Source organism: Falco peregrinus, chromosome 14 (genome assembly GCF_023634155.1).
Source record: "Falco peregrinus isolate bFalPer1 chromosome 14, bFalPer1.pri, whole genome shotgun sequence".
Taxonomy (NCBI): Eukaryota; Metazoa; Chordata; class Aves; order Falconiformes; family Falconidae; genus Falco; species Falco peregrinus.
Window position 1 is genome coordinate 24,698,650 of NC_073734.1, and position 555,867 is coordinate 25,254,516.

The window sequence follows — 555,867 nt, forward strand, 5'->3', positions numbered from 1 at the left end:
TTTAAGGGTGGAGGAAAGAGGAGAGGAATATAAAAGTTGTTCTTGGCTACAACTTTATGAGTGGACATACATGCCAAATACTAAGGCCAGAATATGACCCATGTAGTTTAAAAAAAAAAAAATAATAAAAGAAGCTACATGCTGTTTAATCATAGGCTAAGAGCATCCTGCAGGAACATCTGCTCCCTGGTATTTATCAGTCTGAGTAAGTAAAATAAACTACCATGGGAAAAATCTATATCCAAATTACAAGAAAATGAATTCCAGGAACAGATACACCAACAAACTAATGGGAGGTTAAGGTCTATAAAAATCATATTTATTTTGTTGGGGTTTTTTTTCATTAGCATTTTGCTTGTATTTCAGGAATGTGCCGCTTCTATGACAAGCTGTATGTGCTACATTTGCACAAGAACTTAAAGAATTATTTTGTTCCTAGAGCGGGGGCAGTCTGTAAGCACTTTCCTCATTGTACAGAAAATTTTCAACCCTCAGTAAATTCGAATCTTACTGTTTCTCCAATGCAATCTTCCTGCTTCTTGCATTGAAATTAGGACATTTAAACTTCTGAGGCTTTATATTTGACCATTTCAAGGCTTGGTCAGTCTGAAGTTTGGGTTTTGAAAGTCAAACTCTCCTGTTTGCCCATGATTAATTTTTTGTAAATTTTACAGACAGAATAGACAGGGATTTGTATTGCGCAATTGCATATGAATTATTTGGTTGTAATAATGAATATAAAGTAGAGAAATCCAGCACAGCTGGCTTTTCCCCTGCAAAGAAACACTGAGACAGTTCCAAGACAGAAATGAACAGACCCTTAAAGTTAACAAGAAGATTTTGCTTTCAGAAGAGCTTGCAGCTTCTGAAGGAAAACTGATTCACCATGTTCTTTTTACTGTTCCTAAGACCTTATTTTCACTACATTCTATGCTGGTGCAAATTCAGCTGGTTTATGTAGGGTCACCAATCTGCATTCAAAACTCGTACTCTGTGAGTTAACCTAACCCAGTATGCCCTTACTGTGGGACACACACCCCAGTATGAATCTCCCTAGTGGAAAAAAGACCTAAGTGAAACCTGTTATTTTGGGTTTCATCTGGATTAATGCAAAATTCTGATTGTGTGATGCTTTATTTTCCAGTGGTCCCTGTATAGACCAGGAAACCATTTTTCACCCAAAGATGTGAACACTTTTCCAGAATCGTGTAAGCTATGCAGTATGAACACTGGGTAGAAGGAGATTGTTCAGAGGTGTTTAACAAATGGTACCAGTCTGGGAAGATGATCTTTTCAAAGAACAAAAATGTTTATTTGTTTTTTAGGTGTGGTCAGTCCTGGCTGAGAAGAGTTTCAGGGTACAGCCTTTGTCTTTCATAGGCAGTTGTATTGATTCTGGATTTTGGCTCTTTGTTGTGAGCTTGTAGTGCCTAGATACAGCAAGGGTATTCTCTCCTTTCAATATTTTCAGCTTTCTGCCAGTGGTCCACGTGGCCTGCATTTGTATCTGGACAGACAGTCCTAAAGAATCACAAACCCTGCTGCACCCCAGATGAGAGATGGTCTAGGTAAGCTTGGCCTGTACTAGTGGTTAAGTCACCAGGATTGCTGGACGCAGTTTTTGAAAACTAAGACCTTACAGAGCAGAACGAGTGTTAGTGAGAACAATGATGCTGAGTTACCCCACAAGAGCTCAGCCTAACAGAGTTGTTGGTTCTGACTAGTAGCTCTACAGGAGATGTCAAGTATTTATGTAGTAGCGAGTCATGTTCAGTACAAACATCACCATAAAATGCTATCATTTAATGATTCATTGGCTGGCATTATATAGGATCCGGTCAGGGCCAAGTGCAGCAACAGGCTCTGCAAGCTCTTCTCCAGTCCTAAGCAGTGAGGTGCCTTGTCTCACGGCTGGTTTTCATGCAACACAGCTGGATAACCCGGAATCAGGTGCTGTGAAGAGAGCTATGTGAGAAAGAGGTGTAAGAAGCCTTCACTCAGGCTCATGCACCTTTGGTTTTTGCTGGAGCTATGGTGTTGCCCTGTGTCTTGTACCTGACTGACCCTAGCCTGCTGACTTGTCAGCGGACCTTCCTCACTGTTGCGGACCTGCCTGACTGTCGCTGACCTATGCATGACCCTGGCTACCATCAAAGGACCCGCTCCACTATTTTTGTTCAAGTCCTGTGGCATTGCACCCTGCTGGGCAGGTCACTGTCCCTGATGTCCTTGCTGTCACCCTGTGGGGTCTTGGCTCCCCTTGAGCACAGCCATCCAAACCCCCAGGGGCAGGGAAAGAGGGTGTAGAGTCTGTTGGTGTACTCAGGGGTCTGACAGGCTGCAGGACATGGTTGTGGATGATATAATCAGGGCTTTTAAGTTTTAATATGGAATATGAAAGATAACATCTAGCAAAGGGACACTTAGCCTAGAACCTCCTGAAACGTAGTATATTATTGGTTCTCTTTTCAAATGGCTGTTTTCCTTGATCCATTTCAAATAATATCATTAGTATTTATTCTTCTCTGATACAGAGAACCCACTCACCTGTCTTCTTACACCAAAATCCATTATGAAGTTCTTAAACTGAGGAGTAGTAATAGCAGGATGTTTTGAATAGCCTCCTGCTCCATCAAGGAATTTTAAATTCTCCATTGTATGTTATATGATCTTCCCTTACCTGACAGAATATGTACCTACCACAGTAAAAAAAAAAAAAAAAAAAGAAAAAGTCTGGCTGTGAAGCAGCAGGCAGTAGGAAGAAAACAAAGATCCCTGAGCTGATTTATTATGAGTTCATTCTTATGTGTATGACACATACAAGTCCATGCATCCATTCTTTTCCTGTGTCACCATTCCAAAGCCACAATACTTGAAGCAACTGGAGTCCTACTTAAGGAAAAAGCTGCAGTCTCTTCATCTGACTCAAGAGAACTCCCAGGAACTGAAGTTACAGGTCTGATATAAGGTTCTCTTGACTTGAAACTAAGCACTGAGATGGATTACTTAAATTTGCCATCAGAAGGAAAAAGTAGATTAGAAGAGTAGGCACCTATGGGTAGCATTGGATGAGTGGGATGCAGCTCGCGTCAGAGAATTTACACAGAAAGCAGTTTGTTTATATGTTGGGTTGTTGTTGTTTGCATGCTGTTGGGTTGTTCACACCTTCTTGTGTACTCTACATCTTCTATAAGAGTTTCCATTTTCAAATGAAAGCCCAGGTCTTCAAAAAGACATAATAATCTAAAGTGGATGTGAAACAGAATTTACATGCTAAACTCATGAAGATTCCTGCCTAAACTCATAAAGCAGCAAGTGCGTAGGTTCCCAGATTTTCACTGCAAAACCTCTCATTTCTGGAGTTAGGTTTCTGCATGAGACAAGAAGAGGCTTTCTCATCTAGCTCTTGCCTGAGCCTAATCAGGATCCCCCAAATCCTTAATTTCTAATGGGTCTGATCCTGGGGGGGCGATCTGTTGTGAGTGTTAGAGGACACACCTCGTGGAGACTTTGAGAACCACCCCTTTAACTTAAAACACAGAGTAGGAGCGGGTACTCCTGTTGTTGATTAGAGCATTTATGCAGACCATGGAAAGTCTGGATTTGATTTTCACTGCACTAATTAATTCAAATTCTCATTCCCAAAGGAATCTTGTAGTGATGAGGAAAGAAAGTGGTAGATGGAAGATAATGGAGGGAAACAGAGTGACTAATAGCGAGAGAAAATAGAGGTTTCATAAATGTGTTCATGCTTTGGAAATATTTTTTACTGTCTTACATGACATGTTTTGTTTTATTTAATAGTGAGGCACAGTCAGTGAGAATGTTACTTACTGCTAGTGAAGTCTTCCCATGGCTCAGATACGACACAAGAGTTTGACTGTCCTCTCTGAACAAGTTTTATTCTGCTGAGAAGGGCATCTGCAGAGAGGCGCCCTCTGCTCTGCAGAGCTTGGCAGTTTAACTTAACAAAATAGGCAACGAAAGCAGCAATATGATCTTGTTCCACACCTTTAGCATGCATATTGTTATGTCCATATTGTAACTTGAATCCCAGTCAGCTCCATCTGAACAGTATCATTTTCATTTTGGGGCTGTGCCCTGACAGACTCGATCAAAAGCTTCCCTTTGTTTGCTCTTCATCATGCTGTGGTGCCTATCAACAGGTAAGAGAACTCCACCTTCGTATGAGGTATTTGGGGTGGCAGACAAGAAATGGAGAGACAAAATACATTGTAGTAGCAGTATTTTTATACTTATTCTCACTGTTATTAGATGGCATTTGTGTCAGACAAAACAGCTATCTCTGAATTCTGAAAAATGTGCCACTGAAAGTTTTCTCAAGCTTGCTTTCTTCTCTCAGCCCTACAGAGAGGTCTTTGAATTCCTCATAGACAAGACCTGCAAGCCCTTGCTGTCAGCTATAAAGAATGAATATGAAATTACTTTGGGTAAGTTCTTGGACTTTGACCTGTGGGGAAAAAACACTAATAGAGACATATTCTTGCACAGCTTAGTTGTGTTGGATGCATATAGCCTATATAGATGTCAGCTGGTAACACCATCTTTCTAGTCCACTAGATCTATTTCCTTCATGCATAAGATGAAGTTGTTGGAGGCTTTTTTTCCTATCATATATTAGATTTTTAAATCTTCATCACATACAGAGTTCAGGCAACAGCAGCGTCTCAAGGTTTTTCTAGGACAATCACAGTTATAGTGGAGTCTATCATGTTAATATATCTGGATGCTCTTGCACTGGTAACTTGAAGTTTGAATTAATCCTGAAGCAAGGCAGACAGAGAACTGAACTGGCTGTTCCCCGGCTGTTCTTAGTGTGTTTTAAACCTTGCTTGGCATTCAGATGCCACATTGATGCCAGTACTTTGTAAACAATCACAGAGGGCTAGAAATAGACTGTAACCAGGCACTCATTTCACACCAGGCACTGAGCAGCTACCAAATGTCAACAGTCTTCTACTGGGACGGTCTCTTAAAGGATATATATTGTTTACCCCAGTACCTGTTAACCTGGACTACCTAATCACAGTCCCTTATTACAGACAAAAAGCTTTCTTTGTACAATATCCTTCAAGCAGGTGAATAAGTCAGTTTTAATCACTATACAAAAACTTTTCTTTTAAAATCAGTTTCATTCCAGAACTCTTTACTACTTTACGTTTCCTTGCTTCAGCTCCCAGAGACATTACTGGTGTCCGTGCTGTAGCTGATATTGAACTGGTCTCTGAAGCTGCTTTTTTTTTTTTGTCTCCTCTGGAGACCGACCAAAATGTATCTTTTATGATAGCTTTATTTTTGGAAATCAGCTGAGTGCCAGTAAACCAGTGTGCCATGGTAGCAAATGTACTTGAAGCTCTAAGAATAAAAGAAATAGAGTATTTTTTTATATTGTTAGAATTGGGGTTGGCATCCTCCCACCTTTCTGCGTACTGGGGACTCATTTTCCTATTTACAGATTTTACCTTGCTAATGAGGCCTGCATGACATCCATCACCTTTTAGCTAAGGGTATTGGATGGGGTTATCAGTAAGTCATTTCCAGGCCTCCTCCTCCTCCTCCCTGTTCTAGCACAGGCAACAGCTTACCTGCCTGGCCAAGGATGCAGAGATCTAATCCAACCCAACAACTCGTGGCCACAGACGCAAGAATGCCCCACTTCGCCAGTCCTGATGGTGCGTTCCTACACAGCGCTGCCACTCGCTGGACACCTCTGTGAGCTGAGTCAGCTCACCCAGCAGGAAAAACAAAGCTGCAAAGTTTCCTGTTGGTTTAGTGAGTTGACTTGGTCATGAAAGTGGCTGAGCTAGGGGAGAGACAAAAGCCAGCAATGAGAGCAGAAAGCAAACAAAAGAAAGAGAAAATGAAGGAAATTGATTTGCAGAACTGTGCTCCTAAATATTTATCTTTATTCTTAAATTATGTCTGGCTGTGCTTAACAAAACCAACAACTTTAAAATGTGTGAGAAGTGGCCGTTCTGAGGGCTCCTAACATCAAAATTTTATATTCTGTTTATAGTCCCTCACTACAGCACTTGGAGTTGTAAGGTGCAGCTTTGGAGCTGATAAATGGGACAGTTTGCTTAGAGGGATGTCTCATCACTCCACCTACCGTGTGTACTCTATCTGGAGCATTCCAGCTCCCTTTGAAACTGAAACTAAACCTCCTTTGCACCACAGCATTGTATTTCTGAGCCAACTGGCTATTATCCTTGTGGTCTGATTTAGCAGCCTTGTCTTACTCTGGTTTTTCTGTCCTAAATTGTATATCCTGTACTAGCTTAGCCTACATCTAAGGTGCTCACCATTGCACCCAGCGCTGGGGTGGGTTCTCCCCTTAAATCTACTAGCATTACAGCATATTCCTGGTTCAGTGAGAATAATCTGGTTTAAAAACAATCAAACAAATGATATTATTACATGTTGTCCTAAAACTGTACTGCTTACACTGTATATTTAGCTGCATCATTTTGGCAGCATGATGTTTGAAGTAGCACATGCATAGCTGAGCACACACACCAGAGAAGGCAGCTGCCTCTGATGGGTGCAGGGGTGTGCAGCCTGTACTGGCTGTTTGCAACCATTTGTCTTCTGCCACAACTGGGTATACAACAGTAGCTGTAGCTCCTTTGGGTGTTAATGTTGTGCTGAGCCAGCACTGAGGCTTTTATGTCATTGTTTCTGGAAGAAATCCACATGAATGGGAAGATACTAAGCAGAATTTGGAAAATACCCTTGTGGAGGAGAGAGCCATCAAATCCCTGCATCTGTTAGCTTGATCCAAGATAAAGGTTGTGTTGCTGGGAGCTCCTCTAAGACAAAGCTGAGTAACAGGGTAGGTCTTCACGGTGATGTTACTCACCACTGAATCCATTTCTTGATTAAAATAATGCTGAGGTTGCTACATCCGCAAGGCCTTCACAGTCACTCCTTTGTGGTGCTAAGACTTCCGGGTCTATCCAGCAATTCTGTATGTGCAGTGAGCTGCACCACAGCCAGATTTTTTTTGAAGTGGGAGAATGTCTGTCCCTCTTGGCACGGGGAGAGTTATGAGAGGTCATCAGAGAGCTAATGTTCTCAAAAGGCACTGGCCAGTGCCCACACTAAAAAATAATCACTTTGGCAGCCAGCAAGTTGTGCTCCAACTTCTGCCATACTAGGCAGCTACAATCAAAAATACTGTTGCACTTAAAGGGATTTGCTGGTGGTCAGGAGTCAGTTGTGAAACAAACTATGCCTCAAAACAAGTTTGCTGAAGTTTTAATGTGGTGTTCTTAGCTCACACAGAGCAACTAGACAGCACAGTGGCAGAATCCCTGTGCTGATGCTCTGGGTTTTGCCATCTTTTGTCCTGACACAAGTATCACAGCGAAAGAGTCTTGCAAAACCTTTGGTACAGTTATAGCGTGGGAAGGAAATTCACACCCAAGTATAATAAGAAAAGTAGTTCTTGGTTTTAGATTTATGTATGCGTTTAAACTTCTAAAATGCAAAATCTGTTGCATAGTGTTTGTACACAAATACTAATACCAGGTTAGTATTTGTATTTCTGCAAAATCTTCCATTGCAGAACTCCATACATGGGGTTCTTCAGCACTCTATTGAATCTCATGTTGCGCTCTCCCAGACAAGTACAACTAGCCAGTCGTCCTCTTGATAATCCAGGAAAATTGCTATAGAAAATGTTTATGAACTTCTCTCCCAAAACAACTAACGCCAGCTGTGTTCTCACCCTGCTCCAAGCAAAGCGGCTGCCCCCTTTCTCCCTGGGGGCATCACACAGTCCCCCCTCGCTCTCCCTGCTCCCAAGCAGAGTTCTCCAACAGTTACGGCCCAACCCATTCCCCCAAACCGCTGCTTTAGGGAAAACAGCTCCATCTCCAGTCCCACCTCAGCAGCAGGCACACACCGAGCTCAAGCAGCACAGACTGTCGGGGTGATCCTTTTACTGCCTAGATTTTACAGACAAAGCTCTGTTTGAACAGGAATAACTTCACAAACTTCCTTCAAAAGTTTAATAGGCTCAAGATTTAACTAATAAGGCAAAAGGTAGTAAAAAGACATGTGCAGCATCAGGGTCTGCATGCAGCAGGAGCTGCTCCCACATTACCAGCCAGAGGACGAGGAGGTACCTGAGCTAAAAGGCAGCGAGTCCCTCCTTGCTCCGTGCCACAGACAGGGGAGAGACGCTGCTGGTGCTGCTCTGCGATGGGTTTTAGCTGGTCTAAGCCTCTGTATCTGCAGAAAGGGTTGGCTCTTGCCTTCCTCTGCCTCATACCTTTCCCAAATTGGGTTTCCAGCTCAATCAGCTCAACCTTCTGACCCCAAACCAGACTTTGGTTGGTATAAACCAACAACAAAACCCTAATCCTGGGGCAGAATAACTCAGAGCAGAGCTGCTTAGACACGTCGAGGAGTATCACCCCTCACAGTGGCAGCAAAGGGGCAGTTACTGAAGTATCCCTGAGGCTGGAGTTACGAGGACAGTGCAGCACACCTGCCACAACCCACACTTCAAAAACTACTCCTATAATGGAGAAAACAAGAGAAAGGTAAACACACAGAACAGAAGGGAGTAACTGAGTTGAGTTTCTCCCTGAGCACACACTCACCCCATCTTAAGAGCCATTTTTCTCTGCTGCCCATGTACACCCTTCCCACGCAGGACACTCATGTTGAAGGCACACAGTTCCCACCCCAAATCCCTCCCACCAAACCCTCAGTACAGTGGCTCCATCCCCACGTCCCTGGCTGCATCTCCCACCCAAAATTCAGCCTCTCCGGCTTCAATCATGGTTCCCAGCAGCTGCCCGGAGGGGATGCTTCAGATCGCCTCCATCAGTGGAGCTCTCAGGCAGTACCCGGGGAGTACACGGTCCTTCCCAGGCAAAGCTGCGGACCAGAGCAGCACAAAGCACCCAGACCAGCGCAGGAAAGGCGTGCAGGCAACACAAGGGGGCACGGCCATGCCAGCAGGCACCTGCAGCCCTTTGGAGAGGAAGGCCTGAGCTCCATCCAAACAGCGGTGATGCAGAGAGAACGAGGCAACACCCAGCGGCCAGGGATGACAGCAGGCGTGTTCCCACCTCTGCAGCTGGACCGAGAGCAGGACGAAGGACGGTGATGACATGGAGAAATAGTGCAAAATAGGGACAATAAACATCGATTGTGATTGTATATGTCTGCTCAAGGAGTGTAGGTATGGTGATTGGTCACCTAACCATATAGTTTTAAGGAAATACCTGTTCAAGGAGTATAGGTGTGGTGATTGGTCACGTAACCATATAATTTTAAGGAAACACCTACTCTTCTTCCTCTAACAAAGGGGCTATTTATAAAAAGGATGAGAAACATTCCAATGTTATCTAGAGATCTCCTTGCTAAAAGAAAACCAGATGATCGACAAGGACATGAATTAGCTGCAAACTTGCAAGACCACCACATTCCAGGAAAAGGACTGATAAGCTAATTAACATACGAAGAAGTGAGAGTATGTGGGTTTGGGTTTAGGTAACGAATATGTATAGGTGTTAATTGAATATTCATTTGTTTTATCGTATAAATACGTGATGGTTCGTCACTTCGGGCACGCACACTTGTGGTGGAGTGATCCCCTGTGCATCTGTGCACAATAAACATACCTACTTTATAACTTTCGAGTTACAGAGTTTAATTCTGTATTTCATTTTGGCGAGCCAGGCAGGAGGATTTCTGCTCGGCTGAGGGACCAGCTGCGGAGCGGACGCTCCTAGGCGCGCCCCGGGAGATTTCCTCGGAGGAGCCTCCTCTTCTCAGCTGTTCACCTGGGAGCAGAAGAGAAACCCCTGGATCCACGGATAAAACGGTATGTTTAGAAATGGGGCAGCTGGTGAGACGCACGGAGACGTCCGGCGCGCAGCGTAGTCCCCAGGAGGAAAGGTACCTTGGGAGGGGGTTTGCTGACCAAGGGGTGGCCGCTAGCGATCTTGAGGGCAGATCGAGCAAACCTGAGGTTACTGCCAGATCCTAAAAGCCCGGAGGCCTCGTGGAAAGCGGGGGCGGGACATAAGGCAGAATCTCACAGTAACAAGTTAAGAGGGACCTCATAGTAAAAGTAAAAAGGAAACTTTTGCGTTGGAAAAAAAAAAAAAAGGGGGGGGGGGGAAAACATGGGAGTAACAAAATATTAAATACTTCATAAAGATCTGGGAAGCTAAAAACTTCCTTTAGGTTGTCTTACGAATTGGGGAATTCCTAGAATGTAACAACTGAAATAGCGCTCTGTGTTTTGTTTGTTCTATGTGTTGTCTTGTTACATGTTCAGACTTGGGAGTTATGAAATGTATGTTGAAAATAGTAATATTCTGGTAATTCTAGCAAATAGCGGAAAACTTCACACTCTGCTTAAGACCAGGAAAAATTAGAATCTGTTTTTTTGGCAATTGTTCACTGAAATGCGTACTTTGTGAACTGTCAGTGTTCCTAAAGTTGTACATAACCGCACGGTACCTTGTAACATACTGCCTGTGTGACTGCGGGCTGCCCGGAGAGTGTGGAGTGTGGGAGTGTCACTGCGAAGCGAGTGGGGAGTCCCGATCTGCGTGTCCGTGTTCCCCGCGAGGGGCCGGCCAGAGAGGGACAGAGCGATTGAAAAATCAATTTATGAAGTGTTGGAATGCATAATTAGAAATTGGAGCAGGAGACTGTGGACAAAACATTAGAGCTAACATCATTTGGAAAAAACACGAATTAACCTCTGCCCTTAGTGTCGTAGGTGCTGTGTGTATACTCCAACAAAGGGTGGCAAGTGTCTAAAATATATTATCTCCTTTCAAAAAAAAAAAAAAAAAAAAAAAAAAAAAGAGACCAAGAAATAAGGCTAAATAACTAATACATTGTAGACAAATATATCAGACTTATTAGGAAGATGGGGGGCAAACCGAGCCAAGAAATAAATACCAAAATACCCCTGGGATGTATTTTGAAGCATTGGAAAGAATTTGGCGAAATTCCCGGAGGAAATTTGAACAAAAAAGACATTTTTAAAATATTATCAGAATTGGTGGCCTTTGTATACATTAGGTGATGGTGAAAGATGGCCACCTGAAGGAAGTCTTATATTGCAACACAATTTTAGAGCTTATGTTGTTTCTTCGTAGAGAACAAACACGGGATGAAATAATGTGTGCAGATATGTTTGTGTGGCAGAAAGTGCGGGATTAACATCACCTGATCTTTGATTATGGCTCTAGAAAAGGATAGGGAAAAAAAACCTGAGACCTAAACTAGAAGGATGTTCTTGTTGAAATTTTTGTGTTAAAAAGCTCAGGTTGTGGTTCCTTCTGTGGAGCAACCAGAATGAAACACGTTGTAAGATAAAAACTTGTACTAATGTATGTAAAACCTGAGGCAGCGGGGCGTGGTGGTGAGGGGGGGGTGGAGAGTCAAAGACCCTGTGAAAGTGTTAAAGTATCGGGGTGAGTTTGTACAAACCCCCGTCGCCCCTCGAAGGTGAGGCTGAGCCCTGCGGGACGCATGGCAGGGTGTTTGCTGTTTGCCTGCGAAGGCGTGGTATGTAAGAACGCAGACTTAAAGCAACAAGGAGCAGATTTGCATTCAGGGTAAGAGTTAAAACAGAAGTGCTGCTGCAGAGGCAGGCTTGTGTAACCTGCAGAGCAGGAAGAGCATCTCCTGCCCCAATCCTTCTGCTGGTGAGGAAAGAGCATCTCCTGCCCCAATCCTTCTGCTGGTGAGGAAAGAGCATCTCCTGCCCCAATCCTTCTGCTGGTGAGGAAAGAGCATCTCCTGCCCCAATCCTTCTGCTGGTGAGGAGCAGGGGGTTGCTGCAGCATTTGCAGTACAACAGGACTCCTAATGGCGCCTTTAGGGCAGGCAACTGGTCTGAGGAGAATAAAGGTGAATCTTTGATGGGGACATTTAGAAGTTCGAAAGTTGGTTGTGAAAGACTTATCAGGACGATCCAATAGGACTAGATAAAGGTTCGAGTTGATTGTTACTAGGTAATCGTGATGTAGAAATGTTGGCAGAAGGAACGGGGAAGGTGTACAGAAGGTAAGAGAAGAAGAGCTGGGTCCTGCTGAACTGGTAGAGGAGGAATGTCAGGCAGAAGCGAAAGAGTGAATCCCTCTCCTATGGGACCAGATCTGTGTGCATATTGTAGGGAAAGTGGACACTGGAAGCGAGATTGCCCTAAACTAAAGAACCAGCAAGGGGTTCTGGTGAACTAGGGACTAGGAAAAATGAGGTGGAATTTTAGTGAATACAAAACCAACTTATTTGGCGTTAAACTTCAGTTAAAAAAAAAAAAAAAAAAAAAAAAATGTTACAGTTGTGGGAGCTGCTGGCCACCAGGAAAACATCCTGAAACCTTTAAAGTACAAACTAAGGAAACCAATAAGAATGCCAAATTCACCAAAATCTTTGTTGGGATGAGATTTATTAGAACATCTAGACGTTTAAAGAAGGAGAAATGAAACTAAAAGTTAAAAATGATCAAGTAATTGCAATCTTGAGCTTATCTTTAATTCCACAAAAAGGTGGAAAAGAGGACCTCCCTGAAGTAAAAGAAATTTTTAACCAGGTGTATCTGAAAATAAATTCCAGGAAAGGTGAAAAAAGCTTTACCTGTTACAGTAAAAATGGTAAGGTAAGGGGGAGGCTTGCCCAGTTCAGATAAAACAATATCCCTTGGTCAGCAAGGCTGTGGGGGATATTGGCAGAAAAACTGAAATAAAATACACTCTGTAGTAGTTCTACTAATGTTAAATCTGTGTGTTTTGCCATGACGGTGACTTGTTATGGGATGCGCAGATAAAACTCTGCATTGACAACGAAATACAAGGAATAAGGTTGGTCAAGTACCTGCTACCACAATCAAGGGCAAGACTGGGCTGGCCTCTGTGTTTGCCACTGAGAAGAATCTTGAGCTCCGCTGTTGGCTGCAACCCAGTAGGCGCTGAGCAGTGGGAACACGTGCCGTGCCAGACCTTGATGTGAGGGATGGCCCACTCTGTTATAAGAGGGTCATCCAGGAAGAAAAAACATAAGATGACCCATTGAGGCACTGATTTGGAAATAGGAAACTGCCTGGCCGACCATGAGGCCAGACGAGTAACAGAGGAGGTAGGAAAGGAGGAATTATCCTTAATACTAGACGGTAAAATCCAAACTGTAAGTACAGATCAGGAGCCAAACTATTCTAAAGAAAACTTAAAGCTAATTTAGGACATGAATGATAAAATAAGTAAGTGGACTTATTTGAGGGATGGTCGTATAGTGGTACCATCCAATTTAATATGGACCACAGCCCTAACAGAACATAATAAGACTCACTAGGGAGCTGATACTTTATATAAAAGTCTAAATCAGAAATTGATAGGGCGAAACTTGTATACTGTAATAAAACAGGCGACTCAGCAATGCAAAATGTGTTTACGCAATAATCCCAATACAGCAAATAGAATAAAACTAGGGAACATTAGTAGAGGAAATTAGCCAGGGCAACAGTGGCAAGTTGATTTTTCCGAACTCCCAAGAAAAGGGGGGTACCAATATTTATTAGTTATGACTGATATGTTTTCAGGTTGGCCAAAAAGCTTTCCTTGTCGAACAAATAAAGCAAGAGAGGTAACAAAGGGATTGTTAAATGACATTATCCCCCTCTTTGGGGTTCCGGCAACAATCTCTTCCAATAGAGACTCACACTTCTGTGCTATGATAGTACAAGAGAGTACAGTATTGGGAATAGATTGACAGTTACACACTCCTTATAGGCCTTAAACAAGTGGGCAAGTTGAAAAAAAAAATATATGAACCATTTAATTGAACAACAGATAGCGAAACATGTTATGTAGGCTTCATAATGCCCCTTCTTTTCCCTATTATCGACCAGAAAAAGGAAAAAAATTGGGAATTAAGGTACATGATGACCTAAATCGACATCAACGGTCCCTTGATATTTAAAGCAAGGACCTGTCATTTGGCCATAGTGCCATAAGGAATGGGTCCGGGACTTCATCTTGACACTCAGCAGCCATCTTTTATCACACAAATGATCCGTGTATGCCTTTGAACATGCGCATGCGCAATTTTAAACCCCACAGAATGTATTGGAAAAATCTGGAAAGACCACGCATGCGAAATCCCTATAGTCTAGCCATGATAGTAGCAAAATAAATTCAGTCACGATAATGCAAAGGCTGAAGAGGGGGATGCTGTACTCCCTGCCGAGTGGGGACCAGAGCTGCAGCGTAGCCCTGGCTTCGCCCAGCTGGCAGGGCTCGTAGGTCACCTCCACGCTCACCTCCGAGCCCCCCGGGCTGGCGGGGGCCACGCTGATGGTTTTTGCCATCTGGAAGTCGGCGCAGTGGGTCTGCACAGGGGAGAGAAGAGACCCGGGAGGGGGCAGGTCACAAAAGCAGAGCTAGCACCTGGGGAAGAAACCAATGCCCCCCTGCCATCATGCTAGCCGGGGTCCCTTTCCCCTGCCTGTCCCCCCCACGCCATACCCCAGGGGAGTGTCCACTGGAAATGGCCATAAGGACTGCCCAGGCGTGCCGAGCAGGGACAACCCTGCACCCAACCCCCAAGAGATCTTACTGCCACAACCGGGGTGTAAAGTAAAATTCTGGGTACCATGGACCCAGCAAAAGCAGCTCCAACAAGGCAGCAGAGAGGGCTCTGCAAGTGGGTCATGCCCCAGTCCAGCTGGGGACAAGTCCAGCATTGGTGGGAAGACCCCCGGGCTCACGTGGCCACCCTCAAAGGATCCCTCCATGCAGAGGGCTGATGCTGGCCGGAGGAGCTGCCTCTCAGCCAGGGCAGGCTGGGGTCACCTGGAGAAGGTACTCGGTCTTCTGCTGGGCATAACTCATTATTTTAGTGGTGATGGTCTGCCTAGAGCCCAGTGTGGTGCAGAAGTAGAGGGGCTTCTCTGGCCTGCTCATGGTGGCTTTCAGGTGCAGGCCGTAGTAGAAAGAGCCCAAGTCGCTGCTCTGGAGCACCAGGCGCCCCGTGCTCTCACCCGTTTTCAGGGGCTGGTACTCAAAGACAAGATCAGCCTGGGAGGAATGAAGGAAAAACCAGTGGGTCAGGCAGAGATGGGGAAGGCCCAGGCTGGGGAAAGGGGTCCCTGGCGTGCTCACGCAGTGCTGGAAGGCAGCCCAGCACCTTCCCTTACTCCAACCCCCCCTCTCTGGGCAGCGCCTTGCTGCATCTGGGGCAGCGTTCCCTTGGGGGACTGTCCCCAACAGCGCAGAGCCCTCCAGCAGTATCGCAGAAGCTTCCCACCCTCAACCGCACACACCTCCGCGCAATCCAGGCTGCAAACACCCTACCAGTCAGGTAGGGCATGTCCTGCAGCCACTCTGGACTGAAAGTACCCACGCTAAATAAGGAGCGTGAGGCACAAGGACCTGCCACATGAGGTCTGACAGGAGCTTATCACAAGGGGCAGCGTGGCAGACTCCACCCGTGCAGGGCAATTCCCACCTGGGATTTTCTCACACAGATTATTAGTAGGTGGGAGCTGTCACCCTCGGACAGAAGCCCTAGATGGTACATGTAGGGCATCACCCTTCAGGAGTACAGGCTCCCAGAAAGACTGCAGGGAGAAGAGAGCGTACTAGATGAGCTTTGCTCCAACTTGCGACTGTGCAGGAACAGTGAAGTACCGGGGAACACTGACGTGAGGCACTCTGCAACCTATGGCAAACGTCACCGGGACAGCCAGAGGGTTGTCCACCTTGACGGTGGAAGACACTCTCTGCCGAGCAGCGGTGGTCATTTCAACAGTGCCGATGGGTTCTGAGGCGGTGGCCTTGAAAGTCACCATATAGAACAGGTACTCCTTGGTCACCTTGGTAGCAAATTAACGGGGCCAGGACTGAAGTCAGCTGCTTCAATCCACACTGTTAAACTCCCTCCATCTCCAGGACTGAGAAGCTAGAGGCAAACCTCCTGCAGAACAGTTTCTGGCCAGCATTCATTCCCAAACCATGTCCAGGAACTAGCAGTAGAGATGTCTGTGTAACAGCCTCTGGGAAAGTTTCCGGGTGCTGTTTCGCACCCCAATACGGCCAGACTCGGCACTCAGCATGAGGGACAGCATTAAGCCCTGCTCCCTCGTGGCCTCGCCTGCAGAGCTGAATTTTGCTTGTGTGTGATGAGAGAAGGCTTTGGGGAACAGCGCTGCTCTTCACGCCCTTTCCTTCCTTCCCCTTTGCCAGCTTCCCTAACTGACGGCCAGACAGCTGATGGCACAGCCCGGCTTCAGCACGAGTGTGCCCTGTGCCGGGGCAGAGCCAACGCCAGGACCCACAGCCGAGGGAGATGAGCACACTCGGAGCGTGACGGGCTTTGGCTGGGCTCTGCCACCCTGACCATCGGACAAGCTGCCTGTGCTAGGAAACACGAGGGTTGACAGCTCTCCGCGCTCCTCTTCCCAGTAAGACCCCTTGGACACAGAGCCCGGTTTCCCCGCAGAACCGCGCTGCTCCCAGGGAGACCATGTGCTCGGGCACAATCAGGTTAGCGCAGGTTAACGAGCCACGGCCCCGCCGCTGGGCTCCGGCAGCTGCTGTGAGCAGGGTCTCTGCCTGCAGCAAACACTCCTGCGCCCGAGTTCGGAGGGTTCGTTTTAGACAGTGACTTTGCGTTCGCCCTGGGCTGGGGGACTGCACAGAGACAGTGACTCAGGTCAGCTAACGCGTTGTTACACCATCAGTTTTCCCAGACTCAGAGACTTCCCCAAGTGGTGCCCTGATGTCCCCTTGCCGGTCCTGATCCACCACGTGGCTCCCCCCTGAGCCAGGTCAGCTCCTGCGCAGAGCACACGTGTCAGAGCAAGCACAGGAGGCTCTGAAAGGCCCTGAAAGCGGGCAAGGAGAAAGTCTCCAGCTGCAGCTGGGAAGATGGCAATGAAAGCGGATGACAGTACAGGGATGAGAAAGCAATCAGTGTTTTGGGGTGAAGTGGCATGTTCTTCTCCCCATGCCCTCAGCTACCAATTGAGACACCCCGGGCATGCCTAGCTGCCACACTGAGGCAGCACCTTACCATCCAGGCTGGGTGGAAGCAGCTCCCCAGTGTGGCTCAATGCCCTTTCGTCCTCCACAGCCGCCATCCAGTTGTATTCCAGGGCCACATTCCCTGTGTTGGACAGCAGGAAAGTGAAAAGCAAGAAGGAGGAGTGAAAAGACAATGACCAATAAATACAAAGCAAGTAGAAAAGTAACACTGTATGGTGAGCTTCTGGCACCCCTTCCTTGATGCTCAGGAGTATCTTTGTCCCCAGGCAACTCTGCCACATCTAGACCACTGCCCTGGGCTGCCCCAAGACAAAGTGTTTCAAAGTTTGGAGGTTAAAGAGGAAAGGGCAGGCATGGCGCCCAGGAGACTTAATCCAAGGGTCTTATTCTGGTCTTTACATCTCAGTTTGACATTATTTTGACTGCAAACTTGTCCTCGAGCAGATGAGGACCGGCAACACGCAATGGAAGCAAACCCATGGTTGTTGTCAGCAGAAAGGCATGGCAGAATCGAACCTTTCCTGGCACGCCTTGGCAGGATGGTGGCCACCATCTCCTGCTTGGCTTTACGTGCAGATACGCAGGCCCCAGCACCCTGCCAGGACTTGGACAAGATGAAACAATACATGACTTGTTTAAAGAGAAGAACAGCAGGTGAGACTGAACACAAAGCCCTAGAAGGGACTCGAGTCCACATGTGAAGCTTCTCCAGGCGCCCAGGATGTGTGGAAGCTGAAACCTCAGAACCAGCAGGCAGCAGCACACACACCCCTGCCCCCACCCCCTGCCAGGGCTAATCACCCAGTTAGAAATTAGAAGAGGTTTATTAAGTGGCCAAGCAATAAACACGTCAGTGTTTATTTTTTTGCCTTTATTGGCACTTTATTGCCTTTATTTTCACCGGACCACGAGTAGAAGGAGAAGCAGAGTCCACCAGAGAGCACGGCACGGCTCCGGCGAAGCAGGCACCGGGTCAGCCCTGGGCAAAGGCAGCTCCCACGCACGGGTCCCTGCCTGGCCTCTGGCTCTCACGTGAATGTCCTCATCTGGAAGAGCAAGGTCTCCTTGAACTTCCTTGAATCGTGTCCGTATCCAGCTTGAGCTCAGCGTAGTCGACAACAGCACTGAGGCAAAGCTCCACCTCATGGCTGCTCTCCTCCAGGACAGTGTGAGCTGGTTCTGGGTCTGTCTCGATCACCTCCAAACAGGAAAGGGAAGAATCACTGAGCAGAGCCTAGAAAGCCCGGCTGAGCAAGAGGAGGCTTTTGGCCTCCAAGATCAGCCACGTACAGGGGCTAGAAAGGACCATTCCCATTTATTTCCCCGGGAAGGTGACAAAATTTAACTCTTCCATTACAGTGTTTGTTTCTACTGACTGAACACCATAATCATGTCCATGACTGGGAATACACCCGTGGGGACAAAGACTAGGTCATAGGTACCTGTCCCTGTGTTTCAACCCTGTAGAGTGTCAGACCTTTTTCATGGCCCGCTACAGATCCAGCAGGCCTCTAAATTAGGATTAAGTTCCCCTGTGGGAGGTCTGTGGATGGAGAACCCCAAGACTGAACCAAACCAGAAAGCACCTTTTCCCTCTTGTCTTAGCGGGAGGTGCTTTCCAGACACCATGTGTGGGGCAACAGCCACGCTGGTGAGGGCTGGGGACGGGCATTTTGGAATGGGGACGAACTCACTAGGGAAGCCTCCGACTGCTGCTGCTGCTGTGTTTTGTGTGGTTTACAGGTCTTAAAAAGGCTCAGAAACCAGGGAAGAACCGTCACTCCAGGTACGTGTGTGGGGCAGTTTCTGGAGCGATGCTTCTCCAGACTGCTGCACGACTGCCACGCAGCGCCCGGGCTGCTCCACAATGAGACATCCCACACAACATGGGCACCACCACCAAAATCTCTGCTATTGGTGTAGGCAGAGCTGACAGCTCACCCACCATGTGCCGGTGGGCTGGCCAGCGCACACAGAAGAGCACTAGTGTGGCTCTCCACTCCAAAACAAGAGTCAGAGTGCAGTGCCTTAAACTCCTTGTTGGTGAAATGCACTGAAGTCGATGAAGAAATTTTAACACCACAAAACGTGATAAAATCATAAAATGTGCCCTCCCGTTCAACACAGGTTGCAACACTTCAGCTTTTGGCAGAGGCCGGTAGTTTGCACGTGGCTAAACGTGTGTTGTCAAAAGACCTCCCCATTTTGTGTTGGTGTCACAGATCACTGCATCTGCCTCTCCCCCAAAACGCACTGCGGGTGAACCTCACGGATGGATTAAACGTCAGGAGGACGCAGGAGCTGCTCAGCCAGCAGAGATGGTGGCCTGCCAGGGTTTTTTTGTAGCAGCTCCGTTAGCTTTTCCTGTTTGCGTTTCTTACCTTCTTCTTCACAGGCCACGTGGCTCCTGGGCCCCTCATGGTGGTATCCACCCACTTGATGGTGCGCAGGCAGTCATCCCAGTCTTTAATCTGCTCCGGCGGCAGTGGGAAGGTGATCCTAGCCACCTTGCACTTCACAGGGTGCATTTTGAAGGTGACCGCGACATCCGATTTCAAGGTCACTGTGATGGCCTTAGCACAGCCAGCATGGAGGTGTCCCACCTAGGGAGAACCAGAGAGCCAAGACCAAACTGGAATCACTAGCAAGGGCAGGACTGACAGCAAAGAGATCGATGTGGTGAGCAGCTGTGCCAGGAATCTGCCTCTTACTGTGTATTCATCTGAGGTTTGACAGAGGAAAATACAAAAGATGCCACCTCCTGTAACACTGAGCCTTTTCTGTGGGGTTGACAGCCCCATGCCAGCTAAGCCAGGGATTGCAGCTCCTTTGTGGCACTGAAACAGGCTCTCACCGGTACGTGGTGACTCCCTGCCAGCTCCTGGGAACCCGCCGGGCAGGGCTGGAGCAATGGGAAAAGGCAGAGCCATCCAAACTCACCTTGGGGGAGAAGTGAAATGGGGTGTCTGCCAGCCACTCAAACCGCATCGCCTCCGTCCTGCTGCGGTTGGTGATGGTGAAGGTCACGCTGTAGGGTTTCCCGATGTGACAGTCCCCGAACGGGATGTGATTCACTCTGGCAGCTGCTAGGAATGAGAGCAGGAGGTCTCAGTGTGCCTGAGGTCCATCCACCCCCCTCACATCCACAGAGACAGGCGTGGCCAACTCTTCCTTGCTCCGAGCCTTCCTCCCTGGGGAGATGCAGTTCCTCATCCTACCGCTTCCATGGAAACACCCTGCCACATCCCTAAACCTGTGGCTGTGCAGAGCCACGCAGCACAGCATGCACTGCCCCTCTGCACAGAGCCAGCACGCTCCCAGACCGCCAGGTCAGGGGGCGACAGCACAGGCTGCGTATATCGAGGGCACAAATCATTAGACATGGGCTTCTTCTCCACAGCACACCATGGGCTGGCAGCCCTCCTTTTGGAGATACCCAGCTGAACGTGGGTATCTCTGACCCTTCCCTGCTAGCCTGCAAGCTTCTCCCTTGACAGAAGATCTTCTCTTCTGCTCTCAAGCTGCCTCTTAAGCCTCTGCAGGCTACAAAAGGCAGCAGGATCTGGCTGCTGAAGCTGGACCGCAGGTGCGCGGCACAGGGTGAGCAGAAACGTCTGTTTTCCTGTTCCTTGATCCACCCTGGCAGCCTTTCCTCTCTTACCCTCAATTACGTCTTCCTCTAGATTGCCCTCAGCATTCTCCTCCTCCTCACTGTCTGCCACCAGTCCGTGGATGTTATCTAGCGTGAAGTCATCCTCGTAGCCTTCGCCCACCAGCTGAATGTCGGTCTCCTCATACGGGTTGTTCACCACTGACAGGTGGATCCTGCCTTCCACACGTTGGGCCAGGGTGGGTTTGAAAAGCACGTCAAACTCTGCTAATTCCCCACGGAGCAGGACCAGGAGAGCGGTGTGAGGCTTTCTCTCTGCACAGCAATGAAATCAGTGACAAGTGATACAGCTGTACCGCTGAAATATTTCCGTGGGGCGTAAGGGGTTGAAACCCAGCTGCCTCCAAGCACAGGTTCTCCCACCAATGGTGCCAGACCATCCTCATATGTTCACAAGGCTACGATGGCACCACGCGTATCACTGCTGAAGTGTCTTAAACACAGGTTAACACCCAGTGCTCACTCAAACTGCAGTCAGTCAGCTCCTGCCACACGTAAAGCTGAGCCAAAGAATGGGTTTGGCTTCTGTTGGCTGGCTGTGGGCTCAGGGGCTGCCTCCATTCAGGCTGCTACTCCCACATGCAGCAAAGACCTCAGATGGTCCGCTGAAGTGGTGATAGGCCCCCGCAACTCAACCCACCATGTCCAGAGGAACAGAAAAAACTTCCAACCACTTTCTAGGAGGAAGCCCTGCACAGAGTCCACATGAAAAGCTGGGGGTACAGAGAGCCCCAGCAAAGAAACAACATCTAACATTTGGCGGCTGCTTGGCCAAGCCAAGAGCAGGGCACACATTTCTCCCCTGTGTGGATGACCGCGCTTCACACTGACAGGATTTACCTCCTGCAGGAGAGTCCTCCTTCACGCCCCCAGCTTGGTAGACGCACTGTGTGGTGGGCCTGGCTTTCAAGAAGAAAACTCCCACTTCATCCAACAGGTCTATCGTCAACTGAGAAAAAGGAACACAGAGCACAACCACACTGGTGTGGGTACAGGGTGACACGTGGGTTGGCACCGTACTGGTGCTGGTCCAGCACGGGGCATCCAGCATGCGTCCCCGCTTCAAACACAGCTCTTAGCTAAACTTACAAAGTTCAAGTAAAACTAGACAGAAAAAAGAAGTGTTCAGAGGCGTTGGGATACAAAAGTAATGAACAGAATTTTTCATTCAAGTGTAGTAAAATGGGATCAAATACAATCTAATGCAACTAGGACATCACACGTGCCCACCCAAGAATCAAAGCATGAGAAAAGAGATGGGGGGAAAACACCCCACCAACTTTCTTGCATTGTATTTGACTGAAAAGGATAGGCTGGTCAGAAAAATCGCATTTGCAAGAGGAACTCTCCTCCCGGAAATTACAAGTCAGTCATTTGCTTAAAAAGAATTTCTGAGAGCTGTTTCCAGGTCTGCCATGTTTCCTGGGACCTTTTCTCCACGAGACAAGCACTTGTTCCCAGACCAGAGCATTCCCTGAGCAGGTCCTCACCTGGACAGGTAGGGTGCCACCATTACGAAGGACCAGAGGGAGTTTTTGTGAATCACCCAGCAACAGCTTCTTAAAGACCAGCAGAGGGTTCCCTCTCTTACTGTGAAGTACCGGGCGCAGGACTGTCACCCGAGGCAGAGTCCCATCTCCACTGACACGGAAGGTCAGGCTTTGCGCTTTAATTGCTGCAGGGCTGCAGGAAAGGCAGAGGAGAAATCATGACGGCCGGCACTAACCAATTTCCCACCTGGCAAGCAACAAAGCAGGGGCCACCCACTGCATTTTCCCTGGCTGGTGCTCCTGTACCCCACGACACAGGTCTCCTCCACCCCCCTTCTCCCAGTCCGATCAGGGCCATTCACAAGAGCTCTGAAGAGCCAGAGCCTTCCAGAGTAGCAGTTAAAGAACATGTCACTGAATCGAATCACGCAGCACAGCAGGTAAATAATGAGGCGACAGGTGAGACATGCCAAATTCACTGGCTGCGATGATATGAGACACATGTAAAAAGCATGAGCGCAGCATGGAAATAGTATAAAAGCAAGAAGGGAAAAACAAATAGCACCATCAGTAATGATTATTTCCAAGGACGCTAAAAAAGGAATTGCGTACTAGAGCAGAAAGCTGACTTGTCCTGACTCAGCCACTAAACGGCTGGGGAAGAGCCGGTCAGGGCCCTGGTACGCACGTCCCAGGACAGGGGAACTGGGCTCCTCTTTTAGAAGGGCTCCAGTCGCTCCTTTGACAGAGAATAGCTTAACATACCCCAGGTAATCACATACAATCATCTCATTTTCACAGAAACAAGGAGGAAATAATGCACGCTGGCTGGCTGGCACAGAAACGGCTTCATCTAAACCTTTGTCCTTGGAAAGCCCCAGCTCAACAGTCGCACATCTCCATTTCTTTCGGATTCACTAACTCCCAGTTGGCTGCCAAATGCTGCACTGTCTTCACAGTCACTCGCAGGGGCTAAGCTATAACCCCTTCTCCTTCTACTCTGTCTAGTAGTTACCGCCTCCTCTATTCTCTAATGCCAAGCACTCTGCCTAAGGCTACCGAGAGCATCAGGGTTAACAAGAGGTCGGGGTCCTCCCAGAGGAGGGGCAGCCATCAGGCAGGTCCCCCCGCCCAGATTTCACAGGGGGAGTTACCTCGCCAGGACACCGAGGGAAGCCTCAAAAGTGCACTGGTAGCTCCGCATCATCTGTGGAGTGAAGGTCACCGTAGCAAAGGCGTGGGAGCAGCTGGGCACGCACATCCGAACGGGATCCACCTTGAAAATTTCACTGATGGGGCTGTGAAACTTGGGGGAACCCACAGAGCCCTGTTAGGAGAAAACATCCTTCAGTGTTTTTACGCAGTCTTATTCTTATAGGCGTCAGCGGGAACAGCCCCAGACAGCGTGTCTCCCTTCCTGCTTGCCCCGGGCAGGCTCCTTCCATCGCAGGGGGTGACTCCAAAGCGGTGCTGACCTTGCACAGGGAGCCCAGGAGCGCAAAAGCTGGCTTTGAGCACTGGGCAGCCACCCCAGCACACAAGGGAGGGGGGCACTGCACAGAAACCCCGCGACTAACCTCAAACTGGCCTTTAAAGAGAAGGAAAAGGCCAGGGAGCCTGAGGGAATGGTCTGCTTTGAGCCCAGGCACGTCAGGCCAGTAAAGGCCCCCTCCGAGCGGGCTTCCAAGAGATGTGCAGAAGGGTTTGGGTCTCCCACCAAAGACCCAGAGCGGCGAGCCAAAGCCTTGCTCGAGACGTGCCAAATTCAGAACTGCCACCCTGGCACTGCTGCTCCCCCCTGCAGCCTGACCTGCACGGAGCTGGACTAGTGCGGGCAAGAGGAAGCAGCGAGTCTGGAGAACAAGGCAGCGCAGCCTGTAAAGAGCAACGGTCACCCTGGCCTCTTGTTCTTACCTCACCGGCGACGGGTTTGATGGAAAGGACCACATTGCAGGGGACTTTGTTGACATTGTGGATCTTGAAGCGAGCTGTGGCCCGGTGCCCAACCCGAACATCGGTGAAGATAAACTTGTTCTCATCTCTGACATACACACCCTTGTCTCGCACCGTCTGCAGGGTCTGGCAGAGGTTGACGTTGCTGCAGATTCGATGCTCCTCAAAGATGGACTCGATGTCATCAAATACTGCGAGCAGAGCAGAGGGAGGGCTGAATGCTGAATTCCTGCTGAGTTTCTCGGGACCCTGCTGGCCTCTCGGAAGGCTTGATAAAACCTTTTTGCCCAGGTCACTGCAAAACCCAGCCTTGGGCGGGGAGTCGGCTGCGAGGATGGAGCTCAGTCCCAGTCAAGGAGTATTGCTTTCCTTTTATCCTTCCATGCATCCCTCCCAGCCTCTCCCCGCTGGCTGACTTGAAAAGAACTGGAACCTCTGAGGATTTTAGGGTTTAGCTTCAAGGTCAGGGCGCCTCTCTAACCAAGCATAAGTTTAGGTGCTGACCAGCAGCAGGTCTGGCTGCGGGAACCTGTGGACGGGGCGTACCTGGGAGGCAGGACTCAGCCAGCAGGGTATAGGGGATGCCGAGGGGATTGTCCTGGGGGTCTCTGTCACTGATATCGATGCGCAGGTGCTCCTCGCACGTCCCCAGTGATTCCGCAGAGCAATCCACCGTGATCATCTGCTGGCCCCCAGGAGGGATGGAACCAAAGCCAGGGTACACCGTGAACATGCCTAGAGTGATGCAAGCCTGCAGAAAGAGTCCCAGGAGAGGCTGATGTCCAGCAGCCCAGCCTTGAGCATCCCCAGCAAGGAGTACGCCACTGCTCAGCCTCCAGCCAGGCCGAGCCCCCAGTCCCAGGGCAGGGAGGGATGACTCCACGGCCCAGAGGCAGCCCCAGGAGGAGAGGGACAAGCCAGGAGGAGCCGCAGGCCTGTCCTGGCTGGCACAGAGGAAGGAGTTTGGGTGTAAAAGGTGAAGGTGCTAGCTGGGATCCTCCAGCCTCAGGGGTAAAACAGGAGAGCAGAAATAACTGTGAGAAGTGATGGGAGGGAAGAGAGGGACTGGGAAGACGAAAACACAAGGTCATCTGGTATCTATGGACTGGGACTTCAAACAGGAACGTGCCCACATCTGTGGTATTCACAGACCTATTTTGGCTAGCAGCCACCAAACACGGGACCTGCTCGTCTCTCTTGACCCCACAACTCCAAGTCTGAGCCGGAGCACGGGACTGTCAGTGCAACTGAGCAGCTCCTGCCTCTGCTTGTGGCTGGGAGATGACAGACCTCCATCATGCAGACCATGTCCCATCCCATGGTGATGAGCCCCCATCAGCGTCCTCTCACAGCACCCACAGCAGTGTGTCTTGGGGAGTGGGAGCCACCCACCTGCATGAAGGGGTTGGCAACCTTCTGCAGCGAGCGCTTGCTTTTCTTGGCTGAGGAAGTCCTTTGGTGTAAGTTCTCACTCTTGTCAGAGTGGGCAGATTTCATTTGACATCCACTAAGAGGAGAAAGCAGAAACATCCATCACGCTGAGCCCCCACCCCGTCTTCCTCTGAAGCCAAAGCTGACCTTCCCCTCCCCACCGAGGAAAGCCTCCCTGCCCCTCGCAGCCCCCGGCGGCACCTCCTGCAGCTTACGGACAGCTCAGCTGTATCACCAGCTTTGCCCAACACACGGGGACACTGAGGCATTTTTCCACTCCCTGTTCACAAGCAGGTGACGTGAACTGGACAATAACCCAGGTGTCTGGGCTGCCTGTCACACACCAGCCACGCTGTCGTGCCTCCTCAGGCAGGACAGGTGGTGCAGGTTTTCTCTCACCTTTTCTCTTGCAATCTGGATGCGTCCTGGTCTGCTCGGTAGATGAGGAATTTAAAGTCAAGGCTGCCTTTGTTCTCCAGCATGAAGGTGCAGGTTTTCCTGCTGCCCTTCACCATGGCACCGAAGTTGATGAGCGAGGCGGGGTGAATGCTGTACTTGCTGAACACAGCTTTCGCCGACACCCTCACTGGGATGACGGCGACGGTCTCGCCTCCTCCGCAGATGCTGGGCTCCATCACCTGCAGCCAGAGGAGGGCTTGGTAAAACCAGCAAAGAGGCCAGCCTTTGGCTCTGTTCCCCGATCCCATCCCAGGTCCCAATCAGCTCATCCTCCCTGTTTCAACGCCTCCTCCAGCGCCAGACTTTCAGCTCTGCTTAGGAAGCATCACAAATGTTTTCTGAGACATTGCTGTCACCTACGAGAATTACCCAGCTAAAAGCCCTCCTTCCAGAAGGCACCTGTCCTGCTCACGCTCCCAAGACGTGCTGTGCCACCACTGCCTGGCTGGGGCAGCTCACCTGGTAGTGCAGGATGGGTTTGTCCTCGATACTCATTTCCATCTTGGGGTGGAAGAACACCTGGACCTGCACAGGGCGCCCGGAGGCAGCCAGCAGGCCCTTCTGCGGCTGGATAGTGAAGTGGCTTGCCAGGTCTGGTATGGTGGTGCCTGCAGCCTTCAGCTGGAAACTGGGGAGAAAGGGAAGGAACAAAGACCTCTGCAGTTAAAACCACAAGTGCCACCGGCACAGCCAGGACTTGACATAAGACCATAAAAAAATTAAAAGGGAAAGAGTCCAGCTCTGCTTGGGGAATCTCAGATCTTGACAGAGTGCAGACCATCACGAGTGTTGCAAACTAACCTCGACACCCAATTTTCTCATCCCCTCCTTTAAAGAGTCATAAAGAGAAAGGAGCTGCCCCTCAGAGGAAGGCAATGGATCTCAGCAGTGAGTGGCTTCAATTTCAGGGTCTCTCCTTCTGGTTCCTGCTCAGCTGTGAAGGACTGCTGGTGTGGGGCTGCACTCTCCCTTAAAGTCTTTGAGATTAGGGAGCCCGGGCTTTTTATTGAACCAGACCACGAGGCAGCCAGCACGGGAAGCGGTTCTAGCCAAGGGCAGGAGGAGAAGGCAGGCCTGGGCAGATGGTGGCACCACACGTTCACAGACCAGGCAGCTGGACCCACCTGTACGCAATCTCGTACTTCCCCTTGTTCCTCAGAGTCAGCACTTGCTTTGCATCATCCAGGACTTTCAGGACTCCAAAATCCACGGTGCCACCTGCACCTGCAGAAAACCCGCAGAGCCAGGCAAGAAACGGGGAGTATTAGTGAGCTGCTACAGACCACACCAAGTGACAAGACGGATATTTCAACACTTCCAGGCGAATTTCAATTGGCCTCTCAATACTGAAATGGGGCTTATAAGAAAGGTGGGGACAGGTGTTTCCTGGGGGGCTGTAGTGACAGGACAGGGGGCAATGGCTTTGAACTGGAGGAGGGGAGAATTACATTAGCTGTTGGGAAGAAATTCTTCACTGTGAGGGTGGCGAGGCACTGGCAGAGGCTGCCCGAGCAGCTGTGGCTGCCCCACTCAAGGCCAGGTTGGACGGGGCTTGGGGCAACCTGGGCTAGTGGAAGGTGTTCCTGCCCATGGCAGGGGGGTTGGGACAAGACAATCTTTGAGGTCCTTTCCAACCCAAACTGTTCTATGACACTTGGAGTTCTCAGGCAGCCCCAAACCCTTCTCAGCAAGTTTCCATTCTTGGAAATTTTCTTTAGCTACTTTGCTGCCCTTGCTGTTCTTACTCGGAGAGTATCTGCAGGGTTTAGCAGGTGAGGAGCTGGGTTTCTGCCTTCTTGCTTCCAAGCACTGATCCAACAACTTTATGTGCCCTGCTGAGCCCTCAGGAGCTGCCAATTGCTCGCTCACATCGCTGTTGTTTCTAAGCCCCCAGACCAACCTGCACACTGCAAAGCTCAGGGGCGAGAGACTCGAGGCTGGCTGTGCCCTGACAGCCCTTCACTCCACTCAACTTGCAGGATACGCGCTTTATGTGACCGGGCCACGCTTGCATGCTACCCCATCCCAAGCGCTTTGGTTGCTCACCTGCCAAGGCAAGGCAACACACCCAGACTGCTTTGTTTTGGGGCATTCACTGACCTTTAGGAATGTCGATGACTGGAGCAACATCATAGCCCTCTGCAGAAATGCGGATATTTTCAGCCTGGACAATCCCCAGGATGTTTTCTGCATCTGAAACCTGAGGCAGCAAGAAACGAACACTGCTTAGACCGTTCTCTTAAATTCTTTTGGTAGACAACGTACGAGTCCTTGTCTCTGCTAGCTGCTTCCACCATGGCCTACCCTGCTTGACAAGCACTTGTGGATTCCCAAACTCTCCCAACCTGCTCATCTCACGGGCTGACCCAGCGAGATGCTGCTGCAGTAAGAAGCCCTACCAGCCCAGCTCGGCACTCCTTCAGCAGGGAGTGCTGCCGCGGAAGCACCCGGGGAGACACAGCGATGGAAAAACAACCTCAAGAATTGTGAGGTGTCCCAGAGCAGGTGGCATTGATCCTCAACCCTCTCCTCTTCAATCACCCAGCATCCTCACTGAAGTGCAGCCCCCAAACCAGGGGGAACAAAACCCCAGGGTGACAGCTTGTTGCTCTCTGTTAAGAGCCCCGGACAGGCTCCAGCATGGGCGCAGGGAGCACGCCGAGGTCTGGACAGCCGAACAACAGCATTCAACCACGCACAGCGGCAAGGTGGCTGTAACGTGCGCTCAGGACACAGCGCCTGGTTGTCTGGGCTGACGCAGATGCTCAGGGATGCACCATGTGCTCTGGTGAACCCAGGCTGAGGCAGCAGAAGTTGGGGTCACAGCAGCCTTGTGTCCCTCAGGTGCAGCTCTTCCTGGCCCAGCAGCACACATGCCCCCTGAAGCTCAGCTATAAGAGCAAGTTCCTTGCTGCTAAGGGCCTGCCCCCCCGGCGATGCGGGTAGAAAGGAACCTCAGGAAGGCTCATCCTTTGTCCCCCTCTTTGCAGGGAACCCTTCAAGCACAGCCTCCACCCCGAAGATCACGTTGCCCTGCCAGGGAGGGCACAGTCCCCCTCACCTCCAGTCGGATCTTCTTCTTAATGTTGAGAGCCTTTGTGGGCTTGAAATACAGATGCACGTCAAACTCCGTGCGTGGACCAACGATGCCCTCGCATTGTGACACGGAGAAGTCCTCGCCCAGGTTTTCCAGCCCACAGAGCCGCCAGGCCACAGGCAGCAGGGTGCTGTTTCGCAGGACCAGGGTCTTGCTGTCCTCCCTGCAGAGGCGGAAAGACACCCTGCACCAGCTGCTCGATGGTCAGGATAGGCCTTGCAATTGAATGCATCTTGGAACAGCCCTATGCATTAGTTTATATATCTATCTTTATCTATACACATCCAGTATTTATAGTATCCATAACATTAGTTAAATGTTTTCTCTGTTTCACAAGTCTCAGAGGTGAGGTCCTGGGGAAGGGCTGGGTGCTAACGGTGTATCCAACAGAAGGGACATAAGGAGGAGCAACTGCACTGCTCTCCGAACCGGCAGACGAGATACAAATGAATCAAGATGCCCATTGCACCACGTTGCTGGGGGCTACAGAGCTTGTGGCTGTCCTGGGAGAACCAAGCCAGCAAGGAACGGTGAGCAAGAGACCGGGAACTGCTGGCAGAAAGAGGGACGCCAGCCCAACATCCAGCCTGAAGGGCCATGCAGCCAGCCAGAGAGGCCGAAGGGGAGCTCACCGACAGCACCCGCCCCAGCAGAGGGGCCGTGGGATGACTGACCTGTGCAGAAGCAGCCTGTTGAAATGCACGTGCTCGGGGCTGACCCCCAGCTCCACCTGCACCCCCTGGCAGCACAGGGGGAAGACCACCGGCTCTGGGTTCTCCTTAATGCGGCAGACGAGCTTGTCTTCCACCAGACCAGCTGAAGTGGGGTACGCCCAAATGCTCAGCTTCTAGCCCCGTCCCCGAAACAAGAAATACAGAAGAGCACTCAGTGAGCAGGAGGAATGGCTCCTGGGCACTTACACCAGTGCCTGCCCTACCTGCTGTCCCCTACCTGCTTCTCGTTCGGTTTCAGCCTCATGCTAGGAGGTTCTACAAGGAACGTGTCCGCCTTGAGATCGCGCTCAAAGGAGAAATGCGCCTCTACTTCCAAGGGGGTGACGTTGAGGATGGTTATCGTCTCACAGTTGCTAGGATAGTCCAGCGCCTTGTACCTGTCCACAAAAGGGGAAAAGGCTGCAGAGGAGACCATCGCCTTCATCCCACACCAAGGAAAGCGTCGTGTCCTGGCAGCGGGAGGCTGCACTGCAAGACCATGTTCCAACAAGCAGGCCAAGAAAAAGGATCATTTTCAGGGGCACACTGGATGCTATGTGTGTCCATCCTTGCGTTACTTTGATGTCCACCCCTGTACTTGGTGCCTCCAGCCCAGACACGTGATGATGCACAGGCCACTTAAAGAGCATTTTACAAAATAGAAATTCAAAGACACCTGGAAAACCAGAGGTACTGCAGGCACGTGGGTTCTCCCCCTCTTTGTTGGGTTTCCTTCCCTGCAGGGTATAAAGAAATGCTCTTGGAAAGAGCTTTTAAAAATAGTTTAGCTTTTGTCTTCCAAAACAGTCACGAGATTGCCTTGTATTTCACAGGTTAGCTCAAGGTCTGAGGGAAGGAAATAGAGAGGATTCATTCCCAAGAGGAATGCTGAATTTAAAAAACGTCCCTTCCCTCGGGTATGGAGCAGATTTTGGAGTTAAAGGGTTAAAAAGCGCAAACAGAAACCCAAGGCTACGCATCAGCCTGGCTAAAGATCCTCTTTTGGTTTCTGAACTGTTTTGATTTCATTTGCTTGGGTTGTCAAAATACCACTAGCTCTCCAGAGCTCCCATGAAGAGGAGAACTTAATTTCTAATATTGAAAAAAAAAAAGCTATGTTAAAAATAGAAAATGCGCCAGAAGCTACAATGGCAACTTTTTCAGGCAGACTTTGTCCAGCATTGAGGACAGGGAAACAGAATTTCCATTCTCATTCCTCTGCAGATCCCCCGCGCCCCCATATCGGCAGGTCGAATCATAAGGCCTTACTAATATTACAAATGGAATGAATGTTTTACAAAACCATCAGCAGAATAATTGCTTGTTCAGTCCACCTGTAGAGCTCAAAGCACTTTAAAAAAACACCATAAAGTTCATTTCATAGGTGGCGAAGCTGAGATGTGGCGGGGGGACACAAGCTGCTCCAAGTGACCTTCAGGCTGGAAGCAGCACATGGCTCTGGCCACCACGGCACCCACCAGGGAGGAAGATCGGCTCCGTCTCTCCCCTGCTCCTCCAGGACTCACTTGCCCATCATCTGCTCAAGTTCACACATCTGTGGCCCTTCAGCCCCCTGCATCTCCCAGGCAGGTCTCCACCTGGGCCTGCCCTGAACTGTGCCTCTGGGACGGCTCGTCCCCAGACGTGTCCGTGACAGCACGAGGCCCTGGAGGTGCCACCCCAACGTCCCATGCTGCGCAGGCAGCGCATCAGGATGCTCGCTCAGGGCGAGGAGCACGTACCAGTCTCTTGACTTCCCACACAGCAGCGGTCCAAAGTGGAAGACACCCGTCTCCGTGACATACTGCTTGAAGACAATGTCGTCGTCTGCCTTGCTCTTCCTTCGGTGGGGAAACACCAGCCTGGGCAGAGAAAACAGGGAATGAGGAGCCGTGAGATGCTCCAAGTAGAAAACCTGGTCAGAAAGCCGTAACCCTTACTGGTGGCTGCGGTACCAGTATTCCCAGCTCCAGGCATGGGACAAGATGCTGGGCGGCTCAGGCAGCACGCTCTGCCCGAGCCAGAAGGTCACCGGGGTACAAGGGGCAGCCCTGGCTCTGAGCCCAGGGGGGAGCAGCGTGGGAGGCTCCCAGGGGCAAGCCTTACCGTGGGTCTTGGCTGATGGTGGGGTACAGGCAGGTGCCCCTGCAGGGCAGCTGGTACAGTCGCTTTGTCCCCAGGATCTCGAAACGCAGCGTCTGCTCAAACTGGCCCAGCACCGTGGAGCTGAAGTGGACCTTCAGTTCCACCTCGCCGCGGGCAGGCACTATCCACCGGCAGCTGCTCAGCCTGGCAGTTAAAGAGGGGGCTTCAGACATGGCTAATGAGCAAACAAGACAAGGAGGAGGGCTGTGGACTTGCCATCCCACGGAGGCACCAACAGAGGGGCCCTGAGGAGCTGGGGATGACAGACCTCACTTGGCAGGGTGGCCGCAAAGCAGAGCGATCTCCTCAGCCCTCAGCTCACCTGACATGTCTCGGCAGGGATGGGACCGTGTCCTCGCCGCTTTGGTGCGCCCCAGGAGAAGATGTGGGTGCTTCCCTGTTCAGCCTCTGGAGACATCTCCTGCCCTGACCGGAGCTCTGCTTCTCCCTCGCAGCCTCCCAGCTGCCCGCAGCTTTCTCCTTGCTCAACTGGCTCCTCACAGGGGCGACCTGCTCCTCTCGGGTCTGAGCCACAAGGGGAGGGAGAAAACAGAGAGGTGAGACCTGCCCCGAGACATCCCCCTCCTGGAAAGCAAGCTGTGGGTTTGTTAACAATTAGGGGAAGCACTAAATAAACAACCGCATCTGCCCAGGGACTTGGTCTTCCTCATCAGGTTTTGTTTTGCCTACAACACTCTCGTTGCCCAGGACCTCAAGGCAAGGCGAGGGTTTGAGGTGGTTTTTTAAACCGTTATTCTCATCTTACAGACATCACAGTGATCCTTCCCCACCCACCCTTCCTGCCCTGGCACCTTCACTTCGGGCACAACGGGGGCATCCATGAGACTTAGGGCAGCATTCTTGTCTTCTTCTGCAGTGGCGCCTTCTGGCACAACAAAGACGAAGTGCTTGAGGGCTTCTCCTGCTGCAGGGGCCGTCCGCTCTGCCGGGTAGTGGATCACGGAGTAGAAAGCAGTAGGGGGAATGGGAAGCCCGGAGGGACCCAGTCCAAGGCTATCCAGGACCTAAAGCGTAAGAGAAAACCCTGTTTGTACCCCTGTCACCTTCATCCTCACGCTCACTCCTTAAAGGCACGGAGCTTTCGGCAATGTGGTGGGGTTTTTTTTATATGGGGCACAGTGCTTCTTCATGCCCAGTGGAGTGGGCAGGCTCCAGAGCAGTGCCAGGACCTACAAGTGGGACGTAGAGAGAGAAACTTCTCCCTGGAGTGACTCAGCTGAAGGAAACCTGAGCTGCCCTGCCCTGGGACCATTTGCAATGATTTCCAGGCTGGGAAATTCTCTGAACAGACGGGATGCTTGTACAGACAGCACTCCTGCTTCCCACCCACCTGAGGGATGGTGAGAACCTCCCCCAGCCATGGGGCTGCTGTGGAGCCACTGTGGAACATCATCGGTGGCCTGGACAAGGCTCTGTGCCATTGTCACCTGGTGGGACACGATGCACCAGGGCCCAGGAGCACGGCAGGCTCAGCCTCCGAGCCTCACAGGGCTTTACCTGCTCTGCCGCTGGCAGCTCGCTGCTCTCCAGGATCTTCCTAGTCACATCTTCTGAGCCCAGCACCTGGATGTCCAAGCAGGGCACCCCGACACCCTGGCCTCTGGCTGACACTTTTGCACCTTCCCCTTCCAGCTGAGGTATTCTGGCATCCTCAAGAGCCTTCAGTTTTGCCAGATGCTCTTTCTCCAGCCTTTCCTGATGCTCCTCTCTGTCCCTCCGGCTCCTGGGGCTGGATGCGTGCTGGGGCTGCTCTTCTGCTGGGTGCCATGCGTCCTCGTGGCTCAGGGGGAACAGCAGGATACCCTGAACCCTGTCCCAGGATGACAAAATATGCGCAACATCCTTCTGCGACATCTTGTAGATATTAAACCTCAGGGCCAAGTTCTCGCTGTCACTCTGGGCCTCATTTTTGGTTTCGCCCTCTTCCAGGTCTGTGGGGCATGCAGCTGCTGCCAGGTGGGCATCCATCAGGGTGACCTTGCTCTGCTTTTGCTCATCTTCCTTTGTGCAACGTGCAACAGAGCCCGGGTGCTTCCTTACAGATCGTGTCTTGACCGCCCCCTTGGCGACCTCCGACCTGTCGCTGCTAGATGTGTTGGTGTTGCTGGTGGGACTGTTCATGCCCTGGGCAGGAAGAGCAGAAAAAAGCAGTGAGCATTTCAAAGCACTGGCTCAAGTGCTGTAGGACACCAATGATCTTTACAGTAGCACCCCAAACCTCCTTCGAGACCTGTGCTAGGCACCCTACAAACCCCAGTTCAGAACATAGCTGGTACCCGGTTTAGCTCAACAAACCAAACTCTTCAGTGTCAGACTGATGAGGAGTCCTGCAAACCAGCTGAGGAACAGAACAGGTTCCCAACCCAAGCAGAGAACTTAAGACACCTCCTTACTCCCGTGCAGTCCTCTGGGTTCATTTCTGGTGCGCTGAGCATCCCTGTGGCTGGCTGATTCTTTGCAGAGTCTGCCTGCTAATGAATACCTAAGGCCTGGGGGCATCTCCTGCCAGACATGTAGGAAAAGACCCCACATCCCAGACAGATCATGGCTCACAGGTGTAAGTCACAGGCAGAGTGGGAAGAAACGCTGGACTAAAACTACCTAGGGCTTCAGTAGTCAGTATGTGGAGTTACATGAAGCCAGGACTCAAAGGCGGCATGATCTTAGTAGAGCAGCTCTAGCAGCAAACCCATGGGAAGACACCCCGGTGCAGCAGCAGCACGATCAGACCCCGGTGGTTGTTTCCCAGCACAGCCCCACATGTTGCTCCTGCCAGGTGCTCGTCCCCAGCACTGCGTGGGGCTCCCTGGGGCACGGCGCAGCTCCGTAGGAAGGTCCCCAGGGCTTTCAGTCATCTCTGTAAACACAACCACGCACCTGCCTGACACCAGGCCGGCTTTCCCTCCTCAAAGCATTCTCTTGGCCTTTTCCAGCCTTTCTCTTCCCCTGCTCAGAATTCTTCAGCTCTTCCTCCTTCAAGCGTTCCAGCTCCTGCCGACGCTTTTCCTCCAGCTCTCGAGCTAGCTGCTCCATCTCCCTTCAGCAAGCCAAACAGAAAACATGCCCGAGAGTCACCACCAGAAGCCTGGGCTTGCCGCCATCCCAGCTGGTCCTGCACTTCATTCCCTGACCCTGAGGCCAGGCAGAACTGTTAGGCCATCTCTGTGGACCTCCCTCAGCCTGGGGAGGCTGGGAATATCCCATGTGAGGAGAGGTGGGAGGGGACCTCCAGGGCCAGCCAAACCTCAGCCTTGCTTCATAAGGTCAGCCTGGGCTGAACGAAGTGCGGAAACACACGCTCGCTTTAAACAGGTCCCCCTCCCAGTTTCAGACTTAGCCTGTGCATCCTCCTCAACCCCTGCGGCCTCCCCTCCTGGGCTGCTCTGCTGGATCAGAGCTTCTCCCAGGCTGACCTGCTGCTGCAGCTGAGGGTGAGCCCAAGAGCCACCGGCTTCTATGGCCAGTGTCGCTCAGGAAGGAAAAACCTGGGAGATCAGCAAGGACTTCCCCTACGGCAGGACTGGTATCTAAACCAAGCCAGCATGGCTGCGCCTCACACCAAGCCACACCACAACCCCTCTGGTGTGGGGAAGAAGGGGGTGAAGATGAGAATCAACATAATTAACTTAGAGACACTTCTAAGAGCAGCGGCCAGGCAAGCCCAGAGCCCAGGTCCCGGCAGCCACCGTCTAAACCCGCGGGCTCCCCGCTCAGCTGGAGAGAAGATGTTCTCTCCCGGGAGGAGGGGCCTTCCTCTGCTGGGAACCTGGGGGGTGGAACTGCCCGCTTGGAACAGACACTTTTGGGCCTTCGCTCCATGACCCCTCCGAGCTCAACCGAGGTCTCTGGAGCAGGAAAACCCTGCAGGGGCACCCTCCTGGGGAGTTACAGGCGCACAGACCTCTGCCTCCTCTCGCGCTGGACTTGGCGTATCTTGTTATGAAGCTGAATTTTCTGCTCCGCACTGAGGGCTTCATACTCATCCTCGTCCATCTCCCAGAGACGTTCTCTCTCCCTGCGGGCAGCTTCTTCCTGCTCCCGCCCTTCAGTCAAGACCAGAGGAGAAACCATTAGCAGAGCTTGCTGTTGGGGGTGAGCTGCCAGGATTCACAGCTGTGTCCCGAGCCAGCCGATCATCCTGCCAGGAGATGCTGGGGAGCTCACAGCCCTGCTCCAAAATTCAGATCAGCCCCTGAACTGTCAACAGTTCACGGCGAGTTCCCGCGCCTTGCCTGGCTCCTGCGCACCAGCGTGGCAGGCAGCTGCTGCTGCTGCTTCGGTACTGAGCCACAACAGCTGGCACTTGTGCCCAGGCTTTCACGGTAGAGACCAAGGGAAGTCTTCACAGCCTCAGCTCTGCTCTGCTGCGTTTTAAGCAACTGTGAGCTGAGCACTGGCTACGCCCAGGCAGAAGGTGGAAGGATTAATAAGACCACTTCTTACAAGCTCTGCTGGTAACCCAGATACACACAGATAAGGCTGAGTGCTTGACAGGGAAGATTTGAGAGGTGTGGAGATGAAAGTCTCACCTTCCTGCTCTTTTGCAGATGTCTCCCAGGCTTTAAAGGACACATAATCCTGGAACAGGTTCACAACGTAGATGTGAGGCCGACTTCCGACAGCTTTGAGCAGGCAGAGGAGAGCAGATGCCATGTTGTGCGCAAAGAGGGTTTCCAGGCCACCGAACACCACGCCCTGGTAGCAGTCACTCAGCTGCGAATAAAGTTGAAAAGGAACAGCTTTTCTAGCCAGCTGTGGCACACACGGGGCTCTCAGCCAGTCAGTAAATGTCCACTGTCAGCAGATGTCAAAGGACACCAGCCATCGTTGTGTCCAGCGCATCAGCCCAGACGAGCTCTGATCTTTCCCCACGTTCTGCCACCTTGGGGTATCTGCAGCTTCCCCCAAGGATCCCTGCGTGCAGCTCGGGGCTCCTCCGAGAGCAGATACAGGCCTCCTCTCCAAACTGTCCCGCTGCCTGTCTCTCTGGAGCAGGAATGCAGCATCTGCCCCCACCCCACCCACGTACCTGGAGCCTTTCGGAGAGGATGGCCACCAGCAAGTCCTCGGGCAGCACGCAGCTCAGACAGCCCAGCCCTCCCTCTGTGCTGCCACCGATGCTCAGCCGTCGCTGCACAGGGACGCAGGGAAGGGGAGGGTGGAGATGAGAAATGGAGGAGCCCTGCAATGTTGAACGCCACAAGAAAAGTAAACCACTTGGGTAACCCCTGAACAGTTCCAACTGCTGGGCTTGCAGCCAGGGTTTTCCACTAGCGGGAGGCTCAAACCAACCCTGCAGGCCAGCAGCTCCAGGGGACAACCCTGGAGGACACATCCCGTGGCTTGCAAGCCCCCAGCGCAGCACCCCGCAGCTTTGCCCACTGCCTGCGGCCACATTAGCCAGGACTGCACTTTGCCAACAAACTGTTGAGGCCCAGTCGAGATTTCTGCCAGAGCACAGGGGTTTGTTCCCACCCCAAGCATGCCCAGCTGGCGCTCTGCACCACACACCCACACACCAGCCCCCACTCTAAGCAGCCCCTTTGCTTCTCAGAGGCAACAGAAAGGACCCAGGCATTAACCAGCGCAGATCATGCTTCACCTGGCAGCTTGTCGAATCCCTTCGATGCTGTTCCCGGGATTGGGATGCACGGCCATCCGCCTTCCTCTTGCTTGCTGCAGTGCTCACCGGCCTTTGGGAACTCGGGGACTGCAGGCTGCCGTCCTCCCCAGAGCTGGACTGGCGCAGCGCTGAGCTGTGCCCGGCCTTGGCGCGGCACTGCACGCTGAGAGAGACATCTGCATTGTGACCTGCAGAGGGGACAGATGGCTCAGCGGGGCTGGCGATGGGTGCTGCGGGGAGCAAGCGGGCACCTTCCACCCCTGGCAGGGACACAGCACTTGTCCCCCAGCCTGCTGGGCACTAGCAGCGCTGCTCTCCAGAAGCAGCTCCTGCCCTGCTTCCCTTACTAGCACGATAAAGCTGAGAGAGGACGGAAAAGCCAGAGAGTTTGTCGTGCACGGCCCTGTGTCCCTCCTTAATAAACATGCACACAGGTGACACTTTGCACAGCAGCTCCCCTACGGATCAAGCCAAAGATTCGTCCCCCAGCACCATCATTTTCCTGCCTTGCACCCATCCTGCCTTCTCCCGTGGAGACTGTAACGGGCAGCCCTGCCCCAGCGGCATCACCCATCTCCACGGAAGCTAAACCCTCTGCCTGGAATAACCCCACCCGGCACCCAGAGCCTTTTCCCTTCCACCAGCTCCCAACCACCCAGGTTCAAAGCTGAGCAATGCAAAACGTCCCCCGCCAAGGCCAGGGTCTGGCCTCACCCTGCAGAGCTCAGGGCAACAACTGCCCAAGAAAGTTTCCCCAAAGTCTCCAGTCTCACATGGAGCACAGCACAGCACGCGCCAGCTCTGCAACCTGACAGTGTCAGTATGGGGGGGGGGGTGGGGGGGGGTGGAGCTCATCTGCAGTGCGTCTCATCCAAAACTCCTCCAGGAGGTTATTCTTCCCTTCCTCTCATGTCTGTGAAGCCACACTCACAGTCAGTCACCTAGAGCTTAATGAGCCACTTCAGAGGGTTATTCCTTGTTCAAGTGGGCAGCAGTTCTGCCTGATGGCCACAGGGAGCAAGCTGGATTCAGCTCTGAGGAAGTGTTTTTATAAAGCTCTGAGAAAGGTACGGGTGTGCTTCACCACTCCCAGAAAAAGGGACGTGTGTCAAGAAGCCCAGAGGCAGTAAAAATGCCTTTGTCTGACCCCTCAAAACAGAGCTGCTTAATCACCCGAGCTGTGCTATGAAATGGCTCTGCATTTCTACACGCTTGCACCCGTGCTCCCCAAGAGACCCAAGGGCTGCCAAACTCCTCTGGAGCAAGCAGAAGCAGGTGGCCGTGGTGGGTTTCCAAAGCGCCACTCTGCGCCCAGTGTTCCTCCTTACCCTCATCCTCTGTCTCCTTGTGGCTCTGCTCAGCGGCAGCCCTGACGCACAGCTCCCGGGCACGGAGCCCTGCCGCGCTGCTCCCGTCAGAGATGGCTTCTGTCACCACGGCGTCGATGGACAAGCAGGCAGCGCCGTAATATTTGGACAGAGCGACCGCTGCCGCTGTCTTTCCTTGAGAGAGAGAGGAAGGCGGCTTGGTGACATTTGCAGGTGAAGCATTCTCAGGGACAGGCTCTGGAAAGCCCCCCCAGAGGCTTTGCAGGTTTCAAGGACAGTCAGAAAGCACATGTCCCTTTAGGGGACACCACGAGGGAGGCAGCTTCAGCACGGTCAGAAGCGCTGAACTCCAGAGGCAGGTGGATCGCCTCCACCTCCGGTTCAGCCCAGGACTTTGTCCCTTGTGGTGTGACCTCAGCCCTGGGCCAGGACATTGTTTTGAGCCCTGTCCCTCCACCACCGTTCGCTACCCTGTGCTGGTGGGTGCCAGCTGGGCACAGTCTGGGGGTCAGCACGGGCTAGGGGCTGCTCCCATGAGGAAACACGGGCACTAGGCAATGTGGTCCCATGCAGCAAGAGGGACATGGCCACCCCGTCTGGGGGGACAAGAGCCTAGCTATACGGACACAAGATGAGCCACACCACTGGCACCAGCTAGGCAAAGGCCTGGGGACTGTTTCACGGACCAGCAGAGCTGTGGCTTGCCTCACTTCGCTTCAACTGGCTGACCAAGCACCACGGCCCACCAGGATAAGTCTCTCCTGCTTCCCGCTCTCCTTGCAGCCAACAGCTCACGTACCTGTCCGAGGTGCCCCATGGACGATGATGACGATCCCTCTGCGGTTTCCGCCTGTGCGCCCTTCTGCAGGGATATCGATGCCCCGGTGGCGGGCGATGGCCCTATGGACAGGGCTGTCGGCCAGCTCTCCCGCAGCCTCCTTGCTGCTGCTGGTGCTCTGCTGGTGCTCTGCTGTGTAGAACCAGGTAGAAAAGTCAGCCTCCTGCCTCCCTGTGACCCTGATCGCCCTCCCCATCCCCTCAGATCCTGGGAGAGGAGACTGCTGAAAGCAATGTCACAGCCCAGATCTCATCGTGCCTGTCCTCGAGGCTCGCGCAGATCCAGCTGCTGGTGAAGGGGCCTGTTCAGAGCACAGTAAGTGGGGTGGCAGGAGGAGGAAAGAGCATCTGGCAACACCCAAAAGGCCTGGGCCACATCTTCCATGAACCCTCCCCACGGTCCTCATGGGAGTTTGGTCCCGGGTCCTGGTGCCTAAGGGGGGTGACAGGTGCAACTGGGCATTGGGGACAGTCCCGAGGGAGATGGCACCAGGCTGCAGTGAAGCAATGGAGGTGGCACTGAAGTCCACCGCTGGGGCCCTTTTGCCACAATGGACAAAATAGGTGAAGAGTTTCAGGTTACCAGCCGTCCCGCGTCTTTCCTTAACACCTTCCTCCTCCTCTTCCCCACATTCGGATTCTGAATTCACCCTGTTGGACTGGCTTTCATCGAAAAGGGAGGGGGGAACGACCGAGCTACGGGGTGAGGTGCTGCAAACAACCCCAGCGGAGTGCTTTCTGCCCCCATCTGACAGGTGCCAGGCACCTTCAGAGCTGGCCGAGGAGGAAGGACGTGGGGAAGGAATGGCAACCTGCTCTTGGCCATTCCCACTTTGCAGGGCCACAAGCAAAAGCAAAAATCTCCTAAGGAGGGAGACTCCCAAGGCACCGAGGAGCATGTCCAGGGGTATTCTGAGCTTGTGCTTGTGTTGCCGCGAAGGAACAAATCTAAACCAGCTCGTTAGATTAGACTTGGTCCTACAGGCTGAAGAACTCATCTGAGCCTGCTCTTTGCGGCTGAGGGACACAAGGGGACACCCTGAAGATTTCCCCAGTGTGTGGCAGTAAGATATGAGCTTGCTTTAGCTGCACTCAGGGCTGCAAGAGGATGCGTCTCACAAGCCACAGGTTTTCACCTGGCAATTCCTCCACCAAGCTGGGGAACAGGCGGCTGCTAAAAGCACGGGCTTTCCGTGGAGAATGAGGTCATGGAGAACTCAGGGTACGCAGCCTGGACTCCCTGCAGTGTCCACACTCAGGACAGACCATGCCAAACCCTCACCCTTGTCCTGGTCCGCTGGGTCCCCAGTCTTGGGCTTTGCTTGATCATCCTGCAGCTTCTTCTGGTCCTGAGAGTACTCCAGCACCTCTGGGGGCAGCTTCTCACCCGGGCAACGCAAAGGCAGCAACAAGGTGTTGCGGCTGTCGTAGTCCTTCAGCATGCGCAGGACCTGTGTGCGGAGGGAAGAGAAACCACATACAGGAGGGGTTTCTTGACCACACGAACACACTGCCCAGCCAACCGATCTTTCTCCCTCATGCCTTCCTCCCAACACGGACTACCCAAGCACCCCCCTCGGCCTGGCAGCAGAGCTGGCTGCCCCTCAAGTGCCGCCAGGCTGTGCCCTGGGGACTGCCTCCATCTCCCTGGCGCAAGCCCGGGAATGCCACCACAGCGCTGTGAAGCTACGGCAGCACGCACACGGGGACCAGACCTTCCCGCTCACCTGCTCCTCCTCAAGGTACTGCTGGTCAAACTCCAGCGAGTAAAACTCGATGGGAAACTCGCACGGGTTCTTCACCACCACTGTCCCCTCCGCCCCATGGCTGTATGGCAGCACTGGTCCCAGCTCAAGCACTGGGGGGCTGAACTCCAGCTGCGGCTCCAGACCTTGTCCCGAGACCTGCAGCTGGAGGTGCTGGCTGCTCTGGCAAATGTTAATCTTCAGCCTCCTTCTGTAGGACTTCTGAAAAGAGAGAAGCACAGAAAGGTCCTGCACGAAGTCCCAGGTGACAAGGGCCTGGAATTCAACCCTTGCCCCAAGGTCAGCGGTGTCATCGGTACCTCTAAGGTGAATGGAAAACAGGTATTTAATTATAGCAGAGGCTGCAGCACCTGCATGCTGGCTCCGGGTAACTGGGATGGATCCTGGGTGAGGTGTAACTGGCTGTTTGGTGTCAGATCTGAAACAGTCTTGTCACACGTTTTCACCCAGTCACAAGGGAGCGCAGTGCTCATGAGAAAGGTCCTCGGGGTTACGCTGCCCAGACACAGCTGTGGCACTGCTGCATCAGGCAAACACCAGCCACGCAAGAGGCAGATGAGCTCCCGCTGGCTAGAAATAAGGGTCATCTTCTCTGCTCAGCGTTTGGCTCTGGCCAAAGCCCAACACAAGCTGGTTGCATCCCAGCTAGCAATTATACCATCCCTGGGACTGTTCCCAGGCATGGAAGCACTTGTGTCCATGCTGTCACACACTGCCAGCTTCCAAGTCACTGTGGCCACATGCAAACTGCCTTTGGGAATGCTCCATCGCTTAAGCTGACTCCCAGACCGTGTGGGAACACGCAGGCAGGTTGGGCCAGAGCCACAGGGACTGCTGGCAGCGTACCGCTACAGGTGACATTCCCGCCGTGCCCAGAAAGGTGTCTGGCGGCTGTTTTGTCTGCTGGTACCGGCAGCAGGATTAGCCCAGGTTGGCCCCTCCAGGGTTGTCCCCTGCGAGCATGCCAGCTGCTCTGCGCCGGGGCGTTGCAGCCTGCAGATATGCCCACACCAGGTGGAAGATGAGGGGAAACAGGTGGATTCCTCCACGTGCCGAGAGGGAGCCACACCGCCGAGCCTGGATGCTCCCTGTGCAACTCCCCGTGGGGATTCCAAAGCGCTTCTCAGAAGTGCGCGCTACAGGGGAAACTGGGGCACAGTGGGTACGGGGCTGGCAGAAAGCTCCATGCGGAGGCCAGACCTCATCCCCTGCGCTGGGCTCTCATTTCCACACTGCCCTGCCAGACCTCCGCGGGGTGACACCTGCCAATCTCACCTCTTCCACGGGTGAAAACCTGACTCGCATGTTGCATCGCTGTCCGGGAGCGAGGGTTCCGGCCGAGGGCAGTGCCTCAAAGACACGGGGCTTGGCTTCCAACTCCTGCAGCAGCTTCCGACGCATGCTCGCTGGCAAGCATTTGTCCACCTGGGCACAGAAACCAGTCGTGTGAGGTGGCCTTTGTGGGGACAGACTCTTGGTTCCTGCTGTGCTCTGAGATACTGTCACGGTGCGGAGAGCACCCACGTCCAAACCAGACATGGCCACCATAACCTGGTGGCACCATAAACGGGAGCAAAGATGTGTAGGCAGGGCAGGCAGATGGGGAGGCACTGTCCTCAGAGGAGGAGGAATGGGTGAAGATGGCAGAGAAGTGAAGCATCAGCTAATGAACAGGTCCAGGCGAAGCAGCCTTGCTCCGTACCCTCAGAAGCTTCCTCAGCCCAGCTGTAGCCCAAGCACCCAGGCAGCCACGGGGGCAGAAAGAGCAAGAGAGGCAAAGAAAACCCAACCAAGAAGTTACGTGTCACACGTTGTCTGTGCTTTACCTTAACAGGCTCGTGCACGGTGACGAACCATTGACAGGGGACCTGGAGCTGATTGTGGAGCTGGACAGTTTCTTCCCGGCACTGCCCACACTGGACAGCGGAGAACTCCAGCCTGTCCCTGGAGAGGCAGAGGGACGGCACAGTCACGTCGGCACGGAGGCGGACATGGAACGTGGGGCCACCTGCTACCTAGTGAAGGACAGAACATCCAGCTGAGAGACCAGGTGACATCTGCGGCTGTGTCCAGCCTGCTGCCTGCCCCAATAGGTGGTACCTTGATGGGCAGGAGCACATCCACCTCTCCCAGTGGCAGGTTGGCGCTTTGTGGGTCAAAGCGCACTCTGAACGTCTTCGTCTTGCAGCAGGGCAGGCACTTCAGATGGTCCAGATCCACGCTGAAACCTTGAACAGATGAAAATAAAGCAGCTGAGATACATCTCATGCCGCTTGTGTGTCACAAGCATGTTAAGGCCACGCGGGTGTCCTGGCTGGCAGCTCTGTGAAAGACCCCCTTGTATCCCCGGAGAAGCCTGCTGCTCTTTCTCCCTTGTCACCACCCAAGGAGAAAGCGTTTTCACAGCCAGAATCTAAGGTCCACATGGTAAAAATGAAACCCATCAGCTGAGCTTCAGCAATTCCTTCCTTGGGCATCTCAGGGAAGGAGGCACAGACCTCCCCAAAGGAGAATTTCCAAGGAAGGTTCCCCCATGCTGCGGTGTTCCCTGGACAACAACTTAGAGAAGACACCTGACCACCCCTCAGACACAGCAAATCACCGTTTGATGGGACACAGCCTTGCCTCAGGGCCTGTCGTGGAAGCCTGTTTTGATACACCAGAGGATCTCACAGGCTCTTTTCTCAATAAAGGCTCAGCTGATGGCTATGACATCATGAAGTCTAAACAAAGCACTTCCAAACCACAAAGGGTCCCGTCCGTTTGCAATACAAGCCCACAGAGAGCACAAAACCTCGGCTGTCACTCATGGTAGCCAAGAGCAGAAGATGATGAGAGGTGACCAAGGTGATCAGCCCACCTAGTCCCTGAAATGAGGTGTCAGGGCAGTCCCAGGCAGACCAGGTCTCTGGGCACTGCTGGCCAGGAGAATTCAGGCTCTAAAGCACCGAGCGGGGGCAGTCAGGAAGAAAAAAGCTATACAAACAGGCACTCAACACCCCCACACACCCAGTGGCTTAAGCTCATCTGTCAAGCCCACGGGAAGTCCCTCCAGCACTGGTTACCTGTGCCACACAAGACACGTCTATCGGCGAGGAAGGACACAGGCAACCGCCCGGGGTTGGTGATCTTCACGAGGTGCGTGCGGACGGTACCAGGAACGACGCAGCCAAAGTCCAGGATGTACTCAGGCAGCTGAACTCTGAAAGGAATAGAGACATTCCTTAAACCACAGCCCGGCTACATTTCCAGGTGGACAGAAGACACAAATAAAGTGGGTATTTGCTGCTGTAAAAACCCAGCTCAAGCCTGTGAAAGCCAAGGCCTGACCACCTGGTAGTAACACTTTGGTAAGTCACGGAGGGTGCAGGTCCTAGGTTTTATCAGCTACCAACGGGACCTCAACATAAAATTGTGTTTAACTGGTCGCAGCTCCTCGGCTACAAAGATCCACTGTGGCTAAGTCCACCAGACCTCCACTGGCCTCAGTGGAACTGCTAACCTGGTGTACAGCCCAAGCCTGAAATCGCTTCAGGACCTTGCAATGAGATTTGCCTGCACAGGCAATCTTCCCTGCTCTGCAGCCAGGTCTGTCCCCAGAGCAGCCCCGGGAAAGGCAGGAATCGACACCTACAGCGTTCAAGGGCAGCTCCTTCTCCAGAGCAATCCCACTCGGGAAAGCGCATAAGTGGTCTGTTTTGCAGAGCATTTTCTTCCTGAACTGGAGCCTACCATGCCCCTGCCTCATCAGGAAGGAGCAGAGGGAAGGACCAAGTCACCCAGGCAAGCCCTACGGTCCCACCAGCATCTACACCCCCTGCTTTAGGGTTTCTCAGCCCGTGCGATTCCCTGCTGGCTTTGCTTAGCGTGGCCTGTCAGTTGGAACAAAGATGCCAGCTTTGAGCTGCCCCTTTCAGAGCTGGTCAGCAGGGACGGTGTCTGTGCTGTCTGGAGGGGCTGGATGGTCTGCACTGGACCCCCTCAGCACTAAGAGCAGAACCCAGCATCTGTGGGGAGCTGAGCACCCCAGGGTGGCACTATGAAGTGAGGACACTCGGCTGCTCACAGGGAGCACGTCAAAGCTACCAGGGTCAGACCCTTTCTGCAGTGCCCAGCTACTGCCAGCTCTGCAGACACCAGGAGCTCTCGGGAGCAGGGGTGCACTGCTGGGTGTCACCCTCGGGGCACCTGGAGTCTCTACTAACTTGAGAAGCCTCTGACGAGCATGCTGGTCAAAGGCCGCTTCCTCTGGGGGACCGGAGCTGAGAGCTTTCTGCTGCTCCAGGGCATGTTCCTCTATCAGCAACTGCTCCATCTGCAGCTGCAGCTGCGTGTCCCACTGAGGAAAGGAAAGAGAGCGGCTGCTTAGCAAAGGTCCTGCCCAAGGCACAGGCTTGTCTCTGAGAGAGGATCCCACCCTGATCTTGTCGAGAGGGGCGATGGAGTCCCTCTGCCTCGCTGCTCAGCGTCTGTGACACCTCCTGCTCCCTTAGTCAAGGCCTTATCTCAAGGGAAATGAACTCCAGCACCTTCGCCTGCCCAGTCACTGTCATAAAAGCTGATCTGGCCAGACAGACAGACAGACAGGCCAGGAACCTTCCAGAGCTCCGAGTATTTGCCTGCCCCCAACCAGTGCCAGAGCAGCTTGGACAGAAGCTCTCTTGGAAAGGGAACCACGAGAAAGCTGATGAGAAAGCTGATGCCTCTTGGAGATGACCGCTGACAGCACAGCCCCAGGGCGCAGTCAGGCTGCTGCTGGTAAGCTGGGTCGTGAGCAACAAACCCCTCAGCCATGACCCGCAGCTCCTTCAAAGTGCCAGGAACTCAGTCACTTGAGCACGGCCTTCAGGAGCTCTCCCTGAGGCAGTCGGGGAGCTGGTGCATCTGCTGGAGGGACAACAGCCAGAGCTGGACAGCCCCTGGAGCAATGCTGAGCTGACACATGGTCGTGGCCAGGTGCGGGCAGGGAGGTCCCAAGTGCCAGCAGGGCCCCAGGAAGCCTGCTGCGGGGTGCCCAGGGCTCGAGTGACACAGGGGCAGGGTGGCACATGCCAAATGGGGCTTCTCACCGCGGTGTCCGCATCGTCCCTGGGTGGCTCCGCGGCCACAGCCTCCCCCAAAGCAACTGCTTCAGCTCTCTGGCTGTCCTTTGCCATCTTTTCTTTGGCCTCTTTGAGGACCTTCTCATATTTTGCATTTCCTGGAGGAAGAAAAGATCCACAAATAGAAGCGTGGACGCCGTGCCAATCCCACTTAAGCTGGGAAGCCCCACTCCCCTGATGCTGGCCTCTCCCAGAAACAAACTCCCTGAGCATTCTATGGGAAGTGGATGCTGCTGCTCCTCTCTGAATCCTGATGTTCACTACCACCCACCTTCCCCCCTACAGAGGAGCATCCCTTCCCCTGCAACGCGATGGCAAATCCAACCCTGCCAACATCCCTGCCAGCCCGCGTTACAGCTTCCCCAAGCTTTTCTGCCCAGCCGCCACCTTCCCAGGCCTCCGACAGATATGCTGGCAAGCTCTGCAGGGTGGTTCCTGGGGCAAAGCCCACATGGGCTCACCTACTAGAGACTCGGGAAGCAACCTGAGGGCTGAGTGTTGCTCTGACAGCCCTGAAACCTCCAGGCTCAGTGGAGGTGGGTGTGAGCTGCTGCCCTGTGGGCATATGACATGGGGAAAAAGCCAGGGGACCTTCCTGCGGAGCAGAGAGGCAGCGCTCACCGCTGATGTTCCTGGGCAGGTCCAAGCAGATCCTGGGAAGGGTCCCTTCTCCTCTCAGGGTGACACTTGCTGGTTCCAGGTGACCCACTTGAATCTGCAAAGCCCTGCAGAAGACTCCAGGCACTCCTGGCAGGTAACAGACTTTGAGCACTTGCTCCTTGCCAGGTCCAATGTAACCCTGCAGGGCACGGGAGACAAGAGAGGGAATGCACCAAAGAGCGTTTGGTGGGGGGACGGCTCAGGTGACAGACACACTGAGAAGAGAAAACAACTTCTCCTATGGAAGAAAACGTCAGACAACATGGCCTTCTGGCTTTCTCGTATCCTAAAAGCTCGAGTCTCCTACACCAGGGTGCAGTACGTCCTTCAGAGGGCTCGTAAGGCTGCATTCCCACAGCACAGACCGCCCTTTGCTCAGCAGGAGCGCAGCTCTGCTGCTCACAGCGCTTACCCTCTGCTAGCAAGAGCCAGACTGAATAAAGAAAAGCTCTTTTACCAGCTGCTGTGGAAGACGAGCTAAGGCCCGTGCCCTCAGCAGGGCCAGCAGCTCCTCACACTGCACGTCAGTGGTTCCCTGACTCATTCATCATCCCAACCAAACATCTCCTGCCTGCGTGGTTACACCAGGGGTGCGTGAGCCCATCCAGACTCACGGTGACCTGCAAACATACATCTCTGGAAATGTAGGGGCAGACTAGGACAAATTCTAGGGAAGAAGGTGTTGCTGGGAAGGACATCTCCTCTCTGGGCTTCCAGAAAGGCTCTCAAGCCTCAGGCTGGGCTCACGCCAGCCAGATCGAGAGCAAATGGAAGCAGACAGCAGCACGGCTCTGGGTGACCGGGCACAGACGCAGACGCCTTTGGCTCGCCCTCTGCACGCTGGGTTGGACCCTCGGCTCCCCGCTCCCCTGCACGCTGCAGGGGAAGCCGCTGAGTGGGACAGCTCCTGCCACTTGGTCCCCTGAGCCCGTACTCCAGCGCACAGCGCAGCTGCAGCAAAGGTGAGCCCTGCCAAGCTGCCAGCACCCACGCTGCTGCTGCAGCAGCTGGCTGCACGGGTCCAAGCAGAGCTGCGTCTTCGGAAGCCCGCGGGAAGAGGGCATCAGTGTGTCATCCCTTGTAGGAGACGGGCACGAAAACAATGTGAAAGCCATTTGGCTTCCTCTTCCCCTTGCAAAAAGGGACAAAGATAGGAACGCTGCTTCAGCTCAAAGACATCCACGCGGGACTAAGAAGCTGGGGCACCGGGATGCTGCAAACTCCTCTCCTGGCTGTTCCAGCCCCGATCCTCCCTGACCCCCTCGCTGCCCCACAAAACTGCTGCAAAGCAGCAAAGCTGGAGGAGGGACCAATACAGGGGCTGCTAAAATTTCTGGCAGAGCAGCTTCATGCCCAGGCAAGACAGTATTTCAGTCCTGCTTAGTGCTGGCAGGGGGCAGGTGGGGTTTCTTACAGGCAGGGACAGGGAGTACGTCCTGCTTGACCACACAACCTGGGGAAGGTGACCCTCACAAGAGCCTGCACCATCTGGCTCCACTGTTGGCACAACCACAGAGCTCAGCACTCAGGGTCCAAAGAGCTACCGAAGCCCTCGTGCCTCCCGCCGGCGGCTGCTGCAGGATGCCAGAGCCACCCACCAGCAAAGGCCATGAAGGGGCTCTAGTAGGACCGCGCTTGCTCGACCTTCTCTGCCACCCAGCAGCAGTTGCTTACAGCCCTGGCTCTCCATGCTGGTTTTGTGGCTCTGTCTTCCTTTTCTTTTTTTCCACCCGGCCCAGCACCTTTTTTCCCTATAACCCTCTCCTGGGCAGCCTGGCCAGGGTGAATCACTCGTGCTACTCACCGTGCTGGGCACGGCCAGGGGCACGCCGAGCGGAGGGCTGTCCTCAGCAGCTGCGCTGGAGCCGAGCACCACGTAGGTGAATCCCATCTTCCCTCTGTTCTGCAGGGTGACCTCCGCTTCCCTGACTTTGTTAAACAGCTGGAGAGAAGACAGAGGAGCGGGAAGTTACAGACGCAGGTCTGCTGCTGGGAGTCTCCTTCCCTTTTCCCTGGCTTGAAAGCACATGAACACAGCGCAGAAGCAGGGAGCGCAGAGGAGGTACAGGCACTGCGGTGTCCTGGGTTAACCTGGGCAACCCCCAGCCACAGGGTACCCCTTAGCCCTATGCAGGAACACTATTGACGGCAGCACATAGAGGTGCAGTAATAAATAAACCAGGGGATACAAGCCCCCTGCTCTTTAAGGTGTCACCTAACAGCCAGCTGAAACAAAAGAGGAGGCATCGAGGCATTTCAGAATAAGAGGCACCTGCATACAAGTATTTGCAAGCAAAACAGAAGCAAAAGTAGAGACAGACAGGGCAACAGCCAAACAGGGCCAACAGCTGGAAGGGTCTGTGGGGATTTTAACTGAAAAGAAGTGCTGATTGTTCTGGGACATTCTCTCCAGCTGCAGTGACTGGAAGCCCAAGTTAACTTCCTCCCTGGTTTATTTTGTTGATTAATCAAGAGCATTAAAAGAAAGCATCTCCTTGGACCTCAGGCTTTAGGAACAGATGGGCGGATGAGGGTCCTGGGGACATGTCCCTTTGGAGATCACCACGGGGTCCCTGCCTGTCCCGGGAGGCAGCGCTCGTTACCTGAAGAGGAGGAAATCCCAACTATTGGGGGGTAGAGATGGCCATTAAAAAACAACTCTGATGCAGAACGTATCACCCAAAGGCAGTACTTCCAAGCGACAGAGCCAACAGAGTAGCTGGGAAGGGAAGAGCGCCCTAGACCTCGGTGGGCAGCAACGCGCCGGCGACAGTTCCAAGACAAGGACCTCTGCCAAGAGAAGTGTGCGGTACCTGCAGCCCGCAGTCGATCTCCGTCATGTCAAGGAAGTAGTTGATGAGCGAAGCCTCCCCACTCAGCGCAATCTCGTAGGTCGGGCCTCCCTCCACACTGCACAGCGCCGTGACACGGGCAGCAATGTTTGTGCGGCCAACGAAGGTGAATGTGACGCGCTGGCTCTTGCCCGGCGGCAGCACGCCGTACAGTGGCAGGACATCAAAAACCTGGAGGCAGGGGAGGAGAGATCGAGATGTTGAGCGTGGAAATGGATGCAGAAGAGCAGCCGTAGCTTGGAGCAAAGTACAGATGTGGCTGGAGGGGCCTCTTCATCACAGGCGAGATCACCCTAATCTCGTTCTGCATCCATTCCACTTACCGGTGGGAGAGACCCTGGGAAAAATCTTCTCCCATACTAATTCATGTATTAATACACTAAATTAATTTGGGATGTCTCCTGGCAGCAAGACATTCTCTCAGCTGCAGAACTTGCCTTTAGAAACACTTTTTACTGCCTTCAGAAAAACACGAGACTTGAAGATGAGAGCCCTTGGAGCTGGGGGTGGACTCCAGCCCAGCTTGTCTGACTCCTGATACTTTTCACTCTCTCTCCGACCCGCACACTGCTCTCGCAAAAGCTACTGCAAAAATTTCCTACCGAGCACCTGATGAGCAACAAGATGAATACACCCTCCACAGGCGCTGCACAGGCAGGACCCTCGGTCAGCCCTACATGGCCGGTTGCTTCAGCAGCGCTGCGCAACGTGCTGGGAGGGATGCGAGGCCACTCCGTGAGCAGCACCGAGGGCCACCAGTGGCAGCGGGGGCTACGTAACTGCTTGCCACACTGGGAACGGGGAAGTGAGACAGATGCCCACTTACCTCCTCCGGTCCCGAGGGGAGGGGCTCCACCTCCACAAACCGCATCCTTTCCTGGCTCCTCACCGGCCTCCGACTTTCCAGCTCCACAGCAGCGGACGGCAGCAGCTGGAAACAAGCACCATGGGCTACAGGAGGCAGCTGGCTGGGCTGAGGGGGATCACTGTGCTGCAGGCTCCACCGCCTCATCGAGCCAAGAGCAGCTAAGATGGGACACAGGCACACACCAAGTACGGGGACGCCTGTGCCATTAGCCGAGTGTGGGTCCAAGACCCGTGTGGATGAGACACGAGGTGCAGGTGGAGCCCGTGTCACACCGGCAGGCGGGCTCGGACCCACCGGCTTGCACGAGGAAGCGGGGTGTGCCCAGCACCCTGTCCTGGCAGGGACCTCGAGGGCATGTTGCACCCTCATGCCACCCCAGCTTTGCTCACTCCTGCCCAAGAAACGCACCAAACACCCCACCCCTGGACAGCTCAGGTTCTCCATGACAACAATAGGAATGCAGCTGCAAGCGAGAAGTGTCAAAAATGGGAAATAAGGACTTCAGAAGTCCTTGGCACAGCTGTCCCATTTCAGGTGGTGCTTAGCTTTCCCCTTGTGCACTCGTCAGTGCTGGAGGGCTGAGGATCGCCATTTCTCTTGAATAACACCATCCTGAAAAAGGCAGCTGAGATGTTTTTCTGCCTTGCAGCAGCTGAGGGCTGGTGTTTAACCTCAGAGGTGCCATCCTTTAAATGGAACCTCATCCCTGGGCTTCTGACCCCTATTTATAAGCAAGGGCTTTGTGATTGCTCTTGAAGTTTAAGAATACCTGCTGCTTCGGTAACACGAAGGAGGGCTTTGCGCTGGGGCTCTGACATGGGCAGGGTATGTACAGCACATCCTCAGGCCTAACCAGAGGCTACATCTCCCCAAGGAGATAAAGCACTGGGGAGGGCTGAGCCTTCTCACGTCTCAGTGCTCTTTCTGTTGTCTCCACATCTTCCAGCCTGCAAAGCTTTGCCAAGGGCATATGCCCAAAGACGCTAACCCACATCCTTCCCACGCTTATGGTCTCCCACCTCCCCAGGAAGGCTACATGGACATTGCCATGATACAGTGACACAAGCAGAAGACAACGCTGCAACTCAGATGTATCCTTTGAAGCGATTTTGGATCCTACCTAGTCATATCCCCTTGAATTTCCCTGCTTTATCTGTGCATACATGGCAACAAAGCAGGGCACAAAAATGATTTCATGCTTCTATCTGAAAACATTCAGCCGCGCGATTCTTTATGCCTACCAGGTATCCTTTTTCCTGATTCAGAAAACACGTGCAGAGCTACAACATTAAAACCACTGATATTTAGATGTCAGCAGGTGCGACCCCCCTCCTTGAACTTAACACCAACTCTGGCACTTCCAGAACCTCCTGTGCTCTCCTATATCCTTTTTTATTGCCCCAGGAGCAGCCTCTGTCCCACGCGACGCAGAAGGCACCATCAGCTCCCACTAGCACCGAGGCCAAGCTCCAAAGCACCGAGGCTCACCAGGAAGGTCAGCAGACCAAAGGCTGTTTCCCATACTAAGAGGAAAAGACAGCAACTTTGTCAAGTCTCCATTTATAAAAAGGCAGCTCTGTGGCCATCGCTGCAATACCGGGGCTCGGGCGAAGGCAGAGACGTGACAATGGGTGCCTCTAGCTGGGGCTGAGAAGGTGGTACATGGAGACCAGTACTGGGCAGGGCTTGACAGAGGAAGGGAACTGGAAGCTTCACATCACGGTGCAGGTAAAACCCCTCCCTTTCACAGTGCAAAAACAACCCAACCAAAAAACCCCAACCTCACCATAGGTCAGGAGGACCTGAATGGGCTTCTCCAAACAACACTACCCTGCTTGTCTGTCCCCACAAGCCCCGTGTCCAGCTGCTGGCCCTGCTGCCCAGCCCACTCTCAGGGCACATGGCAGCAGGGCAGCAAAAAAAGGGTGCTGGCACCAGCACGGCTTTTTGGTGGCAAGCTGGGGGAGGCAACACAAAACAGTGAGTGTACAAGAAAATCTACCTTTGCTTCCAGGGAGTCCTCTGCATCTGCTGGCTCTTGGGCAGGATCCCCCACTGCTCCCAGGGCTTCAGCTGGCTCCTCTACACATCCATCACTGACACTGCTCTCTGCAGATGCCGAGTGCTCCGAGCAGGCTCCCTCCTCCTTCGGTGGCTGGGGTTTGATGAACAGTTTAGGTACTGGAGGGCTGAACCTGGAAGAAACCGTAACTTCAATCATGAAGCTGCAGTAGGAGGGAGGAAGACCTGGACAAGCAGTTCCTTGGCAGGACGTGGCCCCTGGGTGGGCGCTGGTGCCGCCAGCCCAGGAATGGATCCGACCTGGCAGCTCCAGAACCAGGGTGGAGCAGGTCAACGCTGGGGGCTGCCCAGGGATGATGCTGGTCCAGCAGTGGGGCAGGCAGCTGGCAACTGCTTGCAATGAGGAACTGCAGATGTCAGAGGTGAACACCACACCTTGCAGGGAGACAAAAGGACAAACTGCACAAAAAGGTGGGACTGAGACACAAAGGGGCAGATCTGGATGGCGATGCGCCAGCACAGACCCAGCGCCGCAAGGAGGTTTTCAGCTCTTCTAGGTATTTACCCTGAATTCTCCCCTGGGCGGTTACGCACAGCTGCGGGTCAGGACCAGCAGCGGCGATGGCAGGAGCAGGGACGGAGCCCGCCGCCTGCTGTGCCTGAACCCCGACAGAGCCGGCACGAGCCCAGCACGGGACACCTTCGCACACGCAAGGAACACGGGAAGACATGCCAAGCGGCTCCAGGCAGAGACTCACAATTAAACAGCCCATTGATCCCCGATGAGCACCAAAGCAGCCGCGATTAGTACTTTGGGTCATTTTTAATCAATCTATTCCAATCGCAACACCGAGATTCAGCTCCCTGTCGTGCCGCAGGTACTCCCTGGCTGCAAAACAGCAGCTCGAACCGCACCTCGCGCCACAAAGGCTGCAGCTCTGCTGAAACGAGCTTATAACCGGTGTGGCACGTCCTGATGCCATCATTACCTCCCCAGCAGTTTCTAAACACGAACTGTTGGAGGACAAATTTGGCAAATGGTTCAGCAAAGCAGTTCAACCGCTCGTTTTGCAAACAGAGCCGAGTTTATCCTTTGAGCGACAGCAGCCAGTAAAAAGTGCACGGGTTAACATTTTCAGAATTTCCAAGTGACTCTGACTATGGTCCCTGTATGAAATTGCAGCAGGTGCTCACAGTAGCTCTGCTTGGATTTCCAACGCCACGTGGAGGGACGCGCTCGGGCCATGCCTACCTGCCACTGTGCCTATTCGTAAGCGTTCCCCCCACAGTCAAACACGGCACATTTTTTACAGCTGGGAATTCAGTGCCTTGAACCATGGGCTCCAAACAAAGATTTGTCTTTAGTATCCAAGGCTGGTTTTCATTTCTGGATTACAGGCTCTGCTCTTCATAACCCGCAAGAGATCCCGCCTGACTTGCCCTCCCTACAGCGACATGCAAGAACACGGCTTCGCCCAGGTGAGCCCCTGACAGCCCTCCCTCCGCCTGCTGCTGGGACGCCACGGGGACCCCGAGCAACAGCTCGGCACTGTCCGTGGGGAAGAACAAACCAGGGCTGGAGGGGATGAAGGCGCTCGCTCTGCCCTGCAGCGCATCGCCCACCTACGGTCCCACCCACGCAACCTCTGCTCCTCTCAGCCCAGGCACCCGGGTGCATGTTGGGGGGCCCTGATGGGCGACCAAACTGCCCGACACCTCCAGCGGCCGCTGACTTGGGCAGCTCCGTAAGGATGAGATAAATCCAGCTCAGCTGGGACAGCGGTGCTTTTGGGCAGCCTGCAGCTGCACGCTACTCTTCCCTGGCGGCAGGGGAGATGCCCGCAGTGTCGGGCCACCAAGAGGAGCACCTCAACACCCTCCAGCCACGCACCAGCCCACGCACCCGTTGGGCGCCTGGGTCCGGCCGTCAACACGGCAGCTGTCCCAGAACCACTCGCTGCGATGCACATGGTGAGGAAATGAAACCGCAGCTCTTAGAGTGGCTTGTGATAAATACTGCGGCTTAGTAACAGCTCCCAAGGAGAGCGAAACTCCCGAGATGGAAAATCCATAATCATTTATTAAGGTACCCTTAGTTCTACAGAATGGTTTGAGGCAACTTCACCGGACCGTGGTGCCTAGACAACAACAGTATTTTTCACTCTAAAGTAGAAGCCCTCTGGGACCCAGTGCTGGGAGATGACGCGATTAGCAAGTCCTGCTGCGGAGAAGCGCGAAGCACAGCCAGGGGCTCTTTCCAGTGGGGGAAAGTCAAAATGAACAACAATGAGCATCACATGAAAAGGAAGGGAGTGAGGAACCCGAGGTGTCAACGGAAAGCTGACCCCTAGGACACGACATCTTCCTGGCACTGAAGGAAAGGGGGTTGGTCCTGGGAAAGAAGGGCAAGATGATGAGATGTTCAGCATCAGCCCAGGCTTGAGGTAACCCTTTCTCAGAATCGGGACCTTCTGGGCAGCCTCCAGCACTTTCAGGGCAAGGCTGTGAACGCAGGGATGAAGGCAAGGAGCAGAGCGCGGCTCCTCCACCTGCAGAAGGGACCAGCCCCAAAGCAGAGGGGCCAGAGGGCTGCGGAAGTGCCTCCACCAGCACGCTGGAGCGGAGATGAGGAGCCGCCTGACATAAGCAGGTCAGCCTGGGGCTGGAGGGGCTGACAGCAAGGTGTTAACCCCCCTGCGTCCATCTCACCCAACCTGGCCACCCGTCAGATGAGACAAAATGGATCCAGGTATTAACAGGAGGGATTCAATGGCAGCACAGGCACACTGACAGCAGGGAGAGAAGAGTCCTTCCTGCTAGGGCCAGGACAGCCTTGTGCCACCCACCATCCGAACTGCTGAGACATCAGCCTATCTCTTGGTTTCTGAGCCTGCTAAGGATACAGCTTCACACCACTTCCCACACCCACCTCCCAAAATAGAGGAGCTAGAAATCACACCGCTTCTGCAAACCACGTGTGAAGATTCAGGCAGGATGACGTGACCTTGCCAGCTCAGGCTGTGCGAGAGCCACCACCAGCAGGACAGACACCCCAGAACGGTGATCGGAAGGCCCGAGGTCCCTGCAGGTCCTGCCAGCACCAAGGACACGTGCCAGGAGCCACCACCCCTTTGCATTAAATGCAGGAGTTTTAACAGCACTGAGGCTACTGCCCTGGTGCGTGGCACCCACACGCCCAGCATCCTTGCCCAGGCCCCCAGGGACCACACGCTGGTGCATCCCTTCGGCACAGCCAAAGCACCGGGGGAAAACAAGCCCCCCAACAAAGCCCGAGCTCTGTCACAGGGCAAAGCACCAGAGACCACGCGCCCCTGAGGCATCTAAACAGGCTTATGGACCCTGACGATGCACTTCGATTTGTCCTGCAGGCCAACAGACACAGATTAAAAAAGGGACTTTGGAACAAGCAAGACAGCTCAAGGGTGTTTGCAACTGAAAACAATGTGATACAGAAGTAAACCCAAAACCTGCCCAGTGCACCCTGTGGGAACACGGGGCTTGAGCTGGGCCACCTGGCCAGCAGCTGGGGAAGGTGGTGGTGATGGTCTGCCCTCGCCAAGAGCAAAGACGAAACTGCATTTTGCCCCAATGCCCTGATGACTATTTCTTTGCTAGGATAAATTCCTCTGCTGAGCTAAGATTTGTGCATTTACTGAGCCACCCGTTGACATTCAGACCAGGCAGCGCAGAGACATAGAAGCAACATCACTGCAGTGAGATCCGACACCTCCAACTGTCACTGTGCACGCCCTGGAAATGACTAACCGCACAGCAGTGACTGGACTGTGTTGCTGATATGATTGCTCAAAGTAGCAGCAGTGACTAAAGAGTAAGGAGGAAAAAATGGGTTGAACAATTAGAAGAAAAAAAACCAAACCCACTTTAAACACAAATAGTCTTGTCCAGGCAGAGAAACAACATTTTTCTCTCCTGGCCAAAATAAATGTGTGTGTCTGATTGATGCTGGGAGTCTCTGGCGATCAGCTCCAGCAAGGTTAGATGTGTGGACGCTTCAATTCTATCGATCTCACCTTCATGAGACCTGATGTTTGATTCCCTCGATGTCAGACCGAGTTAGTTTGATCTGATAATTTAGAATAGCAACAGTGCTTAATGTAGACCAGAAATAATATCTGACATGCTGCCCTTCTGCTGGGCTCTTAATGAGCAATTTGAGGTGTTAACAGCCTGGAGACCATCTTCATTTCCAGCCCTGACATGGAGAATCACATGGTGTCTGCCGAGGGACCCAGAGCGAGCACATTACTGCTTAATTAACATGCAGAGCAGAAAAGGGAGCTGTCCTAATGTCCACAGCACTAACGAGCCAGCAAAGGGGCTATGCCAAACCCTCTGGAGCAGGGGCTGCTATCCTGCCAGATGCTAAAGACTCTCAACTGCTACCAACTCAGAGCTGGGTGACTCAGCATCTGCCGGAAGAACCTGCAGGCTCAGGTCCAGCAAAGCCAATTTAAGTGGAGATGGGGGAATTAAAAGCTGAAAACTGATTCAGCAGTCACATTTCCAAAACCCTAAATTGGTTCAAAAAAAAAAAAAAAAAGAGTAGATACAAACAGGCAACTGGCCAATAAGTGGCCCCAGAGGAAATTAATTCCACACAGGCTTCGCTCCAATGTGCTTGTTTCTCTGTTATCATAAAATATATGCATTGTTCTATCATCAACGCTGGATTTTTCCCTTAGCTTGTAATTAAACCCTAATCTAATTTACCAGGAGATGACAGGGGCTTCCGAGCAAAGCTTACAGCCCTGTTACTCTTTCCCTGTCCACTTCCTTTGCACCTGCTTTTGCAGACTTTCCCCTGCATTTTAGGGTCCATTCTTGAAGGCGCCACGCATGAAGGGCCACACCAGACTGGTAAGAGCCCGCTGTGAACAGGCTACCCCAGTGTCCACAGCTTCTCCCCCAAGCCCTCCTCACCGCCATAGCTAATGCCAGCGCCCAGTCTCCTCTAAGCCAAATTCCAACTCCCTAAACAAAACTGTTTATTTATGATCTCTGTTATTTGCAATAGCAGCACTTCAATACGCAGTGGTTAACTTTGCTTGGTTTCCCAGGGCATTATGGAAAAAACAGTTGCTACTGCCATTAAAACCGCCCAGACTAGTCTTCTGTACTACACAGAGAGGCCACAGCGGGAGGAACTGCTAGAAATGTGTTTATAGGTGTGCTGCAGCACCACTGCAAGAGTGCTCTTGGGCTTGGAAACCACTGACCAGGGCTGGATGCCCTGCCTCCCAGGGATGCTCAGACAAGCGCTCCCACCGACACCTGCAGCTGGACCTACAGCCCCAGCAGAACCTGCCGTTTTGGTGAAAAATGCTGAATCAACTGCACGTCGCATTCACAAAACAGCTAACAGACAAAAACTCCCTTCTCCAGGGTGCTGTTTGCCTCAGGCCACCAGGGTCTGCGAGCACAGCTCTCCACAGCAGCTTTCCTTCCCGGGGAACCAGTACGGGGGCTACAGCAAAGCAGCAGCAAGGGACCGGGGCAGCAGCAGGTCCTTCTGGTGGCAGCGCCTATGTAGGCTCTTAGGATGAAATGACAACGTACAGGGTCGGCAGGGATGGAAAACCGGTGACGTTACCGTCCACGTGCCTAAGCGTGGCTTTGTAGCTCCAGAGGCACAGCAGGACTCCAGGGTATGGGCTAAGCAAAAAGCGTTAGTAGTGTCGTACAGCCCCAGCTCGGCTGGAGAACATGGTCTCCCCCCCAGCGTCAAACTGGTAGAGATCACCTGTTCCCTGAGCATCTAGCCTGACCACGGCTGGCAGGTGTTATTCCCACCAGGGAGAGTTGAAGGCAGTTTGCCAGATCCCAGGCAAACAGCCTGGGTCTTCGCCAGGTGCAGACAGGACACTAGGAAGAGGAGCTTCAAGGAGAGGGCAACGGTGCACATACCTCAGCTGGCTCGCGTGGCCGCCCGTCAGGAATGACCAGTGGTACCGGACGAGAAGCGGGCTGCCGTTGGTCATCTCAACGTAATGCTCCACCTCAGTGTCATTCAAGATGCAGCCAAAGTCCACGGCCATGGTCTGGAACTGGAGATTTGGGAAGAAGACTTCTCCCCGAACAGTGACCTGCTCCTCGCGAGGATGCTCGAGCAGCTGTATCTTCAGAGCCTTCTCTGCCACCCAGCTATTCAGATGCTCCTCGTGAGCAGGGTTAAATCTGATGAAGAAATGAAGTTCCTCCCCTACCTCCAGCTTCATCGGCTGCAAGGAGATTAAAAAGATCAAACACCAGCGTAATGAAGTCCAAGGCTGGATAGCATGGAACACGTCAATGTCTTAAAGCATGACCTCAGCGTGGGCTTCTCAGCCCACCCTGCACGTTCTTTACAGCGAGTGCCTGACTGCAAGCACCACGCTCTCGTCAGACTATTGCAGGCTCACGTTTCTGCGCTTTGCATCGATACCAGGGGGAAATAAATATTGTCCTACTGAATTCTGGACCCACAGAGGCTCTGTGCTAAACACACAGCCGAACCAGCACTCCAGCAAGCCAGGGCTGCTGCCCTGACTCCAGAGAAACTCCTTTATCCTCACAGCACAAGTGCACTGGCACGGCAGCCTCAGCCTCGCAGGGGCCAGTCACCGGCGCGGCACAGGAACGGTGCCCGCACCTCCACCAGCGCGTGTCCAGCAGAGCCCATGTCCAGCGCCTTCCACCACCGACAGGGCAGGTGCCAGGCGACAGTGGGAGGAGCACCCTCAGCCTTCCCGAAGGCAGAGCTGCCCTCACAGAGAGCAAGCTGCTCTTGAGATTGGCTGAGGACGGCTGCTGCAAGTCCCAGGAGATACCTTTACTCCATGGCTTGCCCAGCCCTAGGTGCCTGCTCCCTTCTCCTCATGGCTTTGAGCCACGAAGTATCTTCCCAACTCAGGTATTTTTGTTTCTTCCAGAAGCTCGCTTCAAATCTGATTGAGTTGGGGCCAGGCTACTGCTGACTCTACAGAAGACACTGCCCTGCCAGAGGACCTCCCAACAGGAATGCACTGCCACATCCCTCCTCCTCAAAGCCCACTGCCGGAAGGTCCTGCTCACCCGGACATCTGCAGGGAGGGGCTGCCGGGCCGCATCACAGACTCGGAAGGGTTGGTCTAAGGCCAGGACGATGCTCAGCGGCAGGGAGGACATGTTTCTTAAAGTAAGAGGCTTGTGCTGTAGGCTGAGGACGTCACTGGGTAGCTACAGAAAGAAGAGACAAGAAAAAAACAACCTGAAGTGGCCATGCACCTCCCTTCCCTTCTGACGCATTTCAAAGTTTCCAACCCCAAAATTGCACACATCTCTTATTCACTGTCTGTATTAGTTTCTACCCTTCTACAAGGTTTTTCTTTCAGAACGTCAGGTGCTTTTCATGTTTAGAAACCACAGCATCCCCCAGGGGGCAGGGAAACAGTCTCACATACAGATGAGGGAACAGCACCTTGAGAGGAGGCAGCTGCTTGACCAAGGTCAAAAGCAGAAAGTGAACCCAGAGCGCTTGTCTCCAGTTTACCCTCTCTTGGGCAGAATGGCACAAGACGATTTTCACCCCCAGTAATTTCGTACAGCCTTAGTGGCTCCAGGAGCCTCATAAAAGCAGGGATGCTAGTTAGAAGAGAAAAGCAAGCAGGATTTGGCCTGGAGCAGAGAGCCTGCAGTAGCCTAAGGTGAGCTTGGAACATTTACACGCACAAACAGCCAGCTAGAAATCTCAACGGTCTGGTTGCAACGTGCGTCCTGCTGTCCCTGCTCCAGTGACAAAGTGTCTGTAGCCTCACAGTCAAGCTCAGCCTAAGCTATTTCTTCCTGTTCATGCATCACTCTGGCCTTCCTGCAGGGTTCACATCAACTAGGCAGCAGTTGGGAAACTAGTTCTGGATGTATCGATATCCAACAGCTGCAGCATCATAGCACTCGATAAACCAGAGCACGGGGTATCAAGCAGAACACAGGCAGACATCAGGAACAGCTGAAAAGCTTCTCATTAAGTGTGAACTGCCCACTCACAGGACTTTGTGCTTCTCTGGAAGCCTGGGAACCAGAGGAGAGGCCTGAAAATACAGAAACTAAATAATGAACCATCTTCTCTGTTTCAGACACCGCGTGGGAGAGGGAAAGATGATGGAGGAGTCAGGACCCAGAGACTAAAGGGCTCCTGTTTTGCATCGGTGTTGTCATCACTGCAGCTGAGGGATGACTGCAGGTCCTTTGAAGGAGGTGAGGCTGAGGGAAACGCAAAGAGCTAGCATCCATGCCAAGAGCAGGGAAGGCAGGGAGAGACAAAAGATGACAGTTTTCCTTCACCAGCCTGAGGAATTGGCAGGAAGCTCCGTTTTTCTCAGCTTCCCTACAGGATCAGTGTTCAGACATCCCCATGCCTTGGAGGAGCCTCAAAAACCTCCCTTCATCTTGAGTACACAAACACGTGTCTCTCTACAAGTGGCTACGATCCCCCCTCAGCGCAGCAGCTGCAATCTCAGCTTTACTTCGCTGAAGTCCGAAAACCATCTCATCGCTAAAAGCATCCTCACTTACTTCACAAAGTGCCTCAGGAAGGGTGAGGAGGGGTTTAGCATCGCTCAGCTGCAGCGATCGGCTCTTCCCCCAGCAGCCCCAGCGCACAAGGCAGCTGTGCAACGGCCACGCTGCGCTCGCGGGTCCCACTGCCTCACCTGTGCCCTTGGCGCAGCAGCTCCATCCTGCCTCCACCTCGAGAAGGGCAGAGCTGTGACTGTCCCCGACCCCAGGGCAGCGAAATCACCATCTCTGTGGTAGAACCATCTCGTGGTAACGGCCAAAGCTTGCTCTGGCTCAAATCGATAGCCGAAGCCCCGTGGACTTGGGGAAGCGGTTTAACAATCCCCGTCCCCCCCCCGTGTTTAACAGGCACACACACCCTGCAGGCTTTCGGCCATCAGCCACGCTCTTCAATGCCAGGATGCAATCCTGAGACTTACCTTCTCCACCCGGAATGTGATTTCTCTGGTAGACACTTGCAGAACGGGATCAACAAACTCACACGTGACATCCATCTGCATTATCTGTGCCTTCCCCGCCTTGCTCCCCACCACGGCGTGACACAGCAGCCGCTCCTTCACCACCTGCATGCAAGAGTCACGCGTCACCCAAGCAGGTGCTGGCAGGGCATCCACAAAACACGCTGCAGTTGCTAGCCACCCAACCACGGACCCTACTCCTGCCAGCAACTTACAGTCACTGCCCTCCTCAATAGCCCCCTCCTCTTGTTATGCTGCATCCTATTTATGAGGGCACTCAGCTAGGCGAGCGATCAAGCCTTCTGCAAGCTGCCACTGAGGCAACCCTTGCAAGCACCTTTCAGATCATTAGGAACAGCAGGAGCTTCATGAAGATTCATTCCACATTTGCTTAAACACCTGGGCCCAGTGGTCCCAGAGCCAAGGAATGTACACCAGGGTTAGCTGGCAGCTCCTCTGCAGAGTTGGATTTCCCCTGGCCTGGAAAGAAGGGCCCGGGGGGGAGAACACCCCGTGACCCTGCTGAGCTGCCACCCAAGGGTGCTGCGAGAGCCGGCTGCCCTTGGGACACCAAGGCTGGCTGAGAGTCTGGGGTGAGCTGGTATGGAAATACCGACAAGTCAAGCTGTCAATTATAACAATCCCTGGGAACACTTTCCCATGTGGATGAACGTCACTCTGACCATCAGGGCTGGCATGCACTGTTTTTCTCCTCCAGGACTCGGTGCTAGACAAGCCTCTGCCCGTGTTTGTCTACAGAGGAAAAATGATGCTGCTCTCAGACTCTCCCTCTCTTCACAGGTTTGGTGCTTGGGTTTTTTTAATTCACTCTTTTCACCAGATCTATGACCTCACATGTTTTCATTTATTTACAGCCTCTGCTCCTAGCCTAAGCGTAACTTATTTTCTCCGCCCTTCCTTTCTGCCTCAGCACACGACACCCTGTAACCTGCCCTCTGCTTCTGAAGCAGCAACATTCCCTTCAGCCAGCATTTTGGTACCAGCGAGCTGGGTTTATGGTGGCATTGGAAACACTGATGGCGGCCAGCAAGGAAAGCAGCTGGTGCTGCCATGGTAACTTGTGGCATTAAAACAGTTTCTGGAAAGCACTTGCTCCTCTTCCCAAGGCAAATGTCAAGGGGTCGGAAGAAGCCCCAGCGGAGGTGACCTGGTGGGGAGGGCGCAGCCCTCGTGGGGCACCTCACCTGGGGAGTGCTGGAGGAGCCTTCCAGCACCATCTCCACAGTCTTGCCCGGCATCAGCTCTGTCCTCAGCGGTCGAAGCTTAAACACAGGGCAGGCAGGTTTGGGGCTCTGGGAGGAATCTGTGCCCTTGGTGTTACTGATGGCACGGAGACGGTCACGCTGGCTGAACGTGGGGAAGCCTTCTGTTGACCAACACAGCTGGTGGGTGCGTCGTCCTCTGTTTGTCATCTTGAAACGGTAACAGCAGGGATCAAAGCTAGAAGAGAAGCAGAGATGGAAAACATTATGGGAGCTGCTATTTCCCAGCGGTCACCCAGTTTCAGCACCCCAATGGCGTTATCTGACCGTACGCCCAGCAATAAAACCACCTCTGAAAAGGCTGACCTAGCTTGAAGCTTCAGCCAAAGCCAGACCTCGGCTGGCCCTAAGTTCAGCATCCAGCAGCTGGTCAGTTTGTGTACAGCAAGGAAAAGCTTCGCAAAGATCCATCACCTCAGGTACTCGCAAGCAGAGCATCACCCTTTGGTGCTCAGCACTCAGAGGGTTTTCCCAAGGTGCGTCCTGCAGGTCTCCCTGCACCAGGCACGAAGCTGCTCTGCCCTGGCTGCAGGTGGGTGGACAAACAGCTCTGCTGCCATTTCGCCTGCCCCTGGGGAGCTGCTGCCTCAGGTGGCTTCCTCTGAAGATGCTACTGGGGAGCTGGCAGGGTGCAGAGACTCATCTGGAGATCTGGGCACCAGTTATCCCACCGTCGGGGCCCATCTTACCCCCCTCACTCCCCCATCTCTTAGGGAGCATCCAACTCTCCCTGTCCCCAACGCATCAGCTGAACAGGGCAGATGGTTTTGTGTCTTCGGAAGGTAAATGCACTGTGAGAACGCAGGATCAGCATAAGCTTCCCCCAAGACAAACACAGCAGCAAGACCAGGTCTACCTGCTGAGGGAATGGAGTGACAACAAGAGATTGATCACTACAGCTAGATACAAACCAAAACGAATATTCAATGGAAATTGAATATTCCGTTATGTAAAGAAACACTAACTGCAGGCCAGTGTGGAATAATTATTCTACCCTCTATAAATCTGAGCACCACCAGGAAATGAATTGTTCCTACAACAATTATGGGGTTTTTGAAAGGTACAGAACACGTGGCTGGCAAAATGCACGTCTGCCACAAGCAGCTAAACACCAACACAGAAGTGACAGATTAGAACAAACGAGTCTTTGAAACACACTTTACAAATGATGTGTACAAGGCTTAGTATGAACCGGTTTTCTGTTGTGGACAGCGGCAGATGAAGGCTGGGGGAAGCTCTGGGTAGGTGCCTGATTTGTGGCTCTGGGAAAGCCCACCTCATCTGGGATGTCACCTGGGTCCCCCCAGCTCACCTGGTGGCACCTCTGCACCCGCTGCCAACGGCGGCTCCCAACTAGCTTGCGGGCAAAGACACGAAGGGGGGCAGAGGACGATGACACCAATCCCACCCACACTCTCCCCTCCGCAGTGCAGCCCATCTGTGGCTGCACAGAGCACAGGGCACGCTGGCCAAGTGCCAATCTCCCTGTAATGTCCCTGCTTACCTGGGGGGCTTGTGGGTGCACATTTAACACACCCCAACACCCCACCCCACCCCCACTAATCTTGCCTAAATGCTTAAGGCAGCATCAACCTGCTCTTTCTAGCCCAAAATTTAGGTATCTGAGCACTGTGGAGCCTCTTTGCAGTCAGCAAAAGGAACAGGCACTTGGAGAAGAATATTATTCTCGTCCCAAGAGGACTCTGACAGCAACAGCGCTTTGAAAAGGCTTATTTTTTCTCCCATTTATAAGAATGTAGGCAGTTTCAGACACACGCACTAGGATCCACGAATCCCCCCGTCCGAGCTAAGCTCTTTCAGGTAGCACATGCAATTTATCCCACCCAACCTCAGCCAACATCTCCTCCTCTCCCGCTCAGAGCTGCTCCTGCAGGCAGCCTCGCTCGCTTCTGCCTCGGGCTGCCGCCGCAGTGCTGGCAGACCGCAAGGAAAGCGGGCAGGGGAAACGAGGGAAGAGCGAGTGCCTCTAATAAAGAGTGGCCCAGCAGGGGAACTGGGGAAGACGAGCAGACTGATGGATGACACAGGGCAAAGAAACTGCAGCTCCTCCAGGACTCCCAGGCAGAAGGGAAATAAACCAGCACCATTAATTCAGTCGAGGAGTTGCTAACAAGCTACCACGAAGGTTTTCCGCTCTTGCGAGAGAATAATCCATAGTGACTGGAAAGGTAAGCAACGTTATTGCAAACAGAAATATGTTTATACTTGTAATGTAGCATTTTCCAGCAGGAGGCTTCTGGGACCTGCTGTTTTCCTCCAGCTCGTTCTTTGATAAAGGAAATAAATACATTCCAACTAAAGACAAGTCAGGGACAATCTAGCAACTGGTTTCCACTTTGGTGGCTTCTGAGGGTATCTAACAACTTTCAAACGGCCATAAAACACTCCTAAAGGAGTTCCTGTGGCTTCGGTGAAGCAGAGCCAGGACCTCGAGCACTGAAGAACAACTAGCCTGAAGGACTACAGCAAAACTCCTTGCCGAGCCCACGTGGGAAGCAGGAGCCGAGAGATCCCTACCTGAAGCAGAGGCCCAAGTTGAGCTCCGGAGCAATGGGTTTGTCGGTGACAACCGTTGTGCCCGTGCCGACAGCCTGGACGGGGATGACGTAGGTGTGGCTGTTCTCTATGGACACCTTCACCTCATCCTCAAATCTCTCTGTGTCGTCCAAGTTTGCTATGATGGCCACAGACACCTCGCTCTCAGGGGGGATCACTCCTTTACTGGGTTCAATCCTCCAGCGCGAGCGTTTGCCAGCCTGTAAGATGAGCCAAACAGTAACTTAGGATGGAAACCATGGACCCTGGTCTCCTGCGGGATGCAGAAAAAGGATTAAAGACATGAAGGTAAAAACCATAAAGGCTTCATTTCCCCAACTCTGAGCTACAGTGCTGAAACAGCACCCGTGCAGGAGCTCATACAACCTCTATTTTACCCTCCCTTAACAGACTCACTTTGTTAACCCAGCTTTGTCTGACCCAAGGGATGCTCACCCTCAGGAGAATGCTACTGTCCCTCCAGCCTCCCTCTTGGAGGGCACACCCAGGGAAGCCACTTGATATCTCCTGGCTTCCCGACAACGGTGGCCGGCTCTGCCATAAAGGCTCCAGGCCAGAGGAAGCCAGGACTGCTCCAGTCCCCCCGCAGCAGCCACACGGCTGGGGGATACTGCTGAGACCCCGAAGAACAACTTTGCAAAAGCGGCTGATAAAACCCCAAAGTCTTCTTTCCCAAGAGTCAGGCTTCTCAACAGCCCCTGAAGGGCTGCAGCCCTCTGTTCCCATGGACCATCACCTGCAGTGAGGTGCCCCAAGGCCCTCTGCTTTGGCAAAGTCAGCCCTAAGTGTTTATAGCAGGGCAGCGAAACAAGAAGCAGAAAGAAAACCTCAAGACATGTGCCCTGTGGGCATGGCCTGGGCTTCCCAAGCACTCTTTTCCTCTGGGTCCTCACGGGCCTCCCTCTACGGATGGGGCAACAGAGGTGCTGGACCCCTCCAGCCCACCTAAAGCCACATTCACAAGGTGCAAGCTCGCAGAAGAGAAATGCACGCAGTGCTCCCGGGCCAGCAGGAAATGCACTGGGATGCAGACACGTGGCTTTCAAGTGTCCATCACAGCATCAGTGCTACATGCATCACAGTTCAGTGCTGTGTTTAGGATGACAGGCACCACTCATCCAAAACTCTACAGTATTGTCGAGAAGAGGGTAACTTTTCTATTTAAATTAAAAAAAAAAAAAAAAGGAAACAACGGTGTGCTCAGAGGCCTGACACAATAAAAGCAAGTGCTCGATCCAGGTGAAGTTAGCTCGAGTTTCCGTCCGGCGGGCTGGCAGCTCTGAGCTCTAACAGGACACCAGCCAGCCCAAGGGAGAAGAGCAGCAGAAAACCAAGCAGCACTTCGAAGTCACAGAAACATTTAAAATAACACCCCAAAATGACCTCTGCTGACAAGGTGAAGGCTAGCTGGAGGCCAGGGAAGCGGTAACTTGCTGAGCATTCAGGGTCCCAGCAGCAAGTGTAGGTGCTCCCGCTACGCTAACTCCTTAGGCTGGCTGTGCCCTCCACGTAGAGCAGGTCAGGGCTGCATGCCTGCATCCCATAACGGAGTGTGCCAAAGGCATCAAAACGATTCCAGGCACTGGCAACATTTATACACTCAGCTCCATTTAATTTGTCCTCTAGGGCTTCAAAAAAAAAGAGTCTTGAAAAAATTTTTTAAAAAAGCAAGATGAGACTGGGATGGAGGCAGGTGGCTGGCACGGGGTAAACACTGGGGCCTCACTGACCACGGAGGATTCCCACCAACCCTCCCCTGTGGTCCCTGCAGCTGGTCGCTGGCCTCGGAAGCATCGGCTGCGCTGCCGCCAGCCAAGGGCTACCCAGCCAGCTCATTCACACCGAGCCAGTGGGCGTTAGGTTTTCACTGACGTTAATGTACAACTTTTCCTCCGATTCACGCTGACACAGAGTAGCTTGCTTGAAAAGGAGACCCGATAGCTCTGCTCCAGAGGTGAATCTGCAAGTCTGCTATCTGACAAAGCTCATTTATCACAGCTTGGCAACAAGCCGGCAGTAAATTGTACCCAAGGAACTATTACTGAGGAACAATGACAGGCTGTCTCGATGGAGCCAGACTCGCAGTGTCCCAGGGTGACCCAGCGCAGACCCACCGTGCCCTGCCAGGCCAACAGCCACTCCGGAGGAGCACGATTTGCATCGCGTCCTCATCCTTTCCGTTAGCATCTGGTGTGGGTCCCAGGGGCAGCACAGTGCACCGCTGAACAGGAGACCTGCCAGGACCAAAAGGCTCTGCCGGACCAGCTCTGCTCAGGTTTTTAGGTCAGCCTCTGCCTACACTGGTCCAGGTTGTGTCCCAGAGACAAGAAATCCCTTGGGAACATGCTAAAATCATCCATCCCCCTGCTCTGAAGGCCAAAATCTAACTTCTGATAACATCCCTACTCCTTGCTTAGGCTTGAACGCTCCAGGACACGATGCAATAGCTGCACGTGCTGGGCAGACAAAGACAGCGGCTATTTCTGTCCCTGCAGGAGCCTGCACCACTGGATGCCAGAGTCCGAGCGCCAGGCAAGGGCTGGCATCAACCGCTTCGAGAAGCTCAGCGCTGAGATCGTTAGCTTCTCCTGGGACAGATTTCATTGGCAATAAGAGCTGCCAACGTTCGCTTCTAGCGGGCATCAGCGCGCATCAGAGATGGACGGCTGGATGGCTGCCCCAAGGGATGGCTGAGGAGCCACCACGCTGCCCTCTGCAAGTTACTTTGAGCCCGTTAATTGAAGCCATCTGGTCATTCCAGCCTTGCACAAGTGAGAGAAGCAGCAGAACTCAACATGAAAAATGCAGCTGTACTTTACCAAGCCATAGCTCTGGCAAGAGAGCACTCACACCTCGTCAGGCGGATCCACCGCCCCCGGTGGGGGTCACGCACGAAGGGGAAATAACCCCCCACCACATCAGCTGCGCACGGAGCCTTGTCCCAGGGGCTTTAGCTGTCCTAAGGGGCGGGAGCCTGTGCTCTTCATAGCAGAGTGACTCCTCACCCGCACAAACTGCCAGTGGCAGAAAGAGCCCAGAAGCACCCTAAGGCCCACAGGGTGGGGATCAGAGCACAAGGCTGGCCGGATGCTCCCACCAGCCACCAGCCTCCTCCTGGCACCTCGGCACCAGCATCTCCTCGGCAAAAGCAGGGGGACCGCTTTGGTTGAGCCTCTGCCCCAGAGCACCAGCAAGGAGATGTTTTGTGAAATCCAGGCAGAGCCTCTAAAGCCAGTGGAAAAAAAAAAAAAAAAAGAAAAGAAAAGAATTAAAGTGTGGCACTCACTGCCACCAACAACGGAGCCCAATTTGTCACACTTGCTTCAGCTAACAGCAGCTGCTGAGTGAGCCAACGAAGCTTGTCTCCATTTGTGTCCCCTGGCCATTGCTCAGCCCTCCAGGTCCCAATCTGCCCTCCCCACTGGGCTGGGGAGACCAGTGCCACCACTCTGCACATCGGGGCTCTCCAGCCAGGACACGGCCATGGCTTGGCCAGCTGCTGCCAAGCACAGGACTGAACAACCAAAATCCTCCGGCTTTTCCCTTGGGAAGACAGCTCAGCTGAGTCACTCTGGCCTGTAGCAGCGTAACTGCCTTGAAGACTTCTACCCTTCTTGAACCCTGTTGGCCAGCGGGTGCAGCACAACGCGACAAGTTCCCTTTTCCTAGATGAGCAGAATAACAATTTCTTCCATTACTGAAACACAGCAATTTTGAAAGACCATGAACCCATAGAAGATACCGAATGCCATAAAATCCAAACTCTTCCCTGAGGCCAGGTTTCAGGCACCTTTTCCAAGGTCTCCTCCAAACCTTTGCTCCCTCTTTTAAGGCCCACGTGCCCTGGACCTAAGCCTGAGTGACACTGGGAGGGACACAGCCTTCTACCTTCCTCAGCTTTTGGTACAACCCCCTCACCAGCATGAGACTGGACGCTCCTGGCCACGAGCCCTGTTCACAACTGATGCTGTGTGTTTCCAGGCACTGTCAGCTACAACAAAGGGCTCCCTCCAGCTCTGGCAAAACCAAACTGGGTGGAAATGCACAAACTGGTACTGCTGTATAAGCAAAACACAGCCTTTAAAGCCAAACCAAGGGTTTAATTCTAAAGGTGAGCTTTTGGAGCACCATGACGCTCTGGTGGGACAGCTCAGGAAAGAGTTAAGCCTATCCATCTTCAAAACTTCTGCTCACCTTGGAAGAGGCCACATATGCAGGGCTAGTGCTGCCCGTACCCTGGAAAGTTAATTTAACCCTAATTTCTAAATAGCACTGCAGATACCATGAGAAGGGCACAGCACTGTCTGCCTCTGTCTCACTATGAGCAAACACTGACAGGCTGGCTAATTATTCAGCTGCTTTGGGGCGGGGGGGCGGGGGGAGGGAGTAATTTACAGTAGATTTGAAAACCACCCTCTTGCTAATTGAAGTCTGCTCTGACTTCAGCCAGAGCAGCTGGGGAGAACTGCAGACAATGCTGATGTGCTCTTCAAAGCCTTCACTGCCCACAACCTGCACGGTTTGCTCAGAGAGCAACAGAATCGCCCGTCAGCCAGACCCAGGAACAGAGTCACTAAAGCAGCATCAGCACTGTTTGGAAGTTTATCTCCATGTTTTGCAATCTTTCTATATGGCCATTTCATTAATAAAAGCAATGCCATCAAAAGCTTGAGGGAATAAGCAATGAAATTAGTAAATGAAACAAATCCTGTGCTACAGGGGAGCAGAGTATGGGAACTGCGTGTTCTGCCCTTGCTTACACCGCACCTGACCAAGAGCCTTTATATGCTGCCTGAAAAATCCGTGGAGTTATCCACAGCGAATCCCAGTGACAAGATAACCAGGTACAGCTTTTTTTTAAAAAAAACAACACACCAAACAAACAAAACTTGGTCTATTCTGCAAGGTCAGCTCCAGTTGAATGTGGCAGCAGCGCATCCCTGGGAACGCCGAAGGGGATCTGCACTGAGCCACCAGGCACCCTCCTGAAGACAACCCAGCTGGCTGTACAAGCACTGCTGGAAACCAGGCAGCAGCGAGCTTCACCTGGAGCACAGGGCTCTGGATCAGGGAGGTCAGGGACCAGGCTGAAGGAGACAGGACCCCGCATTACGACTGTCATGAGTAGAGGAAACCCCAAGGAAGGTTTTCTGTCTCCTCCTCGTTACAAGGCACTGGGAAACCATTTGCCACCCTGCGGTAGCACATAACAGACCCAGCACGGGGGTTATGCAGGCAGAAGAAAGCTGCCACTGATTAAGAAAAATTACACCCTAGGCCTGTCTTTTCTTTCCTGATCACAGAGACGTGATACGCAGCTGCCTTCTGTGATGCCAAGAGATGTCAACCTTAGTAGCCACACAAAAGATCCCCGAGAAGACAGCATGACAAAGAACATGTAGGAAATTATCTAAGAACGATGCTTTTTCCTTTCTGCAGGGAGAGCAAACACTTCCATCAATCCATAACAAGCTTTTGGCACTTGTCAATATGGCAAATATCAGACACTTTGGCAGGCAGGAAAAGAAGATGACAGCGGAGCAAGGAGGAGAAACAGCCACTTTTGTCAGCAGGTTACATCAGCCCCCAGCTAAGCTGCAACAGCTCCTTCATGTTGACCCATTGCTCCAGTCTTTTTTTACCCAAGAAAGACACAAATCCTCCCCTCGCTGGATCCAGAGGATTCCCTAGCAGGCTGGGCTGCCTGGCAGCTGGGAAAGCAATCTGACAGGGAAAAGCACACCCGACAGACACAGGATTCACTGGGTGAGCACAGGACGACACACTGGTCCCAAGGGTCGCAGATCTGCAGACACCTGGCAAGCAGGGATAAGCCAACCGAGGACGCAGGTATGCAGTCCCTACAACCCTCTTCCCACCCAAAAAGCCCCATCTCAACACACAGATTTGGCAGGTTTTTATTTATTTTCTTCTGGTGGCAGAGATGCTCCCTGCTGCTCCCTGCAACTGAGAACAGAACAGACACAACTCACCCAGCAGAGAGGAGCGGGGTACAGGGAAGCTGGTGCCTGAGGGGAACTGCAAGTAATTCCTGAAGTCACTATCCCAAAGTGAAGTTCACCACAAATCATCCTGGCTTGCTCAGGTAATGATCTTGTCCCCCCAAAGCGAGCAGCAAGCTTGCCTTAACAGGAAGAGCAATTTTCACTCGACAGTTAAGAGTACCATCGGGGTGGCAGCACGGCCATCTGCATTACAGCATCTTCCTTTTCTGTTTCAAACAAGACACCAGCCTTTCGTTTGCCCTGTTGCTGCCCCTTCAATTAACCTCATTCAGTTTGTCAAGCTGCCGGTCAGTGCGCATAACATTCCCGATGCAACGCTCCTGTGAAAATTTCAGTCGATAACTCGCCCTTTCAAGTGGAGACCATGATCTCTGAGCCTCACAGCCACCGTTTGCAGATTGGCCAACAAATGGGAGACAGGGAAATCACGGCTCACCCCCCTGCAGCAACCTCCAAGCAGGAATCAGAGCAGCGGCTTTGGCGCTTTAGAGGACACAAGGCTTGGGTTCAGGGACACGGGGGAATGAAGGATGCCCGTGTCACCCATCAGCTGGGCTAAGGCACAGCCCAGGCTGCTCCGCTCTCAGATGGACACGTGCGCATCACCCTGACACCCGACTGCATCCCAGGCTTTATCTCCACAATTATTCAGTCCCCTCTGCTTCCCGTCAAGGAGCTGCCAGGCAGCGTAAGGCAGCCAAGGGCAAAACTTCAACTGGGGCAGCAAAAGAGCGGCAGAGCAGGCAGCTGCTGAGGGCCAGGGCGCAGCTCGGGCACATCTCGCCCACGCCCGCGCTGCTCCCATCAGGCAGCCTCAGCAGCACCGTGCCCGGAGTCTGTCTGAAGAGCCTTTGGTGAAGCGGCTGATGGAGCAGGTTCCCAGGACCCGCCTCCTGGCACGTCTCCATGAGAGCAGCAGCTGCCCCGAAAAGCAGAGATGCTCACCATGGGGGAACTCGGCTCCGTGGAGTCAGCAGGGGGGATCATCACACACACGGAGTCACAGAGCGGCTGGGGCTGGCGAGACCTCTGGAGATCATCTGGTCCAAGCCACTGCTCAAGCAGAGCCCGTCTTTATTGCAGGCAAAGAAACCGTCCCTGAGCCGCCTCGTATTACTGCTCTAGTGACTGATCAGCCCCAGGACTGGCAGAGATGGCGGTGAAGCACGACAGGCTTTATTGCCCAGTCCCATGGGTTAGGGCCCTGAGGCAACGGAGGGGCAGATGTACCCTGCAAGCCCCCCGGCTACACCGCGAGCTGCCCGGGGAGGAGGGAGGCATTGCACCGGGACAGCAGGACCCGAACAGCTCTGCGGGTCACTGCCTGCCACAGGCATGCAAACCCATCATTTCAACACCAGTACCAGCCATCCCTGGTGGCTTGCTCTCGCCACAGATGGAAAGCGGGTTTTCATGGTGGATTCAAAGAAAGCTGCCCTGGGAATCCCTCCCCCACTTGGGGGTTACCGTTGTCCCCCAAACAGCTGGAAAAGCAGCAAGGAGGAAATTCGCCCCCCTCCTCCTTGGCCCAGGAGGCTGAGCCTGGCCTCTCGCACGCTGCCTGATGCTTTACCCGCACACCCAGCCAAGCCCACAGAGCCAGGCCTGGGTGAACCAGCTCCACAAATCCAACCTACCTAGCATGGAGCAGAACAAACCTCCTCCCAACCCCATTTTTAAGCCCCTCACAGATCTCACCTCCAGTGAGCGGCACATCCCACCCAGCCTCCGCACGGAGCCCTCCCTGGCTGCACCAGCCCTGCCCCTCCTGCCAGGGCAGCGACCCAACCTCCTCCTGCCACCTGCCACGCAGCTTGTCAGCTGCAGCCTCCATCAGTTCAACGGCCTTTCCCTGCGGCTGGCCCCCGGAGATGCTCTGCAACGCGACGGAGCCCACAGACCCTGTAGCTACACAACCCTTACCGTTACATGTTTGTGCAACACCACAGCTGGTTGGGCCCCCAGCAGGTGTGAAACTCACCTCGCCACAACCAGGCTGAGGACAAACTTCACACCCCAGACTCTGTCACAAACAGCAGTCTGACACAAAGCAAACACAGACCTAATGGGGAAAGCATCAGGAAAATCCATGCCCTTCCAGGAGCAAAGGGCCACAGGGGCCTCTTGATCTCAGAGCTCCAAAGACACGACTCTCCTTTAAATACCATCCAGAAAACAAAGGGAAAACTTGTAAAGATGATCCAGACTCATTTCTGCACAAACGTCTACGCAAGCTGTCTACTTTACTGAGGGGTGCCCCAGCTAAAACTGCCCCCAGAGCCAGGCTCCTCTCGCTGCGTTGGGACGGAATATCTTGCTTTCTCTCTGAGACAGCAATATGGAAACGTTGCATGTAAAAATCAAGCCACAGGCTGCTACAGACCAGTCAATTTTCATTGGGAAACAGCCCCACAGATACTTACCATCTCTACACAGAAGGATGCAGGGATGACAGCCTGATTGGAGAGGTGGAGACTTTTGGACGCATCTTGTAGAACTTCAATACTACCAAAATTTATCTCCCTTGGATGCACGTAGACAACTGGTCCTTCTCCAATACTCACTAAACAGACATTCTGCTCCAGGAAGAAGGTAGGAAAGAAAAAAGAAAAGCAGGGGAAGTTAAAAAAATATGAGACAGCTCTAAGGGTCCTCCTCAACGGGGCGATAAGTACGGCTGTTGGAAGTTTTCAGTGTTGCAAGGCTGACACAGAAGGCCTGGGGCAAGTGCAGGCTCGGGAGTGACCCCATCTGAAAGCCACAAGCTCCCGTTCTCAGGGGACAGAGAAACCCTGGGTCCCACGCTTTCCTTTCCAGACCTCCTCCACAGTTAGCTCTCCTTTCTCTGCCTTGTGCCTGCTCCTGCTCCTTCTGCTGCTCAGCCGAGCCCCAAACCTCCCTGACTGCTGCTGCTGCACAGCGACACTTGGACAGTTACTTCTTCGACATTCCCAAAAATGCACCTCTGAAAACCAGCACAAGCCAGAAGCAAAGCAGGCTCTTCAGAGCAGAGATCGTGCAAGTTATGGCCTCTGATGTGTGCTTATGTGTATTCCTGGTATGGCATGAATAACAGGCATTAATTATTCATTACATCATTCAAGCGGTGTTTTTTCTCTTGACAGTCAGACCCAAAAAGCTTTCTCCTTGCAGAACTGGCACAGACTACTGGAGGAGGAACACAGATCCCTTTGCTAAACCACCTTCCCACATCATTAAAAACAATGAGAATTTGTCCAGTCTTGCTGTGGATTTCACTGGTTCCAAACACCTCAACACTTCAACAGGATCTGAATGCATAAAACTCCCAACGCTGACCAGACATCGTATGATTCACTGGAGGGCACAGAGTACGATTTAACCGAAAAAGAAACCAGCCTCCACTGTGTAAAACCTTTAACGATGTCTGGCTCAAGGAAGTGGTATTGACAGCTGTCAGAATCACCAGCCCAACTCAGCCAGAAGCAGCAGCATCCAGAAATGCTCATCCCTTGACAGGGCACTGCTGCCTGAAACTAAGCGCCAAAAAAATCACCTACCAAGGCTGGGGCCTCAAAAATAAGGAACTGAAGCCATGCACGATGATGCATGTCTGGGTGATGCTGCCCAAAGCCCCCAGGAAGGAGGAGCTGCAGGGAAGAGCTGCGCCTCGCCAGCCAGCTCAGCTTCCTGGTGACAGCGGGACAGCAGCAGCAAAGGCAGGGCAGAGCCCTTTGGGGATGAGCAGAACAACATCTGGAGGATGCCCAGGAGAGCTGCCTTCTGTCAGACTGTGTAATAACATGACGCATCCTCACCACCAAGGAGAGGGCTTCAAAAACCCCAACCCCTTCGTCTACAGGGTTCTTAAAAGGGACAAGGAAAATGCCATGCAACAGCGTTACAGGCAACATGGCACAGGGAAAGGCAGCAAGAAGAGATGGCAGCTCTGCCATGGGCAATATTGCCACAGCTACAGACACAGCCGCCGCCCCCCCCAGCACCGCTGGCTTTGTCAATAGGTAGGTCATGTCACATTTGATCACTTAGGAACGAAGAGCATCTGACCCTGGCGGACAGCTGTGCTCGAGTGCCCGCTTATTCCGACAGCAGCCAGCTGCCAAACCCCCTGCCCGCAGCACACGAGGCTGCCTTGCACCAGTAACGCCAGGGCTGGGATTTACCAGCTCCTTCATGCAGATGACACACACCAGACTGAAGCTGGCACGTGGTCACCTGCAAACAAAATACCCGACAACAGAGCTGTGGAGGGACTCTGCACAACCTGGATGAAAGATCTGTACCATGTTCCGCCTGAAACGGTGGTAAAGACCAGGCATCGACACTGGGCACCCCAGCCTCAGGCAAGAACGAGCTTTGAAGTTCTACTGGAACACACTGCAGCGATTCCCAAGGTCAGACTTGCATCCATACGGGTAGGATCTGCCACCAGCGCAGGACACGTAACAAGACAGCCAGCTCTTCTGCCAGCCCAGAAAGCTTTGGGTGCGTCAGCTACCAGGGAACTGCTGGAACTGCACTGCAACCAGAAGACAGACCTATAGAAAATGCAACACAGCTAGTCCTTTCTTTAGGGACAGCTACGATTCTCCAGCTGAAATGCTCGCCCTTTGGGCAAAACATCGACACATTCACGGCCAAATAGAAAAGATTAAGGTAAGGTCAACTTCCAATTTATAAATTGTTAGCCCAAGGGTAAAAGCTTTTCAAGGGACCTGCAGTTCAAAAAACAGCTGACATTTAAACAACTGGTTATTCCAGTGGGGAGAAACCCTCCTCTTCCAGGGAAGCATGCCTTCTATCTGCGAGCAACTGTTTTGTCAAACGTGAGACTTCCCTGCAAAGCCTGCATTGCCTGGCCTTGCTGTTGACTGGTTTACATGCACATGCCCAGCAGCCTGGGTTGAGATGATCAGTGGCATACAGGGGATTTGGCATCATCGTTTCAATTCATTTTATAAAAAGTTTATAGCCCTGCATTTGCTTTCAAAATGCCAGCCTTCCTTTCTGTTACAGAAAGCTTCAGGTTCTCAGGAATCCCCTGATATCCCCTTCCGTGCTCAGAGAGAGGACCAGACATTTTAAAACAGCTGTTTCAAAAGTTAATATCCTTTTAAATTAAAAGGATTTTTAAATTAAATTATTAACTAAATTTGTTCTCTGTTTCAGCCAGTGGAAGTCAGGACACCACATACAACATTCTCTTGCCTACACTTTGTTGTTGCTACTGTACATGCCTGAATGCCAATGTCTTGTAGGAGGCTTTAGTCCAGGAATGCTTCGCCTCACCCCTTTCCAAGCTTGGTAGGGAGAAAAAAAGAACAACCAACAGTCTGTGCTCCAGATGCACGCAGTGTGGAGTCTCATGCGTCTTTGGCTGGGGCTTTTGGCAAAGAGATATGATGGATATTTCTCAGGCGGGATGGACCTGACTTTCAGGAAAGCTTAAATCCAGCTTTACAGAAATCATCATTTCAGCACGGTCTCCTACACCGCCTTTGCTTTAGCGGCATTCAGCAATGTCCCCGGGTGCTCCTGAACAAAAGTTCTAATGAAGCAGCAGTTGCTGCTCATCTCATAATGGCAGGAGAGCAAGAGACCCACAAATTGTTCCGGGTTTCAGGCTGGGCTTGTTATCCCGCCTCACACGTCCATAATTAAACACCATCTCAGACACTCAGATTTCCCCCTAAGAGGACACCACCCTTCTCTAGGCATTAGCTGTTACTTATGCCACGAATCCCTTCTTTCCTTGTCCACACCAGCCACATATTATGACCTTCTCCTTTTCCCTGGCAGAACCCCAGTACACTTTATGCCCCACCAAGAGGAGTCACACAAAGGCACGCATCTCGCCTAGCACTCACCAGCGGGCATCTTTCATTCCCAAACACCGAGACACTAGCCACAGTGTCCTGCCTTCCCATCGCCTGGGCTTCCAGCGTAAACGGGATCTCCACCGAGCTGTGAGGCTGGATAATCCCACACGGCACAGGGCTGGAGTACCACACAGCAGCATCCTCCTTGTGCTCCTACAAGGGACAGAATCAAGGACAACAATTGTCAGAATTTGACAGAACCTCATAATCTGAGGAAACTTCAAGCTCCTTAACATCTACTACAATGGAAATTCACCCACATTTTTAAAAATCCCTAGGAGAAAGCAGAAAAGCCCAACACAAGGTGCAAGATTTATATGGGCCTAAGTAGCATCCTCACAGGGTCCAAAAGCTGCTGCACCCACAAACACCCACTTCGGTGCTGGTGGCCTCCTTGCAGCAGCTTTTCACAACCCTCAAAGTTCTCCTGCATGAAAGCACCCCAAAGACTAGAACCAAAACTGCTTCCTGAAGAGTTCAAACCGCTCCTGAAGTTCATATTCAGGTAGCTTCCCGTTCTCTGCAAAACTTTAGGTTTGAACACTAAACAGCAAGGTCTTCTCCAAACCCCTTTTTCCTAATAAACCCCTCGATAACGACGTTGGAGGGCAGGAGGCGAACGCGATGCCAGACCTGAGGAAGGACTCCATAGCAGCCTGGAAGATCGCTGTCGTTCACAAGGGTCAGCGTCTGCTCGTAAGGGAATTTCAGAAAGCACCGTCCGAATCTCAGAACAGTGCTAAGCACATGCAGCGGAGGAACAACACATCTGGGTGAAGAGATGACCAAAGGGAATTAGAGACACTGAGAGAATGTAGAAGTTGTTCACTCCCCAAACAGCATGAAACAGACACAACGCATTTGTCTCTGCCAGATAGACATTTCCTACCTCTACGGCAATCGATCACCTCTAACTTCTTCTTACTCAACAGCCTCTTGTAAAGGAGGGGCAGCCCCAGACTCCCGTGGCAGAGGCTGCCCAGTGCCCTGCCCCAGTGCTCTCTCATCAAGCTTTGCCCCTCCTTTGCCCCAGGAGGCCGGCAAGGACCCTCCCACAGTCCCAGCAAGGCACGAGCTCTGCGGGAGCCTTCCCGCTGAGGACCAGCGCTCCCCAAAGCTCAAGGAAAACAAGACTCCAGCATCTCAGTAAAAGCAACTCCCTCCTCTCCCGTACCGCTCTCGCCCTGCCTGAAACCTCAGCCGCTTGCCCCCGCGATGGAGGGCACCAGCACCGCCTGCCTCTCGCAGTGGGTGACCAGCCTCTCCCAGCTCCTGCAGCTGCCTGGTCCCCACCAGCCCACACACTGACTCTTCCCATTCCCACTCGTTTTACAAAATTGCAGCCCAGGCACCGCCTGGCTGACTCTGCCTGGGAGAGGGAACAGCACCAGCGAACTGCGTCCCTCTCGTCATTAAACTGGCACCCGCTGCGGCGCAACAGGACTGAACGTGGCTGCAGCAAGAGCAGCTTTTGGCTTAAGTCTGCGAAAGTTCATGCTCAAAAGAACCTGAGAAACCTGAGCTCACCTCCCACACCAAGGACGAGTTTCCCCTTTAGTTTCCCCCCACCAGTCCTGCCGTAAGCCCCTTTCCCATTTGCACACGCCTTCATTAACTGAGCCAGACGCCAGCTTTCAGCAGGCTGCTCGCTGCCTTCCAAACAAATGCTGCATTTTGGGCCAACCCAGCACAAGCCCACCGCTTGCAGGGAGAAGCAGGGGCAGTCCTTTGGAGATTCATTACTCCTCAAGTCCCAGAAAAGAGGCCAACAAGGAATATAAGCACTGTTGCCTTCAAAACAGAACAAGAGGGGCATGGCCTGAGCACTGAGCACAGGTGCTTCTCAACACGGCTGCTGGCAAAGCACGGCTGTGCTCACAGCGAGCTGGGCAGAACCAGCTCATGAAGCACCGTTTCTCCTTTGAGGCAACAGCCAGCACACCACACGCCAGGCAGCGTGCTGGGCCTGGCTACGCGGGGAAAGGTGGCCAGCTGCAAGGAAAGCGCCGGTACCTGGCTGTGAGAGGCAGCGCCAACACCTCCTGGCCAACACCATCCACGTCCAGCACCAGCGCCAGCTCGTATCGCCTCACCGTGTTGGAACACAGGGTGACCTGGTAGAGAAGAGCAGCATCAAATACTTCAGCACTCCCAGAAGCCACAAGCCACGCGTGGTGTCCTGTGCTTCTCCTTCAATGCTAAGGAAAGGGAGCATTTTGCCTGCCTTCTGCTGCTGCTCCACGTGTGCACCACTGCCTTTCCCAGTAACCAAACTCTGCTGACAAACCCCACCTGTGAAATACACCTTGCACACCAGGGCACGTGTAAGCTAAATCAAAGCACAACTCATGTTCTACTCACCACTGTATTAAGGGACCAATTTTTCATCTCGACTACAATAGCGGGAACCCAGGGGAGATCTGTTGACTTTCCCAGAATGAGTTCAGCTTTACAGTGGGAAGCTGAGGGCAAAACGTGGCCCAGCAAAAGCTGTGCAGTTTGTTCATGGCTGCTGGAGCTTTCTCAGCCCCTGTTGCAGTGAATGCAACTCATTCTGCTCAACAGGAGAGGAAAAATAAGACCGGGAAGAAAAGCAAACTGCTTTAGGCAATGGCATCTCTCTTTTCAACAGCCACCTTCTGTCCTCACCCTTCCTCGGCCCCCTTTAAATCAAACAAATTGCTCTAAGCAGCTCAGAAACACACACACGGCTTCTGTGCTTGACCACACGGTACGTGATCCTTGGCTTACGACTCTGGAAACAAAACGCTGCTCCATCCCAGAGTCCCGCAGCTAACAAAAGCCTAACGCTAACGCCCATCTCTTACTCGGTTATGCCCAAAGCCAGCAGCGCTGCAGCCCTCCTGCACGTCACTGATGCTGCAGCTCCACCTGTTGAAGCACGTATGGCCGGGCTCATCCCATACCTGGATATCCAGGGTTCCTTGGGAGCGGATGGTGCCTTTGCAAGGCATTATGGTAAATTCCATTGGCTTGATGTGATGTTGGGCTCCCTTCCTCCAGGACAGGCAAGCGTTGTCTGAAATCTGAGCAAAACTGGTGACGCTGCGCTGTCCTGAGCCATCGCCAGGAATGCGAAGGTTGAAAGTCACAGGCACCAAGGAGGTGTTAGTGAGGCGACATGACAGGGTGTGAGGAAAGCCTGGGAAGGTGAGACAAATATCAATTAAGTCCCCCATTACGCTGTGATTCCTGCTGCGACTCTCCTGTTAGGATAAAACCCTGCTTGGAGTTGAGCTCTTGTCAATGTGCATGGCAGGTAACTGAGAAGCTCAGGGAGGAGCGAGTTGTGACTGAAGTTGCCTTTTCTCTCGATGGCCGAGCCTGCTTCCTTGGCAATGGGCAGCGGTGTTGGTGCTGAAGAGCAGAAGTCTCTCTCTAACTGTAAGGAGCTCTCTCACCTGCCCCCAAATCAGCCCCAACTCTTTCTCACTGACAAGTGTGCATCCAGACAGAGCATTTATCCTGAAAATCCAGCCTGTAAAATTCCCCATTAACTCCATGAACATTCCCCCGGTTTTCAATATACGAAAGTAGCAGATTGTTATTGAAGAGAAGCTACAGTAAGGAAAAGGAAGGACGACATTGGGCACTACAACATGATGCACAGCGCTCTGATGGAGCTTCTCTAGGCAGGATCCTTAAGGCAGCTCCTGTTTTGGGGCAACCAGACTGAGCACAGGATCACTCAGCCCACCCCACTGCAGGCAAACCTAACGCTTCCTTAGAAACTAGCAGGAACGTGTCTCACCTTACCTAACAAATGGGGACATCACATCCACGCTGCCTCTGATGACTGCCCGCAAAGCCTGACATCACTTTAGCTCTGACACTTGCTTTCCCTAATGGAAAACCAGTGATACAACCACACTGGGTGGCAGGGGATGTGCTGCAGAGGCAGGACACCAGCCCGCAGCTTGCTCTGGAGCGGACACCAGCTCTGCCAGAAGGAGACACCCCCCATGCCCTGCTTACCAAGCGTTATTTGAATACAGACAAGGAGGAAAACCACCTGCAGACACAGCAGATATTTCTCCATGCCCATCAGCAGTGAACATTGCCCACCGCCAGCAATTACTCCGGCCGGGGGGCAGGGGGGGCACAGAAAGGACACGCACAGACTGCACAGCCCCAAATGGGACCGAAGTCGCCAGAGGCATACAACAGTCAGCAGCACAGTTACAAGAAGTAAAAATACAATAGCTGCCTTCAGCTGAAAAGGCCTTGTTAATGCAATCAGATTAAGTAGGATGAATCTCCTATTACACAACCGTATTCCTGCCCGGTGCGTTTCTTGTGGGTTTATTTATTCAAAAAGAAACACAGCAGTGGCAGAGCGGTGATGCAGGGAGAGGGGGAAGTGGCTCGGGGAAGGTAATGAGCTTTCTTAAAAAGCCCACAAACATCATGAAAACACAGAGGCATCCAGGGCGCAGAATGATAATAGCCCTTCAATCAATCCGCAATTGATTTCACATTTAAACTTTAGATCATCTCAGTAAGAAGCCTTTTGTGAGACTTGAGATGGAGAATCAGAATCTGCATTTCAATGGAGACACTGGGGCTCAGCCACCCGCCTTCAGCGCTTCAGCTGGGGAAGGGGAAGGAGCCCACATCTCTGGGGACATCAGTGCCCAACGCAGAGCTACTGCCTGGGCTTATTACCGGGCAGGTGATAACGAGGAGCCCTCATGGCACAAATCAACATCTCACACTAAAGGTCAAGTGGGGTAAGCATTCGCCCCGAGCAGCCACAGGCTAGCGTGTGGCTCCAACTCCCTTCTCCTGCAGCCCCAACCCCCGGGCCCTTCTGGGACAAGGGCTTTCACCATCATTCTGCCGCCAAGGCTTGGGAGGCTGGGGCTGAGCAGGCTCTGAGGGCACCAGAAAAATACTGACTTGCTATTCCTTTGGCCCTATTTGCTCTCACGACAGCAAAATACCACCTGAGCAAGCGCCAGCCCTGCTTTTAACACCCTGAAGGCTGCTGTGGAGGAACACAAGCGACAGACGCTCTTCAAGTGCTTCATTTCAGTAAGGCACAGACCTCCCGACCTGCGGTCCAAGCCCAGGGCACACTCACCAAAGGAGACATCACCGAAGTGGAGGGAAGGTACATTGAAATGGAGAGTCGGTCTGATGACACAGCCCCTGTAAGGACAAAGGCAGAGGAGGAACTGGCTTGGTTAAAAAGAACTGCAAAGCATTCAGCTTTTGTTACCACCGGGACAGATAAAAGCTAGTCTCAGCACCACAGTGGGTTTCAAACCAACCCGTCACCCTCGTGCTCGACTAAGACATTAGACAACACCCTTTCTTCTCTACTCCATCACCAAATGACGTAGGTGGGAGATGATTACCCAGAGATGGCTACAGATGTGCCCACCAGGCTCCTAGAACCCTCCTCACCTGACAGTCAAGGTCACAGGCTCAGGGGATCCACCCACACTGAACCCGAATTCTTCTGTGAACGGCCCCAGGATGGTGGAACTGAAGGAGATCCGGAGGACTTGGAGGCCATCTGGTGAAATGATGCCCTCCTGGGGGTGGAAGGAGAAGCAGGAGCCCAGAGCCGTCACTGGAGGGACCAAGCTGAAGGGGGCATCGATGACTCCTTTGTTAAACAGGATCACCTGCAGCAGCGAGAAATCAAAATGGAAATACATGAGGAATCTTCCTTCCTTACAGAAGGCTGATTTCTTCTCTAATTTGACATCTATAAAAGGCAGAAGATGCTGCGTGTTGCTGCTTGGCTGAAGCTAAAGAACACGCAACGGGACAGGTTCTGCCTTTGGGCTTTTGCATGCAGAACAGCGATAACTTCACAGAAACGGAGTCACCATGGTCTTACTCCACTGACACAGAGCAGTCCACTTGGACTTGCAGTGCAGAGGACATGCTCAGCATCACCAAGGCGATGCAGACCTGCCCCAAGGAGCAGCAAAGGGCGGTCGCAGCATTACTAGCGCATCGCCACCTCACTGCTGCTGCTCCAGACGAGCCCAGTCCCGCCAAGGGCAAAACACATTCAGCTCCCATTGCTGCCAACAAGCTTATTTGATGTCGAAAATACCTCAGGACAGCCCTATAAGCTGCACTCCCCGACTCTGCTAGGGTACGTCACTGAGGCTCATTTTATTCTTTTCTTTCATCCGAGAGTCTCTCTGTCTTTGCTCAACCAGACATGTCAAGAAAGGGTGAGTGAGGTGCATAGCAGCTCCACCTAGTCTAAAAAATTTCTCTTTCACAAATATTCACAGCCATTATCTGCTAATTTACCATTATTTACTGTTCCAACAAGCTACATAATCCTGCAGCGCTTGGTGAGATTCAGCTCTCTCCACGTTCAGCAAGGAGCGCCCACACCTACCTGTGAGTACCAGCACGCTGTCGGTCACCAGACCTACCCAAAGCAAAGCTCTACAGTTTCCGATGGCTGCAGGTGACATCCTGCCATTTCTGTGCACTCATCTACCTGCTCTGGAGGTTTTTTCCCTAATTTCTGTCCCTGCAAAACCTGTCAGAAAAACTGAGACAGAAGCAGACATACAGCCCTTATTTTCCAGTTTTGCAGCTGCTGTTGACAACATTCACCTATTCCAACTCTGCACTGGTAACTGGAAAACTACTCATGTGTTTTACACCTTAGTTACAAATTGCACTTAGAGATCCTACACTGAGGTTTACCTCCAGTCTGGCTGCTCAATACAGCACCTACAGTATCATCTACTCATTCACATTTTCTCAAGTAATGGAAAAAAAATAATTTATATAAATAGACTCCATAAAGTATCAGCATTAAAAATGCACAGAGTGCACAATATTTTGGTAAGAAAACCCCTTAACATGTCCTTCCCTGCCACAGTCAAGCTTTTGAAAGTGTCTCGCAAGACGTATTGCCTCATTTTCTACCTCTTTCAGTTGCTGTATTTTTTGGGGAGGTTGGATTTTTGGTTTTTTTGGGGTGTTTTGTTTGGGGTTTTTTTTGTTTTATTGTTTTGGGTTTTGGTTGGTTTTTTTTTTTTACAGAAAACTTGCCACCACGGGTGGGGGGAGGGAAACATGTAGAAAGCTCCTCTGCTTCACTTCCAGAACTGCTCTGCTCTGTTCATAGAGCCAGAGGTGCACCAGGTCTGAAGGGTGGCAGGAGGCTGGTCAGCAGGGACAGCGCTCCCGGTGCCTGCGCGGGCAGCTCTGCGCGGGGAGGCTGCCCGGCTTCCCTCCGGCGCCAGGAGCCAGGAGGATGCGCTTCACTGAAAGGTGTTTGCAACGGACTCGAGTTGGAACACAACACGTTTGTTCCAGCTGCTTTTTAACCGCCAGGGTACCAGGGTGCAGTGCATCTAGGGCTGAAACAAAAGCCTCTGGATCCTGACCTTTTTGACCCGGTGTTGCTTTCATGTGTCAAGGGCTGGGTTTTCTGCACGAAGCCTCCTAGCTGGTCTCAAAGGGAGGTTGCCAAAAAGCAGGGACTGGGGCTTTGGGAACAACAGACACACCCTTCAGACCCCACCAAAACTATCCAGATTCCGCAAAACCACCCACATTTCACTTGTGTCAAATATTCCGTGCTCACAACTGCCAGCGTTGCCAGAAATCCCGCAGGCCCACAAAGCTCACCGCTGCCCCAGGAGCCATCAGGATCCACCCCAACCCCGGAAAACCCCACTGCTCACCTCATAGCTGTGGGTTGATGCAACAAAAACCTTCCCGATGTCCAGCTGGTCAAAGCTGAAGCGCAGCTGGGGCCCTATGCCGCTCCCTTGGATGCGCAGGGGCAGCCTGGTCTCACGGCCTGGGAAGAGATTGCCATGTCAGCACAGAATTCCTTCAGTTCACCTGGGTTTTCCAGGCAGCCTCAGAGCCAGTCCCTGACTCCGGGCTGGGTGGCACCAGCGCTAGATGCTTCGCGAGAAGATCCAGGACCCTTCCCTTGCCTCAGAAGATATACTTTGGGGCTGGCTTCTCATTTCTAACTGAGCCCTCGGGCTGCTTTATAACTTAGCAATCACTTTGCACCCTGAAGAAGATATGCTGCGCATAAAAGACAATTTCGGAATTCCTTCCCGTGCACTTAGACAAGCTTTGAAATCCGTTCAGTGAAGGCACAAAGCTCACAAAACAGAACCAAAGATAAAAACCTGCTGTCTGTATCGCTGCCATCGGCGACGACCGCACAGGAGCTGAGAAGGAAGAGCCCAAGCAAGGCCCAGCAGCCGGCTGAACCCTGCGCAGTTACCGTATCAATAAAAAGCTGTTTTGTGGCCTTTGCATCCGTCAGCTTGGAGCAGTAAGGAAGGGATCAAAGCAGCTGGGTTAGTGATCTCAGCACCCTCCAGAACGGGAGCCTGGCTGCTGGGGACCACGGGCCTCACATCCAATTCCTCTTAGATGAGGAAAATCATTTCCCTGGATGGAAATCTGACAGGGACCTCCCGCTCTTGAAAACCACCTCAAGCAGCACCACACAGACGGAGAGGAAGGACAAGGTAACCTGAACCACGGAGCTTGCTGCAAGCATTCCCTGCCCCGTGCCAGCACAGCAAGGCCATCACCTCTGTAAGGGCAAAGGCAGCGTAACGCGGTGGGTCAGTGATAACCGCTCCCAGCAAAAGCCGTGACAGCACTTCTGTCAGCCAGGAGGAGCATAAAGCTTGTCTAGCAGGCTGCTCGCACTGTGCTTCCTGGGCAGGGAGCTCACCCTGCTGAGGGCAGCGAGCCCTGTACAACACTACGCAGATGCAGCACGGACTTCGAGCCACGAGGTGACTGGTCCCACGCAGGGAGAGCGGCACACGCCTGGTACTTTCACAGACACCCTGCGCTCAGCGGGGCTCAGCCACCTACGGTCTGGCAGCGCCTGGAGAGCGGGAGGTGACCCAGGGGCAGGGGGCACGTTTCACTCAGCTCCTACCGCCTCAGGAGCCTGACAGTGCATCCATGGATCCAAGGCTCATCTTGCAGGTCTACAGGGGCTCAGTGCTCGTCCACCAAAGCTCTTCTGCCGTGTAGCTCTCTGGCCTTTACAAACACCTTGCAGCAGAGCAAATGCCTGGTAGGAAGGCTTATCCCCTCGCTGCTTTGGCTGCTCTAGAGCCATCAGCAGTCAGAGCCAGGCGTCCTAAGCCCTGGCTCTGCACAGACCAGCGGGAAGCCACAGGGACAGCAGGAAGGTGCCGGCGCTGCCCTGCTGACCACCGGCCCTTCCTAGCAAGTCCACGGGGACCAAGGGGGCTGGAAGAGTATTTGTGCCCTGCCTTTGCGGTGGGTGGCAGGAGGAGGAGAAAGGAGCCGTACCTGAGATGTCGCAGTAGACTGTTTGTTGATAGACTCGGGCTTCTCGGGGTTTGAAGATCACGTTAATTTCAATTGAAGAATTTGGCCAGACATCTCCCTCCTAAAACAGAAGCAGACAACAAACCATTTATCCTCAAACATTACATTTCTTGTTTTCAACCACAGCCCTGTAAGCCTTTATTTAGAGCATCAATGAAGAGCAAGAAGCAAACAGCACCTACCCAGATTTGTAAGACTTTGGAAGCAGCTGCAAAAAATGTCAGTCCCTTACCTTTACTAGCACCTGGTAAAGGCTTTTTTTTTTTTTTTTTTCCCTTAATTAGGGTTCTAATAAAGGAACCCAACTGGCTGGCTTCAGCAAATCAAGCATTTCTTCAGAAGTACCAGCTGATCTAAGCACAAGGCACCTTTTTCCTCCAACCCTTCCCTTACATCCCTGTCTCCCTGTGGCCATGGGAATGTTTTACCAAGATCAGAAGAGAGTCAGCAAGTCAAAAGGATTTTTCCATTCTTCGTTACAAACGTGCTGCCTCTTATACCCTCAACCTGTACGTGCATGTAACTCTTTAATGGATTCTGGTGAGTCAGGGCACTCGGCACCAAGCAGAACAAGCCCTCCTGGGGAGCAGTGAAGACCAGGCTCCTCCTGCCCTGTGCCGCCAGCACTGAGCCAGCTCGCAGGCTCTTCCAGCTGATGGATGACCTGAGAAGGGAGCTGAGAGTCACATGCAGCCCGGTTCTCTCTGCAAGGTGCGTACATCCCTGTTTCCCTGAACACAGGCTCAAACAAGAAGAGATGGCATTTGCTTACAGCTCCACACCTACTACAACCAGCAAGCTCTTTTCCTTGCCAGGCTCTTGCTCCAGGATTTAAGTCTGGCCCATGGTACCAGCGTGTGGGCAACTGCTGCTTCCTCAGGGTCTTCATTCTCTCCCCCTCTCTCAGAGTCCTGGCACTGGTGCTCAGTCCAGGGAGCCTCGTCATGTGTTTTCAGAGACATCCCTGGCTTCTAAAGGCTCTTGCTTCTTGCGACTGCTTTCAACAAAGGCACCACTGACATCCCCTCAGTCCCCAGCACTAAAAATGCTTCTTCATCCATTTTTTGGCATAAATATATGCATCTCTGACAACCGTAATAATATTTTAAAGCAATGAAAAAGATTAGCTTATAGAAGACCACAAAAAGAACAGTTATTTTCCTATGCACAAAGCTTGATACTGCTTGCTGCTGGGTATCTCCGTACTTTGTCCAGAAGAATCTTGAACTGACTGGAGCCTCCAGCACTGCTGCATCATAAATATTAAACAACTATAATACTTCCCATCAACTTAGCACATAGAGCTCAGAGGCCAGCCCCCACAAAAATTAAAGAGCTATGACATGCTGAGTTACTGGGCTGCAGCTACAATGATTCCCTAATGCACAGCCTGCTCAGAGGGAAGAACAGGTAGAGAGAACCGTTTCCAACTCCAACAAACCAAGCGTAAGAACAGAGAAGAAAGAATAAAGTCACCTGGATTTTTCTCAAAACCTAGAGAAAACACTTTGCCAGATCAAACGGACTTTGTGTTTCTACCCAGCAAGCAACTGGAGGAAGACGAAGCATTACTATATGATAACACACTTGCTTGAGGAAGCAAACTGGGGACACCAGCCTGCAACCCACAGCCTGCGTACGAGATACCAGATCTCTCGGGTCCTGCTGGGATGCTGCACAGACTCAAAAGCGTCCAGAGAGTAATCTTGAATTTACAGGAATAAAAGCCTTTGGGGTGCTGCTCCGAACAGCGTAAGCTCTGCTACACCTGGAGCTTGCCTAAGCCGAGCCACTGAGAAGAAACACTCAGATGACGGATTTCCCTGGCTTGGCTAATTAGAGTCTAATAACTCGCCAGCGCTCCTCACCCAGCTGCTCGCTGTATGTTTAACAGACTGAATTCAGTGGTCTCACCCTGGGCAGGCAGTCCCTGGGGAGGGGGGGGTGCATTAGGCAGCTGCTTGCATTTGCTTCCAGCCTGACAGCTGCGGCTGAACACACACCCCGGCTCACCGGCGTTCTGCGCTCCTCCTTAAAGGGCGCTGCGTGGGCTGAGCTGCCCAGTGGTGCCCTTAGATCCTCCAGCTGCGGGGGTCCTCTGCCCAGAGAGCTGCTGACAGCCCTCGCTCGGCTCCTGCGCGACAAACTGTGCCTTGCCAGGCTTACCAGCACCACCCGCCACACAAACCATCGCTGCTGCTGTGCTGAGGAAGGACGTTAATGAAATGCTGAGAGTGGTGACGATGTTTGAGGTCTTCATCTTAGAGGGGCACCAAGCGGGGAAGGAGAGCGCATCCTGAGCCTTCAAACCAAATCTCTCCTTCCACTGAGGCCAGAAAACAAGCTCCTGGCAGCCTAAGGCAGCAGTATCAGTCTTTCAGGTCAACTATCTAACAAAGTACTCTCTTGCTGCTCGTTTCTGCTGGATCACAAGCCAGTGGTACTCACTGGTCTATTTTATGTGCTGCCATCAGATATATTGGCCCTGTGGACGCTTCGGGGCAGTTTGGTTATTACTCAGAGGCTGACAGAGGCAATACATCTCCCGTTAATGGAAGCAAGCGTAACACAATTCATAAGCAAAAACAAAGCTAAGCAGGAAAGGAAGAAAATTAAAAAGAACCATTGGCCTGATGAATATGTATCTGCTAACAACAGCGTGCTTTTCCAGCTGAGTGAGTTTAGCTGACTTTGGGATTCGATGAACTCCAAGGCCAGCACATCTGTGACAGAAATACAGCCAACACTGTGATCTTACCCCCACTTTTCTGGAGCACAGTAACAGAAATACATCGTGGAGCAGGGATAGGGACAGACTTGACAAGGCAGGGAACCTTGGGAGGTGGTGCAGAGCCAGAAGGCAGGGACAAGAGCAGGAGATGACAAACAGCCCACGCCTGATGCTGGTGACAGCTCTGTCTTGCTACGAGCTGCACCCCCATCACCTGCCCTGCTCTAGTCACTGCCAGTCGAGCTTTGGGTGAACAGGAGGACTAGGACGGCAAACTTCCCTGCTCCCCCATGAAGCTCTGGCAGCCAGACAGGCTGATACTCGGTGTGCCCAAGCCCCTGATGTGACATGCACAGCAACGATCCCGACTGCAGCAGTGAATACACCCGGCAAGACACTGCAATGACAGCAGGGAGGGGGGAATAGAGAACTTCATAAAAAATCAGTATTTCCATAAATTCCACTTCCCTGTTTTACTGCATACAGTAACAGAGGCACAGCAAGGCTCTGACCCACCGCGGAGTCCACCCAGGCTCCTGCGGTACTTCCAGTGCTCCTCTCAGGGCAGCAAAAGCCTTCCAGGAGCTCCTCGGGGGCAGGGCAGCACTCTGGGGTCCAGTTTCTCCAAGGAGGTCCCAGCATACAGAAGGAATAAAGGCTGAATCTTCAAGGCCTGAGTGCCCAAAGTGCACAGGAGAGAGGCAGGAGGATTCACACTTACAAACTGGATACACCTAGCCTGGATCATCCACCGGGAACCTCAGGCTACAAAGCCTGCATTCCCCTTGAATGCAGAAGCTGAACATCCCAGGTTCTCCACCAACCTGGGACATCCGACTCCTGCGTCAAAGGCAGGCAACGAGGATACTCCTCCTCCCCAGAGGAACCTGGACACCTTTGGTAGCCCTCACACCACACTACGGGTGGGCCAGCCCCGGCAGCGCATGGCTACGTGCTATCTCATAGCCCAGAGAGCAGCCTCTGTCCAAGCCCTGGGCTCTCTGCAGACACTGAGCCCGAGGCCAAGGGCTGCCCCAGGGAGCAATCCCTTCCAGTCTTTGCAGCTTCACCCACCTGGTTGGGGACAGCAATGCCCACACTTACCCTGTTCTCAGGTGAACAACTCCTCTTGCCGCAGAACTGCCTTAGGCAATCAAGTCGGCTTCAGCAGCCTTTCTCTCCCCAAGCTGGGACCTGTCCCCATGAAACCCCTGTCCCCAGCAGTCCCTACGCATCTAATGGACACCATGAGATGGACCCTGGCAGAGCCAGCAGTGATGTCCTGCCTGCTGCTGGGTGCCAGGGCTTATGCCCAGCAGGACATTTCTGGAAAGAAAACCAAGCCTGCCTTCAGCTTTGCAGAAGACATCTGTAAACCAGCTCACAAACAAAGGCAAGGTCCTGTCAGAGCTGGCTACCCCGGCCAGGGCTCACTGTCCAAGGCTCCCTCTGCTTGCAGGCAAGCAGGCACAACAGGCAGGAGAGCACTATCAGGGCTTTGCAATCTGCTTTGCCTGCCTGCGGGTCACCACATGGGATATGAGACATGGCCCATGACACAAAGCCCGAGCTGTCCTGGCCTCCTCCCGTTCCTGCATCACTGCTGCTGTCAGAAGGAGAACCGGAGCGAGGTCAGTGTCCACATGGCATTTGTCTGACACCAGAAAGGGATCCTGGCTCAAGATAACCCAAACCACCCAAGATAACTCCACGTGACACGGAGGAGTCGCTACCAGGCAATGACAGGACAGTGATGACTTGTCAAGGTGAGAGCAATAGAAAAAAATCCTCGTCCTCCCTTTCCTCTGGTTTCCATTTCCAAGGAGTCAGCTCCCATGTGTCTAGACTGTGACTTACAGCTAAGCTGTGGTGGGGAAGGTGCAGCAAAAACCAAGGACTTTGGCCATTGGTAGCCACCTGGGCTTCTACCACGGCTGCTTCTGCTGACATACCATGTGTCTTTGCAAAAATAAATCAAATCGGAGACACGCTCAGAAAGCCAGACTTACACAACAGCTTGTTTCCCACAGGCTTGGATGGCTGCTCAGAATGTTCATGGTCACATGCTAATTCCAAAATCACTGCCTCCTCTTTTCTGTTACTATTTTCATCCACAAGTTAACCCCATACAGGCTGAAATAACCTGCTGCAGCTTCCACAGAGAGCAACACCTGGCAGCTACTGGCCTGCTTACACAGCAAAGCTGCTGCACAAACCCTGCAAAGCCACCCTGCCCAGAGAGCCTTTCCAAGGCTATCATCCCTCCAGGGGCCTCCTAACCTCTGGAAACCTCCAGCCACTTGTTCCAAGGGTTTGATTGTTTCTATAGGGTGCTCCCAGGGTGATAGGTGGGAAGAGCAGCAGCCGCTTTTGGCCAGAAGGTCCGAGGCAGCAAGGTCCAGGCTCTGACGGGGCCCCTCCAGCAGATTTACACAGCACTGCCAGAAGGGGCCTGTCCAAGCTAAAAGTTACGGGGCTGTCACCGGGGAGAAAGTTGTGGAAGTCGGCAGCAGTGCATTCTTAGATTTTACACTTGATAAAGAGGAAAAAATACTAACATCTGATGTGAAGACACCCATATGCTGAGGGGGAAGACGGACACGAGCAAAACTCTGAATGTGAAACTCATTGTTCCATAGATCATGGAATTAATGGGAATCAGATTGATAACACTGGACAGGACAGAAGGGGAGAGACTCCTGCAGTATCCCACTTACACTCAGTCCTAGAGCAAACTATAACATCAACACAGCCATTTAGGAAAGGTTTCCACTCAAGGCGTGAGGCCAGGCTACACTCTGGGTCCGTACAGCGCTACGTGGAGCGCCAGGACTCAGTGGGCAGCCAGGCTGCTGGACCTCACCCTAATGCACTTCAGGAGCCCAAGAGCAGGTTAAGCTCGTTATGGAGGTATAGTCGGCTGTACTGGAGCAGGAGCCCTGGGACACGCTCCAAAACCAGCTGACACACTGCAGGATGCTCTTCATGTTCAGCTGATCAGCTCCCACTCCCTGCTACAGCCCTGCTGCTCCGACACAGGCTCTTGGTCACATCACGCTGCTCTCAGCTGCGGCGGTGTGAAACTGCAGCTGTGCTGACATGGGGGGCTCTCAGCCTTGTACGGGCTATAGGAGCAACCAAGAAGAGAACACGATCCCCTTCCTTAAAAATAAATAATAAAAAAATAGTTTCACCTATTTTACAAGAAAGAAGAGGCTAAGATTATTCTAGGGTTTGCTCCAAGATGAGAAGGGATTTTACACTGTTCAGACAGCAGGCACTCATCATCTCAGACCACGCAAATACTCAGAATCAGGGCTCTAGTTAATTGAAGGACATGAGGTTTTGTTTGCATAAATACAAAAGCAAAATGTTTTCTCTAAGTGTGCAATAGAACTCAAAAAAGTCCATTTAAACCCGCCAGCCTTGCGTGCAGGCTCACAGATGACGCTGGGAGGGAGATTCAGGCATGGTCTAAGTCCAGATTATATGAAGGGATTGGTCTTGCTGCAATTAAACTTGGGCTGAACTTGGCCTCCTTTCCGTAGAGGACCTTTTCATTCTTCGGTATGTGAACTAATACTCATGGTTAATCCCCATACACTACGTGCAAGGAGCGCCCTTATATATAATCATCGATACCTCGGAACACTGTCAGGACGCTTATGAAGTGCCCTTAATTTACAGCCCTTGCAGCAGAGCTCAGCTTTAGGCAGGCTCTCACCGCCTACCAGGAGCTTGCAGTTTAGAAATGCTTTTTGCAACAATCTCTCCCAGCCTCACTAGAAACCTCATGTCTTCCCTCTTGGCACATCAAGACACTGATGCGGGGATCTGCCAAGCGACCTCATTCAGGGAGAAGGAAGAAGAGGAGGAGGAGGAGGAAGGGAGGTTCTCAGCTATCACTTACCACTGGCTCAATGGCAAAAATATGGTCGGAGAAAAGCATAGAGTCTTCCTGCACCTTTGCCCTCTGGTTCTGGAAGGCACGGGAGAGAAGGGCAAGGCGTTCTTGGAGCGTGGGGTCCACCGCGCGCTGCTCGAGAAAAGAATTCCTCTCATTCTCCTCCTGCTTCTGCAGCCTGCGACAGCGCCTGCAGCCATGGGGAGACAAAAACCAAGCAGATCATTTAATAAACAACATATTTGCAGAGACTGTCATGTAAGCGCAGGAGCAGCAACGCACTGGGGGAGGAAGAGCAGCAGCAGCTCAGCAAGGGGCTGACCCCAAGCCACAGGGTCCCAAGCAGATCAGGTTATCACTCCTGCACTGGCACGGCAGGTACTTTTACGCCACACTCACAAGCTAAGAAAAGGGTTTTGAAAGCTAGCAGCCCTCAGGAGAGCCTCCTGGCTCAAAGCTACTGTCACGACTAATGGACAACCCACCAACACCCTCAGATGGCTTTGTTGCCCGTAGAGGTGCTCGGGGGAGACGGATGGAGATGAAGGAGCACCCACTGCAGTGCTTCGCTGGGAAGCGGAGAAGCAGCCGGGCTTCAGCTGCAGGTTACCAGCATCACTTGTTTATCTTCCCTTTTGCACCGGCAGGGATAAGCAAACTGGCTGCTCCGTTGCCTACACTGCCATCCAGCAGAGGATCCCAGAGCACTTGCAAAGCAAACTAATGCATTCGGGCATCGCATCACTTCAGTGAAATTAATGGGTTTAGGTGCATGAAGACAGAGGCCCTGAGAGCTTTGCCTGGCATTGAAACAGAGCAAGGTCTTAAAAAGATTAGTCAGGATGAGTTTGGTACTGTGCTCTGGGTGATGCTCTCTTTGTGTTGAGATAAGATAGAGATAGCAGGGCCTGTTCCCTCCCACTGGCCATGTTAAAGTAGAGGAATGTACTCTGAATGATTAGAAAAGGTAAAAGGAATGTACTCTGAATAATTAGGAAAGGTTCCACTGAGGATGTTAAAGGAAAAGTCAGAAGATCATTGAACACAGAAAGTTGAAAGGTTTACTCCACCTAGATCCCACCTATTATGAATAGAATGATTAGATGTTGAAATCAAATGAATATGTACGTAAAGATGTTGTAACCTCTCACAAAAACTGTATAAATTACCCGACTTCTCACTGAAAACTTCGGAGCTAGTTTGACCAGTGCAAATCAGTAGCTCCCAAGTGCTGCACGAAATAAATACCTTTGCTGCTTAAAGACAAAATTAGTCTCTGAGCTGTTACTCTGTGCCCTTTTGGCATCAGCATCAGCCAATAAAGAAGTCAGCACCAGCATCTCTGAATCCAAACCCCTTACATCCAGCCTTGAACCACTTCACCTTTTTCCTCTTTTTGGCCTTCTCCACAGAGCTTTGACACAGGTCACCTCTCCCTTACTTGGTAGTTGTAGCAGCGATCATTGCAGCGTTGAAAGCTCACAACCAAGAGGTGAGAAGGGAGCACTGCTGCAGAGCACTTGCTTCCCAGCTGGCACGTTGCTGTGCCCCCTTCACACTCCAGTCCCCTGACCACCAAGAACCAGCAGGTGACTACTCAAGGGGGATGAGGGGAAGGCTCCGTACACAGAAAATCGAGGCAACACGCTATAAACAGGACAGCAGTCACCACCCAGCTGAATTCCAATACAATCAGCAAGGAAACAGAGTCACGGACGTTCCTAGCGGCACACAGACAGAGCCTTGGGCAGATGCTGTCACCAGTGCCAAAAATAACTTTTTTTGGCTCGCTCCCAGTGGAGTGTTGTGGGAAATGTTTCTCCATGGCTGACCTACAGCACTGTGCATGAGGAGGGCTTCCAGCCACCGACATGAGCAACCCTCAACTCAGCCTTCAGCAACGGACAAGAATCCCACCGCTACATCCCAGAAAGTCCTGCAGGAGGGAGACAGAGCAAACACCTGGGTAGACCTCATGATGATCCAGGTCTTTCTGGGTGACAGGCAAGCACAGGCTGCTGCACTGCCTCCTCCCATTGTCAAAGTCCTCTCTGCTCTCAAAAGATCTCAAAAGCTGCTCCGACAGCAGCACAGTGGCCTCGGAGCCATGACCACCCCTAAGACTGCAAGTAAGGAAGAACAAAGCGCCCTGGTCACAGTAAAGAACACAGGCTGGCACGAGATCAAGTGTCACTGCAAAAAAATTGGGGAAACACGTTAACTGTGGCGAAAGCTGGTTGCTTCTGAGGGGAGAAAGGATCACTCAGGGTCCCATCTGTGACGGGCAGCTGGGGAGAGATGCGAAAAGAATGGCACAGGGAAGTACTAAGAGAAGGTCATGAGATTTTTTCCTTTAGCACACTGAGCTTGCACCAAAGTCACACACTGTGTAATTAAAAATAGAGAACAGTGGAAAACTAGTTTTGGCCTTCAAGGCATTTCTGACCTAATTACATTGAACTTTATTGGCTCAGAAGCCCTTAAAAAGCGCTCCAGTTTAAGGCAGTTTCCTGATCAGCTCTGGGTTCAGACTAACTCCTATACACCTACAGCCGTCCAAGTCTGAAAAGTCACACAAGGACCCCCTACATCACCCCAGCTTTGAAGTGTCACTTCCAGTGCCTCCCCCTGGGCTATAAGTGTTTCCTTGCTGCCCCAAACAGAACTTCAAAGCTTCAGAGACACCCTTTGGAGAGCCTGCCCCACCTCTCAGCACCATGAAGACACAGGTGCTAAAGCCCAAAGCCACTTCCAAGTCCTGTCCCTGCCTTCCCCGCAGAACCCTCCACCTCCGAACTCTCCCCAGCCCCGGAGAAGGGGCAGGGATACCTCGTTGTGCTGGAAGCCGGGACAGCGGGAGGCAATTCAGCATCCTACAGCCGGATGGCCTCAACGTTCGGGGCCAGCAAAGCACCCTGCCCTGCGCACTACTGCAAAAGCAGGCTGAAGAAGGTTGCCATCCTACCAGAGCTGGAGGGGAAGAAACTGCAGTGAATATCACAGCAGGCATGCTGCCTGCAGCTGTTAGGTGCTACTGCTCAACGCCGTCCCAGGTAAGGAGTGCCGACACTTTCCTCAGCCTCACAGACCCCCTGCGAGCCCAAGGACCTGGCCTCACTGATTTAGGGCTCCCACAGATGGGAATTTGCTCTCCGAGGAAATGCAGTCATTGCAATCAACCTTTCCTTTCCAAAACATCAGCTGGAACATGGATGGAACCGGAATGGGAAGCACCGAGCTCCATTACCCTGAAGCCCAGGGACACAGACCCGGATGCGGTGGATGCTTTATTTCTCCTACACCATCCAAAAAAGCACCAACATCCCTCTGAGGCCGTACAGTAGTTTCACCCCTGGGCAGTGTGTCTTACTGAAAGGAATCTTTCCAACGAACCTCAGCTTCTCCTGATCCTCCTCCTCTTGAGTAAGAAAAGCCTTCCACTGGAAGTGGGCTATGATTTTACTCCGGTTGTGGATGACCACGCATCTGTGGTTTGACAGCGTGATGTAGGCCTTCCCAACTGCCAAGGAGTTTCTGTCCAGCCTGATGTTGACATCTTCAGCGGCTCCATGAAGGCTTGTGTGAGTATCTTCACCTAGAACAAAGCAAAAGGCAGACATTGCTCATCGCCCTTGCTGATGGGAGTACAAGGAACAGAGGAAGCCACAGGGAACAGAAGTGTCACAGCTTTTAGCTGTGTGAGCAGTTCCACAGATCAATATATTTATTGCATCCCGAGAGCTGCAGGTGTACAGCATGAGGATGTCCTGGGCACAACCTTAAGCACCTTATTTCTGGGTGAGCTTGTAGACATTTATCCCCAAGGCAACACTATCTACAGGGAGACGTTTTCAGTGTGCCCAGGTGGTTCTTGGGTCGCCATCCCACCCGGGTCACAGGGAATTCTGCATCCAAGTCATTCAGGTGACTCTGAGGAGGCCCCACCTCAGTCACGGCTCGCCCAGAGTCTCCTGCAAGCACGCCACCAGTGTTGTGTCTCTCCTGATCCCTTGTTGCCAACATGACAAGATGCCTGGGGCATGCAGGCAGAAGAGGGAGGTGAAGAGAAACAGGCAAAGTGACAGCCCACGGCAGGATGGGACGCAGATGAGAACTTCACTGTGTTGGAGCAGCAGTGCCCTCACTTGCTGTGGGTCTGTGAAGATAGGTCAGAACGAGACTGGTGGGGCACGGCCCACGCCAACCTGCCCATCACAGCCCTGCAAGTCCATTTCTTCTGCCTGGAGCCTGTCGCTGCCTACGCCCCAGCGTGCAAGTCTACACCGAGTATTCCCAAGCTGTCCCACAACCCGAGCGAGCACGCCTTTGCTTTCCACCTCAGCCCAAGCTGAAGAGGAGAGAGCCCCTGGCTGCGCACGGCAGCCGATTAATGCCTGGAGTCTTGCTGGAGCACCCGCCAGCACTTCAACCTCCAGAAGAGACCCCCACCAGAGCGTCCCTCACTGCCAGAGCTTCCAAACCTTCATTCTTCCCAACCAAGCAACTCCTGGGAGTCAACTAAGCTCAAACTTGAGCACCGAGCCTACTCTGCCTGTTGCAGGTGAGGGCCTCCCAGGTGAGAAGCAAACCACAAACACGAGACATTCTCCATCGAAATGGCACTTCTGTGGAGCGTGTTTAAAGCCTCAGAGCCAGCCCCAGCTGAGAAGGGCAGCGACCCGGCCATCCCTGGAGAGCATCCCTCTGCCGAGGCAGAGCCTTCCCCTCGCTGCACGGGTTACAGCAAGGCAGCCAGGGGATGGACCTGCCTTTCCAAGGCTGCCACGCAACAGCACAAGGGGAGAGCTGGCTGCCTACTGGGTGGACTCCTTAAACCCTAAGCCAGACACAATACAGCGAATCACAGTCGTGCCAGGAGAAAGAGAGCCCCTCTCTTGGAGGGAGGTTGGGAATGAATCACCCTTCAAATAGATCTCTGCAGCCATTCCTTCACCTCCACACATGGAGAGTTCAGCCTTCGTGCCTGTATAACCTCAACCTCTCTGCTCTCAAGGGAGCAGAGGAGGAGTGGGAGGGATTCATGGCCAGACATGAGTTACGTTTCGAGAAACAGCAACGTCTCCAATGACTGGACAGCCTGCTTTCTGTAACAGACAACTCAGCGTACAAAAATAACCGAGGTTCAGGAGCGTTACAGAGGCAGGCGTGCTTTATAAGCTTGCCTTCCCCCTCCGCTGAATCCTCGGCGTACGTTGGCAAGCAGAGGAAGCAGGACCCAAGAACTGGGAGACATGCACAGTGCTTCGAGCATGCACAACTCCGGTTCATGGAAACATGACCTAATGCTCTACGAGACAACAAACTACTGCAAAATAAACTCCACGAAAACTATCATGGTCTCACTGTCTAAACCCATGGCCACGTGGGTCTTGAAATAATGGGTATAGTCCTGATCTTCACAGCCAAGCTGAAGCCTTTGAAATTTAATCGTTCTTTCTGCCCTTCTCCAAAGTACAGAGCAGCTTCTATATGAAGACTGAACAGGATTCCTCAACCTAGAAATCACACAAGAGATAGGCAGGTTTGTAAAAGCACAAACAGCCTGGGAAAATCTGAAGAAGGAAAAATTTGTCACCATTTGTCGTAAAACAGGAACCCAAGGGCCTGAAATAGTATTAGAAATTACAGAAGTGTAGTACCAGCACTTTCCCAAGGAATATTCCTTCCTTTGGAACGTACTGCCATGGGAGCCTACAGAAGCTCATAGCTACAAACCCACAAAGCAACTGGACAAAGGTTTGGAAGGTAAAACCATCAGAAGTGATTAAACAAAGATGAGAATAAAGCCTCCAGCACAGAAAAATGCTAACTCCAGGGCCCACGAGGCAGAAAGCACATGCACTGCCTGCTTCTACACGCTTTGCTAAGCATCCCCTACTGCTGCTCTCCTGGAGAGGAACCGGGGACACAGACACACTCACGCTCCTGGCTGCAGGCACTGAGGATGCTTCTGAAGGCTGGAGGGCTTTGCTGGAGCACCTTCTACCACAGAGAGAAGGATCTGGCATCGTGCTGACTGTCTAAACCCACAAATCTCCTGGCACAGACGAGCGCGCACAGATGCCAGCGAGTCAGGAGGGAGCAGCGCATCTTTCTGCCAGGCAGATAAACTGACACAGAGCGGAGCTGTCAGGGTTGGCCCAGGGCAGCTGCAGGCTTCATGTCCTGGGTGCCAAATTAGATGTGACATTTCATTAAGACTCTTGGTTGGTTAGTATATAAGTTTGGGGAAAAAAAACCCAATCTCTCTACTGTAAGAGCAATGTAGCACTAGGTATTTCACTTGACAGGGTAATGTCCACGGGTCTGTGGTTTGGGATGCTTTGCTGCCATGAAAACAACATTTACCAAACCTAGATGTACCTGCCCTGTCATTATTTACACACGCCATCTCATTACAGGCTGTCAGTTCTCTCGTTCTTACATGCTTTTGATCTATTTCCTACAGACAGCAGGACACAGCTCACTCTGCAACCTGAACAAGGCAACACTTGAACTTGAAATTAAAATGAGAGGCTTTTTAGACAGCAGTAGGGCAGATGCTTTGGGCTGTGCACTCCTGAACGACACTCTATGAGACAGCAGGAACACCACCATGTGTTATTCCAGCGTCCGTCTGCATGGCTATGGACACTGGCATCTTAGCACACCATGGTAACTTTTCACTATCTAAAAGGAAGAAATCCAGCACTGGGTCATCCTCTGTGGAGCCTGTTCTGCAGGAGGAGAGGAAATTTACAGAAGAGCTAAAACATCCTTCCAAATTCTTCTAACGCTACATGATCATCCTGGTGCAAGAGGGAATGCTTTTCAAAGCAGTACAAGTTGTTCTTAAATAGAAAGACAATTTCTTTTCGCCTGAAAGTATAGATCAATGAATGGATAAGCAAACCTTTGAACAAGATTCCCAAGCCAATTTCAGGTTTTATGAAGAATGCGTTCCTAGCATTCAACAGCCAGTACCTTCCTCCATTGATTACTGCTCTAAATATTAGGAAGCTGGTAGCCAGATTGATTAGACTGAAGAGAAACAAAACAGCACTCTGCTGCACTTTGTCTCCACCAAAACAGTCTTCCTCTATCCCTGTAACTCCCTCCTCGCTGAATTTGGATTTTAAATCTTTTTAGGAGCACATGACAGTCAATTTTGGAATATTTGGGTAGCGTGGAAAGCAAGTTTAATTTGATTTGCCCAGTTTGTCAGAAAACTATGCCTGGCTCTCATCTCTTCTAAAAGACACAAGTCCTGCTGCTTTGTCACTGAACATACAAGCAAGCAATGAAAGCAGAGCTCTTCACTCAGAAGGGTGTCACTGTACCTCCACATCGACCCTCTAACTAATTCTTTGGCTCCTGCTACTATCGTGATACCCAACTGCCTCACCACCGCCAGCATATTCTGGTTTTTCAACCAGCATGCAAAGGTCTGCTGGTACCACTTCACCGCTGGAGAAGGGAGTCACTTCACCAGGCTAAGCCACCTCTGGAAAGCGAGAGGAGTCCCCTGCGGCTGGATCCAGCCCTCCCCACCACATGCCTTTTGCTGCACCTCCCACAGAGCTACCTCGATCAGAGTCAGGGGTGCTGCTCTGAGCTGTTTTGCTGGCAGGAAGCTAATGGCATCACCTACGAGGTGTGCTGGGTCTCTGACAAAGGCCATCTGCCAGTCCCAGCGCTGGTATTTCCAGTGCTAGGGCAAAACACAGGGCAGTGACAGTCATTTTTAAGAGTTTCTCTGAGGCAGTGCTCATGAGCTACCTTCAGACATTATTAAAACCATCGCATTAGTTACTCCAGCCCTAGGAGCAGCTTCTTTATAAACCTCACCAGAAAATAACTGTTGCCAACACGGGGGTTTCTACAGAACCATTGCCCAGGCTACAACAAAGCTCAGAGCACCCTAATCATCCCTGCTGCCACAATTCATGCTGTCACCGGCCAGCAGTCCCCAGCAAAGCCCCCTCTGAGCCCACGCAGCCCATCGCAAGGAAAGGATCTGCTACCCCAAAGGCATCGCAAGCCACCGTGAGACAACAGATGGGGAGGAAAAGGGAGCTGGAGAGCAACGAGCAGCCACAGCATCTACGGGACAGGTCGCAGGCTCTTCAGACGGCTCTCCTGCACTTAGGAGTCACCTTGCTGTCCACCAGGCTCCTTGTTGTGCATCCCCCTGTAACAGAGCACCCAAAGTATTCCCCGTTACCTCCTACGCACCGTGCTTAGGAAGGGCTTGTTACAGGGTGAAATACTCCAGCACAGGAACACCTGGGAGCCAGCGCAGAGGCTTTGTGCTGCCCAGCATGAAGGAGTCTCGCAGAATGGACTGAAAGGACAATGAAACTCTTGGATGATGAAAGACAGCACTGCCGCAGATCCAGGATGCCGTGGGCTATTTTTAATCATTACTGCCACTACAGTCATGATACGCTGGGGTACCTGACCAGCTGAAATATCCCTTTTGGCCCACAGGGAAAAATAGGGCAGAAACCTTCATTCTGATTGCCTGACAAAGACATGCTCAATACACCACTTCATTAATCAATCACCCTTCAAGCTACTCTTCTGCTTGTCAGCAGACGTTGATTGATCCACAAGGTAAGGAGACTAACGAATGGTCTGTTCTGCCCTGAAATGCATCCAGAGTTAATGGCACTTAAGAACATGTTAGTGATTTCCATTGATGATAGAAGAGACAAGCTCAAGTCCAGGATGCCCTGCAAGAGATGAAAACTACATTCTTCCAGAAATCTTTCACAGGCTAAGAATGGGGTATGCAGCATCACATGGAAGTCTGCTTCTGGGGATGAACAAAACAGCCAAAAGGAGACTTTTGACCTCCAAACGACCCTCCTAGCACCCACGCCCCAGTGTGCGCTCATGCACTCAACTCCACGGGTTGCTTTAGCAGCATTTTTGTCAGAAGGGGTGTTACATAGTTTTGGAGATATAAAGCCATTAAAAAAAATACTCAAGCAAATTAAGCACAAACTTAATTCCCCTTCATCTACCCTCAGACCATCTGTCTTGAAACACCAGGCCCTAGAGAGGGGGCAAAGGCCATACTCTGTTTGCAAGAAATATAACAACCTTCTCTAAAACAGTATAAAAAAAAAAATCATTATCACAAGCATTTGTGGAAAAGGGGAACAAAGACAGAAAACAGTTGTTACCTGTTAGCTGATCTGACATAAAGGAACACTTTGGAGACCAATCATACTCACCCATCAATCGAAATGATTTGAAATATAAAAGCCTACATAACCAATTAGTTGTATCAAGTATTAGTTACCAATCCTCAGTCCATTGCAGCGCTGCTACGATTAAGATGCAAAGTCAACATATAATTGCACAAACTCCTATTTACACATTTTTTTGCCCACAATACGTGCCTCCCTGCACTTGCTTTGAAGCAGACACACAAGAACATAAACATCCCACAGGAACCAGCCAATCCTGCTGGGAATTCTCACAAGCGAAGGAAGAAAAGCACAACACGCGCTCGTGACCTGAGACAAGCAGAAAGAAAAATCCCTTTGCAAAGTTCTTAAATGCCTGATAGTCCAAGGAAAAGCTAAAGCAGCCTCTTGTAATAACCACAGCGTCAGAGCCTGGCTTACACCTTTGGGTAACACAGGAAAGATCTTTAAAAACTCACGGTTTCTCGGCATCTGCTAGCACTAAACACAAATGAAAATACTGGCATCAGTTTGTGCACTGCAGCGAAGCTTTGGAGCCAAGAGAGGCTGCTGCTTAGGGAAGCAGAAGATTTTCCCCACCTCTTTGCACTGCTAAGAAGCCACTACCAGCCTGCCTGGTGTTGAGGGAACGGGGAATTGCACGGTGATGACGAGCGACAGACCTGACCAGCAGTGGCACACAGCAGTGGCCACCAGAAGCTTAGGGGCCGTTGCCGTGAATTTAGCTCGATAGTAACCCAACACCACTGCGACATCAGAGCCCCTGTGAACACTCACACCAGACCAAGGTTAAAACCAGAAACAGTTTTGGCATTCCCACCCTGGTATCCTGCACGACACAGGCACAGCTCAGGTCAAGATGCAGCGAGGCAGAGGGTTTGCTCAGGCAAGTCCTGAGCCTCCTCCGCTCTGGCTGGAGTCAGTACAAACCGCGAGGGCTCAGCAACCTGAGGGATCTCAGGAACATGAAGCGCAACACAGCAAGGGCTGAACCTCAGCTAAACCCTGCTGCCTATCCACATCCATCAGTGGGTTTGCAGAGAAAAAAAGAGAAAGAAAAAGGCTTGATCTAGAGGCTGAGTCAATAGGATTTTCATTTTGTTTTCAAACAAGTTCCTGGAAGCTATTGATTGCAGTGCCAGCCTGGCAAGGTGACAAGACCCTCGGCAGAAAGGGGGTTCTTAAAGGAAAGAGAAGAGAGGCATGCAGAGGTGGTTGTTTTCTCCAAAGTCTGCGCAAAACCACAGATGACTATCACAGCGAGGTAATGTTTTACCCTTGTGAGTAGCTGAGATGCCCAGAACTGATGGCACGTCCGTGCTACCGTTACTTGCTCAGCCTCAAACATCAAGAAACACGTAGGGCTGGGATTTAACAAGCTCCTGCATGCGTACAGTGGCCACTAACACACCGCCAAGCCCTCGCCGAGGTGCCTCATTTACCAAAGTAAGCTGATTCAGCTAAGGTCAGCAGCAATTTCAGCTGAAGAAAGGGATTCAGCATCCCAACACATCGACATTCCCGGCTGGCAACCCCGTGCTGATGCATGCAGGAGCTGAGCAGTCACCAGCACCGCTGACAGTTGCCCTCAGCCCATTTGCAACGCGATGCAGCCCCTACTACAGTTTCCCACCGTGGCAGAGATGCACAGGCCGTGCTTGCCCTGCTGCCAGCCGAGCACACCCAGTTCTGTAGTTGCCCATCATCTTCACCAAAGGGCTCCGACACATCACATCAACTCACTGTCGTGCCACAGGTGACTGAAGAGCTCCACAGCAGCTCCCTAATTAATCATGGTTCAATAGGCCTTGATGGTTCCTGCGATCTCATGCCTTGTTTCCCCCCTTTTGTGATGAAACCTCGGTGTTTTCTCAAGCTGGCGGTTATCACCCACCGCTCCAGAGGCTGCTGCAGCACAGAGAAGCTGCCTGTGGTTAGACCGAGAAGGGCAGAGGCACCTCAGGGCAGTGGCTCCGGGCACCCTGCGTAGGGCAGAAGACCCAGATCCTCTTCTGATATCCCCTGCCACCCTGAGCATTGCCACCACACTAAACACAATGATCCCCAGCCAGGTCTTCCAGATCTACTCAGCAATTATGTCTTTTTTGTTATGATTTTTTAGGCTTACGTTGCCCTAAGGAAATCTTATCTATCCTGCAAGTGTAGGTGCTGGCTTAGAGGAAGGGGAAGCTCAAGGCCAGCTCATCACGCTTGCTGACCAACCCAAACCACACATCCCAGGAGCCCTCCACTGCTCAGTACCAAACCCCCCTGCAGCAGCCCCCCGCGTGCGGGCAGCCTAAGCAGCAGCTGCTGGCCAGCCTTCGGGACTGGGGGGCTGGCGGGACCCTGCCGGGGAGGAGACTCGGCAGGGCTTGCTTCTCCACTCTGCAGGCTGGAATCAGCACCCCTGGATGTGTTGAACAGACACCCAGATGTGGTGCTTCGGGACACGGTTTAGGGGTGGGTTTGGCAATCTGGGGGTAAGTTGGACTTGGTCATCTTCAAGGTCTTTTCCAACCTCCATCATTCTATGATTCTACGAGGCTGATGGCATTTTGCCCCACACCTAGCAAGCAGCAATGGGGAGGAAACAGTGCTGGGGACCCCCTGCTGTCAGGGCCAGGCAGCAAAGCTCAGGGGCAGGGGAACAAGCAGCCAGACCCCTTCCTGACCCAGGGCAAGGCAAGCTCTGCTCCACATCATCTCCAGCTCCCAGCACGCTGCACTGAAGAAGCCCATTTATCTGCTCTCTCCTGCTATACAGGAATAACCTGAATTTGGCAGAGAGCAAGTTTTGCTCCCAGGGCTCAGCAGGGGAGACATGACTTCATCCACTTCCTATGGGGACAGTAACTAAGCCAGCACTGGAAAACTCAATCCCATGACAACTACAGAGCCAAAAGCAGACCCTGCTCACATCTACTACCTGTTCTTGAAATAAGCAATTGAGGAGCCAAGGCTGAGCTCCCCCATCTGTGCCCTGGGTGTGCAGAACCACAAAGGATGCTCTGAGCCTGGGTCTGCCATCCACAGCAAACAAGCCGAGATTTCCTTTAGCACAGCTCCTGCTCAGCAGCTGTCAGCCCTCCCCTAAGTTGTGGAGGAAGCTGAGGGAAAACACAGTATTCATCTGCCAAACACCCAGATGGTTCCTCAGCAGGCTTTTAGCACAAGGCCAGAGGCTTCCAGTGGGAATAAAACCACTGAGAACTACTCCTGAGCCACATGTTACCTCTTCTGGGGAAACGCTTTCTGGGGCTCTGCACCAAAAGGAGACACAAGAGTAATGGAACAGCCATTCCTGCTTGAGGGCTGCCTCCCCTCTTGGCTATGCTGTCTCCTAAAATTCTCCTGTGGGTACGGGCTCATCTCCCCCCTCAAAGAGGGCGAGATCCTGCCCCCAGGCTTTTGCTTCTGCATTAGACTCACAGAGTTACTGAAAGAAAGCCATTTGCATAATTACTTTTATTACTGACAGCAAGAAAAGCATCTCAATATATAGCGTCTGTCAGCCATGCACAAGCTCAGTGGTGCTTTGCTAATTACTGAAGGCTCCTGTGCTGACAGAGAGATCCCAAGGGATGCAGCAACCAATGGGGAAAAACTGCACAGAGGAATTTCAGTGCCGCACCACAGATCCCCTGGGCTAGAAGCGTGTTGTAGCGCCTTGCCACAAGGGCCAGTGGGCAACACAGGCACCTACATACAGGCACAAAATCCGGTCCTGCACCTTGAAGGCCACCCATCATATTATACTAGGTACTCTTTGGAAACAGGAGTCTAACGGGAGTCAAGATTTAGGGAGCTCCAAGCAGAGAAGTGATTCTCCTCCCACAACTCCAAGCATCTCTCCGGCACCTCCTGTCTCTGGCAGCCTCCTCTACCTCCATGGAGCACCTGCCGTAGACAGAATTGTTTCTGGATGCTGTCGGACAGGTGAATTTGTTTTACACCTCCAGCACAGCTCTGGGAACCCATCATGCATCTCCTCAGCCACGTGCCCCTGAGCAAAGCTCACCTTCCCACACTGAGCTGCTGTATTGCTGGCAGGTTGCAATAAATGTTATTAGTGCAGCAAACTGGGTTTGGTGTACAAACAGCAGCACTCAGGGCAAGCAGCTTGGCCATCATCTCACTTGAGCATGGCTTGACAGCTGAAAGAATATCTAAACTTTATGAATACTGACTTGGTTCAGACTAGGGCTTACCTCCATAAACTTGTTTTCCCACATCCACACAGTCCATGCAGGGTGGGCTAAACATCACCTGGGAAGGGCCAAGTGACCGATAGAACTTTCACGCACTGAAACGTTTTCCAAACCTGTACGACTGCTTCAGAAACCCCTACCAGTACCATAATCTGATGTTAAGGTGCTGGACAGGGATGTGCTGGGGCCCACAACAGCCCAAGTCACGCCCATTTCACTATGAGCTGGGATTTTTCACACCCACACACACATACATAGGGGAAATGGAGGAGTTTAGGCATGTAAAGCACTGAAGGACAAGTTTTCATTGCAAATCATTATGCTCATAGCAGCAAAGACATTTGCTCCACACTCATCCATCACGTTTGTAGCAACAGGACACCAGCACACACAGTCTATCCAGGGGACAGTACCTGTACTCCTAACCAGTCTAAAGGACATGCCACTTAAATCAAGCAAATCATACGCAAGGGGAAAAAAAGGGGAAACAGCCTTATTCACATGCAAGAGAACCATGCCTGCTTAAGCAAGGCTAGGGGCAGATCTGACCTAGCCTCAGCAAAACTCAAAGTAATGCAACATGCACCTGGTCCTGCGTAAGTCACTCTAACAATGGTGTGATCCATTGAGAACTACTGCTGCCTGCGAGCAAGTCAATACTGATACACAGCAAAGCCAGGAAAATGCCTCCCAGCACCTCAAACTGCTCTTTTGCTCTTAGCGCTTCTGTTCCACAATAAACAGTCTGTGGGTGACTCCAAAAGAGCGACCCAGCTGCTCTTTTTAGGTGAGTCACAGGGAGCCTGCTGTAGTGCCGGACACATCAGCCAGGGCTCGCCACACGAGCTCAGCTAACATTGCCTGCTGCTCTGCACTACCCCTGCGAGAAGCAGCTTTTAAGACTGATTGATTACATGTTTCTGTTTCACTTTAGCAATTAATCTCAGCAGCCTTTTACTTATTTGTAGGCTTCAAAGCTAGAGAGAATCCCTTAATTATCCCCTTGCTCTCCTTCCCAGTTCGTAGTTTATTTAAAAAAAAACTGCAGCATTGTACTGGCAGGCAAGAATGAAATCCTGGGTTCGTCTCCCAGGGAGCTGCACATGTTCCTGGGAGATCACCAGCAGATGGCTTGATTCCGTGGCCCAGCCACACAAATCACTTTTGCAAAGATTAACCACTGAGGAACCGGTCATTTCAGTAGGAACAAGACTCAGGTTTTTCAAAGCAAGCCACGAAGATCCTGGCCCTGATTATTCACTCACTCTGTTCCGTCACAAAGTATAAACCCTACAGCCCTGATCTCTAGTGTAACTACCCACCTGCCCCAGAGAAAAATCTAGCCCTCTGAGTTTTAGCCTATAGATTCTCTATAGGCATACAAATAGGGCAATTGTTGTGCTTCCCTAGCTGACATTTCAGTAATTCTTTCAAGAAACTGTTACCCAAACCAATAAACTTCTCTGAGCGAGCATAAACCATTCTCTGTGAATATGTCATTAACTGAAAAATATTAAGACAAAACTGCAATAAGCCATAAGGCTACAGAAGCGTTTGGAAGATACAGGTGCCTTTGTAACTTCTACAAACTCAAGACAACTAAAATGCTCTTTGCCGGGCTAAAGCAGCACACAGTATCACCTCGGTTAGGACATCACGCTTCCCAGGACCAACGCTGAGGAACAGGGACAAACCAAACCTCCCTCTCAGGCGAGAGCAAACACACGCCAAATGCATTCATGCAGCTGGGAAAGCGCCTTGTTGGGCACCACAACATACCCCTGCTGAGCCAAGGCCGACAGAAGCATTTTATCGTCACACCTTCTTCTAAAGATTTTTCCCACTTACTCTTGAGTAACGCTTCAAGCTGACAGTGTTTCTGTCTCCTACCCTAATATAAATTTTATACCCATCTCAGGAGGCAGCGAGCTCTTACTGCCAAACCCCAAGAGCCCTCAAGTCCTGGCTGTGCTAGTCCTGATGTCGTGAGCTGTGGGATGTAGGTGGGTAGAGGGCAAAAACAAAGAAAAAGAGTCTGTAGCAACAAAAACGGAGAAGCAGTACAGGGGACAGATGTGTAAGAGACAGCGGGCATTGGAGCCAGTCTGAGAGGCACACATTCCCACGTACGCTTTAAACATAGCGCTGTCGAGGAATAAAGCTTCACACATGCATATGCACACCGTAATGGAGAATCACTGATCCTCCTGCCTCCAACTCAGCAACTCCCAGCAAAACAGGATTCCAAAAAAACTCATTCCTGCTTGAGGGGATCCACTTTAAAAGACCCCCTAAACACCGATTATTTGTCACTTTCCTTTGAAGCAAAGCTGGGACAGGGGAGGTACACCTGGAGAGGGAATGAAGGTGGCTCAGACAACAGGGAATGATGGTAGATGACAGGCATGGGGGGTGCTGGGTGGAGAGCACCGTGCTGACACCAGCGTCCCCCAGGGAGAGACCAGCACGCAGCCACACAGAACAAGGGCACACTCAGCCTTTGCCCCTAACCTGCTCACTTGAAGCACCAAAACATGCAGAGGTTTTGAAAGAAAAGGGTTTAGAAGGAGTCTGCAAAGCAAGTTTAACAGTCTTCTGCTTTGAATGGGCTCTGTTTTGAAGGACGCAGAGCGTGGGCACCATGCAGTGTCCAGCACTTACCTGTGTCATAGTGAACTGTCAGGGGTCTGGAATAATCACCCGTCTTCTGTGGGTGGAAGTCCACTGTTACTTGCACGGCATCACCAATCCTAAGGGTCCCAGCAGAGGGATCAACAGAGAAAGGGCTGCAACACAGAGATGCACATCAGGATTATTGTGGGAGATTTGGGGACTATGTTCCTTTGGCTGTCTCGTTCACTCCAGCTCACCTGTGCAAGCAAGCAGCAAACAAACCACAGTCAGCAGAAGAAAAAGAGAACAGACAGTATCAGAGACTGAGCCACCGACTCGACTCCTGAAGAGCTCCAGCCCTCAGAACATCCTATGCTATAAAACGACCTCATCTCCCCCATACCCTGCATCCAGTTCTCTGCAGCAAGGCTCAAGGGTCTGACTGCTAGCGATACGATCGGAGGAGGGTTTTTGAAGAGCACGGAGATGGTGAGGGTTATTTGCATGCACAGCTTGACACGGACTTCCTCAAGAATCCGTCTTTTCCTGCCACCTATACACCTCAAGAGATACAAATGTCAAGGCAATGCCTGTCCCAGTGAGATTGCAGCCTGGAAATCAGACAGGGAGAAGAGAATTTCTTCTTGAAGACCAGAGAATAACTGGAGTTTAACTTGCAGAATTCGACTCTCTTTTTTTCTTTTTTTTTTCTTTTTTTTTTTTACCTTGAAAGCATCCTGGTTTTGCCTAAGAAAGGGCACGTTTTATCAGCGTTTCAGTGAAAGCTGCTCTAAGCAAAGAAAAATCTGTAGGAGTGCAAAGGCACATTAGAGTGATACAATAACAAGGAAACAAGACACAAAAGGAGTATCCCATTTACAGCCTGAACAATTAAATCTCTAGCTAAATGAAGCACCATCAACAGGAGCATATCGAGGCAAGTTTAACAGGAGGGTTTTGGTGTATTCACAAGCAATGCAATCTGGGGCTCCGGGTTGTAATCCAAGCTTGGTAACTGTTTGCTTGGCCCGCTGGAGGAATTCTGTGCAATGTGTTGGAAATAACTATGAAAAGGTATTGGTGTACTTTGGATTTAACACAAGCAATTATGATTTGTGGCCAGGTAAACAGCTCTCGGCTGACACATAATTCAATCCTTTAACGCTTAGGGAAAAGTCGGATGCAACACGCTCCTGCACAACAGCAGCTGGGCTTTGTGGCTCCTGTACAGCCTCACTTAGAGAAAAAAGTTATTGGCTTTAGTGCTTTGCTGGTGGTCAATTTGTCACCTCAAAAACGCCTTCCAGAGAGTTTCCCAGTGATTAGGGAATGCAGCACACAAAAATAACGAGAAAAACTGGAGCCATGCACGAGCTGAGCTTCATTCATGGAAGTAGTGACAGCTGATGAAATTGCTGGAGTTCCTGCTCATTAAGGAGATATTGCTGCAATTAGGGGCCTGACCTGCTCCCATGACAACAGCAAGAACATCACCAGTGACTAATGGGGAAGCACTGGGCCTGCAATGTTTACGTGCTGGACCTGAGACACCTGGGAGGGAGGAGGAAAGCCAAGGCCCCGCCAGCCTCAGAACTGGATTGTTCTACATGGCCCTGCACCTGCACTGGGGGTTGTGCTTGGTTATACTGGGCAGGGCTCTGTTGGTGCTTGGCTGGCATCACTGCCTGCTGTGGGAAAGGCACAGAAAAATTCCCCCCACCTTTTTTTTTTTTTTCCCTTTCTTTTGTTTTTCCCCCCCAGAAACTTTGCCAGAACAGAAAAGCTGCCGGTTAAGGGCCACACTTCAGCACTACCTCCCATCCCATCCCCTTGTCTGCATACCCCTGCCCCCAGATAGCTGGGATGGGAATAACACTCCCGAGGATGACTTCAGGGGACAGCCAAGAAAGAAGGTATCTTCCTATCTTCACATTATCAGAAGAAGAGGATCCCACCGAGGTCACGACTCATTCTCAGGACTGAGAAACAGAGCACAAGTCAGACACCGCACCTCCTGCCTCCCACCCCACGTTGTACCCACGGGACAACTTTGTTACTGCTGTCGCAGGAGCCTGGTATCTCTCACGTAGACCTGGTTCTCCAAGACCCAGAGGGATGTAAGCTCCATGCTTAAACTGAACTCTGAATTTCAGTCCACATCACTAGGCTGTTCCCTGCAGCCTACAGATAAGAGATGCTAAGGCAACGTCTCTGACACACTAATAGCCAAATGAAAACCACTGCCAAGAGATGAAGCTGGCAGGCTAAACTCGGGCCTTCTCTCCATTAATTGTGAGCTGTTCTTTAGGATAATTCTTGTCCTGTTAGATCTACCCTGTTAGTGAATCACTACTGCTCCTGAAAAAACAGGAAAGATAAGGTTTGGAGGTTTTTTAACAGCTTCTCTTCTGACATCCTTTTTAACTATGTCCATTTGTACGTTTGCTTTGTTGTACAACATCTAAACTGTCACAGGTCCAGATCTCCCAACGGTGCCTTGCAATCCCCAGCTTGTATAAACTCATCTAGCCGCCCCAGCCTGAGGGAGACCTTCCCCCCAGAATCTGCTGAGATCTTGCCCGTTACTGCCCTGCAGAAAGGGAGCAACACCAGACTAGTAAGAAATTTCATAGGGATCTGTTCTGGCATTTACATCTTGCTTGCCTTCACCAGGCATCAGCTCCCCATCCTGACAGCTGGGCAAAAGTTAAGTCCCATGAGGATACCACCGGCAAAATACTCCTGACAAGTCAGAAACACAACTGACAAGCGAACAAAGCTGACAGTTCTGTGGCCCAGGCTCTCCTACTATCACTCTGCCTTCTCTCCTGCAACCATAAGTTTAGTCAGTGCAGCGTGTGAGGAGGCTGCAACATACTTCAAGTCCCACGGTATGCTTCTCTTCTACAATCCAAGAACTTTTTAGTCCACTGGTGCCTTAATTTGCATTATAAAATCATTTGAGTTTCTGAGAATTTATTTCGTTACAAGTTGCCTCCAACCCCCAGACAGACAGTAAAATTACCAGTGTTTGCATTGCCCCATCTGTCAGCTAAGGCCTATTGCAGGAAAAAAACTAAAGGTCATTTAATCTTGGCATACATTATTTTTTAGTAATGGTATAAAAGCCAAAGTCAAGCACCATAACCATTCCAGTAAACACAGTCTGTTAGGTCAAAGCATCCAAGACACCACCTCTGTACTGGAAACATCCTGCACAGAGTCAGCAGCATCTCACAAGCTCTCTCTTTCCCTCTTTCCCTGCACCTCGGCTCTGTTGTCCTGTCCTTATACATCCTGTGGTAACTCTCCAATCCCACACCTCGATGTCGTATATGGGTACTATAGGGGGCTCCTAGCACTGCACCTTGTAGCATCATTGCCTGAGCTTCCAGAGCCTGATGGGACATTCCTTAATGTATCTTCTCAGACGGATCCTCTCTGATCCCATAGCAGAGCATAGCACAAGGTCTGTAACGTCAGGAAAAGGCAGTGCTGCGCTGAGATCTGCTTCCAGACACCATTTTCAACTGAAACTTACCGGAATGACATTTATCTCCCCGAATGCCATGGAGAAGAAACTCGTTATCCAGCCTTAACAACGAGAATGACAGGAAGAGACTTTCTATATTTATACTAGTACTGCTCTGACTCTCCAGCCTACTTGTCATGCCAGCTGGGAGGCCACTTATTTTCCACTGGGGTTGCTGGAGCCACTGAGCTCACCTGGGACCTCGGGGCAGGTACCTGGGCAACTGCTCACAGCACAAGCAGCAGGGAACCCACTGTCACACAGTGCAGTCCCCAGCACTGGCTGGAAGAACCGCTCCTGGCACACCATGGCCTCATCGCACAGGGAGAAAGAACGTGGGGGTTCTGCTCTCAGGCTGCAAGGGGACGTGCTGACCTGGTCAAGAGGGGGGAACACTCGGATTCTGAGTGGAGGATACAAGCTTGGGGCACTACAGTCCAGATACTGGAGGGCTGGGCTGCCATTCACTGGGACACAGCAGAACTGCATGCAGCCGATGGATGGGAAATGCAACCACCTGTATTTGGGGTGGAAGAATCCCTGGCAGTACAGGCTGGAGGGCACAAAAGGCTTTCTATGGAAAGGGAGCTTAGAGGCTGCAGCACAGGACATACAGGGAGATGCTGGGATAAAGGGCTTTGCACAGCCTGGAGGAGGACAGAGCAAGGCTGGTATTACCTGATCTTACTTCTCGTGTTGTGTGCACACCCGATCGAACTTTGACACTGGTCTTGCTTTGAGCGCTGTGTTTGCCTAGATGATCTCCAGAGGTCCCTTCCAAAGTTATTCTGAGTTTCTCTTCTCAATCAGCCCAATTCCATTTCACATAGTCCCCAAATTTCTCATATTTCCTATACATTTGTGCATATATGCAAGCAGATGGTAGACAGACAGGCACTGGAGGAACTCAACCTCTAAGAAAGTTCCCAATGAAGAATTCATTATGACATTTTGCTGAACACTTAAAGCAAAAAAAAAAAAAATAAAAAGAGCAGAAACACAGGAACTTCAGAGTATTCAAAAAGAAATTTGAATCAAAGTGGAGACGACTTCATTAGAATAAAACACTGCTTATACTCAAAGATTTAAATAATCAGTTTGAAATTTCAAACTGGCTTTCAAAAATTCATAATGAAATGGAAGAGATGACTGATGCCTTCAGCTGACATGGGAAATCTTACCAGCTTTTGATCTCTGCACACACACAATCCAGTTATTCAGAATTCTACTTTTTTGTGTGTCATATGAAATAAAGCTTTTGTAACACTTCCCATCTCTCTGTTGCAAATCAGGACTGAAAAATTTAATTGCTGAAGTTCAGCATAAAATCCGTATCAAGCAGGATTCAACACACGCTGTATCACTCAACAGAATAGTTGGCAAGGACATTGCCAAGAGACGCCAGACACGACTGGGTATCTGTTTTGGTGGTGACAACTAGATCTGGAAATCCCAGAGGGAAGCTGTACAGGGATTTATAAGGTCCTGCCTACGTATTTCCACAGTGAAAAGCAGCAGCCTGCTTGAATAGCATCCTGGAAGCCTGCTTCAACAGCCTTGCCAGGCTTTGGTAGGAGCCTCTTCGACCCTCACGTTTCCCAGCAAAAAGAGGAAAGAGCCTTCTCTTGACCCCTGTTTTCCTGGGGAAGAAACTGAAGCAACTCAGGTGCACTAAGGCAGACGGCACGTCTTTGCTGTGTTCTGGACCTCAGCTCCTGCACCAACACCTCTGAGACCAAGCAACTCTGAGCTAACTACCAGCCAGCTGAACTGGTTTCCTTGCAGGTGCAGTGTCAAAATGGCACTACCCTCTCCAGTTCAGCAAACTGGAAAACCAGTGACTGTCTTCTGAGACCAACAGGAACAGTGCAGGCTGTCCACTGTGCCGCACACGTCAGGCACTTGACCAGGAGACTGCCAAAATACCACGTGCTTGTGGCCTCCCAAGGAACGCGTATATTTGGCCAACAGGGCCACATACTCATTTCAGAAGGTACTGAAGATCAAGGAGGTTGCTGGTAGCTACTACAGCATGCTAGGGCACTTTCCAGGAGATCTGAGAGAGAGAAAGCTCTAGAAAAGGCTCCCAACCCATGCACCAGGTATTTGCTGCACCTTTGGCCTGTGCCCCCGCTGTAAGGCATTCCTCTTTGGGGCTGTAGTGCAGCTTTGAAGCCGCTGCCAGCTCATCTCCACTTACAAGCTCATTCTGCTGAAGAATATTGGATCCCAGGGACCAGATCAAACCTACTGGAAAACCAGGTTCTGGACCACACCCTGTTTTTCTCAGGGTCTCGATACCAATTGCTTTGATCTACAATCTCTGATTGCACTTGCTACTCTAGACAAAGCTGCTGATAAATTCTTAAATGTCTCTTCCACCAGCTCAGAGCTTGCCCATTTCTTAACACTGCCTTTGGTCTGCAGGAACTGAGCTCCTAGAGCTGTCGTCTGCCCCGCAGGATCTTAGACAGCCCAAGGGCAGTCAAGCTGCCTTCCTACATTTGCTCTTGCAATCTAACAGAATCAGTCTTGCATGACTCTGCACTGAAGACACCTTTGCGCTATAAAACTCCACTCTGCAGCTTGCAGAGTTTCATCAGAGGTTGCATCATGCTTAAAACACTATAACCAACAGCAAAACCCACGTGCCCTGCCCATTTCCAGCCATGGCAGCAGCACGGCAGCTCAGGTGCTCCGGTTCCTTTTTGTCGCTGTTTCCCAACTATACTATCACGCCACACAAAAAGCACAAAAAAAGATGAGCTCCCTACCTCTGTGTGCTGATGCAGTAGCGGGCCTCCCGATTACCAACGTTGCGAACCAGCAGCGTTTTCTGGGTGCTGTACTTCACAGGACAGGCTGAGAAGTTCACCTGGTCGGGGAAGTCCAGGATAGCTCGGGCACCTATAGCTCGGATAGGCACAACAAACTTCTCCCTTTCTGTGAGGCAGATGAGCTCGTGGAAATAATCCTGCAGGGAAAGAAACAATCTCAGCACAACGCATTTAGCACCATCCCCACGGCAGAAGAAAAACTGCTGTTTTCTAGGACTGTTGCAGTAGCATTCAATAACGTAATAATAGTACATTTTACCTTCATGACCTTTCATTCCAGTAGCATGACTTGCACAGGGTTGTTAACTTGCAAAGAAGAAACAAGCCCACTGATTCACCCGCTTTCGCAGCAAGCTGGCAGCACCACAATTATCTGATGCTTTGATTCCAAGGCACCAAAACAGAGTTGCTTCACGCAAGGGATCACAGCACTAATGGAACCTGCTTCAATCGCCACCGCAGACTGTTGGAAGCACCACTGAGAACCCAGCTGTGCCACAGCACTAACTCCAATGCCAGCAACGCGGCGACCTCGTTGAAGCTTGGCAGGGGATGCTCAGGTATGTTTTCAAAAGGACTTCACCACATACGTGATCAACGGTCAGTCGCTGCGGAAATGCTTCACAAGCTGGACACTGTAATTGCTGCGATGCCAGGCGACTGTAGGGTACAGCTGTATTTCTCACCCCCTCCCACAGCCTTACAGGGCCAAGGCTGGGGACACGCACGCTTCAAAAGCCATCTGATCCATCTCCCCACACCAGAACCGGCTCAGCTCTGCACCCAAACTGTTCCTCGAGATGTTTCACAGGTACTTCAAAGCACTAACAACTCCACCCCTGCCCTCAGCAGCCTATGCCAGCTCTGCACTACAATTCAAGAGAGCTCTGCCTAATCTCAGTTTCCCTTTACATCTCACCCCAGCCCCAGGGGACACAGACACAGCTTTGGCTGATGCCTTAATCGAACCCCTCTGTAAAGTCTTTTCTAGAGGAGTAAGTGACGGGGTGCCGGGTTAGCACACCCACCCCAGGCAGGCGGCATCGGGAGCTGCACACGGGGGACACTCAGACACCCCACCAGAGCAAAGCCGGCTGTGCAGTCCCAGCCACTGGCTCGTTCAGAACAGAGCCAGGCAATCCCCCCCCCATCCCAGCTGCCTGGCATTTAGCATCAGGAAGGCAAATCAAATTACCAAAAGCATTTTACTGTAGGGATGAGCAGATCAGACTCCAAATGGATGGCGGGCACCGCTAGCTGCGCTGCAAGTACCACCTTGCCCCCACTGAAATCAGCGGGGAAACTGTTGCCCCAGGGCCAGGAGCCATTACCCCCAGCAGGCTCTTATCGATGAGCTGATCAAAGCTCTGCTTCTCATCAGTCACTCACTGCCCTGATTTTTGCCCCGGTGCTTTTAACTCATTTGATATTCTTGTAATTGTTGAAGCAGCAAGCGCTTTGATTTAGGAACCACACACAGCGGCAAACTCCCTTCAGCAGAACTGATCCAGATTCCTCCGTGGTTGGGATTTCCTGCTCCCATCCCCGTCCCCTCCAAGCCTGGAAGGGCCTTAAGGCAGCCAGCCCAGGCACAGACACGTACCCAGTGCTCCAACACAACAGCTGACACCCAGCGCCTCACCCACCACCCAGCGCCTCGCCCACCACTAAGGTTGCCAAAACAGATGCTGCCCCATCCAAGGCACAAAGAACAAAGAAGGATCTTTTTTTCTAGACATCTCAAACAGTCACCCTACAAACTGCACAAGGGCTTTTGCTTCTCCTATTTGGAAGGTAAAATACTAGCAAGGGAACTGCAGCAAGCAACCTGCAGGATTTAACATCATATTTCAGGCAAGGGTTTCATCTTCAGCAAGTCTTTCTGGATTAGCCATTTTGTACTCAATCTTGCAGCCCAAGCCCTCTAAAATAAAAGCTATGGGCAGCCCATATGACTTTAAAGCACCCATTATCTCCTGGGTACTTCACCTCCCAGACTGTTCAGATGCTCAGAAACTGCATTAGCAAATGGAGAGTGCCATTTGCTTTTGCTGTTATTTCAGCCACACTACTGTAACAAAGGCAAATCCAATTGAAAGCTACCTGCCTTAGTCAGTCTTGGCATGCATATTTACTTATCTCTCTCTTCCAGATGCCAGGTAGACAGAGGAGGATGCAAGTTCAGATCAGCAGGGAGATAAAAAAAAAAGGAACTTCAACAACTGGAGGTATTTGAGGGAAGGAAAAGGAAGTAATTGTCAAGTCGTTGTCATTGCTAAGGAGCAAATGGATGACAGCAAGGTAATTAAGAGCCCAAGAAATAAATCCCCCCCCTCCCCCAAAAGCAAGCACTGGCAGCCTTCCCAGCTCCCTTGCTGGTGAGGGGCACAGGGACCACCTGCACAGCAACGCACAAGGAAAGGGAATTCTTTCTCCAGGGACCTGAGGGCAAAGCTAAAGCAGCAAGGATTTGGTTTCACAGAGACAACCACGACCTTGGGAGAGAAAGCTGCCTCTCGCCATTCATGCAGACGCACATCATGTCCCAAGCCCCCTCTCCAGGGACACCGTGGGACATGGCATCCCGTGCAAGGCCTGACTCAGCACTTCAGAGCAGGCTGACCCTTCAGCCACGCTCTACGACCCCACCAAAGCGGGACCTTGCACCAGGCTGAATGCAGCATCAGCCCAAACAGGGCGAAACCCAAGGCAGGAGGGGTGCTAGGCAGAAGCTGGCTGTTTGTGCCACTGTGGACCCATGGTCCCTTAAGCTTTTGAAAGCTGAATTGCCCCCCTGGGTGGGGAACGGGTTGCAGTCTCCACTGCAGCACTGCCTCGCGCTACCGGGACACTAACTCTGCTACACACTTGCTTACAGCCTGGGCAACTGTTGAGACCAGTTCAAAATCTTGTTCTGCTTTGCAACTACAAACCCTTAGCAGACTGTTTAAGACCACGTTTCTAAATAAACGTGCCTGGATGACAGAGGGGCTGCAACCCATCTATGCTCTAAAGTTTCTTGTGTTTAGACACAGCTTCAGGCTACAGATTTTCATGAAAACATGACTTCATCCTTCATACAACTCCCCTCTCCATTGCAAGGATGACACAGACAGTTGTACGATGGTTCTCCTTCTCTCACTCCCCTTTGACAAGCAGTAAGTTACAAGCTCTGGCCTTCCAGGTATTGCCACTGGCATCTGAACTGGCACCCGCTGGAACTGAAGCAGCTGCTCGTCTCTGATGCTGTTTCAGGCTCTCTGCAAACTCAGGGGCTAACGGTAATACTGCCACAGTGATATCAACCTTAGCTGCCCACAACACCACACTCAGATGTCAGATTTCCTGCATAACCCATCCTAAATCCTTCACTGAATTCCTTGCAGCAGACGACTTGCACAGAAAAGATCCTTGTAGCATGAGGTCACACGGCAAGCCAAGCAGGGAAAGCTCCCGCTGAAACCCTGATATCAAAGGCTGAAAAATAAGGGCCGTGACAAGAGAGGAGGGACTGGAGGATGAAGATACAGTTGCAGGAGAAGGGGGTGCCCCTGCACCTGCCCCCCTCAGCTGCCGGTTCACAGCACTCTGAAATGAGTCGCTTAGCTCCAGGTTCGTTTGGCACTGGGCCATTTGCCTTGGTCTTCTGCCCCTTTCCTCCCCACACGAGCCATCTTGAAAGTATACTTGGAATAGCTTCTGGGCGCTACAAAGCATCTAACAGGGCTGCGCTGAATTATAAAGGACTTAATTTCAGTAATGCAGTAACTCACTGTCCTGTCGTATTTCATATTAATCAATGAGCATTAATTCAGTCTCCACCGAGCATCAGTACTGAATTTCACAAACCTCACAGACTGAGCTGGCATTGCCTGAAAATAATGTATGGCTACAGTGAAAAGAGCAAGAGGGCAAAACAGAATAAGCTGTGCTGGTTTTATATGCTTCTTACTTCCTTCTTCCTTTACAATAAACTATTAATAAGCCTGAAGGACACACAAATGCAAGTGTTTCTGTCTGTTGTTTATCTGCCAGTCAGTGTCACAATGGTTCAGCAGAGACTGTCAGACCATAACGCAAGGACACGCGGGAACGTGGGCTGGCACGAGAACACCCACGCTGTACAACTGGAGCCACAAAACAGAAATGTGCAAATCAGAAGCAGCAAGAGTAACTAAGTGGAAACGCTGCCCAGCAGAAAAATTAGCATTTCATTTATAACACAAGTGCCAATAAACCAAGAGACACGTCAGCTGTTTGTTTATTTTCTGACAGTCCAATCACGTGGCACATTCCAAAATGACTGCCAGACAGCAGAAAACTGTTCATTTTCCAAGAAAGGGCTACGTGGTACACGGCATTTCAGCCACCAACAGCTCACGTGGCCCTAGTGCTTACGGCTTGGCTACAACTGTACTCCTTTGAATCAGGAGTGAAGTCACTCAAGTCAGACTTACCCCAGGGAAGAACAGATTCAAAGCAAGAGAATTATACAAACCAACTCCCCATCAGGAAGACCCGCATCCCAGTTCACTGGGTTACCCTGTGGATCGTGCAGCATCAGAGATGCAGAGGTTGTTCAAAGGCAGCACTCCTGAGCCTTCCACAACTAACACACAGATACTCTGCCGGCAAGCAACTGCAAGCCCAGCGCAGGTGGCTTTACAGAACCATTTCCCAAAGCCTGCCTCTTGGCCAAGGGCTTTGCAAGGTGCTCTGCGCCTCCTGACCACGCTGTGGATGCATTTCTAGCTCAGCTACAGCACTCTGGCACTTCGCTGACTCACGCTCCATCAAGTATGAGACAAAACGTTCCGTTTGTACAAAATTCTGGTTCTGCTGTACAATCCCCATGTGCTCCTCACCAAGCAGCACACATCCCTCCCCCGATGCCCTGCAAGGAGCACAAAACCCAGTTCGGCAGAAACCACCACAGTATCACTGAAGCTGTGCAGAGGACCTCGCTGGCACAGCTCCCTAATGCCACACACTCACCAGTTCAAGGGCAAGACAAGGGACAAAGCACTGGACATGAGTGCTCCTGGGGGTTCTCTCACCCTACTTCTATTTGTGGTGATGTTCATCTGTTGCTCTGCTGCTTCTCTCTAGTTGAAGAGCAGCAATTTGCCCTTCATGGGAACCAATTTACTTCCACACCCAAAATGAATGCTAATTCATACTAATAAATCACATTTTAAAGGAAGCAGCGTCCTCTGCAAAGCCTACCTCAGTGAGATTAAGCTCTTATGTCACTTGGGCAGTATGGAGAACTGCCCTAGGCCAACATCATTGTTACCTTCCGTACGAATGATGTAAAACCATTTCTCAGTCCCTCCCCAAAGGAGCAGATCATTTCACAAGCTCGGGGAGCCAGGGATCACAGGGCATTTCCTCTTTAGTTTGCTACAGCCATGCTGTTTGAGGATAGGACAGGGCATTAAACTAAATCTAAGCAGCGAACGCAAGATGAGAGAACAGCTGTGCCCAAAGGGATCCTGCGCCTCTGGCCTGGCGCAGAAGCATCAGCTGGCTCAGAGCTATCCCCTAACCTCGCCTCGCCCACACAGCCACACAAAGAACCCTGCCAAGAGGCAGCAGAGTGCTGCTGGAAAGAGTCAGCCTGGCTGTATGCCCCTGCAATGCTTCCTCCCTTCCATGCCATGTGCTAAACCCTTCTGCATTAACAAGCCTCCAGACAACACCGTCGCCCCTTCACATCACGGCACCGTGCCAGGCTTGCCAGAGCCACAGCACCGATGTTCAAACTCCGAGCAAAAGCATGGCACACGGGGCAGGGAATAGGTGCCAGCTGACACAGCAACCACAGCCACATGCACGCAGGCACAGCCACAGCCACACCAGCGTGACTGCCCAAAGGCTCCGGGGTAAGTGTCTGCCTGCAGATTCTACCTGCCCCTTCAATGCCTGGGTGTGCTCCAGATGTCTCTGTCATCTGCAGCACACCGGCCCCCTGTGATTAAAGACATCTAGAGCTCAGTGCGGCTGTGCCAGGCTGGCTCCCCGCCACGAGCACATCTTCTCCCCTAGAATCACAGCTGGAGCACAGGCAGGCAAGTATCCTCAGGGGCAGCACAGCGGCAAGGCTGGAACACAGAGGGTATGAAAAAGCATCACCTTCGCTCCAGCCCAGGGTGAGGCAGGGAACTGGTTGCCAGATGGGAAAGAGGAAAGCTCTCTGCATCTATTCACTCCTCTAGTATTTCCCATCATAATTAAGCCCCTAACACTGAGTAGAGAGGTGGGATGGCTAAACATCAACACTCCTCCCAGCCATTTTCCTACTGTCCCACGTGCACCTTCCCCTGCAAACGCCCAGGAAAGCACGGGGAGGGAATGCACAGCCCGTCAGTCCCTGCTGCGGTGGCATCGCATGGTGCTGCCAGCCAGGATGTGACCAGCCGCAGGCTGCCTGACCACAGCCTAGAGCAAACCTCGCAGCACGGCACGGGCTATAACCCGTGTGCAAGGCAAGTGCTGGCTTCAGACAGAACGTTCCACTGTCTCACTGCTGTGTCCAACGTGATACACATTCCAGTGACTCCAGTTTTCAAAGGTGGTGGTCCTCACTCTGATCAGGCTCAACTTCGCGTCCTCCAAACAACAGGTCAATTTTAAATAGGCTCTTGTATTTATAATTACCAGAGCAAACCCATAATCACACAGCAACGGACAGATATTAGCAGTGCCGCAAACCCCACAGCAGACGCCCTGTTCTGAACCCAGCCCCACAGGTTCGCCTCCCGCTGAAGGCACCTGTCTCTTGGGACCTCCAGTCTCACCTTGTTCTCATCGGGGGTGAAAACAATGCGGAAAGTCGCAAGCATGCCAGGTGGTACTTTGCGGCACACAGCATGGTGGCTGATCAACTTGAAATAAGGTGACCTCTCCAAGGTGACCTTCAGCAGCTGAGGAACCTGCAGAAAAGGTAAGAAAGTATGATTTTGCAGCTTGTGGAAACAGGAGAAGAGACCTGCCAACAGCCTTCCTTCACCACCTTTCCAAAGCACTTTTAGCTCTGGAGGTACGTGCACATAATACACAAGAGTCAACATTAATCCCTTCTGCCTGGGCAAAATAGCTCGAGGCCAGAGGTAGCAGGGCAATGAAGGAAGGGCCAACCAGGGAAGACACCAGCAGCACCGAGATATAATATCTGAATCAAGCCACCCGTGTATTCAACAAGCCCAAAGAACCTGCCGGCTTCTGCCCGTACACACCCAGGCAGTCATGCCGCTAGAAGGGGACTGTGTTATCTGAAGGCAAAACAGTACATGTTAATCCTGGGGGAAGGAAGAAATGCACTTTAACACGCTGGGTTTGAGCAGGGCACTCAAGCTGCAGTGCTACAGTCATGTGGGCAGACCAGCAAGAGGAGGAGACCACACATATTGTGGCCTCACTGGGAATAAAAGCAGGCCTGAAGGGCAAAAGGAGGAACATGGGAAGACAAAGAGACAACCCCACAAACTGAGGATGGCTAGGAAAATTCACAGGGAGCTGTAAAGAAGCAAGGGAGAAGCACAATATGCTACAAGGAAAGGCTGATGCAGCGGATGAGAGCCGGCAACTTGCCAAAGTGATGGAAAGCCAGGCGACCCCCCAGGCTGTGCCTATCGACTATGGGCTCCAAAGGCATCTTCTGCCTCAAGATACATGACCGGCACTGACTGGCGCTGGAGTCTCAGTTTTAAAAGCCAACCTCTGCTCTCCAGAGGCTCCTGCTGCCTGTGACATTAGCCAGGCAGCTGCCAGCGCAGGCAAGCCAGATCCCTGGGGATCCCTGCCCACCCCCAGCAGTCCCTGCAGGCACCCTGCTGCACGGTTCTGCCCTCTGGGGCACCACCAGCACACAGACAGCACGCAGGCATTTCTCAAGCACATCGAGAGTGATCCCTGAGCACCAAATCTCAAAGTCTAAAGCAGGTGATTTGGACTCACGGGCAGCTTCACTGACAAACAACAAACCCACAGGAGGCTTGGAAAAAATTGAGACTCATTCTGCACCACCCACCCGAGCCCGGTAACCCGTGGCCAAGGTAGTCCTGAACTCTCCAAATGCCCTTGGAACCCAACAGGGTCCTGAGGCAGTGGGTTCCAGGAGCCAGTTTCACAGTGCACACAAGCAGTTTGGTCACCAAGTCCCTTAGGAGAGGAGCACGTGTGGCTAAGACCTTCAGCAAAAGCCACCCAGAACACCTGAGGGTGCTGAGGAACAACCTGAAGACAGAAAAGCAATTGTACAACACAGGTGAGAGCAGTAAGTATATAGCGAAGCACTTCTGTAGTTGCACGATTACAGAGCCTCTATTTGGAATACATTTTGCTGTCAGCTGGATTTTTAGGGGGCAAAAAACTTCAGCCTGCCATGCAGTATAAGATTCAGAAGAATCTGGGAAACCAGCGCGAAAACTCTGAGACAGAGCACAATGCTGCCCTTCTCCAGGACATTGCCAAAAGCCAACAAAATTAGAATAGAACACCCTCTCAGGATTATCATCTCTACCTTTCTGTATTTAAAACATACCAAGGATTTTCCTTAGAGCTGATCTTACTTTTACACCCACGCTCTCCAATGGCTGAGGTCTTACCGGCTTCAAAACTAGTCTGGTTTGGAAAAAACCCACATTCACACACTGCCTCCCCCTTTACAGGGCACGTAAACCCCAAGGTGCAGCTGGACAAGTTTATTATTCCTTACTGGGAAGGGCAGAAATGTTATGCAGATGTTCTTTTCCACCTGAGGAAGCATGAACAGAGCAAATCAACTGTTTGCCTGTTGGCTGGTACTTGGCAAAGATAACCATTTTGAGGTGCTGCATGGATAATGGAGCAGCTGAAGCCAAAAGACTCAGTGGGAATGGAACAGAGAGTAGGAAGAGAGAAACTGAGGCACATTTTAATTGGGGAAGAAGATACCTACAGCAAGGGGTGCCCAAAACCCAGTGCAGACCACACCAGTGGCATTCCCTGGGTGCAGGCACCCATGCCACATCTCACCCATGTTCCCAAGTTAAATGCCAGACCAGGAATGGTGCAGTACTCTCCAGGAATAACTGAGGGACCACACACGCATCCTTCCTAGCCAAAGGGTCTTCCCTTTTCACCTACATCCCTGTCAAAACCTGTTCTCTCAGGAGATATTTGGACTTCTCCTGCTGTCCTTCCACCCGCAATATGCCTTGGCAGCTTTTTTTTGTTTTCCACCTGTTTGTCCACTCCAGCAGGTAAATCTGGAAATCTGGGGGGAATTCACCGGCTCTTGTGCACACTTCCATCTTCCCATCCCACCCTCCCCTCACGCATACCTCTTACTCTTCGTTACAGAAGAGTATCCTTAATTACACCTCTCTTCCTGACCTTTCTCTGCTGCCAGTGCACTTACTGCTACGTATCAAGAGAAACCCTTGCGTGTAGGAAAACGCGCAGGTTGAGAACACCGAGCTCAGCTCCTTTCCTCCCTCTGCCTTTTCCCACCAGCTTGCTCTTGGCACATGCCTCATTCCAGCAAATGTTTCCTCAACTGAAATTCAAAAGGTCTCAACTTTCCTCTTTACAGTGGAACAAAACTGCTGACATTTTCCAACTTTTCCAATTTGCAACTTCCTTGGGAAATCTCAAAATGATCAGGTTTTTCAAGCAAAGGTGGAGACCTCTGAGGGCACTCGACTCTGAACGTGCTGTGGCTCTCCAAAGGGGAAGCAGAGCGTCACGTTGCCTCAGAAAAACCTGAGCAGAACCCAATTAAGCTTAGCAGGAGCCTGAAGGGGCACCTAAAGGCCTCCCACTGCTTCTGCTACATCAGTCTGTTTCCACTGCTGTTTCAAAACACCTTTCCTGAAGCGCTGTTACCACTAATTATAACTTACTCCAGCATAAAGCAGAGAAGACTCAACCCCTGCGCTCTGACAGCCCGTTCAGCTCTCTGTGCAGCTCACCCAGAGGCAGAGGTGCCCTGTGGAAACCAAGATTAACCACGGAGCCACCAGGACGCGGTGCACACTCGAGGGAAAGCACGAGGGCAGGGAAGAACTGTACAGCCCTCAACATTCCCAGCCATCCAGGGCTTTCAGGGGGAAGGATGGTGACTAGAAAAGCTCCTTTCAGTTAGGTACTACCAACACACAGCCAAAATCACAGGGAGAAACCTCAGCATGGCAAGATTTCCACCATCTTGCAAAATAAAGGTCACGAGACCTTTTACTCCAGATGCGCTGTGCTGCAGCAGGTGACTGGCTGTGCTGTGCACCACGTGAACACTGCTCTCCAGTTCCAGCACAGGGTTAAACTTCCACATCCCAGCACTTACCTTGTCCACGTTCCTCAGAATCAGTGGCACTTCATAGACCTCATAGGGGACATAGCTCTGGAATACCACCTCTGATGGGAAAGGCTGGAACGAGCGCTGTTTCGGGGAAGGTGCCGAGAACTGCAGATGCAACAAAGAGTTTCAGCCGCTGGGAGAAAGATTCATCAATCAGAGAATACTACATCGGTTGCCAGTGAAGTACAGTCTCCCGGTGAGTACGCCTGCCCAGCTCACGCCAGGGGAACGGCAGCTCACCCACCTGTGCTCTGAGCAGATCAAAAGTTTCTGGGCCGCACTGAGCAGGCTCAAGTGAGCAGCTCTCTTGCTGGCCGTTTCTCCAGGTTTCCTGCTCCAAAAGGCAAGGCAGCGCTTACCTCCGGCAGAGCCCTGGGCTAACACGGTCACACCGCTCCAGAGCACTTACTGCGAGAGCCGTAAGCACTCGTGCAGCAAGTCAAAGCCAAGAATTTACAGGAGACTCCATGGGAAACAGTTTGGGGATTATCTTTGCTCTAAGACAGAGTGACCAAGTCCAACCCATCCTCAAATCTCTTTTTTGATACACAGCCTAGAAACCATGAGGAAGAGAAGACAGGCCAAAAAGGAACACCGTCGTTAAGAAAGCAACAGATGAGGTGTAAGGTTCAGCTCCTTCCCCAGCACTACTGCGCAACTTGAGTAAGGCTGGACTTGGTATCTCCTTTTCCCACAAGCTTTCAACGGATGCTTCATTACAGTCCATTATTGCCACGTCAGTTAATACCACTACAGAAGCATGTCTGACGACACACAGAAACAGCAAACGCCTACAGCGCAGAGGCATTACTTGGAGAAAATCCCTCCCTGCTTTGTCTCCCCCCTTCCAGCTGAACTCTTCGCACTCACAAGACACAGGCACGTCTCCTGCTTCTCCACAGGAGTCAGGGTCGTGCTGAAGCCAGCGGCCACAGCACACGGCCAGTTCTGTGCACGCTCGTCTGAGGCGTTCCCAACCTCACGTGCTGTCTAGGGCAATCCCCAACCAATTTGTTACAGGTCTCTTGCTGGCAGTTTTCCACTCAACAGCCTACCTCAGTCACCTACCCATTTGGAACGTGTGTTATACTAAGCAGATGTGTAAGAAGAGCAGCTTTCAACATACATGTAAGCAAACACTGATCCAGATAAAGCACACCCGCTCCCCTCTGCCCAGCGCCATTCCCCTGTGTACCTGGCAGCCTGCAAAATCTAACACCCTGTAAGGGTCCCACTCGTCGTTCCAACCCAAAGCATTCATGCAATTGCTTGAGCTACACCTTGAGCAGTTACCTTAGGCCCTCAGCCCTCAAAGGCCAACGCTGCCACCATTGAGGCCATCCGATGACCCCAAGCGTTTGACAGAGACTACACCAGACCAAGGGCTGGCTATTTCAGCAGGAGGGTGGGAAATTGCAAGCTTGCATCCTTGTGTCCTGCCCCAGCCTTCCTCCAGTATCATGCTTCAGCCACAGTAGCTCGTCTCCGGCAAAAGCCACCAACTTCAGCAGAGGTGATTTATATGGGCTTAGTGCAGGCCAGGACTTCAACAGCTCACTGGGGGAAAACGTTTCACCTTTCCCCCAGCAGAAGGAACTCCACCACCACCAGCAGCAGTTTGAAACGACAACAGGACTTAGCCGCCAAGGTATTTAGCTAAGCTGGAGGCAAGCCTGTCACAAGCATAGGCCCACTTCAAATGTCACGTCAAACAGCAAGGAAAAGGGCAAGAAAAGGCTACCTTATGACAGGAGGCTTCGGTCACGTCGAGAAGCTGGGTAATCTGGGGCTGCCGCATCTCCTGAGTGCTGGCCAGCCCCTGCTTGGTGCTAAGAGTCATCTCCTTCAGGAAGGCAGAGGGAGTCAGCTGAAATGCAAAACACCAGCAAGAGCTACAGAAATGCCTTCATTCAGAAAGGCTTTTCTTGTTCAAGAACCACTGATGAATAATTTGTGATCACAGCCACTAGGATAGTCCTGGAAGTCCCATAATTACCCGCTGAAATATTTAACATCAGTAAATTAATGATAGAGAGCAGAATACACATGCTCCAACCAAGTGGCTCTGTCCCATTAGCTTCTCCTTCATGATTTGATGTGACACGTTAGGGGATTTTGCTCTTCGGGCATTTGTTTCCTCTTTAGTTTTGCTGGATTGAGCCAGTGACCTTTGAAGAAAGTCGGGAGGAGTTACCAGCAACCCCCTAACTCCATCCTTGCACAACGCTCACAACCACCACACGCGTGGAGACGTCACTGCTGGGTGAGTCAGAGGAAAGCAGAGAAGCAGTGTTGTGCCAAGACCGAGGTGGAGAGGAATGGTTCCAAGTTTTAGTTATCTCTTTTGAATTAGCACTTGTTTTCTCTGTTCTGGCCTCCGAGACCCCTCCACAGAAGTATGCAGAGAGATCTCCTTGACAGAGCCTCAGCACCAGGTCGCCTTCAGTCAGGTGAGCTCTGGTCAGCAAAGGGCTGTCTGAGGATGGGAAGGAGGAATTGCCCTGACTCCGCTGCTGTCTGCAGCGCTGGGTCTGTGCTCCACACGGGATACGGGACAGAACAACTGCTTTGGAACCTGTTCCATCTGGGACCAGCCATACCTCTCAAAGCCTTTGGGCAGAGTTTGAGCAGCCCACCACATGCACAGCTGCCTGGAGGGCAGGTATGGTCAGAGCAGCGCTGGCAAGCATCCCAACGTGACAAAACATTGCTGCCCACACAAAGGGGACAGAACGAAGCACACGTTCATGCTTCAGCTATCCCGGTGCAATGCCCGGTACGTCCATTTAAATTGCCTCCGGTGGCACATCCAGACAGACTCTGGGCTTGCCCTGAAGCAGCACACAGTCCATCCCCTACTGCACCATGATCGCCACCTCCAACAGAAGCATGGCAGCAGAGAGACGGGGAGGTGGTGTCCAGCTTCACAGTGCGGCCAGACAACAGGAGGGGCAGGTAGAGGAAGGACGTGGGGGCAGTTCCCAGCCTTACACAGCTCCTACCTGGCCGCAGCAGGTACTTACAGCTGCAGGCTTCTCCGTCTCTCTGACTAGCTTCGGATTACGAGGCACTACCACTTGCCTCGGGAATCCACCAGCCATCCTGGAGGACCCCATGAACCAGCAGGGCTTTCCAGTGGCCATGCCTCAGTTGACCTGGAAGGAACAACAACAGGACTTTGAAAATCCAGAATCCCCTTCATGGCAGACCCAAAGGAGACAGCTGTGTCTCCAGGCTGTGGCATCCTTCATAACTGGACAGCAGGCGGCCTCCCCACCCTGTCTCATAATTAGACCATGTTTAAGCAGAAGAGTTAAGATTGATAGAAGTAAAACCCCACAACAAACATTCCCTGAGCCAAAACAGCCTTTTGCTGTGGGCGCAGTCCCACAAGCCACATGCACACATCAGAGCCTGCTGGCATTTCTCACCTTCTCCCCGCAACTTCCATCTATTTTGGAACTATTTACTGGAATTTTTATCCATATCTCAATTAATGCCCAAACTGTCCTTTATTACTCTTCAAAAGTTTTTCGGTGGGAACAAAAGAGAAATGTCACTTCACTGCTTCATTTTGCAAAAGCAGCTGACCCAATGCGACTCTGCACCTGACCCTACTAAGCGCTCAGAGTATTAGGAACAACCTTAAAGCCGGGGATCGCTGCTGCCCCGAGCATCAAAATCAGACCGCTCTCCTACTTTGCAAACCGAACACCCACCCTTTGTGCAAGGAGGTTGGTGATGGTTTTAACTAATGGAGCATAGAGCTCAGTACTCTGATTATCAACTATGGTTTCTCAAAGCTAATTTGGTTAAGTTACAAAAATGATCCAGCAAATAGGACTCCTTCAAGGCATGAAATTGCCACAGTGACCAAGAGCCTTTCTCCATGGAGAACGAGGGCCCCTTTTTTCACTTATTAACACCCAAACTCAAGGCTCCCTACAGGCGTTCGAAGCTGTAACAGCAGAAAGAAAAGCATGAAACCATTCAAGCTGCATGAGCAATTAGCTCAAATATAAATGCAACGTATGTGAAAGCAGGGCCACTTAAGGCTATCCTCATGGCAGCTCTTCTCCAGCATCCTCATCCTGCAGGCCGCATGGGTCAACAGGTCCACGGGCCGTTCTTCTTCTACCACCAGCCTGCTGACAACCTCTCCATCTGCATCTCAAAAAGTGCGGGTGCAAGAAAGGGAAAGAGGAGAAAACATCCCCAGAAAGCAGGTCTCAAATACCGACAAAAATCAAAGAGAGGTATGTACAGCACTTACTAAGCACTACTTTGGACTAGAAATCATTTCCCCTCCCTTTCTGGCTAACTGGACCAAGGGACGGATGGATTTGCCCACTTATTTTATGGGACTTGAAAGACCCAGCTCTACCCTAACATTTTTTGACATCCTGAAATTAAGCAAAAACTCACAGATCCCACCCCCTCCTGCTCCCTCCTCAACTGTCACAGCCTTGCCAGGCAGAGCAGGAAGATTTTGCCAGCATCTCCAGGAAACAAAGACCTCAGAGCTTGACATTAGCTACAGTCTGCTCGTTTCTCTGCTGCCGAGTTCCTCCCGCTCCAGCGCAGGGGCACAGCGCACTGCAAGGCTCCGGGTGCTGTGCCCAGAAGCACCTGAGATCAGCAGCATTGTACCCTGCAAGCAGCATGTCGGGAAAGGTCCACTGACCCCATAAGGGGGGGGAGGGGGGGTTACCCCCTTAACGACCCCCACACCAAGGGAGCTGACGCATGCTCAAGCATTTGTGGCTTTGGGGGTTTTACAGCTCTCGAGTGGAGACTCTGCGTTCTGCCTTCAGCTTCCACAGTATCGCAACTGGCCAGCTTGCTCGCTGCTCTGCCCAAAAGCCTTGATAAAGTTACAGCCTTGCAAATCACTGCAGCGCATTATTCCTTAAACATCTCGCCTCGCAGGGAAGCAGTGCGGCCATATTACAAAGTACCCCTTAGAGCAGCATTTGTTAATGTTCTACGAGCTTCAAGTAAATTCATCCAGACGCTGCAGACAAGCTACTCATTTCTTTAAGGAGTACAGAAAAACCTCCATGCTGACTTACAAAGCAAGAACTTAATTCCTATTTTGCTTGCCTGGGGAGGACCCCAGGCACATCAACGCAAAAGAACACAGGCAAATCACCGTGTTGCCACAGCTCCAACAATGCCTTTGGGGTGTCCTCTGTTGTTGCACCTGGTGAGTAGCCACCTAATGAGCTTGTTCCAATTAACCGTGCACACATCTACACACACGCCAGCCGAGGACATCCAACTTACAAGGCCATCTCAGCTGCCAGGGAGCTTCACGCATTTTCAGCGCAGCATACGGCATAAACAAACGCTTCCCATGAGACTCGCGGCCACAAGCAAACCAAATCAGCACATCTGCTCGGCAGGGAACCAGGAACCCTCCGCTGGAAAACCAGCATACATTATCTGGGGCTTTACAGTCCGGTCAGGGAAGATAAAAGCTGGCTCTCCAGCCAGCTAGTTTGTGGCAACTCACTCCAACACGTCTCCCACATGGTGTCCAGCCACAAATCTGAGCAGGAACTGCAGAGCTCAGGCAAAGCAGCCTCAGATATGACACCCCGGTGCGCTCCAGGCTCCAAGACAGAAGCGCTCCAAAGAAAAGGAACCAGACACTGCGTGATGCTTCCTGCCTCAGAAGGCAGAACTTCAAGACAGACGTCAAGGTGAGACCCATCAGGGCTCTCATGCTTGGCCTCAGATGCACTCACAGGGCTGCCACCACGTGCTCCTGCCCACCGCTCCCCCACCTCAGAAGCAATGCCAGAGCCTCCCCGGCTCAGCACAGAAGTGACTCCTGCCTGCTGCAGGCAAGTAGCACAGCTGGAGCCAGGTTTCACACTCAGAGGACTTGACAAAGCAGCCGCAGGTGCTTAGCAAGGGAAACCACTAGCTGCAAAGTGCCTTCATGGAGCTGCATGGCAGAAGCAACATGGAACCTGTGCAAAGCCTGCAAGCACCGCAGCATCCAACGCTGGCATCTCAGCCTGCTCTCAAACCCAACCACCCTGCTCCCACACTCAGCTGCGTCCCTGCCGTTGAACTCCTCTCGTTTTCCAGCCCAAACCTTTCCGCCTTCCCAGTGAGATGGAGGGGGCCAAATCCATTCCTCAGCCCTGCTTGTCAGCCCAGACAAGGTCACTTCCACATCTCCTAGCAATGCTGCCTCCAGAAAGCAAGTGAGAAAAAGCTTGATCTGCAGGCTAGCAGCTAGGATGCTTGAGAGCTAAGGAAAACCCTTGGCTGGGGGGGCTCTGCTCCCTGGATTACAAAGTCTTTTAGCTAATGACTCATGTGCAGCACATAAGGAGCCTCTGGAGAAAAAATTAAAAAGACCAGGATAATCTTCAAGGTGACAGAAAAGGATCTGTTTCATGATGTGGGCTCACAGCTACTACAGAGATTCCTTGATTCAGGTTAGGCAGAAAAGAAGGGTCTGCACAGTATCATCCTGCTCCCAGGCGAGTGTTTTGGCCATGAGCTACATTAAAGATAAATAAAAGCACCTCTTCTCCTCAGGGCAGCAGTATTAACCTCTGAACACTGCCTGGCTCACGATACGGGCTAGGGCCATACAGCCAAAGTATCTGCAGGCACAAGGCAGGGGTTCATGTCTTGAAAAGTCAGAAAGCTCAACCAACGCAGGCACAGAGTGGCCCTTCAGCACCCGTGAGCTTGGCAAAAGCTGTGCTGAGGAACACTTTGACGAGAGCACTTAGATATGGCCCTAAAGCATCCAAATCCCTTTGTGTGCATGTCCAACAGCTTCCCTCTATAAATGAAACTGAACCACTCTCTGATGATACTGTGCTCAAACAATACAGGAAATTAAGAACAAACAGCAAAATCCTTAATGCCCACAAGGAGAAAAAGGGCAGTTTGACGGAAAGGCACAGCTCTGTCCATACAGATCCTGCAGCTGTCACCATGCCATGTGCCAGTGCTCCTGTTTCGAAGGACCCCACGTCACTCGTGCTGCAGCACCAGCACCAGCCTCTGATCCGGTCTGATGCCGGCCGATTGCTCTTCAGGCAGAGGCTGGGGATGGACCCGCACACTGCGCTACAACACACTACACCCAGCCTTTCTGGTAGGAGCACAGACTGGTGGCTCAGTCTTGCTTTGGCATACACAATAAATCCTCTTCTTCCTTCCGCAAAGATAAACCATCTCTCTCTGGAGTAACTGCTTAATTTGCTTTTCTATTACACTTTGCTGCAAGAGCAAGACAAGGAGATCCGTTAAAAGTGAGAATCAGGATGCTATTGAACAATTTTGTTCAGTTAAACCATCTTGCCCTGTTCAGGCTTAAGTAGCATCATCACATTTCTTGCTTAGAAATCACCTGCTTACCTATAATTACCATATAAACAGCATCTCAAGGAAGCCAGGAAAGGAGAAGCAGATTTTCCAAGACTACTCTTTTGCCCCTCCAGCCCGCTGCTAAGTGGTTGAGTGCTTTCTAAATCAAGCCTTGCTACGCAGGAAGCCTCACCTGTCACCTTTATATTCCAGTCCCCCTCTATTTTACCACTTTGATTCTGCCATCCTGCAATTTATTACAAAAGCTCTACCATAGCCGAGATAATTAATAGGAGCATCATGTTATACCTTCCTGTTATTTCTTTCAATAAACTTCAGCTGCCAGCTGACACTGAGAGCAACCAAGCTCACTTCCAAGGGTCTGCTGGAGATTCCCTAGCCTCACGTACCATCATTTACAGTAACTCTGGTTCCTGCCTGAAGTATTTACAGTACTATTGTTCCTTTCCCTAGCCTCACCCAGCACTTGATCTCGGCTACCCTAGCTTTGCAGATTTGCAACTCCCTCTTTATTTACTCTTCTTCTGGCACCTGGACCACAATTCATAGAATCATTCAGGTTGGAAAAGACCCTTTGGATTGAGCCCAACCATAAACCTAACATTGCCAAGTCCACCACTAAACCATGTCCCTAAGCACCACGTCTATGTGCTTTTTCAATACTTCCAGGAACAGTGACTCTTCCCTGGGCAGTGTGAAAAAGCATAAGACCAGTAACCTGCATTCTGCTGATCTGCAAGAATTTGTTAATCCACCCTTTAAGTGCACACCAAGATGGAGCAAGGGACACTGCCAGCAGCCCTAAACACCACTCACTCCCCTTGTTTCTGCACCATCGACTCGCAGCACACAGCACAGGCTGCACGGTGTTCACGTACCCACCAGCTGCCTTCACCTGCCAGGGCCCTGAGAGCTCGGGCATCAGCCGAGTTGTCCAAAATGCTTCTACGAGCCTTAATCCAACCCAAAGTGGTGTTAGAATCTCAGTCTTCAAAACTTCCTCAGTGAAAAGTTACATATATTCATGCCCAGTTGTCACACAGGAGTTTCTACCTCTGGGAGAGCATAAACATTAACTCAGTTTGAAGACACCAAAGTGGAAGCAGGGAAACAACCAAAAGCAGAAACACAACCCCCCAAGCCGGCCTGGGCTGGCTCCAGCCTTCTGCCTGCTTCTCCAGCACACACATACACATTACTGGCTGCCAGAAGAGTAAATATTCTGCATTTTCTGGATTGCTGCTGTAATACTACAGCACTGGCTGCAACCCCAAGGTGTTACATAGCAAGCTTTGGCTTCACCACCAAGTTACTGCTCATCCTTCAGTGAAGGGGTGAGGCTGGACAACCTGTTAAGAATCATCTGCTCCCTCCTGGAGCACTCTAGCCTCTGCATTTTCTCTAGATGTATACACAAATTGCTTTTTCTCAGAAAGTCACCTATGGATTTAAAATGCAAGGAAAGCAGTTAGCTTTGCAGTCACTTCTACCTGGGCCATCTGTCCAATTTTTCATCGCGAGCCTTCACAGCATTTTGTAGACAGAGCAAGAACAACTCATCTCACCCCTCATTTACAGACGGGGCAACACAGGGAAAAAGCAAGATGAGGAGGGCGAGAGCAGCAGCAGCTAAGCAGGCAGCTTCCATCCCCTCCACGGTTAACCCAGTCCGGATGCAGGCACACCGACACCCCGTGGGAATGGGAAGCAAGGAAGAACCGAGTTTTCTTTCGGGGAGCAAAGCTCGCTCCCCGTCCGGCTCGGGAGGGGAGGAGAAGGGGCTCCAACTGCCGGTGCCTGACAAGGGATGTCTGCAGCCTCCAGGTGCCTCAGGAGCCCCCCCCTCCCTCCACAGGCAGCCACATCCCCCAAACCCTCCCCCCCACAAGCAGCTTCCTTGCAGGGACACAGACCCCGCCGGAAGATGGGCACAACGTCCTGCCGGGAGGCGTTTGGCAGGAGCCGTGTCACCCCGGCCCAGGCACAGCCCTGCCTCTGTGTCCCCGCTCCGAGCTGCCCCCAGCCCCGCTCCCAAGCCCTCCCACCCGCAGGTGGCCCCGGCACCGAAAGCCACCCGCCACCTCACCGGCGGGGCCGCAGGGACACCCGCACACTCCGCGTACTCCCGGTCGGCGCTGACAGCCAGCCCCTTGTCCTGGCTGCCACTTCAACGGGGACAGTGGCCAATGCAGGGATAGTGGCCGATGCCACCGTGTCAACGGCAGGGGCAGTGGCCAATGTCACCGTGGCAACGGCAGGGACGCGGAGAGGCACAGCAGAGGGCTGCAGGGATGCTCAGCACCCAGCCGGCTCCCACCCAGCCTCTGCCAGCCCAGGGGGACCCACAAACAGGAGCCCAGCTGTGCCCAGCTACCACACCAGCTCACGGCTTCAGCAGGGAGCTCCCACTTACCCCTGCCCCAGGGCAACTGGAACCAGCCGCGCTTCCCTGCACTTGCTGGGCACAGGCACTGCAGGTGCCTGGCTAGCACAGCCTGCTCTCCAAGCACCAACAGCAGCTCAGGGAACGCGTGCAACGCCCACAGCAAGCATGCAGCCACACTGCCTCCAACACACCCTCCCAGCTTCAGCACAGCCACAGCCCTGCCCGTCTCAGCACAAAACACGGCGGCAGCCCTTAGAGAAATTCATGGCAGGACCCACAGGGTTTCCCCCAGGGCTAAGAAAGCAAGCCAGCACTCCAGACTCATCATCAGAGCCACACGCCATCTGGAAACACCCACTATGACAACAGATCCTAAAAATCAAGCCACACAACCCACAGAGGTGCCAGCACTGCCCTCAGAAGGGACCAGCTGCTCTTCTGGCCTGCTCACTTTGGGATAACTTGGAGCCCAGCTCAAGCAGCTCACCTGCTGCGCTGCCACCGCACCCCTCGCAGCCTGCCTGCGGCAGGGCTCTCGGCGCAGGCTCACACCCGGGCACAAACCAGCACAACTGACCTGTCCTTCTCAGGGAAGCACCGCAGCCAGCAAACCCTGCTAAGCACAGCATCACACAGCTCTCAACTCTTGACAGAGCCCACAGGTGCCCTTACGCCCTCGCTGAGGAGCTCGGGCACCAGGCACACCGGTGGTCCATTCAGACAGATGCACTTCACCTGGGCGCCTCTGCCCTGCCCTTGTGCAGGGTCTGACACAGGGCTCGAGGGAGGTCACTGCTTGCTGAGTGTTGTCTGAATCCCTCACGTTCCTTTCAAGGACACAGAGGCTCCTCCAGCTAGGAGGACAGAACTGCTTCTTTGGCTGGTGAGACCACAGTGGAAACATGAAGCTGCATAAGATGGCAAACAAGAGCACTTCCAAATCAGACAGTTGGAGACTTATTCCCACTTCAGAGTAAGCATCGCTGGTATTTCATCAAGAAGCCAAGCAGGATACCTCAAAGCCTGAGCCTTGGGCATATGCCATGGGATCACAGAGTGTGAAATAATCATCCAAAAAGAATTTGTGTTGTATATTAACCTTCCCCATACTTCCTTCTCAAAAAGGCTTCTGCCCAAATAACTGGACCTCAGAAGGCCCACAGCCATTATCGCACTGCACCTGGGAACACGAACATCGCAAGCCTGGGTAACTGCAGCCCTTCAGGCAAGGCTCAGCCTGGTACAGGAAAGGGACACAGTGCCACGTCTGATCCTCAGCACAGTCTTTTCCAAGGACTGAGAAACAAAACACAAAAGGCATGCAATAAAAAGGCACCCCGATGTGCAGCACATCACCCTCCGGTGCCTTCAGCACGAGCACAGCCAGGGCTCACCCTCCTCCCTCCGGACTTTGATCTCAGAGTTACACGCTACCTGTGGGCCACTTCACTTTTAGCCTGTGCTCCCTGCACTGCCGCCGAGATGAGCCAGTCATTACTTGGCAGAGGCAAACGCAGGGCAGGGAAGCAGGGAAGGCAGGACCCACCATTCTTCCCAGCCAGTGCTTTCCTTCGTCAGCCTCTGATCCCAGGTCAGCTTGCTCACCCCCATTTTACCACATGGACATTGCAATATGGTTAGTTCACTCTATTTTCTCATATAGGTTAAGACCCATCAGGATCTTAGAGATTTCTGCACAAAGTTTAGCCAGTTTATTTTTTCTCTTAGACAGGTTCAACCTAAAGTAAAGCAGAGTTCACAGTACAAGAGAAGCCTGGGACAGGGGAGTTCAAGCATGCTGGACAGAGAGAAACATGCTCAGTTTTGGGGGGCTTTTTGTTTGTTTCTTTCTTTTTTTAATGCATACACCTTGACTTCAAAGCCTTTTTCTCCTTTGCTCCTCTTCCCACATCCCAACTCTCACATGTAATGGAGGCAAATCTCTATCTGCTGTTGCCAGACCCTGGGCTGGACATACCCACGCCCATCAACTGGAGGGCAACTACACCAGCGCACACACAGCAGCACAGCTTGTCGCTGTGGAAATTCCAAATTACAGCACTGAAGAGGTCATCACTCGGCAAGAGCACGCCAAGATGGTCTGCAGGAGCTACTTTCAGCCACCCAGGCTAGAGAAGCACAGCACCCAGAGGGCCCCAGCTCAGACGGGCTCTTCAGCCTCCCTGCAGTGCCTGTCACTGGAGGGAGAGCATGGGTCCCCCTTGCACAACCCACTCCCAGCCCCAGGGGAGGCAAACTCCCTTTGCCAGGGCCTTTAAACACCCAGACAAAAACCCTGGCAGGCAGCAGGGAAGAGCTGATGCAGCCCCGTGCAAGGGGAGCTGCAGAGACCCTGGTGATCCAGCAGAAGGGACCCACGCTCTCTGCAAAAGGCAGCTTGATTTGATTCGCTCGCATTTTGCACGCAAAGCCCTTGGGGTGCTCCAGCATTTTGCAAAACACACACGTTGTGCCAAAGCTGCTTCATTTCTGAGGGCAGGGAAGGTGAACAGTGCAGACTATTCTTTTTTTCTAGCTCACAGGGACTTTGAGGGATAGGAATACACTGCATTCCCAGAGAGCAGGCTGGGGAGATGGCACGGCTGGTGTGTGCTGTCAGCCAGCCTGCTGGCAGACGACAAGAGGGAGGCCACAGCCAGCTTGTCTTGCAGCTTTTTCACCCTAGCCACGGCTCCTGATGGCTACAGACAGCAGACAGCCCTGCCAAGCTGCCATTTTCAAACAGCCACAGACCTGAAGTTACAGTCGGTATGGGTGCCCACACTTGGCAAGCCTACGCACATGGTTCAGGATGCCCTGCAGGATGTAGAAGACTGCAGCCACCGCTTTCTGACCCAGTTCTGGGCTTCGCCATGCTTGGAGATGGAAATGTAAGGCAGACCACCCCTGTCACAGAGCTGGACGCCCAGACACACAGGCGGAGCTGAGACAGGGAAGGGGAAGGACAACCAAGTCTCTTCCAGGCTTCTTCCCCGGGACAGGGCTTAGCCACCTCCCCTGGGGGAGACGCACACTTTCAGAAAGAGCCCAGAGGCTGAAAATCACAGCACCATCCAAGCTCACGACCATGGACTTGGGGGTACAGGGTTTATATCACTGCCCCCTCTCCGTTCTGTTCCTGGGGTCCTACACAGCCAGCTCTGCTCCCGCAGGGACCAAGCCCCTCCTCCCCTGCCAACACCCCCCCTGCCCCAGCAGCTCACCTCTGCTCTCCTTCACAGCATCCAGCTGCCACCATCCAGTTCAGCTGGGAGCCATCCCTCCCGGTTCACACTTGGCTCCCAGCTGGCTGCCTGCGCTCCTGACAGACACATGCCCAGCAGCACAGGCTGCAGCTAGTCCCAAGGAAGCAGACAGGGGATCACACTCGTGCACAGCGCAGCGCACAAGCGAGCTCCGTCCTAGCAGGGTCTGACCAAACCAGGCTGGTGGCCCTGCTCTCTTTCAGAGGCACAGAGAACTTAGTTCATGCAGGGAGCTGCTCTACCCAGGCTGAAAATCCTTCCCCCCATCCCCGGGGAAACACTGTTTACACAGCTCTTCTCCTCCTGCAGAAACAAAGGAGCCCACAGCCACAGGCAACGAGCAGGCATGTTGCATTATTAACCTCTCCTTTGCTGCAGCGTTAGAAGGACACAGAGCACCGTCAGCCAGCACCCCCCAGAAGCCCTGCTGCGGGCTCCGAGGTCAACCCTGACAGCACAGGCACTCTCCAGCTTCTGAACACCAAAACCAAAACCCCTGCGCAGGGTCTGAAACAGGCACATCAGAAGCACCTTTCCTGTCATCATTGCTGCACCCACGCCATCAAACCCACAGAATAACTGGACACACCTGGTGTCTTGCAGAGGATACAGAGCTGCAGCAAAGGCAAAGAGCTGCAGTGAGGATCCAGGGAGAGGGGGGGAAGTGCTGCCACAGGCAGCTTATACGAGGGGGTGCAGAAGGAGCCTTCACTACCCCCATTTTAACCCATGGAGGAAGAACTCCAGCGCTCGGTTCAAGAAAGGACTGACTGCAACACTCAATCATTTTAGATGCTACCAAAACATCCTCTAACAAATAACTGCAGTCAGATCACTTACCCACTGCAACCTGATGAAGTCCCAAATAGGCAGCTCAGTCTTCTTGAGCCAGAACAGGCTTTGTATTTGTTTCCTGATGAGAAAGAAGGAAAATCAAGGTGGCTCCTTTTGTCCATGTTCCCCCTGCCACCTTCTGAGCAATGCAGTCCCACACTGTAGGAGAGAACAATGATTTCATTTTGGTTTTGGTAGCACAGACCTCAACGCACAACCCTGGGTTTGCTGTCCCCCTTTTTATACCCATGCTGGGAACCCATTTCGTTTTCTCACGTTGTTTAGTTTACATCTCACTTCCAAACTCTGAACTGCTTCTCTACTTCTTTTCTGAATCAAGACAGCATTTCAAATGCCTGCGTTTTTGAGACATAAACTGTGCAGTTATTTGAAGAGTAAGTTGTTCTCCTCCCATTGCTTTTTAAAACAAAGCAAAATCTTTGGCCCTAACAAGTGTGATGCCTCCTAGCTTTTCTTTTTCCTTAATACTATGATACCCTTTAATTCAGACAGCTGTCTTTGTGTACATGTGTTACAGATTTGTTAATAAGTTAAGATTGATGACTTTATTTGATTTTATAAAATAATTTTAATAGAAATATAGAGGGATAAAAAATATATTTTAATGAAACTTATAGTTGCACAGTAAAAGCTGTTATGAAATCCTTTGTACAGTCCCGTACCAAGGCCAGAAGAGTGGTCTAGAATCAGTGTTTAAAACTTAGGTAATAAATTTAGGGTTTGAAAGGTTTTTTTGTAGTTAACTAGTCTTCCGTATGTAGAAAGTGTATTGAAATGTCAGAATATAGGATTAATGGGAACTGGGAAGAGTCGACTGGAACAGCTTGTAGTTACCTGCCAAGAAACCGTGAACTTTAGTGAAAGGTAATTCCGGCAGGGGGAGATCGCGACCACCGACTCACATACCACCTACCCAAATCGTACCCCAGACCCATTTCTGGACCTTTCTAACCTTTACTGCGCAGAATCAGATATGGGAGGTGAATATGTTAATGATTTTCGGGAAATATAATGATTATGCATGATACTTAATGAATATTCATGAATAGGTTTTATATATGGTGTCTGATTTTGAAACTTGGTGTGCCTTGATCGTGAGAAGACTCACTCACGCACCCGGCCGTTAATAAAGAAGTGTCTGCTTATCTACATCACATTGGTGATGATAAGTTCTTCATTCCGAGATTTCGGTAACACATGCAGAAGAAAATTTACGAGCCTCAAGAAGTTAATCACAGTTCAAGGGGAATCTCTGACATGGAAGTCAACAAGGCAGTATCCAAGGCTGTGACTGCCAGAAGACAGTGCCACAGAAGGATGGATAGATTCCCAACAGAGGTTCAGACCTGACTCTGCAAGGTATTGGCACAACGTCTCAACCTAGACAAGAAAGGGTACAGCTGTCAAGGACACCCATACCTATGCAGTTACAGGACTGGTCAAGTAGTTGTTCCTGGGGCTGTCGCTGCCTTAACCCCAGCTCTCTTGGCCTCCTGTTTCCTCTGGCAGCTAAGAACCACCTAAGCCCCCACGATACCGAGGACAGAACCATGCTGCAGTACCACCACACTGTAGGAGCAGAGCTTAGTGGTCTGTCACAGATGCAGAGCACTGTCCCTCCTCCCTCACACCCAGCTCTTCTCCTCAGCTAGCAGGGTCCTGCCAGGGCATCTCCCATCCCGCCCCATACTGCGGGGCACCACAGGCTGGGGACTACCAGCCCCTCCTCTCCTCCACCCGACATACCCGACCTCCCTCAGAGCCTAAGCACATGGCAGCTCTCTACTGCTTGGCATCACGTGCATTTAAAACCATGGCAATACCCAAGCACCCACGGCCCAGCAAGATCCTCCCACGGTCGGCTCCAGAGACCACGTTAAACGCCACAGACTGTCCTTCCTCCAACTTCTCCAGGCCAAGAAAAAACCCACACGGCCTTAACCCAGTCCACAACAGCTTGGTTGGCATTTGCAGCTTCTGGCACCACTTGGCAGTTCCATTTGCAGTAGGACTGCTCTCCTCGGCTTCACAGCAAGCTGGTCATCCACAGCCCCAGCCGATCCTAACCTCTCCTGCAAGGCACTTTCAAACACCAGCACCTGCTTCTGTGATCTGAAGCAAGCGAGAAGGAAAATTAGACAACAGTGGGACACAGGGAAGGGACAATCCCAGCCCATGACACACGTTTCAGCCTGAGCCCACAGGAGCACCTGGCACCATCACAGCAGCTACAAAGCACCATCGGGTGCTCAGAAGCGGTGCTGTGAAAGGAGTAGCTTCTTTTATTTATCACTTGTGAAGCGTTGAAGGGACAAGCTCATCTCCTGGCTGCTGCCAGGCCAGCTGGTGCAGCTCCCTGCAGCACACAGGGCTGCGCTAAGAGGTGCTGGGGCACTCGGCAGGCGCCACCGCTGCTGTGCAAGGAAGTTAACCTGAAGCAGGCACCAAGGAAATAAAAGCAAAGCTGAATGTGGCTTCACCTGCTCTGGGCAGTTGCCTTCAACAGGCCCAACACAACCACAAATGCACACTTTGAACTCAAGCAAAATCCCAAAGCAATTGCCGGTTTGCTCAGGAAGGGACTGCTGGGTTACCTTTTGCTTAGACAAATATTTGACTGCATTTGTAGCAGAAAGTCTTTTGCCAAAAAGACACAGAGTTTTGTTAACAAGCAACCACGCAGAGGCTGCCCTGCACTGGAACCCGGGCCAGGGCTTTCTGATTTTTAAACAGGGCACCTAGTGCATCCCTTAAAAGAGCCTCTGGTCTCTGCCACGGAGGCGCTGTCAGACTCTACAGCTTTTAGGGGATCAAGGTCTCCGTGCTGACTCCCAGCACATCACATTTTGGCAGTGGCAGCACAAGGGCAGGTTTTCATTTTCCACATAGAGACTGTTGAAGCTGAACTGCTGAAATGAGCTCCCCAGGTTCTTCCTTTGAACCTCTTCCCACCCTTCGCACGTCCCAAGAGCTCTCATGAATCAAAGAGCCAGCAGCAAAAGCAGCCCCTGCAGATCCTCCTCGAGAAGAGCCTTCCTACTCAGAGACCAGCTCTATAATAAGCATATGGCCCCAAAAGCAGGGGGGAAGCCCCTCCAAAACACAAAGGAGTGGAGCCACTCATTAGAGGGGGCGATCAGAAAAGCTGACAGGTCTGTGTAGGGAGCACCAGGGGCCTGAAAAAACGCACCTGTCAAGCCACTGCTATCATCTGAAACAGCTGGCATTTTAGAAGACAAGGCAGCAGCCACATCACAAAAAAATAGAAGGACAACACAATCAAGAGACAGGCACCCCAGTGGGTCCAGGAACAGGCAGGTTTGCACCTCTGCAGCCATCAGCACAAGCAGCTCCAAGTTTCAATCGAGGCTCAGAGTTGCAGGACAGACCCCCCCAACCCGGAGCTATCAGGCTCACTGCAGAGCGTGTTCCCTGTCACCACGTGCGTTATAGGAGCAGCTCAAGATGGTGCAGGCTGGATGCGAGCAGCCTCTCTGCCAAGGACAAAAGCAAAGACCCCAGCACACCCTGTGTGCCTTCCTCTCACACTGGAAAGTCTTCCCAGTGCACTCTGGCACCTGATCTCATTAAAAGGGAAGAGAAAGAACAGATGGAAACACAAAAAGAAGCTGTCAGCTGCCAACCGCTGACCCCATTCCTGACTCCATCCCTCTCCCCACCGCAGCAGGAACACAACTGGCTGCTCTTGGAAGGGCAGCAAGGACAGCAGGAGAGGAGGAGGATTTCAGGGGCAATAAACAGCAGCAGCAGATGAAATTTTGGTAAATAAGGGCTCCTTTGGTCAGGAAGAAATTAACCTGCAATCAGGAAAGACAACACACAAGGACTGTGCCGTGCCTGGGAACCCTCCAGCTCCTGCAAGCAGTGAGGAGTGGGGTGCTGGCTGAAACAGCTGCGATGCCCAAAGCCTTTCCAGCACGTCTCTGCCTCCAGGCCCCAGCACACAAACCGGGGGCCCCAGCACGGCCTGCAGGAATCTCACAGCCTGTAGTTCAGGTATTCAAGTGTTCTAGGAAGCTTCAGCACACCCAGGTGACGTTCTATAACCATGAGCGTAAGAGAAGGTATGTGTATCCACCATCCTGCCTTTCAAGGTGGAAGACATCCTTGCAACCTTCCCTTACAAAGCAGCATGTGGACTCCCAGGGCAACCAGGCCACAAAGAAGAAACCTTCCCAACTGCCTTAACCAAGCCACCACCCTTTCCTCTGTCCTATAGACAGAAAAAAATAATTCCCCCCCTGCCCCCACCCACCCCACCCCCCCACCCCCCATGCCAGAAGCAGCACATAAGACAGACCAAGGATGACACTGAAGGTCACAAATTTGCACTCGTCTAATTACAGCTCTGCCAGGGTCCAGGCAAGCTGTTTGATCTCACAGGGACTCAACTTTTCTACCCGCCAGGCAAGTCCAGCAATACTTCCTCGGGGAAACACAAAGTCACAAGGGCCAGCAAACAGCTCCCATTCAACAGTGCTGCGAATACTATGGAGAGGCTTCTCTCTCCTCTCTCTAATGCCTGAGCAGCATACAGAATAAGCTTTCTTAGTAGAAAATGATACCAAGTTAGACTGGTCAAAGATAGGCACAAGAAGCATTACTGACAAACCTTGTTACCCATACCCTTACAGCATGCTGGCTAGACCAACAGATCTTGAAAACACGCACCTGTAGCAGTCCTGAAAGGCAGGGAAACCAGCATCTCAGCTCTGTGGATAGAACCGAGATGCAGATGATACTGCACAGGACAATTAAGGTAGAAGTTGATTATGCACCAGCTTTTCTCCAGCAACTGCTTACAAGCAGGGTCTTGTCCCATAGGAGGCACAAGGTGTCAAACTCCACGTTTGCTGCGGGCTGACGTGCCCAGCACATCTGCAGCCGGGTCACAGCTGCCTGCCTCTCTCACCCACCCAAAACCCTTGCAGAGGGAAATGGAAGGGCACTGAGCATCCAGCTGGTACCTTCAGCCCTCGGCACCCTCTGTCACTAAAGACAAAAAGAACAGGGCAAGGAAAATTATGCCCTGGCACCAGGACCTTCTTCCTAGAGGCATCCCTCAGCTGAACTGCTGAGAAACAAGGACCTACAGTTTCCCTTTAGCACAGCCTCAAGGCAGATGCCTTCTTGTAACCCTCCTCCCTGGCTGCCACTCCCACCTTTTTAACTAGGTGCTAATTTCTCCCAGACAGGCTCACAAGAACTTGCTGGGCTACACACCAGAAGATGGCTTCAGTTTCATTTCCCTAGGACTAGAAGACAGAAATTTCTAACCCTCTTTGGAAACTTTTTCTTTCCTGGCTGCTCTCCCCAGCGCTGAGAACTCCTTTTACAAATGATAATTCATGAAAGATACATCTGGGATTAACAAAGCTAGCTACACCGAGCCTTCACAAGGAATAGCTGGGCAGCAAGGAGAACTGATGCATCTCCACGAGGAGCAGGTCTGGGTAACCAGCCCAGCAATGAGACTGGTCAGGCAGCCAGCTTGTGAGCAACACTTCTGCATCAGCAAAGGCAGTGGCAGCTTTGCAGGCTGACTCTGAAAGGCTCCAGCTGCTGACAGAACGCAGCTCCCTGCTTTGCTGCTTTGCCAGGCCTCCCTGCCCGAGCACAGGCAGCAGCTCAGACAGCAAACTTCCCTTCAGGTAGGCCACTGGAGTCTGTAACGGCAGCTTCGGTCCCCGGGCTCAGCTTTGCTCCTCTCCACAGCTCAGAAGCTTTTCTGCCTCAGTGGGTGCACTGGTCCCTCCCTGCCCTGAACTCGAGAGGGGGCCCTGAGGAGGTCAGACCAGCACCTCCTCACTGTCAAGCTTGCTGGGCTGCATCTCCGTGCTACCCACAGTCCCTGCACGGAAGGGCAGCCCTTGTTCTAGTCTTGCTGGCAAAGTCAGCTGAAAAGCAGCTGGGGAGGAGCATTCACTTGGGAGAGCAGGATTTCTCCTTCCCAGTGAGCAGCAGTTACAGGGCAGCAGACAAACTGGCTGACACTTGCCAAGAGCTCTGAAGGTGCAAAACCCTCCAGAAATGCCCATCATTAGTCCTGCTAGCCTCGGCCCACAAAGCTTGTTTGTTTTTTGAGAGCCCAACTCTTACTACACACCCCTGTCCCTGGGAACTAATCCCTCCTTGCCTTAACTGTCCATCTGAGCCCACAGCAACATTTCAAGGCCTAGAAACACCCGGCATGAAAGGAAAACAAAGGTCAGATCTCAAGTGCAGCCTCTCGTGGGGATGCATGCCCCACAAGAAACCTTCTCTCATTAAGGTCATCATCCAGGTAAGCCTGTCACAGCTGCTCCTGCAGGGAAGCAATACAAGGAACTCCCCAGCACCCCCTCCCAAAGCCTTGCTTGGTCCCCTGGCAGGGCAAGTGCTGCTACCAGCAGGGACTCCCTGCCCTCCCAAATGCTCCCCTCAACATTCCCACTTGCCCCAAGTCTATGTACAGCTCCATCTGGCAACGCCACAGCAACAGCAGTTGTCTTTGCAGTAAAATAAATTCATCCAGAAGAAAAAAGGCAGCTAGCATCTGCTCCCCGGCAGAGCTTGCAGCAGACAGAAATATTGCTCCATTTCTACATGTTTTATAATGCTTTTTTCTCTTTCTTCCACTCCTCATAGAGCAAACCACGCAGGTCACTGGGATCAGGCACAGAACCACAGAAAAATACAGGTGGAAAGGACTCTGGATGCCTCTGGTCCGACCCCCCCCCAAAAAAAAATTAACAATTTCAAAGTTAGAACAGATTGTGCGGGGATGTGTCCAGCAGTTTACATCTCCAGGATGGAGGTTCCCCACTTCTCTGGGTCACACAAGCCTTTACCTGCTTTTACAGTCACCAGAAACGCATTTGCGCTCAGCTACAGCACAGGCTCCAAGCAATACTGTGTGTTGTGATTCTGCAGCCCTTGTTCTGGAAGTTAACCTCAGCTGTACACGCCTTCAAAGTCCTTGACTCCTTGAAAAGAAGAAAAAGTCTCCTTTTCAGGGGTGTTTTTTGGTTTAATCAGCCATCTGTTGAACTACCTTCTGACCAAAATGCCATCCACTTCATACCAAAAAGGAAAGCCAGTGTACAGCTGAAAGACATTGAGGTTATCTGCCTTGCACATACAAGTGCCAGAAGATGAGCAACAGAGCAATAATCCCATGGAAATAAAAGCAACCCTTTTTAGCAGCCGTTATCTTCGGTCCTGCACATGTCATAAGACACCCACCTCTTCTTCATGGTCCCTTGCAAGCCAACAGCGCCAAGGCAGCCAGTCACCCATGCCATGCCATAAACACTAGCACGTTTCTCTGTACATGGGGTGCTGCTGGGGAACAGCAGGCAGAGAAGCCCCTGGTTACATACCTGTCAGAGAAGCTGAATATTAAGATGGAAGAAGCAAGGTTCTCAAAACTAAGGACATATAGTCAGTGAAAGAACAGTAAGTGCCACTGTTTTAAGGAACTACTAGATCTTTAACTAGCAGGCAGGAGACGTAGTATGGGTTGGATGGTCCAACACACTCCCAAAAAGTAAAGCAGCAGTTTTACCATCACGAAGACCAGCAGCTCTGTGCTCCCTGCAGTAGGGAGGCAGGTGATGCTGGTACAAAAGTCATCCCTGTGGTCATCAGTATACATGGGGAGCGAACATGTACACCTTTATCCTAAAACGTGATAGCAACAATGATTTTTTGAAAGGGTACTTACTTCAGCCCTGTTGCTACTGCAAGGTGAGTCGGTATGACTTGCCTTTAAATATTGCAGCGAACTGGTGCAGACTGATCTGCCCCAAGCAGATAAGGCACTCTGAAGTGCTAATGTCTGCCCTGGACCTGCTCAGTAAGTACGTGAGGTCACAGGCTCCCAGACTTGTGCCAGTGAGGAGAGGTCAGCACTTCAGCAGTTCTTGCTGAACTAGCTCTTTTAATGAAGTTAGGAGGAAGAGTTTGATTTCTTTTTTCTTTTGGTTTGTTTTGGGTTTTTTTGGTATGTTGTGCTACATCTTTTAGCGTTTCTTCTCTTTCCTGGAAAAACTAGAGGTGGTCAGTGTAGCATTAACACAGAAAGAGCACATCCCAGCCTCAGCCACAGTTACCATGTTACAGGAACGGCAAGGTCTGGTCTCCCAAAGCCCCCTGGAGTTCCCTGAAGTGGTAGGAGGGGGTCAATTGTGAAGCCCTGATGTCTGTTCCACTTCCTGGCCCATCACCTGAATACAAATATAAGAAGTCAGAGATGGACATTCAGACAGACAGTCACTTATACAAGCCCAAAGTGTCTCAGCCAGCAAACCGCAGAGGCCAGAGTCCCCAAACCACCCATGACAGAGCATGTGGTAAATGCGCTTGATGAAAAGGGAAGAAGGAAAAGGGTTCCCAAAACACCCAAGCCCCACAAGGGAGAAAGTCAGAATGCAGGTAACGTTCCCAAGAGGCAGGCCAGCCATAAGCAAACCCAGCTCATGGGCTCAGAAAAGCAGAGTTGTAACACGTACTAAGCTCAAAGAATTGCTCAGCTAATGAATGCCTAACACTCGATAAAATAGCAACTCTGGTTTTTTTCCACTGGCTGAAAAACCTTTTCTATCAGGATGCAATCAGGAGCCCAAGTCAGATTTGGCTGGAACAGCCTTTCCTCTGATTAGGAACCTGGAAATCTCAGCTCAGCCACTCACAAGTTTCTTGCTTGCAGGAAGATTGCTTATAACAGCTCAGGAGATTAAATACAAGAAGCATTCACTGCAAAAAAAGCAAGGCAAAACCAGAGCTGCTACGTGCCTGTTCATACAGCTGCAGAACATTTTAGTTGAGGGAACAGAGCAAAAGATCATTCTTGCACCAATCCCTGAAAATTAAGTATGCAACTGCTTTTCATCACTCCTTTCCGCCCAAATTCAGGAGACTTAAGGGGTTTCTTTCTTTCAGGAGTCAGGGCAGAATAACGAGGACTTGTCACCTCCACATGCCTGCACTTGGGACTCGTCCACATGTGACTCACCCAGCCACTGCAGTAACATCGTGCAAGAACAAGAGTCTACCCTGACACTTGATAACCAAGCCTAGAACAACTCACAAAACAGCAGGGCCAAACCCTGAAACAAAGATCTGCTGAGGACAGGGAAGAAGATGCAATGCTGGAAGCACTCGATCCTGAAGCTAATAGCAGCAGGGACGCAATCCAGACAAAAAGCTCTCCGTGTTGCACTCCCATGAAGCAACTCATGGGAGGTTTAGCTTTCTGTACTTTTAAGGTTGTCCTGTACCTTGCTAGAGAGATATCTCTCCTACAGATCTGCAGGACATGATGCCTTCATTCACTCAGCCTTAGCAAAACAAAGCTGCAGCCTCCTGACAAAAAGCAGACCTGAGCTGAAAGATGGGACCACTATGAAAACCACTGTCTGAAGGCCAGGACAGAAAAGTAGGAGTCTGTGGTCTCCATCCAAAGGGGCTACTTCCAAAGTGCCTCCTACCTTCTGGTCAGGAAAGCGGGCACTTGTAGACCAACCACACCCTTGAGAAAATTTCAAAGCTCCCCTGTGAACACCAGACAAGCTCTAGATACCTTCAGCACAGGGCTGGCTCAACTACTCACAGCCAGGCAATGAGCTAAATGCAGTTTAACTCATTTGACTGGTTAATCTAGAGCACTGTTAAATCCCCATATACTGACCCAAGCCGCCAGAAGTATTTTAACCCTTGAAACCCGAAAAGTGTAAACACTGGTTAAGAAAACAATTTTAAATATACAAATCTAATTTCCTTCAGTGTTTAGGTGGCTGTGAATGAACAGCTCATCCATCCTTGCTAACAGCTCTTGCTAGGAGGATTCATTCAGCTCTGTCTTGCACGAGATGCCCGCTTAAAATACTGAGCTGAATCAGCAGATCTTGTCCTGAAGGAACAGATAACCCTGCCCTGAACCTCTGTGCATCACACAGCATCACTTTGTCTCTGCAAATTACGGGGCCAGAAGCAGGACAGAAACAGAACAATTAGTAAGCCGGCACAAACTGCTGGAATCTGGGGCCTGGTATCCCACTTCCAAAAGACGTGTCCAAAGATACCTGGGCTAAAGGATTCCTCCTTCGAGTACAAGAAGCAGTACAGTAAACACTCTGGTTTTCTCCTGAATCTGGTCACCAGAGAGCTGCCTATCAGCCCCTGGCCAGAAAAGCATGTATCCTAATTAAAGTCAACATGTAAAAGCCCAAAGCAACAGAAGCAGAGATTCAATGGTGGCATCTGGCGAAGTGCGACAGAAATACAGAAGCTTTTGGTAAACAATTCTTCGAAGGGAAATCCGAAGTTTAAGATGTATCACTGCTGGAAGGCTCTTGTGGAAGAGAGTGTTAAATATCATCAATTGGCAGATTTAAGCATCGTCTGCAAAAAGTCAAACACCGTCAAGATGACAAAGCTCTCTGTAGCAAAGCACCTAGCAAGGGACTCCTGCGGGCTCATCTCTGAGAACACAGAGTGATGGGCCATCAGCCCTGCCAACAGACAACAGCTTACTAGCAGGTGATACACAGAGTACAGCACCCTCCAAAAAAAAAAAAAAGTCAGCCCACTAAGACATCCAGCATCTCCCTCTAGTACCTACAGCCCAGCCCTGCTGTCAGGAGCCCTCTCAGCATGGTCAGGTCAGCACTCAGTCTTCCAAACCCCAGCTTTCAGGGGGCTGTACTCAGAACATGGCGGGGGGGGGGGGGGGGGGGGGGGGGGGGGGGGGGGGCGGGGAGGGGAAGATGAAGCCATTCCTTAACCCCATCAACAGACTTCCAGGAATTCTCTTACCTAAGGGAAAAGGAAATGAAAGGAACACTTTTCAGTTGTTCCGAAGCAAAATAAAGCCAACCACTGCAGCAGCAAGACAGCTATCGCTGCAGTAGAGATCTTCAAAGCCCTGAAATAAACAGCTTTACCTCTAGGTTCCAGCTGCATGGGATTGCTTTATACCACCTTACACAAACCCCAAAATAAAATACCTCCTACAAGTTATCAAGGAAACAGCATTAAGGCTGCCCATAGGATAAGGCATTGGCTTCTAAACCCCCCTTCTTTAGTACCTACAGCAAACCTCCAGGTCTGACTGAACCCTAGCATTCGGTTAGTCTTCTGAAATGGTAATGAAAGCAACTGCAGCAAGAGCAGTTAGACCACAAAAATCTTCCTTCCTTATTAGATCAAGCCCTGCTGCCTTTGACCAGCCGGATTCCCACAGCTACTTGGCTTGCAGCAGCTGCACAGCTCCAGAGCCTGAGCAGGGGACAAGGGAAAGCCTGGAGAAGAAAGCCACTTGCCAAGCAGGTTGATGAAGCTAGGGCACAGCCAAGGGTTGGTGGCACTTGGATCCCCCACCCCTGCAGAGGAGGCAGACCCTCTGCTACTACAACTATTAGGGGCTAATGCTCCAAGAAAAAGACGCCTGTTATCTAGTCAGTATTTGAGCGACAGGTGGCTTTAACCACCTCTCTCACCGGTGATGTAAAGGTGACAGCTATCCTTTGACAGGAAAGAAGGCAGAAGAGGGCAAACGTAGGGCAATACACCTTCCAAAGAAGATTAAAAGAATTAAGGCTTCATGAAACCAATCTGTGACCTCGAACTTCTCGCATCTGTACAGATATTACTGTACTCGGACTGCCATAACATTAAAATCCATTGCACAGGGAGAACAGAAAAGCTTTGGAGATGAGCACAAAGTACAGCTGCAAACTCCTTAAAAGTCAGTGGAGCACACCTCCTGCCGGGGGTGGCCAGCTCTAATTGCCATGTTGCTTCCCAGTAATGATAGGGGGAAGTGTCAGGACAGCTGCAAAAAGTCAAGGAGACTTCTCAAAGGGGAAAAAAGGCAGAGAAAATAAGCAAGATTTTTACCATGCTATTTGTGACAAGAGCCATCAAAACATGAGTCTGTAATGGACAGGTGGGAAGAACAGTCAGGATTCTACCACACAGTTCAGACAGCATGAAATCAGAATGAGAATTAACATTTGCCAAAAAAAGTACTTAGTATTTTGTCTTGCCCTCGAGGTGCCTCTGTGTCACAAGGTAAATATCCCACCCTTCTGGCCAGACACAGACCAAGACCACCCCTTTCCCAAGGGCCACAGCTCCAAGGCAGGGTGAGGATGGCACACCATCTCTTTTCCACCTGGGGAACCTGGGGAAGAGGAGCTCCCTCCTGATCCAGCACACTCACTGACAGGTGCTAGAGTGGGCTGTGCTGCTCAGGCATGTATGGTAGGATGGGCAACTGCTCATGGGCTTGTCACAGCCACAGGGGAAGCTAAATCCAAAGCTCAGTCACCCTAACCTTCCCCTTTTCCGATTTCATAGATAATCAGAGTCTTGAAAAAAATGCCACGCAACTCGCTTTTTCTGCCAGTGATCCCACCTTCATTAGGATCTGCTCTCTTCCCTTAAGAAAAAAGGAAAGGTTGGGGGGAGACTGAGGAAACTGTTTCCCTTCCACGGGGAGCATTTACTCAGCCCTCCGGCACTGGGAGGCAAATTATCTTTTGGTGCAAAGGCACAGAGCTCAGCACAGCTCTGCTCGCAAAGAGCTTGGCCCAGGTCTCCCTTCTCGATTCCCGCTCGCTAACAAGCATCCCATCACTGAGCCAGAATCAAAAAAATGGGTCACCCACACAGCTGAGGAGACCCAGGCTCCCACTCCCTCCCCCCTGCCTTCCACAGCAGACCTAACACCCAGGAAAAATCAGACCTGGGACTCATCAGACGTAACATCTCATTTATTGCTTACAGCTGCCCCTGTTCTTTCCCCCATATCATTATGGTCAAAATACATGGCAATTACAGTCCCCCCTGCGGGTACGTTCTCCACAAGGTTTTGAAGCGCAGCTCTGAAGCACAGCTCCATCTGAATACAGCCAGCTTTGAGAGCTGTATTCCAAAGCTCACTGGGAAGCAGGCATGTCAAGTCCTCGACAAAATGTCAGTCTCCCCCAACAAGCCACCCAGGATACAGATTTCCAGGCCCTCTGCCCTGTGCCACAGCAATTCCCTTCGCCACAAAGGTCGGCCACATCTGATGGTGTAATTCGACAAACTGCCGCCTCTTGTTGCTTTACAGCACTCCCGTTGTCACAGCATTGCCTCCAAAGCTTCCTGTGTCCCCTACAGAGCAAGGTTACCCCAGCATTTAAACATCAGGCAACAGGTTTACCTGATCTTCAGTCACCTAAGGTATAGATCAAGCCCTCAAGATTTTACGGTGCCACTAGAAGCTGGCGGCTACAGGTCAGCATTTATACAAACCCCTTCTCCATTCCTCATCCCACCTGCCATGGCCCCCGCACTGAGCCCATGGGCACATTTTTCATTGCCCCAAACTCCAGAAGTCCCCCTTCTCGAGACCTTCACGTGCCCAGGCGCCTGGCAGCTCCAGGCATTTGGAACTCTCATTATCCACTCAGATCCCTGCTTTACTGCCTGGATTGTGCTCCATCCCCTGATTCAGGCAGACACAGCCTGCACATGGCAGCCGTATGACCTCGGATGAAGACATCTAGTTTTCACCGTAAACTACCTTATTGTCAAGGAGCTCAAAAACTAGGTAGGGCAACTCCAGAAAAAAGGTCAAGACTAGAAAGGAACAGCACACAGAGTGGCCCTAGCTGTAGCAAGGGAATAAAAAAAGTCAGACACAAACATAACAACTCTTCTATTTTCCAGAAATCCTCAACAACAGATAATTACTCCACTAACCAAGGGGCTTTGCATCCTTCTCTTCATCGCTGTTCAAACATTTTGTCTCCCCAGCCCTAACCTCTGGTTCTGCAATAATTCCTCATACAGTCAGACCACGGCATATCCCATTACCTGCCGAGGATGTGATCCTGAAAGTGTGGCTGTCTGCAACTCAGTTTTTCCTGTAAGAAACAGCAGGATAGAGAGGAATGTGTGCAGGCACTTCAAAAATGCACACAACCTAAATACAGAAGGATAGCACGCGCAACATGGAAAACTGAGAAACAGAAGCAAGACCACTGGGGTTGTCAGCTGCCAATTCAACACCTGGTAAAAGACAGAAGTAGTAAAGGAGATTCCACTTGCTTTTGGAATACCAAGAAACAACTGCTTGTTTGCTTGCTTTAAGTTTAGAGCGGAAAAGCCCTTTATAATGCAAAATTAAACTTCATGACGCCTTGAATCTGACTCATCTTCCAACAGATCACCATTCTGGAAGATCTCAGCCGCATCACCTACAAGACTGAACACCTGACAAATCTTTCACTGCCAGTGGTCCTGCTGCCTCTTCCAATCCATTAAATTTTCATCATCACCTTCAGATGCCTGCTGCTCGCCAAGGTCAATTAAGGATGAAAAATGAAGGAGAACAGGACAATGACAATAGTAACCAGAGTAGGGACTGACAGTAGAGCTCTGAAACAGAAGCGATGGACAGCAAAGCATTACTGTACACAAGCTTTCACAACGCAAAGACAGTATAAGCAGGGGAATAACCTGCTCCCCAGGTCTGGAAAACCCAATCCCCTCAGCAGCAGCACTGCTGACACCTGCAAGCTTCCTTTCATAAAAGTTATAAGGACAGAGGAGCTTCACCTTGATCCAGATCCAGCTCACCTCTGCGCTGTACTGCCATTTTGAGGTGCTCCCTCTGCTATGTAGCATTCTCAGCATCAAGATACAAAATATGAGACCATCATAGATGCATGCAAGGTGGGGTGCAAGGCATCCAGACATCCTATTTCAAACAAAACGGCAGAGCAAGGAAGGCTGTCTTACCCTCAGACGGCCTGCGATAAGCATTAACAACATTTGTGCTACCACTTCCCTGCTTAGAGGAATCCTTCCCATCCCCATTGCCTGCTTCACCAAGTAGAAAATACTGCTCTGGGATCAACCCCTCCCCCTTCTTGCCTGCCTTCTCCAGCACTGCCAGTTCGGGGATGGGCACCATTGCTTTCCAGTCACGGCTTGTTTTAACAGTGGGTTTGGTTTGTTCTGCTTTTTACATTCTACACTTGTTGTGGTATGTTGTGCTTCTAGGCTTGTGTTTTCCAATTCTTGTTAGCAGTTTCAGGCACTAATCAAAAAAACCAAAACAGAACAAAAAGCTCTCCAAGTGATAACACAAGACAGCCAGGGACTCCCCAAAAAGCCCAAAACAGAAAGACTGTTCTTCTGCAGTTCAAGCAGAGTCCTCAAAAATAACACAGCAGAACTGTGAAGGGTCCCACCAAAACACGTGAAGCCCTAACTCACGCTTTGCTTTTTTTTTAACCCTCGGCTTCACATGAAGACCAGAGACCATATCCATGCCTGCCACACCTGCTCAACAGAGGCTTTCATACGTACATACCTCTTCCACTTGGTTTCCCAATAAGACCCTAGTTAAGTAGCATCACTGCACCCGCTCTGCTATAGCAGGTCAAAAATTAGTGTATCAATTTGTCCATGCTCATAACCCAAGACCATACTGCAGACGCCTGGGAAGGCTTCTTGATATAGAGTCAGCTCCTCTGACATCAATGCATCTTGCACTAACAGAGGCCAGGCCTTAATATCTCAGCAGGAACCAAGATATTCATGGGTTGGCCCTACTCCAAAAACTTACGCTTCTTACATCACATGCACTAGAACCAAGCAAAGCATTATGGTTAATTTCTTCTGCTCCATATATCTCCACAGGCAAAATAAAAAAGGCTTCTGAATTTGAATTAAGAGTCCCTGAAGTTTCTGCAGAGCTTCACTTCCCAAAAAGCAAATATTTACATCCACTAGGACCAGCTGCCTCTTCTTTTCTCCTGCATTTCATTTCCAGATGCATTGTTGGTGCATCTGCTCTATTAATTAAAACCGATGTACACAAGACAAACTTGAATCCTTAATACAACCCTTCAGTGGAAACAAGTGACATCTAAAGTCCCACTTACATCTTCCAAAATTCCCATGTCCCATTTTATCACCTTTGCTGCTTGAAAGGTGTTTTGCTCTGTTCGAGTCCATAGGGCATTCCTATAGCTGAAAACAAAAACCAGAATTCAGCCTAACCTGACTCGCTGTTAGGTCCTGCCATCGATGATTAACGTCGCGGAGGGGCTGAGGGGAAGGCAGGTGATGTTTGGCTATTGGTTTTCGTCATCTGACTATTTTTCAGGCTCATCTTTAGGAAGGCAAGAAGTGGTGATGGCTTCTGACCTGAGCTGACCTTACAGCACCCAGCAAGGCATAAACCAGCACGTGACTGGTAAAGCAAAGCAATACCACAGATCCCAGGAGCAAGCAGCTTCGCCACCGCGCATCACCACCACTACAGGCATCCTTGTTCCTCAGGAGACAGTCACTGGTCTCCGACTCCAGGGTTTGCCTGCTGTTAGTAACCCAGTGGTAACTTCAGGTCAGGAGGGTTACTTAGCAATCCTTGCCTTTCATTATCATAGTATCTGTAAGAACTTGACATCTGCCAGACATGGCTCAGAAAGGCTCGAAGAAGGAAGGCGAAAAGAAGAGCAGACAGACAGCACAGTCTCCGTTTGTACTCCCACTGGAAACAAGACAAAAACCCTGGGCAAAATACAGAGCAGGCTCTGTCCACATTTTTACCCAGCTCCTCCTATATCCAAACACTTTTCCAAGACCCAGCTGGCTATTTTAACAGAACCATGCCCTCCCAGTCTCTGCATGATACATCAGTCACAGAGGCCATCTCAGTCCCCTTATCTTAATCCTAGCTTCCATTTAATCTCTGCCCTGAAAAAGCACAGAAGCAGAGCCCTTAAAGCCTCATCTACCTTCAGGGGAAAAAATAAATATACAAGTTGGCTCTAAGAGCAGATAGCGTCTAAAGGAAATCATAATTAAGCTTCAGAGTTGGAGATTTCCAAGGGACTACTTCACTCGAGCACCAGACCTCTAGGCCAGTGCAGCAGTTATTAAAATTGTAAGCTCCGCCACATTTTATTAATTGCTAATTACCACTTCATTACTTCCACTCAGGCTCCTGAGACTGCTGCTGTCACTGTTTCCTTCAGGAAACAGTTCAGGTCACTTCAAAACGGCAAACAATGACATGACAAGCCAAGTCAGTTACTGAAACTAATAGGTATTCTCAGCCACTACATGTGCTTAGACCCAAATGTGTTCTGATGTCCCTTAAACTTGTCACGGTTTTTATTCAGGATGACACTAGAGGACTCAGAAGAGGCCTGTAACTTCTGTTCCAGTCCCACTTTAGCAAACCCTGCTGTCCCAGCACCCAGCCCAAGGAGCAATGGCTGTCCTGTCTGCCCCCTCTAAGACAGGAGGACCCACTAAGACACCAGTCAGACTGCATTTCACATTTGAGGCTAATCTGCTTCCTATCGACTCCCCCCAGAAGTCTGAGCAAGTACAGTTAGAATCTGGTCTGTTTTCCGAGAGCTGTGATACTCACTTCATGTGGAAGGTGCGAGAATTTAAAGTTGGACAATATCCAGAGCTTTAAACAGTTTTCCAAGTCTGAAAGACATATTTAAGTACAGAACATTCACAAAAGCAGTCCCATAATTAAAAGCCAAACCACTTGACTATTAATTTATGGGCTTATACTACCCTCCTTCATAACGGAAACAAAGCCAATTTAGGTTTTATTCAGTGCCAGTGCTGTTAACTGTGCATCTTAGGCGTAGCTGTACTTCTCTCTAAATCTAAATTTCATTAACACCCTAAAATCAATTACTTTGTGATTTATAGCTAAGGCCATAGCACTGACTGTTATTAAACACCTAGTCTAGTTCAGTATTTCCACGCAAAGTACAAGCTCACCCTAGTTGACAGCTAGCCTTTCCAGTGTTCCCACAGAGCAGAGGTCAGTTTTTGAACTAGCTCTCCTCTCACTCCCCAAATGTTAGTTGGATCCAGGTCCCCTTCAGTTTGTGCTAACCCTCAGTGCCAGTTCTCAGAGACACAGGGCTGCTGTGTGTTTCTCAGGTGTGACAGCAAGCCTCCACTGCTGAACGTCACCATTTCTACCAGCTGGGAATCCTATAGCCATCCCAGTCCTAGGCACACTAATCCCAAACACAACCTGTGCTACCGATCTACTCCACACAGGGCTCTATATACCATCTGCACAGCCTGCGGCATGGTTTACTCAAGCTGCATAGCTGGGTACCATCAGCATCGTGGCAGTAACGAAAGCAGGGAGCCCCAGCTGCTCAGACAGCTCCCACAATTCAGATGTCCCAGGCAGCAGCAGTCCTGCCCCACAGCCGCACTCTCATCTGCCAGACAGCATCATTATTTGAGGGAACATGTAGCTATTCAGCAGCCACCTTGGAGTTGAGTTTAATTGTGACTCCAGGACAGATTTCATTACGTGTCAACTCCATGGTGTAGATTTGTGCTCTGCCATCAACCTGGGGCAGTCAACTGATTACAAAGCAAGTCTTTTAATCACCTTAACTCTCTAGAGACTTAAATTAAGGCACTTCACCACAGTCCCTTCACTCCTTAGTCTTAATTGAGGTTTTATTACCAACTGGCTACTGGGTCATTGTTTTGAGGCACAAGATACCCGACAGCTTAGGACCTAGGGGTACTCCGCATGAGCTTCCATTTATATCTGGCAGCATTCATCCATTCATCTCTTAGCTATACAGATAATGATCTCCAGCTCTGGCAACAAATAAGATTTGAATATTGATTTGCTTTCTCCCTGCTATCTGCCAATCTAGACAAATCAATTCTCCAAGTGACAGTCACTTCTCCCTGCTATTCCCCAATTTAGATAAATCAATCTTTTTAACAAGTGGCAATCATCTTCATTTAGTAAAGTACTGTGAACATGCATTTTAATAAATGTGTTCATGTTCATGTTTCCTATGGAGGAAAAACACTATTTTAAAAAAAAGATTTCATATTATTGTTTTAATAAAAGGGGCCACTAACCATGGTGCCCTAGTTCAGTATGAGTTGTATCACAGGTAAAACATCATATCCCCAGTCTCACTGGGGGACACTGAGGACCTGACCACAGAAAGAATTTGCTAAAGATCTAATCAGCCAGGGAGAGCTCCAGTTTGCTTTGTCCTTAGTGATTTGGCTTAGCTTGCAACACTATTTCAATTCAAAAACTGGCAGGCATGCCAGCATATTAAGTTCTATCAAAATTCAAATAGGGTATATAATCAACGTAATGTAGTGTATCAATTGACTTAAAGGACTGAAGAAATCACATATGCAGTTTTTAAGGTCTCTAGCAGCAAAATTAAGACATCCACATTTTCCCTTTACTTTACAATCTGCCATTTCATGTGGGTTTAGGCACTGTTTTTATACTGTTATATAGGGAATGCAAATATTTCATAGAACTGCTTTAAGTTCAAATACAGTTCTGAGCATTCACATTTCCCTATAATTCAGTAAAACCATATTAAATAATATTTCCGCCAAAACAAATCTGACAGTCCTTCTATTGGGCTCTGCCAACCCAGTCCCCATTTCAAAGACTATTCACTTCCAAAGTCTTGAACTACATTTTGACGTTGACAGGTATTGCTTACAGCCTAGAACTTCACTAAAGTCAAGCAAAACAACACTGCCCTGTATTTCAGCATATATTCAATGCCACTTCTAGTTTAAACACTTCCTCAACAAACATCTACTACCTAGAAATTAAGGTGTCAGAATAGTATAAATTTCTTACATCATACCTCTAGGACACAGCATTATCTTCCCCAGCCAATTTTGAGTTCACTTGCAAAGAGAAAAGCAATAAAAAACTGTTAGCATTAATAACTGCAATCAAAATTGGTTAGCAAGCAGTCTCAAGACAAATCGGCTAGCCAAACCAAAGACAATCAGCTGGAACCCTTGTCAGTACAGCAGAGCCAGCCCTGAGGAATAAGGCACACAGCTTTTTCTTAATAATACCATTCAGTGAAGGCAAGCACTTAGAATGAAAACATTTGGATAAGGATTAATAATAGACTTCGCAGACACAAGTACAGCATATAACAGCCTTGTACTACTAGAGTGGCTGTCACAGCAGGAGAAACTGAAGATCCTTAGGACAAAATCCCTGCTGTTAAAGTAGGTTACAGCAACCACACAAGGAGACATAGATTGTTAGGCTTAGTGACAAGGCCAAGGGATCACTGTGCAGGCCTCCTACACACTGCTTTGACCACATCTACAACTGGAGTCTCTCTTTGAGCTGGTAAACTGCAAAGGTAAAGGCAGTTAAAGAATGTGAGAATCAAACACCACCCTCACCGTTGCAGGCCGCTCCAATGCCCCTGCATCCTTTGCTCATTAAGGATGGATGCAAATGGCAGTATGAGGAAACTGTGGCTCAAAACCAGTGAAACATTAAACCGCCCCAGACTTCTCCCTACTGCACTTCATTGTTTTGTTCCATGTTTGGCAAAGAAACACATAATAGCAACATTTAAAACCTAAAACAAAATACTTTATTTTCTCCAAATAATATTTATTTTCCTTTCTTTTTAAAAAAAGATCTTTTAACACTCAGTTGCAGACCAAATGAAAAGAAGCAATAGCCATGTAAACCAAGATACTTTCATCTACTTAGAAAAATACAAACAACCTTAAAAACAAAAGCACACATGAATCAGTTACAAAACAAAAAAAACTTCACAGCTGTACAACCCTGGGGGTTACCACACATGCAAGCATGAACATGCACAAGGCACACACAACTGCTGAACTGTTTGTTTAGGTGGTTATGCCTCAAAGTCTTTTTTAAAGAATTTTTAGCAAGGAAAGGCTAGCAAATCCCATCAGCTGCAAGTTCTGAGCCTCTCCTGGAAAAGTTTCCTGCATTTAAATGTCCCCTAAAGGTTCTGCTTGTTACAAGCCTAAGCGTCTACAGCCACTGGCTAATTCTTTTAGCAAATTTCATTCTTAAGACTTGCAATCAGCTCCAACCCATAAAGGGTTACAAGAGAGGGCTCAATGGCAATCCAAATTATCACTTAAAAAGCAAGCAAGAACAGCCACAGGCTGAGAACTCTTCTGGCATAAACAGCTCCATTTGGACTGAACCACACCAAGAACCGGAACTAAGGATATCAGCATGGCATTCATGAAAATATTTGCAAAAATGACATGGAGAAACCATTACTCGACTTCAGCAAGGAAATTTTCATCTCAGATTTCATCCACTAAAGTGCTAAGAAGAGAGACTGATTCTCAAAGACTATGAGGTGAAATTTAGAGGCTCTTGTTTAAAAATGAGAAATGGGGACAAGTAAACACCATTTCATACCACCCAAAATGGTAAAACAAGTTACACAGGATTTCCCCCATTTCACTACTAAGAATTAAATAGACTGCAATTTAAAAGGATGTCAAAAGTCAGTTTGTAGGGATGGTAACAGGAGGCTCTGAGGCTTCTGCTTACTGGCCAACCCTTGCTTCCAGTGAATCAAGGATTTGATGTTATTCTTCATCCTAAAGCACCCAGCTCAGTGGCCCGAAATTGAATGGTGTTTTTCTTTTCTCCTACTTTCTACATAAGCAATCTTAATCCCCTCCCATTAAATGCCAAGTTTCCTAATAGAATACAATTCTGCTACATATTCTACTTTTACAACTAGTAATTTAATACATCTAGCTTAATTAAGACGAATAGACATCACTTAGTACCATTTTAATAGACTGCCAGATTTCATAATATAAATCTCATTATGTTTTGTAGAAATTACATTGGCAAGTCAGCGGCAAGAACATATAGTTTGTGCACATCCAAATTATTCTAAATACAATATAAAATTAGTAAAAATAAGCAGCACTTCTCTTAACTTTAAAGGAACTCAACTTTAAAAAAAAACACAACAGCATTTTCACTTAATGGAATACCCAATTCATTCAACCCTCATGCAACTGATTTCAAAATGTTATGCTGACTTTAAAAAAAAAAAAAATCCAAGAAGTTTCAGTAAAATAATGTAGCTCATAGCTAATCATTGGGCCTAAATATTGGTCCTTCATTGGAAACCTGTGATAGCAGGGCTACAAAACTTTCACCTCAAGTTTGCATGAATCTCAATCACAGGATAACCAACTTATTCTCTCCACCCCCTCTAATTCCCCCTCTGTGAAACCTAATTCCCCCTCTGTGAAACCTTAAGCTCCTAATGATGAAAACCAATACCCAGTTCATCTTCAAGCAGCCAGGATACTGAGACACTTAATTGGGTGTCACCTAAACATAAAATCAAATTGGCCAAAACTTGACAGCCACGACTAAGGCAGGAGTCATCAGACCCCCTCCACAATGGTTCATACATTCTTCCCATGCATTCTTACATATTCCGAAAGTCTCACCAGAAATTGTCACTTCTCACAGAAATCTTTGGTCTAAAGGCAACTAGAACAATGTTAGATTCTCACAATTAAAGACAAGTGTCATTCCTAACTTTGAAACTCCTGCCATTAAGACAATAATAATAAAAAGACTCTCTAAATCACATCCATCCTTTTTAACACAAGGAGCAGCTGCCATTAAGGCATTTCTCCTGTCATCTCCCCAAGCCTGCCAACAAAAAAGCTCCAGAGCAAATTGGGCATCAGGATCCACAGGACATTGGATTTCCTTCCATTTAGAGACCTGGCTTTCCACAGAAGGGCTTGCACACAGTTTTGGGGTGTCCTTCCAAACAGATGGATTGCATTTCCCCACCAGCTCAGTCTAGAGCATACTGATGTACACAGTCCTAACTCCCCCCAAAGGTCTGTGACCATCTGAAGTATTTATTCTAAAAGTTCATGAAAAAAGGGCACCTGGCTGATGATACGGGGAACAACAGGATGGGAGGAATCTCAAGGAAGCTGCACAGTTTGTCAGACACACAGAACAGACCAAGGAATGCTTGAAAAAATAAACGCATTTTCTCTCACGGTCTGTCAGTCACCTCAGGATTTTACTTTACATACAAGATAATAACTTAAAAATATGAGACTAATGTTAGTAGACAAAAACAAGTTATTTAAGTACCTACTAGATGAGATGCTTCTTGCTACTCAGGCCTGTATGGCAGAGTATCACAGTGTAAGTACATCCATGCCCTTAATTACCTCATTTACCCCTGCTTTCAGAGACCTCTTTTCAAATGCTTCAGCTCAGTGGGAGTTTCAGAACGATTAATCACCTCTGAAATAGTGGCAGAAACACAGAGGTGTCTTTGGTGGACAATATCTTTATCCTGCTTTTTGTTTCAGATAAAGAAGGCTTTCACAGGTGATTTTTGATACTGTTATCATCCATTCTTCTACAATACTTCCCCCCTTCCTTATTTTGTTTTTCAGCATTTCTTTTTTATTCTTCAGTAAAATACATCTGTGGCCCTGCTTGCACTCTTGACTTCACAGGTTCAAAAAATGATTTAGAGAAGCTCTTACTGCATCTCTCTCCCAAGTCTGTAGCCTCTGTTCCCTTCCTTCCTGGTCTAAAGGAGGAAGCATGACTCAGCTCACAGCAAAAAGAGCAAGTGCATTTAAATAAATTACATGGACAATGACCAATCCCAGAAGTCTTTGTTTAGGCTGCTTCTATTTATGTGCAAGTGTAAAAAGCAAGATTTTTAGAAAACGTTATGCATTCGTCAGCCCTGAGCCACCACCTGATTCATCTATCAAGTTAAATAAAAAAAATGAACTGTTAAAACACATTGAACTGTGCCCTGAACAATGTGGCAAAGAAGCCTATTAAATGTGCAGCATCTCCAGACAAAACAGTTTTTCAGCAGTGCTTTTAATCCCTCACCAGTAATCAATTACCCTTCAAGCTCCCACATTATATAATTAGAAGTGCCTCCAGCAGGTGACTGGTAATTCATCAGCAGACTACATTTACCTTCTTACTAACTCCACTCTTTCCACCTTTTTCTATGAGATCTTGCACATATCAACAGCAAAGTCATTTTCCCTTTAAACATGTTTTCTCCCTCTGAGCAGGTTTTTCCACATATACTACAGGCTTAAAACTAAATGTTCACCTACACAAGTTAGGCCTCAAAATTTAGCTCACAAAGGAGCAATATGGAAAATAAAATCTGACTCCCTTAAAGGAACAGTACCGATTTAATCTTTTTTATCCTTCAGGGTAGCAAACTGAAATTTTATTCACTTTTCTAAAGAAAGTCACATTTCTTCAGCTTAAAGCTCCTCCAGCGGCACACAGAGCACTTCTTGATACACAAATTTGTGCATGATCATGTTTTTTGTCTGAGAAAAGATTTGTAGTTCCTCATTAATAGCTGCTGCCATACAGATGCAAGTCTTCACTTTCACTCAGGAGTCTCCAATTATTTTAAGGAGGACCCATAAGCCACATAAAAATAACATTTTAACAGCCTGTTCATCAATGGGGAGACAAAGCCACACAACCACCTGTCAAAAACCATACACAGTTTGCTGCTCTTTGTTTAAATGAAATTAAAAGCAAAGAGCACCATTCACAGGACACCTCTGCTACTGCTTACAGGCAGCCATTTTTAACCCAGCCTTTAAAAGACAGCTGTCTGCTTACAAGACCCTCATCCCTTGAGCCTTACATCAGGCTTGAACACCACTGGCCCAAACTTCATGTTTCAGCTTCTACAAACCCTGGAAAAGTATACAGGTGTGTCAGAACTCCTATATTTTGCTGCACAGAAGAGGGCTAATGTCACACAAAGAGGGTTCCCCATCACCTGGCTTGACACAACAGGTCTAAACCCGGTCTTCTCACTGGAAGACCATGGTTCTGACCTAGGTGGTACACAAAGAAATTTGCTCAGGGAGAGCTGTGACAGAGGAGCAGTTTCTCCACTTCAGTCACTGCCCCCCCACCCCCCAAGTCTCCCAAGCCTGAGATTAAGCCTCAGGTTTATGTGCCGCAGGTCAATATGGTCTAAATGGGACTGGCAGCTCAAAACACCCTCCCAACACTAGCAATGTCACACCAGGGTTTTACAGTAACATTACCTTCCCATTAATAATGTTTTTAACACCTTCTACCTGCCTGTGAAGCAAGGTCTAGCAGTGGCAACTTGCTCAAGTCTATGCTTTAAGTGAAATATTGCTAGTCATTTGCTGCTGCTTAGCTTGCACAATCAAGTGGAGTTGTCTCTTTGCAATGGCTGTGTTTAAATCCCACAAGAACTCCAACAGCTTGCCCTGGAGGAGAACCTCCATAGGCACAAACTGCAAAACCTGCTGTGGAGAGTCTGTGTCTAGTAAAGAGCTTATTAGTTTATTCAGATGCTGCAGATATTCAACAACTGGATTTGGGACACCTCTGTAACCAACGCACAGCAAAGCCGCACTAGTTCTTAGAGGTTCACAAGAGGTTGGACAAGCAAATGTGATACATCTGAAACAACAGTGCAGTATAAAGACCAGGCTGGCCGTGAAGCGTGTGAAACAAGAGAGAATAGGCAAAATCAATGCATCTCCCATTGTAAGATGATTCAACGAACACAGGACACACTCCAAAAGCTGCTGCTGGTACTTTGGTTCTCCATCATAAAGTAAAGAGAAGCTGAAAGTCAGCAGTGTGGCCGAGTCCAGGAGGCTTATTTCCATACCAGGTTGGCTTTCAGTATCACAGAGGGATGGAAAGTCTACCACAAGGCACCTGAACTTCTCACTACATCTTTCATTTAGGACTTCCTGATGACACCTGGAGAGATCATACACTTCTGCCAGGATCAGTTCCCCAGGAAGAGGTTCACACGAGTGACAAGTCTGCAGCATATGTCTGCTTTTCAGCCTCCCCCCCACCAATTCGTTCATAGCTTCATTAAGATTTTCCAGGACTTGGCCATCACAAAATAGAGAACATTTTACCACCGGCAGCCTTTTTCCTTCCAAAACGTACCACAAGCTACACTCAAGGTTAGAAGATGATCCTTCCAAGATACACATTTTACCAGCGTTATTTAAACTATGTTCTTCAGCCCAGTGATTAAAATAGCCCTTTGCCACTTTATCATTCCACGTAAGGGTTTCAAGCATCTTCCTTTCATTGTATGTACTAAAATACTTGTTTCTTTGCCCAAACCATTTTGCATTCATGCTACAACCAGTCTGAGATTTCTTGACAAGCCAGTTGTTTCTGGCAATGGGTTTCATGTGAAATCTTTGCATGAAGAACTCTACTGCACAATCTCTTAACGTGTTCAGTTTCGTCTGCTCTGCTTCTTCCAAGTGCTCAAATAGATGGATGTTCTCAGAGATAGTCTCTACCTGGCACTTGTGGAAGAAAATGCAACACTCTTCATGTATTTTAAGAAAAGATTCTGGTAGCATACGCAGGGGGAAAAGTGCTTTGTTGACCATTTCTGTTCCAAAGTTCTGTATCATCTTAGAAAGCAGCGGATGAATACTTTCTCTGCCCATATAGCGAAGACAAATCACATAGGCCTCGGAGTTTCCAGCTTTGCTAGTGGCTGGCTTAAAGACATGGACCTCCTCAAAAGAGCAGTTCAGCAGAAAGAGCAGATTGGTAGAACAGTGTTCAAACAGCGTGAACACCTTCAAAACAAAGGATCCTCCAGTGCCCAGGATCATTAACGCAGTGACTGTTTCACAGTAATGAAGGGGTGAGACAAGAGCCTCCTGTTCACCTGGATTTCCCTGGCAATCAAAGCTGCCATCAGCAGTTACTAAGTGAACTGTGGCCATATTACTTACAAAGTTCTGAAGTCCTGTTAGATGTTTCAATGTCGTTACATCACCAGTGTTATCTGGGCCAAAGTACCACCAAGGCAATGTATTTGCTATAAGACGGTCATCCATGATCATCATAAGGGTGTCATTTGCTTCATGATATGGGTTTAGAGTGTTGGCTACCCAATTCCAGTCACAAGGGACATGGTGGGATTTCAAGTAGTGATTGAGGCTGGCTATAAAAGCTCCAGGTGCTTCACAGAGGTGGACAGAATTCAGCTCTCCATCCTGAAGAGCTTCTTCAGGGAGAAGAGGAAAGCTGCACAGGATCTCATGAAATTTGCACCATGCCTGGGTACACAGCTCAGCATTCACAGATTTCTTGACATGAGGAATTATTTTCCCCGCTTTATTGGTAAATGAGGTGTGCTGATGCCATTCATCCAGGTTCTTATCACTCAGTTGATTCTTCACTTCATTCATAGAGTCCTTCAGAGCCAGGAGTGAGTTCAATTCCTCATGATCGCATGTAAAAGCATCACTGGGATCCGGTAGCTGCCATTCATTATTCACTGGCTTAGTGTAAGTAAACTTCTTTGCAAAGAGCGCCTCAATTTCAGAAAGAATTTCAGGACTGAACTTTTCAAGGTTTGGAGCCTTGTCAACATAAGGCTTCTTACATTTGTTCATTCTTGAATTGATTCACAACCTGGAGAATAGCACGTGAAAAGAAGCAGTGTCACTCCAATTATACATGTATATCAATAGGCAAAGCTTTTATAAAAAAGGAAATAGCACAAAGTGTTGTGCTTTCAGTGGGTAAAGGCAGACTAACACAAGCACACTTTACGCAAAGCTGACAAGTCTGCTGCCATCTGCTCCAGTGCACAGCACAAAGCACACAAGGCAAAGCTTGCTAACCAGAAATCAGCCAGTAATCTATTCAAAACTAAGATGTTCATTTAAGCAAAATAATTTAATCAAAATTACCACGAGAGACAGGAAATCCCTCAGCGTTATCATTTTAACCATCCCATTCCCTCTGAAGCAAAATACAATGAACTTAGGTGCTACAAAAACAGCTCAGTGTGAAAAAATACTGGATTAAAATTGAAAGAGTTAAGAAACTTTGGAAGCAAACAAGACAAAGAACAGCTAAATTCAACACGTTACTCTTCCCCTTGAATCCACATAGCATTTCACGCCAGAGCCCCATGACCTTGGCTGTCTCCTCTCCCAACCATCTGCTCTCCAAGGAGAGGCCCGTGGTCATATACACACAAGGGGAAGTTTCATCTTTCATTTCCCCAATTCACCTGCCTCTCAATAAGCATATTTAGTTTCACTTTCCTTTATGCAGACATATTTTTGGCTTTAATCTAGGCCTTTCTCACAACACGTGCTGGGAAGAAGAGGAAAACTGAGGTAAACACAGGAGACCACTGTGTCCTAAACCCGTTTTATTTCATTTGTAAATACCAACTGTCAGCACGGCCTCTTCACTACAGCTCACACCAACAAATCCTTCCACAAGCCTACCACCCAAAGCATGACAAGGACACACACCATCACCTGCTTTTTCTTCTTTGTAGTTATTTCCACTCCCCATTGGCCTAGACTCGATTCAAGGCTGCTGCGGCGCTGGGCCCCCCACACGCCCCACACCGGGGGAAGGCTGGCGGCCCAGACGCCTCGGGCCGGCCCTCTCAGCCGCCTGGCCCGCACATACCCGCAGGGCCACAGCGCCCCGGGAAAACCCGCTCTCCCCCCCGCTCCCCAGCGCGGCCCAGCCGGCTCCCAACCACCCCGGCCGCTCGCAGAGCCGCTGCCGGCCGAGGCGTCTCCCCGCGCCGCCCGCTCGCCACGCGAGGCCCCGGCTTCCGCGCGGCCTAGAGGAGCCCCCTCACTCTTACCCTGTGAGCTGCGGCGGCGCGGCGGGAAGAGAGGCAGGCCCGGCCCCCTCGCTCCGCCGCCCGGCCCCGCCGCCTCGCCGCTCCCCGCCGCCCTGCCTCTCCTCAGCGCGGCTGCCCCCGCGCCAGGAGCGGCGACACTTACTTGTATTTTAAATAAACGTGGAGGGGAGTTTCCGCAGGGCAAGGCCCGGAGAGCCGCCCACGGCTCCGTTACCAGCGGGAGAGGCTGCGGAGGAAAGAGGTCGCGCGTCCCTCGGGGGAGGCCGCTCCGGAGGAGGCCGGGCGCCTGTTAGAGGCCATTTCGGCCCGGGAGCGACCAGGGGGCTGCTGCGCACCGGGATACGCCGCTCGCCTGAGCCGGCCGGCTTCTGCAGGAGGGGAGCGGAGGAGCCGCCCCCTCACATAAGAAACATACATCGGAGTTCTACAGCTGGTACTTGCTACGTGGTGATGCTTATGAGTTACTCAGAGGAAAAGCGGGAGGAAGGCTTCGGTGGGATCTGCTAGCAGCCCACGGGAGGGAGAGGGCTGGGGCTCGGCACCCCGCGCCCTCTCACCTGAGGGCCTGGGACGGGTGCCCTGCGGAGCCGGGCGAGGAGCAGAGCCAGCGCCATCACTTGCCGGTGCTGCCCTGCCCCCTCCTGCGGCCCCTCGCCGGGCCAGCCCCGGGCCCAGACCAGCCCCCGGCCCAGGCCAGCCCCCGTGCGCTGCCACAGCCCGCCTCGGCCTCCCGCACCCGCAGGCAAATACTTGGGAAGACTCTTGCACACAACAACCTGCTTCACTGCCCTTGGCAAATCCCCAGGAGACTCCTGATGCTCCACTGGGCTTCGCAGAAAGCAAAAGCCTTGAAATATTAATGCAGCAATAATGAGCGGCATGGAGCAGCCATTGCAGCGTCCCCGGGAACACACGTGCACCCACTAGACAGCAAACAGCGTGTGAGCTCCAGGCAGAGCGGGAAGGTCAAGGCAGATTCCTTACAACAGCAGGCTGAGGTTACAAGCTGCTCTCGAGATTTTAAAATGTTGTAGGGATTTTTTTAATATGCAGGTTAGGAAATGAGGCACTTGCCAGCGCATTTGGGAACAGACAGCTGGGGATGTAGCAGGAGTTTGCAGAAATCCTTTCCCTTTAATACAGGGCTTGCTGCTATTGACTTTTGCACTCAAATATTTCTCCTTGATGAAGCTCAATCCAGCCCTAAACCAGAAATACTTTTAACACAGTAATTCAGTACTGTAAATACAAGAGAGTCTAGAACTGATTTAACTAGGGAAAATCTTGCTAGAAGCTCAGTAACTGGCAAAAAATGTCAACACATCTGTCTGAAGGATATAATAACAACATATAAGTAAACGACCTTTTCTCTTGCTCCAAGTACATGAGAAAGCTTAGATGTTTACATTGTGACTGGATGCCTAAAACTATAAACACACAGCCTCTCCCCCCCCCCCTCCCCTTTTTAAGCTGTGGCTTTTTTTCTAAAATCAACATTTTTATAAAATGGAAAGAGCTTTAGCTATAAAAAATGCTCTCTGAAAACATAAATATAGAACTAAAGCTTTTTCTTTAAATCCCTTGAAAAAAGAGAATACATTTTTCAAAACTAAAAGCACTTTGTTTGCTCCAAGAAGGAGTATAACAAAAAAATACTTAGTGTCTACTACACCCAAAAGAAGTTTTTTTCTAATATGAAAAAGCTTGGATGTGGATGGAAGGTTTATATTTATCTCTGCAATACCTCATCACCCTTTGATTGGCCTATTTGAAAATCACTTTCCAATCAATCAACATCTTTGGCTACTTAAAGGTGGGAGGGAAAGCTAAGGCAAATTATTTAAAGCTGGTAAGTGGTCAGTGAGGTTGGTAGCTGAGGGTGTTATGGGGTTTTCAGTAGCTGCTGTGGTCTCTGTGCAGGTCATGTAGTAATGCTACTGCTAAACATTTTTTTTTGTTTGGTTTAACGGGAGCGGCAAGGATGTGTTATGGTCTGAAATGTTTTCTTGTTGTGTTTGTAGTAAAAATCTGAATAGAGTTTTCCTTTAGCATTTGTTTTCTTTCCAATATATCTAGTAATGTTGTGATGTTTTGGTTGTTTTCCTTTTGTTATTCCTGTGTACTTACATGCTAGCTGTAAGTCTTGTGCTGACTGGGTCTTGTGGACAATATGGTATTTCATTTATTGAGTTTAAAAGTTCATACTTATTAATCTGTTCTTAAGTACTTAAATCATCTTTTCACATGTTCTTAGGTTCTTAAAATGTTTGGTTAACATTAGTAAGAGGACAACTACAACTGAGCATGTGAGGGAAGTAATGTGTATGCAGGACTCTTACCTTTTCTATCACACCCTGCTAGGCTTTTACTATAGTGTATAGTTTCTCAGTGCCACAGTCTCCTGGTCTACTGAAGGTAAAGCTCTCCCAAAATACAGGGGAGGACAGGTCATCACTGACCATGCAACACTGCAAGATTGTTAGCTAAAACAAAGTAATTGAATAGTATACTAAAGAAAAATATGATTGTTTTTCTGGAATTAGACCTTTAACTTGGCTTGTGAGCTTTAGTTTTGTCTTAAGGTTTCCTAAATATTTTTAGGTTAGAGCAGAAGTTCAAGCAGATACTTCTGTCTTAAGCTAAATAATCTTTTTTCTGTCCGTGTGAGACACTCAAAATGGGAACATAGCATTTTTTTCTGTATTAGTCCTGCTGTTGTGGAGCTAGTCTATCAGCTGATAGATAACTGATCTTCTCCCTTTCAGGTCATAAGGTGTGTGCCTAGTTCTGATACCAGAAACCCTGAACAGAAGCATCTGTCTTTAAAGGAACATTGCACAGTTAGACATTGGAAGTTAAATGTCTAAGAACAAAGCAGTCTTGGCTATGCCTCTCGATTTATTTTTTTTGTTGTTGTTAATATAGCAAAACACATGTGTAGTATAAGAATGCTGTGTGATGGAGCTGGAGAGTCTTGTCAGAGCAATTGGGAGCTCTTGTAATCATACTGGATGTGCAGGAAAGCTGCTGGGAGGGTAATGATGAGCCCTGGAAGAAACTTTGTAATTTTACAGGATACCCAGTAGTTCTCACCTTGCTTCTAAAGATCAGACCCAAAACCATGTAATTTTGTATCAGATCTCACAATGTTTTTAGCTGTCACTGTGCAGGGTGCAAGACCTTTTTAAACTGGGGAGGTAGCATTGGTCTCTTGAAGACAGGTAGGTAACAGTGCACTTCTTTTGTTCTTTAAGTGCAGACCAAATACCAAAGGTGAAGGAAGGGTTTACAGTGATGCTTTTAGTTTCCCCACAGGAATTTGCAAAGGCCCATCAGTTGCACAGACACCTAGCTTCAGCCTTCTTGAGATTTCCAGATCTTGCCTACTTACCTATAGGTCTTGCTATGCCGGTGTGTTTTTAAATCTCCTTGTAGGCAGTTGTAGAGGAATACTTTGGATTAAAACTGAAAGGTCACCATGGAGCTTCTTAAGGGTTCAGCTGTGACTTCCATGCTGGGGTTATGTTATTATCTGGGTAACCTGAGCCTGTGCCAGGATGAGGCAGCCATCCAAATGGGACAGTGAGGTTGATGCTGCTGATTTGCCTAGAACCAGCTGCACATGTAGCTGAGCCCTCTTCTGCAGTGGGACTGTTAAGAAGCCATTGCTCTTTTGTACTGTTTGAGCTCCATCTGGGGCTGTTCTTTGTTTTACGTGTCTTGTGGATCTCGGCTATATCAAGAAATGGGTCTGTGGTGCATGATGCTGGGAAGACTGGTTGCCCTTAATGAAGTGGCTTCAAGTGACCTGGGAAACTAGTTCGTAAGGGCTTTTGTTCTGCTTCTGGCTTGTAGTTCAAAGGGAAACAGGTTTGCGTTTCACTTTCCGCAGCGGAGGAGTTGCAGCCACAGTCTACTACAGTGGAAGTGGGTTAAGAGACTTTGGTAAAAAATCTCTAACATAGAGAATTAGTAAAATCACCTAAGTTGTTTAACCTTTGCTTCTTTGGGGAAAAAAAAAAACAACAAACGAACAAATCACTGAAATGGAAAAGAGAATCTATAGAATATTCAATATCATGGCATTGTTGCACCACAAATGAGATGAGGAAGCACTGATGCTGTTGGAACGGGATAAATACACCCTGACGGACTATGGCTACAAGTGGTAACATGCTCACCTACTGACCTCCAGAAAGCAGAGTTTTCCAAAGAGGGGTTTTGAGGAAATGGGAACATGGTTCTGGAGATCAGTGAAAGGTCTGGCCTCGAGCTCTGCTGGGTGATGGTATTATTAGTTATTGAGAGAAAACCAGATCATGGAATAGAATTTTAACTTTGGTCCTGTGTGGTCTAGATATGGGTAAGTGTCCTTCCCAGGGAAAAGTCATATTCTCAGAGTATGGAGAAGCATACTTGGAGCTCTAGGCCAATGGCTGGCTATGATGCCAGGATATGAACTGTGTTTACCTGTGTGGAATAGGGGACTATTTTCAAGAATCACTAGTGATACTTATAGCTTTGTAGTACTGTTTAACTACTTCAGAATTATTTCCTTCTGTGACAGATCTGGAAGCTTTTCTTCTTTCTTCCTTATAATTTTTAGTTATTTATTTTTTTCCAAGTTATTTGTGTTTATTGTAGGCCAGAGGAGTAACTGGCCTCTTGTAGCCTCCAGTCCACCAGGATCCATGGTTTCTTTTTCACTTACCCTCACTAATATGTTGTTGCAGCCTTCCACTACACTTTCCCCTCCATTCTCTGGCCTGTCTCAAAGCACTTTCTCAGCAAACAGCCCATCCATTCATCCCAAGCCTGATGCACCACTGATCCCCAGTTGTGCCATTTCTATCCCTTCAGGAAGTACAGCTCCTTTCCTTCAAATCCCCAAGTGATCCTTTTCTTTATACCCTGTCTCTGCTGAGTTCCTTGACACAAGTGTTTTGTTTCCACAAGCTCCCATGGCCACAACCCCAGCCTTATCCATTAGCCCTTGACACCTGTCCTAGAGCTGGAAGATGGAAATGTTGGCTGGTCTTAGGACATCTCTGCACCTTTCCTGATTTCTGTGCAATCATTTGTTGTTCATGGATTAGGTCAAGTAGCTTTCTCTTTCTGCCTGAGCCTTAGAAAGGTGCTGAGTTTTTACAGAGCTGGCATACAATTTGCAAATGCTGTCTCTGCTTCCCTGCCATGTCCTTCCCAGGACATCATGTGACCCCTGCCATTAACTGGCCTCTACCCTAAAAGCGTTTTTTTCCCTGCTGCCCTTACAGGAGAGCTGTTCACAGGTTGAGTAGCTAGAAGCTTGTTTTCTGATGCCAAGCCTAACTGAACATGCATCTCCCTAGCTCCCTGGTGCCTGTCTTAAGTTTCTGTGTGTCTCCTGGCTCCATGGCAACATTTTCAGGCTGTCATCAGAGCATTGCTTGGTTGCCATTATGATCAGCTAACCATGACAAGCTTTTTGAACGTCTGGTTTTCTGTTACCCTGGTCATCCCTTTTCTGCATTCATTATAGTTGGAGGTCTCTTTCCTGAAGATGTACAACAAGCAGCATGCACATCACTTAAGGCAAATCTTCCTAGAGATTTCTGTTAGTGATCTGTAGGGGAGTAACTTTTCTGGTACATAAATTGATTTTATTTACCTTCCTTGTGGCTAGTAATGCTTCTGTGGCTGTCTAGGATAGCCAGCATACAAACAAATTATGAGTTTCCCAAACTATGAGTTTCCAAATTGCTGCAAAAACCCCAATTAGTTCTTAGAGCACACTTAGTAATTTTTTAATCCAACGTGGAGCCTGCACTGTAGGCAATCAGCAGAAAAGCAAAACCTTTCCAGGCCTTATCCATTTCACCTTCCTCCAAAACACTGAGGCAGAGTCCTGGCTTTTCTAAGTATGAGAGAATCGGGAAAAAATGCCACACAGGCAGAGGTAAAGGCGAGTACTGCACCCACGAGGGCAGGGTAGTGCCTGTAAGACTTTTGGGGGGATGCTTTTTCCTGGAGTAGGCTGGCTTAAGCTGTCCCCACTGTGTAGACACCCTGCTAATCTTTCTGCAGCTCAGATATCTTTCCCAAAAGGGTGATGTGTAGTACACGTGAGAAGACAAGATAATTTGATGCTGTGATAATGTGAGCACACAGGGAAGTGGGAGACTTACCCTAAAGCATTAATTAAATGTTTTGATTAAATGCTTGCAAAAAATTTCACAATGCTTCTTTAGACAGAACTTGTTGTAGGAATGTAAAGTGTTGTTATAAAGTTATTTCAGGTAATTCTATTTGCATCATGTAGCAGTTGAAGTTCTAGCTACAGAAACAGGACTTGAATGACACCCAAATCAGTAAGATAAGGATTACAGATAATGATTTGCTGCAGATGCATACAGAAAGAGTAAGAGATGACTGAGGGGTTGTTTTTTCAGCATGGGAGACTGTCAATACTCTTACTTAAAGATTATGTAATCTATTCAATAACTTATTTTTTTTTAGATAGATCTCCTTCAGACTACTCTCTACAGTGTTATCAGCATGAATGCCCTCAGTGCTTAAATTAATTTTTTCTGGTAGGGTGAGCCTTTATCTAGTCCAGGCAATGTGGCATTACAGGTTAAAACTCAAGTAAATTTTGTTGCTGTTAAATAACAGACACTGCAGGAAGATAGATAGAATGGTCCCTTTTCGATAATCCTGTTTTCCATGTAAATCCAAACTAGGGAGGAGGTTGTCTTAGATGAAAACAAATTGGGAAGAGCTCTTGGGCTGTCTGATCTCTGTCTGCTTTGCAAAAAAGAATCAGATTAATGAATGTAAACAGATTAAGGCTAAACAAGGGAACATATCTGAGGGGCATCAGAACTCTGCTGACACCAAAGAACTCTATGGAAAATCAACATTAAGGGCCTAACATTGCTGTATCGTTTTAATTAATGGGAGCAAATAATGGCTTTCAGAGAAGTCCTGAGTGCTGGCAAGAGAAGTGTGACTTTCCAGGGGGCAAAAAGACTTGAGGGAGGTGAGAAGTGGCTTGAAGACCCTGGCTTTAGGCAGGTGTTGCTTGGGGTGGCAGTGACTTGTGGAGTCCTTTAGCACATTGGCTCACATGGAAAGGCAAGCAGCGTGGGGCCTCTTTGGGCACAGTGTCTGATGCAGTTAAATCTACCTAAAACCATCTCTGCTATTATCCTACTGTGTCTTATATAGAAAAATAACACTGAAGAAAAAGGAGAATGTACACAGACCAAGTAGAGACAGAGATTACTAAGGTTCAGAGAGATGAGAATAAGAGAGAATAACAAAAAGGCAGTATGTCTGAAAAAGGAGGGGGGAACATGGTAAAAACAGAAGGAGAGACGGGGCATGGAAGGGAAAATGATTGATAGAGCAATATTAGACCCTTAATGTTTTACTACTGCCCCCAGCAAACTGAGAGCAAGATGCACTATGCCAGTGCAGCAATGTACCACTGGTTCCTGAAGTGACAGCCCTTCTGCCTACTGATCTTTGTAGAAGTGTCATTTTAGGTTTTGTAAGAGACAGTAAATAAGAAGTTGAAGCGTGAATACGAGAAGGGAAGGGAGACTGTCAAGAACTTGGGGGGGGGGGGGAAGGGCACTTACAGCTCCTGTTCAGATCCATTTTCTCTTTCTTCAGTGCCAATTGTACCTTTCAACAAATACCAGTTGTCAACAGAATTTGATGTTTAAATACTGCTGGTTGTTACAGACTCCCAGCCTGTGCTGACATCAGAGGACACTGGGTTTCTGCTTTCAACATGAAGTGTATCTCTTTAAAAATGCCCAGGTTTTTCTTGTGGTGTTTATTACCTTGTTTGACTTTGAAGTTCTCGGAGAGAGGTTTCTGGGGCAACCAAGAGGATGTTTGATGTGGGCTCTTCAAGACCAAACACCAAATGTGAATGGAAGTAATAAGAAATATTATGAGATCTGAAACCAGTTCTTCCCAATTTTCTAATTTTTTCAATGTCTGGCTGATTTGTCTAGGAATTGACAATTTCTGATTGAAGTTGTTTTCTCCCTTCTTGGTGTATTTATAAAATCTAGCCCGATGTGTTCCTTCTGGATCTATTAAATTGTGAGTACATTTTGTAGCTGTAGCCTTTTACCTGGGGCATGTTAGGTCTCTTCTCTACTCATCACCAACCTTCTTGAATTTTTTTTGGCATTCAGTTATCTTGGAAATACCTATGGCTCTGTAAAATGTGGTTTACATCAGTTGTTGGTATCAGACATTGTTGCATGGACAGACCCATATATATGACAAGGTTGTCTTAAGCTTTATTTCCATATAAAACAAAGCTTAAAATTAGAGGTGCAGATGGTGGGGGCCCTGATTTCTGCACCCCCCCACCCCTGTCTTCCATAATGTAATCAGCTGAACAGAGGTTTAGCATATCTCAAAGCAGTATTTCCTTTTGAGATGGGTGAGGCAATTAAATGTGAGCCAAAAAGAAAGCCTGGAGGGAGCTAATGGACATTGCTTCTTGTTGCCATGAAAGAATGGCAAGATAATTATATGAGATATGGAAATGTCTCGTTGCAGTAGTAGGTGATACAGGTCATCTCGCAGAGTCTGCACGCTCCCAGTGAGCTCATGCCATGCTCCCAGGGGTTTGAATTGCAAAGAGGCAGGTGACTCCAGCTGCTAGCGTGTTCCCAATTGATGCAGGAGTGTGCAAATCTATGCAGGTCTGTCATCAGCTGCTCTCCTCTGAGTGGCTGCTGAAAAGTTGTGCACGCGCATGTGAACTTTCTAGGCTTAACCTGCATTAGAAAGCCTGTGTGCATGTGTGTAAGCTTTCTGTAGAGCTCTAGAGCATATGTGTCATGGGTGGTGAGACCAGAAAAGCAGATGTCCTGAACATGCCCCTCCTACTTGGGGATTAAAGATGCTCAGGGGAAGGCAAGATAGAAGCTGAGAGACACGTCCCTGACTTGCTGCCGGAGACAGCAGCTTCTGCAGCTTCAATGGGCCTCTGCTCTTCCGTCAAATAGTATCCTGCAGCTCCATTTCCAGCAACCATCCCCTTCTTTTGGTTAACCAGAGAGGAGGAGGATGGCCTATGCTGAGGAAGACAGGTAAGGTGCTGTATAGTAGGGGGTGCACAGACATTCAAGCTGGAAGGGGCTAGCAAAATTGCATCACTTCTTCCTTGCCTTGTTTTCCTCTTCTTCCTACTGGGCACTCCATAAATGTCAGACAACGGCTGCTCAGAGGTAAACATCTTATTATTGAAGAGGAATCTGGCCATCTGCCTCTGTCAGGTGCTGGTATTATGAAATATGGCAATGAGCAGATGACCTTGGGAGAGTTATGGGCCAGAAGAGGCAGATACTGTGGTGTGGAGAACCATACACTGCAAAAATGTATGGTGGTATGCCCCTCTAAAATGTAACACTTTATTTGTTTATTGGGATATGCCTGCTTTGCAGATGGATTTGCTTTCAATCAACCTAGAAGCACAATGAGGGTAGGCTTTTTTCATGCCATAAAAGATCTGTCATCAGTGGCAGTCCTGTGTTTTGCTGCAGACATGTTTCTCCAGTGGATGACAGCAATCACAATAAAAAGGATTGTGCTTTTAGCTGATCCTGTGATTTAATCCAGAGCAATGCTACTGAGCACTATTATTAGGCGTGTCTCGTTGGAGACAGAGTAGCTATAGGAGGCTTTGTGCTACTTATATTCAGGCTGTCAAAAAGCTCGCACAGACCTCAGGCTCATGCCTGACATCACATTTGGTGACCCACCGGTCAAATTCCCCTTCCACTCCCACTAAGCAGGTATCTCCTTTGCATTCAGAAATTATCTGTGCCTGCCAGTCCTCTTTGATGCTGTGTGTCTAGAAGATTTCTGAAAACTAAATATCACAAGCAGGGCACTGCAGATGAATTTTGGCATCATTGTGCTCTCGGCACTGGGGACAGCTCTGACCTGTCCAAAGCCTTTGGGATGGAGAGGGCTCTGCAAGGCCCCTGCACACCCGTTGAAGCTCCTTTCAGGCAAGGAGTTACACAGCACAGGAGCTCTAATTTTTTGCATAAGAAATATTTTAACATCTTCTGTTTAGAAGGAAAAAAAAATTCCCTGAATCTCAGCATAGCTCAGTCAATCCCAATGTCTTCAGCAGACAATGAATGGGATTCATCCCCCACTCCTAACATTCTGGGGATATAGCAATAATATTCATTCTTTAATGCTATTTTGCAAGGACTTATTTTTTTTTAATAATTAAAAAACGGGGATTAATGGTCAAGAGGAAGAGCAGATCCTGGTGACCTCATTCTTTTCTTATGCCTGTCACAGGTACGTCCAAAGCTTGGATATTATGTTTAAATTCTCATGGTTCCCTCTAGGATTACTGTTATTCAACAGAGAAATTGGGAGAAATCGTTCATTAATGTATGTAAAGCACTTGTAAAGCTTTTGTCTGGGAACAAGGGATAATATAATCGGGGATAGGCTTTGTTAACGTCACTTCCATAGTTGTGCTTGTTTCAGGAAAACCGGGAAAATTCAACACTATGTTATGGTAAATAACTTTCTCATTTCCAGACTTTTCCTTTGAAAAGTATTGCAGCTAAGTATGAGTCTACATTTTAATTCATGCACATAGAAGTTAATTCTTATGGGATTGCAGGTTTATGACAGGCTCAGGTATTTTCGACATCCTAGTTTGTAACTAGGAATGTAAGTTTGATGTACCAGACATTGGACAGGACTCATAGCAGGAGCTAGACGCTAGGAGATGAAAAAGCTCACAGAAGATACCTGTGCAACAACTACCTACCTTGTCAGTATAAAGGAAAAAAAACCGAATTGAGATCCTTTATTTGAGTATTTTGTTATTTCAGTTAGAGGAACCAGTTGTACGCTGTCAGGTCCTCTTCATTGCTGGTCTGAGACATACTGGAGTGTGCAGCACCACTTTGAAAGCTTTGCTGTATGTTCTTGAAGGCTTCAGACAGCAGAATCATGACATGACTAAGGCTTGCACCTCTGGAAATAAGAGGCTTGATTTAAAAAAACCAAACCAAACATATTCATGAAGCAAACAGTGACTGCTTGTCAGCATCTCCAGTCAATTTTACATCATCTTCAACCCCACAATGTCGGATTCTCTCACCCCTTAATAAGCAGATCAATGTTTCACATAGAGAACCTGCTGCCCCTACCTGTGTTAGGTCACTCCGTGACCCAGTCCTATACCATATGCAGTCATTAATTTTACTCATCAAAGGTAATGATTGAGTTGCTATCAAGAAATACTGTTGGTACCCTTTTGAGGAGAGTTTCCAATCAACCTTGGTATTTACTTTCAGAAAGTATCTGTATTGTCCTATTGGAAATAGGATTATGGGATTATTCTTCTATTGATTTTGTTCCAAAACTGCGATTAATGCATCTGATGAATACTGGACTGACAGGCCTAAAAACTGAAGTACTTTCGCTTCTGTGAGACAGACGCACAAAAGGCAGTGTAATGCCAGCTTCTATCCCACCTTCTGGCAATGTGCCTCAGAGCTGGATAAGACATTTTTTTTGCCAAGGTGTTTGAGCAGTTCCCCTCTTAAATCAAACAGCATAAACCTAGGAGCCCAAATTCCTGTTTTCAGTTGTTTTGGTGTAGACTGATGTCATTGGGCCTCTTGCCTAGAACTAGACTGCAGATGTGACCCACTGCCCACCCTGTGGGAGAGAGGAGGATTAAAAAAATCTCCATTTTTAGCCTTCTGTAATGAAACCACAAGGTATTGAGAAGGTGGATGTTTAAGATGTGTACCAGCCCCAGAAGGAAGCACTTGGAGCTGATAGCACTCAGCACCTATGGAGATTGCCTTATCCATCTCTGTAGATGATGTTTGCCCCCTGTCCCGCTAGTCTACCTATTGCAGAGGACAGTGTCTACTCCCTTGGCAGCACAGCATCCCAGCTGTGCCATATGGGTGGCCTTGGACTTCCATCCTCTTGGATTCCCCCATCAGAGGCTGGACATCCCCAGGCACACACACATATAGGTTGCAATTTCTCAGTCTAACTGTGCTTTTGCATTCCTTTAACTCAGGATAGATCAAAGCCCACCAGAAATAGGAGCTGGTTATGCCTTGTGACACTTCTGTGATCTGGATATCATTGGCCATTCTTCCACTATAGAATGAAACCAGCAAAGAGGATTCAAGTTATTTGCCTGTGGCCAGGAGTAAAATACATGACATTATAAGGGAAACATTGATAATAACAGCGAAGCTTTTATTATTTTAGTCTGAATGAAATTTCTTTTTTTTTTGCAGCTTTTCAGGACTTTTGTCCTTTGAAGCTTGTTTTTTGGATGGGTTGATAGCCTCACTGGCCTGTTCTCCTTCTGCAGAAATAGCTATGAGGTGTATAAGGAAACAGCAGATTGGTTACGTGCCCATTCTGTCCAGCGCCCGAAGACTGCCATCATCTGTGGATCAGGACTGGGAGGTCTGGCCGATGCATTGGACAACAAGACAGTCTTTCTGTATGAGGACATCCCTCACTTCCCACGGAGCACAGGTTGGCACAACCCAGGGTGTCAGCATCCCATCCATCAGCAGCCTGCCACAGAGCCTTGCGGAGAGATAACTCAAGGCAGCGTGCACCACCCGTGTTGGTCTGCAAATCAGTCCAACAGTGGTGTAATGTGTGTTCACAGTAAAAAATAATAATAAAAAAACCCAAACAAACAAAAAAAACCTCCAAAAAAAAATACATAATTCTGTGCTATGATATTTAATTGACTCAGCTCTCGGTTTCACAGTGCTTGGTCCCACTGTAATGCATAATCATCAATGGACAAATCCCTCTGAAGTCGAAGACCTTGAAACCTGTAACTAAAATGACACTCTACTAATTTCCAGTTGCAGGGCATGTTGGCAGATTGGTGTTTGGAGAGCTGAACGGGCAGCCCTGCGTGTGTATGCAGGGACGTTTCCACTATTATGAAGGACACACTACCAGCGCGGTGAGTTCTCCTTAAGAAAAAGCATTCACGTAAGGTGAGGTATGTTGTAAAAGATGCAAAATTGACCACTTGCTTTAATATCCAGCTGCAGGAGTTAGCTCTTGCAATGAATCTTGCTTAGATATCAGATTTCTCTCCAAAAAATAAAACTGGGAGCTCAAACCAAGAGGTAGTCAGCTTCTGGTAGGTGAAGCTGATGCTGTGCAGCCATGCAAAGTGGCTAGTCCTGCTGTACTCACAGGGGAAAATAGTGTATCATAGAAGGCAGATTAATTTACATGCTTTTAACTTGGTCATTTTAATCATTATTTAAATCAGCAACCAGGAAACTTTGAGTGATAACAATAATCTATTCTAATCTTCTTTTGCATTTGTATAGTTTACAGCTTTTTTTTTTGGCCCTCAAAGAATTCATTGGCTAATGTAACTTGGTATACCTTCCCAGTTAACATATGGAAGTATGTTATTATTTGTGTTAATATTACCTAACATGCACATATATACTTTTCAGTTTGAAAAGACCAATAATATTTATATACTGCCTGATAGTGTTGTGGGTTTTTTTTTATTTTGACAGCTTAGAGATTTTATTTGTGTAATACTTGGCACTGCTCAACTTCTTGTAGAAAAAACAAACTATTTTAAATGCACTTGATAGACAAACATGTCTTGATAAACTTAGTTTAATAGGAAAACATGTCTGGATAAACCTAGTTTTTCTATTAAAATTAACTCATTTCTTTAAGATATTATGTCCATAGGCAGGAAATTTTCTGCTCACAGCTTCTTCAGCATTTTAGAGGTAGCAAATATCATCCCAATTCCTTCTTGACTTCTCAAAATTAAACTTTTAAATTTTTTTCTAGTTTCCGTTTGTTCCTTAACTTTGGATAAGTAGGTCAATGAAGTGAACTAACGTGAATAAAATGAAAGTAATAAAATAATCTCTCTGCTTCAGTAAAATGCAGCATTATTGTAAAAAAAACTGTTTTATCAATTACTCTCCAAGTCCATGTGCGTAGGTAGTTACTTCAATCAGCACAGTAGTTTGATCTCTGCAAGACCCTGACAGCGAGGAAAAATTATCTGCATATTCTTTTTGTACCGCATTTATTTGACCTTAGTGCAACTGTAGGAAATGTGGGTTTGGATTTTAATGGTATTTATTTCAAGATTAGGTTTTAATATGTTTTAAAAACATTTAAATTCTATTTTAATTAGAGGAATATTTAAAAATGGAGAAAAAGTTGTTTCAACTCCTTGTAGCCTCATACAGACCCTTCTCTGTATCATGTAAGCTGTCCACAAATTGCAATACTACAAGTGTAGCAGTAGTAGCTGTCTACTAATTGAGATACTCATTGTACATATGCCTTTGGCTCTTGCAGGTCACCTTTCCCATCAGGGTCTTCTTTCTCCTGGGGGTGGAGATCTTGATTGTCACAAATGCTGCTGGGGGACTGAATCCCCACTTCCAAGTGGGGGACATCATGTTCATAAGAGATCACATCAGCATGTTTGGCTTGGGAGGGCATAATCCACTGCGTGGGCCAAATGATGAGAGGTAAGGCATCAGCTCCATGTTAGCAATTAACCCTTTCTTCCCCCAGCCACAGGCTGGGCCTGCCAGTTGCACCTGATGGCAAATATTTACTGAAAGGTAGAGTTTGACTCCAGGTACCCACGAGGGAAAAGTTAAAGCTGTGCGCACTGTGCCACCTGCCCTGCCTTCCCCAAGCACCCTTCCTTGGCTGTTGCTTACTCTTACAAGCCTATAAGGAATTTACACGCAAACCTGCAGAAGGTTTTGCTGTATAAAAGTAGGCTTCTGATCCTTCTCCTAACATGGCCAACCATACCATCTGCTAAAGAGACCTGCTGCTGTCTGTTCTTGTCAGTCCTTCTCCCTGCTAGTTCCTCTTATTTGAGCAATGTGGTGAGATGCAGTGTCTCCTGCATCTTTCAACAGCTGTTTCTGGTGTGATGGAACTGATACAAAGAGGCCAGGCAGTAAGTTGACAGTGGAGCAAAGATAAAGCCTCTACATCTCCCGATAACCACCCTTGTATCCAGCCCATTAAACTGGGGTGCCTTTGTATTCACTTTGTATGGGTGCATCATGTATTCAATGAAGGCATCAGCCTGATGAGAGGTGGTTGTCTTGGAAGCTTCTTGGGAGACCTCTAGATCTACAAGGTCTGCTAGCTGAGCTGGGAAATCAGGCTTCCTATACCAGCTCTGTAGCGGAATCTTTACCTTATGGATGGTGCACAGATAGGCTTGTAACACACCCTCACCCCTAGTTGCCACCAGACATAGAGTTGCTTTGAGCAGGAGGTTGGATTTAGATGACCTCAGGGTTCCTTCCAACACAAATGGATCTGTGATCCTAAAAGCCTTCCCAGGCACCATCAGACTGGTAGGGTGAAAGGCAACCAGCACCAGCAAGGTCAGAGCACTGAGAAGGGGACATGCCGGATGGACCAGTGTTTACAAAAAAAAAAAGTCCCTTGACTCTCTGATGGAGATAAAAAGAGTGTGAGGACACATCCATTGGAGATTCAGGGTGAGCAGAGGAGAGCACGTCAAATGTCCGGAAAGTCAACATGGAAGCAGTAAAGATTCAGAACTACCAGGAGCCTTATGGTGGGAAAGAAAGAGGCTGGATTGTGATGAGGGGATAACAGTAGCAAGAGTTATTTCCTACCTGAGCTGGCAGGAGGGAAGCCAGATGAAAGCCAGGTCTGTGAGGCCAGAGGACAGGCAATAGAGAGGTGGTGAAGGAGGTGCTAGTTTGTGAACAAGAGTGAGTTTAGATGACAGGATGGTGAAATCTGTTGTTGGCTTGGAACCTTCATCTTGAAAAAAGGATGTTTGCAGGACAGGTGTCTGCACTGTCTGGAGATCCTTCCAAAAGAAAGTTCTGGTGTGAGAGTAAGTTGGGCTGCCTGGCTTCCAGTTACTGTTGGTTCTTTCCTGATGTGACGCCAGGCCTGGCTTCTGCTTCTGAAGAAATCTGAAAGGTGTCAGCAACTGTCTCGGGGGAAATAAACTCTTCTGCAATTCAAATGGCAAGAGGACAGTACCCACCTGAGGCAGAATATCTTTAAATCTTCATAGAGGTTGGTGTGGGTTGAAGGAAAGAATGGTTAAAAAGCACCGAAGCCATATGGAGGAGTGTTTAAAGCGCTCTGGACTTGCATACTTGCTCTGGAACAGGAGGAAAAATGCCAATCAAACAGTAACTCCATCTGGACAGCATTCAAAGGCAGCATAGCTGTCTCATTGCCTCCCAAAAGCAGCTTCCTGGTGAAGACTGCAGTGCTCTGGGAGGTGACTTTTGTACTGCTGACCAAGGCATCAAAATGGGCAAAAGGTCTGTATGAATCAGCTCTCAAAGTACTGCAGAGCTTCAGCTGAACAAACTCCTCCTAAAATCCAGTCCAGCTCAGTCACCAGAAAGGATATACCTAAGCACAACAGAGTAAGACTAGAGGCAATGAAGTGATGTGAAAAAGGAATATACTGCAAGAATCTGAGGACTGAATTTAATAAATTAGAGGTTGGCTTCTGCATTGCTGGCCATCCTTCAGGAAAGAGAAGCAATTTTCATGGTGATGAATACTGATTACCTTAAACCAGATGGGAAAGCTTGTTTTTTATTTATATAATATTTAATGTTTATAAACATAAGCCACCTACCGCCCTAAACATTCAGCTGGAAGAACGTGTAAACAAGCAGGAGCTTTAATAGCCTAGATGAGGGAACTTATCCTGTCCTACTGAACTGCATTGGTGAACATGGCTGAGAGTTTATTTTCCAGATTTCCTCAGTGGCAGTGTACCAGTCTTTGCCATCTGCTTCTGCTCTCCTGAGTCAATAGTAGGATTCCCTCAGTCAGGAACATAACTGAGCTGTTATCTTAAGACCCAAAGCAAGCAAGAGACCCAGCCTTGAAGCAGAAGGTGGAGGCTACCTAAAATATGGCCCTGGAGCTCCAATGTGTGCTGCTCTCCCCATTTCCCTGCAAGGGAGAACACCTAGAATGGGATGCCCTTGCCTAAACATGGACATCTAATACCATCTGACACTCTGCTGAGTATCCAATACCCATTCTCTTGGGCTGGCAGATGCAATATAAGACCTATAGGATGTGTGCATGCTCTGGACAGGCAGCAGAGGGGCAGGCAGAACCTACTGGGGCATCTCAAATGAGCCACTGAATTGTACTTCTGTCCTAGAAACATGTCCGAGCTTGTGTTTGGTGTGGTCTTGCTGTGCCAGGAACCAAGTGCAGAAGTGGATGCTCTTTCCTGGGTTGTATTTTCTGACTAGCAAGCTTTGTTCATCTGCCTTCCAAAAACAGTCATTCCTTGAGGCCCTTCAAACTGGTCTCACGTAGACAGTAAAGGGAAAAGACTCAAATCTCATGTGATTTTTCCAGTGCATCCCACTCTGTTCCTGTTTCAAGCATGTGGGTGTTGGTGCGGGTATAGGACACCCCTTGATGCTGTGGTACAGGGCATCCCTGGCCGTGAGCCTGGTTAGTAGCTGCCTGCTGCAATGAGCCTTAAATGTAGTAACTGATGCTCCCTCGACCTGCCTCACCAGGGTGGCCTCTGGGTGCTGCAGGGAGCCTGTCTGCAGGCTGTTGTGCAGGAGAAGCCAAAGGCATCAGCTGTCTGATGGATCATGTTTGAAAGTCACTGTGGGCAGCTACTGGGGAGAGAGAGAACTGGCCATCAGTGCTCCCTAGAGACAGGAGTCCTTGGAAAGACCGTTCCAGAAGGGTTTGTGTGGTAGGAAGGCAGTGCCGGACCTTCCAACAGCTGTAACCTGTGTGCTGAGGGTTTCTAGCAGAAATGTCACAGTGCAAGAATTATTGGACTGCATCACGGACTGCATCCGTGACAGTCTGCCCATAACACTTCCCTTTTGTCCAGAGGATGAACATCCCTGAACTCTGATGGAGGGAAGGTAGCGGCAGCAATATCAGCATGGCTGTGCCCTTTACTGCCTTGCAGGTTTGGAGTGAGGTTTCCCTGCATGTCAGATGCTTATGAACAAGATCTGCTCGGCCTGGCAATGGACAGTGCGCAGGAGCTGGGCTTTCTGAGCTTCATCCGAGAAGGAGTGTACTGTTTGCTGGCTGGTCCCTGCTATGAAACCATTGCTGAGTGCCGCGTGCTGCAGGCGCTGGGAGCAGATGCTGTAGGTAAGCTGCCCAGGCTGGGCTGGTAGGGTTGATTGGGCACATGGATTAAAGAGTCCTGCTCAAGGCTGACTTTCTTCAGTCTTTGACTCTTTGAGTCTCCTGGGCCTGAAGAAAAGAGCTCTGTATATTTCTGCTTAGCTCTGCGGTGGCTTAGTGCAGCTCCTAGGATGGGTCTGCAGAAAGTCTCTGTGCTTGTGGCTGCCCAGGACAGGGATCCTGGCACAACGTGTTTGTTTCCCAAACGCAAATGTCCCATGCTCAGATGGCTCGACTTCAGCAGGGCTGATTGGGGCCCAATCAGAAGTGAAGTCCTTTTCATTTTTTTATTGTTTTTTAAATTTTTTATTCTGAGACCATAGGCAGTAAGAGTCTGGATTGTTTAGAGATGGTAATTATGGATACCTTCCCAACTGCATATGAGGAAAGTAAGAGTCATGATCCATATGATTCCTCCAGCTTGATCCCTGGCTCATGGAATTCTGTTCGTTAGCATCTACAGATTTACTGTTTGTGAGGAAAGGAGCTCAGCTCCCCACAAAGCCATTTTTCTTTGCAGCAGCTTTTTTAGCCAAGGAGAAGAGCCAAATGACACAGCACACCAGTGTCTCTTAGCAAGGCTGCAAGCAGTCTGACTCATCTTGGGGAGAGAGAGAAATCACACACAGGAATCAGATGTGGGATGTTTATTGTGCTGAGCAGAGTTGTAACTGTAGTGCTATAGCTATTGCAGCCTCACAAATATCACAGCCTGTAACTATTGCACAGCTCAGAAATAGTTGAGGGGGGAATGAGACAAGGGCATGCATCGAAGATAGGATCATGGTTTGCAGCCTTAGAGAGATCTTGTTTTGGTGTAAATCCTGATGACTCATCCTGGTCCTTTCTCCCCTGCCATAGGCATGAGCACTGTCCCAGAAGTAATCGTAGCCAGGCATTGTGGCCTCCGAGTCCTTGGGATCTCCCTCATCACCAACAAAGTGGTGATGAGCTACAACAGTCAAGAAAAAGCCAACCACGAGGAAGTCCTGCGCATCTCGGTGGTCCGGGCTGAAGTCCTGCAGAAACTAGTCACACACCTCCTTGGCAAACTGCGGGAAAGCACAAACTCTGCATGACCTCCAGCCATTTATCATTCATACAATAACGAGTGAGCACTAGCAGGTGCTGGGGGAGAGCTGTTGTTGAGGCTGTCCCCTTCTGCTCTTCTGATTTTGAATAGACCTTTTGATCTTTGTCCCGGTGCTTTAGCTGGTTACGTACAGAGGTTTGCTTTGAATTTTGCTAGAACGATCCCCTTGTTAGTAGCCAGTGACCAAAACAGCTTTCTGGCACTTAGGGTCTGACCTCTGGCAGATTCCCAAACCCATATGTCAGCAATGAGCCCCTTGGTACTCTGAGCTCCAGCTCCCCCTCATTTTGCTGCAGTGTTCGGTGTTTCTCACCGGTGGTGCTGCCTCTCTCAGCACAGCACCCTCCAGCTCTGAGTCTCTGCTCCCCTACTGCACTGAGCCCCCAGGCCATGGGCCAGGTGGAGAGCTGGTCGCAGGGCTCAGTGCCTGCTGGGCATGTTTTGGTAGGGCCTCATCTGAAGCCCAGTGGAAGTCCACAAAAAGCCTGAGTTTTGGGTGAGGACCTGGCTGTGTAAAATGGGCTGGACTAAAGATGAGACCTGTCTGGAACAAGCAATGCTGCAGAACAGGTGAATTGTGATTGGCTTTACAGCTCGGAAAACCCCTGCAACCCCATGCATGGGGTTGTGTTCCCTTACCATCCCAGGTGTCCCAGAAAGCCCTCTCTTTGCACACAGCCACAGAGCTCGGGAGCTGTTTGCTGTGATGCGGCATGCCCCCCGGCACCCCCTTGCACCTCCCTGCTCTGTTTTCAGCCTTGAATCACTGTTGCTCTATTTAATAGCGGGTGAAAGAGCAGCTCAGATGGCGTGACTTGTCCATGCACAAGTGGCCAAGCTGGAAACAGGATCCAGGTCCAGCTCTGCCTGATTTTGTTCCTTCTGGTTCTCTGATCTCAGAGATCAGCAGCTTGAGCCACTTGCACTGGAGACCCAGTTACCTCTTGGTGTCCCAAGACAGAGATATCAGTTTGACTCGGTGTTTCAGCCCAGCTTTGCTCTGCTGCAGTCCCTGCAGCAGATACTAGAGCACCAATGGTTTGTGGAGTTTAGTGATGTGAAATTACAGTGGAAATTATTTTGGAACAAGTATGGTATTTTTGTGACTTTCCTGGTTCTCTTACATGAAGAAGTAGAGCCTAGCAATGAGTAAAGGGTAAAGGGGAGAGGCCATCATGCTCTCTTTCATGAGCATGCTGATGGTCTGTCAAGGAGGGGTGAATATTCACCAGAATGGTCTGTTATTCATTGTTTCCCAAAGGTCAAGCTGAGCAGAGAACGCAGCTGGATGTGAAACAGTGACTGTAATTATTAGGTAACCTTTTTCCATTCATTTATCTTCAAGTTCTTTTAAAGCACATCACTGTCACAGCTAAATGTTTTCGGTTGACATGGTGGTCTGAACTGAAGACACCCAACTGGTGATGGAGAGCTCCCAGTCTGCCTTCCTAAATTTAGCTGATCAGTTGTTTATTCTTGATGCTCGCCCTCCGTCGCAGCCTTCAGCCTTCCGTGGCATTTCTTCAGCTCTGGGTGCAAAATGACGTTGTGGCCTGGTGAGTGTTTTCTGGATGGGTATTTGCTTGAAGCCCTTCATGCTGGAGTTGCTGGTCTCAACTGCTGTACTAATGGTGCAGATCTTGCCACCAGGAAGAACAGAGTTGTGCTGTGCATGTTTTCCATGAAACCGTAGCACTTCAAGTGTAGGAGTGACCACCCTGTCCCCTTCTCTTCTCCTGGGCACATTTACTTGTGGTCAGTCCTGACAAATATTTACCCAGCCTGGTCTCAAGGACCTCCTGGAGGAGGAGGATTTGTTGCCTGTGCTCTGGCAGAATTGCTTGTTCAGCAGCTCCTGGCACTTGGGGGAGCCCTCAGAGATCCCAGCTTTTTCCATTTGGTGGGTCTGGCTGTCAAGACAGTCTCAGGGTGGTGATACGCAGAGGGGAAGATTCCAGCTCCTTTTCCCACAAGGCTGTTGCCTTTTCAGATCTAGCCAGGGGTGAAGTGCTTGTCAACAGTGGCAGCAAAGCAGTGAAATGTGAAAAGTGGCAGATGTGCAGAACAAGAAGGAACCACTTCTACCTGCTCCCTTTTCAGGCTTCTCCCTGTATGGGCTTGTTACAGGGCAGAGAGAAAAAGAAAATGCCTAGAAAATGGTGCTTTGCATTTGTCTAATTAATGCTTGGTGTATACAAAGTCTCTCAGCTGAGTGGAAGCCAGCTGTGCAGCTAGCTGTAGCTAGTGAGCAGCCAGAGCAGCTCAGGCTGGGATTTCAGCAGACTCCAGTCACTAATTGGGCTCAGGTTGGACTGCAACGTGAAGGGAGGCATCCACAAAACCTGCTGGTGCGCTGGTACTTCTCAGGCCAGGCTCAGGGTGCTGAGGAGCCTGGCAGCAGCACCTGCTTCTGCTAGGCTGGGTCTGCTCCTCTCTCCAGCTGTGCCACGGGCAGAGGGTGAAACCTGTGCCAAGCACTTGTATCTGAGTACAACTGAAAAACAACATAAAACTGAATCTGCAAGTCACCACGGAACTAAATCTTTGGCTAATTGTGTCTGTTCTTAAAGAAATATTTTTCTAAATAGCATTTGGACCCTTAAACAGTGGGGGGGCTCTTATTCCTGCTGCCCAAGGTTGACTTGGATGGCTCCAACTTGGCATGAACATCCTGATTATTGTCTCTGTAAATGACAGGAGGGAAGATGCCCTGGGCACTTTGGAAAGAATCTTGCTCGGGCTTTGGGAGAGAGGGGGAATACAAGAGCGAGTGGGTTTGTCTGGTTTTGGAAATACTTTTAATCCAGCTTCGGGGTTTTGTGTAAGGAAGGAACTGGGAGAAAATAAAACCGGTTGTGGACATCTGGGCACTTTGCACAGGTATTTTGTGCTGACCCCACTAGGCTGAGCAACTCTCGGGGCAAGGCAGGGGGGAAACAAGAACAAAAGGGTCTCAGCTAACTTCTGCGCAGCTGAAAGGTGCGATGGGCTGTGGTGGTGCCAGTGCAGCAGCCTGTGCTGGAGGCAGGACGTGGTTTCCTTGATGCTTTTATTTAGTGTTCTTGGTGCTTTCTGGGAGCATCCATGGCTGAAATGAATAGGCTGTAAGACAACCTCAGCTTGCTTTCATTCCTGAACTGCGCCTCTTATCTCTGTCTGAAACTGTGGTTGCAGGGATAATCTGGAAGACAAATGAAAAGCTAAAAAAATGGCAAGTGGAAAAAGAATGCCAAATTGCATGACTGCTCCTGGCACACTCAGTGCCGTGGTTAGCAGTGAACTCAGCTGCCATCCCCATGGCAAGGGCACGCAGGGAGGACCTGTGCTAGTGTGGGACAGAGGTGGCACAGCTGCTTTTTCATTCTCTCACAGCCATGGGTTCACAAGCCAGTCTGGCCCATCCTTTGCGCCAGCTCTTTTCCTTGCTCATCAGCCCAGAGAAAACTCTTCAGACCATGGGGTCCCACTGCTTCTAGTCCCCGGAGAAGATGGAGGTGTTATATTGACACCCTCACACATCATTCACATGAAAGTGTGATGTCAAGAAAAGAAATCTTGATATAACCCTTGGATGGACCATATCATGAGTTTGTAAGTAGAGATCTCTGCTGTTGTCTCAGAAACAACCCTGCAGCCTCCCCCAAAACACCTGGTGGTGTGACCCATTCTGTTTCCTTTGCAAGGCTTGGTTTCCCAGACTTTCTTTTACATGAGATTTGCTGTTTGCACTCTTTTCTACATAAAAGTAAACCAGAAAGCTTTTTAAAAAATGTGTTCTCTGTCTCGGCTCAGCAGCTGAACATATGCTTTGCCTTCAAGTTATCAACATTCCCTCAGACATTTCTCTTTACTGAAAACCGGCAGTTGAATTAAGGGGTTTCTGCTATGATAGTGTTCATGGTTTTTTTCCAAAAGCTTTAGGTCTTCGCTGCTGGGAAGAATTAATCTCTTCCTGCCCCACTGAATATGTGGAGCAAGGGGGAGTGATGTGGTGCAGGTGCATCAGTGGGCTGATCCTGGTTTGTCGCTGAATTAAAGCCTGACTCTATATGCAGCGTGATGGTCTGTTATTTCCAAAATCTGATGGCACTTTTAGATGGGTATCTGTTTAAGAGCCGGGACGTAGGTGAAAGCCGGAAGGAACCATCCAGCCTTTTCTCCTGCAGAGGGTAAGTCCCCTCCTGCCCCAGCTCTGCCCAGACACCCATGCTGGGGGATGGCTTTGAAGAGCAGCACAGTCCCCACTTGCTGATCTTGGCTGAAACTTCACAGCCTTCTCTGAAACTCTTGTTCTTAATCTTAGCAAACCCCTTGATGGACTAACAAGCCGTTCTTGCCCCACTGGGTGCTTTGCAGAGGCAGCATTTCCCCAGAGATGGCAGGGAGTGGGTTCAGGGCACTGCCAGGGCCCATGTTTTGCTCCCAGGTGCTGACTTGGAGCACCCTCGGGTCCTCATCAGTAGAGAGGAGGGTGTCCTGGGGCAGTGTGACTGTGAGGGGCTGCTGCCATCCCTGCATGAGCTGCGGCTCTGCTCCCTGCTGTGCGAATGATGGACCAGTGACAGGGACCTGACACTCGCCTGTGCCTCTCCTGCCCCAGCCCGGGGGTGCGTCCCTAACCCCAGACTGCGCAGGCAGCGAGTGTCCCTTCTCAGCCCCTGGGAAAGCTTTGTTCTGGAGGGAGTGGGACAGTGAAGCAGTGGGCTGTGCTGGGGAAATTGTGCCCCAATAATGGGAAAAGGAAGCTGTTCTGGGGACTCATCTCCATGCCAGACCCCAGGAAGTGTGAACTGAATACCTAGGATGGCCGTCTGTGTCTGTGCACCTGAAGGCCGCCTTGTGCAGCGGGGAGGAGGGACAGCCATCATGCTGCTGTGTCCCAGCACAGCCTCCTCATGTGATGCTGGCACAGCATCGTCCTTCCCATGCCGGGAGCCCAGCATCCTGCCCTCCCCCAGCTTCCCTGGCATTAAAGCCCTCTTGAGGCCATGTCCCCTGCACCGAGCTCCCCCAGCCTGCTTCCCTTGCACCCCACACACACTTTCTCTCAGCCAAGAGACAAAACCCAGAGGCACCAGCCCCGGGCACGATGGGTAGCCCCCTGGTAGCTGCCTGCTGCCAGCTACGTCCCTGCTCTGCACCCGTCTAAACTTCCCTGCTGCCTTCTCATCTTTAATTAAGCGCTTCTATCCACTGAGCCTTCTCGCTGGAGCTGAATTATATTTTTTTTTCCCGTAGCCATGGCAACGCTTCCCCTGGGCAAGCTGAGCCGGAGCCGGTGACAAACCTGACATGTGGCTGTTTGTTTGGGCCTGGAAATTTCCCTGCCGTTTGGGAAAACTTGGGAAAAGAAAATCCATTGATGAGCAGGCAGGCAGCAAAGGGAGCCGGGGTGAGAAACTTCCCATTTTGGGCTCCTGCCCCTCCAGGCTGTCCCCCTCCAGCAGGGATGGCAAAGCCTTGACCCAGGGGTCCCTTGGGTTTTCCTCCAAAAGACGGGTGTAGTGTCTGGGTTTTGTGTCCTTACCCCAGCCATGGGCCGCAGGTGACAGCCCCACTGTGGCCATCGCAGGTCCCTCGGTGGCAGTGGCCTGGGGCCTGGCCTCCACCCTGCTCCTCCTGCCAGGACCTGCAGCTCCTGAGCAGTGAAGCTGCTGTCAGGGGGACAGTGACAAGGTGCACGGATGTGGTGACGCGGGGCAGGAACATGGTGACAGGGGTTGGGCTGGGTGATGTGTATGAGGGCTGGGTGACACAGGATGGGATGCAGGGTCTTGGGGAAGGGATGCAGTGACAGGCAGGAGGAGGTGGCAGGCCAGGGCAGGGTGACAAGGCAGGGCTAGGTGTCAGGACAGGGATAGGTGACGTTAGGCAGGGCAGGTGACATGGGGCAGGGGTAAGTGATGGGGTGTGTGGGTAGGTGACATAGGGCAGGGATAGGTGGCACGGGGAGGTGGTGGGGCAGGGGCAGATGACATCAGACAGGGCAGGTGACATCGGGCAGGGGTGACGTTGTGCAGGGCAGGTGACGTAGAGCAGGGGTAGGTGACAAGGTAGGGACAAGTGGTAGGGCACAGGCTGCGACCCACAGTGCCCAGTGCTGCCCATGCCAGTCCGGGTGTGCCGGTGTCCCTGTGTGTCCCCCCCGGTGCCGGTATCCCGGTGTCCGTCCCCCCTGTGTCCCCCATGGTGCCGGTATCTCGGTGTCCCGGTGTCCTTGTCCCCGCGGTGCCGATGTCCCACTGCCGCACCCCGTGCCCAGCCGGTGTCTCGGTGTCCCTGTTCCCCCCCACTGGTGCTGCTGTCCCGGTATCTCTGCCCCCCCGCCCCGGTCGCCCCTGCGGTGCCTCCGTCCCAGTATCCCGGTGTCCGCGTCCCACCCGGTGCCACTGTCCCTCTGTCCCCCCCCTCCCCAGCCCCCTCGCCCCCCCCCCCCCGGTGCCGCTGTCCCTGTCCATCCCCGCTCTCCCGGTATCCCGGTGCCCCTGTCCCCCCCGTACCCCCCTGTCCCCCCCGGCCCCGCGGTCCCCTCGCCCCGGCCGGTGTCCCGGGGCAGCGGCGCCCCCTGGCGGCGACGGGCGGCTGCGGCTATAAAAGGCGGCGGCAGCGGCGGCGGCGGCGGCGGCGGCGGCGGCGGCGGGAGCGGGAGAGGGAGATGGCCGGCCCGCAGCAGGCCCCGCACCTCCACCTGGCTGAGCTCACCGCCTCCCAGTTCCTCGATGTCTGGCGACACTTCGACACGGACGGTCAGTCCCGGGGTACCGGGGACCCGCCGCCACCGGCCAGCCCCAAACCCGGCGGGGAGGGCATCGGGCAGGGCACCGGGGCGGGAGGGGGGCGATGGAGAGCGGTCGGGCACCCCGCCGCGGGCAGCCCCGGGGGGGGCACGCTGAGCCGCTGCAGCCCGGGGAACGGGGGAGCCCCCGGGGCGGCGGGGAGCCCCCGGGGCGCAGCCCCGTCGAGTGGAGCTCCGGGCTGGTGGCGGCGATCGGCTCCCCCAGGAACCCACCGTCGGATGAGGATGGAAACCCCCAGCAGCGGACCCCGCCGGGAGCCCCCCGCCCGTGGAAAGTGTCCCGGGTCCCCTCCGCACGGACCCCCCTGGTGCCGGGTCCCCCGAGAGCTGGGGATCGCTCAGGGCTGGTGGCACCTCTGGGTGCTGCCCGAGGGGTCCTGTGCCCCGCCCCCCCGCCGGGTGTCCCCTCCCGGGAAACCCTTGCCCTTCGCCCACCACCAGCCCCCTCCATCCCCCCCTGTCTCCACGGGACCCCATGTCTGGCACAGAGGTCACTTGGAAGGGCAGAGGACAGCACAGCCACCAGCCTGGCCCCAGGGCCACTGCCTTGCCCTGGAGGTGGGGGGTGACAGCGGGGGGTGTCCCTTGCCTGCAGCACGGTGAGGAATGACCCCTCCATGGCTGGAGTGCTCGGTGCACCCCACCTGCTCCCCAGCCCTGCAAAATCTCCTCCCGGGGATGCTGTGCTGTGGCAGCAGCCCCCAGCAGGGATGTCACTCCCCCACGGAGCCACAGCTGGGCATGTTGCCCCTGGTCCTTGTCGCTGCCAGCCCCAAAAAGGGGGAGAAATGCAAAAAGCAGCATCGCTTTGGTGGGAAAATAGTTCATTTTGGTTGCGGTGGCGCAACGAAGAGCAGCTGGGGGAAAGCTCTTGCCTTTCTTGGGTCTCCTGTCCCCGGGGGGAGGTTTGGGGACACCAAAACCCCTGTGGGAGCTGCATGACGCAGCATCCCCGGCTGTACTGCTGGAGCCAGAGCGCAGCCTGCGCTGGGTGCCCTCCCAGCTGCACCCTCGGGGCCCCCCCGCAGCCCTACAGCCCCAGGGACATGAGCACGGCTGTCCTGTCCCTGTCCCTGCTGGAGCTGGCACTGGTGGCACAGTGGCACCCCAGTGGGAGTGGGCAGCTCCTTGTGGGGGTGTCCTGGCTGCCTCCTGCTGCGCCTTTGGGTGTGCTCCATCACCTCTGAAACATCAAAGCAGGCATGGATCCAGCTTGGCCTGTGGCCCCCAGGCAGGGCAAGGCCATCAGGCTGTGGCACGGCCGGTGCCCAAGAGAGGAGGGACTTGGGTGTCCAGGGAGATGGTGGCCATGACAAGGATGATGCTCAGCAACGCTGGGTGGGGGCTGTGACAGCCCTGGCCGCTCCCCTCTGCCGATGGGCACAGGGTGATGGAGGGACCCTGGGTTCATCCCCCTGTGGACAGGGCTGTCTCACCAAAGCTCTTCCCTGCGCTTAAACCCCTCTGACGGGGCGTTCACCCGCTTCCCCTTGGGTGTCTTTGATGCCCTTGCCTTGCCAGCCACTGCTGTCCTGTGGCTCCGCGGCGCAGGGCGGCTCCAAGGTACAGCTGCACAGGCTGGCTGTGGCTCTCCGGAGGGGATTTTCCATGCCGCTCTGCACCCTGCTCCCCTGCAGACACAGCTCAGACCTGGCCAAGCTGCTGCTTGGGGGAAACCAAGCTGCCGGCCATGGCTTGTCATTATTCTTTTTCACGGCTCAAAACTCTTCCTGATGTGGTTTTTTTTCCCCCCTAGCTGAATTCAAGGGAGCTTGGGGTGTTTCCTGTAAGAGCAAAGCCCATGAGAAAGGCATGGAAGGCCAAGTTCAGCAGCTCACACCAGCACCCCGACATCACCCCAGCCCCCTCTCCCCTCCTGGGAGGGATGCTGCTCATCCGTCAGGATGCAGCTGCCAAAGAGGAAGGTGCCCTGGGACCTCCCCAGGCGCTTCCATCTGGGATGTGGGTGGGTTATTCCCAGCCACCACAATTGCAATGGGGAGAAGATGCTGTTGGGGGGCCTGCAGGTGATGGTGCTGAAGGTGGTGTAGGGAGGGGTTGCGGGGGGATGCCCCCAAGGAAGAGCCCTGGTTATCCCTCCATCAGGCACTCCAGAGGAAAGGGCAGCGTTGCCCAGCTGTGCCCAGATGTTGGTGGGAGGGAGGATTTCTGGCAGGGAGGTGACACCTTGCCTGGTAGCACGGCAGAGCCACAGCACCCCCAGCCGTGGCGTCACCCTGCTGCTTCGAGGCATGCCAGTCACCACCCGGACCCACCGCGGGCAGGTGCCGCGGGAGCGATGCACGGCTGGGGCCTGGCTGAGCTGTGCTGCCGCCAAGCATCCCGCGGGCAGCCAGGGCCGTGGGTACCCGGGTGCCACATCCCAGCACAGATCCCAGCAGCGAGGGGCAGCGGGTACATGCACAGGGACCTTTCTGAGCCCCCAGTCACCTGGGGTCCCGGCACTGAGCTGAGCCCACCCCGGGGCTGAGGCTGTGCCAGGAGCTTTGCCTCTGCTCCACATTTGCCCTCACTGGCCCTCGCAATGCGTCAAGAGGAGACAGTCCTGGTCTGGGGGTGCTCAGAGGTTGAATTAAACCCCCCGGTTAAAGCATCAGATGCAGAAAATGCATCCCCAGGATGGGATGGGGACCAAGTCCCCTGTGCCCTACAAGTGGGTGCAGGGTACAAGTCCAGGGCTATGTCCCCCCAGGCTCCCTGCAAATTCAGGCACCACTGGGTTTGTGCAACACTCCGCGTCGGCTGGTGTTTCTTTGCTGCCACAGTCATCTCGGAGCCATGTCCCTGTGCAGAGGGAGACAGGCGCTATGTCCCCCAGGAGATCCCTCCCTTGCCTCCTGCCTTCTGACATCAGGGGGGTCATATTGTGTCTTTTTCCTTCCCTAGGGAATGGCTACATTGAAGGCAAAGAGCTGGAAAACTTCTTCCAGGAGCTGGAAAGCGCAAGGAAGGGGGCGGGTGTGGTAAGGGCCGCTCCTGGTTCTGCTCCTTCCTTCCCCCATTCCCTCCTGCCCCAAAGTTCAGTCTCACATCAGCCCCATCTCCTTTGGGAACGGCACTGACGGGTAGGGTCGGGGCATCTCCGGGAGGGAAGCTGGGGGAACACCAGCGCAGGGACCGAGGCAGATGCTCCCATCCCCTCTCTTTGCCAGCAGGACTCAAAGAATGACAACTTAGGTGACAAAATGAAGGAATTCATGCACAAGTATGACAAAAATGCAGATGGGAAAATCGAGATGGCAGAGGTGAGTGGTGCTGGACCTGCAGACCCCCGGGATGCTTGCAGTCCTCCCCCCAATGATGCTCATGTTCACCCCGATGATGCCCGTGTTCCCTGCAGCTAGCCCAGATCCTGCCCACGGAGGAGAATTTCCTGCTGTGTTTCCGCCAGCACGTAGGCTCCAGCTCGGAGTTCATGGAGGTGAGCAGGGCTGGCTGTGCTGGGGCTCCCCACGGGATTCATTCCCCGGTGCCTGGCTCCACCATGGAGAAACAACTGGGAGCTGGCATCGCCCACACCTCCCTGGTCTGCCCCAGACTCTTGGCTTTAACTCAGCAAGTGGTGCTGGTTTGGGGGTGAGTGGGAGTGTGGTGTGAGTTTTCCTAGTCCTCAGCCCCCCTTGGGCACCTCTTAGGGCAGCCGGGTGCCTTGTCCCAGTCTCCAGGTGAGGTGAGCTGTGGGATTTGGAGCCATTTCTGTAAATTCCCCCTCCGCGGTGGTTGGTCCTTAGTGCCCAAAGGATGTGCTGAAGCAGACAGCACTGCTCTGGGCCACCCCAAAAACCTTGTCATGCATGGGGTGAACCTGTCCGCATAACAGGAGAGAAATCGCTGATGGGGACCGACATGTGGCTGGGGGTGGAGGGGGATGTGCAGCATCCCGCGGTCGGGGAGAGCTTGTGCTTGGCAAGGACCCACCAGCGTGGAGGTGATGGCTGAAAGAGGAGCACCCCACGGCATGGTGGGGGGGTAAACAGGGACTATTGTTTAATTGGGGGATGCAATCAAATATTAAAGCCCGGCCTTGCATGCCAGAGTGAGGATAATAGCACCTGAGCTCATGGCATGGGGCTGAACACAAGCAGCCAGCCCCAAGGGAGAGCGTGTGGCACCGGTGAGGCCACCACGATTCAGGACCGGAGCCGTGAGGTGACCCCATCCCTGCCAGGGTGGTGAGGGATGCTCCGGGGGGGTTACGGGGCGCACACGTGTCAGCAGGGGGGGAAACACGGGACACAAGCCCACCCTAACGCTGGGCGGTTGCTCCGCAGGCTTGGCGCAGGTACGACACGGACCGAAGCGGCTACATCGAAGCCAACGAGCTCAAGGTGGGCTGTGGGCACGGGGTGGGCTGAGGTGGGCCCTGCTGGGGGGGCACCCCCGCTGGGGGGGCCAGGGTCAGCCAGCAATGTCCCCTCCTTCCAGGGCTTCTTGTCAGACCTGCTGAAGAAGGCAAACCGGCCCTACGATGAGCCCAAGCTGCAGGAGTACACACAGACCATCGTAAGTGGGACCTGGGGCTGGTGCCGGCACGGCAGGTTGCCCCCGCCCCGGGGTCTTGGCACCCCACGGCAAGTGGGAGGGAGGGAGGGGAGGAGGCGGTGGGTGACTGGGTGCTGCTTGTGTCCTGGCAGCTGCGGATGTTCGACTTGAACGGTGACGGAAAGCTGGGCCTCTCGGAGATGTCCCGGTAAGGTCATGGGCGGTGAGAAGGAGGTGGTGGGGAGGGAGAGGTGGCCTGAAACACTCAGACTCTTCCTGGACTCTGCTCCACCTTCCCAGAAAACGGTTTTTCTCTTTAATTTGCTCACATTTCTGAGCAAAAAGTCATTTTGGTTTAAAAATAGCGTCTTTTCCCAGCTGCTTCCTGCTCATCCCTGCCCTTCTTGTTTTTCAGACTTTTGCCTGTGCAAGAAAACTTCCTTCTGAAGTTTCAGGTAAAATAAAAATAATAATTAAATAACCCCCCAAAACGTTCCCATTCCCTGCTTGTGCCTCTGTGCCCCCCCCTCACGCCACAGTGTCGCTTGCTGCTGCCCAGGGGATGAAGCTGTCCTCGGAGGAGTTCAATGCCATCTTCGCCTTCTATGACAAGGTAGGGAGCCGCCTCCGTGGGAACTGCCCCAAACAAATATAACCTGGCCAAAAAAAAAAAGTCCAGACCCCGGCGTTTTGGGGAGGGTCAATTCCCCGCTCTGACCTGGGGTGTGAGCACTGGGTTTACCCCTGGCTGTGCTGGGTAAGGGTTTGGGGGTGCCCCCCACACCCATGCCCAGGGGGGCTCGTGTCCTTCCCCCGCTGATGTCCCACTCGTGCTATGCAGGACGGGAGCGGCTTCATTGACGAAAACGAGCTGGAGGCGCTTTTGAAGGACCTGTATGAAAAAAATAAGAAAGTAAGTGGGGGCAGAGCCCAGGTGCCCCCCCCTGGACCCCCCCTGCCCCTCCTCCCCTCTCCCAGCAGCATCTTCCATCTGCTGCATCCACACTCCCCAGGGACATGGAGAGATGCTGGTCCAGGTGCCAAGCCCGTGTCCCTGTGGGACCGGAGCTGGGGGGGGTTCCCAGCCTGGGGGTGCTCCCCAGGGAGAAAGGGGGTGCCTAGCCCCACCCCCTCACCCCACCCCCACCTTGCAGGAGATGAACATCCAGCAGCTCACCAACTACAGGAAGAGCATCATGAACCTCTCCGATGGGGGCAAACTGTACCGCAAGGAGCTGGAGATCGTGCTCTGCAACGAGCCCCCCATGTAGGACCCCCCACGCCACCCCACACTCCTCCTCCCTGAAAACAAGCACAAGGGGGGAGCACCCACTACTGCCCCCCCGCCAGCGCTCCCCCAGCGCCCCTTGGATCTGCTGTAGGTCATTAAAATCCCACTTCGGAGGGGGAAAAGCCCTTATTTTATTTTTTACCCCACCCACCTGGCTGATTTAAGTTGGTGTTAGGTTGGGGGTTTTTTTGGGGGGGAGCATTTTCATTTGATTGGTCTCTTTTTGAGTTGTTATTGTTTACCAAAGAATAGTTTACAAATAAATTCAAGTACTGCTAGACTGGAGCCCCTGTTTCCCCGTCCTGTTGGGGGGCCTGGCTGGGGGGAGAGCTGGAGCTTTTGGGAAGCCCCTATAGAATGGGGGGTGGGGGTGTCCCTGGGGAGCAGAGCACAGGCTTGGTGACCTCCAGGACAGCACACCTCCCAGTACCCCAGTATGGCCCAGTTCAGACCTGTATAGCCCAGTATGGTGCAGTATAGTCCTGAATGGCCAAGCACAGCCCTCCACCGCCCAGTATGGCCCAGTACAACCCTATACAGCCCAGTATGGTGCAGTGCAGTCCTGTACGTCTCAGTACAGTTCTATATGTCCCCATATGGCTCAGTGCAACCCAGTACAGCCCAGTATGGCACAGAACAGTCTTGTATGGCCTCATACAGCCCACCACATCCTAGCTAAGTCCTTTGTATCCCAGTACAGCCCAGTGCAGCCCACGGCATCCTAGTTGAGCCCTCCATATCCCACTATAGCCCAGTACAGCCCAGTCCTGTATAGTCCAGTGCAGCCCAGTAGAGCGCAGTCCCGTCCCATATAGTCCAGTGCAGCCAAGTAGAGCACAGTCCAGTCCTGTATAGTCCAGTCTGGCCCAGTACAGCCTGGTGTGGCCCACTGCATCCCAGTCCAGTCCTCCACATCCCAGTGCAGCCCAGTATAGTCCAGTACAACCCAGTGCAGTCCAGTATAGTGCAGTACAGTCCTGTCCTGTATAGTCCAGTGCAGCCCAGCAGAGCACAGTCCAGTCCTGTATAGTCCAGTCTGGCCCAGTACAGCCCAGTGTGGCCCACTGCATCCTAGTCCAGTCCTCCTTATCCCAGTGCAGCCCAGTATGGTGCAGTACAGTCCTGTATGGCCTAGTATGGCTAGCCAGGTACAAGATGGCCCCGTACAGCCCGGTACAAACCCACCGTGTCCTGAGTCCCCCGTAGCACAGCACAGCCCAGTACGGCCCCGCGCGTCCCACCGCGTCCCAGCCGAGCCCTCCGTGTCCCAGCGCGGCGCAGGACGGGGCGGGCGGCTGCAGCGGCCCTCCCCGTCCGCCAGGGGGCGGCGGCGGGCGCGGGGCGGCGCATGCGCGGGGCGGGGCGCGGGGCCGTGGTGTGAGGTGCCCGCCCGCCAGCCCGCTCGCCGCCGCCATGGCTCTGCTGCACACACGCCGGCTCCTCGCTGCCCCGCGTCTCGCCGCCCGCGCCAGGTGAGGGCTGAGGGGCGGCTCGGCCCCTCGGGGCTGCCCTTCTCTGCTGGCGGAGGGGCTTCGCCGCTGCCGAGTCGGGTGCCGGGCGGCGCTGCGAGCCGGGGGGCCGCGGGCCCTTCGCCGGGAGGAAGCGGGTCCCTCGGTGGCGCCCGTAGGGGCCGCGGGTGACGCGGCGCTGGGGAAGGGGGTTGCCGGGGGAACGGTGCGCGGATTGGCTGGGGAGCGCTGTGCGGCGGGGGTCGCGCGGTGCTTCTCCGCTCTCCCATTGGCTGCGGCCGGACCCGGCGCCCCCGGCCTGCCCTTGAGGGACCGCCGTGGAGGGCGCGTGGGCACGTGCGCCGCCGGTACCGTGCAGCCGGGCCGGCGTGCTCGGGGGTGTGCGGCGGGGCCCTGTGTGCCGTGCAGCCGGGCCGGAGTGCTGCTGGCGGGGCGCACCGTGCAGCGTGGCCGGTAGGACCCTGTGCACGGTGCAGTGGAGCCGGGGTGCTGCTGGTGGCGTGCACCGTGCAGCAGGGCACGAAGGACTGCATATGCTGTGAAACGGGTCCGGGGTGCCTTGTGCAATGCGGCCGGGGGGACCAGTTGCCCTGCGAAACGGGGCAGGGGTCGTGCCGCCTGGCCTGCCCTGTGTAGCGGGGCCAGCAGGGCCCCCGGCGCCGTGCGGCGAGCCCTGCACCCTGGCACGGGGCCGCCGTGCCGGAGCCATGCGGGACCTTCAGGCCTGTGAAGCCCGGTGCCCCCGGAGTGGCTGCGAGGCCGGCAGCTCTGAGGCCGGCAGCTCTGGGTCCGGCTGTCGGAGGCCAGCGCAGGGTGGGCCGCGGGGTGCAGGTGCAGCCCGGGCCCTGCGAAGCCCCCCCGACAGCTCCACGGAGGATGGCCGGGAGCCACGGCGGTGGGCTGGGAAGCGGAGCCGGGCGGGTACGGCCTCGCCGCCCTCCAGAGCCCTGCGACTCCCGGCCCACGCTGCCTTGGAAGCTTTAAGGAACGGCTCCCGGCCCTTGTCAGAACAGGAGAGCAGTGGGGTTTTTTATTTCCCCATTCCAGCAGATAAAGAAGACGTATTAGATATTGATTAACCGCGTTCTGTCCAGCACGGCCCTTCGCTGCCTTGAGACAAACGCTCCCGGTCCCTGCTGCTTCCGAGGCCGCCCCTCTGGCTCTTCTTGGGCAGGTTCAGACCAGCAGCTGCCAGGAACTCGTGCTTTGTGCCCTCGGCCTGTAGCAGGCCTGTGGTAGGTATGCCAGCCCACTGGCTTTGTTTTTCTCAAGCTTGTTACACAGCAAACCACAAATTACCAAACTGAATTGAGGTCACCTAAAAGAGACCATCCCCTTTGTAAGGAAAGAGCCTTCCTGCACAGCCCGGGCTGTTCCCATGAGTGGCTCCTTATCCCACCGCAGGGGTTGCCAAGCAGTGACTAGCAGTTTGTTTCCTTAATCTTAAGCAACTTCACGTGGTGCTGTTACCATTGCTCAGTGCCCAGAATGGTCTTTCTGAAATCAGCACAGAGCTAAAGAGATAAGAAATGGTTAAAATGTTGCCTTGACACACAAATGGTAATTAAGACGATAACAGCCTGCTGCTCTGATGTATCAGGAGACAGCTATTTTAAATGCTTTTCTTGGTGGGAAGCTTACTGCTGCTGACTGGGGCAGTTAAGGTTTAGGCTTGAAAGGATGGTGGTAGCCAGCAGCCTGCTGGCATTGTTCTTATGCAAATATTTGCTTTAGCTGTGGTATCCGGACAGCAGCGCCTTTGGCCCCTCCTGGCCCCTCCGCTCTGCTCTGGCTTGCAGAACTGCCGCAGGGGCTTTGGCAGAGGTTTTGAAATCCAGTATTTTATGTGGCTCTGCCTCAGGGAACATGGACTGGTCTCTTCACAATGGAAACCTTCATTGGACTTGTAAATGGCTTGCTTGCCTAGAGGAAAACCTGCTTTTTGGGCTTGGCTTGAGTCCGTAAGCATGCTCCTAGGTCTCTGCAGCTCAGGCCACAAGTTCCACATACGTTTTTGAAAGGTGTTGCTGATTTACACGGTTCCAGGTGCATTTTCCTGCCCTCTCTGTCCCGTCTGTCACACTGCACTTGCAGCTGTGTGTTAAATGGGCTCGGGAGACCAGCCTAGCTGAAGAGGACGGAAACTACTTGAATATGGGCTCTGATCAGCATCTAAACTCTGGCTCGGGCCACCTGTGTTCAGGTCATATAGCCGGAGAATGTGCTTGCTTTGGCTTATGTCAGGTATCCCTCAGGTAGTTCAACACCAGCTTAAACTTGCCTTCATCTAGTTTTCCACACTGAAATGCCTCCAGCCTGGCAGAGTTGATGTGCAGTTTATAACTTTGCCCTTTATTCAAGAGCAATGCTCTTGTTAATTGCTCAAAATAAAATATAATGCAGTGCAGAGATGACAACATTATGGTAACGTAGGGGTAGTGGTGTGTTGGGACATGTGGCCTCAGATCTCTAGTAGATCTCTTTTCCCAAATCCCTGTCTAGAAAGCTTTGCCTCTTTGATTTCTTGGGCATCCTGATGTGAACTCAGCGTGGCCTTTTTTCTCCTGTCTCCCTGCAAGCTCACCTCCCTGGAAACGACAGAGGAGTCTTCCTTTGGCCTTCACCTGAAAACCTCCAGGCTGAGAACAGGAAAATCAGTCCTAAACCTACCCTTCGCTGCTTTAAGCCGATAGAAAGACCAGCTCAGAACAAACGTGCTTAACTCTCCGGAGTGCTACAGCTTAGGTAAACGCCTGCAGGATCAGCATTAATTGCAGCAGCGTAGTATGTTAGAGCCCAGTGACCTGCTTAAGTGTCTGCAGGATTGGGCCCTAAATACCCCAAACAGTAAGCTGCTTGGTGAAAAGCCCGGCAGAAGGAAGGTGCTGTCACCATCCCTGAAGCAGCAGCTCCTTAGAATTAGATGGCTGGGCGTCCGTAGCCCTCGATACCAAAATAATCCTGGACCAGGTGAGCTGTGGAGGGACCTGCGGACGCTCCTGTGCAGAGTGTGTTTCTCTATTCCCCTCCCTCTCTGTTGCTGGGAAGGCGTTGGGAGAGGTTTTCCAAAGCAGCGCTGTGTGCTGCCTGAACCTGCGGTGGGTTTGTGCCCTGACAGCCCCTCGGTGTGTCCTGCTCAGGCTGGCTGCACCGGTCACTCCATCCCTGCCAGCTGCAGCCAGGATCCCTCTGTGGAGGGCAGGTCTTGCTGGCATCACTGACTCATCTGTTTTTCTAAGTTGATCCTGTACTTAACTGGAGAGGTAATTAAGACTTGTTAGTGGTCCAGAAAATGCTAAACACATCTTCCAATTTTAAACTAGCCCAGTTGGCTCTATCTCGTATGTGTTTGCTGCACTTTTTTCCACAGAGCCTGCCAGGAGGAGAAATGGAGGCTTTTTATTTGGAAAAGCTGTACTGATGGGAAGAGTAAAGTCTGAAGAGGGCAAACAATGTTTGGGGTTCCAGGAGATGCAATCTTCATACAGGTGATAGTGCAAAGGATGTATCGAATAAACTTGGGTCTAAATGGACCCAAAACAGGGAGAGAGCGGAGGGGGAAGATGATTTTGTGAGTTCTGCTGATCACGCTAAGCGTTAGAGCTTCCTTAACCCTCCTGGCCCTCGTACCTCACAGCTGAAGGCAGCTGTCACCACACTGAGTGCTCTGCAGGGGTTCTGGCTGGCTTTTGGGGTGGCTCCAGGCTGCTTGCATTGCCTGGGGCAGGATCCAGCCCCAGGGTGGCATTTCCAAATTAGAAAAGGTTGTTATCTTCAGGTAAGGTTGCCCTCCCTGGGCTGCAAAGCTTGTAAAGCTGATACGTGGCAGCCATCTCACTGTGTGCTTCTCCTTTAGCAATTGAGACTGACTCCTGCCCTGGAGGAAACAAGCCCTGTGCTGCATGCTTTGTCCCACACCCAGCTAGGGGATCTGGGTAGGCGCTTGCGTGATGCTGTGAGTCAGGATGCTCAGAGCTGCTTGGAGTCCTTGTCTTCAGTAATCCTGCCTTCGGGAGGGGGCTGTTACAGCCGTAGCCCTCTGCCGGGCACGTTGGCACGTTAAAAACCACCACACTGCTTCGCTTGCGCTAAAGGAGACCTTATTGCTCTCTGCAACTACCAGAAGGGAGGTTGTAGCGAGGTGGCGGTTGGTCTCTTCTCCCAAGTAACAAGCAGTAGGACAGGAGGAAACGGCCTTAGGTTGCACCAGGGGAGGTTTAGATTGGATATTAGGAAAAATTTTGTCACCGAAAGGGTGGTCAAGCATTGGGACAGGCAAGTGGTTGAGTCACTGTCCCCGGAGGTTTTTAAAAGACGTGTAGATGCGGTGCTTAGAAATGTGGTTTAGTGTTGGACTTGGCAGTGCTGGGTTAACAGTTGGACTTGATGATCTTAAAGGTCTTTTCCAACCTAAACCATTCAATGATTCCATGATCTGCAGAACTGCAAAGCCTGGACGTGGGACTGGGCAGAGGCTGTGGCCAAAGAGAGTAATGTGTTTCTTTTTATAGTATGGTCTTGTCTGCCCTTGACATTAAGAGAGCCTCTATGTCTTCAGGGTGTCCTGCCAACAGGGCAGAGGCAGGTGGCTTGAGGGAATGGGGCACACAGCTCCTTCTGACAGAGGGAGGTTTTGTGCTTGACAGCAAGGGAAGGAACCTTTGCATCAAGAGCTTGTCACTTGTCACACTGGGAAGAAAACATCCTCTGCAATTTCCAGGAAAACAGCATTTGGCTACAACATTGCTTTTCGAGTGAAGCAGAGTTTGTAGGCTAGGGAAGGGAAATACCTTTGTGAGGTCAGCCAGCGTTGTGGGAAAAGCGGGTCAGTTTTCATCCAGAAGAGCCCTTCCAGGAATTTGGAAGAGGTTCTGTGTTCATGCTTTGTGCAGTTGTCTGGGTCTGGCCAAGGTTCCCGGGAGGGGGCTCACCTACACCCTCTTGCCTGTAGGCTGTGGAGGGACAGCACTGGCCCAGAGCATAAGGTGGCTTCTGTTCCAAGGGGCCTTTACTATCAGCACAACAGGCAAACCATTTCCATATGTTAATGGCTTACTTGGAGGGAGTTGGTTGTTTTCAGCCACAGTGAACTGATGCCCTTTGCCCGTTCTGTAATGTACGATGCAGTGTCAGATCATGGAGCGTAAAGGAGTTGTGTCCTTTTTCCCCTGGATAATTCTGTTAGTGCTGCTTGTACCTTTTCCAGTGGTTGAAAGACAGGATTTCCCTTGCGGTTTTCTCTCCAGCCATGTTGGTTCACGTCTCTGCGCAGTTTTCCAACCTAATGTTTAGCTTCTTTTTTTTCCCCCCTTCAGCTCATGGTGGTCCCACGTGGAGATGGGTCCCCCCGACCCCATCCTGGGGGTGACAGAAGCTTTCAAGCGCGACACCAACTCCAAGAAGATGAACCTGGGTGTGGGAGCATACCGAGATGACAACGGGAAGCCATACGTCCTGAACTGTGTTCGCAAGGTGAGCCTGGTGCTGGCTGCTGGGCAGGGCTGGACCCAGGTGTTGGGCACCCTGGGGTGTCAGGGAGGGGAAGGCCTCTAAGCAAGGTTTCCTCTTGGTCTTTAGAATAAGCTTTGTCTCTAATGAAGCACAACTGTATTCCGGATGTCTCTCTTGGCAGTACTAATGCTTTTGAGACACAACAGAACTGTTAAGTAGTAGGGGGTAACATGAGGAATGCGTGTCCTCTTCCCATCCAGGTAAATTTAATTTGTTGCTGACTTTCACAAGCTCTCCAAGCCAGCTGTCCTCTGAACTTCAAGGTGTTTCTTGAATAGGCTGGTGTTCCCTGGGCCAGCCCACATGGGAGGAAAGAGCTGACATTGTCCCCTTAATGGATTAGTCTTAGAAATTCTGCTAAGCCATTGTTACCAGTTTCTCCATAAGCCAGTCTAAAACTCCAGTCCAAGGAGCTGGATGTGGACACTGCCCTTGAGGGGATTACGGAGCCCTCCAGGGCTGTAAGGGTAGAAATAGGCTGTTAAATAGCTGCCAGCTGACACACATTGACTGGCTAGTCTCCTTGGCGCAGGGAGGACACATTGTCCATGTTTCTCATCAGTGTGGGGTTTAAAACCATCTCTTGCCCTCGCTTTCCCTGTGTTAGCACGGATCACAACCGGGGAGCCTGGGTGGCGTTGCAGGAAGTTTCCTGGTGGTATGTGAATGCTGCCAGGGTCTGTCCCACTGCTCTGGGAGCGTGGATAGGGTTCCCAGAGGGATCCGTGTGTCTCCTTTGCCGTATTTTTCCTGACCATGGCTCCTTGTCTGCTGTTCTTGCTTCCACTCTCTGATCCAGTGTTAGGTAACGACTTGGACTGATTTCTGATGGTGGGTCTGTTCAAAAGTAAGAGAATACCAAAACTGGGGGGTGCTGTGTTTAAGGGTTGGGTGAGCTAGCTTTCAGACAGGCTGCTTTCAAAATCACCTGGGGCTTCTGGATTTTATTTTAATCTTTTTTTTAACCTGCTCCGCCTAGTTCAGTAACGCTCCCAGCATGATGAGGGCTTGCAAAGGGCTCGCTAGCCCACCTGGTTTTGGCATGTCTCCCATGTAGGGACAGTCTCTGCCTTTCAGTGACAGTCAGGTCTCGTCTTCCTGCAGGGCAGTGCCCACTTGGGCAAAGAAACATCTGTTCTTGTGCAGCGACACTGACTTGTAATGGGCTGGAGCAGTGCTTTCCTTTGGCACCAGTTCCCTGGCTCTGCTATATCGATGCTGGCACCCACTGTGGGCTCTGGTGGCCGCTGGGATTTCATCTGAAACGTTCACTGCTGCCCCTTGCTTGGAATGAGCACCGAGCTCTGGAGGGAAACTCCTGTAAACCAGCCTTTGTCCCTTTTGAGTGAGCAAACACAAAGTGGCCTTGAGCTGTCCACCATCCTCCCCATGGTGATGCCTGCCTTGCTGAACGTGTGGTCTCCTTCCCAGGCGGAGGCCATGATAGCATCCAAGAAGATGGACAAGGAGTACTTGCCCATTGCGGGGCTAGCGGATTTCACCCGGGCGTCTGCAGAACTGGCTCTGGGTGAAAACAGCGAGGCTTTCAAGAGCGGTCGGGTAAGGAGCAGGCTGGGAAGCGGGGGGTGGGCAGTGCCATCTGACGCACGGTTGGTACGTGGGTGCCCAGCAAAAGTGGAAGAACTGGCAGAAGTACTTGTGCCTCTTGAGTTGTGGGCTAGCTGGGCCCAAGGATAACTGCTTCCCTCTGAGGGCTGGGGTGAAACAGCCCTTTCCAAGGAGGGGATCTGACCTTGCCGGGGTCGCACTCGCTGCCCTGCAGAGCTGGAGTTGCTGACCCATGTAGTCCCCTCCAGCCCCATGCTCCTGTTCTGGTGTGCTTGTGCCAATGCTGATGCAGTGACTTAGCTTTCCCTGTATCATACCATGGCTGCTCAGACTCATGTTTTTGTTTCTTCCCTTGCAGTATGTCACTGTGCAGGGTATTTCTGGAACTGGATCTCTGCGAATTGGAGCCAACTTTTTGGTGAGCCTTTGGCTGGTGGAGGAAGGAAAGGACATATTTTGACCAGAGATGAGTATTTGGGGTTTTCAGAGTGCTTGAATCTGTTTAACCTGTTCGAATACTCTCTTTCTCTTGATCAGCAACGGTTCTTCAAGTCTAGCCGTGATGTGTATCTACCCAAACCATCCTGGGGCAATCATACACCCATTTTCCGTGATGCTGGCCTGCAGCTTCAGGCTTACCGCTACTATGACCCCAAGACATGCAGCCTTGACTTCTCTGGAGCCATGGATGACATTTCTGTGAGTTGCCTGCCATGAAAATGCCTGGAAGCAGGAAGGTGATGCGGGGACATGAGTGACCTTCTTGCTTTAGCCTAAATATGATGCCTTAAGGCACCAAATCAAGGCTAGAAGCCTTGCAGAGCTTATCTAAGCTGTGAGGGCAGGAGTCTCATCTCAGCTTCTGAGGAGAGTGCGCAGATGTTACTAATAATGCTTCCTCTGTAACATCTTCCTTAGAAAATTCCAGAGAAGAGCATCATCCTCTTGCATGCTTGTGCTCACAACCCCACCGGGGTGGATCCCCGCCAGGAACAATGGAAGGAGCTGGCAGCTACAGTGAAGGTGAGCAGCAGAGTGTTGCAGGGGTACAGTGCTGTTCCTGAGAAAACCTCGTCTCTGGGCTTTCATGGGTGGCATCTGGCCTTCACTGCGCTAAAGGTTACTCCCTTCCCTGAAGCCTGGATGGGTGTCGTAGTCCTGTACTGAAGATGGGAGCCAGACAAATGCACCCCTAAAGCTTCTAGCTGACCATCAGACTTTCTCCTGGCACCTTCCCAGGAAGCTGGGGTAGGGAGACCTGAAAGGAAGGAGCAGCAGGGTTGAAAGAATGAGCTGTGATAGCTGGAAGGGGGGGCTCCCAGTGCTGGTGTATAAAAAATGCTAGATGATCTTTCACGTGCCTGGTGTCTCCTCACAAGCTTCAGCTGGAAACGGACAGGGGCAGTTCTACCTTCATCCTTCTCCTCTTCCTCCTCCCTGCTGCTCCCCCACAAGCTGTAGGTAGTTAAATTTGGCTTGGGGATGCCTGGCTTTAATAGCGTCCTGAGAGCTGGTCGATAGCAGAGAAGCTTCTGGGGCCTGCTGATGGCTGTGGGCCTCCTGACCTGGGCAGTGCAGCTGGATTGTCTGCCTGGAGGTGTTGGAAGGTCTGGTGCCTGCCTAGAGAGTTCCCAGGTGGTTTTCCTGAAAACTGAAGACAGAGGAGAGGCTAAAATAGAAGAATTTATTACTACTGAATCCAACTCTGCCACCTGGGCCAGACTGCACATCCCATAAATGTATGGGGAGGGTCTTTACCTGCTGTTTTGATGTGTGGAGGGTAGCTGTGGTTTCTGAGCTGCCTTTCCATGGCTCTACTTCTGGAGGAGAACAGTTGCAATTGAGCAGGCTGCTGCCTGCATGGCTCTTTTCAGCCTGCTGCCCTGCTCCCTGGAGGGGTGCGCAGCTCCTGTGACACTCTTCCCCTCTTTGCTGGCAGAAACGAAATCTCCTCGTGTACTTTGACATGGCCTACCAGGGCTTTGCCAGCGGGGACATCAACCGGGATGCCTGGGCTGTGCGGTATTTCATCGACCAGGGTATCAACGTTGTCTTGTCGCAGTCCTATGCCAAGAACATGGGGCTGTACGGTGAGTAGGCGGGTGATGTGGAAATGGTTTCGTCCAGGCTGCTGGAGGGACTCTGCTGCCTCTGGGGTTTAGCAGCCCGTGTCTTTCTGCTGCCTGCGGTACTGCCTGGGGGGCAGGAGATAACCCACTGGGGGCTGGTGGAGACCCTTCTGGGGAACAGGGCTCCACTAAAGCTACGTGGCATTTGGATAAGTCCTGCCCTAGCCCGAGGGCAGAGGCTGAGACCTGATTGCCCCTCTTTCAGGAGAGCGTGCGGGCGCCTTCACGGTGATCTGCAGTGATGCAGAGGAAGCCAAGAGGGTCGAGTCACAGCTGAAGATCCTCATCCGCCCCATGTACTCCAACCCACCCCTGAACGGAGCCCGCATTGCCTCTATCATCCTGAACACCCCTGACCTGCGGAAGGAGTGGTAAGGGGGAACTCCCAATGCTCATGACGATGAGGTGTGAGGTGTCTTTGTGGCAGCCCTGTGCTGTGCTTGCTTCCTGCTGCTGTCACGGGCCGCTCTTAGCTTCAGGAGTACAGTCAGAACTGTGTGCCACCCCTTTCCTCCGGAGAAATCCCTGCTCGTGTCTTGGTATCAGCTGGTATCAGCCCAGGCTGACACAGGTGGGTATCGCTTGTGTTACCAAGGCAGAAAATGCTGTAAAGGAGGGGATAAAGCTCCCCTAGGACTGAAGGCTGCTGAAGCTGCCTGTCCAACGAATGGGAATGATTGACTGAGGCGTTGTATCCTTGTAGTATGTCTCGCACGGGGTAAGTGTAAGCCCCCTGAGAATAAGAGCCAGGAATGTAACCCTTGTGCCCTAAGCCTGCTTCCTGGCATCAGCCTGTGCTGTTCTCCCAGCCCCTCGGTGTCGAGTCCCTGCCGGCAGCTGGCCTGGCAGAACAAAGGCTGGCAGTGTGCTGTGGCCTCGCCGGGAGCTGTGCTCCTTTGGCAAGCTGATGCTTGTGCCTGAGCCAGGGCCCAGCAGAGATGTCTCCTAGTTGTGCTGCCTTAGAGCAGGGGACGTCTGCCTGCACTGGGAGGTACCCCTGCGCTCTTTGTTTATCTGCAGATTTATTTTATCTAGGTTTAGGCAGTGCTGCCATGAGGCCTCCTACTGACCTTTGGCTTTCAGAAATGAGAGATGCCTATGCTCTGGTAGTGGCGTCCAACAGCTATGGAATAAGTAGGTAGCAGTCAACTTCAGGTACCAGGAGAAAAAAAGCAGGTCCCCAGCTGGAGCTACAGATTCATGCTCCCTGGTTTGTGCTCATCTGCATCCCTGAATGAGGCCCTTCCAGCCTGAGAGAATTGATTCCTGGTAGTTGCAGGGGGCAGCAGTGTCAGTGCATCCCAGCCCTGCTCTGAGCGGTTCCTGTGTTGGCTTTTCAGGCTTGTGGAGGTGAAGGGCATGGCCGACCGGATCATAAGCATGCGGACTCAGCTGGTGTCCAACCTCAAGAAAGAGGGATCCTCCCACAGCTGGCAGCACATCACTGATCAGATCGGCATGTTCTGCTTCACAGGGCTGAAACCAGAGCAGGTAAACACAGTTCCTCCAGTCTCAAGGTGTTGATTGTGGTCCCTGTCAATAATATCTTGACTGCAGGTGCCAAAATGAGCCTTTATAAGCAGTTGTTCCTCCAGGAGGAGCATCCTCCACGCCCTCAGTGCTGGAGCATCCTGGAGACCCAGGTCTTGCTCTGTTCCCTGCTGTGCTTGTGGAGGTTGAAAGCAAATGTAGCTTGCTAATCTGTCAAAGGAAGCAGTCATTTGGTGCTGCTCTGAGGTGACCTTAAAGGTCAGCTCAAGTGAGGTGACTCTTAGCTGAACACCTGCAGTGTTTGTGTGTTGCCCGAGAGCTGAGCAGTGTCTCTCTTGGCTCCTAGGGTGCACTGCTGGCTCTGCGGGTAGTGGGATGCTGTGTCTGCTGGCACCCAGTTTGCTTTCAGTTCTGAAAAGTTGGGCAAATTTGCACTCTGCTAACAGTGTAGAGGTTGGCCTGTTGTTTAAACTCTGCTCCTTCACCGCAGGTGGAGCGGCTGACCAAGGAGTTCTCCATCTATATGACAAAGGATGGACGAATCTCTGTGGCGGGAGTTACATCTGGCAATGTGGGTTACCTGGCTCATGCCATCCATCAGGTCACAAAGTAAAGACAAAGGTGTGCTCTGGAGCTGGTGGCTTTCCCTTCCTCACCAGTCAAAGATGGGGAAGGAAAGGAAACAAGCAGAATACGTTCAACCACAGCACTTGACGCCGCTGCTGAATGTATCTTGTAGATGAGTTATTGTAGAAGCCTAGTCAAATCTGCCCTGCGCTGCGGAGCAGGGCATCATTGCTGGCTCCTGCTCGTCAAGCCATTCTCCCCTGCTGTCCATCCTTCATCCGTCAGCCCCAGCACCCATCTGTGCTGGAGGAATCAAATGCTTAGCACTGCCATCCTACCGGCGTAGGCACCAAAGGCTTCCCCACACTCATTCCTCCATGAGAGGGCTTTGGGAGGCTGTTGGCCACTGGCCCAAGCAGCAGCAGGTGAAGAGCTGGGTGGGCCAAGGGGGAGGCTACTCAGGTGCACTCCTCTGACCTTGTCAGCTGGTCCTTGCTTCCAGCAGGCTCCATCCTCCTAGCCTGGGGCTAGGCAGTGCCAAGCTGCCCTCTGGCAGCCAGCTCTGAGGACTTATCACTGCTAAGAAAATCTGCTCCATTGTTGGCTTCGCTCTTTCCATCTGGGAATCTCCTTTCAGGTGTAGTTCACAGTGGCATTGGTGTGTGGGGCAGACCAGCGTCCCTCCTCTAAACCTGCCTGGTTCTGACTTCACTCCTGTATCCTGAGGTGAAGCAATTTCTCACTCCCCCCCCAATAAGAATGTTCTCTGAAAGCTGCTCTCTGTTGGTCTGTGCCTCTCCCCATTCCTGTCACAAGCCCAGCAGCTTGGCCCTGTTCCCCCCCCCAGCACCCTCCTTGCACGGGAGAGGCTTTGTGTGTCCCAAAGCCATGAGCCGAGTGGTGGGCCCTGCTGTGTCCCCTCTCAGTGGGGGTGTGCAGGGTCTCCCTTTCATCTGCTCTATGCAGCCAAATTTCTGGTGCTGCCAGAAAGCAGGAGGGAAAGATCCTGAAGGCGGTCTGAGAACTGGCAACTTGAGAGACATTCTGTCCTCCTAAACTGGGTGTCCTTGAGGCCCTGTGACTCACCGGACTATGGTTTTTAATCCAAATAAACTGGTGCATGGCTGTGTCAAGCTGGGAACTTCATCCTGTCCCTTGTGCGGGTGGATCCAGTCCCTTCTGTGCACCGAATGTTCCCTCTGGGGGATGTTCCGGCACAGGGCATCATGTATGGCCAGCACAACCCTGATCCGAGAACCTGCGTGGGGAGGGGGCAGCTCCCACCTGTGTGTCCCGAGGGCGCCGGGGTGTGCGGGCTGAGGCAGCCCGTGGCAGGGACCTGAGATGTGGGTGTCGCCGGGGGTGGGCGAGTTCCCCAAGGGTCCTTTGTCCGTCCCCCCCTTCCCCCAGCTCGGCCACTGCGGCACGGCGGAGCATCCCCGTGGCGCAGCCCAGGGCCCTTCCTCGGGCGGGTCGCGGGGCGGGGGGCGCGGTCGATCACCCGTGGGGCTGCACGAGCCTCCTCCATCCTTCCCCGCCGTCCCCGTGGCAGCCGTAGTGGGGCGTTTGGCGGAGCAGCCGTGTGTCCCTCCGGGCCCGCAGGCTGCGGGGGCTGACGCTGCTCCCGGCGGCCGGTTCGCACTTGCCCGAGGGTGCCGGCCCGGCCCCGCGCCCGCCGCCGCCGCCTGCTCCCGTTTGCGCAATAAAGCGCTTTTGCCCGGCTGCCGGTGCTGCCCCGCGGCGCCGGGCGCTGTCCCGCGGTGCCCCCCGGGCCCCGCACGGCTCGAGAGCCGCCCCCCTTCCCCTGGCGTCAGCTGGGTTACAGTGACAGCCGAGCCCGGGGGCTGCCTGCCCGCTCTCCCCGCGGGTGGCGGCGGGCTGGGCTGTCCCGGGGCGGACGCGCTCTCCCGGGGGCGGGGCGGGCCGGGGGCGGACTACAAGCCCCGGCGTGCAGCGGGCGGCGCGGTGCGGGGCTGCGCCGCTGCGGAGCGCGGCTGGGGCCGCGGCTGGGGCCGAGCGGGCTCCCACCGCCCGGTGAGCGGGGCGGGGGGCACCGGGGCGGGGGGGGGGGCACAACGACCCGCTGGGGCCGTGTTGTGTCGCCGAGGGCACCCACCGCCGTGGCGGGCTGGCTGCCACGCTCTGCGGGCCTCGGTGGGGCGGGCGTGGGGTGCCGCCGGGGACCACGCGGGGCTGGAGGGCTGGGGGGCCGCGGGGGGCTGGGGAACGTCTGCGCTCAGGGTGGCCGGTTGTCACCAGCACGGGGGCTTTGCGTGGGGTGAAGGCACGGCCTGGGGAGCTGGGGCCTGGCCCCCCGGCGCCCCTACCCCCGGGGAGTGGGCTGCCCCCTCCCCCGCGCAGGCCCGCAGGGTTTATCCCATCCCGCAGAAACCTTTGGAGGGGATTCACGGCAGGAGCGTGGGGTGTAAAAGGCCGAGAAGCGAAGGGGGGCTGGCCAGGAGTAGCCTCTGCAGACACCGCTTAGCAGAAAAAGAGGTTTCCCTTGGAAAGAGGAGGTTTCCCTTTAGCGTGCAGGTCCCTGCCAGGCTGTGAGGGTTGATCTCCTTCAGATCAGAGGCACTGGGCTGTCCAGCCTGCAAGGGCTGCAGGGCTGGAAACATCAGGTCCTCAAAGTCCAAAAGCTTCTGAGACATCTGGTGCTGGTAGTCACCCTGTGGGTGTACTGGAAAGGGCCAGTCCTGCTTTTCCCAGTGACACGGTGTTCCTGCTGCGTGCCTGGGGTCATTCTGCTGAGCCCAGCCTTGACCTTTACTGGAGCACTGGGCTCAGTGGTGTTTGCAGAGTTTGCAGGATTTAGGGCTGCAGATCAGGAAGCGAGGCCTGACGCTGGGGCTCGTGTCCACAGAAAGGCGAGTCCTGCCGTGAGGCCGCTGCTCCCCAGCCCTGTGGCCGGGGCTCAGGCCCCATCCGACCACAGCAGTGTCCTTGCCCTGGATGTGGGGGGCAAGAGGTGAGTTCTCCTGCTGCATCTCTGCTGGCCTGAGGACACCTGCGTGCTGTCACCCCCAAGCCAAGACCCAGGGAACTCATATCTTCTGTGGCTCTATCCAATGCCCAGATTGTCCCTTGTTAATTATACCATAATTAACACTAACTGTGTCCTTCTTCATCCTCTTCTATGAGCAGTGAAGTGCCTCACCCCCGTGCTGCTGCCATCCCAGCCTTGTGCATTTGCTGCCCCCCTGCCTGATGGAGCCAGCGCTGGCAGAGGACCCTCCTCGAGGCGGCCAGCTCAGCCTGGTGCAGGAGTGCTAGTGGGACGTGGACAGTGGCATGCGCCAGCCCAGGAGGGACAATGGCTCAGGGGACCGGGAGCATCAACAGTGACTACAAGGACTGGGAGTGGAGCGCTGATGCTGGGGAACGGGCCAGGCTCCTGCAGAGCCCCAGTGTGGAGACGGTGCCGAAGAGCGGAGAGAGCCAGGGAAACAGTCTGGGGGCCACGTCGGCTTTGGGAGCCGTCTTCATCGTGGTCAATGCTGCCCTTGGGGCTGGGCTGCTCAATTTCCCTGCCGCCTTCAACATGGCTGGTGGCGTGGCTGCGGGCATTGCGCTGCAAATGGTGAGAGGGTGCAGAAGGGTCAGTCCCCTGTCCCACCCTGGGAGGGGGCGTGGGGGAGATGTATGGAGCCCCAGAAGGGGCTTGGGGAGGACCAGCTCCTGGGCAGAAGCCCTCTTGGGTGAGGTGCACCAGAGATGCTCAGTGTGTTCAGGGGTGGCCGCCTGGGGTGGCTTTGGGGACCTTGTTGCACTGTTGCCTCAGTGTCCCCTCCCTGTCCCTTCCCCACCTCAGTGCATGTTGATCTTCATCATCGGAGGCTTGGTCATCCTGGCATACTGCTCGCAGGCCAGCAACGAACGGACCTACCAGGAGGTTGTGTGGGCTGTCTGCGGGAAGGTGCCTGGTGTGCTGTGTGAGGTTGCCATCGCCGTCTACACCTTTGGCACCTGCATCGCTTTCCTCATCATCATTGGAGACCAGGAGGACAAGAGTAAGTGTGTCCACAAGGGAAAAAATTAACCAGTTGCTGTTCCTTCGGCTGGAAGGGAACAACCTGACCACTCCGGCTGTCCCCACAGTCATTGCTGCTCTGGTGACAGAGCCCGAGGAAGCTGGAAGCAGCCACTGGTACACAGACCGCAAGTTCACCATCAGCATCACCGCCTTCCTCCTTATTCTGCCCCTCTCCATCCCCAAGGAGATCGGCTTCCAAAAATATGCCAGGTGGGTGGGGAGAGTCCTCGGGTGTGGGCCAGCCAGCACCCACAGTCTCGGGATGGGGAGTGGAAATGCCATGGTTCTAGTGCTGTATCTGCCTGCTGAAGGGGTTGGACATCTCCCCCTCTGCTGTCTGTGCCTCAGTTTCCCCATCCGGGAAGCAGAGGAGCTGCTGAACAAGGTGAGGCCACAGTGTCGTACTCCAGGGCTTGTGTCCCTCCTTTCTACTTGCTGGAGGAAGCGGGAAGAGCTGCTTTCAACTCTGTTGTCCCCTGTCTTTGGAGTTGGCCATCCAGCAGAAAGGACAGCCCGTAAGGGTCCCCAGACCAGGTGGTCTGCGGGCCAGCCCTGCCCCACCAGGCACCTTGGCGTAAGCTGGCTGCTGGAGCTGGGCCAGGGCTACCGAAGAGTGTCACTTCTTTAATGTTCACCTCTTCCTCCTGCCCAAACTCAGCGCGTCCCCTTGCTGGCAGATTTGCCGCTCACAGCGGCATGGGACAGCCCCTGAGCGGAGCAGGATTGCATCGGCATCTGTTCTGGGGACAGTGGGTGACAGTGCCTGGCATGTTCCCATGGGAAGGGAGATCAGGGGTAGTCCTGATGGAGAGGAGTGGGGTGGCTTGGGCTGTGCAGGGAGGAGGATGGGGCTGGAGAGGCTGGGAGGACACCCTCCGTGGAGTGGGGAGGCAGCACACTGATGGCCTCCTGTCCCCTCTTGCAGCTCCCTAAGTGTGATCGGCACCTGGTATGTCACAGCAGTCATTATCATCAAGTACATCTGGCCTGACAAGGAGTTGGTGCCTGTGGAGATCCCCACCAGGTGAGTGCAAGAGACGTGATGTTGACAGTGACCATCGCAGCACTGCAGAGGCAAGCAGGGGTGTGGTACTGAGGGCTGCAAAGGCTGGGGACAGATCCTTCACCAGTCCCATCCCTGGGTCTGGGGATGCTGCGTGGTGCTGCCAGAAGCTCCCAAGTGGCTATATCTCTGCATGTTTCAGAGGGGCAGGTGGTGAAGGAGAGGAAAAAGACCTCTGGGAGGTCCATGTGGCTCCATCACAAGTGTTGAGGAGCACTGATGGACTTTTAGCTCTGATACATCCAGGCCCAGAGTTCCCCATGCAGTGCTTCTGCTCGCCCAGCAACAAAGGCTGTATCTATTTTAGGATGCTTTTGGTTATTTCGTTGGCCAGCACAGTGCCTGTGCTGTGTGGGGATGTTTCTGGACCCGTTGTGGGTAGTGGGAATTTTAGGACAGAGCAAGGTTTAGACCAGTTTTCGGCATTGCCTAAGCAGATCCTTATTTTTTTACTGATGTTTTGGGTTTTTTTAAGTCTTCAGTTTGGGCTAGTTCTGTCTCAGTGAAAAGCCCTAGTCCTCAGGGAGTGCTGGGGTCCCAGGAAAAGCATGCTCCATGCAAAGGCATTGTCCTGGGTGGGGGACGCAGTAACAGCAGAGGAGCAAGCCCATCACGGAGCACCCCCAGCTCGTCCTCCCCCAAGGCACTGGGGGGGGGGGGGGGCGGGGGCGCCCTGATCTGACTGGTGGGTGTTTCTTTCCTGCCAGCCCCTCCACCTGGACAGCTGTCTTCAATGCTGTGCCCACCATCTGCTTTGGGTTCCAGGTAAGGTCATGAGCTGGGTGCTCCCCTTCCCATTCTGTGGCCGCCTGGGTTGGGGACCAGCATGGTGCAGGGATGCTCCCCTGGGCAATTGGCCAAAACTTTCCCCATGTGCTTGCTGCACGGCTTTGTGCGGGGGCTGAAGCCAGTTTAACATCTCACCACCCCTGGATGGAGATGGATCAATTTTACCCTAGCTGGGAAGTTCAGGGCAGCCTGTCCCCCACCCCCAGCAACAAACCTGGGGAGAATGCAATATCTCAACAAACCCGGGGATATCACAAGTGGGATTCCACGTGCCTCCCTGTGACTCTGGCTCAGGCCATCGCATGTCCCTGCTCTCTCTCTGTGTCCCCGGCAGTGCCATGTGAGCAGCGTGCCCGTCTTTAACAGCATGAAGCAGCCAGAGGTGAAGACCTGGGGAGCGGTGGTGACAGCGGCCATGGTGATAGCTCTTTTTGTCTACACGGGCACTGGTAAGCGAGGGGATGCTGTGTGAGAATGGCACAGTCCTTGGAGGGGCTGTGAGCTTCTAGAGTACAGGGACCCTCTGGTCAGCAGAAAGACAGAGTGGGAAGGGAGGGGAGTCAATCTAACTCCCCCTGCGATGCGCCCTGTGCCATATCCATCCAAGTCCCGTCCCTCAAATACACGTGCAGGAGGCTTGTCTCTGTTCCCCACTGACTGTTCCCTTCCTGGCAGGTGTCTGTGGCTTCCTGACGTTTGGAGCCGGCGTGGAGCAGGATGTCTTGCTGTCCTACCCCTCCAATGACATCCCTGTTGCCCTCGCCCGGGCCTTCATCATCCTCTGTGTGCTGACATCCTACCCCATCCTGCACTTCTGTGGCCGGTGAGTGCTGGGAGAAGGCAAGGGCTGGTATGGGAAGGAGGGACAGCGCAGGGAAACCCCCCTGCCCTGGATCTGTGCCTGCAGGGCTGTCTTGGAAGGTCTCTGGCTCCGCTACACTGGAGTGACGGTGGAGGAGGACGTGGTTCGGGAGAGGAGGAGGCGCCTGCTTCAGACCATCAGCTGGTTCCTCTTGACCCTTCTCCTGGCTCTCTTCATCCCTGACATTGGCAAAGTCATCTCTGTCATTGGGGGCTTGGCCGCCTGCTTCATCTTTGTCTTCCCAGGTAGGACATTCCAGGATGCTCAGGGGCCGACGGAGGTCTCCTGGCCTTCTGCCTCAAAGAGGGGGGGAGTGGGATGGAGACGCAGGAACCAGGAGGTCTTTAGAGAAGGACAAAAGTGTGGCTTGAGGTCGGTCAGCAGCCCAACTATTTTGGCTGCACTCTCTGCTCCATAACGGGGAGTATGGCTCCCTGGTTTGTGGGGTGTCTGCTGAGTCTCCAGAGGACAGTCCTCATTGGGGTCTAATTTGCCTCCCCTGCCTTTCAGGACTCTGCCTGATTCAAGCCAAGCTCTCTGAGATCCAAGAAACCAGGGCAATCAGGTAACTGAAACATGCTTCCTCTCTCCCCACCTCCCCTGTGGATATCGGGGCGAAGATCCCCTATAAACGCGCCCTGTCCTCCTGCATCCGCAGCTGGTGGGCCCAGGTCAGCTATGGGGTGTTCATGGTCACCCTTGGAGCCTTCATCTTTGGACAGACCACTGCCAATGCCATCTTCGTGGATCTCACAGCCTGACTCCTCCTCCAGGCTGGACCACACTGTTGCTGCCAAGGGTGTGCAGGTTTCCCCTAGGACCAAAGGGAAGCAGGGAGAAAACACATTGGCATGTTGGGAAGATCCAAGAGGAGTGTTGTTATCCGGGCCTTGGCTGAAAGAGCCCTGTGGTGGTTTGTATCTCATTGTCTTAACGCACCAGGCAGTCAGGCTTCTCCTCTCAGCCCTGACTCCCTGGTGAAGCCAGAGCATCACTACAAGGGGACCTGTAGTCCAGGTCAAGCCCTTTCTGCCCCTCCGGGGCACACATCGCTACCTTAGACATCACTAAGGGGTCACGGTTGGGGTTTGTGAAGGCATGCTGCTCATCCACGTACCCCCGTGCTGATGGAGCTCTTCTCCATAGCTTAAACTCCTTCCTCTCCTAACATTGCAGGGAGACAGTGCGTCTTGCATAAAGGGAACCGGTAATCATGTTTATTAGACAGGGTGACATCCCCATAGTCCTCTTCTGTGTCAGTGTTTGGTTTGGTTTGAACTCTGCTCTCCTGTGGCTTACATTGCCTGTCTCCTGCCTTTACTCTTACATCTCCCTCCGCCTGGGCTGCACTTTCTGTTACAAAGTGGGACCATTGCCTTCAGCCTGTTTTTTGTTGTTTTTTTTTTAAATTTATTTCTGAGGATCAGGGTGACCCCAGGGTAGGGATGTGCCTATGCAATGTTTTCCTTGCCAGGAGTTGCTCACTCACTAGAGAAGTGCTGTGGCTACAGTGACCTCCTGGAGACACTATGCTAAAGCACAGCTCTTCTACAAATTTCAGATCCTGTTCTTTCACGGAATGGGACTGGGCCAGATAGAGATTTTAAGGGATGCTTTGGGGATAAAGCAGTCAGTATTTATCCGTTTTATATTGTTTCCTTGGTCGTTTACACTTTGTGGCTGGTGTTGCTCTGGGCTGTCCCTCCATTGCCTGTCTGGGAGTTTCACTTCTGCTTTCATTGGCTTGAGCAGTTCCCCCAGCCAAATCTGCAGCTGGGGGAAGTTAAACCTCAGCAGCAAACTGCTCTTGTTCAGTCTTTGAGTTTCCTTGTTCCTCCTTTGGCTTCTAAAACCCCGGGGAGGGAGGAATTCACGCATATCTATTGCTGCATCTGTGGAGAAGGTCCAGCCCAGCTTTGTGCAAAACCCAGCTTCGCTCCTCCTGCATCTTCGGGCAGCAGCCCAGGCTGGCATGGTGGGAAGGTGAATCGTGGCATGCTTCTGTACTTCTCACTGTGGCTTTCTCCCACTGCAGCCAATGGCTGTGGGTGGGAGGACAGCACGTGGGCACTTCCCCATGTGGAAACATTTGGTCTCTCTCTACCCATGCTTGCTGCATGTAAAAGCAGCCCCCCTCGCTGCTCCATGGGATGAGATGGGGAGACCCAAGTGGAGACGGAGGAAGAAAAGCCCCAAGTGTAGCATGAATGTTTGAGGGACCCTGTGAAGGACCTCCCTCAGGGTACCTCCAGCCTCCATGCCCTCAACTTTTGACAAAAGCAGGCTCCAGCAAACTCCCCACTCGTATGGCCCTGGCTGCCTCCTGAGCCCCTTCACCCCCCTCCTGCCTCAGAGCAGGCGCTGGGGCTTGGGGGACCCTTTGGCATAAAGAAGAGGATGCTCACCCCCTCACCCCCCCCGCCCCTGAAGACCACTCCTGGATGCAGGGAGCACAGAGCCACCTCCCGTGGAGCTCAGCAGAGATGCTGGAGGCTCAGCAGATGCCAATGCTGAGATGCCTTTCAGTGCCTGCTCCCCATCAAGATGGGAGGGGTTTGGTACCTGGTGGGTTTTGTAGCTCTGGCTTTCCCAAGTGTGATGGGCATGAGGAGGTCCCACGGCTCAATTGGATGCAGACAGGGTGTCCCATGTCTTTGGTTGTCACCTGGGGAGCCTTGGTCCCCCCGGGAGGGTCTGCATGGCTGAGGGCAGGGTGGGTACAGAGGTGCTGTGGCCGTTTCTGTTTGCCTTACCACTCCCGACTGTTTACAAACACTGGCCTTTTTAAATTTATTTTATACGTGCAGAAAGCGGAGGGACCTCGACTCAATAAAAGTGACATTGTGGTGCGTGTGCCAGGCAGGCATGAGGTGGTTTTTGTGGAGCTGGGGGAGGAAGATGCTCCGAGGCAGGATGCAGGGATGAAGCCGTGTCCCGAGACCACCATCCCAGCTCTCCAAGCTTTGGGGGGGCCAGTGTGGGACCAGTGTGGCTTTCAGTGCTGATCCGCTGGTGGCTGTGGGGTGGGGGTGGGGTGGGGTCCCCCAGCCAGAGGCGGGGCCTTATGGCCTCCCGCAGGCCCTCGCACCACGGGGTCCCCTCCTAGCCGGGCCCGTGGGCTGCCAGGGGAGGGCCTGGTGGTCCCGAGCCCGGTGTTGGCACCGCGGGGCTGACCCCAGCGCCGGGAGGCGGCCGAGGCGGGCGGGAAGGGGCCGTTCTGGGCTTCCGGAGGGGCGGCCCCGGGGAGCTGTGGGCCTCAACCGGTTTCGGGGATGGCGGCCGGCAAGCCGGGAGCGTGCAGACGGCGGGGGGATTTTGCCAGAAGGGCAGAATGGCCCCCGCGGTGGCCTGGAGGGGGAGGGCTGCGACGCTGCAGCGCAGCTGATGCTCTGTGGGAGGCCCGGCCTATCCTCCCGCCGCCATGATGCGCGCCCTGGGCCGTACGGCCGTACCACCGCACTGCCGGGGGGGGGACGGGACGGGGGCCGCGAGGAGCGGAATCTCCCGGGCCGTACCAAGGTAGCGCGGGGGGACGCGCTTCAGTGCCTCAGCCAGTACCACCGCGGGGAGGGGGGCGCGATCCTTGGGGCGGTACCATTCGGGGAGGGGCGCACCGTGGCACTCACCGCCACTTCCCCGCCTCAGCGCAGCGCCCCGCGCTCATTGGTCGGCATGCGCATGCGTAGCTCGAGAGGCCTGCAAGCACTGATTGGCCAAAACAGTAGGAAGAACGCCTCCGTTCGGTCTCGGCCAATAGGCTCGCAGCTGTGGCGCCTCGCGGAGGGCCGGGCTAGGGCGGGGGGAGGACGGGCGAACGTCCCTCAGAGGTCGCGCTGCGCTGATTGGGCAAGAGGCGCGCTGCCCCGCGCTCTGATTGGGGATGCGCCAGGCGAGGGGGCGTGCCATTCAGCCGGCGCCCCGCCCACTCGCGCCCCCGCTGCCCCCCCCCCCGCTGGCGTGCCGCGAGGGGACGGGGGAGGGGAAAGGCCGCGACGTGAGCGCGCGACCCCGTCCGCCATTTTGTAGCGAAACGGCGGAGGCGAGAGGATAAAAGCGTAAGCGGCCACAGCCCGGCGTCCCGCTTCGGCCTCCCTACACCCCCTGAGGTGAGTGTCGCTCTGCTGTGCCCAGCGCCGCCTCGGTTGGCTTTCCGGCCGCCCTGCGGGTGGGGGTGTGGGGGTCCCGGGGCGGCGGGGGTCGCGGGCCCGGCGGTGTAGGCCGCGGCGGGGCCCGGTGGTGCCCGGTGGTGGGCCCGGCAGAGGGAGCCCGCCCGGCACGGTGTTCCCGCGGTGCGTGTGGGCCGGGCTGTGGGGCCCCGCAGCCTGCCCCTGGCTGCGCCGCTTCCCCGGCCCGCTCCCCTTCGCCGCTGCCTGCCTCTTCAGCTGGCGTCCGCTCGGCGGGAGGAGCAGCCCTGCAAAGTTTGAGGGGCTTCGCCTCAGGCCGGCCCGCGCTGTGCGCGTCGGTGGCGGCTTGGGGCGGGAGCCGCGGGTGTTTGCAGGGCCGCGGGTTGCCGGCGGCGGCGGTGGGTGCAGGGGGAAGCTCTGAGGCGGCTGGCTGCCCGCTGATCGCTCCGAGGCGGCGCGGGAGCCCTCAGCTCCCGAGCTGTTCTCGCTTCTCTTCCTCGTCCGGTTTTGTAGCGTTGATGGTGATAGGTGGAGCTCTGAGAGACTCGGGAAGCGGCTGGTGCCGGGCCTAGCCCAGTGCTTGGCTCGGTGGCCCCTTCAGAAGGCCTTGTTGTGACTTGCCCAAAAGAAACAACCTATAACAAATGAGTTGTAGTAAATAATCCAGTGGTATTACCTTCTTGCAGACTACATGGAAGAATGCTTCTCAGCGCTGTCCTCCAGTGAAGAACACGCTGCCCAGTAAAATGGACTTGCTTATTTCGAAACTAGAAATAGCAACAGTTGGCTGTTTTGACAGATGCTGTATTGTTAGAAATAGCTCCTTCGCAATTGTTCTCTTAACTTGGAGAAGTACCATGTTCACTTCATACAGTAAGGCTAGTCAGCACTCATAGTTTCATTCCAACAAACCACAAACAGCTTGGACTGTTTACAGCAGAAGTGAGATAATACTAAAAAATACAGTGCTTTGGTCTGTTGATAAGTCTTACGCTTAGACTGACTGTTTCCAAATCTCACTTGCTGGAAGGAAGCATGCCATCTGTTCTCGGTGGATCTTTCTTTTTTAAGCTGGTAACAAAACAGGTATGACACTTGACAAGTCACTCTTGCACACACAACTTAAGTGTTTCCTGTTTCTAAGGTAACTACACTGCCATTGACAAAAATTATAGGCAGGATGTGTCCAGGTGAGGTGACTGTCTTATAAACAGGAAACAAATTTAGTTGGTAATAGGCTTGTTTGCACTTTGTAGACTTGTTACTGTCTTATTTTTTCTGCCCTTTTGCTTTTGAGTTTGCTGTTAACTGCTGATTCTCTTGGCCTGGTGTCTCCAAACCAAACTCGTAGCAAGCTTGCTATCTACCTGTCTCTCCTCATTAGAGAAACACCTAGTACTGTTTATGCTTTTAGCATAGCGCTCCTTGATATTTAGTTCATTTTGATTGATGCTGAAGTGGGTACTATTGGTGTTCAGTTGAGTAAGTGGAAGACAAACTGTACAAATGTAACTTGGGTAAAGTGAACAGGGATGTTTTGTGACCCTGTGATGGGTCATCATTAAATCGTGATGGGAATTCTTATCGCTGAGAATCAGGGTTGAGGACACTGTGATTTTAGCCAGATTTTTCTTTTGTTCTGTAACCATCTCTTCTGTATGAATATTGCAGTTCTCCTTTGCCCTTTGAAATATCATTAAACTGTTACAAAACATGTTTTGGATGGGAAAGCAGAATGAAGCCCTTGAGAACAAGTCCCTGTATTTCATTCACTTCCCCCCAACAGAAATTGTCCTGCGGTGTTTGACTGAAAGTGGGAAGTAAGAGTTTCTTGCGTTTTTTTTGTAGTCCATCCTAGTTGAAATGTGAATACATCTGTACTGGTGGTGTCATGATTGATGCATGCCTGATACATTTGAGGTACATTCCAAACCTGAAATTTAACTGGCCTTAGCATATGGGAACAAACACATGTGCTTAGTTCAGCTGCTCTCTCTAAACTGAAGCTACTGTCTCTAATCATCATTGTGGCTTCTGGTTTACAGTAATTGTGTGCAGTTTTCCAGTAGGTGGAAAGTTCAGGTGGCTTTTCTATGTGTAAACATATAAATTTGAACTGGTTGAATTAATCAGGAGCTTATTTTACTATTAATGTGACTTACACTGTAAGGGTTTTCACTCTGTTGATTTCAAAATGGTAGACATTCTGAAATCTGACTGGACCATAGTATGATTCAAAACCTCCTTTTCCCCTTGGAGCACTTCTCATGGGGGCCTTCTGAGAGGTGTGCTGCTCTTCCTTATGTTCTTTTGCTCATGGGTTTGAGAAGTGGGTAAGAGACTGTGTTCTGAAGAACAGGTTTAACAGTGGCACTTTTAGTATGTTTTCTATGATGTTTTCTGACAGGAGTTAACCTAATGAGCAAACATTTTGCTGTTTTTCACTCTAGCTGTTGTATCCTCCACATGCAGTACACATGGCCTAAAATCTTTACAGCTCTCAAAACCCAGTGGGAGTAGTTACCTCTGTAAAATACTAAAAAAAAAAAAATAATATCCACAGTTCAGCTTCAAGTAATTTTGAAATTACTTTCTTTGTAAGGCTGCTTGCAGATTTGTGGAAGATTTCAGGTTTGTAATCTTCAGCAGCAAGGCTTAGTTACTCCTAGTGATCTGCTTCAGGTTAGTAGGGAGTATTTTTGTCAGATGTTACATATTGGGCCTCTCGATTTTGTGGGCTTTGAATTTTTGCCTAAAACTTCATTGTATTTATGTTTTGATAACCCAATAGAACTCTGCTGTTGAAAAGAATCTACTGAAATAGATGCCAAATGTTTTGCTGATGGTCTTAGAAAGTCTCAAGGCTGTGTAATACTGTAGATTTTGGTAATATTTTCTGCCTTTTAAAAATCAGCTGTGTTGCATAATATAAAATGGTAACATGGTAAGACCTCCTGAGTCCTGTGTCTCATGGTTTAATCTGTAACTGTATCGTAGGATCTGTAATTGTAAGTAGTTAATTTTTTCAGCAAATCTTAACATTTTTTTGTAAACTCTGGCTGAGGCCTGACTTCTCGGAACCTGTAAAGATGGCAGGCTTGCCCCATGGGCTGAAAGCTGCTTGAATTGTTGAGGCCGGTGTAGGGAGATTCATTCCCACTAAGAATATATGCATCTAAAAATAAAGTCTGTGTTGCATAGCATTCATAGCTTTCTTAATCAGTGTGGTAGTAATTGAATTTTAGCCCTACATTGAATGATGAGAGAGGTACCTGTGCATTTCTGCTTTCTGGGCAGAGCTCCCTTAAGTACTTAAATTTTGTATACTGTTGTAAGTTAGGTTGTGTTATTTGAACCTGTGAAATGCTATTAATGGTGCTTGCGAGAGCTGTCAGGTTTTTTTCTGTGCATCAGGATACATAATGTGCAAACTATATATTTAGAACATAAATAGGAAGCTGCTTCCTTCAGCTATTGTGTTCTGTCCTTGAGCTGCAGTGTCTGCTCAGGCTGCTGTTCTTCTTCGAAAGGGAAGAATTCCATTTTGACTCTAGCTTGGGTTCTCTGGTGGCACTACCAGATTCTGCAGTTAGGAAGTGGTAAAGCTTGTTGTTCTTCCCTCAGTTAAAGCACGCAAGGTGGCAGTCCCTGCTTTTCTGGGGAGAAAACGGGGATGCTATTAGTCGGGTGGGATGGTCACTGTCAGTGTTCTGCAGGATGCTGCGTGGCAGCAGGGAGGATCAGATTTATGACTGAGCCCAACTCTAAGAGTTCCAGTACAGAAAAGCTTGATTTTGGGGTGAAGTAAGTGCATTTGCTGTGCTGTTTGTATTGGTCTGAGGAACAACACCCAGATAAACCTGTTTTTTCTTCCTAGGGGCCTAGAAGTCAAACTCTAAAACTTGTTATTGTCTTAGAACTCCAATGTGGTCATTTTTGGTTTGTGTCTTTTCTCAAGTCCTGAGTTCAACCAGGCCATGAGTTCTTCAAACTGGCTGCTGAAATCTGGTGCTCTGACAGGGACTGAATTTCCCCTGGTAGCTGCTTGCTGTGGCTTGTGTAGGTACTGTGGCATGGTGATCTGTCTGATTATTTTTAACAAATGTTTTTCAGAAGCTTTGTAGTGGTTCGGTATGTTAAACCTTGCCAGTAAGAGTGTCTTGGGAAGTGTGTGCTTCCCAAGCCCAGTGACGCTTTCTGGATTGTTCCAAAAGAGGAATAGAATTTTTTAAAAAAGAAAACCAAAACCCAGAGGTACTGGGCTACCAAGAAAACTTGTTACCTTTCGTGCCTGTCTTCCTTAGTTCAGAGCTGTTTCACAGTCAGGGGGCTTTTAAACCTGCGCATAAAGCTAGTGAATCACAGCTTGTCAGATGCACAAAAAAGAAATGGAAGTTTTCTGCAATTTTAAACTGCTGCAGTTTTAAACATGCTCTGAATTTTTCTCAGAGCACAACTGCCTTGTCATTGAGGAATGCTTTCAATATTACCGCTTGAAAATTTTTGTTTCATGAGATGTAAGTTTTCTTATGCAAGTAAGAGCTTACATAGCTTATAGGAGTACACAGGGTTTTCTGTGGCATACTGAAAGTCTGTTGATGATTTGACTTTCCTTACAAATAGTTTACCCACATTTTTATTTAATCCAGTAAACTTTTCTGAGGAGCAGAATGATCTTCGTTGCCTTGATAGGAGTTGTTGTTCGATGTTTTAAAGTGTTGGCAATGTTTAATAACCTGTAGTTCTAAGTGAGTGAAAACCTTTGTAAAAGGGAGATGGGGGAAGAGTTCTAGCTGTACCCAGCAGAGCCTTCTCAGCTTGCCTCGGTGCTGTTCCTGTTCAGTTCTTGCAGAAGGACAGCCAACATGTCAAGCCGTGTTGCTGCAGGGTTGCTTTCTGAACAGATTTGCTCTGAGCGTTGTGTGTGCCTAGTTAATGCATCACCTGTACAATTCATCTCGATCAGGAGAAATCCCATACTCATGGTTCTGGCCTTATAGCCAAGACAGTAAGGCAGTAGTTTTTAGTCTGAAAAAGGGAATCTTCAGACTCTTGGCGCAAAGCCTGTTGACCTTGGTGTCTTGATCAAGTAGAGCTTCAAAACAAAATCTCCAGCTTGATTCTACCTCTGATAAATTACAGTGCTGATTCTCAGAGCAGCTTACGATTTCCTTTGAGACTCCTCAGACTGTTGGTTGTGTAGGACTTGCTTTGGGATGCAATTTTATCACATTGGCAATCTGTAATTTAACAGATGAGATGTCAAGTGCCAAGTTTTGTGTTGTCATAGAAATTTATTAAGCTGGCAAGCTCTGCTGTTGTAGCTCGCTGGAAAGCTGTTTCAGTATAAGCCAAATGTTAGGGTTAGTTTATTGCAGTTCTTTGTGTGTGTTGCTCATTCACAATTGCTTGTTTTGGTGTGCTTGGTTGAGTGCAATACAAATTTAATGGCAGTGAAGCAAAATATTGCAGAGATGGTTAAAAAGCACTTTTTTTTTATAAACTTGTGATTGATGCTTTGAATGAATCTGACCTCGGATTGTTGCTGTGTGGTATCTAATTCATTATGCATCTGATTTTCTTCTTTCTCACAGTGCTGAAGGCGTAGTTATTCTTCTGAGTGAGCTGTTAGCTGGCTCTTTCAGACTGACAAAATGCAGAAATGGATAAATGTGGTTGGACACTGTGAAAACAACTAAGCTAGTGTTGTGAAAACTTAATAGTACTTTTTACTTGTGCATGTAGTTATGTCAAATGGTTTATGTAAGTTAAGCTATCGAATATGTCCATATTATCAATGTCTTTGTTAAACTTTTATTTTTTTCCTCGTTTTACCAAGTTGCCTTGTAAGGGGGGAAAAAAATAATAAAAGCTCGGAGGCATAATGTTGAATTCCTCTAAGATTCGACTTTGTACCCTGTAGTGTTCTGGTGAAAGTAGAAAAAGAAACCACTAACCATTTTTAACGCCACATAAACTTGAGCTTAAAGATATTTAAAAAAAAAAATTAAAAGAAAAAAATCAAAAAACTTTTCAATTAATTGGTAGTGTTTCATAGCAAGTTAACAGCAGTGCCTAGAATGGAGCTGTGAAGTTGCTACAGAAATTTAACAAATCTAATGTAATACTGTCTTTCAGGTGCCATGTTTCAGAACAGAGGAAGACAACTGAGAAAGAAGAGCTGAAGAAAGTAACACAGAACCAGATACAGGCTAATTGGGGGAAAAAAAATTAACCTGTCTCTGAGGTGACTAAAGGGGAATAATGGTGATTTTGCGCCGGGCTCGGCCGCCTGCTTCCGCCCCGACCAGCAATGAATCTTGACTCGCTCTCGCTGGCCTTGTCTCAAATCAGCTACCTGGTGGACAATTTAACCAAGAAAAACTACCGAGCCAGCCAGCAGGAAATACAGCATGTAAGTAAACTAATGATGCTACAAAATAAACTTTGGAAATAAAAATATGCTAGTGTCAGATGGAGGTTTTCTTCCTTACCATTTGAATTGTGCTCCACAGTGCTTTCATGTGCCTTACTCTGTTCCCTGCGGTGTTGAGAATCGCAGCTTGTGTCTTGATACTCCTGTTGGTTTCATCTGTCAGGTCATGGAATACAGCAGCTCAGAGCTGAGGCCAGTATTAACTTTGTAGCTGTATATTAGGATTTCACTGCTGCTCTTGAAGAGTGGTATGCAAAGCTTTCCAGACTCCTTCAGGTTATATCTTTCAACTTGTGGACATCCTGTAGAACTCACTGATTGGGAGAAGGAGGGAAACATTATACGTTTACTGTTCAGAGTTGTTGCGCTGAAAACCTGAGTACACATCTGAATGCTTTCACTTGCCTCATATAGAAGATTTTTCCTCTTCATCTCATTTGCTGAAATGTGGCTTGGTGGTAAAGCCAAGCTGACTTCCTTGGCCCTGGGTTTTCATAAGGCAGGCAAAGTAACTGCAGATTGAAACCCAAATACCGAAGATCTGGGCAAGAATTCTGGTTTAACTGACTCTTTTAAAAATAGCTCTGACTAGCAGGATGGACTGAAAAGCATTATCTGCAGAGGAGTTCTTAGGAGGAAGTGAATGTTACTGAGCCAGTTCTAGAAACTGGTTTAGTTCAGTTCCCAGCAGACAGCTGGGCCAGTTAGATGTTGGGGTTTTTTCTTGCACTAGTGCAGTCCTGCAGTGATTTGAATCCGATTAGGAGGCTGGAGGGCTTAAGCAGAGTGAGTTTCTGGTAACAGCTGACTTTAAAAGTGCGCTCACTACTTGCCTTGAGGTGAGAGAGGGTGATTTCAATAGTATTTGCTGCTGAAATTCACACATTAAAATGATCTCATAAGCCATGGAGGTGGAATACATTTCTTGTAGCTTTTGTAAGGTTCTTGTCGTTTTGCAAGTTTACTACTTGCAGAGGGTTCGTCTGAGGTTGTGTTGTCCTTTTGATCACTGTCATTTCCGTAGATGTTTCTTGCAGCAAGGTGTGACTGAGGCATGACTTGCAGGTCTGTCATGAGCAACACTTATGTAAAGGTTAATAAACATTTCTTTGATTTGGGAGAAGATAAAGTTGATGTGCCATGCAGTTGGAAGATAGATCTCTAAAACGGGGACAGATAGTTCCTTATGCTTTATGGCAGGCCTCTTAGACTCACTGTGGTGAGAGACTGGAAACGGCTGCTTTGTGTGTTTGGTGATAAGACAGATCTAGGATTTCAAGACTAAATGCCAAAAATGCCCATGATCACTTGTCTTTTTTTTTTAACTTCCTGGTATGAACTTCACTGTTGTAGTTGCTGGTACAGTTTTTCCTTAGATTGTTGAGAGATTATATGTGCATGCTTTAACTCTTTGTCTCTCGGTACACTGCTTGGTATAAATTTTTGGTGTGGTTCACTCAATGTTACAAAGCTTATATCTAAGTATACTGAGTATGTGGAAAACTGTATTTGGAGTTGTTCTTGTCCCAACTAATCAAAATTACACTTGTATTTACGTACATAGCTTAAGAGCATAACATGGTAAATTTGAACTAATTTCTGCTTAAACATATTTTCAGTAGTCAGTTTAACATAGGTGATGCTTTTAAGACTGCTTTAAAAAAATAGAATATATGTTTTAAAAAAAAAGCCACCAAATCTCCTGTGCATTTGTCAGACAAATTCTAAAGAATGGCATCCTCTGAAGTGAGTTTTCATCGTCTCCTTTTCCTGAACTCTGTGGTAAGGGGAACCTGGTTGGAGAGGAGGGAAGGGCTTTGCCGGCATTCATCTAGGAAAACAAAACTTCCTGGATCCCAAAAACCGGAGTTATTTTCAATCTAAGCCTGTGTTTGCCTAAACAAAATCCACCTATTCTCTGTATGATAAATCTAAATATGGGTGGCTCAAACTTTTATCCTGAATCAGAGTGGTTGAGGTTGGAAGGGACCTTTGGATGTCATCTGGTCCAGCCTCCTGCTCAAACAGGGTCCCCTAAAGGTGGTTACCCAGGAATGTGTCCAGACAGCTTTTGAGTACCAATATGGATGGAGACTCCACAACCTCTCAGGGCAGCCTGTGTCAGTGCTTGATCACCCTCGTGGTAAGAAAAAAAAAGTCTTTACAGGGTATTTTATGATTGGGTAGACTGTCCTGTAAATTTTTATGAAGGCTGCCAATACAAAGCTTTGTTTCTACTCTTTCTACAGGAAAACAAGCAATTCTCATTCCCTGCTCCCTAGAAAAGCTCTTATGTGAATGCAGTTAAAGTTGAAAGATGTTACGCTACACTTCTAGCCTTCTCATCCCCTCCTCCCCATATGTTAAATTTTCAAATGATTTACCTTTTGAAGTTACTTGTGTGCAAGGAAGCAATCTAATTCAGATGCAGAGAAGTTGTGTCGATGGCTTTAAGTACATACCTGTGTCCATCTGCTTTGATGAATTCATCTTGGTCATGGCAACAAGTAGCACCCTAGGAGATGGGTCCAGCTTCATGCCAGTCTTGTTACCATATCTAAATCTACATATTGGGATTGCTTCAATGAATTGCCTGTTTTCTGAAGCCTGAGCTAACTAGTAGAACTAGCTGTCAATTCAGTTTCACTGCCTTTTGCACCAGTTTGAGCATCTTGCTACCTAATCATGGGGGGATGGCTGCCTATGAAAACAGTGCTGTCAACAGAACTGGAGCAGGCTATTTACTCTGCACTGACATACCATGAGCATGTATATTCTAGCCCTCTGGTCAAGGAGCAGAGCTATATCAGAGTTGAATGTTTCTTTCCAGCAGATCAAAACTTGACAGCCACTGGCATTAGCAGGCTGTGAAGGAAAGGGAAGCATGGTGTCATGTAATGGTAGAAAAATTGAAATGAGAATGATCAGGAACAGCAGAACCAGAGTGGATGCAGCCTAAAGCAATGCTGTTTGTCTTTTTGGACAAAGAAACTACTGGCAAACAAGGATATTTAAGACACAGGGAAGCTGTCAGCTTGGTGGAGGCAGTCAGAGCTTAGGCAGAGCTGCTGGTTTGTACTGGCACGTTGTCCGTCCTGCAGCGAGAAATGGGGAAACAATGGCAAAACTTCTGCCAAAAGGTGAAGGTTGGATTTGATGTTAGCTACTACTATGTGAACAAAAGAGGCAAGCTATTGGTTATTAATGGACTTCAAATTTCTGCCAGTATGGATTTTACCAAAAACAAATAATGATGTCCAGTTAGATGAGGTTTAAAGGAAAGAGTAAGTGCTGAAACAACCTGAAGGTATTTCAGACAGCAAGCTGATGAGCTGGGATGTAGCCAAGAGTTACATTTTTGTTAGAATCCCCTATCATTTGACTTAAGTTTAATATTGTTGTTAAGATTTAGTAATGAGTGATAGGTATTGCAAATTCACAAATGCAGATCACCTATGACTGAGCTGTAGAATTCAGTTGAATGAGCTCTAATGACAGGGGAAAGACTTGATAAAAGGTTTCAGCTGCAGGTGTTCAGCATATGCTATTTGAGTTTAAATCTTGCTAATAAGCAATTTTGAGATGATCTTTTTTCTTTAGATGGCAGAAAAAACTTCCTGTATAGTATGCCCTTGTGTCTTAACAAACACTGGAATAATGACAGTTAGGACCAGTAGACAACGTAGAAGCTGCCTGCAAGATCAGTGAAGGTGCTGTATGATGGCTTGTCGCTGGGATGAATTCCTGCTACATAGGCATAGCACAGAGGTGCAAGCTGTCCCAGGGCTGTACTCTTGCAGAGTTAAGCACTGTAGCTGTGGGGAGAAGTGAGGCTGTGGCACTGTGTGGATTCTGGGCAGCTTTAGCGGCAGAGCAACTTGAAATCATCTTCTAGGTGACTTGAAAACCCCTTTTTACATAGCTTTTTAAAAATACTACCCATGAAATGTGTGGCTTGTGTCACTGACATGTCTAGATTCTTTCTCTCTTGGTTTATACTTTACATTTGCAAATATGGTTAATGACTTAGTTTCTAGGTTACTGATTAAAAAGGAACATTCTTAATAGCTAAAATTGTAGATGACTTAACCCCCAGAAGTACTGCTGTATCCATGGTATTAGATTCAGATCTTGCTCTGTAATGACTATTTGCTACCAAGAAGGTTTTTGGATTTATTTTTTTTCCAGATTGTGAATAGGCACGGTCCCGAGGCAGACAGGCATTTACTACGCTGTCTATTCTCGCACGTGGATTTCAGTGGCGATGGTAAAAGCAGTGGCAAAGATTTTCATCAGGTATGGTTTGCACTGAGGCATCTACTTACTAGTTTTCGTTGTTAAAAATCTGCAGTAGGGATTGACCTGTTTTAAGCACAGAGGCAGGTGAGAGGTAGTAGCTTCAAGCAAACTCTCTTCTGGTATATGGCCATTCAATTGCAAGCACCTTTTGCCAGTCCTGAAGTCAAAAGACAACAAATTGTGGATATCTGACTCATTATAATTGCTTGATCTAGAAAAACAGATAGCTTCAGTACAATTGCTCTTTCTACCACACACAGTGCTCTGTTTTGAAAGTCTTTCTTTGTCTTTTAAAACTTTGTCCAGACCCACTAACACTTCTGGTGCTGGCTATGTCTATTCTCAAGAGTGTTTTCATCCTTAAGCAATTTTGCCACAGACTTTTTTGCTCATAAACAGCAATGACGTGTTCTTAGATTGTCTGTTGCAGTGTGTGAGGATGCTTACAGAAAACAAAACTTTGCACATATGATAGAGAATACTTGATTGCTTTCTAAATATTAAAAGAATACCCAAATGAAACCTGATAAAAGCTTGAATGAAGATAGTTAATGTTAATGAGAATTTGGGCACTTAAAAGACTTAAGCACCTTATCTTTGTTCACATTTACTGCACACAGTGGACAGAGTTTTGGTTTATTTTCCTGTTGCAAAACAATGAGTGTTCAAGTTACCTTGTTCTTTTCAGACTCAATTTCTGATCCAGGAGTGTGCGTCGCTGATTACAAAACCAAACTTTATCTCGACGCTGTCCTACGCCATTGACAATCCTTTGCACTATCAGAAGGTTTGTATGCTTCTTGCAGGGGATCCCAGTGTCAGAAACTGCAGTGCGTTGGTCTGTAGGAAGCCAGCTGGTTTTCCCTTGCATTTTTCCTGGGCGTTTTTTATGGCTAAGATTGGGTGTATTAAAGGCTTCAAAAACTGAGCTTCCCCAGAAGTTGGGGGGTTGGGTTTTTTTTGTTAAAGTGAGGAAGTTATTTGATCACTCAGAATGACTGCAAACTAATTTTAAAGCTTAACCTAATGGTAGTACTTTATGGCTTGTTTGTGGCAGCCAGAACCAAAATAAATTACCGGCACTCCTGTTGAATTCAGTATGAAAGCCATGATAGTGGTTTAATAATGAAAGTGGGACAGGCAGAAGAAACATTTAATTTAGATGTATCCAAAAATAGTTCCAAAGATGTTTGTGTAGCTTTGTGTTAACCTACAGCAGAATAGTTACTAATATTCCAGACCTGCAAACAGACTCTAGATAGCTTGCCACATTACCAATGAGACTAATCCCTTAACAGCTTCTATTTAACTCTTCTTACCCGTTTCAGAGTCTAAAGCCTTCACCCCATTTATTTGCCCAATTGAGTAAAGTCATCAAATTAAGTAAAGTTCAAGAGGTAGGTGAAAGCTTATTTCAAAAATAAAGATTTTTTTACTAAGCTTGTTAGAAAGGACGATGTTCCCTCACTATGATGTTTGCTCTTGTTTGTAGGTGATTTTTGGTCTCGCTTTACTGAACTCTTTCAGCTCAGATCTACGAGGTTTTGGTAAGTGAAGCTTCCATAGTACTGCAGCAGGCACACTTTTTTTCTTTTTAAGCAGTGGGCTTTCTAGATGGATAGAGGTGTACCTGTATGACCAGAGTAATACAAGACCTTGCAATTAATGGTGCCAATGAAGTCTAGCACAGTTTTCAGAGGGGCAGTAGGTAGCACAGTATTCTTTTCTTATATGAAGTTGAAGGTCCCTTCCATGAATGACTTGGTAGATAATGAATCAAATTGAGGTAGTTTGGTATCTTATCTTCTAGAGGTCCATAAATTTATGAGTACTGACTATGGATTATGAGATTTCTGTTTAAGTCTGAACTGTTGTGGCTTATGGTAAACTGACTAAGGGAATGGTACCTAGCTAAAAAGAATGTTCATATTTAAAAAGAAATGTCAGGTTTTGACTCCAGCCTCTTTTGTTTTCAAAAGCTGCCCAGTTTATCAAACAGAAACTCCCGGATCTTTTGCGCTCTTACATTGACGCGGACGTCAGTGGAAATCAAGAAGGTGGCTTCCAAGATATTGCAATAGAGGTCCTGCACCTTCTGCTCTCCCATCTCCTTTTTGGGCAGAAGGGAGCCTTTGGGGTAGGACAGGAACAGATTGAAGCTTTCCTCAAAACATTACGTAGAGGTAAGTGTGGTGGTGTTCAGGAAGCCTGTCTAAACGCAGACTCTGAAGTGGATTTTCCTAACTTACTATCAGTGCAGACTGCTGATGAATTGGTGGGGAGCTTGGTGAGGTAGGACTCAGCAAATTTTTGTAATCCTAAACGGCAGAAAAATACCACTGTTCTGGCACTGGGCCATAATATACTGTTTTTTCTTGAATGAGCAGTAACACAGTCTTGTGTTTGGGTTTTGTGAGAAGTTGTGATAAATGAGTATAAAGTTAGGGGTTATTATTAGTCTGTGTATGCTTGCTTGCGTAGGGTCATATTTGTGGATTTAACTAAAGCAACTCGGTGCACTGTCCTTGAAAAACTTGAACTCTTTACTAGCTTTTAAGCACTGGGTTGTTGATATGCGCTGCAGTTCTATGAGGAAACACTAGCACAGCAAGGGAAGTTCTTTTGGATCAAATGCCGGTTCGTTGCCTGAAAACTACCATGGTCCTTGTGTGACGGCAGGGAATGTCATCATTAGGGTAGTCTCCTCCAAAACAGTGTCTGCTGTAAACCCATCAGAGTAAGGAGGATTTGTTCTCAAAGCTAACTGAATTTAACTCAACCAATTCCTTGGTTCTGTGCTGACCTAGAGGAAAGCACCTTTTATACAAGAACAATGTTTAAGTATAACTACTTAGTTCATATTGGGAACTCTTCTCTGAATGGCCCTCGGGGTATGGAGACATTATGCATCATCTTAAAGATAATGTTTTCTCAGGAAAGCCTGCCCATGAGGTGTCTTTGCTGCTTTCCACTATGAGCAGAACTCCGTCCACACACTGTGTCTCTCTTAAACTTTGCTTCCCTGGAAGGAAGAAGGGAGTATGCTTTTGTTCCATGCCCGAGGTGCCTGGTTTAGATTTGCTAGACTACTTAGACTCAATAGCAGATCCTTGGTTTCTTAATGCTTCCTGAGTTGGAGGAGAGGATTTTGTGGTACTGCTGTATTGTTTCCTGCTCTGTGCTTTTTTTTGGATGACTGTTAGTGACAGTTTAGTTTTAAACTTACCACTAGCACAGCTGTTAGTCCGTTTGGGCAGCTGCAGTAAACCTGTATGAACCTAGTCTATTCCACATTCTTGTTTGCTAGCGTTATCCAAGTGCCAATGGAGGACTGGGAGGTGGGGTGGAGGGCTGTCACACGATTAGCCTCTTGATTTCTACAGCAGCAGGGAAACTCCAGCCCAGCAGTCATGTTATTTTGAATAGTTGCTTGCGTACAACTGGTATTCTGTGGTTTTTGACAATTCTGTTTACTCTTGCCTTTAGATTTTCCCCAGGAGCGTTGCCCTGTGGTGCTTGCACCACTTCTATACCCTGAAAAACGGGACATTCTAATGGACAGGATCCTGCCTGATTCTGGAGGGATAGCCAAAACCATGATGGAGAGTTCTCTGGCAGATTTCATGCAAGAAGTTGGTTATGGCTTTTGTACAAGGTTTGTAGGAAAATGTAATTTTCAAGCATTTTGGGTGGCAGTCATTTTCTTGAGGCAAAAGGTTAAGAACACTTGAAAGTACTAAAATAACTAGAACCTCGTTAAATATTATAAGGTCATTTGTTCTGATTCCGGTTTTGTATTTTGCTTTCTTCTGTTGTGTATAGCATGTCTGTTGAGATGGTATAGGATGTTATCATGGTAAGAAGTGTTAACTAAAGCTTTTCAAATTCCTTGTGAAGGGTGTATAAGTATTTGACCACCACCCTTTTTTTTTTTTTTAAGCAAAACCAAATTGGCTAGGTAGGCATAAATTCCAGCTACATCCTACTCTGTTATTGGAAGAACTTTGCTCTTGTGACAGACTCCTGTTAGCTCACTGTTCACATGAAATAGGCTACAGAAGAACTGAAGGTAATAGTCTCACTTCAAGAGAATTGACCAGCAGTAGCTTTCTTTTTGTTGCATTGGGTTTAGATTGGTGTGGTACACAGTGTATTTGAGATAATTTCTAGAAATTATGATAGTGAATTGTTGAAGTACTTTAACAGCTGTGTCAGTCATCGCCTGCTTAGGCTTGTTTTGGTAAAAATACAGCTGTCTTAAACGCATCCTGGGTTTGTGTATGCATTCATAGACATGCATTACCCACGTCTTCAGCAGTGTTCCATATGCTTGCTCGCTGCCCCTACTCTGAAATGTTAGATGGGCAGCTCTGTTAACTCGACTTGCTGGAGCCACGTGAACGGGCTGTCAGCTGTAGAGCTGTATGGGGTTGGGGGAGCAGCAGACTAAAGATCTTGCTTATAGCACCCAGCACAAGTACTGTATTACATGGGCTATTTGTTTATACACTTGTGTGAATTGAAATAGTTACTAGCAGAGTGGAAGATGAAGCTAGACTTGAGTCAGAAGCTGTCTGTTGAGGAATACATTTGCATATATTAAAGTTGCTTCTTGCTGTTTATTTGCTGTCTGCACTTACCTGCACAAATCCAGCTCAGTTTTTGAATGCAGTTTTTAAGGATTTAGGATAGTGTTACAGGAGCCTGCAAGCATGTGGCTGGTTTTGAGGCAGGCCTTATTCTTTAGCCCTCAGTATGAACCTAATGTGTTGGTTCTTTTTTAAAAAGATGTATTAAGCATAAGCTAAGAGAAGTAAACAATTCTGTATTTTAAAAGAAGACTGTTGACTACTTTGGGGAGGTGATCAAATATCAAAGATGCTAACACAAGTTTCTGTTTCAACAGTGGAGTAAGGAGATGCACAATATAAATGTGTTGGAAGATACTGAAAGTTATTCCCTCTGTTAAGATGTGCCTGTTAATAAAACATCGTTTATATCTATACTGATGCTGTATAAATCTTGTTTGCCTAATTATGAAGTGTTAACAAAATGAAAGGGAAAACTGCAAAACAGGCCTTCAGTTCTAAAATTGAAACTTAAGCATATGCTCATTCTTTGCTCTTTTGGCTCCTTGAATGTTTTTGCTGGTGACCTTAATCAGAGACACTGTGGCTTGCATCAGGCTAAAAGGCATACTTTCACCTTTTGAACAGTGCACATCATAGTTTTGAAATGTGCATTGTCAAGGCCTTTATTCACTTTTAGCTGGCAGAAAATGTCAGTCTTTGAAGCTCTGTATCACAGGTCAATATGTGGAAGTGCTTTTAACAGAGAACAGTGCTAAACTTACCCTGTGCTTTTACTTTGACAGAGCGTAGCCTGTGAAATGTCTCTCACTGTTGCTTAAGTAGATCTAGCTTTGAACTGAATAGGTGGCACAGTATGTTTCATGGAAATAATTGCATGCGCTTTCTACTGGATTTCTCTTGCTTGTCCTGGAACTTTGTTATGTTGGATCATTTGATGAACATAACTGAAGTTGAGTGAATGGTCATATTTTACAGTCTGCAGTTAGTTTCTCCCAGCAATCTGTGTGCTGTCCCAGCTGTAGTCTCAGTTCTTGTTTTGGTCTCTGTCTTATCTTGTGCCACAGTGAAGCCTGTTTTTGTATTAAGATCTCTCTGTTCTGTTGCATCTTAGTGTCGAAGAATGTCGCAACATAATCATGCAGTTTGGTGTTCGGGAAGTCACGGCTGCCCAGGTTGCCAGGGTTTTGGGGATGATGGCTCGAACTCATTCGGGGTTGACGGATGGTATTCCATTACAAGTGAGTGGCCTACCGGGGTGGGCATTAGATATGTTTTAATCGGCAGAAAATAAGGAGTTGAAATGCTAGCCTGTCGTAATTTAAGAATTGTGTTTATCTTTCAACACTTACTCTGCTGTAAATTCTGTAGTACACTCCTGAATGAAGGATTCTCAAAGTGTGCAACTGGTGTCATTACTGGTCTGACTGGTCTACTGGTCTGAACTTCTGCTTGGTGTAGCTAGTTCTGTAGCTAGTGGCTTTTGAGGCTGCTTTATTTTTAACTAGTATTTGATTGAGTGTATTTAACTTGCAGTCTATTTCGGCTCCTGGCAGTGGGATTTGGAGTGACGGGAAAGATAAAAGTGATGGAGCACAAGCCCATACCTGGAATGTGGAGGTCTTAATTGATGTTCTTAAAGAGCTGGTAAGTTTCGTGAGTGTCGTGGTCTTTTATGTGGAGTATCTGGAAGAAGAGCATATCTCAATGAGTGTATTAATCTTTTTAAGCTCCTAGCAGTCTGAATGGCTTTGAATCTCACTAAAGTGATAGCACTGCTATACTTAAATGATTAGTGTTTTTCCTCATGAGCAAGAAAATTCTGAGGAATTGTGGGAATTAAAAGCTGCCTGAATGGCTAACTTGGGTGCAACTTGAGTTTTATTCCACACTGCTCCCACATACTCCAGCATTCGTTCTCTGAGCATTTTTTGTGTTTGAAATTATTTCTGACAGTGGAAAGTTTTGTGCGTCAGGCACCTTGTTTTGAAAAGCTGCTCACTGTAGGCATTAATGATGAAAATTAAACAAAATATTTTTGTAGCTATTGATTCCAAAACGAAATGCTTTTTGCATATGATGATGCTTCAGAAATGGAAAATCTTTCCACCACTTAAAGCAGCAATTTTTGTAATTAACTCAGTGAAACATGAGTACAGTTTCTTTTGCCTGCCTTATACTGGGTGATTTTTTTTTCTTATATGTTCCTTCTAATCTGTGCAGGACTCACTGTGTTGTTTTTATAAGCCTTGGAACACATAACTACCTTTGCTCAGCTATCTCTGAAATGAGTGGTCTGTGTTCCATGGTGGCCCATAGTTCCCTCCAAGCTCCCTCATCCTTGTGAAATATCTGCAAGTCTAATAGATGCTTTGCAAGTACTTGCAGTGTACATTTTACAAAAGGAAAAGCAAGTTGTTCTTGCCAGCAGGTCAGACCCTTCTGCCTTCTGTTGGAAGTTGTATGGAAGCCTACAAAAGAATTGAGTCAGCATGCTAAGAAAGGAGCTATGTGTTGGGTTTTTTTTTTTTTTGTTTTTGAAGGCTTGTTAGTCAAATGTTTGGAAGGATAGATAGCTACTGCCTGTAGTGCTGGGGGAAGTGCAGTCTCACAGGCTAGTTTCAAACATTAACTTGCATCAAGTTCACACAGCTGTCTAAATCCTGGTTCTGTTAAAACAAAAACCTTGCTTTCAACTACAAGTCAGGTGAATGTGAAGCTGGTTAAAATACTGATGAATAGGGGTTCTTACAAGACAGTACTGAAGATAGTAATGTTGATGGATGACTACTCTTGGTTTTCTGATTGCAGAATCCTAGCCTGGACTTCAAAGTAGTAACCTATGAATTGGACCATCCGGGATTTCAGATTCGTGACAGCAAGGGCCTGCATATAGTAGTGTTTGGCATCCAGAGAGGGCTGGGCATGGAAGTTTTTCCAGTTAATGCCATATACAGACCTTGGAAGCACGCGGAGGGCCAGGTAGGTTTACCAGCATTTCTGTTGCATCTTGCAAATTTCCTGAATTTCTTGAATTCCAAATGTGGATTTGTGACATGAATTTTTAGACAAGTCCCACTTGAGAACTTGGCCTGTAAGGCACAGGCCTCGGGTATGTTGAAGTACAGTCTGTTAATTGAACGGGGTCTGCATTGTTTGGGAGGAGATGGTCGCTTGCTGTATGTGTGTGGCAACACCTGGTTTTGGCAGAGTTCTGATGGGTGATGCAGCTGACTGTAGAACTGTTTTTACCTGGTTGCACAAAAAGGCTACAGCTTTGTGCAAACAAGTACCCTCAGCATGTGTGTGTCTGTCACTTCCGGAAATCCAGGGAGGAAATGTGTGAGATGATCAGTTATGTAAAACGCATTGATAGTAAATCTTGGCTCATCTTGGCTTTGATTTATGTCATTCTCAGAAATGTGGCAGTTAATAAAGTGGAAGGAACCTCAAACTCCAAATATCTAAACTACTTCTAATGTCTTTTATTCCAGCTCTCTTTCATTCAACATTCCCTCATAAACCCCGACATCTTCTGTTTTGCTGACTACCCTTGTCATACTGTTGCCACAGACATCCTGAAAGCACCACCGGAGGATGACAATCGAGAAATTGCTACATGGTAAACCTGCTCTCAACTTCTTTTTGTACCTAGAGTTAACTTGCTTGTGTAGTCAAATGTGGCTTTGTCTTTATGCAACCAGATTTCTTTGTAGCTGTGTGTACATCCCAATAGATCAGCCATTAGTATTTGTTCCGTGTTTGATCAGTGAAAACTCTCATATCAGAAAATCCTGTGTACTTCCATAATACCTGAAAAGGTACTGCCAGTTCTTGCTTTTATTGGAGTCTTCTGGTTGTCTGGAGAATTTCTGCTGATGTATTTTGGCAGATACTGTGAGCTTGGAGGTATGAATTTAAATTTATCTTTCCCAGGATGACCTTAGAAAAACTTCCTCTACTTGTATGAAAGGAATCCTGGGATTTAAATAGTAAATTTATACAGCTATTGCTGAGTTATTGCATAAAGCTGACTAGTTTGACTTCAAGCTGACCTTTACACCCCTTCTGATGCAGCTCTGTAGCTGATTTCAGTGAAGGTATTTACTTCTATTTCCACTGTATGGCCCAAAATAGTGAATGGGAAGATGGAGGATAATGGGTAAATTGGGGGAGGTGGCAATGATTACTTGTCTGTAAGGCAGACAAAACAAGTAGAATATATTCACTAAGTTTCACAGGTGGGAACCTCAGGTGTTTTGAAAGGTGTATTCCATTTCTGGAAGTATGTTTCAAGCCAAGTTATCAAAGTGACCCACCTCAAGCTGATTTTTTCCAGCATCAGCTTTCAATTCTCTCTCTTCCCTAACAAAATCAGAAAAAGCTCTTAAATGGTGTTTTTTTAAAAAAAAAAAGTTGTAATGGTCTTGTAGGCTTAATTGTATGTGGTAAGAGCTGCGGGGACCGGTTGTTTGCAGTAGGCATTGCTCTGTATGTAGTCTTTCAGTTGTTGCTGCAAAATGTGTGAATCCAGGATCCTGTAAGCCAACTACTTTGTAACTTCTGGGGGGTTGTTTCTATTTGGTTTTTTTCCTTTTGTTAGGAAGAGCCTGGATTTGATTGAATCTCTGTTACGACTGGCAGAAGTGGGACAGTATGAGCAGGTCAAGCAGCTCTTCAGTTTTCCTATCAAGCATTGCCCAGATATGTTGGTATTGGCCTTACTGCAGATCAACACGTCCTGGCATACCTTGCGCCATGAACTCATCTCCACGCTCATGCCAATTTTCCTTGGCAACCATCCCAACTCTGCTATCATTTTGCACTATGCATGGCATGGGCAGGTAAGTATTTTTAATAAGTGTGCCTGTAGTTTGTTCATGGAACTGAAAGCTTGTTAAGTGCGTTGAACAGTTAAAACAATGCTTATATTGGTTTATGAACTGGGTAATTTAAAACCAAAGGGGTAAATTAGCAGTGGCTTATCGGAAATAGTATGAGTTATCTCATCCCTGTCTTGAAGCAAACTGTTGTGATTTGATTTTCTTTGTGGAAATATATTCAGAGCAAAGAAATCATGTTCACTGAGAAAATATTCCTGGAGAAGTAGAGAGACCAAAGTCAAACTTGACTTGTTTTTTTTTTTCCTTCCAGTTTTAACCAAAGTTTGATTTTTATTTTTTTTTTGAAAACAAAAGAACACCAAACTGTCACAACAGTAACAACCCCCTCCACTCTCAGAACAGTAGACGCCACCCCCCTCCCCAAACTCTCAAATTTACACTTTTTGAAGTGTAGAAACCTGAAGCAGTAAGAGATGAGGCGGTTTAAACCAAAGTACTCTGCTAAAAGATAGAAACTATTCCATGTATAAAGAAGCTACTTACAGTGTAAGTTTTAGGAGCCTCTAGGGTGTTTTCTGAAAACTTGGGACTGGCTGCTACCCTTTACACAGAGAGCTTCCATGCAGAGACAGGGTAATTATGCGTGCAAATCCCATGCTTTCAGTGGACAAACAGGTAGGCTTTTATGTATTGCCCTTTTGGTATGGCCTTTGTCATTGTGTCCACTGGTAGTTAAGCAAGTAAGAGTCATAAGAGGAAACTTAACAGCAGAGGAAGTCTCTGGGGTAGGAGAATGCATTAGGAAATATCTTGCCTTGTTCAAATACAGTAGAGTTGATAAGAAGCTTTACCTCTTAAGTCTCGGTCTACATTCACTGCAAAATTATGGCTGTTTTCTAGCTGAAGTACTATGAATGTTTGGGTTTTTTTTCCCCTGACAAAAGTCTACAAATTGAAGAATGGGGGGATAGAAGTGATATGCTTTCTGCATAAGGTATTGAACTGGCAGAATATGTGACTTTTCCACAGGGCAGGCTTCAGAATAAAGTACAGAATGTCACGTGGCAGCCATCATGGTGCTGATCCACAACTTGAGGATATTTCACTTCCCCAGCTGAGGGAGTCTTTAAGCAAAAACCTTGCTGTCATCAAAATCTTAATGTGTTGTAGTTTAAAATTGCCCCTGTGTGAGCAAAGAGCTAGATACTGTGTTTTCCATGTTAAGGTGTGACATTTCAGGTCTCACTTCAAGACATCACATCAGGCATAACATTTTGTAAACTTGCACGTTCCAAGAGCAGTTTCTGTACAGTTGAGAGGAACTAGACCTGTACAGTGGTAGGAAAGAGACAGAGATGTACATCCTTTTCATAGTCATCCTACATCTTTCAGTTGTAGTTCCTGGATAGTTTATTGCACAAAAAACCTAACTCAGAAGTCAAGTTCTGAAGTTAAAGAGTAAATATGTTTGCATGTTAAGCTTTAGAGGTCAAATATCCTATTTAATGTTCACATGGTTGATCCTTTTCCTAGAGCAGGGGTCCTCAAACTTTTTAAACGGGGCCAGCACATGGATGAAGTGGCAGGAGGTCATTTATGGCTGCTTGGTTCCCCTCCCCGCCCCCAACCCCCGGGGTGGGGGCAGGGGGGCTTCTGTAAATACCGGGGGCCAAATTGAGGACCCTGTGGGCCATAGTTTGAGGACCCCTGTCCTAGAGGCATGAAGTAAAATCCGAATTATCCTAATTTAATTCTTCTCAGGGTCAGTCTCCTTCAATTCGTCAGCTTATCATGCATGCAATGGCAGAATGGTACATGAGAGGGGAGCAGTATGACCAGGCAAAATTGTCACGTATTCTTGATGTGGCGCAAGACTTGAAGGTGAGTTTTTCAAAGTACTGCTGTTGTTTTCTCTCTGGTGTCTTATGCAGATTCGCTTATCTTTTAACAAAGGCCAAGCTTAATTTAGATGTGGCTAATTTAGTCAGGATTACTTTGTTTAAGCATGTCTGAATTCATTTGTTGCTGCTGTACCTCATTTTAAAAAAAACCTCCCCCCCCGGCAAAAAAAAAAAAAAAAAAAAAAATTGAAAAACCAGTGCTCTTCAGCTGAGTTGTGGTGTCTGACTACAGATGCTTTCTACCTCTCCAGTTGTGAACTAAAGGCGGTTCTCCTTGGCATTCATAGTAGGGCTGGTTATCATGGCTTAGCTGACAAGTAACTTGGGAAGGAGTATAATAGGACTGCTTGCTATGGGAATGGACTGTAAATCCAGGAAGGGCTTTGACTGTTTTAAACTTGAATACCATTGAAATGGGAATGTAGAAGATTCTTTGAGGACTTTATTGCTTCCTAAAGGTAGATGCAGAATAATTGGGTGTCTCCAAAGTGCAAGAGCGCAAACTGCTGCTTGAAGTCAGTTTTGTTGTAGCAGTTCCTGTGCTCAAAGATGGACACTTAGAGCAAATGTATTCAGAGTGGCTCTGAAGGGGTTGAGGTCTCTTTGCAGGGAGGTGCTGGACCCTGGTGATTAATTTTGCTGTGATACCGACTTGGTAGCTCTCAGCCATTTGCTGGTGGGTTTTCATATAGAGGAATTTAAAACTGTCAGCACAAGGTCGCTTCAAAGAAGATAGGGTCATGATTTCAAATGAGAGCTCTTGCTTATTTGTCTCACGGGCAAGCTGTAAGTGAGTGAAGCTCATAGTACCAGTCTTTTCGTTGACAGAGAAAGCATAGCAGCATGTGATCGCAAGACTTCTGTACTAAAAAGTATATGGGGATAAGAAGGAAAAGAAAGGAGAAAGGGTATATTTGTGTCTTCACTACTAGTCTTCTGATTATTTTTTTTCTTTAGGCCTTGTCAATGCTGCTAAATGGTACTCCATTTGCCTTTGTTATTGACCTTGCTGCACTTGCCTCTCGACGGGAATACCTCAAACTTGACAAATGGCTCACAGATAAAATTCGGGAGCATGGGGTAAAGCAGGATTTTTCTTTCTATTTCTGCACTCTATCAGTGACTAACTTAAGTCACTTCATTAATTTTATAAGTAGTTTTAAAGTTGTGGAAAGTGTCTATGGTCTGATAGTACATTTTCACTGAACTATAATAGCTTAGCGCAGTTGTTTCCACAGTGCAATTGCCAAGTTTGAAATAGTGGCTTGGATGCAGTTTGGGAGATTAAGATAACATTTTTTCCTCAGGAGCCTTTCATCCAGGCCTGTATGACCTTCTTAAAGAGAAGATGTCCCTCTATCCTGGGTGGCCTTGCTCCAGAAAAAGATCAGCCCAAAAGTGCTCAGCTTCCTCCAGAAACCTTGGCGACTATGTTGGCATGTCTGCAAGCTTGTGCTGGGTAAGGATTATATTGCTTATGCTGAATGTGTAATCTGTTTGCAACTTGTTTGCTGGCACATGGTCACAGCTGGTTTGGAATTTCACAGGGAGAATGGGGTTAACAAAAGTATATAAGCTTGCAGGGGTGGATTCAGTAGTAGGTTTAATTTTGCACTGAAGCTTCTGAAGTTAGGTCACAAGAGCTTGAGTGTTCTTGTCTTTATAATTAAACAAGTGAGGTGATCTTGGTAACTGGGGGATGGCTGCTTGGTGAGATCCTGGGTTGTTAATGACTAAATACAGGGCTGTAATTTGCACAGAAAGGAATACAGGTGTAACTAGAGTGGGACAGCATCTTGGAAAACAGTGACTGCATAAAGGCTTTTGTGATTGTGTTAGGCAAATGGCTCTGTGTGATTACTACCCTAGCAGAAGGGGCTAATGCAGTCCTTGTGTGCTGAAGTGGTAAGTGGTGATTGTAATGTAACTGGGACTGAAACTAGATGTGCAACTTATGTTGTCTTCATTTGAGACAGTCTCAAAGTAGTGTAAGGGTGGAAAATAGCCTCTTGCAGATCAGATTGCTTAGCTGAAGTCCAGAAGAAAAGTGTGGGTCCTAGGGAGCAGTTTCATTTGCTAGAGGAGACAGGTAGACAACAGAAAGGACAAATGAGTTTTTAAGTACTGTGTTCACATTTTCTTAAAAATGACTGAATGTTGTTAAATATTTGTGGTGTCACTTCTCTGTGCTGTCAGATCAAGATGGTATTTAACTGCTTTTGACAGCAGTATTTCAAAGATAACTAAGTGTAGCATAGCATGGTGTATGTGCCAGAGAGACTGAAAGCTGGAGACAGTGCTAGTTTTGAGTATTCAATTTTGACACCAAAAGAGGCTGGTGTGTCTGCACATTACCTGATTGAAGGCCTATATTGTGTCCCTTAGCTTCACCAGTGTTGTTGTGAAAGACACAACATCTTTAAAGGTGTCCAGGATGGTTTGTGGCTGTCATGTAGATGCTAGGAAGTGAGTATTGACATAGAATTGTCATGATGGGTATTTGAACTGGGAGGGAATTTGAGGTACCTATATTTTGAGAGAAAGGATTCTCCTGACTTCTGCTGGGACCTGTGCAATTAAAATTCGAAATGCTGTTGAAATATAATGGTCTAGCACACTTCTTGGGCTGAAAAGATGGCTGTTATTTTTCAACTCAAAGTGCGTCTTCTGAGGCTATAGTTCACAAATTAAATTACATTCATTATTTTGCATTGCTACTGTGTCCAGATTTCAGAGGTTTAATAGTTAACTGTAGGCTTGACTTGCATCTAATGTCACTGTGTTCTGAATCTTAATGTGTTACCAATATTTATTTAATTAATTCCAAAAGCCACTAGTTCTCTACTGGCACAATTCTCTCTGTTTTTGGTTTCTTTTTATAGCTACTTGTATTCCCTTTTATGCAAGAATGTGACCTACTTGCAGTCATTTTCCATTACTTATTCTCTTTGAGCTTTAAAAAGAAAATGCTTGGCTTTCTTTCATGAAGCAATTGCTTTGATTAGCTTAAGTTTCAGTCACGAAGGAAAATCGCAGTAAATATTAAATACACCTGGAAGGGTAGTTTGACTTCACAAGCTGAAGTCTGCTGTTTCTTAAATCTGTTGATTTAGGACCCTGCTCTTTAATTAGGCTGTAATTATTTCTTGTCCCATTTTGTGTCCAGGGAGACACTTTTTTTTAGCCACCAGGACCCTGCATGTTTTGAGACACTTCATTTTTGGTGCAGCTTGTTTGTCACTGGTGGGCACCGCAGTTGTGGCATTGTGTAGCAGTGAGGCTTCAAAAAGAAATAAGTGCTCCTTTTATTACTGTGTTCTTAAAATGAATTCAGAGTGGTTGCAGGCACCACAGGCTGACCAAGCATGTGATTTGGTAACAAACTGCTTATGAGAAGGCTGCTTCTTGAGCTGCAGTGAGTTGAGAGGGGCAGCAAGCAGTGCCTCTCCCCATGCAGCTGTGTCCAGCATAGGTCAAGCGTGTCAGCTGGAGGCATGGTCACTCTTTCTCAGTCCCTGCTTGAAGAACGGAAGAGGCTTCTGGCTACCTGTGCCTAGGGGAATGAAAAGGCCTTTCCCTGCTCTGTAAAAATGGGTTAAAAAAATTTATGGAAGAGGTGAACTTTTATGTCAGCAAGCTGGGGCTTCCCTTAAGCTGACGGTTTTTCCTCTAGAGCTGGCTGCCTGTGGTTTTTGGCTTTTCCTCCTTATTATGTTCCAAAGTTCACCTTACTGTAGTTATCCCATAGCTCTTTTCTGGGAATAGCACTGATTAGGATAGATGCCTGAATATATTTTTACATAGAACTTGAAAATACTGACATTTTCTTTAAGAGCTTGTTACCATAGAATCATAAATCATAGAACAGTTTGGGTTGGAAGGGACCTTAAAGACATCTAGTTCCAACCCCCAGCCCAGGTTGTTCCAAGCCCCATGCACTCTGGCCTTGAACACTTCCAGGGATGGGGCATCCACAGCTGCTCTGGAAAACCTCTGCCAGTGCCTCACCACCTTCACAGTGAAGAATTTCTTCCTAATAGCTAATTTTTTCCAGTTTAGAGCCATTTCCCCCTGTCCTGTCACTACATGCCCTTGTAAAAAGCTCCTCTCCAGCTTTCTTGTAGGCCCCCTTTAAGTACTGGAAAGCTGCTATGAGGTCTCCTTGGAGCCTTCTCTTCTCCAGGCTTAACAACCCCAACACTCTCAGCCTGTCTTCACAGGAGAGGTGTTCCAGCCCTCTGATCGTCTTTGTGGCTTCCTCTGGACTCAATTCAACAGGTCCATGTCCTTCTTATGTTGGCGGCTCCAGAGCTGGATGCAGTATTCCAGGTGGGATCTCATGAGAGCAGAGCAGAGGGGGAGAATTGCCTCCCTTGACCTGCTGGTCATACTGCTTTGCAAGCAGCCCAGGATTTGGTCAGCTTTCTGGGCTGCAAGTGCACATTGTTGAGCTTTCAGTCTGCTAGCATCCCCAAGCTCTTCTGCTCAGGACTGCTCTTAATCCATTCTCCACCCAGCCTGTATTGATTCTGGGGGTTGCCCCAACCCACACACACCACCTTGTACTTGGCCTTGTTGAACCTTGTGAGGTTCACTAGAGCCCACATCTCAGTCCTGTCAAGATGCCTCTGGATGGCATCCCTTCCCTTCAGCGTGTCAACTGCACCATGTACGTTGTGTCATCAGCAGACTAGTTGAGGGTGCACTTGATCCCACTGTTCATGCTACCAACAAAGGTATTGAACAGCACCAGTCCCAGTACTGACCCCTGAGGAATGCCACTTGTCACTGGTCTCCACTTGGACATCGAGCCATTGACCACAACTCTTTGCGACCATTCAACCAGTTCATGCCCACCTACTTCTTCATAACCTTTGCCTCAAATGCAGTTTTTTTGTGAAAACCTGCAGTTTTGTACTTGATACAGCAGTATATCTTTTGGTATGATAACAAAGTTAACCTTCAGTCTCTCTAGGTGGTGGGACGTAGTGTTAGTGGATTGCTCCAAAGCACAAGTGACGTAACTGGTCACCATAAATACAAAATTCTAGCACTGTAATTAGTCTTTGTTGTGGGCTGACATATTATCTATCTACAGCAGGTTGCAGTTTGTTTTGCTGAAGTGTGCTACAATATTTAAGCATGAAGACTGCAAGTCTTAACTGCTACAAAAAAAGGGGGAGGGCAGAAGACTGAGGGTGGTAACAATGTGTGAACTTGGCTCTTAGGTCCTTAGTCCCATTTCCTGGTTAGGGCAGCACTGTATGATCTTGGAATGCCTCCTGCATCAAGGAAAAAAACTCTGCTGCCTGCTAATTGGTCATACATACATTTAAATGTTGATATTTCTGAGACTCTGGCATTGCAGTGTAAGCAAGTACATGTTGTAGATACTGAACCTACAGTGTTCCATGCTCAGAGTGTGGTCTTCAGGTCTGGTTGCACTTTTCCAAAACAGAAGTCCCTTTGGGTGTTTTGAAGGTAAGTTTCTGATTGCTTTTTGATACACGCCCCCAAGCCCATTGCTTCTAAGGCCTTTGACACGAGGCCCTGGAAATGGTTGATAAAATGTTTGTTGCCCTGTATGGAAACCTGCTCACCCATACTATCTCCCCCACCCCCCATCTGTCACGGGTGAGCTTTTATCCACACTACATAGTGGATCACTGTCTTTGGAGAACAACTGGAAGCCCTTATCTCTGTGTAGCCTGTAATGCTAAAGGCTGATCTGCACTTTGTTTTCCTGCCTTAATTGTCAGGATTGTTCTTCTGTCTTTTTCACCTCATGCCAACAGCTGTGCAGTAAAAGCTTGTGAAAATCGCGTTAGCCTTGTGTGGAGATTCCTCATTTTAACAAAACAACAAAGCTGTATTGGTATAGCTGCCCCATTACAGGAAGGTATCTGCTGCTTTAGCTGTCTTCCCCAAGAAGGTAGAACTAAAAAGTTCAGGCGTGCTGTTAATTATTGGCTGTATTTTCCAAAAGGAAAATGTTAGTGTTGTGTTAATATGTTTGTGGTTAGGTATGTCAGCAGCAGAGCTGGCTTTCCTTCCAGTTTCGGAACCTGGCAGTCAGACATGGAATACTTTGGAAAGAGGTACAAGCTGCTCTTGATTGTGCAATGACTTTGTGCCTAAGTTTCAGTTTTCAGTTGGCTTTTGATTATTATAATCTTGAATAGTTAGGTTTGCTGTCTCTGTTTTGGTTTAATGTTAGTGTGTGAAGCATGTCTTTCAGTGCACAGACAGATGAGTTTTAGTGAAGCAGGTGGTGGTATTTACCTCTCATCCTTTTTTGTCCTTTGAGTGTGTAGCCCAAGCTTTAGTCTTGTTATATCTCCCCTTTTGGAGAGACATCATGTGTAACAAGATTCAGAGTGGGAATAATAATGAGTGAAGTCTTGAGGACAGGAAGGAGCCCTGAGGAGCAGATTTGAATGAGGGATTGTTAGCATCAGTGATTGTGTGTGTTAATTTATGAGGCTGAGCTGTATATAGCCCAAAATGTGGATGACAGCATACAAAGACTGTTGTAGGTAGTCTGTTGTTCCAAGGACCGTTAGTGATGTAGATGCATATCCCAGATTTCTATAAGTCATTACTTGCTGGGGTAACTGTGAAGCACTACTTGAATTACTGAAAACAAAGGAGTATACTATTGGAGACTAATTTTTAGAACTACAGGTTAAATTTTTCTGTTTTCATTTCTCTTGGGATGTGCTCTAAGTTTTGCAAATAACAAAATGTACCTTCTGCTGGAGTTGTTTTACAGCTTCTATTTGTGAAATGTGGCCCCAGTTTCTCTAGGAAGACCATGTAAGATAGGGGCCTTAGTTTCACGCATGTTATATGGCTCACTAGCCTGCTTCTCTGTTCTAGGAGTGTTTCTCAGGAGCTGTCAGAGACGATCCTCACCATGGTAGCTAACTGCAGTAATGTCATGAACAAGGCTAGACAGCCACCACCTGGAGTCATGCCAAAAGGACGCCCACCCAGTGCTAGTAGCTTGGATGCCATCTCTCCTGTACAGGTAGACAAAAAACGTGCTGCGTTTTTTAGGAGTTACTGTTGATTTAACATTAGTTCTGCTGCACTGTTTGAGCTTTTTCAGCAGGACTCAGTAAAACATCATCTGGCTCCCTTAGTTTTATGCTTGCATGTCTAGATAACCTGTAACTACAGAATAAAGCCTGAGGTTTGTAGTTCAGAAATGTCTTTAATTTCACAAATGTTGGTAAGAAGTAACTGAAGGATAGCAGGATGGGAGCACTGAAGAGGGTTAGAGATTTGGTTTATTTAAAATAACTGAGGGTTTCTTTTAAAGTGCTAAAATTTACTAAGACTTTTGAGAATTAAGCACTGCCTTTGAACCTGATCTGTCTTGTTTGTAGCCTCACGGGCCAAGCAACAGTGCTGTGCTAGAGTGTAAGGACTTTGTTAGAACTGGGGCTTTTCAGCTCTCAACTGAATGCTCTTAAAAACAAGGTACATTTAAGTTGCTCCCTGTCACTCATCATCCCTTCCTCCTCTGGGAGCAACCCATTACAGACAGGTTTTGCTTCTAGCAATTACATTCAATGGCAGATTTAAAAGTGGTGACAAGTTTTTTTCACATGAAATAGTGGCAGTTTAGCATGTAAGAATGTCTGAAACATGAGTAGATTCATGAACTAAATACAAAGAGCAGTTTCCTTGTAAATTGTTGCTTTATTGAAGTTGCTTGTCACATGTACCAAATATCTTGGCAACCTGCTGCAAATAACCGATGTGAACAAATAGAGCAGCAGATGTTAGTCTGTAGTCATGCTGTCTTTTGGGCAGATAGCAGTTTTCTGCTGTTCCTCATCAGGAGCTCTTAAGTTACTGCTCTGTCAGGCAGTGTTGTGCCTTCCCTCCTCCTCATCACCCAGATCTTAATGCTTTTTATCGAAGACTGCTTTCAGGCATTTACCTGTGAAAAGCGGGCATAATGGCATCCTGTAGACAGTTAAAGGTACTCTGTGAGCTTGGTGCTAAATAACTTTTAAGTCTTGAGGTGGGGTCTGAGGTCGCAGACTGCAGAGCATAAACTAGCATAAAAATCTGTGCTGCTTATAAGCACTTACTGTTGTGTAACACTTAACTAGAGACTATAGAATAATCAGCCTTTCTCTAAAACCTCTGGTAGAATAGGATTTTGGGGATCGTAGAAGAAAAAGTGAAATCGCATTCTGTAGACAAACTAATCTGGGGTGATCTGGATGACTTCAGAATTTAAAGTAACTCCACAAAAGCTCTTTTCAGGAATATTTTGATATGTAGCTGTCTTTATACAAAACCTGCCAAAAATCAGCTTGATCATGGTTTATGGATGTCTGTGTATAATCTTCCTTTCTTCATTCAGATCGACTCGCTTGCAGGAATGGCATCTCTTAGTCTAGGTGGCTCGGCTGCTCCTCATACCCAGAGCATGCAAGGCTTCCCTCCAAACCTGGGCTCTGCATTCAGCACTCCTCAGTCACCAGCAAAAGCATTCCCCCCTCTTTCCACCCAAAACCAGACAACAGGTTTCAGTGGCATTGGAGGACTCTCTTCACAGCTTCCAGGTACTGCTATCCACATGGAGTGGTTTGTATTTTTGATGTATCGGAGCTAAGGCAGTGTTACTGCCATCACTGGGAATACTGGACAAACAGCTGTGTCATGTGGCAGGGAATTAAACAGTCCTTGCTTCTAGGTTCCTGCTGAAATAGCAGTGCAGAATGTTGCAACTGCAGTAGGTAAAAAGTTTGAGAGTCAAGAGGGTGAGTGTTCTGAAAGATTTTAGCAGCGTTATTTTAGGTTGGGACAGATTAAGAATCACTTGAGATAAAACTGCTTGGTATTAGGCAGTTATGAAGCTATATAGCTCAGTTCTTGGAAATTGAGTGCTGGGAGTGTTAAGTGCATCCTGTGAAGGGTGCAACTGAGATGATCAGTTTGATCTTCAGTAGGTGGTCTTACTACGGGTTTGATCTTCAGTAGGTGGTCTTACTACGGGTAGCCTGACTGGCATAGGAACTGGAGCCCTGGGCCTTCCTGCGGTGAACAATGACCCATTCGTGCAAAGGAAGCTGAGCACGTCTGGACTGAACCAGCCTACATTCCAGCAGAGTAAGATGAAACCTTGTAAGTGGTAGTGTTGTCTGTGCCTGTGAAGTGTGACTGTGGTCTGCAGTTAATCTGCATTTATTTCAAGGGAGGCTTAGATCTGTAGGTGGTAAATGTAAGAAATAAGACTCTTGTATGATGGCATTAGTCTGAAAAAGGTGCTTCTAAACTTCTATACTAAAAGCTTTCCGAGTGGCTGGGGGAGTGGGGGTGGCTTTTTTTTTTAAAAAAAAACTGTTAGTGTAAAAATGTGACGTTACAGATCTGCATGAACAGTGTTGGTGTCCTTTTTTGTTGTGCTGTGTTGTCAACAAAAGTGTCATCCTGCTCCTTATGGAGAATTGTATGCATCGGGTAAGAGGGTTTTTTGTTTTGTTTGTGACATGGTTAAGCAAAGCTACCTCGGTAAGGTCCTGTTGCAGCAAAGAATTTGACAGGTAAAGCAGCGAATTAGACTGCAACACTGGATGCAAATAAGACTTAACAAAAGTTGGTGGGAAGGTGGTTTTTGGAACAAGTAATTTGGTTCTTAACACTGAGCTATTTATACTTAACTTGTTTATGTCTCTGAAGTATGCTCACAATAAAATGTTGAAGCAATCACATCTTGCCTTTAGGAATCATAGCCATATGCTAAACCTTCCATGCTGCTGTTGGTACATATGTCTCCTTTCACAGCTCCTCTATAAAAGCAAAGTTCCTGATCTTGACAGATACACAGTGCAGGCGGCTGTGGTGACCATTGGTTAATATTTTTGGGCTTGAACACTCAGTATAAACTTGCTTGAAGCTCACTGGCTGGCCTGAAAGCTTGTGTGAAAGTTTGTCTGCATGTTAGTGTTGTGTATCATGCTTTATTTATTCCAGTCCGTTTTGCATTCATTTAGTTTAAGTGTCAGTTGAGGTTAGCTAGGGATGCAGTGGGTTCTAGGAATACAACAGCAGGAGTTAATTCTATCTTAGAATTAAGTTCTTTTACATAAGTACTATGTATGGAAAACAGATATTTTTCTTTTAAAATAACAATTCCTGTCTACTGGAAAGGATCAATACCCTGCTTTTCAGGAGAGCTAGCAGGTTCTGTGTAGATTGGTGGAAGAGCTGAAAAGGACTAGGTGCAAATCCTGACTGCCTAAAGTTGTTCTGAGCATGATACCTCTTCCCTTTAACAGCTGACTTATCTCAGGTGTGGCCAGAGGCTAATCAGCACTTTAGCAAAGAAATAGATGATGAGGCAAACAGCTACTTTCAGCGTATTTACAACCATCCACCACATCCGACCATGTCTGTAGATGAGGTGAGTTCTGTTCTGTAGCAGTTGCATCACCTGTCCAAAGACTTGCTATAAAGTTAGTAGCAATTATTCCTTCATGTTTTACTGGAAAATAACAAAGGGCTAGTGGTAGATGCTGGCAGCATTGGGTTTTTTGCATGGTTGAAATGGTGTACTTCTAAGACAGCGTGCTTTCACATTAAACTTGCTTTTGATCATTACATTCAACTTTTGACTTCTGTGGACTGAAGACTGAAGTCTTCATCTAAAGATGTCTAATTAACACTCCTAAAATGATGCTGAGTGGGAAGAGTTCAATGTGGAGTGGAAGCTTTTGCGTTCAAAATAAGTGCTAAAGTATGTTTTTCAACAGTCTATATAAATTATTCTTATAATGAATATATTTGCTTTTCAAGTATCTAAAAATTACTACAACATCCAAATATATAAAGGTATCCTAAGTTCTACCTTCTGAGCTTTGATAATTATTTTGGTTAGTCTCTATGAGAGTAATTATCACTCTGATGTTCTTGCTCTTTGAAGTACTTCAAATATAATTTAATAGATTTATGTGGTTATAAATTATGGAAGACACTGAACATTAATTTTCATTTTTCTAATTTTAAAGCAATGGAGTAGGCGGTCACAAAGTTTTATGTGAAGACAGTTACTTAAAGGGAAAAAAGCTAAAGTCTGAGGTAGAAGCTTATTGTGGTAATGTAGTGTCTTCTGGCTGAAAAGAGGTTTTCTTGAAGCAGTTATTTTGCAGTCTAGCTTGTGGGAGTGCAGTTTACCTTAGTTACAAGCACTGTTGAAACCTGAAGGTGTGGAAGGGCTGAAACAAAGCAAATCTGTTAGTAACAATTTCCAATTTCTTTGTAGGTCTTGGAAATGCTGCAGAGGTTTAAGGACTCCAACATTAAACGGGAACGAGAAGTGTTTAACTGTATGCTGAGGAACTTGTTTGAGGAATACCGTTTCTTTCCCCAGTACCCAGATAAAGAGCTGCACATAACAGCCTGCCTCTTCGGTGGGATAATAGAGAAAGGACTGGTTACTTATATGGCATTGGGCCTGGCCCTACGCTATGTTCTTGAAGCCTTACGAAAGCCTTTTGCATCCAAAATGTACTATTTTGGTATTGCTGCACTAGATAGATTTAAAAATAGGTGAGTGTGGGTTTTGGTAATACTTGTAGCAGTGCCTGTAATGTCTTGATAACCTTGAACCTGCTCTGATTATGCAGTACAAGATTGCTTATATGTGTTTGATATTTACAGGTCTCAATGTCAGGATTACTTTAAAGATATGATGAGCTGAAACAAAATATGCTAATGTGTTAGTTAAAGGGTGACTTAATTTAAATCAGAATGTTCAGTGCAGTACCTGCATAAACGTGGGACAAACTGGGATGCTGAAACTACTTGGTGGACTTTGTTTATAAAAACAATTTGGTGATGGGTTGTTAGATGAAGTTGTTAGCTTGTTAGAAATGGGGTGAATGTAGTTACAGGTGCTTTCTACTGAAGTGCTATTTATGTGATTCATTACTGAAAGACTGGCTAGGAACTAAGCTCTAGGACTTTGGTTGTACACAAATCTCAAGAATAGCAAAAAGTGTCTCAAGAAAAGCTTTCTCAAAGCTTGTAATAGATTGCAGGTAAAGGAAACTCTCAAGGCAGGCTGCTATAGTAGGCAGGATTATACACCTGTCAGAAAAGGCTTTGTTCTGGGGGAAGATAGTTGAACTTGAAAGGTGTTATAAAGCTTCTTGGAATTATTTAATGACTAGAAATGTGTGGACTCATAAGCAAGGAGCACATTATCTTCTGTCCTTATTCTCCTTTCAACATTCATCTGCCCTGCAGTATTTAATCTGTAATAAAAGCTGTTGCTTGCATCATTCATGGAAGACACTTAAGGCTGACATACTTGAGTCCTAGCCACCATCTTACTCTTCTTAAGAACCATTTTAAGTGGAACATAAAGATTTTACTGTCAATCAGTGGTAGCATCTAGCGTTTGTAAGTAGAACTATAACAATTGGTGTGTGTAGGTGAAGAAGCTTCTGTCTTGGGTGTTAGGGGCACTCTGGTTTGTTGTTTAAAATGCACTGAGCCAAACTACAAATTACTTACCCAATAATCTTACTGCAAATATGGAATATAAATGCAATCTTGTGCTCAGTCAGAAGTATAAGAGATGTAGGATGAGTTACTGCAAATAAACCTTTTATTTTGCTGTTAATTTCAAATGAGTTTTGCAACAAAAAGTACTTTGTGGAAAATGCTTTGTTTGTAGTACAACTGCTGTAAGGAGTCCAGAAGTAATTCTGTGATTCTGTATGGGAATGACATATCAGTGTTATTTGTATTTCTCTCTAATACTGTTTCTGATCTGGGCTTGTGGTTCTGACTAATGTGTATTTTGTTGGACAGATTGAAGGACTATCCCCAGTATTGTCAGCACTTGGCTTCTATTAGTCACTTTATACAGTTCCCACATCATTTACAGGAGGTGAGTGTTCACATTAGCACACTAGCTTTCTATGATTTTAAATTCTTTTGAGCAAATTCCTGTTTTCCTTTGGAAAAAGTCACCTGTCACAATTTTAGGCAGTGTACATCCACCAAATCAAATGCCTTTTAAAGGTTTTGCTGTGGGATAGAGTGGGCAGGTGAAGGTGGTTATCTGGTACCTCTTCTGTTTCCACAAATCTGTTTGGGTTCCTTATGTTGAAATAGCTGCCTGAATATAAGTGTTATCAGCCAGTGCACAAGGCTATGCACAAAGGTTTTGAAGTGCTTCAGTGGATTCATATTCCAGTCCCTTAAGGATTTGGAGTTTTCCTCTAAAATGGAGGGCATTCAGCTGGGTTAATACAGTTTCTTACTCAGACCTGCCTGCTAAAATAATCCAGAAAAAGGTGAGAGAAATTTTGCTTCTGAAGGTCTGGTCAGGATAATGGGAATACCCTGTAGTCCAAAGCAGTGTTGATTGCTTTCATTGGTAGAAGTGCAGAAAAGCTAATGGGAGTGGCAGAGCTTGAGAGCATCATGTAAATGATGAAAAATGTTCAGCTCTTAAGGTAGGTAGGCCACCTACCCAAAGCTGCAAAGTCCAGTAGCAGTCTCAGTTACACTAACAGGTTTCAGATTGTATCTGTTAAATGACAGCATGTTGTCTAATGTTACCAGTTTCTGGGTAAATGTATTACAGCAGGGAAGAAACCCATTTTCTACTGTGCAGCTAGTTTAGAAGATGTAAAATTTTGAAGTTGGCAGTTTCAGAACTATGGTTTTGCTTATTAATTCTGAACTTCAGACTTCACCGTTTCTGTGTGGCTGTAGGAGTCCTTGGGCAAGACTTCTTACCTGCATTGTAGCCAGTTACTTGATACGCAGTTCTCGGGCTCTTTCCCCTCTTCTGCTCTGCTATCCCAGGCCTGCAGGGATGGGGGGTTTTGGGTAGCTCTCTGTAAAATTTTAAGGATGTCATGTCTCTTGATGCTTGGCATAAACCTATTGAGGTCAGAGGTAGAGCCTGAGGCTCCTCTCCAGTAAGAAAGTAAGTAGTGACAAGATGTGCTTTATAAGGGTACGCAATTGTGGTTTGCAGATTCCCTTAACAGCATTAGTGTCAGGTATTTTTCAAGTTTGTTGGCAAACCTGTATACTGCTCATGCTAAAATTCAACCTGTAGTTCTGTTGTTGCGTGTAAACTTATGTATGTGCTTGTTCACCCTGTTCTAGTACATAGAATATGGACAGCAATCCAGAGATCCTCCTGTGAAGATGCAGGGTTCAATCACCACCCCTGGAAGTATTGCACTTGCCCAGGCTCAAGCCCAGGCCCAGGTTCCAGCAAAAGCTCCTCTTGCTGGCCAAGTCAGCACTATAGTAACCACCTCAACCACCACCACTGTTGCAAAAACCATTACAATCACCCGACCAACTGGAGTCAGCTTCAAGAAAGATGTGCCAGTAAGCGTTCTGTCACTGTCGTGCTCTTACTGGAGAAGCAAAGGAGTTGCTTCTCTAGATTGAGTCATTGGTCTGGACTGAGTGTGTATAGACAAAATTCGATTTCATTTCTATACTACAGGTTTTCAGACTGTGATCTGTATTTTGTGTAAAGTATAGAACCTTCTAAAATATGACCAGCACTTTCGTAGAGGGAGTATAAACTATAGAATTACTATGCCGTCAAGCAGAAATATGTTTATTAAGGCTTTAATTACTAGGACAATTACGGAACTGTCATTTCTATTAATGACTTGCAATAGGACTCTTGGGGCTTGAACACTTACTGCACACTAAATGACATTTGTCCTAGCAGTTCTAACTGCATTAAGTTGTTTAAATCTTTTGTCACTTGGGTAAACAGATCTCTGAACTGCTAGTCAGAGTTATTACAGGGTTGGCAGATTGATGGTATTGGCTACTTCACAGAAAGTGTTGGGCCACACTTGATCCCATGTGTATGCTGAGGATGTGTAGAGCTGTTACTGTGTGATAACTGATGTACCGTAAAGTCAAGCCTGTCTTGCTTCCTGGTACTGTTTCTGTATGGTTCTCTTAAAAGCAGCTCTTCAAACTAAAGGAGGTAAAAGCCAAAGGTAGCTGAAAGTGCTGTGAAGTGGGGCACAGTTCAGTGTGCTTGATTGCCATGCAGATGACATAATTGAGGTGGTTATATTTTTCCTGCTTTAAGCTCAAGTCATAATTGATGTTTAAATCTGTATCCCCTTTCCCCTTAATTGCAACATACCAGGTGCTAAAACCATTGGGTTCAGACCTGCAGCTGTAGGGACATGGATCACATCCTGTTGACTTGCAGTTGGTGTGCTCTCACAGTAACAAACCTCTGGGATTTCTCCTTCCCAGATCAGCACTGAAGTGCTCCTGGAGGCTCACTGCTGGATGCAGTACTGCTCATAATTGTATGGTGATTTTTCTCCAGGCTAAGAGTGTATGCATATGCGGGCTGTTAGGCTAATGTGTGCCATTGCAGTGGCAGCTATTATATATGAATGTAAGCTGGAGTGGTTTTTGTACAGCAGCATTCCTCTGCTGAGTATTGATCACAGTTTGTGGAATGAAAAAAAGCCCAACCACTTGGCTCCATTAGAGTGCTGCTGAAAATGAATCTGAGACAGTAGATGTCAGCTGATAAAGCTCAGTTCTTTTTTTGCTTGACAGAACAGAGCAAAAGTTTCTTCTTACGTTCCCTCTGGATACTATCTATTCTTAACTACTTGTTCTTCTTCCAGCCTTCCATTAATACTACCAACATTGATACGCTGTTAGTAGCAACAGATCAAACTGAGAGAATTGTGGAACCTCCAGAAAATGTCCAGGAAAAAATTGCTTTCATCTTCAATAATCTGTCCCAGTCAAATATGACACAGAAGGCAAGTATGGAAGAACAGCAGTGAGATAAATTTTTTACTTCCGGAAATCCATTCTAAAGTGGTGGGTGATGATGTTTCTACAAAAATTCCAACTTGCAAAAAATTAGGAGGGTGCACACTGTAAAGAAGTAGTAGCTTTCAACACTTTCTGCCTCAACCTGTTTGGAGATACAATTTTTCAGGGAAAGAAGAGGTGGATAAAATATACTTGGTTTTAATCTTGCTTTCTCCTGCAACTTTCCTTGCTTCTGTATAGCCAGATCCTTTGTACTGAAGTATGTCCATAACACTTTGCTTTCAGGAAAGCACTTCTAGCAGATGCCTAGCATAATTGCTGGACAGTCCTTTCTGATGTGTTTTTTCATTTGAAAGAACTGGAAAATATTACTGCAAGTTTCTGAAAAAAATTAATGCACGTTTGAACATTCACATCACAAATGGGCTGGGTATCATTTAATAGTGCAAGGTTATGCTGAAGGACTTCTATATTTCAAGCTGAAATTCAGGGAGTTTTTTCTGAACTAGTGGAAATTGGCAGTACTGCTGCCACCTGTGCTATCTGCCTTGTGGACAGATGGCGTTCATGTAAGATACTGATACTTATTTTGCACTCAGCTGGTAAAAAGCTGAGAAGTAGGGGAAAGGTAAACTCTTATGCCTTGCTGATTTTTTTGTTATGATTAAGTCCTTACTGGTTGACAAGATACTTGGATAAAGAGACACTGATTTCAGAGGATTTCTTTTTTAAACAAAAAAAAACCCTATGTTAGTGTTAAAAGCGATTAACTGACCATGACTGGCTGTCAGAGCTGACCTCAGAAATTCTTGGTCATCTTCTCATGTCTTCTGTGCATACTTTTTTCTTTGGTTGGAGATAGGTTGAAGAATTGAAGGAAACGGTGAAAGAAGAGTTCATGCCTTGGGTGTCACAGTATCTTGTGATGAAGAGAGTCAGTATTGAGCCTAATTTCCACAGCTTATATTCAAACTTCCTTGACACACTTAAGAATCCGGAGTTTAATAAAATGGTTTTGAATGAAACCTACAGAAATATCAAGGTGAGTAGTGCAAGTTTTCTAATACTTAGGTAGCTTTAAAGATTCAGGAGTGTGCTGTTCTCATGCTGTTTGCTTACTGTATTGCTGATCTTCAAATACAGAATATCATTCAAAAATCTACTTGCTAGAATACAACTAAGCTAACAGGTTACCTTCATGAATACTAGGGTTTTTCAACTTTCAGTTAGGAGTGTGCCAAAGACTTAATTCAGATTGTGTAATGAGAGGGCAAATCTGCATTTGAATTCATATATGTAGGTGGACTCTTAAATCTGTGTGAAGCTTGCAAATTATAACCTAGGGGGAAATTGCTTATGGTCTAGTTCTTTTTGTGCAGGGAAAATATGTAGATAAGAAGACCACACTCTGCTGTTTTGTTGTTCAAAGAAGAATGAAGAGAAGGGGATGGTTTAGAAAGTGGGTGTGTAACAACCAAAATTTACTAGAGGTCTAAGGAAATGTGAAGGGGAGGAGGAGGAGGGAGAAGTGGTAGCCCAGAAGAGATGAGTAGATGAAACAGGTTTGTCAAGCACTATTTTTAAACCTATTGGTGGAATTTCCTGACCACCATGGGTTACGCTATAGTGCAAAAGAATCTCCTGGCTCTTTATAGCACAGCTGACCTTGCTCTGTTCAGCTGATGCTACTCTGAAACAGGGAACAGAACTCACAGCAGAATACTTGGACACAATTTAAGTCTTGAAATGAGAGTTGAGTGTTTCCCAAGAAGTGCAAACTGTTGCCTTCAGGTCTGTGATGAAGCATTAAGAGGAATATTACCTTTGCAAGTTATACTTCACTAAGTGAGTAGTCATAACAGTTTTGACAGAATAAGTGGTAAGGTCTGGGAAAGTTTAATCCTCTTTTTCTTTTTAATAGTCTTGAGAGAAAGGCGTTTTGAAATTGTTACAGGTCGCTGCCTTCTAGTGAAGGCTGCTCTTGAGACTATCTAATGTGACTGAAGCTCAGAACTTAATGTTCTAAAACTTACAGTCTTCATTCAGATCAGTTGTTGGATTTGGTTTTCAGTCTCATTATCTTCTAGCTGTTGCTTGAGTTGCTTTTCTTGTTTTTTTTCATTAGGTACTACTGACATCAGATAAAGCTGCAGCCAACTTCTCAGACCGTTCCTTGTTAAAGAACCTTGGCCACTGGCTGGGAATGATTACGCTGGCTAAAAATAAGCCTATCTTGCACACGGTGAGCTTCTGTCCTCACAGATTTGTTGAGCATGAATTGGTATGCTGTTATGAGGTAGCATAGGATGTTTGGGAAATTTTATCCCTTACTGGTGCCTCTTTGTGTGCGAAGTACAAAGTATGATTCCACAGTTGGTCATTAATTTAAGGCTTCTAAATATTTTTTTATGAGAAGAGTTAGTAATTCTTGCCAAAATAAACGTCTCTTGTGAAATTGTATATCTGTAAATATTTGTTCAGAAAGTAACTGCTGCTTAGCAGTCAGTAAAATTCAAGGACTCTCTTGGCTTAACCTGGCCTTTATGTCCAATAAGGAAATAGTGTGTAAGTAGAATTTTTGTAGTGTGCTTGCTGTTTTCTCCATCCTCTTCCCCTTTTCAATTGTTGATGGTATTTTTCAGGATTTGGATGTGAAATCGCTACTACTGGAAGCATACGTTAAGGGACAGCAGGAATTGCTTTATGTAGTTCCATTTGTTGCCAAAGTCTTAGAATCCAGTGTCAGGAGTGTGGTAAGTGACTTGAACAATAACTTCTGTCAGCAAAAAGTGGCAAAATCAGTATTGCAGAAAGTAATTAGCTTTTTTCACAAATTGAAAATTGAATTAATTTCATGGAGGGAATGAAAAGGGGTGTAAGGACTTAAAAGTGAGGGAGTGAGGTTTTGGGAAAAGTACATGGCCCATGCATTTTTGCAGTCTAAATAGGTGGTGTCAGCTGAACTGTGCTGTGGTATCCCCGATCAGAACTCTGTTGAGAAAAGGAAAGGGTGCTACTGAAGATGTGCTAGGATATATTCTTCACTATTTCTTTTAAATTCCTCCTACTCCTCTTTGATCAGCTCTTGTCAGTTCCTCTTGACAGAACTGATCTCTTGAAAGGACCAGGTCATTGTGTTTCCAGTTCAATGGTCAGCTAGCTTCCTAATCCATTTCCAGTCAAACAATAGTCATTTTAACCCTAATTGCAGCTGTACAAACTTTTCCACAGCTGTATGCACACATAGCTGTTCATCTTTCAAAATTTTCCAGTCATAAGTTATCTAGATGGTTCAAGAAGTCTATATAATACTGCTTTCCTCTTTCTCTTGTAGGTCTTCAGGCCTCCAAACCCATGGACAATGGCCATTATGAATGTTTTAGCTGAGCTACATCAAGAACACGATCTAAAAGTAAACTTCTATTTTTCTTTTCTATACCTACTGAATATGAGATTTTCCTGACATACCAGTCAAGAAGGATGTTGCGAAAGACCAAATTTCACTACTTATGGGGAGAATTGGGCATTGCTTAATTTGATAGAACTTGGATGGAACTTTTCTTGTGTGAGGTCAGCATGCAAGATACTTGTCTAATCCTTAGTCACTATTAAAGTCTCTAAAAGGCATGGGGTTAAGAATGGGAAGCTTGGGAATCCAGTGGCCCAGTAAATGTTTCGGGAATTTTCCTTGTCACATAACCTAAACTAGAATTGTTGTGCAGCTGAATCTGAAGTTTGAGATTGAGGTGCTCTGCAAGAATCTTGCACTAGACATCAATGAGCTGAAACCTGGAAGTCTCCTGAAAGATAAGGATCGTCTGAAAAATCTGGATGAACAGCTGTCTGCTCCAAAGAAGGATGTGAAGCAGTCAGAAGAGCTGCCACCCATCACAACAACTAGTAAGTCCATTTCATATAAAATCCAGACCCACACTACAGAAGTTCAAGTAAGATGGGTTATGCTATTGCAAAGAAGAATGTGAAGCTACATACACTGTTGTTAACATTGCTGAATGCTTGGGAGCACTTGAATAATTTTGTAGTAGAAGTAGGTGTACCGAGTTTGGAGATGGGACAGGAATGGAAGCCATCCAGAGAGCTAAATCTACATATGCTGTGTGTAGCTGCTACTTAAAAGGGAGTGAAGCAGGATGATCTATTAACAAGACATCAGGGGCTAAACTGTGTCATAACACACATCTCTGAGGCTGGTTTGGTACTAATCATTGGGAAAAGAGAATAAAAATGGCTTGATAAGCCTAGGAGGCTTCATGATCAGACTGCAAAACCTTTGTTTCTTGGTCACTTGCTGGTTTAAGTGACAGTTATATGCTTCCAGTGTAAGTATTTGCTTTTCAGTAATGGTTCAATACAAACACTCTTGTATTCCACAGCTGCTTCTACAACTCCAGCTACCAGCACCACTTGTACAGCCACGGTTCCTCCACAGCCCCAGTACAGTTATCACGACATCAATGTCTATTCTTTAGGAGGGTTGGCTCCACATATTACCTTAAATCCAACGGTAAGTTTTAGACCTGGTTTGGTTTGCTAAAAGAATTCTTGCCACCAGTGTTGGCACAGATCTCAGCTGGTGGGAGCAGCATTTTATAAGTTGAAGTTACTGAAGAGCCACTTCTCAAAAGCAATGGGGAGAGTGAATGCTAACAAGTAATCAAATGGAGGACTTCAGGGGTCATTAGTCATTGCATTAGGAATGTTAGATGGTCAAGTGATCTTCACTGTGACATGAGTAACCAATTAATTTCTGGCAATAAGTGTCAGTTGGGATAGTTGCTATTGGGACTTAAGTTTATAAGGAGCTTCTGTACTCCAGTCAGCAGCTTAGCTCCTAAGTTAGTCTGTCCATTGTGTTCAGCTGAGACTTTGGAAGAAAAATGGTCGTGTCTCAGTTTCAGAATTACCAAACGTTGTGATGGCTGCACATGGAATGCAGGAGTACTGCGCTGTAGTCGAGCTGTAACAGTAAGCTTAATTGTTCAGAAAGTGTAAATGTCTAGGGTAGATGGGATTCTAGTTTACTTTATTCTCACTTAACTTTCCCTACTCCTCCTCCAGATTCCACTGTTTCAAGCCCACCCGCAGTTGAAGCAGTGTGTGCGGCAGGCGATCGAGCGAGCAGTGCAAGAGCTTGTCCATCCGGTGGTCGATCGATCCATAAAGATTGCCATGACTACTTGTGAGCAGATAGTCAGGAAGGATTTTGCACTGGATTCAGAGGAGTCACGAATGCGTGTGGCTGCACACCATATGATGCGGAACCTGACTGCTGGGATGGCCATGATTACCTGCAGGGAACCTTTGCTGATGAGCATAGCTACCAACTTGAAAAATAGTTTTGCTACTGCGCTGAGGGTAAGAGTCGCATCATCTGAAGCTTATTTCTAGCTTCTAGGACTGTAGACATCCAGCATTAGCAAATAAGTGCTCCACACTGTTGACTTGTTGATTAATTACATAGCTTAACTAGCATGAAGGTTAGTTTAGTGGACAAAAGTCTCATGAGTCTTGCAGAATTACAGTGAAAAAACTGTGCTGAGATTACAGCTTTATGTCAAATACTTAAGCTTGTAAGGTGGATCTTACTATGTTGCACACAAACTTGTTGACTACCTTTTTTATTTTGCCCTGACATTATCTCCAGTTTGATCACATCATGAAAGCCTTTGAGTGCTTATCTTTCTGTGGGTTTTGAGGTAGGAAAGCTAGAGTGGGGAGGAATGAATTGATTCTGGGTCTTTGTGGTGATGTCTTGGATTGGTTCAGCATGCATGCTTCAGGCAGATTTTATTTTACTTGCTAGCAGTTACATAGTTGAGACTACTGTTCAGTTTCTGAATTCATTGAGTTTTCTAGAGGCTGTTTTCAGCTCTCTGGTGGGTTGACCTTGGCTGGACACCAGGTGCCTACCAAACTGCTCTATCACAACCATCCTCAGCAGAACAGGGGAGAGAAAATAAGATGGAAAAAAAATCCAACTTGTGGGTCAAGAAAAAGACAATTTCATTAAAAGGTAGCAAAAGTCACACACACAACCCAAAAAAACTACTTCCCATCGGCAGGTGATATTCGACCACTTACTGAAGCCCTGCTTCTCAGGATGTGTAGCAGTTGCTCCAGAAGACAAATGTCATAAATAACAAATGCCTCCCCTTCCTCCTCCTTTCTCCTAGCTTTTATATCAGAGCAGATGTCGTATGGTATGGAATATGCCATTGGACACTTTGGGCCAGCCATCCTGGTTATGTCCCTGTCCTGTCAGTCTGTGTGTCATCATCCCCAAGATTTTGCCCGCCCACAGCCCTACTGGTGCTGGTGGGGAGGCTGGAGACACAGCCTTGATGCTGTGCCAGCGCTGCTCAGCAGCAGCCACAGCACTGGTGTGTTACCACCACCTTTCTAGCTACTGATACAAGCACAGCAGCACGAGGGCTGCTACAGGGCTCAGCCAGGTGGAATACAGTCTCTTAGCGAACAAAGTTTCAGCTAAAGTGGTAGCTTTCCCTTCTTGATTAAGTAGAGCAATTCACAAACTGCTGGGCAGAACAGCGGCTGCTACCCAGACTACTTCCTGTGCTTACCGTCAATGTTGGCAACTGACACAAGGCTGTCCTTTCAGGAATTAAAAAAAAAAATTAAGGAGTGCCTACCTGTTGCCTGTTGTCATTTCCCATCGGTGGCGAGCAATAGTGCAAAGGCCCTTTTGCATTGGGGTTTCTCTTGCATGGTAGCTGGCTCAAGGGCAGGATTTAATGGTCCAAAGGGAGCACAAAATGTGAGCAAGAACTGCATCTGCATGTATGGGATGGGTAGGACCATGGTGTAACTCCCAGGCCTCAGCTGCTGTTGACCCTTCGTATACAGAACTTAAAGTAACTTGATTGCAGAGATGAAGAGCAGGAAAAGCATACAAATACATCTTGTTCTGTCAGTCTTAAACACAAGGATGGGAGTGAACAGTTGTAGTGCTGCTTTGTGAATGTGTGAGCTGAGCCAGTGACCACTCTTGGCTGTGCTAATTATGATTCAGAGTTTGGATGTCAAGCTAATAACTGTAAGAGAAAGCATCGTTATCCTCTGTTTAATAAAAGGGGCACAGGTGCCCCTTTGGTATACAGTCTTGCTGTGGTTCATCAGATAATTACTATGGTTCATGTAGGGAGGTAGTGGGAGAAATGCAGGTTACCTTTTGGGTGGTACGAGAAGGTAGAGATGTGACACCTGAGTTGTGGAGGCAGGGTGAACACAGACTGGTGTTCCAGCTGTGCCTATCGACCAAGGTATGATGTACCACTGAAGAACGTGCCTAAGCAACAGTTATTCCAGTTTTGTGGAAGACTTAGTGCTGTGTATTGCGGTGTTTGCAAAATGTCGTAAATGCTCTGAAAATCTAACACAGTAGTAGTTTTTCTTGTATTCCTGAAGATGTACAGCATTGATACAGGATCAGTTGTAATTGAAGGAAGTTTTCTTGAGGGGTAGTTGTAGAAACAATGAGTTGCAGAATGCTGTACGAGACATCTAAAAACTTGACGTCTGGCTTACTGTATGAAGTGGGGTAACTATTTTATTTGAGAGAAGTAGTGTAGTACTCAGGAATTAATGAAAGAGGGGTAGATTGGAATGTTTGCCTTCATATGTGTATTCCATTTCCAGTGGGAGTTGCTGCTTTGCACCCTGGAAAGTCTGTCTGTTCAGGGTACTCATAAAGCAGAAAACTTGAACCAGAAAGGGAACCTGCTGAAAAAGGCCTAGGACTACTGTTTTGCATAATTATTGATGCACCTTTAATTACAACCTAGGAAGTGGAGAAACTTTTACACTGTGATGAGAGGCTTGCTTTTCCTGCATTAGCATCTGTTGTATGTGCATCGGTCTAAAGCAGGGCTTTATTTCTATGCCTGGAGATAGGTTGGTGGAGAAGATGGAGAATCTCCAGCTGTTTTGTTCCTTGTTGAGAGTCTTCACTGTCATCTTGCCTACATGTTTTATTCAAAGCTATGCAAAATTAAATTTATTGTTGTATGTTCCATGCAAAGAGAGCACATTACTAAGAGCATTCTTTTTTTATTGCTGATGTTCTGTAGAGGCAGTGGTGCTGATTTTAAGGCCGGTGATATACTGGGAAAACGTACAGCCTTCACTGTTTGTTGTGGTTTTCAATAGGCAGCCTCCCCACAACAGAGGGACATGATGGAACAGGCAGCTGCCCAGTTAGCACAGGATAACTGTGAGCTAGCATGCTGCTTTATCCAGAAGACTGCTGTGGAAAAGGCAGGCCCCGAGATGGATAAGAGGCTGGCAACTGTAAGTATGGGACTGCTGTGTTTTAAATGTATTATAAGTGCTCATATACATCCAGACTCAGTCTAAAATTCAGTGTGGGTTTTGGGTGTTTTCCCCAGGAATTTGAGCTCAGAAAACATGCTAGACAAGAAGGTCGTCGGTACTGTGATCCTGTTGTGTTAACTTACCAGGCTGAGCGGATGCCGGAACAGATCAGGTTAAAGGTGAGGATATTAACTGAGCTTCGTTCTGATGCTGCTCTTCGCCACCTTCTGCTAAGTGGATGGCGCAGCTTCAGCTGAGCAATCCCCTATATTGTTAGTTTTGTCTAACAGTGCAACTGCTGTTAGCTTGATTAGTCATGAAATGCATGAATATGGTTTTCCAAAATGGGTGTTGATATAGTTTTCTGCAATTGCTTGAGGACATTAGAAGTCCTCTCCCTTGTTCTGTGCTGTTCCTTTCACTGAAAGGCGACTGGTCTGTTTTGTTGTCTTGTCTCCTTTATATTTTCTTTTCTTAAAGGATATACCATGTGCTCTCAGAGTACTTCTCTTGTGCATCAGACATGCATGAAGCCATTATTCAGTTATTCCTGTTTCTGGGAATGTGCGTTGCAGTTGTAGAGCAAAAGCCACCTATTAGGAAGTGTGGCAGGAGGGAGAACCTCAGTGCACATCAGCTGATTCAAACTTCTTGATGTCTAGGCCTCTGTTTCAAAGAATGTGACTGAGCAAGTTACCTGTTACATAAACTGCCCTCATTTCTGACTGCCACAGTGCTTAACGAACTTAATGTTCTTTTCCTTGCAAAGGTTGGAGGTGTGGACCCAAAACAGCTGGCTGTTTATGAAGAGTTTGCACGCAATGTCCCTGGCTTCTTGCCTACCAATGACTTAACTCAGCCTACAGGATTCTTGGCTCAGCCTATGAAGGTAGAGATTTCTGAATTAATCTGCTTGAGAGTACTATAGCACTTTTGGTGAATGTGGCGGAACTCTCATCCTTTGCTAGAAAACTAGTAAGAATCAAACATTTGTATTGCTTGGGAATAGTGATTGAAAGTTGTGTTCATTTCAATGTCAAACTAATGGCAACACCGCTTATATCGAGTCCTTGGGGATTTGTAACCCAAACTGGGATGAGATCTGCAAGTTATAATTCCTATGTGTAGCTCTAGCAGCACCGAAACATTTTATTCAAATCTCAGATTACTTCTGCAGGAAGATTGTGGATGGCAAGCATGGATTTTGAGTCAATGAACAGGTTTTTGTATGCATACTTGGTCTTAAGGACTGCAGGAATTGCTTGCTGGTTATTTCCATAGCTTAATCGGCTCATATTTGTGTATTTAAAATGCCAGCTTAAATAACCACAGTACTGTAGAAGTTTAAATTCCAGATGCTATGATTTCTGAAGCAGAAGAGCCAATTAGTATTGGAGTTTCACAAATGTAATCCTTGCAAAAATCGTTCATTCCCACTTTCTCTTAAGCAGCAAGCTTGGGCTACAGATGATGTAGCACAAATCTATGACAAATGTATGACAGAACTGGAGCAGCACCTGCAGTCCATTCCACACACCCTGGCCATGAATCCTCAAGCTCAAGCGTTGCGCAGCCTCTTGGAGGCAGTGGTGGTGGCTCGTAACTCCCGTGATGCTATTGCTGCACTTGGACTACTGCAGAAGGTGAGTGTTAACAACTCTTCTCCTGTAACAACTTGCCTAGAGTTTATTTCTCATCTGGTTCGTGGATTGTCTTGCTGGTGACTGTGTATCTTCATGCATCCTGTGGAACTTGCTCGGTGAACAATACTGTACAACTGCTATCTTTGGAAATTCGGTAAATAAAATTAGAGGGCTGTGTTGTTCACTTGGTTTATCGTACTCCTGGTGGCCGCACTGCTGTGGAAGAAAGCAGGTAGAGAATCCTAGGGCTTAGGGGAGTTTTGTTCAGATGTGGCAAGTAGAGAGCTGTTGCACTCCAGAATGGTCTTTGATTTCAGGATGACTTGTAGGCTAAGACAATGTTTGAACTGCCCTTGTAGGTAGATAGTATTGAGCGTAGTCCTGGATTTAGTGGCACACCTGGGGATTATATTTTGCAGTAACTGATAAATTAGTATGCATGGTGGGTTGACCCTGGCCAATAGCCAAGCATCCATCCAGCTCCTTGCTCATTTTGCTTTCCTGCAGGACAGGGAGAAAAGAAGAGGGAAAGCAAGATGACTTGTTCATTCAGATTCTGATAGTTTGCTATGGAAAGCAAAAGCTCTGTGCACAAATAAATTAAAAAAATAAACCAAAATCACTGCTTCCCATCAGCATGCAGGTGTCTAGCCAGTGCTTAGAAAGCAGGGCTTCAGCATTTGCTTGGGAAGGCAAACATTACTATGAATGCCCCTTTCATCCTCCTTTCCCTGAGCTTTTATTGCTGAGCATGATGTCATATGATATGGAATATTCCTTTATTGTTTGGGTCAGCTGTCCTGGCTGTGCTGCTTCCCAACCTCTTGCTGATTCCCCAGCCTACCCACTGGTGGGGGAGGCAGAGCAGGAAAGAAAGTCTTAATGCTGTGCAAGTGCTGTTCAGCAACTAGTGAAATGCTGGTGTGTTGTCAAACACTGTTTCAGCGCACATCCAAAGCTCAGCACCATATGGGCTGCTACGAAGAAAATTAACTCCATCCCAGCCAGAACTATAGACTATACCAGGTGGGGAGTGTTACAGCAGGCTCTGTGAGCTTAGCTGGTGTCAGTGCCTGTGTAGTAGTGCAGAGTGTAGTGACAGATGCGGAGAAAAATCCATTTGAGTATAGTGGAAGGATCCAAGAACAGTGGCAAAACAAAAGTAGCTGAAAGCTAGAAGGAAAGTCTTTGTTCTTGACAGATAGTGCTGTTAAAGGATCCAGGCCTGATTAGGACTTGACTAGGTAAATTGGACTGCCACTGTAAGACTCCTTCCCTTTTGCTATAGACCAGTACAGATGCATCTGAGTGCTGCAGCTCTTTTTCTAAAGAACCTGATAGCTGACCTCTGGCAGGTCTGTAAATTTTCTTTCATGTAGTTTTTCATGACTCATATGCAGAATTGCTTGTGAGGAGGCACTGACTTACGGAAGCATGAACGAATGCAGTCTTTCATACAGTTTGGTGTGTGTATATAAAGCCAGTGGGGTGTAGAGAGACCATAGGCTTGATTGTGGTAGGACAGCTGTGTACAGTGAATGTGTAGGTGCCATAGTAGCTGGTAAAATCCCACACAGACTTATCAAAGAGCATGATAACTGATTTGGTTTTTGCATGTCTGCTGAGTCTTCTGGTGTTAACTCTTGCTGATGTAATTTGCAGAAGATTTGGAAGAGGACTTGTTTTTTCCTCTGCTAACAGGTTGCATCTGTTCTAGGCTGTAGAGGGCTTACTGGATGCCACCAGTGGGGCAGATGCTGACCTTCTGCTTCGCTATCGTGAGTGTCATCTGCTTGTGCTGAAGGCTCTGCAGGATGGCCGTGCATATGGATCTCCATGGTGTAATAAACAGATTACTAGGTCAGTTATGAGACAACAGGAATATTGAAGTAGCTTTCATCACCTTTGGGGAGTTACTGTGTTACTCTGAATCACTTGCCAGTTAATATTTTGCATTGCTTCAGTTTGGACAGACAAAATAACTAGCTCTTGTCAAAAGCAACTAGATCTTCTGATAATGCTGCTTCATCCTAGAACATGATGGGTATCTTTAGTGGAATTAGGCATTAGAGATGATCTGGGAGTCTCTTCCTCACTTTATAGAGAATGTCTCTATAGGCTGTCACAAATGATATGACATGGCATATGCCTGCAGCAGAAGCACTAGTGCTTCATCTAGGCAGACGTGCCACTTTGTCCTTAGAAGAAAGGCTTCTTATACTTCATAACTGAATCTTCATCAACATCAATCTTGAAGGGCTGTTAGACCAGTTGTGCAGGGCAACAAATGCTTGAGGCTGATGACTGTTCTGAACAAAAACATTACCTTAGAGAATGCTCTACAAGAAGCATCTGTTGGAGCTAAGTGATGAATCACAGTGAATGGCAGTTTCTTAAGTGTTAGATTTAAGTTGCTTCACTTCAATTGTGTTTAAGTACACTTTTTAAAAGAAGTTCAATCCTTCAGGTGCCTGATTGAATGCAGAGATGAATATAAGTACAACGTGGAAGCTGTGGAGCTGCTAATCCGCAATCACCTTGTTAACATGCAGCAGTATGACCTTCACTTGGCTCAGGTAAAGAGAACAGAGATCCTGCTCTTTGGAGAAAAGTTACGGTCAGTCCACTGTAAGACTCGTGGTTGAACTTTCATTTTTAATTGCCTTTTTCATGTTGACAGTCAATGGAGAATGGTTTGAACTACATGGCTGTGGCATTTGCCATGCAGTTGGTAAAGATCCTGTTGGTGGATGAGAGAAGTGTTGCTCACGTAACAGAGGCAGATCTGTTTCACACCATTGAGACACTCATGAGGATTAATGCTCATTCCAGAGGAAACGCCCCGGAAGGGTGAGATTGAAATACTGTGCAATATATTACTTCTCTCGTGCTCACTTATGATTAGAACTTTATATAGGCAATGTCTCACATCATTCAATCATACAGTGTTAAACTTTAGGGCTGCAATCCTGTGTAAGTTTAAACTGTCACTCTGATGTAATGATGCTGATTTTATGCCAAAATACAGGCAGTTGCAGTATAATGGCAAACTGAATGCTTTAGCAGGAAAATCTTTGCACTGTGCTCCAAAAATACCATGGTACCATGTGAGAAGCTTGCTTGAGTTCCTACTTTATCTGAAATTTAGGCAGTATTCTTACCTGTTTAAATTGTAACTATCTAGGTGTTAAAATCTTAATCAAAAGCAATTCATCAAATTAGACAATCCTTCCTGGTTTTTTAGACAATTTTGTTTAGAAGCAATCATCCACCGATCTCACATGGTTTGTGTATCCATGAGCAGATAATTGGGTAGCAAATGTGACAGCATCTGGCAATACCTATGGGACTTGCAGGCCTCTTAGTAATAGGGTGGAAGCAGCTGCTGCTGGATTTGAGAAAGACGTGGATTGGAGCTTGGAGAACTCCTGGATTACTGTGAGAGCAACCAGCAGCTGGCTGGTGGTGGTGGCAGCGGCTGCCACTACCAACACAACTGCTAGTGGGAGGTCCCAAAACTGAATTCCTTTTGTCTGCAGTTGGTGTGGGTAGACTGTCGTTGCTGTATGACTTGAATTTCACTGCAGCAAAATCTAGTGCCCCAAGTCAGGCTGTTCAGCACTGGCGTCTCACTGTCTGGGAGCATTTTAGGGCTTCCGAAGTCTGCAAAGTGAAGCTGTTTCCAGTACTTGTGATACTTTGTTGCAGCACATTTACTGCATGAATTGGAGTGGAACTTCAAAGTTGGTGTGATTTCAGTGTTCCTTCTTTCATCATAAATGCATCTGCTTTCATGACTAACTTCTGCTTTTCTGGTGAGGACTGGAAGATAGGAAGATTTAGCATAAGAAATAATTTGCTTGCTTTCAGCTATGTTGACTGAGCTTCCAGCACGGGGAGGAGAAATTCTAACCCAGCTCTTGCTCTGGTTTCTTGCATTAGATTACCTCAGCTGATGGAAGTGGTCCGGTCAAACTATGAAGCAATGATTGATCGTGCTCATGGAGGTCCCAATTTCATGATGCATTCAGGAATTTCTCAAGCCTCTGAGTATGATGATCCTCCAGGTCTGAGGGAGAAGGCAGAATACCTCCTGAGGGAGTGGGTGAACCTCTACCATTCCGCTGCAGCGGGCCGTGACAGTACCAAAGCATTCTCTGCGTTTGTTGGACAGGTAGAGCTTTTGGAAAGAAAGGTGCTTTTTATTCAACATAAGTAGGGTGTGATGCCCTCCATTTTTAAAGCAGTGTTATAACCCATGTTAGGCATCCTTTTGAAACTTACAGGTGTATAGCAGTTGACTAACAAAATTTTGTCTGGTTTTGATGGTAAAGTTCTGTAGAAACCCTTATCCTTCACCAAATCATGTTCTTCAGCTACTGTAGGAACAAGCTGTCAGTTCAGATCATGAGTTTTGGGATAGGTTTGGTGGGAATAGAACTTCAGCTGAGCGCACTGTTGGGAATAGTTCTGACATGCTCTATGTAATGAAGCTTGACTAGTGGTGCTCCTTACGGGTAACAGTAAAAGCTCTTGACAGCCTACAGGAGGAAATGTCTTAGAGATGTGGGTGAATTGTTTTGGACCATGTGAGCAATGGAATCCTTTTTCTAACTGGAACCATTAGAATGAAGAAAAACTGGCAACTTTATTAGCTAAAGTGGTGTCTAGATTTAACAGCTTCCAGTGCTTCAGGGCACCTTAACAGGGGTTACAAACAGCACATGTCTGCCTTCAAGTATGATTGAGAAGAGAGATGCCCTTAGTAGCCCAGCATGTGTGGCAACAAACTCTTGAATCTGCAGTCATCTTCCTCAAACTGTGTTTCTGGCAGCTTCTTGACTGTGGCTGCAAGGAAGCTGCTGATTTAGTCTATTTGTATTGTGTTCTCTTAAAATACCTGTGTTAATACCACAGAGATGCTACAGATTTTGCAGCTACTAAGGAAAAGAAGTTCAAGCTACAAAGTATGCATAAAGATCTTGACTGATGCAGTGATTTTTCATGCAACTTTAGTGTCCTTGTGTACTGGCTTGTAGCCATCTTTGTTTTGGTTAGGTTTCTACTGTACAGCATCTTTTTGAATGATGTTAACAGGTCTTGTGTTAAACCCACTTTTTTTAAAAAAGTAACTTACCGCTTCACGTGCCCTTACTTTTTTTTTGATACCTTAAAGTATTCTTAGAAAGTGTACTTTGGTGTAGTACACTCATACTCAATGCACTTTTGACGTGATTCACGTTTACCACACTTGTTTGCTTACCTTTTTGTTCACATTTGAAATAGCAATTGAAATATATCAAAGTGCAGTGGTTTGTGTTGGTTTTTTCTGTACAGGTTTTAGCCATGGGTTTTAAAGGAGTATTTTGTAACAACTGTATTAAAAAGGTTTTATTACTGAACTTAAGTGATTGTAATTTTGGTTGCTTGAATTAAGCATTGCTTTCTTTCCACTGGTCTTTAGGACAAGGAGCATAGAACTTTGAAGGCAGATAAATGTATTACTTTAAAAAAAAACCAAACATTTGTCCAGAACTGCTGGAAGTTACCAAAGAGTTAGCGATCATGGTGTTTATATAGTTTAATGTCTGTGCAGGAGTTTAGAAGTTACATGCTTTTTCAAAACCCAGAGGTTTCCTGCACTGTAATTGGTTTCATTTTGATGGCTTTCGTACTGTGGATAATAAATGAAAGTAGGTCTCTTTTTGTATGTATATTATGAAAAATACTACCCCAATGCAAAACAAAAAAGCCCACAGAGTCTTTCTGTGCATGCGATGTTCCTGTAAGGAGAATTTACCATTCAGATGCAGTTGGCTTCTACAGAATGTTGCTGCAAAGTAGTGATGGTTCTGAGCTAGTAGCACAAGGTCTGCCCTTCCCAGAGCTTGTACCCGCTGTGTGGGCTCCAAAAGGCCTGACAAACTGAACTGCTTCTGCCTCTTGCTGTCCTTCATGCAAGGTGGAGTGGTGGTGGCAGAACTAATACCAAAACAGCCTCCTCAGCTATGCTGATGCTTGAAAAGAAGTAGGATCAAAAGACTGTTTGGGAGTAAATGTACTAAAATTGTGTTGTCATCCTCAAGCTACTTTGAAAATATTAATCTTGTGGAAAAGTAGCACAGAGATCTTGCTACTCATCTCTTGAAAGTGTGCTAAAAATTGTGCCAGGCAAGGTGGGCACTTTATAGAGTATGCGTTGTTTGAAATAAGTTGTAAAATAAACTTTCTGTGGTTACAGTTCTGAGGTTTTTTTTTTCCTTTCCTGGGTAGATGCACCAGCAAGGAATCCTGAAGACAGATGACCTCATCACCCGCTTTTTCCGCCTTTGCACCGAAATGTGTGTTGAAATCAGCTATCGTGCTCAGGCTGAGCAACAGCATAATCCTGCTGCCAACCCCACTATGATTAGAGCCAAGTGCTACCACAATCTGGATGCCTTTGTGCGACTTATTGCACTGCTAGTGAAGCACTCTGGGGAGGCCACCAACACAGTTACAAAGATCAACCTCCTGAATAAGGTTGGGAGCCCTTTTTGTACTTGTTGCATTTCAAGTGAATAAGCGGGTGTGCCTTTGCTGAGAGCTGTGCAATGTAGACTTCAATACAGGCTGCTGCTGAAGAACCAGATGAGGCTTTTAATGGGTTGGTTTACTGAAATGATAAACTGTTGAGTGGAGCATCAGGATGCCAAGTGGCTTTCCTGTTCACAAGGATTTAATATCAAACACTCCTGAAATTCACCTTTGTGTTTTGAAATGAAAAAGTCAACTGCTGTTGTTTTGAGGCATTAGAAAGTGTGGTTTAACACTGGTGATTCCTGGGTGTCTGCCTTGATTTTGTGAGGGCCTTGCCTGTACTCTTTAAGCTACTTGGTTTATGGCTGTATGGTCTTAATTACTTAAAACCTTCTAATGCTGCCTAGTCAGTCATTCTGACTGTGATCTGTGGGACGGGGGGAGAAAATTACACTGGCTGGGAGTTGCTGATATAGATTATAATATTAATTTATGGAATGCTTCCCGTAACTAGAATTTTTGGTTCTTGTTAGAATCTACTGATTTTCTTTTACTGATGGTAAAAGTATTACCTGTAGGCTGACTTGCAAAGCAGTTCTTGCTGTCACTGCTGAAGTGCCTTGATCTCTTTAGGTTCTTGGTATTGTGGTGGGAGTTCTTCTGCAAGACCATGATGTTCGGCAGAGTGAGTTTCAGCAGCTTCCTTACCATCGCATTTTCATCATGTTGCTGTTGGAATTAAATGCTCCTGAGCATGTGCTGGAGACCATCAACTTCCAAACACTCACCGCTTTCTGGTATGTATTTGAGATTGGCCACAATGCTCATCCTTTCCCAGTAGGATCAAGGGTTTTCACCTAAAGGCTGTCAGACTGTTCCTTTGTGGTGGCTTAATCACATTTGGAATAACTGGTTCTCCTATAGACTGTCCACTTCCTTTTGTTAAGGAAGACGACTGGTAAAACCAAGATGCTAAAATGCCTTGCTTTTGGGGGCCGTGTATGTTTTCCCTCAATGTTACGAAAAGCAATCTTATTGCTGTGCACTTCTAACCTGCTCTAACTTTTCTTTCAGTAACACATTTCACATCCTGAGGCCTACAAAAGCTCCAGGTTTTGTTTATGCCTGGCTGGAACTGATCTCCCATCGGATATTTATTGCAAGAATGCTGGCACATACACCACAGCAGAAGGTGTGGCTGCAGTTTATCTCTTCTGAGTTAAAAAGCTCACACGGATGCTTATCTGGTGTGGTGCTGTTTCACATCTCTAGAAGTGCACTAGTAGCATGGCTGTTCTGTTTTTGTTTTCTGTATTCACAGTAACCTAACTGCATGGAGCAGAGTCTTTGTGTCAATAAACTATGGGTTATAAGGTGAATTGAATTTAATAAACATGCCTTTGTCGAAGTGTGGAAGAGCTGTAGTCTAGACTAAATACTGTCAACCTGGTATGGCATGTTGAGTGTTCTGGAAACACCTATAGGATACGATATGCAGCTAAAGCCTGTGATGTGAGCTGTGCTGCACTTGCTGCTAGAGCTAGCAGTAGGACATAACTTTGATCCAGGTTTATATGAAGACTAATCTAATTATAGTTTTGAAGCCAAGATAACTGCTCTTCATTGCATGTTTTCCACCTGCTGTTTATTTCTTGACAGGGTTGGCCTATGTATGCCCAGTTATTGATTGATCTTTTCAAGTACTTGGCTCCTTTCCTTAGAAATGTGGAACTCACCAAACCTATGCAAATTCTTTACAAGGTAAAAATAAGTCAGCCAATATATGGTACTTCCAACCAAAGTTGTCTGCAAGTAGTGGTGTTCTGGTAGCAAAGTGGGATTTACTGGTTTTATATCTTAAGTTAAATGCAAATCTGGTGTGGGACAGAAACGGGCTACCTTCCCAGATTAACATTAACAGGAAGAAACTAATCCTGTGACATAGAAGGTGGCTTTGCAAGCTTCTGGGCAGTTTCTAGTTAACACATTCATTTTATATTATATTTTATTTCACAGGGCACTCTGCGAGTGTTGCTGGTCTTGTTGCATGATTTCCCAGAATTTCTTTGTGACTACCACTATGGGTTCTGTGATGTGATCCCACCTAACTGTATTCAGCTAAGGAATCTGATCCTGAGTGCCTTCCCACGGAACATGAGGCTTCCAGACCCTTTCACCCCCAATCTAAAGGTAGAACTTACGAGTTTGATAATGGGAAACTTTAATGCTCCAAATACTCCTTATCCAGTTTTTTGGCAGAGACTGCAATTTTGGGAGCAGTTTAACTGATACTTGGATTAATGCAACCATTCAAAACTTAACAGGTAACTCAAAACTTAAGTGACACAGCAGCTAGCAGAAGCATTAGCTTTTTTTTTTAAAGCAGGTAGATTTCAGTTGTGTTCATAATGCTGTGTTTGATGTATTCCATACAGAGCAGGATACAGTCCTTGTCCCGTATGGGATTTGTGGCAGTTGGAAGCACAGAGCTTGCTTCTGGTCTGTATGGCTTTGTTGGCACCCATACTTGCTTGGCTTGCTTACAGAGTCTGTGCGGGTTCAACCTGGAAGGACAGGCTGTCAGGGCTAGTGTTACATGAGAACTGCTTTGAGAACCCAGCTCTTGCACAGGGAAAACCAGAGGGCTTTTCTTTTTCCAAAGGGATACTGACTTGATGGTGTCCCTAGATCTGACTGGCATGCGGTGCTGGAGCAAGGGCATCTTTATCATTTTAGTCTCATTTGTTACTGAAAAACACTCTTAAGCTGTCTTTGTGGCTTTGCTCTTTGAAAGTTCAGCCAATGGTTCTTGTCTCAGTTTTATTCAGCGCGTGCCGAATTGTACAGTTCCTGCTCTGCAGGATGCGTGATGATTGTGTTCGGTTAACTAATCGTTGAAGAGCTGGTATCAAAGTATTGTAAACAGTTTTTGAGGAGAAACACAGACACCATCTTATCTTGCAAATAAGGAGATAAACCACCATTCTGAAGCAAGCATTTGGCATAACATGATGAGACTTTAAGAAGTGTTAACATTATCTAATTAAATCTTTGGGCATATGCCAGCCTCCTAATTGAGGAACGATTAGAAGCAAAACTTTCTCACACTGCTAAAGCATTGTCTTACTATTCTTTCTTGCCTGAGCTCTGCAGGGTGATGGCAGTGAAGCTGCAATACTCATTCAGTGCATGGATGTTCATCCTTTAAAACTACAAAACTGTCTTGAGTGTAGATAGGAGATGTCAAAGGTGATGACTGAATTCCCCTATGGCCTTTGCCCTTGAACTCTTTTATCCTCTAGTCTCAGTTCTGTGAGATAGTTAAGTTTGCACATTAGAGACCAAGTTTCTTCTGATTTCTGCAAAAGTCTAGTGTTTCCTTTTCATTGCTGGTAGGAAAAAGTGGTTGACAGCAGTAGTTGATGTAATATCACTTACAGATCTGCTCTTGCATTTTGTTCCTTCAGAGATTGCTTATGGCTTAGCTGACTGGGTTTTCTCTCCACAGGTGGACATGTTAAGTGAGATTAATATCGCTCCACGAATACTCACGAATTTCACTGGAGTGATGCCCCCACAGTTCAAGAAAGACTTGGATTCCTATCTCAAAACCCGTTCTCCAGTCACTTTTTTGTCTGACTTGCGCAGTAACCTACAAGTGAGTGGCTGGTTTCTGAGGATGCTGAATTTAAATGGTGTAGGAAAAAAGGTCTCACTAGCTATGTTGCCTTCCTTTGTTGAAGGAGTTTTGTTGGTGTGTAGCAGGGATGTGTTCCAGGCAGTCGAAGGGCCTGTGAAAATGCATACTTCTCTGAATAATTCTGCTGCTGCTCCTTGGCAGGATGACTAAGTGTGTTAAGTAGTTTCAACCAGGTGGAATTTAAGGAAAAAGGAATGTTTACTTTAGTGACCCTAAAATGATCTAATTTAAAAGCAGTTGGTGTTATCTTCATGAACTGCCAAATGCTTATAGTGAAAATGTAAGGTTATCTAAAACTTTGACTCTTCTGTTCACATTTCTGCAGTGCGCAACCTTGGTAGTCATTAGTGAACAATGTCAGAAAAGTCAGAGCTGATTGCGTCAGGCTTGCCTCTTTTTTGTCCTCAACCATTGGGCGATGTAGAGTCTTGTGGCTTCCATCACATGACTTCAGCACTGTTTACCCCTGCATTGTCTGAGATTGAACGGGTTTTATTGAATTTGACTGCTGTTCTTTAGCATCTGATTAACTTTTTGACTCCAAATGGATTCATTGTTAGAGAAATCTATGCATCTGCATGCTAATGCTTTAGGGGTTAAAAAAAAAAAAAAAGGCAAAAGACAAATTGTCTAAAGCTCAATTCAGAATTGTTGGCCAGCCACATTTCATACATCACATGGCTTGGCTTGCAGCAGACTTCAGGACTGAAGCTGGACTTTCTCAGAGAATTGCTCAGACTGAAGCATTCCCACAGGTGCTGTGCACTTCAGCCAGCCCCTGGCACTGCTGGTGAATTCAGATTGCCTTCACCTGATGTTTGTTTCTTTGAGGTAGGGAGTACAAAAATTGTCTGTTGGGTCTGTCAGTGCTTTGCTGATGCATATATATTTACAGCTGCTGTATTACAGAAGGGTAAATGTGAAATTGAGTTTGCAGATGTCTGACTGGTGTCTTCTGTGTAATCAAGAAGATATTTGGATGCTGTTGTTGTACATGCTGTACCTTTGATTGCTGAAGGAGTATAGAATGCTAATGTTTTTCCTATCCTTGCTATTAGGTATCAAACGAACCTGGCAACCGCTACAACATCCAGCTGATTAATGCACTGGTGCTCTACGTAGGTACTCAAGCTATTGCGCACATTCACAACAAAGGCAGCACACCCTCTATGAGCACTATTACACATTCAGCTCACATGGACATCTTCCAGAATTTGGCAGTAGACCTGGACACTGAAGGTGAGCTGGAAACATTTCTGGTCTGTGCAGATGGTCTGTTTGAGCTCTGAGAAATACAGAGGATCATTTCACATAGCTGCTAGTGAACTCACAGGAATAAGTAATGCTACGTTAGAATATTAAACTCCAAATACAAGAGCATTATAAAATCTTATGTTCAAGCTATTCAGGGGAATAAGAAATTAATGAAGAGGAATTTAATTCTTACTGCTCCATCAGTTTAGATAAGGCTTTTTCATATTTTCAGTTGGCTTTGTTTCTTGTACCTTCACAAGCCAGGCTTGCAAACCTTTATCTTAAACACTGTTCCTTCTTTATCCCTTTTTGTGTGTAAGGGAAACCATACGTACCCACTGTTCCTTTTCTGCAGGCCGGTACCTTTTCCTGAATGCAATTGCCAATCAGCTGCGATACCCCAACAGTCACACCCACTACTTCAGTTGCACCATGCTGTACCTGTTTGCAGAGGCCAACACTGAGGCTATCCAGGAGCAGATCACTAGGTGAGAGGGAAGGCATTTAACTTGCCAGCGTTCAGCTTTTTGCTTTCCTTCCTTGTGTATTTCAGGTCTTTGAGCTGTAACTGTCATTACTTTTGGATTTCAGGGTTCTCTTGGAACGACTGATTGTAAATAGGCCTCATCCCTGGGGTCTCCTTATTACTTTCATTGAGCTGATAAAAAATCCAGCATTTAAATTCTGGAACCATGAGTTTGTTCACTGCGCTCCAGAAATAGAGAAGTGAGTATAACTTCACCACAAAATCACTAAAGCAGTGTATCTGAAGCAGGGCCGGAGTTGCACCCTGAGTTTTTGGTGCTTCATAGTGGAAGTGCCATTTGCTGCCCTAAATGCACCTAACGCTGCTTTGCTTCTGTGTTCAGGTTGTTCCAGTCAGTTGCACAGTGCTGCATGGGGCAGAAGCAGGCCCAGCAAGTAATGGAAGGGACTGGTGCCAGTTAGATGAGCTGCATCTTGCATTGTAAGTGTGCCAGCCAGGAGGTCCTTATCCCATCGGCTGACAGAAGACTCTGTAAGGCTCCTCCTGACCTTCCCAGCCCCCTTGATTGGGTAGACGCAACAGACCCTGGGTGAAAGTCTTATGTGGGCACGTTCCAAAGTTCGAAACAAATTTTTGACTTTTGGCCAAAATTCAGAAGATGCTGTGAATATCATTTTGAACTAGTGTAAATACAAGGAACAGAAACGTTTGTCTGGACTTTTGGGTTTGTGCAAACTGTGTAAAAGGCAGGTGGGTAACTGGTGCCTGTCCAGCTTGTAATAAAGGGGCAGCTGCTGATGCCAAGCACTTGTCTGGGGCAGACCTCCTTGTCCTGACATTCCCAGACTCCCAAAGAATATTGAAAAGCCAGTTATAATATTATATGTAACTTATTTTTCTTTATGTGGATGGGGGACCTTTAAATCACTTAAGTTGTTTTACAAAAAAAAAAAAAAAGATGGATGTGTTCGGAATATGGGAATACTATGGAGTATGGGAGGGGTGAGGGAGGGGTTAAGGTGCAGTGTTGCTTTTCCCCTACCCTCATCGGGTGCTGACAGACAGCAAGTGGAGTGGCAGTCAGAATGCCTCCTTTCTGTTGGAGAAGACACACCTCAGGCCCTTTGGGAGAGGGCCAGCTGTTTTTAGTAAAGAAACCAGAGACCAGGCCTATAGCTTTTTTTTTTTTTTGACACTTGCAAATTTTGGAAGGTGGGGGGTAAAATCTAGACCTTTTCCCACCCACCCCCCACCCTGTGACCACACAGTATAAGTTTGTAAAAAAAAATAATAAAAAAACCAAAAGAAAAAAAAACAAAAGAAAAAACCCAAAGGACCAATACAGCCCATTTTGTAAGGATTTTGAATGTTTTGTAAAGTATTGGTCCATGTGTTGTATTTTGTAGCCTTTCTAGTTCTTGGGCTTTAGTTCTCCCACTTCTTGTATGTATGCATACTGTAGTTACACATTAAAGTCATGACATGCAGCACGTGCCACTGTGCTTATTCTCTCCAGTTCCATCCTGCCTGGCCAGTTCATGTCTTTTAAAGTGTTCCACTCATCCCAAACCAGGAGTTTTCCAGCATGTTTTGGGCACTGCCTATTGCAAGCAATGGGGTTTGTTTTCTAGCTTGAGGTTAGAGGGGAGAATTACTATGACTAGGTAGGGTTTTGCTTTGATGTGCAGAAGGACAACTCTGTGGAGACTGAAATACCACAGTTGCAAGTTCATGAGCAGAGTTTGTCTGACAAACTTGTGCTAGAAAGGAGATTGCTTGCAGTGGAGGGATACAGAGCAGACAGCAGATCAGCTTAATTCTTAACAATTTGTACCCTGCTGTGATAATGCCTTGCACAGATCCTTGCTGAAGGGTGTTGGTATCTGCGAAGTTGGTCTGTGGCTTCAGTGTGGCCAATACTGCAAAATCCTTTAGCCTCTGCCTTGCAACCTAGCAAAATACTAGGAAATAAAGCTTCACTGCTTTCTTTTTAGAAGCAGTACTAGTTTGTTGAAGCTAGTTGACTGCTGTTCTATGGATGAGGAGGTCAGGATTTCCCACTCAGGTTTAAGGGATTGTGTACCTGGCTGTGGTTTTGCTGCACAAAGCAAAAACTAGTTTTGAGGGACCATGGAGCCAGCTGTGCCAGTGGACTGCGGCTCACAGGGAATCCTCTGTTTGTGACCTGTTTCTAGGCAGCGTTTTTCAGTCAAGCAGTAGTCCTTTGCCAGCTCCTGCAGTTCCCTGCCATTTCTTTGGCAGGCCAGCAGTTGTACTGAAGGCCGAGCCTTTTGAAGTTGGAAGTTTTTGGTCCTGGTGTTGGCAACTCCAGCTTACTCTTCCTCCTGTATTGGGTTAGGATACAGAGAATGACCAGCAACCAGGTTTTTCTTCATCTAGTCCAGATGCCATGGGATTTTTTTTCTGCCATCTAACTAACAAACCATATGCAGAGCTTATTGACTTGTCCTAAGGACTGGAAGCTCAAAGGTGTCTCTGGTTCTGTACTAATGCTGCTGTACATGACTGGATCCCTTTAGGCTTTAAAAACTGTTAGACTGCTGTAAAGAGGGGGTGGAAGGTGGACAGCACTTGGCCAAGATCCCAGTAACGCAAGCTGGGCTGGTATGATGGAAGCCACTACACAATTGTATCCTCTCTTGGCAGGTGAGGAACCTGCAGCTGGTACTGTCCAAGTAAATGGTGCTGGTGTCAGTTCCCCAGGGATAACTGGTGTCCTTGCCAGCAGAGGCCCTGGTATAATGCACTTCATGTTTAAGGAACAAAGACTAACCTTTTGAACCAGTGTGCCTAGTTTGAAATCTAGTCTGCTGTAGGGAGGGAAGTGCCAAGATGGCAGGCTGGACTCTGAACAGCCACTGCATTACACCACTGTAAAAGGGGAACTAAAAAAGCTACCGTAGGTACTGTTGCACCACCCTGGCCCCCAGTAGCGCTGGTGGGGCTGTAGCTGACCTTTACCTCCATGAGTACAGCCTGGGTTTTGCTGCTTTGCACTACTTCTAACTGCAGCAGCAAAGATTCTCTCCTCTCACATGGGGCTTTGCACCCTGTTGAAGCAGACAGTGTTGGCTGGGTAAGAAACATTATCTTTATTAAATATAGCTTGGCCTGCAAACCTCCAGTGTTCTGTCACGCAAAAACTGCTGAGGGGAAAAACGGTAATATAAACACGATGCAGAGCAGTGCCTGAGCTCAGGGGAGAACTGTATCCACTGAAGCACGTGTATCAAATGCTTGGCCTACAACAGCTGCAGAACTGTGACATGCTCTGTTAAAGAGTACTCGAGCCCATACAGAACTGCCTTTTAGAGAGGGAAAAGGAAATACCTTGCTCTACCGAGCCTCCATGAAACCCAGATGGATGGGCTTGTACTCTTTCAAATGCGCAGTATTAACTCAGCACTGAACTCTTCACCTATACTGTCAGCATCTCTGCCTGCCAGGTGTTTACTCTGCACCTCTGTAAGGTGAGAGCCACCAGCTGCATTTCTGCCCTCTTCATCTGATTAAGGAGCAGTTCTTGCCTGACATTTCTGATGCTAAATGAGGGAACCCACTTGCTGTTCTGATAACATATGTCTGTGTTCCTAAAACAGCCCTGCGGAGGCCTGGGTTTTCTTAAGTTGTCTAGAAGAAGGCGGTAGTTGTGCTCCAGAGTGCTCATTGTAAGATAAGGCCACCCCAAACCACTTCTGTGCGGTGGAAGATACTTTTGTTTATGTAGAGGTAGCTGAAAAGCCAGATGCCGTAGGAGGGACAAGTGGGCCTATATTCAATCTCACCATCTGCTCTCAGAGCTGCGGAGGAGACTGCCCAAGGCTGGCCTTCCTTTCCCAAGCACAGTTCCAGGCAGTTTGTTTCCAGGGGCAGCGAGGTTTCTAGTGTACCAGCTCTAGCAGCTGATGCAAGATCCTTTTCTGTCCATAGCGCACATGCAACGCTTGCTGCTCCCTTCGACTCAGTTTCTCATAAGCCTCTTTGTTATTTAGCAAGTCCTGCTCTGCTTTCAAGTCTGACCCGTAGGACTCCAGGGTCAGCAACACGCTGTCATAAAGGAGCTTCTTGCAAGGGGTTTTAAGTCTGGAGAGAGCCTCGTTTGAAAGGGTAGAGTTTTCTTCTTCCTCACTGTTGTCCTCCCAGCCGTCTTGTTCCTTATACTCCTTAAATTCTTCTTCTGACATGCACAGCACCTGTAATGACGCAGGCAAAGAGACAAGTCACTGGCAGTGCCAGTACATCGGGCTCTCTTCTCTACAGAAGTGTGGGCTTGGAGCTGCACGGAGCAGGTGTGTTCTTCCTCAGCTGCACTAAACATGAGTGTGCAAAACTGGTGTAGACACCTCATTGCAAGTGACCTGGGGGTTAGAAGAGCCTTCAGACAGCAAACCTGTGTGTTGGCAACAGTCTTAAAAGGACATTTGGCTGCTGCCTGCAGAGGTGCAGCAGCTCTCTAGAACAGCAGTAGCCATGGCGCTGTTCCAGCCTGCTCTGTAATTACCTGCGGGTGGCTGGGTCAGGAAAGGAAGTACCTGAAGCCTGGGAGCTGGGCATCCGCCACCCCACCCCACTGCTTTTCACACAGGAGTGTTGGTACCAAAATGCCTTCGCATGCTTGTCCTCCTTCACTTGAGCCATTCCACGTGCTGGTTTGCACCGCTGCAGTACACGTAGCCTGTGCTCTTCCTTGCCTAGCTCTTCCACCACTTGCAGTGCTTACCTTCAGGGTTGTGGACAGCTCTTCCTCTGTCAGCACCTCATCCCAGCCGAGTACAAAGGCACCTTCCTCCCCCACCATCTCCAGCTGGCACAAGAAGTCCCACTGCTCTGCGACCAGCTGCTGCTGTGCCTCGCTGCTGGCACCTGTTTTGAAGACAGCAGAGCTGCCAGCCCAACTCGGGTTGTGGGGGTGGGTGACCAGGGAAGGGCAGATGGCAGGCAGCAACCCAGGATGTAACCCCAGCACACTGTACAACAGGCTTATTTTTCACATTCTTCTCCATCCCTGTTTCATTACGTGACTACTGAACAGAGAGATCCCTGCCCCAGCCTTTCCGAGAGTGGCTACAGTCACTCACGCTGCAGTGCTGCCTTGCGAACTGTCACCATCTGGATGTCAGCTGTGTCGTTGCTGTTGCCAGGGTACGGCTCTGCGAAGCCATACATGTGCAGGAGCTGCCAGTTGGCCATCTGCCCGTACGTGTTGAAGATCTCTTGTCCTTTGCTGATGGGCTGTGTGGTAACCATTCGTAAACATTGCTGCAAGCAGGGAGAGAAGAGGGGCTTAGAGCTGCAGTGATGCTAATGCTTGGAAAAGAGGTGTTTCTAAGAGGCTCAGATTAAGCTCTCCCCAGCTAAAGCCAAGCAGGCACCAGGGAAGTATGTTCAGCAAAACAGCTTCGTATTAACGAGGTTGAGACCAGACAAAGCAGGTGAGCAGTGCTGGTGCCTTGCTGTGCACCACTCCCGAAGGCCTTGTGGTGCCGAGGAATGTGACCGTGATGATACCTTGGCCCAGTGGCTTTGCACTCACGGGAGAGTATTCCAGGTTGGCGTTGTGGTTGGCCACATGGTTCAAAATATCTGCTACAGGCACCATCATCGGAGGGTTGGGCCCCTTCTCATCCTCATCTTCCTCTTCCAAAGGTTCCTGAAAGCTAAGATGGGGGAGATGAAGACCAGGCAGCTGGACGCTCTGTGGCACAGGACCAGCTTTACCTTTTCCTCGTGTTCTTGTGCAACTGCTACCCTAACACAGCCTGTAACCTGTCCCGTGATCCTGCTCCTTGCCAAAGCAAAGTCCTTGCTCCTTACCTGTAGGCCATGACAAAAGCCACCAGCTCCTTGTACAGCTCCAGCGTGTGCAGCTTGGGGTCAAAGATTTTCGGGTGGGCCTTCATGAAGGGCAGGATGATGGAGCTGTACTCCAGGTGGATGTTAGCCAGGTCCTTGTCCACAGCTTCTGGGATGCCTGTGCCCTGCAGGAGTCTTGTTCGCTCTTCTTCAGGCCTGTGGCAAGGAAACCAGCAGGGTCATCCCTCTGTGCCCTGGGGCGCAGGGGTCTGTAAGCTCCCTTCTTCAGCATCCCTGCTTCCTGGTGCTCCCAACAGCCCCAGCCTGTAGCTGGCTCCAACCCGAGTGGTGCCTGAGAGCGTCCCTCAGGCTCCTGCCATCAGCAGCACAGGGTGAGAACAGAGGGATGGGATCATCCCTACCTACCCCCGGGCCCCCCAGTCTGTGCCACCACATTCAGCTGTCAAACGGGGCCACCCCCCAGCCTGGATGGCCTTCACCTTACCAGAACATGGGGTGATCCAGGCTCCTGAAGTCCTGCCAGAGGGAGAAGTACGGCTGCCAGGGAGAGCTGCTGGCTGTGTACTCGTGCAGCAGGGCCAGCAGGAGCGGCACCCAGCCTGACTGGCTCTGCAGGGACTCCTGGGCTGAGCAACCAGCGCGTGGGGAAAGTGTAAGTGAGCCGAGGTTTTAGTCTTTTCCTCTGCAGACGCGTCTTCCGAAGGCCGACACCACCAGCCTCGTCCCCTGGCCTCGGCCTGGGGCAGCGCGGCCAAGTTCTGCCCTTGCTCCGGTTTGCCCCGGGCTGCAGCAGCACTGAAGCCGCCCAGGCCCGTGCCCCTGTCCTCGCCCCGAAGGAAGCAGGGCAGGAGCCGATCCTTCCCCGCACGGGGAGGGGGGGGGGGGGGCAGGAGCCGATCCTTCCCCGCACGGGGAGGGGGGGGCGGGGGGGGGGGGCAGGAGCCGATCCTTCCCCGCACGGGGCGGGGGGCAGGAGCCGATCCTTCCCCGCGGGGGGAGGGGGGGGGGGGGGCAGGAGCCGATCCTTCCCCGCACGGGGCGAGGGCACCGCCGGGCGCTCCCTCCAAGGTCGCAGATGCTGCAGATCGGCCGCGGGGTCCCCAGCCACCCCCCTTCCCCCTGGTGCCCAACAGCCCCGCCCCCCGCCCGCCCCGGGCCGCCTCACCGTCGCGCAGCAGCCCGCGGATGGCGCTGGTGTGCTGGGAGAGCAGCGCGGCGCGCGGGACGCTGCACAGCACCTCCCCGGCCTGCAGCTCGGCCGCCGCCAGCATCCCGTACCCCGCCACCGCGCCCGCCCGGCTCAGGCGCACCTGGGGGCGAGAGGGCAGCGGGGACAGTCAGGGGGCTGTTGGGGTGGGTCCGGTCCCCCCCTCCCCACCGGCTGCCTCACCTTGGGGCTGAGCTGCACGCCGGCCCGCCCGCACCACGCCAGGAAGCCGGAGAGCGGATCGGCGCTGCGCTGTCCCCGGGCGCTGCCTCCGGCAGCCGCCTGCGGGTGAGAAGCCGGGGTGAAGCGGGGGTGCCCCCGGAGCCCCGAGCCCGGATCGGGGTGTCCCGTGTCCCTCCCACCCCGCCGCCGCGGCACCTTGGGCCTCTTGGGCACCGACGCCATGGCGCTGCGGACACGTGGTGCCCCCTACGTGGGGGTGGGCGGGGCGGGGCTCGGCTCCGCCCCCCGGTGGGGGTGGCAGAAGGGGGGGCACTGGGTGCCTCGTCCAGCCCCTCCCTGTCTGGGGGGCTCTGAGCTCCTCTCTGGGGGGGTCCAAGCCCTCTTGTGGGGTCTGGGTCATCTCTGTGGGGCCGGGAGCCTTGGGGGGCCTCTCAGCCCCTCTCTGCGGGGTCGGGGGGGCCTCAGAGTCCCTCTCTGTGACACTCGGAGGGGCTTGTAGGGCCTCTCCGGGGGGGGATCCAGGCACCAGCAAATGACCTTTGGCAGGGCCTGGGGGCCTCTCTCTGAGCTCCCGGCCCCTTTTCCACCCCGCGGCCGCCTCCGGGGGCATTTCCCCAAAGCCCGGGTGTCCCCAGCAGGGTCCTGCTGCAGCCGCCTCGGGGGGCTCCGGTGCCTCTGTGGCAGCTGTGGGGCGCCGGCGGGGTCGCGCCGCCAGACGCGGATTAAAAGCAGCGGGTTCTAATTAATCAGGATCATTAAGCTTTTTTCAGTCGGCACCCCCCACCCGCATGTGCCGAGCTCTGACCTCCCGCCCAGACCCTTCCCGCAGCGCGGGGTCACCCCTCTGCCCCCCGGTAACTAACCCTGGCGGAGGGCGGGCAGGTGCCTCACTGGTGGCTCTTAATGAAGCCAATCAGCGCAAGAGGCGCCTGAAGAGGCCCCAGCAGCCTCCGCACCCGGTGCTGGTACGCGCCGGGGCAGGGCGGGGGTCCCGGGGGTCCCTGTCTTGCGAGGCTGCCCCCCGCTGCGGTGGGTCCCTCGGGGCGGGCCGGGTGTGTCCCGCGTTGTCCCCCCGTGCCCCAGCGAGGGGGGGGTCCGCGGGGTCCGTCCGGAGCGTCCCGCCCCCCCCGGGCGGGAGCCTGGATAGCTCAGCTGGGAGAGCATCAGACTTTTAATCTGAGGGTCCAGGGTTCAAGCCCCTGTTCAGGCGAAGGCGTTATCCTTTAGCAGCACGGCAGGGTCTCCCGCGGGCGGCAGCAGCCCCTCTCCCTGCTGCCAGACAGCCCCCTACCCACCCCCCACCCCCTGTTTCTTTTCCGCACCATCCCATCCCCAGGGATCTTTCTGGGGCCGGTTCCATCCCATCTGACACCCACACGGCACCACTCGCGTATTCCAGCCACCCATTACCGCAGAGAGGGGGCCCTGTGCCCTACGGAGCCCCCAAAGCCTCGCTCCCCTCGAGGCACAGCTGCAGCCGCCCCCCTTCCCTCCCTCCCCCGCCCCAAGCCTAGCTCTTGGGGGCTGGGGGGGGGGTGGGCGGGTACAGTGGCTCCCCTCCTCCCAGGGACAGGCACATCATCAGTGTCCCGGTTTCGGCTGGGATGGTTCATTTTCTCGGTAGTTCACACCGAGTCGGGCCCTCTCGGGTTCCTGAGGGGGGCACGGGAAATGGGGAGGGGGCATGGCTGGGACACCTGGCCCGAACGGGCCAAAGGGCTGTTCCATACCATGTGATGCCCTGCTCAGTTAAGCTGGAGGAACAAGGAAGGGGAGAACCTTCAGAGCGATGGCGTTTGTCTTCCCCAGCCCCTGTTACGTGTGATGGAGCCCGGCTGGCCAGTGGGCAGGGGTGAACGAATCCCTCGCTTCGCTTTGCCCATGTGCGCAGCTTTTGCTTTTCCCCTTAAACTGGCTCTACCTCGGCCCATGAGTTGCCTCGCTTTTACCCTTCTGCTTCTCTCCCCCATTGCGCCGGGGCAGGCAAGCAACGAGCAAGCGGCTGCGCGGGGCTGAGGCACCGGCTGCGGTTAAACTGCAGCAGCCGGCCCAGCACCAGCCCTGGGGAGGGAAAGCCTGTGCCCGCTGCACCCCACGCCCACGGTGCACCCCCAGATCGACCCCGCTGCTGCCCGCCTGGGGCAGCCATCACTGGTGCCAGGCCCGCGTGGGGCTGCAGGGCAGCAGTGGTGGCTTCGCAGCAAGAGACACGGCACCCGTATCAACCCACGAGTGCGTTTTATTGGCCCGATTAACTTTGCTTCCCAGCAGCTCCAATCCCTTCCGCGTGCGCGCCTCAGTCGTCACTCATTTCTTGCCAGCAAGAAAACAAAGCGATAATAAATAGGAAGCTTATTTGCGGGGGGAGGCCCAGGGGACAGCCTGTGCCTGGCCCCGGTCGGGGGGGGGACAGCGGCAGGGGGGCTGCAGGCAGGCAAGCGATTGCCCCACAGCCGCCACGGGCAGGACAGCCTGGTCCTGGGGCCACGCGGGCTGCGGGGCTGGGGGAGCCGCTGTCACGGGGAGGGGGTGGGGGGGATATAGCAATCTCTATTTAATTACATTAAAATAGACTATTTAAAAAAATTATTTCTAGTAGTTAAAAAAATGTGTCGTGGTCCATGGGGCTGCCCCAGCACTCGGGACAGACCCAGCTCACCTCGCCCCCCGGGCAGCCCCGTCCTGGGGGGTCCGGCACGGCGGGCGCCAGGGGCGGATGCTAGCAGGGTGGCCACCGCAGGTGACAAAGCAGGGGCACCGTGCCCCCCGCCAGCCCCACAGCTACTGCTCTGCAGGTCACAGGCAGACCAAACGCAGAGGAGCAGGCATGCTCCCTGCCCCTGCGGTGGGGCCGGACCCCCGCCCCAGGGGCTTAAATGACGTGGCAGCAGTTGAACTGCCCCAGCGAGAGGAGGCTTTCCTTGGAGCCCGGCCGGATTTTGAAGGCCAGGGCTTTCTCACAGAGCGGGAACTGCAGGAGCCTGTCCCGCAGGCTGCCCCCCTTGCTTTTGCCTGGGTCCAGCTTGATCACGCTCTCTGCGCCCCCCTCGATGCCCCCCAGGTCCGAGCTCTCCCCTGACCGCTGGGCTGGGCTGCTGGGTGCCCCCTGCCCTGGGGACTTGTCTGCAGGGCTTGGGAGGGCAGCAGGGGTTGTTGTCTCTGCCCCCAGCACCTCGGGAAGCTCAGCACAGCCACTCCGGGGGGACAGGATGGCTCCCTTTTCCCTGGGGGGCTCTGCCAAGGAGCCCCTAGGCTCTATGTCCTCCCTCCTAGGGGGCTTGGCTCCGGTCCCCCGAAGTGCTGGGGGACCCCAGCCCCCGCTCGCTCCCTTCCCAGCCCAGGCCACCCCCGAGCGCCCGCCCCAGCTCCCCAGCTCGGCCCCTGGGCCCCACACCTCCCCGCAGCCAGATGGGCGGCGGCGGGCATGCAGGAAAGCTCGCATCTGCTCCTGGTTCAGTGAACTGCTCTTCCTCTCCATGGTGCTGGGCCTCCCCTCCTCCTCCTCCTCCTCCTCCTCTTCCTCCTCACAGATCTGCTGCAGGGCTGGGGTGCTCTTGGTGATGGTGGTGTCAACAGCAGGGACCTTCAGCAGGGTCCTGGGGGGCTGCCGGCCACTTGTGTCCCCTCCAGCAGGCAGGGGGGGCAGCCGGGAGCCCACAGCAAGGCTGCCTGGCACCTCTGTGAAGGGCAAGAGGCTGCTGGTGCTGCCCACGGGGCTGAATGTGTCCGATAAGTTGGTCCTGAGAAAGGGGGGGATGCAGGTGTCAGTACCCCGCCGGGCATCGTGAGGACTGTAGTAAGTAAGGGGACAAGGGACCAGCTGGGACTCTGCACTGGGGACCTGGGGTGGTTTGGGGGGACAGGGGGCAGCAGAGGGGCTCACCTGCTTTGTACCTCCTTGGCCAGGTTGTAGACAAGGCTGAGGCAGTGGCCCTGCTTCTCCTGCTTCTCCCGCAGCATCCTCTCCGCCAGCAGGAAATACGTGGCTGTGATGTGGTTGTAGCGGTTGGCTTCCAGCGCCCTGTGCGGGACCAAAGGACCCACATCAGCGTGCAAGGGATGCACTCAGAGGGACTCCCAGAGCCCTTCACAGGGGCTCCTGCCTCGGCATCCTGCCCCATCACTCACTCCTGGATGGTGTCCCGATCCGCAATGTTTCCACACGTCATGGCCTGGAGGATGATTTCGTGCTCCTCCTCAGACACGCGCTTGTGGGAGGTGAGGGGCAGCAGGCAGCGGCTGGCAGGGGATGGGTCTACCCCCTGCAGCCACGCGTGGCCCTCGATCTGCTCCAGGGAGGCTCGCTGCTTCGGGTCCCGCTGCAGCATCCTGGAGATGAGACTGTGGGGGGAAGGGGTGATGCTGCAATCCCGCAGCAGCACACGAACCCCTAATTCAGCTGCTTTTCCTCCCTTTTCCCACCTCAGCTCCTAGGCATCCCCCAGGGATGGCACACCCACCCCCAGGGACAGTGAGTTGGGGTCTGGGGGAGTCCAGTTACAGGGGGAGAGAGATGCTTACTCAGCGCACTGTGCAGAGACGTGCGGGGGGACGGTGTAGCGGCAGTCCATTATCATAGTGAGGGTCTCGCTGTCATTGGCCTCCTGGAAGGGGGGGTGACCACACACCAGCATGTACAGGATGACCCCCAGGCTCCAGATGTCTGCAAGAAGCAGCAATGGTTCAGGTTGCAATCACCATGGCCCAGGAGAAAGCCCCCAACCCCAGGGACCCTGGGGGGGGAGCCCACCCTACCAGCCCCCAATGCCAATCCGGCAGAGACCAGTGCTCACTGGGATGCTCCTTGGAAGTAACAGTTCTCAGGTCCTGCCCCACAGATGGGGAGACCACAGCCCCACCAAGGCAGGGATGGACCTTCTCCATCCCCACATCCAAACAGGCCTCAAGGGGCTTCACCAAAGCAGTTGAGGTCTTACCCCCTTTCCCAGGTGGGGACAGGGAGGCCAGCCCCAAGCTCTGTTCCCCCCCAGGTCACCCACCCATGGCACTATTTCGTGTCATTACTCAGCTTCCCAGCTGCCAAACAGACCCCACTGTGACCACCCCAGTACAAGACTGTGCTGGAGGGGACACCACAGCCACGGGACAGGGACACAGCCCCCATCCAGGCTCTCCAGCTGCCTGTAGCCACGTGGGCACCAGCCAGAGTGGGACTGCTGCCCTAACCCAGGGACAGGGACAGAAGCAGCAGTATCTTCACCTGCTCCTCCTGACGAGTACACAAACTGTCTGCAAAAGTGCTTTTTTTAGGATGCTGAGCATGCCCCAGGGCTCCCCGTTAATACCTTCAGCTTAAGCCAAGTGCCTGTGTTTGAAAATGTCTCATCTGTGACGGTTTTCTCCCTTCACTTCCCTTCGCAGAGCCACCAGCTTATTCTTCTACCAGCTCCACAAGCTATGCCCGTTCTCAACTGTGGAGCCACCTTTCCCTGAGCCAACGCTGGGCTTTTTCCTTTAAGCTCTCATGTTTTGCTTTGCTAAATCCTCCTGCTCCAAATTCCAGCAGAACTGGCTCAGGTCCTGCTTCCCTCCCATGTCCCCTCTGTCCCAGCAGAGCCTCTTGGTGCCCTCAGCCCGGCTCTCCTAGCCCCGGGATGGTCTCCCCAGACCCCTGCACCCGGCCAGGGGAGGAAGGGTGCTGGAAGCCACAGAGAGGAAGCGTTTTTCAGGGTGGGGATGGAGTAAAGGAAACTTTGGGAGCTCCTCCGCCCAAACAGCAGCATCCCCAGCAGGTTTCCTTCCGGCATCACACCCCCAAATAACCACTAGTGCTGGCTTACTGGTGGCTGCACCCTCGTGCTGCTCCTCCCGAGCACTGGAGGATGTCACATCAGGCTCACAGCGTGCTTGGGCTTTTTCCTCTTCCTGGTATGAGCCATCATTCTGTGGCATCTGGGTGGGTGTGGGGACAGCCTCCACAGGGAGGACCACCCTGTGCCAGGGCAGAGCTGGGCAGCCAAGCACCCAAGGGACAGGCTTGCTCCCCGCAGAGACAGCAGTGCTACCGGGGGAGCATGGGTGCTCCCAGTGTAAGGGGGCAAAAGCAAGGTGGTACAGCGCCGGTAGGACCACACTCCCCACAAGGGACACAAGGGCAGCAGGTCCCCAGGGTAAGTGCCAGCTGTGGCTGCACCCCACCACCCTTACCGACAGCCGGGGCATCATACTCATCCCCAAGCAGGATCTCAGGTGCCGAGTAAGCCAGTGAACCACAGCTGGTGGTGAGCATCTTGCCAGGCTGGAAGCGGTTGCTGAAGCCGAAGTCGGTGAGTTTGACCACCCCCTGCTCCTGGAAGAAGACCACATTCTCGGGCTTGAGGTCGCGATGCACCACGTGGAGCTTGTGGCAGTAGGAGATGGCGTGGACGATCTGGGCGAAGTAGTGCTTGGCCCGTGGCTCAGCCAGCCCGCCCTCATGTCGCATGATGTGGTCAAACATGTCCCCACCGTCACCCAGCTCCAGGATGAGGTAGAGCTTGGCATGGGTGTCGATGACCTCGTAAAGGCGCACCACATTGGGGTGCTGGACCAGCTTCATGCAGCGCACCTCTTGCAGGAGCTGCCCCGCTGCCTCCCCCGCCAGCTTACTCTTGTCAATCACCTTGACGGCCACCCGCTGCCCGGTGAAGACATGCCGTGCCAGTTTCACCACCGCAAAGTGGCCCTTGCCCAGTGTGCGCTCCAGGTCATACAGCCCCGCGATCTTCCCCTCGCCGCAGCCCTGCGTCCCAGCCATGGTGGCAATGTCAGGCAGGGACAGGCATCAGGCGCTGTGGTATGGAGGAGCCACTGAGCAATGTGGGGTAAGGGATGGGGCACCCCCAAATATCAAGTCCCGCAGCACTGGGGACACCAGGAGGACATCAGAGTTCCAGCACTCTGGGCACCCCTGACACCCCATCTCGCAGTCTCCAGCATCCCAGGACTGGGGCACCCATCTGTACCCTGGCCTCCAGTCCCCAACACCCCAGACATCCCAATACTCCTATTGGGATCCACTCCTCAGCACCCTAGGGTACCCCAGTACTCCCACATCCAGGTCCCCAGCACCCTGTACACTCCAATACCCTAATTTTCAGTCCCCAGCACCCTGGGCACCCCCATACACCAACCTCTACTCCTCAGCACCCTGGACATCCCCATACCCCACCTCCAGGTTCTCAACACCCTGGGTACCCCAACACCCTCACCTCCAATTTCCCATCACCATGGGCTCCCCCATATCCCACCACCAGGTCCCCGTAACCCCAGCACTCTGGGCACCCCAACACCCTCACTTCCACACCCCAGCACCCTGGACACCCCCACACCCCTTCCTCCAGATCTCCAGCACCCTCATCACCCCCGTATTCCCCCCTCCATACCCTGGCACGCCGGGTACCCCCATAGCGCACCCCCCCTGTCTCTAGCCCCCGGGACACCCCCCTATCTCTAGCCCCCCTGGCTCCAGCACCCTGGGCACCCCCATATTCCCACTCCCACTGCCTGGGCACCCCCTTGCCCCACCCCTAGTCCCCGTCACCACGGGTCCCCCAGTAGCACCCCCATACCCCCGGCAGACGGGGCTCGGCCCCCCCCCGGCCCCCCGCACTCACCGGGGCGGCGGAGCTGGGGCCGCCGGGGCTGCGGCTGCCCGGGCGCGCCCGCCCCGCTGACGTCAGGGCGGCTCCGGGCTCGCGCCTTAAAGGGCCCCGTCCGCCGGGGCTGAGGCTGGGGCGATGCTCATCGCATCTCCCGGAGCGGCCACGGGCTTGGGCCTTCTGCGCGGCTCAGTAGTGCCCGGGGGGGCGGCTGGGCTGGCATCAGCGGTGGCGAGGCCGCTAATGAGCTAAACGAGCCGCGCACCCCGCTTCCAGGAAGAGCCCCCCGCCCCGCCCGGGCTCCCGAGGGTCGCGCCGTGGGCCGGGCGTCCGCCTCGCCGCCCTCCTGCCCGGGGCACCCGCTCACGGGGATCTCCGCCGAGCCGCTCCGCCCGGGGCCGGGGGCGCAGCCCTGGGGCCGCCCCCCCGCCGTGAGCCCGCTTTCCTGGAAGCGGCCCGGCGAGCGGCCGGCTGCCTCATTTAGCTCGTTACCGGCCGCGGGGCCGCGCACAAGGCAGGCGGTGCGCCGGTGGCTAACGAGCTCGGCGCGGCCGCCCCCGGCACCGCTAATGCCTGCCCGGCAGCCCCCGCCCGCGGGCTGCAAATGGGCCCTGATGGGCCGGGCTGGGGGGCGGCAGCTGGGAGCAGCACGGGCCAGGGGGCTGGGGGAGCCGAGAGGACGGAGCTGCCATCGGGATGGGGCGCGCAGCAACCCCCCCGGCTTCGGGAGTGGCAGGAGGGGGACGGCCAAGCCAAGGCTTTACTCAGGCACACAGGGCGCAGGAGGCAGCAGGGTGCTGAGCGGGGGGTCCTGTGCACTGAGGGGCCCGGGTGGGTGCTGAGCATTTCCAGCGGCCGGAGAAGAAGCACAGCAGATGAGCCCTTTGCCGGTCCTGTGCCTCTTCTGAAGCATCCCCTGTGCCGGGAATCAGGTGGTGCCGAGGGGGCTGCCACCGCAGCCGGGAGCGGCGGCTCACACTCCCCCGGGGACCTGCTGGGAGGCTGGGGGTGCTCCCTGGCGGCACAGGGCTCAGGAGCTGCCTGGCACGGGCCATTGGCCTCCCCGGGTGCGCACGTCACAGCCCATTGAACCCCTCTCGTGTCTTATCGCCCCCTTTCCCCGGGGGCTGAAGCCACCCAAGGGCAGAGGCCTTTCCAAGAGGAGCCCGGCTGCGCTGCCGCCCTGGTAGCGGGCAGTCTGCGGGGGGCTGGAGGCAGGAGCTGGCAGCCCCTGGACGCTGGGTGTCTGGGCAATTAGCCACCCTGTGTGTGAGTTTGGGGATCCACAGAGAAAGGCGATTCCTTTCTGGCACTGGGGTTTCTAGCAAACAGCTCTCAGATCTGCTGCCGTCAGTACCGGAGGGGACGGTGGAGGCTCTGTGAGCAGCATCTCCCACCACCTCTTTTGGCTGACTATCCATTCCCGGTTCCTCTCCCCTAATGAAAAGTTCGTGTGTGTCAGGGCTGGGTCCTCCTCCTGACGGGGTGCTGGGTGCTGCAGGTCTGTATCCTTTAGCCAATTGCCTGTTGTACATGTGCCAATGCTGCTTTGAAGCCCTCAGTTGAAAAAGCAAGGACAGGCATGTGGTGTGCTGTGATGCTGCATCTGTAACACATGTCCCCTGCAGCCCTGGCCGGTGAGAGACTGCAGAGGTGCCACCTCCACCAGTGCCTGGCCCTGTGACTGAGGCTGCATCGGGCTGGCTGCAGCTCCCTTTGGGTTTTGGAGCGGCCCTTGAAGGTCTCTGTACTGAGAAGCTCAAGGAGACACATGTGGTGGCTGTGAAAGCCAGCACAGGGGCTGGGGAGAACCGAGTGGCTGGTTCCTCCCTTCCCACAGTGGAGTCGAGCCTGGGACGCACAAGGGAGCTCGTCTGAGAGCGCCTGGCTTCGGGGAACCGCATGTTTTCCAAAGGATACATCAATGGGATGCAGCTAGCACAGGTGGGAGCCTGAAAAATCAGCAGATGGCAAATGGTCAACCATTGGAGGGCTTCTGGAGGTTCTGGGCTATGGCAGGGTGCCTGTTAGGAGCTGGGGGGGAGGGCAATATTCCATTTGAGAACCAGCAGAGAGCTCAGCGGTCTTTGGCAAGGAGCCTGTAGCCCTGGTATTTGTCTAGCTGGGAACTAGGAGGTGTTCCCAGCCTGCAGGCTCAGTGGCTCTGCTCAGACACAGCTGGAAAGAGAAGTGGCCTGGAAGGGTGGTAGGGACCGCCACACAGAAACTGGGGAGTTTGGGGCCTGTGGGGATCTGTTCCTCCCCGCAGTTGTGCAGGGTGCAGAGCAGGAGCCCTCCCTCCTGCGCATCGCCCTGCCAGCTGCCTCTCCTTTCAGACAAAGCCTGGTTCCCAGAGAAGCCCACCTACCTGGTAGTTAGCAGAGTCATGTGGCCACAGCACTTAATTAATTAAAAGCCAATATAAGTTCCAGTAAGCATGTGGGGAGGAGGATACTGAGGCAGAAAGCAGGAGCAGCGCTCCCAGCGAGCTCGGTGGAGCAGCGAGCGGCAAGCCCCCTCTCTGCTTGGAGAGGTCAGTGCTTACAATGGGAAGGGTCTGGGGGCATTCAGGGCATGATACCCATGGCTGTGGGGCTCCCCACGGTGCGGAGGGGTCGCTCCTGGCAAAGAGCTGGGAGGTTTTGTGGGGATGGGGAGGTGAGGAGTGGCCCGCACAGCTCTGGGGTGCTGGAGCCCCAAGGCTACCAAAGCAGCAGGCGTGAGGTTTCATGGGACTAGGCTGCTGGCAGTGACTGGGGGTGCCCTCCCCAGCCCCTTTTCTTTTGCTCCCTAAAAGCCTCCCCACTTTTTACAACTTTGAGGCCCCCAAAGCCCACAGCCCAGCCCTGCATCTGCTCTGCCCCAGCTCAGCTCGCCCAGTCTTCCCCCCACTGTGCCTGGTGTGGCCCTCTTCCCCACCAAGCCCCCTCCAGCCCAGCCTTGCTCTCTGCCCAGCATGATACCTTCACCTTCCTCCCTTCTGCTAGACCTCCCACAAGCAGGGAGGGGGAAGCAAACACTGCACTGGGGGCAGGTGAAAACTGCAGGCTGGTCCAACTGGGGGGACATCTCTTGATGATGGTGTCCACGACCCAGGCTGAGGGGGCTTAGCATCCAAACGCTTCCCACACAGAAGCCACACAGTCGAGTGTCAGCGGGTTTTTCAGGTAATGGTGGCACGGAGGGGCTGGAGTCCCCTGCAAGGGCCTTGGTTGTGACATCCAGCCCATTGCCATGGTCCTTAAGCAAAATCTCATCCATACCTGCTTGCTCTGCCAGCCTCCGTGTCACACTTTATCTTCTCGGAGCCTCACATTATTATGCCCAAATCCTGTTGTTTTGTTGAAAAAGGAGCTGTAGCAAAGCAGTTTGTAAATTCCCAGGGACTTTCAGGGAGATTTCTGTTGCAGCTGCTCCAGCTGCAACGTGCAGAAGGTCTCTCATGTTTCAACCATATAATGTTGCTCCTGACCAATGCGTTGCAAACCTGCCCATAAGGCTGTGTGCAGAAACATGGCTCAGGGGCTGGCAGCTGGATAGCTGTGGGAGAAACTGGGAGGGGGAGGTGTTACAGAGGAGTGGGGCGAGAAGCAGGGAGGTGCTGGGCTGTGAGTTGTGCAGCCCTCGGCACTGCTGTGGAAAAGGGCACAGAGCGAACTGCTGCTGGGTACACAGCTGCCTCTGTGGTGGTACTCAGGGGCCTCGTGAGATCCCAGTCCTGGCTGTTGCCTGCAAGGCCCTGGTTGCATGCCCAAGCCCAGATGCAGACTAGGCAGTGAGTATTAGCTTCTGATCTTTAAAACTAGTGGCATTTCCATACCCTGCGAGCACAAGTGGCTGGCAGGAGCCATGTTGGATGTTTTAGCCACATCTGTGCACGTGCAGGTGGTGAACACACAGCACCGCGATGGTCTGGCAGATGCTGGAGGCTGTGTGTGGGGCAGGGAGACCATGAACTGCCGCAAAAAAGATCGAGCCTCAGTCTGTCCTCTGCTGCTCACCCCTCTCCGCGGTGAGATCATGAATGTGCCCTCACGTAGGGTGCCCTACAGCTCTGGAGGGTCCACATGAAGCTGCCACATGTGTGGTGGCCCGAGAAAGGCTCTCAAGTCCAAGACAGCAAATAGCCTGGCACAGTGGCTGAGGCTGCCCCTCACAGATGCGTTGCTGCTTCGGGGGTGATGGTGGTGGGGTGGAGGCGAGGGCCAGGCTGCCAATGGGCGGGCTGACATTGGCCAGGACCCCTCTGCGCAGGTTGTCCCCCAGGACCATGCTGAACGTGCTGCTGGTGTGCTGTGGGCTGCTGCAGGGGATCCAGGCCATCCTCACTGCCGACCTCAGCTGTGGCCACCTGCAGAAGGTGAGCTGTGGGCTGGAAGGGGCAGACAGAGCCCGGTACTCCAGCCTGCTGCGGAAAGTCAAGGAGGTGTCTGCAGAGCCGGCAGGTGAGTCCTGTGGCCCCCCACTCTCCAGCAGTCCCCCACCAGCTGCTTGCTAGCATGTCCAGGGCCCCAAAATTGAAGTGGGGACCCCATGTCCAGGGTCAGATGCAGGGGATCCCCTTAAAACTATGTAGCTTCTCCTATTGCTGGCTAGCGAGAGCAGCCTGGCAGCCACAGGGAATGGGGCCTTTTTTTTCTGGGGATATACATCCATGGGTAGCAGAATAAGAGCTGACCCCCCCAGCAGCTTCCTCCTCCATCCTCTCCGTATCTCACAGGAACTCTCCCCAGGCTGGGGTTTGAGCAGATGGCCCTGGAGGTCCAAGAAGCCAACGGTGACCTCATGCAGAGAGGTGGTGTGCTGGAACCGCAGGTAACACTCCTGGAGCTTTCCTACAGACACCTGAAAGAGTGGGCAGCCTCCGGCCACAGCAGCCTTCTCTGTGCCCCTGGGGCCAGGAGTGGTTTGGAGCCCACCATGGTGCTGCCTGGGAAGGGAGTACCTGTTCATCTCCTGCTAGGGAGCAGCCAGGGCTGGGCTGGGGCTGTCCAGAGCTGCGAGGGGCTCCAGCACTCAAAGGAGAGTGGTTTGAGGGACCAGACTCCTGCAATCTGTTTAATTAACCTCAAGCACAGCCCAGGAAGCCTCTGCAGAGCCAGAGTTCACTGGGCAGTGCTGTAACTTGCCTGGCTTGGCCCCCAGTGCCTCTGTTCAGGCAGAAGGCGCAGCACCCTTCACTAAAATCAAAGCTGTGTTTCAAAATAAATGCGTGCCTAAAGGCCTTGAGACATGCTAGGTGAGGCAGTGGCACCCACAGGGAGCCCACGGGGCTCAGTGGTGATCTCCAACAGCTCGAGCCTGGGCTTGAGCATGACAGAACACTCCACTGCTGGCAGCAGCAGGTTTCAGCAGCCACTGTTGGCTCTCTCCCATGCAGTTCTTTATCGCTAGCATAGTGGTCCAGCACCAAATCTTTCCCTCCTCTTCCTCTCTTTCTGGCAGGCATCATCCACAGAACCGCAAGCTGCAGGTCGCGAAGAGCGCTCACCTCGCCGCTGTGTCCGCCTGCTGGAGTCCTGCCTTGGGCATCAGGTCCCCTGCTGCGACCCCTGTGCCACCTGCTACTGCCGCTTCTTCAATGCCTTTTGCTACTGCAGGAAAATCAGCACCAGCTTCCCCTGTGGCAAGAACTAGTGCCTGTGCCGTGGGGCTGCCTGCTCCTTGCCCACGCATGCTGCCTCCTCCTCTGCAGCTCTAATAAACCAGCCATTAGCAAAAGCTGTTGTTGAGTGGGAATGATTCCATGTGTCTGCTTGGGATCTTGGGGAAGAGGGGTAGCGGCAAGGTCAGGGCTCCTGCATCCAGGTGGGCACCATGTCCAAACAGCCAAGGGTGACCCCCATATCAAACCAAATGAGCTTTTTTCCCCCCCGAGCAGCTTCTGCAGGGCCCCTCCTGGCTAGGTGAGCGGTCTCAAGGCTGGAAGGTGCTCCAGGATGTGACGTTTCACTTGCGCTGGAGGCTTTACTTGTGTTCTTTTGCCAGTATCGATCATAGTGGCCCCAGGGTGCTTTACACCTGCAAGCCATCAGCCCCAAGGAGTCAGTGACCAAGTACCTGCAGCGTGGATGCAACCAGCACAGACCACCACCACCGCCTCCACCACAGCTGCACTAAGAGGATAAAATGTGTCCGTGGAGACTGTGAAAAGCCCTACAAACCCCACACAAAGGCTTTCAGGCGTGCTGGAGGCCAGCCTCAGGCCTGCTGCTGGGGGAAGGTGTGGTTGTGGGGATGGAAGAGGCGTTACTGCGGGGCGCGGCGCTGCCAGCGGCCGCCATTCCGCTCCTCACAGCCCCGCCCCACCCCCACCGGAGGCACTTCCCGCCCTCGCACTGCCTGCTGGGAAAGGGGCGGGAACAGGCGCGCGCGTAGCGTCACGTGAGCGCCGGGCAGGTCACGTGAGGCGCTGGGGGGGTTGTTCACCCGTCTTGTCTGTCGCCGCCATGTCGTCTTTTCCCGAGTTGTATTTCAACGTGGATAACGGTTACCTGGAAGGGTTGGTACGTGGTTTTAAGGCGGGAGTGCTCCGGCAAGGTGACTACGTGAACCTGGTGCAGTGTGAGAGCCTAGAGGGTGAGTGGCGACGGCGCTCTGAGGCGGGCGGGGACCCCCCATACTAAGGGTAAGGCCTGGCCGCCAGGCTGAGGGGGAAACTCGGTCGGCGTGAGAGTGAGGGGGAGGTGAGGGGCTGTGTGGCACTGAGGAAAAGAGCCGATAGCGGCGTTTTGGAGGCGCTGTTCCTTCTTCACCCCTTAGCTGAGCAGGCACTTGGTCGCGTCCTCCGTCCCCCCCGGCTGCTCACTCTGAGCTCAGCTGACTCAGTTTCCCGGTCAGCCCGGCCGTGTGATTGCAACAGTTGATACAGCCATTTAAGGAAGCTTGAGTTCCCAGTGCTTTCTTGAGGTGGCCCTGTAGCTGTGGTGCATGTCCTGCGGTTGTTGGGAGCCTGGCGGGTCTGTCAGGCTAAATTTTTTTCTCCTGTATCAGTGACCTGCTTAACAGTTTTCACTCATTGGCATCCAGAACTTGGACCGCAAAACATGAAGATCAAAACTAAGTCTCTGTTGAAACAGGCTGGAAACATATGTATCTAGAGATGGTTGTTTTGGTCAATGGGATGGTAATTATTGGATAATGCTTTCTTCTAAAAATGCTAGTTATGCATCAGCTTTATCTTGATGATCATTGATGAGTGATTTAAATTAATATTGACTACCTAGAGGGATCCATGGCTGGCTGAACCATGATGGAAGTTACCTGAAGCTGCTCACTCAAATGCTAAGCAACAGAATGGGAGCAGAGTGCTGTCCTGTACCTCAGTCTCTACCTTAAAAATACCCAGGGTGCTTTTACTTAGGACTGAAGCCCCTTTTTGGCTAGACTTCTTTGCAGCTCTTTGCTTGCAGCAGTCTCTGTCATTCTTGCTTTGGAGCCTGGGGCCTGAAAGAGGGAGTCTTTCTGTACCAAATAGCTTGCTCCTCCGCCCCCCCCAGCCCCTACTTGCCTTCTGAACCAAGTTGCATAAACCTAGCTTGGAGTGGTGTTTTATGCGTTTGAAATGAGTTAGTTTGGGGTTCCTATATGTCTTGGTATTGTTACTGTCTTGTCCCTGACAGCTCTCTGGTGATGGCTGCTGCTGTCCTACTTCTTGAGCTTCATTCAGAGTCTGAAGGCTGTCCGGATTTCGCTGCCAATCTCCTTCCTCCACCACTTTGCTTTCTGTGCCCCTGACTAGTGTGCCCTTGTAGAGGGATTTTGCTTCAAAGGAACATTGTTCTTGATCACTTACATAGGTCTGTGGTCAGACCATTTCTTTTCTCTGTCCCTTTAGTTCTGATTTTCCTGTTACAGTACTCATTTTCTGTGCTCCATGGACTTTTTAACATGCATTTTTTCTCAACCAGATGCTTGTCTGCACTAAATCCAGGCAGTGGCTAGCTTATTAGCAGCCAAAATACGTGCCTGGGCATAAACTACTCGTACATTCTTCTCCACTGTTTCTGTTCTGTCTTTGCCACCGTGTCTTGCCTGCAAGTCTGCTTCTGCAGTTAGTCCCAGTCCTGGAGTGAATACTCACCTTGGCCATGGAGAAGTCACGAAGGACCCAGGCTGTTCTGGGACTGGCCCTGGGAATCGGGTATCTGGCTGGTCACGGGTATTGGCATTGTTTGGAGGATATTGTGCTTCCAGGTCTGAAAGGCTGCTCCCGCTGGTGTGCTTGGATCAGTCTGGAAGCACAAAGGAATTAAATTCTCTGCTTCAGGACTTGAGCTGACAGCTTAGTGCTGCTGGAAGGAGGAGATCATGCTTTTCTGCATGATCCTCGTCATTTCTGCTTGTCTGATCACAAAGTAAGCCGATTCCAGCTCTTGCTGCTTGATAATCATACACAGAGCCAAACAGGCTTGCTGTGGTCAGGCAGGCTCCTGAGCTGGCTTTAAGAAAGGGCAGGAAAACATGACAAGGACCAAGGGCAGGGTGACAGTGCTGTTTTGGCTTAAGTTTTGTCTTGAAACCCTCCACGATAATATGCTTAATCCCTTCTTTCAGCCCCAAAAGTCCTGGTGCTCTGGTTGTTTCTCAGCCAGAGGTCCTTGTGTGCTTACACCTGTGCTGGGTATCGCTTGGAACATGCTTAGCTCTCTCTGTTGCAGCCAATTCCTGCTTCTGACACAAGGTGTCAGTGAAGGACTTGGAGCTGCTTTCCTCTGCTTCAGAGGTGTGAGCATGGATGTGTTCTTGAATGGAATCTGTCTTGGATTACCAAATTTATGAGTCACCCAGATGTCTACTGTCAAAAGGGTGGTGAGCTGTCTCTAGCTCCTAAAAGCTGTGGTAGCCTGTTAGAGGTCTGGTATCACCTCTGGAGAATAAAGAGCTGTTGGACAGTAGTGCTGCTTCTAAGCAGCAGAGTTCAGGCTGGGCCTGGAATGTAAGTGACTGACAGGCTTTACTCTTGGTCTGCACTGCTTTGTACTGCAGAAAGTATGTGGAACCCGGGAAGTCCACAAAAGCATCTTCTTTAGAAATAGGAATTTCTTGACCTTTGGGTGAGTGGTCATGAGTCTGCTGTTGCTAATATTCCTCTTGCTTCCACGGCAGCAGTGTAGAAACAGATTTCTTTCTGACCTGCTGATGCTATGAATGTGATTGGTATGGTGAAATCCAGCAGCAGGCTGTGTTGCCTTCTCGCTGGGTAACAAGGCTGCAGAATGGCCAGCTGAGAAGTGGCAGGTAGTTGGCTCAAGCTTGCTAGTGTGGGCCTCTGTTGGGAGAGGCTTTTCAGAGGCTGTGTGTTTCCACCACCACTCTGGGGGTCCTAGTGGTGCTGTCTGTGCAGTTGGCTCAGCTGGGGACTTGTACCTCTTATGGAAACAGTGGTGTGCGCATGGGAGGATGGAATGTGTCCTGCCTTTGGCTTAAGCTGTATGTGGAACTAGTCTCATGCCCCACAGGAATTTGTCGTGTTTTATTTGTGCATCTCAGCCTGCAGGTATTGGTCTGGTGTGGACTTGTCCTGTGAAAACTCTTCAGTTTTCAGTCCTTGTAACCCCAAAGTAGTGGTGGTGTGTCACATCAGCTTGGGGAAGAGCAGGGTAACTGTCTGACCCCCAAAGATGTGTTTAGGAGACAAAGGGTGACTAGCAGAAGAAAATAAATGTGCCCCTTTTAGAAAGAAGGGATTTCCAAGACCGGGGTTCTCTCTTATCTCCTTGGTTTGGTCCACAGGCTTCAACAGTGAAATTGGAGAGCTTGAAGCAAGTAGGTCACCCTAGACTGCCTGGCTCCATGCCAGCTGGAGTCCACGGTGGTCTGCCTGAATGGTATCCTCATGTGTGCTGGACCTGTGTTTCCTGTCAAATGCATCTGTAGCAATACATAGTGAGCACTAAACTCTCAATTTAGGGTGGATGGCATGGAGTAAACCACGACTGGACAGGTTGATTGGTTGTTTTTGAGTCTTGAAGAGTATTTCCAGAGCTGTTCTGTGTAGTCTTTGCTACCCAGAAAGGATGTGCTGCTTTCAGCCAGCTCAGGAGTGGATTGATAAGATTTGCTGTCTTAAATGCCTCTTCTATATAAAGACATGCACTTCTCCCCCACTTTCTCCTCTTCTGTCTTTCTCCATGCAGAGGAGTGGTGATGAAATATCTGGAAGTATACTGAGCACATGTTTGAGCCACTGCAGGGTGATGTGTGTCTGTCTTCCTGTTGTCTGACCACAGAACCAAAGCAATGGCCTGCCTAAGCAGAGCTGTGGACTCTTACCTCCAGCAGATGCATGTTGGGGAGCGTGTCCTCTGTGTACCAGGCTTCTGCCAAGTGCAGTGTATGCTTTTGTTTTCATGGTCCCAAGGGTCCTTTTTTTTCCCCTGGAGGCTGCCTTTGCTTTATGGTGTTATGTACAGGGTGTTCACCACATCTTTCGCTGAGAGGAGTGGGAAAAGCTGTGCTACCCTTCTCTCTTCCATTTTATCACTGTGGTCCTGGAATTTGGGCCCCTAAAGGCTGGAGCTGGGCTTCTCTTTCAGCTTAACGACATGGGCAGCGTGCCTTCTCTTGTGTAGAGAAGTTGCATTGCTGTGAGGGCTATAGACTACTTCCAAGAGTGCTTTTGGCGCTTCATTCCATGGTGAAGCTCATGATGTTCTCCTGGGTGTGTGGGGATCCTTTCCTATGCGTCTCCTTTGCTGTATGACCAAGCAAGGAGAAGCCACTTGATGGTCCTGAAGTGTGGACATGCTTGGATCTATCTTCAACTCTGAATGGTTCAGTCTGAACCCCAAACTGGGTGGATATAGAAACCAAGCCATAATGTGGTCGGGAGCTTTCAAAAGCACGATGATGATGCTCTCTGGCTCCTGACATCTAGAAGCCCCTTGTGAAAAGCTGACCCTTGCATGCTGGGACTGTGCAGGAGGACTAGCCCTGTCCCCAGGAGCTTTCACTTGCCAGGTAAGGCAGGGCATATGGGAACAGTGAGACCCAAGGAAGGTGTAGACCATTCCTGTCCTGTGAATGCTGGCTGCTCATGCAGCAACAGAGCAGTAGTCAAAAGGCTGTCCTGCTAATCTTGGTGCTTTGTCCTGTGTCCCCCAGTGTAACCACAGGCTGTAACTGGTTAAATCAGCTGTCCTATTAAAACAAGCTCAAGGAAAACATGATTTATTGGAAGAAAGATGGCACTTCCACAGCCTGCTAAATCATGGTGGCAAACAAACCCTGTGGTCTCTGGCTTCCTGCAGGGTTCAGCAGAGGCTCTTTGGTGTTTGTTCTGGCCTCCTTTACTGGGCAGAGACCTGCTTCATAGCTTCTGCTAGCTAAACTTCAAGCAGCAGCTGAGGTCAGCTTCTCAGCGCTGCTGCAGCTTCAGCCCTTGTTTGGGTCCTGCCCCTCATCAGAAGATGATGCTGTCTGGGTTTCCTGGCAAGTACTACTGCTCGGCAGCCTGTCAGTGCTTTCGTCTTGTTTTTCCTCTGCTCTCGGCTATTGCAGTGTGAGACTGCTTTCTGCTCTGTTTCTCTTTGATTCTGAATGACTCGTTGCCTCTCTGTTAAACTGCTGCCTAGGGGCCAGGCTGATGTCCTGTCAGTGTGCGGGACCTCTGAGGTTACAGCTGACTTAGTGCAGCTTGCGCTTGAAGGGTGGGGGGGAACAGTACGTAGAGGTGAAGCTTACTGGAGGTGCAGGCAGATTAGGAGGGGTTACCTCACCTTTTGGAAGGATCTGGAGAGGGCTACCTTGTTGAGGGCCTCTAAGGAAACAAAACCTGGCTGTGCTGGGTTGGAAGTTCTGGGGAGGTTGAGTTCAACTCCAGGAAAGGCTGGGCTAGAAATACAGGCTGCTGTTTGGTGCTGAGGACATCTCAAATGGCAAGGTGAAGAGCTAGAGGTGAGACTGATAGGGGAAGGGGCCAAAGATGATGCTTCTCTGTGTCTAGCTGTGGCCCAGAGGAATTTGCTGCCTGACAGCAGGGGAAAGGGGGCATATCACTGCTGGTGGTATGCAACCATGGAAAAGGTCCTAAATTCTGCAAGGAATGAAGGGTCTCTGGGTGCTTCTTGGGTGAGATTTCAGAGAATCGGCTTCAGGAGTGTCTGGTTGGGGGCTATAAAGAGACCAAACAGACAGCAACAAGCCAGGTGGTAATGGCTGCAGTCATCTGAAGGGAGATGTGGGCGATGTAGGTATCTGCAGACTGCTGTGTAATCCCTCAGCTGCTTTACTGCCTCAGGCCTGGGAGATGGCAAATGATACTTTAATTTTTATATATGCGGTGATGGCCCCGGGTGCTTTGGAGTGAGATGTCAGGGTTACAGCAGATAATTGTGTGAAAGCATCAGTTCAGCTTGGAAGTTGCGAAAGCTAGTTCTGTGCCTGGGTGCAAGAAGAGAGATCTCTCCTTGCCTGGAAGTGCTTGAGCCCTTAACTTGATTCAAAATTCTCCAATGGAGTTATGGGAGGATGCTGAAGAAGGAAGGGGTGGAAGTACAAGCTGGTGGGGCCATGAGTCACTCTGAGTAGGGTGTACAGGCTGGGCTTTGATAGCTGACAGTTGTCTGAAAGACAGTAAAGGCTCGATTCCTTGTTATGACAAAGCAAACTTGCAGGAGAGAATAGTCATATTACTGTGGATCTGAAGTCTCACAAGAAAATGTCATCTGAAATGTTGAGGTGTTGGCACAGTGGTATGTTGAATAAAGCTTCAGTCGTGTTTATGCCTCATGTACAGCCAGCTGCATCAAAAACAGAGGGCCCGATCCAAGTGTTGAAAGGAGGTGGCTGTAAGTACATGTCACTGTAATCTCGAGCGCTACCCTACTTGAATACTCAGCAGAAAAAGGCTGTTGTTCTGACAGGCTGTTGTGTTCTTGCATGAGGCAGCTTTCTGGGAATTGTGACCTGGCCATAGTTTACTAGCTTTTGTGGGGGAGGAGAGAGAACAAAAGTTGTGGTAATTCAGGCACACCCTTGCCAAATGCTGGCTCAGTCACTTTCTTTAAGTGTGTGAACCACTTGAAAAAATGCCGAAACAGGCAAATGTACCTCTCAAAACTGGTTGCAGGGTTGAGGCAGTGTGCTGCTGTTAGCATCTGGAGGAGCTCATCGGGTGCTGCTGGGCTCTTGGTGCAGATCTCTGCTTTTCAGCAGGCAGCTGGGGAGGAGGCATGGTAGAAGACTCGCAGCAGCCAGTGTCTTGTCGACATGCAGCGTGTGGGATCTCTAGCAGCCGCCCCTGCTGAGGTGCTGCTATTGCTGCCAGAGGCCAACTCCAGCTCTGTCTGAACTTGCGTTAGGAAATAGGAACTTGAGCTTTTGGAGAGCTTGGGGCTTGCTCAGCAGTGGGTCTATTTATTAGTCACCATGCTACTGGGACAGCTCTTCTGGCAGGGGATTTGTGAAACCACGGGATTAGTTCGTTCTTAACTGAAAAGCCTGGCATGTGAATAGTCCTATTAAAAACTCCCACACCCTCTTGGTAGGGGCTCAGTGACTGGCCCAGCAGCTGGAGGAGGATAGGCTCATGTAAGGCACTGGTACGCCATAGGATGCATTGAGTCAGGGTTTATAAATCCAGTCCAATTTTTGGAAAATACTGTTCTGTTCTGTCTGCTTGGATGCTAGGAGATTCAGAAGAGTTTAGTTCCTACAGTTCGTGGCTGGCCTTCCCATAAAAATGAATTCCAAGAGTTATATAAATGTGGCCCTTATTCCAGTTGCAACATAATGTTGTGTTGGCTCTTGTGCTGTGGAGTTGGGGGGGGCACCCTCCTCATCAAGCAGGACAAAATGCTCTAGCCAAGCAGCTCATGGGAGCTTGCTCAGAGCTGTTTGAGGCAGAGGCTGCAAGGCACAGCATGCAGCTTTGTGTGACTCTGGTCTAAATGCAATGCAGCTCTGAATTCCTGGAAGTGGATGGTACTGCAAACTCTGTTTTGTGCCACCTGGTAGCAAGGTGGCTTCTTGCAGTCTCAAAAGTAAGAGCAGAGTTGCAGGTTGTGATGACACCAAAAGGAGCCGATGGTTTTGAAGTAGCAGAACGGGAGTTGAGGAAACAAGGTGAAATTTCTGGCAGCTTCCTTACGACCTGGTAGGATTGCAATAGCTGCTTCCTCTCCAAGGTCCTGTATAGCTGCAAAACAACCTTTTGGGCAGGCTTAGTTTTCATTGGAGCTCTGCACAATTACAGAGGACTGCAAGTAGAGGTGTATGAATGTAGCTACAGCAGTCCCCTGTGCCTTCTCCTAACAGTCTGATTTTTTTATGGGTGTAATACTCTCACCAGGACCCTCTCCCTCATATTCACTGAGCAGCTGCTGAACTTTGCTCCATGCTTTCTCTAGCCTCTTGCTACAAGTAAAGGAGTAAAGCCCTGATAGTGAAACTTAATTTCCACTAGGACTCCAAAGATCATCATCCCAGAGCTTTCAAAAGAGGGTCTGAAGCTCCTTAAGATGTAATTCTGGTAGATTTCCCCTCTGTAACTGTATCTTAGCTTTCAAAAATCAAGCAATTGCAAAACAGATGGGTGAGAACTCTTTGTGTGCCGGGTGCTGCCTGTGAGCTGGGCTTTTTGCAGGGTTTAGGAAGTGATTACCATCAATAACAGTCCTGTGCAGGCTGTGTGGAGGTGAGCGGCATTCTGGATTTTGGCATGATCCAGTGTTTGTGGCAAGGTTCATGTTGAAAACTCCATTGTCCAAGTTATCCAATGTTTTCCTGCCTCGAAAGTGTGAGTGTAAGTTGATAATGTTTGGTAGAATGGTAGCTCATTCTGCTGCATCCAGGATTCCTTACTAAAAGTACCACCAAACTCGCCTGTAAACCACTGATAAACATGGCAGAAACTGAGTGCTGTTAAGTCTCTGTCCTTTTCCACCCTGTCTCTATAACCACTGTGTTACCTGTGAGACTTAGCAGTGGTAAGTCTTAGGAATTAAAAAGTGCTGGATCAAAAACATCTTCACTAGATTCCTTTGGAAATACCCAGAAGAGCTGAAGTCAGCTTGAAAGCCATTTGACCCTTCCATCCCTCAGGCTGAGGACAGTATTGCACTGTACAGTGCAAGCTTGGTTTGCAGCCCGATGCGGAGGATGCTCTCCAGCTTGTGCCTGTAGGTGGGTATAACATCAAAAGATCAAACTCAAGCTTGGCTGAGTCCTTGGTCTGTCCTCGGTGCTGTGGATGCTAACGCCATAATGCTGAGGACTTCGTGGTTCAGTGAAAGGCAGCCTCAGTGCTCCTGCTTCAGAGAAACCAGGGAGAAATGTCTTTTTTGTTTTGTTTTTTTTTGTTTTCTCTGGACAATGTGTTCACATCTGGTTTGACTAAACTCTTCCAGCTACTCTCCTTCGCCCATAAAGGTCTTGAATCCTTGTGAGGGTGCTTACCTAACTGGCTTTCTGAGGTGAAGCTGAGGAGAGATGAACATTATGTACCAGTGCAACTAGTAGTGCTTTCAGGAGTAGGATTATATGATGTTCCTCAGTTCTGGATTCAGTTTTTCCATAGAGACACTTAAATGCTTTTGGCTCAGATAGGACTTTTATCTTCACAGAGCTCAGCATGTTGTGGTTGCTTGTTGGCCAGAACTGCAGCTTGGTTGGGCACCTGACCTGCAGTAAGGGTAGCAGAGGAAACAAAGGTTTCCTCTACTTGACACTGGAGGAGGGGAAGGCTTCTGAGCATGTTCCTCCATCCTAGGCAGGGGTTGCCTACCTTACAAGACAGAGTTAAAAGCCCTTCCTCTTCACCAGTCCCTCACTTCTCTTTACCAGTGCAATTAGCTGGACTGACTTGATGATGTAATACCAAGCTTTTTTTATAATGTCAAGATTGCTGTTTGTGTCTCTGGCTTTGAAAGCTTTTCAGATGCCTCCACATCACTAGTATCTGAGGAAACTTGCTTGTAGGTGCAGGTAGGTTCTCAGCAGTGATTGCTTCAGAGAAGCCTGCAACCAGAGCCCTTTTGGCTAGAGGAAGTGCTTAAATTGTTTCTTTTTTCTAGATTTCTAGCAAATACTTCTTAGAAAAATAGTAATCTTTCACCTTGATCAAGTACAGTGGACAGCTGGTACAGGTGTGTGCTCAGTTACACAGACAATGTTACGGTTTCATCTTTAAGATGGGGCAAGGCTGGTATGCTGAAACACTGATCTTTTCCAGTGTTTGGATAGTCCATGGTAAAACTGAGCACAAATCTGAGTGTATGACTAAATACATGGGGTTTATCTAAATGATCTTTCACAGAAGAGAATGCCATAAAAAGTGCTGAGCAACAGCTGTCTTGGGTGTGCTTTAAAAAACCCATAACAACGCAAACCCAACAGAGTGGAATATTTCTTTCCTTTTTAGACTTGAAACTGCACCTCCAGAGCACAGACTATGGAAACTTCCTGGCCAACGAAGCCTCCCCACTCACTGTCTCAGTCATAGATGACAAGCTGAAGGAGAAGATGGTGGTGGAGTTTCGTCACATGAGGAACCATGCATATGAACCCCTAGCAAGTTTTCTGGACTTTATCACGTGAGTACCACCCGTTCATGAACAACATTTGAAACACTGGTGTTCTTACTGACTTGAGGGCTCTCTGAACAGCCTTCTACACTTAGCCCAGCGGCTGCTGTGTTTTCTGCGGCTTCTGGAATGAAACTGTTTTGGTTGTATCTGGAGGTCTCAAACCAGCAGCAGAGTATTGCTACACTGTTAAAGGCTTTTGCTCCCAGGCTGTGTATGCTTCATTGGTGCAGCTACTTAGCTGCCTTTTCTTGAAGAATTGGTTCCATCTTTATTAAAGCTGTTACTTACCCTTGTCACTTGTGTTACAGGTTTTTTTTAAAATGTGATCCTGCTGCAAAATATATGCATGCTGTGCACATGCCTGACAGCAGTTGCATGCTGGTTCTGACCCACTGAGGTTGATCAGCCTTTGTCAGGACTGTTGTGATCCTGCTGTCCCATGCCAGGGGCTGTAGGCTTTCCTCTGACCCTGTCACAGACTGGTTCAGGGAGTTGAGCTGGCCAAAAATTGAACAGTTTTTCCCTTTTGGGGTTAATATTTGACTAATTTGTTTTTCTTAGGCAGCTCAGCGGGATCCAACAAATGCTGGCACTAGGGGAAGGAAGGGTCTAGAATGCACAGCAGGGAAAGACAGGGCTGCCACAGCCTCAGCATGTCTCTGCCAGAGCATGAAAAGACCTGGGGTGTGTGTGCTTCCACAGCAGGTTCAACTGATGTGAGAAGCTTGAAATAGCATAGCGTTCTCTCAGGTGTGTTCTCCTAGCAGTTTTGCACAACCCTCTGCTTCCCTGTGTGCTGCTCTTGTTTCAGTTGGTAATGAAATGAAATTGCTAGCCTCAATGCGATGCCAGTTGTGCTAGTTTGCATCTGAAACATGGAAGTAAAATTGCCCTTTTTCCTTTCTTTAGTCTACTTTCCTGTAAGCTCTAGTTTGTTTTGCAAACTGCATAGCCGATGACTGCCTTCTCTAACCATCAAGGAGATACCTCATGGACAAAAGTGAATTTCTGGTTCAGCAGAACATGACTTTAACTTGCATCTCTGAGAAGAAGATTGCACTCTGTTCTTGGGTAGGAACTTAATAAATCAGCATTTGTTTATTTGATACAGTGAGCTTGGGCTAATCACAGGCACTCTGACAAGTGTTGTTTAATCTTGATTTTTGGCAGTTCTGTGTGTTATCTTGCTTACCACCTAGAGATTTTTGATTGAGGCAGACTGATGTAGAAAGGCCTTTGTGGCTGATTCAAAGATTTTTAAATTCTGTTCTATTTGTGGCATTTTCTGCATGTGCAAATATTGATTAAAGACCTGCTTCTCTGCCACATTCCTTCCTGTTCTGTCCTTTTTATATCTGGACACTACCACTATCTTGTTTTTCTAACCTTGTGGCTGATAGCTATTATTTTCTGGGTCACTGTGCTAGAGCTGCCTGTCTTTTAAGCCTTTCCTATTTTCTAAGCAATAATTTTTCCTTATATACCTGACACTGAAACTCAGAGTTTTCATATTTGGCTCCAAATACAGGGCAAGACTTAACAACTCATCAGCAAGACATTACTAAATCCTCATTTTGCAGCAGTGTTCGCAATGGATGAAGCGGTTTCTAGCTCATGTTAGCTGTATGGAGCAATCTCTTCTATTCTCTCAAACGTCTTGTAAAAACATCAGTACTGTTTGAGCCTGGCGTTTGTCCTCCAGTGGTGCTTTTCCTTTGCTGCCCTACAGGTTTATGGAAGTGCCTAGTCTCTATGGAAGTATCAGAGTAAGCACTAACGGTCTTTTATTTTAGCTTCTGTCATATCTGTTTAAAGGCAATAGTCTGGGCAGGGCACATGAGTATATTGCAGGCTTTAAAACTTTGCTGTTCCATAACAGTCTCACTTGGAAAACCAGTGCATGGGAAAGATGAACTGAAAGTTCTCAGACCATGCCTGCTCTGCCTACACACTGCGTGACTTGGTAGGAAAACTGTGAATGGCTGTGGAAATCCAGCTTCCTGTTACACCAGTCCTGTTGGCCTTTACCCAGTGTCTACATCCAGCTTGAGCTGTTGTGCAGAAGACCTTAAACCTCTCGTGTAATCTGAGAGGCTGGTTCTTGCCAGCTATTGGAATGACTTAATTTTAAAACTGATACTTGGCACTCAACTTGATTTAACTTTGACCTTGTTCTGCTTCTGTCTCTGATTTTGATGAGTTCTCTATAGCAAAACATAATTCTATGCAGATACCTGTATCTCTTGCCTACTGTGTATTCTCTTCTTGAATATATTGGTTCCATTTGGCACACAATGTTCTTCCTTGAGTTGTCTTCACTCTCATCTCTTTTCCTTTTTACCCACAAGATTTTCTGCAGTGCGTGCTGCCTAGAGGGAGGCAAAAGGGGAAGCAGGGGAAATGTCTCCACTCTCTTGCAGAGCAAGGAGTCCAAGTGTTCAGCTGTGTGGTGTTGTGCTGCTGCTGCACCGCTGATGGAGGAGTTTCCTCTGGGTGTGCACTCATCATACCAACGGAGTATTAATGAAATAGAGAAGGTGTTATCAGCTTCCGCTGGTCCAAGGTGGGAGTCACTATCAGTGTATTAGAAGCTTTAATAACTTCTGATGACACTACAGACAAGTTAAAATGGAAGAATGAGAACAGTGAAACGGAAGGGAGTTTGGAGAGGATGCTGGTTTTGCCTGGTGGGTCTTAATATCTTCTGTTGATAATCCTAACGTACTTAATGACTGGGCCAGTAGAAAAGAGTGTAGACTAGACATGACTTGTGGGGCTGCCTTTCAGGCTGTGTTTTGTTCCCTGAAACTGTCCCATGGGTAGGTCTTGGTTTGGGGCAGGGTGCAGAAGTTTCAGAGATTCTGTCTGCTGACAGTGTGAAGCTTCCCAATGCACATCCCAAATAGCTGGAGTGGAGGACAGCTCTGTTAGGAGGCTGGCAGCACAGACTTGTGCCAATAGCCTTCATTTACCCAGGCATGTATGTAGGCAGCCCGATAGAAATGTTCGGCCAGAGGATGTTGGCAGTGCTGGAGATGTTGTGCCTGTGCACGCAGAGCTACTGTGTCATCCTGCCTACCTGGTGACACTGGGACAAGCCTGTACCGCTTTATCTTCTGCTCTGGCTGTGCACACAGATAGGCGTAGTAGGGCGATTTGTCTTTGGCTTTTGAACATGACTGTTTCCACTCCTTTCTTTTAGGGTAGTTAATGAAACTTGAGCAGCAAATGGTAAAGACTGGTCCTGGTAGACAGGGCAAGTGAGGCACCAGGTGGTCAGAAGAAGAAATTGTGCTCAACTGAATGTGTCCATGTGCTAAAACTGTACAGGCTGAATTGAAATAGAAAATGGTAGAAAGATGGAAAGTTTGAGCAGGTCTGGCTTCTGCAGGAAGAAAGCTTGAGTTCATTGGGACTCTCGTGAGAGACACGGAGGCACTGAGTTGTAAACGGAGATTTTTGAAATCAAGTGTGATTGTAGGAGGTGTGTCTGGCTTAAATTGGAAGGAAATGTTTTGTAGTGTGTCCGGTGCAGCTCTGAAACTCACTGCTGCCAGATGCATTTGAACGTACTTACATTTTTGGCCTTAGAAATACTGGATAACCTCACACAAGACAGGCCCATTGAGGCCTGTTAAGCGCTTGGGTACCATCTTGCTGAGGGTGGCCAGGGTGTATGTAGATGGCTGATGCCAGGAGGTGGATCAAGCATTTAAAAACCACACAGTCAGGCTTTCTCCTTCATGAATGTCCTACTGGACCTCTGGGGTGGCTTTGAGTCTATTAACAGGTGACTGTTCTGTTAGTTTTTGGAGGATGCTCAGAGCTTGACCCAGGGTGCACTGCTGAAAAGATCTGGGGAGCGGCCTGATATAAGGAGCAGCTGTAGTCCTTGTCCCCTCTGATTGCTCCAGAGCCACCCTGCCAAAAGCCATGCCGTTCGTCCCCACGGGGGATTATGCTGTGTCATTTCTCTTGCCTCTTCTAAGCGGCCCATGAACTGGGTGAGGCCACAGGAAGGAGAAGCAGCAACGGGGAGAGTGTGGGGGCCCTGGGGCACCAGGAGGATATGTTCCTGGTGGTCTCTCCGTGCCCGGCTCCGGGGAGGCAAGGCAGCGCTGCTTGTGACTTGCCAGGAGGTGGCACTCCAGCCCCGTGGCTGCCTGCCCCAGGTGCACAGCCTGCCATAGGTAAGGATGGTCACCTGTGGAGGTGGGCCAGGAGTTAACTTGTCCCTTGAGCTTAGGGGAAAGGACAGTGTTTAAAACCACACGAAACTGACCCAAGACCGCAGCTAGGCAGCAACCCAAAAAGCAAGGTCTGTGTTTCCCAAGTCATTTGCTGCCACTGATTTTTGTCCTAGTGTGCTCCTCTCCTGGCACCACGCTGACCCTTTCCTGGCTCCAGTCCTCTCCAGGAACTCTTCTGTGGCAAGTGTTGCATTGTTAGTACCAAAATATTGAGGAAGTTGGCTGATTTCCCTTTTGATTTTTTTTTTTTTTCCAAGTGGTGGCTGTAGCTGGCAGTGTGTGCCACTGTGTGTTGCAGCAAGGAAAAGCTCAGCTTGTTGTGCCTGCCACCATCTCTATAAAACACCTGCTAGTTCTGCATCTTGTCATGGAGCTCCTCACTGGAGACTGCTCATGCTTCCCTGTGCCTTTCAGCCAATCACAGTAGATTCTCGCTGATAGGCACAAGCTGGTTGTTACTATCTCTGCTCCAACACAAACAATTGACTGGCTGAGGGAATGCAGCGATGTTCTGTAGGGCAGCAACAAACAGGTATTAAGTGTACTTGAAACAGCAAAACCCACTTCCTGAGTTCAACAAGCACATATTGACTTGTGGGATGGAAGTGGGTTTTAGGTTCTTCTTGGTGATGTGCTGCTCTGCCTTTCTGTATAAGGCTTTGTTCTTTGTGTTAGCCCGACATGGTGCCACGTCCTGTCTCTCCTTCTTTTCAGTGTTCCTGTATATGGTTTAGATGGGATTCTTTATGGTAGTGTTGCTCCTGACTGTAGCCTGATTGGATTGTCAGCTGTATTTTTATTCCGGGGGTGGGGTAGGGTGTGTGGTGGTCGTGCAGTTTTTTTTTTCTCTTGCCCTTGCTTCAGCACAGTCTCTTCCCTGCTTTGAAAAGTCTCTTCTCAGCAGCCTGACATGCAGGGCTCTGGCTGTTTGGCCCCTTGAGCCCTTGCAGCAAGCTGGTGGGCAGAGAAGGGTTTCATCTTGTGCTCAGGTCAGGGAGCTGCTGGTAACTGCAGAAACTGAGTCTGCTGTGGCAGTGAGGTCTGGAGGCGAGCTGGGTCTGAACATGGTTTCCAAATCCGTGATACAGCCTGTCATCAGAGGACAGACTACGTCATCTTTTTTCTTTACCTTACCATTCTGCTAGGGCTGGGAACTGAGTTCTTTTTGGCCCTGAGGATGCAGCTGGGAACTTGGCTTTCAGTATGTTTTTGTGGTCACACAACATGTTTTTGATGAGACTGCATAGACCTTTTCCCCTTGTGCATGTCTTTTTTTCTTAGCTGACACTTCCCTCTATTACCTTCTCCCTGACCCAGCCTCTCTCCTGCGCTGGATAGATCTAGTTTCTGCTGCATGACTTTGAGTTCAAACTTAGTCTTGCAGCAGTGGCTTTTCTAGAGCCAAATTGTTTCAATTGCTACTTGAGCTGAAAAGCAGCTCTGCTCTGGAGTAGGAAGTTGCCTGTCTTTATTCTAAATGTACTGGAGTGCGCATCCTGGCATAACTGCAGAGGTTACAAAATGTGACTGCATCTGTCTGAAGTCCTTTCTTGCAGAAGAAAACACTCCAAATGCTTTACTTAGACACTTGCAGTTTATTTGGGCAGATGCAACAATCTGAAGGATCTTTCCTAATGCTGCTGTAGTTAAGACTATGCTCTACTATTTTCAATTAGTTGTTGACTCCTTGGTGGAAGTGGAATTGGGAACCAAAAAGTACTGTAGTGGCTCCTGGGGATCCTGCAATAAAAGGTTTATGAGCCTTTTCTGGCAGAGACAGTTTTGGCAGAAGAGCACAGGTTTCTGACAAACAGCTTCCCTGTTTGCAGGGAGTGCAAAGTTGAACTGATAAGCCAAGTTCTTGGAGGGATTATGCAATCTTCAAAATAAGAGGGCATGTAACTAATGGTCTGGAAATGATCACAGACTTGTGTCCTCTGTATGGTGGCATCAGAACTGCGTCTGTTCTCCTGCATATCCAAAGGGCACAGACCTCATACCAGTTTCCCAGAATCAACGTCTATGAAAATGGACTGGGTTGCATGCCTAAGTGGTGGCCATAGAAGTCCACTTTCAAAACTGTGTGACTGCAGGTGCCCTCATTGGAAAGGGAGTCTTTGAAAGGTGGATTTCCTTGTATATTACATTGAGGAGATGCTTTTTCCCCAAACCTCATGTGCCTGGGAAACGCTTCATTTGGCCAGTGGATTTGACCTGGAACAGCATAAGGCACCTCGTACAGACCAGCACTGCTCTTCATTTGGAGGGCCTTAGCGCAGTGCCCCGCAAACACAGTGAGCCATGGTAAAGATGGGAAAAGCTAGCAAAATGTTATCGATGGCAGTAAAGATGTAGCAAAAGGTGAGTTACGAGCTCCAGATGTGAGCCCATGTTTCACTAAGAGAAATCTTTAATGAAACTCTGCAGCCCTGAGAATAGGCTCTAGCATGCAAGCTGTGGGTGATTAGGTGAGAACATATCGCCCCTGTCATGCTGTTTCATCCAGAGGTAGTATGTGGACTTAGCTGTCTTCTTGAGCTCTGTCTAAAGTTGAATCCCTCGGGTGATTCTGCAGCTTGCAGGAATAGTCCTTGCACTTCCCTCATGTTCCTTCTTGCAGTCTTTCCCTCTACAGACTAAACAGCATGTGTTAGAGGCATAAAACAGATAGGGGAGTGTGTTAGGAGGTTATCAGTGCTCCTCTGATCAATTTATGTGTGCCTGCAACTTTTCCAGAAGATAACCTGTGTGCAGTGCCTTCAGTTGGATGAATGTTCACTGAACACTTCTGTTCCCATGTAACGTGTTCACTCCTTGATTGACACTGTTATCAAGGTCTCGTGCTAGATCTTAGCTACCTTCATTTTCCTTTTACCTTTCCATTGACTTGCCTCGCCCAATGCTCTAACTGACAAGTTCCACCCAGAGAAGGCCTGAAGGCCAAGGGCACTGCTTCTGAAGGCTTCTTGGGGACATCATGGATCCTAGTCCCCTCTCCTAGATCCATTCTGTATGCTAGTTTGAAGTCTAACAAACACCTACATAGAGCTTTGCATAAGTACCACAGTATTTAGAGGCTGAGCTAAATCTTGTGTCTACCCTGTGTGGTTTACTGCATATGTCAAGTGGGATGATGATTTTGCTTGTCTTTTGCTGGCAGCAGGTCTGTATGCGCAGTAATATTCTGCGTGTTAGCTCAGTGCAGATCACACATTCACTGAGAAGCAGGTAAAGGCTTTTAGGCCATTAAACTCATTCAGCTTTCTTAGCTACTAGGGGCAATTGGGGATAATGTGAGATTGCACTGCAGCCTTTACTCTTACCTTGTGCCCTTGAAATGTTTTTTGAGTCTTTTGGGGTGTTTTTTTTTTTTTTTTTTTTTCTTTTAGTGCTTTACATGTAGAGAAGGTAAGCAAACAGTTTATGTAAATTTGGCTTTTGCAGCTGGTCTGTGTGAAATCAGCATGATTAGATGTTTATGGTCAATATTTAAAATGTAATTAGTGCTGAAGTCTGCCCAGCACAGAGTGCCAGGACTCAGCCTTGTCTATCAGCGTAGTGTTTCTCATGCTTTGAGACATCAAGTTTAGGCAACCAGAGATTCTTGCGTGAGGCTGCGAGGTGTTCAAAACATTCCCTGGTGTTTCAAGGGGTTTGTACATGTTTAGAACACGATGTCATATTCATAAAGCCTCAAAATTAAAAGTATTTCATGTAGCCTTTTTCTTACTAGTCTTTAATGCAGCTAACACTATATGACTGCTTATGAGTTACCAGATGATACCACTGGAAAATTGAGGTCAGTATCCCAAGAGACCTAGACTCATTAGAAGATGGTAAAAAGCATGAGGAGATGCAGCTAAATATAGATTAATGCTGAGAACATTCCTGGATACTTGCATTTGAAAGGCTGCCACGGCCTCTGTAGTACTGTGAAGTTAGAACTTTGCTGTGAAATGGTCTCGTTTATCTGAGTTTAGCAGGGCACCCACTTATTGGCTGAGTGCCCTTGGTTTGTGGTGGCAAGCATGAAATTCTCGGCTTTCTCTTTGGCAGGTTCACGAACTTGCTGCTTAGGTGTGGCTTTTTATTGGTGTGACTCTAGGAAAGACAGTGTGCAAAGACAGGAAGAGATCAGCTCACTTGTGTGGAGACTGTCACATGCTGCATTTGCTCTTGCTGTTGTTCCCTGAACTGCCTGAGCTTCAGCTAGAGAAGAGTAGAACTGCTCCTGGCCAGAAGCCGCTGGTCTGACATGTTCCAGTCTGAACTGAAAAACTGATTTAAGGATTTGACTCAGTTCATGCACTGTCTATTACTCAGAGGAGCCTCAGTGAGGCACTGAGGTCTTCCTGTTGTGCAGCATCCCTCTCCTTTCCAGTTCAGGACAGCTGTACAGTTACTTACTAATGATCTTAAAATGACACTCCAGATATAAGCATCTCAGCTGTTGGTGCTATTCTGAGCATCAGCTACTGCTCTTTTGTGCTTTGAAGTCTGTGCATTGCTTTGCCCCATGACTAGCTTGTATTTGAAGCTTGAGAGGTGTGACAAGTGGCTCTGTGTACCAGCACCTTTGCTCAGGTCTTGAACCCAGTGGGATATAGAGATGGGTCTGTGTACTTATGCACAAACCCCAGGAAGCAGCAGTACAACCAGCCCACAACTGTTTCCTTAGGTTACTTCCCCCACCAGCCCTCTGAATACCTGAACTGGATGAGCTGCGAGAGGGAAGCAGCAGATGCTAAAGTGACTATAGTCAAAACAACTTCATCTTCATTTAAAGCTGTCTCTAGAATTCATGCTGAGTTCGGAGCACTGCTCTGATCCCACTGGAGATTTCCCTTTTTCATCCCAAAATAAACACATGCTTCTACAATAATCTGAGCAACTGCCCAATGCAGTCACATAGTGACTTTTACCTTGCTAGCATTAGTCTGAATTGAAGTCTAATGCTGGTTTTGGAAAGCATTAAAGTTGCCTGAGCAATGCAATACATTAACCCATCCCAGAAAAAACCCTGAGCTGCAACCCGGTTCTTCCGTGCCATGCACTTCTGCATCAGCCCACTGCTCTGTTTGCTATTGACACGGAGGACTGTCCTCATCACCCCTTGCCCGGCAGCTGTTAAGCTACAGTTTGGCAAGGCTTTTCAGAGGATCCCTGAGAAACGCATCCGTCATTAGTCACGCTTTGTGACCACTTGCAGTATTGTTTACGGTTTCTTTAGTATCCTGGAGCAGAAAGCAATAAAAAAACCAACCTATCTGCTGTAAGACAATGACTCTTTATGATTAGATCAGATTAGACTAGTAAACCTAAACCAGGGAGGGAGAAGCCCTAACTGTCCTGGCGGTCCTGCCTTGCAGGGCTCTGCCTGAGTGACTGCAGGCCAAGTTGTAAGAACCCCATGTGATGAGTTTTCATATATTTCATGTGCTCCTCTGCTAAAAAGCCTTTCCCAGTATTCAGTGGGCCATTGCAATCTTTTTTTGCATGTCTCATTTATCAGTGGCTATACTTACGTAACTCCAGGAGGAAAACATTCGTTGTCACAGTACCTGCACATGGCTTTTGCATGTGTGCTCTGCTCCTCCTCGGTTCTACTTGCTAGCTGTCTGTGGATGACTACCCCAGAAGTTAGCTAAGTTAGCTTCTGGGGCCTGGCTCACCTGTTTTCTCTGAGAGGCCTCTGCTGTACCTGTCTGAGACTGCACCTCCCAAAACCAGCAGTAAGAACCGTCTCTCTGACCTGCTGCTGGTGGAAGGAACATGTGTCATCCCATTCCACCGCGGCCCCCCACCCCCACCCCTTATTCTTGCTATGTGAGTGTCACCCAGTGTGTATTGTGCTGAACTGGGTGTTGCTGGAGGAGTGAAGATAACTGGCTCCGCTTGTCTCGGACTTCAGGAAGCCATACACCATCATCTCTCTCCTGCTGTGGATGGTATTTCTGTGCTTCCAGACTCTTTTTTTGTCCTTTAAGAAATTCTGCTCTCACGTGAGATGTTACTGATGCTTCTCAGTGTCAACTAAAATTGTATTTCTGTGAGTGTGAATTTTTGGAATATACCACAGCTCAATTCAGTGGGTGAGAGGAAGAGCAAGGCATTGTATAATTGTCCATGTGAAACTCTGGCTTGAACATACACTCTTTTTGTGTCCATCTCCCTGCGTGGGCAGGTAGCAGCTTGAAGCAGAGCTTAAACCACATTCTTGCCCAACAGAGTTTTGTCATGGTCTTTTGGAGGCAAGATTGGAAGCTTGGCATAAGGTGCCATTAATTAAAACCCTCCCACCCCCTGTCACTTGCTGTAGCTTATACAGCGCCTCCACATAGTGCCTTCTCAGAGCTGTTTGTGTTCCCAGTGAGCTAGTGCAGAGGTTCATCCTCAGTGAGGAGCTTGTCAGTCCTTCTACCTGTTTCCAGTCTCCAACCAGAGCATCCCACATCCTAACCTTTTTTCTGTGCAAAGCAGGCTGCAGTAAGACTTCACGGTGTTGCAGGTGACCATCGACTCCTGTTTTCTGATGTGTCCCATAGTCTGGTCCTCTTATTAGCTGCTCTGAGAGCTAGTGAAGGTTAAAATGCTTTTGGAGGGGTCTGACCATGCAATTAACCATGAAAATTGAAATATTTGAAGCTGTTCAGAACCTAATAGGAGGTGAGAAAAATGATGATAAAAGCTGCTCTATTAAACGAGTAGTTGGAGGTTCCTAGGAAAAACTGCTGCCACTGTAATAAATCAAATCCTTTGGGCCTGGGAGGAAATGCCAGTGTAGCCAGGACTTCTGCTATGGTCTTAGTACAGCTGTGCTAATGGAGGCAGATGCATTCTTGTTGGGACCTGGCACAGGACAGCAAGCATTGCCCCTTCCACAGATGAGAGAAGGCTTTTCTGGCTGCCCTGGCACTAGAAAACTTGCCTTGCAGTCATCATTGGCTAAGCCATGACTGCTTTTACTGGGATGAAGCAGGGACTGAATGAGAGTAAGCGTGGTCAGGGCTAGCTTGAGGGAAATGGGAAGTATCTGGAAGGATTAGGTAATGGTGCTGGTGTCTGCCTGGCCTCAGCAGGCACAAGAAGACCTTTGTCCTGCTGCAGCTCTCTTGTTATCATAAAGGTTTGAAATGCTGTCACAGTGGAAATTTAAATGAGAAGTTTCCCCTCTGTCTTGCACATGGTAACTCCTCCTCCTGTAGGGATGAATCCTTCTCTGACAGGAGATTTAAGTTGTCTCAATTTAAAGTACACTCTTTTAAATAGTTGGTGCTGGGCCTCCTTAGAGACCTTGGTATTTGGTCTATAGACTGTGCATTTCCCCAGACTTCCCCTGAAGGACAAGGAAACAAGAAAGTTAAGGAATATAAATGAAACAGGAAGAGTCATGCTTTGCACTCAGGCAGTGGAAGCCAGCTATGTTGTCTTTCATGGGACCATCAGTCTGAAAGCAGAAGCATCTCATGCGTGAAGAGGGTGTGACTTGGGTTATTCTCCCCAAACCTGGCTGTGGCTTTCAGGCTGAGCTGGACTGGGAGGGCATGGATGAGCTTGGTGTGACCCCAGTAAGCCAGAAGCTAAGGTGCTTTGAAGACCTATGAACAGAAAGGGCTCCAGACTTTTTCCCTCAGTTCCTCTTGTATGGTTGACTTTGGCCAGACTCCTTGCAAGTCACAAATATCTTGCAGAGAGCAAGATCTGTGGTAAACTGGGAATAGGAAAGAGGTGTGCTAGCATACTGCGCAATGACTGTATTTCCTTGCAGGCTCTGCACTGCAGGCTGAGCTGAAGAAACAAATTTGGTCTGGTCCAATGTTGTTGCTTTGGTGAGAGCAGTCCTGTGTATCCTCTTTCCTGAAAGCTATCTGTGTTGTACTAAGCAAACTTGCACATTTGAGGGCAGATGGTGGAGCTGGGAAACTCTCTTTTGTATCCTTGGTCTGGCAGACCTCACAGAGGTGAATCTGTGTTAGGGTGCAGGTGCTTGTATTTACCAGCAACCAGCTGCTTACTGCAAGGGACTTACCCACAGTTCTCATAAACAGGCCCTTCTTGCTGTCCTGGAGATTGCAATCATCTCCATGGTAAGAGGTGCACAAACAGAAGGGAGGATAATGACCTTGTGGATTAAAGGGCAAAAGGAGGTTTGCTAGTTCATGACGCTTGTGCTGATTGAACTGGTTCTAGATTGAATGTCCCTGGAAAGGTAGGCTGCAAACACAGAAAAGCTCTCTGCAAAAGTGGTAGGGCCAGGAGGTGCATTACCCAACCCTGCAGCGTGGAGAAAAAAGCAGCACATTTGAGGAACTAAGGTGTGGATTTGTTCATGTATATACCCGCTGAGTATATTTGAGAGGCAGTAAAGCCCATCTAATAAAAACTACTGCAATCTGCCTTTAACTGGCTCTGCTTCCCTGCCTTTGATGTGGTTCAAAGGGAAACAGGGCTGCATTATGTCCATGATAGCTCAGAAATATAAAGACCAGCAGCATCCCAGTGCCTGTCTGATAAATGCTTGCAAAGCCTTGGTGTCCCTGCCCTTGCCCCAGTCCCAGTGTACTGGCCTTAAGTTCCCTTCCTTCAGTACTCAAGTACGTGCGGGAAGCCTGAACCTCAAGAGAGCTCCAACTTTGATGTGCATGGCTCCTTCTGCCATTCGGGTTCAGGCCTGATTTAATTTGTTCTGGAGCAGCTCCTGCCAAGGAGCCTCTTCAGGTCTTTTCCATCATCTAACTTTTTAGAGTTAGAGCTCTAATAGTGAGAGCAAGGGAGTGTAAAATCCCAGATATGCTGCTCTTCCAGCATCTCTGCCTCTTCCCTGTGCTGCAGAGGGACATTTGCAAAGGCATCTGCTGACTGAAAAAAACCCTCATCTTGCCTGATGTTTTTCAGGTTCTCAGCTTGGTTGGCTTTTATGGCTCAGCTGGTGGTGAAGGTGCCTGGAGCACCACTCCTGTTCTTGCTGGAGACACTTTTCCTCTCAACTCCTTGTATTTACATGGTACCTTGATTGCTTACTTGGATCCTCTACTTGGAGAAGGCTGCTAGCCTTTCCTGTGTTCCCAGTCTTCAGGCCAGCTGTCTTTCCCTTTTCTGGCTGGACTGGGAGAACTGGGAGGTGATCTTTCCACTCTGCTTGGCACTGATGGAGGCCTTACCAGGAGTGCTGTGGCTAGTTCTGGGCTCCTCAGTGCAAGAGAAACATGGACATACAGAGAGAAGGGCCAGAAAAGGCTTGTGTTGGTGGAACTTGTGCTGAGTGCCATGGACCCAGATTGAATGTCCCATTAGTGCAGCGCCAGAGACTGAATCTGCTAATCCTGGGTAACACAAGCGGAGAACTTGGTTAGGGACATCATAACATAAGCTCATTGTGGTGGGTTGACCTTGGCTGGATGCCAGGTGTCCACCAAGCCGCTTTATCATTCTCCTCCTCAGCAGAATGGGGCAAGAAGAAAACAAGATAGAAAAAAATCTTGTGGGTCAAGATAAAGGCAGTTTCATTAAACAGTAGCAAAAGTCATACACATGGAAGTGAAGGAAAACAAAAGATGTTATTCTCTACTTCCCATTGGCAGATGATGTTTGGCCACTTCCCAGGAAGCAGGGCTTCAGTAGCGGTTGCTGCAGAAGACAAACATCATAAATAACGAATGCCCCCCCCCCCCCTTCCTCCTCCTTTCCTCCTTTCTCTTAGCTTTTATATCTGAGCAGATGTCATACGGTATGGAATATGCCATTGGACACTTTGGGCCAGCCATCCTGGCTACGTCCCCATCTGAGATCTTGCCCACCCACAGCCCTACTGGTGCTGGTGGGGAGGCTGGAGACACAGCCTCGATGCTGTGCCAGCGCTGCTCAGCAGCAGCCACAGCACTGGTGTGTTACCACCGCCTTTCTAGCTACTGATATAAGCACAGCAGCACGAGGGCTGCTACAGGGCTCAGCCAGGCCAAATACACTCATGCAAAGACGTTTCTAGCTTTTGATGGTAGAGGTGTGAAAAACCTTGTGTGTAGTTTCATGAGGCTGTGAGTGAAGGTTGTGTCAAAGCTGCCAGTCCTGTTGGTTTTGGAAGGGAGCGGGGCTGCAGAAACGTGACCCTTTCTCTGTAGTCTGGGCAAGATGGAGCAGTGCTGCTGGCACTGAAGCTGAGCTTGAGTCAGGCTAGCTGCACATTCCCCTTTGCTGGTGTCCTACCATGTACGCTTTTTCTCCTGCTCTCTCAGAGTAAAGCAATACAAGGAGAGCAGTGGGAACGCTGGAAGGACGAATGTTCCCAGCTACCGTGTGGGGAAGCTGGAGCCAGGCTTCTCTTGGAGATTTGAAGGGTTAGGATGAGAGACAGTAGACAAATAGTCAAATTGAAATTCTGATTAGCTGTTAGGGAAAGACTAGCAAAAGACTTTTCATTGTGTGTGTGGTCAGACACTGAAGCGGAGCCCCAGAGAGGTTGTGATATTCACCTCCTTGCAAATAATTTGGGAGTTCAGCTGGACAAAGCCCTGAGCAGCTGGAGCTGGCCATGTTCGGAGCAGGACATTGGGCCAGAGACATCCAGAAGTCCCTTTCAATCTAATACTCCAATGGAGATGCCCAGGTGGTGGTGTTCAGCTGTAGCATAAATCACAGCTTGGGACTTTGCTTGACCTCCCCCTCCCCCTTCCTAGGCTGGCATGAGAAGGAAATGTTAAGGAGGTGCTTTACTAATTCTTTGTGGGGAGGGTACATCTTTCTAGAGATGTTCACAGAGACTGAAGATATGTGCCCAGCTGGTGCTAGGGTTTGTATTCTTACTATAACAGGCTTCCTTTTGCATTCCTCCAGGTACAGCTACATGATTGACAATGTTATTCTGCTGATCACTGGGACTCTGCACCAGCGTTCGATCTCTGAACTGGTGCCCAAGTGCCATCCTTTGGGGAGTTTCGAGCAGATGGAAGCTGTGAACATTGCTCAGACGCCTGCGGAGCTCTACAATGCAATCCTGGTGGACACTCCCCTGGGTGAGTGGAGCCTTTCAAAATACCTCTCAGCTTGTGTGGAGCAGATGTCCCTTTCTCTCCTAGTCTAACTAGGTCCAACTAAGCCTAAGTTTAGTTGGAAGACAAAGTGGTCGATAATGCACAGCTGTGGCCCTACTGCCTGTGGTGGCTGGGCTTGATTTCAGGTTTATGCCTGCCCCTTGCTAGTTTTTCCTTTGGAGGACCAGCTAGCTCTCTGTTCTTTTCAACAAACATCCAAACCAGGACACTGGCAGTGCAGACTGCTGGAGTGTTTGGATTGTGTAAGCCAGGCCTTGAGCTGTCATGGTAGTACAGGTATAGTTAGACCTGATCTGCTAGATCTGTCCATTTACTAGCTTTTCGGGGAATAGTCACCTGAAATTAGGAAGGAAGGAGAAAGTTGGAGCGGTCTTACACAATGTGATCTTCTTAATAATTGTCATAGACACATGGCACACATACTTCCTTAGTCTATCAGGTCCTCTGCTGGAGTGAGTCACTTTAATTTCCAGCACTTTTAGTTGGACCATTGGGCAATTTCTTGTAGGCAGTTTTTGTAGATAATTATAGAGATCTGCACATGCCTAGTCTTGTTCTGAGACTGATAAAATTAGCTCTAGATCAAGGAAAGCTCTTTATATACAAAAATCCCCCAAACAACAACAGCAGAAAAAGAAATCTCCAAAAACCTTTTTAAGCTCGTAGTGTAGCAGGATCCTACAGTGGGGTATACTGTCTCAGGGCCTTGACCAGGAGGCACATAATGCTAAACCCAAGTGTCTTATGAACAGCTAGTCAGACAGATATGTTCCTTAAAGATAAAAGGCATAGGAAGAGGTTCTGGAGAAAAGACATACGTCTTTTTGCAGTAGTAGGAGAGGTAGTCACAGGTGACTTGCTAGTTTAGCCACTGTGGGCAAAAACATAATGAGGTATGCCTGAGTCAGTGATTAATCATTCTTTTAGGGTTGCTAGAAAGAACAAAACACTCTTAAATCATCATATTGTATTTGATAGAAATAGTTGGGTTTGGAATGGAAAGTGCTTTTGCAAATGCTCTGTGTGATAATGAGGCAAGTGGAGCAGTCGTCATGGAAAAATGACTTGCCAGTTAGAACCCAGCAAAGGAGGGAAAACAAGTCTCAAGAGGTCCGGGATGCAAGGTAGGGCAACAATGCAGCAGGAGAACAGAGGCTCTGCACACAGCTGAGCTGAGCCTGCTGTAGGGGTGATGTGTAGGAAGAAAATCCTCCTCATACATAAGCAGGAACCTTCCCATTTGGGGAATAAGAGAGAACGGAGTGTTTCAAAGATACTTGCTCTTAGAGACCTTAGAGCTTCTAGCCTGTGTATGGAGTGAAAATGTCCTGTTACAGTGGTGAGGTGGTTCTGGAGAACATGGCTGGCAGCTGAGGGTCTTTGCCTCTTGTGTTCATGTACTTGTACATGAGTCAGTTTTGCCTGCTTCTGCCCTGGCTAGGCTGACTTCTTCAGACCTTTGCCCTGGCCATACCCTTGAGGCTGTGTACCATCTAGTGTGGCGTTTCTTCAGCAGGAGAACGTGGGGAGTAGCTGTGTTGCCTAAACAAGCAGGCATGTAGGCTCCAGTTGTTTAACTTGCATGCTTTCCAGTGACCACACGCAAAGAAACAGCAGCTCTATCTCCTAAAAGTACTTGAGTAGCTACGTGGCTTGGTAGGAATGCCTAACCCCAAATGGCTTTCATAGGTTAGCAGGGCAAAATAAGACTTGCTGTTAGCCTAATTTCGGATATTGGAGGGCCAAGAACTGAAATAGCTGTGTTCTCATTCCTCTGCTACTCTGAAGTAGCCACTGCTTAGCTATCTAGGCTAGCCAGTGAGTCCTGCAGTGAAAACCAGTCCTGGCACACTCTGTTTTCGTTTTTGCCAACCATAGGGAGCAGTGCTTCTCTGGCTACGTGGCATTGGTCTCTGATGCCGTTGCAAAGAAACCCTTGGGGGGGGGGGGTTGGGGTTAACCCCTATTCAGGACTCTCTACACACACAGTGTGGCTGCTGCCCATGCCAGGGAGCTTGTGCTGTAAAAGTGGGGCATGCCAAAGGTGGGAGCCTACATTGTACATGGTTTGTTGCACAAAGGAGAGCACTGGTCAGTTCTCAGCGTGAGTGCAGTGTCCTTTACCCGCAGCTGGACTGCGTAAGCTGAGAAAGATCGTATTTCTCTATGTAGCAAATTCAGCAAAGTTGGTTGCTGAGTGAGAGTTGAAAAAGTCATAAAAGTCCTGTCAATGGGTTTTATTGTGCTTTTTCTAACAATCGAGTGGTACGACAGCCTTATGTTACAGTAGATGTACAAGACTTGTGTTTATCTGCAGCTTGCAATACCCTGTGTTAGGTTTGAAATCTGTGTTCTTTAGGTGGCAAAAATTTCTCAGACTCCCTCCCAGAGATACTCTGGCAAGGTACAGAGGGCTGGGCATCCTATCAAAAAAGACTACTTCATTCTGTCTCCTGTTACTTACCTCCAACTAGAGAAATAGAAGTCCTTAGAAGAAGTGGAAAATGGGACTGATAGACCTGACCAAGGGAAATGGCTCTTGACTCCAGTCACAGAGTATCATGGGCTGGAGGAGCTGTGTCATCCCCATGCCTCCTTAATCCAACTGAGATATTGGAGGAGGAGGGAGAGGCACTGGCTTTCTCAGGACTCACTAGCTGCTGTCTCACAAATGCTTAAGTGCTGCCGCCATGCTGTACCATGTAGGCCTGCATCTGGGAACAGTTTGGGTTTTGCTTATTTTTAAATACAGGCTGCTCTGGCACTGATGCTGGGGGCTAGAGCTGAGAATTTCTGCCGAGACTAGGTTGTTAACCAAGCCATAGGACTAAGGGGTGAACAAAGATTTTCATGTGAAAGCCCCCAGAATGATTGTGGCTTGGGGAACCATGCTGGAGCCTGAGGTTTTGAGTCATGGCAGTTTGGTGGCTGCTGAAGATAAGGGCTAGGCCTAGAAGAGAGAAGTTCAACATAGGGTGTGCTTCTGCCTGGTATTGTTGAGGACCCTGGAAATTGCTGGGCATGGGTCTGGTTAGGGCAATGCTAACTCTGTGGCTCTGTTTCAGCTGCTTTCTTCCAAGACTGCATATCTGAACAGGACCTGGATGAAATGAACATTGAAATAATTCGAAACACACTGTATAAGGTAAGTGAGTCTCTGGGAAGGGAAGGAGATGTTAACTTCCCTGTTTACTCCTAGTGTGACTACAGCTCTGTTTTGGGTCAGGACCTCCAACGTAGGCTGGCTTTCTTCAACCAAAGATGAAAGGGTATTTTCTTCTTGGTGTAGACTTAAAAAATAATTGTGCTTTCTCTATCTTTTTTTTCTTCCCTGGAGTGGTGGTAGAGTAAATGTGACCAAGAACTAGTTGTATACATTGGAAAGTAAAGATAGTGTTCTTGGAGGGTCCTGACATCTGATCACTCGGCTCTGCAGTCAGGGCACCAGAGCTAGGCAGAGTATGGTTTTCTTGGAGGTGTCAAGAGTCTGTGCAAGAGATTTTCAGAGGTTATGCCTTTGAATAAATTTCCTCAGGCCCCAAACAGGCAGGAGAAGGCTGTTCCTTTTAATCACACGAATTTAGATGTGTAGTTAACTGCATTCAGATCTTAAGCTTGATTGAAGGACTTCAGAGGGCTTGGCTCTCTGTCTTGAGCTCTTTCAGAAGAAGCTCCAATAGTCTGCTCAAGCCCTCAGTGGCTGTGGTTGGCGTTAGATGCTCTTGGTAGAGCAGTGTGAAAGGTGCAGCTAGGCTGGAGGAGTCCTGCAGGCTGGGGAGAGTTACCGGCACAGGGATGTGGAGGGGCTAAGGATCAACCTGTCCTGAGCCTGCATGGGGAGCCGTCATCTCCTCTGCAGGCCCTGTCTGGTTTTAGCTGGCAGTATCAAAGCACGTGTTTATGTGCAGGCTGTGGCTATCGCTCCATCTCGACTCTGCGGATTAAGGGTGGGATACAGATTGTATCTGCCAACCCTGTTTTGGCTGGTCACAGCCAGCCTGCAGTTGGTGTGACCTCTGCTTCCCAAGGAAACCGTGGCCTGTTTGGAGAGGCAGAGAACAAGTCAGGTGTGAAGGGAAGAAGACAAAGGGAGGCGAGAAGGAGCTGTGAGTCGGCAGTCATGCCCAGCTGCGTGTGGCCTCTGGCATGTACTGGTCTTTTGCTGTAACGGGGGGAGGTGTGCCTGTATGCATAAATACCAGCACCCTTGCAGGGTGCAGACCTCTGTTGAGACAAGGCAGGTGGGGGAAGGCAGGGAGCAGTGTGAGCACGGGGCACATGGGGTGTGGGGTGTCTCCTTGCTTCCCAGCTGCCACGTCCTTTCCTGTCTCCTTTTGAGGCCTGATTCTGCTTTGCATTCTGCTCTTCTTACCCCCAAACTGAAATGTAGATGCCTGGTGTCCCTTGGTGTGTGCTGGGACTGGCTTTTGCTAACGAGCAGCCCCCAGGGAACATAGGGGCTCTGTCAGTAACAAATCACTGGGATCCAAGGGTGGAAAAAGTAACTGCCACTTACAGGCTCTCGCTTGAAGGCACTTCTCTCCCCAGGGACTGGAAAATGTATAATATAATGCAAATGGTCTGCATAGGCAAATGAAGGAAGTAAAATCAGGTCTGAAATCTGCACAGAGCTGCTCTGAGGAACACAGCAGGCAGGTGCCTGGGATAGGTGCCTGTGTCCGGGAGGAGTTTGCATGGGAAGTGCTGCCTCCCAGACCTACTGGAGGTTTTATGAAGGAATCTGAGCATGTAGACAGAAGGTTTGAGTGGGATTCGTAGGAGGAAAGCAATTACAAAGGTTTCTTGTTAGCAATAACAAGTGAGAAGGTTCTCAAATGGAAATACGGTTAAGATGGGGAGCAGAGATTAATTGAAAGTAAGTGGTCAGCTCTTGGTGTAGAGGGCAGTCAGCAGTGGAGTCCTGCAATGGAGGCGGGCTGGCATTATCATCTTCTTCGCTTACTCCCTTTTTTTCCACATCTTCAGCAGATAATGTTGAAGTGAAGCTGGCTGACTGTTGGCCGTTGCTGGCCACTGTCTTGTGGGAATCAGCTGAAGGAGCTTTGACTGGACAAATCAATGTGGATAAATGTGATGTATGGGAGAGGCAAGGAAGCAATCCTAATTCTGCCTTTACAGCGAGGGTCTCCTTGTTCCTTTCTACTACTGAATGAAATCTTGACCTAAGCAAGTGTGTCTCTACAAGGTCCTCTGTTCCTGGCAGTAGGAGAGAACTGCACAAATATCACTGTACTGTATATATCTGTAGTGCGTTTGTCCTAATACTGTCTCATTCCTCTCCTCTCTGAATATGAACAGCAGAAAAGGCAAAGCAGCTAAGGAGGACATGTTTAAAGGTTTGGGTACAATGACTTCTGTATGGGAAACTACAAAAAAGTTAGGGTTCCTGTGGTGGGTTTGCACGGCAAGGTTTTGGTAGTGGGGGGCTACAGAGGTGGCATCTGTGAGAAGATACTAGAAGCTTCCCCCATGACCAATGGAGCCCATGCCAGCCGGCTCCAAGACAGACCTGCTGCTGGCCAAGGCTGAGCTAGTCAGTGACAGTGGCAGCACCTCTGTGATTGCATATTAAGAAGGAAAAAACCAAAACAAACCCCCAACAAAATCTGTACCAGTGAGAGAGAGGAGTGAGATTATGTGAGAACAACAGCCCTGCAGACACCAAAGTCAGTGAAGAAGGAGGGGGAGGAGGTGCTCCAGGCACCAGAGCAGAAATTCTCCTGCAGCCCATGGTGAAGCCCATGGCAAGGCAGGCTGTCCCCCTGTAGCCCACAGAGGTCCATGGTGGAGCAGATATCCACCTGCAGCCCCTGGAGGTCCCCATGCTGGAGCAGGTGGATGTGCCCCAAGGAGGCTGTGACCCCATGGAGAGCCCAGGTTTGCTGGCAGGACTTGTGAACCTGTGGCAAGAAGAGGCCAGGCTGAAGCAGCTTGATGCCACGCTGGAGCAGGGGAAGAGTGTGCGGCAGGAGTGGCAGAGACAATGTGTGATGAACTGACTATAACCCCCATTCCCTGTTCTGTGCTGCTTGAGGGGAAGAGGTAGAGAAATGGGGAATTAAGTTAAGCCCAGCAATAAGGGAGGGGTAGGGGGAAGTGTTTTTCTGACGTGAATGGTAATAAATTAAACCAATTTTCCCCAAGTCAAGTCTGTTTTGCCAGTGACGGTAATTGCTGAGTGATCTCCCTGTCCTTATCTTGACGCACAAGCCTTTTGTTATATTTTCTCTCCGGTGTCCAGTTGAGGAGGGGAGTGATAGAGCAGTTTTGGTGAACACATGGCATTCAGCCAGGATCCAACCACCAAAATTCCTCACCTGGAAGAGGAGTGAATCTGAGCTGTGGTGGTAACTGCAGGTAGTGTTGGAAAAGTTAATGTGGATGGACAGGCCAGAGGTCTCCCTTTAGGCTGGTCGTGACAGACAAATGAGGCTAGCAGGAGGCAGGGGATAAATGTGTGGGTTCATGAAAGTAAAAGTCCATTAAGGAATGTCATATGTAAAGACACCACCATTTCTGGGATAAGGGTTTTGGGACACTGGAGAGTTTCTATAAATTGCTGTCATCTGCAGAGTGTCTCATAGGGGCAGGTACCCAGTTTTGTGTTTTCATGGTGCCTGCGGTGCTGGATCCTCAGTCAGTGCTGGATGTTTGAGTTCACCTATTTTTGCTTCTGAAGTCTTAGTTTTGTGCATGAACTCTGAGAAGAGCAGAGGCAGTGACTGACCCTCTTGTCCAGGTTCCCTCTTCTGTCAGCCTCAAGCAAAGGCTGCTCCCGGTGTCCTTGTTCTTGTGGTAGCTCTGCAGACTGATGCTCTGTGCTTTTCTGCGTTTGAGGAGTGGCAAGTGCTGGAGACTGTGTTTCTTTGATGTGTTATGCTTACCCAGCCGTGTCCTCTTGCACTTTGTGGTAACAAATATTTACAGAACGCAGTAATGCAGGTGCTTTCCTAGTGCAGAGGCTGAGGGTGTCCAACACGGGCGTTCTTGGTCTGTCTTCAGTCCTGGAGTTGTGACAAAGCAGCAATTTGTGATGTCTCAGCATCATTTTACTCCTTTGCTTTTAAGTGATTCTGGTTGCAGCGCTCTGTCCAAGGAGGTGTTTTATCACATGATGACTTCTTCTGAGAAAGTTTTTGCTGAACAGCACTTTTAGCCGTGCACAGCTTTCATAGGCTCCCCCTGGGAGATACAGTCATCTTCCAGCTGGATTACAGTACATCTCCACAAAGGATTACATTTCCTGGAGGCAGTGTAACTGTGCCTAGCCTTGTATGTTTTCTCCAGTGCTCTGGTTGGGATGGAGACCAAGCGGTTGCAGTGTGAAAAGAGAATTACAGAGAATGGCTAGTTCCCTTCACAGATGTCCTGTCTCATCTCTTGCCTCTGCTTACACAGCCATGCTTTCTGAGTGTAGGTCTTGCAGCTATAGTTGTGTGGCTTGGCATGTTTGTGGAGGCCAGAGCAGGGTCAAGAAACCACATGAGACTTCAGTAAATCCGTTTGAGTTAGATGACACAAAGGAGCAAAATAGACTTTAACCTTGCTGCCTGGGGATCTTGCCTGCTGTAAGCTCCTGCAGTCACTTAAACCCAACCACAACCTTTCATGTCTCCAGCCCCTGGGGAAGTGCTGTCCCTTGTGTGGGCTTGGCATCCAAGTTCACATGGGGTGAGAATGCCTGTACTGTGTTACAAAGTGTCTGGGAGCATCTCTGCTTGCTGTCTGTCCTCTGCTGAATGGCCCTGTGGGGCAATAGGTGAAGCTGTGTAGAAGAGTGCTCATCTGCCCTCTCTCTTCCAGGCTTACCTGGAGTCCTTCTACAAGTTCTGCAAGGTGCTGGGAGGTACCACAGCAGATGCCATGTGCCCAATACTGGAGGTAGGTCTGGAAACCCCTGTAGCTGGGCAGTATTGCAGTGATATTCATTGCTCTGTGCTCAGACCCAGCTTGCCTGCCAGCATTAAGGACGCTCAAGATATTCTTCAGCACCCCCATGTGTGCTCTGCCTGTTTACTGGGGGCCTAGGAAAGCACTGCCTGCACATGACTTTGAACAGGTTTGGTTCCCCAGTCCTGATCTTGCCAGGTGCCGACACATCTGTCGCCTTCGTGGCAACATCTTCATCCTCTCACATAGATAACAAGCAGGAGAACAACCAGAGCTGTTCAGTGCATGGCCTGTCTCCGTGCCAAGGCTAGCTGTGGGATGGGGCCAGTAGGTGAGAGAGACTCCTTGACCTGCGCAGGGTTCTGCTCTGTGGTTTGGCTTGTGCCTGGGATGGGGATTTCCTCACCTGACTGCTTCCCAGGCGTCAGCTGCTGGGCGTACTGGGAGCCTGCATGTGTAGCCTGCCCTGGCTGAACACTGGATAGCTGTTTGTGTCCCAGGCAGCTTGCTCATGCTGCCTTCTGATGTGGCTCTACTCAGAGCAGTGTTGTTACCTGCTGGCCTCTGACAAAGGTGCTGCATCCCAAGGTGAACTGCTCTTCTCCCACAGTTTGAAGCTGACCGGAGGGCCTTCATTATCACCATCAACTCATTTGGTACTGAGCTGTCCAAGGAGGACCGAGCAAAGCTGTTCCCACACTGTGGCAAGCTCTACCCTGAGGGCCTGGCTCAGCTGGCCAGAGCAGATGACTACGAACAAGTCAAAAACGTTGCTGACTACTACCCTGTGAGTGCTTTGGGGTGAGGGCTGTGGGGACTGGTGCAAGGACCTGCTCTGGATCAGAGCTTCTTGGGGGTCTGGGAAAACCTGTGGATTGACAGCCTGTGGAGAGGGGTGCTGGTCTTCTGCTGCTACTGTTGGACCTGCGCTCTGCTTGGCCAAGATGCCATTAGCTTGTTAGTCATGGCTGTCATTGCAGTAGTGATAGGGAAGTGTGTGCCCTGCATCCCATCCCGGGTTGTGGGGACAGGCAGCAATGGCAGTCTGTCTTTGGCTGGTTGGGCTTGGAAACACATCTTCAGCGAGAAGTGGTGTGCTGCATCTCCAGCCCTTAGTGGTTTGTTCTGAGCTCTGGTTCAGTCCACAGGGGCGGCACTGACCTGGGAGGACATGGTTGGATATGTCTGGATTCCTTAAGCTGCCCTTGTGCATGGCTGGGGACCTGTTTGGAGTCAGCTCAGTGTTGCCTTACTGAAGCAGCTGGAGCATGTGCCAGTGTTTGTGGGCACAGGGGCCTGGCCCAAACACTCCAGTTTTGACTTGGAGGGGTCTGTACCTGCTGCATCTTCCCTGCAGGCTCAAAGCACCAATACAGTTTCAGAGAGGTGGTAGGATCTCTGGCTGGACAAGCTCACAGATGAAATAAAGGCTTTCTCTGCCTTCCTGGGGATTGCCTTCAGCCAGCGTGTGTGCAGTGCAGCCTCAGCAGTATCCCATTGGCAATGTTCATGTGTGCATGGGGCAGACTCTTGGCTTTTCTGTGTTTTCTGCTGACCTGATGTGGTGGCTGGGGTCTCTGTTTGACACGGAGTCCCCAAACGCTGCTGAGCTTGGAGGGCTTTGAGGTTTGGGTATATCCTTTTGTAACGTCTTCCTGCAGGAGTACAAGCTGCTGTTTGAAGGGGCTGGTAGCAATCCTGGAGACAAGACCCTTGAAGACAGGTTCTTTGAGCATGAGGTGAGTGAGCCCCGAGACGCTTCTCTGCCTGTACCTCCCTGTGCCATTTGCAGAGCTCCAGGTATAGCAGCAAGCTTGTCTGCCGCCCTGTCAGCGGCGCTGTGGATGAACAGGGTTTGGGGGAAGGAAGAGGATGCCAGCCCTTTGCTCCAGCGAGGGAAGGGGGGGCCCAGCATGGTGAGCATTCCGTATTCTCACCCAGGCAGATTAGAGCAGTGTGAGAGACAAGTCTGGGGCTGCTGGTGGGTATCTGGTCCGTTGGTAGCAAAACCAGAGTGTAATTACATGGGAAAGAAGGATTTTCAGAGTACCTGAGGGTATAAATATTTCCTCCTTCAAATGTTAGAGCCTGTCCTCAGCCATGTGCTGTAGGTTAGAGCTGTCCCAAGGACCTGCAGAGCAGACAGAATACCTGTGCTGGGCCTTCCAGCCTGCTGGGGAAGTCATGGGACCTCCCACACTGCTTCAGGCCACACACTTGGCCAGCTCCTCCCATCTGAGGTGGACAAGTGACATGTCCTCCTCTGGGCTTTCCCTAGGTGAAGCTGAATAAGCTGGCCTTCCTCAACCAGTTCCACTTTGGAGTCTTCTATGCCTTTGTGAAGCTGAAGGAGCAGGAATGTCGCAACATTGTGTGGATCGCAGAGTGCATTGCCCAGCGGCACAGGACCAAGATTGACAACTACATTCCTATCTTCTAACCCTGCTCTGTTCCTGTCTGACCTTCCTGCCCCTGGAGTCCGGAGGGACCCCTATCTAACTAACACCCTGAGTTATCCCTTCTCCAGACTCCAGGGATGTCCCGTCTGTGGAACTGGCTCAGATGAGGAAATTGTACAGTTGCTAGTTAAATTATTCACAAGCTGAAGTTTGAGTTGTGTGTACTGTGAGGCATCTGGAGGGACCAGCGGCACAGGCTTGGCCCTGTGTATCAGGAGGGACACCTCCTGTTGTGTATCTAATAGTCCCTGTGTTACTGTACTAATCTGCTGTATGCGCTTATGCTCGTAGAGCAAGCACCAGCTGGGGGGTTGCTGCCTGTGAGGGGTTCCCAGCACTGCGGAGGAACACGTCAGGTCTGCCATGGCTGGGGGATCCTCTCTGTCAGTGCTCTGCACACCTCCTCGTTGGTGTTGTTCCTGTGAGATTTAGTTTGACTATCATTTGTAGTGTAGCCCATGCTGCTGTGCAATCCCTGCATCTCTCTGTAGCTAACCCTGACCTGGGAGAGACTGGGCAGCCCTGGCTGGGACAGGGACGGAGCCTGTGGGAACAGGAGGGCAGAGCCAGAGTGTGTGTGGAGCACACTCTTCCCTGCTCTGGCAGCATTTGCACTAGCACAGCCTCCCCATGTCCTTAGAAGCAGCTCTCAGGCTCCCTCCTGCCTTGCAGCTTGAAACTGCTCCATAAGCTGGCTGAGCTCCTTCCTCCCCTGAAGACCCACGGCTTGGGGGTTTACAGTCACAACCGTGCAAGAGGCAGGAAGGTCCTGTGCTCTGTGGAAGGTGCTGGACCCCTGCACCACCCCAGAGCAGACATCAAGGCTGGTGCAGGGTGTCCAAGCTGGCACTGCTGCGGAGCCGCGTGGGTACAGCTGGCTGTTGGGAAGAGCAGCCCTTGGGTCTGGCTCTACTTGGTCACCCTGAGGTGTGCAGAGGGCAGCTGCCGGCAGAGCAGCCGCCCCTCTGGGGTTAGGGGGTGAGAGCTAAGCCCTGGGCATGGTGTGGCAGCCCTGTTCCTTGCTGCTCTGCAGCCAGGCTAGCTCCACTTGCTCTCAAGGTCTGGGAGATGCCCTGCAGTAGTGTGGTAGCAAAGAAGCCTCACTGGTGGGAAACGCATGCTCAGTGCTGCTGCTGCTGGGAGGGATCGATGGAGAGCAGCTCTGTCCCAGCTTGTGCTGTGGTCACCTCTGCAGTGTTTATTATCCTGTGATCCCCTTCTCTCTACACCAATAAATATCTGCCTACTGCACCACGCTCTTCCCTGCTTACTTGGGCACCTGTTCCCACATCCCTAAGAGCTATTAGCACAGGGAATATGGTATTGGGGTGTGTGTGTGTGTGTGTGTGTGCTGGTGTGGCTCCTGCATGACTTGGGACCACTTGTTTCTACCAGCCCTTGGGCCCTGGATCCAGCCCACACAGCAGGTGCTGCCTGCTCTGTGGGTGCATGTGGGTGATGAGCTGATGGGTGCCAGGGGAGTGAGCCATGCTGATGGGGAGCTGCATGGCTTGTCCCCCTGCATCTGGGCTTCCTGCGGGGGGCTGTCCCCCTGGGGCACCGTCACCCCTTCCCTCCTCACCCTAGCAGGGCTGTGGGCAAGAGGAAGCCTGTGGGGTAGGGGTGGGGAGTAGCAGGGAGGGGGTGCAAGCTTTTCCTGGCCAACCTCTTCTCTGGGGCCGCCTGTGGCACCTGCAGCCCCACACAAGGCTCCTGCTGCAGTGCTTGATGCGGTGCCAGTGGCGACTCAGCTCAGCTCGGCCCCCAGGCACAGCATCCCTGACCAGGCATTACAGCACTGCACCGCCAAAGCAGATTGCCAGAGGCGGGTGGCATGTCAAGAACAGATTTATTTAAAAAGTGACAATCACGTAGTTCATCTCGTGAAGAGCTCAGCGGCACTGGCAGCCTGGGCTTTGCTCCTGCGCTTGCCAGAAGCACGTGGAGTGTCATAAACAGCAGGGAGGCAGGGGCTGGAATGGCAGTGGCCACAGGGTCCCAGGTCTGACCCAGCCAAGAGGTGATGGAGCCAAACACAGCTCCAACAGCAGTGAGGAGGATGTCGGGCAGCTGAGAAATGGCCGAGGTACATCCCAGCCCATGGTGCAGAGCTGCTGAGTCAGGCAAGGGCGGCCCCCTTGGAGGATGCGCGGTTAGAAAACATACAAAACCAAGGTCTCTAGAAAATGGTGATTCTCGCACAATAGAAAATAGATGTCTGATTTTGGAAAGCAATTTGGTTTTTAACGTCTAGTGCTGATTGTTCCCCTGCAGCGCAGGAGGGTGATGCCAGCATCTGCGCACGCGCCCGGGGGCTGGTGTGCCTGGAAATCCCAGGAGAAGGCTCGCTCCTGCCCCGCGACCGCATGCGGGCCGAGGTCAGGCCTTCTTCACGTCGTTGTGGTGCTCTCGCCTCAGCGCTCGGGGCAGCTTGGGATTGATGAAGAATCCTTTCAGGAACAAGTCTTGGACAAAATAGGGCAGGTAGCGGTGTATGAAATACATGAGCCCAAGGCCCTGCCCTGGGTAGTAGCGCACAGCTGGGTTGGCAGCCAGGAGCCCGTCCGTGATGCTGTTCACCACTGCGCTGAGGTCCTCCACTGCCACCTTCATGAACTGGATGAACTGGCGGTTGATCTCCTCGACGTAGTCCTCGCCGTAGGCCTGCAGCAGCTCCCGGGGCAGGCTGGCCACCAGCCGCTGCTTCTGCAGGTTCCAGAAGGCAGGGTCGCACGTTGACCCTGCAAGGACGCGGCCCCCCCGTAAGCTGCGTGGCCCCCCTCCTCCAGCCCCCCTGGCATGGGTGCCAGCAGCCCCCAGTCCCCCTCAGCCTCCTGGGAAGGTCCTGCTGAAACCTTGGCAGACTTGTCGTGTGAGAGGCGTGGTGGGAGCACCACAGTGGCTCTTGGGACTGAACCAGAGGTCTCGGACTGTCCCTGCAGTGGAGACAGTGCTACCACTAACATGGCAGAGGAGCTACTGGCAGGGCTCGATCCTGACCCTGCCTCACCAGCCAGAGCCCAAAGGCCACAGGATGGGCACCGTCCCCAGGAGGTGCCTGCGGATGCTCGGAAGCTGCATCCTGCACCACCAGCTGCTTCTGCCATTGCTCCACCTTTGCCCCCAGGCGTACCTGCCCTTTGCCTGCAGGTGCAGGCAGAAGGCGGGCACAGACCCTCTTACCTGTTTTGTAGTATCCAGGCAGGATGAGGCTGACTTTGACACCCCAAGGCTGGAGCTCACTCCGGAAGGTGTCCATGAGCAGGCTGAGGGCTGCCTTGGAGGCCCCGTAGGCTGCCAGGCAGGGGAAGGGCAGGTCACCTTGCAGGAGCGAAAGGATGAGTGAGTGGGCTCTCAGGCAGGGACCAGGAGGGCTTATGTAGGGCTGTGCTCCCGGCCCCTGCACAAGGAAAGGGCTTAGCTTTTGTTTTGCTGAGAAAGTAACTGGAATTTGCTTCAAAGCAATTGTTTTAAGGGGGGGGCGGGGCGGGGAAGGCAGCTGCTCTTCCTTCCCCAGCCAGTCAAAGCTGGGGGTTGTCATTCCCACTGGGGGCACAAGACAGCTTCCCTGGGGTTGCCCACCCTGCCTGCCCCCAGGATGCACATACAGCCCCATGGCTCCCCATCTCTTGAGTGCCTGCTGCAGGGCCCAGCGATGCCACTGGCTCATCCCAGGGTGCCTGGTGCCAGTCTGATGCAGCTGGCGGGGGAAGCGGAGGTGCTCAGTGGGGTGGGAGCCACACCGCACCATGGGGATGCTGGACCCACAGCCGAGCTGGGGGTGCCAGGGGTCTGGCAGGCCACGCTGAAGGCAGGCTGCTCACCTGCAGGGCTGCTCACGGTGACGATGCGGCCACCGGTGGAGCGCAGCAGGGGCAGCAGTCCCTTGGTGAGCTCCAGCGAGCCGAAGAAGTTCACCTCCATGCAGGTGCGAAACCTGCCCAGCGGCGAGAGCTCGGCATCGGCAATGGTGTCGTTGAAGCCAGCATTGTTCACCAGGCCCCAGAGCCCTGTGGGAATGGAATGCTTGAAGAAGGGACCTGAATGGGGGACCCCCACCCTGGGGATCCCAGCTGCTCCCTGGCTCATGGGGGTCCCGCAAAGGAATTTTGGTGTGCCCTGAGACAAGCCCTGTTAGCAGAGGCTGTTGGTGTGGGTGGCCGCAGGGATGCAGCCCACAGCAGGGAGCACATGGAGACTTGGCACTGCCACACTAGTTGCAAGCTGAGGTCCTGGGGAGCTGTGTGGGGTCCCCAGGGGGTACTACCTGTGCTGTTGGTGTTGGCCTGGATGTGTTGCAGGACACGCTGGATGTCTTCTGGCTTGGTCAGGTCCATCTGCAGCAGCGTCAGCCTCGGCGAGCAGCTCTTGCGGAGCTCCTGGGCACCGGGACCCTGCGGGTCCAGTACACTGGCAAACACTTGAAAGCCCAGGGCATCCAGGTGCCGTGCTGTCGCCTGCCCAAAGCCCGAGTCACAGCCTGCAAGAGCCAAGAGGAGCCCTGCAGTGCCCGGTGACAGCCACCGGCTGGCTGTCCCCAGCCCTCAGGGATCCCCCTAGCTCTGCCTCTCCATCCCCAGGGACCAAACACCCCCTGACATTGGTCCCCCACCTCGGGACCACCCTTGCCTCATCACACAGCTCCAGCTCCCATCCTGCTGGAGACATGACCTTGCCTTGGAGCATTCACAGGTCATGGAGCTGCTGTTTTCTCTCTGTCACACACGCAGGAAGAAAACACTCTTATCTGCAACCTCATCACCCCGAGTGCCTCTGATGCGAGGCACAGGTAAAACCACCAGCACAGCAAGTCACAAGGACAGCCAAGAGCCCTGCCACGATGTGGAGCGGGAGCCATCAACCCCCAAAATAGCCTCCAAAAGCTCCATCGGGCACCATTTGGAGCTGGCACAAGGCTCCGTGGGAGATGATGCCTTTCCCCAAATGTTTGCTGCCTCCCAAAAATGGTGGGCAAGAAGCACAGCAACCCCTTGCCTGGCTGAAGTACTAAGGAGATTAAAAAGGGAGAGAAGGAAAAGAAGGATCCTGGTCTGCTCCTGTCACCCGCATCCTTCAAGGGAGCATCCAGCTGGGCTGTCCCGCCCAGGAAAGCACTGGGTGCTGCCATGCATGGTCCCAGCCTCCTCTCCTCTATCTCGGCTCACCCACAAAGCCACTGCTGGGGTGGCTGGGGGACGGCCCGGGCAGGAGCCGGGTGTTGTGGACCACAGCAGCCAGGATGCAAACAAACGGCAGTGGCAAGGTACAGCTTGTTCCTGGGGCTGCCGGCAGCACCGCACCGATAGCTCCAGGGAGCCCACGTCACTGCGGCTGCCCAGGCACATTAACCATTAACAGGGGAGCGCTGCAGGGACAGCCCCATCACCCCTGCACCCTCCGGCCTAGCACCCTTGGGTGCTCCTTAGGACATCCCTGAGAAAGGGCCCTATCCAGCACCTGGAGCCACCCCAGCATGGACACGACAGTGGCCCTGGGCACTGGTACCTGCTCTGCAGGCCCCTAGGAGACCCCAGACCCCTCCCAGCACCTCTCCTGCCTGTGCTGGGGTGGACACGGAGACCAGCTGCCCCCCTCAGCTCCCTGCTCCTGCCCCCTCAGGCCGGGATGGGGGTGCTGCCAGCTCCAACTCTCAGTGCCAGCTAAACCACCCTTGGCTCAGCGTCTGCGCTCTGGTCCCCAGCTCCGCTTTACTTTATTGCTGCATCAGAAATGCAAAAGTCCCTGGCCAGAGGCCAGAGTGATAACACACCCCAGAGGTGCTCCGCTGGCAGGAAGGGGCTGCAGGGACCCCCCCACTTTGTCATGCAACACCCAGCACCCATCATGGGTGCATGCCGGGCTGGCTCAGCATCACTCCTGGCATCCCCCCAGTGCTATAGGGGATGCTGAATGTGCTGTGGGCTGCTGGAGCAGCACATCGACCTCTCCCCTCCCTGGGAACAGGTCGTGCTGCCAACAGCCAGCCAGATAAGGTGCATTTCACCTTTCCCAACACAGCAGGAGAAAACTGCAATAAAGATAAGGTTTAAAAATAAAAGTGCTTGTGGCCACAGCCTCACCATGCCGCAGCCAGTGCCCTGCACACCGTCACCGCCAGGACAGAGTTACCTGCACTGCTCCCACCCCAGCCAGCAAGAAAAGCTTCCAGTCTGAATACAAAGCTGTGTCTCACCTCCTGAGCCTCAAAACACTGGGAAACTTCCCAAAAACCCAAGAGACACAGGTTTGCTGGCTTGTTTCAGGCAAGCCTGGCAAGGAGGGAGCAAACACAGCCGCATGCCATCCAAGCCAGCCAGGGTTTGTTTTGCCTTAGAGGAGTGGGACTGTCAGAGGATTTGTTTCGGAAGTTTTAATTTATTCACACACACACACACACAAAAACACCCAACAAAAAACAACCTGCCTGGGAGGCTGGCGGGAGGCCCAGGAGGCAAGGATGTTCTGGTGTTATTTAAGGTCTCCAGCACTGCTCAGCTTCCTGGCTGCTATGCTCAGGCATGGCCAAGAGTGCAGGGAGGGACAATAAAACCTCTGGGGCCATAGCACGTGGCCCCAAAGCACAGCAGCTTGCCCAGGGCCATGCTCATTCCCCGTGGCTACCAGCACACAAGCCATCGGCACTGCCGGGGCTGGCGTGGGACCCGCCACCACTGGCTCGGCCCCACCGGGAGTGCTGGAGCCGGTCAGTCTGTGCGGCCCCGGCGAGGCTGGCCCTGGGCGTGCTGCCCTCCGAGGATGACGAGGAGATGCTGGCGCCAGCTCCCCCCGCCCTGGCTCCCTGCTTGCCAACCAGTTCTGCATCCGTGCCGGCAGAAGGGACCGCGGTCGGACCGAGCACAGGAGAAGCCCAGCATAGGGAGCACGGTAGAGGAGGGCAGGCAGCTTGAAGCCCCCCATTGTGTCCCCCCATGGGTCCCAGGCCAACAGCCAGAGGTTTCTGCTGCAGCAGGAGCAGCACCCGAGCCCAGGCTGCAAAATCTGGCAGAGCTCCACAGTCTCAGCAAGCGGGGGCAAATGCCCGCTCTGGGGGCCGGCTGGCCTTTTGCCGGAGCAGCAGGTCAGCAGCAATTTCTGGGGACTCTGCAAAAGCTCCAGCCACTGCACCGGCTCCCCCAGGAGCAGAGCATGCCGGCTGCCACCGGGATTTCGACACACTGAGCCCTGGCTTTACCTGTCTTGAGCAAGCAGAGAGGTTTGGCCTCCAGCATCACCACTGGGGTGCCCTCCCACCCACTCAGGGAGGACAAAGACGACCAACCATGCAGCACTGTGTGCTCACCGCCCGGAGATGCCCCTCGCCGGTGAAAGCAGAGCTCACACGGCGCTGGCTGAAACCACAGTCCCGATTTGGTGCGGACACATTTCTTTCGGGTGAGTCGGGCATGGCACGGCGCTGGCTTTTTGCTATCTCAGGTATTCACCCTGCTCCTGCAGCCATGCACGGACACATGCTCAAAATCAATGCTGCAGTTTGCTGAGCGGAGCTACCGTCCAGGAGCTGCCAAACCACAAGCACCCCCTGCCCCCGTGCCCACCATCAGCACAGTACCTGAGGGAGGGCTGGTGGCACAGGTCCACAGTGCTCACTCCGATGCAACGCTTCCCCACCTGAGCTGTGAATCCTCACCCCCAAGCTGTGTACCTTCGCATGCCTGAACCACAAGCTATGTACATCTGCATCCCTGAGCCATGTACAAAGGGAGAAGAGCAGCACAGACCTGCAAAACCTCAGCAGGCAGAAGCACAGCTTGGCTGAAGAAGCCCTGTGCAGCTGCGCAGAGCCCTGAGCACAGTGGCAGCTCCCCAGAAGCTGTTCCCTCCAGGGCCACCCCAGCCTGGGATCCCAGCATGGAAGCTGGTGAGGGATTGCCCCAGGACTGAGCTCCCTCAGGGTTAGTCCTGGCAGCGTGAGCGGCAGCATCCCCAGGGGCTGCTCCCCAGGCACGCAGCGAGGGCAGGCAGCAGGGCATCCCTCAAGGATGTTCCATCTTCCACCAAGCCTGGAGGCAGCTGGGTGCTTGCCACTGGGTTGGGCACCCAGAGCAGCATCACTTCCTCCCCAGCTCTGCAGGCCATCACCTGGGTGCCCCATGTGCCCCTCACAGCCCTGCCACTGCTCCCCAAATCCCAGGACATCAACCTTACCTCTCTCACCACACAGAGCTTTTGAGCTATGTGTTCCACCACTCTGAGATGCCTCACCAAGATGGAGCTGTCACCATTGTCACCAGCCTCCCAGCCCTGAGATGGCGCTGGGCTGAAGGACCCGTCAGTGGAGGGGAGCCGAGGCGCCAAGGCCAAGCGGATTAACAGGCTGAGCTGCTTGTTTCCATAGGCTCAAGCTCAAATCCTGCCTGGGATGCCAAGCTAAACACGGCCTTCTGGCCCCAGCAGGATTTGCCGCTGCCACCTCAGATCCAGCTCCTCCAGGCACAGGATGGGGTTGAGTCTGGCTGCGCTGCAGGGACACTCAGCTGGGCATCTGGGGGGCATGGCAGGGACTGATCCTGGCTTCATCCTAGCAGCACCATGGGGACCTCATGGATGATGTGGCACTGAGCAGTGAGGCCAGAGCAGTGTGCAGCAGGGATGGTGCCACTGGAAGGGATGGGGCTCCCCAAAAGGGACTTGGGGAGGGGGTCCCTGCACAGGGCAGGTCCAGGCAGGACAAAGCACCCAGCAAAAGCCCACAGGGGAAGAGCAGAGCCCTGCGGCCAACCTCCTGGATGCCGTGCACGTTTGGAGTGAGGAGCGATAAAGGGGTGATGTCAGCCCCAGGCAAGAGGGAACAAATTCTTGGCAGGGCACTGGGGAGGGTGGGGACAGCAGGAGCACCTGTGCCCACGGCAGCTGAGCTGCCACAGCTGCCCACTGGGTCCAGCCCCCCCAGGAGCCACCTGCCCACAGCCGAGGTCCTGCCAGGCCAGCAGGGCCAGCAGCAGCCCCCCACCCCACTGCAGCCGGTGGCATCACCATCAACAGGAAACCACACCCCTGCTGGTGGCTCACAGGGCAGCATGCCACACTGGCAGTGAGTGTCCCTGCTCCCCATGGAGCCCCCCAGGAGCAGCCCCCATGCCCAGGTACTGGTGGATGGAGCCAGGGTGGCAGCAGCCCCGTGATGCTGCTGCAGGTCCTCCGCACCCAGTTTTGCATTATTAATTTGTAATAACTAATTAATATATATTACATACAATAATTAAATTGCATTAAACCCAGGGAGATGCCTTCAGGGATGAGCCAAATCCCATCCCCAAATCCCCAGCAAGGGGACAACATGCAAGCCCCACCCCCCCTACCCCAAACGGCCTGGGTGGACATCCCTGCAAAGCCTTACCCCCCTTCCCCAGGCAGGACCTGAGCCAAAGGGAGCATGTGCTGCTCCCCACTCCCCGGGACACCCCCCCACCCCCCCTAGGGCAGCCAGCGTAGGCAGCCAGAGGGAAATTACGAGCCAGGGTGCTGACAGCTCCTGCAGCCCAGGATGAAGTGCCACATCTGTATCCCTCCAGCAGGTCCTAAGGGTCAGGGCAGGGGCCAGGCAGACCCTCAGCCCCCCAGGGAGGCCCGTAGACCACAGCAGAAGGCAGAGCTGGGGATGCCCATCACTGCAGGGGTACAGGGGTGACACACACACCACACACCCCACCACACCAGGGACAACAGCCAGATGGTATGAATTACAACGGATTAGCTGAGTGTTTCTGAAGCCTCACACACCATCACCTCCACCTGGGGAGGCATCTTTCACTTAACAAACCAAAGAGAAATGGGAAAACCTGATTTTCTGCCTAGACAACCCAAAGCAGCTGGGCCGAGATGACGAGGAGCCCTGAGGCCGGTGTGGATACACTCCTGAATTAAAGCCCATTTTTCAGGAGCAGGCACTGGTGCATCAGTATTGAGCACCCCAACAGCACAAAAGCAGCCACAGAATAAATCAGTGTCGGGAGCCACAGCCCTCCCTGTCACTAAAAGCCACGCAGACGCCTTATCCCTCCCCACCAAAGCCGAGGGCAGCAGATGCTGCTCACCACCAGTGGGGCTGACAAAGCCAGAAGCTTGTTACATCGCACATGGCAGAAATGAGCTCAGCCACCTTCCCCTGCACAAGGCCAGTGCCTGGCGAGGTGCTGGAGATCAGGATCCATCCACAAGCTTGCAGTCAGCCTTGGCACAGGCTTTAAGCTCTCAGGAGGGCAGCCTGGCACCCAGACCTGCTGAGCTCAGCCTAAGGGCTTGCACCAGCAGGGTCAGCAGATGCAAAAGCACCAGAGATTTCCTCAGATGGAGCAGCAAGTGCAGGAGAGCCCGGCAGATAACCCAGCCCTGACACAACAGGGGTGCTGCTGGCAAGGACTGAGCCAGGGCTTGCAAACAGGCAGGGTGGAGGAAGTGCCTCTCCTCCCAGCAACGCTGTGGTACTTCAGGTTTCACAGAAAAAGGGCACAGGAATTTCCTAGAAGCAGCCGCTCACCGCATCCCCGGGGCTGGACGGCATCTTCCAGCAGCCACTGTCTCCACTGAGGGGAGATCCTTTCTTCAAAAGGAGCAGCTGGACTCTCATGGTCAAGGATTTGAGTGTCCTGTGGGCAGGGATGAGCAGGAGGCAGCAGCCAGGACATCGCCTGCAAAAGGGTGCAGCCCATACATCAGGGCTAATCGGGGATGGATGGATGTCTGCTGAGAAGAGGAAGTTGTGAAGAGCTGCGGTGATAACCGGGTTAATAATCACCTTCAGAGGGAACACGGTGAACCGGGAACATGGAGCTGGCGAGCTGCAAAAGCCATCCATCAGCAAGAGCTGTTGCTGGGAAGGACACCCATGGCCCAGGGACAGCTTGGCCAGATCAGTGCCAATGCCAAACTGGCACTGGTGACACATTTGCCTGGGCTCTTAGGGAGAGGCCAGGTGGGAATCAGGCTGGGAAGCTGGAAAGCTCCACCAGCCACAGCTGGGATGTGGCACTGAAGATGCTCTGGGGAACGAGGTGGTGGGAGCAAAGCCACAGCTGGGCACCTGCTGGGAAGCACCCCCAGGCCACACAAGGGCTCCCCAGGGACCCCCAGCAGGCTGGGGAAACACCAGCCAAGACCCTTATCTATCTCACATGATACTGCATCAGGCCCCAGGAGCCAGCAAGGAGAGGTGGAAGGTCATGCCTAAGGTCTGCTACAGGCAGGGCTAAGCCATCCGCAAGCAGCAGAAGGGAAGACCAGATCTTCTATGTGGACCACCATTAGCCATCCACACCCCAGGACATCGCACAGAAGGTATCTCTAGCCAGCACAGCAAAGCACCGCAGCCACCACAGGACTGGGAGAGCCTCTGGCCATGTGGTGGGTTGGGCGAGCCACGGAAGGACCCTGAACTGCCACCCAAGACTGGGTGCCACTCCACCCACCGCACCATGGAGGTGGACAAGGCACACAGGGCTGGGACAGGCAGCGTCAGCAGGGACAGAGCCAGGCTGGGGCAGCGCTGACCAAAGCAGTCACTCCCAAGCAAGCCCAGGGGATCACCACATTAAGCAGCTCAGAGCTTGCAGCACCACAACAAAACTACAGCTGTTTGAATGGAGTCTTATCAGCTCTGGGGTATTTTGGTGATGATATTCCACTTTGCTTATCAGGTGCCATCCCATCACTCCCCCTGTCACAAGAATAAAGTCTCACCACATGCCACAAGTTCAGGCAAGCAGAAAAATGGGTGCAAGCCCTGCCCATCTCCATATCAAGATGGTCTCTGCAGTTGCACCAACTATCTTTTCTGTTGCAGCTTCCTGATCCACCTAGAGCTCAGGTTTGTGTTTTGGGGGGTTTATTTTTTAGCAACTGAGCGAGCACCAATTGCACTTCAGCCAAGACAGCCTTTGAAATAGCCACTTAGGCCCCCAGGCTAAGATCCCTACCCCATGGCCACCTCAAGCCACACCAGCCCCTTCTGCACCTGATTTAAGTTGTCCCCTCCTCACCCTCCACTTGCAGCTCATCAGAGTTTGAGGATCACAAGACTAATCTGGCACATTTTACCGGAACACAAGCAAGTAGCCCTCCAGGCTGATGTGCTTGGACATAGTCGTGCCGAGCCAGGCTGAACAGTGATGCACAGGGCAGCACCCACACATGCCAACTGGCTTGGGACAGCACAGGCAAAGCCCAGCACACCAGCTGAAGCATGGACAGGAGTCACCACAGGACAGCTGCACACCCCAGTTACCCACCTGGTAACTGGGACCCTGGGAAGGAACAAGCATTGGTCACAGTGTCATTGGCAGGGTCATGAGAAGCAGATGTGCACAGCATGAGGTTTATGCCAAATGTATGGCCACCAGAGTGGTGAAACGGGGTAGAGAGGGATCACAAATCTGTTCAAGGGTACGTCTGGTGGAAGCTGAGACACACAACGTTAGAAGATCACCACCAGGAGAAACAGAGGGAGGCTTGAAAGCAGCAGCCAGACATTCAAAGCCCTTGGGCAGGTACCTCCTCCAGGACCTCAGCTCACCAGCCCATCCCTCCTCTCCATCCCCAGCCTGCCTGGGGAGCACCCACCGTCTGGCTCCCCAGGGTCACCCACCCAGCAAGAGGCTGTGCCACCACAAAGCCTGTAAAGCCAAAAACTGCTTTTCAAGATTACAGCCTTAGAGACAGCAAATCCCAGGACAGCACCACATGCAATGGCGAAGCCAGCTCCCAACAGGGAAGCTGATAAAGCTCAGGGGCTGGCAGCTCTCCAGGGGAGAAGGAAGCATAAGTGGTATGCTGCCTGTGAAGCACAGAGGCTGGGACAGAAGAACGGGGATTGGAGACTGTGGATGGACCGTAGCAGTCAGGGGGAACCGGAGGACGTAACAGGCATGTGCTGCGCAAGGTTAACAACAAAAAGTCCCAAACTATACCTGTGGCAACACACTGACAGCATGAGGGCAACGGTCTTGGACACTTTCCACCTTGCAGGCTCTACAGCAGTCTCTCAGATCTGACACTGCAGGAGGGACATCAAGAGGTGAAGAGGTATGGAAGCCCTGTAGCCTCCTGCACAGGTCAGCTGGGCAAGCAGAGGTCCTCCCCCAGCTGGGGTTTTGGACCAGCACTGAAAGACAGCTGTAGGGAGAAGGGAAATACTTGCCCAGGCTTGGTGGAGGCACCTTAAATACAGCTCCCCACCCCATTCCCCCTCCAGTAAAAGCCTGGCTGGGCAAGTCCACCACCCCCATGCTACCAGTAGTAAAAGCAGCACGGCTCCTCTGAAACCAGATCCTGGCTTAAGGGGAGCTAGACTCAACAGTGGGTAACACAATCCCAGACCTCATTAAAGATGTGCTGTTCATTGGACTAGAGGGCAGCAACTGCCTACACTTCTCCCGAAGCATCCGTTCCCATCTGACAATCTCATTTCTGCAGGGAAGTCTCTGCTTTGTTGCTCTCATGTCCCCGCATAACCCCGGGTGCTAATCAAGCCAGCTTGGGTTTCTCTATCAACTCTGTTCTCCCACAGCATGCAACTTTACATGCTTTTCCTTCTAATTAGCTGTGCTCATCATTTTTGGTTAACGGTGCTAAAAAAACACCCCAAAGAGCCTGTGTCCTTCGCAGGCTTTGAAAGTGCTTATTTATTAAATAAGTGAGAAAGCTGACTGTATGTATCTACACGTCTGCGGTGATCAGGGGCAGCTATCTATTTCTGAAGAAACCTAGTGAGGGGAAGGTGACTCTGAAGTCTGTGGAGGGCTGCTGACAACGTCAGGGGAGAGCTTCAGCCCTGCAAAGAGAGGCAGAGAAAGCAGGTTTCCTCCGCTGCTCCCAGAAACCAGCAGCAAACCTTATAACTAGAGTTAAATGTTGCTTTTTTCCTCCCTTAAATACGCAAGGTATCGCTTTACACCAGGGTTCCAGTTTGAGTGTTTGGTTTTGGTCCTGTCCCTGCCTCAGATTGGAAGAGCAGTTGTCTCTGCTGTTAATTTTTAATAGATCCTGGAAAACAGCAATTCCTGAGAGCAAGCCGATTTTCAGCCTCCATTTAACCTGGGGAAGACCACAGGTATCTCGGAGCTGACGCACTGGCTCCAGCAGCAGGGTGGAAGTTGCCTGTGGGAGCTATGGTGTCTTTACATGAAGCTTTGTTTATCATGAGGCTGCTGGAAGGCTCAGCACCACATGCAGGCTGCAAGCATGCCGTGCTGGTGCTCTAGCCCTGCCGGTGCTCTAGCCGTGCCCTGGAGCAGAAGTGTCTATCCTGGATTACTCGACAGCCCTGAAGTCTCAGCCTCCTGACATCTCTTAATGACCCAGTTCAGCTGGAAAATGTGTCTAAGACAACATCAAATTCTGGACAGGAGTGATGCTGTTTTACAGAGGAAAGCAATTCACCTTCGTGGCAGAACAGCGAGAGTCCTGACATCTGGATTGAATCATTTCACCCTGCTGCAGTCACCAGATGCTTCAACATCTGTTGAGTCCATGGGAAACTAAGCTCCACTCGACCATGATCAAGTTGCAAAACCTCTGTTAACCTTGAGCACAATCTGAATCTCTGCCCCATTTCAGATTGTTAATGGGGCATGCAATTGTAACAAGAGAGCCTCACCAGGAAAACTGACTTTCCCTGCAGCGAGGAAGGGGAAGGGAGGAGAACATGGCAGGTTTGGCTCTGGAACAGCCTGACCTGCCAACCGGTTTTGTTCACAAAGATGATTTGTTGAGGAAACAGACCGGTCTGCAGGTGCCTCCTGGCTTTGCAGGCTATACCAGGGAGGAACAAGGATGCGAGACCCCCAGATTTCCTCCCCCAGGCAGCCACCCTATGGGTTTGGGTTATTTCAGAGCTGTGTAATTCAGGTGCAACCTTCACAGGCAGAGCAACAATTCACCGTTTTCAACTTCTCATCCAAGCTGAAGAATCAGTACCTTGCAACTCAACTTGTACCTTCCCTCTGCTCTGGCAGAACCCTGCAGGCAGGACCTACAGGCTGGTTTGCATTTGATCCTTCTCAAGGATCTGTAGTAAATTGGGTAATTGGCTATTGCCTGAAAAACGACCCCCAAGCAGTCACACACCACAGAGCTACACAACAGCAAGGGGCTCACAACCACCCCAGCTGCACAGCAGAGCCCCGGGATGTTCACAGCCATCCTTCCACCACTTCCAGACACTAAACCCAGCTGTACTGGGCAGTTTCTGTGGACTCACCCAATTTCACAGACATCCACAGGGACCAAAGGATGATCAAGGCTCACATCTAAATTAAGTCAGGTCAAAACCAACCTGGCATGAAGTGCTGTCAGCTTGGACCTAGAGAGGCAGAGAAATGGCAGTTCATTCACCTCCCTCCAAGGCTGCTCTCGCAGACCATCACCTTTGCACAGGCTACAGAGGCTGGACTGCTTTTTGTAACGACTCCTGATAGGAAGGAGCTAGGGGATACAAGAAAACACCCCTCCTCTTTGCTCACACAGCTCAGGGGAGTCCAAGGCACCTAAGCACACCCAAGAGCACCATTTTCAGATGTAGGAAGGGGCGCACACACAGAAGCCAGCTGCCTGATGCTTGGAGCAAGGCTGCTCCCAGTGAGCAACCAGCACATGTCTGCACCGCTGGCCCACAGGTACCCACCAACAGCATAAGCACCCCGGGGCGCCCTGACCACACACCGGTGGCAAGGGATGCCAGGTACCAGCTACCTTGCAGCTTGCTGGTGTGGGATCAGCCCCTGTACACAGCCTGCCCCCACTCCACGTGTCCCAGGGTCCCTGCAGCTCCCCACGCTTGGCCAAAGCCTGTGCCAGACCATGGGCTTGTCTTCAAGGCAGGTTTGGGCTCACAGGCAAGCTCAGGACAGCACGTCGAGGGCAGTGTGGAGATGGCTGCTGTCCCCCTCCCAGCCCAGGGCTGGAGCAGCTGATCTCTGCTCCCCTCCTCATCCTGCCAGTCCTCCTGGGGCTGACCTCTCCCAGCCCAGCTGCACAGAAGGGCATTCTCCTCACTGCAAACAACTGTGACCTCCCCTAGGAAGGCAGGATTAACGCTTTCCTCACTCCCTGCCAGGCTGCATACACTGGAGCAGCACTCCTGGAGGAGCCAGACAATTGGGATGCAGAGCAAGAGCCCCAAGGCCACAGCCATGGATAAATATAGCACCACAGGGACTAGCCACCTACTTTGCTAACCCAGGGGATGCACCAGGGAGACCACAGCATTCCTCACTCCTCACCAGCAGCAGGCAGCTGCCCATCCCTGCTCCAGCCAAACCCCAGCCCCACGTGCAACACCTGAAATGCAAACCCACAACAGATGGGAAACACCGTAACTTTCTAGTCCCTGCTGCTACTGCAGGGTCAGCAGCTTTGATCTGCAGCAGCTCCACATCTGCTCTGCTACTTTCCCACCGAGCTGCATAGTTAGTTTTCCATCAACCCCTCCCATAAACTAAGTTTTGATTAGCCAGCGATGTCCAGACCAGCACATGAGGCTGGAGCATCACATGCAGAGCTCAACTTGGGGTTGTTCCCAGGGGTCATGGGAGAGCGGGCAGCTGGAAGACCTGGGACACCTCAGCCAGGAGATACAACAGCACCACAGCCACATTCCCTTGCTCCAGGTAAGCATCACTGAACCTGTGCAACTCCCTGCTGCAGGATTAAGCCAGTGATCAAGGAGCATATATAAGAGGAAACAATGCCCAAAGCTTTTCAGGCTGGGACCTGCGCCGCTCCACTGCAGCCATCGGGAGGGGACTGTGTTGCATTTCTTAGTTGGCCTGCAGGGTCCAGCGTTACACTCAGCGTGGCAGGAGCCCTGTCCCTGACCTCGCACACCTTCACCGATACCCAGCACCCAACTCCACACTTCTCCCTCTGCTGTGTTTTGCTTCCCACGGGCAAGAAGAGGAAGGCCAGGCTGCCTTTCTCCAGGAGCTCACCCCTGCATTGATCCTCCCTGGCTGCTCCCACAGGAGACACCAACAGCAACTCAATACCCAGTTGCCAGGAAGTGTCCGGAATTAATCCGCAAAAGAATCAGGCTAATTACTATGCAAATACTCAAGTGAGGGATGCCATCCCAGGCAGAGCAGCCCTCCATCTGCCCCTTGGCAGGCACCTGCTGGAGCAGCAGTAAGGAAACCCTGATCCTGCACCACAGGCTGTGCCTCAAACCTGTAAAACCACAAAGTATTTACAGCCAAGAGCAAACACACCAGAGCTGCAGAGGTGTCACATCAATGCACCAGGGCAAGAACACCTTGTTCCACCCACTGACTCACTAATTATACAGGCAATGCCACAGAGCCAGGGCTGGCCAGACCTGGTGTGCCACAGGGTACCTGCAAGCACGTGGCTGTCAGACATGTCCTCTCCAGGCAGCCCTGCCCCGCTGCAGCTTTGACCTTCACTTCGTTGAATCATTCATTCATCTACTGACTTGCTCCTCCAAGCTTCCTCCTCCTCCGGAGAGGCCTCCCTCCGCTTCCCACTGGTGCCACAGAGCCCTTGAAGCTGGATGGGGGACCCACCTCTCCTTCCCAAGGATGCCCCATCACAAGATCCAGTTTTCTGGGAAACACACAAACCTCCTCCAGCCTGGGAGTCTCCAAGCCAAGGCCAGCCCAGCCGTTCCCATCAGGATGCAGGCTCCCGTCCTTGGGAGAACCACCAAGGTCATGCCCATGGGTTTCCTTCCCCTCTGCATCCACGTGGAGCCCACAGCACCCTCCCAGCAACACCCACGCTGGCTCCAGCACTTCCTCCTCACGCCATGTCTGCTGCCATCATCTCACAGCAAAGCACCTGCTGACCCCAGCTACCTTCATCATCCTCCAGCCTCACTGCCAGGAGGAAGGAGAGGGGAATGCACTTACATACCAAGGTATCCTAAAGAGATTCAGCCACCAAGCTTAGCTGGGCAAAGCCTGGGAGAGCAGCACATCCCTGCAGAGCCGCCTTCCCCACAGAGGAGCTCTGTGCTGGGCAGCACTTCCCAAGGGTGACCCCACAAAGAGGGGGCACAATCCCACTTGCCCCCCACAGCTCCCAGGACAGGGCTCTGGGTGAAGTGGAGTGCTCGGCCTCACTGTAGCCTGTAGAGATGCCATGAGAAGCTTTTTAGGGAGCAGAACGGCTCCAGGTGGGAGGTGAGGGCAGCCCCTGGGCCAGCCGAGGGGCTCCTGAACCAGCCCCGCCACATCCCATCTGACGTCCCCACTCCTGGAGGAAGCATCACGCTGCAACTCGGGGGCAACACTGGAGTCCTGGAGCCAGGAGGCTGCTCACAGGGACCAAATGCAGCCCCCCACAGCCCCCCTGCTCCGGGGCAGGGGCAAGGGCAGCAACAGCCCGGCCGGTCCTGCCGGGGCTTGGAGCAGGGATGCGCGGGCACGGCCCGGGGGGCCGCCCCGCTCCCCGCCGCCCCCACACCGGGGCCGTCGGGGCGTCGAGGCCGTGCGGCCCCGCACTCACCTGTGACGAGGACGGCTCTGCCCGCCACCGGCAGCAGCCTGCGGGGCGATGCCCGCCACAGCAGCAGGCAGGCGGCGGCGGCGGCCAGGGCGAGCCCCAGGGGCAGCGGCAGGCAGGCGCGGCACAGGCTCTGCAGCCCGGCCAGCAGCGCCAGGGGCAGCACCAGCCCCCGGCCCGGCCCCAGCGCCCGGCGAGCCGCCCGCAGCGCCAGGCTGCCGGCCAAGGCCGCCCACAGCGCGCCGTACGCCCAGCGCTCCAGCCCCGGCTCCATCCCGGGCCCGGCCCCGCCGCTGCCGCCGCGCCCGGCCCCGCCGCGCCCCTTTATAACCGCCCCGGCGGTGGGAAAGGGGCGGGGCCGCGCCCGCCCCCGCCAATGGAAGACGATCGGGCACCGGGCACCGCCGGGACCGAACCGGCTCCCGCACCGGCACCGGGCACCGGCTCCCCGCCGGCTCCTGCACCGGCACCCGCACCGGCTCCGCGCCGGCACCCGCACTGGCTCCTCGCCGGCTCCTGCACCGGCACCCGCACTGGCACCGGGCACCGGTACCCACACCGGCACCCACAGTGGCTCCCCACCGGCTCCCACACCGGCCTTTACCCCAGCTCCCACACTGGCACCGACCCTGGCTACTTACCGCCACCCACACTGGCTCCCTGCTGGCTGCCACACTGGCACCCACACAGGCTCCCCACCGGCACTCACGCTGGCTCCCGGCTGGCTCCCACACCAGCACCCACATGAGCTCCCTGCCGGCACCCACCCCGGCACCAACACCGGCTTCCACACCGGCACCCACACTAGCTCGCCACCGGCACCCACGATGGCACCAACACTGGCCCCCACACAGGCTCCCACACCGGCACCACACCGGCTCCTTAGCAGCACCCACACTGGCACCAACACCAGCTCCCACACCTGCTCCCACACCAGCACTTACACTGGCTCCCCGCCAGCTCCCCACCAGCACCCACATCAGGTGCTGGCACCCACACCAGCTCCTCACCGGCTGAGCTTGGCTCAGGCCAGTGGCATTGGAGCCCAGTGGGACACTGTGGCGCTGCACCTATGGCTCTGCTGAGCTCAGCTCAGCACAGCTCAGCACGGCTCAGCATGGCTCAGCTCAGCACAGTGCAGCTCAGGATGTCATGCCACCTAGGCAGGCACAGGTCAGCTCAGCTCAACGCAGCTCGGGACACTGTGCCACCTAGGCAGGTGTGACTCAGCTCAGCTCGGGACATGATGTCACCTACGCAGGCACAGCTCAAGTAGGCACAGCTCAGCTTGGCTTGGTTCAGCACAGCTCAAGACACCATGTAATCTAGGTAAGCATAGCTAAGCTCAGCACAGCATAGCTTAGCTCAGCACGGCTCGGCATGGCTCAGCACGGCTCGGCATGGCTCAGCATGACTCAGTTCAGCACAGCTCAGGACGCCATGTCATCAGCAGCCTGCCTCAGCTCAGCACAGCTTAGAACATCATGCCACCTGGGTGAGCACAGCTCAGCTTGGCTCAGCTCAGTTCAGCACGGCTTGACACAGCACAGCTCAGCACAACCTGGCTTGACACAGCACAGTTCGGCTCGGTTCAGCAGGGCTCAGGACATTGTGCCATCTAAGTACACAGCTCATCTCTGCTTGGCTCAGTTCAGTGTGGCTCCGGATGTCATGTCACCTCAGCAGGATCAGCTCAGCTCAGCTCAGTTCAGCACAGCTCAGCTTGACACAGCACGGCTCGGCTCAGTCCAGCACGCCTCAGGACATCATACCACCTGGGTAGGTACAGCTCAGCTTGACTCAGCTCGGCTCAGCACAGCTTGACATGGCTTGGTTTGGCCCGGCACGGCTTGGCTCAGTGCCGGTGCATGTGGCGCTTCCTGGCAGGCAGCAGTGTTCAGGCCTGCTGTGTGGGAGAGTGAGTCCCCTGCCCACTGCCAGAGCCAGACCCAGTGCCACCAGCACCCACGTCCCACTGGGACAGGGGGGGCGCAGGCCACGGCCTCCCCCCAGGGCCACCCCTCCATTGGCATCTCCCCTCACAGGGTGCTGCCCCCAGTACCTGCTTGTCTGCTGGGGGAGCTGGGCCACATGCCCCCCCGGTGCCAGTGGGCAGCCACACTCAGCAATCTTCTGGTGCCCAGAGCAGGCGGGAATGGTGGGAATCCCTGCCCTGCTGCTCCCTGTGATGCGGGGCAATGACCCCTGGGTGATCCCCCACCATTTCGCAGCACCCCGCTGTTTGTTTGCCACCCGGAGTGGGCAGCACGCTGCCAGCCATACCCAGCGTTATTCCGGGGCTGCGGCATGGCGAGCCATGCTGGCGGTCTGGCTCCTGGCTTGCCCTGGCTGCTGCGGCAAGGCTCGAGGCAAGCCCCATCCGGGCACCGGGACCCTGCCGCCTCCGGCGGGTGCCGGCAGGAGCTCCCTGCACTGCCCCGGCTCGGGGGGGCAAAGTCCTCCCCTTTCCAGGTTTATTACATGGGGTAATTGCTGCCACTGGGCTCGCTTTATTAAGCGCCTGCTTTAATATTTCACCAAGCCTCCGTACTTGGTGATCCTTCGTGTGTCCCTGCCGTGGGCCTGACCCTCGGTGCCCTCCGTGTGGAGGGCAAGCAGCTTTTGCTTGCCAGCATCCACACTGCTCCCCGATGCCGGAGGAGCCAGGCTCTGCCAGCTGGGCTGCTGCTGTGCCAGCCACCCCTGCCAGCCACCGCGAGCCCTGCCGTGGTGGTGGCAGTGGCAGCAGATGTCTGTGCCACCCTTCTTGGAAACAGCCCTCCTGGTACCGGTGGAAAACCACATTTCATCAGCAGTGATGGCAGCGCTGCTGAAGTGCAGCGTCAAACAGGCTGGGGTGGTTTTGCCGGGGTGTGGTGGTGGGACCCGGCTGGGTTCGCAGCCTTGCTCTTCCAGGCAGGGGAATGTCGGGAATGCTGGCCAGGTAGAGGAGGAGGGATGTTCCTGACAGCATGGCCGCAGGCTCACCCACAGGAATCCGCTTTCTTGCGGCACTGAGCCACTGACTTCAGTGAAAATGATGGAGGTGACCACAAGGCAGAACCTCGGGGCACTTGGGCTCTGAGGAGAACCCAGTTAAACATTCCCACCTGTCACAGCACCGGGGCTTGAAAAATCCTGTTGGAGAAGGGTTGTTTCCCAAAGCCATGGTCTCCAGGGAGAGCATTCACTGCCGCACAGGCTGTGCCAGAGCTGCCAGGGTGTGCAAGGGAGTGGGGTCAGGGATACGGTGCTTTACGGAGGCAGTCAGGACGTGGAGTCCATACTGACGACAGCGTTTCATGAAGGGTAGATGTGGCCATTCCCAAACTGCAACATGAATTTGTGCATGCCCCTGAGAGCTGACTTGGGTGTCCATCCATCCATCCCTTCCAGAGCTCTTCATGCATGGTCTTGGGATGCCCTTCTTGTGGGACATCCCAGCATGGGCTGTGGATAACCATGATGCGCTCTGTCAGCTGCAGTTAGGGCTTTCCATGGATGCCTTCACCAAGAGGTCCTCTGGGGTGCGACTGGATCACTGGTACCCTTTGATAGCCCTGGCTGTTCCCCAGGTGTCCCCAGAAAGGCTGGCGTGCAGTTAGGGTGACCTTGGGGGCTATTCCCTTGAAGACAGCACCTGGTCTTCTTCATCTTCCCGTTGTTGCTCAACACAGGAGGGTGGGTCCCAGCCGTGCTGTTAGGAAACGCTGGCGATAGCCCCATTACCTTTTGACCTACTTGAGCTCTTCCGTACCCGTTCTGCTAATTACAGCTCATCTTTGTCGGGGGAAGCGGGGCTGGTTCTACCGCAGCCATCTCGCACACCCTTTCTGGGGCTGCTTACACAGCTCCCCGGGTAGGGGACACACACGCCACATCTTCCTAGTGCTCCCTTTGCCCTAGGCTGTTTCTCCAGCTCCGAGGAGCCTCCCATGACTAACAGGTTTTGAGATAATTGTTCCACTCCCTAATCTCATCTGCAGAAGATACACGACATTGTTTTCAAAGTGCCATGAGCCATTTCCAGGGGCTCTAAGCCCATGAGGGATGTGATTCATCCACGTTGCTCCCATAGGTACTTAATCTCCCAAACAGCAAGTCCTTCTTCCATGGCTATTATCTCCTTAGTAAACACTACCCAGGCAAGCGCCCAGCAGGGCACTTCTGTCTGTCTGGGCGCTGATGGAGACTAGTACCGGTGCTTGCTTCCTTGCACAGACCAGGAGCACAGCCCTTCTCTAGGAGCAGCCACTTATGGAGAGGAGACCATGGGTCTGGGACCCTCTTGGTTGTCGCTTCTGGCTACCTACCATGGTGGGTACCTGCCATGGGCCATCAAGCCCACAGGAAGGGGGATGCTGGAAACATCCCTCACTACCTAAAGCAGCTGGGACTCCTCTCCCACACCACGTCCTCAAAGGGATGGACGTGGGTCCATCCTTCTTTGAAGTGAAGATGTGGGACACTGCAGTGTGTTGCTGTCTGGGGCCAGAGACAGTTCAGGGGTGACAAAGGCCATTGTGCTGCCTGAAATTAACCCTCATTTTGACCCAAAGTGTCTTGCAGAAGACAGTGATTAATTGCTCCCAGCATCAAGTATTTGTGTCCTACTGACACAAGAACTATTTACTTAAAAGAAATATGTAAATATCTATAGTGAAAAACAAGAGGTGAAAAGAATTTTAAAAACCAAAGGATATTAATCAACCCCCACGAATAGTTACCAAGCCACGACCTTGGGAGAAGGAATAGACACCATAAATATGTCAAGCTAAGAAATAACGAGATAAGCTCAAGGAGAACCAAATGGTTAATAAAGCCAAACAGAAAATTCCTGGAGCTGTGTGTGACCCATCCTAATTAGCATACTAAAAGGTCCACCCTGGGGCAAAGCAAGCCCCCTCCTAACAAAGCCCCCTCCCCACAGGACATGGGCAGTGGGAGCACTGTGTGCTTGAATGGGGGCTCGGCTGGCGAGAACCCATGAGAGTCCGGGTGACTGAGCGTGCTTGTAGAAGCACTGGCAACAGTGGCTCAGAGCTCTGAAAGGTTTTACCAGGTGTGAACTGGGGTGGCAGCTGTGTGGATTTACCGCCTAGCACCCATCTCTGGGCAGGGATGCAAGGAATGAGCCCCTGGGCTCTGCGGTGATCCACTCTTGTGTGCCGGGGGAGAAAACTGAAGTTTCTCCAGCTGATCCCCTGGTTCCAGTGAAGCTGGGGGATGAGGCTATTGAGTTTTTGATAGGGGAGCAACTCATTTGGTAATTGCTAGTTGTAAAGGACCTTCAAGTAAAATGACAATCCCAATTGCTAGGGCACTGGGAAAACAAACAACACAGCCTTTCTTAAAACCAATGGAATGCACAACTGGAAATACTAAATTATCTCATGGATTTCTATATATGCCAGAATGCCCCCTTCCTCTACCAGGACGAGACTTGTTATGCAAACTGAAGGCTCGCACAACTTTCTCTGAGCAGTCTGTACAGCTCTGCATCCCACCTGCTATGGCTTGGAAAGCACAGATTTGCTTGCTGTCAGAGAAAACTTTAGTTTTACTCTACAAAAAAAACTTCTGAAGACAACATCCTGGACATGGTATTGAGTGAGGTAATTCCCTTGGGCTGGGGATCTAGGAAACAGGGAAAAGCAAAGTATGTGTCTCCTATCAAAATTGAGCTGAAGCCTGGGCAAAACTGACAGGAAGAAGACAACACGCTGTCAAAATGGAAGGGTTGGAATCAGTAATTACTGCCTAGCTAGAACATGGACTGTTGTGAGAGTGCCAGTCCAAATATAATATTTCTATGTCGGCTGTAAAGAAACCCAAGACTCATGAGTACAGGTTGGTCTGAGACTTAAAGGAAATAAATCGGATCACTGTAGATGTTCATCCTGTGATGCCAAAGCCATACACACTTTTAACCACCGTGCCAGAGACAAACGTTTATTTCAGTTCTGGATTTGAAAGATGCTTTCTTCTGCATACCTGTTGCTGAGCAGAGTCAGACCCTCTTCACCTTTGAATGGGAGAGCCCAGCCGCTGGAAGAGAAGTGCCTTTGTGCTGGATCATGCTCCCATAAGGCTTCAAGACCAGCCCCGCTCTGGTAATGTTCTGGCAAAGGAACCGGAGCCACGGCAAGGTGGACGCCCTGGGATTACCCCGCTTCAGTGTGTATGTGTATCAATGACACATTGGTCAGAGCCGATACAGAGTGAGCTGTTTGGAACCAATGGTTGGTCTAGTCAGCCTACTGGGAATTGCAGGTCAGTGGGTTTCAAAGAGGAAGGCACAAAGAGCTCAGGTCAAAGCTCAATGCTTAGGGTTTGAGGCTTCAAGGTGACAGGGAGAACTTGGAACCGATTGGGAAGAGGCTGTTGGCCAGACAGCAGTGCCAAATGAGAGCTGCGAGGGGTTTTGGGAAGGGCAAGGTGGTGCAGAACATGGTCACTGGATGTTGGACTACTGGCTAAGCCTTTATATGACCCTGTAAAAGGGTCCCGGAGAGCTGTTAGAACAGGCTCCAGAACGTTGGAAAGGTTGTGATGAGTTGAAAAAGGAAGTTGATGGCAGCTCCAGCTCTGGGCTTGCCTAACGTGACTACACATTTTCAGCTCTACATGTGCAAAAGGCAGCAGGTAGCGCTGGGAGTGTTATCTCAGCTGTTGGGGCACTGGAAGCGGCCAGTCCCTTCCTTTTATAAGCAGTTAGATGAAGCAGGTAAAGGCTAGCCTGCTTGCCTATGAGCTGGAGTCACCGCAGCACTGCCCATCAAAAAAAAAAAAAAAAAGCCCAAAAATCAGCTTTAGGACAACCAATAACTGTCCTAGTGCCTCTTGCAGTAACAGCCGTTCCAGAACCAGAAGGACTTCACTGCATCTCTGAGTCCACCAGCGAGAGACCAGGCAGTGTGGCCAGGACAAGATGCTCTTAAACTGGTGACGTCCCTGAACCCTGCCACCCTACTGCCTCTGCCAAAGCAAGAACCTCTGCAATGTGGCTGTTTGATTACTGTTGAGCGAGTTTTTGCTAGCACACCAGACTTGAAAGACAGACCCTTGGAGAGCCCTGACATGGAATTGTTTGCAGATGGGAGAAGCTTATACATAACAGAGTAAGACGGGCAGGACGTGTGGTGGTGGCTCAGGCTGAAGCTCCCAATACACCGGCCCCAAGAGGCAGAGGTAATGGCTTTGACCTGAGCATTAGAAATTGGAAAAGTGTCACAGCACTATCAAAACTGGCTGGCTACAACAAGGCTTTTACCATCCCATACCAGGTTAACTTCAGTAAGTAGTTCCTGCGCCTTGCCCCAGCACAGCCACCTATCCCCCACAAGGTTTCAAAAGTTCATCTACTGTTCAGATGGTTTCTTCACCCTCTTTCAGGCCAGTCCACCCTGCTTCTTGCCTCTGCTGCATCTGGATCCTTCCTTCTCCGGCTCCTCTTCCAGGCCCCCTTCTTCTCTCTGCTTCTCCCACAGCCTCTCCTCCATCCCAGGTGTTCTCTCTCCTCCCCCTGGTTCTTCCAGGTCTCCCTTCATCCAGTGCTCCTCTTCCATACCCCTCAGAGGTATTTAACTACTTAGCAGGAACCAGCCACAGCTGCACATTATCCATGTCAGCCAACTCGCCACCCCTGAAGCCAGCCCACAGCTGTGTGTTATCAATGTTAATTAACCTGCCTTCATTCCTCTACCATTCCTCTACAGAAAAGCAGAAGGGATTAAGGTGCCTACAGATTCTAAGTGTGTGTTTGGAGCTATTCATGCTCATGGAGCACTTTGGACAGAAAGAGGACTTGCTCCTGGGGAACACTGGCAAAGAAGGTTTCCTGAGTTACAGAGGTGCAATCGGCGTGTTTGCCTGTTTTAGCAGACACCTTTTCAGGATGGCCAGGAATCAATCACCAACCAGGCGAGGGAAGTCATTAAGAAATGCGACTCAAATTGCTTGTTTGCCTTTGGATTCGCCAGTGTGTCGGTTTCGACTAGGAGGTTTGAATTTCCTCCAAATTTGAAAAGATAAACCACTGAAAGAAAAGTGGAAAGGACCGTACGCTGCTCTACTGACTGCCTGCACAGCAGTGCCATCGGGACGAGTCGGCTCCCGAGTGCATCATACCCAAGCAAGGAAAGCGCCTGTGGCAAAACAGTGGACCACTGAGCAACCCGGGAACTGCAAATTAAAATTTTCTAAAGTTTAATGAACTGTACTTGGAATTCTGGGAAATCATATCTTGAATTAGGCTGTACTCAAGGATTAATTTTATATTGTCATATGCTACTAATAGGAGCTGTAGTAGTAACAGAGTGTATCTGGAGAAATACTAACCTTGTAGCGAGGAACGATACTGAAAATTGCTGCCCTTTGCTCAGTTGTAGTGATAGGACAGTGCAGGAACCCTAAGAGGCAGCCTTGGAAGGATCCTTGGCAGGAAAACGCGTATTTTGAATTAATACAGAAAATGAGGCAAATAGTGGACCAAAGCAGTAGGATATCTACTGACCTTCATGAGATTTGGAAACAAACTAAAATTTTACATGAGGTACAAAAGGATGACACTTCTACTGGCTTTGCTGAAAATTGGAAACGGCTGACTTCTTGGGTACCAGATTTAGGTTCAGACATAAAGAAAGTGATTCTACATTGTGATTGTAGGAATTCTAATATTTGTGAGTATATATTATATATAATTCAGTGCACATGGAGATGTTTAGTTTTCAGTGAGCCAACCAATGAAAAGATGAGACTAATACAAGGGAAAAATACAAATTCTTCCCTTATACAGTCTCAAAGAGGGGATTTGATGCAAGAACTATTTACTTAAAAGAAATATGTAAATATCTATAGTGAAAAACAAGAGGTGAAAAGAATTTTAAAAACCAAAGGATATTAATCAACCCCCACGAATAGTTACCAAGCCACGACCTTGGGAGAAGGAATAGACACCATAAATATGTCAAGCTAAGAAATAACGAGATAAGCTCAAGGAGAACCAAATGGTTAATAAAGCCAAACAGAAAATTCCTGGAGCTGTGTGTGACCCATCCTAATTAGCATACTAAAAGGTCCACCCTGGGGCAAAGCAAGCCCCCTCCTAACAAAGCCCCCTCCCCACAGGACATGGGCAGTGGGAGCACTGTGTGCTTGAATGGGGGCTCGGCTGGCGAGAACCCATGAGAGTCCGGGTGACTGAGCGTGCTTGTAGAAGCACTGGCAACGGTGGCTCAGAGCTCTGAAAGGTTTTACCAGGTGTGAACTGGGGTGGCAGCTGTGTGGATTTACCGCCTAGCACCCATCTCTGGGCAGGGATGCAAGGAATGAGCCCCTGGGCTCTGCGGTGATCCACTCTTGTGTGCCGGGGGAGACCTGGATTTGGAATAATGCTCCCACAGGGCTTGTGTGGTTCTGCTCGTTCTGGTTGGACTTTTCTGCTTTCTGTCATTGTGACTTTCTTCTCCAGGGAGGGCAGATTCTCAGGTGGCTGTGATTCAGCTAAGTCAGGCTCAGCTTCAGGAAGCCTTTTGTGCACCCAGTGCTTTTAATGTCCCTGTAGTCCTTTCCCAAGCCCAGGGCATGGAAACCGGGTCTACCAAAGCCCAGCCTGGAGGGAATTCCCATGGCTGAGCCACAGCCACCCATAGAGATCTTCTCCTCCTTCTCCCCCCCAGGACTTTCCAACTTTGGGCCATGACCGAAGGCTGTTTTGGGGGGCTTTCCTTACATTTCGCTGCTGTAAAACACAGGTGCTAATTTGTGCCCATCACCCCCTGCATCTGAAGCCACGTTGGTGGGATCAGCCTGAGTCCCAGGCTTTGACCCTCCATCTGCAGGGGGTTTCCACGCACCTTGGCTGGATGGTGGGCACAGCCCAAACCTCTCCCCAGCTCCTGGCAGGACCTCTCTGCTCCTGGGGTGCTGCGGCTGGAGCAGCTCCTTTGGGAGTACCAGAGCTGCTCCATAGGCCCGCGTTGCTGGCAGCACGGAGTATCCAGCTGAGCGCTGACCCCAGATCGGGCTCTTGGCAGATCCCCCCATCTTCGGATAATTCCTGCCTCTGACTTGTTTTTTCCAGGTTGCACAGGATCCCCAGGTATTTACAAAACACTGCTCTGCTTTCAGCTGCATTCAAGGCTTCGGGAGAGGTTTCACCTTCTGGGAAGCTGCTCCTCAGCCTGAGCTTGAGCTTTTCCACCCCAGTGAGGACGCCAGGTCACTGTGCCTGCTCACCCACGTGGCCTTGGCAGCCCCTTCACCAGCCGGGCTTTCTGCACCGTGGGTCTCTAATCAAGACCTGCTTTTGGGCTGCAGGGACCTTACTCCTTCAGGGTGGCTGGGAAGTACTGGTGACACTCCAAAGTGCTCCCAGCTCCGCCAATGCCCATACGCCCTGCATCCCCCATCTCCTGGGCCATGTGCGGTGCCCCTGCCAGGCTTGATTGCCAGCCCAGCATTGCCCTCCCATCTTGCCACAGGGCTTCTACCTTGATGTTAGGGTGATGGGGACAGGGGAAATGTGGCTCCCCTTTGGCCACAAGACAGATGCCAGGAAAGCTGGCTAGGCCATGCTGCAGGTGACATCCTGCCACCTCTGCCCTCAGGGGAGAGGGCAGTGGGTCACAGCAGCTGTGACCTAGATCCCGTCCCACGCCTCTGTCCTGCTGGGGAAGGTGGTTCCAGAACCAGAGCATGTTGCCAGCCTGAGGTTGCTTAAGAGGGTTGTGGCTGGCAGGTAGAGGAGGAGTCCTCCAGGTGACACAGTGGGAGGAATTTTGAGGGGAGCAGGTGATCACGATGCTCCTGGAAAGTGGCCAGGGCACACCAGTGCTTGCAAGGAACGCTCTGGATGGTTCCAAACTGTGAATAAAAGTGAGGTTGTGCTGTCCTTGGGGGAACTGTGCTTCTCATGCAAGGTGGTGGGGCTTCACGGCAACCACAAGCCCAGGACTGAGGGTGGACCCCCTGGAGCTCAGGGACAGTGGTGGGGATGTGCCCATGTGGCAGGAGGCTGGAGCCAACCTCAGAGCGTGGCAGCAAAGAGGACCCTCCGCTGGGACAGTCCCATGGAAAGGCTGGCAGCGTGGAAAGGAGGTGGCAGGGGACGTTTGCCAGCGCAGGCTCTGGGAGCGGGTCTCTGCTGACAGGCTGCTACAGAAGAGGGTAAACGGGACAGCAAGCGTAGCCGGGCTCATCCCTGCTGTCCCCTGCTCCTCCCCACTGCCTGGAAGGGGGCCAGGACAAGATGGGGGCCAGGGACAGGCACCGGAGAGGCGGCCAAGCACAGGGGGACAGGAGTCTGTCCCCGCCAGCCAGATGAACGGCCCGGACCAAGGACACGGCTGTCTTTCCACCGGAGGCACGGAAGCGGCGGGACATGTCACTGCGGGGGGGACCAGGGTGCAGCCCCCCGGGTGCCAGGGAGGGGAACAGCCAAGCGAAGGCCGGCGGTGAGCGCCCAGAGAGCGGCACGACTCTAAGCGAAGCATCGTTTGGGGTGGCCTCGCCGTGTGCGTGGCCGCCGTGCCCCCTCGTGGCAGCAGGACACAGCTGGTGGCCCCAGGGCTGGCGTGGGCAGGAGCCACGCAGGGGCTGAGCCCGGCTGCAGGCAGGGATGGAGGTGCCAGGGACCACAGGGTGCTCCGGCGGGATCACCTCATCCCCCGCCAGCATTCTCCTGGAAGCGTGGTACCCCCAAGCCCAGCTCTGCTGATGCTCCCCGAGGCTACGTGTGCCCCAGGTCCCCAGCAAATCTCTTGTGACTGCCCAGGAACCTGCCTCCATGCTCAAAGGAGCCTCCAGCATCCTACTGCCCCATCTCCTTCCTGCGGGGGCCACACCTGCCAGGTGGTTTTTTGGCATAAGCCACTTGTGCGGTGGCCAAGCCAAGCACATCAGGCCCACTCAAGGGCAGCGTGTGCCCAGGGCTGGACCGGGAATCCTGGACATATCACCAAGGCTGCAGACAAAACCCAACTGGAAAAAAATAAACAGAGGTTGGCAGAGGCCTTGGCTGCCCCAAGTGCTGCCAAACCACTCAGGGGAGGGGTGGCGTTTCCCAGCACCCTGCCTCAGTTTCCCCCAGCAAGCCGTCAGGAGCAACAGTCCTGGGGCTGTCACCTGTGTAATGTCACTTTGGGTACCTGGGGCACGTGCAGGGAGTCAGGAAGATGCTTTCCTGCCCCTTTCTTCTTTCTGCTGTGCATCTGAGCAGCTCAGCATCGCCTGTCACGACCTCTTTGTCCTCTCTGTGCAGATCCAAGTCAAGCACCCAGAGGGGAGGAGAGCCAGACCACGTCTTGGGGCACCTCTGGGACACCTGCAGCTCTTAGCATGGTATCTTGCTGTCCCCAGAGCCACCTGGGAACATCTCAGGCATGTCGCAAGCTGGGGCAGGCTGACGCTGCCTGGCTCCTCCGAGGCCACCAGTGTGTCCAGCCCTGTGGGAGAGGGACAACCCTGGGCAGAGGTTAGCCAGGAGGAAGAAGTTGCCCTGCCCAGTGGAGTTTTTCTTCATTCCTTGAAAGCCACAGAGACCTGCTGCGCGGGATTCGGGGCTGGAGGCAGCGCCGGGGCAGTGCCGAGGTGGAGCTGCCGTGATGGATGGTGACACCATTCCGAAATGCCTCTACCATGGGTGATGGTGCCAAATGCGCTGCAGCTGCCAGAGGGGGACGCTCAGAAACAGTACCCACCCACCATCTAGCACCTGTGGGAGCACCGCAACCAGCGCCCACGGTGGCTTTTGATCTGTGCCTGGGATGGTGTGAGCCACACTAGGCCAGGAGGTGGCACGTTCCTGCCTGGACATCTCCCAGTGCCCATGGGGGCAGCCAGGTTCTGCCCTTGCTGCCTTCACATCATGAGGCAGCCTGTCCCCGACAAGCACAGGGAGCTGGTTCCCAGGCTCACAGCCTGGCAAGGGCCAGATTTGCAGAGGGACACGTGGCTGCTGTGCCCTGGACCTGCTCCAGGAGGGGAGCAGCCCTGCCTCGGACCCCAGACAGGTCTGGCTGAAATCCCCCAGGAGAGCTTTGTAAGGGACAGGTAGGGTTGAAGACACTGTCATGGACCAGTGATTTTGATCTCTTAAAGAATTAGTCACAAACAGGGCACATACTCTTGATTTTACCACGCTATGGCCTTGCGCTCCAGCCACTGCTCCTGCCCTTGAGCGTGCAGCCTTGAGCCTAGCAGCAGTCCTCACTCCTTCTGGCAGGGTCCCCCCTGGGTGTCCCTGTACGGAGGGGATCGCACTGTTCCCGGGAATGACTACGGTGCCTGCAAGCCTCAGGGCTGGCTGCTGCAGGCTGAGCACCTGCCCCAGGCAACAGGGCTGGGGATGCAGTAGGAGGGATGCTGGCTTGGCCTGGTGGGTACCACATCACCCCAGCCTCTCAGGCACAGGGACAAGGGACACCAGCAGTGTGTCAGATCACTTTATTGCCACAGCGGCCACGGGCCAGACCCAGTTCCCAGTGGGGGTCTGGGTCCAGCCCCTCGACCCCTCTAATACTGTTGTAGAGATGAACCACAAGTGTCCACGCACGGGTGCTGAGCATCCTTCATCCTGGCCACCATGGAGCAGCTCTGGGACATCGCTCCCATCCTGCTGCCTGCACCTCCAGGAGCTGGAGGCCAGCAGGGAAAAGCAAGGTGAGACCAAGGGTGCAGAGCACACCAATCCTGGAGCAGCAGGGGCTGCCACCATGTCCTGCCCTGGGGGCTGCTGGCGGTGGGGAGCAGCATGAGCCCCCTCAGCCCCCTCAAACCTCCATGCCCGGCGCCTGCCCCAGGCCCAGCGCCTGCACCAGCTCATCGCTGAGCCCGCTCTTCAGCGTCCGTCGCACTGTGGGGAGAGGAGAGGGTGGCACTGGCAGCACAGGCAGCACTGGCTGCCAGGATCCCACCCACCAGGTGCCTGCCCAGACATGGTGGCCCCTGGCATGCTGGGGAGGGGAGGGGTGCAATGGGGTGCAGTGGCATGGTCTGGTCTCGGGGGACATCCTGCTGTGGCCTGATGGGCTCAACAGTGGGGAAGGAGCCAGGCAGGGCACGGGGACAACGGGACAGAGATGGGACAAGGCATGGGGACAGAGCATGGGAACAGAGACAGAGATGGAACAGGGACACAGAGATGGAAAAAAGCATCTGGGCAGGGACCAGGACAGAGTACAGGGACGGGGCCATGGAGGTGGGACAGAGACACTGAGATGGGACAGAATACAGGGACTGGGAAGAGTATGGGCAGAGATGTGCAGGGATGGGACAGGGCAGGGAGGCAGGAACATAGAAGTGGGACAGAGTAGAGGGGCAGAGCATGGGGACAGAGATGGGACAGGGCACAGGGACAGGGGTGGGACTTACAGGACTTCCTATTGCCACGGGACCTCCTACGCTCCTTGTTGGCGCAGGGCCGGGGGTTAGTGTTGTGAGTCACCGATTTCACAAGCCGGTCCATAATTTCATCCGAAGCATCATCTGGGGAGCTGGGAATGTCCTCCTGAGCAGGAGAGCCCTGGGTCGGGGTGGTGTGCCCTGTCCCTGCATGGGGACAACAGGGATGCTGGCATCAGCCATGTCCAGCCAGCTAGGCATGCCTTGAGTGTCTCTGCCACCCAGCTCCTACCCCGGCTGGCTCGGCTGCGGCGGGCAGGGGCATCTGTGGGGGAGGTCAGCAGGTTCTTCATGCTCTCGTGACCTGCTTCCATCTGCTCCTCGGGGCCACTGGACACCACGGCGGGTGGCGAAGCAACCTCAGCAACGCCAGAGAACTTCTCGGTCTGCAGTGGGAGGAGAGGCAGGCATCAGGGACCTGAGGGGCATCACCTGCTGGTGGCAGCCAGCTGAGCATCCCCATACCTCAGTGATGAGCCGTCCCCGGGTCTTGTTGCGCTCACGGTGGGCAGCCCGTTTCTTCTGTTGCAGCAGGACACGCTCCCGGCAGGTACGGTACTCCAGGGCAAACTCCCGCAGGAGCTTGCAGATGGGCATCACCTTCACATCCCGGGCTGTGCTCGCCGGGTACCCCAGGTAGAGCAGGAAAGAGTGAAACCTGTGGGGATGTTGGTCATGGCGAGCCACCAATGGGACTGTGGGGTTTCCACCATATCCCCAGAACCTCAGACCACCAACCTGTTGAGGACGCGCCTGTGCACCACCTTTAACACGATAATGCGCTGGGTGCTGTCCTTAAGGAAGTCTGTCAGCTTGCTCTTCAGCACTGGCTTGGTCTCATGCTTGGCAATCACCTTCAGGTTGTCCCAGGAGGCCCTGCACCTCCGCTCCAGCTGCACCAGGCTGTTGGCCAGCTCATCAAAGTCAACCTGGAAGAGCAAGATGTCAGCCCTTGGCCATGTTGGTGGAGCTGGGCAGCCATGGGACTCACACCCTTACCTTGCCCAGGTGTCATCTCCCTTGCCTCACCTTGGCAGAGCGGGTGATGGAGGCAATCTCTGAGTAGAGGTCAGTGGTTTCTGGGAACTTCTCTACTACGATTTGGCAGAGATGGTGGAGCAGGGACTGCCGGTGCACCGTGTCCTTCACTTCTGAGACTTTCTCCAGGTAGCCCAGCTCAAAGCCTTTGCTCTGAAACCCCAATTGACTCAGCAGGGCCTCTCCATCCCTCTTCCAGCAGACCTCCAGTCTGCAGACCCACTAGGCACCCACCAGCACCACCCAGCCCCAGGCACCACCCCAGGCTTCCCACAATCCCTCCTGGGTACCCATGCACCATGGCTGGTCCTGCCTTTGCAGCACAGACCACGTCCCTCCATGCTCTGCTCCTCACCTGGGAGCCATTCAGGAAGTTGCCCATGGCCAGCAGTGTGGCCAGGATGCATTTGAAGGTGTGATTTCTGGCCAGCTGCTCCATGCCCACCTTCAGATCAAAGAGTGGCTCTGCAATCTCCTGGGTGAGTTGAGAGGCAGGTGAGACTCCTTGGCCACCCTCTCTCCTGGGAGGTTCAGCATTTGCCCTTGCCCATGAGGACAGCCACCTCAAGGTCAACCCAAGCCCATGCTTGCCTTGGGGACCTGCAGCTCGTCCCCAGCCAGGACGGCACCTCCTGTACTTGGACATGGCTGGTCCCCACCAGGCACACACTTGACTCAGTGCTCAGCACTGGTGAGGCTGGCAGAGGGGGTGCATGGCTCCGTACCTGCTCCAGGCTCTCGTAGTCCAGCTTGAAGGCCCAGAGCTGGAGCCTGGCCGTGAGGTCACTGATGGAAGACAGGGCGAGCAGAAACTGCTCTGCAGAGCCCAAGGGCACATCAGGGTTGGCCAGTTGGGCCTCCTGGATCTTCTGCTTCTCCTCCTCAGTCGGGACCATGGTCAGGATTTTCTAGAGCAGGCAGAGATGTGTCAGACTCCAGACATGTCACCATGGGACATGTCACCCCAGGGCTGGCAGTGGCATCATGGCATGGAGGCCTCCTGACCAGGGGAAATGACCCACATGAGGACCTCAGAGGAACCGAGCTTCTGTGGTGCTCACCTCAATCCCTTCCTTATTGACTGCAAACTCGTCAAAGTTGAGCACAGCTGTCTTGATGATGTGCACGGGTGGCAGCACCGTGAGGCCAATGTTGATGGCATTGCTCCTCTTGGGATCCAGCACCACCACCACCTTCTTCCCATCCATGGCCTTCTGCAAAGAGGGCAGGATGGATGGGGACAGCCAGGCAAAGGGCTCCCCTTCATGAAAACACCATGGACATGGGGAGCTGATCAGGGACCTGGTGGTGAGCCAAACCTGCCCATCACCATCCCCACCAAGGCTCTGGGCTGCAGGTACCCATCCTCAGCATAGGGTAGGGGTGACAGTGCATGCTGCGTGTCCCCACAGGAGCCGACATCCTTCCTCCCACCCCTCAAGTCCCCTCGGCTGATGGGTGCCAGCCCACTGGTACCTTTGAAGTCGACACTTCCTTTGACCGTGACTCAAAGAGATGCTCCAGTTTGGCAGCATTGACTTCAACGTTCTGCAGGGACGCCCACAGGGTCACCTGGCCGAACCTGCCTGGCCCCACAGTGCCATCCAGCTGCTTCAGCTCCTTCCAGAAGAGCTTCACTGTCCTCTTCTTCTTGGCCTGGGAGGGACCATCTGTTGCTGAGGGGCCTGACAGTCCTGGTGGGGGTGGACAGCCGGGGACTGCAGGAGGTGGAGGTGGAGGTGGTGGGCAGCCGGGGACCGCTGGAGGTGGAGGTGGAGGTGGTGGGCAGCCAGGGATCGCAGGAGGTGGAGGTGGAGGTGGTGGGCAGCCAGGGATCGCAGGAGGTGGAGGTGGAGCCATGCATGCTCCAGCACTTGTTGCTTTAATGCTGGGAGGGAGAAAGGAGCCGTTGGCCATGGGCCCCATGTCCAGGATGTCAAAGTCTTCTTCTTCCCCCAAATCAGTGAAGTCCAGGTCCTTGATCTTCAGCTGCACGGGGCTGGCCTCCAGGCGCTCCCACGTCAGCTCCATGTCCTTCTTGATGGGCATCATCCCAGTGTTCTCCAGCTTCTGCGTGTGGGTCTCAGCATCTATGCTAGACATGGCACGTGCCAGCTTGGCATGGGCACTGGACACAGGCCCATCAGGAGCCCTGCCATGGAGCCAGGCACCCTCCTGCTCCTGGCTGCCACCTCCCTTGGCATCCATCTCCACCTCACCCTGGACCATGGGGGATGACAAGACCTCAGGGAAGACCTTCTCCTTCCTCGGCTCCGAGGAGCCCTTGGCGTAGAGCATGTCCAGCATAAACTTGGTGTCGGAGGAGATGGTGCCACAGGAGTCAGTGGTGTCCATCTGAGCCAGGCGGGACCCTGCAGGGAGAGGGGGAGAGGCTGAGACAGCCTGCTCGGAGTGGGGCAGGTGCTGCTGGGCTGCACGTAGGGTTGGGGTCCCGCTCCCCAGCAGGGTGTGCTCGGACACTGGCGTAGGGAGTTGGCACAGGCAGGTACCACCCAGCTCCTCTGTGGCTCTGGGTATCACAGGCATGGGCTGGGGACGGAGGGGCCACTAACACCCACCCCAGGCACCCCGACGAGCCCAGAGCCAGCAACACACACCCCAGCAGCACCTACTTATGCTGGGTGGCTCCATCCTGGGCTCAGGGGTGCTGCTGTCCCTGTCCCATGCAGGAACAGTGGGATGCTCCAGCGCAGCATCACCAAGGACATCGAGCCGTCCCTTGGCCATAGAAGAGATCTTCTCCTTCTGGGCTGCAGCCAGGTTCTCCAAGAAGCGAGCTCTGCAAGACAGGGGCGGGTGTTGGCTGGGAGCAATGAAGGGATGGGGATGACAGAGATGATGGGCAAACCATGCCATGCCACACTGCACAGCCAGCCCCACAACACCGAAACCCCCTGCACTGGCCACACTGCATACAGCACCGGGAGGATTCAACCTCCTCTGAGCCCTGCAGAGACAGGTGATGCCACCGTGGCTTGGGGACAAGGATGCGGCAGCCCCATGGGAGCCAAAGGCTCGTGCTGTCAGGGTGTCACCATCACCTGTTGGTCCCAATGGACCTGGTGCTCACTGCAACCCTTGTCCAAAAAGCTGCAAAACCCAGGAGGGCACCGGGGCACAGACTGGGGGGCCCCTCCTGCTCCTCATGCCCTGTGTGGCCGGAGCCCAGATGTCTCTGGCCAGGCACCAGCCCGAGGAAGCGCATGCCTGGAGACACACGCATGCCTCTACTTACTCAAACTTCCTCAAAATAGGCTTGTCCCCATGCAAGGAGGGGGCATCCTCCCGCCTGAGGGAAAACAGGGGTTAGCCCCCACTGCTGGCAGCCCCCTGGGGCTTGTGGCTCCTGCACACACCTGCCTGGCAGCCCTCCAGTGTGCGACCCTCGCCCTGCTGTTACCCCACGGCCCTGGGGTTCATGGGGAGCCAGGGGAGCCCCAGCAAGTCCCCACCTGCATAGCACTGGGTGCTGGTGAGACGGGGCACCATCCCCCCCGACCAGAGCCACCTGGTCTGCCACCAGGATGGCAATGCCAGCCCCCTGCCAGCCCCCAGGTGGGCTGTGCCACCCCCAGCAGGGACACCTCACCCCAGAAGCCGGGGATTAGAGGGTGCCATCACTCCGTGGGGGTTGCTGGTGATGGGGGAGCAGACTGGGGTCCGCCAGGCAGGGTTCGGAGGGAAGAGACGAGGGATGGGGGCAGTGAGATGGGTGCAGGGGGCAGCGAGCGGGCCAGGGCAGTGCCTGCTCCCACCAGAGCACCACGCTGGGAGGAAGCACACAGATGCAGAAACCAGGCACTTACCAGACAGGGGCAGTTTGGCACAGCCTGCAAAAGGAAAGATAGAAAGAGTGGGCAGAGGAGAGGGCAAGCGTGGGTAGAGGAGGAGTGAGGAGGAGCTAGAGCAGAGATATGCATGCCCGAAAGATGCCCTGTGGAACCCCTGGCCAGACCCTCTCAATTGCCCGCTCCCCTGTCACACTTCCCTCCAGCCCCAGACCTTCCTTCCCCCTGGGACTAGGCGCACCCCACGCTCCTGGGAGCCTCCTCCTGCCACTCCAGGGGGACCCCCCGCCATGCACCCAGCCTCTCCTGGCTCCTTACTTGTAGATGCTGCGCTCGCCTGAGCCTGGGGACTGTTCCTTCTTGGCCTGGGGGGAGGCCAGGGCCAGCTGTATGCTGGATGCACTGTTGCAGATGGTGCTGGGACAGGGCCTGGAAGAAGAGGTGACATGAGCTGAGAGCAGGTCCCACAGGGCCACCCTCCACCCTGGCACCAGCAATGGACTCAAGTGCTGCTCATGCTGCACCTCCACTGTCATGACAGCATCCCCATGGGCTGCCTCCAGCCGCACTCACTCTGCTGGGCTGCTTGGCGCAGGGACAGCCAGGGTGTCCTGGGTGGGGGGCTCCTCTGGGGTGCCAGGGGACCCTGGCAGCGGCGGGGCACCAGGGCTGGGCTCCGTGCAGCTGCCCTGGGATCGCCACCCACGCCGGCCCTCTTCTGTCCTCCTCCGCTCCTTGCGTCCCCCCGAGGGCGGCTCTTCCACATCATCCTCCAGCTTGAGTGCGCTCTGTGGAGGGGCAGGGAGGGCATGGCACCCGGCACAGCACCCCTGCCACCCCATGCACCCACTCTCCCTGATGCCATGGGATGTGGCACATGGCCAGACGCTGCGGGAGCCCCACTCACTTCGTAGAGCGTGAACTGCTGCTTCAAGTCGAGGTCAGTGCCCTTGCTGCCCAGGTACTGCTGCACCACTCGCTCCATGCCCTGCTTCTCCAGGCAGTCCGTCACGTCGTAGAAGGTGTCCTGGTCCGGGAGGGCTGCCAGCGTCTGAGCAGGACCAGATGGACACTGCTGGGACTGGGGTGACCCACACTGAGCCCTGCCAGCATGGCACTACAGGGACACCTGCCACCCTCCCAGACCTTGTTGATCAGCGTCATGGCGAACACCAGCAGCTCCGTGTCAGCCCCATTGCGTTGTTCCAGGATGGCCATCAGGCTGGACCACGGACAGGTGCCTGGGAAAAGCGGCACATGCAGGTGACACACAGGCTGGGGGACATGCCATCCCCAAGCAGGGACCTCGCAGGAGGCTGGGGCTGCACCCACCTCTCGCCTGGTCCACGGTGTTGACGGCGCGAATGAGGAGCAGGGCGTTGGGCTCTGTGTACTCCACAAACACCAGCAGCAGCTTCAGTGCCATCTTCACCACCAAGCGGAACTGGGACAAGGGATGGCGGCTGGGATGGCAGCAGTGGCAGGAGGCTGCCAGCGCGATGCCGCGGCACTGTGGGGTGGCCATGCCCATACCCTGGGGCTGGGGGCTTTGCCATGGGGCTAAGGACCAGCCTGCAGCTGTGATGCTGATGGCTAAGGGGCACTGGGAAAGGACCTGGAGCAGGACCCTCTCACTCAAGCTCTGCACCCAGGAGCACATGAGGACAGGGAGCTCTGGGGACCCTGAGTGATTTCCAGATGGATGGGAGCAGGACCCAACACATGCAAAGGTACCAGGGCACCAAGCCCAAAGGCAGAGGGTGGGGTAAGTCCCCTGAGGGACAGTGCGAGGGGACAGCCCCAGGTGGGGAAGGGGGATGCAGCAGGGGCACAGGCAGACCAGAGGGGCAGCAGGGGCTTACCGGGCTTCCCGACAGCGTGTACAACCACTGGATGGTCTCGTTGTGGTTGATGACACCCTGCATCCCATCCACAAAGAGCATGATCTGGCTCAGGGCTGCAAGGCAGAGAACGGGCAGGGTCACAGCGCAGCGGGCAGGGCTGCAGCGGGCAGGGCTGCAGCGGGCAGGGCTGCAGCGGGCAGGGCTTTCCTATCCCCGCACAGCATCGCCATGCCAAGGGCAAGCTCTGGCAGCTGCCCGTAAGCTTGCCCAGGAAAACTTTCTGGCTTAGCCCTCCTGAGTGCCAGCCTTCCTCCCTGGGGACAAGAGGTGCCCTGTACCCAAATACCAACCCCGGAGGATGTAGTTCTGGTAGTTCTGGTCAGCCTCTGCTCCCACTTTGATCAGGCACGTCAACCCATCCAGGTTCACGAACTCCGGCACCAGGTCCTTGTCCTCCTGCGGGGCGAAGGCCAGGCATTACCTTGGTGTGGGGAGGCAGCCAGCCCTGGGGGAGCCCCCCTGCCCCCCCCCACTGCACCAGCATCACCATACCTGGAAGAGCTGCTTGAGGGAGAAGAGTGATCGCCGCAGCTCTGGCCCCTGCGAGTTGTACAGCTTCTCTGGAAGGGAAGGAGAGATGGGGCACAACGGCCTCACCCACAAGGGCTCTCTGCTGACCTGGGGCTCTGAAATGCTCCCAGCTGCCTGGGAAAGCCCCACATCTCAACTCAACCCCGGTGCCATCACCCCAGGATGCTGGCATTGCCCCTGGCTGTGCGACATGCAGAGGTGGAAGCAGCTGCAGTGCCACAGCTACTTATTTCAGCCCTGCCACTTTCCTATTTACTTTTTTTTTTGCTTTTTTTTTTTCTGCCCAGAAATGACATAAATATCCCGCTTGGTTTCCTGTGCAGAACTGAAACAGGAACACGGGCAGGAGGCTGAGCTACTTTTAGCCATCCCTCTGTGGGCAGAGCCCTGCCATGGTCCCAGAGCCCCCAGCAGCCCCACGGCTTTGGGAAGAGCTGCAGGATGGGGACATGAAGGACGGCAGTGTGACACTGGCTGCTCAGGGACAGAAGGACAGCCACCAGGCTAGAGACTATGTGCTTACAGGGATGGTGCCTGTGGGCAGGAGCCAGCACAGAGCAACTGGGGCAATGGGAAGCTGGAAAGCCCCACCTAAGCAAACAGAGAGGCCAGAGCCATTGGGAATCAGCACTTCCTGCATCCCCAAAACAAGTTAACTGAGCATCACAAGTTATTTGGGTCAGGCTTAGAGCTATAACAAGCCAAAAACAAGCTGTCCAAGGAGCCCTCCAGACATGCTGATGAGAGCTCTGTAAAACACAAGGTCCTGGCAGCTTCCTCCACCAGCTTATCATCTGCTTGTCAGAGCAGCCGAGAGGGAAAGCAGAGCAGCACAGGGCTCAGCCGGAGCCTGGGAACAGCCAGCAAAGAGCATGACCCCAACCCCAGCCTTCCTGCATTACTCGGCTGCAGCCCTGCACGGCCAGCTGATGCCCGGCCAGCATTGCTCTGCTCAGCACTTCTTTTCCCCCTGCTAAGGGGAAAAAAGGCTTGAGACTCCTGAATATCTTGCAGAACCTCCAAGCAGGCTGTCAGAAGCCATGGTAGCAGTTTCTGCTGCGCAAGAGCTATTTGTATCCTGCAAAGCTATATTTAGAGCTTGTTTGAATGACCCAGAATATCTTCAGTGGGTGGTGGGCTCCCAGCTGAAGAGGCAGAAGTCTCCAATATCTGAGGATGGAGGGGATTAACCCAGTGGGTCCCCACCAGCCTCACGGGGACCATGTCCCCTGCATCTCTGGCAGGGGTTATCGGGTGGGAGCAGCCCTGAGCCGTATTGCTCCCTCTCTCCATCACAAAAAGCCCGGCCAGAACTCATTGTGGAGGCTGACCCCCCTCATCTGGGGGGGAGCGAGCTGCTGGACCTAAACCAGCCTGGAGGAGGGAGCAGCCCAAACTCACCAATGATGGCATGGACTCGGACGGAGAGCTGCGTGCGCAGGATCAGGGTCGGCCGTCTCCCCTTCCTAGGGTGGGGGAAATGCTGTGTGAGCACCTGCAGTGGGACCCCCACGGCCCCTTGCCTGCTGCGCTCACACACAGGTGGGGCCCCTGTGTCCCATCTCTGGAGGGCTCAGCCACCCCACGTGCCTCACCTGACCTCCTCGTAGAAACCCTCCAGATCATCCTTCTGCTCAAGCAGGGATAAGTCAAGGTCCAGGTAGTGTCCAGAGGGTGAGACCTGCAGTGTGCAGTCCTCCAGCTGGGGAAGCAGAAAGCCCGGCTGAGCCCCCGTGCCCACCACAGCCCCCCCAGCTCCTGGAGGTTGCTACATCCCTGGGTCACCCTCCCGCCCATGTCAAACCCACCAGGCAGCCACAACCCCGAGCAGGGTGGCAGGTCCCACCCTGTCCCCAAGCACTGGCCCTGTAGCGAGACGCCCTAGCACCCTGTGCCCAAGCCTGGCAGCAGATTGGGGCGAAACATGGAGCCTCAGGCTGCGAAAAGGCAGAGTGAGGGCGGCCACACCGCCGCCGGGCTCCTCAGCCATCCCTTGGGTGGGAGCCACGGCAAGAGGCTGATCCACTCCCTGGGGCTCCCCTTAGTCAGCCGGGTGCGCCCAGGGCAGGATCTGCCTCCTCCCAGGCCTGCTGCCTTTGCCTGGGCAGATGAATCACCTTTGTCTGTGACAATTAGGTCTGTAGGAACTGCCAAGGCCCCCAGCTGGCCAGGGACACCCCAAACCAGAGCATATCCCACAGGGATGTGCCCTGGCTGATGGAGCCTCTGGCTCAGCCCACAGTCCCGTAGCAGCTTCCAGCAGGACAGGGAAAAGCACATCCCAAGGCAAGGCTGGGGTGAGGGCATCTCCCCTGAAAGTCCACATACAGCACCCATGGCGCACCCCAGCTGGTAGGCACGGCACCCCAAGGTGGTCCAGGCACAGCTGCTGCAAAGCCCCTGAGTCACCTGGGACCCAGCAGTGCCCCACAGCACCCAGACAGGTCTCCTGCATGAGCTCTGGATGGGACCCAGCAGTTCACCCTCCAGGCATGTGCAGAGGCAGAGGGAGGGCAGCGCCTGCCTGGTCTCGCCAGCACCCCTGCCACTCCAGCGCATCTGGACCGTTCCTAAAGCATTTGCAGCCATCCCCCCACACCCCCCACCCCCAGCTCACCTCACCTCCAAAGAACTGATGCTCCTTCCCAAACCTGCACAGCAGTGCTGTGTAATCACCTGGGGAGCTGAGGACTGGGCGTAAACCCCCATTATTATTGCTGCTACTGATGCAAAAAAAAGCAAGCAGCAAAAACAGCAACAGGGGAAGAGAAGTGGGACTCACCAGCCATCTAAAAACCTACCTCAATTTCAGCCCCAAATTGCAAAAAACTTCGAGCTGAGTGCAGAAATACTCGGTGGCTGAGGAGCTCAGGTGGGGACAGTCACAGCTCCTCTGCCTTTACCACTGATGCTGTTCAGTGCCGTGGCCCTGGCCATCCTCCAGCAGGCTGGAGACCCACAACAACACTGGGTACGGCGCCTGCATCTTACTGGGGTCACTTTCAATGAAAGCCCCATGTCTTCAAGTCAGAACATAGTGCAAGAGCTCGCATGTACGACTTCACAGTGAGCGTGATGTTAAAACCAGAGGGCAAAGGAAAAATGCCACGTGCACTAAAATAATTAATGACCCTGACTAAGCCTCGGGATAACAGGCAATTTGGCAGGGTACTGCTGTTGGGCTGGACTCCCTTGTCAATGTTTTTAGTATCCTGTCTATCTCCAGTAGTTGCTGGCCACACCAGCCGGCCATGGCAACATGCACCAAACACAGGCTGCTGGCACCGGACCGGGCAAGCACTCCTGGCTGCCAGCTCTGCCTCCACAGCGGGTGTTGCTAATGCTGACCCCACGCAGAGTTTGTTTGCTGGGGAAAAGCCTCAATTCCACAGGAACAGGCTTTCCTGAGCATCCCTGCATCCGCCTGGGCATCTGCATGTACCCAGGCACCCCTGCATCTGCCCGGGCATCCTTACATCCTCCTGGGCACTCAAACACGGCAAAGAGCAACTCACAGCTCCAGCACAAAAGCTTTGCCTCCTCTGGGCTGCCAGAGCCCCAGCAAGCCGGAGTTAACACCCCCAGCTCCTACCAGGGGGCTGGTGACATGTCCCAGCTGGTGGGGAGGTCAAGCCCCTGGGACTCGACCCCTTGTGTTTCCCATGTGAGCTTGGCAGCGCTCCCCATGAGGGATGCTCGGAGCACTGGGCCCGGGTTTGGCTGTGACCCCCCTGGTGAGCACCAGCCCCCGGGGATGGAGACAGGATGTCCCAGGCTCGCGCTGCCCTGCCAAACATCCCAGGGTGGCACTTCTGTGCCAGGGAGCACGTACGGCCCCAGCACAGGGGTTACTCTGGTTATTCGGATGAGGGGTTTAACACCGGTTATTCGTATGAGGGGTTTACACCATGCAGGATCTGAGCCGGGACCTGGGGGCTGTGCTGCTGGGGATGGCACATTGGGGTCACAGGGCACTGACAGCTCCCGCCGCGGGGCAGCTGTGATCCATCTGCCTCCTGCCTGTAAAACCATTTTAAAATGAGCTGGGCTTCACGGGCCATGGGGACTTGCAGGCAAAGCAGAGCTGACGGAGGAGAGCATCCCACGCTCACACCTCCCGCCCATGGCTCCCGGGAGCCCCAGCCGCCTCACAGCAGCACTGATGTCCTTCATCCCCTGCATGGGGAGGTTCCAGGGTCTTGCTGAGGAGTAGATGCTGATGCCACCCTCAGTCAGAGACAAGGACCCCAGGGCCCAGAAAGCTTTTCCCTGCCTGTGTTAACCCCCGCCACTATCTACCCTGATGCCTCAAACGTGAGATATGGGGAAGGTGGGAACACATGGATCTCCCTGATCCTACTAACACCCATCAGCAGTGACTGTCTCTGAAGCTCAGCAAGAACGCACGTGCCAGGCAAGCAAGACTCCAGGGAAAGCTGGCTCCCCCCGGAGTGGGACTGCCCCCCGCAACCATGGGGGTGTGATGGAGACATGTTCACCTCTGAGTTTGAGAGATCCTCCATCCACAGCTGAACTCATGCCACCCACCACAGTACCCATCACATTTTCCTGCTCACCCCTATCACGGCATCCCCACACAGGAGGATGCACCGAGGCTGGGCACTGAATAGCTGCTTTATCTGCCAGCAGAGGAAACACTTTTCAACCTCCTCTAACCCTTTCTGTGGTAACAATTTCCCAACGTCGCTGAAGCTCTTCTAGGAAGGCTATGGGGAAATTACAGAAAAAATACATTATTTGCTTCTGCTTCAGCAGTTAAACACAAGGCACTGGTGGGTCAGAAATGCCCGGCATCTCAAGCCTCTTCTCACCGCCCCCCCCCTGCTCCAAACACATGGGGACTGATGGTTTATAGAGCTATGCCACAAGAGGAACCCCAGTCAGCAACCAGTGCCTTCGCTGCGGTTCGGTTTCAGGGCTCAGAGGGGTGTTCATTGCCAGGGCACTCGGTTGCTGCCTCCTGCCCACTCCTGCCTGACAGATGGCAGCAAGTGGATGGGAGCACTGCCATTGCCTTATCATGGGGGGAAAAAATACCCAGGCCAGGAGGGATCTCTGGAGGTCACCCAGAGCTGGCCCAGAACTGCACACTCGCTCGCACACGTCCCCCTTGTTGTTCATTAAGAGATCTCTCATTTCTCATCAACAGCCCCATGGCAGTGGGAGGACCCCAGTCCCAGTGAGCAGCTGGTGTCCCAGCAAAGCCACAGCACAAACACCTGGCTGCAGCTCCTACCCAGGGACCCACACAAGGATGGTGCTGGGGAGCACCAGAGGCTGCTGAGCACAGGCACTCGGCTCTAAGCCTGGCAAGCAGCAGACAGCAGAATTGAGAAGCGGTTAAGCTGGGGGGACCGCAGTGCTGCTGAGGACCCATCTGACTGCTTTCATGCCTGCCAGAGGTTAAGTGGGGCAAAGAACCTCAGTGAAGCCCCCCTCGAGGCAGTTTGGCAACAGGGCTGGTGGGATGGGGCTTGTGCACTTCATGTGTGCACCGAGGTCACCCCAGCAGCTTTCCTTTATCAAGCCCAAGAGCTCACAGACAGCTTATGGCACTGAGGCCAACAAGCTGTTTGCTTTTCCCCAGGTTTCCGGGGGAGGAAGGGAAAAGCAAAGCTCCAGGCCACTGGGTTTTGCAATTGTTTAGAAAAAACCCTAGATTCAGAGGTGAGATAGTGCCGGGGGCAAGGGAGCACAGTGGCCTTTGGGGACTGAAGGGTCAGCCAAAAAAGTTTGCACTGTCAAAACCTGCCTGCAGAGGTTCAGAAAACCCCCACACCCAGCATGAGCATCACCCAAGGGTACTCAAAAAATGCTGGAAAGCAGGAGAAGATAGTATCGGCCTGGAGCTGAACAATGCTGTAGCAGCAAAGCAGGAAGGTATTTTCAAGCACAAACATGCTTTCCGGAGAGCATGAAAAAGTCATCAGCAGCGGGTTGTGCTTGGGGAGAGGAAGCACCGACAGTGTCACAGGGCAGGACAGGCTGTTCAAGGCAGCAATGTCAGCATGAGAAACCTCCTGCTCATCATCTCTAGGCTGCTCCTGGCTCAGGGAGAAGCTTTGCTGTGCCCAGGGAAGCAGGACCTGGCTGGTTCCCCATAGCAGCTCATCCCCTGGGTGCCTGCGGTTCAGTCCTCTGACAAGGTGGGGACCCCCAGTCCAGCTGCCTCCCAGCCATTGCATCCTCTTCCTCTTGGTGCTTTGCAGCTCCAGGCACGCTGCCTGGCAGGACAAGCCTGGCACCGGGCAACCTCAGCTGAATTTTTTTACAGCCCGTTCCTTGGGAAAAATCTGACTGTTCATTTACTAATTTTAGAACAGCAAGTAATGGAGCTGAGTACTACCTGGCACAAAGGGCACCAAGGAGGTTTCAGCTGGTGGTGCCAGGGTAACGACGCCTGTGTGGCTTTGGGGTAGCTCTGAATTTGGACTGACCCGGGTGGTTCGGGAGACCAGTCTCTCTCCACAGGGTGTAAATCCTGCTGCAGGAGGGTCCTGATGAACACATACATCAGCTCATAGAAACGCCAGCCAGTATCTCAGTGTGTCAGGCTGGGATGTACCACAGCCTTCGCTGGCTCAGAAAGCTCTGTGTAATAAAAGCAGCATGGTTTATAACCTATATAAACCAGGAATCTGGCTCGTAAGCCCAGAGCAGGCTCCTAGCTGCTCACTTGTGATTTTAACAGGGGTCATGCAGGGAAACTACAGAAAGAAACATCCAGAGCCTGGCTTAGGCAGAGAACAGAGCCTGAAATCCCAGGATCAATACACCTCTGCTGGGTGCAGGACCTCCTTGCAATGCTCCTGCCCTCGGGAACGCCACCTCTAGCCCCCCATTCCCCCGTGCCACCACCCCAGGCTGGCAATCCCGTTAGAGCCAGCTCCTGCCCAGGGAGGAGAGCACGTCTGAAATTTGAGTTTGCTCCATTTGTCATGTCTTGGCTGTTTGCTCCCAAACAAACTCCGTTTAGTCACCACCTAAAAATCCCATGACGGCAATGACATGAGACGCTGCCACTTTGCTCCAAGAAAAATGAAAAGGGGAATAAAAGGGAAGTTTTTTTGGGTACAGGCAAAGGTCTTGCAGTGATCCCCCCTCCCCTGGCAGGCCAGCGAGCCTGGTGCCAGGCACGCTGAGCTGGTTTCCCCCTCCTGCTGCCCCCACCTCTCCTGTCCAGCTCGGGGCAGGGCACATTCCCCCTGCCTGCCCGGGTTCGTGCCTCCCTTGCTTGCACTCCCGCTGTGCTGCAAGACAGAGATACTCAGCCCTTGCCAAAGCTCTGCTGGGTCCCACATTCGTAAGGAGGAAAACAAGCCCATTCTCACCCTGTGAAGGGTGCTCTGAAAGCATCATGCCAAGAGAAGACACCCAGGAGGGAGGGTCCCTGGTCTCCTCTGCTCCCCAGCCTGGGTCGGGCCTCAAGGCACGCACACAAGAAGGCACTTCAGCTTCAGCCTCTGCCTTCCTCCCGGCTGAGGAAATTGCTCAGCATGAGTTTCCGTGCCGCTCTGTGTCGCACCGGAGGAACAAGGGGCTGGTGGCCCCGCTGTCACCCCCCAAGGCCCACGTGGTGCAGCGAGCACGACGCTGGCCAGGTCCCCGGGCTGCGGGAGCCAGGGTCTCCCATCAAGGGTCGAGGCTCAGCTCTGCTCACCGCAGCTGGTGTGGAAGGGGGATGCTGGGGTGGGAGCACGCTGCCCGGCTCAGCCCCGACGACAAGGGGATGGCTGCCGGCCCCCATCCTGCTTCCCCCTGCCCTGGTTCCTGCCCGCTCTGAGCAAGCACATCCTCTTCCTCCCCGCCGACTCATCCGGGGCCGGCCGAGAGCTGGCATCTCCCGCCAGGGCTCACGGATTCCGCCGTGACTCACGCCGGGAGCGCTGCCCGGGCTGCGGCGGGGACCCTGCGCCCCGGCCCCCCGCCGCCCCGCTCCCTCCAGCGCGCACCCCCCCCGCCCCGCCGTCCCGGCGCTCCCCCGCCCGCCCCCGGACCCCTCACCGGCAGCGGGGCCCCGAGCAGGCGGTGCAGCGCGGGCAGCTGCGCTCCTAGGGCCAGCGCCTCCGCCACGGCGTAAACCGGGGCTCGCCGCGGCTCCGGGAAGCTGCCGCAGCCGAAGGGGTCCGCGTCCTCCAGGTACTGCACCCGGCAGGGCACCGCCGCCTCCGCCATGGCAGCGCCGCCGCCGCCGCGCGCTCGCTGCCGGGGCGGGGCTCGGGGAGGCGGGAGGGCCGCTCTCCTTGGCCACGCCCCTCCGCCACGCCCCTCCGCCACGGCCAGCGGCAGCGGCAGCTCGGGGCTCGGCGCGCCCTCCCGCGGCTGCCTCCGGCCTCGGAGGGATGCTCCGCAGGCAGGGATACTCCACCGGGATGCTCCGGTGCCAATGATGCTCGGCCGGGGTGCTCCGGTGTCAGGGATGCCCCAGTGCCAGGGATGCTCCAGCGTTAGGGATGTTCCACTGGGATGCTTAAGTGTTAAGGATGCTCCTCTGTCAGGGATGCTCTGCCGGGATGCTCCAGTGTCAGGGATGCTCTATTGTCAGGGATGCCCTACTGTCAGGGATGCTCTCATGCCAGGGATGCTCCACTGTCAGGGATGCTCCACTAGGATGCTCCAGTGACAAGGATGCTCCACCGGCGTGCTCCGGTGTCAGGGGTGCCTCGGTGTCAGGGATGCCCCATAGGGATGCCCCGGTGTCTGGGATGTTCCAGTGCCAGGGATGCTCCACTGTTGAGGATGCTCCATTGGGATGCTCAAGTGTTAGGGATGCTCGGGTGTCAAGGATGTTCTGCTGGAATGCTCTAGTACTAGGGATGCTCAACCAGGATGCTCCAGTCCCAAGGATGATCTGCCAGGGTGCTCTGGTGTCAGGGATGCTGCAGTGTTAGGAATGCTCCACTGTCGGGGATGCTGCACTGGGATGCTCCAGTGTCAGGGATGCTCCAGGCCCTGGGGAGCTCCACACTGCTGGGCAGGGCTGCTTGGTGGGCAGCTGGGCTGAACCCCCCCATGTGGTGGGGGAGACGGCAGCAGAGGGAGGAGCTGCCCTGCCCCAGGCAGCCCAGAGCTGGGGGTGCAGCAGTACCAGCAGGGCAGCTCAGTGTCTGCAAGGCCAGGGCTGGTGCTAACAATGGTCCAAGATGGGTCATGTAGTGTTCATCATCACAGCTACGGTGGGCTTGGAAGGGAGCACACAAAGGAGAGCCAGGACCCCTGGGAGGACCCAGGGGGGACTTCGGATGCATCGCGGATGGGGACTAGGCTCATGGGAAGGTCTCATGGCTCTTGGACTTAGCATGAAGCATTGCTGGGCATGCTGAGCACAACCCAACAAGGCAAAAGCAATTTTTCTTTCTGATTGATGATCTGGGCAGTGCTGATGGCCCAGTGCAATGGAAGGGCAAGCAGCGAGCCTTCCACTCGCTTCTGGCTCTGGCCTGGGCTTCCAGTGCAAGTAAGGTGTGAGCAGAGTAGGGGGGAGCTCTACAGAGACACCCAAGCACAGGCTGGGTCCAAAAGGCCATGGCGGCAGGGTATGACCAGCCTGGGGGAGGCAAAGCAAAGGGGGGTGTTTAATTACACCTTTGTCAACTTAAAAGGGGAGCAGGAGGCAGGCTCTTCCCTGCGGCATCCCTTGCAAAGCCATTCCTGCGCTGCCTTTCCTGGTAGGAGCCGGCTGGCAGGGGTGGCAGCAGCAGGCTGCTTTCCCCAGCCATTTTCTTCCACTGGCAAATGCTCCCAGCAAACGCTCGCTGCACATTTGTGCCTGGTCAGAATGCTGGGAACAGGTGACACTGCCGGGGGGGTGTTCTGCAGTCTGCTCCCCCTGGGCCAGCGGGCTCTGCCTGGCACTCAGCATCTGAGGGTGCCTGTGCCATAGGCAGCACCAGCCAGATGCTCAGGCTGGCCAAGGTGTCCTTCTGTCGTGGCTCCAGAGACACAGCTCAGAGCTGGCTCCTCATGAAGCACGCTGCCAGTGAGTGTCCCTTCCTTTGCCCTGCCAGGTGGCACCCATGCTGCTTGGGCATCCCTTGCTGCCCCCCCCCCCCCCCCCCCCCCCCCCCCCCCCCGCCCCGGGACACGGGGCCCTGGATCTGGGAGCCACAGGGATGGGATGTGGGAGACAGGGCACCTCCTGGGGCATGGGGGATGGCCCAGGGTCAGTGGGCAAGTGGAAGCTTTTAGGGGTTTCTGAGAGAGGCTGGGGAGGTGAGGGGGACCCAGAAACCATAGGGGTGCCCCTGGGGTGCTCCCAGGATGGTGTTCAGGCAGCATCTGGGGCAGGGGCGGGTGGTCTTGGCTGGCAGCAGAAGGGGCTGGGCTGGGAGAGGGATTGGGGGTGGGGTGGGGGGATTAGTGGGTGCAGGAGGACTGGGCCAGGGTGAGGTGACCTGGGCAGAGCAAAGGCACCAAGGGAGGGCGCAGGGGACCAGAGGGATGTAGGGGGCACTGGGCAAATGCCAGGGGACTGGTGTGGGGCAGGGGGCACTGGGGCAGGGGCAAGGGGCACCAGGGAAGGTGCAGAGGGGACTGGCATGGGTCAAGGGACACTGGGGCAGGTGCAGGGGCACCAGGGTGATACAGGTGACAACAGGGAAGGTGCAGGGAGGACCAGGACAGGGGTCTGGCATGGGGCAGGGGGGACCAGGGCAGGGGTCTGGCATGGGCAGGGGACACTGGAGCAGGAGCAGGGGGACTGAGGTGGGGCAGGGGACACCAGGGGGGTGCAGGTGACCCGAGGTGAAGAGGGATGCAGGAGGTGAGCAGGGTGGTGTTGGGTCCTGGGGCAGTGGTGGGTGTGGGGTGGGACATTACCAGGGGCCAGGACAGTATTGGGGGGGCCAGGGCAGTACCAGGGGCCTGGGACATCGTGGGGGTGCCGGGGCACCATGGGGAGGCTGGGGCAGTACCGGGCCGTGGCATCGCGGGGGGGGGGGGGGCAGGGGGAGGGGGCGGTGGTACCGGGGACCCGGGGCAGTACGTGGACTGGGGGCGGTACCGGAGGGGCCGGGGCAGTACCGGAGGGGAGGGGCCGGGGCAGTACCGGGGCCGGGGCATCATGGGGGCGCTGGGGCAGTACCGGGGGGCCGGGGCAGTACCGAGGGGCCGGGGCAGTACGGGGGGCCGGGGCAGTACCGGGGAAGCCCGGGCAGTACCGGGGCCCGGCGCATTACCGGGGGCCGTGGCAGTACCGGAGGGGCAGGGGCAGTACCGGGGGGCCGGGACAGTACCGGGGGCCGGGGCTGTACAGGGGACCCGGGACTTCATGGGGGACCCGGGGCAGTACCGGGGGCCGAGGCAGTACCGGGCCCGGTGGGGCGGGGAGCGGCGGGCGGGGCCGGTGGCGCGGGGCGTGGGGGGCCGGCCCGGCGCGGCCCCACGTGCGCGTGACGCGGGCGGGGGCCGGGAGCGCGGGGAGCGGCGGGGAGCGGCGGGGACGGCGGGGAGCGGCGGGCACGGCGCGGGGCCATGCAGCCCCCGGCAGCCTCCCCCGGCCCCGCCGCCCCGGCGGGCGCCGAGCTGCTGCGGTGGCAGTGGCGGGAGGTGCAAGCGCCCTGCCTGGTGGCCGCCTGGATCCTGGTGGCCAGCCTGGCCAAGATCGGTGAGTGTCCCCTGCACCGTCCCCCGTCCCCCCCGCGGTCCCCCCGGCGCTCCGGGAGCAGCTGCGCCCATCCCCGGGGCCGGCAGGGTGGGCTGCGGCGTCCCCGGCGGGCGCAGGGGCATCGGAGGCGAGGGATGGCACTGCACACCGGGACACGGGTCACGGGGACAGATGGCCAGAACCTGGCTGGTCACCACCCTTAGCGGGGCTGCGGTGGCCAGGCACGACCCACGCCACATCCTCTGGCCCCGGCCGCGGGACGATGAGCAATGACAAGGTGGAAGGACAAGGCGGGGGCCCGGGCCCGTTTTCCCTGCGACGGCTGGGTGGGTGGGCGCGGGGCAGGGAGGGTCGGGGGGGAGCAGAGGAGCTGAGCAGAGGTGCCCAGCAGGGTGCCCCGTGCCCCGGCAGCTGGCACAGCACATGCGTCAGCAGGGCTGGAAGCTGTTTGATCCCCCCAGCCCCGGGAAGGGCTCCGTGGTGCCGGTGTTGGGCAAGACGTGTCCCCGGCAGCCAGGGGACGGGCCTGCGCCCGCGGTCCCCTTGCGTGGGTCACTCCAGATGTGCACGGCCTGGGGCTGTCGTGCTCCCCAGCACAGGGCCACGCAGCCGGGGGGAGGCTCCGCCGCGAGAGGCTGCGTGGGAAGGTGCAAGGAGGATGTGTGCGAGCTGCCGCAGGGCTCTGCTCCCCGCTGGCACCTTGGGTGCTGGGGAGGGGGCACCCACGCATGGGTGCTGAGCAGGATCGCCGGGGGGTTGCTCCCCCACAGTGCCCCTGCCTGCCGTTGTGGGCTCAGGGGACGAGATGGTGACCTTGAGGCAGCTTTCCTCCTTGGGGGCCCCACTGTGGGCACAGCCCTGGTGGCAGGGGTGCGGGCACCCTCATGGTTTAGAGCTGGCTCAAGAAATGTGGGTTTGGAGTTAGGCAGGGGAGTCTCCAAGCAGCTGGGGACCAGCAGCTCTTGGTACACAGGGAACAGCTACAGCCGTGACCACCAGCTGGCCTCTGCTTGTCCCAGGCATCATGGAAACCACCACCACGGACTTCATGCTCCTGTCTTCCTTGCCTTCTCGCAAGGGACACCTAAAGCATCACGAGGAATGAATTAAAGAGTGTCGTGAGCTTAAAAATACAGCCCTCTGTCTGCAGCTGTGCCACCTCCAGCTGCCGAGTGCATCCCTCCTACCTGCAGAAGATCAGAGAGACGATTCCTTTCCCTGGCTCTTATTTTCTTCTTTCAAACGCCTCCCCAGAGCTGCTCCCTGCACGGGTTCCCCTTGACGCACTGCCCTCACCGCCTTTCCCTCTGCCCTGGCAGTGCCAGCAGGTGTGGTGGGGCCTGAGCTGGGCTCATTCCCAAGCCCCCAGCCCCACCACACTCTTCCAGGCCTGAGGTGAGATGACGGCCATTCTCCCTCTCCATTTGGGAGACACAACCCTGATGGCTGGGAGCTCTGGGCTGCCTGGCTTAGCGCATCCGATGGGTCCGATGGATACTCGGATCCCAGAGTGACACCCAGACCTGGGGCAGGGCTGCGGGAGCCCACTGGCAGGGGTGTCCCTGGAGGTGGCACGTGCGGTCCCCAGGGTGCATGGGAGCCCACAGAGGAGCTGGAGCTGGGGCGGAGGATGCTGGGGTGCGGAAGGGGCAGCGCTGGCCGCGGCAGCCATGGACGCCGAGCGTAGGCTGGCGCAGAGGAGTTGTTGCAGTTGTGGTGCTGGGCTGCCAGCTCACAGCCCTGTGACTGCAGGGGAGGAAGCAGCCCCACGCCTGGGTGATGGGGAAATGACACTGCGGGCTCTGTTCTCGGAGGCGGTCATGATGCCGGGGTGCCCTGAGCCAGCAAACACCCGGGGCGGAGAAAGGCTGGCTTGGGTGTTGCCTTCCTGCACAGCAAGGCACCATCCGGGCTTTGCTGCTTTTTCCGTACTTGGTCAGAGCGCAGACCTGCTTGGACGGGATGTGGGGAAGAGGGAAGTGACGAGCATTGCCCCAAACATACTCCTCATCCACAGCTGCCCTGTGGGCAGGGGTTTGCCAGCAGGCAAATGTTTTTCCACCCAGTGGCATCCCCATGGGTGGCAACGCTCTCTTGTTACACCATCACCTCTGTCCCCAGCTGCCTGGGTCTCGGTTTAGGTGTTTTGCCATTTCCCAAGCACCAGAGGAGTGGAGCAGGTTTTGGCCCTGAATCCTCCCAATGGCAAATCCTGTATTATGGATGCCTTGAATGTGGATTATGGTTCTGAAGTTAACTCACATGTGGCTAAGTTACTGTTGCTGTGGGAACCTTTAATGCTGAAATCCTTGACTAGCGCGTGTAAAATTAGAGCTTGTTCCACCCGTCCCCGCTGGCTGCTCCCTGCAGCACAGAGCAGCTCCTGTGCTGTCATTTGCTTGGGAGGGTGGCAGCATCCACCCTCAGCCAAGGGAGTTTTGGGCAAGCAGGGTCTTTCCCATCGATGCTGCTCCCTTCTTTGCCCAAGTTTTTGGTTCAAGGGAATGAGTGATGGATGACAGCCAGAAGCAATGTCCTCATGTGCCCATAGCATGTCTGTGGATTGTCCTGGGTCTCTCCAGCTGGCCAGGACATATCTCCGCAGCACAGGGAGTGCAGATGGGTTGCCAGAGCGGGGACTGGGGATCTTGGCAATGCTCCCGAGTGTGCAGAAAGGGGCTAGATGCCTCATTCCCTTTTTGAAAACTTCAGAGCTTTGTTCCCGTGGGAGGGAAGTGGTTTCGCCGCCTGCCGCAGGCGCTGCGCGAGTGCTGTTCACCCACCGGCGCTGCCTTCACCAGGCTCAGGTGGGGCGAATGGGGCTCTGCTGTGGCTTTTGTGATCATTTAGCAGGAATTTGGCTGGGCTGGAGTTCAGCCAGCCCTTCTCCAGGCTGTGGGTTTGCTTGGAGGGCTGTAGTGTCTGTATTGCCACTGTCTCCGTGGCTGAACTGCAGCCCCTGGCAGTGAACGGAGGCAGCTGGGGGCGAGGGTGGATGCCCTGGGCTCTGTGGCTGGGCCGCTTGGTCACAGAGCTACAGCAGAGGGATGGCCCTGGGTGTTCTGCGGCTCTTCCCCCTGGAGGTGGTCGGTGATGGAGTTGCAGATCATGCCACCCCCGCGCTTGCCACTCTGCCCTTGCCAGCTGCAGCTTTGTTGCCGGTGCGTTATGGCAGGGGAGCAGTGCTGGCGCTCACCAGGATGGCGTGGACAGGGCTTACGGTGCCAAGGAGCAGCGCAGGTCACTGTGAAGGTCTCAACGAGAGGAAGAGGAGTCCTTAGCCTGTGTGGTTGGTGGTGGGCTCGAAGATGTGTCTAGTTAGGGACCAGATCTTTGACACTGAATTATCTTCTCTAATTCAGTGCTCAGCTGCAGCAAAGGAAAGCAAATCAGCTAAGAGGTGTTAGGAAAGGAGAAAGCAAGAACATCATGAGGCCACGATCTCAGTTCCCAGGGTGTCCGCATCTCAGGGGCACTGGGACCTGTTCCAGAAAGGACAAAGGACTGGGACAGGTTCAGAGGAGAGCAAGGGCATAGAGACATGGAAACCAATGAATGCAGCACTGCCCATTCCTGGGCTCCTCTCCAGGTCTATGCCACTGGAGACAGGACCCTGGGCTAGGCAGACCTTATGGTCTGTCCATGGGGGTTCTTAAGGAGCGAAGAAGCCGAGTGACCCAGGGTTGATGTGTGACCACAGCACAGCTTTCCTTCTGGTGGGATGACTTGGCACAAGCAATGGGCACCTTTAATCCAGCTAAAGGGCTTCAGGGACTGGGTTTGTTGGTGTTGGCAGCAGGGCTGGGCTTGCAGCCAAGTGGTGGCTCAGAGGCTGCCCTGATGTTCCTTGTACCTGCTGGGTGCTCAAGGACAGAGGTGTCTCTGGGAATACCTGGAAGGACCCACTCCCCAGGAGAAGGTTTCTTCGTGTGATGGCCAAGTCATACTACAGAGCTGGGTGGGATGTCACAAGTGAAGGCAGCAGAACTCAGTGATGGGGGGGTGGGCAAAACTGCTGTGACCAACAGCCTTTCTCCAAGCACTGCCCTTTTGGGGTAGCGAAAATACAGCACCCTACATGAGGGAGGAGAAATCTGCAGGGATGAGGCATTGCTCACCTGGAAGCTGGAATGATTTGGGATTACAGAGAACACCCTGGCCTTGGGGACAAGGCTGCCTGGAGGAGCATATCCCCTGTGCTGGCTGGTGTGACATCCTGCTGGCTTGTGCCTGAGCTGCATGCTCACTGCCACATTGCTGATGGGTGAATACCAGGGCATACTCTGCTTGCTTTAAAAAAAGATATCCTGTTCCATGGCAGTTTAAGATTTGGTCCAAATCTTGCGTGGAGTAAACTGATTATTCAAAGCACCTCTAAATCCATAGCTCTCGTGTGTCTGGTTTTTGCATGCAGGTAGGTTAGCCTGTGCTGAGGAAGCTTGTGCTCTGGCATGGAGACTGGCTTGTGCTGCAGTGGTTTGCATGCTGCTCCGTCTGCTTGCTCAGACGGCTGCAAACAAGGTCACCTCATCACCAGGGCTGAGCATCCTCGTCTCTGAGTGGGGTGACATGTCCCAGTGAACCAGGATGCCTTCGCTCGAACAGCAGCCAGCACTGCTTGTGACACTGTGGACGTGCTCGCTGGCTGCTTTTACACTTTTAAGTGCAGATACCAGAGGCCAAGAAAAGCAAAATGCCTGGCTGCTTGGCTTATTAGAGAGTGGATGAGGAGCAGAGGGAGGTCCCAAAGAGTCAGGGACCTGAAATCCTGGCCTGGGAGTTAGCTGGAAGGTCTTCTGTGCACACATGGCCACGAAGCAGCCTTAGGTGCTCCCTTGTCTTCCCCAGGGTCCACCATGCATCAGCCAACTCTTCTGTGGAGGCTGTGAATCTGGGATACCCTGTCCATGTGCCTGTTTGGCTGATGATCTCATTCTTCTTTTTCTTCTAGTTTTCCACCTGTCAAGGAAGGTGACATCCATTGTCCCAGAGAGCTGCCTTCTCATCCTGCTGGGCCTGGGCCTGGGGGGCATCGTGTTGGCCGTGGCAAAGAAAGCTGAGTACCAGCTGGAGCCCAACATGTTCTTCCTCTTCCTTCTGCCCCCCATCGTCCTAGACTCGGGCTATTTCATGCCCAGCCGGCTGTTCTTCGACAACATTGGTGCCATTCTCACCTATGCAGTGGTGGGCACGCTCTGGAACTCCTTCACCACTGGCACTGCGCTCTGGGGGCTGCATCGGGCCGGGCTCATGGGTGGGTGCACAGGACCACCCAGCTTGGACCACATCCCTAAAAGATGGGTTGGAGGTGCAAAGCATCCCCACATTCAGAGCCCACTGCCTGGCCCTGTCATGGATTCCCAGGAATTATAGCAGGAATGAGGTCCTGGCATCCTGGGAACGGTTCTCTGGCAGGACTGTCAAGTGTGCAGGACAAATGGGTCCTCTTGGCACTGGGCTGACTCATGTCTTTGCTATTTTTGTCGCCGACCTTGGGTAGCTTTGCTGGCTTGCTGCTGTGTTCCCTGTCCTCTGCTGGAGCCACTGGCCCTGGCCAGCGTTCTGAGCTCTCTTGAGCTCTGAGGAATTGCTTGATGCCAGGGATTGAGGTGCGGCTGCTGAGCCTCCTTTGGTACATACCTGCCAGCAGGGCAGCGATGCACCTGGGTGCCAAGAGGGACACGCAGGCTGTGCTCCCCTCATGTTGCAGCAAGGATGTGCTGAGCCCTGCTTCGCCTGGGGGACCCCAGAGGTCTGGGGGCACTCTCAGGCTCAGCCTGCTGCACTCCAACCTGGGATGCTGCAGCCAAGTCGCTGGGAGCAGATGAGGGACAGGCTTGTTTCAGCCTGGTGAGAGGAGCTCTGGGGCAGATGGTCTGCTTGAACTTGGTCCTTCTGTCCTAGCAGATCCAGGCGTCGAAGCTGGGCTGATGGATTTCCTGCTCTTCGGCAGCCTCATCTCCGCTGTGGATCCTGTGGCAGTGCTGGCTGTCTTCGAAGAGGTCCATGTAAATGAGACCCTCTTCATTATCGTGTTTGGCGAGTCTCTCCTGAATGATGCTGTCACTGTGGTGAGTTGCAGTTTGGGGGACCCTAATGTAGAGCCTGACATGGGCCAGGGGGCTGGAGTCCCCCAGGATGGGCAGAGGACGCAGGTGACATCCCCAAGCTGGGGGCAGACCCATGCCATGCTCTCTTGGTCTTTCCTCTCCTGGCCCTGGGGGACTGTGCCGGCTGGGATGAGCAGGTGACACAACCTGGCAGATTTGCGGCAAGTGATGCCTCTTCTGCAGGGTCCCTCGGGCCTGCAGGGGCTGCCCCTCTCAAGGCAGGGCAACACTCTGCCTTCCCCAAAGGATTTGCCTTGCCTGCAGGTGCTGTACAAGGTCTTCAACTCTTTTGTGGAGCTGGGCCCAGCGCACATCCATGCCACAGACTATGTGAAGGGGGTAGGTGAGTATGTGCCCCACCAGCCCCTCCGCCTTTTCCTCCGGTGTGGAAGTGGGCGGGGCACACATGGGTGCTGTCATACTGTGGGGTGGGCATTGAGCACCACGGCTCTGTCATCTCCATCCCGGTGGTCATGTGCTGGCTGTCGTCATAGGATGGCTCAGTGGGAACACAGGTGGGAGCACAGGGCTCGGCCAGCCCGGTGTGGTATGGCTGTGGGGCACAGGAGCTGGGCTCGCTTGCTTGTGGTGCAAATGAATCTTCTCCCCGCACCAGCATCCTTCTTCCTGGTGAGCCTGGGGGGCACAGCTGTGGGGCTGCTCTTCGCCTTCCTCCTGGCCCTGATCACGCGGTTCACCAAGCGTGTGCGCATCATCGAGCCACTCTTTGTCTTCCTCCTGGCCTACGTTGCATACCTTGCTGCCGAGATGGTCTCGCTTTCCTCCATCCTGGCGTGAGTACCAGAGTGTCCCTTGGGGGGTCTAGGAAATGGGGAGTGCAGTGCTGAGCAGCAAGAGGCAGCAAGCAGATCCACTCCTCATCCCACCATAGGGTCATGCCAGCTCCTTCTGCCCCTCTGCAGAGTCACCTTTTGTGGGATCTGCTGCAAGAAGTATGTGGAAGCCAATATCTCCCAGAAATCCCGCACCACGGTCAAGTACACCATGAAGACACTGGCTAGCAGCTCAGAGACCATTATCTTCATGTTTCTGGGCATCTCGGCTGTGGACACCTCCAAGTGGGCATGGGACACAGCACTGGTGCTGGGTACCCTGTTCTTTATCCTGCTCTTCAGAGCTGTGGGTCAGTCTGCCTTGCTGTACTTCTGGCTGATAGTACCCAGCCCTTTTCAGGCCAAAAAGTGGTATCCCCCAAGAAAGGCTGGGGCATGAGGCCAGCCACAGCTCCTGGCTGGTGTTTTGTCCCATGTCCAGGAGCAGGTAGGGCTCTGCCAGCATTCCGTCCTCTCCTCCTTCTTTGCTAGGTGTTGTCCTCCAGACCTACGTGCTCAACCGCTTCCGCCTCATCCCCCTGGACAGGATCGATCAGGTGGTCATGTCATATGGTGGCCTCCGCGGAGCCGTGGCTTTCGCCCTGGTCATCCTTCTGGACAGGACAAAGGTGAAAGCCAAGGACTACTTTGTGGCAACGACCATCGTGGTGGTGTTCTTCACTGTCATTGTGCAGGTGAGGATGGCCAGTGTGCCCTCCTCCTGTGCCACCTTCTGGCCCCAGAGCTGGCCTGGGGTGCAAGTACCTTTTTGCCAGTGACCTTTGGTCCTCAGTGCATCCTGGCACCCCATCCATCACCAGACTGGTGTGTAGGACCACTGCAGTGACTGTTGTGATGATGGGACTGTGGCCCATGTTGTTTCCCCATTGGCCCCTTGTTCTGGGATGGGCTCCAAGAGCAGCGATGGCATGTGCCTGGCCAGGCCATTCTCTTTACACAGCTGCTGATGGCCCCCGGCTCTGGGTCTCCTGCACCCCAGGAAGGGGAGCCCATGGGGCGGATAGGTGCGAGCCTAGGGGAAGGGGGACTGGGAGGGTACAACATGGTCACTGCCTGCCAGGACGCAGGACCATTGCCCAGGTCCTGACTGCAGGGGGTCGGGTTGGTAGGGGCATGCACGGTTGGCACAGCTGCTGTCCCCGGTCACTTCGTGCTGCTTTTGCTCCCCGTGCCCCAGCCATGCACCCTCTCGCCCTCCCAGTCTTTCCCTTGCCTTCTCCTGCTGTTCCAGGGCCTCACCATCAAACCCCTGGTGACATGGCTGAAGGTGAAACGCAGTGACCATCACAAGCCCACGCTGAATGAGGAGCTGCATGAGCACGTAGGTGCTGGTGCTGGAACTGGGGGCTGGGTAAGGGTGATGCACAGCCTTGGCACCCCTGGGGCACCCACAGCCTTGCTACTGCTCTCACCCTCTTCTCCTCGCTCAAGGCCTTTGACCACATCCTGGCAGCGGTGGAGGACATCGTGGGGCACCATGGCTACCATTACTGGCGGGACAAGTGAGTGTCTTAGCCAGGATCCTCTGCCAGCCATCAGGTGGATGGGGGACACATGCCAGCCATGGGGATATTGCAGGGTCCCCGCTGGATGACACCCCTGCTGCAGGCAGAGCAGCAGGACCAGGAAGGCTGTATGTCTATGTGTCAGTCCATCTGGAAGGGGACCATCTGGCTGCTGTTGCGCAGCGGACCAAGGTCCCAAAAGCATCCCAGAGAGAGGTTGGGCAGGTGTGGTTGGGGGTGCTGGGGGAGCTGTCATTGCTTGCCCATGCCAGCACTGCTGGAGGGCTGTGGCATGTCCATGGTGGTGGTGATGGCTCTGTGTCTCCCCATGGATGGAGCTGCTCCGAGCGCTGAGGGGGGAACAGCCCTGTTAAAGCCTGGGCAGTGTTTATCTGCAGCACGGTGACAGGAAAAGGATGCAAAGAGCCTGTTTCCTGGAGGGGAAGCACTCCAGCGGGGCAGCCACACCGGTCCCAGTCCCGCTCCCATCCCATCACCTCCAACAGACCCGCTGGTCTCTGGCTTCCCCTTGGGCAGAGACAAAGGGTCATTGTGTCCCTCCTACTGTCCCTGGCAGCGTCTCCCTGAGGAACAGCCGGGTCCTGCATGCCCAGCCCGCTTCCGCCGTGCTTTGGACACTCAGCCTTGCGTGGGTCCCTGGCCACGGTACCCTGTTGGGAGTTAAACCACCTGTGTTTTCGTCTCGTGGCAGGTGGGAACAGTTCGACAAGAAGTACCTGAGCCAGGTCCTGATGCGGAAATCTGCCTACAGGCTGCGGGACGAGATCTGGGATGTCTACTACAAGCTGAACATCCGTGATGCTATCAGCTTCGTTGACCAGGTAGGGGCACATGGTGGGGACTGGGTGGCAGGATGGCCCTGACAGGAGCTGGCTGGCTGGGGTGGTGGCCCCCCACCATGTATGGCCACACATGTACCCTCTGGCCAGGCAGTGGGGACCCCCCAGCCCAGCTGGGTTCTGGTCGCCCTGATGCCAGCCTTGCCCTTCCACATCCCAGGGTGGCCATGTGCTCTCGGCTGCCAAGCTGGCGCTGCCTTCCATGCCCAGCCGCACATCCATGTCGGAGTCATCGGTCACAAACCTCCTGTGAGTACAAGCGTTCCTCCGAGCCCCTGGGCAGACCTCACTGGACTCCCCATGGCTGCCCTTTTCCCTGGGGGTGGGTTGTGCTGGGGCTGGCAGGGGGCTGGCAGGATGCAGGCATGGGGTTCAGCCCCACCATCTCCATCTCCTCGCCAGGAGGGAGAGCGGGAGCGGCGCATGCCTGGACCTGCAGGTGATCGACACGGTGCGGAGCCGCCGGGACAAGGAGGATGCTGCCATGCACCATGTGCTGCGAGGGAGCCTCTACAAGCCCCGCCGGCGGGTGAGCCCTCCCTGGCCGTGGTGTGCGGCTGACCCCGAGGGTAGCAGCACTTACAAGAGGATGCTCTGTGGGGCCAGCTGCTCACCCTGTGTCTCTTTGCCTCTCCCTCGGCCAGTACAAGGCCAGCTACAGCCGTCACTTCATCTCTCCAGATACACAAGAGCGCCAAGATAAAGAAGTCTTCCGGCAGAACATGAAGAGGCGTCTGGAGACCTTCAAGTCAACAAAGCACAATGTCTGCTCCTCCAAGAACAAGGCCAGGCTGAAAGAAAAGGGCAGGAAAAAGGCAAGCGTTCCCCAGCCTCCTGCTCCTTTCCTAGTTCTGAGATTTGGCCTCCCACAGGATGCAGGCAGTGAGGTCCTGTGGGGTGTAGGTGAGGTGCTGCAGGGCATTGGCAGCTCCAGAGCCAGCGGGGAAAGCAGCTCATCTCGTCACAGTTCTGTGTATGCCCTGTGAGCAGGCAGGTGTCGCATGCCCTTGTGTGCCCCCCATGCCAGCACTGCTGTGGGGTGGTTCTTCCCTGGGCAAAGCAGTCCCAAGCCCCAGAGGACCCCCACGTTTGTTTTCCAAGAGCACTCAGCATAATGCAGGTCCAGGTTCAGAAGCATGGCATTGAGCCTTAAATTGAGCCTTAAGTGTCTTCTCTCATTTGGAGGCTTTTGCATGGCAGTGGAGCTCTTTGTTGTAGGGCCATGAAAGCACGATGCCTAAGGACTAGGAACCACTGACTGCCAGCTGCCATCTAGCTGGGGTGGGAATCTGTGTCCCTGGGGTCACCCTGGCTTGCAGGTCCCCTGGGTTGGGGTTAGGGGTTTGCATGGGGCAGGTCCCAGCTGGTCCCTCTTCCTTCACAGAAGAACATCTCTTTAACCAAAGAGACACCCAATGGGAAGACGCACAGAAACATCCCCTGGCAGGAGGCGGGTAAGGCCGGTGGCAGGTGACTTTTTCAGGTCCTGGCAAGGTGGGATGGGAGCAGTGTGTCTTCCCACTGCCAGCTGAGTGGCATGTCAGCACCCGGGTTGTGCTAGCACCAAGTCCTTCTTCCATGGGTGCAGTCCTTCCCCCACAGGGTAGCCCATCCTTCAAACCAACTCCATCCATCTGGCTGCAGCTCCTGTCCTGGTGATGGTCAGTTCAGAGGAGGAGGAGAGCGATAGCTCGGAGACAGAGAGAGAGGATGACGAAGGGATTGTGTTCATCGCTCGAGCCACCGATGAGGTTCTGCAGGGAAAGACAGCTCCTGGTAGGCACCAATGGTCCCATGCAAGGGCAGCTGCCATTGGGTAGCTTGTCCTTCCTCCACCTGGGGAGCCAAGTTGCCTTGGCCTGGGCAAAGCCAAAGTCAGCAGAGCATGAATGGGAGAATCACTGCTCTCTGTGGCTCTGGAGGCAGGGCAGAGCCTCCCCAGTGGCTCCTGCTTCCCTGGGCTAGCTGGCCATTCGATAGTGGTTGGTTCTGCAATGTTTGCAGGGCCCAGGAAGAGAGCAAGAGCTGTGCAAGATGCCTCTCACTGTCCCTTCTTCTGCATCCCCAGGCAGCCTGGACGTCTGCCCCAGCCCCTGCATCATCCCACCATCGCCCACCTTGGCAGAGAAGGAGCTTCCATGGAAAGGAGACCAGGCTGATCTGGCTGTTTATGTCTCCTCGGAGACCACCAAAATCGTGCCAGTGGATATGCAGAAGGCGTGGAACCAAAGCATCTCCTCCCTGGAGAGCATCGCTTCCCCCCCAGGCATCGAGAGCGGACCTCAGCACCGGAGATTTGCCTGCCCTGTGCTGGAGGAGCAACCCCAGTCTGCGAGCCAGGCGATGCCAGAGCAGAGCTCCTGCTTCCAGTTCCCCAGCCACATCTCTAAGAGCGGCCGGTCGCAGAGTGACAGCGGCCCCGATGGTGCTGAGCAGCAGGAGCTGCAGCCTTTGATGGCCACAGAGGAGCAGGGCAGGGTGCTGCCCCCCACCGCAGAGCCCAGGTGGCTGATGTTCAACAGAGCGAGCCACCTCTGAGGCACACTGTGGATGGGGAAGGGGCTAGGGGCTGCGACCGAACTGTGACCTGCTGACCGCTCTGCTGTCTTGCATTGTAAAGCTTGTGTGTGTCTCCATAAACGCCAGGAGCAGCAGGAGAACCCAGTAGTCCTCCTGGAGCTGCACTCCAAGGTGGGCTTTGGCTATGCACCTAGTGATGCAAAACTGGTTGATAGTTGGACTTTGTGCTGCAGCAGCAGGTACCAGCCCCATCCACCCACGGAAGCACAGACCCAAACTTCGTTCTTCCTCTGTGGTCCCTACACATTTCTGAAGCTGGGAGACCAGAAATGTTCCTCCCAGGGCTGGGATCCCAATCAGACTTGATCCCATCAGGGCTGTGCTGCCCTGAGGTGCAGGGGTGCTGGCTAATGGGCTGTGGCTCGTGAGTGTAGGAGCATGAGCTGATCTCCAGCCTTGCTGTGAGTAGGAGACCTCTGGGGAGAGGGCTGGGAGTGGCATCCAGTGCATGAGAGCCCATCCACACCCACCGGCCGAGCCGTTGACTTCAAGGCTACAGTGCTAGTTCCTCACAGCATGCACAGAGCTCAGCCAGGAGGCCCCCTGCCACGGCAGCTCTGCGTTCCCCAGGTTATGGAAGTACCACAGAGGCAAGGCCGTGACCTTCTCAGGACTGGGAGCAGTGCTCCTGGGGTTTGGCTCCACCAGGAGCCAGACTGGTGAACCTGTACGCACAGGGACTGCTCTAGCAGCCAACCTGCTGTGCCAGCCTCACACCTGTTGTCTGGATGTGTTCCTGATTAGCTGAGGTGTTCAGCTTTCTGGCTTTGCTAGGAGGTGGCTGCCCTGCACAGCACCCTTGGCATTCATCCTGCCCATATCCCAGTCCCTCCAGTTGCCTGGGGCCCATTGGCTGGGAGGGCTGGTCATGGTGCAAGGAGTGGAGCGAGCAGCAGGTATGAATGTACATCAGGAACAGAGGTGATGGGTGAGAGCTGAGTGCATCTTCAAAGGTCTGTCCCCATCACCTGCCTCCCAGCCACCCCTGGTCCCTCCTGAGAGGGTGGTGGGACCCAGTGACAATGGCCCACACAGTGAATTTGTCCTGCTATGACCCCAAGGGCCAAGAATTGCTCCCTGAGAACGGCTCAGTACACAAGAGCTCAGCATGGCAGCTGGCCACTGGCAATGCAGGAGGGTTGGGGATGCTCCTCTTAGGGAGGAATGGGGACTCAGTGTATTAATCCCCCAAAGCAGGTAAATAACTGTTCCAGCTATGTGGGCATGGTGAGACAGCAGGTGTCAAGGGGACACTTACATGCACCAGGTGAGTGAGCCCATTGTGGGGCCAGTGAGCTGGTGGCACCCCCGGTACTGTCAGCCAGGCTCTGCAAAGGCCGTTCTGCTCTGTAACTGTTTCACCAGATGAGCATGAGACTTTTAAAAGGTTTTTATATAGTTTTGCATTTCTGGTATGCCTTATTCTGGATTTGATTTCTGATATTGGGCCATACTAAATCTCTAGCTGGGTCAGTGTTTTCCTTAGCCTTGGGCACCACAAATGACTCAAGACTTAATATCTTATTTGCAAGAATATTGTTTTAATGTGAAAATATATGCAGAGTATTTTGTAATGTTCAATAAATCGGAGTTGGAGCAGGTGTTGCAGTCTGGTCTGCTTCTGGGAACCTCTGCAGCTCCTGGTTCTTGCAGCTCCTGGTTGGTTCTCCCTCACAGGCACCACGTCCCTGTGCCTCTCTGTTCTTCTCCACCCAAGGCCACAGCCCCCCCTCTCAGACTCAACGTGCCTAACTAGATTTCCTAGTTTCGATAATATTTGTGGAAAATATGAAATTCTTTCCAAAGAGAAGCTTGCCTGCAGCCATCATTAGGCCATGCCACAGGGAGCAGCCAGCAGAGGCCAGCAGGGATCTGAGACCTGGCTGCCCGGTGTCGTGGCTGCCTGCAAGGCAGCAGAGTGCTGGGAGCCTAGATCTTCCCGTGGCCCTGCTTCCTCTCTCTTTGCCAAAAATATGGTTCAAAAAGGTCTGTTTCAGGGTCTTCTGGATCACAGGAATCTCCTTGCATCTGTGTGTACTGGCTTTGCTCTTCCTTCAGTCTGCTGGCCCCACTCCTAAAGGAGACTCAGTGTGGTTCCCTTGACTCACAAGATGGATGTTTGGCTTGTATTCAACCTGGCATCTACCACCACCCCTAGGTCCTTTTTGGCAGGTCTCTATACAGCTCCTAGCCTTGAGTCCCAGTGGAAGCTCTTGTTCCTCCCGGCACTCCCCATCTGCCCTACGTCCTACCAGCTAGCAATGCTGTCCAAGCCATGCTCTGTGTGCCGGACCTCAGTGCCAGCATCTCCTGCAGACACAATCACCTTGGCAGTGCAGCAGGTCATGTGGGCCAGGTTGTCTTCCTGGAAGTGGTGGATCTGTGTAATACAGATCCTCAGAGGAGGGAAAGCAAATGTCTCTGCTTTGGGAAGCGCTGGGGCTAGTTGCTGCTCTCACATGGCTCTCTAAGCTTAGCAGCTAATGTGTGTGCAGGCTCTTCATGCCACCAGCGAGCAGCTTGGAGCCTCCTCTTCACACCCTGGACCCCAGCCATGTTGTGGCCACGGATGGTGGCTCCTACTCCACCTTTCCCCACAGGGTTTTATCAGTATTTATTCTCGTACTCTCTGTATTTCACTTTACAGGGAGAGATAGCAGGCAGCATCCTGCCTGCACAGGACTGCTCTGATCCTTCCAGCACAGCAGAGAGCTGTCTTTTTCAGCCTAAAAATACTAAAGTGCTTCAGTGTAAAAACACAAGAACTGAGCCAAACCATGAACACATGTGCCTAAACCTCTGCTTCTCCAGGGCAGAGTAAGGCACAACCAAAGGAGCTGCTTGTCAGGCTGTAACCCAGAACGTACAACCCTCTGACTGTTATTATAAGCAACCCCATCCCAGGAGCTGCCTGACTAGCGCAGACCCATCATTTTGCACGCAGGCTTCTCCTTAGAAAAGCCTGCCATTAGATCTGCATGTTTTTTCCACAGTGATTTACTTTTTCCAGTGCTCAGCTCCTCCAGTCTCTTCATGGTACCAGAACTTGTGAAGTCAGCAGGGATGTAAGCAGCTCTGGTTACAGGGCATCAGCTGGATGGAAGAGCCAAGCTGTGGGCGATGAGTTGGTGTTGGCCATCTCCAAAGTCAGCTAAGTAGCAGTGTTGCACAGTCATCTTAAAATGACCACCTTGCCATTGTACAATGCATGTTGGAACATCATGTAAATTCTAGGCTGGAAGGGGCTCAGGAGGTCTACAGTCCAACCCTAGCTCCATGTGGGGCTGGTGGCAAAGCTAGAGCAAGGTAGCTCAGATCCCTGTCCTGTTGGGTATGGAGGGTCCCCAAGGATGGACGTGTCACCACCTCCCTGTTCCAGAGCTGCACCACAACTGCACTAGTCTTGCGCAGAATGATTTTCTCCTTATGCCCAGCAAGCATGTCCCCTGGTGCAGTTTGTCCCTGTTGCCTCTTGTTCTTCCAAGTGTGTCTCTCAGAAGAATTGGGCTCTGGTTTCTCTGTGACCCCTCATGGGTAGCTTCCTTCTTTGCCTTGTCTTCCTAAAGTTGGTTCTCTCTGACATATACATATGCATATACATATTTCTGGGGAGCCCCAGATTGGAGCTAGTACCCAGCTGTGTCTCACAGGTACAAAGCCAAGAGGAATAATAATTCCCTTGAACCTGTCAGCTTCATGTTCTCCACTGCAGCAAAGGTGCTGTTGACTCACAGGCAACCTTGTGTGATTTTTCATTCTGCTCTATTTCTAGGGCATTTCTGATGTCCTCGTGTGATGTTTTCACGATGGCCTTATACAGGCACAAGCAGTGGGAAGCTAGTGAATGGGGTCTCAGCTTCTCACCTCTCACGTGGCCCCAGCAAGTGCAAAGCACGGCAGAGGCTTTGGCCATGCTCACATTTGCATACAGAAAGCAGGAAGGCAAATGCAGGAGAATTCAGGAGGGGTGGTCACTCTGTATCTGGTACACACATTTTGGAGGCATGGTCTGTTCTTTGCTCCTTCCTGCTCCTGTCCATCTGTTCAGGTACCCATCTCACTTGGATACAAATGCCTTCCCACCATTTGCAGCCATCCCTGCTTTCGCTGGAAGCCTCCTCTGCCTGCTGGTGAAGGGAATGATTCATTTTCACTCTGGCATTACCTCTGAAGGTGTGGATGCCAGCCCTGGCCCAGGTCTGCCCCACTGCGCTGGCTGATGAAGTCACAGAGAAATTGCTCAGCTGAGCTGTCTGGGGCCATAGAGCGGGTGGCTGGTGATGGAGCCGGGATCAGTCGGCAGCTAGGGTGGATAATGAGGAACAGATTTGCGCTGGGCAGTGGTTCCCATGCTACGTTCCAGGGCAGAGTGGCTGGGATGGGAGAGCCTTTGTGCTTTGCGCTGCGTCCCTCCGGTGCGTGTCGAGCCAGTCTCTTGGCTCAGCTGTGTCTCCTTGCCGTTCACTGGTGGTGAGTGTCCCTGGGCCCCCCCCAGAGCCGGGGACCCTCTCCAGTGGCTGTGCCACCCGCCAGGCTGCAGGGCTGGCCAGGAGGCTTTCCCCACACCCCGGCTGCACAGCGGAACAAGCTGCAGCGTGGACTGGCTGGGAACAGACCAGAGCAGTGGGATCTTTAGGTCAGCAGCAGCTGGGTGGGGTGATCCACACCCCCCTTCGTGGTTCAGATTTTCCTGCTTTTGCCTGGAAGAGCAAACGTGGCTGTGGGACTCCATGCTCCGGAGGACTGTATGGCCAGACTGCAGCTCCCGGGGATGGATGTCAACATAGTGAGAGCTTTGATTTTACAAGTACCCCAGATCCTAGAGTTGTGATCTTCCCTGCAGCCGAACAGAATGATTCATCACAGCCACAGGGAAGGCAAAGATCCCTGAAGAAGCTGCCTGGGCTCCTCTCACCTCACCTTCTCCTGGCATCTGCTGCCACGCAGCCAGGCTGCCCTAAAGGTAAATGTAACCTGTGGCGGGTTAGTTGGAGAGGGAGGATGCTGAGGACACTCTGGGGAGGTAGCCACCAGTCCAGTTGGTCTGGTCTACACAAGACCACAGGTTGTCCTGAGCCTGTGGGCAGCCCAAAAAGAAGGACTTGGAAAGGCCGTGGGGTACTGGTAGAGACCAGACTGTGGAAGGTGTTTGTGCTTTCCTCTCTCGCAGTGATGCGGGGCAATTCGCTGCCTTGTGCACAAGCTTAGCCTCCTGGAGCCCAGCTAAGCCCATACTGTTGGAGAGCCCGCTAAAGCTTTGCTTTGGCTCCTTGGCTGCCTGGGGGGAAGCTGTTTTCTGGGCTGTGCACACACTTGGGGCCTCGCCGTGCGTGGGTCCCCAGCAGCTTTGGTGCTCTCAGGCTCTCACAGGCAGATGGATGGATCATGGGGTGAGAGCTGCTGTGAGAGCCCTCCCCTAGGCATGGCTGGTGCCAGGACCACCTGAGCATCACTCTTTCAGGGATCACCCCCTCAGGATTTCTCCTGGACACTTAAGGTCTGGCCTGCTTTCTCAGAAAGCCCCATCTCCCAGGGCCAGGGTGTTCTCTTGTTTACCACATATGTGCACGTAGATACACATATTTTCAGCAGACACCCCCACCCTCTCCTGTTTATGCATAAAGCTGGCAAAGGCCTCAGAAAGGTACTCCAGAAAGATGGGGGGGGATAGGAAAACAACTGGGACCAAGAACTACGATGCTTGCACAGGCTGTGGCGCGGGGCTGGCTGAAGGGAGCCGGCCAGCTTCACCTGGCGTTTGCTGGGCGAGCAGGCTGGCCGGGCTAATGCCACAGGGCAAATCCATGCCCCCTGCCAGGCTTGCGCTGACCTTTGTGTTCTCCTGCTGGGGAGCAGACAGAATTGTTTTGTTTGATTTCCACCAACACCACCCCCCCACCCCCCCTTAGCAAAAATAGCTTTTGAAGCAAACAGGAAATTACAGACTAAAGAGTGCAATAGTGAGAAAATTCTAGCAGCTGCCTGGTTGTGCTGGCATTTGTCCACAAATCCTGCTCCAGGTGAGGTGTCGCTTGACCGCAGGCAACCAAATTGCCCCGGAGGGCCAGCAGGCGGGGGGACCGTGCCCCCCTCGGCCTCGGGTAGCCCCGGGCCGGCTGCCTTGGGAGCGGGGCAGGGGGCGCACACACCGCGGAGGCTGCCGCTCGCAGGCTTTGCGGGGCGGAGGGGCCGCCGTGCCCGTGCCGCTGCGGGGCTGCACCCGGCGGAGCCCCGGCCCGGCCGCCCGTTACCCCGGGCCGTGCCTGAGGCAGCGGGGAGCCCGCACGGCGCCACCGCCAGGTGTCGCCCTGCGCCGAGGCCTCGCCCCGGGCCGGTGGGGCTGGCACCGCGAGCGGCGCCAAGGGCCCCGCGTTTCCACGAAGGGGTGGTCCTAAGGGGAATAAAATAATATATATCTATATATACATATATAGATATATATGGTAGTTTGTGGTGCCGGTGTGGCAGGGGAGCTGCTCACCCCATGCACGGCTGCGCTGTGCAGGCTGGTGCTCTCAGTGAGCCTCCGGCCAGAGCTTCCCCCCCCAGGTGCCTTCATCTCACCCAGCAGCAGGGGCTGCCTTGGCCGGGGCAAAGAATGACCCAAACCCCAAAGTTTTTTTTAAAGAAACAAAGGAACCCTACAGCAAACCCCACGCAGCTGGCCCTGTGTGGGCTCGGAGGCGGTGAGGGGGCTGCGGCCGGGGCTCAGGGGGCTGGTTCTGCTGGGCGCTGGATGCCCTGTGCCGCCAGGAACACCTGGGGTCGGGTGCCTGGTGAGGATACTCCGGGGACAGCTGGAATATCAACTCTACGACTCTTGACCTGCTCATCCCACTTACTTCCAAGCTCCTTTGGAGGCATGTGGCCCCAAACAACAGGGACAATATGGGTCCTACATGGATGCTAGAGAGGTCTAAGCCTCCCGGTCCTTTCCCACGGCTGCCCTGCAGCTGGCCTGACCCTGCCGCTCCTTGGTCTGGGGGCAAGATCCCCCTGCAAGGAGGAGGAGAACACAGCAGTGATGGAAGAAGGCCAAGCGAGAGCAAGGCAGCAGACACCGATGACAGGAGGCATGAGCCCTCTGCCCTCACCTGCCTGAAGAGGAAACTGCTCATCTCCTTTAGGAGACACATTGTTATTGCTGCTGGTGGGATTAAATCATGCTATTTCCTGCTGGTGCTCTCCAGCCCTGGTGCCGTGGAGAGGAGGTGCCCATCCCAGCTGGCACCACGCTCACAGTGTGCCTGTTGGGTACTCCTGCTTGGTGCAGGGTCCTCTCCCTCCAACCTGCACTGGGAACAAAGGGTCCCTGGTACCGGACCCATGATCCACACCACACCACCTCCTCCAGGAACCCGCTGTGCTGTGTCGCACCCTCTCTGTGTTCCTGCCTGGCACCCTTGCTGTAGACATTCCCTGAGGTTCACTCCTCTAATTGCCAGCTATGGATGTTGTGTGGCAGACTGCTCCTATCGTCATCAAACCAGCCCTTCCCAGCAGCATCTGAGAATGCTTCCCATCACCTCCTGTGCTCTGGATCTGCAGTCAGCAGACTTGGCTTCAGATGCCCCTGGGGAGAAGACCCTGACCCCAAACTGCTGTTTGTCTGCTGCAGAGTGACTGGAACCTCAGCCTGGAGCCTTGCAGAACTGCTTTGTTGAGACTGAGATGGAGGAACCAGACCTTTCCCCACTGTTACCAGCAGGGCAAGGCTAGAGGGGGGCAAAGCCAGTCTTTCCTGTACCAGGGGAGACCATCACTCAGCTCTAAGCAGGTTGCCATTCCCCTGCTAGAACTACCAGCAGGATTAAGAGTACTTTGACAAGTACCTGGAGGACCCACAGTGAGACTGCCCAAGTTCAGTGGGAAACACAGCCCAGCTGTTACATGCAATGTGAGATCCGGTCCCAGGGAACACCCACACAGCTGTAAAAAGCACTGATTGCATGCCTGCAGCTGGAGCTGCACCTTGGGGCTATTGCTCTGCCCCAGTGAGTGCTGAGTTAACCCAGCTGCTTCTCTGTCTGCCTGATCTGGAGGAGCAAACTTCAGGCAGGTGAGAGCTTTCCTTCTCTCTGGAGAGACTCTGCCATGGGAGAATGGTTTGCAGGATCTGCTGGGATCTGCTGGGCACAGGCTCTGCAAGTGCTGGCTGTAAGTGTGGGGTTTGAGAGGGGCTGGGTGGGGGCTTGGCAAACATGCACCCAAGTGCAATAGCAGTCCTGGGGGTTGGAGCTCCTGGAGCAGAGTGAAGGAGGTGCTGGGGCCCCTGGCTCCTACCCCTAGGTGCTGGTCCTGGCTCTGCGGGCTGTGGGGCAGAAACTGCAGCCGGTGGTCCAAGGGGAGGTCCTTATTCCCCTGGAGCAGGGCGGTTAGAACTCTCAGCCCTCCCCCCTAGCAGGACATAGTTGGATTTAACTTGCTTTTGGGAAGAGAAGAGATGGTCTCCAGCTCAGAAGTGTGTCCCAGCCCTTGTCTGGTAATGGCTGGCACTTAATACCTACTCGAGGTGTCCACTGAGGGCTGTATCTGCTTCTTTTGCTGTGGGCTGGGCAAGTGTCTTGTGGGTGCTGGCTGCTCAAGTGTGAGCTGGGCACAGAGCAGTGACACAAATGGGGGGCTCCTGGTGGTGCAGAGGCATGGAGGGAGGGTGTCTGTCTGTCATCGCAACCATGCTCTGTCAAGCAGGCCTGGAGAGAAGAGAGGGCCCTGGTAGTTGCAACTGAGGATCGTATTTGCCGCAGCTGTAAGACCCTGTTCTCCTTGTCTCCTATGTCTGTGGGAGAGGAGCTGGGGAGGTGGCTGCCAGGCTGGGGCAGGAAGGGTGTAGGTGCCCACTGGCACGTCTAGCTTGGAGGTGAGTGTGCTGTCTTGGAGAGCATGGTAAACGTGCTGCAGGGACTAAATAGCATGCAGCATCACTGCCAGTGGGGAAGGTAAACAGGTGAATGACTTATGCCATTAAATATGTGGGAACTGGAAAGAGACAGGTCGGTTTTAGGCTGCTCTTCAGAGAAAGACAATCTGGTCTTCTGTTCGGAGACAGTGGTGAGTTTTGAAGCAGCAGTCCTGAAACCACAGCTGGATTTCTAAGGCAAGAGCACTTTGTCTTCAGGAAAGGCAGGCAGTGCCTAAACTCCAGGGAGACAAACAAGCAGCTCCTCTTAAAGGATTTAAGCTCTCTTAACTGGGTCTGCATCCACAGAGGCATGCCCCTGCCTGGCTCTGTGTCCTACAGGTCTCTGTTCCAGGCTCTCAGCGGGTTTGATGTCTTCTCTCCAGAATGGTTGCATCCTGCCAACCAGTGCACCTGCCTAGTGCTTGGAGCACTGGGATGCTGAGACCCACACCCAAGCAGGGGAGTCCACTGCAGTGGGGAAACATCTCGGGGTGTGTGTGTGCTGTAGAGAAAATGTGCCTATTGGGAGGGTGCCTGATGGGGGCAGGAGACCTGGTTTCCGTCCAAGCCCTGCTCCTACCTGTACTGGCTGCATTCATAACTTTCACATAAGGAGAAGTCTCTGGAGGAGGCTTTTGTAGGGGTGTTAACCCGGGAGTGGTGTGCAGCGTGGCTGCTTCACAAGGCCTGGGGGGGGGCAGGGCAGGGCACCTGTGTCCCCCCAGAACAGCCTAGTTACAGAAGCCCAAAGCTGCTCAGCCTGAGACAAGTGTCTTGGGTGTATGCAGAAGCAGGTCTTCATCCTAGTGCTGGGCTGTTGCTGAGCCACGACCCTGGACACTTGGAGATGCCTGGAGCAGGCACTAGACTAGCAAGTGCTCTGCATGTATTGAGTCTAGCTGGCTTGTCTGGGAAGACACTGTGTGGCACAACCTTTGAAGACACTATGTGTCATCAAGGTGTGCCTTCACATCTGTGCAGAGAGGCTGTAAGGCTGGCATTCCTCCGACTGGACTGTTTCCCTGTGGGACTGCACATGATAAGCTTGCCACATGCAAGTTCCCCGCCCCCCCCCCCCCCCCAGCCCATGGTATTAGGGAGCCCAAGGTTGGGCTCTTTTTAACCCCAACACATGGGTATTCTGAGAGCACTAAGTGGGACCTTCCTGACTTCTGTACCTATAAAACATCTGCAAAGCCTCCTGATAGTTAACTGCACACCAGGTTTGCACGTGGCCTTGAAACAACATCTTGAAGTGTAGCTGGAGACCTAGTAATTGAGTTGCTTCTGTTCCTTCAAATGGTGAGCGTGACCAGCTGTTGTTATGTAGTCTCTCTTCCAGTCCTTCTGGGAAATCACACCACGATTATATTTCTGGCTTAAGAAATTTTTTCCCTAATCAGACTGGGCCTCACAAAGAGGTTGCCACTTAGTGGTAATTACTTGCTTTAGAAGCCGAATGTCTCCTGAGGATTGCAAATAGGGGATTATCAAATTAATTAGTTAAACCAAGATGTGCTTTTGTAAAGCCACGGCCTGCTTTCCTTGTGATCTGAAATGACGGTTTCAATATTATTAAACTGCATACAACCCACTCTTGCCTCCCTAATGGGAAGAGAACTAACTTTCCTGAAACATTGTTGGTGCAAAGGGCTGCTTGCAGCTCCACTTGCTGCAGCACTTGTTGCTTTTCTTTGGCAAAGCCTGTTTCAAGCAAACATCACTGGTCTTAAGCACCTGCTTGTGCTGAGTGGGGTCTAACGCTGCTTCTTGGTGGCTTCCCATGTTTTCATAGGCTGCCAAGTGGGAGGGTAATGAGGTTCACAGTGGCTATATTGGTGAGATTATAATCTATCTTTCCTGAACCTGTACTTTCGGGGCACAGCTTAACCCATGGGACGTCTGCATAGCCATGTGTGTGGACATGGGAGCTGGTGGAGAGCCCCAGTCTGGTGATGAGGAGATGCCTAGAAGTGAATTCGGAGGCATCCATCGATCAGTGGGTTAGCAAGGGCTGTGTGCTCTGGAGTGCTGCTCTGCCACACCCAGGCTCTCCCTTCCCTCCACAGTCCCTATGGCCACAGGAGCTTCCCAGTGCTGTGCTGAGGACCACACCAGTGATAGTGCTAAGCTAACATGGAGCGCATAAGGGTGTTTTCCTAAGAGCTCTTGGCACTGTAGCGCAGTCGTGTAGCTAGCATGCATATTGCACAACTTCCCCCAGGTCAAAAGATGTCTTTATCTGACATCTAAAACATCTGTCTTGTGTTTCTTCCAGCACAGCTGAGTCCTATTTGTGAAAGTATTGAGCTTTCCCTGGTTTGCACAACAGAACTCTGCTAGTCTTGACTCCAAGGCAGAGGTCCTTTGTCTGCCTTCTACCTCTCTCTGCCCGCACCCTCTCCCAGCTCTTGCGAGGCTCTAGGTTACCATACTGCTTCAGCAGGCACTTGAGAAATACTGCAGCTCCAGAAACCAAATTCAGCAAAGGGGAAGGGGACAGGGGCAAAGAGCTGAGGGGCTGAAGTTACAACCCTGAAGTTTTCAGAACAGTTTGTGTACTGACCCCTCTCCCATCTTATCCTCTTTCAACTCTAGGGAGGCTTCACAGCCTTCAGACTTTGGCTCTGCATCCTTCCTGATGTCAGCGTTTGTTGCCTTTTGCCATATTTCACCTCTGGGACGGGTTGTGCTTAGCAGTTCTCAGCTGCCACCACAGGCAGGTGCCAGAGCGGTTCCCTCGGTGTAAAACTGCCCATCAGTCCACGCAGAGGAGCTGGGTCCGCTGGATGGGGAGCTGGAGCACCCAGATCTCTACCAGCAGAGCTGGATGATGGCAGTCTTTTGCAGTGGCTTCAGCAATTAAACCAACCCTGAGGAAAGCACAGGCCTCATAAAGAGCGAGGAGCTGCTCCTGCGAGAAGACAGTGTGAGACTGTGCTGGGGAACAAGCGCAGCATTGTTGTCAGCCTCAGTCAAGAGGGGCTTTTTAACACCCACTGAAGTGCTGGCTACAGCTGTCTCCCATGTGCCTGTGTGGGAAATGGATCTACAATGCAGGACAGAAGGAAAAGGCCACTTAAAAAAATTTTTTTTTCTTTGAAAGCTATGTTAAGATCCAGCCATGATAAACAGCAGTGCGATGTTCCCCTCAGCACAGTGCTGTGGCACAGGCAATCATGTCACTGCCTCTGACTGGGACAGGGCTGAGCTGAACTCGGGCTCTTCAGCCCGGAAATACTTAATGGGGGATGCGCTCCTGAGCTTTCAGCACAGATAGAAAAGGGGGGAGGTGCGAGGTTGGGCTCTAAGATGCTTTTGTGTCAGACAACCCATTCCCCCTCTGCTTCCAAAAATGTATACCTACAGCCACTGACTTGCCTGCATCATCTTGTGTGATGGTGGCTTGGGAACTTGTGGAGAGCTTTCAGTTGTCATCTCCACAACTGAGCTGGCTGCTGCACTGCAAAAAGCCTGTGTTATGTAGTTTGGGTAGGACCTGGATAGCGAGTGTTGGCTGTAAGGTGTGGGGAGCACTTGGCTCTGTCCCTGGTCACAGAGATGGAAAATGTGTTTGTACAGTGCCCTCATCATCTGTTTATGGGGATGCTGCAAATTCCTACACCAGCTCCTGAAAGTGCTGCTCTTCTCTTTCTGACCCTCAAAGAGCTGGAATTAGGTGGCTTGGCAATGTCTTACCTGCTGACTCGGAACTAAAGGAGATGGCAACCTTGTGCTCCCAGGCCTGTGCAAGCCACCTGAAGGGGTGAGGAAAGCCAAACGCTTCTCTCGCCCTGGAGCTGCTACCAGAGGTCTGGGCGCAGGAGACCTGGCTGGTTCAGTAACAGCATGGGAGCAAGTTCTCTGCTCCAATCCCTGTATCCCTATGGGCTCTCAGGTTGTCCCAACCCTACCTGGGTCTGCACGGCCTGGGGAGCACGCGTCTCTGCTCCAAAAGGTTTGGTAGCTCCCGGCTTGTGCAGTAGCCCTACGGCAGCAGCCTGTGGGACCCCTGCAGCCCCACAGCAGGCTTTCAATCAGACTGTACACAACTGTCTGGGGCTTTGGCCTGCTGCTGGAGTAGCCCTGAAGAGCGTCATCTCAGTACACAGGCTGCTGGCAGCCAGACTGCTTGGAAGGCTTCAGATCTCTACTCAGAGGCTGGACCCCCTTCAGACCTCAGGGTAAGTGCAGAGACTTGTTTGCTGAATAAAAATAGTCATGTGCAAGGATTTGGGTTAGCCCTAGGCAGCTGTGGCCTCCTGAAAGGAAACCTGCTGCAGTTGAAGAAACAGCAGGCAGATTTCCGTAAACACCTGGACATGAGAGGTGTGGTGAATCCCTTCTACCTCCTTTTACCCTGTGGTGGGGGGCCACGTCTCCAACAGAAATAGCTCAGCACCTCTGGTAGCACGCAGCTGGCCGCAAAAAGCCTTGTGCTGTGTGCCTGCTGGCGGGCCATTGCTCTTGGTGCTCCCTTTCTTGAAGGGTGGCAGTCCATAGGGAGACTCCCAGCACCTGCCCGAGGATGTTGTAAAGATGTAGCCATGTGTGTGGGCTGGGAGATGTGTTTAGGAAACAGATGAAGGGCGCTACTTTGCAAGTGTAGCCTTGTGCAGATGGTGAAATCTCTGGTCTGAGACTCTGCTGGGAGGGTAGGCCAAGTTCTTCATCTTCCTGCTGTGAATATGAGGGGGAAAGAAAGGCTCTCCTGCATCCACAGACAAGATCACATATTCTTTTAGTTGTTGCAGTTGACAGCAACTAGGTAGAGTCTGTGCTGCATTGCTAATACCCTTTGCATTGGCAGGGATGCTCTCCTTCCCAGATTGGGATTACCAGATGATCTCACCTGACATGGGCTGGAGGTTCTCACTGCTATGGTGCACTGCAGGCAGTGCCCTGCTGCGGCAGGGAGAAGGTGACTAGCTGTTAGAGGCTGTGGGGGAGCCTCAGCAAGCAATGGCTCTTTGAAAGACAAGCACAGAACAGTGAGGCAGCAGCTCAGCCCTGGCCCACTGTCAATGTCTCATCCCTTTTACGAGGGGCATCTCTTTCTGCTTAAGGGAAGCAAACTGCAGCCCTGCAGGAACTGCCATCCATCCTGCTGCCCATATGAAACACAACAGCACGTCAAGCAGCTGGTGTATCGAATGGCTGGCTTTGGAACTGCTCAGCCCCTTGTTTGCTGGTTATGTCTGAACACATGCCATGAGGCCATCGTGTGCAATGGGTTTTAGGACCAACTGTTGGCAGTTCTCCCTGGGAGATGATTATCTGAAGGTGTTCTTGAGCTGGACCGGCCCATGTGGGCCCTGCTGCTGGCCCTGTGGAGCAGGGCTTGGGTAGGCTGCAGGGGCCTGCCCCTTGAGCCAAGGGAGAAGAGGTGCTTGGTAGTGGTCGCGCCAGCTTCAGCAGGCAAGTACCCTGCACTCCTCTGCTGACCTTGTGCATGTGGGGGATGTCTTCCTCCTGTTCCAGATCCTCATGTCCTGCCTGAGTCACCCTTCCTCTTGGGATGGACTTGTTTGTGTGGCCTCTCCCAAAAGTGGGCACAGCCAAGTGCCAGCACCGTGTCGTCTTTGATGGAGGGTGAGACCCCACCAAGGCTGCTGAGACCACATGCTGCTTGGCCAAGGCTGGGGAGGCAGCTCATGGTCCCAGCCCCTACTGCCAGGCCCTGCACCTCATGCCCAGGGCTGCGAGGCTTCGCCTGTGTGTCGCTTCCCGCCCCGCTTCCGTTACATAGAGCCTTGGTGTGTCAGTAGATCCTGGGATGCCCTGCGGCACCTGCCTCTCCCCTCCTTCTCTGCCTTTGTGGCTCTGCCCTTTCCTGTTGTCACTTCTGTAGGCTGCTGCCCGCCTGTTTGGTGACCTTCCTCCACTACTCCCACTGCTTGGGCAGTATTTTGGCCCCTGGCCATCTCAAACAATTAATGGAGGGGTGGAGAAATTTGCCATGTTAAATTACTTCCTCCTTTGGGAGGGGTTGAGGTCTCCACATCTCTCGCCTGATACCAATGCAGTTTGTTGCTGTTGCCTGAAGCAGTCACTGCCTCTCTGTTTTCCTTCCAGAAGTTAGAAAAACAGTATTTCAGAGTACTTTTTTTTTTTTAATTTCTCAGTGTTTTGCTTAACCTACAGCGCTGCCTCAGGATCTTGCGGAGTGCAGAAACTTCTCTGGACTTAGAGAAAAGCAAGCCAAGAGGAGGCGGGTGGAGGATTTTGCTGGAAACCTCTTTGGGAAGCTGGAGACCTTCTCGGGATGCCTGCTGTGGGCTTGTTCTCCTCTAGCAGCTCTTCAGATCTTCCCGGGCAAAGGCAGCTCCCTGCCACGAAGCATCTGCATTAAGCAGGTCTGTGCAGAGGGCCAGGCGCTCTGAGGGACGCAGATAGCTGCGATGCTGTAACAAGCAGCCTGTGATCGTTGCTGGCTCTGCCTGCGTCCGTAAGGTCCCGGCAGGGCTGGGGAACGCAGCACCCTGCACTCACTGTGCCCCTCTGCCGTCCAGCGCTTGAGTTGGCTGTCAGAGAAACCTCCGAGGTCCCCTGCTCAGCCCCGGTAGTGTCATGAGTTAGATTAGTTGGAGCTGTGCTGGGGGCGGTGAGGGCTTGGATTACAGTCCAGGACTCAAAGTGCTTCAGTGGTTCAAGTTGGAGGGGAGAGACGGAGAGGAGACGCCCCATCGCACACATGGAGGAAAAAGAGAAAAACCGCTGCCTTTGGAAGTGAGGGGGAATAAAGGAGGCCAGGAACATGGTAAGGAAATCTCTGCAAAGGGCTCTCACCCTGGGCACGAGCAGGGCTGCGCGGGATGAAGCTACTGTCGGGGCAGCCTGCCTGGAGCCAGCGCACAGTGCTCATGCCGGGACTGGGAACCAGCTTTTCTGGCACTTTGCGTTACTCGGATGGCACTCTGTCCCCTTAGGTACCAGTCCCAGACGGTGGCTGCAGGGACACTGGGCTTTTGTTGGCACAGACCCCCTCCAGGGTGCCTATCGGGGTACAGTCCTGGAGTTAGGAGCTGGGATGGGGCAGGTCAGGCAGGGCCCTGTCTTTTGGGCTGCCTGGATGCTGGGCTTTCCTGCCTTCACTCTCTGCCAGCCCTGCTCTGGGGCTGTGGACGCTGCCCCCTTGCAGAGCCTGGGGAAGGGGAGAGCATCGGCTTCTTGTCTCCCACCCAGGCAGGGATCCTTCCCTTTCAGTTCAAGTTCTGCACATGGGGATTCTTCTTTGGGGAGGGGAGAGACTGGTGAGCCCAGCCGGGCAGCCGAGCACCCTGACTCCCTGGTGCTGCCCTGCGGAGGTGCCTAGCCCTGGGGTGGCAGAGGCTGGGGAGTTTGCTAGTCCTGTGGTGAGACCCCACTGAGAACCAGGCTGGCTTCTGATGGTTTGTTCCTGGGCTCAGGCTGGGATCCCTCTGCCCAGCAGCCCTCAGTCTCCTGGATGTGTCACACTGTGTCATGGGCTCTTTCTCCACAGCAGAGGGAACAAAGTCCATGAGGGGGACAAGCAGCTTGCCTTGCTGTTGTGCCTGGCAGTGACTTGCTCTTTGAAGTTCAGCTTTCGAGCCTGGAGAAGCTTGGCTTTCATTGAAGGATGAATTGCCCTACTTCTGGTTTCTGCAACCTGAGCTAAGCTTATAGACCCTTGTCTCTTCCCCTTTGCCACCCTCCAACTCCTTTGCAGAGGACCCTGTGGCACTCCATCTCCTCATGTGCCCGTGTCAGAGCTGTGGTGTACTCCCCTTTCTCATGCTGCTCTGGAGACCTGCAGGCATCTTGCTTCTTCCACTTCTCCACCTCAGTCGGGAGACCTCTTTCCCTTACTCCATGCCTAGTATGTTCCTGGCAATTTTTTGGCTCTGCTGATTATTGTAGGAAGTTGAAATCAAAGGAGAGCACTGTCTGGAGCTGTGCAGGGTGGATGCCATCCCTTGCAGTCCCGTGGGCTGCATTTTGCCATAGGGGCTGGACCAGCAGTTGCAAAGCTCTGCTCCAGGAGGCCTGAGGCAGAGACTGGCTGCTGCTACTCTGCTCCTGCAAGCTGGAAGTGACTTTCTGATTCCCAAGTGCTTCATCCCCAGTTCAGGTCCTCCTTCACCTAGTTCTAATGTGTGATGCAAAAGCTGTGTGGAGCAGTGGCATGGCCAGTCCAGGTGCTGTGGTGGGTTGTGGGCATGCAGGGACCATGCATTGCTGCTAAGGAGGGATATGTGCCTCTCAGGTGCTGAGTTTAGGCTTGGCAGCTGCAAAGAGCAGGAACCAGAGACCAAGCTGCCACAGACCCAGCAATGGGCACTAGCCACACTACGGGTACCTGCGCTCCATGGCAGGTGTCAGTTCTCAATACTGGGCTAGACCAGTCTGCATTTTGGGAGGTACATTTTTGTGAGCAGCTGAGTTGTGACTGTAGCTCCAACCTGTTCTGTTTCACTTGAGTTTTGTGGTGTCCTGGTAAATCAATCAAACCCTGAAAGCAAAAGATTTGCATCTAAGTGAATGTGGGCCACTGTTGGCCTGTATGACACTTCCCCGTGGCCTCTGGCAGTCTGCAGGACTCCCAAAGGCTTGGCTTCTGATGGAGGTCTGGCACTGCGCTACTGCTGGCTGCCCTGTTCTGTGTGAGGCAGGCGGTTCCTCCTCACAGAGTGTCTGCCATGTTTCAGTGTTAGGGATGATATGGTGTGTGTATAGATGCGGAGGGTTGTTGCAGCTGGAGGATGCCTAAAGCACCAAACGTGTAATATACCCTAGGCCAGAGTAGCCCACTTCCACTAGAAGTGATTTTTGCAGCTGTGAAAACCCCATGGTGCAAGCAAGGCAGGAGCCTGGCTGGGCTCTGCCTACCCTGGTGATCCCATCGCTGCCTTGATGGCTGGGGATCTCCCCTCATTCCCTCCATGGAGGGATTTCTTCCCCATGGGAGGTGGAGTGAGCTTCACCTTGCCTGGTGCCTGATGCTGGCTGGGGCGCAGGAGATGGTCAGGGCATATGGCCAGAACACAGCGTGCCCCACCTGAGGTGCATCCACCCAGGCAGATGCAAGCCCCTGTGCTCTTGGGTGGGTGGGTTGGTTGGAGGCAAAGCAAGCAATAGCCCTGCTCCTTCACGGCACGGTGCGCGGGTCTGGTTCCTAGCCTCTATTCCCAGGCTGTGAAGGACAGCTTCCTCTCGAGGAAGTTGCTCAAGCTGCAGCGGCTGGCCAGGGAGCCCAGGGCTGCTTTTTCACCCTTGCTAGGATGATTGCTGCTGCTTTTCAATGGGAGCTGGGGCACTGTGGACCCAGTGTGTGAATTCAGTGAGCGTCCCACAGCTGTGCGCCTGGGCTGCTCCTTTCATATGGTGGCACGCTCCAAGTCTCCAGCCATCATGCAGACATGTAGAGCAGAGCTTGTATGTATCAAAAGGTGTGCAAATGCTGGTGTCTTCTCGCAGAGGAGTTCAGGTGGCACCTCTATGCTGGCAGGAGAGAAGATAGGTTTCAGCAGAAAATACAGTCTTTCTTTTATCCTCTGGTTATGTCTTCTCCTGGGGTGGAAAGGAAATGAGTCTAGGAATCACAAAGAGCTTTAAGCATTGGGGATCTTCTTTCTTTATTTCTGTGCCAAAGCCATGAGCAAGACGTTGGAACACAGACAAAGCCCAGAGATGTAATCCTGAGCACATGGAAGTGGTTTGAAAGCATCTTCTCTGGGGTAACAAGGATGACAACTTGTGCATTTTGCCCAGCATCTTTCAAAAAATGCTGGGCAGGTGAACATGCTGTTCATTGTAGCAATAAAAATAATGGCTAAATGCAGGTGACAGGCCAGCTGTGTCCATCTACCTCTTCCCAGCAATCACCAAATATGTTCTGGTACCAGGTGGGAATGCAAGACAGCAAGTGCTTACGGTGAGATGCCACAGATGTCCAAGGAGGACTGTACGCTGAGTGTTGGCGCTTATTTTCTGAAAATCAGCATCCTGTAGCATAAGCACCTCTGGCCATGTTGCTGACCATCTACTACGTGCACAGTCAGCCCTGAGGGTATATCTTGCTAGCAGAAGAGATCATAACATGACAGCCTTGTAAGCATCTCGCTGCTGGTCGTTTCAGAAAAGATAGCCACTCAGCATGCCTGCTTCTAAATACTAGAGTACAGTCACAGACGTTCAGTTCCTGGAGCCTAATTTTCTAGCTTCACCTTGAACATAACCTTGTCTGGAGCCAATCTGTGCAAAACTGAACCATCCTACAGGCTGTGGGCACAGCCTAAACCTGAGCATCTGTGCTGAGTGTGGGAGGAAGTCACAGACACACAGGGGCTACAGGTCCCTTTGGTACTAAAGTGCCCAAAATCTCTGCTAAAACAGTCAAGGTGTCTTCTGTAGAAGCTATAAACTCATCTCACCTGTGGGCACTCAATATCAGAGCACCTTTTGTTCCTGTTCCTGGCTGCCTACTCATGATGGAACCCCCCGTCCCTGTCCTGCAGAGCTCAATGTAGCCAAGGTCTGAAAAAGCAAGCAGCAGCACCAGGGCTGGACGTGTTGCTGACTGAAGAGCAATAAAAAGCCAGGGCAGCCTGCTAGGGCAAGCTGCCGCTCCTGTGGTGGGATGCTCTGCGCTTTCTGCACAGCTCATGATACCTGGGTTGCAGCTCAGAGAAGTGAGTGGATGTGCCCTTGCTGACTCTGAAGTTTTGACCATGCTAATACCTCTCTGCCACACAGAGGGCCTCATCTCTGTTGGCTGGCCTAGTCTTTCATTAAAAAATTAACAAAAGAAATGAGGCCTTTCTTGTGGTAAGTGCTCCTGGCTGGTTTCATACGTATCCCATTTTTTGCATCACTGGACACCAAGCTGAAACTTCCAAGATCAAAGCAGCACAGAATGAATCTGAAAGGCTTTCTGTCTGCTCAAATTTACCATCCTGCCATCAGGCTGGGATGCCCAGGATGAACCCTTGCTCCAACTGGTGCAACCAGCCATTGATTTGAATGGAATCAAATGGCTCCGCTGAAGAGAAGCAGGGACCAGGTAAAGGCTTGCATCTGCTCCTCCTGGATGCTGATGGGGGAGGTAGAGGGAAGCCTCCATGGGGCCTTGTGGTCACCCCCAGTGTGTTGCGATGCTGTGGCTGGATGGTGGTTTGCGTGGTGTGAAGAAAAGCTGCAGAAGTTCTGGTGATCCGAGCTAGGTGTCCACCTTGAGCTTTTCAGCCTGCGTTAGGTGTGGCATGTTTGCAGGAGAAGGAGTTGTGAGGCTTCCTGAGCAGGTTCCTTCAGGAGGACACCTTCCCTGAGGCTGCCTGTCAAATCTCAGCGGCTCCTGACAAAAACCTAGTGCTGCTGAGCCTCCAACATGGTTAAAGGATGTGGATTATTTGCTGTCTGTTGTCATCTTTCTGAATACATTTACCTTTTGAACAAGGTCCTTCTCATATGCTCAGGAGGCTGGTATGCAGACCCGTTAATGGATCAAGGGGAAAAATGCCTGTGGATGTATTCTCCTTTGTGTTTGGGCTTATAACCACCCACATTTTGGCATACATCCCTTCTGTGCACAAAGATGTCTTTTAGAAATCACTAGTTAAATCTCCACCCTCCTTTGATATGTATGGAAATAATGGGACACGTGAGACTGTTTTCTGTTTGGAAAAAAAACCAACCCTACAAAGAGAGTAGCTTTAAAAGCCTGTATTTACTCCTTTCTAACTCGGGAGTTTAGTAAAAGTAATGCATTGAATTTATAACTGATTTACTTAGCTTTCCAGGAGGCATACATTTAGCACTGTATCTGAATATAGGGGAAATGTTTTCATTCGGCTCTGAAGTCTCAGGCTTGGCTGCTCAGGGGCAGGAGAGCTTGAGCATGGATGTGTCAGTTCCCTAGTGAGCTTGGAGAGCCTTGGAGCAAATCTGGGGCCCTCTGACCAGGAGCACATCTCCCTGTGGGGCACAGACTGATGCTTCTTGTGGCAACCCAGGGCTGAGTTGGCATAGCCACTGTCACCTCTGGGCTGCCTGCTCTGTCCTTCTGGCTGATTCTTCCTCACAGCCTCTTCCTCAGAGGTGGTACCTGATCACTGCTGCCAGCTGCTCTCTCATATCAGAGGTGCATGGGGATGTGCTCCTTCAAGGAAGGTCCCTGCACACTTACTGTTTTCTCACGTGGTCAGCCAGCCCCTCCTAGGAATTGAAGAGTGGCTTCACAGCAGTTTCTGTTCCCTATTGATATAGCAGGACTTTGTATTTCATGAATACATGGTAATACAGTGCGTTTAAGGCCAAAAGGAACTACGGATCATCTGTTATGGGATACTGTGTTACCTAGCTCCCACATTGAGTCTGGGAGCTCTTTATCTAAAATATGATCTTTTCTTGGAGGCATCCACCCTCAATTATGGAGGCTGCAAGAAATGGAGAATCCAGCAGTCCCCACAGGAGCCTGTCTAGCAGCTCATGCACCTTGCAGAGGAAGGGATGAGATCTAAATGTGAGCCTAGATGTGTGCAACGCTGGCACATAAGTAATAATCTAAATGCTGACCCTGTGGCAATCGTTTTTGGCACTTGTCAGCTGTCCTGCTGAAGGATTATCATTTTCTCTTTGAGCACAGGAGGCTGCCCATCTGTTGTAAGATGCCCCCAGATGGGTGTCTGAACACAAGGTGTTGGCGATGGCCTAATGCCTCTGACTAAAAGGTGTTAAAATGAGCTGAACTGTTTGGCTAAGACTTTACCCAGGGTATTTTATAGCTGGCTGGTATAAACAAATCTTTCATCTGCCTGGAGTGCGCTGTTATTTGATAGATGTTAGGCACGAATTGTAAGGGGTACAAGATGCTACTGCTCAGGTCAGCTTGCCAGATGCCTGCTGTTGAGAGTGGAGTAAATACAGTAGCTAATAAGGTGAACAAGCTCAAGCAGTTTCTTCTGTTGGGTAGCAGAGAGAAAGATTTTAGTACATCTGCAAGAAGAGCCCTGTAAGGAAAGAGTCTGCTGTAATGTCCCAAGACTTGTATAGAAGTGGCCTGGGAAATTCTTGGCTCTATGATATCTAACAGAATTTAGCAAGCCTGTTGTAGGAACGTGACACTTTGAATGCAGAGATCCCTGGCTGGACCATGGCATGTGGCACTACGGCCAGACTGTCAGTGTCCAAGCCAGGGCAGCCTGTGCAGTCTGGTAGTGGGAATGAAGAGGACAGCCCTGCTCGATGAGGGGGAGAGGCATATGCAGCTAATGCTGGGCAGTGAAGCCACAGCTGCCACGTGCTCAGGCTCTTCCAGCATGAGTCTGTTGCTGGGAAAGGTGTTGTAAAAGTACCCAAAGCTTTGCATCACACGGAGTACGACTTTGCTAATGAATTGCATGGTTAGATCTATGCCAATGATATTTTAAAAAAAATCTGTGCTTAGACAGTTATTTCAGATTAAGGACTTAATCCCTTGATTAAACTAAACCAAAATAAGCTGGTCTCCAGCTGTAGGATGGTGTTTTATACGCAGCTCTTCTCATCCACTTGCAGGCCCTTGTTTCAGCTGGAAGATGTCTGTTTAAAGACAGGGCTTTGGTCTGTTCTCTCAGCTGCCCTTTAAACACCTCTATCATCTCCTTGATCTATTGCTAATAGAAAGTAACAGGTCTCTGGCAGCAAGGCTCATTTGGTGCTCTGGATAAGACCTGCCTCCTGCTCAGTTCATTGAAAGCTCAGTTGCGAGCAGGACATCCCTGCGAGGAAAGGCTTACCCCCAATCAGTTCTGCTGCTCTCTGGCTATAAAATTACTTTCTTGGATTGTGGGTCAATGTTTCATCCCCGCTTTGGCCTCTTTAATCTGTTCAGCAGTTGTCTGCTGTGTTTCTGTTGTGTTTTCTGATGTGTTGGGTGTTGCACAGGCAAAGGAGAAAGTCACAGGCCCTGCTCCAGAGAAGCCGGAGTATGAAAATCTAAAGGAAAGGGTAGAGAGGAGTAATGTGAATAGAGAGCTCTGGTGGGAAGAGGTGCCAGACTGCTGTGTCTGAAGGCATATGGTACCATTTTCTTTGGGAAGCTGTGTTTGGTCAGGCTTGGTCCCCAAGAAGGTCTGGAGATGGTTGAGCAGCAGAGAGTTTGCTGTGCAAGCCGCCATGCGTGTCCGGCTTCCCTTGGGGGCACATGGAAGTGGAGGGCTGGGGAAAGCTCTCCTTCTCCAGGTGCACAGGCTTTCCTCCCTGAATGACTGTGCCAGGACACATCTTTGGCAAGGGTGAATATTGGGGTTTGGGCATGTTAAGAGCAGGTTTGCTTCTTCTGTCACTGTCATCACCCTGCTGGGCTGCAAGGGTCTGGGACTGGGGGAGCAGGCTCGGGTGACTGTTGCTGGTTGTGTTGCCATATTCCAATGCCTGCACTTGGCCACCTGAAGTGTGGTGCACAGCCAGGGATGTACCTGTACCAGGTTGCCTCTGCCATCTATTTCCTGCCTTTTGCTCCAGCATAAGGACTGTGCTGGCGTAGCTGTGCAGTAGCTCCAACCTTGAAGCTTGCAGGAGGTCATGCTTCGCTTTCAAAGCAATCTGGGATGACCCCCTTGAGTGAAAACAACCCAGCCCTGGGCTGGCAGGGGGATCGATCAGCTTTGGGCCTGCCTTTCACCAGCTGAGCACGCCCAGACCTACGGCATGCGCAGAGGCAGGACCTCAGAGACGAAAAGCAAATACATCATTTTTTCCCTTTGTTTAATTAAATGAGAGATCATGAGTTAATCGCTTCCAAGCGCTTGTTTTCCTGCAGTGCCTGGAATGATAATCCCGCACGCTGCCCAGTAGGAGCTGCTTTGGCTGCAGCAGCCACGTCAACCCAGAAAAGGGCCGGGGGAACAGAGGGAGGCATCTGGAAACGATTCTCTGAGCTCTGTGTGTAGAGCACCACTCCCTGCAAGGCTGTAGGAGCTGGTTTATCCACAGGCTGTGGAGCCGTCCTGCCTGCCCCAGTGGCAGGGGAGCCAAGCCGGGTACAGCTGTGCCCTGTGCAAGGGAACCCACGGCGGCGTGCAGAAGGCAGCTTGCTTTCAGAGGTAGCAAAGCTGGCCTGGGTGAGACGGCAAACATTTTCCTTCCAAGTGGAACTGGGTGCTGTGCTTTACTCCCTGAAAAGCCTAAAATAATAGCTCAAAGAGCAGGTAGAGCCATTCCCGGTTATCTCACAGGAAGGTGGTGTAATTACAGCAGTGGGAATGCCTGCCTATAGCTGCGCCACTTAATAGTACATTATTTTAGCGAAAACATCTAGAGGCAGGCAGGGTGCCGAAGGCAGGCGCCCTCCTCCCAGCCTCCCCTTGAGCCTCAGAGTGAGCAGCAGAGGGGGGAGCTGGCACTTGCTCTGGGAAGATTTTTCTCTCTTGAACTCATTGCCGCTGTGATTAGAGCGGCTCAGGAAATGAGGCTGGGAGGGCCCTCCTCCCTGCAGAAATGGAGTGGGAAATCTCAGATTTTGTCAGAAAAACAACCCTTGTTTTTAGCCAAAGACCTTCTTGAATACAGAAATGTCTCATTTTTAAAGGCAAAGAGGCCTGGCTTTCAGCTTTGTGTCAGAAAGTGGAAAGGCTTCGTGGAAAGCCCAGAGGTCTGTTTTTACTGGAAATGCGGTTTCTCACGTCAGCTGAGAGCTGAGCAGCCTCCAGCCAAGCAGTGCAGCTCAGCACAGCAGCCTTTGCTGGTGGAGGGACCAGCTAACCCGGCCCTGCTCAGCGCCTGCCGTGTGCTCCTTTTTCCCTCAGTCTCAAAGCTGGCTGGGGGCCGTGGGCAGGTGCTGCGCTGTGCTGCCTGGAGCTCTGCCTCTTCCCAGTTTCGCTGCTGTTTCTACTTTCCAGTTCTGGGGTGTGGGAGAGTTGGGTTGTCCCTTCCCTTGTCTCCTCTGTCCTGCCTTCACACTGGCTGTCCGTCAGTGCCTGGGAAAGAGGGGAGAAGGTGGGTGCATGCAGGATGTGGCCAGGCTCCGGGCAGCTGGCAGAAGGAGGGCAAAGCTGCGGGAGCTGCTGGAAGGCTGCCCTGCAGAGCAGGAGCCGAGGCGCTCAGTGACTTAGAGCTGGGCGTACCATGGCACTGCTCGCTGTGCTTGCAGCCTGCCCGCTCTGCTCCACCACCCAGCTATGCTCCTTGCTCTGCCAAGCCATGGCAAGCACTGGATTTCACTGGAGCATGTTGGGATATGTAGTTTCATTCTTCAGCTGCTCAGGTGGCAGTCCTGGTTTCTCAGAGCAAAGCTGCAGGTCCTTTAGCTAAATTCCTGTTGCAGGATGAATCCTCAGCATGTTACATGGGCCCGTCCAACCCACTAGAAATGAGCGCTGTCTGCCATAAGTCATGGTTTAATCAAACAGTTAGTCTGGCCTCACCATGCTAATAGATGTTAGGAGTCTCCAGACAGCACCTGGGCTGTCAGCAGGGAAGATCTGTGCCTCTTCATGGTCTCCTTGACCAAGACTTAGCATTTTATAGACAAAATTCTTAAGCTAGACGCTGACTTCTTATGAAGATGTTGGGGTAAGCTGTAGGGAAAGTGCTGCCAAGGTTTTGTGGGTTGCAGCCCGTCCCCGCACCGACTTGCACTGTCCAGAGCCACTTGGGTTACTGCCCCTGGTGCTTGCTGGGAGAGCACTGGTATTCTGATGCTGCGCAAGCTCTGTAACCCTAGCGGTCTCCTCTCTGCTCTCCAAGCAGGCTGACTTCTTGGTCTCCAAACCTGTAGGAGGCTCTCCAGGGTTCAGACTTAATTGGTGAGCAGCAGGTCCCACAGAGGAAGAAGCTGAGTCCCAAGTCAGAAAGAAATGTAGCATGGCAGGAGTTCCCAGTGGCTGAGACTGCTATGTAGCTCTTTCTGTGCCCACAAAGGGAGGCAGAAAATTCAATCCATGCACTGACAAAAGCCCAAGAAGCTCCTGGTTACTCCAGATGCCTCTTGGCAGGCTCCCCACCCATCCTGCAGTGGCTGCTTGCGCCAGGAGAGGTGATGTGTCCCCTGAGCAGGGGACTGATCCCGGGCTCCTCTTCCTGCTGCTGCTGGCGAGTCCTGGCTCGGGACTTCTGCCCAGGCCCTTGTAACCTCGTCTGTCCCCAACTCCTGGTTCTTGCTGCAGTCTGTGATGGGGAGAGGGGCTCTTAGGGCTGAGCAGCAGAGCTCTGCCACAACATCCTTTATTGCTCTGTTCATTTCACAGCATCTGTAGTTCCTGTTATATGCAGGGGAGGGAGGGCAGCCCACCCCACCCTGCTCATCTCTGCCCCTGTTCAGATCCAAGCCCAGTGAAGCCCTCCTGGGCTCTCCCTCCTCTCCTGCCTCGCCAGCTGGGACCGTGCTAGGTTGTTGACATCACACCGCTCTGCCCACGAAGTCCATCCCATCCCTATGTGCTGCTTCCCTTGCTGTGCTCCAGCCCCTGCACCGGCAGCTGGTTCCCAGCTGAGGAACAGTGAAAGCCGGTATGGCCGGACATGACCTTAACCTGGGCTTTATTTAGCGCCTTGATTTATGGAGGAGTTATTTTAAAAGCATGTTTCTGTTTCAGGGGGGTGGTGAGTGTGTGGCGGAGTGGTGGCAGGGAGCTGGAGTTCACAGGTCCTCCCATGCTATTGACAAAGCAGCATTTGAGTCCCAAAGATGCCTTTTGCTTGGAGAGATGCTCTTTGGCTTGCTTGGAAAATGCTTCCGTTAGTGTTTGTGCTGTGTGGCTGGAAAGGAGCAAGTGTCCAGGACCCTTCCTGTGAGGGGGATGTGGCAATGCTGTTGGAGGCAGGGAAGCCTGAGATCTGCAGTCCCCGGAGGAGGCTCCTGTGCTGGGCTCTGCCAGCTCTCAGGGGCTGCTATGGGCTGCCTGAAATGGATGTCTGCCAGGGCAGGAGTGCCCTGTCCTTGGATCCTTGCTGGGTTTAGCTTGTTCTCCTCTGCGGGTGCTGTCCTGGGTTGCAAAGGTTTCTCCTCGTTCCTGCTTGAGGATTGTGTCGTTGCCTCTTGAGATAAGAGATGTGGTTTGTAAGTAGGGTGGGCTCTAGACCAGGTTTATCAGGCACTGGAGTGCAGGATGCTATGCCTTTCTCTTGCTGTCTTGAGCTGGTTGGTATGAGCTCCCTGTGCCTCCAAACCATGGTTCCTACATGTGTGTGGCAGCAGGCACTGCCCACAGGCCAGATGTGTGAGGCTGGCCATCTGTGCTCCAGCATTAAACAGCAGGACCATGCGGCCTCTTGCAGCCCTTGCAGAGGCCCTTTCCTCAGGCCACCTTGCAATCTGAGAAGTTAATTAGTAAAAATAAGCAGTCCCATCCCTAGGATTGTGCATTGGTTTAATGAGTCCATGATCAGAGGAGAATCTGCTGCTGTTGCAGGCTCCAAGCCATGTTTCACCCTCTGTGTTTCAAGGTGACTTCTGAGGCTCAGCCACTCTTCACCATCCACCTGGGCAGGACCTGCCCGTGGGAGATCACCCTGGGTAGGTGGGAGCACTGAAAAGCAGTGTTGCCTTTGTGTTCATCTGCGGCACACAGAGGCTGCAGCCATCCTTGCTCTGCAGCTGCCCAAGGATGCTGGTGTTACAATCACATGCAGCATCAGGGGATGTGGGAATTTGCTCCCTGTTTGGAGCTTTTCATGTGGAATTAGCAGAGACTGGTAAAAACATCTCCTTTTTCTACCAAATGGTGGACATTGAAACCTTCTTTCTGTCCCTTTTACGCCTGCACAGCTATCATGGCTCTGTGGTATAGTCTAGCCAGAGAGAGCTAAAGTCTCTGTGCTAAGGAGTGCCCTGTTAGCACTGAACTTTGCAATGGCTACAGGCTATGGTTATTCTGTATTTTACTAAGGAAAGGATAATATATGACTTGGTTTATTTTAACCATATAAAGGATTTTTGATTCAGTGCCAATGTTAATAATTGTCTTGTGAAGGCTTTGCTAAGGCAGCAGGAATGGTGTGAGAACCTTAGAGCGATGCACTGACTCATGTGCAAATATTTTGACTTCTTTGTTTTATTTGCAAGAGTTAACTTAAATTTCATTGGTGGGGAGGATTGATATCTGAAAGAATTTTGCTCAAGCAGGGTACAGGGGCAGAAGATGGCACAGAACCAACCCCGGCTGGTTTTGATGATATTTTGAACCTGTGGGCTGTGGAAGGTCAGAGGAAAACCGTTGTCAAATGCTGCCAGCAGTAAAGCTACTGTGATAGTGGCCAAACACCTGGGTGAAGGCCAGTTTTGTCTGACAAGGCCACCGGCACTTGCTGGGACAGGCTGGTGTCAACAGAGGTTCCTGGAGCTGTGCTCACCTTCAGCTGGCTGCGCTAGGCCTCTGTCATTTCACAAGAGCTCAGGAGAGGAATGATGTACAGTGTTCAGTGCATTATGTCAGTATTTAGCGGTATTAGGTGGATGTCTAACTGACATGCTTTATGCTGGGCTCCATACCCATTTCCCTACCCTTCCCCCTCCATGCCTTTTCTAGCAGGTCCAGGATACCATGTAAAGGGAACATTTCTTATTTAGGCTGTCTTCTTGGGTCTGCACAACTCAGCCCACAGTTCCCATCAGCCTGCTTTCTCTTCTTATGTTTTCTGAACTCTGCCGAGTTCTCTCCTTGTAACCGTGCATGGGGACGGTCTTGTCCAGAACTGTGCAGAGAGCTGCAGGTTCTTGGAGGCTCTTGGAAGTTTTACGTTGACCCCCACGATATCTAGTGGAAGATTTTCTCTGAAGTCCTGTTCCTGCAGCGAAGGAAGTGCCTGGGAGCTTCCATGGTTTTCACTTCAATTAATGGAATAAAAGCTGAGGCTTTAGGTTGTTCTTTTCTGAGTGGAAAGAAGCTTGTTTAAAACAGCCTTCTCCTCCCATTTAGGACTGGGTTAAATGCTTGGTCCCGGCATTCAACGCTTGGAAGCGTGCACACAGGGCTCCTGCTTTTTGAGTCCTTGGGTTAAGAATATGAAAAATAGCTCCTTAATTTCTGTTTATCTGGTTGCATTGACCTTGAGGGGTATTGCAGGAGGCAGCTGGTCTCTTGGAAGAGTTGCGAGCACTTGAGGAGCCTGCTGCCATTTAGTCTTGCTTGTTGCTGACATCAGGGGAAACAGCAAAAAAAGTAACAAAGTGGTGCCGTGCCACGGGCAGTGTGTGGTTTGCCTGTCACCTGCGTCCTGCCAGCTCAGGGCTGCCAGGGATGGTGGAGGCGTTGCCTGGGCATTCTCATCTCTCCTGTGCAATCCTGCAGGCTGTCCTACAGGAATGCTTTACAACAGAGCAGGGAGTTTATATTGTGCTTCAAACACCCAAGCCTCTAAAGGAGGAATTTTAAGATCATTGAGCTGTGAGAGACGGGAAGGGTTCACCTCTGTTCTGGCTGCAGGTTGGTTCAGGCTTCTCTCAGACTGTTGCGTTTTCACAAGCCAGTGGAGGTACCAGGAGCAATGAACATGTGCTCCCTTGGAGTGGAGGAAGCGAAACGGTTTGCTTCCTCCTGATCCCTTCATCCTACTGTTACCCAGTGGCAGTGTAAGCTGTTGTGGCCCTGCTTTGCTTAACTTTCTCTCTCAGCCTTGCTGTGGGACTGTGGTATATTTTCAAGCGTGTCCATGCAGCTGTTCCTGTTCTGCAGGAGGCTGTAGGGCTTCTGGGCCAGTGGCTGAAATGCTTTTCTTGTCGCTAGCAAAAGGAGGTGGATTTAGATCAGATGAGGATCTGCCCAGACACCTGAGTAAACTTTCATTGGTTTTGTAGAAAAACTCACTCCCAGTGGCTACCAGTTAGCCAGGGGGGTCCCCTCTAAAATAGAAAGGAAAGAGGGGATCCTGATCCTCTTTCTAGATGTGTACAGATTTATTTTGTTACTATTTTTTGGCAAGCTCTCTTGATTTACACCTATGCAGTAGATCAGAATTTGGCTTCTAGCACTGGAATTGGTCCTGACCTGTGGGCAGGGTCTGGCTGGCAGGTTCTCCTGAATAAAGGTGGAAGCAGGGAAGCCGTTGCCTCTGATACCCAGAGGTATCAGAGCTTGGGAGCAGGAAACGGGCATCCTACGTACTGATGCGTGTGCTCAGGCACCAAACCCTGTCCACATGCAGGCTGTGGATCCTGTTGTGGGGCATCTCTCACTGTTGAAAATTCCCGGCTCCTGGAGTGAGCCTTTCATGACAGCCAAACAGTTGTGAATAATGAGGAATTGCACTGGTGAGTGGCTTTCACCAGTACCAGACAGCTCTGGCAGCTTATTCTGTGCAGGGACTTCAGAGCACAGCAGGCTGGGGAGCTTCAGCCTGGCTCTTGCCCCTGCAACTCCCCTTAGCCCACTGAGGAGCATAACAGTGGGCTTTAAGGTATCCAGGTGCTGGGTGGCATCTCCAGCCCCGGGTATCCAAAGCACAGGGCCTGCCGATCCGTCCGCCCCACGATACTCCTGCTCGCTCGCACGCGCTCACGTGCCGCGGCGATGGTTTACTGGCAGCCCCACCCAGCGCAGTCGGGACTTGCTGCGTAAGCAAAAGCTGGGAAATCTCGCCACTGTGCACAGCACTCTGCAAGCACTCCACTCGCGTTTTGGAAGAGCCTTTTTGTGTTTACCTGGAATCGCTGGTGCCAAAAGAAGCTAGAAAGGACAGCAGTTTGCTCCTTTGATCTCCTCTCCTCCTGCATTTGGAAGTGGCTGGGCTCCTGGGTTTGGCAGGGCACCGGAGCGTAGTGGCAGGGCACCACTAACGCTTTCTCTCTTGGCAGGACTCGGAGTCGCTGGATGGTTGCATTCAGAGTACGTTATCAGCACTCTACCCTCCATTTGAGGCTACTGCAGCCACTGTTCTGTGCCAAGTTTTTGATGTGGTGGAGAAGACGTACCGTGGGGATGGACTGCGCTACCTCATAGACTTCCTGATTCCAGCCAAGCACATCCTGCAGTGCATTCAGCAGGATGCCTGTGTGAGTACATCATGCTCTCTAAGGCCTATGAAGGCTTTCTCGGAGAGCTTTCCTTCTGCTCTCGTATGTAAAGCGGCTGGCAAAAAGTGCTCGCATCTGTGTGGCAGCCTAGGTGGGAGGGCAGGCAGACAATTGGGAAACAGTTGAGAAATTGTTACTGAAGCTCAACCATGCAGAGATCAGATGTGGAGTGGCACCCTCGCCTTCCATAACCAGGGGGCACCAAACAGAAGGCTTAAGGGATTCAGGGGAAGAGGTTTAGCAAAGTGTTTGCTGGATACGGCTGACTTGGGTGGCTTCTAACTCCAGCCGTTCCCTGGCCCTGTGGATGAATCTGTCAGGTGCCGCCTCTGGCAGGAGGACGTGCGGGGTGAAACGCTGCCAGTCGGTGTTTTTCCCAGAACTCCGGCTCCCCTTTGATGGTTGCTGGAACGGTCGCAAGGCTCAGTAGCCCCGAGGAGTTACGTTACATTTACTGCCAGAACGAGTCCAAGATTAACGTGCTTTACTGTTTGGAGTCTAAAATGTTAGAAACGATGAGTCAAATGCCTCCATCAGAAACTTGGCTCAAAGCCTGCAAGATGAAAAAAAAAACAACCAGCCCCAACAACCTAAAACTAGGGTTCGTTCTAGCCTTTTTGTCTCCGAACCTAGAAGGTGTGTGAGGCCAGGCTTTCAATAGAAGTCCTCATGTTGGAGGGCAAGGGACTTCTAGGATGAGGAAAAGCATTAAACAGAAGCTGAAATAGTCAGTTACTCAGTTGTCTCAAGGAGGTGAAATGCTGGAGGGAAACACCCATCGTACAAAGGATCCACGTAACAACCCCAGGGAGCTGGTCACCTGGCAAGTGTTTTGGTGCAGCTTTTGTCTTGCTGCGCTGTCACCAGCCTCAGCTTGGTTCCAGCTGTGTGTTTGTGAGCCCAGGAGAGTTCCAAGGCTGTGGGTGAGGGTTCTGGGGAGCAGCTCTCATACCCTGAACACTCAGGCGGGAATAACTCCATGGGTGTATGTAGCTGCAGTTTCCAATTCCATGGTGCATAGTGTGCTTTTTCCCCTTTAAAGAAACAAAAAGCTTTTAGTTTGTATGAACTGGTCGTTATCGCAAGAGGTTTCACAGCTTTCCCCAGGCAGCCTCCCACCTCGGAGGAGGCGAGTTAGCCATCTCCCCCCCCATCTCCTGAGCGCCCAGCGCCGCCCCGGCATGCGAGCTGGTGGGGGGAGGGGGCGGCAAGGCACACAGCCTGGCTTGCGAGTTGAGCCTGCCGCTCGGTCGGCGTGGCCCTCTGCCTGCCGGGGAGCTGGCCCACCGTGCTGCTGTCCCAGAGGGGAGGTGTGGGGGCAGGATGCCGGCGAAGTGTGGGGGGCTGCCGCTGCCACCCCAGGGCCCCCGAGGCCACGTGCCCACCAGGGGCCATGGCTGCCCTCAGCCGAGGCCGCTGTGGGGTGTGGTGGCAGGGAGGGCCTTGTGCTGCCGGCAGCCAATGGGAGGACAGCTGCGGCTGTGACAGCCAATAGGAGTGCGGGGCTGTGTTGTTGGGCTCAGTAGCCTTGGCCGAGCCAGGGGCTGTCAGCAGGAGTTGCTCAGGCGGTGGGCCCTGAGGCGGGAGAGGTGACGGCAGTGGGCCCTGAGGGTCCCTGAGGCGGGAGAGGTGACGGCAGTGGGCCCTGAGGGTCCCTGAGGCGGGAGAGGTGAGGGCAGGGGGCCCTGAAGGAGCTCAGGGGGTGCTGGCAGACCTCCCAGGCTGGCCTGGAGCATGGGCCCAGGTGCCGTGGAGGCAGGAGGGCTGGTGGTGGCAGAGGTGTCCTGTTGGAGGTCGAAAGCAGTGTGGTGGGGCTGTATTACACATGCAGTGCTGTTTGGGAGGGGGGGGGCCGGAGTGCAGGGATAGGAGACATGCTCAGAGCCACTCTCCTGTCACAGACCCAGGAATAGGGGAGGCCTCAGGGCCTGCCTGGCACTCCCTGGCCTGCCCAGTAGCCACAAGGTGTGGGGCTGGTGGGGCAGTTGCCTCCAGTGAGGGCTGCCCAGGGCTCAGCATTAGGCGTCAGGAGCTTTTGCTGAAGTGTGAAATGTCTGGGAGAGTGGGCAGCAAGAGGCAAGAGTGCAGGCACAGACCTCTCAAAGAGCACAGCTGAATGCCTTGAGCCTTTCGTCCTTGTTTGTGACCCTTTCTGGCCTTGATTCATTATTTTGCACAGGGAGATCAAGGGAGGCTCTAGGTACCTTGTACGGTCTTGTGGGCCCAGGCTATTCCATATTTTATTTAGAAGTCTGCTTGTTTGAATTTTTATTACTGGAAGTTACTTCTTTCATTTGTTGTGAACTCGTCATCTCCCCTAAACTGTGTGCCCCTTCTTTTGTCTTCACTGTCTGAAATATGTAGGACTGTTTTTTGCTGCTTGTTCTTTAAAAGTTTTGTCAGCCTTTTAGAGAGTCCGAATGAAAGCAGTGTTTCCTCCTTAGTTTATAGTTCAGCTGATCCATGTGAGCTTTTTCTAAACACACTAAAGGGAAAAGTCTGAATGCTGTAGGAAATCTTGAGAGATAGATCTTTTGTCAGCCTCTGCAGTGTCAGAAGTGTAAGTAGCTTTGTGAAGTGTTAGACAAGTTCATGGGCTTCAGCTGGGCATATTAAAATTACTGGCCTGTATGTGATTCTTAGGGGCTGGAGAGGGGCATGCCAAGGGGTCTGTCTCTGCTTAGCAATGAGTAAGAAACCATGTTTTTCTTAATATGACATCCTGAGCTAAATGGACTGTTGGTCTGTTCCAGCCAAGCCATCCCCATAGCTCTAGGAGCTACCGCCTTTGTGCCATCTTTGTTGTTGATGCCCAGCTCTTTCCTGAGAGGCAGATTTATTCCTGGCTGCAAATGCTGGGTGTAGAGAATAGACTCCTGTGATGAGCCTGGTTTGGCTCAGCAGAGATTGGACACAAGAAAAGCAAACACTTGAGCCTCAAAGTGAAATGTTAAAACAACTGAAATGAGCCTCTTTATGTAATCTTCTCTGTGAAGGTACTTTTTGGAGCAGGAGCAGCATGAGGATACTCCACTTCTAAAGCTCTAAAATTCTGAAATGTGTAGGCTATTGAAGGAGTTACGTTTCTGTTTGGAGGTTACTCTAGCTCTTGCTGCAGTTTAAACTGTGGGTTTGTAGGGTTTCTCAGGAACTTCATTGCATCCTGCGTTTTAGTTTTGGTGATTCTGTTGCTGAGGTTTCTTCCACTTGTCAGTCAGTAGGCATGCAGGTCATCTAAATGGTGAGGTTGGATTTTGGATTTCTTAATGTATGCATGGCTCCCAAATAAGTTCCTCTGCATCCAGATTAGAAAGAGAAAAGAAAGGGAGGTGGGCCTGCTCTGAGTTCAAGGTTAGAATGTAAAGGTAGTATTAATATGATCTTCAAACAACTGAAAACAAAGTAAGATTCAGTTTAGTAGTAACAGCATGTAGGTACAACAGTAAGGCAGTTGCACTGATTGAACAGAAATAAAACTGCCATGACTGAAATGGATATAGAATTCACTATGTCGAAGAAAAGGGGCTGGCTGGTCTCCATCCTGGAATATGGAAGAAGTTACTATGTAATGCCAAATGTCTGATAGCAGGGATTTTTATTGAATCTGTTCAGTCAGGGCTAGTAACAAAACACAGAGAACAAGCTGAGTGTACAACAACATGCACTGAGCAAGGACTGAATTAACTGACCCATTAAAAACTGGGTAACGTTTTTTTCATGGGGTTTGCTCCATGGCAGGTAGTATAAGACTGCCCTTTTTCATAAACCAGCTCTCTCTAGAGAGAAAAGTTTCATTGCCTAATCTCTCTTGTAAAGGATTTATTATGGAGTCATATGGAAAATTAATTACTGTGTCAAAGGGATGGAGGTTTATGCAAGTATTGCAAGAAGAGTAACAAACTGGTGAAAGGGTGGATGTTTGTGCTGCAGTGCAAACTGAGTTGGAGGCAGGAGTCCTGAAACACACATTGATTCTCACCCATGACCTTGGCATAAAAAGTAAGAGTACGCAAGTGGCAGGTAGGTATTTGGGGTGAAACCAGACTGGGAGACATCAGCAATAACCTAAAGGAGGAGGGTGATAAATATATTACGCAAGATGAGCTCTGAAACTTTGTACTTAAGTTTTTGTAACGGTACACTCAGAGGGCAAGCGTGTGCCTCCACGAAATAATAGGCAGGATTTCTTTCGTGAACTGGGGTTCACCAGTTTGGAAAGAAAAACTAACAGGTGACCGGATTACCATAGGGGAGTGACTAGAAGCCAAGTGTCATCTTAGCTTTAAGAGATGCTTCTAGCACAGTTGGGAAGTATTAGTGCCATTGTACGCAGTGTTTTGCAATGCCTTGCACAATGACAAAATCGGAATAATTAAACGTGGTTTTTCTTTTTTCTTTCTTGTGTGGGTTTTTTTTTGGTTTTTTTTTTTTTTTTTAAAAAAAGGCATCACCAAAGAGGTGCTTCAGGCAGGCCTAAGAGATTATCAAGGGAGGCGTGCTACGGTGATGTGACATGGCTTAATAATTTTAAGCAATGGGAACACTTCCAGAGAATTAGCTCCAGGGTTGAGGAGGAGGAATTATTGAACCTTAAGGATAATTTGGGCATTCAAGCCTCTGAACAACTTTGCATCAAGTGCAGTGAGGCTAGGAAACCTGGCTGGGCTGACAATAAAGCTTGATGAACATAGGAAAGAAATTACTTGATGCCATTACTTGTTGTTTCAAGGTGTGTGAGGATCCTGGAGGTTCCTTCCAGTCCTGTGGTTTCTCTACTATATGGCAAAATATTTGAATTAAAGTATTTTTTTCTTTCATCTGTCTGGAGATGCAGAATACAACATTTTTATAATTGCTTTCTTTTGTCAAGACTTCCATGTGGCCATGTATTAGAAACAAAATAAAATGTCTGAAGTCTAATGCTGCCAATACTGAAGTCAGATGACAGCTTTCTAAGTATTGCATCAATACAAGTGAATCCTATCTAAACCCTTGTTGTGACCAGGAAAGATGGAATTAATCATGAAACTGATGGCTTATGTCATGGATCAATTTAAATCTTAGTTTACCCAAACATAATCAAGTTCAAATCAGTGATTTTATTTTTTTGAAGTTGTGATAAAGCTGTAAATAATTGAGTCAATTCAGTTCAGCCATGAAACTTCAGTTCTTTTAGTTGATTGGGATTTGTTTGAGACTTGTCCTGAGTGCTGCTGTGTTTTGGGAACAAGGAAATCCCTGGTACGCCAACAGTTCCTTGCAGCTGGCTGATGGCACTTGCTTTTTTTTTCTCTGTGGTTCTGCTATGCTTTCCTCGTTTGCTGCCTCCTTTCTCCTGCTTTGTCTTCGCAGTATCTGCTTCCATTCACTGGTAGGTTGCAGCCATCCCTTACTGCTGCATCCCATGTAACTTGTCTCCACCTGTCTTGCAAAGGCTCGTGTTAGCATGAGATGAGCAATGCTTTTTACCTGGCTCCATGCTCTTCAATTTGGCTTAACCGACATTAGGTGGAACATGCTGTGTATTCCAGCAGAGCATATTAGGGAATAAAAACAAGTCCTCAGACAGACCTTGGCATTGTCATGCTGCCTTCCCTCATCAGCAAAGCTTTTAATTACCTCCCTTCCAGCAGACCTCAGTCTAAAGACCCAAGACCAGAGAAAAGACATTTTGCAGTGCCAGGCTGACTAGTGGCATCCCGTGTGATGAGGTTTCTGCACCTCCAGCCTCCTGGCAAGTTGGTATTGAGTGTACCTGGTACAACCTAGAGCTTACTGTGAATGTTCTGGAAATTATGCATATTATTTGCCACCTTCTCTGTTAAGGCTGGGGATGGTTTTCAGTTGAGGACAGTGGGTTTTGTCAGTGCATTGTAAGCAGACTGCTCTCTGCCTGTGTTTCTCTAATGGCACTTGGTTAGGGATGCTGTATGGTCTGAATTTTCACTTTCTGAGTCAGTCCAGTTGGCCCTTATGAGTCAGAAATGAGGTAGAGACAGGGTCTCCCAGCTTGAGCACTGGGACGTGGAAACTCCTGATTTCTCTGTGCTGGGATTCTGGGGCTTAGACATCTGCCTGTCTGCGCTGACCCAGCTTTATTACAGGGCTGAAACTTCTGGCAGCTGGTTGGTTCCTATTCAGATTCAGAGATGCTGGTAATTTCTGTTGGTAGCTTTTCTTCTTTCTGCTTTTCAAAGAGAAGACCTCAGTACGGAAAACTCCCCTATGCTAATAACCAAAGACCCTAAATTCAACTGTTCTATTGGTACAGCTGTGAAAGAGAGGCATTGATTTCTTTTGTCCAAAAGCTTGAGCTGACATGTGTTCCTGATGTTGAAAACACTTTCTCTTTTCTCCATAGGTTCAGTACTGTGGCTTGCTGTTTCGCCATGAGGGCTGGCCCCTGTGTATTCATGAGAAGATTGTAGTCCAGCTGGCTTCCATTGATTGGCGAATCTTGAAGCCTGGTGACTTCTACCTCCAGGTGGTCCCCTATCTGAAGAAGTCTCCACGAATTGTATTGAAATGTTTGGCAAAAGACAAGCATAATGTAGAGGAAGTCGTGATTCCAGAAGTTTCCTATACCTCTATTTTTACTCTGCAATGGTTGAGTACTTTCAATGGAGAGCGAATGGGTATAGCACTGGAAAATTGTTTACTAACCACTGATGATAAAATATTTCGTGTCCCCTGGGATAAAGTGGTTAATCCTGAATTTATAAATAAACCAAAAATAATTGAAAACAATATAATCTCTCCAGAAATAACAGAGGAACGTTCGGCTTTGTGCCTCCCCATGGACCATGCTGAGCGCAGTTCACCAGAACTAGGATCTCAGTGTCTACAGGAACAAAGTCCAAATCAAGACGTGGTCATTAGCAGCACAGCTCCGCAGTTAAGTGAAGCTCTTGTCAATGGTGTCTGTATAAGTCCTGTGCCTCAAGAGAACTTGAAAAGTGGCCTTGAAGGGGAGTACGTTGAGCTGACAGAAGTTTCATTGCCCAGGTTTGGGCCACAGACAGGCTCTTTAACCCAGTCACTAGCTTTAAGTTATCTAACTCAGCCCAGAACACGAGTGAATGCATCTAAAGGCAAGCATAGGTTTATTGTTATTCAAGACAGTACCTACTCCAAGAACTTAGTTCAGTCAGCACTTATGCAGAAGGAGCACTGTCAAGTGGACACTCTGAGGACTTCTTCTCCAGAAGTTCTCAAAAATGTAATTCCGTTGGAAAGCAACAAAATGATGGCACATGAAGAACTGTCTCCAGAAAGTCAGTTGTTACCAGGTGGTCCTGGAAACATGGGGAATAGTTTTTCTGTGGCTGAGTCTGCTGCCTGCAGTGCAGAAGATTTATCTGCAGAGCAGGAGGCCTGCAGTGAACACTTAATCGATTGGCGATATGCACTGTGCAGCTACAGTGACATGTGTGCTGGAGATGGTTTCAGCTGCAAAGCACGAATGCCCAGTGCTCCCCAAAACACGGAAGGAGAAAGTGATGATCCTAGTGGAAAACCTGGTGTTGAAATGTCAGAGCAGAGCCCAGAAACAATTGTACATGCTACTGCTGCTGAAGAGGAGGTTATACTGAGAGTACATGGAGAACCACTGACTGAGGGTCAAAATGAGGTGACACAGATAGGTGCCTCTCCTGTGTTTGTCCTAGGGCCTTCGGGACCACGTTGCACACTGAAGGAAGGTTCTCATGTTTCTTGCCAGAGTGTCAGTGAAAGTGTTGAGCCAGTCCAGGCCATCACATTGCTCATCACACCTGAGAGTTCAGATGTAGGCCTGGAGGGAGGCTTTCCTTTAGGGAACACAGCAGATGTAGGAGCAGTTGGTGCCTGCTGCAGTGATCAGGAAGCAAATCTTAGTACTCCATTAAATCCTCCAGAACAGAACCAAGGAGAAGTAGGTGAATTCAAGCTGGGAAAAAGGGACAGCCCAGAGGAAGTCAAAGAGGTTGAACAAATACTGACTGTAAATGAGAGTCAGGCTAGTCACAGTCACTGTTCTGCTAAAGCTGCTACAGGTGGACTCTTGTCAGATGGTGAAGAGCAAGAGGTCTCTATCTGTCAGCATAAGAAAGCTGAAGAAGCCATACTGCTCCAAACTGCTCTGTCAGCAGAGGGTGATCAGATGGCAGAACAACTAAATAACAGTGACTCTTTGGGCCCTGATGCACAAGCAGAATGCTCAAGTCAATTCAGAACCCAGAGGTCTGGAGAGACATGTGAGGAACCACAAAGACGGATAGAAAACCAGAGCTATAAAAGTGAAGAGAATTCTTTGCTGAACCCACAGTGTGTTGCAGTACAGGACATGCAGGGAGGGGAGGAGAACCAAGGAAGCTTTTCTCATGGGGAAAAGTCACAGACTGTAGCCTTAAAAACACTGGAATCTATTGAAGAGGAACTGGAGGTTGGACCACTGTCCTCAGGACCCACTGAGGGGCATAAGGAGCCCACCGCTCTGTACTCCCACCAAGAGGCTGCTTCTAGGGCATCATCTCCTAAAGGTACAGCAATTGGATATTTATTTGTGTGTTTATCTGACAACATGGATCACAAGCAAAGCCCTCAGGAGGTACTGCTGACAAGTATGTCTGTTGAGAGGATGAGGGCTGGTAGCACAAACTACAGGAAAGTGATTAAGTTGTCATTTCTGTGGCTTGGAATTAGCTTTCTCTTCGCAGGTGTGTTTATTGGGGTATTTTGTTTAATAGTTCTTTGCAAATTTGCATCAGTACAGAACAAAGTTCCAGTGTAAGAGACTTTCCATTTCAGCTGATCTGATTGCTGGTGACCACCTGTTACATTCACATGCCCATTATGGATGCATGCCGTAGGAATGTGCGAGGAGAGAATGTGTAACTGTACCAGTCTTTCATAGTTGAAAATTGGCTTTAGGAAGCTGTTTGTGGCAAGAGGAAGCAGCGGTGGATGCCACAGTAAAATACTAGTTGTGTAACATGACCTGAAGATCAACAAATATGTGTGCAGGTAAACTGATTCATGAAGCAAACTGAAGAGTTGAGGGATTCCCCCCCCGCCCCTTCCCTCCCTCTGGCATTCTTTCTTCAGCTTGGTTATGTTTCAAGTAGGAGCTGTTTAACTTGAGTGGGAGAGCACAGAGAAATCAAGCATCTAACTTAAACTCAAATGGTATGTTCAAGCAGGCGTTGACCTGCCTTCTTGATGCCTGAGTTCCTGCACTGGAGCTGTGCTCCTTCAGAAGGAATTGGGCAGGCCATCCAGGCCTCTCTGCCTTCTGCACCAGACTGTAGGCAGGCAGAGTATAACTGCATGGACGTGGCATTGACTTTGCCTAGCTCTGCTGAGTCTGGAAAGCTGTATCTAGATATGCAGATCACACTGAGGAGCGTGTGTGTGGTGGGTGTGGGTGAAACGTGCCATTCCAGTTCAACAGCTCTCATTCCCCAAGACCCCTGGCTAGGAAAATTACCTGACTTGAAATATTAGAGTGAGGACTCTGGAAAGGGTCGGTGGTATAGACCCACATTGGTAGAGTGTGTCTGACCCTGTGGAGGAAGAGATCGAGACCTGGTTGTCTTTGGACAGGCTGCCAGTGTAATGCTTGTGCTAGTCCTAACTGGTGTGGGTAAGAGCCTACACCACTGCTGCAGCACGGCTGTTTCGCTGCAAACACAGCCAAAGGGACACAAGTGTCCAGAAGTAAAATTTTACCTGATGCCTTAGTGTTACCTCCTAATGGAGCTAAAGTGGCTGTTGATTAAAATGAAATCTCATTAACAGCTGCACCAAAACACTTTACTTTTGTAATTGGGCAAGCCCACGGTTGCCAGGTATTTCTGATACTTTTGGAGTGACAAGTATTTCTCTTCTTTGAAATGGAGGGATCAGCTCAAAAGTTTCTGTTTCTGAAGTGTGTGTGTCTGTGAGCATCTGCTCCCATGAGCAGGAAAAAAGAGGTCACCTCGTGCCTGTCCGTAGCTCTCGGGGCATGTATGCCAGTGTGTAACTATGCCATGGGTATCCGTTCCCCTGACCAAGCTGAATCTGGCTTGACTTCATGTTTACACAGGACCGGACCTCAGAAAACCTGGGCTGTATTGAGTGCTGGGTGTATGCTTTCCTCACGACTAGTGGCTGCTTGGTCAGTGTTCCCATCTCCTCTGTCTAAAATTAGCCAGGTCCAGTTTGCATATGAGATAGTCAGTGTGGTGTTCTTGCTGCTCCACAGGATAAGTCTTGGCTGCTGCTGTGGATTTCAGCAATGACAGACCCCTCTGGGGTATGTGTGGAGTTTGTTTTTATGAGAGACAATTTAAATGTTTCTGGGGGGTTTGGCTGCAGTGACATTTGTGGCCCAGTTCTGATGATGTTAAACTTTGGCATTACAGTTAAAAAACCCCAACCCTGTTACCTCAGAATTTATAAAGCAAAAGAAACAACCTAAATCATCAGGAAAATGCCCCAAACTAACCAACCAAACACTTTAAGGCACAGGGCAGCTCAAATATCTGTTAATGCTGGGAGTATTTCTTAAACACTATAGCTGGAACTATAATAAACTTAATCCATTAAATTACATTTGATTGCTTTGAGATCCAAACAAGCCATCCCCTTATCTAGCCCCATTAAACCCTCAGAGATATAACAAGAAGATAATTCAGAGATAAAATTACAAAGTGAAGCAAATGTCCTACAAATTCTGGTCTTCTAGCTGTCTGTAGACAAGTTAAATTCTCTGTAACTGTGTCTTTTGGGGTCATTTTGCTACTATGATTGGAAGCTGTGGGTATCTTGCCTAAACTATAAATAACAACAAAGCTTAAGCTTTACTGGATCAATTCAGATCTGCAGTTCACACCTCAGCAGTAGTGGGCAGGTGCATGATTTGCGCTTTGAGGTGGAGGAACTTGCTTGTTACAGCAGACGTCGGGTATGTCAAAAGTTACATTCAGAACTGGAACATCTGAGTTTGCTGTGTCTCCAGATTTTTCCTTGTCCCTTAACTCTCTCCCAGTGAGCCTATCTTCCACACAAATACAGTCTAACTTAGAAAGATTTTGAGGTAAATGTGAGCTATTTTGAGTTGGTAGCTAAAAATGTATACTATTCCATTTGCAGATAATGTGGCTGCTGTTTTTCCCTAATGACTAACTGTAAGTGAAAGTGAATTTTGAAACTTTGTGGCTCTGGAAAGAATTCCTGTAGTTTGGGGGTGGAAAATATCTTGATATTGAAGAAATTGGCTGAAGAGCCACACAGGGGGATATTCAGCAGCACCTGTTAGGGCATTCCATTCCTGCTCTCTGTTACTGTGTGATGTTAGCATAGATGATACTGGTGCCGGGGCAGTTTGCAAAAAAATGCTAATGTCTCTTTGAAATGCACACAAGCAAATCCTCCTCTACCACTTCCTTAACCTGGGGGAAAGGTGGAACCTGCAAACATGGCAAATTCAGATGTCCCAGTTCTTAATTTGCTTTTTGATGTAATCCTCCGCATTGTACAATTTCCGCTTTAGTAAATGCCTCCACCCCAGTTTGCAAATAACAAACAGTGTGCTTGGGCCTGTTTGGAGAGAGGTGGCAGCTGCAGATCTCAACCGAGCCCAGGAAGCTTAGGGAAGAGGTTTGTTTGGGCAAGATCTATGCAGTCTGGAGGCTGCGCAACTCCAGTGAGGTTTCCCTGAGGCTGAAAAGCTCCAGTACCAAGACAGTGTCTGGTGAGCTGAGCAAAATGCTTCTCTTTTCTAGCTTGTGGGAGCTGCTGCCTCATTCATAAGAGATATTCAAAGCAGGGCTGCCATGTACATTTGTCTTTCTCTTACCCAGGTATAGTACCTTCAGTATAGCTATGTTCCCTTTCTTGTCTCCTATAAATGCCACCTTTTGGTCCTCTTTACAGGCTCTCTTCATTTAATGCAGATTTCTTTAGTATAAACTGCGTGGTTCAGCTTACTGCTAGGCCTTACAGCTCCTTGAGAAGATGATTCTGTGTTCTCCTAGAAAGTCTATAAGCCCTTAATGGGAAACCTTTGGAACACAACTTACATGACACTGTGGTCTTCAAGATACCCCATCTATGGGAGATCAGTGCCCCTCTAAAATGCTGCTGCAGGAAGGTCTAGCAGCATTGTCCAAAGTGAATGACCTCTGGCATCACTGGGAAGTGGAGACTGAGGTGGCACTAGGAACAGAACTGGGCTCTAATGTGTCCCAGAACTGCAGATCCCTGAAGCCATCGCAGCCACTTATGTGGCCAAATGCAGTGGATGCCAAGCTGGGTCCCAGGGATGCTCCCTCAAGAGGGGTGTTACCAAGGAGTAATGAGCACCCGCCCCATCATGGCCTTGATGGTGCAGAGCTTTGGAGCCCCTCCTAGTTTCCCCCCTGCTGTCAGGTAATTGTGCACAGTGAGCCATGCTGCTTAGGGCACTTCTCTCACCCACTTTAGCAATTTTGAAAGCAGTTTGGGCTGAGCCTCAACCTGTAAACCTCCTTCACTGCTAAAACTTGTATTGAAAGCCACTTCAAGGACTGCTTTGTTCCTGGTCCTGCTCTTTAATGAAGTATTGGAATCTGTTAGTAAATAAACTGAGTCAAGTGTCAGCATTGTTGATGCAGCAGGAAGGTAGGATGGTTGAAGTCAATTTTAAATAGCAATTAAGATGTCTGACTTCATAGCAAGCAAATAAATACCCTACTCTTATTTTCCTAAAGAAAGGTTGTTTTTTTTTTTTTGTTGGTAGATACTGAAGTATCAGGATTTGCAGCGAAGTATAGCCTTTTCTTTAGTATATCTTTGTGCCAAACGGTAGGATAGCCAGGCTGTGTGCTTATGATGCTAAAGACGTATTGTTGAAGACATATTGTTGGCTTCTTATTCTTAGAATGTTGGGAAATGGGGAATAATTCTTCTTACACAGTAGGTATATATTTTTTTCTTCTCGCAGCTACTTTCACATGAAAATTGAAACTTGATAAAACTAGAGTTAGTTTCCATGTAGTAGCTAAGATACCAAAATCAGTTAGTTCTAAAATTAAGTAACTTGTACTTTAGAGCTGAGATGTCAGGCAGAGGAAGCATTTTCTCCAGTTCTCAGACAGAGGTGATTGGTGTAATCATCCTGTTCTTCAGGGTTTTAGAATAGGTTTCTGACTTCCACAATAACTGTTAATTAAAAAAGTCTGGACAAGAACAAGGTCTCTTTAGCTAATTTCCAGCTGCTTTGTCAGCCTCGAGTTGACTTCATATTTTCAGGAACTAATCTGAAAGTGGTGTTGGGGGAGTAATTCAGCTCTGATGGAGCAGTTCTCCCTGTCAGAAGCTGGCTTATCACTTCAGCATGCTCAAGCTGCTGGAGCTTAGCCAAGGACTTGCACCGCACCAGATTTTCAGGCTGTGAGCAGACATGTGCTGTTTGATATGTTACCTTTAAAAAATTATTTGACTACAGTAATCCTGATCTGAATTGAGTTTTTGTAACTTGCAAACTTGACAATAAATTGGTTTATTTTCTTGGTATTATAGTACTGTTGATGTTATAACCAGTTCTGGAACATGCACTCTGCTGGCATGAGGGCTGGAGGAGCTGCTGGGGCTGGGGGCACGTCCCTCCACAGGGTCCCACCTGGGACCTTTTGGGTGGAGCTGTGCCTGAGATTCTGGCTGCTGCTTGTCTTACAGGGATGGTGTCAGAGGGGGCAGAGATGAGAAAAGAAGCAACTGGCACAGATGTGTTGAAACCAGTGAGTAAAGTCAGTGCCCTGGAGGTAACCTCAACATCTATTACTCCCCCAACATCCCCGTCTTCTAGGACTGCCTGGGGTGGTCGGTCTGCACGTACCATAGCCAAGGATGTGAACCCCGAAGTGCTCAGGAGCGGAGTTGCCTGCCTGCCTGGTGAGTAGCTGAGCCAGAAACTGCCTGGGAAGCGTGGTTTGTAGGAGGGCAAGGGAGATGGGCCTCTGTTTGCAGCACTGCAGACTGGTGCCAATTGCATTTCTTTAACCCCAGACCTCTCCAGAAGCATCACTTCTTGAATCCTCTAAAGTTGCTGGATGGGAAGGGCAGGAAGTAGAACTTCCTCTCATGAAAGTAATGTTAACTTGTTCTTTGGAGTCTCAAAATGTTAACCAAGCATGTATGAGTCAGAAATGCCAAATCTGTGGGCTCACACCAGTAGTTCAGAAAGAGGAGTGAGGGTGCAGCTAATGATGGGCTGGTGGTCCTGACTTCAGACCTGGACGAAACAGTAGGAACTTGATTCACTTGGTAGGTAATTAAAGGATAGGAGTGTGGAAGATGCTATTTGACAGTGCTCTTGTAAAACCAGTTTTATTTTTGGTAATTAGAAGTTTGGTTGATTAAATGTAGCTGCCTAGATATAATAGATTTTTTGAAAACATTTGATTTCATGACACATAGTGTTGAAAGGAATATCCGAATGAAGTGTGGGTGAACAGCGTGTGGGATGAACAACAGCGTAGCTAAATAGCAGATGACAAAATGCTGTCAAGGGAGGACTTCCCAGAATTGTTCTGCTGAGATCAGTCGTAGGTCAGGTGTTAGTGTTTGCATCTGATATGGCAGCAAGTATCAAATTGCTGCAATGAAACTTCGGTACGGGACACAGGGTGGCAAACAAAGCTGAGGCTGTTGGACAGAGCAGCCGGGATCGCTTGGTGTATAGGACCCGCACAAGAGGTCTTTGTGCTTAACCAAATTCAAATTAAAGCAGAGGAGGCGAGATCTGCCTCTTCGGTGTGAAACAGCCGTTTGGCAGCATCTGCGTAAGCAGCCCCTGTGAGCTTCCTTCCATCCACAGCCCGGGAGAGGGGTGTCCAGAGTGGGGCAGGAAGATAGCTGCGTTCCATCGGCTCGGGAGCCATGTATGAGTTGAAACTTGGCTAGAGAGCAGAGGAGAGGTCAGGCGTACCTGTGCAGTGTGGAGAAGTTGGGAAGAAGAGCAGAAAGGCAGCACAGGGATCTCCTGCTCAGTGCTGGGGCTGCGAGACCGATTTTGACCTCAGGTGTGTAAAGAAGAGATGACTAGCCAGGATAAGAAGGTGATTTTTGCCTCTGCGTATTTGTTGGTGATGCCTCCCAAATAGTTTGGGCTGTTCTGATGCCTCTGTTATAAAAGGAAATGGTGAATATTGGAGGTGGTGCAGAGAAGGGTAATGACACTTCCTTGTACCTGAATTGGATGTCTTGTGGCAAGAGACTGAAAGGTTGTTTATCTCATAAGATGATTGAGAATGAGGTGGAAACAGCTTTGTACAGGGAAAGAGCAAAGGGAAATAAGACTTTTCCATGTGCAGGGAAGAAGGAAAGGGAAATAAAACTTTTCCAGCCTTCTGGAAAAAGGTGAAATGAGAAACCAAGTGCAGGGTGGAGTTATGGTACATTCAGACATGCATTGGGAGGTAAATTGTTAAAACAAATTGCAAAGAAGTATTTCTAATCTTCTGGTCTGCTGATCGGTTTGGACATTTTTATCATGTGTACTACAGCCAAAAAGTTACAGGATTTGAGAAGGGCCTTTCAGACAAGCTCGTAGTCCATGCTATTGTAGAAGCTTGACTATGTGAGCTAATGCTCTAGTTGTTTCCTTTGTCACAAATTCCTGTCATAATGTCCCTGGGACAACATACCTAAGGGAGGAATCATGTTTTCTGTAGAACCAGTATTGGATTTGACTGATATCTCTTCTCTCACATGTATCCTTTTGGATTTTGGTGGGCAGTCTTCACACCTGAGGGAGTGCACTCACCTCTCTGTTAAATGCTTTATGTTAGATGTTGGTAATGATATAATAATTGCATTAGAAATTGTAATTTCTATAATGAATAGTGAATAAGAATGAATTAATGAACTAGTGGCTGATGAAGCTAGGAAGAGATTTTCCTTTCAATTCTGCATTCTGCTCTTGAATCATCTGGTTATGCCACTATTGGAGACCTAGCCCTGGTGGATGGGGTTGCTTTTTTGACCTGGTCAGGCAATTCCCAGGATCCTGTATGGAAGTTCAAGGTTAATCAAGTTCTGGGGATGCCCAGCCTCCCTGATGGACAAAAGATTTTTCTTCAGAGTAAGAAAGTTTTTACTGAGCCTGGTTATTGAGCTAGTAATTGAGTGCCTTGCTTTTTTTATTTTCTGATGATCCCCTTAGTTTATTAGTTGCAGGTCAAACTTTTTCTAATTTCTCTCCTGCTCTTTGATTATAGTGTCCAGAATACAGCATTTCAGGAGTATTGAAACTCCTGAATCACACAGATGGAAGGTTTTTGTCCCTGATGTTAGCAGGAGAAAGCCTGTGTTACAGCCTGGTCACTGGGATGAAGAAAGCCCTGATTCTGAACGATGCCCATCTGTGTCTGTGGCCCTTACTCAAGTCACGTCCCAGTGACAGATTGAGATCACACCAGGGCAGTTTTCTGTGCTTGGGGCTGTCCATCTGTATCTCTTCCACCTGTCAACTCACATGCTTGTCCCTGGGATGGGGAGAGAGGTGGTCCAGGACAGTATGGTCTGTGGTAGCAATGAAGATCAGAAGAGACAGAAAGACAGCTTTCTCTAAGCCTCTGGTTTTGTCTTGTGCTTGGGATTCCACCCCCACCCCACCCACCCCCCACTCCCCATTTGTATGACAGGAAAAGGCTGCTGTTTTTGTGAATTACTTTTCACACAATAAAGGTGTAGTCCTTGCTGCAAGTTACACATCCCTTACCTTCTTGGCGACATGTGCAAGTGCAGAGCACTGGTCGCCTGCGCAGGCTCGCTGCAGAGGCACTGCCTGCTTTTGAATGGCAGAGGCAGCTCTGGGTCGCTGAAGTGGTGTGTCCACCTGCTCTTTACCTATCCCTTGCATCTGGAGAGAAGGCTGGACGCAGTTCTGGCATTGGCACTGTTACATCTTTCTCTTCAGAGTTCCTGGTGCATGTTGTGGCTAAAGCCTAAAGCCAGGCTATCATTTAGTTTTGGGAGCTCGTAGAGTGGGCTTGATCCCTGTCATAAGCTGTGTCTTTGGGCTTTTGGAAAGCAGGGGGCAGAGAACTGTCTAACTGAAGCAGAGATGTTTCTCCTTCCTTGACATATCACAACTCAGCTGTGGTGCCCACTGTGTGCCAGCTCTCAAACTTATAAAACCTGGCACCGATTCTGCCCTTGTCAGAGCTGTAGATGGGCAAGAGTGTGCTCCTGGGCCATGTGCTCTGCAGCCTCTGAGGAGGAGCTCTGGGCTTCTGCTCTAGGGCTTTATCCCCAGGAGATGTCTGGTTATGTGCTAGGCTCAGCCTGTGGTGTGTGCCCAGTCTCATTAGGTAGTGCATGTTGTTCTGCAGACCTGTCTGCATTCTCGTCTGTCAGCAATGTGAATATTGTAACATAAGTGGAGGTCAGATTATTTATCTTGAGTTTATGACATTCTTGCTTTTCTCACAAGCCTGGGTTTATCATGAGCCAACTTATGCCGTATTTTATGAAGAATGGGTGTTTGGGTAGAAGAAAACAGTTGAAATTTAACACTACCGTGAGAGAAAGACAAGCAGAGCTCAGCTACTTCACTCTGGCACAGCATTTGGGTACTTGGGAGTATGTTTATAGCCTGCTACAATCTACAACATACGCTCTGTCAAGTTCTGGGGATCGTTTCCAGGAAGGTGATGGGGTGGTAGTAGGGCAATATGAGGTATACACACCTGGAACCAGGCTCTGTTGACTTCCTTGTGCGACTTTCACATCCCCCCCCCGCTCTTTCTACAGGTACCAGAGATAAATCAGGACGTGCAGTGGCCATAATAACAACAAGGAACACAGCCTGGTTAAACCCCCACTGCAATACCACTGAGCTCGTACGCCTTCTTCTGTACTTGCATAGCATCCCAAGGTTTGTGACACTCCTGGCCTGACAAGGTGGACAGCTGCTGCCGTGTCCAATTTGCCTTTTGGGGGGGGGGTGGTGGAAGCTGAGGTGGTGAGTGGAACAGGTTGACTTTTATTGGCCTGGAAACCTGGTGCAAACAGTTCCAAGACTGTACAGATGGGGTCTTCTGCTAGAGTGACCTGGCTTATGTTCAGTAAGGACTTTGGCTGTTCTGTATGTACCTTGTGCACACGGTGTGATATAATTAGGTATGTACTGAATGTTTTCGTGCATTGCTGTGAATCCAAGCCATTCTTGCTGTCCTTCATTAGCTCAGAAAATGGGATTTGGGAGTTGTGATGGGGCAGTCATGCAGCAGGTCCATGATGCAGTGCTGTGACATGATATTTTAGGGCGAGGCCTCCAAACTGAGAGGGAGGGAGGATCTCCAAGGGTTCAGAAAATCTGTCTTAATGCCTGGCTGACAATTGTTTTTGGAGTCTGCAGGCTGGAGTTGGCTGCAGCTACACTTTCTTTCACTGTGACAGACTCTTCCCAGCTCACCTCAGGCTCTACTGAGACTTTGGTTCACTTTTAGACAATTAAGAAGAGGTAAAGCTAACTCTGTAGGTGATTTCTTTTTTTTTTCTTTTTCTTTTTTTTTTTTTCTTTTTAAGCCTTTAAACCGTAGTTAAAGGGAACAGGCTTAACCCATGAGAAGGCTTCAGCTGCTCACACTTTGTTTCTTATGCTTTTCCCTTCAAATCTGATTGTGGGTGAGATAGGCTTCGGGTCTGATACAGAATGGCTGTTCTTGTGAAGCAATGTGGCTGAGGCCAAGCTTGTCCCTGAATGCAATTAGAAAGGACTGGTTTTCCTGTGTGGATCACCCAGAGCGGGTATCAGCACTTCTGCCATCAGTGAGATGTATCCTAGGAACTGGAGGAAAGGGAAGTTCAGGTGGAAATAGCAAAGGTAAAAACTAAGCAATCCAGATGGTGGCTTCCATGTATGTATTTTAGTTAGGCGAAGGTAGCCAGTTAGTTCCCTGGCCTTACAGAGCTATAATGTACTGGTTTTTTTCACTCTGTCATGACTACGGGTTCTGTTTCCATAGTTTTGTTGATTTTAATTGGTGACAAATGTGACCTCTTTTTCTCTGTTCTTGCAGACCAGAATGTCAGGCTTTGGGTCTGACTGTTCTTGTGGATGCTCGTCGTTGTTCACCAGTTCCTGCTCTCTTCAAGGCATTCAGCATATTGCAGGTGAGCTCTGAGCTTGGGCAAAGGAACACTAGTTGGCTTGTCTTGGTTGAATGTTATATCTCCATCTGCTGCTTATGTCTCCACCTGCCACTTGGATTTCAGTTGGCTTTGAGAGGTGTAGTTATGCACCCAGCCCTGTTTTAGGAGAATGACCTGGACTTGCCAGACCATGGGCAAAGCAAAAACCTGAAGCAAATCTGAGTTAGGGGAGAACACCCCTCCCCACCCCTCCAAATTTGCTTCCATTTCTGTGCTGAGAACAGCCTGTACCCAAGTCTAAAGGCTGTCATGAATTATCAGGCTTGGAGATGTTGTCCATTGCACTGAGGGTTTGTGTGAAATATGCAGGGATTTTTGTCCATGACGGAGAGGGAGGAAGTGAGGCCTCTGCCTGCTATGGAGGGAAGAACACTGCCTGTCATGCCAGGTGGAAGAGCACATGCAGCTGTTGATGTGGCTGTCAGTGAATGATTGGAATCAGACATGCTGTAACTCTATATTGCTTCAGGTCAAAGGCTTTCATATCAGTCACTTGGAAAGCAAACAGGTTGTGTGGCCCCCCCTCCCAAATAGCTTCTATCTCCGGCTGTTAGAAAGCCAAGGAGTTGCTGGGTCGTGGCTATGACTAATCTTGTTTAAGCAGGTGTTCCTTTTTAAGCAGAGTTTAGGTCTCTTAGGACTCAAACTCTGCAGACTGGAACAGGGCAATGTTTTAATGAAGCTGGTGTCTCTGTGGTTTATGCACTTCAGTGCCACATCTGAGAGTTGGGGCTGAATCAGTCTGTACTCCTGCTTCCTGGGCTGGGTGGAGCTGTCAGCTCTATCAGTGGGCTCATTCTCCGTGGTGAAGGAGTAATCTGGTGCTCTGCTTGGTTCGGCAGAGGTAACGAGCGAGAATCTTCTCTTTTATGCTGTGCCCACACGCCAGTGGGCTTGCTAAAGCTTTTGAGCATTTCGTTGCTGATATGAGTTGCATGGTCGTCTTAGTGGAATGGTTTGGAAATCAGCAACATGTTGAGATGGTCCCCAGTCTTGTACAAGCATGGCAGGAATAAAGCCATTCTAACCTTAAGTTTCCTAACCTCTGAAATGAAGGTGGGGGGTAAGTGTTTTGCAGTGCCTCTGTAATATCCTGCTGTGATGGCTGTTTGGCTCTGAGCACCTCGTTATCAGGGTGGTGCAACAGTTAGTTAACAGGGATTAATGTGCTGCAAAACAGATTGCTGGAGCTGAGCGTGTGCTCCAGGTAACAGTGACTGACAGAGGCTAATTACTCTGCTTGTGGTTTTTTGTTCCTTACCTTGACTCTTCTGCAGACTCCATAAAGGAGACCTGTTCAGCTAGCTCATCATCTGGTTATGGCACAGGAATAATTCCTGGGTTCCTCTGAGCCTTTTGGAGATCCTTAGCGTTTAGCTCTGTGATCCCACAGCAGTACTGTCATCTGCTCTGAAGCAAGGATTAGAGGAATACAAAAAAAGCTGACTGTGACTACAGTGAGTTTTCTAGAGTGCAGCAGGGTTTGCTGGCCAGTGGATGCAGAAGCACAGTCTGTAAGGTCACAGAACAAATCATCTCTTCGGGGTCCTTTCTGAAATCCCTGACACATCTCCCAGTGTCTCTTAGCTCTGGCAGACTGTCTCTGGAACTCATTTCTCTGCTGTTCTACTGTCTACTTCAACAGGCTTTTATTTACACAGATTTTCTGAAGCCTACTATGATAATATTGGTAGAATCTGTTAAATGTTGAGACCCAGTGTTGCTTGTTCAATTTTGAAGGGTTGCTTCCCTCTTGACAGCCGTAAGGAGCACTGCTTCACGGTGGGTAAGCACAGGTCAGCTGCCCTAATGCAGAGTCCCTTCCCACTGCGGCGCTCTGGTCTGTTAATGCTAGAGAACCTCCCTGGGGAGGGGAGGCTGAGTCCACAGGTTTCTGGGTCAAGATCTGTCAGTGAAGAAATATTACTTTCACTTCTCCATCTTTCCAGAATGAAAGCATGAATGGAATTAAGTGCTAATAGCCAACTTTTGGTGCTTGCAGTTAGTTTTCCCTACAGCACTGGGACACTGACAGTTGCTCTGCGTAGATCCATGTAGTAAACTGGTGAAAGCTTCTCATCCTCTCTGCCTTTCAGGGTGGGGGCAGTTGTGTTCTGCAAGACTTTCTTCCCTCTTCCTTTTCAGAATATGAGTGGCTGGGAAGTCGTTTTGTCCCAGGCAGCGCTGGAAGCAGGGGCAGAATAAAGCGCTGCAGCAGAGTTAGCTCAGGAAGAAGCAGGAGGAGTTCTGGCAGCTCTGTATGGAGGTGGAGGGAAATGCACAGTGCGTACGTGCTGCAAGAATAGATCACGCTTGTTCCTGTGGGAAGCTGCATAATGATGCTTTGGAGCAAGGGTTTTTGCGGAGGTAAATGCTGCTGTGATGTTTGGTCACAGGTTGTCACCAGTAAGCTCTGTGCTGGGGGGCCTGTTCAGAGGAACTTTGCTGCTCAGTAGCGCTGGGCCAATCCCTCGGTCAGTGAGCAGGCAGTGGACAGTGGAATATGTACAGTGGCTTTCAGTGAACAGGTATCTGTGGTATTTCCCTGTGCCTGAGTCTTTATAAAGTGAGATTCTTTCGAATGTTGCATATCGGCGTGAAAGCTTAATCCTGTAATTGCTGCATCTGTGTGTTGGATTGGGAAGGGAAGAGTCTCTTATGAAGACAAAGAAATACAGTAGCGGCTGAAAGCAGAAAAGTTCTGTGCAAACCTTTCTGCTCTAGAGGTGTATTTGCATGCTGTGTTATCTGCAGAACAGAGGACCTTGGTCTGATGTTAAAGACCAGGAACTTCCTACTACTCCATTACAAGTGGTCACTTTAGGATTGAACACGGTATTTGGGGACTCTCCCATCTGCATTCCTGGCAACCTGCGCTTCAAACTGTGCCAGTGTTGTTAAGTCTGGCCGTGGGCCTCCATTTGGGTCAGGAAGCCAGAATACTGTTTGGAACTTCAGTCTGAGAAAGATGGAAGAAAGTACCTAATTCTGTTTTTAAAGATTAATAATAAAAGGATGGGGGTTTTACCCTGCTGCTTTCTGAGCTCCTGTTGATGCCCCACTATTCTATGCTGTCCACACTGTGCCTGTTTTGGAGGTGTGTGTGGGGAGTTTGTTTCTGTGTTTCCAGGCAGCTGGTTTTGTTAGCAAAGGTGGTAAGAGATTGTGCAGAAAGCTGCAGGAAAGCTTCCTGGGGGTAGCATCCTGCTGCTTCCAGCTCTGCCTGTCTCCCGAGGCACTCCTGTTTCAGTCAGTTTGGGTTCTGTCCTCAGTACTGGATGAGACCGACTTCTCTTCAGCTGATTAAAGGGGGGAAAAAAAAAGCTGGAAAAAAACGTTATTTCTTTAGAAATATTACTTCTTGGATTGGAAAACCCAGAACTCCTCCCCTGACAGGTTTATTTGTGAACGGTTTTTCAGTTTTTATTTTCAGGAGCAGCAAACAAGCGAGTGTTTTGGCTGTTGTAATCTTGTGTTACACCATCACTACCTTTATCCCTTACTCTGATTGCACAGCTCATAACTGCTGGAGTAGAAGAGGGATTGTGAAAGAATAAATTTATTTAGTACCATGATCTGTCTTGAAACTGTGGCTGGTCTCCATCCTTCAGTACCTTCTAGCAGAGAAATTCAGAGCTGCTGATACAGCTCTAACACCTCCCCATCCTCTCTTCCGATGATGTTCAGTATTTACTTAATACAGCCTAATTATTCAATAAATTCTTTTTGGCCTTTTGATCGGTGTTCAAATAGCAGTGAAAGTGTCAATTATTTGCTTTGGAGAAAGGGATTTGAGAAGACTTAGAAACCTCTCATGGTTTTGGAAGGTGTTTCAGTTGCATTTTTTCCTGCCTGTTCAAAAGGACCCTGGTTTAAGACTAGATGAGAGAAAGGTCTTTTTCCCTCTGCTTTGGAATCACTGCCACTGATTTCACTCACAGAACTGGGTCTCCTTGTGTTGGCATTGTTTCTTAATTTCTGTACTGGGCCCAGTGTTGAGTTAGGTGACTCAGTCTCAGCTCGTCCACTTACCTCTCTACTCTGGCTCTGCTGCTCCTGTTGGATATTTAACCCTAAGCACTACTGGAGCCATTTATTTAAACAGGTTTCTGTTGCTGTGGTGGGCTGCTGTGTGGCTGGTTCCTTGCAGCTCAAGCAATACCAGAAAGGATTTGTTCCTTGACAGTTTCAGATATCTTTGCAGAGACAAAGACCATCTAGAAGACATCTAGATGGGATGGCTCTTACTTAACCATGAGGCATGACAGCTTAAACGGTTATTCTCCTTGCTCTCCCAGTTCAGGCATCATGTATGTAGTGGGCCTTGTCTCCATGGTCTGGATCTTTCTGCTACATCTCCCTCTTCCTGCTGTCGCTCTCTGTGCCTGTTTCTCACTTCCCTGTAGAATGCTTCTATAATCGGAGAGCTGCTCCTGGATCACAGAGTTTGAACTAGAGCTGCCAGACATCCCTTGTATTTGGAATTTCTGTCGCTTTAACAGTAGCAACAGGATGCAAGGCCTTGATTGTGAGTTGGCAGTAAGTAAAGACAAGATGACATTTTTGGCACTGTGGGGGGGAAAAAAAACCAACTTCCTTTCAGTTAGGAGAAGTGACCAGGAAAGTTATGAAGAAAAACCTTGGACATTGAACACTTTTTTCCCCCCCCCCGGACTTACTTCCCTGTGTAGAAAGCAAAGCTTTTTTAGTACAGCCAACAACTGACCTCTGTCATTGCTTCCTGAAATACTGCAGGACTAATTGACGTGAAGCAAACCACCTTAAGGACATAGTCTTGGTGCTCAGTAGAATGGCTGTCCCTATACCTGGTGACTGACTTTCAGGCTTCGTAAATAGTTTTGAAGGATAAATTGGAATCTCATGTACAAACCTGGTATGGTACATTCTCCTTGGCATCCCAGACAGACCAGTAACGGATTTGCACTCTGTTCTGTTCTAGGACATAGATCCTCATTGTATTCATGGAGTACTGCTTCTGGTTGAAAGAGATCTGACTTTTCGGATGGAGAAGCCACCAGCAGGACAGGTAATGGAACCATTCATCCAGGAGTTTCTGGGGAGCTCTTAATATCCCTTTTTCAACTTTGCAAACAGCAAGTTCTCTGTCCGCTGATGTATGTTTATTCTCAAATGAAATCTCTGTAGTTGTTCTCTGTATTTTATGGTTGTGGTCTCTTATGGGTGTGGTATTTATAGGGTTGTAAAGTTTATGTGGGCTGAAGAGATCTCTGTCGTGCTCTGTTTATTGCCGAGTCCATCAGTGACATTTGCACCATAATTATGTCAGTCTGCTGGGGCCCTCAAGACACAGTGGGTTTGTTGGTAACATGGATAGCTATATGGAGGAGCCCTGGGTTAACAGACATGCTTTTCATGTTCTCCTGTTAACAAGGCGGGAAATCCTTGGGCAGGAAGAGATTGCATTAGGCTAAACCCTGAACTCCATCCTTTGAAGGTACTTGTTGCTTTCTGGGATTTTGCGTGTTTCCTGTCCTCGTAGCTGCTGCTGTCAGTGGCTGAGAAACTTCTGCAAGAGGAGGAGGAGATGGGTATGTGTGTGAGGTTCCCTTTGCAGCTGAAATGTCTGGGAAGACTAACAGGAGGTGCTAATGGAGGAAGGGAAATCATAACAACATCACTGAACACTCCCACTAGAAGTAAATCTGCCTTGGTATTCCATAGCTGGATAAGAAATGTCGGTTCCCAGCCACTCTGTGCTGAGTGAGTAGAACATCAGACTGCATCTTAGTCATCTCCCTTTTGCTCTAAGACTGTTACAAGCCACAAGACTGAAATTCTGTGCCTGCTGACACCCTGTAGACTTCAGAGTAGGCCAGGACCTCCCTTCTGGCTCCTGTGGATGAGGACACTGTGAATAGCATCAGGTTTGCCGTGGGTGTGGTGTGCCACCCCAAAAGGCTAAAGAATAACAAATGCTATTAGTCCATTTCCTCATTGCCCCCGTGTGGAAGAGTTTGAAGTTGGAATGGGAGCTGCAGGTGTGTGCATGCAGGGAGAAATACAGGAGACATTAAACAAACACAAAGTGTGTGGGAGGGAACAGAGCAAAGGCTAATAAAGACACGGGCATGCAGGAGGAATTGGAAGCATCATCACTATTTTGTAAGGAGGTGGAACCTTCACTTGAGGAGGGGTGGCACGTGGTTAGATGTCTGCACCTGAGTTTCTGTGTTTGGACTGGCTTCCATGTACCTGCAGGAGCACTTGTCTGTTTCTCTTGTGAGTATAAAAATGCTTTGAGGTCCTACAGACCCGCAGAAATCAAGTTATCTGTGACAAGATCCAGGAAATGCTTGGAGCAAGTAGCTGCTTTGATGAGTGGAGAGCTGAGGGTAGGGCAGAGGCTGCTCTGTCGAACACTTTTTCCAGGAAGTGAGATGGGGAAGCTGGGGGCTGGATTTAAGCTCTCAGACTTTGCAAACAAATGCAAATTGCAGCACAAGGTGGGAGCTCTGCTTATACTAGGAGGTACTGGCTCTGGAGAAGGCTGTCTGCTGCCAGACTTCCATCACAGATGTTCGGCTTGGTGACAGCATGTTGTGGCCTGCATTCCCTCAGGGTTCGCCCACTAAGCTGTACAGCAACCTGCTCTAAGATTGAATTGATTTCCCCCCGCCCCCCCCTTCATATGGTAGTGATATTGCAGCTATACACTGTGTGCTTTGTTTCTGTACAAGATAGATAAAGAAAAAAAGGATGCTGTCTTTCATTAACCTTCCCCTCCTTCTCCAGTACTCACAATCCAGTGCAAATGTGCTTTTATTTCTTCTATTCCCATGCAGTTTGAACTGCTCACCTCCATGAAAGCCCTCCATAAGCACATAGACAGCTCACAGCTGCCTCTAGAACTGGATGGAACTTTCCCTTATTGCCACCGGGACTGGTTAAGCTTCCGCATGGTGAGTAGGATGTCTTGTATCTTTTGGTATCTGAGAGCAGAAATGGCATGGTAATGGAGCTGAAGCAAGAGGGGCCTGTCAACAGCTGAACCTACAAGCATTAAGACAATGGTTCCTGTAATGCTTATGTATGCATATTATTCATTTATCAAAAAAATACTAATAACGTCTTCATGAAATGTATGCACACTGTGGCCTATTGGCCTGACTGCAAGAACTAAAATTTTAGGTTTTAACTCATCTGCTTGAAGTGCATCAGTTCTTCCTTCCCTTAAAAATACAGTCAGATCTGAACTCTGTTTTGTTGCGGTATACAGTGGCACTTTTCTCCAGTTATACTTGGAGGCATAAGGGCAGACACTTAAAAACTAATTTTAGGAGAAGATGTTAGTATCATGTTGCCATTGAGCTAACAATTAATAACTTGAGCATAATAAAAATAGTTAGATCTTATTGGGTTTGGAGCAGGTTCACCAGACCAAGCTAAGAGCTCTCTAGTAAAAACTGCAGTCCTTGCACGAAGGAGTGAAATTTGGAAGTTCCTGATAATCAGTTCAGATACTTTGAGGATCTTTTTCCTCCTTTAGATGTAATTGACTTATTTACCGAAGCTGTCATCAAGAATTCTTTAGAAAGCATCTAAACAAAAAGTCAGAGAGGGTTCAGCATTTGGAGGAGCACTGTATTCCTCTGCAAGCGGTGAGGTGAGGAAACAAAAGCTTCCCCATGCAGATTCCATTCGGTGAGTTTTAGGAGAAGGTAACAGTAGGAGGCAGTACCAGCAATATGTTCCTTCTCGCTGTTTGGCTGCTTTGAGTACGCCTTGTGGTGCTGCTTGACTTTTGTACTTTTCTTCAGAAGAGTGGTGGATCGAGAGATCTACAGTGACCCGTACCCAGGTGTGGATCAGAAACAGCCCAAGGTGCAGGGAGGCTGACCGCTTTGTGAAAATGGTCGAGCTGACCCAGGTTAAACCTCAGAGATAGAAAGGTTGAAACTGCAGCACCCAGACACGGTTTATAAGGAAGGCAGCCCTGGAAAGGGCGCTGTAGGGATCAATAAGGAATTCTGCAGCTGCTGGTGCAGCTGATCTCAGGCAGGACTCAGGTGTTGCTGGCCACGCAGCAGTGTATATGCAGACTGCCAGAAGGCTGCAAAAGTAGCATCTCTGGCACCAATACCCAGCTCTGTGCACACTCACGATGTAGAAGGAGCATAAGTTCTGTGGATCATATGCCTGTTGAATCTTTAAAAGCTCTACTGAGAGATGCTTCACACACTGAGGCTAGACAGGATTAAATCTCTGTAAATCTGCACACAGATTGGCTGTCTTCACTTTGAGTTTGACTTGCTTACTCTGGTGGATGACAGAACCATCACCTCTGCTTCCAAAAGTTTCAGTGGTCCTTTGGCTCTGACCTCACTGCCCAGAGTGCTGCGTGGCACACTGCAGCATTGGAAGCAGGTTAAGATATCATCAATAATATCACTGTGTTGCCGGTGGCAAGCTTCAGCGGTTAGGCTTAGCATGTGCCAAATGTTAATTTATCTTTTCCACCTTTAGAACCCATTTTTAGAACTTGTTTCTAAAAGTACTGGTATGAACTCATCCTGGTGCAGTAGAGGAACAGGAGCCTAATCTTGGTGCTTAGGACTGAATTAGAGAATCTGAGGTTTGTTTGGCAGTGAGGAAGCAGAGCAGCTTTGCAAGAAGTTACGGATTAGTTTTGTGGACAGAGCTGAGAAAAGCCAGAGAGCTGAGATGCTCAGTCTGTGCAGAAGGGTAATTCTTGAAGGGAGAAGCATGAGATCAGGCTACTTCTTATTTGTCTTGCATCTTGACATCCAAAATGTTACAAAAGGGGGTTACTGTAGGAATTAATCTGTAGGGGTTGTCTATTTATACAACGTACTATGTGTGATAATGACCCGCATGCTCAACCCCTTTAGATCTGCAGCTGTGTGGTAAAGAGCATTTATTTCCTGTCTCAGTGATCTCACCTGCATCCTGCCTGCTAATCTGGCGCTGCTGGGGCTGTTCCAGCACTCCAGGGAGGATGGAGTTCAATTCAGTAGATTCAAACAGCTGCTTTTTTGTTTTGTTTTGAGCATGGTTGTTTTGGAATAGCTGTTTCTCCCTTCTCTGATTTCAGTGGCTAGAAGGTGGCATCTGACAGTATTTAGGCTTAATATCACTGACTCTTCATGTGGGTTTTTTTTTGTCATGTTTCCCCCCACCCTGCCAGCCCCCTGAAGAAAGGAGGGATTTCAGATTTGTCAGTAAAGTGCTTGATTGTGGAAGCTTTCCAGTTTCCTAATCTTCAATGTAAACTACTTCTAACATGAAGAGAAATGATTTAAAGTAGAGAAATGCCAAGTACTTGTTCTGTATTTTGTTCCTCCAAAATTCACGCGGAGTGATTAATCTTAGTGGGAAGTTAACTGAAATGTGAGAAGAATGTGGGGACATAAATGAACTGCTTTTCTTTTCTGTAAAGTCTGACCTGTACAAGCCGTGAGTATGCAAGTTTATAGGGTCTGCGTAGAGGCCTTGGTATAGTGTGACGTATCTGAATCCTCTGCTGGGCCTCTCCTTGCTGATACAGCCTCACCGAATGGTACAATTGAGCCCTTGGGTTAATGTGTTTGATCCTGTCTTGATTTCTGCACTTTTAACCTGCTGCAAGCTGAAAAGACAGCTTTCCTGACAACTGTGAGGCAGTAATCTCCACTTTGGTCCTTTCTTCTTGTAGAAACTGGAACATTTGCTACAAGGATGCCAAGGTGCTTGTGCCTTCCTCCAGGGAGCTATTCATAAAGTGGAATCTGGAAAATTACCAGAAAGAGCTGAGGTAAGCTTGTCCCTCACCCCGTATCAGAGGTGGATCTGCGACAGAAGAGTGCAGGAGTCTGGGTGGCTGCAGAAAAGATGGAGCTTTGAGTTTGCAAGCTATAGTAGCAAAGTATTCAGAGTGCTGTGTGTCACTGTGGAGCTGTCAGAACAGCCGGACTAGTAGAGACTAATCCAAACACAGTGATGGAGGCTCCATGGGATATAGAAGCAGGTTCTCTGATCCCTCACCATCACCCAGGAGACCTCCTCTTCAGCTGTGCTTGCTGCTGATGGGTGCTTGCTCCAGCATTGGAGCGCATTCCTAGCAGCTCCACAGCTGTAGCTGGTCCTAGCTTTGGGTTGTCTAGTGCTGAGCAGCTGCCTCAGGCTGTGCCACACCATGTTTGTTTGAATGGCCTGGAATTAAGTTAGGTGACAACATAGTGTTCACCAGGCCAAGGCTGTGCTGTGGTTCCACCTTCGTTGCCTCCAGAACAGAGTGGGAAAGAAGAGAAGGGCATAAAGGCCAAGGCTGTGCTGTGGTTCCACCTTCATTGCCTCCAGAATAGAGTGGGAAAGAAGAGAAGGGCACAAAGGCCAAGCCTGTGTTGCGCAAAGGTTATATTCCCCTACCCTTAAGCAGCTGCTGTACCCCTGATACAGTAAGAAATTGCTGCCAGCTCTGCACTGGGGGTCCCAACAGTAAAGCAGCAGCAGCAGATCACAGTGGCCTCTCAGGCCCTTCCTGCACATACATGTGTGTCCACAAAGCCTTCATGTGCGTCTTGTCCCACAGACCGGAGCCGTGCGGGCCCAGGCTCTCAGACCAGCAGGAGCGTGCTGTGAGGGGCAAACAGGGCTGGAAAGCTGCTTCTTGGTGTGGCCAGGACATGGAGTGTGGACAATGATAGGAACTGAGTTTCGATTTTAGCCTGGTGGGGGAAGTACTGAGAGCACAAGGAGCTCTGTTTATCACTTAGGACTTGGCAGGCTTGAGAGAAACGGCTGTGGGAACCAACCTCCCTCTTTCCTAGGGTAGGCCAAGGTGAGATGTGGTTTGTGTATGTTTTGAGTTGGGTGCTGGTCTTTGCCTGTTCCTTCGTTGCCTGTAGGTTGCAGTAACTGCTCTTCTCACTCTTGCAATCCCTCCAGGAGGCAGCTGTGCTGCTGAGGAATTACAGACAGTTGATGAAGAATGTTCTTGAAGATGCGCGGCTGGTCAGGCTGCAGCTGGAGGGTGGAGCACTGCTGGCCAGACTAAGGAAAGAGGAGTCTTGTGTCACCCTCACCCATGACTACAGGTGAGCCCCAAGAGTGAGAGAAGAGGTGGAGATGAGCAAAAAGCGGGCAGTGGGAGTCTCTGTCAGATGACCCATTGTTGGTGTAGGCAAGAGAGCAGCTTTGTGTAGTATGTGCTTTTGTTGGAAACAGCAAAGGTGAAAAGCATAAGGGAATTTTACTCTTACCCTGACTGCTTTTTCCCCAGTGCAAAAACTTGTCTGGGTGGATTCACTTAGATGTTTAAAGTTATTTTTCCAAGCCAAATCGAACTAACCTTCTGTAGTGGAGAGAGGGGTGAATATTTTTGCATGCCTCTAAAACACAAGCCTTGATTGATGATGCTAGTGATGAATGTTTAGGTCCAGGGCATTATCGCTGTGTGATTTACCAAGGCACGCCCTATGCAAGGGGATTTCCAAGGACCTTAACTGCGAGGAATGCTTTCTGACTGAAGCAAGCTCTGATCTCCTCGCACATTGGTGTGGTTTGCGCAAACAAATACCCGCTGCCCATGTGCAGAGTTGGTATGAGAAGTGGGGACTAAGAGAGACCAGCTGTTTGAAATCCACAGAGCATTGCACAACTCCTGTTTGTGCTGTTAAAGCACCTCAAGCCTATCAGCGCGTGAAGGCCTCTGTGCCATGTGCTGTGCAAACAGCAAGTTAGAAAGACAGCCCATGCACCCAGGAGCTTCCAGGCCAACTGCAAGAGAAATGCTGGCATGTGGGTGCAGATGAGGGCGTAGAGGACAGCAGGGTGGCACGGAATGGCTCCGGGTGTCTGCAGCCTTGCTCTGGTTAAACTGTCTGTTGCCATTGCAAGCTGGGAGGTTTTAACGGGAGGGAATGGAGAGAAGATAACAAAATAGCTTATAGAGTATCCACCCAAACACTAAGAAAACAGCACTTCTCTTTGAAAATGCAGCAAGTGAATGACAGTGCAAGTTGCTACCTGTCAGTGGGAGACAGGGGTCGGCATTTCAGTGCCGAGTGAGGGGAGCGTGGGGACAGGCTGTGTGTTTCCTCTCCCTGCTTGCTGTGACTGCTGTCAGCAGCTGTGGTGGGCCGGACAGACGCAATTCTGTTGCTGAACTGGTGAAGTACGCTTTATGCAGTTTTGCATAGAATTAGTACAGTATATAGCCTTTCTATTCTGACATGATTTGAGAAACACACATTATGTAGGCTGTTGGTTTTTTATTTATGTTATTTTAAGCAACACATAGCAACTTCAGAGTCCTAGGAGCATGGGGAGAACATGCATGCTTTTTATGTTTTATTTTGGTTTTAAGCTAAGCCTGTGTTCTTGTGCAGGGAAATGATCAACTTTGAAACCTGATCTGGCAGAACCCCTAAGGGTAATTTTCTGCTTTGGTTGCCTTAGGAAGGGCAAGGGGTGGGGGATACACATTTGATTGCACAGTGTTTGAGTGCTTGGGGAGGCAGTGTAGCATGTTCTCCATTTAATTTGGGTTATACGTGTTGCCTGCCAGTATGAATGGAGAGTGTATGCTGTGGGTCAAATGTATGTGGTGCTCTCCAGCCTGAGAAGCGTAAACGAATGTAGTGGGAGAAAGTCAGTCCTCTGCTAGCCTGTGGAGTAGTTGCAGAAACTAAAATCCATGCGGTGTTTTAACTGAGGAAATGCCTGCTTGTCGTGTAACTCAGGGCAGAGGACTAAAGAAGTCCACTTTTCTTTTTTCCAGGATCCTTTTAAATGGGGAAAACTCATCACTTGGCCATAGAACTCTGTATAAGGCACTGTTGGTTTTGGAGTCTCCATGATTCTGCACTTGTTCCTTTTCTTCAAACTGGCATGCAGATATTAAAGGTTCTGAGCTCTGCTAACTCTGTAAAGGCTTCTATGCTTATGATTTTCAAAGGCTTCTTTGAACAGATGAAGTCAAAGCAGGGCAGGAACAAAATATTGTAGTCAGCCTACTAAGCTAGCGTGGAGTGGCTACTGATGTGTGTGGGTCCAATATTAGATTTCTGACTGCTGATATGTGAAAATGGAACAGGACTGGTTGTGTCTGTGCACTCATCAGGGCCTGTTGTACTGCTTTTCTGAACTTTGAATTGTAAAATCTTAATCAATGCTTAAGCCTGTAATTCCACACCCACCCCCCAATACTTGAAATCTCAAATTATTTACTAGAGTGAGTCAAATTACTTTACCTTTCTGAGCCACCTTTTAGCTCTGTGTTAATCACATGTCCCATTATTTTAATGGTTTTTTGTTGTGGTGCAAAAGCCTGATCAAGCAGAGTCATGACTGCCAAGACTTTGTAGGCAGAAGCTGAGGCCAGCTGTGAACAGGTGACTGTCAAAATGTGCAAGAATTGCACATAAATTGGGGGGGACGGACACGACTTTAAGAGCATTTTGCTGGACTCTTAGCTCCACTTAATTAAAATATGCCAACCAGAAGTGCAGAACTAAAGGTGAAAAACATGATTTTTTTAAAGACACATAAAGACAAACCCAGCTGCACTGTCACCTTGGGATTAAACAAGCAAGAGATTGACTTGCTTTTTTTTGCAGGGGATATGTTTTGCCAGCTCTCACAGCTGACTTTCTTACTAGTTTGTGGCTTCATGTGGCATAAAGAATACCAGGAGGTGGTAAGAACAGAGATGGACAAACCCATCTGAAAACGCCTGACTGCCGGTTACAGACAGTAGGCTAAAACAGGCAAGGGAGCAGCCTTGTGCTGTATGCAGTCAGATGTTATCTGCCAAATACCTTTCAGGAGCATGCAGCAAACAAGGCTGGCTTTAGTCTTTCTTCAGTAATGAAACTCTTCCCTTGGGCTTGATTTTGGCATGTTTCCATGCTCTGCCCTTCTGGAGAGCTGAGATGCCCTTCGGAGTGTTTGATGACACGGGGCAGTGGGATCTCATTGCTGCTTAGGTCTGGCCCGAGCTTTGCGAGGGTTTTTGCTAAACCAGTGACGCCACTCCTTTCCTGCAGAAATTGAACTCATCCCATCAGAGATGTGGTCATGCAGGAGAGGCGTTGTGGTGTATCTGTTTGTTTCTCTGACAGATCTTTTAAGAGCCTCCAGGAGTCCTTTCTGGATGGTCCCATCCTGAGGGGTGCTGTGGCACCACAGCAGTGACTTAGACTGGTAACACTACTCACCCTCTGTTCCCAGTGAGTGAGCTGACAGTCTCCATACTCCTTTCTCCACCAAGTACTGGTGTGAGAGCCTTGCCCATCCAGCTGCTGAGCCACAAAGGGAAAGAGGGGCTTCCCAAGCAGTCATTCTGGATCTCAGCTTTTTCCTGGCTGAGAAAGGAGGAGCCGTCTTGCCAGAATGCGCATCCTGCAGGCAACCCATCACAGGTTGCTGGCTAAGGGGATGCGGTGTGCTCAGCTGGTCCCACAACGCACTCCCATCTCCAGGAGGACCAGGCTGATTTTGGACTAGAGTCGGAGTGGGTGTGGTACTGATGAGCCAGTATCTTTGTGGCGCCTCTGTAAGTGCTGTAATGACAGCTTTGGCGCAGGCTGGCCACCCAAAGGGGCAGGTGGACTGCTGAAGGCGGCATTGCCACTTATTCATTGTTGGTGGAACTGGCTGGCTTTATATTTGCCTTCACACCATCTGCTGCTTTGAAGGCTAAGCGCATCTCCAGGTCTGTTAGCTGGAGGATTCCAGGTTTTGCTGTCCCAGTCTTTCTGGGGATTGAAATGCAGAGCTGGTAGGCTAGCTGCAGTTCCTGTTGGTAAGTGTGGACAAATGCCACAGAGACATCCATTGCTTTGATGCTGTTACTACTTAGTTTTGCAGTTTTGGAAAGGAAATTTTTAATAAACATGGGTTTTTAACGTTACATAAGAGTTGGCTAGCAGGTGTGTCTTTGGCTTCTGTGTATCTAGTGTATTGATCAACCAACGTGTGGCTCACAGGCAATTCACTAGGCCAGTCATGGAAGGTGGACTAATGCATTGCTTATTTTGTGGTGGATTTCAAAGGTTTCTCCAGGCTTATGATGGAAGTGTCAGAGAAACTGCCAGAAGCAAGGCAGCAGCAGTGAGAGCTATTACTAAAGTGAAGCAGTTGTGTGAGGCTGGGCAGTAAGGCAGGGAGACTTTTAACCTGGTTTTTAGCCAGATATTTTCCACTGTTGTTCTCATTATTATTGCTCTTCCAGCATAGTCAGGAGGTGGGAATGCTTGCCTAGACAAAATGTCCAGTGGTGCCTTTTGTCCTGTAGATATGCTATGAGTCAGAAGTGGAGTAAAGTACGATATAAACATTTTATATTAATATAAAGATGCTTTATACTAGTTGAACCAGAATATACCTGGCACATGTCCGGGTCTGCAAGTAAACCTGCATTCTCAGTATGGCACAGGAGCGGGATTGCGTCATGCTCTGCATGTTGGTGGGCAAGATAGCCACAAGGCTGGATGTGAGAGCTGAAGGAAAGAGAAAAACCTCAAATGGTGAAGGAATGACCAGGTTGGGTGCTGAGCTCTGTGCAACATGGAACCAGAAAAAAAACAATCTCTTCCCCCAAGCTCCTCATCTGAAAAGAATTTGTGCTTGCAAGCTGTGAATAAGCAGCTTATAAATAGATGGAGGAGTGAATTCTCCTTTTGTTTGAAGAAGGCAGTATAGTTAGTCTCTGTACTTTGAGGGTGGAGTGGCTAGAGCCAAGAGCTAGTTTTGTGAGCTGGTTATTTTTAGTATGGCTTGGTGATCTGGTTGGAAGCTCAGGGTGGGGACCTGAGTTGAGCAGGGGCAATGGGCAGTGCAGAGCAGACTTCGGGAGCAACAGCTGCCAGGCTCCTGATGCTGGGCCTGACTCAATGACAGCAACAAAGACGGCGATCATATGGCTGACAGCCTCCACAGTGCTTGTCCCTGGCTTCCACACACAATGCTGAGGCACTAGGTCTGCTTGAAGCTGTGGTCAGTTAATGATGCAGTGAGTTATAGCTGTGTGGTGCTGTAGGAGCTCATGTTTGTGGGTCTTTAGGAAGACTCCTATCAGTAGCAACTCCTGGGATGCTCCAAGGCAGGCACGTGCCACTCTGCAAAGCGGTTTAGAGCTCCTTTTGGCAGAAGTAAACTCAGATAATGTACAGACTCTCAGGGGCTCCAGGAGGGCCTGCCTGGAGGACTGCACAAGCACTGTCTGAGGCTCTGTCTATCTGGGGTAGAAGCAGAGAGACTAAGCTGATCATCCAAAATGTGAGACAAGTTGGGGGTGAGGGTAGAGGGGAGACAGCTGTCTGGTGTGTAAGTCCCAGTCTGTGGAGACTGGGATGGCTGGCATTCTTGGTTTGGAAGGTGAAAGGTGTGCCCCTGCAAACTGACAGCCTCTGCCATACACTGGTGGTCACAGCCAGGCAACCTACATCGGGAAATCCTTCCTGGAGGTGTTACTGCCATCTGCCACCCCCTTTCTGCTTTAGAGGTGTGTTTGTTTCTGTCTGTGCTGTGGCCAGTTTGATGGTTGCTGCTCTATGTGTTTATACGTTTTCAAAATAATTCCGTGCTTGTGTAGTTCTCACTTTCCTGGTTTGCTGATCCAGGGTTTGCTCATCTTCCTGCCTCCCTGGGAGCTTGAGGAACCTCTCATGCTGCCACTTGCCATAGTGCACGTTCCTGACATGGTCCTCAAGAGGCACCTTTCATTGGTAGGTGTCCCATGCAGTTTTCCCCTGGGGACCTAATCCTAAAACCTTCACCTCTTGGGTAGGACAAGCTCTCAGTATACCTTGAAGTGAGAGGAAAAAACATACTTAGATCCTGGCCTCAAAGACATGTGTTCTGCCGTGAGATGCCTGCGCGCTGCTGCTGGCAACACAGAAGAAGGTGACAGACACTAAAACCTTTGGCCCTTAGTGCACGGGTGGCAGCGCCCTTCCATAGCCTTACTTGCCTGTGTTAGGTGGAGGGAGGAGCGCACGGCAACATTTCTATCCAAACACATACCGTGCTGCTTGGTATTCATTTTCATTACAGTCTAACCTGTTCCCTCTGTTTGTGTGGTGGTTTTAGCCTGGTAAAAAGCACTTATGCTTGCATTTAACAAACCTCATGGCTCTGCACATAAAGGAGCGTGGAGCCGTTGCCATTCTGAGTGTATGAAGTGCTGTATGGAGCCAGCTGTGGCATTTGCAGAGAGGTAAAAGATTGCAGAGTTCTGTCTAGGTAAGTTTTCATGGTTCTTTTAGGCTTTTCATGAAATTATCCCCCTCAGCTCCCTTTCTGCTGTTTATTTTCTGCTGTCTTATGTCCTAAATCTTCCTGGGTTCAGTGGGAATTTACCCAGAAGACTCTGGTTTTGCTTGTTCTTGTTTGCAATGTCTGTCGTGCCAACAGGGTATTAGGTAATTAATGACACACAGTGTGTTTTATCTGTTTAAAAATATTATGGAAAAAAATTGCAAAAATTTTCCAGCTTAGGATGTTAACTGAACTGCCTGAAGTTCCTGGCTCAGCCCAGACCATCCCACAAGCGCTGTTTTTGATACGGCTAAGTTTGGGTAGATGTTTCTGTTGCTGGGGTAGTTAATAGCGCAGTCACTGCTATTATATGTATCATAAACACTGGGAGTGTGCAAAAGGAGGACCTATCAGGGAAATAGGTATGTGGCTTTAAGTGACAGTGGGTATATATTTGAGCAGAACATCTTGAAGCCCTGGTGGTCCTAACTCCAGGAATGGAGCTGTTAATACTAGTGCAGTTGACCTAGATAACAAGTGTAAACATAAACAGGTTAGTGTACATGGGACGGGGTTTGGAGGTAGAAGCTGTTTACAGCTGGTAGAAGACCACAACTTGATGCTTGGTGTTCCCAGAACGGTGTTTCCACATCCTATCTCAGGCTCCACTGCAGGATGAGCTCTCCCCATAAGCATGCTACTTGTTGGTTTGGGATTTCTTACAGTACTTTTTTTTCCAGTCAGTTTTATGAATCTTTCTGGGATTTAAAATCAACCAGAGTCTGAATGCAGTTTTATTGTAACTGAATGCAAGCCAGGCTGGGGAAAGAATCAAAGGTCATGGTTTGGGACTGCACTTGGACACTTCTTTAACTGTATGCATCTATCCCTTTGCTTTTAAAGGGACTTCAGAGTATGTTTCTGCTAAAAACATGTTTAAATGAGCCGTGCTCCAGAAGAGAATTCTCTCAGCAGTTATGGTCTGCGGTGTGTTGTATTAATTGGATGAGTTCCTCCCAGTGCAGGTGCTTGTCAGGTGGCCTGGTAAGGAGGGAGTCGGTCGGGTCTGTGGTCTCAGCTGGATCCACTGTTCACATCATGAATGGCCGGAATCCCACAGGCAATCCCAAACCTGGTGTTTGCCTTCTGTGCCTTTCTAAGGACACTTCAGGGTTCTAAAAACTGTACCCAGTTCTTTAAATACTTTTATTAGGTAATTAAAATCACTGTGGCACTTCATGTGCTGCAGAGAATAATTACAGTTTATTTAGCAATATCTGCATTAGCTTCATCATGGCCAGTTTGAATCTTAACCTCAGCTGCCTGTGAAGTTTTCAGCCTGGAGAGCAGGAGCGTGCATTTGAGGTTGACCACCTTTTTGGGGATCATTGCAAATACGGCAGTTATATAGGTTGCTACCAAAATGCATTAACGACTGAGAATGGCTCTAATGCATTGCTCTTCCTGTGAAACAGCTCTTGGGCACGCAAGACTTCCCTTGCAAAGTAGGAAAGATTTCTTCCCAAAGCATTGTTCAGGATGTTTAAACGATTTGTAGCCAAGGTATCAGCATAGATGATCTGGGCAACGTCCTTGGACTAAACCATCCTTTAAATCTCCCGGCTGCCAGAACCTATTAATTTTCTGCCGAATCCTGTAGAGACATCCACAAGGGCAGTTTGGCACCAGAAGTGGAAGACTAGATGAGGCCAATGTGGCAACATCTGACTGTGTTTCTTCTAGGTTACAGAATGATCAGGGATATCTGACTTTACAGGGCAAGTTAGCTGTGATATTCTTGCCTAAAAATCATCAAGTACGCCAGCAAAAGTCAGTATGTGTTGTGTTTCTTCCATTCGTGAATTCTTGCCATTTAAAATTAATCAAGGTTAGTCAGAGGATGAGCTCTGAATTTAGCCCTCGCTTTAGATCTGTTATTCTTGCTGTTGGTTAGAGCAGTTTTTCAAGGGGCAGGCAGTAAGCTGCAGAATGGTGATGGTTCTGCTGCCTCCTTCCCTGCGCCTTTCTATTTGTGTCTCACTGGCAGCGGCAGGCATGGCTCATGCAGCACCTGCTTTTGTAAGCCTGCTGGATGCCTCTTCTGTGGCCATCAATTTTCAAAAATAAATCAGGTATTTTGCTTTGAAAACTAAAGTGTAACTCTCCAAGGCTAGCTTTTTTTGAAGGATGGACTCAGACAGAAATGGTCTCTCTAAATTATAGGTTTAAAATTACCCTAGCATTATACAACAGCTTGGCGCTTCTCCAGAAAACTGAAGACGTTTGGAACCTTTTCCATTGAAATGATAATTGCCCAATGAAAACAGGATTTGGGGAAACATAAACTGACATCAAGCTACTCCTTGTTACTATAAATTATATTGACTCTGCAGTATTGCAAAATTACTTTGAATGATTTGACCATGGAAGAATGTAGTGAAAGACTTATTACCACACTCACCTGCGCAGGGAAATTGCAATGCATCCGAACAGATCTAAGCTTAGACAAGACTTTCCACTGACTTCAAACAACTCTACTTTTCTTCCTCACAGTTGCGCAGGCCACTATTAAAATATCTTTAAGGTGCTTAAAAACCAGGTGTTTCCCTTTGTGTGACAGGATGGAAGTCACTTTTTCTTCTTCAACCAATTTTTCACTATTTTGTTTAGTCCAAGCTGCCTTGGAGCCAGTGAATGACAGGGATGAAAAAGTCTGACTCTGAAAAAGAAATAGGTGTTTATGCAAGGTATCATTTACCCATGAAACTCCTGTTGCAGGATATTGCTGAGTTTACTGGCATACTAGAAATGATTGAGGAAGAATTTTTAAAGATGTGGATCAGCAAATGGATGGGTAAATAGGTAAACAGACATACAGAGATTTGGGAGAACATGCTTAATGCCCAATCAGTACCTTCTGTGAGCACTGGAAGTGCCGAAGTGAATTGCAAAAACAAACTTTCCCATGGACTGTGAGCGATGTCTTTGTTTGGCTCACTTTGCCCATGTACTTTATGCTACAGGGTTGGAAAGGCTTATATTTTCCTCTGTGTAAGAGAGTAAAAGATGGATGTTAGGGATAGAGCCCGTCAGGCTGGTAAAAGTGAACTGTCAGAAGCTGACAACGTGTGAATGGAGTTACCTTGGAGATGCAACGGAAGACCAGCAACTAGACGTTGAGGTTTTAATGAATGCCTGCCAAGCGAGGCAGAACATGTGAAATCAGCATGGCCAGACCCTGAAACAAAGAGCTGAGGTGCTGGGATGCTGGAGGAACTCAGCAGAGGAGGAGGAGGAGGAGGGATGGTGGTAAGGCCACACCTGAAGTCCCTGTGGGGCTCTGAGCCCAGAGGAGCTGTTTGGAAACATTTTTCCTGGGTGGCTTGTGTGTAGTCACTCAGCAAACCATTGGCAGGACCGAGAGAAGAGGCAGCCTTGGGCTGTGCCCTGATAAGTCTATCAACAGCCTGCGCAGGCATTCACAGAAAATAAAATTACTTAAATGACAAGAGTAAGGGATTTTAAATAATTATATATATGCTAAACAGCCCCACTTACAGATAAAAAATAACTAATTTCCAGCCCTTTTACCTTAAATGAATTCTCTGTCCAGTCCCTGCTCATAGTATAAACTCTCAAATGCATCCTAGACTGACTCTAGTTTGAGCTGCCTACGGATCAGTAAGGTATTCCATGTGTGCATTCAGTAACAGAACATCACTTTTGGTACCCTTGAATCAGGGGAGATGGAGGGAAGGTAGCTGAGTATATGTAGATGTGTGTAGCTGCTGCATTTGCCAACACCTGGATCACATCTGATGGTGCTGAGGGCTCGGTTCTAAACTGGTAGCTTGCTTTTTCCCTGCCACTCTGCTGCACATGCAAGGAAGTCTTGGTCTTACTGAGATCTTTGGAGTCTGGCTCTTTATTAATATTTCCAATAATATGGCATAAATCCGTCTATGGAAAAACGTGTGTGGGGCCAGAAGAGCGCTGTCTGGGGTGGATTATTTTTTCAGTCCTTCAGCTCAGCAGCAGGCAGCTCACCCAAGCTCATTTTCTTCTCCTGAAGCGGGCTCCTCAGGGCTCAGGGGCTGGACTGGCAGTATTTTATTACTGCGTTTTTGAACCTGACTTTCCCTGGAGTGGTTTGCTGGTCATAAGTGTGCTCCAAGAGACTGGTCTTGTCCACAATGCCTATGAATTCGCCTCTGTACACAGTAGGCTTGTGATAGGCTTATTTCTGTTTCTGAAAAAATATTTGCATTTGTTTTGTAATCACCTCCTGTCCCTCTACCTTGAGGGTGATTTTTCCCATAGTTGCAGTGCTGTCTTCAGGAAAACCAGTGTTTTGTGACTGGGAAATGTGCTGCCTGCTGTGTATGAATCTGTAGCATTTAGAGCCTTGCAGCCCAAGTTATGACTGACTCCTGTCAAGGAAAACTAGTCAAAATTTGAGACAGCTGGGGTCCTGTTTCCTCCATCAGGCATGGAGAGGAGTGGAGTGGGACTCCCTGGCTTCCTGCCCCTGTATCAGGCCACACTCTGCGCTAGGTCAGCTAACGTAAGACCTGGAACTCTTGTTTCAAGTTTCTATGCCATGAGGTTACCAACTTGGAATATCTTGTTAAGCACTGAAACCACGTATGCTTTCTTTATTTTGGGCTTGGGTGGATGTATGGGCTCCCGTTACAGACAAGTGGGTCAATCTAGCTTGTTGAAAAGCGCCATCGGAGAAGTAGGATCAACACCAAAGTGATTTCCATGGAAGCTCAGAGAAAAGTTAGAAAAATATTTTGCCTTACGAGAGCATAACCGCAAATGTGTGCATGTAACAGCCTGTAATGTCTAAAGTTATAAGTGCTTGCTTGTCTGTGCCGGTGGGAGGAAGAGCATTTGCTGTGTTGCTGTGCTTTCCTGAGTGGATGAGAGCATTAAATTAAATTCCCCAGCAAGGACTTCAGAACCACGGGAGTAAGACCGAAGGGTGTCTACCTGTCTGGCCATCGGTACGGTGGTGCTTTATTCAGAAACTAGGACCTGACAGATGCACTCTGCTGCACAAAACCTAACAGCATTAATGTTGTTACCAAATATAACTTTCAGCGATCTTCTGAACTGTTTCTCATTAGCTGTCCTAGCTGTGTCACTGCAGCTGATGGGAACTGGCCTTCAAGAACCTGCTTTGTAAACACACTTTTCAGAGCTCGGCTTGGACAGTGGTTATGGCTCTGCCGCTGGAAGCCTCCTGGGTTGGATCTGGGTCTGTCCCTGGGAAAGGATTACAAAACAGGAGGCTCATATCATCACTGTTTGTTTACAGTGGTTTTGGGAAACGCAGGAGCGGCATTACAGCTAGGATCTTTCCATGGAAGCTTGCAGATTCTCTGTAGAGAACCTGTCTCCTCTGCACTGCGGTAGCACTGATCTTAGTCCAGAAACAATTCGGGTATTTTTGGCTGAACTTTGGAGAAGTTCATTTGGTCTAATGGCATTTTGAAGAGGAAAAACAAAAGATTCTAAGAGCCTGAGGTTTGCGAAGTTGGCTGTTGTACACTGGGTGGAATTCTGAATGGAAAAATCCTGTGGATTTCTGCTATGCAAGAGCTAGTTGTCCAGACCCATTGCACTACCTCATGTCAGTTAAGTACTACCTAAGAACTGTGGGGTGGTTGCCACTAAATGCTCATATTCGGCTGCATTTCCTATGTTCAAGGTTGCCTGCAACCCAAGACATAAATAATCTGTATGCTGAATTGATTGTATTAATTTACATTTACAAAGCTTTAAGAGTTTTAGCTATCTATTTCATAAGTGCTTTTGATAATTTTAATAATATGATTAAAAAAAGCCATGCTGTCGTAAGCCAGAAGGTTGTAAGACAATTGCAAAATGAAAGCTGGTTTAGGGTGAGTATGGGAGATGGTCAGGTGGCTGAACACGCCAGCGCAGAGCACAGCCCAAGGAGGCTGTATTTTGTTGTAGGTGTCTGTTGAGTCCATATATAGTAAGAGGAGGGAAAATATAATTTATAAAGAAATATAAGAAAGAAAGAATAAGCTTGAATGCTGTTCTGTCTCTTGAATCCTGGGACAATTCACCCGAGCCTGTGTTGCACACATCTGACAGGAACTTGCTAACATTCATCATCTTGCCTAGACCCTGGCAAGGGGTCCAGCAGATCCAAAGGCACTGGGCTCCAGCCTGAGCCCCTCCATTCCTGCCTCTACATGAGGATGTTGACTTCTGCTGTGGCCAGGCTGGCAGGGAGAGTGCTGCCTGGTGTTGCCTGTTGGGCTTTGGTCGGCGCAACTGCCTGTGGAAGACGGGGAGCTCTGTCTATGAATCTTTCCAGTACGACATCATAAAATTGAATTTCTCTTGGTGCTGGAGTGCTGTACACTTTGCATTTTTGTTTGGCTGATAGAAATCCTAAGAGTGAGTGGAGCATCAGGTGCTTTATGTTGTTGTCACTCAGGAGAAATATGCTTCTGAGTCGTTGCTTATTTACTTATTTAAATTTAATTCAAATGGTGTTTTAGACACTGAGACTGCCTGACCCTGTGTTTTGTGAAAGCCCATTGAGGCAATAATCTGTATTTATGAAAAGCCGAGTATCCTGTCTGAAAGTGTGACAAGGACAGTAAATTTTGCAAGGAGCCTGGCTGGGAGGAGATGCTCTTGTCCTTCCTGCCAGGTTGTCTGCATTGGGATCAGAGTGGTGAGTCACAGGAATGTGCAGGGACCAGCATTATTCTCCTTTCTGCTTCTGTTCTCCGTAAGGAGATGGCTGTTATGGGAGGGAGGACGACTGAAGTGCTGCTGTTAGCCAGGTCACGTTTGCATGAAGTGCTGGGGGAAGGACCTAATGCAAAACCCCTGACCAGACTTGTGTCCCCTTCCAGAGACGCACTTGATGCTGCCAGCGTGCTTTATAATCGAGTTGATGAGGGCGTTCACCGGCTGGTGATGCTGTCAAACAAACGCATTCAGGAACTGGAACTGGTGATGGAGTTCGAGAAAGTGGAAGAGTGTTTTAAGGAGGTAAGGCCTGTCGGTTCCAGTGACTACCTGCTGCCACCCTCTGACCGTGCGTCCCGCAGCAGGTACTGGGCCTGTTGGTCTCCTGTGTGATGGTGTAGAGTGAAGCCTGTAGGTCCTTAAAAAGAGCAACCGAACATAAGAATTTCACATATTTTTTTTCTCCAGATGTGAGATTTTTTTTTTCAGATGTGCTGAGAACCAAGGTACTGTTTTGACTTGTATCTCCTGATGCCAGGTGAAAGTCTCCTGGCTGCTCTTTAGGTGTGGGTCAGTCAAATGCCATAACAATCTGTGATGGTTTTCCATACTTGAAGACCACACTGTAGTGGCTCATCGGTAAGCTGTACACTTGGAGGCGGGATGTCTTTTTATGTTGTTGAGCAAAAATACCCTCCCAGCAAGACTATTGAGGAGCCCTTCTTCATGCTCCACCTTGAGAAGCAGCAGAGTGATGACAAGCTGGTGATGAGTCTGTGTGTCCCCTCTGGGCTGTAGGTCCTGCAGGGTTTGCCTACATCCTGCTATGGAGTGAGCCATGCACTGCAACCCCCACGCGAGCTGCCCATCCCTGCTGTGCACTGTGTTGTTTAGATTCCTGTGCAGTACTCGGGTCTCTGCTATCTGATAAGCCCCAGGCACACTCCTTCCCCTCTGGGTGCAGCCCCAGGCACACTCCTTTTGCCTCTGGGTGCAGCCCTGCACACAGGCTCGAGGCAAGGGAGCAGCCTCCTGTCCTTAGCCCAAAAGCCATGCTCAGCCCTCCCCACCTCTCTGCACTTCTGTGGGAGCTGAAGCTTCCCTTCACAGGGTGCTGATTGAAACTCTTCACAGCTGTGGAATGATTGAAGAAAACAGGCACTGGCTTTCAAAAAGACCTTTGCAACCTATAGCTGTGTAGGTAGAGGACCTTAAAAACTCATAAAGTAGCTCAGGCTGCCCGAGTGTCCCTTGAGGTCTGATCAGTTCTTTCAGTGTTACAGATGCCTAAGCCTGAACTCAACCTCGAGATTACGGAGTCGCATAGTCTCTGTTGCTGCAGCTTGTCAACAGTGAGAAGTTTTATTTATCACTTACTACCCTGTGTCTGTGAAGGGTTGTGTGCTCTTTGGAGCTCACCTTAGGAACCTGTGTCCTTAAAGATCAGTACTAGGACCAGTTTCGCCATTGCTCTTCTAGGATTCTGGGCTATTCTCCTCTGGAGACAACTGAATTTGCAAAGGAGGCTGTAGCCTGCCTGATGTTTTCACAGGCCAAAGTGGATCCAAGAGTTTTAATGACTTCCCATTTGGAGGTAGACGCTCAGGCGCCATGTACTATGTGTTCAGGACAAGAAGTGTGATGCAAGAACCTAGAAAAACTGCCTTAAACACACAGGTTCCTAATACCAAACAGAAATGAAAAAATGCACAAAGGCAGGCTCTGCAGCCTGCCCCTGCTTTAAGCTGAACTCTCTTTTGATAGAATTAAGCAAAGCTAACTGCTCCTAGCTTACTTTGCTTGCAGATCACCAGTGATGGCAGCAGCTGCTCCTGCTTTTAAGCCTGCCTAGGAGCTCTAGGCAGCAGCTGCAGTAAGGGTCCCATTCTGGGAGCCCACCCCCATCTTCTCGTGGGCTTGGTCTGTGGGCACAGACCCTCTCTCAGTTCACAGGACTAGGAGTTTGTCCTTGACTGTGGGGCTGAGTTGAGATATGGATTTAGATAATACAGGAAAACAGGATGCATGGGAATTAAGAAACATTTAGCCTGTCCCTTCCCTGAGGTGCAGCTATGCCTGAAGCATTGCAGACCAGTTTACTGATGAGTTTTTAAAACCCACTGTTGATGGAGATGCTGTGTTACCCTACCCGGCCTCCTGTGTCTGCTTTGCTTTTAGGACGCTTTTGTTAGTCTTCTATCCATGTTTGAGGATATGGGCTTATAACTGCAGCAGTGGCTGGGCGCTGCTGAGGAACCTGCAGTTACTGCATAGCTTTGCAGTGAGCTGCTTTCAGAAAACCAGTAGGTGTGAGTCCTAGAGAACCATGAAACATTGCAGAAGGGGGAGAATCTGTCAGTACGTTCATACTGATGTAGTTCATGTCCTGCCAGTCAGAAGAGGGAAGTGATGTAGGAAATCTGGCTGCGGGGAGATTTTATCCCACTTGGGGGTAACAATAATAAGAACATAAGGCCAGCCTGCAGGTTGCAGAGCTCGCATTAGGTCATGGCTCACCCGAAACAGAGCCCAAGCAGCTACTTGCCGTGTTTATGCCTAAGGCTATTGAGCAATAGCAGAGCTTTGCAATTACTCAGTAACTTGAAGTGGAAAGGCTCCTAGCAGGAGGCTCAGGCTGAAATGCTAGGATGGGGGGAGAAGTGTACATGCACATTCTTTCCAGTAATGAAATGACCAGTTAAGAGAGCAGTTCCTTGCTCTTTCCACATGAAGGCCTGCCCTGGTGAGTAGCACAGGGTGACTAATAGTGGAGCTTCTCCCTTTTCTCCTAGGTCAGCGGTTGGATTGAGAATGTTGGCAGAAAACAGCTAAAGGAAACAATCAACCTGGATGATTCTCTGGAGATGCTGCTTCAAGCACAAAAGCAGTTCAGGGAGTTTGATCTTGTTGCCAGTGTAAGTGTTGTCTGATTGGAAAAATGTGTTCCCCAGGGTCTGATTTGGTAGCGTATGTGCCTTGTACATGCTCAGCCAAACCCGTGATGCTAAGATGGCATTGGTAGAGGGTTCATCACCAAGGTGTGTGTCATTCCTTAGCACTGTTTAGCCTCCCTGCTCTCTTGTAGACAAAGCCACCAGCTCAGCACATTAGTAGATGGTATTTGCCAGTCTTCAGGAAAATAACTACTGTGATAGAAGATGGATTTTTTTTGGTTACTCCCTTGATGTGCTTGTGACGCTGCCTCTGATCTTAATTGACCGGTGGCCTTGCTGCATAGGCCTTTACAAGCTGCCATATAGGCCTTTACAAGCAGCTGTGTGGCTAACATAAATCATAAAAGAGGTCAGGGTTCTCTAGAATTATTCTGTAAACAAGTACACCCCTGCTCCTGTGATTTGAACCTTAAGAAACAGTCTAATTAGCCCTAGCTATTAATGACCTTGAAGACTTATCTACTGTCTGTGTCAGGTCTCTATCCTCAAACGCAATCCCATTTTGCTTTCAGGAATATTGCAGAAGAGGGCAGGAAGCACTAAAGAAGATGGATCGATGGGAAGACTTTCCGTCTGTGGATGTGCATTCTTACAGGGGAAAGCTGCAGAGCTACAAAGATCAGTTGGAGGAGTTCTGCACTCAACTGGATGAAAACAGGCACCGAATCTGTGAGACGGTCAGGCTGTACGAATTCTTTGACAAGGTAAGACAAGGCGTCTTCTGCACAGAGGACAGAGTAAAAAGCCTGCTTGGACTCAATCCAGAACTTGCTTGTTTATGAAAGGTGTGAAACAGTGTGTGTGCACTGACAGGGAGCTGGACCTATGACCTGTCAAAGCTCCGTCATGCTCATATGTCTGCAGTGATTTTTTTCAAGTCAGTATGTGGAAGAAAGGATGGATGTGTATTCAATAAAATGTCTGCATGTGTTAAGAACAGAGGTCTTCCTGTCTCAGCTGTAGCTTTAGGGCCCCTCTCATGGCCACAGCAGACAGGATTATGGTGGTGCTGGCTCTGACAATAAGGGCCAAGAGATTGGTTGCTTGTCTTGGTCACCATGCCAGGGTAGGCTACCTGCCTTGTGTTCGTGCTGTGTCCTTACACGCTGGTAAATTCAGCCTGTTGACACATCAGGAGTAGCACCCTGTGATTCAGCCCTAAATATAGCCCAGCTTCTCTCTCGTGGAGGCCTGTGTCAGGAAACGGAGCACCAGAACGGGGTGCTGGGAAGTGTGGCTGAGCAAACGAGGGGACTGGGTTGGCCCAGGCATCTGGAAAGCAGGAGGAGGGGATGTGTGTGGTGACTGTGCTGAGTGCCTGGCCTTCTCACCTGTTTGATTTAATGCAGATGCGCCCATTCAGCAGACCTGCAGTTGGATTTCGTGTCCTTTAATTTCTAAAGTTGCAGATGAATAAACAGTAGGATTTTCTAAGTGCATTTTAAAATACAGCTTTGGCAAGCACTGAAGGCCAGGGAGCCTGTAATCCATTTCTTCCACACTTGTACAAACATTAGGTATTGAGGTTCTCAAATTCCAGAAAGAATAGACACTAAAAGTTAAGCTGTACCAGATGTAGGTGGCACTTAGCTGCTGTCTCTGAGCTGCCTTGGCAGCCAGAAGTGCTCAGAGGAGGGGGAAAGAAATTCAGTTAACATGAAAACATCGAGAAGCATCCTGTGCGAGGGAGGAAAGTAGAGAAAGCAGCCCAGAACATTGCTGTCAGGACATGTACGGATTGCGTTTGTTTGGTGATGCTCTGCAGGTCTGCTCTAGATCATCTGTACAGTTTCTTGTGAGGGTGCAGAACACTCTTGCTATGGGAATATGTAATTTACTTTTTCCTCCCTGCAGTGGAGAGAAAAGTGCCTCTCATGCTGTAAGAGAATGGCAAGAACCTGTGCTCTGCTCACTCGCTGAGCACAGACATTCAGGGCCTGCTCTGGTCCCTGAACACCCCTTGCCGTCATGGGGGGTACTCGGAAGGATCCTGCTAAGGATGGCTTTTGTCATTGTTCTTCTGATAAACTGGGCCACGTAAAGGTGCCAGCCCTGCTCGGCATATTGGCAGTTCCATGGCCAAGCCAAACGTTGGTCCTGTATGAACCCACCCCGCCCAGCCTGGAAATCTCTGGAGCACCAGACCTGGACTGTAGCACACGATGGCTGATCCATTCTCTGTTCAGGCATGGAAACCACATCACGGTGGCAGCTCTTGGGCTGCCAGGATAGTTGGTGATACGTGTTCTTCCACAGCTTCAAAGCTTTTCAAAGCCTGGGCCGTTCTTAGAGGCTCAAGTGTTATACAGACCCCAACAATGGCCCATTTCTTTTCTTAGGGCATCATAGCACCACTCATACAGCTTCTTTTTGGTGGATGACAACTGGGGATGCAGTCCTTGGCAGCAACAGCATCATCCCTCTTGGTTATGCCTTTCATGATGCACAGCCCCAGTGAAAACTGAACGATAGCAGCACAGTGTGTCTGCACACTGCTTTGGTGTGGAGGAGAGGTATCTCGCTTAGTGAGGGAGGAGGATTCTGATCTCACTGGTTTCAGAACTATAAACAATGCCAGTGTTGTAAATATAGCATGTGTGTATTCTGAGCTGATGGCCAACTGAAACCAGGGGTTGGGGGTTGGGAATACATCCTGCAGCTGTAGGATGAGTGCAGAAATTGCTGCGCAGCATGAAAGTTCTTTCAGTGCTGGTTATTTTGATCTTGATCTCCAGAATACTTTCTGCCTTCCCAAAGCAAAGTCAGTGGTGTAGTCTGGGAGGTGGGGGGAAAGCAGAAGATGTTATCTAAACTGATTTCTCTCTTCTGATGCTGACCTTCTCTTCTGCTTTGACCTTCCTGCAGTGATCTTGTCAGTGTCAGCCTAACCCTATTCTCTCTCCCCTAATATCTGAGGGGGATAACAACAGCAGAAGTCTGCACTAAGCAATGTCCTTGATTTTTCCTTCTTGTAAAGAGCCTGTGGCATGCCAGACCCCAGGATTTAGGGAAGAAGCCTGAAGATGCATAAGCAATGTACACTGCAGTAATGAGCTGGCAAGCTCAGATCTCTCCAGACATCTCAGCGTGTGCCAAGGGGAGTGGAGCACCCACCACGGGGATCATGTTATTCATCCCTCATGTACTTTGTTGCCTACTAGGAACGGGAGGCTCTGCTTGCTGGACTTTCTTGTGGTGGGGCAGTGTTTCATAGGGTGCTGCCTGTGGCTGCTGGACAGGCCATGGGACAGGACAGCACAACCCCATATGGTCCATCAGGAGGCTGTACCGTGTTTTTTCACTGCCTGACAGCTCCTGATGGCCTGTCAGAACTCCCTGCGGTGAGGCAGGCTGAGCTGGGCCAGACCACATGGAGCTTGCGCATGGGCTGGCAGGGTTCCCTCCCCAAGGCCATGTCCAATGCCAAGCTGGATGTTTCCATTTGTCCCCACTTCCTTTGCGGCAGGAGCTCTTGGTGCCTGACGGGAGCTGGGTGACGGCTGGGCTGAGGCCGGCGGAGTGGTTTAGGAAGCTGCCTTCCCCATCTCTGACTGTGGACGGAGGATTGTTTTCCAGTACCACAAACTCAGTGCGGGCATACTCGGGGACCTGCCATCTTCCTGTGGCATCAGGCCTGCTCTGGCTGCTGTCCCTTGCTTACTCAGTTCCAAGACTGTTGGGATCTGGCACCACACAGTGCGTTGGGGGAGAACTGGGAAGCTGACCAAGCAGGGGTGTGTATGTTGTACCAAAAGCACTAATGTCTGCTTTTTTCTGGGGTGCTTGAAAGGGCATCCCCCAGTACCCTTCTCTCCCGCTGCCTGTCCTGGCTTCCCGGTAACACTGCCATAGGCACACCATCAGTGCCAGGAGGAGTTAAGAGCAAGTCTCCCTCTCCTTGCTCACCTTGTTAGCCTTCACATTTTTTCCTTTTTCAGCCTTTCTTTGGGTGAAATTATTTCCCAGGTCGCTCTTATATCCCAGGTCTTTGCATGCTTTTGACTTTACCATAAGCAAAGTGCCCAGCTGCCTGGACCACAGGCTTGAAACGGCCATGTGAGGGCTGTGCCCCCTGTCAGGACCGCACCTACCTAACTCGCAGCGGCATGTCTAATGCACTGGAGCACACAGCGCAGTATCTGCCAGCCCTGGGGTGACCACCAGTCCTACAGAAAGCAGTAGTGAATGTGTGTGATACTTGCTGGCAAAAGTCACTCTGGAAGAAAGCAGTGACCCAACCAGAAAGGGCAGAGTCCCATCGCACCGGCTCAGCGTCTGCACACCCTGCAGCCATGCGGTGGTGTGGGGCCCGGAGCCTGCAGCTGAGCTGCCTGTATCATTACAGGAGGGCCTGAGGCAGCTCCAGGGGCTTTTTCCTGCTTGTCAGGATGTTGTGCAAAATGCTGCCTCTTTTGGTGCTTGGGAAAAGTATGGGCATTGCTCTGCCCTGGCCTTAGGAGCCTCGTACAGCTTGGGCCCTTACTTTGCATTTGCTTTCCGAGAGAGGCTTTTGAGTCCTGCTGCTCAGGATTCGTGGGTTGAGAAATGGTAGTGTTTCCGCTGTTGGGATTTCTTTGGGCTCTGCTCCGTGAGCTGTTCTTTCAGTGGTATTCTGTCAGCCACCCTTGGATCCCTTCCCTCAAAGGACCCCCGGCTATCAGCCTGTGCCGATTCTGGTTCCTCAGTAGTGATCTCCAGCCATCCCTGGCTTCTTTCTGCTGCTTACGAGCTCAGAGCTCTACTTGGAGCAGGCGGATTGTTGGCCCAAGCCCTCTTCATCTGCGGTGACATCCTCGAGGAGCAAGGACCGGGCTACCTGCACTCATACATGCATCTGCCCCCACACGGGTTCTCCACTCTCCTCCTCCGCTGGCTCTCCTCCTCCGCTGGCTCTCCTCCTCCGCTGGCTCTCCTCCTCAGACACTTCGTTCTTTGTGGCTTAGAAAACAAAGCCTTTGGCAAGTGAAGGAGGTGCCTGCCCTTCCTGGGGGAGGGCCAGCTGGCCTGCATTTGATTATGGCAGTGCTTCCTCATCCCTCCCCATTGTCCTTGCTGCTGTAGGAATGCCAGCCTTTTTTCATTCCATCCTGTGAACAAGTGTTGCTGCTTCTGGGGCCCACAGAGGGGTTGGGGCCCTTCTGCCCACCCCTCCTGCCCCGCTGGCAGGAGAGCCTCTGTGCATCTCCATGCACCTTCCCTCCGAGTCGCATACACCCCATCCTAACGCCGACAGCAGACAGACACTGCAAAAACCCTCCTGGAAGTACCAAGTGCCCGGCGCCCCAGCTGACGTGTGAGTTGTATTGAGATTGTTTAAAACAATGTAGAGAAGGCTTTTCATGCGGTTGCTTGTGCGCGTCTGTATGCATCCAGCATGAATCAGAGTGCTTTGTGTGCATCTTTTGTGCACTCACACAGAGCCCTGCGGGCTGTGTGCATCTTTGCATGGTCCCTCTGAATCCCAGGGTTGTGCTGTTTGTCCCTCAGTCTCTTTATTAGAGGTTATTGCATGATCGTTTCAGTGGGCATAATTTAACTGCAGCTAGAAAGTTGTTGCTGGGACTGCATGCCTCCAAACCAGCTGGATGTGTGCACGGGGCAGGTGGTACCCTTTGAGCTGCCTGGACTGCTGTTACAGGTTGTGGACAGCACAAGAGGAGGCTGCTGGCCTCAACTGCTCCAGGGTTTGCTGGGCTCCTGTCCCCTGAGTGACTGAGACCTGCTGGCACTGCATTCCCAGCTTCGAGAGATGGATCTGATCTTAGATGTGACAGCAGAAATCCAGGGCATGATAAATTAGCTGACTTCCGCAGATGTTGTTACTTCTCACTTCTCCCCAAAAGATTCAGAACAGCAACCTGCTGATGGCTCATTTTCTGCTGTGCTTCCTTTCTGACCATGTATGGATATAATGTTGCAGATGATGGTTTTGGGGGGGGGGGGGGAATCAAGCTCCCTTTAGGTGATAAATTATTGGTGTTTCTTTTTGCTTAGGCTTTGATGAGGAAAAGGAGGGTTGTGAATGCTGGTCTGTGGGAAGCTGGAAAGGATCCTGGTGGCTGTGACCTGAAAGTGTGTTGTGTTGTTTTGTTTTGTTATTGCAGACTGTTTGGCACAGTTTGAGAATTTTGCTGAAAGGGTGTTGTTATGATTCCCCACTTGGGGAATGTACTTGGAGGAGAAGTGGAGAGTAGAAAAAGAGGCATTTGATATGTCCTTACTGTAGCACACTTGGTATGAACAGAGATGCAGGTGCCATGCTGCTTGTCTCTTGCTAGCAGTCATGCTCAGGTCAGAACAGGGCTTTGCCCCCTAGCACCTCTGAGCAAATGAGGTTTTTGCTGTGACTTAAAATAAAGTCTCTGGGAGAGGCTTAATACATGCTGTTCTCTCTTCACCTCTGTGTAGAGATTGGCTTTATGTTTCTGGGGCTGGGCTGCACAACATTCCCACGTAACAGCTTTCATCTGGTGCAAGTTCTCAAGGTGATGAAGGAAGATCTGAGTAGCACAACGGAGAGGAATATATGCTGTGACTTCCTGATGCTGTAGGGGAAGGCACTGTTTGTCTGGCTTTAGCACTGACAGCAGCTGTCTGATCTCTCTCTCTTCCCTCTCTCCTTCTTCAGTTACACTTGTGAAGTCATGCCCCTAGACAGACATCTAGTCTGATTTGCGCTCCCATTTCAGGGGTGTTCTTTTGCATGTGCAGCCTGAAGCAGTTGGGGGACTGAGCCTCGAGGCTGGAAAATTGATCCTCTGGCAGAGTTCATGCAAGGTTAATGCATGCAATCTCTCCCTTCTCTTTCCTGACAGGTTTTTGCTGGAGAAGCCTTCTTGCAAGGTTAATAAGCTTGTAATGTTTACGTTCCCATCAAAAGGTACTCATGTATCAGAAAGTTTCTGCTTTGCCTCAGAGTTTGAGATAGCCCTCTTGCACAAACAAGAAGTCCTGAACATTTAAATGTGAGCTGCTACAGCTCTCCCTTATTCTTCTGTCTTGCAAAATTAGTGATTTGGAAACTGTTCTGTTTTATGAATTCTCCAGTAATTCACTGCTAGATCTGCTGGTGCCCAGTCTATTTTCTTCTGTGTTTCATCAGTGAATTTATTGCCAAATTGGCATCACAGCAGTGCCCCAGGTCCCACACGCAAGCTCTGTGACAGTAGGCGAATGCTAAATGGTAGGTAGCATTCGCACTTGGTACTCCTTTCTAGTTGCACAACACAGGTGTTAGATTGGTGCATAAATTTGTCCGTCAGTATTACAGGGCAGCAGTAAATTAATTAGGGGTTTTCATGTGCTCAATCCAAGCACAATTTGCAGTTGAAGGTGAGGTCTTCTTGGGTTGAGATGCTTTTGGGCATCTGCCCAACACCTTGGGCTCTGCTTTAGCACAGTATGAGGTCTGTGTGATGTATTTGTGGCACGTGTGAGGTGGGGGCGAAGCCTTCATCTGCCTGGTGTCTTTCTGCCTCCTACTGTGCTGGCCACATCCTCCTCCTTGCTGGAGGGCACAGCAGAAAGAAGAGTCTGGGGGAGGCAGCCAGCGAGTAGCATCTTTTGAGTAGGCTGATCACCCTTCAGCTGCCTTCCCAGATCACAGGAGTGCCAACATGTTCTGCCACCACTGTGTATGCAGTGGGGCAATGCTAGATGTGCTGAAAGCATCTTCTGTATTCATGTGTGGCTGCCACAGCACTTCTGCGTAAATATTCCTCGGTGTCCTTGGCTGCCTGTGAGCATAAATTGACAGTGGTCTGGGGGTCTGGAGCTCCCTCTGACTTGGGTGGGATTCAATCTGCTGGATGGTGACACTGGTAGCCAGTTGGTAATGGCAGAGAAGGAGCATTTCCTCCCAGCAGGTTTAGGGATTTCCCAGCTTGTGTTGCAGCTGTGCTGTAAAGGGAGCGCATTGCACTTGGTGTCAGATGTGATGCAAGCAGAGGGCTTTCCTCAGCTGACCCTAGCCCTGTGCATGTGTGCAAAATGTGGTCTTTGGGTGGGTTTTTTTCCACTCTGATCTTGGGTTAGGAGCTGTGCAGGGTGACAGATTTTCTGAATGTTCATGTGCTGGCATCCATCTGGATGCTCCGATCCTCCTGGAGGCTGGAATTCCCTTTAGTCACAGGAGTTAAATAGATCTGTTCAAGCAATCTGGACATGAAGCTCCCCTCAGTGTACAGATGGGGCTGAGGCTCACAATGGCTCCATCTGCATATCAAAAGCTGTGGACATATGGACAGGGCTCTCCCAAGCACCCGCTGCCTCTGACCAGGCTCCTTTGGCTGCTCCACAGGGGCTTCATCCTCCAAGCACATCTTAGCATGCTCTTAAACCAGGGAGCTGTTTCTGGCTTTGTCAGCCACCCCGAGGAAAGGCGGCCCAACAGATGTGCTGGGTGTCTGGGCTCAGTTTCAGCTCCACGTCTCCCAAGGCACAAGTGGCCTAACAGCACTGTGCAGAGAGGTCCCAGCCCATCACTGAATAATTAAGCAGCTTGGCTCAGCCTGTCACAAGTGAGATGTGAATTGAAGACCACAGAGAAAGCATCCACTTCCCCATGCAGGCCCAAGGGTGTACTGGAGGTGTCACAATCCCCTCCTGACCATGGAGGACCTCATTAAAAGGGAGCCAGTGCAGAGCAGACAGGGGACACCACAGTCCATTCTGTCCTCACTGGCCTGCGGTATACTATTACGGAGTGATATTTGTGCAGTGTAATGACGTGGCTGTCGGGACAGATGTAAAAAAGCGAAGCATGCAGAAATCCTCTGGAGGTGACATTAGTGTCTGTACAGAGCGATTTGTTGCTGTTGTGCAAGTTGCTGCATATCAAGTGACTGACGTATCTCACATCTCTGTGTGGCTTGATCTTGAATTTGGCTGGAACGTGAGGCTCTTGGCTCTCCGCTTCACTAAAAGAAGCCTGAAAACATGCTACCCTTTTCCTCCTCCTCCTCCTCCTCTAGGCAGTGGTCGTACATGCACAAATGCATATGCTCACTCCTTCATGCCTTCTGCTTTCTTACCCATCAGTGAGTTGCACTCAACATGTGTAACTTCTTTCAAGTCAATCTTCAAGATGGTTTCATAACTCTGTAGTGACTGATGTAGGCTGTAGCCAAATGAAGGACCAGCCACCAGATTCCAGTTGTTTAGGAGCAGCCAGGGAGAAGAAAGTGGCCGAAGGAGTTTTCAGCGTGCAGTGTGGGTCTGTAACCGGTGAAGCATCAGAAAGGAGGGAGGATAATACCGAGGCACTGAAACAGCATCTGCCCTTATTCTGGTAAGAAGGAGTTGTGAGCAGAATTTCACTGACAGAGAAGCTTTGCTATGGGTGCATGAAGCTGCTGAAACAATGGGCAGTGCCTCAGATGTGGGGAGGCTGGTATCCAGCAAAGGCAAACATTAAAGTTTCTGATTTTACTGAGAGCAAACCCAGACCCCGGTCCTCTGGCTTGGGAGCTTTAAATGTTGAGAAAATTCCCTTGGTGGGACACAAAAATAGGGGGAGAAAAATCAGTGCAGACGCTACCTGAGGATGGAAAGTCCCTCATGGCTGTGGAGCAAAAAGGAAAAATGGAGTGAAAACTGCATGTTGTTGGCTGTTGGGAGGTTTTCTGCAGCTGCAGAGCAGTAGAAGCTGTGGGGAGGGCAAATCTCAGACGCTTGCTGCCCAGCTTCCTAGGCAGTCATTTTATACATATATACATGTATAAATACATATATGTTCATCATATAGACATACATGTGTGTCTGTATATAGATATATAGAGAAACTGGCATAGGCTGCTCTGTGGAAGCTCGGAATTGTACTTAAACAGGGGTTATTGCAGTTGGTTGTGATTCAGCGGCTGAGTCAGCCTGTCCCTCACACAGCTGCCCCAGGTGTTGCCTGGCGGCTGCGGCACTGAGAGAAGGGCAAGCGCGCGTCCTGCACATCAAGCGCGCGTCCTGCACGCCAGCTCCAGCACAAGCCACGTTTGCCCTTTGGGTCCTCATGCTGTCGTCAAGAGAGCAGAAATCATGTGCAATCCTATTTTATCCAATTATATTCCTCTGTAATTAAGACTCTCCTGGACTTGTCAAGCCTGGCTGCCCAGAGGGGAATCGAAGGGATTTTTGAGCTCTGTTCACGTTCACCCAGAGTGCTGCTGCAAAAGGATTTCCAAGCGCGTTGCTCTAACAAGCACCCTTTGGTGCTCGGGCTGTGGCGTGCCGAGACTAACCCTGCGCAGTGTTGCTTCCCTGAACTCTCATTCTTTCCTGCCCAGCTGTGGGTATCTAGTTGTTCTCCTTTCTTATGCCTAAATCCAAGGAGTTTGCACTTCGCACTTGTCTCTCATCCTTTTGCCCTCCCACAGTGTTTGTACAGCATCTGGCACTTGGTAACAGGCAGAAATGCAAATACAGGGCTTAAAGTTTGTTTTCCTTAGCAGCTAGGTTTAGGCAAACTGGTGATTTTTAGTGGTCTCTCCTCGCTTGGAGAGAGGAGGGGAAGCACCAGCTACACAGCAACTCAGAAATGGTTTAGGTTTTTATGTCGAGGGTGAGTCCTTTCCTCGGTGTTCAAAGCTCAGCTTTCACCAGCTAAAACCCACGTAGAACACAGCTTTGATTAGTTTTGTTTCTGCTGCTAATGAATCCCAGGCAGGGCTTCAAATGCAATTTGGAAAAGTTGAATGCTGCAGGGTGGGGAAGAGAGGGAACCTCTGTGTAGAGAGATTACTTCTTTGTGGCTTTGCTGAAATGCCTGTGCTCTGCAGTTACATGGTTTCTTGTACGCCCCAGCGTAGCTGCCTGTTTGTAGAGCTGCAAATCTTGCTAGAAGTGAGCAGGAGCTTTGGCTTTTGGAGATGTGGAAAAAGCATTGCAAAGTCTAGGAGGCATTGTTTTCTCCAAAGCTCTTGTGTGTCGAGTGGTGGCTTGCTTTGAATTTTGCTTGAATTTGGGGTCAGTTGGGATGTTTTCTCTCCCTGTTTTTTTGCAGTGTGAAAGAAAGGGGATCTGGCCTGTGCCCAGTCAGGGTGTTCTCTGCACACTTCAGTAGTTCTCACGTGAAGTGCAGCCCCTTCCCCCTCCGCCTTGTCTCTGGTTACCAGGACTCCTCAATCTGGTATTTAGTCTAGCAGTGTTTGCTTGTGAATAGCTGGAGCTGAGGTGATGCACTGAAGCAGTGGTCCTGCCTCAGTCTGGCCATAGGGGATGGTAATGTACAGCACAGAGCTGGGTGCAGCCAGGAGATGGACCCCCTGTGTACAGATGGGAAGGTAGGATGAGGTTTATTTTTTAATGGATTCTTTTAACCTGACTTGTCAGGGGGACATCTGCAGGTCCTGAACTCTTGCTCTTTCCCTGACCCTTCCTTCATGGGTGCTATTAGTAGCGGTTGGTGGGAGCCTGAGGAAAGCCCAAAGCAGGTCCAAGTGAGTGGTGAGCCTTTCTGCTGTAACTACTTGGTCTCTGAGTTAGCAGAGAAACAGGCTTGTCACTGTTTGCCAGTTGGCAGCTCTTGTGACGTTAAGGTTTTAGCCTGGTTAATTTTCCTTTCAATATATTTTGATGTAAAATGGCTTTTTAACTGTGGTCTTTTTGAACTGTTAGCATATGAGGCAGCCTTCGGCCACAGGTCCCTGCTAACGGTGTGTGTGCAGCAGCCTGTGATAAGGGAGACATCAGTATTGTGAGCAGGAGTTGGTTCTCAAAGTGGCTTAAAGCTGTATTGGACTTAAGAGGGAATAAGCCCAAATGAGCACCTGTAGTAAAAGGAGCACACCTGGGAGCAGGCGTTCTCACGCAGGAGAGCAGTGTTTACTTCGGTCGTGTCTTCTGGTGAGGGCCCTGTCACTCTGCCCTTGTGCTATGAGTGCTGTGACTGGTGTCTCAGCTCTGCAGGGTTGATTGCCAAGACCTGGGGCAGCCAGCAGAGCAGGGTAGCTGGAGTCAGTGCCTACGTGGCATCGTGTATAGTCGCCATTGGGAAGCACATGGCTCAGTTCACAGCAGTACCGGTGATGCACTGACCTTTTCTGGCTGCACCGTTTCTGTCTCCTTTGCTGCAAGCCAACCTCATCTTGCTCTCCAAACTCACAGGTGAAGTTTAGGGCACCTAGAGTGGACATAGTGGTGGTGAGAGGTCTTGTTAAATGGGGAGTTGTACAGTTGTTTCTTACCACAAAGACCTGCAATTAGTTGTCTCTCACTAACAAACAGCAGGGTGGAACAGCTCACATGCAGGAGCTGCACGCAGGCTAGATCAGGGCTTGTTTGATTACATTGGTTCCTTTTTCTCTGTCCATGGCAACAGTTCCAGCTCTTGTGCTGCTTCCCTCTCTCTGTGTGGTGGAAAGCAGGGGAGTGAGTGGGCTTGCAGTCCTGGGACATCGCCACAGAAGGATGGGGACTTGGTCTCTTTCGTTGCAGTGCTTCAGTCATCATACCCACAGCTGTAGTGCATCCCTGCCTGTATTGTTGCTCCCATTGGGATCAGTCTTGGCTTTTCATCACCCCAGCCCAGCTCCCTTGTGCAGTCACTTCAAATTCAGAAGGAAACCTCGCAGCTGAGTTAGTCACCCACCTAGATGCATTTTTCTTCTGCAGAAAGTTGGGGAGTTTGTGATCCACTTACTCTCTGCCTATTCAGACACCCAGTTTCCTATTTGACAAGAGAAATACAGTTACAGTCATTGTCTCCCCACAGAAAGAAGAGGTTTGGACAAAGGTAGGCCCCCTTAAAATTGCCCCTTCTGGCATCTGTCTGCAGGTGCACAGTGTCTGTCTCCTGCCTTGGCCACCACAAAGGTGTCTTAGAGATCACTGGACCTTGGCCATCAGAGGAATCTGGTGGGTTTGTGGTAGGTTTGGGTTGGGGAGGTGTAATATCTGAGAGGTGGCTCAGGTGAGGATCTGGGACCCTCAGAAAGCTTTCTGTGCAGTGCTAGCAAGGTACCCTGAGCCAGGGTTGAGCAGCTTATCCTGGCCTGTATTTGCAGATGGCACTTCAGTGATGCCAAAGACAACAGACTCCAGGAGCTTCTGTCCCTGGTGCGCTGCAGGTCTTGCCCACGGTGAAATGAGCAGGGGCCAACACAGGGTATTGGGTTTGAGCGCTGCACTGTGCTCCAGTGAAGTCCCTGGCTCTTCCTTACGGCACAGCAGGTCCCTGAGAGACCCTGCCTCCCCCCGGCAGCCTGGCAGGACCAACCTGTTGCTGACTCCCTCACGCAGCTGCTGGATAGGTCAGCTCTGTGTATGCAGGAAGCAGGTTTGTCTTTAATCCTGTAATTGAGAGTTTAAGTAGCAACTTGTCTGTAAAGATCAAAAGCTAAGGTGCAGGCTCCCTCCTGCCTGGTTCCAGATGTGGTTGGCAAGATTCAGCTTCGCCTCACACAGGTGCCTCCTCTTAGACATGAGCAGCTCTTGCAGCTCTGCAGAGAGGCTGTAGGGCTGCCTGCTCACCCGGAGCCCTGTGGCTGGAGGGAAGTGTCCTGGCTTGGCTGAGTGTGATTTGTGACCTTACTGGGACACAGATGACGGCAGTAACCCTGCCTTCATGAGGGTGTTCCCTCCTGGGTGCCTGGGCACACTTGGTCCCTGCAGGGGGCTGCCATTGCGTGTGTTAAAAGGGGCAGTTGAAGCGGATGGTGTGACTGGAGAAAGCCTTGGTGGCCACTTAGCATGGTGCCAAGCAAGCTGGGGGGTGTGGAGGGCTGCCCCCATTGTGCAGGGAACAAGGCTGAGCTATTCGCTGGCCTGCGACAGGCACTGGGTATAGAAGAAATGCCACCGAGATTGAGAGTCATTTCTGTGCAGCCCTCAGAGTCCTCGCCAAGAGCAGACAGATACCATATGAAGATGAGAGGTGGCGGGGCTGCCTCCCCGTGTGGTTTGCAGCCCTGATTCCTTCTGACTGCGGCCCCACGCAGATCTGCAGAGCTTCCTAGAAAGAAAAGAAGCCTCTTTTCTCACTCTCCCATCTGTGCATGGAAGTGAGGTCCCCAGCCTCGGAGGAGGCCTTCACAGGGCTTCTGCCTTCCTGACTGGGTGCTGTAAAGGCTAGGCTGGCCTGCTGGCTGTGCCTCTCTGCACATGGCTCTCAGCACCCTCTTTCAGAGCCCCGTGTGCCTTTTGAGCTCAACTTTTCCCCTTGGTGATCGAAAGGGAGCCAGCATGCAGCCTTCAGTAGGATCACCCATTGATCTCCACAGCGGGAGACGTGAGACATGCCCTTAGTCCACATTGATGGCCAGCCCTTGCTGCGGACAGAGCTGGAGGGGGCTGGTGTCGGTTTGCCTACAGCTGGGGGTAGCAGCTCAAAGAGCCACAGCAAAACAGGCCGTCCGTCACTGCCGTGCGGGTCTGCTGGGCTCCGCTGCACTCAGCATTTCACCTCGCCCTGATGTACTTCTGCCTCCCAGGAATAACAGACCCTCTGCGTCATGGCTAAATGCAGGTTCTCACCAGGGTCTGGCATATCCTTGGCCTCCGCACGCCCCTCCCAGCCCCCTGCAGCAGGCAAGTCTAGGGCATAAAGCTTGGCTCAAGAGAGAGGCGGGCCAGGGGCCTGTTGCTGCGCTGGGCAGGGTAACGGGAGGAGAGGGGGCTGCTGCTCGCTTGATTGTCCTGTGCTGTGGCTGCATGGGACTGTTTGAGAAGCATTTTCCCTGAGCAGCTGCTGGTGTTTCTGAAGCAGCTCCTTGCTCTGCATGAGTAATGCGACTGGCGGCACGCACGGCGTGCAGCTGCAGCTCAGGAGAGTGATGTGAACGGCCGTGGGAGCTCCTGTGGAATCTGTCCCTGGAGTGACGCCGCAAAATCCGCAGGCTGCCCCTCACGTGCTGCCATTCAGCTCTCCTACAAACAGTGGCACTTGGTTGTCATAGCTGTCCCCATCCAGGGGCTGGGTGCTGTGTGAATGAAGCACCTCCTGCCCTGCCTACCAACAGGGAGTGAGCCTGGCACCTGGTCTGTTTGACCACCATGTCCCTGATGGGGATGCAGTGTCTGCTCCATGTCTGCATAAAGCTTGGGTGGATTTTCTTGGTGTCTAAGGTTCTATTCTGCATAAAAATCAGTGCTTCAAGCTTCGGAGTGAAGGCTGTCATAAAGAGGCTGTGCAGCCGGTGGAAAATGGTCTAAGGCTGGTCACTTTGTTCCTGGCACCGAGTGGTGCTTCTCTGCAGAAACAGCAGGTGCACAGGGCCTGACAGGTGAAGTGCTAGAGATGGTCTGGTTTGTGTCAAGGGCAGCCTGTGGTGTTTCTGCACATCCACTGGTCCTGGGCGGTTGATGGAAGGTGCCAGGCAGACCTGTCCTGGAAATCGTTTCTGTCTTGGGCATTGGATTTTAACAAATAACTTTGTGTTTTCACTGATGAGCAATAAGGTTCCCTGGGCAGGCCTATGGCACCAGTCACATCTTACTCGCTCTAAGGTTTGACCTTGTTTTATAGAGACCATGTTTTATAGAGAAAGTAGTGACTTACGAGCCTGAGTAATTCAGATATTTGTCTTTCCTCTCATTTTTATGAATGACAGACAGGTCTTAGCGCATGGTGCTTCATTAGCCCCTTCCCTGCCATGGTGGTAAGGCATTCTTACCTTGCCTCTGTCACACTGAACCACATTTTGTCCCACTTTTCTTGTTCAACTTACATGGCAGAGCTGTTTTAGCGAGGCCAGCATTTGCAGTGCTGATAGAGCTAAGCCCCATGAAACCGCTTCCAGCATTCCTGGAGTATTAGAAACAAACTGCTGAGCTCTGTATTTGACCAACCAGGACAAGCATGTAGTGGACTAGCAAGCAGAGCCAGGCAGGTGGGCCAGGCACAGCACATCAGGCGCCAGCAAGTGCAGAAAACGCACAAGCTGCAACTGGGCTTGCATGGTGTCAGATCCCTGCTTGCTGCAAGCATGGCTCGGAGCACTCAGGGTGATCCACAGAGCCTAGCCGTGACAGAGCTCCAGGCCTCTGTGTGCTCCGGGGAAATGGCATGGGCAGCAGCAGTCCCGTTCCCTGCAGCTTACCTGCTGCTCCCTCAGCCTTCTCCTGTGTGGTAGTGGTGACAGTGGCTGGGCAAAGGAGGAGGGCAAGTTCCAGACCTTACACTGAGCAGGGCCACACCGAGGTGTGAATTCCTGCAGTCTTGGCAGCAGTGTTGCCTGCTCCCCCCTGCCCAGGGAGGACAAATTTACTCAGCAGCGTGGGTGCCCAGCGTCACGGGGACCTGGCAGGGAGGTGGAGCTGTGGCAGAGCAGCCAGCACAGCTGAAGCCCTCTGCATAAGGAGCTGTTTGTGTTGCTGAATTGTTAAGCCCCATTGACAACAGCAGTCCCCCCTCCTCTCACACTCGAGGAACTGTGGTGGCCACATACTGATCCTTTCTCCTGTCTTCAGGCACCAAATTAGGGTTATTCTTCCCACAGTCCCTCTAACTAGCTGTTGCCTTTTTTTTTTTTTTTTCTTTCTTGCTCTCTGCAGGCGTACGAGTGGGCCTTGGAAGGGATGCGACACCTTGCCTGCATCAGCATGGAGGACTGCAGCTCTGCCGAACACTGTGCAGGTGTGATTAAGTGCCTGGAGAGTTACAAGGGGCAGCACCCAGACATCAGTGATGCCCGGTTCCAGGAGATGAAGGAGCTGGCCTGTGAGCTGAAGAGCAACAAGGGACTCAAGCAGTGGAAATTTGCATGGTCTAAATGCCAGGAGACCAAGCTGGTTTTTGAAAAGAAACTTGAAGCAGCCTTGAGAACGAGGAGGTCTCTGCTGTCAGACCAAAAACCAGCTGCAGCAGGGGAACAGCCCCAGGCTGGCAGCGAGGCTGGCAGTCTGTCCCACCGGAGGCACTCTGAGGGGGCCACCTCCAGGTCCCACTGGGACAGGACTTGCAGCGCATCCCACTGCAGCAACAGGCCCAGCTGCTCTCTGGGGTGGACTAAGGAGAAAGCTCCCTCACCCTCCCTGAGCTGCCCTGGTGATGTCAGTGCTGGGGAAGAATTTGCCTGCCAAGCTGCTCTCAGCCCTGTTCCTCACTCGAGCAGAGTTTCTTTTGCCAGTGGGGCCTCCAAGTCTCCAAAGCTGCCTGAAGAAAAGCCAAACCTGGAGAGCGTATTAGAAACCCTGGAGGTGAAGCCATCCTGCACATCTACTCCAGCTTCCGGGAAGCTGCCTCCCAGGAGGATGCTCCGGAAGGCCCAAAGCTTTGACCTCCCTTGCGGTGAGAGCCTGTGGTCAGGCTGCCAGAGGACACTGAGCGAGCCGGCCAGATATGGCAACACCGGCGTCTTTATTAAGGGGCTAGAGGTGAGCAGCACCGAGCTGGTGGACAGGACTTTCGTGCTGCGGCAGCAAGCTGCTCACAGCTGGGCTGCAGACTGCCTGCCGGAGGGACAGAGGGGCTGCCTCTCTGTGTCAGAAGCCAAGAGCTGGGGCAGGTAAGTGGCTGTGAAGCTCGGAGCTCCGGTCCTCAGGGTGGTGAAAAGGCAGTCAGCAAAGATGCGAAGAGCTCTGCAGTAACAGTGACTTTGGCAATGGATTCAGGGCAGGTAGATGGAGGTGCGGCTCCAGCTTCCCTGCACACGTGTGCGTGGTGCTGAGGCAGGCCCACAGGGATGTCCCCACATAGCCTGGCACCTACCTCTGGGCAGGGAGGCAGGGAAATCGGATCTCTTGCTCTTCCCCTACAGCATGGATTGCCCCGTAAGAGGGGGAAGAGCAGTTCCCAAGCATGAGAGAGAGTCTCTGAACATTGCTGTTATTTGGAGGACGAGGCTTTGCAGAAACGTAGTACTTGGGGACTTGACAAACCAGTGGTACAGGTGCAGCGGGAGAGAAGCATAGTGCATCATCCTGGACACTTCTGTGGGGTGTTGTACCCAGGCTGGTAGAGAGGGCACTTCAAGTACCCGGTGACAGCAGCATCACAGCTAGCAGAGTGTTTGTATTTGCCCTTTGGGGCCGAGACCTCTGTTTGGGTGACCAACAGCTGGCTTTTGTTCTCTTCTTTCCCTTCTCTGTCCTTAAGGATCTCCACTTAACTTTGTTATGCTACAACATGCCTGGGCTATGGAGAACCCTGGGATGTGAGCTGTTCTTGAAAGGGGGTCACCAGGCAGGTCTTTTCAGCTGATCTCACTGGAAAAATTTTGAAAAAAATGAAGATTGGAGGCAGAGATGAGAAATGAGTGCTGGATGCAGGGAGACTACAGATCTCCTCCACTGCTTCTGCTCTGAATGGGATGGCTGGGAACGGTGAAGTCTTCTGGAAGGGGTCTCTGATATCCTAGCATGTGTCAGGCAAGCGCATGGCAGGGGATGAACACCAGCAGTTTGCTTCTCAAGGGAGTGTCGCAGTAGCACTCCTGCCTGTGGGCACTGAGGCAGTTGCACAGTTCGGTCTTCTGAACAGCCGCAGTTGTTGGCTTGGGGAAAAGCTGAGAGGAAGGGAAGGCAGGAGTAGTTATGTTTGATGCTGCACTGCCTCACAGTGGAAATTTGAAGTACCTAAGAGTGATCCTGTCGGAGACGTGCAGAGCAACCTGTGCTAGGAACTGCTGTTTGCTGATGAAGTGATAACGAGGTTCGTTACCCACTCATTTTTGCTGGGACAAGCCCAACAGCACCTGGGTCCAGTGCTTGTGTTCTCTCCCGTGGTTACCATCACCTCCCACTGCTTCCAGTCATCAGGCTGACTCCTCCTCACAGAAGTTACTGTGACTCCTGCTGTCCCTGTTTTGGGAGCGCAGCCATTTGCGGAGCTGCCTGTTGCATCCAGAGCAGGGGCGGGGTGGGCCCAGGGATGCCTGTGTCCTGCTGAGGTTGGAGCAGGACTGCAGCCACCTGAGGCTTGCCCTTCCTGAATAGAAAAGCCAACAAGAGTTCCTTGGATCAGCCACGAGCTTTGTCAGTGCTCAGGGTCAGAGCTGAGACAGGCAGTTGTGAGTGTGAGCTTGGATGGTGCTGAGGGATCATCTCATCTCTGTGCTGGGTCTGAGGGGGACCTTCTTCCAGGGCAGTCCGGTGCTTTGCAGGCACTCCGACTGCCGTAGCCCTGCTGCAGTCTGGGTGCCTTCAAGGAGGAGTGTTTCCTATTGCAGCAAGCTGCGGCACATCATTGATGAGATGGTAACCACGGAACGGGAATATGTGAGGTCGCTTTGCTACATCATCGATAGCTACTTCCCTGAGATGGAGCGCCTTGACCTCCCCCAGGACCTGCGTGGGAAGCGCAGCGTCATTTTTGGGAACCTGGAGAAACTCTATGACTTCCACAGCCAGTACTTCTTGCGAGAGCTTGAGAGCTGCTGCAACCACCCCCTGCGGGTCAGCCACTGCTTCCTCCGACACGTAAGGCATCAGGACCTTCCCCCTGGGGCTGGGCTTCTCCAGAGATGTGCTGCTTTCCTATGCGCGGCGATGCCTGTACTTTTGACTACTCGCCTGTGTGACCCTCTTTGGGAGGGGGAGGACGACCCTGTACTGGCTTGGTTTGTCCCCTGCCAGTTTAAATGCTAGGTTGGGCTGGGATGGTTCTGCACAGTTGAGCCCAGGCAGTAGCAGATGCTCTTTGCCTTTCCTGTTGCTCTTTGCTACCAAGAGACACCGCCAGGGAAGCAAAATGTTTACTCCATAAAACCACCCCGTCTTCTGTCTGTGGTGTCAGTGTGGAACGGCTTCAGTGAGCAGAGAGGCACAGACCTGCTGCTGGGGGGAAAGGAGCATGGGGCACGGGTCTTAAGCTGAGCTGCCCCATGCAAGTTGGCTGCTACCAAGTGAATGGTGTCTGTTGGGGTACTTAAGGGGCAAGGGGTAACAGGACAACGGATTAAAAAGTCCTAGTTCCTGTAGGAGCAGGAGGACAGGAACATTCCCTGGCTCTTAATGAACCTGAAGCAAAGTCATTTGTGGTTCCATAGGAGGCTCTGGTGCAGCCTGGGAGAGGCAGAAGCACTAGAGTAACTGATGGTTATACATACAAAAGCATGGCTGCCCCTGTGCCCTGGGTGCGTGTTGGTCTCACATGGGGATCTTTTTTGCAGAAAGACCAGTTTGGGATGTACGCACTGTATAGCAAGAACAAGCCGAAGTCAGACTCGCTGCTGGCCAGCCATGGGAATACCTTCTTCAAGGTAAATTCCACTGCTTGCATCATGATTACTCTTGTGTTTGGGTCGCTGATTAAACAAGCTTAATTTCCCTGTTTGAGGCATGCTCAGCACTACCTCTGCTTTCCTGGCACAGCTGTCTGCACAAGTGTATGTTGGGGGACAGGGGCAGAGGTGCAGTGAGTGCTTTGGAAAGGAGCCCGGCACACAGCAGCGGTGGTCCTGTGGCCTTGCATTTCCCCACAGAGCGAACAGAGTAACCCAGTCAGGAAGAACTGAGGGTGTCAGTGCCTGCCGGGGGGCAGAGGATGCTCTGCGGGAAGCTGCTGCCTTCACTGTGCTGTGTCTCTCAGTTCAAGCAGGTGCAGCTTGGAGATAAGATGGACCTGGCCTCCTACCTGCTGAAACCCATCCAGCGGATGAGCAAATATGCCCTGCTTCTGAAGGACCTGACCAAGGAGTGCAGTGAGGCGCAAGAGCAGGAGCTGGGCTACCTCCGTGCAGCTGAGGAGATGGTGAAGTTTCAGCTCCGGCACGGAAATGACCTGTTGGCCATGGATGCTATCCGTGACTGTGATGTACGTTTCAGTGCCCTCCCCTGCCTGGGCAGGCAGAGCCACACTTCTTCCCCTTCTCTATACCTGGGATGTTTGGGTTGTATGGTGAGCCTTCCCTCAAATTCCCACAGTGATCAGGGTGCCGTCTGCCAGTACAGCATAGCAGGACTCCTGAGGCACAGGACAAGGGAACAGCAGGGCTTGGAGGTCTCCGTGATCTGCTAGGGCAGGCAGCCTGGGTGCTGTTACTTGAGCTGGGTGACATGTTTGTCGTAAATGTGCTCCCAGATGCTTCCTGGTGACGTGAGGCGACCTGGCAGCCCTTGCAGATTATGTCCTGCTGACTGCCTTGGGCCCTTCCATCTTCTTGAGCTGGTGATAGGAGGGCCGAGCAGTTTGCAAGAAGGAATTGAAACTGATGCTGATGCCAGGGGTAGGCCAAAGTCAGCTAGGTGGGACCTGAAGGAGAGGCATGCGAAGTACAGCACTGGAGGAGGAAAACCCCGGGGCTCAGGGTGGGGGAAGATGGATGTGGGGCAGGAAGAACTGAGGGACTGGCCTGCTGACCCAGATGTGCTCCTGACAGTTTATGGGACTCCTTTCCTTTTCAGCTCTCCTCTTTTCCCCAAGAGAAAGCTCTAGCTGCTGCCTCCAGTCCCCACCCCAGGGGTTTGTCACAGATCTGCACAGGGTGGCAGGAGAGGGCCACCTATGGGTAATGTCTAGGAGAAAGGTGCAGCTCTCCCCTGAGCCAGTTGTCTCAGCCTGGTGTGGCCTCTAGCAATCCATGCAGCCTTACCTCTCCAAGAGCCCTCCTAAGATGACAGGTAGCTGCCACTTCTTCGCCACCTGGGCCACAGCCGTGTGGGACCCTGCTCTCAAAGCCCAGGCCTGTGGCTGCCCGGACCTGATCCTGCTGGGGTCTTACCAGCATCCTTCCTTGTGTCCAGGTGAACCTGAAGGAGCAGGGGCAGCTGGTGCGGCAGGATGAATTCACCATCTGGCTGGGCCGTAGGAAGTGCCAGCGACATGTCTTCCTCTTTGAGGACCTGATCCTGTTCAGCAAGCCCAAGAGAATCGAGGGTGGCTTTGATGTGTATATCTACAAACGCTCCTTCAAGGTACGGGCAGCCCTGCAGCTCCCTCTTCTGCAGGAGACATCCATGGCTGGTTTCCCCATGGATGCATGGATCTGAAATGGGAAGCAGGAGCGCTTCCAGCAGAAGAGTGCTCCCACCACTGCTAAACTTTCTCCAAGCCGTGCAGTGAAGCCAGAAGGAAATACTTCACACAGTAATGCCTGGGCCCCCTCCATGGCGCGGGATGTGGGGCCAAGGTCTTCTGAGGGAAGGGCAGTGTGCATGTGGCAGGGAGGTGGTGCTGACTGGCTGAAGCACTGGGAATTGCCTGGGCTGTCTCTGCTCAGCTGTGTGCGGATTGTACCTGCTCCTGTCTGGGCCCTCGGGCTCTGCTGAGCTGGGGGTAGCTCTGGCTCTGCTCCTGGTGGAGCCCTGGTTGACACTTTGCTCTTCCTTTCTCTGGCAGACTGCAGACATCGGGCTGACGGAGAACTCTGGAGACAGTGGCCTGCGCTTTGAGATCTGGTTCCGAAGGCGGAAGTCCAGCGACACCTACATCCTCCAGGCCAGCTCAGCCGAGACTAAGCAGGCCTGGACCAGCGACATTGCCAAGATCCTGTGGCAGCAGGCAGCCCGCAATAAAGGTGTGATTCCTTCCCGGGGCGTCTGTGCCGCAAAAGGTGCGGGAGCCCTGTTCAGCTCGTGCTGTCCTGAGTAGGTTTGGAGCCTGTGACCAGGCAGCTCTGTGCAGCAAGCGGCTGTGTGCCAGCATGCAGCCTCAGCAGCATGTGCTGGGCTTGGCTGGGTATGTCCCTTCCCTGCTTCTCATCTCCAGGGAACCTGAGCAGTCCAAGCTCTGTGTAACTGTGGACACCCACCTGGACTCCCTGAGAGGAACAGGAGATACTAGCACAGGGTTCCCCACCCTGTGAGCATGCGCTGTGCTCCTGAAAGGCTTGCTGCTCTCCCTGTGATCTAGGCTGCTACTCGAGTGGCAGCTGCCCAAGTCAGGCTGGCTGGGTCCCTCCACTGGCTTCCCACTTGGCAGGACTCTCCGCATGGCACTGAGCTACTTGGCCAGAGCAGGGCATGTCTGCTTGTCCCTGGAGACTCCTCAGCCCTGAGGAGCAAGCAGAGAGCAGATCTAATCTCAGCAGTTCAGGAGCAGCCTGGACCAGGAGTGCTCCAGCCTGGGGCTGAGTAGTGCCTGTGGCAAGGGCTGGGTCAACCTCACGATGTGGCTGTGGGTCTCTTCCTCTCCAGAAATCCGTATGCAGGAGATGGTTTCCATGGGGGTGGGCAACAAGCCGTTCCTGGACATCAAACCCAGTGAGGCAGCTATCAATGACCGTGCGATCGATTACATCATGAAAGGCAGAGGTAAGTACCAGCTGTGCCTTCTCCCTTGCTCCATGTGAGCTAGGCAGGACTGGTGCTCAGGGCTTTTTTGGTATGTTTTCTGGCAGGTGCCAGGACCAGAGCATCAATTGCAGTGTCTCTGTTTGACCATTCCAACCCGTACAAGAGGACGCAGGCGCAGCTCTCCACGGGCAGCACCCCTGCTGCATACAGCCCTTCCTCCTCCTCCCTGCTGGGGCCCCTCAACCTCCACATGTACCTGGACCAGGCTCTGCTGCCAGGCGTCCTGGCCCCCAGCCGCCCCTTTGACATCGGGACCTGCATCGAGGAAGATGAGCTGGAGCACGAGACCAGCAGCCAGCCATCACTGAGTACGTATGAGCCTGCTCTCTGCAGCGCGCCCCGGGCTGTGTGGGCTCATCCCCACACCTCGCACTGTGCTGCACAGCCGGACCAGGCTCGCTGGGGTCATGGCAGTCCCTGCCTTGTACCCAGACTGGGGCGAGGAGGGCCCTGCCCTTCTGTGCCAGCTCTGTCTCAGCTTTCATGGGGATACTTGGCTCGGGTGTGGGGCTTAGTACAGTGCCCACTGATCTGCAGCCATATGTGTGGCAGGCTTGGTGCCGCATGCTGGGGCTGCTGGGGCCTTGGAGACCAGTGCTCATGTCTCTGCATCTCTGGTATGAGGCACTCTGTCCCTTGCTCTCGCCAGCCTGGCCCGGTGACCCCTGGGCTTCCCCTCTGTGAGCTCCCCTGGCCAGCCTACACCGATCTCCAGCATTGCTTGCTACACTTCCTTGAGTCATTTTGTTGCCTGTGGCTTCAAAGAGGCCCAGAGCGGAGTGTGGCTTATCTGCGGGCTTGTGTGGCCAGATAGATTATCAAGTGTAGATGGCACAGGTTATGTAAGCCAAATTCGTGGCCATCAGAGCAACCTTCCTCTCTTCCCTCAGCAACAGAGAGCTCAGAGTCATCGCACTGCATGTCAGGCAGCGGCTCCAGTGGCTCCGACAGCGGCTGTGTCTCCAGCATCCCACAAGAAAGCTTCTGTGAAGACATGGGCTCACCCCCCTACGTGCCCCTAGGCTCACAACACAGCTCTGCAGTGGAGGAGAAACCCAGATTTGCAAACAGCCAGTACATTTCTGCAGTAAGTGCAAGTAGCCAAAATGCTCTTTGCTTTGCCTGTTCCTGCAACTGTCTCCCCGGTTCAAGCCACTGCCTCTCATGGGGGGACTGAAGATGCTGCTTTTGGGCTAGGGGTCACAGTGGGGAAGTGACAGTTCCTCTTGCAGAGACTTGCCTCCTCCAGGGCAGGTGAGGGCCCCTCATTTGGGGGAGCCTCCCCTACGGTGGCCCAGATCCCTGAGGAGATGCACTGGGAAGGACCTGCAGTGCTGGAGGCTACACCCAGAGGGGATGCTGCACACACAGGAGCTATAACCTTGTCATGGGCTGGGGTACACACGTAACCTCCTGGGATGGATGGAGCTCTGCTGCAGATGCTGCTAAGCCCCTTTCCTGGGAGGTCTGGGCCTTTTTCGGGGAGCGATGAGCTGGAAGAGCGAGAGCCTGTCGCTCTGAGATGTCAGCGTGTCTCCTCTTACGTTCCCGAGAGTTCTCAGTGACTTCCCACTAGATCGTGTCCTGATGCTGTTGTCCTCTAACCCTGTACTAATGCTGGCTTCTCTCCTCTGCAGAAAGCAGGCCAGGTCACCATAAGTCCCTCGACAATAGTGTGACCCCTCTGCACGTGTATACCGCCTAAGGAAGTGGATTTGTTGTAAGTAGCCCCTGAAGGGGATTTTTCCAGCAGATTTGAGTGCTGGTAAGGTTTGGCAGTAGCTCTGAGACAGGAGAACCTCGCCTTCTGCTTCTCAATGAGCAGTTTTCCACACGCACTCCTGCCTGGTCTCTGAGGCTCTGATTCATCTAGTTAGAGAAGACCAGCTCCCTTAGGGCCGTCACCAACAGCCAGTCTGAAGCCTCCCTGATTTGAAGAAGCAGAAGCAAACAAAGCAAAATCACCTCCAGGTAGAAGAGGTTTGAGCACAGCCTAGTCATCAGTGTTCAGATGAGCTCCTTTCCTCTGAATGCTGCCCAGCTGTCTAACCACTAATCTGTTTCTTGTGGCTGTTTTCTGAAGTCCTGCTCTTAGTCCCTCTGAACTGCCTTGGGGAATCTATGGCATTCTCCCCAAGCTGGATTTATTCCACAGTTTCCTTTGAATCTCCAAAGGAAACTGCACGTCACCAGGCAGAGCGACCTGCTAGGTGATGGTCGGGATGTCCCAAGGGAGCTGCCTGATGTTGCTCCTGTGCTTCCCGATTTCTAGAGGACGCCTTGTCAGCAAGGAAATCGCTGTGATCTGAGGAGGGGTGAGCCCTGGCAAGCAGGGCTCCCTACGTGCGGGTGGCAGCCCTTGGGAAGTCACGTCACAGCCCACTCCGACCAGCCTGCTTCTGGCTCAGCTTTTTCCTCGCGTCCTTAGGCCTGACCCGCCCTCCCATGGGAGTGGAGGGCTTGGGACGCTGGGGGCTGGGTTAGCACTTGAACGGTTGAGGCGCAGGGTGGTAGATGGCTCGTAGGTTTGGCACTGGGGGGTGTTACAAGTGTGTGGGCCCACGGCTTGTGATCTGCAGGTACAGGAGCTCAGGAACAGCTAAACAGAACCAGCCAAGGTTAAAATGTAAGATCCAGAACCCCTTCTGCGGAGGGTCATGGACGAGACTTTTGAAGTGGCTGCAGAAGCAGCAGGCTTTGCTGGCCCGTGGCTGCTGGGACAGCAGCCTGTAGCCTTTGGGCAAGCCCTGAAGTGCAGAGGCAGACCCGGGCATGGGGGAAGAGCCGGGCTTCTCCTGCGAGGCTCTTCCAGTAAAACGTTCTTTCCCCACCAAAATGCAGCTCTGACAAACGGTGGGTTTTAAACACTTAGCGATACCGCTGCTGGCCAGGACAGAGGGACCTGTGGGATTCTGCCACGCCGTGGGAGGGCAGCCAGTCTAACCCATTGCACGGTGCTGTGTTCCAGGTTTGACTGATTGCCATTTCAAACTCACTGAAGACCCCAGGCCTCTGACCAGCAGAAGGAGACAGTCTTCACCTGTGAAGATTATTTTTTTTTTTTATACGTAATCAGGCTCTTTCAAACAGCCCAAAACCTGACCTCTGAGAGGGCGAGAAGCCCCAAGAAGGTTTCTGTCAGCTACTACATGTAATAGCTTTGGTGTTGGATGGGACCTTGGGCATTCAGATGTTGTTAGCCCTATATTTATGAGTAGTAAGTAACATAGCAGTTTGGGGGAAAAAATGTATTATTTTTAAAGCTATGAGCTGTACAGATTTTTGTTACAAGTGACTCTGTTACTATTTGTTCTGTAAACTGCACATTTTATAAAGTTTTTGGAAGGGCACGAAGAGAAACTGAGGTATTTAAGAAAAGTAGTGTAATGTTCTGTTTCAGGGTTATATTGACCTGGAGCTCAAGATTTAACGTCCTTCCTTATGTTCTAAATATGTCTATCATAGCGATAATTTATTTTCTTGGCTTAACACTTCTGTTTTAATAAAAGCAATTTCATTGTTATAGTGAATTGTTCCTAGAGATGATTCTTGCTGAGCTTTACCTCTGTCTTAACCACCTGTCAGCTCTTCCCCTCTCCCTGTGCGGTTTCTGCACTAACCAGCTGCCAGCTAAACCATCTCAATCCTGACCGCGTCCGCCGGGAGAGCGGGAAGTTTCCCTGGGTGGAGACTTCCGTGCTGCCAACGGGAAAGCTGAGGCAGAGCCAGGAGTTCGGAGCTGCCAGCAGAGGTGTCACTAGAGTGAGGAAGAGGAGCTGGCAGAGGTCAGGAGGTACGAGTTACCAAAGTTCCTGGCTCTTAATTAAGCCACTTGCCCAGTGTAGCCGCTGCCTGGCAGCCAGCCTCTCTCCTGGCTGGGTCAGGTTCCAGTGGCACGGGGTGCAAGTGGCAAGTTCAAACTCCATCATGCCTTGTCCTGGCAGCCAGGCTGTGCCCTGGGGTTACCGGCTGCTTGCTTCGCCTCCGACTCAGCCCCTCTGTGGGTACTTCAGTCCCACCATCGGGGCTGGTTTGAGGAGCTTTGGGTGGTGGCGGCATCTGAGACAGCAGGTTTTGAGCATAGCAGGTTGCTTATAATGCTGAACCTGAAACCCCGTTGTTTGAAGCACCACAACGTGACAGGAGAACAAGCGTTCCCTGTGTTCTGAGGTGGCCTGTTCACAAGTGACATCAAGGCTTACTGTGTGGCTGTGACATCCTCCCCGTACTCCTGGAGGAAGTGAAAATTAGCATTTTTGGAAATTAGTAGTTACTTGCTGCCAATTTACTCCTGGTTTATGAAGTGCTGTAAATCAGGCTCCCCAGGTGTGAGAGAAGTGGTGTCGGGGTTTAGCCTGAGGAAGACAATGGAGGGAGCAGTAATTAATTAAACTGCGGTTTCCCGCTGCGGGGAGGAGCTGCCGGGCCCTTGGCAGTGCTGAAGTCTCTGGTGTTAAACCTGCCAGCCACCCGCATTACCCCCAGCGTATGGACCGTGGTCCTTTGAGTTCGGAAATTCCTGTACTGTAAATAAAACACTTGGTTATTTTTTATAAGCTGGATGTTTTTTAAATCTTGTTCTTTTTTAGACAGCAAAGAACATAGTTTGACACCTTTGTACAAAATTGTGTGGGAAACGGTTGCACAGGGAAGATTTTAGAAGTTGCTGTTTAAAATTGTTGAGTTCACGCAAGATTTTTGGGCTGTCAAGGCAGCGACAGCTCATGTCATGAGAGGGAGAGAATTTAGTAATGCAACAAGAGGAACATGAAACTTCCTGAATTTCTCAGTTACAAAGGTTTCTGCATTGCTGGAAAACCCTTTAGTAATGTTTACCTGACACTGTTTTTTTCAGGGTTTGATTGATTTGTCTAATAAAGGTTATTTTCTTTATATGAATCTTGCTGGCATTGTGTCTTGATTTCAGCCTGGGAGCCTGGACTGCAGGAGGGGGAAGAGGCGTGTGCTGAGGGGAGCATGTGGCCCTGGGGCATCTGAATGCCCTCTTTGGAACACTGGTGGGAGATTGTAATAATGTAATAATGTAATCAGGCTGTTAGGGGGAAATAAACACCACGTGTCACTAACGGAGACATAAGAAATAAGGCAGAAGGCTGCTACCACAATTCCTGACCCAACAAAGTCACTGTTCAAAGTTAAGGCAGAGTAAAAAAAAGGCTTTTCCCTAACCAGCAGCTGAGGTATGTACCCTCCTCCCTTCACCTGCCGCAAGAAAATAAAAAAGCAGTTCAGAAGGTAGCTAGGTCAAATTTTTATTAACGTTATGTGAACTTACATTTTCATTAACGTTACATGAACTTACATTTCCAAGACAAAATACGAGACCGATCTAGCAAACCCTCTCTGGATCAGCGAGTTGAGGCAGCGGCTGTACTTCCACGCAAATGGCAGGGAAAACTGAAAAAGCACAAGGCGACGGCTGCTCTCAAACCGCCTGTGGATGGCACAACGGCGGCATCACCCTCTCTTTCCGTTTAACAGCCATAGGAAGCTCCTGCCCACTCTTTGTGGGCAGCCTTGTAAGTGAGCAGCAGAATTTTCCATTAAGACTATACATGCCATTAGTCAATTCATGCTGTAAAATGTGCCCGCCCCCCCGCCCCGCAACTTAAATCTGCCTGCAAACCGAGCTGGCAACAGGGAGCTAGTTTAAGCAGAAAGCCAACAGCATTTGGAAGAGAAAAGGCTCAGCCACGTAGATCGCCTGGTGGCAAGCGCTACTTACTTCCACCCACTGAAGGAGCTCTTTGGGAATGTTTCTGTCCTTTTTAAAATTCTCTGTGTTCAGTAAATCGGTAACAAACTCCCCAGGTGTGATCTGCCGTGTCTAAACAGAACACAACAGTGAGTTGTGAACAACGAGAGCAATGGTAGCGAGTGGGTGCGCTGGTAAGGTCTAGCTCACAATTAGCTGTTGGAGGGAGATGTTCCCTGTCCGGCCTTGGTCAGGTTAATTATTACTGAGATGAAAAAGAATTGGTGTGAGGTAGCAGGGCTGGAGTCAGTCACACACACACACACACGCAGAGGAAAAAGCAGGGGTGAGCGTCTCCCAAGTCCTCACCCCATTCTGCCCCTCTCCCAGAAAAATGCTTCTGGCTGGATCTCTCCCAGCAGGATGGCTGGGGAGGGGGTGCAGGTGAGATCTGTTACCTCCAACACAAATTAAAAAGCAACCCGAAGTTCCTGGCCCCTCGAGGACAGGCCTATATTTCTGCCACGGCCAGCCAGCACAGCCCAGGGCGGCACGGACAGCAGGCGGCTACTGTTGTGCAGGGGGCACGACGCTTCATTCCTGAATTGCTGCGGGAGCAACGGGAGGCCAAACCTCACCGCCACACTGAGGGTGCCGTAGTGTGGGCTGCCCAGGGTTGACTCGCCACACCTTTGCTGCAGGGGCTACCCTTGGCTTTCAAAAAAGGGACCTGGAAAGGGACTCGTGGCACACTGCCCTGCCCCAGTGCCACGCTGGGGGCAGCCCCGTGCCCCCCTCCTGGCCTGCGGCCACCCCTCAGCCCCCACAGCAGCCAGGCCGCTGGTGCCCAGCCAGAAGAGCTGAGTTTCCAGCCGCTGCCACCCCACTGGGAGCCCGGGGAAGCTGAGCGGCCACGGCTCACCCGGGCTGCGAGCAGCTCGCACCTACCCACAGCCTGTTCACAAGGCTCCCGATTTTGGCTGTGATTGCTTTGGGATCCCTCTGCCTTACTGAGTCCAGGATGACATCGGTCAGGAAGAAGTGGCACTGCCTGGCGTAAAACATCTCTTCATGGGAGAGAGCAAAGGTCAGAAAGACGGTATCTGCGGGGAACAGTTGAAATAACACAAGCACATTAGGAAAGAGAAAAGGCTGTGGGTCAGCGTTCACCATTACATGCGAGCAGCGGTTTGGCTGCGATAACTTCACTACTCAGCGCTGGCAACAAACCATGGCAGAGGGAATGGTTTTCACACCAAACACTCTGCGGCGGGCTCTGAGTGCAGTCTGCCATCCCTTACCTCTGCACAGCGCTGGGGCACTGGGAGTAGCCAGCCGGCTGCCACCCGGCAGGGCGCTGTAAACAACACTCTCCTCATCGCTGCTGCAAAAGCCGTCGCTGCCTAAGACCGGAGGATGGTCAACTCTGAGAATCAGCCCTACATTTCTGTGGCCTGCCAGAACAACGCTGGTTTGCTGGCTGTCCCTTGTTCCTGTGAACGAATACGGTTTGAATTACACAGCAAAGCCTGGATCAGCAGCTACAGGCCAAACATGTTTGCCCATTTCTAAGTGGGCATGCAATATTGTCACCTTCTCGTCAGAGCTATGCCTCACTCTGTCTTTATTCTGTCATGATGTTTTGCCAGGAAAGATGAAACACCACTAGATAGTAAATTATTACCTTCACACCAAATAATCTGCAAACTTAGGTATAACATCACAGGTCTTCTCTACTCCCCTCTTCCACATGGAAAATTCAGACAGAGTAACCGTTACATACAGCTTAATGGAACCCAAGCATAATTCAGCCCAGGATTCTTTCATGGGCTATGAAAGAGGGTTTTTTTCCCATGAAAATAATAATTCTGCTTGCACTGATATAGTAACAAACCCATTCACAATCATTAATAATACATTTTGCTCTGCCAACAGTTCTGTGAAAACCCACCCCATTACCCCGGGCAGAAGCGGTGCCAGGTAAATCACATCCTCCTTGGGGTGTCGGAATGGGTCTCGGACTGAGACTTTCCACTTAGGTTTCTTGAATTTGCATTTAGTATCTTGGCTAATCAGGCAAATCTTTTTACCTCTTACATGTGCCCGTGGAAACTTCTGGGTTTAACATAAAAATCTTTCAGTCTATATGTTAAATTAAGGATACCTATATCCAAGTGGACAATTTAAGCACACCCAACCACAGCAACAAGGAGCCAACTAAAGAACAATTCATTAATGCCAGTGAATCTAAAAGCTGCTCCACCTTTCTGGCTAACACACTTTTAGTATCAAACTCTACATAGACAAGCAATAAAATCCAGCCCTTGCTTAGCAGCCGGCAATCAACTCACTGTCTTTTAGAGGGAGGGGTGTCACTTGCAAGGTGTTGTCTCTTCCTTCACTGGAAACACTTGCTACGAGCAGGAGAACAAGAAAAGGTTGAGCCTGTCACTCTCAAAGTCCTCAGCATGATCAAAGTATCTTAGCTATATAAGGCATTCAGTTAATTACTCCCACCACCTTTGAAAACAACAATCACAAAGCAGTGGTTTACCTTCTGCTGGCTCCTTGCCCACATTCCCTGCACCATTTCCTGCTGCGGGGGGAGTTTTTACAGTGCCAAATTGGTACATTCCAGCACTTGGATTAACTTGCAAACTGTGTGTGAACACGTATTGCTCCAGCTGCTCACCTTCGGCCCTGACTTCATATTGGACAGTGGGATTGTTTCCTGGAATTGTAAAGCTGATTTTCCCAGGGAGAGAGGCGACAGGAGCCTTGGCGCCTCTGTGCTTTCCAGGACTGTTGCATCGAGACGCATGCTCTGTGGTACAACCAGCAGACCTTCCTATGTGCTGAAAATCACACCTCCTGGAGCTCACCGCATCCCATTCCTTTGCCAATGAAAGTGATTTCTGGATGTGACTTGCTGAGGCTTTACTTTCTACTTTCTTTGTTAAACTTCTTCTTATTCCTCTCTCCCTTGGAGGGCTTGCCAAATGTTTGTAATAGCTGGAGTTTACCAGGCTGCCCGAGGATGCGTTGTATTCTCCAAGCCTATTCCTCCTTTTTGTCTCTCTCACCCCTGAAAACATTCTGGAATGCTTTGCCTTCTTCCCACTGGTATCTTGCTTTCCCTTCAGATCTTTTATCTTACTCCATGTCTTCATATGGCATTTACTGAAATCCTCAGCTGTACATGAGTACCCCTAAAAAACCAGTGAAATGTTGTTATTTCTAATTGACATGAAACAAAGTGTATGTTTTGCCCTTCCTAATATAATATACATACAAAATAATATATTAACTGATATATTTTACTCATTCTAACACAGGCATTTAAGGACTGAGCTCTTAATCCAGGAAAATGCATTCTCACTTCCCTGGGGGATACAGTGCCTTAAGGCTCTGCATACCCAGCCGTGATAATTCAACGCCGACATTACACTGTCCTCAATGGCCTCAGCTCCTATCACTGAATTTTGCAGAATCTGAAGACAGACGTTGGAGCAGCCAAGGCACACAAGCAGCGCCCCAGCATCCTTGCTACCGCTACAGCTAAGATCATTTTGATTATCTGAACTGACAGCATCACGTTCTGTACAAGAAAACTGGTGTGGCAAACTAAAGCAAGCTGTGCGACCACTCTGCCATGGGAACACCAGCATTAAGCTACAGGGGACAGCAGCTCGGTACCAACATGTAAATGCAGCGGAGGCAGCGCTTACCTGTCACCCTTCTCTAGCAGACTGAAGACACCTTTCAGCTGCAGGTGTCCAACTAAGGACTAAAAGTATTCAAAGACTTGAGCAGAAAGTTCTTTTCCCCCTTCCACTGACTTCAAAGACTAGACAGTTTCTGCTGTCTTGCCCAAGTGCACTGCGTAAGCTTGCTGCTCCTGTCTTTACTACCTATAAACGAGGAGATCTGGCTTCTAGGTCCTCCTTGTCCAGAGGGGTCAGACCCCGTGTCTCCTGTGCCCCAACAAAGTGCCCAAGCCACAGGCTTGCCACCCGCCTTGGTGACAGAGATGCCCTAAGTAACCAGGAGTGTGAATGACAAGACCAAAAGAAGAGTTTCGAAGAGTGTGCAGGCTGTAACACTCAGACCGAGCTAACACAGGCTGGAGGATCCTGACCTTGTGCTTTGAACTGTATAATTTACAGCACAGCTTGGCTTTTTAAAATGAAGATGGTCTTTTTTAATAGAGAAATTTCCAACACTCGCATTGTAGCTGATTTTGGAGAGAAAAAAAGCGAAATGGTACTGTAGAATTAAAATTTGTCATTTTTCTAATTCAGACTGCTTTTAGAAGTGCATTGTGGCAACATATTCTGAAAACCAAACCTTACTTCTTTTGGGTCTTTGCTGAACTCCTGCTCTTCATTGTGAGATGCATTGTTTTGGATCCATAATCTAGAAAATGAATATTTACAGTTATTATAGAATTCTTTCCAGGGGCGACACCACGTCAACCTGTAAAAGGAGCTGTCAGGACTTCCAGTCACCACTGGACCCGTGTCTATCACGCTCTAATATTATGAGTTACTTTTAAACCACTGGGGGGTGGAAGGCGTTCGCAATCAGCCCCAGCACACAACACGAGGGCAACAAAGGACCAGCAGTTTTGTATTGCCCACCTGCGGTAATGATTTCTGAAATGTGATGCTGCAGACACGCAAGAGAGAAAAATGATCCCTTGTCTCTGTTCCAGCATCCGCAGACCCTTGGCCAATGGATTTACATAAGCCTTGCTGATCAGCCCAAGCCAAGGCCACTTGACATCATATCTGGAGGGGGGGGGAGGGGCAGTTTTATTATGAAGAGGTTCTAGACACTTTGGGGAGCTGGCTAGGCAGACCCAGGTCAACCATCTCTATTCATGGTTTCAAAATTGAATTCTGAGTCTGCTTAAGAAATTCAGCTCCTGACAGTGACTGCCTGAGCTGCGCAGCAGTTTCCGAAGGGGTGACATCACTCTGGGAGCGCTGAGTAACTGCTGCTCTCTGTCTCCTATAGACGGAGATTTGCTAAGACAGCCCACAGAGCTGGCCCATGATCTAGCAAAGAACTCCAGGGACAAATGCCTAACTGTTCTGTGTTAGAGGCCTTTGGTGTATGTGACAGAGACACTGACACCTTCCCTGATGGGAAAGCTCCAAAGAGCGGTGGAGGAGTGTATCTTAGGGTAGCGTTAATCCTTAGCTAAAACCTTCTAGGGAATGTAAAATGTTACCATTCCCATGTAGGGTGCTTCAGAGTCCCTCTGACATCCTCCTCTTGCTCTACAGGTATAGGAACATGAGGTTAGGCTCCTACACTGGGATGGGGAAGTGGGGAAATGACATTTAGGATTTCTTCTTCTTAGACATCTACAGTAAAATCTAGGAAATGCTGTCACTACTAGTGGGATACTGGTAGCTACCACTAGTCTGTCCAACTACTTGTGGCAGTACCTGGTGCTAACAGCCCATGGCACTGGTATTTCAGAACATGCTGCAGCAACTTATGGTCTTCTGGGAAGATTTTGATGGATATATTTTTACTTTTAAACGCCTAAATGGCCTGTTAGCAGCCAAAGTAAGAATCCATTCACTTCTAGAGCTCTCCTACAGAATCACAGCACAGTTGGGGCTGGAAGGGACGCCTGGAGCTCCCCCAGCCCAGCCCCTGCTGAAGCAGCTCTCCCAGAATGGGCTGCACAGAGCTGCATCCAGGTGGGCTTGCATGTCTCTCCAGAGAAGGAGACCCCACAGCCTCCCTGGGCAGAAAATACTTGAAAAGATATTGAAGAGAGGGTCCATGCTAGGTCATCTTCTAAAGTACTCTGCAGTCAGGGGTTCTGCGGACTTTCCAAAAGGCCTACATTCTAAAATTTTCTCCATCCCTCTCATTCTAACATTTTCTCCTTCCCTCTAACAAGTACAGCAGAAAAGAAAACACTAGGGTTTGCAGATTCACAGATTTTATAGGACCAGAAGACCACTGCGATTATGAAGCCTGGTCTCCAGTAACACTAAATGCTAATTATTGGTTTAATAGAAAAACATCTTTTAGAAAAGCATCCAATCTTACTTTTACATTTGTCAGCAATAGAAAAATAAGTATCTGAGAAAATGTTCAATGATGAATTTGTATACAAAATGTTACAGCTTCTTTTCAACATTAATTCATCAAGATTTAAATTCCATCTGGTCTCAATCCTTTTCTGTGATGCTGCATCAAAGATACACCATTCTACGCTCTGCAGCACTGGTGAATCCTCCAGTGGGTCTGCAGAAACCGGCTGGGGCTTGGCAAAGCCAAGGCTGAGCCAAAGCTAAGAAATCTGAATGTCTCTGCTCAGTATGGTGTCTCCAGACTGGTTTTCAGCACGCATTGCAGTATTCTCAACATCTGGGCTTTGGGGGAATATCTCAGTGCCTTTTTCCTTGGTTACCAGAGAGGCAACTGATCCTTGGCTCTGTTACTGTTCCAGCACCCAAATAACTGATGGGAAAAAATAGGGCCCAAAAGACAGTGGAATTGCCCACCCTCCAGCAGCTGTGCTTCAGAAGGAAAGGAGAAAATTGCATGCCTTTCAAAGGACAAGCACTGCTAGGGCAGATGAAAGGATGTTATATGACAGAAAAAGAAAAAGAAAGAAGAGAATTTTTACCTACCTGTATGCATCAGAGTGGTAAAGTGCCTCTAGAAGAGAAGGGATCTGGTACTCCTCTGCTTCTTGACAAAAGAGAGGCCATTCTCTGCAGGTTGTAAATAAACTGAACTGTAAAATCACTGAAAAATGATCCTACCAGATTATCTTTTCTAAACATCTATTGATATTGGAAGCTCAGGCAGTCACTACACAAAATGAAAGATGCATCACACAAATGATTTTTCCTGTAACAGACAAATAGCTTATCATTTTAAATACTGAAAAGTATCCAAACTAATTTGTTGTTGTTGTTTTTTCATATCTGGCATCCAAACAACGAGAAAAAAATATCTGGTTTTATTGACATTAATAGAAATCTTACCATTGACTACCATTGACTTCCACAGAGTCTGAATTTTACATCAGGAATCCTGAATTAGATGACACATTTTTTGACAGGTGCAACCAAAATAAATGACCTTCTAAACCAGAGGGGTTTAGCAGCACCTTGGAATCTTGGCAAGCCTTGCTCTTTTCGATGCTTTTTCCAGCTATTGCCCTTCTATTAATTAAGTGAAAATGTCTGTCCTTTTTTTCTTTTTTTTCTTTTTTTTTTTTAATTGACCGTGGGTATTGATGATAAAACCCTGAGAAGCAGGAACCCTACTCTGCTCTGTGCCACTCATGACATTTTTCTCATGTGCAAAATTTATCATGGCATTTTTCAAAGGGAACCCCATAAAGGGAGCTCATGGGTTTGATGGGCTACTGGGAAATCCACCCTTCCCAGAACTGTTCTTAGCCCTAGAACACGATTAACTCTGCTGATAAGCTGTTAGCATTGTGCCTGGCCCTGCCCAATTTACGCTCTCTCCAGTAACTCCCAGGCACGGTTTGGCTGTTCAGCTGTTCCCGGGACCACTTGCAGCGGACAGGAGGAACAAAGCCACCTTCTCCGGGGGGGTTAAAGCAGATCACCAGCAGGCACCAGCTGGCCTCAGTGACCAGAAACATTCCCAGACATACTCAGTTTGCTCGTATAGATGTAACGCTGGTGCCTGACACCTGGATTCCGATACCTTTCATGACAGGCACGAAAGCAACCAGTGGTTTCAGGATCGAAGAAGCCACTGGTCTAATGTCGCTGTTGACTTTGGGGAAAAGATTGCAAACACGTGCTCCTCCTGGAAACAGCTACAGGTGCTAAACGTGCCCACATCGGCTGGTGATCTGCAGTGGATATCCTGCCTACTAGAAACGAACCAACAAACAAGGGCTTCAGGAACTGAAGAGACCAAAAGATCTGATGCCAGCAGACCTTCCTTGCTGAATGCAAAGAATTCTAACATGTCGCGATGGCAGAAGCAGGGAAACTGCTACAAGAAGCCACAGCACCAAAACATCGATTCTGAGCAGTCTCGGGGGCAAGTGAAGCACATTGAAGGACTGTCCTTAGGAGACTGGTGTTTTAAGCCACCTCAACTGATGATGATTGATAAAATTTAGAGACCTAATACAGCAATGTGTGTATGGAAGGAAAATGCCTTATCTTTAAGCATCCCGTGTTCCTCCATTCTTAGGCCATTTGGAAGACATTTTTCAGCATTGGAGCAGAGGTACCAGCAGAGGGGGCAGATCGAGTATTTTTCAGCTGGACTAAGCAGATTTAGCTGTCTCTGCCATAAAAACCCCACAAAAATCTCAAAAGGGATGCAATGATCTCATTGATAAAAAAATTTTCCTGGTTGCTAAAGGTGCACTCACAGTGCGCCAATCTGTGATATACCCTGCAGTACCAAGTGGCTGGCATATCGATCCTTAAAATGAGGGCATACCTACTGAAACAAAACCGTATCTATTAATCTCTAGATACCAATAATTTATGTTTAGATAGAATAGTTCACTTCAGGACTAAAAGGAAAAGTCTTAATTCTTTTAGGTAATATTCCTGTGAAAATCAGAAGACAAATCCCAATGCTTGCTTCCCCCACAGCCATCTAATAAAATAAAAAAAACGGACATGAATGCACTCTGCTTACTTAAATTCAGCTGGCAAAAATAACTTCCCAAGTCTTAGAAAGTTGAGAACATGCCGAAACATTTGCCCATCTCCGTGGATGAGAAGAGTTTGACCATATGTGATCCAACAGACTTTCTTGTCATTTGACAGCAGCTCTGGGTACTACAGAAATAAAAATATATTAAGACCATGTTTCTGGTGTTACAGAGGGAGAGAAATTCAAACAGGATGTTTCCTTTCTTGGTGAAAGAAGTAAACCCGTTCCATCAAGTCTACTTGTATTATTAGCCAAACTAAGAAAGTGCTTCCTTGGGAAGCCCATGACTTATCTCCCTCGGGTGCTTGAACATACTTCCTTTAGTATAAAGTGCCCAGTCTACATGTGAGGTTCTGATAATTCCAAGTTTTCAGGTCAAAACCATTCTAATAATTCTTATTACTAGAAATATAGATTCTAGTCTGCCGAATTACAAATTCTGTCTAGGGGGGTTCATACGAAGGCAATGCAAGGACAATTAATTACCCATACCTTCAATAAAGTCCGTAAATAAGTTTCATACCAGCTACTCCCTACATAAACTCTCACGATCTGATGCAGTGAGCATACGGATACTTCTGCTGACCAGCCTGCGTCTAGAGATGGAGTAACAAATGGAAAGGCAGCAACTAAAATAATGACAAGTAGAAATTATAAGTAGTAATTGTTTTGTTATAGATAACGAATTAATGTGACATGGGATTTTACATTGAAATATTGCAAATAATAATTCTTGGAAATAGTGAAGTAATAGAGTGCACTTGCCGCACAGAGGTGGAACCCTGCCCTTTACCTGGTGCTCGTAGCCAACCGCAAGCAAAAGGCAGGTCAGGACGTAACGTCACAGCACAGCAGGCAACGTGGTCCACCCGTGCTGCAGCCAAACCACCTCTCCTCAGCGGATTTAAAAATAATTATAGCAAGAAGGCTACATGCATTAGCATAGCCATGCTTGCTCTACTAAGCAGGCACATTTATGTCACCTAAGGTAGGCGAGTCAAAGTATACTGTAACATTGCCACCAAAAGAAATAATTTATTTCCAAACTACTAGAAATAAGGGGGAAATCTGAAAGGTCTTTGCAAGCGAAGATGCAGCTTGTCTGCAAGTATAAAGCTGGTGGAATTCCAGGGCAACCCGGATTAGAGCTCCTGCACCGTTTTCCATCCTCTCAAGGAGCCCCACGTTGTTACTTGCTTTGAAGGTGACAGTATCAGGGCAGGTGCAAGCCTCAGATTGCTGTTCCTTACAGTGAGCGGGTGTAACATAACAGCTTTGGATATATTTTAGTCTGGGTTCAGCCCACATCTTTCTTACTTCAGTGTGGCAACAAATAGCAATCTGGGAAAGTTTCTGTTGACATCTTTAATAGTATAATTCAGATTACTGCTTATAGTCAGTAAGTTCTGGGACATTGTTCTAGGAAATGCAAAACACGTTTGCATTCAAAAAAATTGTTAAGAAAACCCCCAAGCCCAAAAAACAACTAACTCTGGAAAGGGCTTCAGATTGGAGAACTGTGTTCTTACAATAGCCTTTACAGAAGGTAGCGGCAAGTCACACGTAATGTTACTTATAGGGCTATGGCTAATGATACGAATAGATTCTATCTCGAAACACTGATTCAACTATTACGCTTGTCTGATGTAGCTACTACAACGGGACTATCCACCTTCTATAAAATGTACGATTAAGGCATCATTTACTGCTGAGACATATGAGTCACAGAGTTACTTTTTCTAGCATGTATTATCCGACAGGCTACGCGATAATGGCACAGAACTCATTAACTGTTTCAACTTAAGTTCAAACCCTCTTTCTCGAGGGTCATAACTCCAGCTCAGAATTGATAGGATTCACTCCTTTCTGCATGCATGCTTTTTGCATGGGGCAGGGAAGAACACTTCACCTTATTCAGGTGAAATATGCTGATGGCTTAAAATGGGAAGGATAATCGTCCCATACAGAAAGACTCAGAGGACCTTGAGGGTGGAGTAAACTGGAAGTAAGGTCACTACCACAAAATAAGAAGTCAGGTTTGCAAGCAACAGAAAATACAGTTAGGATCCTACAAGCTGAAGCCTGAGCCAGGACGCTTGTGCCTGGATGGGGCAGAGGGATGTCTGCATTCATTGATCCCAAAGCGCGTGCCACCAGTGGAACAAGGAACTGCAAATGAGACTGTGGGATGCACTGAGGGAGCCGACTCCAGCAGGATTGGTAGTAGCATAGTCTAAAATACTGGGGAGTATTCAACTGGATTACCTTGTGCAGAGTGTGATTAAATTTATCTTTCCTGGAGCACACAGCATACCAGAAAAGGCGGAGAGAAGCAGTTGTGTTCAGCCTTATTAAGAGCAGGTCAAAGGAAGATCTTACTGTCTGCAGCAAACGGAGGGTGTAGGGGAGACAAATCCTTGGAGGTACAAAGCACTAGGCCAAGAGGCAATGGAAAAAAAATTGGGAACATAGGAAATGACACATACAACTTTATTTAGCACAGGAGTACCCAAACATTGGAAGAGCAGTCCAGAAAGGCTGCAGGTTCTCCACCCTTGCAGATACTCAAAGCTTTTCTTGGCAAGGTCCTAAGCAACCTGACCTACTTGATCCTGGTCAGAGCAGAGAGTTGGACGAAATGACCTCCAGAGATGTCTTCTGACCTACATACTATGAATATGGGGAAACTGGGATAGGTAAAAAGAAAAATCACAATGTTAACCAGGGAATCGTATCAGCTCTTGTTAAGAAGCCACAATAAAAGCTGAGAGAAAAATGTCATGATTTTTTTCTATAAACGCATTAGAGGAAAAGAAGGGATAAACCAAAGCAGAAACAGCATTTAAGGTAGAGATCACTTTTAGCAAGAGTGAAATGTGGCTGTGAAGGATTTAGGCTGGAAGTTAGAAGTACATTCCGTAGTTTAATAGCAAGAGTTATAAGAACAGCCCCACATTAGAAAAATGGGAGCAAAAGAAACCTCATTTTTAAGGTAGAACATGTTCTGATGAAAGTAACTTGGATTATCTAAGCTTGAAGGAACTGGATTCCGCTAATTAGTTCAGTGATGAATAAGAGTGGCAAATTTACCAAGTAGTTACCCAAAAATATGAATAGTACTACCTAAATCGAGTGAAGACTTGCTCTGTATTTCATCTAGAACCTAACATTATTGCTCTAGTGTTCACTGGTCGGCCACAGCCGACCAATAGTCAGTGAGACCTTCAGCTCTTTTTTGTAACAACCCCTCAGAACTTGGTGTGGATCATTGACAGATTAACTGTATTCAGGCAACACTGCTCATTCTACTTTAAAATGAAGGAGCTCTTGAGAAATCTTGACTTACTATAATCTGTGCTCTCTGCTGGTGCCTGTTGTTTCAGATAGCATCTTAAAGCATCTTTCATTGGCTTGTACATGGCGTCCCTTTGGTCCAGATAAGTACAGAGCTCTTTGATTTCAGAAATATTCTTGGTGAGAGGAAGCCGGCAAGTTCCCAGCCAGTTCCTATCCAAAAGGAGAGGGAATCACTAAACCTTTTATCATTGCTTTCTATTTTTACTGCTGATTTTTAATGAGCACAAGTCAGGAAATACGAATTCTCCTAAAAAAGATTTTTGCACCTGCTGAGCTTTACCTGTAACTTTCCACATCGTTTTTGTATGGAGAACTATGCAGCACAGACAAATAAAGCTGTTGCAATGGAGCCATCAAGTCATGGTCTGCAATAGTTTGGAACAAAACATTTAATGTGGTATTGCTCCTACACTGCATCCTTCACCAGTGCCAGCAGCAAGCACAGACAAGCTGTGGGGCCCAGAGGTGAGCTGACTGCAGGTTTGGGCTTCCAGTTGTGTTTCTGTCACCCTTTACAGACTGGGTGTTATCTGTTTGTGCTAAATTGAAAAACAGTTAAAAGCGCAGGAAGCTTCTCAGTGTGTGGTTGATGGCGATATGCATGGCTGAGCATCTAACTGTGCAGCGGGCTTGAATCGCAACCGATCCACTGTGACTTCCTTTGGTTTTCTTTATTCAGATCACAACAAGCAGGGCAAAGAAAATGGCACACCATTTTTAATAGAGAATATTAAAATGTGGGTTTTGATGGCTAGCTTTATGACTCATCTAGTAAGTGTCTGCATTTAAAAATAAAATATCCCTTGGTCACAGCAAAGATGCCTCATCTCTACATTTACATTTTCACTGATTTCAGGATAGAGGTGCTAATGATGCACTCAGGACCCATTTTCCTACACAATAGGGATTTTATTAAACTGGTACACCAGTATGGTAAGCCTGAGCAGTAATGCTACCATATGGAGAAACACCTCAAAGGATCAAGTTAAAACACAGTATTCAGAAATCTACATTCCTTCTTGGACCAGAGATGTCAGCGTGACTTTTCTGTCTTCAAAAAGCCTGTACCCATGGGCATTTAGATGCTTTTGAAAATACAAAAAGTCTAAAATTAATGATAAATCTTAAGTTTCAAGAGCATGTGACCATTAAAAACCTCACATGAATTACTTCAGCATTTTAGGCTTACCAGCCTACAATAGAATAGAAGAATGCCAGCTCCTGTAATTATAGATACCTGCAAGTTTAGCTGAAAATGAATACTACAGATACTGAAGGGTAGGCTGCTGAGAACAGGGCTCCTTTTCGACTCCAAACCTGCCAGATAGTTCCTTGAAAGGTTTTCTTGCTGTTGCCCGGTATGAAGGCAGGGTGGGTACCTGATGTGCTGGAAGAGGATGCCGTTGCCAGAGAGGTGCAGGTGGCTCCTGCCCAGGTCGCTGCCCACGCAGAGTTGTCCCAGAATCGAATCCGGATAGTTAACCAGCAGCCCCAGTGCCATGGCATAGAGTGGGGATGGTGACAGGGACACCCCTGCTGCCCCCTGCCAATCCCTGTCCCCCGCCGTGGCAGGGGACAGCGTGGAGCAGCCACCTGCAAGGAAAGGTGGTCAAGACCATGTTCCAGAAGGGCAGCAGTTAATAATCACCACAGTATATTCCACTATTCTCAACATTTATGGAAATAAGTTGATAAGACTATTCACCTCAGTGTTGATCATATTAATATAATTTGTTTCAGACACCCAGTTTCACAAGGTAACATTAAAACCAATGCACATAAGGAAGAAAATACATAGCTATGTATATTTTATTACCTCTGTAGGCCTTCACAGCATCTATAAGCTCAGGAATTCGCAGAATTAAAACTTCTTCCTCCAAGGCATCTATGTTGGAGAAGTCATCAGGTAACAGCATCTTCTCTGAGCGAAGAAAATTAACTTGAAAATAAAAATAAAATATAGGGAGTGTGTACTGACATCTTCTGTGCACCGCTCAGCTCTAGCAGAAATAGGCTGTTGCTCCCTTCAGTGTTACTATTCACGTATGCACATACAACAGCCGATCAATGGACACCAGGGAACGTTTTGTCTTTGAAAACACAATTCTAAAAACAAGGTTTATGCTAGAGAAGACCAGACACAGCATAAACTGTAGGGGAAGTGCAGAATTAAGTTAATTTTACCACAGTATCCTGAGAGGTTCATGTAAGAGGTTTCCTGATTGTTTGGCTGCTTCCCCCCCCGCCCCCTTCCCAGCACAGTCCCATCCCACTGTGCATTTAAACATGGTTTTCCCATGTGCTAACATCAGAGGAATGGCAAAGCAGAACTGCACCAATTCCATATCTGTCTCATCTCATCCGAGTTCACAGAGGATGAAATACTGTGTTGATGGAGGACCTATGGGATCCTGCCATACTTTTGGAAAGTACTTGTCTTTTTGTGAGCTGAAAGTGTATTTAATGAATGAAACATGGATTTCTTACTATTGAAAATATACAAGACTGATTAAGTATTTAGAATCACCACGTAAAGCTTTCTCTACCTTAATTCCTGATTCTTGACTGATAAACAAGGTGGTAGAACTGGCAGAGAGCAAACCCAAACCAAGCCAAACCAAAAGATTAAAAGATTCTGATCTTTAACGATGTATTATTGAAGACAAGCAGAAACAGTTTAATACAAAAAAGTGATTTAGACATTTGCTGAATAATTAAAAAAAAAAAGAAAGCAGTTACCTATGAAGCGGAACTCACTGCAATTGCACTTGATCAGGGCTGCATTCTCAAGCAGCCATAACAAATTGTCATCATTAACTAGTACAGGATATTTTGCCACCAAATCTAGTGGCAAAAAGCAGTAATGCACTTTGTCTTCTGTATCTAATAAAGGTGTATCCACTAGCCCTAGGGGAGCTCTTTCATGTAACCCTAGGGGAAGAAAATCAGAGAAAAATCAAGACATAAGAAAAATGGAACTCAGATATACAGTCTGGAGACCTGACTAGTACAGCAAAGCCAATAAAAGCACACAAATCTTGTGCAACTTTTATTGTTCACTAAAGGATGAAGTCTTACAGCCCAGCACAAATGAATAAACATTTTCATGGGGTTTCCTCTTTTTTTAAAAAATAAAGAAGGCTAATGAAAAAAATACCGCGCAAAATAAACTTTGCAGGAGTAAAATGTTCCTGGCTTGCAACAACTGACAACAGCCTGTGGGCATTCCTAAGGAAGCAAAAGGATTTACCAGTTTGGGACACCCACCTGTGAATGCGGGACTGCTAGCAGGAATCTCTGACAGCATGCCAGTACGTTCCTCTGTTCTCCAGTAATTCAGAGATGGTTTTTCAGCTACTGGTGTATCTGCAGGCTGGACAGGTAAACTATATTTCTCCTCCTTCAAACCATCTAAAACCTAAGATATGTAAAGGTTTTCTATTTATTACTTCAATTCATATAATTAATCCACAAATCAAAAGCAGCCACAGGAAAGAGCCTAATACATCCCGTGCTGTATTTGACATCTACTGAAATACGCTGGGGAATATTGTGTACAGACAAGAACATTTATTAGATCCTGGGGGTTTGGGTACCTCAGTGTAACTGGAGTTAACTTGTGGAGAATGTTTATAAGTTGTAATATAATTAGAGCCATTCATATGCTCAAAAAAGCCAACCCTTTTTCAGAGTTTGGGTTTTAATGGCACTTCTTTGTATTCTAGCTCTGAAATTCAAGACAGCACAGTGGCAGGCATAAAAGCATACCACAACTGAAAGAGCCAAGAACCCAGCACAAAGCCTGAAAGACCTTTTGGGCACTTTTTAACAATATCTTTATGATAAGCTATAGGAATTCGATGGTTAGAAAGGGGAATCAATGTTTAGCTCAGCGACTGGAGTAACTAACAGTCTGTAATTTCTAACCTTGTTACTGAATGCTAAATGAATTATTTTGGGCTTGGAACAAATGGTTACATACTGTTGTAGGATATGAAGTACAAAGTAACTTTAGCGCCTCGGTTCCGATTTCTAAAGCACATGTATAAAATACCTTCATGAGTTAATAACGTTATGCTCACAGGGACTTAAAGTGTATTTAGTGGACTGTTCGTGGCCATACCACGACAGGTCTGTGTCAAGCACGGGATCCTGTATGGTTTGTTAATACAATCGACTACTGAGGCTTGGTGGTCTTCCTCTACCAACCTATTTGGAGATACTGCATTTTTAAACACAGTCCTAAAAGACAATCCAGAAATCACTCATGTTAAACCCAAAATGTTCATATTTTGGGTTGAAAATATCAAGCATCACAGCATTTTTGAGACTATTCCACAAAAAAAGAGTATTAGAAACCAAAAGAAACTCAGAGTTCAGATTATACTCAGAGGAAATACAAACATTAATGAGTGGAAATACACATTTCATCCAACCGGGAAGCATGGACTCAACCTGCACGGGCACAATACAAACCCACACTGTAATTGCAATATAAAACACTCGTAGCTAAATCGCAAATGAAGTATTTGTTACAGATATTAATTTAACATTTCTGTTTATGCAGCTACAGAATAGGAGGAGAGGAAGAATCGCCATTTCCCATTTCACATGACGGTAAATTCTGCGGTGTGCCATTAGGAGTTCTTTGTTTTCAGGCAGATTGAACCTTCTCAGGGACGAACAGAAAGGGCAGTCCCACCTTCTTCAGACTGGAGCGTTCATTTTCAACAAGACTGGTCAGTATAATCATCGTCAAGCACAACAATTGGCAGATAAAAGCCTCTGCTTGCTTTAACTTTATTTAAAAGAAAGCGAGTGATGACTGTTGAATGAGCTCTTACAGAAAGGTCAGGCATGAAATCTGTAACATCTTCTGTACTCACCAGCTGAGGCAGATGAGTTGGAAGTGGCAATTATTTGTTTGGATATCTATCGCAAGCATTGATAAAGTTATATGCACAAACCCTTTGACATCCTTCTACAGACAATATTATCTAAGAACGGAAAAAAAAAAGATATAGAAAAGCCACAGAGAACATCCCACTTTACCTGTAATAAAGGTGTCAGCTGCAAAACAAATGCTTGCTCATACAGTAAATTCAATTCAGCACAGCTGAAAAGAGATAACTTTGAAGTCTGCATGTAATATTGAAGGTGCCTAAATACAAAACCATCTCGGTCAATAAATAATCTTGGATTTTCAGACTGATCTTGTAAAGAAACTTCTTTCCACAACAGAGATTCAGGAAACTGAGCAACTTTACTTCTGGGAATTGAGAAATACCAGCCACCGACATTAAAATCAACTAACTCTTCTTCTGCAGATTCCATAACGCTTTCCAGATCCTTCAAACAGAAGAGGAAAACATATCAAGAGGCAAAAATGAACCTGTAAAGTATGAAACGAGGTGATATTTTATTTTAGAACTCCAATGGACTTTGCATTTTATTTGCCGTTCTGTGGTAGCTTGGCAAAAAATAAAGCACGGGGCAATTACCTTCCCGTTCAGTTGTGCATGCACATTCCTCAGTTAGTATGTGTTTATGGCCATGGGTCATGACAAGTCAGCAAACTGCAGGGTTTTGCATGATGTAATACTTACGGCTAAACCTTGGAGCAACCTGGTATACATGCATACCAAGCTTGTAACACAGAACAGCGAATGAAATATGACAAACGTCTTCCTTAAATATTCAAATAAAAGTAATAACATGCAAATAAATAAATGCCACATCACCTCCCACACCACCTGTTGCCCATGGACACACCATTCTGTATAGTTAGTTACTATTTTAAGGTGCAGATATTCATTACTATGTTGGTCATAACCCTCTTAAGACAGAAAAGAAAATAATGGTCCACAGGGAAGGGATGCCTGGTAAGGACATAGGTGGCTGTCAGCTAAGCAGAGAGAAAATTCACCTAAGGTGGGACAAGAACACACATTTCAGGCATGTAGGCAATTTTTTCACGTTGATTGTATCACACTAACATGTGGATTGATCTGTGGCCTACTAAAATGGACAGAAGAGTCAATTCAAGCCTGAAAACAAGAAAAGCTTGCCTGCCTTTGCCACGGCGGCTGGCCTCCGACACCAAGAGACAGAGTTTGTCTTGTCAATGGACAGCACAATTCTCAGCAGAAAAAAACGTGGTGGAAGATGGTACCTGATGTCTGCAATGGTTTTAGGCTATTTCTCATACAAGTGGCTGCAGAAAAGGGAGTCGAAAGGAAACCTGAAAAAGGATGGAGGGGGGAAAAGCCACTCAATGCATGCAAGAATTGAACTCGGCTTCTAGAGAGAGCTTGTAGCTTCTAAGAGACACTCACAATCAAAACTAAAGATGGAGAACCTCAGTTATGTTGCCTTCAGAGTACACTTAGATGAGGCTTTTTCTTCTCATCACCAACTTCTTCACACTGATACTACCCAGCAATTTCAAAGCAAATTCAAGAGTTGAATACAACACATGAAAAACACCCAACTATTCAAACAAGAAAGATTAAAATTTTTAAAAGAAAAACAACAGGATAGTAAAATCCTGGTATTTCTAAGGCTCATTGCCAATTATAGGAGATGGGGGGAGAGCGGCAGCACCACCAGGCCCCCCTCACTATCACCATCGCTCCAAGGACACTCCCTGCAGACACGGCAGAGGCGGTGGGCACAGCTCGGGCCGCCATTGCAGGGGTGTCAGCGCCGAGGCAGCAGCCCCACACCCAGCAAAGGGCCTCACCCCTCCCCCTCCCCTGCTGCCCCTCGCGTCTGGTGCCGCCCCATCACGTCAGGCCTTGGGCTCAGCCAAGTCACTCACAATAGGAAGAAACAATCCATTCGGGGGGGATTGCTACAGCTTTTTTGTTCCTCCAGTTTTCATGAGGAGGGCGTGGGTTTCCTTGGGGAGAGAGAGCAGCTCCCGCCAGGCAGTGGCCCCCACCTCACCTCAGCAGCAGGCCGGCCCCAACATGGCGGCAGCGTGAGGCAATGGCGGGAAGCCTGGGGGAGGACAGCCAGGCGCCATGGGGGGACAAGGCCAGGGCCCAGGGGGGACAGCCAGGCGCCATGAGGGGACAATGCCAGGGCACAGAGCAGGGGTGGCAGGTGACAGGACCCCATGGCAGGATGATGGGGGCACACGGGCAGGCCAAGTTGCCTGTCCCCACAGAGCCAGGTGTGAAGCTGGAGAGGACGGTGCTCATACAGCCCGAGGATGCATGATTAACAAATTATAATTATAACCTTTTGGCAGCAACACCTACCGGCTGCAGGAAGTCCCTCCCCACAGAGGGGTCGTTGGCCATGTTGGTTGGCAGGGCAGGGGTGCCTGCCATGGTGGCTGGGGCAACAGGGGTGGATGTCTCCCACACCCAGTACGTACAGCTTCAGCTCCACAAAGCTTCAGGACAGAGATTAATCAAAGCTCCATCTTCAGGGTGTAGGATAATCAGGCTTCTGCAAGCTAGCCAGGTAGCAGAAAGCCGGTGGTGATCCTGCCATTACTGCTACCAAGCGACTTGCCATAAAACACCAGCGTGTACCATCGCTCAGAATGTTTACCCTGAGACCTGGAAAGCACCAGTTGTACTACAGCCACAATAAAACCTGTAAAACATATAAAACATCACCAAAGGGATTCTTTTTTTACTGTCTCGGTGGTTTCTGATCAAACAGAAGTTACGGCTATGAAGGTTAGTTAAAACATACGCCAGGGTGGGTTGCTGCTGTCTCTCCCCAAGCTGCAAAAGGGATAACACGTTATTTAACCCAGTAAACGAGGCAACAGAACAAGCCTGTGAAATTAAACCCAATAAATGAGAGAACAGAACGAACACAACGCTCAACAGGACAAGTCTGTGAAATATAAAGAAAGGATCTATAGGGAGCCAGACGTCGGTTCGGCTTCTCATTTCTTCTCTTGTTGCTGAAAATTGTGATGCAAACATCCATGGCTTTTTTTCTGATGGCTTTATAATTAAGCTTTCCTCCTGAGCCCACAGCTTTACAGCCCAATTCCATGGCACAGCAGAAGGTAAGAGGGTGTTACAGCTTCTTGTAGCACTCAACTCTGCAAGCGGATGCCAGCAGGTGGGTGCACAGCTGGACCAGGTGGGTGCACAGCTGGCATTGGCCCCGGGGGAGCACCCGCTGGCAGGAGGGGGACAGTAGCACACCCGGACCCACAGGGACCAAGCCAGTAACCTCTTACAGCTTTTTATTACAAGAAAAGGAAAGTAAAAAGAAAATCCTGATTTCAGAAGTAATTCAGGAACAAAGATCCTCAATTTCATACTGGCCAGTGAAAGCTTAGGTCCCTGGGCATCCAGAGCTGTTTGCACACCTGGCGATCAGACCCCATTTAAAAGCACTCTTTTGGTTGTAAACAGCATAAAATAAAGTTCGCTGTGCTGTGGCAAGGCTCGGTTTTAAAATCCCTTCACCGTGAGTTACTCTGTTGATCTATTTTACTTGCACTCTAGGATTTTGAGACCTCCCTGATGGCCCCAGGAACTCCTAAAGGAGGATCCCTGCAAAAGGAGGGGACCACCCTCCTTATGAAAGCTGAGCTTCCCAAAGCCCCAGGGGAAAGGGTAGGGCCACAATTTGTTTTAAAGGCCAATTAACATAATGTAGTGTGAAAGGGTTTGTTAATGAGGTGCTTTTGTGTCATTTCTCTTAGTTAAAATAGGAAACAGGTGTGAAACAAGACCCAAGAAATAAAAAAAGCCAAGGAAATCTGGAATATAACAGCTTGTTACTTGACTAATCATTGTTAGCATACAGGATTTTTAGGTTTTTTAAGGAAAATAATTTAAGGAGAGCTTTAGATAAAGATATAGGAGTGCTCATCAATATTTTTCTTTCCCTGGGGACAAGGTCAGCATTAAAAAAATAAGAGCATCAATATATATATCAATATATAAATATTTTAGATATTCAAATATTATATATGCATATAAATCTCTTCAATAATAATTGCATTCTGGGACTGTGTCACAACTCACTGATGGGATTATATGTCTTAAACATTCACTTAGGCTCACCCATTAACAGCTCTGCGTATTAGTCCTGGATCTCTCAGCTGGCATGAAGACAACTTTATTTAGTTGCTTTATCTTCCCAGACAGGAATTTGTAGGCTACTACTGGTGCAGGTTTTTGCGTTAGGTTTTTGATTTCAGAGTTGTCAGTTTCTCTGCCATCCTCTCCTGGTAGACTTGCCTGCAAAAATATTCCGTTGGTATTGAAGCGCTGTTGGCTGCTTTTAGACGATAGATCTATTAGCGAGGGTGAGAGAGGGGCTGCCAGACTATATTTTGGCATAAGGGGAAAAAGGGAAGAGTTTGATTTCGGAAAAATAAAACATAAGGATAATTGTATTATACCAACAATAAATAAATAAATACTGTATAAACAAATGGATGGTCCCTTTTTCCTCTGCAGCCTGTACAGTGCGAACCCACTGGCAGTTCAAAAGCTTTGCTATCAGACGGGTCCTGTTCTTAGATGATCCAATGGAGTTTTATCTATATTCGCTAAGCGATGCGCTTTGAACTCCCCCGCGGCACAGAGGAGCCGTTCAGCTGTCAGCTGGGCTCTCCTCGTTCCCAGCAAACCAGCTGGCCACACACTGCCCTGCCTGCCGCCGCCGTCATGGTCTTACTGGTTTTGTCTCATGTCCAACCCTGGCCAGGTCTGGGTCCATCCACTCCCACAGCAAGACTTCTAGCAACACTTATCATCCTCTGGATGATCTTTGGGGCCATGTGCCATAGCTGCTCCAATTTCTGCATTTCCCAGATGTTGCACATGCATTTTTGGCTGAGGTTTTATGTTTTACTTGATACAATTGCACTGCAGCCTGTCACAGGCAGGGCTGGCGCAGGTCCCCTATGCTGCCTCCAGCTATGCTCCTGCTCCCTGCTCCAGGTCAGATTTAACAAGCACACAACTGTGGGGTGCTTCACATCAAATGACACACTCCTGATCCAGTGGAAGACTTGTCTTTTTTTCCTTGGCGGATCTTACTCTAACACACTGAGTCAGGAAATGAGATGCCTGGGTTCAGTGAGGCACCCAGTGAGGCACCCTCCCCAACACGGCCCACCTAGGGAAGAGCCCAAGCTCATCCCATGCTGATGTTAACCCACCCCAATCTCCTCACTCTTCTCAAAGCTCTGTCTCAGTGGAGCAAGAAACGCTCGCTGGATTCATGAGGGCAGAAAGATGGAGCTCAATGGGCAGGTGTATAATTCATCTTGAACTCCACTGGGTAAAATTCCCAGGAGAGGGAGGTTGCACGACTTTCCCAAGACCACTGGCTGAACCTGTAGCAATAATGCAAGCAGGAGGAAGCTGAATTTTTCCCTCCTCTGCTCCAGAGCATCATAGTCATGCTCAATAGCATTGCAGATGCTGCAGGAAAATGTTTAAATCCAAAGCTAAAATCTGTTCCCAATTAGCTCTCAACAACAAAAAATTCCATAGAAACATTTCTGTTTGGATTTGTTTTCTGACGTCACCTAAGCTCCCTGCCAAAATGCCTAAATATCTTTTTGTGTTTCAGATTTTACTGTTTGTGTAGGTTATTTTTGCACACCTATGAAGGAATGCTTTGAAAATGTCTTTCTTCCTTAGAAGTGCATTTCAAACAAATACTTCAAAGCAGTGACATAAGGGTTTGCTTGAATTCACACCATGTCAGGCTCATTGTCATTTATCACTCTTCAGCAAGCTCACCAGCATCATGGGGAAGGTTCCTAGGGACTTACCAGGCACTGGCAAAACCACTGAAAGGTGATTAATTTCTCTTAATATTTGTGACCTTTTGTGATTTTGGGGGGTTTTGGTTTGTTTTCTTTTGTCTTGCCCAATCACACACAGGTGATCTGACGCAGCAGCTGGGAGAAGGGCTGGAGGAGAGCCGTGTATCAGGTGCCACATTACAAGAGAGAGATCAGGCGGCTGCTGCTCGTTATTGCGCCTGAAGAGATCAAATGCCCACATACAGTAGGGCAAAAGGGATGGATCCCTTCATAGCCTCCTGGGTATCAGGTTCATGTGGCTGAGGTGGCTTTATAAGGCTGACGAGAGCTGACTCAATGCAACCATGCATGTGCTATGCCCATGCCAGCTCTGCGTGCATGCCTTTTCTAGGCACTTGGGTTCACTGTACAGCAAGAACAAGACTACTGTAAGGTAATAAGGAACGAGGAACATCATAGGATGGATGCCTGGACTGCTGAAGGACCAAACCAAGCTCTCCTACAAAATGAAAGTGATTATCCCATATTTTCAGTCTGTCCTTGCCCTCAGGCAGGCAAACTGACAGCTGTCCAAACCTTCCTCCCCATTTGTCCAGCGCACTTCAGTGGCTGGCATGAAAGGTAACAGGAGCAACGTGATCTGAGATACATCACAGGCTGGGTGGCCGAGGAAGCTTAAGCATCTCCTCTGACCTGCCCCAGTGCAGAGGCCACATGGTTCTGTGCCCTGGATGCTGCAGGGTCAGGGAAGCAGCACTGAATTGCAGGATGGGCTTTAGCCACTCCGACAGCCCTGGGGTTTAAGGGCTTTGGGTAAAAAAGGATGTTCCACCACCCCTCGCAGGCAGCTCTGGGGACTTTTTGCTGAGCGTGACCTCCAGCCACTGGATCCCACGGTCTCCCACAACGGATCCCTCCGTCTCTCACAACAGCCCTGCCTGTTAGAGAGATGCTTGGTACAGCAGTAACTGTAACTCAGCCTTCTCCCTGTGCTTCCTTCAGAGGAGTTGTTTTGGGACAATGACCATCTGAGTTCCCAGGTGGAATTTCTAAGACTGGAAGTGAAACAACTTACCATACTTCAGGAGTCCAGGGATCTTCTGCAGGACAGGTAGCAGTGTGGGCTGGGCACAGGTAGGGCGCACCCGGGCCCCAGCAGAACTCCTCCGGTCCCAGGTCACACATGCTTCTTGCAAGACCCCCGCGCTGGTGGCACAGGGATGAATTCAGAGCTTTGACACAGGGGCAGGCTATTTTGGTGATCATTAGCACACATTGTACACTTCAGGGGGCTGGAACCGGTCACAGACTTTTAAGCCAAGATATGAAAATGCCAGTTCGGTGAGCGGAAAGTCAGGAATATTCTGGGCCTGATGAAAGTGCTTTTTTTAGCAGAAGTGTTTCAGGACAAAACGAGAGACAGGAGACTTGCCTTTTGCAATCACAGTGCTCCACTGATGTGCTTCCAGCTCTCTGAGCACATGCCATCAATCTCTTTGAATGGTTTCTATCAGTTATTAACTATCGCAAGCCAGCAATGCATGAAGTCTTAAAATGAACCGTAGCTGTAGCTGCAGTCACCTTGAAATACAGAGCTCTAAGCTGCAAACTTAGAGCTCCAAGTACAAATGTTTTAAAATGTGATTTCAAATAAATGGAAATCAGTGTATCAGTTTTGGAAAAAAAAATCTTTACAGTGGGTTCACTCTCCTGAATGCATGCTTACCACTTAATTTTCTGCAGCAATCTTGCCCAGGTCTTTCATGTCTACAAACCGTCCTGCTGGAGCAGTTGGCTAAAGAGAGCAGCCTCACTGTTCACAAAACACCTCTTCAAGATGCGAAATGCACCGATCATGAGTCGTCATCCCCACTAGGAAGAACTGCATCGGTACCACCCGCACACGGCTCCGGTCAGTACCGCAGTTCAGAGCAATTATGCAATTTTCCTCTGTACAGGGAACAAAATAGACATTAAATATGGATTATGGTCAGTTTTATCTTGTATGAAACCTCAGGCTGTATTTAAAGCTGGTGAATCTTATTCTTGGTGTGGGGTTTTTTTTTTTCATTTCTCTGCATCTTCCTGTTTTTATCTTCCCCTGTGTTCTTACACTTCTGCTGCAGTTGTTATATCAACAAAAAGAGGGGATGGCTCCTGTATAATAACATTTTATCTGAAGCTATGCTGTGCTGGGAAGATAGTAATTTAGTTAATTGAATTCCCTCTAAAATGGTACCGAATCAATATTCCAGCATCGTGCTGGCTACACATAGCTAGCAATGAAGTATTGCACATGACATTTGTGGTTAATTCAGTATCTCAGGGCACTGACTGCAAGGATTTGAAATTCCAGTCCCAGGTTTAGATGTGCCCCTCCGAGAATGTGCCTGACCCATCGGAATACAAGCTGCTCTCTGAATCTTTTCTGAACACAACTTACAGCCTAGTCTGTGTATTTTGGAAAACACTGTCCATCAGACTAGCAGTGAAGTGGAAAAGTACTGAGGAAGGCAGCACAGGTACAGCTCAGCCGGGAAACTGTTTTGCCTGGCCTGAGACCAAGGGTCTGCACTGCACCAGCACAATACACTCCATGGAGGGATGCTCACTGGGGGAGCAATTTTTTGGAACAGCAACATCTATGAGCTCTTCCTGGTGCTCCTGCACAGGGACAGAAAGGGTAAGACCTTGCTGGGTTACTGGCATCCACTGTCTCGCTCTCCTAGCAATGAATCTATGTCCTTAAGGCTCAGGGTGCTCAGTCCTCATCAGTAACTCTGGTCAAACCCCTCATTCCAGAGAAAGATGACCTCTCAAAGGAACCAGATCCCTGGTCCCTGGCACACACACTTGCTGTAAAAGTCTGAAGCACATCAGACACAACCCCAGATAATTTTAGACTCTCTGGGGAAGTGACCCTGGGGGCAGAGAACACATTTTACAGCTAAATTCATCATAACCACTTGGCTGAGCCTTCTGGGCTGCATGTCTCACCAGCAAGCTGGGACATCAGCCTGTAAGAGGGTCTGGGCTTGTCCAAAGTGGTGGAGCAGGTGAGCATGGTGTGTGGTGGAAGGGGGGGGGGCAGGGCTTGGCGTGCCCCTCCACGGTGAGACTGGGGCCAGGGAGCGGCTGAGGGGAAGGAACAAAGGGGAAGGAGAAAAAATGTTTCATGTCTGGGGCTTGGATCAATGCAAACAAGATAAATACTGGCTGAGACACCTTCCGCCCACCAGCTCCTCCACTGTGAGGGAATTACACGCTGGCTGCAAAAGGTCTTTCTTGAGCTGGTGTGGAGCCAACCTCAGAGCAAACGCTTGGCCAGAGCAAATCCATTAGCACAGGGGAAATGGCTGCAAGCCCTTTTGTTTGGGCTGTGTCACTTTTCGCCACAGAAAGTAGCTTGGCAACTAATATTTTAAGGTCTCTTCTATCTCAGCAGCCTGGGGCACCACTTCAAGCTTCACCAGGAAGACAGCCGGAGCTGCTGGTCCTGTGGAAGTTCTTTCAGGGTAAGGTCTTCTCGAGGGCTTGAGCACCCCAGTTTGGCCTCTTCTCATCCATCCTGCACTCCAGTGCCAACTGTCCTGGGGGCCTCCACTTTCCTGTCCACATTAGTCCCAAAGATCTATGTTTAAAGGCCACTTACTGTCCCATGAGGCAGTGTCTCGACCTGGCTTCGACCATGCACAGGCGCCATGTGATGTATCTGCCATGCAGATGACAACTGCAGCCCTTCAGATGCCTTTTCTTAAGGGCCTCACACCCTGCTGCCGGAATGAAGGGGGCAAGCCTCGTAGACGTGTACCCAGCCAACAGCTGCCCAGGAGATCACTGCACCGGTGTTTAGAAAGATTTACATTTTTGGTGCAACATCTTGTTGCTGTCAGGAAGCTGTTCCCATCACTTCAGGGGAAGCGGCTTCTTTTCAGGTTGATCTTAGGCACTTTGCCGCCATGAAACCCTGTTGTGCCTTTACCAGCACTAATTCTTCCCGGGCTGGTGCAGCGGGACTGCGATACCGGACTAGGCAGTGCCAACCAGCCTGGCCAGGGCGGTCTGACCATTGCTACCCTCACCACAGCCCTGTCCCCATGCAGGGAACAGCAAGCGCTGGAAGCTGCCACCTCGGGAACAAGAAGGTTGGAGGGGGAAGGTCCTGTGTAACCCGTGGAGAGCTTGAAGAGGAGCTGGAGCAGGTAAGGAATCCCTTTAGTCCGGGAGATTTGGCAGTGTGTTGGAACATGCCTTCACAGGCTGCAAAGAAGCTGCTTCTATTCAGGATTCAGAGCAGGATGCAACCAACTGATAGTAAGGCTGTCCAGGGGCGGTCCTGCAGTCCCTGCCCTGGCTGCTCCATCACCTGAGCAGCAGCAGCTCCGCACCCCTTGCGGAGGTAACTCCCAGTGAGGCCCCATCCACCCTCCTTGCAGGCTCACACACCACGGGTGTTCAGCAGCTGCTACATGGACAGCTGAGCTGCTGAGGTCCCCAGCCTCAGTGGCAGAGGTGGGGTGAGCAGCTGGGGGAGGAACAACTGCTCTTCCCAAATGCCATGCTCTGCCAGTGGACATGGGGATGCCAGAACTGCTGCTTGTCCCACACGCAGGCATGAAACCAGGCAAAAATCCCCTTCCCAGTCTTGCCCAGTATTAAAAGCACGTCACCACCTACAACTCTTCAGAGCTGCCCTGACATGGGTACCCCCCTTTGCTCCAGCACCAGGTCCTGACCAGAGCCACATACAGGCAGGGGATGAGTCCCACGGGGCCTGGCCTGCTCACCTCTTCACAAAATCTTCTTCCTTCACAAAGCCTTCGAGTGTGCACAAGGACAGGGCTGTGGGTGGCACCTCCACAGACCACAAGGCAACACAAGGCTGCCTTGCCCTGGGAATTTTGCACTTCACATTTGCAGCTGGGCAATGGAGTCAGCAAAGGGTTAAAGCCCCCCCCCCCCCCGCAACAACTTTTTGAAGGAGGAAGGTTGGCTCTCAGAAAGAGCATTTAAGGACACAGATCTTCCTCTGACCTGCTCAAAGGAGGGTTAATATTGCCCCACCCACCCCAGCCCGCCACTGGTAGACACTTACTGGTAGACCCCCACGGAAGGTGAGGCTGAAGCCAGCCCAGAAGAAGACAACCTCTTCCTTCTCCTGTGTTTTACAAAGCAGATGGCTAGGATGCAGAAGGTGCAATGCTGTGCGTTGGCAGGGAGTGAGCCTGCCCAAGGCACGTGCATGCCCCCAGCATGTCCCTCATGGCACGGGCAGTGCCAGAACCACGGCTGAGGCACCTGTGAAATAACCCCCGGGGGCTATTTTGGGAGCCCGGCTTCGAGCAGCTGCCCTCGGAGGTGGGTATCTGGCTGGAAAGCCTGGCTGGCACTGCCACCCAGCAGCGCTGCAGCAGGCTCTGCCCGTGCCTGGAATTGGGGTGTCAGCCCCTGCACCCAGCCTCGTGCACCCGTCAGAGTGGTCACCCCATCCCAGAGCTGCCGTTCCACCCTGGAGCCCAGCCTGTTCCCAGGGATGGTTACCAGGAGCTCATGTGTTTGGTTGCAAACAGAGCAGGAGTGGGAGCCAGGCACTCATGTTTGTGTGCCTGTGGTTGCTCAGGCAACTCGGGGCCAGCCAGGAGCTGCCAAAACTGCCGGCGGCCAGGGCCGAGCCCATGGCATACTGCCCTGGGGTGGCACGGCCAGCCCAGCCTCCCACCGCCCGGCCGGGCAAGCGAGCGAAGGGGCTCTCACTGCTCGGCCCCACAGAACACAACCAGACTGGGGGCGTCAGTGCGGGTGGGGTTTTATTGCAGAGCCGGGTTACAGCGCAGGTCTGCAGCATCCTTTGGTTTGGGCTTCACAAAGGCAGCAGGAGGCCACAGGAGTTCAAGTCGGAGACCTTTGCCAATGGCCAGGCAACACCAAGCTCTCCCAGAGTGGATGCCAGGGCTCAGCTGGGAGCATCCTGGCAGCACCAGCACTAACAGCACCACAGGGTCTGAGCCTCCCACAGTGCTGGGCAAGGAGCGAAGCTGGGCAGCCCCACGGCAAGGGCACCAGTGGGGAAGGAAGGAGGTGAGGAGGTGGCTGTGGTGTAGTTCATGCAGGGTTAAGGCAGGTCTCCAGGAGGTCTATGGGGAAGGTAGGCTGTGGTCCCGGTGGGACTGGCAGGGAGGATGCCCCAAAAGCTGGGGCTGAGGTAGGGAAGGTCTGGGTACAAGCTGGACAGGGGAGCCCTGAGGAGCAGTGCTGTTAGTACGGCAGGTGCTGCCAGTGGCAGGGGGCTGGGGGTGACAGTATGGGGGGCACGGGAGGGGCTGGGGAGGGTCACAGCACGGCAGGAGGGGGACAGACATAGCACTGGGGCAGAGCACACAGCCCGGCGACTTTCCCAATCACAGCGCTGGGCGGCTGACATCCCGCCAGCCTGGGGCTGGCCCCAGCGCAGCCTCCCGGGCCCCATGTCACGCAGGCATGTCCCAAGGCTGACATGAGCGCCGACCCCCGGCCGACGTGCAGGGACCGGGACGGTGGGCACCACAGCACCCATCCCTACTTTTTCACTTTGGCGTCGTAGGTGCCCGCATTCTTGTAGGCACTGACGTAGCCGCTGTTGTCCACGATGTTCTCCCGCCCACTCTTGCCCTTGCCCTTGCCACTCTCGTCAAAACGCTCCTTGTGGGAGCCCGTGTACTTGGAGGTGTCTGTCAGCCTCTCCACGGCTCCCACCGTCTTGGCTTTCTGCAGCGGGGAGATGGGACACCGGAGTCAAGAACGTGCCCCACCCCCTTCAACCCTTGCCCCATGCAAGCTTCTGAGACCCACCGAAGGCCCTACCATGCCCCCCACACCCACTAAACCTACACAATCCCCAGACCCCCCAGCCCACCCAGGGCCATGGGGTCCCTCAGAAAGCATTTGCACTGTGGGCAGAGCTCCATCCTCCCCCCCTGACCACCCCTCCTGCTCCCAGCAGCCACAGGGCTCTTCACTCACCGTGACGCCCACATTAATGGGCTCCTTCCCTGCCACCAGCTGGCAGATAGCTTCATACGCCTCCTCTTTGCTCTTATCCTTAAATCTCTTGGGGGCCAGCTCCTCCAGCGCCTTCTTGAACTCCTCATAGTTGATGACACGGGCTGTCTTCCCTCTGCAAGCACAAAACCCAGGCTGCCATCAGCACGTCTTCAGGTTGTGCCTCCAAACGGGATGCAGCGGGACGAGCTGCATCAAGACGACCCCGGCTTTGTCCTCCACCGGCCTCAAGCCCTTCACCCACCTCTGAAACATAGCTATGCCAGGGCAATCCTGGCTGAACGGGCTGAGCTGAGCACAACTGGTGCTGAGCTCCAGGAGCTTTCAAGTCTCTGGTGCCAAATACCTCACCCCTGAATGGGAGTGACCTGGGAACTCAGGCACTGGTGGCAGGAGGGGACACACATCCATTCCCACTGCTGCCAGCCTGGCTGAGATGCCCAGCACCCTCTCTACCCTGGCAGGCATCAGTCCTTCTCTGGTCAAATTCGGATGTGCACAGAGCATCTCTTCCATGAGCGCCTGGTCCTCGCCTCCAGGGCAGCATAGCAACCCACCCTCCTACGGGCTGAACACCTCCTGCTGCTCAGATCCTCCCGGCCCCAGGAGGGATCAGCGGGGTCCCCAGATGGAGGGCACAGAGAGAGCAGGTTCTCCACCCATCCTTGCTCCTGCACTCTGGTGTTGGAGCACTGGGTGTCACTATGTCCTCAGGGACCCCAAAAACAGCCCCAGGTGCCTTCAGCTCTTCAGCTGCCCGTGAGCTCCAGGCTGAGGTGTGGGCCGGCCAGACACAGGGATGGGCTGTGCCACATCACAGGGGACACTCCAGAGCATCCTTCTCTGCTCCCTGCAGCACCTACACAGGAACCTGGCAGAACTGGCCAGGCCCACCCTGACACCTGGGGGAGCAGGAGCAGGGGCACAGGATCTGCACCAAAACCTGAGCTTCACACACACACACACACAGAGATTTGGATTAATTTATTATTAGGTCTTGCAAAAGCAGCGACACAACTCCCTGGAAGGCAGAACACTGCAGGGCGGCACCCGCTGCTCCATGCCAAGAGCAACACGGGAATGGACAGCTTGGGCATGCAGCTGGGGTACCACACCCCCTGGGGATCACCGCACCTGGGCACTGCCACCCTGCCCACACCACAAGGGCAGCCCCGCTGGAGGCCCCAAAAAGCCAAGTCACTTACTTCACCTTGGAGAAGACAATGTCCACATCGGTGCTGGTGACGCTTTTGCCATCGGTGACTTTGCAGTCTTTGCACAGCTTGGCCCAGTTCTTCCCATTCATTTCTTGCCCCGTAGCCTTGGTGTCACCGTAGATGGCAAATTTGCGGAAGCTCTCTTCCAGTGAGGCCATCTCGGTGCTCCCGGCCATGGGGCAGCAGGACAGGGGATGGAGGGGCCTGTTACTGCCCTGGCTCTGGCTGGCTGCGCCGGCAGAGCTCAGCCAGCCCTGTTCTCTGGCCTGCAAGGGTGGGAGGAGGAGGAGGGTTGGCGAGGGCCGAGGCTCTGCAGCAGGAGCGGGGCGTTGGCAGAGCCTGCGGGCGTGGGGTGAGGGCTGGCAGCAGCCTGGGACAAGCCTCGAAGCCACCAGCCAGGACGTGTCTTGGGGGATGGAGAGCTGTCAGCAGCGAGGCTGCCGGCTCCAGGGGCTGGCGAGGAGTGAGCACAGCAGCCTGTCCCCTCGGGAGCACTCTCTGGGAATGACGCAATGCGGCTGCCTTCCTCCTGCTCGCCGATCATGCTCGCTGCCTCCAGCCCCACCTCTCCCGTGCCCCGATGGCCCTGCCAACGGCCACATCCCCTGCGTGCAGCTGACAGCACCCCAGCCCTGCAGCCTGCCCCCCGGGGCTGGGCCAAACATGGTGCCCCCTAGCCAGCAGCACCGGGGTGCCAAGTGGCCGCTGGGCCTCCGCACCCCTGCACAGTGCCGCAGCCGCCGCCCCATCCTGCCTCCCACCCGCCATCCCTCGTCAGCCTCGCCCTGCCGGCTCAGCATCCCTCGCCATGTGCTGAGCACCCGCAGCATCCCGGCCAGGACCCAGGCCCGGCTCCGGCACGCCGAGGTGCGGAGCGGGTACCTCAACCAGTGCCCGGGGCGGGGGGGGCCTGGGATGGGCTCCCCGGGGCCGTGGCGAGAGCCGGGAGGGGGCACGAAGTCGCAGCGGGCTCGGTGGCTGCACCGCCGGCCCTAGTGCTGCCTGGTGACCGTCGCCAGGGAGGAGCGGCGTTGCCTGGCGACCGTCGCCAGGGAGGAGCGGCGGGGCGGGGAAGCCGCCTGTCCCCGCCCGGCCCCGGGCCCCCGCCGCCCCGGCCCCGCACCGCCCGGCGCCGCCGCACGGAGCCCGCACGCTCCCTCCGAGGGTCCCGCCCCCGCGCCGCGGGACGGGCAGCAGCCGGAGCCGCGGCCCGGGGGGGTCCCGCCGGCGGCGCGACCCGGGGCGCGGGGGAGTCCCGGCTCCGCCGCGGCCGCGCTTGCTCGGTCACTCACCTCCCGGCGCCGCGCTCTGAGGCGTGGGGGCCGCCGCCGCCGCCTGTTTAAGGAGCCGCCATGGCGACGGGAGGGGCCGCGGGCCGCGCCCGCTCCGGGCCGCCCCCTCCCGCCTTCCCCGGGCCGCCCCACGGCCCGCAGCGCCCCCGGGGCGGGAAGGCGGGCCCGGGCAGCCGTCCGGAGCCGCCGCCGGGGCACTCTCCGCCACCCCTCGAAGCCCCTCCACTGCTCCAGCAGGTCTCCCCACCACCCCACAAGGCCCTCCTGGCCTCCACAAGGTCCCTCCATCACCCCACCAGGTCTCTCCTCCACCCCACGAAGTCCATCAACCCACGAAGTCTCTCCACTGCCTCACAAAGTCCTGTCAGCCCTCTTCCTACAAGGTCCCTCCAACACCCCTCGAGGCCCCACCATCACCCCACAAGGTCTTTCCTCCACCCCACAAGGCCCCACCATCCCCCCACAAGGTGCCTCCATCCCCCTGCCACTGCAGACTCCCCCCGGCAGCCCCCTGTGGTCTGCCCTGCAGCCCCGTCCCCTGCCCCACGGCCAGCGTGCACCTTCCATAGAGGAACTGCCCCCCCTCAGCGGGTGACATGGACTCAAGGCCACTGCCCAGGCTGTGGGGACAAATGCCAACCATCCTGGCGTGGCAGGCACCATGGTGAGCCCCTGTCCCCTCTGTACAGCCTGGTGGGACACCCTTGGAGCAGCCCTGGGGACAGCCAGCCACATGCCAGTACTGCCCATCGTGGCTGCTGACTTCCCTTGCCTGGAGCCCAACCACATGTGGGGCTCCCGGCAGGTGCTGCGGGCTGAAGCAGCACCCAAATATTGTTGTTGCCATGGAGTCCCGACACAGCCCACATCACCTACTCACAGCCCCACCTCAGCTGTTTGCCCACAGCCTGCTCTGACCTCGGCGCTCCTCATCCTCGCTCTGGCAGGCACGGGCCATGGTGCATGGCCAGCCACAGCATCACCAGGAGCTGTTCACGCCGAGGGGACACAGCGTTCGCTGCTGCCACACAGGATCCTGCGGGTAAATCAGCAGCTTGGGGAGCTGGGGAACAGTGGGAACAACGCAGGCAGCCTCTGACACCCTGGGGTCTCTGTCTGCTCTGGTCCCCGTGCGGAGGAGCTGCAGGGCGAGGATGTACATGGGTATCCCTGTGGCTGGGCTGCCCCGGAGGTATCAGAACCCTTTGCTTTGGGGTACGGTCCCAGTGCAACCTCCTGCTCTTGGCTGAGGGGCATGCATTCTCTGCCGGGACCTTGTTGCCAGGTCTTAACTGGACAAAGTCCTGAGCGACACACCCGTACTGATCCTGGCTTGGAGCAGGGTCTGGGGACCTCCAGAGGTGCCCACCAGCCAATTCTGCAAGTCTGCGGTTTGGGATCACTAGCGCTACTTCCCGCTTCGGAGGCGAGTGCCAGGGCTGTGTCAGAGGACACAGGCATACCTCAGCACCTGGCCACTTTGGGTAGCCCCAGATGGTCACAGCTATGTTAGGGGCTCCACTTTGTCATGTCCCTCCCGCCAGCCTTGTGACCCCTCCCTTGGCAGGAGCTGCTGTCTCACAGCCCAGCCAGAGGCAGGGTGGCAACCCACAGCTGCCCAGTGGCAAGGCCATCCCAAAGGAGACAGTCAAGGGTGCGCAGGACAGGTGTGGAGGCTCATCTAGTAGGGGCTGGACCAGCCTGATGCCAGAGTCCAAGCAGACATCCCCACCAAATGTTTCTCCTCTGTCCGGCTTGTCCTGGTAGAGCTCAGCCATGGCCAGAGAGCCTGGGAGCTGCACGGAGGTGGCACCAGGAGGACTCTGTCCTGAGCACACATGCTTCCCGCTCTTCATAAAACATGAAAGCAGTTCCCAAAGCACAGAGGCTCAGCAGTTACGGCAGCTGGCTGAAGTGGGAATTCAAACCAGCCCCCGCCCAGGCCAGCAAGGACCCAGGGCTGTCCTGTCACCCCACAGAAAGCGGGGAAGAGCTGCTCACCTGCTCTCTGCTTTAAGGAGAGGGCAATAATTGCGGCTGTCAGATCGAGGAGGGTGGTTAAATCTTGCTGAAGGTACAGCCTTGTCCTCAGCTTGCCCTGCCACTGCCGGAGCAGGTGCCTTTGGCTCTGCTTCCAGCCGATGGCTCCAGAGAGTAGCCAGGGAATGCCGGCTGGAGCACCCGGCCCGCAGCAGCTCTGGCAGGGCTTGGCAGCAGCAGGTGGCACGAGAGCCCAGGTTCACCGTGCTGGCAGCAGGCAGGGGCTGAGCGGGAGCTGGGCATGTCGGCAGCTCTTCTCTAGGAGCTCCAGTCCGTCCCAGGGGCTGCAGAGCCTGAAGAGCCAAGAAGTGGCACACGGGGGGAGCCAGGCGAGCGGGGGCACCAGGCCAGGGCTGGCGAGTTGCCCCTTGGGGTCAGGCTGAGCAGGTCAGGTTTCGGTTCCTAAGGGCTGGGGTTTGTTGTGCATTTGTTGTCACCATGACAGCCCTGTTGGGATGGAGCACAGTCCTTGGCCAGCTCCTGCTGTTCCTCATGCAGCCGGGAAAGGAAGCCCAGGAGGTGGCTGTAACTTGGTCCAGAGCCTGTGGCACAGGCAGGAGCTGAGGAGGAGGTTCACCGGTCCTCTGATGTGGTGGAGGAGCATGTACATGGCACAGTGCTCAGCTCCCTGGGGACCTTTCCCTTCTTGCGATTTCCTATAAAGGTCAGGCCATTCCCAGGCTGCCTCCTGTCCCGGGGAGCTTAATGAGCCACATAAATTGGGTGCTTACCCGCGACACACTGAGGGTCACAGCTCAGTGTCACCGAGACACAGCTTTGGATGCTGGGCTTGTCCCTGCTAGGATGTGCCTGTCTCCCCACCTTCACACAGAGCCCTGGAGCGCTGTGGCTGCTTCAGGGTGTAGCTCGGAGCTCATACCAGAGCAGAAGAGCAACCTCAGAGCACCCTCTGTGCTCATCTCCACCTCCTGCCTCCCTGGGGCTGGGCGCCGCAGGCTCCCCAGAGTCATCTTGTTTCAGGAATGAATTGCTGGCTCGGCAGCATCTGGGGTGGGATGAGGTTATGCGGGAACGCTGCTTCTCTAGCACAAGTTGCTACAAAACAGAGGGAAGTGTTTCGGCGGTTGTGCAATATGTATACGGTAACCCCAGCAACAGCGTGTCCACAAGGCATTAACAGGGCTCAGCTGTGGCTGACAAGCGGTGCGATCGTGGCGTGTGCGCGCCGGGTGTGCCAGTGGTGCGACAAGGGGGTTCTGCTGCTCAGGCTGGTGTCCCAGCTGTGATGCCCAACACTGGGCAGAGGGGAGGGGGAAAAAAGCTCCATCCTTCGGCAGGAGCTTCCATTTCCCCCCTGCAGTTCAAGGCAGCCCCTTATGATGTTCTCAGGACATGTCAAAAGCAGAACACGATCAGACTCATCAAAAACCATTTCCCAAAGGAAGGTCCCCTTGACTTCAAAGGGAAAACTAAGAAACATGAGTCAGGCCCGAAGATGAAAGCAAGCAGGGTGTATGTCCTGTGCCAACGCTGAGAGACTTACAGCAGGCACCGCAAGGTCCAGCTCAGCTGCTGGTGAGTGGCCGGGGAACATGATTTATGAGTTTAGAGGACTCTGGAAAGCCGCACATTGCTTGTTCCTAATAAAAAGCCACAGCATCTCGTGGTGGAAAGGGCCAGTCCAGGGCGCTGCCTCCTGCTGATGGGAGAGTTCATGCCTTGGCAACCCCCTTTTATTGAGTGCTGGAGAAGGTGCTTGGGGGTGCCAGACCTCAATGTCCCTGCAGCAACAGGGAGCTGAAGGCATCAGGACTGCAGAAACGCCCTCCGCACCTGAACCAGCAGGGTATGAGCATTAGGGTCCCCAAAGAACAGAAATGAGGTGGGGAAGGAGAGAGCCCAGATGGTGCCTGCCCCTGCTGCGACCACCTTGGAAAGGCACCAGCTGCCTGCTGCAGAAAACCTCCACGGTTTTGTGGGATACCACACACAGCACCCAAAGCCAGGGTCCTGAGGGCATGTATATATTGCAAAGCAGCATCTGCAAAAGGCCCTCCTGACACGAAGCAGCTCAGCTGAGACACTGAACTGCACTTGCAAAGGTTCATCCTTGCTGGGAACTGATCTGGAGCAGACAGCAGTTCTCCCAGGAGCTAAAACCACCTCCGTCTCACCATTTCCACTCAGGTGCCCGGAATGCATCTCCAACTGTCCACTTTTAATGTGGTTGTAGTGAAAAGAGAGAATCCAGCCAAAAGCAAACACGACGCAGCACGCGCGATCCTGCCTGCTGAGGTTTAGGAGATCAGAGTCCAACACGGGCAGCAGTGCTGGGGGCCCATCCTGCCAGGGCCCAGCTCTTCACTCAGCACCCAGCTGCCCTGACACACCAACAAGGCATTGCACGTTTTGCAGCCTCAGTTTATTCTGCCTCCTCCAGCACTTGACATAGCGGAGAAAATGTTCCACGGCTCAGCTAGAAGGCAGCACATGGATGTCTGCCCTACCCAGAGGGACCCCCAGAGCAGGGTCTCCAGGGCACCCTGTTGGCCTCCAGCAAAAAGCGTGGGCTCCCACTCCCTGGGGAGAAATCTGCAGGGCAGGACAAAACCAGCACAGCCCAGCGGCATATGGGCCTCTGCACTGGTTGTCAGGGACTCTGGGGGCAGAGACCCTTCCTCAGGTGGGTGTCCGTGTGTGTGGCAGGGGAGCCTGGGGCTTACGGGCCGTTCTCAGTGGGACACCGGGCAGGTGAGTGCAGCCTGCGGGGAGGGCAACTAAATGCTGAACCTGAGGGTGACCCCCCTGCTCCTGGAGAGGGTCACATCCCAGCAAACCGTAGGACATCCCCTTCCTTCCCAGCTTGTGCTCCAAACCTGCCACCTTGGGACATGCCAGACCTGTCTGTCCCTGGACACCTGATAGAGCAGGAATCCCAGCCCCCTCCCCCCCTCCCCAAGCGCACAGCACCCTTTCTGCAGCGTAGCCGGGCTGGCCTCCCCCTGCGGCAGCACAGACGGGGTGGTCTCCCCCTGCCCCTCAGGGAAGGCAGGCCCATGTCCCATCCAGCAGCCACACGGCCCGGTGGGGAGGGGACTGCTGTCACCGCCACACAGGCTAAGGTGCAAAGCCCAGCTGGGATGTCAGAGGTGCGGGGAAAACGGACCAAACAGGCCAGGGGCCATCAACCAGGCCAATAAACAAATGACTGCAAAAAAGGAGGAAACTATTTTGCAAAGGACATAGAAAATTTTATTGTGAACAGAGCTACTAAAGAGCTTCAGACATGACTTTGGTACTGGTTCTGTGCAGATGAAGCGTAAGAAAACACATAAGGGGGCAGCTGCTGGAGAGACATTACCGATGGCTCCGGGGTGGTGGGACAGCTGCCTTGGAAAATCCCGAGCACAGCGTTACTGCGGGGTGTAGCTGCCTTAGGTGACAGGAGACACGAAGAGAAATGACTGGAAGGACTTGGTCTAACTGAGACCCATCAGTGAGCAGATGCCCTGGTTTCTGCTGCTCCCCCAGGGTTGGTCACACACACACCAGCTTTGCCAAAGGGTCACACTGCCAGCAGGTGCCACTGGCCGCAGCAGCAAAGGAAGCCACGAGGAGCGTGATCACAGGCCAACCCCTCCTGCAGACTGACACATAATGAGTTCAACAGCTACGTGAGACTTCACTGTTGCTGATCAGTAGCTCACGTCATTCAATGAAGAGTCACAGCTCCTCATTCCGGCTCTTCCAGGAGTCAAAAATCAGACAAGAGAGAAGGACGACAAGCCAGCCCTTTAGAGAAACCCAGGGTCAGCGGTCATATCCATGCTGCCTTGCCAGAATTTCCCCAGGACTGTCCCAGGCAGCGCTCGGCCTGACGGTCCCATCTCTGAGCCACGCTTACCCCATAAACCAGGGGTCCTCAAACTACGGCCCCCCAGGGTCCTCAGTCTGGCCCCCGGTATTTATAGATCCCACCCCCCCCACCCCCCCACCCCACCCCCCGCCAGGGATTGGGGGCGGAAACCAAGCAGCCACAGATGACCTCCTGCCATTTTGAAGACCCCTGCCATAAACCCTTCAGCCAAAGGACTCCCCTACTTCAGCTCTGGAAGGATCATGTGTTTCCAGCAGCAGCTGCAGCACTTTGCCTTCTTCCTTGAAGGCATGTGCTACTTGAAGCATCTGCTGCATGAGCACCACGCAGCACGGTATTGGCCAGGGGTGCTGGGTGCTTCCCGAGGGAGCTGGGCCAGCAGGCGGCATTCGGGGCTGCTCTGGGAATGGGCTCGGTCTTTCCAAACGCAGCAGGTGCCTGCCCGCCTCTCCCTGCTGAACTGAGCTCTCTGGAACGAAAACTACCTGGGCCCAGGGGACGCGGACTCTGTGTAGAGCTCAGAGCAGCACAGGAGCCAGCGTGAGCATGGGGATGACAGGCAGCAGCAGGGCTGAGCAGCGTGTACAACACAGCTGGGAGTGCAGCCTGCCTGTCCCGTGCTGGCTGTGCCCAAAGAGCGTTTGTCCCCACATACCCCATCCTGCTCCAAACCGTTTCTGCTGAACGTGCAGGCTGAGCTGGGCGAGGGGAGGAGCAGCTCGGCTGGGCTCACACGGCACCCCACTGCGGCTCACACGGCACCCCACTGCGCCTTGTCCTTCCCTCACCTGCACCCACTGCAACCACCGCGGTCCGGAGAAAGGGTCAGTTGTGGTTTCCATGCATCAAAACACTCGGTAGGGTGATAAAGGCTTCCCAGGCTTCCTCTGCTCTGCTGGTGCACCTCTGTGTTCACACACACCAGCAGTGTGCGGCACCAGGGGCCTGTCCAGAAATGGTGCAACTGGCCAAGGCAGCCGCTGCCACTCAGGACACCGGCCATGCCGGGGAGGCAGGGGCTATGCAGGTGCCATGGCTGTCAAGTGACAAACCATGTCAGGCACATCCATGCTGGTGGCAAGGCCGATTGGGATGTAGCTGCTACCCTGGGCTCCGAGGTGAGCTGGCTGCTGGGCAGACCTGGGGTTGCTGGCAGCCCTGGCCCCAGCGCTTGGCCAGGAACCCAGAGCAGGGCATGCTCCCTGCAGAAGCCAAGGGGCAGGGAAAGCTGCGGTGCCATAGCGCAGCCACCCAGACAGCTCTCTGCTTCCCACCACCAGCACAGGCTGGTGTGACTCAAGGCACCGGCTACGTGCCCCAGCACCCACTGCAAGATTTTTCTGCACTACAAAGACTCCAGGCTTGGCTGCGGACTAACGTGGACCTGGCAGCCCAGGACATGGCAAGGTTTCAGGACCCAGAGGTTCTGATGAGAAAGCTGCGGGGCACTGCGGGCTGCTGGGACGGTGGAGCAGGTCACACTGCGCTGCCTGACAGGGTGTGTGCTGGTGGTGGGCTTGGTTTGAGAGCGCACAGTGGAAAGCGGTATAGGGACAGGGCAATCCTGAGGTAACTCTCCAACCACCTGCTGAAGCACCTGCAATGACCCAAGGACTGGCAGGGTGTAGGCAGGTGGGAAATTTAATTCTCAGGGTGCAGCGAACAGTGGAGATGCAGCCTTGGTCTTTCCCACGCTCTCTCCCAGAAAGTTACCACAGTACCAGTGCGCAGAGGGCCAGGAGGGTATGTCCATTTCCTCGGGAAAGAACCTGAGCTCTCTCTAGCAACGTGCCTGCCGCAGGTTTGCCACCTTATTGCCTCTGGCCTTTGGTCGAGTATGAGAAATATCTCACTGTAGCGCGATGGCAAGCACAGTGCACAGGGTGAGTCCCTTCGCCCTCTGCGGCTGCAGCTCCCAGCCAGGGGCAGCCCTGGGCACATCCCTGCCAGGGGAGATGGTTCCTCCTCGTCACGGGGAGCGGAACTGGGCTCTGGGGCACCCCTGGCTCAGGAAGAGGCAGCAGCCAGAAACAATGATGCAGCAGGTTTTACCACCTCTCAGCTAGTTCTGCTGGCAGATGGGCAGCTGCAGGTCAAGGGCGCTGCTACCTCCAGGCAAAGAGACAAGTCACCGGAGCCAAGAACAGTAACATAAAAAGAGAACCTCTTGCCTTGTCCCCAGAAGGCCATGGCTTTGGAAGGTGACCACTAGGCCGCTGTGGTGTTTGTCCTTATGTCCTTCAAACGTGGAACACGCTTGTCCACATGCTGCTTGCTGGCACATTTTCTGTGCTGCGGCTCGGATGTGCCCTCACAGGGCTGGGGCTGAGACACACGAGGTTCTCCACTGCTCTTACTGACAAATACAGCAGGAATCTTGGAAAAGAGTTCCAGGTCTTTTTCCACATGTCTGCCTTGCTGGCAGCTTTTCCTTTTTACCTTGTGCCCAGGATACAGATTCTTCCTCCTGTCACCTCTGGGATCGTCTGTGGACAAGGGACAGTGTTGAGAGTTGTTCTTAGGAGGCCTGTGAAGAGCCACACTCCCCAGGCGAGTCTGAGTCACAGGAATCTCATCTATGGGCTCAGCGGACTCTGAGTGATACTCAGCAGGGGGTCCTGCCACCTGGATGAGGCCGTCGCTGCGGGTGGGCACAGCAGCTCCCAGAGGAAAAGCTGGCACCAAGGAGTGCAGGCTGTGGGAAGATGAGGTGGCAGCAGCCATGGCTGGGACATCTGCAGGTGGAAAGGAAGGGAGAAGAAAGCTTAAGGAAGGGGAGAGAGAGAGATCCCTCAGCCCCACAGAGACACGAACAAGCCCAGGAACTCTCATATGGCTGATTCACCAGTGTTAAAGAAAATCATATGCATATTCTTGCAAAATGATCTATGAAAATGTACAGAATTCTCAGCAGAGTACCCAAGCCTGATCACTTTAGAGTGTCTCCAAGCACTCATAAGCACTCATTTTCCCCTCTTAGGCAAGTTAGCTTTTTGCCAGTGGGTTCTCATGACACACTCTGTGTCTGTGTGCCAGCAACCAGAAACCCAGTCCAGAAGCAAAGCAGCTGACTGGTGCACTCTCACCTGACTGGGGGCCTGGGAGAGAGGGCCAAGGTCCAGCGTGTGTTTTGGATCTGCTGTCCATTGCTGAGGAAGAAGCTTTATGCATCTTCTTTTTTCTTTTTTTCTGCTGCTGTGAAAGCAGATGGCCCAAAGAAGGTAAGTCACTTCATCAGCCCAAAGTAATGAGACAGATAGTTTAATTGTTACCTCTTTTTAATTCCTCCTATTTTTAATAATGGTATTAGTCATGACCAAAGACCAAGAACATTTTATAATTTAAGATGGAGTTACTATAAAGAAATGATAGAGAACAGGTATTTAATGAATATGTGTTATCTGCACACAGTGATTCCCTGTGTGTAGGTGCCTTTAAGCTGCTGTCTCGTACAGCTGGACGATCTACGAGACACCGGTGGATAGATGGATTTTTAAAGCCAGACTAGAAGGGGGGACCAAAAGTCACATAGCACAGGACATCCCAAGGGAGAGGTACCTCTTGTCCAAAATACAAGTATAGTTGAAAAGGAATTTTTTTTATCATCTAGATGACAACTTTGATTAATAAGCTTGGAGGAAATGGGGAGAGCACCACCACCTGCCATTTGAGCAAGGGGGAAGAGCATCTGGACACAGATACACGAATATCAAAAGCACAGAAAACTGGACTTTGGGCAGCTGTTTCACACCCTCAAGCTTCATATCCACGCACACCATCTTTCCCTGGGCAGGTGCTTTAACATCCGTATTTAAACATATAAACTGTTGGATTTTGCTCAACAGAAACATGCACAGCTTATTACATCAGTGAAGTGGTGCAGATACAGTCACTGCACCGCACTGCAGCAACAGGACATCGTGTTACAGCTGTGTTACAGCTGGGCTGTGAGTTTACGGAGGAACTGCAGAATGTATCTGATCACACGCGCGAACTGAGACAGGAGAGTGTCACCTGGACACAGTGACCGCAGGGCACAGTCACCCCTGCAGATACACAGTGAGGACAGGCAAAGTGTGCGTACAAACCACAGCCTGCACTGCAGTGAGCATGCACCACACACCTGGGTGAGGTGCCAGCAGCAGAGGTGATGGCATGCAGCAAGTTCTCCTGCTCACCTGAGAAGGGACTGCGAAGTGAAGAGATGGGAGGTCAGGGGAGGACCTCTGCTCGGGGTCAGCCTCATCACTGTGGGCACAGAGCTTGGAAAAGCTAAAACACACAGCAGAGACACAAGATGATTCCCTTACACGTGACTTAACTGATGCCCACTTTGCTCGCACAGACACACCAGCCTGACTGAAGCATCCCCTGCCTGGCACAGCATCCCTGACAAAACTGCAGGGTCACTTTTCCTGCATCATTGTGCAATGTGTGAAGGGTTTCCTCTCCCTTCCCCTGGGACAGGAGTTAACAGCCCAGGATGAATGAGGAGACAAGGACACTGTTTTCCCATGAGTGCTGGCCTGTGCTACAGACCTTGCTGTTGTGATTCATCTCCTGACAACCTGAAATGATGTAACTGTAACGAGCTCAATATAGGAACTACACGACAAATCAGGCAGCCTTGCTGTAATTTTGATATAAAACAGAAGAAAAAAAAAAAAAGAAAAAAAAAGGCTATTGTAGGAAAGATATTTTCCCAGGGAAGGGGAGGTAAGTAGTCCTGCAGGTATTTCCCTTCCTGAAACTCAAAGATTTTACCATGTCTTGGTCAAAACATTAGTGCTCCCTGTCCTGCTAAGTGCTTTTGCCTGAGGATCCATCAGTGGCTTTGCTGACAATTTCCCGTTCCCCACACACGCTGCAGGGAAACTCGTACCTGTGCCTTTACTCACCCTTGTCCTGCAGTTACTGCTGAGAATTCCCCTACGGGAACACCGGGGTCTGTACAGCCAGGGTGACCTGGAAAAGAGCCTGCCTCCTGGAAAAAATAAAGCAAAATATTTTCAGACCAATACGGACACAGAGGGGAGAAGAGAGATTTTTATTACAGAGATGTCTTCTCCCTCCTGCCTCAGCCACAGCCCAGACGTTTTCTGTCCTGACAGCTGGCGCAGCCACAGCCCAGCAGCAGCCTGACGGTACCAGAGACAGACCAGAGACAGACGGCGCCACACGAGCAGAACCATCAGCTGCAGCAATGGCCATGACCGACACAGACCGGCACGCGCTGCACACCCGGCCCGCTGCAGCCATCACTTCATCGCCGCTCACCCAGGGGGAGTGGGGCAGAGAAGACTGGGGCAGAGAAAAGTGGGGCAAGGAAGCGTGGGGTACAAAGTGGGGCACAGAAGTGGGGTGCAGAAGTGGGGTGCAAATGTGCGGGGTGCAAGAAAGTGGGGCAAAGAAAGTGGGGGCACGTGGGGGTGCATGGCGCTCATTGTCGCTGTTTTCTCTCTCTCTCTGCTCCCCCCCTGTCACTCCCCCTGCTGCCCCGGCTGTACCAGAACTGACCCAGCTGCACCAGCCGCCCCGAATTCCAACAAGTTACATCGAGTTACAGCCTCACACTCCCTCACACCACACTTGCCTCCACCAAGTCTCTCTAAAATCTTCTGTCTGGCAACTGTCTCTAAAGTTTGGACTCCCAGACATGCAGCACACTGTACCCTGCAGGCCAGCCAGGCTGTTCTGAGAAATGGACCGCGAGTACCTGACTGGGTGTCACTTGGGAGGGACAAGACTCTTGTTGCTTCTCCCCATCTTCTGTCTCATGCTGCGGACGCTGCTGCAGGATGAACTCATACGTCGTCAGTTTGTTCCACACTGGGAGGAAAAAAAGCAAGCTGTCAGCGCAGGAAAGGCCGCTCTGTAACTACACTTATACAAAGAGTATGAATAACTACACAATCAGGCAGTAACTGTAAACGTGATAAAAGTGATAATCTGAGTCAAAAGTACCTTTGCACTGTACATCTTACTACATCCCTTACTGCCACCATCACACTTTCTCACAATCCCACTGTTCTTCTAAAGTCCCACTGACATGGTGCAGCCGTCTGTGCCGCTGTGATTTGTCCAGCTCATTTCAGAGCAAACCCGTTACTCACACCCAGTAAGGGTACGGTGTGCGCTGCACAGAAAGCTCCACAAGCAGTCAGAAGGTCTGTGATGCTCAGTGCAGAAAAGAAATTCAGCAGGTCAGCGTGTCCCATAGAGGAGACTGAGACACTTCATATTCAAAACCTCAGACGCACAGCTGGCCTTAAGCCAAACAGATGTGCCCAGAGGTCACATGTGCCTGAGTTTCTGTGCTTTTAAGGTCACACACACAAACACATCTGCTTCCATGAATGACCAAAAGCACGTGCCATGTCTGAGAAGTTTGGTTTCTTCATGAGACCCAAAATGTTACGAGGATCCAAAAGTCAGACATTCCTCCCATAATGACACTGTGATAGCAAGTACTTTCAGAGCACAAAACCCAGCAATGGATGCTGAAGGTTTTCAGTGCCCAGCCTGGTCATCATTCTTCCTTCTCACAGCTCATGCAGACACCCAGGATGTGGGACGTCCAGACTA

The 555,867-nt window shown here is 51.0% G+C and overlaps 20 protein-coding genes and 3 non-coding genes across 54 annotated transcripts in view; 12 read left to right on the top strand and 11 right to left on the bottom strand.

Annotated features, from left to right (window-relative positions):
• Nucleotides 1-13,060: 13,060 nt before the first annotated feature.
• On the bottom strand, nucleotides 13,061-17,291 carry LOC114011116 (hydrocephalus-inducing protein homolog). The gene is made up of 3 exons (XM_055819161.1): nucleotides 17,074-17,291; nucleotides 14,853-15,077; nucleotides 13,061-14,389 (listed from the first exon to the last, which is right to left on the bottom strand). Exons 1-3 carry the CDS (start codon nucleotides 17,074-17,076, stop codon nucleotides 14,108-14,110), a joined length of 510 nt encoding a protein of 169 aa, XP_055675136.1. The 5' UTR covers nucleotides 17,077-17,291; the 3' UTR covers nucleotides 13,061-14,107.
• A 604-nt stretch (nucleotides 17,292-17,895) lies between these two features.
• LOC129785712 (hydrocephalus-inducing protein-like) lies at nucleotides 17,896-50,502 on the bottom strand. Its single transcript, XM_055819008.1, has 41 exons — nucleotides 50,485-50,502; nucleotides 50,154-50,363; nucleotides 49,145-49,282; nucleotides 47,302-47,479; nucleotides 46,648-46,778; nucleotides 45,784-45,917; nucleotides 44,644-44,780; nucleotides 43,679-43,806; nucleotides 43,405-43,593; nucleotides 42,854-43,003; nucleotides 41,540-41,779; nucleotides 41,095-41,263; nucleotides 39,775-39,945; nucleotides 38,976-39,149; nucleotides 37,627-37,835; nucleotides 37,054-37,206; nucleotides 36,554-36,737; nucleotides 35,926-36,067; nucleotides 34,902-35,061; nucleotides 33,522-34,148; nucleotides 32,816-33,028; nucleotides 32,326-32,528; nucleotides 31,965-32,147; nucleotides 31,601-31,720; nucleotides 30,097-30,256; nucleotides 29,820-29,992; nucleotides 29,110-29,308; nucleotides 28,149-28,248; nucleotides 27,173-27,272; nucleotides 26,508-26,676; nucleotides 25,989-26,227; nucleotides 25,551-25,665; nucleotides 24,663-24,909; nucleotides 24,120-24,484; nucleotides 23,360-23,511; nucleotides 22,206-22,398; nucleotides 21,556-21,664; nucleotides 20,707-20,970; nucleotides 19,986-20,131; nucleotides 19,427-19,648; nucleotides 17,896-18,243 (listed from the first exon to the last, which is right to left on the bottom strand). The coding sequence occupies exons 1-41, from the start codon at nucleotides 50,500-50,502 to the stop codon at nucleotides 18,088-18,090; spliced, it is 7,470 nt and encodes a 2,489-aa protein (XP_055674983.1). The 3' UTR covers nucleotides 17,896-18,087.
• A 331-nt stretch (nucleotides 50,503-50,833) lies between these two features.
• On the bottom strand, nucleotides 50,834-145,039 carry LOC114011973 (hydrocephalus-inducing protein-like). Its single transcript, XM_055819072.1, has 25 exons — nucleotides 140,479-145,039; nucleotides 129,648-129,779; nucleotides 128,366-128,491; nucleotides 126,610-126,729; nucleotides 123,083-123,217; nucleotides 116,220-116,419; nucleotides 109,962-110,086; nucleotides 97,265-97,466; nucleotides 93,878-94,061; nucleotides 87,198-87,297; nucleotides 85,577-85,695; nucleotides 83,310-83,533; nucleotides 82,984-83,051; nucleotides 80,807-81,042; nucleotides 79,893-79,993; nucleotides 78,513-78,648; nucleotides 77,868-78,032; nucleotides 74,424-74,576; nucleotides 65,936-66,174; nucleotides 63,320-63,575; nucleotides 62,076-62,219; nucleotides 60,175-60,318; nucleotides 59,029-59,342; nucleotides 53,063-53,255; nucleotides 50,834-51,123 (listed from the first exon to the last, which is right to left on the bottom strand). Exons 2-25 carry the CDS (start codon nucleotides 129,765-129,767, stop codon nucleotides 50,866-50,868), a joined length of 4,062 nt encoding a protein of 1,353 aa, XP_055675047.1. The 5' UTR covers nucleotides 129,768-129,779; nucleotides 140,479-145,039; the 3' UTR covers nucleotides 50,834-50,865.
• An 8,215-nt stretch (nucleotides 145,040-153,254) lies between these two features.
• CMTR2 (cap methyltransferase 2) lies at nucleotides 153,255-170,998 on the bottom strand. 4 transcript variants are annotated; one of them, XR_008749780.1, is made up of 3 exons: nucleotides 168,736-169,052; nucleotides 160,200-167,872; nucleotides 153,255-158,004 (listed from the first exon to the last, which is right to left on the bottom strand). XR_008749780.1 is itself a non-coding variant. In XM_055818534.1 (2 exons), exon 2 carries the CDS (start codon nucleotides 167,851-167,853, stop codon nucleotides 165,553-165,555), a length of 2,301 nt encoding a protein of 766 aa, XP_055674509.1. In that variant the 5' UTR covers nucleotides 167,854-167,872; nucleotides 169,219-170,998; the 3' UTR covers nucleotides 160,936-165,552. The 4 variants fall into 4 exon arrangements, 3 of the variants coding, with proteins under 3 accessions (XP_055674509.1, XP_055674508.1, XP_027637843.2); XM_055818534.1 differs by lacking the exons at nucleotides 153,255-158,004; nucleotides 168,736-169,052 and adding an exon at nucleotides 169,219-170,998 and having other exon boundaries at nucleotides 160,936-167,872; XM_055818533.1 differs by lacking the exons at nucleotides 153,255-158,004; nucleotides 168,736-169,052 and adding an exon at nucleotides 169,077-169,204 and having other exon boundaries at nucleotides 160,936-167,872.
• Nucleotides 170,999-176,688: 5,690 nt separating this feature from the next.
• On the top strand, nucleotides 176,689-192,488 carry PNP (purine nucleoside phosphorylase). The gene is made up of 6 exons (XM_005229231.3): nucleotides 176,689-178,180; nucleotides 181,471-181,640; nucleotides 181,985-182,088; nucleotides 183,477-183,652; nucleotides 187,114-187,304; nucleotides 188,202-192,488. Exons 1-6 carry the CDS (start codon nucleotides 178,158-178,160, stop codon nucleotides 188,417-188,419), a joined length of 882 nt encoding a protein of 293 aa, XP_005229288.1. The 5' UTR covers nucleotides 176,689-178,157; the 3' UTR covers nucleotides 188,420-192,488.
• A 2,553-nt stretch (nucleotides 192,489-195,041) lies between these two features.
• On the top strand, nucleotides 195,042-201,308 carry CALB2 (calbindin 2). Of its 4 annotated transcripts, none has more exons than XM_055818830.1 (11): nucleotides 195,042-195,179; nucleotides 198,137-198,213; nucleotides 198,406-198,495; nucleotides 198,591-198,671; nucleotides 199,522-199,578; nucleotides 199,676-199,753; nucleotides 199,885-199,940; nucleotides 200,148-200,187; nucleotides 200,292-200,345; nucleotides 200,574-200,645; nucleotides 200,887-201,308. In XM_055818830.1, exons 1-11 carry the CDS (start codon nucleotides 195,089-195,091, stop codon nucleotides 201,001-201,003), a joined length of 813 nt encoding a protein of 270 aa, XP_055674805.1. In that variant the 5' UTR covers nucleotides 195,042-195,088; the 3' UTR covers nucleotides 201,004-201,308. The 4 variants fall into 4 exon arrangements, with proteins under 4 accessions (XP_055674805.1, XP_055674802.1, XP_055674804.1 ...); XM_055818827.1 differs by having other exon boundaries at nucleotides 195,046-195,179; nucleotides 198,403-198,495; nucleotides 200,574-200,649; nucleotides 200,890-201,308; XM_055818829.1 differs by having other exon boundaries at nucleotides 195,046-195,179; nucleotides 198,403-198,495.
• Nucleotides 201,309-202,339: 1,031 nt separating this feature from the next.
• GOT2 (glutamic-oxaloacetic transaminase 2) lies at nucleotides 202,340-214,892 on the top strand. Of its 2 annotated transcripts, none has more exons than XM_055818826.1 (10): nucleotides 202,340-202,495; nucleotides 207,808-207,964; nucleotides 209,435-209,563; nucleotides 209,931-209,990; nucleotides 210,110-210,271; nucleotides 210,491-210,595; nucleotides 211,512-211,662; nucleotides 211,907-212,072; nucleotides 213,042-213,192; nucleotides 213,683-214,892. In XM_055818826.1, the coding sequence occupies exons 1-10, from the start codon at nucleotides 202,437-202,439 to the stop codon at nucleotides 213,803-213,805; spliced, it is 1,263 nt and encodes a 420-aa protein (XP_055674801.1). In that variant the 5' UTR covers nucleotides 202,340-202,436; the 3' UTR covers nucleotides 213,806-214,892. The 2 variants fall into 2 exon arrangements, with proteins under 2 accessions (XP_055674801.1, XP_027637803.1); XM_027782002.2 differs by lacking the exon at nucleotides 202,340-202,495 and adding an exon at nucleotides 205,219-205,237.
• A 2,011-nt stretch (nucleotides 214,893-216,903) lies between these two features.
• SLC38A7 (solute carrier family 38 member 7) lies at nucleotides 216,904-223,371 on the top strand. 2 transcript variants are annotated; one of them, XM_005229196.4, is made up of 10 exons: nucleotides 216,904-217,342; nucleotides 217,574-217,772; nucleotides 217,861-218,005; nucleotides 218,721-218,819; nucleotides 219,566-219,623; nucleotides 219,982-220,096; nucleotides 220,323-220,470; nucleotides 220,555-220,754; nucleotides 221,020-221,074; nucleotides 221,168-223,371. In XM_005229196.4, the coding sequence occupies exons 1-10, from the start codon at nucleotides 217,076-217,078 to the stop codon at nucleotides 221,268-221,270; spliced, it is 1,389 nt and encodes a 462-aa protein (XP_005229253.2). In that variant the 5' UTR covers nucleotides 216,904-217,075; the 3' UTR covers nucleotides 221,271-223,371. The 2 variants fall into 2 exon arrangements, with proteins under 2 accessions (XP_005229253.2, XP_055674746.1); XM_055818771.1 differs by having other exon boundaries at nucleotides 217,882-218,005.
• Nucleotides 223,372-224,458: 1,087 nt separating this feature from the next.
• Nucleotides 224,459-285,975, top strand: CNOT1 (CCR4-NOT transcription complex subunit 1). Of its 12 annotated transcripts, none has more exons than XM_055818754.1 (49): nucleotides 224,459-224,615; nucleotides 230,772-231,048; nucleotides 235,258-235,365; nucleotides 236,057-236,155; nucleotides 236,697-236,765; nucleotides 236,861-236,915; nucleotides 237,348-237,551; nucleotides 238,855-239,023; nucleotides 241,072-241,198; nucleotides 241,494-241,604; nucleotides 242,769-242,939; nucleotides 243,452-243,579; nucleotides 244,561-244,801; nucleotides 246,563-246,682; nucleotides 247,660-247,782; nucleotides 248,010-248,161; nucleotides 253,582-253,732; nucleotides 255,086-255,287; nucleotides 255,703-255,849; nucleotides 257,004-257,128; nucleotides 257,987-258,273; nucleotides 259,543-259,621; nucleotides 260,857-261,087; nucleotides 262,377-262,517; nucleotides 263,396-263,575; nucleotides 264,659-264,775; nucleotides 265,176-265,286; nucleotides 265,868-265,945; nucleotides 266,256-266,433; nucleotides 266,928-267,058; nucleotides 267,613-267,909; nucleotides 270,721-270,861; nucleotides 270,960-271,064; nucleotides 271,655-271,774; nucleotides 272,334-272,528; nucleotides 274,246-274,388; nucleotides 274,996-275,104; nucleotides 275,209-275,378; nucleotides 276,471-276,723; nucleotides 278,802-279,050; nucleotides 279,681-279,844; nucleotides 280,122-280,239; nucleotides 280,707-280,808; nucleotides 281,064-281,237; nucleotides 282,556-282,705; nucleotides 283,806-283,986; nucleotides 284,357-284,489; nucleotides 284,593-284,727; nucleotides 284,871-285,975. In XM_055818754.1, exons 2-49 carry the CDS (start codon nucleotides 230,947-230,949, stop codon nucleotides 284,947-284,949), a joined length of 7,155 nt encoding a protein of 2,384 aa, XP_055674729.1. In that variant the 5' UTR covers nucleotides 224,459-224,615; nucleotides 230,772-230,946; the 3' UTR covers nucleotides 284,950-285,975. The 12 variants fall into 12 exon arrangements, with proteins under 12 accessions (XP_055674729.1, XP_055674736.1, XP_055674731.1 ...); XM_055818761.1 differs by having other exon boundaries at nucleotides 276,471-276,702; XM_055818756.1 differs by having other exon boundaries at nucleotides 272,337-272,528.
• On the top strand, nucleotides 254,057-254,195 carry LOC114011325 (small nucleolar RNA SNORA50). The gene has a single exon (XR_003553182.2). It is a non-coding gene; the product is annotated as a small nucleolar RNA SNORA50 (small nucleolar RNA).
• Nucleotides 264,104-264,241, top strand: LOC114011322 (small nucleolar RNA SNORA46). The gene has a single exon (XR_003553178.1). It is a non-coding gene; the product is annotated as a small nucleolar RNA SNORA46 (small nucleolar RNA).
• Nucleotides 285,976-287,577: 1,602 nt separating the features above from the next.
• SETD6 (SET domain containing 6, protein lysine methyltransferase) lies at nucleotides 287,578-291,978 on the bottom strand. 3 transcript variants are annotated; one of them, XM_055818768.1, is made up of 9 exons: nucleotides 291,909-291,978; nucleotides 291,714-291,812; nucleotides 291,489-291,633; nucleotides 290,808-290,949; nucleotides 290,324-290,518; nucleotides 290,043-290,166; nucleotides 289,588-289,768; nucleotides 289,230-289,372; nucleotides 287,578-288,702 (listed from the first exon to the last, which is right to left on the bottom strand). In XM_055818768.1, the coding sequence occupies exons 1-9, from the start codon at nucleotides 291,933-291,935 to the stop codon at nucleotides 288,391-288,393; spliced, it is 1,368 nt and encodes a 455-aa protein (XP_055674743.1). In that variant the 5' UTR covers nucleotides 291,936-291,978; the 3' UTR covers nucleotides 287,578-288,390. The 3 variants fall into 3 exon arrangements, with proteins under 3 accessions (XP_055674743.1, XP_055674742.1, XP_055674744.1); XM_055818767.1 differs by having other exon boundaries at nucleotides 291,714-291,968; XM_055818769.1 differs by having other exon boundaries at nucleotides 288,564-288,702; nucleotides 289,584-289,768; nucleotides 291,714-291,968.
• An 872-nt stretch (nucleotides 291,979-292,850) lies between these two features.
• Nucleotides 292,851-292,923, top strand: TRNAK-UUU (transfer RNA lysine (anticodon UUU)). Its single transcript has one exon. It is a non-coding gene; the product is annotated as a tRNA-Lys (tRNA).
• A 1,011-nt stretch (nucleotides 292,924-293,934) lies between these two features.
• Nucleotides 293,935-299,794, bottom strand: LOC101912478 (SNF-related serine/threonine-protein kinase-like). Of its 2 annotated transcripts, XM_055818773.1 has the most exons (7): nucleotides 299,330-299,794; nucleotides 298,336-298,504; nucleotides 297,882-298,023; nucleotides 296,235-296,376; nucleotides 295,842-296,054; nucleotides 295,597-295,734; nucleotides 293,935-295,453 (listed from the first exon to the last, which is right to left on the bottom strand). In XM_055818773.1, exons 2-7 carry the CDS (start codon nucleotides 298,468-298,470, stop codon nucleotides 294,586-294,588), a joined length of 1,638 nt encoding a protein of 545 aa, XP_055674748.1. In that variant the 5' UTR covers nucleotides 298,471-298,504; nucleotides 299,330-299,794; the 3' UTR covers nucleotides 293,935-294,585. The 2 variants fall into 2 exon arrangements, with proteins under 2 accessions (XP_055674748.1, XP_055674747.1); XM_055818772.1 differs by having other exon boundaries at nucleotides 297,882-298,504; nucleotides 299,330-299,792.
• Nucleotides 299,795-301,059: 1,265 nt separating this feature from the next.
• On the top strand, nucleotides 301,060-305,556 carry AGRP (agouti related neuropeptide). Of its 2 annotated transcripts, none has more exons than XM_055818774.1 (4): nucleotides 301,060-301,258; nucleotides 303,569-303,759; nucleotides 304,035-304,129; nucleotides 304,760-305,556. In XM_055818774.1, exons 2-4 carry the CDS (start codon nucleotides 303,585-303,587, stop codon nucleotides 304,949-304,951), a joined length of 462 nt encoding a protein of 153 aa, XP_055674749.1. In that variant the 5' UTR covers nucleotides 301,060-301,258; nucleotides 303,569-303,584; the 3' UTR covers nucleotides 304,952-305,556. The 2 variants fall into 2 exon arrangements, with proteins under 2 accessions (XP_055674749.1, XP_005229251.1); XM_005229194.3 differs by lacking the exon at nucleotides 301,060-301,258 and adding an exon at nucleotides 301,404-301,847.
• Nucleotides 305,557-305,698: 142 nt separating this feature from the next.
• ATP6V0D1 (ATPase H+ transporting V0 subunit d1) lies at nucleotides 305,699-342,762 on the top strand. The gene is made up of 8 exons (XM_005229193.4): nucleotides 305,699-305,893; nucleotides 315,678-315,849; nucleotides 330,924-331,102; nucleotides 334,207-334,286; nucleotides 338,966-339,043; nucleotides 339,663-339,839; nucleotides 340,714-340,791; nucleotides 341,331-342,762. Exons 1-8 carry the CDS (start codon nucleotides 305,764-305,766, stop codon nucleotides 341,490-341,492), a joined length of 1,056 nt encoding a protein of 351 aa, XP_005229250.2. The 5' UTR covers nucleotides 305,699-305,763; the 3' UTR covers nucleotides 341,493-342,762.
• Nucleotides 342,763-343,343: 581 nt separating this feature from the next.
• On the bottom strand, nucleotides 343,344-360,268 carry HSD11B2 (hydroxysteroid 11-beta dehydrogenase 2). Of its 3 annotated transcripts, none has more exons than XM_055818775.1 (5): nucleotides 359,989-360,268; nucleotides 345,779-345,991; nucleotides 345,336-345,521; nucleotides 344,695-344,832; nucleotides 343,344-344,217 (listed from the first exon to the last, which is right to left on the bottom strand). In XM_055818775.1, the coding sequence occupies exons 1-5, from the start codon at nucleotides 360,257-360,259 to the stop codon at nucleotides 343,691-343,693; spliced, it is 1,335 nt and encodes a 444-aa protein (XP_055674750.1). In that variant the 5' UTR covers nucleotides 360,260-360,268; the 3' UTR covers nucleotides 343,344-343,690. The 3 variants fall into 3 exon arrangements, with proteins under 3 accessions (XP_055674750.1, XP_055674751.1, XP_055674752.1); XM_055818776.1 differs by lacking the exon at nucleotides 359,989-360,268 and adding an exon at nucleotides 352,010-352,894; XM_055818777.1 differs by having other exon boundaries at nucleotides 343,690-344,252.
• A 13,148-nt stretch (nucleotides 360,269-373,416) lies between these two features.
• FHOD1 (formin homology 2 domain containing 1) lies at nucleotides 373,417-389,920 on the bottom strand. Of its 3 annotated transcripts, none has more exons than XM_055818641.1 (22): nucleotides 389,696-389,920; nucleotides 383,266-383,372; nucleotides 383,072-383,136; nucleotides 381,632-381,699; nucleotides 381,430-381,535; nucleotides 381,098-381,192; nucleotides 380,568-380,679; nucleotides 380,382-380,476; nucleotides 380,143-380,286; nucleotides 379,809-380,023; nucleotides 379,554-379,664; nucleotides 378,060-378,226; nucleotides 376,903-377,798; nucleotides 376,488-376,637; nucleotides 376,152-376,334; nucleotides 375,782-375,901; nucleotides 375,418-375,579; nucleotides 375,127-375,317; nucleotides 374,854-375,046; nucleotides 374,621-374,774; nucleotides 374,359-374,535; nucleotides 373,417-373,840 (listed from the first exon to the last, which is right to left on the bottom strand). In XM_055818641.1, the coding sequence occupies exons 1-22, from the start codon at nucleotides 389,864-389,866 to the stop codon at nucleotides 373,758-373,760; spliced, it is 3,765 nt and encodes a 1,254-aa protein (XP_055674616.1). In that variant the 5' UTR covers nucleotides 389,867-389,920; the 3' UTR covers nucleotides 373,417-373,757. The 3 variants fall into 3 exon arrangements, with proteins under 3 accessions (XP_055674616.1, XP_055674615.1, XP_055674617.1); XM_055818640.1 differs by having other exon boundaries at nucleotides 376,488-376,640; XM_055818642.1 differs by lacking the exon at nucleotides 375,418-375,579 and having other exon boundaries at nucleotides 376,488-376,640.
• Nucleotides 389,921-393,099: 3,179 nt separating this feature from the next.
• On the top strand, nucleotides 393,100-406,806 carry SLC9A5 (solute carrier family 9 member A5). Its single transcript, XM_055818643.1, has 16 exons — nucleotides 393,100-393,296; nucleotides 398,248-398,550; nucleotides 399,204-399,367; nucleotides 399,671-399,749; nucleotides 400,023-400,200; nucleotides 400,330-400,550; nucleotides 400,732-400,934; nucleotides 401,492-401,581; nucleotides 401,692-401,762; nucleotides 402,478-402,607; nucleotides 402,786-402,874; nucleotides 403,028-403,154; nucleotides 403,270-403,440; nucleotides 404,010-404,079; nucleotides 404,270-404,401; nucleotides 404,694-406,806. Exons 1-16 carry the CDS (start codon nucleotides 393,164-393,166, stop codon nucleotides 405,161-405,163), a joined length of 2,631 nt encoding a protein of 876 aa, XP_055674618.1. The 5' UTR covers nucleotides 393,100-393,163; the 3' UTR covers nucleotides 405,164-406,806.
• A 13,672-nt stretch (nucleotides 406,807-420,478) lies between these two features.
• On the top strand, nucleotides 420,479-510,218 carry PLEKHG4 (pleckstrin homology and RhoGEF domain containing G4). Of its 2 annotated transcripts, XM_027781917.2 has the most exons (24): nucleotides 420,479-420,867; nucleotides 435,838-436,035; nucleotides 442,418-444,575; nucleotides 449,737-449,952; nucleotides 453,817-453,940; nucleotides 455,088-455,181; nucleotides 460,181-460,267; nucleotides 462,045-462,161; nucleotides 464,915-465,013; nucleotides 466,147-466,295; nucleotides 479,367-479,505; nucleotides 481,995-482,117; nucleotides 482,669-482,860; nucleotides 498,639-499,591; nucleotides 501,254-501,503; nucleotides 502,196-502,285; nucleotides 502,615-502,839; nucleotides 503,769-503,939; nucleotides 504,364-504,541; nucleotides 505,161-505,277; nucleotides 505,364-505,627; nucleotides 506,210-506,406; nucleotides 506,957-507,039; nucleotides 508,288-510,218. In XM_027781917.2, exons 1-23 carry the CDS (start codon nucleotides 420,865-420,867, stop codon nucleotides 506,996-506,998), a joined length of 6,186 nt encoding a protein of 2,061 aa, XP_027637718.2. In that variant the 5' UTR covers nucleotides 420,479-420,864; the 3' UTR covers nucleotides 506,999-507,039; nucleotides 508,288-510,218. The 2 variants fall into 2 exon arrangements, with proteins under 2 accessions (XP_027637718.2, XP_055674665.1); XM_055818690.1 differs by lacking the exon at nucleotides 506,957-507,039.
• A 420-nt stretch (nucleotides 510,219-510,638) lies between these two features.
• Nucleotides 510,639-528,819, bottom strand: KCTD19 (potassium channel tetramerization domain containing 19). The gene is made up of 16 exons (XM_055819200.1): nucleotides 528,142-528,819; nucleotides 526,357-526,507; nucleotides 525,829-526,020; nucleotides 524,906-525,028; nucleotides 524,469-524,682; nucleotides 523,079-523,239; nucleotides 520,225-520,328; nucleotides 519,715-519,857; nucleotides 517,698-517,781; nucleotides 515,388-515,451; nucleotides 513,590-514,244; nucleotides 513,387-513,449; nucleotides 512,337-512,528; nucleotides 511,984-512,138; nucleotides 511,066-511,167; nucleotides 510,639-510,737 (listed from the first exon to the last, which is right to left on the bottom strand). Exons 1-16 carry the CDS (start codon nucleotides 528,421-528,423, stop codon nucleotides 510,639-510,641), a joined length of 2,784 nt encoding a protein of 927 aa, XP_055675175.1. The 5' UTR covers nucleotides 528,424-528,819.
• Nucleotides 528,820-539,647: 10,828 nt separating this feature from the next.
• Nucleotides 539,648-543,538, bottom strand: TPPP3 (tubulin polymerization promoting protein family member 3). The gene is made up of 4 exons (XM_055819163.1): nucleotides 543,405-543,538; nucleotides 542,101-542,378; nucleotides 540,857-541,010; nucleotides 539,648-540,601 (listed from the first exon to the last, which is right to left on the bottom strand). The coding sequence occupies exons 2-4, from the start codon at nucleotides 542,286-542,288 to the stop codon at nucleotides 540,413-540,415; spliced, it is 531 nt and encodes a 176-aa protein (XP_055675138.1). The 5' UTR covers nucleotides 542,289-542,378; nucleotides 543,405-543,538; the 3' UTR covers nucleotides 539,648-540,412.
• A 7,776-nt stretch (nucleotides 543,539-551,314) lies between these two features.
• Nucleotides 551,315-555,867, bottom strand: part of ZDHHC1 (zinc finger DHHC-type containing 1) — a 14,222-nt gene continuing 9,669 nt past the window's right edge. For 3 of the 4 annotated variants that reach the window (XM_055818863.1, XM_055818860.1, XM_055818861.1), the window contains exons 7-11: nucleotides 554,999-555,111; nucleotides 554,181-554,266; nucleotides 553,461-553,554; nucleotides 552,369-552,477; nucleotides 551,315-552,017 (exon numbers count right to left, since the gene is read on the bottom strand). In XM_055818863.1, the coding sequence (XP_055674838.1) occupies nucleotides 551,491-552,017; nucleotides 552,369-552,477; nucleotides 553,461-553,554; nucleotides 554,181-554,266; nucleotides 554,999-555,111 (929 nt within the window). In that variant the 3' untranslated portion in view covers nucleotides 551,315-551,490. The remainder of the gene's footprint in view (nucleotides 552,018-552,368; nucleotides 552,478-553,460; nucleotides 553,555-554,180; nucleotides 554,267-554,998; nucleotides 555,112-555,867) is intronic. The other variant, XM_055818862.1, reaches the window with a different exon arrangement.

What these genes read in the sequence shown, in the direction of transcription:
- PLEKHG4 (XM_027781917.2), top strand. An exon ending in AATTACCAGAAAGAGCTGAG is followed by an intron (nt 465,014 to 466,146) that starts GTAAGCTTGTCC and finishes CAATCCCTCCAG; the next exon opens with GAGGCAGCTGTGCTGCTGAG. An exon ending in TGTACGAATTCTTTGACAAG is followed by an intron (nt 482,861 to 498,638) that starts GTAAGACAAGGC and finishes TGCTCTCTGCAG; the next exon opens with GCGTACGAGTGGGCCTTGGA.
- CALB2 (XM_055818827.1), top strand. Translation starts at nt 195,089, where the DNA reads ATGGCCGGCCCGCAGCAGGCCCCGCACCTCCACCTGGCTGAGCTCACC. An exon ending in CCAGCTCGGAGTTCATGGAG is followed by an intron (nt 198,672 to 199,521) that starts GTGAGCAGGGCT and finishes GTTGCTCCGCAG; the next exon opens with GCTTGGCGCAGGTACGACAC. An exon ending in ACTTCCTTCTGAAGTTTCAG is followed by an intron (nt 200,188 to 200,291) that starts GTAAAATAAAAA and finishes GCTGCTGCCCAG; the next exon opens with GGGATGAAGCTGTCCTCGGA.
- SETD6 (XM_055818767.1), bottom strand. Translation starts at nt 291,935, where the DNA reads ATGGCGTCGGTGCCCAAGAGGCCCAAGGTGCCGCGGCGGCGGGGTGGG. An exon ending in CTGGATCACCCCATGTTCTG is followed by an intron (nt 290,519 to 290,807) that starts GTAAGGTGAAGG and finishes TCCTTGCCACAG; the next exon opens with GCCTGAAGAAGAGCGAACAA. An exon ending in CCAACCTGGAATACTCTCCC is followed by an intron (nt 289,769 to 290,042) that starts GTGAGTGCAAAG and finishes CCCTGCTTGCAG; the next exon opens with CAATGTTTACGAATGGTTAC.
- FHOD1 (XM_055818640.1), bottom strand. Translation starts at nt 389,866, where the DNA reads ATGGCGGAGGCGGCGGTGCCCTGCCGGGTGCAGTACCTGGAGGACGCG. An exon ending in TGCTCGGGGCCCCGCTGCCG is followed by an intron (nt 383,373 to 389,695) that starts GTGAGGGGTCCG and finishes CTGCTTCCCCAG; the next exon opens with CTGGAGGACTGCACACTGCA. An exon ending in GGCGAGCGCAGCATCTACAA is followed by an intron (nt 378,227 to 379,553) that starts GTAAGGAGCCAG and finishes CCTGTCTTGCAG; the next exon opens with AGCTCGCTTCTTGGAGAACC.
- ATP6V0D1 (XM_005229193.4), top strand. Translation starts at nt 305,764, where the DNA reads ATGTCGTCTTTTCCCGAGTTGTATTTCAACGTGGATAACGGTTACCTG. An exon ending in GCAGTGTGAGAGCCTAGAGG is followed by an intron (nt 305,894 to 315,677) that starts GTGAGTGGCGAC and finishes TTTCCTTTTTAG; the next exon opens with ACTTGAAACTGCACCTCCAG. An exon ending in ACAGGTTCTTTGAGCATGAG is followed by an intron (nt 340,792 to 341,330) that starts GTGAGTGAGCCC and finishes GGCTTTCCCTAG; the next exon opens with GTGAAGCTGAATAAGCTGGC.
- HSD11B2 (XM_055818775.1), bottom strand. Translation starts at nt 360,259, where the DNA reads ATGGAGCCGGGGCTGGAGCGCTGGGCGTACGGCGCGCTGTGGGCGGCC. An exon ending in CAGAGCCGTCCTCGTCACAG is followed by an intron (nt 345,992 to 359,988) that starts GTGAGTGCGGGG and finishes TGGCTCTTGCAG; the next exon opens with GCTGTGACTCGGGCTTTGGG. An exon ending in GGCCAACACCAACAGCACAG is followed by an intron (nt 345,522 to 345,778) that starts GTAGTACCCCCT and finishes CCATTCCCACAG; the next exon opens with GGCTCTGGGGCCTGGTGAAC.
- LOC129785712 (XM_055819008.1), bottom strand. An exon ending in GGTTTTCACCCGTGGAAGAG is followed by an intron (nt 41,780 to 42,853) that starts GTGAGATTGGCA and finishes CTCTCTTTTCAG; the next exon opens with AAGTCCTACAGAAGGAGGCT. An exon ending in CAGCGCGAGAGGAGGCAGAG is followed by an intron (nt 35,062 to 35,925) that starts GTCTGTGCGCCT and finishes GGCTTGCTGAAG; the next exon opens with GGAGATGGAGCAGCTAGCTC.
- AGRP (XM_055818774.1), top strand. Translation starts at nt 303,585, where the DNA reads ATGCTGAACGTGCTGCTGGTGTGCTGTGGGCTGCTGCAGGGGATCCAG. An exon ending in GGTGTCTGCAGAGCCGGCAG is followed by an intron (nt 303,760 to 304,034) that starts GTGAGTCCTGTG and finishes CGTATCTCACAG; the next exon opens with GAACTCTCCCCAGGCTGGGG. An exon ending in GTGGTGTGCTGGAACCGCAG is followed by an intron (nt 304,130 to 304,759) that starts GTAACACTCCTG and finishes TCTTTCTGGCAG; the next exon opens with GCATCATCCACAGAACCGCA.
- LOC101912478 (XM_055818772.1), bottom strand. Translation starts at nt 298,470, where the DNA reads ATGGCTGGGACGCAGGGCTGCGGCGAGGGGAAGATCGCGGGGCTGTAT. An exon ending in GTATGATGCCCCGGCTGTCG is followed by an intron (nt 296,377 to 297,881) that starts GTAAGGGTGGTG and finishes TGCTTCTTGCAG; the next exon opens with ACATCTGGAGCCTGGGGGTC. An exon ending in GATCGGGACACCATCCAGGA is followed by an intron (nt 295,735 to 295,841) that starts GTGAGTGATGGG and finishes GGTCCCGCACAG; the next exon opens with GGCGCTGGAAGCCAACCGCT.
- CNOT1 (XM_055818754.1), top strand. Translation starts at nt 230,947, where the DNA reads ATGAATCTTGACTCGCTCTCGCTGGCCTTGTCTCAAATCAGCTACCTG. An exon ending in TGTCTGCAAGCTTGTGCTGG is followed by an intron (nt 248,162 to 253,581) that starts GTAAGGATTATA and finishes TCTCTGTTCTAG; the next exon opens with GAGTGTTTCTCAGGAGCTGT. An exon ending in CGGAACAGATCAGGTTAAAG is followed by an intron (nt 271,065 to 271,654) that starts GTGAGGATATTA and finishes TTCCTTGCAAAG; the next exon opens with GTTGGAGGTGTGGACCCAAA.
- PNP (XM_005229231.3), top strand. Translation starts at nt 178,158, where the DNA reads ATGGCCTATGCTGAGGAAGACAG. An exon ending in GCCTATGCTGAGGAAGACAG is followed by an intron (nt 178,181 to 181,470) that starts GTAAGGTGCTGT and finishes CTCCTTCTGCAG; the next exon opens with AAATAGCTATGAGGTGTATA. An exon ending in CGTGGGCCAAATGATGAGAG is followed by an intron (nt 183,653 to 187,113) that starts GTAAGGCATCAG and finishes ACTGCCTTGCAG; the next exon opens with GTTTGGAGTGAGGTTTCCCT.
- CMTR2 (XM_055818534.1), bottom strand. Translation starts at nt 167,853, where the DNA reads ATGAACAAATGTAAGAAGCCTTATGTTGACAAGGCTCCAAACCTTGAA.
- GOT2 (XM_055818826.1), top strand. Translation starts at nt 202,437, where the DNA reads ATGGCTCTGCTGCACACACGCCGGCTCCTCGCTGCCCCGCGTCTCGCC. An exon ending in AGCTGGCAGCTACAGTGAAG is followed by an intron (nt 210,596 to 211,511) that starts GTGAGCAGCAGA and finishes CTTTGCTGGCAG; the next exon opens with AAACGAAATCTCCTCGTGTA. An exon ending in CAGGGCTGAAACCAGAGCAG is followed by an intron (nt 213,193 to 213,682) that starts GTAAACACAGTT and finishes CCTTCACCGCAG; the next exon opens with GTGGAGCGGCTGACCAAGGA.
- SLC38A7 (XM_005229196.4), top strand. Translation starts at nt 217,076, where the DNA reads ATGGCTCAGGGGACCGGGAGCATCAACAGTGACTACAAGGACTGGGAG. An exon ending in CGGGCATTGCGCTGCAAATG is followed by an intron (nt 217,343 to 217,573) that starts GTGAGAGGGTGC and finishes TCCCCACCTCAG; the next exon opens with TGCATGTTGATCTTCATCAT. An exon ending in CAAGAAACCAGGGCAATCAG is followed by an intron (nt 221,075 to 221,167) that starts GTAACTGAAACA and finishes CTGCATCCGCAG; the next exon opens with CTGGTGGGCCCAGGTCAGCT.
- SLC9A5 (XM_055818643.1), top strand. Translation starts at nt 393,164, where the DNA reads ATGCAGCCCCCGGCAGCCTCCCCCGGCCCCGCCGCCCCGGCGGGCGCC. An exon ending in GCATCGGGCCGGGCTCATGG is followed by an intron (nt 398,551 to 399,203) that starts GTGGGTGCACAG and finishes CTGTCCTAGCAG; the next exon opens with ATCCAGGCGTCGAAGCTGGG. An exon ending in CATCCCCTGGCAGGAGGCGG is followed by an intron (nt 404,080 to 404,269) that starts GTAAGGCCGGTG and finishes ATCTGGCTGCAG; the next exon opens with CTCCTGTCCTGGTGATGGTC.
- KCTD19 (XM_055819200.1), bottom strand. Translation starts at nt 528,423, where the DNA reads ATGGAATCTGCAGAAGAAGAGTTAGTTGATTTTAATGTCGGTGGCTGG. An exon ending in AGCAGAGAGCACAGATTATA is followed by an intron (nt 520,329 to 523,078) that starts GTAAGTCAAGAT and finishes CTCCATCTCTAG; the next exon opens with ACGCAGGCTGGTCAGCAGAA. An exon ending in GCCTTGTGAACAGGCTGTGG is followed by an intron (nt 511,168 to 511,983) that starts GTAGGTGCGAGC and finishes TGTTCTGTTTAG; the next exon opens with ACACGGCAGATCACACCTGG.
- LOC114011973 (XM_055819072.1), bottom strand. Translation starts at nt 129,767, where the DNA reads ATGGCCACTGGAAAGCCCTGCTGGTTCATGGGGTCCTCCAGGATGGCT. An exon ending in CCGAAGCCTCCTGTCATAAG is followed by an intron (nt 126,730 to 128,365) that starts GTAGCCTTTTCT and finishes TTGCATCTGCAG; the next exon opens with TTCTCGGCACCTTCCCCGAA. An exon ending in TCACATTCCGGGTGGAGAAG is followed by an intron (nt 60,319 to 62,075) that starts GTAAGTCTCAGG and finishes TTCTTTCTGTAG; the next exon opens with CTACCCAGTGACGTCCTCAG.
- LOC114011116 (XM_055819161.1), bottom strand. An exon ending in AGACCGAGTACCTTCTCCAG is followed by an intron (nt 14,390 to 14,852) that starts GTGACCCCAGCC and finishes TCCCCTGTGCAG; the next exon opens with ACCCACTGCGCCGACTTCCA.
- TPPP3 (XM_055819163.1), bottom strand. Translation starts at nt 542,288, where the DNA reads ATGGCCGGGAGCACCGAGATGGCCTCACTGGAAGAGAGCTTCCGCAAA. An exon ending in ATTGTCTTCTCCAAGGTGAA is followed by an intron (nt 541,011 to 542,100) that starts GTAAGTGACTTG and finishes TTGTGCTTGCAG; the next exon opens with AGGGAAGACAGCCCGTGTCA. An exon ending in CCATTAATGTGGGCGTCACG is followed by an intron (nt 540,602 to 540,856) that starts GTGAGTGAAGAG and finishes TCCCCGCTGCAG; the next exon opens with AAAGCCAAGACGGTGGGAGC.